The sequence below is a fragment of the Onychomys torridus genome, chromosome 23, assembly GCF_903995425.1.
Source record: "Onychomys torridus chromosome 23, mOncTor1.1, whole genome shotgun sequence".
NCBI classification, from domain to species: Eukaryota; Metazoa; Chordata; class Mammalia; order Rodentia; family Cricetidae; genus Onychomys; species Onychomys torridus.
In genome coordinates this window covers 45,075,065-45,651,780 of record NC_050465.1, presented here as the reverse complement: position 1 = coordinate 45,651,780, position 576,716 = coordinate 45,075,065, and the positions used below count along the sequence as shown (strand labels likewise).

The 576,716-nt window shown below is 41.3% G+C and overlaps 5 protein-coding genes, 1 non-coding gene and 3 pseudogenes across 42 annotated transcripts; 1 reads left to right on the top strand and 8 right to left on the bottom strand.

Annotated features, from left to right (window-relative positions):
- Positions 1-32,431: 32,431 nt before the first annotated feature.
- Cd28 (CD28 molecule) lies at positions 32,432-57,258 on the bottom strand. The gene is made up of 4 exons (XM_036172998.1): positions 57,201-57,258; positions 38,964-39,320; positions 36,832-36,947; positions 32,432-32,614 (listed from the first exon to the last, which is right to left on the bottom strand). Exons 1-4 carry the CDS (start codon positions 57,256-57,258, stop codon positions 32,486-32,488), a joined length of 660 nt encoding a protein of 219 aa, XP_036028891.1. The 3' UTR covers positions 32,432-32,485.
- A 30,518-nt stretch (positions 57,259-87,776) lies between these two features.
- Positions 87,777-88,655, bottom strand: LOC118572941 (annotated as a pseudogene).
- A 113,807-nt stretch (positions 88,656-202,462) lies between these two features.
- Raph1 (Ras association (RalGDS/AF-6) and pleckstrin homology domains 1) lies at positions 202,463-279,665 on the top strand. 4 transcript variants are annotated; one of them, XM_036172851.1, is made up of 16 exons: positions 202,463-202,788; positions 227,087-227,206; positions 233,256-233,361; positions 234,778-235,286; positions 240,860-240,940; positions 249,211-249,285; positions 256,623-256,700; positions 257,172-257,331; positions 258,466-258,587; positions 259,746-259,811; positions 260,954-261,097; positions 261,956-262,066; positions 263,906-264,004; positions 270,993-271,113; positions 273,828-273,970; positions 277,514-279,665. In XM_036172851.1, exons 2-16 carry the CDS (start codon positions 227,087-227,089, stop codon positions 279,503-279,505), a joined length of 3,927 nt encoding a protein of 1,308 aa, XP_036028744.1. In that variant the 5' UTR covers positions 202,463-202,788; the 3' UTR covers positions 279,506-279,665. The 4 variants fall into 4 exon arrangements, with proteins under 4 accessions (XP_036028744.1, XP_036028741.1, XP_036028740.1 ...); XM_036172848.1 differs by lacking the exon at positions 240,860-240,940 and having other exon boundaries at positions 202,725-202,788; XM_036172847.1 differs by lacking the exon at positions 249,211-249,285 and having other exon boundaries at positions 202,725-202,788.
- LOC118573016 lies at positions 224,155-226,960 on the bottom strand (annotated as a pseudogene).
- On the bottom strand, positions 241,792-241,898 carry LOC118573547. Its single transcript, XR_004943656.1, has one exon. It is a non-coding gene; the product is annotated as a U6 spliceosomal RNA (small nuclear RNA).
- A 6,154-nt stretch (positions 279,666-285,819) lies between the features above and the next one.
- Positions 285,820-368,868, bottom strand: Abi2 (abl interactor 2). 33 transcript variants are annotated; one of them, XM_036173408.1, is made up of 12 exons: positions 368,558-368,868; positions 345,003-345,170; positions 336,053-336,229; positions 334,167-334,184; positions 328,265-328,362; positions 324,830-324,976; positions 324,027-324,151; positions 322,176-322,358; positions 317,377-317,535; positions 310,671-310,757; positions 303,926-304,099; positions 285,820-290,266 (listed from the first exon to the last, which is right to left on the bottom strand). In XM_036173408.1, exons 1-12 carry the CDS (start codon positions 368,672-368,674, stop codon positions 290,091-290,093), a joined length of 1,629 nt encoding a protein of 542 aa, XP_036029301.1. In that variant the 5' UTR covers positions 368,675-368,868; the 3' UTR covers positions 285,820-290,090. The 33 variants fall into 33 exon arrangements, with proteins under 33 accessions (XP_036029301.1, XP_036029302.1, XP_036029328.1 ...); XM_036173409.1 differs by having other exon boundaries at positions 324,027-324,148; XM_036173435.1 differs by lacking the exon at positions 368,558-368,868 and adding an exon at positions 344,816-344,848 and having other exon boundaries at positions 336,053-336,266; positions 345,003-345,076.
- LOC118573502 lies at positions 318,409-318,527 on the bottom strand (annotated as a pseudogene).
- An 11,024-nt stretch (positions 368,869-379,892) lies between the features above and the next one.
- LOC118573433 (cytochrome P450 20A1) lies at positions 379,893-420,908 on the bottom strand. Its single transcript, XM_036173726.1, has 13 exons — positions 420,781-420,908; positions 411,377-411,426; positions 410,419-410,585; positions 408,695-408,831; positions 400,658-400,825; positions 399,667-399,745; positions 394,100-394,215; positions 392,686-392,740; positions 389,286-389,406; positions 387,393-387,504; positions 384,206-384,270; positions 380,524-380,613; positions 379,893-380,376 (listed from the first exon to the last, which is right to left on the bottom strand). The coding sequence occupies exons 1-13, from the start codon at positions 420,850-420,852 to the stop codon at positions 380,226-380,228; spliced, it is 1,383 nt and encodes a 460-aa protein (XP_036029619.1). The 5' UTR covers positions 420,853-420,908; the 3' UTR covers positions 379,893-380,225.
- Positions 420,909-434,379: 13,471 nt separating this feature from the next.
- Positions 434,380-573,609, bottom strand: Nbeal1 (neurobeachin like 1). Of its 2 annotated transcripts, XM_036173296.1 has the most exons (56): positions 573,512-573,609; positions 572,395-572,684; positions 563,868-563,959; positions 563,310-563,471; positions 558,646-558,727; positions 557,871-557,998; positions 554,046-554,128; positions 540,629-540,714; positions 535,516-535,822; positions 534,198-534,304; positions 531,028-531,114; positions 528,608-528,691; positions 522,677-522,775; positions 522,009-522,589; positions 520,976-521,108; positions 520,099-520,218; positions 518,422-518,725; positions 516,064-516,149; positions 513,408-513,497; positions 511,714-511,882; positions 510,943-511,076; positions 507,878-508,037; positions 507,667-507,769; positions 505,010-505,166; positions 502,426-502,584; positions 500,734-500,893; positions 499,749-499,837; positions 493,441-493,980; positions 492,501-492,676; positions 488,832-488,985; positions 488,271-488,399; positions 484,776-485,081; positions 484,291-484,440; positions 481,049-481,206; positions 478,892-479,016; positions 476,734-476,863; positions 475,991-476,139; positions 474,958-475,091; positions 473,829-473,930; positions 472,843-472,938; positions 472,077-472,201; positions 469,823-469,963; positions 466,881-467,011; positions 463,994-464,103; positions 462,225-462,342; positions 461,399-461,496; positions 458,217-458,333; positions 450,483-450,572; positions 448,807-448,916; positions 447,984-448,156; positions 446,212-446,306; positions 441,072-441,188; positions 440,581-440,742; positions 439,588-439,736; positions 437,927-438,062; positions 434,380-436,461 (listed from the first exon to the last, which is right to left on the bottom strand). In XM_036173296.1, exons 2-56 carry the CDS (start codon positions 572,443-572,445, stop codon positions 436,360-436,362), a joined length of 8,136 nt encoding a protein of 2,711 aa, XP_036029189.1. In that variant the 5' UTR covers positions 572,446-572,684; positions 573,512-573,609; the 3' UTR covers positions 434,380-436,359. The 2 variants fall into 2 exon arrangements, with proteins under 2 accessions (XP_036029189.1, XP_036029190.1); XM_036173297.1 differs by lacking the exon at positions 573,512-573,609 and having other exon boundaries at positions 572,395-572,918.
- Positions 573,610-576,716: the final 3,107 nt, after the last annotated feature.

The following is a 576,716-nucleotide window of genomic DNA, read 5'->3' as shown; positions in this document are numbered from 1 at the left end:
TCTCCCTTTTGCCTCTGGGCTCTCCTTGTTCTCTTACTTCTGTAAATTGTACTCTTACTCTGTGGCTTGCTGTAGAGCTGGGTGGCTGGCCCCTGGAGTCCACCTCTTTCTCTGGCTGCTAGATCTCACCTCCAGATTTCTCCTTCTATATATTCTCTCTGCCTGCCAGACCTGCCTGTCCTTTCTCCTGCCTTGCCATTGGCCAGTTCTTTATTAGACCATCAGGTGTTTCACACAAGCACAATAACACAGCTTCACAGAGTTAAATAAATGCAACATAAACAAAAGTAACACACCTTAAAATAATATTCCACAACACTGTTTTCCCAGTATCAACTGCAGATACAGAAAGATACTGTTCTGTTTCCCAAAGCCTAATCTTCCAGTGTCTAGCCTTCCATCTTTAGTCTAAAGTCTAGATCCCAGCCTGAAAAGAATAGGCAGATTACTCATTACATCCCAAGTCCTTCTTCTTCTGTCCCCCTCCAAGCAAGGTGCACACATCCACTCAAATATATAGCGCCACACAAAACCATTTCAAAAGCATGCTCAATACAGGCTTGCCATTTAGAAACAGATGGGGAGGAGTCAAATCTTTTCTCTTTTCTGTGTTGTCATAACAACAAGTTAAACTCTCCATGCCTCGGTAACCACATCTATGAATGGGAACAAACAGTCTCTACCTCCGAGCCCCCGCCATGGAGATGGACAGAGAAAGCCATTTCCTAAACTAAAAAGCTCCATGCAGTTGAAGGTTACTGTTATTTGATTTGCTGCTTCAGTTGGACGCCAGCGTTAGTAACCTTGAATAGGAGGCCAATGTTGGAGCCAAGAGCGTTAGGACCATCTTTCCAGAATTGGTCATAAAACATCAGTTCCCTGAGGCTTGGGGGTAAGGGTATTTTAGTTGCTCTTCTGTTGCCATGATAGAACACGCTAACCAAAAGCAATTTGGTGGGTTATTTGGCTTACACTTCCAGCCCGCAACCCATCATTGAGGGAAGTAAGGGAAAGAATTTAAGTAGCAATGCCAGACAAAACCTATGAAAGTTGCTTGTTGGCTCCTCTCTGGCTCGCCATCCACAGGTTTACCTGTAGCTAGCGTTCTTAGACAACCCCAGACTGCCCGTGTAGGGATAGTGCCACCCACCGTGGGCGGGGCCTTCCTGCACCAATTATTAATCAACACAACTCCCCCAGAGACACCCCACAGGCCAGTCTGAGCTAGGCAGTTCCTCAGCTGAAGCTTCTACTCTACCATGACTCTAGGCCACACCAAAAATAGCAAGTATCAGCAAACTGGAAAACAGTGGTCTCATGGAGTTAAGTCAGTTTCTTCTTATCACTACACTTCTCAGAAATTTCAGTGTGTTAGAATGTGACAATCTAACAGGAATATCAATTTTTCACCTCATTCTTTCTTCCTTTATTTACCCCCAATACCGTCTTAACCAATATAGATGCACCCTATCTCTTGATCCTTCTTTGTGGTTCCTCTCATCCTAATTCATGATCCTTAATTCTTAAAACATACTCTATAATTTTGGTTACATTAGATTTCTGTTAAGAAAAAAAATAACAAATGTTTCAAAAATGTCTTATTGAAGCAAAAGTACATAACTGGCCTCATCATATGTAATATAGAGTGTGGAAATGGGGAAAGAAACTAAGGATCCAAGGCAATGGAACTACAAACTATACTGCATCAGCCTGCCCCTTCCCAAACTAGAGGTTCGATTTACATAAAGTAATTCAACAGTCAACTCCATTTGTGTCTTTTTTTTTTTTTTTTCTTCAAGACAGGGTTTCTTTGTGTAGCTTTGCGCCTTTCCTGGAACTCGATTTGTAGACCAGGCTGGCCTCGAACTCACTCACAGAGATCCGCCTGCCTCTGCCTCCCGAGTGCTGGGATTAAAGGTGTGCGCCACCACCGCCCAGCCGTCATGAAGTATCTTAATCACAATTCTCTTTACTATAGATTATTTTTCTCCTTTTGTCTGTTTTTGTTTTTGTTTTTTTGTTGGTGAGGAGGCTTGAACTCATAATATCCTTGCCTCAACTTCCTGACTACTAGGATAATTCTTACAGGCATATGTTACCCATCCTACTACTACAGACTCTTTAGAAACATAGTTTGTCCATAACATATTTTCAAATTATACAGTAGTTTTAAATGTAGACTGACTGTGTATCATAGGACTCAGCAACCACTGGTGTGCATGGCAAGGTGAATGCAGAGGGCAGCATTTCAGGCCTCAGAGCAGCCTGTCACTCATTTCCTTACTTCAGGTAGGAAAAGTTCCCAGCAGTCTCTCAATGTCACAGACTTGCTGCCTTCTGTCTGTGCACTCATATCTTCCCAAACACACACCCTCTTCCCTTCTGTCGAGTGTTTTCTCGTCTCTATGACTCAGACCATGAGTTCTTGGGCCAAACCCAACACCCCTGCCCTGCTTTTTCCTTCTTGTATCATTTTTAGCACTTAGAATCTTTCTCAAACACCCGGAGGCTGCCCGGTACGGGACACCTCTGACTTACAAATGGTTGTCTCTCTAAATATCACCTACACTTCCCCTAGTGTGACCCCCATACTCCCACAAACCTTAGTGGCTCATTTTCTCCGCTCCAGCCCCAGCTGCCCAGCACAAGCTTCACCCAATTTGTAAATGACTACAGAGGCCTATCTGGAGTCAGAAAAACAACCTCGGGCTTGATTTGAATGTGAAAACCACTATGCTCCTTTGTTTGCTGAAACAGTTTTTACTCTTTTCAGTTTCTAGACCCCCATTGCCTTAAAAGCATGGGGGGGGGGAGGGGGGGGGGAGCGGGGAGGGGACAAAAAAAGAAAAACAGGTGGGAAGGAAAGGAAATCTCCTACAGTATTAGTTCGTTCCATTGCCGCCATGCCTTGTTCACAAGTTCAAAGACTTGAAAGCCTGAGGTCTGAGGTCTTACCATCAGGTTGGCTTCGCATCTGTACTGGCTGGTTTGTATCAACTTGACACAAGCTAGAGTCATCAGAGAGGAAGGAGCCTCAGCTGAGAAAATGCCTCCATAAGATTAGACTGTAAGGCATATTCTTAATTAGTAGTTGATGGGGAAAAGCCCAGCCCATGGTAGGTGGTGCCATCCCTAGGCTAGTGGTCCTCGGTTCTATTTAAAAAAAATAAAAAAGTATACTGAGCAGGCTATGTGAAACAAGCCAGTATGCAGCACCCCTCCATGCCCTCTGTATCAGCTCCTGCCTCCAGGTTCCTGCCCTGCTTGAGTTCCTGTCCTGATTTACTTTGGTGATGAACAGTGATGTGGAAGAGTAAGCTGAATACATTCTTTCCTCTCTGTGGAAGCTTGAGTGTAATGGGCCCCCATAATCTCATAGGGAGTAGAACTATTTGGAGGTGTGATGTGGGATAATGCACTGTAAAGATCTGTCACTCCTATGGGTTTAATAAAATGCCAATTGGCCAGTAGCGAGGCAGAAAGTGTAGGTAGGGTGGCTAGACTAGGAGAAGGCTGGGAAGAGGAAAGGCAGAGATGGAGTCATCCGCCAGATGCAGAGGAAGTAAGATGAGAATATTGGACTGAGAAAAGCTACCAAGCCATGTGGCTAAACACAGACAAGAATTATGGGTTAATTTAAGCATAACAGTTAGTTAGTTATAAGCCTGCGCAATGGGCCAAACAGTTTATAATTAATATAAGCCTCTGTGTATTTATTGGACAGTGGAGTTTGCTTTTGCTTTGATTTGATTGTGACTGTACCCTGATTTTTTCCCTCTTGAAGTAAGAATGTATTTGATCTATTTTTTATTTTAATGGAGCCCACAGTTGAAAAGACTTCAAATTTTAAAAGACTTTGAATTTTAAGAGATTGACTATTTTAAAGGGGCTGAGAATTTAATGTTTTTGAACTTGTAAAGACAATGGGACTTTGAAAGTTTTTTTTTGTTTGTTTGTTTGTTTGTTTGTTTTTAATATGAGATTGGGAATGGATAAGAAAGAAAGGGTTGTGTCTTAACAGTGATGTGTTTGTGTGTCAGGTGACAACATCAGTTGTACTGGCTAATTTTATTATGTCAACTTGACACAAGCTAGGGTCATCAGAGAGAAAAGAGCCTCAATTGAGGAAAGGCCTCCATAAGAACAGGCTGCAGGTGAGCCTGTAGGGTATTTTCTTTGTGATCAGTGGAGCCCAGCTCATGGGGGGTGGTACCATCCCATGGCTGGTGGTCCTGGGTTCTATAAGAAGGCAGGCTGAGCAAGCCATGGAAAGCAAGCCAGACAGCACTCCTCTATGGCCTCTGCATCAGTTCCTGACTTCAGGTTCCTGCCGTGTTTGAGTTCCGGTCCTGATTTACTTTGGTGATGAACAGTGATGTGTAAGTGTAAGCCAAATAACTCCTTTTCTCTCCAACTTGCTTTTTGGTCATGGTGTCTTGTGTCAGCAGTAGAAATGCTAAGACAGCATCTAACTCATCAAGTGACATGCATGTTCCTGGAAAGAGAATGCCCTTTGAAGCTGGACAAACTAAGTTTTCTTTGCCATTTCCTATACAAGCAGCCTTAAACAAATTACTTTGTTTGCCTGAACCTGAATTTCCTCATCTGGAAAGCAAAGAAAATAGATGGCGTGAGGTGTTATCTCGATGATGAGGTAGCATGGTTAAGATGCTGTGCCTAACACCAAGTAATGGGAAGTATGACACTGTTTATTAGCCTAACTAATTCCTACACATTTGATGGTGATCATCCAGCAACTTTACCCCTCTACTGCTTCCTGAGTCAGTCCTTGGAAAAGCTTCCAAGCTACAAAGTCCATATTCAACACCATGCTTGCCAACTGTTCAAGGAGGAAGAGGCTGCATGGAGGTGGGCTATCACAAGAGCTGTATTTATGCCAACAGAGGAGGCCATAGAGGCAGATGAGTAAAAGAAAACAAAATTCCCTGCTCCGTCAGATCACCATCTGCTCCTCACCTTCTTGCCCGCCATTCCTTTCATCCCCTTAGAAGCACTCAAGAAGAGTGAACAAATTTGACTGCTGTCCAGTTACCAGCAAAAGTATGATGGTCAGAGACAATGAATCAGTTGAAACCTCCGGTGTCTGAACACTGTATGTAAATCTGTAATCCATGAAAATTAGAATGTCATCAATTAAATGTAGAATGTCTTCACCTGGGTTCCTCGGAGAGCACAGTGTGAAACAAGGGTTTCAATATGGATATTTTATTGGGAAATGGAGTTCAAGAAGCAATATCAGTGGCCTGCAAATGCAAAACCAGAGAGGGGAGAATCAATTCAAGGGAAATACCTTTAGTTGGCCACCGATGTAGATGCCGTGTTGCTCAATCCTTTAGAATCACGTGGGATGGGGTGTGAAATCCAGGAATTAAAAGAGGGAAACACCTAATGACTATCTTCCATTCCCACAGGACACTAATGCTTCACCCTTACAGGCTGCACATGTATGTTAGCCAACTATTACTGAAAATGATGTATGATAACTAGCTAAAAAGTTTCACTGACTTACAAAACACTCATTCTTTCTCTTAAGGGTCTCACGTAAGGGTTAGATGGCCATGCTCTGCTTCAGGCTCTGTGAGGGGGTTAGGTTCATTTCTAGTCTACATGTCTATCTTTGGACTAAAAAGTGCCTGGCATATGCTTCTCATGATGACTAGGGAAACACTAGGCCAATTCAAACCACAGGAACACATTTAAAGCTCCTCTCTTTGCTGAGTGTACTCAAATTCCATGGGATGCAGCAAGTTATAAAACCGGAGTCAAGGAGACAGAATTAAAGTCACCACCTAAGCTAGGAGGCACTAAAAATAAAACTACTTGACAATGAGTACCCTGGGAAGGGAGTAAAGACTGAGAGCCATCATCTAATCTAACAATTGTAAGCATCAAAAGTGCTGGTGAGGAGTCTACACAGAAGCCCCGTAGCAGATGAGAGACACTCAAGGACCTCAAGAGGAGGGCCTGTCAGGTTGAAACTGCATGTTTACTTCAAAGAAGGAAAGAAAAAGAGATAGGCAGGGCTGAGAGGATTTGAAGATATGTAAGAGATGCATGGGGCATCTGGTTGACTATGATTCCAATTAGAGTTTTACAGCATGGCAAGGATAATTACGTCATCACAGTATTTAAGGAGGAAGCTTCAGGTATAGTGTCTGTGCTTTTCCTGTGTAAAAAAAAAAAAAAAAGAGAAATCATGTGACCCAAGGCAAGGAACCAACACTTCTCTACACTTTTAATTTTTTAAAGATATTTCATTTATTGTTAGTAGGAAGGGTGTGTGTGTGTGTGTGTGTGTGTGTGTGTGTGTGTGTGTGTGAGAGAGAGAGAGACAGACAGACAGACAGACAGACAGACTTGTGCCACAGCATGCCCGTGGAGGTCAGAGAACAGCTTTCAGGAGTCAGTTCTGTCCTTCCACTGTGGGTTCTGGGGTAGCACTGAGGTCATCAGGCTTTTATGGTGAGCACTTTTATTCCCTGAGCTATCTCAGCAGCCCTATACTGCTGTCTTAAGAATCTTGGAAGTGGAGGTAAGAAGTCCTGAGTCCCTTGTAAAAGAAATGAGTTGTTAGCCAAGGTAGTGGTGGTGTCCAGTGGTCATGTACACTCAAGAGAACAAGCCTCTCTTCCCCATATTGACCTAGGGTGAAGAGCTGAAAAGTGGGGCACCCTGGTTCCATATTTTAAACAAATCGATCTTCCCAAACAAACCAAAGCATCTCATTTGTGTCTTAAATATACAACTCTTGCTGTTCTGGAATGAAAGGAAGCAGACACTCAACAATCTTAAATTAGTTCTGGCATTCATTGCCCCACATTCTACATTCTCCTATTTCAGTCTAAAATGGGACTCAGCTATCTTCTATCCTGAGGATTTCAAGACTAAAATCAAATTCATAGTCAAATATCCAGGTATCTTGTCCACAATATGTCAAATATATGATATCCAGAAATACAAAGCAATCAACTAAAAGAAAAAAAACAAACTTGTTTGAACAAAAGCAACTCAGACTTGTATATATCTCCATAGATTGATTCAATATGAAGACTGCTTTTAAAAAAAACATACATTGCTAGATCAAGTAATAGAAGATCACTTGACATGTTAATGTGTCCAAATTCGCACCAAACTAACATCTATTTTCTTTCTTAAAATGTGTCCTCTACATCAGTTTACTCAAGGGTACTCCACAGGTCCGTGAACTATAATAAATAATATGAAGAAATAGAAAAGACTGTATGTGTATGTGCTTTTTTCTGGCAAGAAATATCATGACTTTTAAGATTCCCAAAGGGTCTGGGCTCAAAGAATATGAATACTTGAATCTGGTGGCAACTCAGATATAAAATATCAATGAACTCACAGTATAGATTATATGGAAATTATAAATTGGCACCCTTAAAACAGTGAGCAGGACAATGTTATAGTCCAAATATTCTGTTTTCTTATAATGAGCATTTCCTAGACTTTTGGTGGACAAGCAAAAGATGGCTGCCCACTCAACCTGACCTCTCCAGCAGCCACGCTCATGTTCTGCTCTCCTCCCAGTAAGTTTTCTTCCCACTGGCACTCATCCAAGATGAGAAGCTCAGAATAATTCCTGAGATTCTTCAGGCTGATTGGCCAGTAGCCAGGCAGGAAGTATAGGTGGGACACCAAGCTAGGAATGCTGGGAGGAAGAAGGGTGGAGTCAGGAGCCACCAGCCAGATGCAGAGGAAGCAACATGAGAATGCCACACTGAGAAAAGGTACCAAGCCATGTGGCTAGACATAGATAGGAATTATGGGTTAATTTAAGTGTAAGAGCTAGTTAGTAATAAGCCTGAGCTACCAGCCTATCATTTATAATTAATATAAGCCTCTGTGTGGTAGTTTGGGAAGTAGCTGCTGGGCATTTGGGAGTTGCTGGTGGGGCAGAAACTTCTGTTTATACTTATCAAATATGGTGAATCCTGTTGAGAAAGGAGAAGAGAGTGTATTTCTATAAGGAACCAGAAGCAAGACCTGGCAGCAATCCTAAAGGCATGGGTGCCATGGTTACATTGTCCCCTTCCTGTCCAAGCTACTAACCCACTCCCACTTTATATTCAGTATCATCTCTAGTAGTCCCTTCATTTTTAGGTTACTTCTCAATAAAGAACAAAGATATACTGAAAAGCCTAAAAGTTTAAAAGCCTGGTTTTCACGCCTTATATACCTTTCTGCTTCTTGCCATCGCTTCCTGGGATTAAAAGTGTGAGTCACCATGCCTGTCTCAGTTTCCAGTGTAGCCTTGAAATCACAGAGATCCGAATGGCTCTCTGCCTCCGGAATGCTAGGATTAAAGGCATGTGCTACCGCTGCCTAAACTCTATGTTTAATATAGTGGCTATTCTTTTCTCTGACCCCCAGATAAGTTTATTGAGGTACATAATATATCAACCACATTTCCCCTTTTTTGTTTAAAATAAAAAAGTTAGCCGGGCGGTGGTGGTGCACGCCTTTAATCCCAGCACTCAGAAGGCAGAGGCAGGCAGATCTTTGTGAGTTCAAGGCTAGCCTGGTCTACCAAGTGAGTTCCAGGAAAGGCACAAAGCTACACAGAGAACCCTTGCCTCGAAAAACCAAAAAAAAGTCATAAAAAAGTTATAACTAATAAGAAAAAGTATATATAATAAGTATATACAATGTATACAGTCAAGAATTACATTAACAATGTCTAGTCCATTAACAATTGACAGACTCAGACAAAAAACTCCATTATATACATTAACAATGTCCAATCCATTAACATTTGACATATTTATTACTTTTTTTGTTTATTTGTTTGTTTTCAAGACAGGGTTTCACTATGTAGCTCTGGTTATCCTGGAACTCTCTATGTAGACTAGGCTGGCCTTGAACTCACAGAAATCTGATTACCTTGGCTTCTACTGAGATTAAAAGCATGTACCACTCTACCCAACCAAAGATTTACTTTTAATCTTACCATAAGCATTAATGCAGAGGGACTGTGGAGACGACTCAGTTAATAACGTGCTTGCTGCTCAAGCATGAGGACCTGAGCTTGGCCCCTGGAATCCCAGTGTGCCTGTGTTCCCAGCTAGCACTGGAGATGGGGAGCTAGGAGGGTCCCTTGGGCTTGCTGGCCAGCCAGTCTAGCTGAATCAGCAAACTGTTGACTGGGTGAGAAACCATGTGGAACACAAGGTGGAAGGGGATAGAGAAGGACACCTGACATCAACCTCTGGCCTCCACATGCATGTGGGTACATTCATGCAGACATACACATGTGCACAAAGAATTACTACAGAAATTGTCTCACAAGGACTGGATGGTGGCCCTGGCGTGTTAGTCACATGGCTTATTCTCTAGCTAGGTTACTCCCCTCTACAGTTAGACTTCTTAGGAAGAAAAAGCTTCAGATCTGTGGTTATCTTAGTTTCTTTTCTTGTTGCTGTGATAAAATACTCTGACAGCAATTTCCAGGAGGAAGGGGGTTTTGGTGAATAGTTCAAGGTCCCATCCATCACAGTGAGATATTGTGGCGGCAGGAACTTGAAGCAAAGCTGACTACATCACATCCACATCAGAAAGCTCGTTTTCTCCTCTTGTGTTTAAAAACTTAGTATTTTATTAATCCTTTGAAAATTTCATATGCATATAAAATGTAATTAAATCATATTTATGCCCCATTGCAACCTTTAATCCTTCCTGACCCATTTCCCACCCTCAACCTCCTCCTAAATCATGGCTTTTTCTTTTTAGTTTTTGGTTTTGGTTTTGGTTTGGGTGGGGTATTTATTTATTTATCTGGAGACAGGGTTTCTCTGTGTAGCCCTGGCTATCCTGGAACTTGCTCTGTAGCCCAGGCTGGCCTTGAACTCACAGAGATCTGCCTGTTTCTGCCTCCCGAGTGCTGGGATTAAAATTGTGTTCCACCACCAACCAGTTGGCCTTTTCTTTAAATCCATCCCAGTCTGTGCTGCCCATATTTTCATGAGAATAAGGCCATCTGTTAGAGTATGGTCAACCTACCAGGGGCCACCCCCTTAAAGAAAACTGACTCTCCCTCTTCTACCAGCCCTCAACTGTCAATAGCTTCCATACAGCAAACTTGAACTGGCATGATTTTGTGCTGGTAACTACAACTCCTGGGGATTCATGTGAGTGACAGCCACGTCATGTCAAGAGGACAGCATTTCAAAGCACTTTCCATTCTTTAACTTCTCTCCTCTGCACTGTTGTCTAAGTCTTGGGGAAATGGAGTTGATAGAGATGCCCATCAATGGCTGGACACTCACAGTGACTTGTTCTCTGCACTTTGAGCAGCAATGTGTCTCTGCATTAACCACAGTGCATTGCAGTAAAATTCTTCTCTGACCAAGGTCAGAGACAGAATCAATCGATGGGTATACACAAAAAATATCTAGAAGGCAGTTTGTCAACACAACCACTTAGAAACAATATCCATGGATTCTCCCCTCAGGCGTACAACTTCCCTACTTGGATTGCAAGACCATGGGTTCCTAATAGCTTCTTCAGGAGCACTTCATTTGGATTAGTCCCTGCCCTAGCCCCTCATTTCCTCATCCCCAGTACCCCAGGACCTGCTTGAACACCTTTACCCCTGTTATTCTCCCTCTCTATTTGCATCACTTCCCACCCATGGCCCATTTCTACTTTCCTAGCTTCTACGTGTTTTTAGGCTAAACGCACAAAACAAAAAATAAGATCGAAACCACATATTAGAGAGAACATGTGAGGTTTATCTTGGAGGGCCTGAGTAACCTCATTCAGAATAATTTCTCCATCTATTTACCTGTACACTTCATTGATTAAATTTTCACTAGAGCTAAGTAGTATGTGTATTTGTGTATGTGCCATGTTTTCATTATCTGTTCACCCATGAACCTCGACACTGATTCCATTTCCTAGCTATTGTGAATAAAATAACAATGTACAGGGACAGGTGAGTATCTCTGTAGTAGGATATGGAATCTTTATGTATATATGTAGGAGTAATATAGCTAGGCCATATGATAGACACATTTCTAGTTTTTCTGAGAAAACTCCAGATGGATTTCCAGACTACACTGGTTCACACTTCCACCAACAGTCCATAAGTACTCCTTTTTCTCCACACCCAGGCATTTGCTGCCATTTGTGATGGCCATTCCGACTGGGATGAGATAGAATCTTAAGTAAGTTTTAATTTGTATTTCCCTGGTAGTTCAGTCCAGGACTCTAAGCACAGAGTAGCACTGTACACTTTAAGGCAAGGTCTTCCCATCTCATTTAAGCCAATTAAAATAACCCCTCACACAGGGCTGGAAAGATGGCTCAGGGGTTGAGAGAACTTGCTGCTCTTGCAGAATATCAGAGTTCAGTTCCCAGCACTTGGATCAGGTGACTTCACAACTGTCCAGCTCCATGCCATCCAGTGCCTTCTCCTGGCAAGGTCAGCCTCCAACTGCAAGAAGTGATTATGGCAATAATAACAGTGTGTGGCCATTGTCTTGTGCCGTAAAGTTTAGGATAGTTTGTCACATGTCAACAGATAAAGGAATGGAGGTCCAGAAGGAAAGGAAATCACATGGGGCTGAAGAGACGGCTCAGTGGTTCAAAGAGACAAGTGCTCTTGCAAGCTCCAAGTTCCCAGCACCTACCTCAAGTGGCTCACAAGCCTAGAACTCCAACTCCAGGGGACTCAACACTCTCTCTGGCCTCCTTGGGTACCTGCATTTACATACCCACACCCATATGTATACACATAAACATCATTCAAAAGAAAGCAAGTCTTTAAAAATAAAGAAAATCCCTTATATCTTTTAGCATTATTTGTAGGTATAGCACCCCCACAAGAAGCCACTGACCCCTCATTGAGTGTGTAAAGGGAATATATGTTCTAACTATTGTGTTTTTGTACCTCTATGCATTTGATACCAACAGAAGAATAGAAGATGCTGATTTGCAAAAACACGAGTCTTTAGTCCATTTCTTTCCACCCAGTTTATAGCACTTGACTTCTGACATCCTCTGAAGTTCCAATGTGTGGTTTCAAAAGTCAGTACATTATTTGCAGGAGTTCTAATTGATATTTGGGGACATTATACAATAGTAAATATTTTAAATAACTCCAAAATGTGTGTGTGTGTGTGTGTGTGTGTGTGTGTGTGTGTGTGTGTGTCTATATTACCTAAAGAACACTCTGAGATTCTGAAATTTGTTAGCGTTTTTACAGAAGAACATATTCAGTAGATAGGGTTGGAAGAGGAAGCAGGAATGAGCAAAGGAGAACTTTTGATTCTGGTGTAGTTTAAGTTCAAACAGAAGCTTACTGGAAGTTCTGCAGTGGGGATAGATGGCTCTTTTCAACTGCCTCCCTGGTGGCACCTCCAAACTACCCCACCATTGGACAGACACTGTTTCAGGAAGAAGTAGTGACCTTAAGTGAGGCAGCTGCTCAGAAGAGGACAGTTCCCACAGAGGGATGCATTTGTGAACCGTCAGAAGCGAATACTTTGGCTGCTGCAGGAACCACTGCCTTGGTCTACAGGGAATCTGGATGCCACATCCCAGTGCAACCACATCTACATCAGCACCCAACATACCAAATGGTAGAATTGCAAGTATTTCTACTTTTATAAGACTATTAATCTAGTTTACTTCAATCACAACACTAAAATAACTTTAGCTTTATGTTAATTGTTTTAGTTCTCAAAGGAAGGTCTGTGAGAATGGCACTGTCATATTGGGAAGAAATACGTACCGGGCAGAATTTTGGCCCCAAACACAGAAGCTATAGATGATTTTAATTCTATTTGGTACTAGGAGACATGACATCAAATATGCATATTATATGAAAATAATCAGTGGTTATAAACAGTATTTTACAGATCTACATGACATCAAATATGCAGGCAATGATGCTGTTGTATGAAAATATTCAGTAGTTATAAACAGTATTTTACAGATCTACCCAAAGATGGAAACACTGATGGAACACTCTTCAAAGGTGGCCTTGCAACTTCTTTGAGTGCATGATTGGTGCTATGTACTGCATCTTTGTGTTTTATCAGAAATCCCTGTGTTAAACCTTTCCCCGTTGATGTGATGATATCAGCAAGTGGAGCCTTGGGGAGTCGCTTGCTCACAAGACTAGGGCCTTTGGGATGGGATTCAAACTTTCATAAGAAGCTGCTCCCGACAGTGTGCCTCCCCTCTCTCCATCTTTTGCCATCTGAAGACACAGTAAGGTGTCCATCTGCAAACCAGAAAGTGAGCCCTTACCAATACTGCATCTTGGACTTTCCAGCTTGCAGAAGAGTGAGAAAAAGATGTCTGTTCATGGTAATTTGTCTTGGCAGGGTGAACCAAAAACAGAAATCCAACAAAACACTACTAAGGCAATTAGATAGAACCTAGACAGATGTAGGATGCATTTAAAGGGGTAAATGAAACAAGAGGAGTCTCCGGGAGCACACTGCACACTTGACAAAAAAATGAAGTTACCTCTGAGGTAGTACAGTTACCTCAGCTATAGTTGTTTGAGATGCACTTGCTAGTTATTGCAAAAAGAAGCAGATCTGGATGCTCTGTGTTTAAAACTAAAGTGCCTTTTTAGTTAGAGTAAATAAGTTTTCCATGAAAAGAAGCTACATGTGGAAAAAAAACCACATTATTAAAATGGCCTTTCAACAAACATAGGGAATTAGAACAACAACAAAAAAATGTTTGCATGGACATGAAGGAGCAGATTCGCCTTTGGATAATCTAAAACTCATTTCTCTAGAGACTATTTCCTGGCCATCTGAGAAGAAGACAAAGATCTCCATCAAGACAAAGAACCATGGTTAATGGTATAGCCACTGATACACACATTATGTTTAAAGTCTTTTTTTTTTTTTCAAATTCTACTTGTGGACATTCTTTTTTCTAATATATATGAATTGTATAAAGGAGTTTCGTTATGACATTTCCATGGAGTGTAACATTATGGCATACATATACTTTAAACTTTTTTGTTTTGTTTTGTTTTTTCGAGACAGGGTTTCTCTGAGTAGCTTTGTGCCTTTCCAAGATCTCGCTCTGTAGACCAGGCTGGCCTCAGACTCACAGAGATCTGCCTGGCTCTGCCTCTCTAGTGCTGGGATTAAAGGCGTGCACTACCACTGCCTGGCTACTTTAAACTTTTTAAACATTTGCTAGCCATGCAGAAAAGGATACAAACCAAATGTGTATAGCTCAGAAAATACATAGTAACCAATGAGTTCAAGAAGCCAGGCACTGTACCTCTCTTAATTGTATTGCTCTCCCAATCACGTCAGACCATTAACCGATGACCTGGACATGTGTGATATATATCTGTATTCACTTGTATTTAATATTTTGCCAATAGTCTTACTTTGCATCTATTTTTGTCACTATGAACATAGATTGTCCATGTAGGAGAATATATTGACAGTTTGTTGTCTTATGTTTGTCTATGTAGTAGGTCTCCATGGATTGTTCTTTAGACGTCACAGACTAGAGCTGAGCCTGCCCATCGACTTCCTGTGCTGGTGCCTCTGCTCACAGGCTCCCCAGCTCCTCTGCATCCAGCAGGCTTAGGCATAGAGAAGCTGTGCTGTCCTTATGTTTCCCACCCACCCCCTGGTCTAAATTTGCTTCATACTGTTACTCTCTCACATAAACCTAACTTTCTTTGGTAACACCTACCACAGTCTATAATTGCATACATATGCATGAGTTTGTGTGTACATGCTGATCATCTTCATCAGCTTAAGAGCTCCATAAGGTGAAGGAAGTCCCCCGTTCTCTTCCCATTTTCTACCCAGCATGAAGCTCATCCAAGGCATTCAGTGGGTGTTCAAGGAAGAGAGGGAGGGAAGGAAGAAGTGGGGAAGGATAAATGAATAAACTATACATTGGTGACCGACTCACAGATCAATGCCTCCCTAGTCTCTGCTCATCCTGTGTACCCTGACATCTCACTGACCCACATTTGAAGAGCATTTGTAGCTCTTCCCATAAGCATATCAATAGCCAAGTGATGTTTATCATTTTTCCTCCATCTGAAACCAGCTTTCTTGTGCATTCCTACCTCACAGTGTGAAGCACCACCTGCCAGCACTGCAGTCAGACTCAGGAGCGACCTTCTGCCCTCTAGCTTTGAGTGAGCCAGACCTCACCTTTCCCTCAACCATGCTCCTTCCCATTCACCCAATCCTCCAACCCGTAGCCTCGCCTATCTACTGCAGCACCTGCCAAACCTTCTTACACATGCTAGCCAAACCGTCCTTCCCAAACACAGATCTGACCAGGTCCCTCTGTGCCTAAAACGCTTCCAGAAACTACATGTGTGGGAGTTAGTAGAAGCCTCCCACAGTAGAGAAGCAATCCATTTTGTTAGGCGTGACAAATCAAGAAACAGGGATATAGACATCCTGAGAATTACAGAGGAATGGGAATTATTTTTAAAATGGTAGCTTATAAAGGATAAAATTAGAGAGAAGGAGACATAACCAAAGAAGATATTTACCTTTTATTTTATTGGTTCAGGGACTGTTAGTTGCTGGGTGGAGCCTCTTTGATGACTAATGGGCTAGGCAATGATCTATGAGTGTAGCAGAGTATCATTAGGAATCATTTGCCTTTTTCCCCTCTTTTGACAGTCATGTTTGGTTCTATCCTAGGTCTCTGGGCTGTCCAGCCTCTGGGTCCTGACCCTCCAGGCATTGTCACAGATGGACTCTCTCTCATAGTATGGATCTCAAGGTGGACCAGTCATTGGTTGGCCACTCCCATAATTTCTGCACCACCTTTGTCTCAGGATGTATTGTAGGCTAAAGTCTTGGAGAGATCAGGGATACAAGGAACATACCTAAATATAATAAAGGCAATATATAACAAGTCAACAGCCAACATCAAATTAAATGAAGAGAAACTCAAAGTAATTCCACTAAAATCAAGAACAAGACAAGGCTGTCCACTCTCTCCATATCTATTCAATAGAGTACTTGAAGTTCTAGCTAGGGCATTAAGACAACTAAAGTAGATCAAGGGGATACAAATTGGAAAGGAAGAAGTCAAAGCATTACTATTTACAAATGATATGATCATATATATAAGTGACCCCCCAAAATTCTACCAAGGAACTCCTACAGCTTATAAACACCTTTATCGAAATGGCTGGATACAAAAATAAACTAAAATAAATCAGTAGCCCTCCTATAAACAAATGATCAATGGACTGAGAAGGAAACCAGGGAAATTGCTCTCAGCACTCTTTAGCTGCCTGTATGTAGTTCTTTGTGTAGGGTTGGGGCCTCCTGAGTTCTCCCCACCCCCCAATCCACAGCAGCATGTTTTTGGTATTGTCCTTGTTCAGCTCATATTTAGGCAGTCATGTTGGTGAGACATTGTGGGCATAGCTTCTGACATGCTTAGGAGACACAATTTCAGAGCAAACCGTCTGTTCCTTTGGCTCTTAAATCTTTCCAGCTGTCTTCCACAGTGATCTGTGAGCCTTAGGTGCAGGACTTGTATTGTAGATGTATCAGTTGGTACTAGGCTTTTCTGATGCAAAGAGAAGTTTCCTTGATGAGAGGTATATGTTCTAAATACATTAGGAGAAAATTCGGAGTTATGCTGGTTTAGTAAAGTATTGGTGATAGTAGTTTTTAAGAGGAGAAAACCTGAATAATTGCTTGAATCCTCTGCTCTTCTCCAACTTCTAGTAACCTCAGCAATGTTTCAAAGAAGCCTGAATTTCATCTGTCCTGAGATAAGGACATTGTCACAACTACACGTATAACAACCAGTTCTTCAGAGGTTAATAACTAAGCATGTCAAGAGGGTCAAGCACTATTCGGTTCTTTATTTCTCCATCAAATGTGTAATATATATGCCAGTCAACATGAAGAAGTTATTAATTAGGATTTTAGCTTCTTCATGTAATAAGAAAATCAAACCCAAAATGGCTTAAATAATAAAACTATTTATTGTCAGCCATATCAAGAAGCTGAAGAAAGATACTTTCGGGGTTGGTTCAGTCTTCAGCTCAATGTCTTCAAGGCTCAGCCGCCATCTTTGCTCTTCTCTACCAGCTGTTAATATTCTGACCCGCCCCTTGAAATCCCACCCTTTGGCTCTGCCCTGCATCCTGATATAAAAGCTTCATTCTAGGGAAAAACTCCTCCCTTCCTCTCTCTCTTTTCTGCTTTTCCTCCCACGAGGAGGTGTGCATCCCTTGATATCTCTCTCTCTCTCCTTCTCTCTCTTTTCTATCTTTCTCTTCATCTCTCTATTATAATAAACTCTACACATGGATGCAGTGTCTGGGTTGTGTACTGGCCTCTACCATCATCACCATGCCTGCATAGCATGCATTTGACCAGCCCGCTGCTGCGGCTGCCCAGCATGTGCCCCCACCCCAGTGCAATAATTCATAACGTTGGTACCCAAGATCACCAGGCAATCCCACCGGCAGTCTGAGGGGCTCTGGGATCCTGTACCACTGCCATTTTTCAGGCTGGAGCACCACCTGGGACTCTTCACTCTACCAGATTGGTAAGATTGCTCCCTTCTGTAAGGACTACGTCCTTAATTACGTCATCAGCCTGTGATGGTGTCCCAGCCTAAAAAGCAGGCTGGCCCTCTGTGCATCCCTTTTCTCTTTCCGCTCTCTTCCCTCCAGGTGGTCTCCCTGGTTCTCTGGTTCTCTCTCTCTCTCTCTCTCTCTCTCTCTCTCTCTCTCTCTCTTTCGACTTTCCTCCAGCACATCAGCATGGCCACCGCAGCCAGCCACCAGCAGCACCGATTTAACCAACACCTTCCCTTCTGGCCATTTTCCCACAAGTGAGGATTCATCTCATTTTGCTGGCTAGTACCACATGTCTTTTGGGTTCTAAGCCCCTCAGCCCCTGTCCCTATGCAAAGGCATACAGAGACGGCCTGTGCCCTCTATCATTGGCCCTCACGGACCCTCTGGGATGTTGGAGGTCCGCCCACTGGGTGAAAAAATTCGCCTATGGCCCCCTGTCTCCACCCCTGCTGCTGACCTATGACGTGGATTCATTTCCCTTCAGCTGCTTGCACCAGACCACAGCACCATGTCTCCTGCCCGGCTGCACCGCTGCTTCTCCATCTGTCTTTCACAAAGTCTATTTCCTATGTGCGAATGGAAATGTATGATTGATATGGCCATCTATATTTCCTTCTGACTGACTTTTAAATGCTTCAATTTATCTGCTCCTTATCTGCTCAGTTTATTTTGGGGGAAAAAAAAAACCACATGAACATGTGATCAGGTGCCATATTTGATAGGGGCTATCACATCTTAAATAAGGGCAGTCATATGATCAAGACACCATCTTAAATAAGGGCAACCACATGGTCTAGCCACCATCTTGGCTGAGGTCAAAACCACCATCTTTACGAAGGGCAGCATGGGTGGTACACTTGGTGCTCAGGCAATTAATCAGTATGGAGGGAGATTAGGGAATTGCCTCCCACCACACATTGTTTCACCGTTGTTTTCTGACTGAGGAAAAGTCATCTGGCCTTGGCCTGATGTTCCCTGCAGGCTCTCTCAGGCTCCAGCCATCTGGGTGGGCAGAAGTCTAGTTGCAGCCTGCTGTTCATTCCTCCACAACCAATCATGTGAGCGGGGCCTGGAGACTCCTATGCACTCCCCTCCAGGGCATCAGCGGAACCACATGCAGGCAGTATCATTATATTAACATTTTAAATTTCAGATTTTATAATACAATTCGGACACACTTTGGCTCACAAGCTCAAGATTTTAAATTTTCCTTGGCTACTCATTACCTGCTTTTCTACAATTTGGATTTCAGTACTGACTGGTAATACTAAGTTATCTAAAACGTTTTTGTCCTCACCCGTCTATTCCTGAGAATGGTATTTCTCTCCCTCCTGGTCATCCTTTCCCAATTACTAAGACCATGGGCCAAGAGGTTCCAAATAAATTTATAAATTTTGACTCCCAGCTCTAGTCTACACTTAAGCAGGCTAGCAGAAACACAGAAGCAGCAGTTATGGACCACAGCCTGTAACGCTTTCTCTGCTACAGATGGTCAGCAGAGATTCTTCTCTATGTGACGTGGACTGGCCTAGCCAAACATAATTGTTCCCTGCCTCTACAGCCAGGTCAGATAACCACATACTTCTGACAAATACCCCATTGCCCATCTTTTGACTGGCCTTTCAGACTTTTTTGGGGCCCTGACAACAACTCCCAAATGCCAGCTTGAAGCAGTTCCAGAAGAGAATACATTGTCCCATGTTTCCTGTCCAGAATAGGCTGAAGTGCTGGGTCAAAAGGAAACCCCTGGCATAGAGGACCAATTGGCTATCTAATGCCCATTGATGTTTGTTAATTAAAATGGTTCTACAATAAGATAAGACACTTAGCCAGGCGGTGGTGACACACACCTTTAATCCCAGCACTCTGGAGGCAGAGGCAGGCAGATCTCTGTGAGTTCAAGGTCAGCCTGGTCTACAGAGTGAGTTCCAGGACAGGCTCCAAAGCTATACCCTGTCTCAAAAAAAAAAAAAAAAAAAAAGACACTTGACCTTCTTTATAAGGTATTGTATACTCTATATAAATCAATCAGGATGGAGTTGAGTTTCTGGTCCATCAAGAGGGTCCTTTTCTCAGAGTTGGCTGCACCCTGACTCACAAGCCCCTTTTCTCCTGTTCTCATTCAGCCTTGGGATCTTTTCCCTGTCACTCTTCTTTGCCTTCTCAGGAGATAGCTTTGGAAATAGTTATTTCTATATAAGTCATTCAGAATTATAATCTGGCTGTACTCAAAGATCAGAACTGTATCTACAGTGCCTTAAAAATGGTAATAGATTCAGATATCACTGCCAACAGCTTAAAGAATGTCTCTCCTTACTCGAGGTCTATTCAGGCTGAAGAATGTGAACCTCCCTGTCCTTGCTAACTTCATTAAGTTGTAACTAATTGGGACATATTCAGATTTAAGTCATATATATGCTCTCAAAGTTATAAATGCATCTAACAGATTTTGTTCTCCCAGTCCTCAAATACCTAGAGAGATCTGAGAATACTGCGTTTAATATCAAAGCCTTTTTATGATAGAGAGACGTGTCAGCTCCTGGCAGCATCCTGTATCTTCTCCAAGACAGATGGCCACAGAAGAATTTCCACCCAGAAGTTTATGGCCAGGCCGGCCATGCAGTGAGAAGCTGATCCTGTCCAGACGGTGAATAAGTGGAACAACAGAGGACCAATTGCCTCATACTGGAAAGTCAAAGTGGGTCAGGGTATTGGTGAAATTATTAAGGCCACTCCATGTAGTTAAAAGGGAGGTTTATTTTGTGGGGTAACTTAAAAATGAAGGGGTAGGTTGCAGGGTCTGGCAAAGGTATAGCGCAGTCCGGCGGTGTTCTCTGGAGAACTCTGCTCGGTCTCTTCCTGCGTCCCCCGTCCCGGAACCAAGCGTGCCACCTCCTCCTGCTCCTCGGTCTTCCGCTCCCTCCTCTGCCCCGCCTTGTGGGCATGATCATTACTGAAGCCTCAATGGAGGTTGGAACTTCCAGGCCAATGCTGGGATGGCTATCCACTACATCAGGGTCCCCAAATTTCTACTCCACAGAAAAAAATCTGTCAGATCTTCTGGGCCTATCAGCTGAACAAGTGCTGCTTTTGGGGCCTCTGCCCCCCAGTGACCACAGAAAGACTTGGGATTGCTGCCTAGGGAGCTGGAAAGCTGTCTCATTCTTAAATCTATCCTTCCAGATCTGATGATGTTTGATGACTAGGGTATCAGTTTAACAGCCCCAATCCCACGATTTTTATATATATTCTCCATTTACAGACAGGTATGCCTCATTCACAGACTTCATGGTACAGGACAGACTGGTTTCAGATATAACTTCAGAGGTTCAAAGTTTTAATACTGATAAATGAAGCTTTGATAAGTTTTGCTAGTGCATCAAGAAATCGGAACTGATGAAAACTAACAATCTCCAGAACCCGTTTCTGACCCCACCTATTTTTCAAGGATGTTTTACAGATTCATTGTTCCTGCCTGACCTCCAGAGACACAGCAGATGCTATCCTATGGCTTCTATACTCCTGATTTGGCATGTCACTTCCCTCCAAGCTCCTGGAATACCACTGCTTCAACCTGCCTCCTCAGCTCCCTCAAGGAACGTTCCTGAGATCTTCCGCCATACATGACTCCCGGTTCCTCCCCTCCCCACTTCACCCCTTGTCAGCTTGAAGTAGCCTTGAGAATTCAATGCCTTGTTCCCCCACTTGCTTCTATAACTCACCTCTTTTTTATAATAATCAAAATGGAGGGGGTGGTGCCAAGGGGTGGGGTTTCAAGGAATGGATCAGAATATTAACACTGGCCTCAACCTGCTCTTCCTATGTTAATTCTCTGAGTCCAGATGCCCCTTGAAGACAACAGTCTAAAGCAAAAAAAGAAAAAAGTTCTTTTTTCCCAAACATCTCTTTTAAGAGCAAGGGAAAACTACCCAGAGGTCATTGGGGCACACCCTCTGCCTTATTGGTTAGAGTTGTGTCATGAGTCTATACATGTGTCAATCAATCATGGATAAGAAGGTTACTGTTGCTCTGGCTTAGCCCGACCTTTATCCACACCTTGGAATTCCTGGAAAGCATACAGAGGGAAAATAATGCAGTCAGAGTTCTGTTCATTACCAAGTTAGAGGAGACAATTTTCGATTTTGAGTGCCTGAGCAATGTCCTAAGATACACAGTATTAAAATACACTGACATTTTAAGAAATTGTAAATTTTGTCAGTAGTTTTCAAATTTCCCAAGACTTTTCATAATACTAGTTTATCTAATTTACCAAAAGACAAAACAGCTTGTGTGTGTTTTTCAAATGAAAGGTCGTCCATTCATTTATTCACCTCTTTGTTCTTAACTGTTTGTTCACAGTTAAGAGGTTTTGAGCACCTATATATTATACTCAAGACAACCAACTGTGAAGAATTCAGTAATCCCTAGGATTGTACTATCAAGCAGTTTTTTATGCTATTATGTCAAAGTGATTTTCAAATTAAGTCCACACCAGCAAACCCACAAATGTCACAAATTTCTAGTCTAAATCCACAAATAATTCACTATTTCTTTAAGAAAAAGTGATTCATGATTTTTTAATTAGTGAATGTAATGTGTACAAGAAATTATAGGCTTATTCAAATAATCCTAGCTGACAAATCTCAAAAATATATGTGTGTATATAAGTCATATTATGGAAAAAAAAACAATTGCAGTGTAGAATATGAAAAGTATTCGGCATAGAAGTCACTTTGTCTAATCCTTTCATACTCAAGTAAGAAAAAATAGAAACCTGCCATTATGCCACAAAACCTTACTGTGAACAGTAATTTCAAGGGCCAACCCAAGAATTAATCCCGAACTTGGTACTCTACAGGACACAAGAACTCTTATTTTCCCTCTGATATCTAGACTAGAAAATTTATTCTTCTGTTTCTAACCTTACCAGATGGTGACGAAATCCAACCCACAGAAAGAGGGCAGAGTTGAGGGCAGGGAAGATTAAAAACAATCAAACAAATAAACAAAAGCAAAACAAAAAACAAGCGAGAAGTGTTTATAGTCATCAGGACCCCTCCTTTTCTGGTTGGTTTTCAGCCTAGGTCATTTCCATTTGAGGACGAGAGTGTGTCTCAGTCACCAAATGGCAGGAAGATCTCTCTAGGGCCCATGTGAAGCCTTGAAGACAAGTACACCCTGATAGCTTCCTAAGAGGAGGCTGAACAGATTGCAGACTTTCTTATCCCTTCTCTAGAGGCCCCTGTGCAGGGAACATACATGGTAATAACATACATAGTGAACAACATACACAGAAACCCTACACTCTGTGTAAGGAAAGTCTTGGAGTTCCTGAGGCTGTTCACCCAGACTTTTAACTTGAATGTGTGTACAAAGCCAGGATTCGCCATTCTAACAAAGACATGTCCACTCCTGATATCCTGGACTGTTGGCATAATAAATCTTAGGCTTCTGACCTTTTGGTGGCAATTTTCTATTCTTGGCTGCACAAACAAAGCTGAATCTTACATTTGACCCTATTTTTAAAATGTCCTGATGGTATGAATGGGTGTGTGGCTCAGAACTCCCCAATAGGCTATACTGTTTCCAGAAAGAACTATTTGTACCTTGGGTGGAACCAGCAGCTATAGACAGGCAGGCTGGAGTGGTGATAAGAGAGGGCAAAGGTCAGGCCAGTGCCTTTTTGATCTGTGTAAAACTGATTTTACCAGTTACCTGTGAAATGCTAAGACTTAGTTTGGCCTTTGGTGGGGGTGGGGAGTGGGGTGACTGCCCCTGGTCACCTATAAATAGTAGCTAAATTTAGATTGAGAAAGTCATGGAAAGAGGTGGGAGGCCAGTCCTGCGGCAGCTGCTGCACTCCACCCACCCACTCTGCACTGGAGTGGCGTGTGCTCCATATGGAAGGATTCGCAGGGCAATCAATCTTTTTCATTACTTTGGACACAGGCCATATTCTTCCCTCTGCTGACTGTGAATAAAAATTTACTTTGTTTCCTTGGAGACTACAAGGATTTGATGGTTAGGCAAGGAAGAAAAGAGCAAAGGAAATGTAACAGTAACTCCCAAAATGTTTAGGCTTTGAGCACTAATTTCTGGAGGACTCTCTCGTCTTGAGAGAAATTCTCATTGCCTTGACTTTAACTTCCTGTTTCCTTTCCCCAGGGCAGCTTTTCCTTAGGTGAAGCTTCTCCTTCGCTCTCCACTGAACAACACCCTTCTCTCTAAAACAGATACCCGGACACTCCTGAAAGGTCTTTACACCAATCCAGACCCATCCCTTTCAAGGTGGTGGCTGGCATTCCAAGATAAGCTTGAAGCTTAAAAATGGTAGCTTGGTTCTCTCTTAGAAGCCTACAGGCCAAGTCTAGCTACTGTCTGACTCTGTACAGCCCGTGAGCTTAAGAATGGATTTTACATGTGCATATGGCTAGCAGGAGCGTGGAGGAATCAAGGAAATCATAATATCTGACAAGAAAATTCTATGAAAATCAAATACCAATATCCACAAACAAAGGTTTGCTGGGATGCAGCTAATCTTTTTATTTACATCTATTTTCATACTACAATGACAGACTGAGTACCAACAAGAAATTATTGTTGGTTAACAGTCACCAACCCATATATAGATATACTATCTGTCTCTTTACAAAAAAAAAAAGAAATTTCCAATTCCTGGTCTAAGAATGTAAAGATGCTAGAGATGTTAAACAAAAATATCTCAGAGAAATAAATTTCAGGCAAACCAGGAGAGCAAAGGCTAGCAAGTGTATGCACAGGATCTGAGCCCTGCAGTCAAGACTAGGTGCTGCCGTAAGGAGCAGAGTATAATGAACAGGGCGCGAGAGGTGAAAGGTTATAAAGCTATACTCTGTGGGGTCCACGCAGAGATAAGAAACAGTGTTGCTCTCTATCATTTCTCCTGTACCCAGCTCACTTTTCAGGACCGGGAAGTTGTTGAAGGAATGAAGAGAAAAGGCAGAAAGCAGATGAAACGTGAGTCACTCACTGGTGGGAATGAAAGAGCGTCCCCGTGACAACCTCCAGTTAGTCTACTCTGTATAACATACATCACTGGTTCCCAGAAGTTAGCAAAAATCCCCACTTTGGAAGCCAACATATCAAATGCTCAGGGTGTGCACTAGAGATTGAAAAAAAAAAAAAAGTCTCTATGACTCTTGTTAAATTCACTGATGCTAATTCAACCCCACCTGTTGAACCCCCTTCCCACCCACCCCTCCCCCCTCCCCCCTCCCTCCCTCCCTCCCTGCTTGCAGGTGACGCCCACACATATCCTTCAGCTTTGGCAGAGATGCTCACTCAGATAATGACTGGAGTTCATGCTGTTCATTTTCATCTTCGTGTATCACCGTCACCATGTAAAACCACAACTATAGGAAAACAAAGCTGTTTGCTGCTCTTCTGCCTCAACTGACATTTCCACCCAGCTCACAGTTTGCCCTTTGGAGACAAAGGAGATTCTCTGTCACTGAGATGCCTTTGCATAATGAAGTCTAGGCGAAACACAAGCTTTCCTTTCTACAGCTTTTTGCCCCCTTGAGTTTGTGGCCCATCGAGTCCCTTCACAGGGCTCAAGTGGGCAAATGGAGAAAGCCTGGCCTGTGCGAAGCGCTGATCTGATCTTTGATTTGGCCCCAAGAATGAGGACAGCTCAGGAAATCTGGCATAAGCTTGGACCCCACCGCAACTTTCAATGCAAGTGATTTCAAGCATTTTGTCCAATGTCAACCCTGAGATGAGCAAAAGGCACTTAAGCAAGTATTCCGCATCTTGCTCTGGACAGAAGTCTGAACTTTTAAGAGCCAGAAGCCCGTGAATCTTAAAACAAAACAAACAAAAACCAAAACCACACCTTCCTTTCAGCGTTACCAGATGAGGAAAAGTGTCTTCCTGAAGCACCAAGCCCCCCAAGTACCGCTGCCAGCATGGCAATGGAGCCTTAGTTGAGGAGAACTCCCAGAGCTTAGGAGATGCACACTCCCAGCAAGTCTCTGAGTTGGTCCTGGACCATCTATGTGCAGCTTCTTACTGTGGAGGTCAGACCTCCGTTGCAAGGAATCTAGAAATTTCTTTGATTTGTTTTACCTACACATTATCTCTGCTCCAGCTACAATGAGAGAAGATAACAGGTACCACTTAAATAGGAATGTGGGTCTAGGGAGGTAGCCCAGTCAGGAAGGGACCGTCTGCCCAAGCACGGGACCTGAGTTTGGATCTCAAGCATTCACATGAAGAGGCAGGCATTGTGGTGCTTGCCTGTCATTCCAGGGCTGGGGAGGTGGAGGCAGGAGCTTCCGTGAGTTAGGCTGAGTTCCACATTGAGTGAGAGTCTGTCTCACACTGTAAAGTGCAGCATCATAGAGGAAGATCTCCAACATCAACATGTCTATGCACATCCATGTGCTTTATGCACTCACTCACACATGCAAGTACATGAAGATATGTACACATATTATTCTCCCCACTCTGCAAGGAAATTGATCTGGGCTGGGGATGCAGCTCAGTTGGCTGTGTACTTGCCTACATGAAGCCCTGAACTTAACCCCCAACAAAGAAAAAGAGTGCACTTGGGGTTGTTGATGATTGTAAATACGCACATTTGTAAGGTTAAGGCATGGCAAGAGGGGTCTGTCTGGTGATGTCATGAAATCTGTATTGTGTTCCACCTTGAAGAGGAGTTTGAAGGCACTTGAACTTTTATTTTCTAACAGAAATGGGTTATACCATTTTCAGTAGTACAATAAAGACATCCTTACTGAGATTTGTGTAGTAGATGAATTTTTCACATACATCAATCCGGTACCTTTCCAGTTGCTCTGATATCCCTGTTGAAACATCCATGAGACTAGCTAATTTCAGTCTTTCTTGAATAGTAGCAGGCATAAGAGCTCATCTTCTCCATGCTTTTTTACATTTACTAAGTTTAATAAGTCTCATTGCAACACAAAGAAAGAGTATGTTTAAAGACGAATTAATTATACACTTTTTTTACTCCATGTCATCTTCAAAGTAAAACATGAAGCCAAATAGAAATAACTACATAATTATCAGGTATCAGACAAGCTCTTCTGTCGGTGGTTCAAGGGCTTACTCCCAACACGACTTTTCCTCCCCATACCGCCCCCTTCTGGTGACATGTGTGTTACACACTGGTTTGGTATAAATTTTTAGTTTCTCTCAAGCACTCAATTATGTCATGAATGCAACAGGTGGATATATTGACATTTTCTGACTTCTCTGTTTTTTTTTTTATATCTTTTTGGATCAGAGCCAAACAAAGCATTTGTAGACTTCATTGAGATAAAATCACTCCATAGAAAAGAGTAGCAATTCAGCTGTAGGGCAAATTTTAACTACAAAAGCCATATTTTCAGAAATCATAAGCTAAAGATAGGTCTGAAGCATTGAAAAATGCTTTCCCCTAGCCGGGTGGTGGTGGCGCAGGCCTTTAATCCCAGCACTCGGGAGGCAGAAGCAGGCGGATCTCTGTGAGTTTGAGGCCAGCCTGAACTATATAGTGAGTTCCAGGAAAGGTGCAAAGCTACACAGAGAAACCCTGTCTTGAAAAACCAAACCAAAAAAAAAAAAAAAAAAAAAAAAAAAACAGAAAAAAAGCTTCCCCCCAGAAAGCCTGGATTTTAAATGAAAAATCTCAGTGCCAGACATGGGCTCCGTCCCTACAAATTACTAGTCAGGGAGACTACAGAGGCCTGTAAAGCAACACAGGCTACTGTCATTGCTCTGGGTTGCCCACCTTAACCACATGGTAAAGCCCTGTTGCTAGAGAGACAGCATGCTTTGATTACAGAACAGAGAAATCAAGCTAGAACTGAACTGAGAACTCCTTCCCGGCTGGCTAACTTTCACAGTGCTGAGAGGTGCTTTTCAAGGCCACTGGGGGGTGGGGAGGGGGTATAAACACTCTCACCTAGAACTGGACCCTGAAGGTCACAATGTCAACCTGCCAGATAAGATGTGCCCACGGATGCAAGAGTGACACAAAGGTTATGGGAGCAACCAGCTACTTTCTGATTAGATTTGAGCCCTACTCCATAGGAGGGAATTGATGCCTGATACTATAAACCTGGTCCATAAGGCTCATAGGTCATAATAGGGAAACGATTACTGCTGTTTTTCTGAATGGACATATCAGACTGCCTTCTAAATATTTCCATTCTTACCCCTAGATCAGTCCTGCTCTCAGCCTTGGCCAAACAAGCCTCTTTTTTTTTTTTCTGCACTGGGCAGCAATGCAGAGATTCCTGACTGGTCATATTGGTGAGAATAAGTGACTGTTGGGTCCTCGAACCCAAATCGGGGACATTTCTATCAACCTTTCCCCCAAAGCTCAGGGGACATCATAGAAGAGGGAACTAAAAAGGATGTAAGAGCCAGAGAGTGTAGAGGAGCACTGAGAAATGTGTTCTAGAAGTGGCGTTGAACTTGTGAACCCACAGCGGCTATGGTTACTGCACAAGACCCACACAAGGTCAAGCCAACAAGACTGGCAAGCATTCCAGCAAGTGGCAACTAACTGGATTCAGAGAGCTACCAAAAAGAAAAGGAAGATAAGGGAGAAGACATGGAAAAGAGAGGGGGGTGCCCTGGGGACTGCCCAGGGGGATGTGGTGGTGAGGAGCTGGGTATGGGTGTTATCAAGACACATCATATACATACATAAAATTGCCAACAAATAAATTATTTTTATTTATTTTCTGTGTATGGGTGTTTTGACTAAATGTATGTCAGTTGCAACCATGAGAGTTCCTGGTGTCCATCGAGGCCAGAAGAGAGTATCAGATTTAGGTGCTGGGAATCAAACCCAGGGCCTCTGGAAGAGCACCCCATGCTCTTAACCACTAAGCCATCTCTCCAGTCCCATTAATAAATAAATAAGAGGTATCTAAAAGTAAAATAAAATATTATCAACAATCTATTAAAAGAGAATTTGGGAAGTTTAAATGGAAAATCAACTTACTCCTAAGAGGTGAGGTTTGTTTAAAATAACTTTTTTTTTTTTTTTTTTGGCCAGAGCTGAGGACTGAACCCAGGGCCTTGCACTTGCTAGGCAAGCGCTCTACCACTGAGCTAAATTCCCAACCCCTAGAATAACTTTTTTTTAGAATACTTCTAACTATATTTATTTTTCAGGTTGCACAAAAATTTCTTAACTGTAAATGAACTTCTATAAATTAGATGTTCTTCCACCATATTTCTGTGTGTATTCTTTAGCTCTTGTATCTATAATAAGAAATAGAAAACAGAAGTGATTCTTTCCTTCTCAGAGTGTGATTAGATCAGTTAGACTCACCATTCATTCATAAGCCCATGTGAAATCTGTTTATTCATCCAATAAATACTTAGTGCATGCTAAGCATTATTCTAGGCAGTGGGGATACAGCAAAACAAAAAAACAAAGCAAATGGAGTTCTTTCCCTCCAGAGAGCCAGTTTAGATTAGAAAAAACAAACAATAAACCAATAAATAAGGAAAACGTCTAATATAAGAGATGGTAACATGTTATAGCGAAAAATAAACAAGGCAGGAAGACAGGTTGTAGGGATAATTAAATGGTTGAAAGTATCATTTAAGCCAATGTGTCAAGGAAGTAAAAGCCAACCAAATAGATGTCTAGGGAATAACATTCTAGACAGAGAAAATAATATGTATAAAGTCCCTGATATGGGGACAAGCTTTTGATAGTGCAAGAGAGATTTAAGCAAGCTTCAGCTGGCCTTGTAGAGAGCACAAACTCACGCAGCTAAGTCCTGAAAGAATCCACACCATGGTGTCTGACCTGGGTTAGCGGTGGCTAAATGGAAAAGGACTATTGTGGTTTCAGGTCCATCTCATGTAACTGAGTTTAACATTTCCAGGTGAGAATACAAGTCCACTGTATTTTTACAGGGCAGTACAGAGGCAGGGGTGCAGGAGCAGACGTCCATTTGACCATCAGTATGCCCATCAAAACAGCCATGCAGATTAGTGGCTCAGTTAGTCGACTAAATGATTGAAGAACTAAATGATTGAAGGCTCAGTCCAGTTATAGCTGTCCCATGGCAGACATATCAGACAGACCACATAGGTAAAGCCAGTTTGACATCTCAAAGAGGCAAAACGTTGGCCTGTTGATAAACTAATACTGAAGCCAAGCAAAGAAGTCACAAGTTGTATTTCTTCCAAGAGAAACCAATGTTTGAAAATCTGGAGAGAGAGAAAAAGAGACAGAGACAAAGTCGAGGGAGGCAGGACACACACCACACACACACACACACACACACACACACACACACACACACACACGTGCACGCGTGACAGAGAGAGAGAGAGATACAAAGATTTATGATACACTCTTTCAAATAGCAAACTGTCTCCAGATTCGCTGCATACCCGTCCTGGTGACAGCGTTAAAGCACTTTAAAAACAGGCATATGTTAGTGTGGTGATTTTATCACTGGATGCAGGAACAAGGTACACTGATTCTCTTTAAATTGGCACACTCAGTCCCAAATAGGTGAGCTCACAATTAAAAATTACAGGCACACCTTTAATTCCAAGACTCTTGCAATAATAGCAGCAATGACACCGTTTTCAACCTACACACTACATCCCCAAATGGCAAAAGCATTACTCTAACCCAGTGTTTTCAAACCATTTGTTGGTTCACACCAATAGTGAAACACCTATGACTCGTGTGCTTTAGCTCTGTTCAGAGTAGGTATGAAACACCTCAGGTGTGACTCATCTCCTTTTCCAGTTAGAAAACAAAGTTATTGATTACCAAAGATCAAATCTTTCCATTTAAAAAAAAAGTGTTTGTTATTTGCTATTGCCCTTCCTAAAAACTCTCCAGTGATGTCATTTTCAAATATGATTGCATAACTTGAATCAAGAACTCTACTTGTGAAAAGGCTGGCTGCAATCCCAAGTGCCAGGGTCAAGCCAGCAGGCCTTCAGCACACAAGTTAGGCTGATCTTGGCCTTCACTAGTTTAATCAAAGGCACAGAGTAGAAGCCAATTTAAAAAAAAAAAATCTATCAGAGCATAACATTGTCTGTCTATAATTAAAAGATTCCTATCCCTTCCTCTTCTTCATATTAAAAAATGTTTAAAGATCTCTTTATATATAAAAACAACAGAAGCGGGGAAATGCCTCATGTTTGAATGCAAGAAAAACTATTCCAATTAGCTAGAAAATTAGTGAAGCGAAAAGATCCTCATGAGTTTGGGTTTAAATGTCTGTTACGAGCTGGGCATGACTGGACACTCCTGTAACCCCAGCACTTGGGAGGCAGAGGCAGGAGGATCACAGCAGGTTTCATGATGTTCATTTTACGGTTGAGTAGTCTTAGATGAACAGTGACTTGCCTGAGGCCATTCAACTAGTAATTTTTACCAGGTCTACCTGCCTCTAAATCCTCAGAATAATTCAAAGCTCTGAACAAATGGTGCAGATAGTTGTAGACTCATTCCTTAAGGTCCCCAGATATATTCCAGTTGACCCAAACTGGAAGTCCATGTTCATTCCAGTATCGGGCCTTTGCAGGTTCTCTTGAGAACTACGATGTTGTCCCTAAAGACACACTCCACAAGAATTTCTCATGTCAGTGAATCCACAGGGTACCAAGCAACTGAGCTCACAAAATCCTGGAGTTCTGAGCCCTAGAGCATCTACAGTCCCTCCAAACTTTTGAGTCTAAAGGAACTTATGCTGGGCTCCCTAAGATACTACCTGGAAAATAATCACCTCTTTAGTGCATGGCGAAAGTTGCCTCATCCCTTTCCTCAGAGGAAGCTCCTTGGAACTCATCCTTGCCACATACTAAATGCTAACACCCCTTTTTCACAGTATCATAGAAGCTATATAGATGCAATTTCAGTATTCCACTTCAGAAACCCACAAAGACAACAAGGAAACCAACCGTGGAAAGTTGAAACTTATATTTTTGGTTGTGAGCCTAGCCTTTAACGGCTGAGCTATCCCTCCAGCCCGAAAGTTGAAACTTAAATGGTTTGCCTGTAACAAGCTACTAAACAGATGATCCTTCATAGCCTTCAGATACTTTTTTCTTAATATATAAAGTGACCTTATTTCCTCTCACATTCTTCCTGGTGTGGGAGGGATATTTAGTTCTGAGATCATGTTGTGACTATTAATAATATTGAATTCCCATGACAGGGAATAAGGGAAGTAAGCCCTGGGGTGCTTTGAGGGCATTCCATGGATGAAAGTGATTAAAAATGGTCAGAATTCATTAAAAATATGTCCACAGCTTTCTAAACTAACAGGCAAACACTTAACAGGAACTAAGTGGTGCCTTTCATGAGTGGGAAACAGTGTTTTAATTATTTTCAAATACTTAAGTACTATACTCTGTTACTCTAACCTATTCCCACCCTAAACACCTACTTAGCCAAAGAGAAGGCTGTTGTATCCTTTCTACTCCATCTAAAACAGCTAAAGCTATCATACTTCACATGACTGAAATATGCCAGTAAGTGAGAAGGAACCGGGCTTGATCCAGCCTGGAAATTGTCTTCCACAGCCGAAAGAATCCTCTCACTTTTTGTTTTCTCTCCTAACTTATGAACCAAGTTAATAAATATACTAAGCTTAAGTTTGGGTCAAGGCATGCAGAGTTTAACCTGCCATGGAAGTTTCTCTAAATTCATTCCAGAGTCTCAAGATGATGGTGATGTTAGATCTAGACACTCCGAAACAATTAGCAAAGGTGGTCCAGAAGAGGTCCAAAGTGGCCGGCTGAAGACGAGATTATCCTTTCCTATCCAGAGCAGTGGTGTTGAGCAGGTAGGGTGGCACCAGCCGGCTGGCTTCTGGATAGGGGTCCCTGTCAGGGGCGGTAGGCTGCAAAGTCTCTCGCGGGGACGTAGGGCTGGTAATGCTTGCGCGTTGGCCCAAGTCTCCGGGGTGTCATGTTCATGTAGTCGCTCTGAAGGAGTCTGTTCCTTCTGCTATTTGTCTGCAGGCAGGGGGAAAAAAGTCAATGTCAAAGGACTGTACTGTAGAAATGGGTCCATTACTCCCAACATTGCCATCTAATCCAAAGCTCAAGAGCACCCTTCACATATTCATCACTGATATTTAAACACATTTGAAAGCCCTTTCTGTTTGGATAGGTTAAGCATTCCCATTTTAATCATTCATTAAGTAAGCTGTCTTTCCATAATTAACCAAAAAAAAAAAAAAAAAAAAACCTTTCAGTCTTTCAGGATCTGAAAGAATAATTATAAATTTATGTCAGTAGAGGCCAAATGAATGAAGGTTTCTAGTTTCAGTTCTGAACACTACATTCCTATTCCCTGGGTGTATATATTTCTGCAAAGGCAAGAGTGGCACCCGCCACTGTTTCCCAAGAGTAGACTAGAGCGAGGAACAACATTGAACCTGGAGCGTGAGTAAACACTCACTTTGAATCCTGACCAGGGTTTTCACCAGGGGATTAGGAGCATCACTGTCAGATCAATGTGATGGTAAAGTTTTCATTTTGACAAAAGGCTTGTAAAGTTGTCAAACACAGAAAGCCATGTGGATTGTCTATTATGGAATTCTATCATGGATTCTCTGCTATGAAAAACCAATGCCTATTTCTAAGCACAGAGGCCCGATGCACTGGGTATGAGTAACAAGCTTTCCCGAACAGACAAATGAGAGAGTGACTACAGCCTTGGCCTTGTTTCTACGTGCCCCTTTCAGAGGCCTCGGGTAAGTAAAGAATGTTGCTGATGCTGCCTAGGTAAGCATTTTCAGCACAGATGCTAACTTTTAGGGTTTCCCTTGCCAGCCTCCAAATGTTAACCCTTGCTTGTGGATACTCCATTGAAACGACAGCTTAAAGAAAGGCCTCAATAAGAAAGGTGTCATGACCCTGAGGCTCTCCAAATTACACACAAAGATAAAGAAAATCTGTTACAATCAGTCCCCACGCCTACCCCAGCACCATGATCAGACATCGGGCTTAGCTTGCATCAATCACCCTGACTCTAAACTAATGAGATGGAAATGGCTGGGAAGCCAATCCAGAACCCACAGCGCTCATGTGCACCCGCAATATGTATGTATGTATCCATAGAGTACCCACCTCTTGTGTCTGTGTATCTTTGTCACTCAGGACTTCAGGGCCACTCACTCTACCTTTACCCTTCCTCCACTTCAGCCTTACCAATGTGTTTTCTAGACAAGGTAGCAACATACAGGGCGTACAGAAACAATGTACTTAAATGGTCAAGAATGTAGTAGATTTCAAAGCCAATGTTACCTGAAGACACATTATCCACACACTGTGGTACACACTGGCAGAAAGTATGTTAAAAACAAAATAAACAAACAAACTCTTCTCTAAGCTTAGTAAGGGAAAGTAGTTTAACAGCTCATCTGAGCAATAAAGAATTGAGAATGACAGGTGGCAGCCTGAGAAGTGTCTTCTTGACTCAAATGCCAATAGCAGGTCAAGCACAGAGACAGAATCTATGGCTGCTCCTAAACTCACACAGCCTAGTAGCATGTGACAGGTCTCTGGAAAACAGCTAACTTCTACCAAGGCATACCGCTGACCAGCCAAAAATAAGATCCCAGAAAGTGGTTGAGCCCTGGGGGTCCCTAGATGCCTAGGTGCTTATTGATCAAATGGCAGAGAGAGGAGAAGATGAGTCCAAGACAAAACTGTTCTATTGTTCTGTGAAATGTAAGTTATGTTTATGTGCCCCAATTGATCGGAGAGTACGAAGACCTGGGTTTGAGGTCCAAGTAAGTGATGTTCTTATTAGAAAACCCAGTTTGACTCCCAAAAGCCACAGATGACATGACATCAAGCACCAAGACTGTCCAAGTCGCAGTGACCTTGTGAGATAAGCCAGAAGCAGCTCCCTCAGGGCAGAGATGACTCTTACCAGGAATTATGGGGCTGCCAACGAAAAGCTCAAAGCATCTATGGTGCCTGTTTTGGAAGGTGAATTCTTTTAACTCATTGAAAGTGGGAAGCTGCTTGTGTCATTTTGGGGTGACTCCAGTCACTCAGCAAATTAAGGTCTCATTTTAGAAGCGGGCTGCCTGACGCACATTTACCACATGTTTTAAAGTGGTTCCTGTGGGACCACTGAAAGATAAAACAGTTTCCAAAACTACTTTCCACGAAGCTAGTGAATTCCTGTTGACCGAGGTCAACATGTGAAGAGGGAGCTGCTTTTCTGGAAGGGGAACCCACAGGGCCACCGCACCTGGCCTTTAGATTAGGAAATGGAAGTTCTCAGAGATTTGGAAATCCACAAAGCAAGCAAGAAAGCCAGTGATTGAGATTTAGAAAAACCAAGCCAAACCTAAGGTTTCAAAAATCATTGGCAACCACTGTCGAGCTACAAGACAGCAAAAAAATGTACACTCCGAAGTCCAGGAAGGAAGAAAGTTCTCAACTAACACCAGAGGCAGAACTTGGGATTATGTTCCTCCACCAAGCTTCCTGTCACCATATTGTAAGTGGACAACTTGTAGAAGCTAGGCAGATTTCCAAGACGATAGGAAGAATTCCCAGGCACAGGCAAACACTATGTTCCCCACTTTATAGAAGTTCTAGATTTGTTAAAAAGTAGCCTGACAAATGTCCACCTGCCCTCTATGGTCTTGTGAACTACAGGAACATGTGGGGAATAGTAGAGAGACATCTTTGGATAAGAAAATAAACAATTTAAATCTAAGAATGGATGACAGAACTTCATGACCTAAAATTAGGCTTATCCTGTCCCCATACCAACACTAGAGTAAAAGCAAGATGGCATCACATGGCCTTACTTCCAGAAGTCCCTGACTGTACATTGCCTAGTTAAATATATGGATTGTGCCTCAAAATGGGTATCGAATTTCAAGCAGGCTTAGTTAGTTTAGGTCTTTATTTGGTTTCTATAGGGATTACCTATTTAGTAACCCAATACGCATTCATTAAATCCTAAGTGTACTTAATAGCAGATGGGTGAAAATAAGAAGAGAAATGATCTTTCCCCCTTTCACATAGCATACAGTTCTTATTGAATATTCAAAGGCACGTGAAATCAACATATGAGCTGTTCTGTTCCTTGTGTACAAACAAGTTTCTAAGGAAAGGACCTTTGCTAAGGCGTTTCCTTCTTAACAGTTAATGTATCCATCAAAATGTGTTCAAAAGAGGGTGGGGAGGATGACTCAGAGGTTAAGAGTACTGGCCTCTCTTCCAGAGGACCCAGGTTCAATTCCCAGCACCCATACGGTAGCTCACAAATATCTGTAACTCCAAGTTCAGGAAATCTAATGCCCTCGTTTGGCTTCCGTAGGCACCAGACACACAAATGGTGCCCAGACATACATGCAGGCAAAAAACTCAAACACATAAAATAAAATGTTAAAACCTTTTGGATGTGTTCAAAAGTCAGGCATGGTGGCACACACCTATAGTGCCAGCACTCAGGAGGCTGAGACAAGAGGATGACCGTGAGTCAGGACCAGTCTAGATTGCATAGTAAGTTCCAGGAAAATCTGGGCCACGTAGTGAAACATTGTCTCAGAAAAATCAAACAAACAGAAAGTTCGAGCTTGGATCAAAAATTCAACACTGAGAAAAGTAAAATTATGTATATATATAACATACACCAAGCTTATTGCACAAACGTCTAGGGGCAGGCAAGCTCTCCTCAGTGGGGAGAGCTCTGGACAGTCTCTCTCCCTTTAGGCTTTCAGAATGACAGCACCATGCTTGGCCTCACACGATGCAACTGCTTCAGAAGAGACAGAAAACAAGACCATCATAAACAAACCTGTTTTTTTCTGGTTTGAATACAGAATTTCAGCTGCCTACTTTCTTCTGGTTTTTGGCCTGGGGCCAAAGCTGTTCATCGGCTTCAGTTGCCTGGCTTCCTGATGGGGCTCTGATTTTAATACTTTACGTATGCATTTATATGCAATTATTATGTTGCAAAAATAAGGATAAGAAAGTTAACTACCTCTAATCTCCCCATTTAGTTTCTAGTCCTTCCTGGCCACGAAGTGCCTTCTAGAAAACAGAACTCACGTCAGATCATTACTTCACATAAGGTTGAAGAACCTAAAACCATCACCTATTTCAACATTGCAGTAGAAAAGATGCAGGCCGGATTCTTAATACAGTCAGAGTGCGTGTGCAGAGAAGTTACATAAAAGCCACGTTGTTCCTCTTACCCAGACATTATAAAGAATCACTGTCACTAGCAAGCCATAAAATAACAGGACTCCAGCAACCACGATCACTACCCAAAACAGCTTAGGAGTTGCCTGGTCATGACAAAGATGTTTCTCTGAAAAACATAACAGAGTGGGTTATGGATACAGCAACAGCAGTTGAGTACATGTCTGTCCTGAACATCAGAGAAAAAGTTCAAAGTGCTAAAATATGCAAAACATCACCAGCTTAGATGTTCTCTAGTCTTGCTCTTTGGGACCTTCTCAAGGCCACCACTGATCACAGCCTTGTCAGTATACAAGGCTGAGGTTGAAGACATTGCCTTAGAGTGGCACACTGCTGGCATTGTGGTCCCTGAATCTTGTTGAACACTGTATAATCCAAAATGGTGATGTTGGATGACTTTAAACTGAGCCCATCCCCTTACCCCCATCAAAAGCTATTTTACCTATACACTAAACTCTATCTTTGAAACAAGTAAAACGATAAATGTTTTCAAACCTTAACATGGCAGTCAGAAAACTAGCCTGGAAAAATTAGAGAGATAAATATCTAGCTCCAACTCCAACAGTTTATCTGATGCTGAATGAGTCACATTATATCTTTAGTATCAGAAAGGGAATGGAAAAAAACATGCAGTTCTATTGAAACTCATAGAAAATTATAACTAGGAAGAATACTTCACAGTTCATTGAAAGTATAGACTTTGGGTCTGATTATTTTCAATGCATGACATTTTTTATTTATAAGTTCTTTATAATTAAGTTGTAATAAAAATACATAAATAAAAAGAATACCAACAACTCTGTAGTCCATGAAGTTTTAATCCTGGCTACACATTAGAATTATCTGACAAGATTTGAAAACATTATCTAGTTCCCCTTTTTCAAGCCATATTGATTAAGTCAGAGGCTCAAAGTTGAGTGCAAGCATTTTTCTGTTTACCTACTTAGGTTCATAATAAACAAACAGGGTTGAAAGCTGCTAAGTACAGAATCACTGTGTATTTTCCAGTTCTCCTGAATGTATATATGTGTATGCATACATACAAATTACTTGCCTAAGTAATACATCATTTATATGGAAGAAATGTTTTGTTCTTGGCTTATAAATAGGATATCTTTTTTACCCTTTGACTTAATCCAATCAAAATATTTTGCCTGAGCATTACTGATATTAGAAATCTGAGTTCTCACATTAATTGTCCCTGTCTTTGCCAGAACACAAAAGCTACTCTGCCATATTAAGATAATAATTCTTTTCTTGTTTAGTATTTGATTTTTCTCAAGGACATCTTTGTTCTGACATAAAAGAAAATGCATTTATTGCAGTTGTGCTAGAATCTAATATAAAATGGGGCATACTTTTTCTTATTTATCACTCTGTGGGAAAGAAAAGCTATAATATAGGCACATACACAAAAATCTACCTGGCCTCTTTTAGTTTTATATGTTAATGCCAATAACTGTATCCTGAGTTTGAGAATCTCATTATTTTTCTTCCCAATGTTTAGACAGAACATTAGTCTCAACATAAACATAAACACTTATTGCTAGTGATTCATGAATACTGCTTAATTGTATTGAGTTAGGGACTATTAACTTACTCAAGATCACAAATTTCATGTCCCCTAAATTTCTAGTTCAGCATCCTCTCCATGTTTTGGAAAATGAGGAGAAAGTTAATGGAGGAAGACCATGGACCACAAAAAAAACAAACAAACAAAAAAAAAAAAAACAGAGAGAGAATTAATTTGATATCCAACCCACTCTTCCATAGCCCTGGTCCATCAGGCTATGCTTCATCTTAGTGAACTCTGTGCTTAATTTTATACTTGATTGCATTCAATGGCAAACTTTTTCCTGACATGACCTACTTGACTCAAAAATAATGTTATAAGCTCTATTCCCATGGACCATAACTCCTTTTCTCTCTCTTCCACATAATGTCAGTGAGGAAAGGTACAGGCATTCAAAATACAAGCTGGAATCATTTCTAAAGTAAAAGGAAAACAGGCTTAAACATGCTTTGTCTCTGAGTCTCAAGTCACTGGTGAGTGTTCTAGCCTTACCGCTTGCCCCAACCTCGATGTCAGCATTGCCAAACACAAGTACAGTCAGTCACATGTTACCTTTCACGTGAACAACAGTCCCATTGCTCTTCTCATTGTCTAGGTAAGGAGGAGGGTACAGGACCTCGATTCTGCAGAAGTAAATATCTGTTTGGTTAACGTGCAGATTCCGGAGGTAGAATGTCACTGTTTCGTTGTCCAGATTCCCATCACAGTTGAACCCCACGTTTGAGTGAAATTGAAGTTGGTAGGAGAAGTTTGCATTCACAACACAGACTTCCACGTCGCTGTTCACTCCCTTGTAAAGGGACGCTCGGAACTCCTTTGAGAGAAGGTTGTATGAGTACCTGCAGCTGAGGGTGACTTCGTTGTTATCCACCACAAGCATGGGTGACTGCTTCACCGAAATCTTGTTTTCTGAGGGGGAAACAATTTAGTTAGGAGTATAAGAGTAATAATTCTGTTGTCCTGAAATCAGAAGGAATTAATTAGCCAACTGAATGGATCTCCAACAAAGTTAGTCTCTTGGCAGACAAGGATAGAATAATAGTTCTTCTTGGAGTGATAACGTCAGCAAAAGTTTTGAAGTTTGTTTCAATAATATTGGCATCCTTTCTTGAATGGGAAAATGGAGCGTGTTTCCATCTGGAAGGCAAAAGGTGACCTTCTGTCAGTGCTGAGCACCAGAACTATGCACTAGGAATTTTTGAATCAAATTGAGATTTTTAAGATGTTAATCAGGCCTGAGGCTGACTTTCTGATTAAGTGATATGTTTGGGAGCAGCCTGAAAGCCTGGCACTGGTACCCAGATGGATTTGTTTTCAGTTGGGTGACAGGTTTCTATAAAGGAATTTAAAAGCTTCAGAACATTTTGGCTTTGCTTGTTGACCAAACCAAGAGCAGGATGAAGAGGAGAGGAAATCTGTAACTCATTTCTCTTCCACAGCAAATTCAGAGAACGGCCTCCCAAGAGCCTTGCATGTCCGCTCTCTTAAATCAAGAAGAGTTCTACCTTTATGCAATAAACATCCAAAATCTGATTATCATCTGTTTAATTTCTCACTTCAAAAGCAAATAAAGTGAAAGTACATTATCAACTCCATTAGGGAGGAGACCACATTGATATCGTTTTTTTCCAAAATATGATCTCCAGAACACAAAAATATGTTCCTTTTTAAAAAGCAATTATTACTTTGTAAGTGTGTGTGTGTGTGTGTGTGTGTGTGTGTGTGTGTGTGTGTGTGTGTGTGTTTGTGTGTGTGTGTATACCACAGCACATAAGCGGAAGTCAGAGGGCAACTTGAAGGAGTTGGTTCTCTCCTTCCACCCAGGATCAGACTTGGGAACAGGTGCCCACCATGTCTTTAGCGCTATATTCTTTTCCTAAACAAGCAAGCAAGCAAACAAACAAAACAACAACAAAAATACAAACAAACAAACAAAACAGGGTCTCACTCACTACACAGACCAGGCTGGCCTAGAACTCACAGCTTCACCTACCTCTGCCTCCTGAGTGCTGGAATTAAAAGTGTGGGCCACCATGCCTATATATTCCTTTAGATGGGAGTGGGGATGTCTGAATGATGTCTAGAAACGTGAATGGTTCATCTAAAGTCATTGAAGACATAATGAATAAAACCAGAACTGAAACCAAATGCCACCACATAAATAGCTGACCGCTTAAGCAAGGAGAATCAGCGTCACAGATCAAAGACCCTACAACCTTTTTCTGAAACATAACCTCAATTTTTTAGAATTAAACAAATTTCTGTTTGTCTGTGGAAGAAATTTAATATAAATAAAAACAATTTTTGCAGGGGGGGCATGAGAATAATTACCTAGTTATGATTTTTTTGGTTGTGAACCTGGCCTTAACAGCTGAGCAATCTCTTCAGCCCCCTGTTTATAATTTTTAAAAAGTTATTTGTACCCAAAAGCCAGCTAGAATCAGAAGTTGTTAAAGATAGAATTTGTCATTTAACCTGGGTTTGAATTCATGTACATAGGTGGGGTGTTTGTTTGTTTATTTGTTGTTTTGGGTAGAAAGGGTTTGGAATAACCTTACTAAAGTGTAATTCACACACTATAAAGTTCTCCGTTTAAAGAGTAATACTCTGGAAGTTGTGAGTATCCCACAACTATCTGTTTGTAAAATATTTTCATTACGTGAAACAGAAATTTCATGCCCATTAGCTCTCATTTCCCATCATTCTCTCCAGCCTCTGGTGACCACTCATTTACTTCTTGTCTCTATTTGCCCATTCAGGACATCTCATATGCATGGGATCACAGTATGTGTGTCATTTTGTATCTGGCTTCTTTCCCAGGACAATTTTCAAGTTCCATCCATGTTGTTATAAAATATCAGAACTTTATTCTCTTGCTAGATAATACTCTATTGTGTTGATATAACACATTTTGCATTTCCACTCAACATTGAGTATTGTGAACAATGCTACTATGAGCATCTGTATGGGAGTTGAGAGGGATGAGCCAGATGGGAAAAGAGAGGCCCCAGCATCCAAACTCCGATGTTCATTTAGTGATTCCTGTCTGATTCAGCAGAAGACATCTTCCCAAGACTCACACATCCGAGAGAAAACAGATTTCCTAAACCTGAATTCCTTGGGCAATTCACAGTCTAGTATGGAAGAAAATGTATAAACAGCCAGCTAATTTTAAGACAGTAGACAGTGACCTGCAGGTTCTGGGAGCAATTGAAGAACCAGTCACAGGGATGGTTCTCCCTACACATGAAGACATGATCTGAGAGGTAAAGTATGATGCCCACATTGAATGATAAATGTTTATCAAGTAAAAAGTTAGCCTGGCTAAGATGTGTCCTCCAGTTGGTGGGGGGGACGAGGTAGGTGTGTGCCTGTTGATAGTAACAGTAAGTTGGTGAAGTGGGGAGCGGGGAGATAAGAGGAAAAGCAGCAAAGAAAATAGGCCTTGAGAATGAGTGTGGCACTCTGGAGGGCATTACAGCTCCTTCCGTTCTTTCTGGCCAAGGGCTAGGAAAGACGAGATTGGAAAAGCAGGCCCTGTTCCCCACATCAGAGACCTTGGTCCCTTGCTTGTCAGTGATGGGGACCTAGTGAAGGCTTTTAAGCAGAAAAGTAGACATGCACAACTTTTTCATGTGTGTAGACCACTGTAACAAAAATGGAAGTGGTACTTTGGAGTGTACAAGAGCAAAGGCATGGAGAGTAGGCAAGATTCGGCTGTCTTCTGGGTCAGAGGCGAAGTGAGAAATGTTTACAGGCTAACACTTACATAACTTGACAGTAATTTAGGTGTGGTTAAAGAGAAAAGGAAGAGTTGAAAATGACTTCCTCAGTCACACAGACCAAGGAACAAGTAGCTATTTTTCTTTTGGCCCATACCTCTTCTTCACTCATTTCTACCTCATTGCATGGCCAGAGTAGACAGATTCCCAAACCAAAGTCAAGTTTGGACATGCAGGCTATAAAGAAGACAGGTTTGCATGATCCTCGGGGGTCATGACACAGGATGGAAACTTTCAGAAGGAAGAGGCTGCAGTCACTCTCTGAAACGGTTTTTCTTCACAAGGAGTAATATAATAACTAGAAGGTAGCTTTTTCTCCTTCCCGTCATGGGGCCTCCAAGTTCAAGCCTCAGCATAGTTGGGGCTGTCTGATTTATTCTGAGCCCATTTGACCTCAGATCACAAATCTAGATCATTCTCACCGAAAATTCAACGGCCCCTGGGTCAAGACTGTCTGTTACATGTCACTGTTCTGATGACACAAGCAGCCACTGAGCAAGAAAAAGGAAAATACTTCATTTTGTGACCATGCAGGAATTTTGTTGAGAGTTTGGAAACTGTGAACTATGAAAAGATGGGCAATTTATCTGTCAATGCTTACATGTTTACTCTTCTGTGTCAACGGACAATTTTTAAATTTGCTGATGCTTAAAAAGAAATACTATATTTGGCGTAATTTCTTGCTGTGTGCTGATAAGTGGCTAACAGCTTCCTAGCTTAGAATTCAAGCTGATAAAAACCTCTTTTTTTAATGTTAATACCTTTCTAGGATTTTGTCCCACCTTAATTTATTTCAGTGATGCAAAAAAGTCCACATAAGAAGCTATTAGACAGGGCTTCAAAAATCTACATCTGCTCTGGAGACACACTGAATTTATACCTGGGATTAGAGAAAGATTACAGTCATCCTAAATGATATTGGCATACAGTTATCCTAAATGTGTGATCATTGTGGTATCTAGAACATATAGCATTCGGAAGACTGAGAACCCTGGCTTAGAAGAAACTAGAGATACATTCAGCTTTCCTATACTAGCTTCTGTTTGAAGATTTGCTGTTTTCCAAATCATGCTAGGGATGACCTTTCTTTCCCTCTGCAAATACTTGATTCCATTTTCCTTCTTGGGGGTAGTTTACCTAGGTTACACCTACTAGAAACATTGACAGCCTCCCAACTGCATTTGCCTGAAGCAGTGAAAGACTGCCTTGGCTGGGGTGTCTCTGCATATCAGTGGGTTGTTTTGATGATGAATTTAGTGCTTTGCTTTTCAAAGCCTCTCCTAGCAGCTAAAGGTGTGGAGACAGGAAGCAGTAACCTCAAAACTCTTTCCCTCACAACTCCTGCTCAACAACAGGACCCGAAGAGCAAGATCAGAGATGAGAAGACACTTATCTGCAGCCCATGGGCAAAGCTGTGAGAGCCAGATTTCCCATCGATAATCTGTGAAACTTGTTGGTAGAACCGGCTTCTGGAAGGTTGAACATTGATTGTGTTTCCAAGAGAATGGGGTGCTTACAAAGGCAACTTCTTTCCTTCTCATCAATTCTAAGTAGGTCAGTTACTATATTTAGGAACCAAGCCAACCTCTGCACAGGTGCCGTGGAGAACCATCTCTAAGGTACAGCTCCTAACATCAAAGAACCTTGGCCTTGAAAGGTTGCATGCGCACATACACACACCCCTCCCAGCTAAGCTAAATTCTGTCTTTACAAAGAGTATGAAGTGTAAAGTACATTGTGGGGAAGGTATTGGCTTAGGATTCATGAGGCTGCAAACGGATTTCAAAGAGTGCAAGGTTCAGGACAAATAAGTGACCTCTGAGACTTGAACTAGAGCCTTCCAGCAGATCCTGATCTATTGTTCTTCTTCCTCTACATCACTACATCAAAATTCTAACACAATTTTAGTGCTTGGTTCTACATCCTCTCTTCTTGATTCTTGATCAAGAAGCCGGTACTTGGAGTTTCAAGTGAGAGCCAGCAAGACTACCACTGAGTACTAGATAAATAAAATGGGAAGAGGCCTGGACCAAAGCAAGTATCATTTTCTCCATCATTTCAGTGGACTGCTACATTCAAAAGTACTTAGCAGGAAAGAACTGAAGATTATCTAAAGCCAGTCCCTTATTTTATAGAAAAGGCTGTTGAAAACAAAAGCAATAAATGACTTTTTTAAGTAAGGTCACACAAATAACTGAAAAGCTAATGTGTAATTTATTTGTGTAGGTATAAAGACTGGTGTTTTCAATCATGAATAAAAAGGGAAAAATACAACTTTGTTCACTCAACAAGATTGAGTTGATTTTGTGTTCATATTAAAAGGAAGTATGTTTCCAACTAGTTCTCCCTTGTCTATGACTTTACTCTCTGTAGTCTTGGTTACCCACAGTCAACTATAGACCCAAAATATTAAATGGGAAATTTTAGATATAAACAACTTATGAATTTTGAATTTGTATCATTCAGAGAAGGGTGGCGAAATCTAATGTCATTAACCCTTTACTCAGTGGTTCTACAGTGCCTGTGCTTCCACGCCCCCACCAGCTAGCCACGTAATCGCTCCCTAAATTATCAGATCAACCACTGAGACATCTCCCTGCTTTTGTTCAGTCAACCATTATTTTACTTAACAATGGCCTCCAGTGTAAAAACAGTGATTCTGGCAAAACTTCTTCACTTATTAAAGAGAGAAAAACACCACACACTGGGGTGCTGAGGTTGTACACTGAGAACTGTAAAAGCTGCAGTCACGGTGAAGATGGGAAGATTCATTTACAGTTTGTTTACCTGAGGTTTCAGGTGTCTCTTGAGGGTCTGGAACATGGGAATATGCTCCAAGATAATGAGGGATAACTATTCACAAAGAGTTTGCTCACAACTGGAGAGACTGTCTAAAGGTCATAGATGAATCTCAGGCAAGACCTACAGACAATATTATAATACAAAATGTCTCTCACAAATAATTTCCATTTCACAAGTGGTGATTATCCATTGCAGCCCTACTATTTCAGTTTGGCCCCGGTGCAAAAGGGATGTCAGTCAGCTCATAAGGTCACTTTTCAGTTCAACTTTTAATGAGTGAATCGTTAACTAAAAAAATTATAGTTTTAATCACATCTAATTTTATAACATTCTATCTTTCCTTTTTTATATCATAAGCATCATAGTGAAATAAAATGGCCCACCAAGGCCGGTGGAACTCAAGATTGAAGGATGCATCTGGGAAGCTAACGAAGCTATGAGAAAGACATAATGCATGCAGTTAGAAACTGATTTTTCTTCTAGGAATTCTGATGGATTTCATTTATTCCCATCACAACGTTTCTGTTATATTTGAAAAAAAATGAAGTCACAGCTTCCTAATTCTGATGCTTTTTTAAAAATTCTAATTGAACAAAATATGATGTGTTAGTAACATGTTAGGGAGGGACTGAAAAAGAAAAAAAAAAAAAGGTTTTCTACCTTTGACCATATAGCACTCTGGTGTTTGTGAGCCAGTTGTGAAGGTGTCTTTGGCTGCCCTGGCAGAGAACGCCTCTGTTCTGGCCAGAGCCTATTAAGTTACTGTAACTTTCCCCTGGGTTGATTTCCTGTTTGGGACTAGGATGTCCTTCAACTTCTGGTCCCTGACTACTTGCTTCCATCCAGACTCCATCAGGCACACACAGGCTCTCTGAAGAGCCAATCCAGTGTTTGCTCTGGAACCTGTAAGTCAAGCTGTGGGCTCAACAGATCTGTGGTTCAGGTAACTCTAGCTCAAAGCTTAGTTTATTCAACTGTCAAGAAAGGAAGCACAAATGCCCATCAGACTATAATACCTTTCATCATACTCCTTGGTCTACTAAAATGGTAACATAAAGCTGTTAATGACCCACATTGCTTTGGATGACCCCAAACTCTGACACTCATATTTTAAAAAAAAATTTAATGCAAGTCAAAGTTTCAAAATACCTATGGTCATTTTCTCTCTTTTCCCATTGACTATTTTCTTGAAATTCTCATCTTTTTGTTTCATAACAAATCATAGTATAAGTAAAGTATTTCTAAGAGAAGAATTTGAACAGTACGATATACAGGTGTGTGTGTTGTCTCCTACAGGATTCCAACAGAAAACAGATGGTCTATTCAGTCCATGCACCATTCAAGGTGTGGAGAGCAGAACCCAGTGGGAGCAGGGAACACCTGAGGTGTGGAGCAGCACAGCTGTGACCACTCTTAGATCTGAAGAGCAGGGTTACCAGAGCCAGAAGAAAACAGCAGTGTAGCAGAGGCTACTAAGACAAAGCATAGCTTCTGCTGATAATAACAACAAGCCAACCAACAAAGCTTGTCCAAGCCTGTGTATGACGTACCTTTCAACTCTATCAAGGACACTAACTCTTATCAATAGAATGTAAGATTTTTAAACCAAACTTAAATATCACTCAACTCAAACAATAGCAAATGATTATAGGTGACAATGAAAACAATAATAGAAGCCTGATAATGAATTTACTAAATAAGTTACTTTAGACCATCATTGATCTAAGCCATACCCCTAACTCTGACCTCTGTTCTTATACACAACAATGTAGAGGACACTTGTCTTTGCCTCTTTAAAATTTTGTTGTCCTGCATACAGTTGTCAAAAAGTAACTCAGAGGTCAGATAGTTTGGTACCAAAAAGTCCCATCTGAGCACTGAAACATAAAGCATTCATTTCTAAGAGAGAAAAAGTTTCAGAATAATTAATGTATACACTCTGAAACAAATTTTGATTAGTCAGAAAATTGTTCTCTGGTATACTGAATTCTTACATGACAAAATCTTTTATTCAGCAAATAAGTAATGGGTAATGGGCTCTGATGTGTTTGGTTCTTTGGAGATGGGAAGATGTAGGCGAAATCCTGTTAGGTACACAGTTGTGCTCCAAACCTATGGATGGAGCATGAACCCCATAGAGAGTCATTGACAGTCACAAGAAAAAGGCTCTGATCACAGATGGAATGACTCTGGAGGCTTCTTTCTATACAGAATAGCCTTTAGCTGGACCGTGAAGTCTACAGCAAATTTAGATAGGGTAAGATTAAGGGGATGATCTTACTGCAAGTGTCTATTAAGAAGTAACAAAGACTTTTAATTATTTAAGGAAGAAATAGGTAAGATGTCTATACCAGTCATGAGGGGCCTTTAATGACAGGAAAAAGAACATGGATTCTACCAGAAAGGAAAAAGAAGATTCTCTACAGCTAAGTGAGAAGGGAGCCTGCTAGGGAGAGTTAGCCCAGCAGTCAGGAAGGCATTAGTTCACAGTTAGGTTAAGGACAATTCAGAGACTGCTGCCCGAACATAGACAATTCAGAGACTGCTGCCCGAACATAGACGTGAGCTGGTGGGGCCTGAGCTGCAAAGTGGAAGCTGGGGTGAAAGGGATGAGCCAAGCACTGGTCTGGACTCATAGACAGTGAGCAGGACTGGAAACTGACATGAGGTTCAAGGCCGGCTAAGAGCAAGAAAAGAGGCGCCATTGACAAATTTGGTTAAGTTAATGAAAGAACTCTATTTGGAGAAAAGAAACTGATGGATTGTTTCAGAAATGTTAGGCTTGAAGGGTGGATAAAGCCTCTTAGAAGGAAGATCAGGAAGGAAACAGGATAGGATCAGAGTTTAAAGAAGCTGCTTAGGGACTGACATGTACTTAGGTCACCTGTGTTGGGGTGAGTGATCATTTTAAGATGTCTAGAAAGTCATTACCTCGTCCTGCGTCATCCATCCCCACCTCTCAGGGATGCCACTACAGAACTGAAACTCCTAAATATACAGCCTCATAAGCCTGAGAACAATGTCACCTACCATTCACTGGTCAACCATTGTCCTCTCATGCCCTGGAGCCAGAAGGACACCACAGCAGAGCAATTTAATTACATGGAAGTGATATCATATCAAATACCACTGAACCATTCGCAAAAGTCAAGTTGTATTATCCTAGGACCCAAAGAGTAGGTAACATTTATTCACCTTCAACACAAACATTTTGACAATAATTCAATTTTCAAATCAAAGAAAAAACACAGATATAAAGGAATTACTTACATCAATGTAATATTTTTAAGCACTTAATTGTATAAATTCAGAAATGAGAAGATTACACAGATTAAGTTAGGGTGACTGCCTTAATCTGGCTACCTTCATATATTGTTTTCTACATGTGTATTTTAATCTAATGGCCGGATCTTGGGAGTCCTGAGCCATCATCATCATCTCTTATTCCAGTCATCTATGTAAAGAAGACAGCAGAACATTCCTCTGCTCTGTTCTCTATAAGTCTTATACCTTTGAAGAGTCTGCTCAAGGTCACTGTGGCATCCACAGGCTCTTCTGGGTAGGTGGAAATAATTTCTGTTTTAGACCATAACTTTACACTGGAAAACAGGGTTCATCAATGGCAATATTGCTTCCCCAAACCCTGCAGTCATGTCTCAGCACATTAGCATCTAAGATCCTAAATAACAGATCTAAGAAACTGCAGAAGTATCTGGCTTGCAATTCTCTGCATGTGTGTGGGTACATGAGAGTGTGGGTGCATGAGTATGTGTGTGTGTGTGTGTGTGTGTGTGTGTGTGTGTGTGTGTGTGTGTGTTCTCTAAACTAATCCCTTTATGTATTGGATGAGCAAACTGGTACCTATGTAATGTATATAATGATATGATAAATTAAAACTTCTAATCACATCTCCCTACCCTGAAAAATCCTTAGCTTTACATTTTGAGTTGGGGGTAGAATAGGAAGAAGGGAAAAAAAAAGGCTCGATCTTCCCAAAGTCAAGATCAAGCAGCCATGCTCTTATTCAAAACACACACACACACACACACACACACACACACAGAGAGAGAGAGAGAGAGAGAGAGAGAGAGAGAGAGAGAGAGAGAGAGAGAGAGAGAAGCTAAGATTAATGTCCCTAAATGGAAACTGGAAGCCTGCCCATGATGTTGGTTTGAACTTGGTAACCCTGTTCTCAGCCAGGAGCTGAAGTTGAGGCCAGCCACACTGTGCCCTTAGAGATTTGTCCTCTCTAATTTTCCTGTCTCCTTGAGGAAACTGCCCTACCTCCCTTTCCCCCTTCTCCATCCTCCTTTCTTTCCTAACAGAGTGTTCTCCCCTCTAGCCCCACAGAACCACACACATACACGCACAATCACACACACTTATGTCCAGCTCTTAGCTCCTGCACAGATCAAACACAGCTAAGCCACTGAGTTGCACCACATAATTATCACATTGGTGCTATGTCCAAAGTACCATGGTAGATATTTCAGGGACTCTAAGCTCCTAACGGTCTTGTCTTGTCTACCAGTTCCCTCTTCTTTGCATGATCTGTTTTGTCCCACAAGCTTCCTCTTAATCTTGGGAAGTTTTCTCTTCCTTCCCCAAAGCTCTGCCTAAACTCAGAAGTCTGGCTGCCCTTCCTCCTCAGCATTACCTATTCCTCCTTCTTCCTCCAGTCTCTTCTGGACCCTCCCCCCTTCCCATTGGCTTCACTGATGTTCTCTTAGCTCTCTCCCCGCCTCCCTGCAAGGCCAGTGCTCTGCTCTAGCACTCACTCCAGCTGCCTCTTAACCAGAGGAACCCCCTAGACTCTATGCATCTCCATTTTCCTGCTCTGTTTAATTAGCCTGCCTCTCCTGGGTCTTCTGCTCCATGCTGCAGATAAGCATTTCTAAGTGCGTTCTTCTTAGTCACTTCAACCACTTCAAGACACCTTGAAAATCAAGTCTCAATGTTTCTATCCCTACTCAGCCCTTTATGTAACCTGGTGGTATCTCCAGGTCTGACTTCCAAGAACATGGAGCCGTATTCCTGATTTTGTTTCCTTATTAATACCCCTTCTTTCTCAAGCCACATAAGCCTGGCAAGAATATAGACTCTGAAACAATGCCCTGGATTTTCACATATTTCATAGCTGTATGATGGCAAGCTAGTTGTACCTGCTTGGCATGTCAGTTTTCCCATCTATAAACTAATATAGTTGTGGTAACAACTTCATAGGATTTGGGAGGAGGTTGAATGACTTAGATAATGGGAAACCAAGTAGAACAATGTCTGCAACATAAGTGCAGACTCAATGTTAGCCAGCAATTTTCATCAACAACACCATCCATTATAATCCTTCCTACCAACAGCATCAATTCCCGGCTCTTCATAAAGACTTGCCATCCTACATTAATTTGTTGTTGGGGGTGGGGGTGTTGAAGCAAGGTGTCATGCTGTAGCCAGGCTGGCCTGAAAGTTACTGTGTTACCCACACTAGGCCAAAGCTCATGGTGATCTTCCTGAGTATTCGGATTTGGGACTACAGGCATGAGGTACCACTCCCAGCTCCTACACTAATCTTGACAGAGTGTTGCCTGCTTCTCTCCACTTTGACACCTGCATATTCATTTCCTTTTTCAGCGAATATTTGGTTAGTTCCTACATGTTTCCAGGATTGTACCCAACACCAAGTTTACATGAGTGAATGAGACAAGAGCCTATTCCAAGGAGCTTATAGTCTGGTAGGCAAGAGAGATGTTATTAATCCACAATAACAATTTCAGGACCTCTAAAGAGAAGTCACTTGTTTTGATATTGGGGTTCTGAAGGAAAACCTTCAAGTGACAGACAGAAGGAGTGTTCCAGACTATAAGGATAGTACAAATATCATATAGCACCGTGAGGTAAGATAGGAGAAGGCCAACTGTCATCATGTGCCTGTTTCCAGATGTGCAGTTTCTCAACTAAATTGCTGGGTCCCTGAAAACAGAGAGCCTCTGATGCAGGCAGGTCATGTGTGCTGTGTGTCTGTGCGTCTTGGCCTTCCCTTCTATTTCCTTGGAAGCCATGGGGGGTGAACATGTGAGAGGTCTGATAAACATGTTTAAAGTGAGCTACATTACCGCTGGACCACCTCTTCCAGGTCCACAGTAAAGGCCGAAGTTTCCTCAAGGAGGTGAGTCTTCCACCAAAAAAACTAGTGTGACCAACAGTAGATCCAGAAGAGCAGGGCTTTGGGGGGGAGGGGTAATCACAGGGAGTACAGCCCCAGTGAAGTCACAGGGGGTGCAGGTGTGTGAAACATGGAAGGGTATTTGAGGCAAGAGTCCTTTATTAGGGCACAAAAGAAATTAGTGTGGATAAATTAAGACAAGACCCCTCTAAAGGCATCCAAAAATGCCAGGAAACTTGACAATGTAATCTTTCTCTGACATCTTCTAGGGACCATCTACACAGCTTTTGTCTCTGCAAACTGAAAAATCTTTTTCCTCCCACCTCTAAACATCTGTGGTTTGTAGTTGTTTCCGCAATCATAAGTTAGTGTGCAGAGAATACTATTCATAATTGACCTAGGACTAAAAGAAAAAAAACTAAGAATTTTATAATTCTCATTTTACTTTATTACATCCTAAAGTGTTCTTTTTTTAAAGATTTCACAGGAACCAGACTAGTGTCATGAATATAGAAGATATTTGATAAATACCTGTTGGAGGAACACATGAATGAAAACTTGTCTCACCAAAGCACATGAAGGAGCAGGCACTTTATAGAAGAGAAACTTACTAGAACTCTGTTTTGGGGTCCCAGGAGCATCACAGAGGAAGAAAATATTCTCCTTCTAATATGGCCTTTCATATCCACACTGTATAAAGATAGAATCTGTGTGTTTCACTAGATCCCTGCTGATCTCAAATGATGTATTAGTAGTATTCAATGTCAAAGACAGTCATCAGGCCCCAAACAAGCTGCAAATACATCTAAATGTATGTTCCAACACTTTCTCCCTGAGCAACCTTTAGCAATGACAGTCACAACCTTCTACTTGATTGCTGATTTCAAAATTAAATTTTTGAGTATGGGGAGATACCTCAGTTGGTAAAGTATTTGCTTTGCAAGTGTGGGGGCCCAAATTCAATGATGAGAACTCACATTAAAAAATATAACTAGGTGTGATGGTATACACTTGTAATACCAGTGCCAGGGAGACAGAGACAGCATATCACTAGTGTTAACTAGCCTTCCACAGAGGCCTTCTTGGCAAATTTGGGGCCAGTGAGAGACTTCTGTGTAAAAAAAAAAAAAAAAAAAAAAAAAATGTTGGTCAGCACCTGAAAAATAGAATCTGAGGCTGCTCTCTGACTTCCACACACATGCACACATGTGCACATACACCTATAAATACACAAACATACACACAACAAAATACGAAAACCAAGGATAAAAATTCAAACGCCCACCTACGGTCTCAACAAAAGAACCTATGTCTTGCTAGAATGAAGGACATGTCAACTAATTCAGATGTCTAAATGAATTAGTGGATGATGGAGAAACCTAAATGTTGTGATTATACATTGTATGGTGGATTATGAGCCAACAAAGTGATTCAGAAGCTTATCATGATTAGATAAGAGACTGATGTGAACTGTAAGTAATTCTGAATGACACCATTACCCTGGTTCCCTTGTCAACCAGCATCATCCCCAAGATAACTGAGATGGTGACAAAGGGGTGACCGTAATCATGATGTGGAGATAAAGGAGCCCAAAGTTAAGCCAAAAAAAAAAAATCCTCCACCACTGTGGTGTCTCCTACGCATGAAGAACACAAATACAATTTGCATATTGATACATAGACAAAACTATGGTTCCTATGACATTAGTACTGAATCACTCAGGCCAAAGAACACTCTTCCGAGTCTCTGCCGAGAAACTGAGGACTTCTTGTTCCCACCCAGCAAACCTCTCTGCAGGGTCATCAAACTGAGAGTCACAAGCAAAAACATGAAAACCTACTTTGTGAATTTTTTTCCCCTGAGGCCTGACTGTCTTTCCCCCCACCTTCCAGTTTCAGGGACCGATTGTCACTCACCACGTCTCCTGCTAAAATATGGGTGTGTTGAGTTTTTGTTGTTTGGGTTGGTTCACTGGTTGTTGGGGTGGGTGGTGGCAGGTGGTGCAATAACCATATCACTGATCAAGAGAGTCCAAAGAAAGCCTCACATGACTCAGAAAACCAGAGACCCCCTCCAGTGAGCCACAAAAGCACCCAGGTGCCATCTATCCCCAAGTTTGAGTAAACCCTCAGCAGAAAAGCTGCAACCTCTGTGAATGAACTTCTTAAAGAAAAAGGCAAACTATTATTTAACTGAGAGGAAAGGAGAAAAGGGTTTTTCCCAGGAAACCGCCTACTGTGCAATAATAGTCCTTCACAGGAGCCACCAGCCTTCGACTCTCTAGACAAGTGAACCCCCTGTCTCCATCGCCACCATGCTAGTGCACAACAGAACTACGCATTTAGATGATAAACTACACATGAAATTTACTTCTGGGATGTTGGTGGCATGATTTTTTTTTTTTCATTTTGTAAAGGTCAGCACACTTCATACAAGAAATACTTGAAGGAAGATGTCCACACGTGACAAACGTCAAGTGGTAATCACAGGGCATTTCTTCACTGGTGAAAATAGAAAAAAAAAAAAAAAAAAGTCATTGAGAAGGAGAGTCCACATCTAAGGGAGGGAGGCAGTAAGATCCCTTCCCCCACAGCAAAACTTCACATGGGAGCTCTTTGCAGTTACAATCACAGATTCATTTCTTCTGATCTGTCTGTGGTGATGACTCACTCCGCTTCTGGGAACTGATCAATCGATATTAATTCTAACTGTCCTTGCTATTAAACCTTTGCTAGATAGGTTGCCTTTAAAAGGGGGAAAGAGAGCTAAGAAGATAGTGTGTTAATTAAGGGCGTGGTAATGAACCAAGTTCTTGGCAAATTTGGTATTTTGGAAATAGCTATCCAGTTGACTTCAAGTGACAAAACACCTGGTCAGTTCTTAAGAGTCAGGGAAGCTGGTGGCAGTGTATTAAAGCTGTGTAGGTGCAGAGGTCCTGCTGATTACATTGCATTCTTCACTGGTCATCTTTTTTAATCTTACTTTCCGAAGCCCAGACTCAGAGCAACGCTTAACTGTGAGAAGGCAATGATTTCTTTCTGTGCATCTACCACAGAGGAAACTGTTTGCCAAAGACTGAGCCAAGATAAAGTTTTTAATTACTTTGCTTTGTAGATATGACTTTTTATCCAATGCCAATCACTTATAGTGCCTCTCTAAGAAAAAGAAGCACCGGGCAGAACCCATCATCATTGGAGAAATCATTCTGGTCCAAACTGGCCACTTTGACATAGTTTATCAGCCAAGATTTGGAGAGAAGGGAAAAGGAAGGCTCTCATGGAGAAGCAAGCATGTTTTCTGATTTTAGTCTCCATACTATGTGGTCAGTTTGCTGAAAAAAAAGACAAATATTGGCTAGGAAATATATATGACCAATCCACTCCTACCATGGAACACAGATGATTTTGCTCTTGCCTGCAACTATAAGCTAGACTCATACTCTGAAGTCCAGCAAAATCCTGTCTCCAGATCTCACTGGCAACATTATCCAATATTCACACACAAAAAACTCTAGCAGAGAAAGTGTCTAAGGTACAGCTTCCTAACTCTTCCCATATCTTACTTCTTTAATTGAGCCTTAAAGATCTTTCTGCAACATCACCCAAAACATGAGAATTGGGTTAGATTTAACCATCATCAAGTAAGTATGCTAATCTATGCTGTGAGCCAATGAATCAAACTTATTAAATTAATGAAAATAAAGACCTGCCCCCATACACACACACACACACACACACACACACACACACATTTGAATGCAGATATCACAGCAGTTTCTTACACATCTAGGAAGATCAAAGACAATTGCTTTAAAAAAAAAAAAAGACAGTCTTATGTATCCCAAATTAACTTCATATTTGTTATGTAGCCATGGATAACCTTGATCATTCTGGTCCTCCTGCCTCCACTAGACTACAGGAATGTGCTACCACACCTGGTTTATGCTGTGCTGGGATCAAACCCAGGGTTTCATGTATGCCAGAGAAGCACTCTGCCTACTTCATCCCTAGCGTGGACAATAGCACTTGGCCAGAGAATTTCCTTTCGTGTAATTTCTTTGTGTGTGTGTGGGGGGGGGGGGGGGGGGGGTGAACACGAGGAAAGAAGCAGCACATAGAGGCTTTGCACCATTTTGCATGGGTCATGCATTTTTACAGATAGTAATTATTGTCCTTTTCTTTTTTCTTCCTTCTCTTGAGCTTCCTCACTGAAAGAGGCATTTCAAAAATGTGCTCGCTACCTCCACTGTGTCCTACTTCATTAATGGCCACTTGGCATCAAATCCTAAGAGTTGGTAGGAAAATGAATTGGTATCTAAGAAGTAAATATGTTTAAGGTCTACATGTGTGAACGTTCCAACTTCTCTTTTAGCTATCCCGCTAACAAAGTTTCTAAAGGAAGAACATATAAGGTTTTGAGTTCAACCAAGAGAGTTTCCAAAGACAGCAAATGAGTTTGTGACAGATGGTTGTCCACAGAGGGCATCAGGAAAGCATTTTGTGCCCAATTATCAATGCTGAGTAGCTTTCAATCAGGGTAAGGCTTGTATTATCTAAGAAATTAGAATGTCTTAACTATTCCTTTGAAAGAAACTTGAGACCCCATAAGCATGAAGCTCAGAAACTTTTTCAAAATCAGTTTTAAAGATTCTTTAGCTGTAAATGTATGTTACCAGACACTGGGGCATAACTTCCCACCAGGTTGTATCTTTCACTCCAGCAGCAGTTCTTATAAAGATAGGCGATTCATGGTCACTGACACAACCAAGCTACAAAAGTAGATGGATAACATCTATGGGCACCTCTATGGATGACTATTGTGTTTCCTCAGATTTGGAAACGATACTCTTTGAAGAGAGCATTCATGGTATTTAAGAATAACACCTACCAATAATGCATCTGCACTGTCAAAATGAATGAGAAGAGAAATGAAGACATTGTCTTCATAATGCATCTTCCCCAGAGAAATGTCATGATCTAAATACATCCATGGACTCCTTATATTCCACTTTCATACTGAGTGGCACCCCGTTCTATTCCAGCAGCTAATATGGCTACCTCTTTCTGTAGGGGACTATGGTTTCTACAGATAATGTAACCCTGAATTTACCTGAGTCTATAAAACTACGAATCTTATCATGCTAGCTGGAAGAGCATTATGGTCAAGGGCATTGGCTCTCCAGTCAGACTAAGGTGGTTTGAAATCTATAGCCAATAGCTGGGACCTGCATCCTCTGGGGGAAATTCTTGAACATGCTCTTTAATAGATGGCTTCCATCAGATGGTCTCCTTATCTGGAAGGGAGTTTATGACAACAAGCAACTCCCAGTTGTGAGAATTGAACATTCCTCAGTGGGAGAGCTTTCTAATGGTTAGGTATAGACTCCTTGCCATTGTTATCGGAAGTGTGAAGGATTTTAACCTAAATAAACATGTTGCAGCCAACAGTCAAAGGAAATTTACTAATATTTGTACCAGCATCTGATCTTACTACCAGAATCTTCTTGGCTCTCGCTAATTCAGGCAGTACTCAAATGAACACCATGCTTCCTGGCCAAGCAACTGAGTAACCTAAGCATTTCACATCAGTCGTTTAACTTTATCTCACAATGAAATTGAGGTGATATTTACTAAGGCTTCCATTTTACAGAGATTTGGGTGGTTTAAATACTCACTCAAACTCAGCTACAAGGACTTAACTCTGAGATATGAACCCAGGCAAGCTATTCCAAAGCCTTCAGAACTTACCCACTTATTGGAGTTTTCTAGGATTTAAAAAATAAAATCCTGAATATAAGATAAAAGTTCTTGGAACATTACCAGCTAGTTGTTAAACAAAATGCTATTTCTTTCCAAAAGACTTTTGATAAAGTATTATATACTGTATAATGAAATTTGTTAGTTTCTAAAGGAGTTTATCATATTAGAACAAAACACTTTAAATGTGTTCAAATTTCACAGTTCACTACAGTTTTAAAATAAACCAGGCTGACCACACAAACACAAATAAAAAAAAAAACTTAGAAATAAAATCAATATTGTTTACCTGTTATTTGAACTGAGGAGAAGAAGTTGAGGGCCAAGAACAGCAACATGAGCGTCATTGTCCTCAAGAGGGTCAGGGCTGCAGCCCCTCCTCCTTGAGAAGAGCAGAGTCTGAAGTGAACTGAAGTCGCACCTGCCAAGGCCTTTGAGTCCCTGTCATCCAAGGCTACTTTACAGGGCACGTGACCAAGGGGCTCAAACCACAAGGCTTCGTGACTTTCACACAGGATATCACATTGTTTTTGATGACTAGACTTTTACTTCTTTTAACGACAAGTCCTCTTTTTTTTTTCTTCTTTTTTGTCACTGAAGAGTGTCAATCACAGGAGAATGTGCTCAGGAGAGTTATTTGCCGATGAGTATCAGTGCTGTGAACGGAGGGTGCTTAGGACGCAGTGACAAGAGCAGACAAATGAGGCATTCTAGTGAAGAGAGAAAACCTCTGCAGAAAAGAAGTTCTCACAGGGAGTGACAGGCTGTCCAAACTGCAAGGTTGTTTGGGGAATTGGGAGATTTCTACCTAAGTGTTTAGATTCTACATAAATGTTACGGAATCGAAGTTTGTGATAGTCATAAGGCAGCCCTATGGAATGCATGTACAACTCACATCTACGAACTTTGCAAAAGGCTCTCACGCACCCACTGGCTGAGCACCCAGGCATCTGAGTGTCTGCAGAAGTTTCCAAAGCAAAGAGGAAGCTGTAAAAAACACCATATTTTCTTAGGGAAACAGGAAGGCAACCGAAATCCCCTTGCTGCCTCATGTTCTCTGTGTCCCCCCAAAGAACCATTCTAAAAGCAGAGCATAGGAAGATGCTCCACAGAGGCATCCCAGGGCCTCTACAGCTCCGACACCTCTCCCCAGCTCCTGGCCTTCTGTACACAGGGCTAGTGTGCACCAGTATGGCCAATTCCATATTCCTCTTCTGGAGCCTTCCTTGATCCCCCTGGCCAGCATCAATACTCAACAGCTTTCCTGATAGTCTGGCTTTTATATAAGCACTCTAGTTTGTGGTTGTGTATATCTTATACTCATTAGCTTTTTCAAAACTTTCCTTATAATTATTTTTTCATTTCCTCATCACCTGAGCTTTATGTAGCCAGCCTCATTTATGATTTTGTGTTTATTTGTAAGAGTGATTTGTATTGCTTTTTATTCTGACTACAAAAGTATGAGCTATATTGCATACAGAAAATTTAGCAAAAGAAATATAAATGTTAAATCAAGGTTTACCTATATTCTTATCAGAATGGCAAAAATACTTAATAGTCCGAGCCATTACTCTCCATGAAGTTTTGTTTATTGTTTTCAACAGATATATGTTATCCCTTGTTAATATCAAATGCATCCCTATGTGATATAGGTATTCTTATTAAGTTTTAGTTGGTACATAAAACTTAAATATTAAGCATATTAATGGAGCACCATATTATGTTTTGATATAGGTACACATTTCTAAATGTTTCCATCAGGCTAAGCATTATCTCTTCAAGTATTTCTTATATCCTGTGTGTATGTGTGTGTGTCTGTGTATGTGTCTGTGTGTCTGTGTGTGTGTTTGTGTGTCTGTCTGTGTGTGTATGTGTGTGTGTCTGTGTGTGTGTGTGTCTGTGTGTGTGTCTGTGTCTGTGTGTGTGTCTGTGTGTGTGTGTGTGTGTGTCTGTGTGTGTGTCTGTGTCTGTGTGTGTGTGTGTGTGTGTGTGTACAGGTGGTTGTGCTTGTGTCCGGTGTTTTCTAAAGTCACTCTCCACTTTATTTGTTGAGAGAGAGTCACTCACTGAACCCAGAATCCACCTGTATCCACTCCTTCCCCACAACACAGCACTGGTGTGTACACACGTGCCATACCTGAATTCAGGTCCTTATGCTTACATAGAAAACACTTTATAAATTTAGCCATTTTCCAGCCACATCTATCATTTTTTTCATGGTCAAAATATTTATACTTTTTTGGGCTTCAACTTTTCATTATATTATATATAGTTATTCTATTTTATAGTAGCACACCAAAATTTCTGGCTTTTATCTAACTGTGGCCCATTAATCAACCTTCCTCTCCTCTTTTCCAGTCTTTCCTCCCTTTTTCTCTTCCCATCTTTTGATAACCATGGTTCTACTCTCAATTATTTTTAAATAGGGTCTCTATACGGAGCCAAACATGTAATCCTCTTGACACAACCTCTTGAAGGGTGGTATTATAGATGTGGACCCTAATACCTGCTTCTACTCTAGTTCAAGACAATCAATGTTTTATTATATTTTAAATTGTGTGTGTGTGTGTGTGTGTGTGTGTGTGTGTGTGTGTGTGTACATTTGAGTGCAAATACCCACAGAACTGAGGAGAGAATGCCAGATCCTTTGGAGCTGGAGTTCCAGGCAGTTGAAAGCCACTCAATGTGGGTGCTGGGAATTGAACTCAGGTCCTCTGCCAGAGCAGCCAGTGTTCTTAACCACTGAGCCATCTCTCTTGCCCCCTAACTTACTTCTCTTAATGTCTTGATCTCCATTTCTGCCCACACGACAACGTCTCACTCCTTCCCATCACTCTGCAGCCATTCATGAATTAAGAGCTTGTTCCCACATCTCGTCTGTTGTGAATGGTGGTGCAGCGTGCTTTGGAGCGTAGTTATGTCTTCTACTACTGATTTAATTTCCCTTGGCTACACACCCATTAGTAGGACGGTCAGTGCATGCGGTGGTTCCTTTTCCTGTACATCCTTACCAACATCTGCCATTCTTCTTCCCAGCAACAGCTGTTCTGACTGTACTGAGAGGGTACCTGTCTGTGGCTTCAGTTTACGCTTTCCTGATAATTAATGATGTCCAGCATTTTTTCTGTGTTTGCTTGTCCATTTACAATGTCTTCTTTGAGAAATGTCATTCAAAGTTAAAAACTCATTCTTTTTTTTAAAGATTTATTCATTTATTATGTACACAGAAGAGGGCGCCAGATCTCATTATAGATGGTTGTGAGCCACCATGTGGGTGCTGGTAATTGAACTCAGGACCTCTGGAAGAGCAGATGGTGCTCCTAACCTCAAAGCCATTAAAAACTCATTCTTAATTTAATTATTTACATTTTTCTCCATTGGGTTTTAAAGTTCTTTATATATTTTAGGTATCGATCGTTTATCGGATGCACATTTTGCAAATGTTTCCTTGAATTTAATAGATAGATCATTTCTTCACTTTGTTATTTCCTTAGCAGCTTTTAAGTTTAATGCAGTGGCAGTCACCTGTTTTTGCTTTTGTTTTTGTTTTTGAAGTCTTCTCCAAAACGTCTTTGCCTGGTCCAATGTCCTGAAGCTTATTCTTTATCAACATCATTTTAATTGGTACATAAATTTTAGTTTGGTTACCCTATGTGGTTTTTCATTTTCTACTTTAGAATGTTACAGTGAGTGTGTGTGTTCCATGCTTCTCTACGATTTATAGCAAACATATACATATATATATACATGTGTGTATGTATATATACATACATATACACACACACATACACATATACATGCCACAGTTCTCTATGGTTTATAACACAAAGGTAAAAATGAGTTAACTTTGTTCTCAAGCATATTAAAGACAGTGAAATAGCATTTGGTTCATATTACACATATGGTGATGCTTAATTGAATCAAGCTTACATGGAAATGAAACAGTGTAATTGATAAGGTTTGATTCCTTTATTGCACAGGGGGAAAGTGACCCACACAGATTTTAAAAACCAGCAATTAATTATCCTCAATTCTTTAATAAAAAAGATTTGATTCTATTAATTTATGTATGTGAGTGTGAGTATGTGTATACCACATGTGTGCAGGTACCATCAGAGGCCAGGAGAGGGTGTCGTACTCCTCTGGAGCTGGAGTTATAGGTAGTTGTGAGCTGCATAATCTGGGTGATGGAACCAAATTCTGATCCCTTGAAAGAGAAGCAAGAGCTTTGAATTGCTGAGCCATCTCTCCAGCCCTCCATGGCTGTTATCCATGAACCAATAGAATTTTGTTTTCTTTCTTTAGAATTAAAAAAAAAAAAAAAAAAGCTGACATTTGTTCCTTTGCCTTTCAAAAAAATACGTATAACACTGAAAAACACTCTATGGCCATATCACCTTGAAGTCACAGGATCTTCTCTTTAAAAAAAAAAAAGCCAACTATTTATTTGTCAATTGCTCTTGAGATTCAGGGGCATTTATGTAATTCTCATAAATAGAAATGACAGAGATAAAATAAAGAATCTTAACCCTATCAATGAAAAGCTATCCTGTTATGTGTCTGAAAATAATGTGCACCAGTGTGTGTGTGTGTGTGTGTGTGTGTGTGTCTTTAGACCAGTTGAGCACTAAAACAACACCAACATCAATGTACCAATACTCTACGTTCCTCATGTCATTTGACAGTCAATGAGAAGATGTAACTGCCACCTGAATTTGCAGAAGAGAATACTGATCCCAGTGAGGATTAAGAAGACTCAAGAAACAATGGGGTCAAGACCAGAATCTAGGCATTTCTAACTTGACTTGTTATCATGTAACCAAAGCCTTACAATACACTAACTGTAACTGCTAACTTTGATACTCTGGTATCAAAGATTTCTTCAGGACAAAAAAAAAAGGTAATATTTATAATATCATTCAGTTGACATCTAACACATTATCTTATCAGTAACGCCGGTCACTCAAGTAGAGGAGAATGGTCCCAATAACACTTGAAAACTTCATTAAAATGTGTCAGTATGTTACTAAAATAATTCCAGATACTGTAAGTCCACACATTCTTGAAAATTAAGACCATCTACATAGTGGTGAAGTAAATCACTTTAATTAATCAACTAGTGTAATCCAAATCTCAAGCACAGCCTTTACTGAAGAAAAAAAAATACATACATATATATAATATAAGGTGACTAAATTCTACATGTCCTTTGAAACATAATAGCAAGTAAGCTTAGGCATAGCCAGAAGGGGATGAAAATGAATTCCAGAGCTTTCTCCATTCATTGCTAGCTGGCTAGTATGTTTCTCTCCAATCTGTCTGAGTAACTCATACTTTTTCTTTCAAGTTCAAAGTAAATAGGACCCCATTCAGCAGTCATACCTTCTCTAACCAACACACACACACACACACACACACACACACACACACACACACACACACCACTTCCAAACTGTATAAACCTCATCTCCCTGCTATCACCTCTATCACACTGCTTACAGCATGATATAATAACACAAAGTATCCACAGATTCGTGTATGCGGTTATTTGTCTAATGCCTCTCCAGCACCATGTAAGGATGAGGATAGAATCCACATCTCTGCACATCTCTGTCATTTGCAGCTGCATCCCTATGTCTAGCACTCAGTGAATGCTCAATAAGACATTGAATGAAAAAATAAAAGGCATAACCCCCCCCACCCTGTCCCGTGACTCTCCTGATCTTCCAGTCAATATGGCTGCAATCATGGATTTCTCTATCTAGTACTCTGATCAGCTAGCAAAGACTATTGGGGTCCAGCCCCTTGATAGTCTTTTCCCAGGATCGGTGGGAGAATCTACAATCAGCTGATAATCTAATCTTAGACAATATCAGATGAATCTATGTACATGAAACTCTTTAGTCCGTTCACTTTATTCTTCTGAGTCAGTTCTCTCTCTACACAGCCTTCTTTTCTGCTCGCATACTTAGCTCCTTTCTTGCCTAGTTTCTTGCTACACTTTTCTGCTGTTCTCTTTAAGTTTGATCTTAATCCTGCCATCTAGATCTTCCCCCATCCAGTTCTTTCTTATCTTTCATCTCGTTCTTCTCATTGCTCGGTCTAGTCCTTCCTCAGTCTCCAAGGTTTTCAGTTGTATACCCATGCAATAGCAATGCTCTGGCTAAGGCAAGGCACCAGGCTTGCATTCCCTCAGGGTCAAAAGGAAGGACATTATATAAGATCCACACAAAGAGCAGTAATTGTCAGCCATCATAGCAACCCAAAAGGGAAGTGGCTAATGGGGAATGAATCAACTGAGGGCTAAATTTGGTTAACAGATCTAAGAAAGGGGATATATGTGCTCAAATTATATTCTTAGAAGCAGTTAGTTAAAATGTTAAGAGTCTACTATTATGATAAATCCACGTGAGTCTATTAAAAGGGTAACAGAATTTATTAAGATACAAATTGAGGAAATAGACTCACGCTTACAGAATGGAGTAGACAGCAAGAGGTCATCCTCTGATCTGACCAGCCAGAAGCCAGGAGAAAGGGGTCTGTGTCCTCCGGCTCCTTATCACAGGTCATGTACCAAGGCAGCAAGCACCACCTCCTTTGGGCCGTAGAGCCTAGGGTCATGGACAGAGCAAACCACTACCGTCTATCAGTCACAAGTGAAAATAAAACTGCTTTTTTTCCTATGGCCCAAAATCTATCTTGGCTGTGCTGTTTTCTGGCAGAGTGCGGGAAGTACTCAGTAGCTAGGCAACTTGAGTCACAGCCTGACGTACCTGGCATGTAAAAAACCAAAACCTTTTGGTTCTGGGTTAATTGTTAAAGGGAGATCTGGAACTGATGATGGCACTATGGAAGAAAAGAAGGTTAAGCTTAATTAGCACATCCACCAGGCCTTCTCTAACAGACAGTCTGGATGCCATCTATCTGCAGTATGTACTTAGGAAGTCTGGGAAGTATCGCAGATAAGATACTTTTGTCTGGAGATGGTCCTGGTTGTATGTTGCTAATGACGATAATTACAGAAAGGCCTGAAGTTAGGGGTATGGCTGTGTGACTGCTGTTAGCACAGTTGGGAGATGTTATCCAAATATTTTAATTGTGTAGGGGAAATTGTGCCCAATGAATGATCAAACACACAAGAAAGTCATAGCAGGAAACAGCTAATATTTAAAAGCCGATATCATCAAGACTCCTTGGCTTTATCCTCTTCTTACAGCTTGTCATAGTCAACTGAATTCCTACTTCATATTTCTGCATTCCACAGCAACCAGCGAAGTCTTTACCCTGAATGGATTCTTAAACACCAGATACCAAGAATACTGCAGAACAAAACACACCTTACCTCGAGCTAGGGCCTCACAGGATATTCTTGTCTGCTCCTCTACCCTATGATGTCCTTTAAGATGGTAGGAGTCTCAAAGACCTGCTTCCTTCATAAATCATTCATCTTGCAGCCAAAGTCAGAGTTACACCTAGCCACTCGGCATCCCCTCCCCCTCTCTCCGGGACCCTCTGTGGGTCCCTTATGGTTTGGAGAAAATGGGATGTTTCCTACACAGGACACACACTCAAGATTTAGTTTGCCCTTTTGGATACAGAAGGGGATTCCATTAGCTAAAAGCACAGAATTCAAAGCTGCACAGAATTGGGAACTAAATGTTCTGAGAGCTACGGTCTCAGTCTCTCTTATATAAAACAGAGATAAAAAATATCTCACTCAATATGTTGCTCATATTCCACACAGTGTGTGAATCTCCTCCACCCTTAAGTTAGAGATAGATTTCACACTGCTTGTAGAAGCTGAATGAATGTTTGTTGGGTCAATCAGAACAGATCATTGAGTGTAGATGTGGTCTATTTAGATAAATCCACTCTACTACACTGGGTGGATTCCTCCAGAACTCTGCTTTGGAAATTAGCGTTACGTTTCTTCTTGGACAGTCCTGCAGTTTTACCACATCTAGGTATAAACTACGAAGTAGCCTTGAAAGCTTCCAAGAGTTACAGTTGCCAAGTTGCAAGCTGTTATCACTAAGACCTGTAGCTAGCTACTGGCACAGGGAACAAGCCAAGCAAGATCTGGATTCCAGCTGGAAGCCTCCGGTTCATTTTCCTTCCTAATTCTCCCTACAGTTCCTTCTTACAGAGGTTCGAATGCTCCCATGGTGGTTGTAGGAAAATAATGAAACCAGAGATTCTGCCTTTGGGCTTTATGGCATTATGCCAGCTACTAGCATTCTTTTTTAAGAACTTATTTAAAATGATAGTGGTGAAGTTAAGAAAGTTGTGGATATTATCACAAATCAGCAGAATCAAAGCCTTACAAAAGCAGGAAAATGCTGCTCCATTGATCGTCTAATCCCACTGAGTAAGCTAGCGTTAAAAAAACTTTTGCAAGAACAATTTAGGGGGTTTTTAACCTAGAATTACATGAAACAGTATTGGGGGAATTTTCTTAGAGCAATTACCTAAACTTTGATCACTTAGCGAGGTAGGCTTATCATGCTGATAAAAGGTGTAGCTAAAATTTATTAGAGGCTTTCAGCTGCATTGTGCTAGGCACTGGGCATGGTTCATCTCACTTAATCCCCACTACCACGCCAGGAGGTCGGCACCATCATTATCTCCATTTTATGGTTAAGGAAGCAAAAGCGCAGTGTGGTTAAGTAATGCGCCCACAATGCAACTCTAAGCAGCTGTCTTACTTTGTTTCATTCTGCTAAATGTGACTCTAAACCAGTGGTTCTCAACCTTCCTAAGGCTGAGACCCTTTAACACCTCATGTTGCGGTGACCGCCCCCCCCAACCATAAAATTATTTCATTGCTACCCCATAACTGCAATTTTGCTACTGTTGTGGACCATCTAGTAAAAATCTGATATCCAGGATATCTGATATGCGACCGCCAAAGGGTCTCAACCCACAGGCTGAGAATTGCGGCTCTAAAGCCTTCTTTAGTCAGGAAGGCGTGGTTTGCAGTCCTTCCGTGCTGACCTTATGTTCACGTGGACCCCCATCAGTAGAGGAAGCAAAGCCCGTTGAGTCTTGATAGCATCTTAAAGGAAGTTGCCCGTACCAGACAAAGGACTCACATACTGTCAGCAAGACGGATGTATTGTGAACCCAGACAACAAGGCCCTGACAAAAGCTTCACGTGCTTGTCAGTCTGAAGAAAGCAAAGGGGCGTGGCATCATGAGCACCGAGAAAGTGTGCTGACCCCGGAATCCCGCCAGGCTGTTACAACCGAGTGGACTTAAGTATCTGACATCATTCATTAAGAAGATAGTTGTCGCAGGGCGGTGGTGGCGCACACCTTTAATCCCAGCACTCGGGAGGCAGAGCCAGGAGGATCTCTGTGAGTTCGAGGCCAGCCTGGTCTACAGAGATCCAGGAAAAGCGCAAAGGTACACAGAGAAACCCTGTCTCGAAAAACCAAAAGAAGGAGGAGGAGGAGGAGGAGGAGGAGGAGGAGGAGGAGGAGGAGGAGGAAGAGGAGGAGAAGATGGTTGTCAGTGAAGTGGCCGACTAGTCCCCAACTTATGAATTTCTGAAAATCTGATGATTTCACTGAGGTCCTCTAAAGACTCCTGCCTACCACCGGGCTGGCATGACACGGAGGCAGCGAGTGTCCTGTGTCTGGCTGATTTGCCATTAAAAACAAAACTAGGGTTGGGGATTTAGCTCAGTGGTAGAGCACTAGCCTAGCAAACACAAGGCCCTGGGTTTGATCCTCAGCTCAAAAAAAAAAAAGAAAAGAAAAACAAAACTAAACAAATGAAAAACTTGGGATATTTGGCTATTTTCTGGAGCCCAGAATGGTAGTTAAATATGACTGGGAGTAGGAGGCAAGGTAAGGGATGTATTTCACTTTGCTTCTTGTGTTGAGCCTGGCTTGACCCTCTTCTTTTCCTAACTGTGCAATCAGCGGGAGGATAAGCAGGCCACCTCTGACCTCTCCAGGAACTGCAACCCTGTCCCAGTCTTGGGAAAACTGTCATGCTCTGGCTTCCTCCTCCATTGCTACAGTTCTTACAGCCCTTCATCCTCTTAACATATTGCTTGAAAGCAGCACCCCCAGGAAATAAAGCTGTTAACTTCAACATTGTTCTCTGTGGTCGCTCATGGTACTGACCCCCCTGGGAATCAGTTCCTCCTCCCCGCCTGGCTGTGGCTCCCTGTCCCACAAGTTCCCACACTCACAGAATAAGGAGGGTCAATCTGAACACATCTGTCACTTTCTGGAATGTCACAGAAGAGTAACAGCTGTTGACCTCTGTTCCGAACACATTATCCTGTTTGTCCCAAAGGCAGCTTGGACAAACTCCAGCTAATATATACAATCTCTACTTCCTACGGAGAATGTAGGGCTAGGACAGTGCACTCTCCGGGGCTTTGACTGTGGCATAAATGCAGCCTGCTTTTAAGAACTGGATCAAATTACTTATAATTATACGTATGGCTAAAGTTTATTAAGCATTTGCTATATGCCCTATGTAGAAGCATCTCAAAACTTTAATACTTAATTTTTCTAGGAAAAAAAAACAGTATTCTTTTCTTTGTAAGTGATCATGCGCGCGCGCGTGTGCACACACACACACACACACACACACACACATACATGTGAGCACAAATGAGAGAGAGAGACACACACACAGAGAGAGAGACAGAGTCTTTACTAATTTCCCATAGGTACACACGATGAAATTGAAATTATGTGCTTTCTTCTGGAAACAGGAAGGAGAGGTACTTGGGAAGAGGAGAAGGAGCTGAGCAGTAACATGAGAGAATATAGAAACTATCAGGAAACAAAAACAGGCAGATCAAGAGTTTGAGTGCTATCCTGGTCTACACAGTTGCAGCCAGCCTGAGCTATATGATGAGACTCTGTCTCTTAAAGAAAGAGCAAGGAAAAAGAATGGGAGAATACTATAAAGAACTAAGGCAAAGCCAGGTGGTGGTGGTGCATGCCTTTAATCCCAGCACTCGGGAGGCAGAGGCAGGTGGATCTCTGAGTTCCAGGCCAGCCTGGGCTACAAAGCGAGTTCCAGGACAGGCTCCAAAGCTACATAGAAAAACAAAAAAAAAAAAAAAAAAAAAAGAAAGAAAGAAAGAAAAGAAGGAAGGCAAGGTCCAGGTGAATCTAGTGTTTGTCTAGAACAGCCATAACACTAACAGTAGGTGTGGTGTCTTTTACACGTTGCCTTGAGAACAATTCCAGACTGCTTTTATGCTCACAGAATGTAGTTGTTCTGATAGCTCAGGCTGCCCAGATTGGGAGGGCCTGGCACCCTACTCTGTTCATGGCAGACGCAGGATGGAGACTAGAAATATGGAGAAATCTCATCCCCTGGGAGTTAGCTCTGGGATGATTTCTCCTGCTCTTGCTCCTAGGGGGGGACATTTACTCATGTTTGCAGCACCAAATCATTACAGGCCTCTTCTGGAAAAACTGCAGTCGTGCAGCTGACTCGTAAACAGAAAAATAAGACTAGAAATGTCTATGTGTTGCATAAGTCATCTTAAAAAAACGCATTCATTCCCCCCCCCCCAACAGACTGGTTCAGAGAGCATCCAAGGGAGGCAAAGGGCATCCCCTTATCCCCAAAGAATTTACACTTTGAGAAAACATAGGGGAACAAAGCCCTAAGCTACCTGGAGAGGCTGGCGTAGGCAGGATGAAGAGAACTGTCCAGACCACAGTCAGGAGGTGAACTTACTTTTCAGGCACAGTGTATGCTACCAATAAAAGCCTAAAACTGCCTGGCCTGCTTGTAGAGCCAGAGAGAGTTCAGTGAGGCCGCAATGAAAAGACTGAGGAAGGCCTGAGCTGTGGCAGCCTAGTCCCCATGGCTCCTCACGCCGCTTTTAGAGCGTCCTCTCTGAACTGAGCTCAGTGAAGAAGCCTCGCAGTGTGGAACAGCACACACACCCGCTTCCCTGTCACGGACTCAGAAGGCATCAGCATCGTAGATCCAGGATTGAGAACATCTGCTTCGTATGATTGGTATCAATTGCCTTCCGCATTGGGCCCAACCTGACTGCTGAGTGCTCGTAGCGTGGGAACTGGAAAGTGGGGCTTAAGCAGTGGCCACTCAGGGGACCCCAGCTCAGGACCACAGCAAGCTGTGCACTCAACTCGGGTCAGATTGCAAACTGCTCCTCCCCACCTGTCCCTTAAATCTTGGCAATTTTCCACTGTGGAAGTTTGGAAAGGATAATCAATCACTATCTTCCACTTGCTAATTCAGTTTTTGTTTTTTGTTTTTGTTTTTTGTTTTTTTGTTTTGTTTTTGTTTTTGTTTTTTTTTTTTTGGTTTTTTGTTTGTTTGTTTGTTTTTCAAGACAGGGTTTCTCCATGTAGCTTTGGAACCTGTCCTGGACTAGCTCTGTAGACCAGGCTGGCCTCGAACTCACAGAGATCCATCTGCCTCCCAAATGCTGGGATTACAGGCATGCACCGCCACCACCGGCCGGGCCGCTAATTCAGTTTTAAATCAAGTAAGAAAGACCAAGGAAGGCAAAGAAGCAAGGCCACTGGGCAGAACACTATCCCCGAGAAAAACTGCTGGAGACTGTGCCTGAGACCTGTGGTCATAGCATGAATCCCAGAATTCAACACATCTCTCTGGCAGGCATAGGCATCCCTGGGAAACCACAGGCTCTGCCTCCAGGGATCCAGTCTTTCCCACTAAGCTAGCACATGGTACAGAGAAAGGTCGATGTCCACAGTGGGGATGGGATACAAGAGAGCCAGGGGAGATGTGAAGTCGGGGCTGGGGGTTGAGAGAGAAAGCAGCAAGATTTCAAACCGACGACAAGATATATCAGAGAGAGGAAAACTGGAGGCCTGGGAGGGAGATGGTCTTGGGGTGGGGGTGGGGACAAAGGAGGGAAGGAAGTGGCCCAGATCATGAGCCAATTTCTTAGTATTCGTTGTCTAGGAAAACAGAAACTACAGAGAGACAAACATTGGTCAGGCATTTTTCCAGTTCACCCATATAATCTAAGAAAAGCCTCACGTGGGAGCTTTTAGTCCATTTGATCAAGAAGACCTAGGAAATGTCCACAGAGAACTCAGGCGCATTGCTCCCGGCTCTGAAATTCTGATTTAGGGAACGCTGGTGAAGGACTTGACTTCCTGCTCCTTACCATTAAACCACAACTTCGAAAAAAGCTTCCCCGGGGCTGTGTGCATGGAGAGGAGACGCGTTATCAGAAACCAGCCCTTGGGTGTCAGATGCTGTGGCACACGTTTAGAATCCCTATAGTCCTGTGGAGCATGAGTTCAAAGTCAGCCTGGGCTATCTATGTGAGACATGGAAGGAAGAAGGGTGGGGGGCAAGGCTGGTTAGCTCATACAGTGAGGAGTATGATGGGCATGTCGTCTGTTAATTTTTACATCCAGTTTTTAAAATCTTTGATGACATGATCAGACATCTCTTCTCTCTCTTCTCCCTCCCTCCCTCCCTCCCTCCCTCCCTCCCTCCCAAGTGCAGAAATAGAAGCATTTTCATTCCAGCAGAGAGAGTGAGAACACAGTGATTAATTCGGGGTGCCACCTCAGACATTCGGCTAACCTCTCAGGCTTACTGTTGTTGCTGTCTTTGCTGAGAAATTCAGACTCCCTAAAAATAGAGTCTGTCAGGTGGCTGAGCAGTGGGAATGGCAGACTGAATAATGATTTGCACCATGTCTTCAGATGTGGTCCCAGAGGACTCTGAGGCAACAGCCCAGGGGCACTGGGAGGGCTCTGGCTGGCTGCTGGACTTCATCCATGTCTTAGAGGTCGTAGCTTAAAAAAAAAAAAAAATATGATGTCTATGCTTCTTTCAGATCACTACTTAGAGAATGGTCGCGGAAATGTACAATTTGTACCCGAGATTATGGGCACAGTCTCTCAGGTCTGTCTAATCTCTAAATCTATCCCTCTTTCTAATTCTTGGAAATCCAGTCTCTGACTTGGTCTACAAACTGAACAAAATGTGTATGATGTATCTGTGCAGATGAGGGGTTCACAAGTACTTCTTGACTTTTCCTTTTTTGCTACCCAAACTCAAGTAACAGATCATATGGAAGTGGATACGAGAATGAGATTTGCTGAAAATACAGCACCCCTATTACACTCCAGTAATTAAGGCTGACTATCCTTAACCTTTGCATCCAGGATCCCTTTACTCATCTGAAAGCCTTATCTCAATATTTTTTAATTTATAAAGTAAAATGCATATAATTGTGAAATCAAAAACCCACCTAAACTATTAAAACACAGTTTTCAGCAACTTCAAACGGTGGCGCATGCCTTTAGTCCCAGCACAAGGGAGGCAGAGGGAGATCTCTGAATTCAAGACCAGCCTGGTCTATCTACAAAGTGAGCTTCAGGACAGCCAGGGCTACACAGAGAAACCCTGTCCTGAAAAAAAACAACAACAACAACAAACAAATAAATAAAACATGATTTTTCAAATATTTGAGGGAAGGGACAGTGGTTAGTTTGGTGGGTGGGTGGGAGGGTGGGTGTGGGTGAGTAGGTATACTGCTGGGGCTCAAACTTCAAGCCTTGTGCAAGTGAAATTACTTTAACACTGAGCTACATCCCCAGACCCCCATTTAGTTTTCTGATACAGGATTTCACTGTATAGCCCAGTCTAGTTTGGATCCCACATCAGTCATGTCTCAGCCCTCAAGTGCTGGGATTAAAGGTGTGTGTCTCAACACTTGGCTTTAATTTTTTTTTCCAAAGGAATATTTTGCACCAACATTCTGTGGTAAGAAAATATCTGTGATTTCTACTGATGACAAAGTCACAAGTTAAGCTAAAATTACCATGGTTCGTTGCCTAAATATATCAGTGTTAAATTTCAGCTAGAGGGGATAGTGGAAATGAAGATGTAATTTTCCTCCCTACCAAGTTTATAGAGACCCCGAGCTAAAATGCCCCGAAGAAGACAGAACATCTGACAACCGTCAGCATGTCATCTACCTACACATGGGTAATAAATACACACTCACGCACATACACCAAGCACTGTATCATTTGAGAACTGGAATCTGAGGGCCTCCTAAGGACGTCCATGAGCAAGGATGCCTCCCAGATGGTTTTTGTGCTAAAAGATCACAAAACAGACAGCGTACATAACATTATACGCTTCAGCCTCAGCACGCTCACAAACCTCCATTCCCAAATGCTGCCTGAATGTGGATGGCAGCTCCCACTGTGGTTTTGATGCTTGGGGCAGAATCACAAACTCCACCAGCTCCTCGTCTAGGATTTATTTTCTTCCTTGCATTTCAGATGAAGTGCAACTTTCCATTCTGACCACCGTTAATCAGCTGAGATGAGAACTTAAATCCAGGGTGGGAGGACCTCACCAAGCTCAGAAGGGAAGACCTCACCAAGCTCAGAAGGGAAGACCTCCCTCAAGCTCAGAAGGGAAGACCTCAATCAAGCTTTTCTGTTTGTTTGTTTATATGTTTAATTATTTTTTATGTGTATATATGTGTACACCATGTATGTGGGGAGCGTCCGTGGAGGCCAGAAGAGAGAGTTGGATCATCCGGAACTAGGGTTACAGGCACCTGTGAGTGCCCCAGTGTGGGTGATCAAATCCGAACTCAGGACCTCTATAAGAATGGCAAGCATTTTTAAGCTCTGAACCACCTCTCCAGCCCAAAGAATTCTTGCTCTAAAGACTGAAATAAAGCCCCCAACTTCTTGTACACATTCAACACGTGCCTTTACATATTGCGTCCCGTGGCTCTACCATCCTCGGAGGACATTTGCCAGTAAGGACACATGACCCCCTCATGCCACAGGAGACTCCCTGACATTGGGTCTCCTTTTGCTTTCTCCTCCAAAACACCAGTTCCTTTTAGCCCTCAGGTCCTTCACACAAGCTGCTGCCTCCCTGTGATATGGTCTTCCCTCTTCACGCTCCCCAAGGCTTGTGCCTTCTCCTGGCAGTTTTTGATGTTGTTGTTGGGTTCTTTTGTTTTTGTTTTTTACTTGTTCTTCTTTAATTTGTCTTCCTTCATTTTTTAAAAAATATATATGTTATTCTTTGAAAATTTCATATATGTATACAATGATTTTGTTTCCTTTTACTGTGCCAGTTAGGTTTTTTGATTTTTGGTTGGTTGGTTTGTTGCTTGGTTGGGTTGGTTTGGTTTTGGTTTTGTCAATCTGACACTAGCTAGAGTCTTCTGGGGAAAGGAACCTTCACTTGAGAAAATACCTCTATTGGACTTGCCAGTAGGAAAATCTATGGGGCACTTTCTTGATTAATAATGGACCTGGCGGGGGCAGCCCACTGTGGGTGGTAACACCCCTAGGCAGGTGATTCTAAGTTCCGTAGGAAAACAGGCTGAGCAAGCCATGAGGAGCAAGTCAGTAAACAACATCCCACTGTGTTATGCTTCAGATCCTGCCTCTGGTCCCTGTCTTGAGTTCCTGCTCTGATTTCCTTCATGAGGACTATAAGCTGAAAGATGAAATGAACCCTTTCTTCCAAAAGTTGTTTTTGGTTGTGGTGCTTATTGCAGCAATTGAAAGCAAACCAGGACATTCGAATTCACCCATGACAGCCAGCCTCTCACACCTCCTGCCCATTTCTGCTGAATTTCTTCTTCTCAGAGAGTCTCTTGTTTTCATGTATTTTACTTGTTTGTTGGAAGTAGAGGATGTGACTTATTGAGTCTAAGTTGGATTATTTTCATGAAACTTGGGTGGGTGTGCTTTCCAGAGCATGGTTAACTTAACAGTTGCTACACCTCTGAAGAATATGCGTCTCCCTCTCCTAGCAACCAATGACTACCAACAACACCACCTCAGGAAGAGGTGGCAGCCTCATGATATAATGTGATAAGTCTTCATCTTGTTCAGGTCTTGTGCAAGTAACTACAACTGCTTAATTTGTGAGTAAAATGCCCATGTGATATGCACAGACAGCATTTCATTCTTTCTATCTCCTCCACCCCCTACGCATTTTTCTGCAATGTTCTTTCATCCTTGGAGAGTGTAGTCGGAAGTTTTCCTGTGTCCTGCCCGGTCCCACAGTTGGATGAATCTCTCCCACTCACAGTTTGCAGCTGCTTATAAAATAATCACTCAAAGCTTGGCTATAGACCAAAACAGCTTTATTTATTAGCCAGTCAGAGCAACACATATTCACAGTGTACAGAAAGACATCCCACAGCAGGAGAGAGTAATCTAGAAATCCCACTTAGAGACAAGTACTCAAAAGCCACTTACTCTCAGTGATTGAACCAATTTTGAGTCTCTACATTAATCATTGCTCACTGAAAGGAGAAGCTTCTCTGACCAAGGCTGAGAACAGCACCATTTTATAGGCATAAACATGTGCTGATATATTGTATACCCTAATAAACTTATCTGGGGATCAGAGGACAGAGCTAACCACTAGATTAGACTTAGAGGTCAGGCAGTGGTGGCACACACCCTTAATCCTATCACTAGGGAGGCAGAGATCCAGATGGATCTCTGTGAGTTCAAGGCCATACTGGAAACAGAGCCAGGCAGTGGTGACACACACCTTTAATCCCAGCATCTGAGATCTCGTATCTTTTCTTGGGAAAGACACACGCCTTTAATCCCAGGAAGTAATATGGCAGGACACAGAAAGGTATATAAGGCATGAGGAAACAAGAATTCTCTCTCTTTCAGCAGAGGATTTTGTAAAGATACGAACTAGTGGCTTGCTCTCGGCCTCTCTGATCTTTCAGCTTTCACCCCAATATCTGGCTCCAGGTTTTGCTATTAATAAGACCTTTAGCAATCGTGTTACATAAACACAAATATTTAGAGGAAGTTTAACACCATTATCCATTTAACAATTGTAGGTTGTTACTCCTAGGCCTTCTCCCAGCCATGAGCTTTTAACCAAGTTTATAGTACCAAGCATTAATCCTCTCCTGTGGAACAAGCCTCAAACCCAACCAGGAAACAGTTATTATTACTGTACCAGACATGTCATGCCACTATTGTGCCAGTGAGTGCATCTTGCCCTGACAGACAACTTTTTACCACCTTGTGAATTTCCATGTATTCCTTACCTCAACATGCAGTTTGTTTCCCATAAATGAATACAACTTAGAATTAGGTCATGTGTTTATGTGTTTGTTTATGCTTATCTCCTCTGTTAGAGGCTAAATTTCTTACAGACAGGAACCATGCCCGATTTGTTCACGTCTGCATACCAGTACCAATACATGCCTGCACCTAACAGGCACTCAACAACAACAAAGAAAGTGGGTAATTACTGAACATTCTCTATTATAATATGAAACTCAACAAACTGCAATGCATATTCTAAGCTCCTATAGCAGTTGAGGAAGCTGAGCAGAATGAAGTATATCATATCAGGCAGTATGTATCCAAAGTCCTCTAGCAGATGGACCGGAAGTGGAATCCTAGTTGATGTGGTTTGACGGTCTGTCACCTGTTGATCCAACTGTCATGATCACTCAGCATGCTGTGCCAATATCTCATAAGGTGTGGGCAATCCTGTGCCTACTTCTCCCATTCTTAGAAGGATAGGCATATGAAGTTTGTTGCCTGAGGCAAATTCTAGTCCTGGCTAGCAAATTCTCGTCCTGGCTAGTCCGTTCAGCCAGAGTTAAAGTACCAGGACAGGTTAGCTTGGAGGTAGATATCACCCCACTGGAATATACTTCCTTGGCAAGCCATTCATTCATTCAAAAGTGGTTAATGTGATTACTACAGGCCCTTTAGTGCAGGCTGGGAAGATAAAGGCAAATAGAGCATCTCAAGTAGCTCAAGGCAGACAAGTACAAGGTAAATTTCTCCTTCTAACTTAATGGAAATAGGACGCGTTATATTCCAGATCACATAGAATTATCTTCCTAGAACATCCATACATTATGTAAATGAACCCACTTTATAAGTGCAACCACAGAAAAATGAATGAGACTGTGCAAATATATATGTACAATCATATTTGTTGCCTCTCGTGAGATCCTGAAAGTATAATTAAAAAAAAAAGAAAGAAAGAAAGAAAAATGAACCTCTTTCCCACAGACTTACAAACCAGACTTCACCATTTAATACAATGACTGTTCCTTTAAGGGATGTCTGGAGTCACTGCCCACCCAGCCCAATAAGCACAATGGAACATTTTCCTTGAGATTACCTCACTCCTGCTGACCCACACAGGAAATAATTATTTTGGTAGTCGCCCATAAACAGTAAAATATACTTGCCTGAAAAATAAGCTCTTTGACCCTGTAAGTCAGTGGCTTCATGAGCATACTAAACCTAATATCCTCCCAAATCCAACATTTTTGTATGTAAATGGTTCCTTATTCTTGGATTGTGGGTTCCCAGACCCAGGCTACACTTGAGAGTTCTGCCAAAATGTCACCACAAACAGTGGTTTCCTTGTATTTCTGCCTCAAGAAGAATGTCGCATCAAAGAAAAATTATATTTCTTTCCTAAGATAGAATTTGGAAATTCAACAGATGTCCTAGCAACAAATTCAAACACTGTAGTCATGGCTGAGAAATCGGTTCTGTTCTTGCAGACATCCCTCCTAGGGTGTGCCAAAGAAATGCAGCAACATTTAAAAGAGTGACAGTTAGGAGCAGAGTTTTGGAGTCTAGGTGAAAAATCAAGATCCTCACCCCCTATTCTAACTGAGGCTAGCTATCATGGCCCTTCCTTTCACTATAGAAGCCCCAAAAGGAAGCCATGAAGAGTCCGGGCCGGCTGTCTGTGAGAGAAGTTAGGCTATCTGTGGAAAACAAAAGAGTTGGAGCCATAAGGACGTGCTCTCACCTGAAGCTGACATTGTCATACTCAACTCCCAAGTCACCACTTTGCGATAAAAGCCTGTTGGGCCTACCTGATAGACACCCAAACTGATAGGAGCTAACAAAAACGAGCTATGCCCTTCTCTCTCAGGTCACACCCCAGAAATTGCAGCATTTCTGCTTATTTCCCATTGACCAAAGATTAGTCACATGGCCAATAGAGCATCATGGTGGCTCCCATTTGTGTACTCACAATTCTGTGACTATGAGCAAAAAGAAAACCAGTGTAGGAGACAGCCAGGGAGTTTGCCACCCTTGTCAGCTTTCAGATTATTTCCTTTCATGATGAATAAGTTGTCAGAAGATGTAACCTCTTGTCTTACAAAGTTATTGTAGTGCCCATGCCTCCCAAATTACTTTGCGTATCAGACCCCTAGTGCTAGTGCCATACACTGGCATGCTAAGGAGTGAAAAAAACAGAGCTGCAGTCCTGTGAACAATTGTGTGGTAACAGCGGGCCAGATGTGTAAGCAGGCTCTCCTCTCACCTCTGATCCTGTAGACCAGACTCTACCTTGATGACCATAACCTAGCTATTGTCCATATGGTTGTGAGGGTTGCCTGGTCTCATTTTGTCTTCTTCTATTTATAATAGGAGAGTTATCCAACAATGACTCAGGGACTTGACTCCCAGACAATTTCAACTTTGGAAAGGAAAGAGAATGTCTCCAAAAGAAGGTAAATAAGCTCAAGAATGGACCTACGTGTCAACTCGGGACTTCTCTGAGAGCTCCTGGGGTTGTTCCAAGAAAGAGGTTATGTACAGAGGACGCTTAGCAGTGACTGAACCAGTGATCTTTTTGTACCATTTTGGAGAGAAACTTGCTGACTTCTAAGGTCTAGAGAATTCCTCACAGGGACTTCCCACAGATTTTCACTCACTAAGGAGGAACGAAGGACGGCCCGGTACTGAATGGATTAGAATCCCACCTGGTGTTTATGCCAAACTACAGGATGTGTTTAATATCCTGGCATGAATAGACCATCACTTGGCGGTATTGAATAGCACCTGCTTACAGTGTCCACTCTGGCCAAATAAACTTAACAACATTCTTATATCAAGTAATGTAAGAATACATAGATGTTTCAAAGACACCCTGAGAGACAAATCAGTAATGGGAAACAAGTTCTTCCTGGAGGGATGAGACAGAGAAGTAAATTTGTTTTGTGCTACTAACAGAAATCATATGATGCTGCTACTAAATTATTACTGTCATGGCAAAAGAGAGAGAGAGAGAGAGAGAGAGAGAGAGAGAGAGAGAGAGAGAGAGAAAGTATTTGAGGTAAGAAATATTGATAAACAACCTTTACTCAACACAGACCTATAAACCACAGAAATGTGAAGATTTAACCAGTCATAGGCCTGATGTTTATGATTTTATATGGCACATTTATTATGACATATGAATACAGATAATACATATACATGCCATAGAACCCTAACAAGATTTTCATTATAAAACTATCCCAAATTTCAACTGCGGCCTCTAGTCAGGAAACATTAGCACATCCTTTTCCTGTTTCTGCCTTGTCCAAAAGCTGGAACAAAACTCTTGGAGGGGATCCAGAGTGTGAGGAAGAAATTATTTTAAGTGTTGTTATGTATGAGGGGGCAACAGGGCAACATGAGTTGACCTCCATATCTGAAGCTGTGTTTAAAGTGATAATATCGCAGGTCCTAAGAGGACTCTGTTATGCTCATTTCTGGCAGTAGACAAGGGAATTTGTACCCAAGCTGACTCTCAGATCTGTTTAGTCACCCCTCCCTCCATAGAGCCCTCCATTAGCACTTACCTCATGCATTACACTATAATTATTTGTTCACAGGCCTGTGACATGGGAAGGAGTTAAGAACACTAGCTTGGGAGCCAAACTGTCTAGATTTGAATCCTAGCTCTGCCCCTAACTAGTTCCCTGACCCAGAGCGAGCCCCTTAACGTTGCCAAGCCTCTGTTTCGCCATCTGCAAAGCCGAGTTAATGATAGGTCATTAGTGTGTCAGCTGTGACAATCCCATGACGAATGAGTGAAAGACACTCCCTTCCTTACAGAATGTCTCCAGTGACAGTTCATGTTCTTACTTGGGGTGAAACCACTCATCTGTGGGTTCCCATCCATGGTGTGCCTAACTCATGAAAGCATGGGAAAAGACAAACGTCTCCAATGTCCTCACTTGTCTGCTACAGTGTGCTCACAGGACTTCTGTGCTGGGTACTTTGGAGAAGAATAACTAGGCACGCGTGGCCCAGCTCCGGCCATTTTCTTCCTAGACAAGAGATGCCCTCACAGGGTCCATCTCAAACACTACACTCCTAGATTTGTCCTAGTGGGCAGGCCCTCTTTTTTTCTCCCCAACATAAAACAAACATTCTCTACTTTCCCTCAGGAGCTGGCTCTCCCACATGCCTTGGGGCTATCTCTAGGTCTAGGTGGGAAATATGTAAACTCTGGGGCCTGCTGGCAGGATCACAGGACCTCATGCTAAGCCCGTCCCTGCAAACCTGAAGTGATCAATCAGAAGCAGGATAGCTAGGCTTCTAGCTATCACTCAGTGGGTCATTTCCTGATGTGTTCTACCCATTGCACCTTCTCTAAAACTCCGAGGCGTAAAAACAAAAAGGAATTTTGCATCCAGATGGTGGTACACACCAGCAATCCCAGCAGTAGGGGGGGGGGGGGGGACAGGGCTGAGGCAGGAGGAACACAGGTTCAAAGCCAACCTGAATTACATATCAAGACCCTGGTCTTGAAAGAATAAATTCAGATTTCTAAGCTTTCAGAATTTAATGAAGGCTTCCTCTTGGGAGGAACTGAAAGGTAGACTTTTGAAGGATTGAAGAGTTGAAGTGATTATGTTTGGTTTGCTGTGACCATTTTGGACTCTTAAACTTCTGCTTTCCAGTTGGATTCCGTCAATTACATGAGACTCTGTGGGTAGAGACCTAAACATTTGTCCTGCCTATCCTTCTCCTGACTGACTAGGTTTGGCGGTTTGGGCAACCATATACATAGCCCTCATCCTGGTTGTATGACCATTGCCATAGAAACAGTTCTTGCTGGGTTCTCTCCATTCACTCTCCTGGTCCCCTCAAATCTAAGAGCAGTAACAGCTGCCCAACATTGCTAGTCTCCCTGGCCCTCTGAAACCCTAGCTAGTTCTAGTATCCCTTTCCACAGTCCTTTGTTAAAATCTCTTTAAGGATGCTGACCATGGTAGCAGCTCATGCCCATCCATACTAAAGGTACAAGGGCAGGAGGCAAGAGGATCACTGTAAATCCAAGGTCAACCTGATCTATATAACAAGTTCCAAGCCAGCCAGAGTTATACATCTATCAAGTCATGGGGGGGGTGGGGGGGTGGGAACGACACACACACACACACACACAATTTAAAGTTAAAAATAAAATTTTTTCATAGAAAACTCATCTTTTGACTACTGGAACATCACTGAAATAAGCAACCAATCCAACAGGAAGACTGCTGGAGAGGAAACACTGGAGCTGCACAGTCTGGTGTCACTGAGCATTTGTCTCATGAAAACAGAATGGTCCTTAGTCTCATCACACCTCTCTCTAGCATCTTTCCGGCTTAACTTTCAGTGTTGCTGTTCTGCTTAGAGAGACAGCGCCGCGGGGTTGGGGATTTAGCTCAGTGGTAGAGTGCTTGCCTAGCAAGCTCAAGGTCCTGGGTTCGATCCTCAGCTCCGGCAAAAAAAAAAAAGAAAAGAAAAAAAAAAGAGAGAGAGATAGCGCCTCATCAAAGCAGCCCCATACTCGGTTACTTGAGACAGTTCTATATCTCTTCTCAAATCAATAAACAATAGTAAGTGGGGAGCCAAAAGGAAGTCGATGTGACAAAATTAACTGTTTACCTTTAGTTCAATGGGGGGAAAATCTCAGGTTTGAAGAAGTGACATTCTAATGTAGCGAGCGTGTAGAGCAACACACAAAGATAACATCTGGAGTTTGTAGGGAGGCAAGCTCCTGAGACTGTCACCTCTAAATAAATGTAGATACAAACTCGGGTTTTTTGTGTGTGTTTTCTGGCTTCCAATAGAGTTCTATCTTGCCTTTCATATTTTAATGTGTTTGACCATTGTCCGTATTTATAACTGTAGGCACAGCCTAAAACTTCATGTGAGAAGGAATTCGGGCTAGAAGGACATCATCAGTAACGATTAGCCCACTGAGAAAAACTCTAAAGACAGCAGCCAAACGATAATTGTCTACAAATAGTAAATGGCAAAAAAGGAAAGCACCCTCAGTTCAACATCTGGACCCTCTCAGCCTACAGCTGCCCCACCTCATGAACTCACGGACACCATACAGCGAGTTCTTCCTACCACTCAGCTTTTGTGCATTATGTGACCCACCATCTGAAACACCATCCCCAGATCTTTCCTTCTATCCCAGCCTGACTTTCCAGCCCTCAACACTCATCTGTAACCCACACCCTCAGGTGTAGCCCCCACAACACTTTCTCCATCATGATCTCATGTAGTGAACATTCTCTGTCCCCCGAGCGCGTGGCTCATGCACGGACTTGTCACTCAGTAAACTGGATTGTTGAACCATGCTGCTGCCTCTCCCGTTTTGTCGTACTTAGGGTTTCTACTGCTGTGATGAAACACCATGACCAAAAGCAACTTGGGGAAGACAGGCTTTATTCGGCTTACTCTTCCGGATCACAGTTCATCATCATCGAGAGCAGTCAGGGCAGGAACTCAAGCAGGGCAGGAACCCGGAGGCAGGAGCTGATGCAGAGGCCACGGAGGAGTGCTGCTTACTGGCTTGCTCTTATGGCTTGCCCAGCCTGCTCTCTTATAGAACCCAGGACCCCAGGGGAAAATACCACCCACAATTGGCTGAGCCCTCCCCTGTCAATTAGTAAGTAAGGAAATGCCGTACAGGCCTGCCTACAGCCCAGGGTTATGGAGGCATTTTCTCAACTGAGGGCCTCTCCTCTCAGATGACACCAGCTGGTGTGAGGTTGACATAAAACTTAGCCAGCACACTTTTGCTGGGGCAGTTCTTGGTGATTTTAATACCCTTTCAATAGTCTGATTTCTTGTGTTCTTTTAGTCAACCCTCTTGAAATGGCCTTTTCGAGCAGCAAGCAACTGGACCACTTTGTCATTTTCATTAACTGGACCCCCTTCATAATCTTAATTTCAAACATTCCATTCTGTGGTCACAACCCCCAATATCTCAATATGACTCTGTTACCCCAGCGTCCTTCAGTTAACTAAGCCTATATTTTCAGTTTCTCACATCCTTCATAGTTTCCTTTTTATTTAAATATACAAATATATATATATATATATATATATATATATATATATATATATATATATATATATTTTAATTCCCATATTTTCTCTGCTTCTTTTACAATCCCCTGGTAAAAAGCTCATCTTATCCAAAGCTCTAACTGCTCCAAGCCTATGTTTGACTATGGCTAAGAACAAGCGTACTACCATTTGGGCTGTTCTCCGTACTGACTCTTTATAAAGCATTCAACTCGCTTTTTGTAGAAACTACAGCCCTATATCTTTTCCCTCACTGGTTGATCTGCTGTCTCACTAATAAGCAGTGTACTAGTAAATGCCAGTAAGTGGTGTGTACAGCACAAGGAACAAACACACCGACTCTGGGCAAGCAAACAGTCAACTGAAGAGATCGGAAGTGTAGCACGTAACAGTGAGTCACCCGCCAACACGGAGTGTTCAAAGTGACCTGTGCCCGGCCTAGGCATACCACAGGTATAAATAACCTCTATGAACTCAGCCAGACAACTAAGTAGGGGAAGCTGAGAGAACATCTGCTGGTCATGTGCACAAGAAAGCTGTAGATTCTGTACAAGTACAAGGGCCTTCACCTCCTGCTCCTTTTCTTTCCAATTCTGAGAGTCTGGCCTACACTTCTGGAGTTTGTAGTAAGTCTGTTGATGAACCTATTTATTTTCTATAAGCCCGGCTATCATTCTTTTCCCACGCTACCGTGTTGCATTATCCCATCATGTCATTTCCTAGTTGATGTTGTTGCATAAATATCAAGTTACTCGATTAAGTAGCTTCTCCAGAGGTGAATTATCTTCTCTACAGAGCACGAGCCGACCACTAAGACAGCATTTCTCAACCACTTGTTTTCATTATTACTCTCCCAGTAGAGAACCTTTGGGTAGACTTATTTTTCCTAGTTGCCACCCTATAGATTTTTTAATACCACAGTTATGCTATATACTTGCTTATACATTGTACATATATCTATGCTTTATATATTAAAAAGTAATTTTTTACACATACATAATCAAATTTCACCTCTGGGGGTGATTTCTCCTCTGTTGAGAATGCGCGATTTAGATAGCCCATAGGAAGTACATCCTGCATATGGCTGTTAGCTGTGGCTGACGGGGTAGACACAGACAGGGCATGTCTTTGGAGAAGTGTCTGTGTTAGTGGTTAAGTTCTTCTCCTGATACTTCATTTCATCTCTTTTATTATCTCTTTTTATCTTGCTGTCTTTATTCGTAACAACTGAGCTCATGTTTTTCATGAAAATGATGTGTGTCCCACTACCAGACTAGTACTAAGGAGCTCATAGTTTTGAATTTTAAAGTATGATATTAAACCATTATAGCAAGCCAGCTTTTATTTTCTAATAAGCAATTTCTTTAACCTGAGAAATTAAAGTATGTGTGGGTAGTATTGTCTGGGAAAGTTGTACTATTTTTTCTTACCCCATCTTGCCTCCATCCTGTTTTGCTGTCGATAGCATATGTATTATTAACACCAGCATCATGGTTCAGATGACACCATCCAGAAGAAATATGAAGGTGGAAATGGAGGAAGGAAAGAAAGGAAGGAAGGAAGGAAGGAAGGAAGGGAGGGAGGGAGGGAGGGAAGGAGGGAGGAAGAAGGAAGGAAGGAAGGAAGGAAGGAAGGAAGGAAGGAAGGAAGGAAGGAAGGGAAGAGGCAAGGAGGAAGGAAGGAAGGAAGGGAAGAGGGAAGGAGGGAGGAAGGAAGGAAGGAAGGAAGGAAGGAAGGAAGGAAGCAAGGAAGCAAGGAAGCAAGGAAGGAAGGAAGGAGGAAGGAAGGAAGGAAGGAAGGAAGGAAGGAAGGAAGGAAGGAAGAAGACAGGGGAAAGGGAAGGGCAGGGAAGGGGAGAGGAGGTGAGGGAAGACACAGCTTCTGTCTTACATCCCAAAATTCCAAATAGCACCATGAAATGCCAATGTGATAGTAGAATATTGTTCTGTTGTATTAGAAAGGTCAGCTTGCTCCTCCAGTGATCATATCTAATACTGAGAAGTTACTTCAAGTTATATTCTTGGATCTGTAACCAGAAAAGAACAATGCTATTCTGTGGTATACCTAATAAGCATCCAGCAATAATTGCCTGACATTTGGAGTTCAGAGAGAATTCCTGATGTGCTGTGGATATCACTCTGTATAAATAAAATGCTGATTGGCCAGTAGCCAGGCAGGAAGTATAGGCGGGACAAGAGAGAAGAGAATTCTGGTCAGAGAGACCAGCCAGCCACCACCATGACAAGCGAGATGTAAGGTACTGGTAAGCCACTAACCATGTGGCAAAGTATAGATTAATAGAAATGGGCTGAATATAAGAGTAAGAGCTAGACAATAGCAGGCCTGAGTTAATGGCCAAGCAGTTTAAATAATATAAGTGTCTGTGTGTTTATTTTATAAGTGGGTTGTCGGACTAACAGGGGTTGGTGGGGGCTGGAGAGAAGGTCTCCAACTACACTGATGCTCGGGGGTTTTTTTGTTTTGTTTTATTTTCTTCAATTTTGGCTTATCCTGCTCAGCTCTCAGTGTGCAAGAATAACACTCCCCTGTACAGGTGTTCGTGGTATTAGAGCTCCAAATTATCCATGAAAAAATAGGTTTGACACACTAGATAATATCAGGACAACTGAGAGACAGTTTTAGAGGGAATCTGCTATTAGCAATTGAGCTGGGCCAGGAAGCTGAAGTGTCTAAAAGGACCATTGATTTGTGTCCCTTTCCCAGTAGAAAGTTTGCATCTTGAGTATAAAATATAAATTATTGTAGGAGAATAAGAGGGGAAGAATGATAGAAATACAAAATGCAGTTCTTGTAGGCATTCAAGCAATGCAGCAAAACCTTAGCTTTTCCTGCCATTATCATCTAACATCATCTCTTTTGATACTGCAGAACTGTACTCCTTCTTTTGGTAGAATCGGAATTTATGTACTTATAAGTTAATATATAAAATTATCAGGGTTGGGAATTTAGCTCAGTGGTAGAGCCCTTGCCTAGCAAGCACAAGGCCCTGGGTTCGATCCTCTTTGGTACTATATGCTCTGTAAGAACCAGAACCCTGTGGAGTCTGTTCCTCATCATAGCCCATGGCAAACACAGGACCTGTACCAAGGCACTTAGAAGAATTCAATACATTCATTGCGGGGAAAGACGTTTGACACTACTCTTTTCTCAATGCAAAGATACTATGAAAGTATCTGCTACTTTCTCTCATCTGTCTTGATATTTTATTAATCTTAAATCTCACCCCAGAGCTATGCTGTACTCAGCAGAGTTTACCAAGGCATGACCACCAATCTTCCGTGACTTCCAATCTACTGGGGCAGACAGACTCAAACCAAGAAATCACCATACAGCAACAGGGGAGGAACAATGTCTATGTAAGGGCAAAGAGGCAGCAACCCAACTGTCTCCTGCAGAAATCTGAGTTGTGCTTTGGCAGGCAACCATCTAAGGACGAGAGGAAATAAATCTTGAAGAACTGAATTTTTGTTTTTGTAATCACTTCATTGAAAAATGAAGCCTGTGCTGGATAATTTTGTGCCAACTTGACACAAACAGAAGTCATTTGGAAGGAGAGAACCTCACTTAAGAAAATGCTTCCATAAGATAGGGCTATAGGCAAGCTTGTAAGGCATTTTCTTAATTAGTGATCAATGGGGGAGGGCCCAGCCCATGGTGGTTGGAGCCATCCCTGGATGGTGGTCCTGTGTTCTATAAGAAAGCAGACTGAGCAAGCCATGGGGAGCAAGCCAGTAAACAGCACCCCTCCATGGCCTCTGCATCAGCTCCTGCTCCAGGTTCCTGCCCTGCTTGTGTTCCTGCCCTAGCTTCTTTCGATGACGGATTACCAGGTAGGATGTTAAGTCAAACAAACACTTTGCTCTCCCCCTTGATTTTAGTCTTGGTGTTTCATCACAGCAGTAGTAATCCTGACTAAGACAAAGTCAAACTGATTTGAGAGCTTTGTTCATCTAATTGCTTTCAGGTCTTGATTTAAGCATCATTCAGAAGTATCTCCACTGATGCCATTGTGTACACACACACACACACACACACACACTGTGGGTTAGGGAGAGCTGGGCCTTTCCTCTACACTAGGAAGGAAGCCCAGGAGACCAAAGAATGCCCCTAGTCTCTCGATTATTATCTCTCCAAAGCTTGCAACTGTTAAAAACTCCTTTGCGGTGTATTTATTTTTCTCTTTTTAACCCCAAGTTATCTCATTCTTCCATTCAACTAATAGAAAATTATTTCCCCTCTATTTTCCTTTTCTTTCCATTTTTTTTTCTCTTATCGCCCCGGGCACTGTCATTCCATAACTGGGAATGAATTGTGTCTGATGCATCCAGGGAAGAATTGACCCTGAGGACTCTACCCAAGGCTGCTTCCTCCACTCTTGCCAAGGGGCCACAAGAAGCAGGTCTATCTGGAGGCTCCTAGATTTGTTTCCCTGTGGGGTTTCTCTGGCCTCCTGTATACATAGCATCCAAAGAATTTAAGCTGAAAAAAGCAAGAGTTTCTTTTGGAGAGTAGTTAAAAGTCATGTTCTCGTGGGGGGGGGGAGGGGGGGTGGCAACAGGTCAGCATTTGCTTTCTGTGCCCCAAATTCATTCTGACCCCGTGCTTTCACTTACACAGAGGAGGGGAGTAAGGTCCTGGTTTAAGGCTTAAAGTGGTCCAGAGGTTTAAAAACAGAAACAGGAAGGACCCCTGAAAGAGGTCTCGTCCTAAGGCACCCTTAAGACTCTACAGCCGGTGGATCCTGGATTTGCTGCCTCCTCGGGCCATCTGGCAGCCAGAGAGGGATATTTTAAGTCATGGCAAAGCATGTGGCAACCTCAGAAACCACACCCTTTGAAAGTTAACTTTGTCTGCCAGCACGGGGCATGTCTGACAGGGACATGGGACAGGAAACAAGGCCTGTGTTGTGGGCTTGCCAGCCCTACAGAAACGCCGTTGACTCCTTTAAAACGTAGTGATTAGGACAACTGCCTTCGTCTTTTATGCACTAAATGTTCTAAAAGCTGGAAAAGTCGATCAAACTTGGATGTTTCCAGCTGTCCAGATGTGTCCTAGATCCGGCCTGGATGTCAGAAACAGACTTGGACTGATTTAAATGTGGAGTATTTTTTTTTCACTGTAGAAATAACTTTTCTGAATTATACGCAGTCTTTCACATGACCCTTGAAGGAAATAAGAAAATATAGTTACTGAGGAGGGATAATATTGTTTCTTACAAGTATTAGCTAAAAGTAGACAGAGCATTAAATAAAGAGTTTCAAGTTTCTCTTAATAGCTTAAGGTTTCATACACAGGGTGAGCTGGGTATGGTGGCAAATGTTTGTAATCAGGAGGCTGATGCAGGAGGATTGCTGTGAGTCTGAGGACAGTCTGGGCAGTATAACATCTTAAAGGCTAACCGGGGGCTACAGAGTAAGACCCTATTTTGGGGGAAAAAAAGCCATGAATAGAATAATTATGAAAAGAAAACATAGAGATTTTTCTTAAGTATTAGATATCTATTTTCTGTTCCAGTTGCAATACATAAAATGCTGTATCGTTAAACCAATTATAACAACTAATGGAACTGGGATGGCCTGAGGTTTCATGTTGGTTCTTATTCCAACTTCAGATAAGAATTACTCTCCATTTCTTTCTTTCTCTCTTTTTTTTTTTTCAAGGTTAGGCCATTTATTTGTTCCGCTTAAGACTTATTTTTGACTGGACTCAGCTTAGAAGGAGCAGCTAGCTCTCGGTGAGGACAGCCCACGGCTCTTGACCATCTGTTCCTGGTGTTTTTCTCTGGCTTCTTTCATTCCCTTGGCCAAAAGTTTAGCACATTCTGCAGCCTCCTCTTTACTTTGCTTAGTGCTTTGTGCCTTCGGAGCAGCACACCAGCATCTGTGTTGCAGGACACACGGAGTAACAAGCGGCCGAATCTTGGCTGCTTTGGTCCTGGGCTTCTCCCCTTCTTTAAGGCCTTTCTGACAACCTAATGGCTGATACGATCTTCCTCAAAGAGACTGAAAAGCTTTCAGGTTCTGCTAACTCTTCTGGGCCCCAACTGCTGAGGCACAGTCATTAGCATTCTGTCAGTTCAAGAATCTCCGTCTCTCTCTCTCTCTGTCTTTCTCTGTCTCTCTCTCTGTGTCTCTGTGTCTCTGTCTCTCTCTGTCTCTCTGTCTCTGTCTCTGTCTCTGTCTCTCTCTCTCTGTCTTTCTCTGTCTCTCTCTCTCTGTCTCTCCCCCCCCCCGCCCCCCCACTTTCTTTTTACAATAACCAAGTTGAGAACACTCAGATTGGCATCCACAATGCATCTTTGGACAGACTTGCACTTCCTCCCTCCAGCTCTCCTTAGTTAACAGCACATGCACTCTGCCATGGGTCAGGACACCTTGCTTCATGTGGAAACCTTGCTTGTCATTCCTACCTCTGATTCAGGCCACATAACCCACCCACTCTTCACTAAGAGCATCGTCAGTGACTTCTGTTGTCATGGGCTTTTCATAGAAAGCACAAAGTTTGTGTTCATTGTCCATTTCAATGAGTTTCTGACAGCTGGTGTCTGGGAAGGAAACCCTCAGCTTCATTTTGATGTGACTAACTGCCAAGGACGTGCCACACAAAAAAAGAACTCTTAGTTCCTTTGAATTGAAATATCTTAAATTTAAGGGAGAAATGCCCCCTTATTAGCTCTTGAGTTGACAGCAGCAGGTAGGATGTCTCTAAATGGCCCAGATTTAGTATCAGTTCTGACATTTTCTGTTCACTTTTTAAAAAGCCAAAAATTTTTGCCAAAAAATGGAAAAATGACATAGCTGTGCCTGCAACGGACAATCGATTAACCAAATCATCAGTTTTGCACTTTAGATATGTATAATTTTATTTGCTGATTAGAGATAAAATTAATTTCTCTAAGATTCCTGTGGTGTGTGTGTGTGTGTGTGTGTGTGTGTGTGTGTGTGTGTGTGTATGTTCCTGTATGTGTGCATGTGTGTGGATGTACATGGGTGTGCAGGTCAGGGATTGACAACACCTGTATGTTGTGCATGTGTGTGGGTGCACATGGGTGTGCAGGTCAGGGATTGACAGCACCTGTATGTTGTGCATGTGTGCGGGTGCACATGGGTGTGCAGGTCACAGATTGACAGCACTGTTTTCATCAATTGCTTCTCCACCTTTTTTGGACAGGGAGCTCACTGAACCTGGAGCTCACTTGATTGGGCAGCCTAGGCCTGGGCAGCAAGCCCCAGAAATCCTCCTATCTCTTCCCTCTCTTGCCCCGACTCTACCCCAGTGCTGGGATTATAAATCGTCATGCTTGTGTAGTGAGCATGTGACCAACTGAGTCATCTCCCCCCAGCTCCCAAGATTCCCCTTCTACCAACGTTCCACCTGCAGTGGCTTGAATGATAACGTTTCCCATAGGACACCCACAGTCCCTGGGTGACGGCACTATTTGAGGAGACTCAGGAGGTGTGGGTTTTTTGGATGAAGGGCTTTGAGAATGTGAAGACTCCTGCCATTTCCAGTTCACTCCCTGCTTCGTGCTTGCAGTCTAAGATGTGAGCGTTCTATTTCCTGTCTCTGCTGCCATACCTGCTACCAGCTGCCCCCATTATACTACTATGGACTCTAACCCCATAGACTGTACGCCAAAATAAACTCTTTGACCATGACCATGATCTTGGTGTTTTAGCCAAGCAATTAAAACAGTAACTAATCTGTCAGCTGCAGCTTGAAAACAACTTGGGTAGCACTAGACCAAGTGACTACCTAAATACACCACTCAGCAGCTTCTCCTTGTAGTCATCTAAGGCTCTCTGGAACCTTGTAAGCCTAGAAAATGTGGCAACTTAATTGTGTGCTTGTTTTTATTTTCACAAGGGCTAACAGTAAACCAAACAGAAAGGAGGAAATACCAAAAAATACATCTCCTGATGTTTCAAATATGGCGATAATATTCAGAGGCATAAATTTTGTACCTTGTAAAACAATGTTCTTGAATCTAGACACTTGAATGAATCACTGTAGAAGATATACAATATGAGAAAATAAACTAAGAATAAGATTGAAATGTGACTCCTCTTAGTGACAAGCTGAACCAACTTCCTTTACTATAAGTAATCTATAGGTTTCTACAAGCTACCGAGAAATAATTCACAGTGACATCTACAAAGTTAAAGCCTTTGGAAGTTTCAAGTTTTAAACTCTAATCAGCCTTGATTTCCACATTAGAAATGTACACATAGAACCAGTAGTAAAGCTAGCCATCTATCTGGTCAAAAACCAAAATTGCTTTGGCTCTTGGGTGAATCCGGGCAGAGAAATCTGAAACACAATTAGTAACTGGTGGTTGATGTTGGTTATTAACTTATCTAGACTCTCCTACGAAACAAACCTGCGGACACATCTGTGAGGGAGTTCTAGTTTGGGTTAATGAGGCAGAAAGACTCCCCCCAGCCCCAGGTGTGGGCAGCATCACTCTATGGGACTGAATAAAACAGACAAAGTGAGTTGAGACCCATTGATTCCCCACTCTACATGCTTATTACAGACAGGGCAGTAGCTGTCTCACTCTCCTGCCGCCATGGGCTCCTCACCCTCAAACTGTGAGCCAAAGTAAACTGCTCCTTCCATGTTCTTGTCTGGCATTCTACCATGTCCATCAGACAAGAACCTAACGGTAACCATTGACCTTTCGTGACACCAGACACAAAGCACGTCTCTTGGATAAGCCTCACTTCCATTTTTCGGAATTATCCACAGTTGTTTTGAGAGGAAACAATCCTTAAAATGTTCAGAAAGCACATGAAATGGAAACTTAATTCTAGGTTCAGTACAATAAGTATACGGCTCTAAACACTTTGATGGATGTGTGTGTGTCTGGTTTTGGTTGCTGTGGCAAAAAAAAAAAAAATCTGAGATCAATTTGAAGAAAGAAAGGTTCGTTTTGATTCATGATGTCAGTGGTTTTGGTCCATGGTCATTTGTCTCCATCAAATGGAGTGGAGCCTGGGTGAAGCACATGAGAATGGAGAGCATGCAGCTGAGCAAAAGCTACTTCCCCCATAGATATCCTTATCTTTCTTAAAACTATAAACACTGTCAGGCTAAGGGTCGTTCTTGAACTCACTCCCAGGGCCCTGCATTCTGTCCTCTTTAGAAGAGGATGTAAATGTATTACTTTCCTGTTGCTGTGATCAGACGCCATGACCGAAGCAACTTTCTAAAAGGCAGTGTTTCATTTGGACTTGTGGTTTCAGAGGGCTAGACTCCATGATGGTAGAGCAAAGCTATGGCAGCAGGAGTAGCTGAGGCCTCACATGGGAATCAACAAGCAGGAAGCCAGGAGCACACTGCAAATGTCTCAAGTCCTTTGGAACTTCAAAGCCACTCCCAATGACGCACCTCCTCCAACAAGACCTTGCCTCCTAATCCTTCCCAAATGGTAACACCAACTGTGCTGGTGTACTGGCCAGTCGCATGTCATCTTGGCACACAAGCTAGAGTTATCTGAAAGAAGGGAGCCTCAAAATTAAGATGCCTCAATAACATTCAGCTGTAAGAGATTTTCTTAATTAGTGACTGACAGGGGAAGGCCCAGCCTACTATGGGTGGTGCCATCCCTGGGCTCACAGTCCTGGGTTCTATAAGAAAGCAGGCTGAGCAAGTCAGGAGAAGCAAGTCAGTAAGCAGCACCCCTCCACGGCCTCTGCATCAGTTCCTGCCTCCAGGTTCCTGCCCTGTTTGAGTTGCTGTCCTGACTTCCTTTGATGATGAACAGCAATGTGGAAGTGTAAGCTGAATAAGCCCTTTCCTCCCCAACTTGCTTTTGGGTCATGGTGTTTCATCACAGCGATAGTGACCCCAAGTAAGACAGCTGGGGAGATGGCTCAGAAGGTAAAGTACTTGTACTTGTTACACAAACTTGAGGACTTGGTTTCAGATCCCTAGAACCCACATAAGAAGCCAGGTACCGCAGCATGCCTCCAACTCCAGTCACTGGTGGGGTGGGCAGACATGGGTGGATCCTGGGGCCTTTCTGGCCAGCCTGTCTAGCATAAACAGGGAGTTCCAGGTTCAGTGAGAAGCTCTGTATCAAAAACAAGGTGTAGAGCAATAAATGAAAGACATCCAGCATTGACGTCTGACCCTCACACACACCGGCACAGAAAAGCACATCTTGCATACATATGTGCATACGCAGAAATGCACCATACACACACACACACACACACACACACACACACACACACACACACACACACAAATATCTGCCAAGTCATGGATCAGCATTCACTGTGCCTAATGAGAACCTACTGAAATGGCTTCCTCGTTCTCACCTTCATTTGAGAGGGAGCATACCTGTTCAAGAGCCATGATTTCACCAGCCTCAGAAATCCTAGCCAAGAGCCTCAGGGAGGGTTAGATTGTTACTTCAGGTATGGCAAGCCTTGGCCAGTGCAGAGCCTATAGGGACATGCTAGAGCTTGTTGTTAAAGGTAATGTTAAATGTGTTTAGAAGGAAAATCTTGACGTTGGAATCCAGCAAGCGAGCTCCCAACCTCAGTTTTCTGTAACAGAGCAAAGTGATTTATTCTTTATGTAAAATAATCATCTGTTTTCTAAATCAGTGGTTCTTAAAATACAAGGTTGCAAACCCAGAAGCACCATTATTAGCTAGGAGCTCGTTAGAAATGCAGATTGCCTGCCACACCCTCCACCTGATGAAGCAGGAGTTCCAGGTGCAGGGCCCAGAAATCCTGTTAGAACAAGCCCTCCCAGGAATTCTGATGTGTGTAAGGTTTGACAACCACAGCTAGATGTGGTCTGTGAACATGGGCATTCAAATCCCGCAGGATCTTAACACATTTTCAGGCCCTAGCCTAGACCCACGGAACCAGAAATTCCTCTGTAGTGATCCCTGGGTGATTTGTATTAACATTTGAAAAGCACACTCAAGGATGAAATTGAAAAGGTAAATCTGAGTAACTAATTTAATATGGCATTCTCTTGTACTTCCCTTTATGTGTGTGTGTGTGTGTGTGTGTGTGTGTGTGTGTGTGTGTGTGTGTGTGTACCTGTGGGAATACATGCATATGGAGGTCAGAGGTCACGGTCAACACTCTGCTGTCTTCCTCAGTGGCTATCTTCCTTTTTGTTTGTTTGGGTTTTGTTTTGTCTTGAAGAAGGATTTCTTGCTGAACCCAGAACTTACAGCTCACTGACTGGCTAGAGTCAGTGGCCAGTGAATTCTAGGTATCTGTCTATTTCTACTCCCGTGGTGTTAGAGTTACAGACCCATGCCAGCATGCCTGGCTTTTACATGGGTACTGGGGATCTGATATCTTGTCTTCATGTTTACTCTTTACCAACTGAGCTATTGCATATTTTCCTTTTTTAATCTCCTCAATAACTTTGTAGATCAAGCCTGGTGGCAAACTCCATCTTACCCATAAGACACAAGGAGTATAGATAGTTGACCAAATGCCACAAAGCCAGCAAACAGGGAAGCCAGGATTTGACTCAGGCAGTTTAAATCTGAAATGCAGGCTCTTAACCATCATCTACAACAAGTAATTCTGATTGTAATTACAGCAATTTCACACACACACACACACACACACACACACACACACACACAATACAGCCTCTCTAACAACAATTCATTCATAGTAACCAATTAAGCCTTTCCCTAAAACTGAGAGCAATGTATGCATATGTTGTAGCTGAAAAAAAAAAAACATTTATAGAGGTCTATTTTATGACAGCTCTGACCTGGATGAAGCTTAGGTGCAAGGTTAATAAATACAGGTGTGCCAGAACTATTTTCTAAACCAGTGAGTAAGTGAATGATTTTATTATAATATGCTCAGTCATACAGGAACAGAAATAAGAAGCCTGTTTACATTACCGGGACCTCAGATGTTTCCTGCACATATGAACACTGAGCTAAACCCAGGGAAAGAGAAAAGGTCAGTCAGATAAAGAATGGAAAGATGGTGCCAGACCTTCTGAAGAGCAAGAGCTTCATGTGAGGAAAAACAGTCACTAGACTTCCCAAGGGAGGGCCACAGACTAACATAGATGTATATGGGCATGCATAATGGATATATACAAATAATTAAGAAATCAAGACTAGTCCCCAAAGCAACAGAAGTTCATATTTAAACCAGGCAGATTTAGATAACTTTCAAGTACGTCCTGGTGAATACTCCTGTGGATGGGTTGTAACTGAGGTCTTACTTCCCTTCCACACAGGGATGGAGACATGGGGTCTGGCCTGTTAACAGTAGCTGCCTCACTAATGGTAAAGGAACTCAAAGGAGCCAGAAGAAACAGACAAACTTCAGCCAAGAGCTTCCCTCAGCTTCAGGACCAGCTCTTGAAAGAGTCAGAGAAAATCAGGATAGAAGGGATAAATTTCTAACACCTAGGTGACCCCCCAAAAATGTCTGATACTGAGAATTCCTCATAAAGTGTCTTTCTTCTCCTCTTAGCTTTACCAGTGGGGGCAAGAGATTTCCTTGGAATTTTTATGAAGAATTATAAATTCTCTGCAATGACTTCCATATCCTCATATCTATACACATAAAAGGGAAAAATCCAGTTTCTCCCTTTTCTCCCCCTTGGCCTATATTTTGCTCCCCCTCCCCAAAAAAAAATCCAGAATTTAATAAATAAATGAAGTGACAGTGTTTAAGGAGATAGAGTTAGTTGCCTGTATCATGAAGTTGTTTCATCAAAAAAGGAACCAAACTTTTAAGGTTGTTTTTTTGTTTGGGGGTTTTTTTGTTTTTTGTTTTGTTTTGGGTTGTGTGTGTGTGTGTTTATGTGCACCTATCTGAATAACTATGCAAGTGGAAGACGACATCTAGTGCTGTTCCTCAAGTACCATCCACCTTTTTGTTTTTGAGGCAGGGTCTCTCACCAGCTTGAAACTTACCGAGAAAGCTAGGGATCCACTGGCCAGCAAGTCCCAGGGATCCACTGTTCTCCTCCCTTCCCTACGGGGATGACAAGATACCACACTCAGACTTTCTTCTGACATGAGTTCTGGGGATCAAACGCAGGCACTCCTGCTTGCTCGGCAAACAGTCTTGAGAGGGTTGAAGGAAGCATCTCAACACCCCCGCCCCCAAGCTCTTAAGTTCCTTACTAGGGCTCCCGTCTTAAAAGTGTTTTCCTTGAAGTATTTTGAAAACATCAAATGGTTCCAAAGAAAACTGATTTCATTCTGAACCCCAGTCAGGCTTGGAGGGCTTCTTTATCAATAAGATGTTCTAGAGTCCCTGGTGGGATAGAACCTGCGTCCCTTGGTTGGAAGTACAGAGACCGATGTTTCTTCTCTGTCCGGATGCCATCTTGAACTGAAGATCCTCCACGGACCTGACCCAAATGGCTAGGGTCACCGGTCAGTCAGGCGGAGATCAAAGCAGCTCTCCTTCAGAGCCCTCAGTTCCTCAGCCCGTCCTTTCAAACAACAGCTCTCTGTGCCAGGGCAGAGGGAGAAGAGGCCAGGGGTGGGCAGGGTCGGGGGTGGCCACTCACTTCCTGCCAAGAGGACATGGAAGCAACTCAAGAATGTTCAACAGCCTGTTTACCCTTAGACCTTTCAACCACATTTAGCATCTCCAGTCACAAAATAGTAATATATTGCTTAGATGTTTTAGAAAAGCATCTTTCAAAAGCTAACTAAAGCGTGTTGGAACTACCTTAAACAAAACCAATAGAGGAATTAGAAACCTAATTTCTTAAAAGACAAAAAAAAAAAAAAAACCAGAAAATTTAAATCCCTTATTAAACCAATTGAAAATAATTTATTAATGTTTTCATTGTTTTTATTGACATTGATTTTTATACAATATGTTCTGTTATGATTTCCCTGCCCTCATCTCCTCCCAGATCCTCCCTATCTCTCCATGTAGGGAAGAAGAGCCAGCCAAAGAAATACATCCCGACCCTGAAACCAGAACCAAAAGCTTAAAAAGGGCCAGTGAAAGAAACACACTTTGGCCCTGATCAACTCGGGACAAAAACCAACCAATCCCTGAGCAGGAAAACCAACCAATCCCTGAAACACAAAATCCAGCCAATCGCTGAGCTTGTCCAAGCTCAGGGATTGAAATCCAACCAATTCCCACCCTGGAAATCTTCACCCTAGAGAAATTCTGCCCCTACGAAGCCTTTTAAGTCCTGTACCTGTTCACTTGGGAGCTGCCTTTTTCCACCTTGACAGAGGCAGCCTCCCTCCTGGATTTTTCCCTCCCAATAAATCTCTTGAATGAGGTTTGGGTGAAGACCCCCTTTGGTGGAATGGAGTGGAGCAGAGAAGTAACAATTTTTGCCAGAGCCGAATAGAGCAAGACTGTAACACTTTTACTGGGGAAACCTTCCACCCGTGGAGCAGAGTTGTTACATGGGGGAAATCTTTCCCTGGAGTAGGGTTGTAAACTGACAAGATTATGGTGACTTTGTGGTGTTCCTTGGCTCCCAACTGCCAAGATACCTTTCCGTCTGAGCTGTGCTGCTTATACCCCCTCATCCATCTCCATGTCTTCTTTCTCTCACTTTAGAAAACAAACAGGTTAAAAAAAGAAAAAAAAAAAAACAGTAGCTGGGTGGTGGCCGCGCGCACACCTTTAATCCCAGCACTCGGGAGGGATCTCTGTGAGTTCAAGCCCAGCCTGATCCACAAAGCGAGTTCCAGGAAAGGCGCAAAACTACATAGAGAAACCCTGTCTCGAAAAATAAAAAACAAAAAAACAACCAAAAAAAAAAAACCCAAACATACATTAAAGAAGGAAAAACAAAAAGTGTAAGAAACACACACACACAGAGAAAGAGACTCATGCCCCCACGGAAAAACCAGAACAACACAAAACCATTTCTTTGAGCACAATGGAGACTGGCTGTGTCCCATCATGGTTCAGGTGGATGCTCCTCCTATTTCCCAGATCAGAAGTTTTACAGCTTCTCCCAACCCCGAAGCAAGCCCTGTGTTGTAGACTCTCAATTTCACTTTCTCCTGCTTCTCCTGGGAGCAGTTCTTGTTCCATCCTCACCCCTACCAGTATACCTACACAGATGCTCACATCATATCAATGTTTTCTCTTAGCCGTCAGCTATTCATCTCCTCCTTTTCTTCCTCCACTTCATTAATCCCAATTTAGTCCTTGAAATTTGGCTTCAAACTCTATAACTGTATACAGACTAAAACATTAGTTTCTCAAAGACGCTAACGTCTTAACAATCAGACTCACCAGCCTCTTTTAGTACTCCATCCCAGCAGCCTGCCTTCCTACTTCAAAGGATCCTCATCTTATTCTCGGGTTCGTTCTTTCTTCTGTTTCTTGCCTTTGACTCTGATGTTCCCTTTCTCCCTGTCCCTCTTGAAGGCTCTGTTTTCCTTTCTTGTCCTAATACCTAAGATACTATGCCTTGATCTACCAGTGGGCTTATCATCCTGGGTCTTGTTCATTAGAAGATTCTTTGAAAGCAAAAGGTCCCTAAACACATTAGTTCTAACCCAAGCTCTAGGTCCACGTTTCTGCCGTCTACTGGAGACCTCTAACTACATACATCACAAATGCAAGCTTCATATCAAGCTATTCCTCTCCTGGACACCAGAAGAAAAGTCTAGAGATCATCTTTAGTTATCTCCTCCTTCCCAACTCCTACAATGGAATTATAAGTATGCACCAACTGTCATGTCGTTACTGATTAGGAACTTTAGAGTGCAGTAATTGCATTTTATTATTATTATATCCCCTACAGCCATTAGCCAAAAAATACAAAGTAGACACTTGCAAATTGTATAGCATATCTCTAAATCCCTCATTTATAAATTATGTATAGTGTATGTAATAATTCATTATATGTACAGAAGCTCTGCATTTTCTAAATCCTTTTCAAGTACACTTACATACTACATGTATAGACATATATTTTGCACAGCAGATACTAAACATAATAAATACTTTTATGTTTAAATGTAAGAAATATTAATTTGCACAGCACATACTAAACCTATTTCTATAGATTTCTAAACATATGTTCCGATATGTTTAGTATCTGCTGTGCAATATAATATTTCTTACTCACTGCCTAAACACCCCTTCTTTAAGCTTGGCCAAGTTAATTCTCATGCCCAAAAGAATAGTAAAAATAATTTTCTCCCACAAAATTTTGCACATTTCAGACTAGTCTTTGTTCTTCCCAAAAAGGGATTTCAAATTTGTCTGACTTTCTTCTCTGTCCTCTCCTCTGAGTCCTTGTCACCTAAGGAGGCGCCATCAGAACTGCCCTTGGGATCTCAGGGGAAATGCTGTGGCCTGGTTTGATCCTAAATGTCATCACAGACCCAGACATCACATTGGGTAAGTTAAACCAAGACAGCTTGTCACTGAAGTCTACACCACACTGCCCACACCTCTGTTCTGTGTGTGTCCTCTCTCCCTGTGCACTCTCCCCACCCAGGCTTCTCACCTAGAAACCCCACTCAGGGAGGTGGCCCATGTAGGAGCACCAAGGAGTCCCCATTGACTCTTCTGCCTTTCACACTCCACATTTGGTCCAGCAGCAATTCATATCAAAACCCACCTAACATCTCAACATCTCATCTTTGTTGCCGCGCTTACCATCCTGGTCCAGACCAACACTGTTTTGCATTTGTACTATGAGTAGCGTCCTACACATCCTCCTCCATCTTGTCTTCTGCACTATATCCCAAATACAAACCTAACTATCAAAAAGCTGCTCAGATTCCTCAGTAGATTCCTCTTACTCAGATTAGAAGCCAGGTTCTTATAGTAATCTACCAGGACCAACATGATGCTCCCCCAAACCCATACCAACACCTACTAGCACCTTCTTGGTTCCCTTTGGTGCAGACATAATGGTCCACTTGTTGCTCTTGAACATTGTGCTGCCCCCTTGGTTCCTTACCTTTGGTGCTCTTCTGACTAGAATATACTTCACACACACACACACACACACACACACACACACACACACACACACACACAGAGTGTTCTGTTTGAATGCCATCTTATCAGAAGTTCTTCTCTAGCTTCTCATTATGAACTAATACTATTTCCCCATCTCATCACTCTGTTTCCTTCTTCTTTGACATCATATATTAATTCATGTACTTACCATTTGTCCCTCCTAATTCATTTTAACTGGACGACAACAGGAATTATCTGTCTTACGGTTTTATTCCCAGAGACTAACATAGACTCGGCACACAATGTGTGGCTAACAAACACTTGGATCAGGTAGTGATGGCCTCGTCATAATTGTACAGACGTATTAGCACAGGCTCACTGGATGAAATGTGTGGGTTTTATTCATTCCTTTTCTCTAGTTCATTCTTCAAAGCTACTTAGGATTTACATCTGCCTATGATATTAAGATGAATTCAGTAGTGTTCTAAAGAGATCAGTTTTAGATACTGGCTGTTAAGGAGAAAAGAGTTTCCATCCTGGTTCCTAAATGAACCATAAATAAATGTGCATAAGAGGGCTGGGCAGTAGTGGTGCATGCCTTTAATCCCAGCACTCAGGAGGCAGAGCCAAGCAGATCTCTGTGAGTTCAAGGCCAGCCTGGGCTAGTGAGTTCTAGGAAAGGCGCAAAGCTACACAGGGAAACCCTGTCTTGAAAAAAAAAATGTGCATAAGAAAAGGATAAATTTGCCTATTCTCATTGGGGCCCTTTGCATATGTCTAAGTGTCTAGTGGTAACACAACACACTTCTCTAACTGTAAGGAAGCACACACCCATCTGACCTCTCAATTCCAAACAGGTACCAACTTTTAAATATATATATATATATATAAAACACTATTTTCTGCATATTTTCTAAATCATCACACTATGACGATATACTGGAGCTCTTGGCCACGTCTGAGTGTCACTCACTAGAAGAGCGTTATCACCCCACAAAGAGAAGGGCAAAGTCATCTTCCAAATGCCACCATAAGGCCATTGGTTAGACAAGCACCATGTATTTCAGCTTTTTTTCCATTCTGCCCTTCTTTAAATTGTGATTTATATTTATGTATGAATCAATGGTTTTCGAACAGTGTGTTATTATACCCTAAACAGTACAGCATGGCATTCTCATTGATTAACAAAATAAAATGAGTCTACATAGTGTTACAAGGAAGCGTATCGATTCACCTTGCAACAGATAAAACAGCAGGCCAACAACAAGGAACTATTGAATATTTTCTGAAACTTATGAAGCTATTAGACATTGAGGCAAAGGGAATACCTTTACCAGGTCATCAAACGTAGACTGGGCTCTGAAAGACAGGTACATGCTATGCACTTCCTGGAATTACTTCTACTAACACCATGAGATGGTTCATCATAACAGAGATGATGGTGCCATTTTGATTTCCAGCCTCTAACAGGAAGCTTTGGGCTCTACTGGAAGACCTAGGGAGTAGACAGAAATGGTCATTTGAGGATACAGAGGAGTCTTCACACAAGGATGGGTCCTGCATCCCAGGGGCAATTTTCAAAGATGAGTAGTCAGAGAAGCTTAGAGCAACCTAAATCAGCTGTCTCCATTAGAGAACTACACAAGCTTGGAAATTCCCCTTAGTTGGTGTTTTGAATCCCTTTAGAATGGCCATACAAAAGAGGATGACACCTGGGATTTCTAAGTGTCCCTGAGCCCTCTACTCTTTCAATTATGGCAACATTATTCTCTTTCCTCTGAAGGTTTCTGTCAGAACCAATGAATAATGCCAAGGTCTCTTAAGGATGTTTTGTTTCACGAATTTTCTAAAAGAAATAAATGTGGGTTTCCTGTCTCTTTCAATCAAATTCACTCAAAATAACAGCACTTGCCAGGCCCGGAGGTTGTGGGGAAGGAAGAAGGGAGAAGGGGAAGAAGGTACATTGTGAATTGTTCCCTGGAGCTGATATTTCTCTATAACAATTGTTCAGGCAAAACAAAAGACCTCTTCAGAAAACCTGGAGCAGACTCAGAGAGGCCAGCAGAAAGAGGGAGTTAGAGTCATAGTTTAGAGATGAAGATACTTGAATTTGCTTGAGCCTAGTTATGTTTCCTGGTTGTTTCATTCGGAACACAGTAATTAATAAACAATAAAATACAATGTAACTAAGATGGCAGACATAGACACTGTTATATAACATATTATATTATTATATATTATATTAACATATATATTATATATTATAACAAGTTATCTACAGGCATCTGCACTTTCGTCTATCTTCCACGATGCTGGGGACAAAGATAAAATGTATTAACACAGGGAGGCAGTATAGCACAGTGGTTCAAAGTGCAGGCTTGGAGTCCCATGGAGCTCTTACCCTTTGAGAGCAGCTGGGAAGTTTTTTTTTCTTCAAGCATGTGACCACTGATTGATCGACCAGATCCAGGGCTGGTCCCACACCCAAGAATTTTTTAACAACACAAATTGGATTTGATGGGTTTGTTGTTGTTGTTGTTGTTGTTTGTTTGTTTGTTTTGTTTTGCTTTTGTTTTGTTTTGTTTTGTTTTTTGAAGAGAGAGAATGCAAAGTTCTCTTGAGGCAAGCTTCCAAACCTCCCTAGAGACTTGCCTTCAAATAGAGATGGACTCTCCTTGCGAGTTAGGGTAAGGATGAAGAAAGATAATACTTAGATAATACTTGCAACTGTCTCCGGTCTGCAGAGAGCACTCACTGAATGTTTGTACTTAGAGTCAGTGTGAAGACGCTTGTTCCCTCCCCCAGTCTCCAGGTTTCCAAGAAAAAAGATGAAAACGATTTGGAAGCGGTGACCATATGCTTCTCCGATCACACTGCAAAGGTAGAAGGAAAGGACTAACTGCTAAGCTTGACTCTGCAGTCGGTTCGAAGGTTGCACCCAGCTCTTAACAACGCTAAGTGTCATCCCTTCTCCCCTGCTAGCACACCCTCTTTGGGACTGCAAGACTCCCACAGCCAAGCCTGTCCACGCGGGAGGGGAGTATTACGTGTAAAAGTTCAGGTCATTGCCCTTCAGGAAGCAAGAATTACAAAACGTGTATACTGTCCTGGAGCAAAGGTCCATGGTGATAATGAGAGATAGCCATGGGGGATGGAGTCCAAAGGCTTCTGGGGGAAAAACAAACTTTTTAAAATAGACAAAAATAAGCAGTGTTCCTAGCTTTAGAGCATAGCCATTTCCAGAAAACATTTACTTAACTGGCTTTAACTTCCAAACATAATGAATGGCCAAATTTTACTGAGAGAGAGAAAAAGAAAAGACAACATTACTTAGGTCTGTGTGAATGATAATATCAAGAAGGAATTTTACAATTATAGGTTTCCTGAAACAAAGGAACCCAAAGGTCCTCTGTGCACTAAACTGATTTGGCCTCAGAAGTGAGTGGTACCTTCACTCACAGTGGCTTAGGGACTATCCGTGGCCCCATCAGGCATAAGAAATCCAATTCCATGCAAACTCCAACCACTGCGGCTAACAGCCGCTAAGCCATTCATAAAATGCTCGTTAGAGAACACAGAATGCGTAAATATGAAGGTATTTGACCGTGTTCGAAGCAGCAGACTAATGGACAGTGAGGTCAGTCGGCCTAAAGCCAAGGGAAGCCCTTCATGGAGAAGGAAATTGTAGTGCTGTAATTGTGCTGTAATAAGCCTCTATGAAATGCAGCATTGTGTTTTTGCTGAGTTGTGAATAAAAAATAAGCCATGGTCTGGCTTCCTTGCAGGCGATGGGAGAGATGTTTTCTTGAATGAGGAGAGTCCCTCGTTCCACGGAGCATACATTTTCTTATCTTTTTTCTTTTTTTTTAATTCTGCCTTTCAGAGGAAGCTATATTTGACTAAAAATTGAAAGTGCTTATCCTGGGAAGATGTCTTTTGTTCCACATGTTTTCAGAAGGGCACTCACTGTGTGTAAGTGGCTTGCTATTGCAAAAACGCAGGTGGAGGGAAGTAAGTTCCCAAGGGTGACAATGTGTTTCCTTGTGCCTCCTCCAGCAGCAAATTAATGCAGAAACCTCTTCCAAACTTAGTAACGGGGACCACAAGGCATTCCTGCGTCTTTAAGACTGTTGGGTGGAAACTAAGCTGAGGCCCATTAGCTGACCCCAGAAAGTGAAGCCACAGCAGGCTGTCATTCTGAAAGGTTGTCTGGTACTTGCAAAAGAGCAAAGGTTACTATGGTTCACCTTGTACACGTTTCGCTCTTGTTTGTATTCCTTGGCATCGTATAAAAAGACACTTTATGCTATCAACTACCTAAAGTTGTTTTTTCTACCCTAATAAAATGCTCTCATGACTCCAATTACCTAATCCAATCCTGTTTCCCCCATTTCAATACTCCAGATACCTCTTTCAGGTTTGGAAACATAAAAACCTAATTTTCATCCATCAACCTAGGCTCCAAATTGAATTTATTGAGAGTCTTAGCCCTTAATCTCTCTTGCCTTTTAGTTTCTTGTTGCTTTCAATCTGAAAGTTATTGTGCTCAGTAGAGCAGAAGGTAAGAAATGGCCAGTGACATATACATATATAAATTCAGATATCTTGTACCTTTGAAAAACTATTAGCTTGTAACTACCATGTATCAAGTGTTATGGTGGTTACCGTGCTAATGGCCTTAAAACACAAGCTCCTTCTGTCTAAACAACACGTTCTGAAGTAGAAGCTATTAGCTCTACCTTCCAGTGGAGGGAATTAGGACTCAGAAGAATTAAAGGATTTGTTCTGGCTCAGAGAGAGCCAAGAGTTAAATTGGGGTAATTTAACATCCATTACACAATGCTCCTCCCAATCCCCAAGTCTGTTTGCCCTGGGCAAATATCTCAACGCTAAAGTAAAAGAGGGAGGTGGGAGCTGTTAACTAGGCGCAAGGCAAATGGAAAATCCTGCAGGTTATTATAGGACAAACACTGTCAGAGACCCTTCAAGATTGCGCAACAGTTCCTGCCCTTGGGAAGCTAATGGTTTAGTTGAAAAGACACATAAGATGGCACACACTCCTGTCATCCCAGCACTCGGGGGAGGCAGAGGCGGGAGGATCTCTGTGAGTTCGAGGCCAGCCTGGGCTACAAAGCCAGTTCCAGGACAGGCTCCAAAGCTACAGAGAAACCTGTCTCGAAAAACAAAAACAAACAAACAAACAAAAAATCAGTCTTGCCTACTTATTGTTACCATCACATCTGTTTTATTCTGCTCACTAAGAACATCTGGCATGTGTTCACCAAAATTAAGGTACCACTACGTTGATTTTGGATATGTGAAGACTTTCAAGTCAGAGTACTGAAAACCTGCTGCTATGCTCTCACACCCCAGTAGCAGTGAAAACTGATGCATTTCTTCTGCTCTGTTCTGGTTTTTGAAAAAAAACCAAGGACATGAATCAGACCTCTCCAATTTGTCCACTTTCTTGATGAGCTCCCAAGGAAAAGCAAGACCTACAAGAATGTTAAGTCAAGCCTTGCTCTTATAACACCAAACTGGAAGCAATTTAATATCTACTAGTTGCGGATTAATTAAATTCTTAATTTGTATATACACAGTGGGCTACTCTGCAGCTGTTAAACAGAACTTGATACTTATTAAAGACAGTCTCCATGGCAGGTGGCTGGGTGAAAAGGCAAAATTACAACAAAAAGTATGATGCTATCTGCATTAAAATTACATATGCAAGGAGTTGGAGAGATAGCTCAGCAGTTAAGAGCACTGGCTGCTTTTCCAGAGGACCCAGGTTCAATTCCCAGCACCCACATAGCAGCTTACAACAGTCAGTAACTCCAGTTCTAGGGGACCCGACAGACACACGTGCAGGCAAAACATCAATGCACATTTTAAAAAAAGAATTATTTAGGGCCTGGAGAGATGACTTAGTGGTTAAGAGCACTGGCTGCTTTTCTAGAGGACCCAGGTTTAATTCCTAGCATCCACATGGCAGCTCAGAACTATCTGTGTGACTCCAGCCCCAGAGAATCTGATATCCTCACACAGACATACATGCAGGCAAAACACCATACAAAGAACTTAAAACATTAAAAAAATTTTAATTTTTTAAAAATTACATACATAGCTATATATGCACACATATACAAAAATGTACACATAGTATGCATAAGATAAATGCATAGAAAGCTATCCAAGGGGATATTTGCCAAAATGTTGGCATTGGTTGGGAAATCAGAATTAGTGTTGTTTTTAATGTTTTTCTACATTATTTAGATTTTCTGTGACAATCTACTACTTTTTGCAATTGGAAAAAGGAAAGTAAGACAATCTTGTCTGGGGAAGAGAACAGAACATATCTTTCAGGCATACTTATTACAAACTATTTCCCAGAAAAAAAAAATTCAAAACATGTTTCTATTGAAGTGCTGATACCTTCCCTTCCTTTGAACAAGGATTTTTGCATCAGGTACTAAATTTGAACTTGGTAACTTTAGCATCATTAGAAAAATCACACCATGTTAAAAGTAGAGGCTGGGCAGACATTTAACCTGACCGTGCATTCTTCATGCACCCAAGTTTCCTGGAAGAGACAGGTTGTGTTTTTATTCTTCTCATTTTTATTACCAGTGATGCTGTGCTAACAAACTAAATAACAGGAGTGCCCGGCATGCATTCCCATTTTACACGAATTCTAATCAAACTCCAAAACTAATTCAACCAAAGAAATAGGTGGCACAGACTCAATCAATAATATAAAGAAATAAAGTGCCCCGGATTTTTGTTTCCTGGTGTAAAAATGTAGTCTCTTCCATGGCTGCTATTCTGAGGTATTTTCATTTCTAGGGCACACATGTGCTCTTGAGGGTTTGAAAGCTATGATGATTCTGAACAGATTACGTTTCGGAGAAGAATTATTCCGTGATGGGAATGAAGTGACTATGTCAGGTATGTATGTGTGTTCTTGCTGAATTCCTATCATTACTAAACAATTATCTGTTTCCAAAACATGAGTACGCAAATCCAACAAATCCCATACCAAGTGCAGAGTTGCAACGAAAACATATATGACTCAGTAATAGAGAGTAGGAAACACTTCTCAGTATGGGAAAAAGGAGTGGTTTTGTTGTTATTGTTGCTGTTTTAATTTAATATGTTGCTGGAGAGAAGACTCTGTAGTCAACAGCACTTACTAGTGTAGCAGAGGACCTGAGTTCGATCCTAACACCCATGCTAGGTGATTGACCACCACCTGTAGCTCCAGGCAAGGGCTCCTACACCCTCTTCTGGCTTCTTCAGACACCTGCACACACATGGCATACATTCAAACAGATAAACACATTCACAGAAATCACGTTAAAAAGAAATCTTAAAAAACAGGAAGTAGAAGAGAGATAACTTGAATTTTTTTAATGAACTAAGTTGAGGAGAAAATATCAAAAAGAAAAGAAAGGCCTGTCTTTAACCAAAATCAAAGGAATAGATATAGAGATTTGTATACTTCTTAAATTGTCCCAGAACCTTGTCAACTTGAGTAAAACAAGGATAGTCCATAGCTCTTATATATACTTCTGACATTAGAAACCTAACAGGGTAGTGGTGGCGCACACCTTTAATCCCAGCACTCGAGAGGCAGAGGCAGGTGGATCTCTGTGAGTTCGAGGCTAGCCTGCTCTACAGAGTGAGTTCCAGGACAGCCAGGACTGCTTCATAGAGAAACATTGTCTTGAAAAACCAAAAAATAAAAGAAAGAAAAACCTCATCATTTTCTACAAAACCATATAATTTTCTAGTTGTTCTGGGGCCAATTTAAAAGACTCTTATGTCGTTTAGTTCAGCTTTTTGTGAATGTTAAATGTCTGAAATTTCTACAAGTTTCTCCAGTAGATTCTCATGTTTAATGCATCGTCCAGTGTTTTAAAAAATAACTTATTAAATACTTAGAGAATTAAGTTTCTGCTTAAGTAGGTTTGGCACAAGAGAGCACCCAAGGGGCTAGGAGACCCATGGGCTTACCACTTAGCGGGAACGTGGGCTTGGGCAATTCTCAGCCCGAACTTGGCTCTCGCTGAATCGGCCTCTTCTGTGAATTGAACTCAGAACTTGAGTGTGTGTGTGAAAGTGGGAGATTTACTTACTCCGTGGTGTCTGTCTCCTCACAAGGAAAAATGAAATAAGCATATCCTCTTCACAGAGAAATTATATTATATGCTTACCAGGTAAGAGTGGCTTATAAACAATGTTACCTCCTTTCCTCCCCTGCTGCCCTCTGCTGTATTTCCTGCCCTGTTTCTTAGAAATACAAATGTAAGACACTTAAACTATAAAGAATTTAAAATGCTCTTTTAAACTTGTGCATAGAGATCTAATTTACATCTAATAAAGTATGTAGAATGCACACGTTTTTAGTGATATCGTGTGTGTGTGTGTGTGTGTGTGTGTGTGTGTGTGTGTGTGCGCGCGTACTCGTGCAAGCGTGTGCCACTGCGTATGTATGGAGGTCAGAGGACAATTTATAGGAGTCTCTTCTCTCCTCTCACATCATGTGGGTCCTAGGTCCAGATTGTTGAGCTTGGTGACAAGCACCTTTACTCACTGAACCATCCCTCCAGCCCACAAATGATACCTGTAAGTATGTCCACACTACTAGTTAATCACTTCTCAGAGTCAACTATAGACTATTTCTTAGCGTGGGATACAGACTTTTGCACCTCAGCACCCCAGAAGATTCCACATGGTCCCATCCGACTTAACTCCTCTTCTGAGTTCTGCTATCATCATCAATATTAAATATTGATAAATGATAAAAGATATAATAATATGTATGTGCCAAGAAATTTTAAAAGCAGTATTTGGGGGTTTTAAATTTTTTTTAATGAAGTGAGCTGCATATACCAACACGGAAAGATCCCAAGACATAGTCTATAAAGCTAATGTAGTTAGAATCAACTACATTAATTACCAGTGGTAATGATAACAGAAAGGATGAAAGAAAGACAAGGAACATGGCAGATAAAGTTCTTGGAGTCTTCTCCTCACAGAGTGTGCCTTCACTTAGCAACAGAGGAGGCAATCTACACTAGTCGGCCACCAGCTCGTCGTTAGGAGAATGTAAAATGTCAAGCATCAACATTGACAGGCCACACTCTTTACTTTTTCTCTCCTCAGACTTGGACACCACCACATCCCGGGCTGAGGCCCCCTCATAATCTCTGTGTGGCCCCACCTTCTTTTCCGGTAGCCAAAGAGCCAAACCAAAAGGCAGGAAGCCCCGCAAAGCAGAAATCTACAACCTCACCAAGCAGTCACCCAACAGATCTGGGGCTCATCATCGGCCTCCTCCGGAAAGTCACAACCCAGCTCTTGAGATGATCGAATGAAACATCCTCAAAGGGTGCAGTGGTCATACGGAGGGATTAGCCAAAACCCAGCTGACTAAGCCTGTCTCAGAAAGTGCCAAGGGATCCTAACTCACGCTTACACCTTCTAACTAACTTATGTGTTGATTTTTACCCTTGACCAGTAAACAACCAAATAAACAGTAAGAAGGTGGGTGCCAAAGCTAGTGGTAGAGAACCCGGCTTCGGCTCCCTCCTGGCAGGTGAATATGAGTGAGTATCTGCACCCTAGCTCTACATTAACGCTTTCTCTCTTTCAATTGCCAGTGCGAGCCTTGGGAACTGCCTTCTTAACAATTCTCACAGCCCCAAATGTCTCACAGCACTGGGAGCTCCGTCTCTGGTGTTTGTGGAGACTGGAAAGAACCAGTGTCTGTCTTATAGCAACCCTTCAAAGCAGTCAGACCTTTTTCTCTAAGTAAATAGGCCTACAGCTCTTTGGCCTTTCCTCGTATCCCTTATTTTCTGTGCTCTAATTACATTTTTTCTCGTTTTCTGGAGCTCTGCCATTGCTCCACATCCTCCTTTAAAAGGGAGACACAGAGTTGCCACAGATCAACTGATGAGGTCAACTCAACACTGGGAAAAAGCCACTTCCTGCCCTTTGCCCTTCATACATCCACTATCTCACTGGTTTTTAAAAATAAATAGCACTTACTTAACCAGTTCTATAAAATTTCCCCCATTGGATTGAACTCCATCTTTCTCCATTTTGTACCTCAACTATTTGATTTTGTCATTTAAGTGTGTGTGTGTGTGTGTGTGTGTGTGTGTGTGTGTGTGTGTGTGAGCTTTTTGAGTCAGGGTTGCACTAAGTATCCCAGGCTGGCCTCCAACTGACACGCCTCCAACCTCAGCCTTCTGACAACGGTAGTTGTGGGCATCGGGCAGACTCAGGAGGAGGAGGAGAGAAAGGAGGGAAGGCTGGAGAGGTAGCATCTTCACAGAGTGCTTGCCTGGTGCACTCAAGGCCCCAGCTTTGGTCAGCAGGTGAGAGCTGGACAGGGGTGGAGAAGGTGACACAAGGTTGACCACGGGGCTTGTCTAGCAAACCTTTCAGGCGACCCCCACTCTATACTGCTTTCAGGTCTCCTTTACAGTCTCACGGGGGGAAAATGAAGCACAGGTCTCCGACATGGCCCTGAAACCCAGACGATGTGAATGGGGTCATCCGGTCAGAGAAGAGATTCTGTGCTGAGAGAGCTTTAATCGTGTGCTCCAACTGTTAACTTACTACCAAATAGTTTGTGGGAGATGACCATTATTTGCCATGTACAACTATTACTACACCATCATGATTATGAAAATGGAATAGACGGGATCAGGCTTGAAAGTCCTCTGCCTATCATGACCTAGCTATACGTGCCAACATCTAGAAAGAGTAGGAACTCAGTGTAACCACAGCTAGAGGGGGGCAGGTGTAGGAGAAGGATGGAGGTGTCTGTCACACAGTACCTTCTAAATCTTTACAACAATAAGGCATCTGAATGCTGCACACATCCCCATTTTTTAAAGCAACTGTGTTTATTAATTTCATCTGCACAGAACCACTTTAAGAATTTCATTATTCACCTAAGAAAAGCCTGCAATTATATGAATAAAATATTAAAGAAAATAGAGCAAGAAGAATGTAATGTGGAACTGAATAAAAAAGGTAGATGGGGGAAGGTTAGTTTTTAAAGATTAAAGACTGATTCTCTGAAATCAGTTTTTAAAGCCTCTGACCAGAAGTAGACTTGTAAGTTCTCGATCAGTATCAAATCTACAAGCCCAATATTATTAGGACAAGTGACCCAAATGTGTTAAACTTTTCCTCCAGGATTTAAGGAACATTCTCTCCTGTTAAAATAAAAATGGCCTACTTTCTAATACCAGTTCTTATTAAAGCTAGACTCACACTAAATCAAATAAAGATTTCTTAATTTTTAAGCTAGTTTCACGAGTTTTGTAACTTTAACCTTGTATATCTTAATGATATTTTTAGAAAATTGACATTAGCCAATGCATATTTAAAGGTCAACAAGAGAATTTCATCGTGCAACTACTCAGATACAGATGTTTATATGAAAAGTAGCATTTGTTTAACTTTCCGAATTAAAAAAAAAAAAATGGTTTCAAAATTCCCTAATAGTTTTTCTAAGGTGTGTGCCTCTATAATCCACTTTGTTGCTTGCTTGCAAAAAATAAATCCATTTCAATCACTGCCTGGCCAAACTTGAAACTTAAAAATAGACTCAACAGTTAATCAATAGGTTGTTCTGCTGATGTAGACGGTGGCTAGGCACAGCCAGAGGTCAGTCTACTGAAACAGTCAACAACTTATTCTCAGTATAATTCAGCCCAGAGAATCCACCTAAGCAATCAGACCTTATCAGGCAAATCTAGTGACGTGGATCTAGGGCAGGCCTCCATAAATGTCTGCTGAGACTGACAGAGAATCAAATATGGATGTTAAACTGCTCCATAGTATGACACAGTAGCCTGTAAATAGTTCCTGTCTACAGCAATGGTAGTGTCTGTTTTCCTACAACACTGCAGTTTCTGTATTTTAGTCATTTTAAGAGGTGAACATGTAAATCTATAGTCCTAGGCAAAAGGAATCTTCTCTGAATTGTTATGCAAGAAAATTTCATAATGAGGAAAAAAACATAAATTGTTCGTGCAACCTATATGGAATTACTTTAATTTAAATATGACTTAATTGGGCCAATTTCTGAGAGGCCCTGCATCAGGCTTTCAATGTACAAGAACAAGCGTTAAAAATCGAAACTCAACAGCAAACATGTGGGGTTGGTTCTTACCAAGTTGCATTGGCCTCAATCATCTCCAGGATCCAAAGGTTAAGTTGATCTTGCATGACGGCTTTGAAAAAATAAATAAATAAAACGCATAGTCAGCCTGAGTCTACAATGAATTCTCTTCATCTAACCACGACTCTGAGATACCAGTAAAATACTGAGCAATTTGACATCAAATGAGGTCCAGCTTTCCCATCTTGGAAGGAAATGACTCTAAAAATCACTGACCCAAAGCCAAGGAAGACGGGTGAGAAACGTCACGGGTGTCTCATGGACACTGTGGGGTGGACTGACCTGGGTCCCTTCCTTGCTCTGCTAGGTTGCAGTAGGCCATCCCAGAGACATTTTTACACTGTCTTGTTATCCCTTTCTTTGTTCACGAGACTCCTTTGAAATAGACACAGGAACCGGTGAGCATTCTGAGTTTTGCGACGTCAACACCTATCGAGGGCGCCATGTGAGCAAGAAGTCTATGTACATAGTGAACAGTGAGGTCAGATGGGAGCAACAGTCCCAGGCCAGGCCTCAGAATCACCACAGTGGCGGTGTTTGAGGCCAGTGCTCTGAGCCAGACCACCTGGGTGCTACAATCTGGCTGTGAAACATTCCCCCCACAGGCCCCGTGTTTGAGCAGTTCCCCAGCAGATGGCACTGTCCAGAGAGGTTGTAGAACATGGACATGGGGCCTAGCTGGCAAATGTAGGCCTGTGGGGGCGGGGAGGGGCCGCTAATGTAGTATTAACTCAACCCCAGTTAGGACCAAAGTTTTCTCTGCATCCAGACTGCTGAGACATTGTGGCTACCACCTCACAGCCCTGCTCTCTCCCTCACCTTCCCAGCCATGATGGACTGTGTCATGTAAATATGATCTTGAATAAATCCTTTCTGTCTTAGACTCTGTCTGAGCAATGAGGGAAATAACTAGTCCCCACTGTTCCTCTGTCTCCCGGTCCCCCATCCTGACCTGGTACGGCTGACCACTTTCTTTACTGCCCTGTGCCTCAGCCTCCTTCTCTGAAAGAGGGTGGCATTCGTGACATCCACCTCAAGGTGTTATTGCAAATATTAGTTGATGGGAAGCACCAGCAAAGACGGAACCTGGGAAACACAGGGTTAATATCAGTCCTTCTTCATCAGAACTCTGTGTCCTAATGTAACTAATTCTAGGGACAGTTTAACTCAGGGTTTCTTCATCAATTTCTAACTGAAAACTCTTCCTATTTGGAGCTTACTTTAGAGTTAAACGTTATGAAAGGTCTTCCTATAGATTCCTTGGTCAAAAGCTTCAAAGGCCCCTTATCTCTGAAAGGATGCCCAGACCCCCTCCTTCAGCTTAGCTTACAGATTCCTCTGATCTATCTCTGGTCTGCTTTTTAACCTTTTACTCCAGTTAGACTTGCAAGCTCTTCTTTACGCCATCGGCCTGATGTCTGTTTCTGACCCACCGTCACACAGGCTCTGCTCGACACACAGTAAGTGGTTGTTTGTTGATGTTACTTTTGCTCTGGCATGCTGCAGTATGTTGTTTACATCTCACTGTGGCAGTGGATCCAAAAGACCATGGTCTGCCCAGAGGGACGATGGGCAGAAAACCCAGCCCGACTGACCGTAGCCGATTCTGAGCAGCTCAGTGGTGGTTACAAGGTGAGGCTAAGGCTGGGAACACAGATCTCCCACAGTGTTTAGTCTCAGACATGCTCAGTAATGCATATGTGCATTGAAGCTATTTTAAAATAATCGTCCTGTTGAGGAGTCTAGGGAGAATTCTCAAGTAAGAGTTCTAAAAAATAAGTCTCTAGAGGATTTCAAAAGCAGCAGCAACTTTGGCTGAATACTATCTCAGCTGTAAGCCCTAACCATGCAGCTTTCCCCATGGGGGCACCCTCACTGAGAGGAATTTATTTTAATTTATTTATACAATGCAACAAACTAATCTTTCTTTCTGGTCAACAAAAGCTTCCGGCCCTATTCACAAAACTGACTTAAAATTCACCACTATGTTAGTTTGCTTCCTCCTTGGAGCCGCTGGGGTTTGGGGAAAATGTAGTGGGGAGTTCAGAACTCTTGGGATTCAGAGACTCCCATTGGGTGTGCTGATAACCCCTGAGGTTGAAAGGGAAACCTGAGTGTTTACTCTAGGAAGCAGGGGCAGGCCCCCTGACAACCTTCAAAGATGAACATCTTCCTTCCAAGAGTGTGTCCTTCATTTCATAGCAACAGAGAAAGATTGGGGAGAGCCGGGGAGATAGCTCAGTTGGGAAAGCGCTAGGACCCCCAGAAGTCACATGTTTGTAAGCCCAGGGGGAGAGACCGAAAGATCTCTGGGGCTCCCTGACTGGCCAGCCTGGCCTACTTTGCAAGCTCCAGCTCAGTGAGCATCCCTGCCTCCCCCAAATAAAAATAAAGTGGACAACTTCTGAAAACTCAACACGCCTGGCCTCTGGCCCTCCACAAAACTCAAGTGTATGCACACGTGCGTAGTGTACACACAGAGGGCAGGGGACAGAGAGAGCCTTACAATCTTTTATCAGGGAAGAAAAATTAAACAATAACTTCCTGTTGTGTAAAAAGGATAAATAAACCACTTTTAGCAGAGTAATAAAACGCTAAAATTCAGACTTTCAACCTTGCTCATTTAGTTGACGGCAGGCACAAACTGGTAGCTCTGGGGTAAAACAGAGTCTTTTCTGTTTGGTCAGCCCAGGGTTTTTACCTTTTTAAAAACAGTTATTTAAATGTCTTCATATGGATTCATGCTCTGCAGTCGGACACAATCCCCACTGTATCGCTCAGATTTACATCATATAATAATCTGTGCTTGGAGACATTTGCGTTTACAGTTTCCTCTAGAATTTACCTCTTGGATGGGATCCTGAATGAACTTTACTGGGGCATCTAGTGTAAGGATTATGTCCTTAATTACGTCACCAGCCTGCGACAGTGTCCCAGCCTAAAAAGTGGGGTTGCCCTCTCTGTGCCCCCTCTTTCAGTATTGCCTCTCCTTCTGTATTCTCTCTCCTCAGCGAAGTCTCTCTGTCTCTGTCTCTCTCTGTCTCTCTCTCTGTCTCTCTCTGTCTCTGTCTCTGTCTCTCTCTCTCTCTCTGTCTGTCTCTCTCTCTCTCTCTCTCTCTCTCTCTCTCTCTCCTCTCTTTCCCAATAAAGCTCTAGAAAGGTAACCATAGCTCGTGATTCTTCCGTCACCGATACGTCCAGCACTTTCCTCCGTCGGCATGGCTGCCTCGGGTGGTGGCCAGTCACGAACACTGCTGCCTAACCAACATCTAGCTCACACTCTTATTCTCCCTTCTAGTATCTTCAAAGCTCCACCAACTGTTCCTTTTTAAAGTAACCCACCACACAGGTTGGTTTGTTCATTCGTCAGTCAGTCAGTCAGTCAGTCTGTCCGTCTGTCTGTTTTTATTGCCTAATGAGAGGAGGCCACTTCCATTGCAGCCATCACCTCTGATCACCTCAGTCCTCAGTTTACCCCCAAGACTCCCCGGGGTTAAAAGCAGATTGGGTTTGCCCAGTACTTGGTTTCTGCCTTTGTGCTGAAAACCTTGTCTTGGATTTTCATCACAGCCTTCAGCTTTGGAGAACAGGGAGAAGGGGATCTCCATTGTTTCCTGATGTCCAGCCTGTTCTGCAACATCACAGCCTTCTCTCCAGTACCACCTGCCCGGCCCAGCTCATCAAGACAGTGCACAAGTAGCCTTTGTTGCGCTGGGTTCCATAAGGACAGCCTAAGTCAAACACATAGCATTCCATTTCTTGGCCACGACAGAGGACAGAGTCAGCCTTTGACATAAACAGGACTCATCCAGAAGGTAGCTGGAGGGGAATGTTGGCAACACACAATTAGCCAGCTGGTCATCTCTGTTTCAATCCACCCTCGTCTCTAACTGCCAAGTTTGAAAGCATTAAATGCTTTGGCATGCCAGGCATAGTTCAAAACCAGATTTTTAAAATCTGTTTTCCATGTTTCCTCCCTTCTTCCTTTACCAGTTGCCTGTACAAACTGGGGGTCAAGTAAGTTACTACTTCAAATAAAAGGGTGCTGCAGCTTTCGCTGGAAGCCAGCTGCTAAGTCAGTATCAACTTTGCTTGAACTCTTACTCAAGAAGAAAACTTCTGGAGTGTTCCTTATTCTTGTGGCTGGAATGCTCTGAGCCTATCTCTCTCAGTCAAGTCCAGTTCCTTCAGTAGGACAAATGTTCTTATTTATTTTATTTTGGCCTGGGTTGCAAAAGATATGCCTGGCTATCAAAACAGAACCAAAGCATCCACGGAAAGATTGAAAACCGTGGTGGGACTGATGAAGTTCTTATCTTTTAAATTCCCAATCCCTCGATGAGAAGGCTGGGAAGTAGACAGCCATTCCTGGAATGTTAACGCATACCCATCCTGGCTCCCCAGCTCCCTTCCTGGGGACCAGCCTTCCTGCATGTCTTTCTCCTCCACTTACAATGTTTATTTCAAGTCAGCTGAACTCAAGGATGTGGTCCCAATCAAAGCAAGGCCATTTCAACTCATTAATTTGCCTTTTCACCCTCTGATATTCAAATCTAAAAACCTCCACACGCTTGGCATGCTTATACAAGTAGTTCACAGGAAAGCTCACAGGCACAGAATGTCATTTCTTACGGCAGAAACGGTAAGCTCCTGTCTGAGATTCCTCTCCAGCTTGGCCATGAGATATCAGGAAAAGGGACGCTCTTGAAGGAATAGCTTATGGCTACTCATCTATATTGGTGCATTCCTTTACCGAATTATGTTACTATTAATTACCCTTCTCGGGTTGTGTGATACTATTTCTGGGGATATATAAGTAAATTCATCCCAAATAGGAAACTGACAATGGACCAAAGTAAGGATACCACCAATTCAACTTCAGCCAACAGGTTTTATTGGGTTTACTTACAGGAGTATGGGAGAGGGGTTACTTACAGGAGCAGAAATGACTCAAAGACCACAGCGTCACTGTGAGTTCATCCCAGCATGAGCTGGGAACTGTAAGTGTCTGCACACCTTCCAGGAAGTTCAGTTGGTCTGAACCTCTTCCCAGACAGCTCAGCCAAGTCAGTGTCTGCCTTTTCAAGTAGCTTGGCTGGTCTATGGTTCTTGGCAGGTCTCTCTGTCTCTTCTAGACAGCTACCTGCAAAATATTTCTCAGCAGTCTTTACTAGAGAGAGAGGGGCCTAGTCAATCTGCTCAGTTTCAGGGACTTCCTGAGGTGAGTTGTTTTCTTCCCAAGCTTAAGAGATCCCTACAGACGAATGTTTCATCTCTCTTAGGACATCCTGTGTTCTAACTACCTTCCCTCTCCAAAGTGGGAAATTCTATCTAGGAAGAAATTTCTACATAACGCCAATGCATAGTATAATAAGCATTTTAGACTTGAGATGACTCAGCAGATCAAGGCACCTACCACAAGACTGATGACCTGAGTTCAATCCCTTGAATCCACACAGTGGGAGGAAAGAACCTCTTCCCAAAAGTTGTACTCTGACTGCCACACCCTGGGTACTCTGTGGCACACATACACATACACACACACACACACACACACACACACACACACACACACACGTGTGTACAAAGAGAGATTTTATATATAAATTAATCATTTTAAAAATTCTACTTTCAAAGAAAAAACAGCTACATGCCTTCTTACTCTCCTACCCACAGACCCATATGTTGGATATGAAATTGACTTGGTAGAATTAATGTGTTTTGGTTTTATCAGAAATTAAAATGCATGATTAGGAAAACTGTGTATTTGTGGGTTTTGCAGATCCTGTCAAAGCTAACACAGTTTTTTGTTGTTATCATCATTGTTGAGTTTTGTATTTTTTAAATTTATTTTTATTTCATGTGCATTGGTGTTTTGCCTGCATGTATGCACGTGTGAGGGTGTTAGATCCCCTGGAACTGGAGTTACAGATAGTTGTGAGCTGCTATGTGGATGTTGGGAATTGAACCTGGGTCCTCTGGAAAAGCAGTCAGTGCTCTTAACTGCTGAGCTATCTCTCCAGCACTGATCATTCTCTTATAGTTCAAAACCTTTTATTTTACTGGCTCCACTGAGTGACGGAGTCCCTGACAGCATGGATCTGGGGTCAGGGCAAACCACCGTGCCTGAGACAAGATGAAAGTTGTTTGGAATCCTTCATCACACTTCTCTTCTGCTCCAGTAAACCCGGGTTCCTGTGTCCTGTGCTCGCCAATGTTGCCCAGTTTCTGAAACTCAATTCATTCCTTTCTTGTATCTACCTGCTTGACTCACCAAGCTGCTACCCACTTGGGACTAATGGATACATGTTGAACCAGCCTCCTGCATCTGGCCATAGAGAGTTGTCTGTGCTCCGGTGACTTCTCTGCCCCTGTGATGACGTTATGCTAGGCCTCACCACGAGGTATCACCACTTTACATGCTCTAACACTACATATAGGCTATTGACTGAGGCGGAAGTGTCTGTTTTGTGTTGGATTGTGACCTCCTCGAAGACATGCTCAGGTCCTGATCTGAATGAAACTAATTTGTAAACAGGGTCTTGGCCGATATAGTCAGGTTAAGACAAGGTCTAACAAGGTTAAGGTGAGCCCTAAATCCAATGTAACTGATGTCCTTACATACGTGGACCCAGGAAGGAGGTGCAAAAGTCATTCAAGGGAGAATGCCCTGTGAAGATGGAGGTGGAGGACATACATACAGTTGCAAGCCAAAGAATCTCCAGGATTGCCAGCAGCCGGAAGTTGAGAAATGCATGGGCTAGCCCCTTCCTCAAGTCTCTCCACAAGGACCCAACCTCACCAACACCTTATTTTTTGGACTCCTAGACTCAAGATTTATAAGAAAAACGTTTTTTGCTGAATTATCAGCTTGTACTTCTTTGTTATGGCAGCCTGGGAAATTAATACAATTTCTCTCACACTTTTGGAGAATTATTCAGTTCATCTAACAAACATTTATTCAGCACCTACTATCTGCCAGGGACTTTTTCTGGGTGTTATGAAAAGCATCATTTAAAAAAAAAAAAAGTCTCTCTTGCAGTCTGGCTGAAAGGCGAGGTCATGGAAGTCCAGGGAGGGAGTCCTGCAGAGAGGGTGTTGAGGAAGTGGGAGGACATTTTCTCCAGCCCAGGGTTCAGGGAAGGCACCCTGGAAGAGATAAAGGCATGGAAGAATCTTGAAGAATGCAAGCAGTGCAGGAAATTGGAGGCAGGAGGGAATAACAGCCCTTCCCTCCCACACTCAGCTCTAAATGCGGCCTCCCCCTGCTGCCAAGGGACTTGCACAGAAAATGGAAGTGTGTGGATCTCCTGATTCTCCACAGGCTGAAGTCTCTTGCCAGCTCGACTTTATGAAATGGGTCCATGCCCCCTTGGACTCGGTTTGGAAAAAGAATGGGAAATACAGATTCTGGGGAAGGGTTGTTTGGGTTTGGGGTTGTATTTTTACGTCTAGAGGTCGTGCAGCGATCATGTGACTCACTACCGTTTGTCTTGGAAGATAACGTCGCTTTTGAAACACAGAGTGCTTTGAGTCCAGCCTCAAGAAAGTAAGGTTCAGCTGGGTGTGATGCTGGGCACCCGCAATGCCAGCCATGGCAGAAGGATCACAGATTTAAGGCTTGTCTGGGCAGCTTAACTAGAGGCAGTCTCAAGATTTTTAAAAAAAAAAATCATTTAAAGGGGTGTGAAGGCAGGTTAGTGGCAGATGGCTTGTTCCACACACTCTGGGCTCAGTCGCAAGTTCTGGAGAAGGGATGGAGCAAGACACAAGTTCTCCGAGGGATGATGGGCTCCTTTCAACGACGAGGTAATATCAATAAAACACGGAGGTGATCAAAATGAAAACATACCGGTGATCTGGAAAACAGAATAAAAGAGGATTTTTAAAAACAAGTGGTGGCGCACTTCTCTAATCCCGGCACTCGGGAGGCAGAGGCAGGCGGATCTCTGTGAGTTCGAGGCCAGCCTGGTCTACAGAGTGAGTTCCAGGACAGCCAGGGCTACACAGAGAAAGCCTGTCTCGAAAAATAAACAAACAACAACAACAACAACAACAAAGCAACCTCATAGAGTTTCAGCAGTCAGAGGTGATCACCACATTAATATTCTGATGGATTCCCCACTGGATTATTTTCCAGACACAGTTTTTATTATGTTTGTCTCTGTGTCCTCATAAGCAATGTGCCATCCAGCCTTCTACACACAGCATTACAGCATAAACATTTTCCGAGGACTTGAGAAACTCATTATAAACATGATTTTAATGGCGCTGAAGCATTTGATTGCGTGCATGCCCATAGTTTACTTAACCAGGATTCGAGTTGGCCATTTAAGTTAGATCGTAAGTTTTTAAATAGCCTTCAGATAAACATAATGAGCTTTCAAGTGGCGATTTTTAACTAATTTCATCATAGACAGTAGTCTTATGATATAAGGGCCATTTTGTTATCGAGAAGCTGACTTCCAAACAAACCCAAAGAAATGATACAGACTTGGACTTTATAACATAAAATAAACAATGAAGTCAGCAGCTCTCCTACTCCCAACTCCCTAAAGATTGTTTTCTTCTTTGTCCCGAAGCTCTTTCTTTCTGGGACAATTTGTCTCGAGTTCCTGGTAAAGCTGGACGTGAAGCAGGAGTTATTCTGTGACCTTTGCCCTCCTTATTAGACTACCTATTACCCAACAACTCCTGTTGTTCTGGCTCAAGACAAGCACCTCAATGGTAGCCCAGACTCCTGTTTACTCCTCAAGACACACCCTTGTGAATTCAGACAAGTTTGTCTTGCAATTAGTTTGACTGACCCTGATCAAGCCTGTATTTTTCCTAAGCCATCATTCCCATCTCATCCCCATGATGCTTTCTTAGACCCTCTCTCACCAAAATACTTGTCATAGTTGGGGCTTCTGTTGCTGTGAAGAGACACCATGACCACAGCACCTCTTATAAAGGAAAAACATTTCATTGGGATGGCTTACATTTTCAGAAGTTCAGTTGATTATCATCATGACAGGGAGCATGGCAGCATGCAGGCAGACATGGTGCTGGCTACATCTTGATCAGAATGCAACAGGAAGTGGACTGAGTGTCACACTGAGGGAAACTTGAACAAAAGAGACCTAAAAGCCCCCCCCCCCCCCCCCCCCCTTGTGGTAACACTTCCTCCAACAAGGCCACACCTCCTAATACTGCCACTCTATTATGAGATTATGGGGGCCAATTGCATTCAAACTATCACACTATTATTGGGGTCACATACATGCATGTTCACACACACACACTATGCTTTTGTATCAGTTTCTCTGTTTTTTACTTTTTATTGTTATAACTGTCTTAGTCATTGCTGTCAAAAAAAAAATCCCTTACACTGAGTTATTTATAATTGAACAGACATTTACTGCTCACAGTTCTGGAGACAGGAGAGACCAAGATCAAGGCACCAGGAAATGACACCTAGTAGAGGCTGGTCTCTGCTTCCAAGATGTTGTCTTCTTGCTGTTGTTCTCAAGAACAACAAAGAACCAAAATAGATAGATGGAAGATCCAAGGGGCCCTCAAAGTCCTTTTCTAGAAGAGGATCCCTCACGGTCCTCCCAAAGGCCTGACCATTTAATACCTTTATCATGTGCTTTATACTCCAACACATACCTTTTGGAGACACACAAATACTCAGACCATAGCAACCCATCTACTTCCAATATCTCCTGATGCTGTAGTCCTTGTCCAAACTGTACCTGACCCAGACTCTCTTACCTGTGTTTATTTCCTTGGGCTTTTGAGAGACACCTGTGCAGAACAGAACACCCATCCAGCTACTTCTTGAATCACCGAGACTAAATGTCCTTGTGCCTCTGAGGTTAAATGCGTGGCCCTCCCAACTCGCTTTGCTATTGAGGAGACTCACCCAGCATTTACCCACCCCCAACATACTTCAGTATGCGCCTCACTGTCACAGTGTGCCATGCTCACAGTATTGCCCCCACACCCCCTCTGACTGCAATAAGCACATACATTGGCATAAGCCACCACTTTGAAAGACTCTTGTAGACCAGATATCTGGATAGGTGTCTACAGACTCTGAAAATGGACTTTTTCATCATTTGTTAAATAGCAAAACCTGACTGTGCTGGTTGCCTGGGACTTCTGTCACAAGTCCACACAAACCTGGTATCTAAAACAATAGAAGTATATGTCCTCATAGCATAAGCCAGATGTCCAGGATCTGTCTTCCTGAGCCAAAGTCCAAGTGTCTACAGGGCTCTGGTTACTCCTAAAACTGCAGGAGCCAATCCAGCCTTGTATCTTCCAACTAACTTGTAGTGGCTACTGGTGTTGCTCCATTCAATATGCCTGCTTCCAAAGTCATGTTGGAAGACTCTGGCACTAACATAGAGAAGTGATAGATTGCAATCAATGGTGGGGAACTCAGGGAATGAGGTCTCCTTTCCAAGTTAGGAGCATGAACAGCTTCCGTGGAGAGAGGAACCCAGGAGCAGCCAGGACGTCTCTGCCTTCCTTTTATAAAGATGCGTGTGTTTTAAGACTCACTAGGGTAACCCAGGGTGACCTCACATGTCAGACTCCTTAACTGAATCACATCTTCCAACATTTCTCTTTTACAAGGTAGCATGTACAGCAATTAGGACCTGACATGAACATGAGGCTATTATTCATTCTACCTAATGACCTCAATGAAAAACAAGGCAATTGCAATCTTCACCTACCCCTCCTGAAGTGACTAGTAGTGTCTCACCAAAGAAATCTTCATGTGTGGGATCACAGAGTACTGCTCCAGACCTTAACAGGGACACTGAGTGATGTGCAGTGTCTATGATGTTCATCCTTTCTAAAACCAGAGAAGCTGGGCAACCTCCCACAACCCAAGGTTTTCAGATAAAGATTTGTGGCTCCCAATTCCCCTGCCTCGGAGCAGCAGGCTTTACTCTCTGTGTAGCATTTCATGGCTCTCTCAGCTATATGTCAGTCCTGGAAGGTAGGTCGTGAAGGAATAATCATCATGCCTGTTTTAGAGCGAGGAAATCAGAGGGCTGCCTGTCTTGCTGAGTTTCCACATTAGTCAGTAGCAAATACCAATCTTCATTGAATTCATCAGAGCTGCCTCCCCAGAGAGAGGCAATCTGAAATCAATTACTCTTTAAAGCATCCACTTTGAATATTTTTACTGGTGAAGGTTAGAAATAGCTCTGTGAATCCTGTCAAACGACAAAACAGATAGGCCCTGAGCCAAGATCAAACAAAGGAGACACAATAGGTACAAGAAAATATTGTAGAGAAGCTAAAGGCAGCTGTGGAGGTCATATACTGAACGGCTTGACTTCCTATGTTCTGGTGGTTGGGTTTTTTGTTTTGTTTTTGTTTTTTGTTTGTTTGTTTGTTTCCATGAGTCTGGTTTGAGGCTTGGGGAAGAAAAAAAACTACATCCACATAGAAATTTACATTCTGTTGCAGGCGAGTTGACAGGTCCCTTCTAAATGGCAAATAATGGTGCTCCCCTATTCTAGCATTATCATGAGAATTAATCAAGAGCGTAGTATGAAATGCCTAGCGCAGGGACTTAATGAACATAAATTACCTCCCCTCTTCCTCTTGTTCTCCCTTGAGAAAACCACCTCATCCAGCTAAATCTTCTGAGACTCACAGTCTGGATCTCCCAAGCTGCTGAGCCTGGGGGAGTTGGGGTGGGGGGAAGCTGTCAGCCCAGATTCCCAGCCTGATCAAGTCCTGGACAGCACGATTGAACTCACTGCCCCTTTTGGAATTTACACGTGTCTCTGCCAGGCTAGGCCAGGGCCAGTCTGCAGTCTTCTCTCCCTGTATGTTTTCATCTTTACATCCCTGTGAGATTCTGCTTTCTTCATCAGTGATATAAATGAAACCTGAATGGCACAACCAGAGGCGTAGTCTTAAAGGAGCAGGTTGTATATACTGTTTTAAAGGAGCAGGTTGTGTATACTCTTGACAGTTTTTCTGTTTTCTCCAAGCTCTATTTTATCCTTTAACCACCACGGATAAAATTGCATCAACCTGGCATCAAATGTACCTGGTCTCCACTCTACCCTGCATTTCTATTCCTTGCTCTGATCACTCTTGACCTTGTCAGCCCCTCCGGTGTGTTTCCACCACCCTATGTGTCCTCTATTCAGAGGCATTGACTTCATTCTAGATCCTCCGGCGTCGCTGCCTTGCTTCAGCCTCTAACTGTGAGACGTCCTGGCTGCTCTTGGGATCCTCTCTCCAGGGAAGCTGTTCATGCTCCTAACCTGGAAAGGAGACCCCATTCCCCGAGTTCCCCACCATTGATTGCAATCTATCACTTCTCTATCTTAGTGCCAGAGTCTTCCAAGTCTCTGAGGAGATAAGCAGGAACTAATTAAGTGGGAGAAACGTAGCTGCTGAGTGTAAAGTTCAGCTAGTCTTAGCATCAGATTTCCATCATATTCTCAGCTCCACATAGCTCACTCTGGCTGTCTCACCAAGGGCTTTCAACCCCAAATCCCACCGTAGCAACTGCAACTGTTCCTCTCTGAGATCCTGAACACCAGAATCCAGGACCCCAACTCACTCCCTTGCACATCTGTTCTTCTAACTGCTTTACATGCAGCCCAGAAACTTCCCAGGCCATTCCCACAGACTTGTGTCCTCTGCCTTCTACATGGGCAGCTACCTTCTGGGGGAGGAGGGAGATTTAACCATGTCGATTGTTTCGATTACATTTTTTAGATATATGCTATGTTGTTTTTCCCTCCCACTATGTGGGTCCCAAGACTCGAACTCAGTTGTCAATCTCGGCAGCAAATGCTTTTACCACTGAGCCATCTTGCCAGCTCCCCTTGCAGATTCTTGACACTCAGGGCTCATGCTCAAAAAACTTAGCTTTTGTTTGCACCAGGGGGCAATTACTTAAACTGCCCCGATCAACAGCTTCCCCATTCTTCCAAGCAGTTGGTCACTCCAAACACTCAGCTGCCACAATTTTCTCCTTTCATTCTTGGCGTGGGGCTGTTAGCACGGAAATTAATCTGCCTCAATATTCCAATTACTAACGTTCTCACATTGGCCACCATCTCCAGCTTCAGAAACTGAATCATCATCCCACCTCTAGTGCAAAGCAAAGCTCCCCCTGCACCCCCCCCCCCCCCCACCCCGTGTTCTTAATCCCAACACTCAGCTTGTCCCAGAGATTACCATTCCCACCCTTCCTTACCGAAGAGTTCCTTTTCTTGGCTCATAAACATTCTCTGCTGCTTCCCAGTTTGAAAAGTGATTGACTCTAAGTCCCACCGTGTCTCCTGCTTTTTCTCTTGCTTCCCCTCTTTGGCTTCTTAAGGAGTCATTATGCTCAGTATAATAATGTATGCTTATCATCTCAACAGTTAGGAGACGTCAGTGGGAAGATCACAGGTTCGAGCCAGCCTAAGCTACGTAAGGAGACGCTGTCTGAAGAAAATAAAAAGTTGTCCCCTCCTCACCCCGTTGCTTTTTGTCACTGCAGCCTTCTAACAGGGTGAAGAGTTTGCAGAGCCCGTGTCCCCAACACCACTCCCCTGAGAATAGCACTCCAGTGCCATCTGCGCAATGAGCCCTAAGCCTCTCCCAAGGCCAACAGAGTCCCTTTGTCCAAATTCTGTAGCTCTGCTGCACCTAGGCATGGAAGTCAGCAAGGACAGCTGTTGACGTGAGTGTGGGCAGAGCTTTACTGTGTAAGCTAGAGTGAGCACAAGCTAGTGATGATGATAATTTTAATTGTAACCAAATGCATGCAACAAAAATTTCCACCTTCACCGTTTGTAAGTGTATACTCATCCATCTTCCCAAACTCACAGAACTGAAATGTGGTATCCAGTAAAAAGCACTCCCTATTCCTGTTCCCTCCCAATCCTGCTAACCAGGTTCTCTCTCCATGAATTTAGCCACTCAAGGTACCTCATTAAGTGGAATAATATAGCATTTCTTCTTTTGTGACTTACTTCACTTAGCATAAAGTCCTTCAGGCTCATTCATGCTAAAGTATGTGCTGGAATGTTCTTCCTTTGTAAAGCGGAATGTTACTCTGTCCTGAGTATATGCCACAATTACCCATCCCTCTGTTAATGGACCCTTAGCTACTTCCTCCTTTCGGCTATTGTGAATAATGTTTCTAGGAATACAAATGTCCATTTGCCCCTTGATGGTTTCTACCTTTTAAATATTTAGACATACAGCGTACGGCCTCCCTTTCTGTTCCTTCTGTAGGCTCTACAAGTGCTAAAAGAAGACCTTCATGAGACATGAGCATTCCCATTTACCCATCCACCTTAGGTGTCAGCTCCTCAGCTCCAGGGAAACTGCCATGCAGAGCTACATTGAGAGTCAGCAGGGAAGAACCCCAGAGTGATTCATAGTGTCTGCCCTAGGCATACCTGATGCTTTCCTTGACCTAGTCTCAACCCTTCATTTCATATGAAACCTGAAGTCAGGAGGAGTTCACATTCTCTCCCTCTGTAGTGAGGGCCAAACTAAAGACTTGGGTCCATGACACTGGGTCTGAGCATTGGCTTTGGCGGCACTGGAAGAGACTTTGTCCTGAAAAGGCATGGGGAAATGACTTCTCGGGCTTTTCACAGAGCTGAGGGCTTATGTTCAGGAAAAAAAAAAAAGTTACAACAGGATGGAATAATTAATTAAAAAAGATGTCATGTGAGAAAAATGCAGTTGCAGGTTTTCTAACAAAGCCAATGGTGTTCTGAATTAAGAAGAGATTGTTTCAGTCATTAGGCGACCGGGGCTGTTTTAGCTTAATTTTAATGAAAAAGATGCAAGCAATCAGTCTGGGGACACACACAAAAATACTTCAATAGCAAGACTGGGTTCAAGGAATTTAAATGAGGATAATTAGCGAGGCTTTGGAAATGAGGTATCAAGGCGGGAATGAGTAAGTTAGTACTTAATGTTAGTCTTTTAGTAATCACAGCACGTGACTGACAGGCATGAAGTGAGGAGAATATGACAGATGATGGTTTGGAATTTGTGTCTATGGCTGACCAACAGCAAGATAAACTCCTGGTTGTTCTGAAATACCAGCTTCCTTTCGATACTGAGACAGCAACGGTTGCCTTCCCCTGTTGCCATGACAGCTGGGGTAGAAGACATATGTATAGAAAGCAGGCACTTGAGTTATTAGAGATATAGAAACTATAACATTCGTTTACTCAATGGCATTTTACTAAACATCTGCTAGGCAACCAGCATAACCAGGTTAGGGAGTCTGTCTTAGTCAGGGTCACTATTGCTGTGATGAGACACCATGGCCACAGCAACTTGGGGAGGAAAGGGTTTATTTGACTTATGTTTCCACCTCACTGTTTACCATCAAAGGAAGTCAGGACAGGAACTCGCACAGAGCAGAAACCTGGAGGCAGGAGCTGATGCAGAGGCCATGGAGGAGTGCTGCTTACTGGCTTGCTCCTTGCGGCTTGTTCCTCGTGGCTTGCTCAGCCTGCATTCTTTTAGAACCCAGGATATCAGCCCAGGGGTGGCACCACCCACAATGGGCTGGGCCCTCCCCATCAATCACTAATTAAGAAAATGCTCTATAGGCCTGCCTACAGCCTGATCTTAAGAAGGCATTTTCTCAATTGAGGCTCCCTCCTTTCAAATAACTCTAGCTTGGGTCAAGTTGACATAAAACTAGCCAGAGAGGGTCACAGGTCCCCATCAAGGTGGGGAAAAACAAAGCGCCCACTTCTCTGGCTCATCGCTCCTCTCTGCACCATCAGGTGTTGGGGAAATATTAGCTTAAGATGTGTTACATTCTTTCATGCTGTGGAACATTTGTTTAATAATGCAAAGATGTGTTGCATTCTTTTAGGTTGCATTTGTTTAAGTCTGCGAAGCTGTGTTACTTTGTCTGCCTAAGACATCTGATTGGTCTACTAAAGAGCTGAACAGCCAATAGCTAGGCAGAGAGAATAAATAGGAGAAGAAATCTGGGAAGAGGAGGAGGAGGAGGAGCAAGAAAAGGAGAAGGAGGGGGCGATGAGCCAGAGGCCAGCCACCTAGCTACACAACCAGCATGGAGTGAGAAGAAGAGAAAGATATATAAAGAAAGGTAAAAAGCCCTAGAGGCAACATGCAGTTGAAGAAAAACGGGATAATTTAAGGAAAGCTGGCTAGAAACAAACCAAGCTAAGGCTGGGCATTTATAAGTAAGAATAAGTCTCTGTATATTAAATATATATATATATATAAAATCTAGTCTATTGCCTCTAGAAATGTTGTCCCTGAATATGTCTCACAGTCTTCTTTGTGTGTCGGGTGAGGGGTAGCTAAGTATCAGGACAATGCCCAAGGGCAGTGTTTTGTTTAGTGTTAGAAGTACTTCCAGTTGGTGAGTAGACACACCTCTGCGGCAGAAATTAGATGATAGATGGCTTGGCCTCAGCCTGCAACTGGGCCATGTATATGAGTCATTTCAGTCTCCCCAGCTACCCTACGGATTTATGATCCTGCCTTTATTTCGTCGAGTTGGTATGAGGTCTAAGTTGTTATGTGGGACTGCAGCAGTGACAGTATTTTCTCAGTGCTTTACGGACATTAGTTATCATTAATAAGATATCCATTCATCATTGGCATTGAGGATGTTCCTGTTGCCATTACAAACATGGCCTTGTCTCGTTGAGGCTCTCCCTGCAGTGAGCGATGCTGTGGAGGACTCAAACACTATAGAAAAACTCCTGCACCCACCCTGGCACCACCGATCTACCAGCTTCATCTTAACCCCCTTGTTGCACACCCAAGTCAGCCCAGCCATTCTCTTTCTGTCTCTAGGTCAAAGAAAACAGCTAAGCAAGCGTTCCGAATGAGTATACTCTTTCCAAATCCTCTAAGCCAACAATCCTCCTTCTGGCAAGCCATCCAGGGTGAAGGAGCCCTTTAAGAGGAATCCAATGATACATGCACAATATTTTTGTAACAGAGATTAGAAGCGAGGCTTTCACAGAGGCACAGAGATAAAAATCATCACCGTGTTCCAAAGGAGGTGTGAATCCAAATGCAGCATTTTAAGAAGACTCAACTGGAAAAGGGTTTTATAAATCTCTGGAACACCTAGCTTACATTTAAGATAGAAAAGGAGGGGAGGAAGAGGGCTGTGGAGAGGGTTGCTCAAGAAATTGTGCCAGTGTGTGAAGAATGTTTCTCCCTGCACTTCAGGCCTTCGGGAAGAGAACTCGACGGGACTGTTTTATAAGCTTGAGAGGGCAGCTGGCCCAGCTGGAGGACAAACCCTGGGTCCCAACTCATATTAGAACAGGTTTGTGACTGGAAGCAGCAGAGAAGGAAGTGTAATAGTGGATCAAGTGTGCCTCCCGTAAACCCTACACAGACACCACCTGCCGAGCCCTGCCGAGCCCTGATGGGGAGGTGGGGGGGGGGGGGCTCTACACAAGACCACAAGGGCAGAATGATAACAGATGTATGGAGTGGATCGAGCTGACAGGGCAATGTAAGAGCAGTCAATGAAGGGCATCGGCACTCTCAGAAGCCAGCAGCAAAGTGCAGCCTGCCTTTCCATGCCGGCCAGGTAAGAACCTCTCTGTTGCACTCCTGACCTCTGACCCCTGCTAGCTGGAAGGAAGAGTCAGCAAGAAACTGACCTCAACATGCTGCCTGTTTGGGCATGGAATGGGCTGGCCTTAAAAATTAAAAAAATAAATAAGGCATCAAAAGGGGCTTTCTTAGGGGGTTGGGGATTTAGCTCAGTGGTAGAGAGCTTGCCTAGCAAGCGCAAGGCCCTGGGTTCAGTCCTCAGCTCTGGCAAAAAAATAATAAAAGGGGCTTTCTTAGTCATGCCTTTAATCCCAGCACTCGGGAGGCAGAGGCAGGTGGATCTCTGTGAGTTCGAGGCCAGCCTGGTCTACAGAGCTAGTCCAGGACAGGCTCCAAAGCTACAGAGAAACCCTGTCTCAAAAAACCAAAAAAAAAGAGGGGGGGTGGGCTTTCTTTTCTAAATTGGACATTGTCACTTCTGAACAATGCTCATGGGACTTCAAGTAACTTTGTAATCACAAAAGTCATGGTAAGATGGTCAGTGAGTAAGAGCACATGCTGACAAGCCTTGGTTTCTGAGTTCAATACCCAGAAACGGTATGGTGGCAAGAGAGACCCGCCCCCTGCCAGCTGTTCTCTGTCCTCACTACGTATGTCCTGGTAGAAGCACACACCACACAGAGATAAATAAATAGGTGGGGTTTTGTTTTGTTCTGTTTTGTTTTAAGAAAAGTCATGGAGCTGTCCAAGTTTCCTTTGGAATCTGAGAAATACTTTGGATAAAATATTTTAAGTCAAAATTTTGAGGGACAAAACCCTGACTGCTTTTTGGACATTTCCTGTGAGCCCCCATTTATCAAATATGCCATTTATATATTCTTCTTTATCATATAGAAAATTGGGAATAATCTGAATATCAATTATAGTCAAACAATTAATTATAAAGACATAATACATTTCAATTATGTTTCAAAGTATATATAACCATTAAGTTTTATATGTAGAATGTCAAATGATATCTATAATAGTTATAATTATCTAAACTATATGTACTTACATGAATATCATCATATGTACATATATATATATATATATATATATATATATATATGTATGCATACTTAGTAAGTGGAAGGAAGCATGCTATGAGTTAAAATGGTTATTTCTGAAGCTGGGATTGGTTTTGTTTGTTTGTTTGTTTGTTTGTTTGTTTTGTGTGTGTGTGTGTGTGTGTGTGTGTGTGTGTACTCTCAGAGCCCAGAGGAGGGTATTGGATTCCCTGGAGTTAGGATTAAAGGCTGTGATGAACTACCCAGCATGGGTACTGGGAACCGAACTCAGGTACTTTGGAAGAACAGGAAGGACTCTTAACCACTGAGCCATCTCTGCAGCAGCCTTGAAGTAGGAATTTTGTTTTCTTGTGTTTCTTCTTGTGTTTTCTCAGCTTTGTCTTCTTTTCCTGTCCTCTCCAACTGATGACTGTGGGGGCAGTCGAAAGCTTTGCTTAGCCACTAGTAGTAAAGAAGTCAACTGCTCCCCTAGAGTGGGTATGGGGTCACTGTTCACTGTGTTCTGCAAACCATTAATTCCAGAGCATACAATGCACAATAGTGCATTCAAAATATTGAATGGCCTTGTAGAAAGGAAATTTCTCGAAATTTGTCTAATCCAGGACTTACTTTTCACAACTTAAAAAAAAAAAAAAAACCATACACAATGGTTAAAACAAAACATAGCTGAATAAACTTTGAGCAGTTTAAAGTGACCAGAGTCTGGAAAAAGCCTCCTGGGGAAAGCCACCCTCAACTGTAAAACTGAGGTAGTGGGAGGTCATTGCTAAGGAACTGGGTGGCTCTGGAACGTCAGTCTGTTCTTTTCAGGGAATATTCTTGACACAAATCTTGCTTCTGCTCACTGATAGAAAACAGAACCAAAGACTTCACCCCGCCCCTTTCAAAGACAAAGAAAGCCAATATGAATCGAAGGTAGACCTGACTGACTGGCGCAGCGAACCCAGAGAACTCAGTAGCAACGCTACAGCTTGCAGAGTCCTCCTGGGCTGTATTACTTTGTAACTGGGTGCTCTATCACGTGGTGAAAAGCGGACCCCCCCAATATCACTAGTAAATGCTGCTGTGTATCTTGCCGGAAACTGGATCGCCTTAAATGAACCCCGTAACTACTATAGCCCTAATACCACAATGAGGAAGGCCAGATTGCACAATAGGAAGAAAGATAATAAAAGGACCAGGATGTCTGCTGCAAGATAGTGTCTTCTAGACATGACAAGGAGGCTCTACCCCAAATCTCAAAAGTATGGTCCCCTACACAAGACCTGCATTGACAACTCCAGGTGATGAATGCAGGGCAGCTCTCACTGGGCCCCACCCGCGGATGAAGAATTATTGGCAATGACGGCTGAGAAAAGGAAAATAAGTCTTCCCCGGGCGCAAGCTCCACCCCCCATAGGCTATCCAATCCCAAGTGGTCAGCCTTAAACATCCTTAAACACATATACATACAAGCAATACTGACTCAATCAGCAGGTTACACACACACACACACACACACACACAATTATAGAAGTAATGAGTTTGAGAGAGTGTAAAGAAGACATAGGAGGAGTTAGGAGGGAGAAGAAGGGTGGAAATGGTGTGGATTTCTAGGAAATTCTCCCTGAAAATTAAAATTTTTCATTAAAAAAAAAACAAATAATTGGAATTTTACTTTTAAAAAGGAAGATATCTACCTGGCTCTCTCTAAGTTCAAATACAAGTATCTGCATCTCTCTGCTCCTAAAGCTTGTCTGAAAGGGCTGAATCCCTAACCTCTTGTCTGTTAGGAAGTCTCTGAGAGTCCTCTTACAGGGCTGGGACTTGTAGCAGCATGCAAAGCCTTGAGCACCACCAAGGCAGAGAGAGCACAGTTACAGTTCTGTCCCTATGCAACAGGGTTTTTTCTCCTTGCCAAACAATTTCCTATAGCTTACACCCACAACCCTGAGGTCCTCTGCGGAGATGTACGGAACTCGACACAGACACCTACTATATCCTTCAGCATGCCCAACTCCATTCCTCCAGGTTGCAAAATTACAAAACTTTATCTTCCTCAGCAAAGGTGGTTAACGTTTGTTGGTTGGTGGTATAACTTCATCATAGAGTGCTTAAAAGATGATGCCCAGGGCTGGAGAGATGGCTCAGTGGTTAAGAGCACTGGCTGCTTTCCCAAATGCTCCGGGTTCAAGTCTCAGCACCCACATGGCTGCTCTCAACTGTCTATAACTCCTATTCCAGGAGATCTGACACCCTTCCACAGACATACATGCAGGCAAAACACCAATGTATATAAAATGCAAATAAAAGGTGATGCCTACCATTGGTCTCAGCAATCAGGAGGCAGAGGTGGGCAGAGCTCTGTGGGTTGGATGCCAGCCTGGTCTATGTAGTGAGCTAGCCAGGTCTAGATAGCAAGACCCTATCTTAAAAACAAAAAAACAAACAAAAAAAAACTTTCCTATAGAACCATGCTATTTACATCAATTTTATTTCTCAACTACAAATCTCTTAAAACCTTGGCTTTAATTCCCACATTCCCACTTTTGAAACTGAGCAAGGAAAGTCCCCTGTGATAAGCATTAGCAGATAAATGCTTACATCTAGAGGGAATTGGAGACATTTTAAAGACCAGCTGGAAAACATTTTATAAATGTGTGGGAAGTGTTTCTTTTATAATCTATATTTCACTTAGGCCTGTGTGACTGATTGTGGCAAGAAGTGTGTGGTTAAAACATAGTAAATGAGCAATCTAGTACTGTGGCCAGAGAGGAAAAAGATGTTATATTAGAAAAAATGCACAAAAGGCATAAATAATATATCAAGGAGGTCACTCAATATGAGCTCCTAAGTCACCGGGAGTTATTAAAATCCTTTGTTATTTATGGGCCCACTTTACAAGCAATCATTCTTCCTTCCAAATGTGCTTGTGTGAGTGACAGAAAGCCTATGTTCCTGCAGTGCTACTCTGGTTAATTCAGAGCTTTGGTAATTTTCCTAATGGAAAACGCTCAAATTCATACAAAAAAAAAAAAATGTTCATGGACTCCCTGGCAGAGGGCCTGAGACCATAATCGAGATGCGATACAGTACATCATTTTGATGGCTTTCTTCAACACACACTAGCACTCTCCAAAATTGGTTTGCCTCCATTCCAAACTCTTGGCATAGCTCTTTCCTAGGTCCTTGGATGGAGTGAAAGCATTTATTGTTGGTGTCTTATCCAAGAAAACAGACAGATAGGCTGGTGAGAACATGCCCGTGAGAAGATTCAAATTCAAGTGAGCTTACCTGGATATCGCAGGGGACTTGACCATGATGCAATGGTGGAAAGCCTCCGAAGTGAGTATGCTCAGACCTCCTTGCTTAGTGATTCAATGTAAAATGCACCGGGAAAGGCAAAGGGAGGGGGAAGGGGGGGAGCAAGCAAAGACAGTCAGGGTAGGACACTAACAGACGGAAGAGCACACTCTCGGAATCCTGGGGAGTCTTCACACTCCCTTCCTCTCTTCCCCACTGACGATGCGGCAGGGCAGTGAGGACCAGAAATAAAGCAGTGTGACAGCAGCGAGCAGAACCAGGGAGACAGACAGTATCAAGGCCAATGATGCACATTTGCTCTATAACTATAGAGCTCCATAGAAATTCTAGAACAAGTACAGCAGCCACAGCCGTGGCTTCCCAATTAGCCCACTGGACAATGAATATACGCAACCAGCATGGGCGTTGCTAATGGAGGGTCAATTTGGAAATGGCACAGCGGCTAGCCCAGGCGTGGAATGATCAGGACTTGGATGCTCCGTCCCTTTTTATCTATAAAGAGCAGTCTTTTCCAGCCACTTATTTTTATTTATTCCATGTTTTCTTCAGCGTGTTTTACAGATTAGCGACTTTGGTCTATAGTCACATTCAAACACATTTTGCAATCCCATTTTTCCCCCACAAGCTATTTTCTGACTCATTATCTAAGCTTTTTATTTAATTGCAAATTCTATGGCCTATGGCTCAGGCTTCTTGCTAGCTAGCTCTTATAAGTGAACTCAGCCCATAACTATTCACCGGTGCATCGCCACGTGTTCCATGGCTGTACCTGCCTCCCATTACATGTTGCTCCTTGGATAGCAGACTGGCATCTCCTCTACCTCTGCCTTTCTTCTTTTTGACTCTCCTTTGGATTTCCTGCCCAGCTATAGCCTGCCTTGCCATAGGCCAGAGCAGTTTCTTTATTAACCAATCATGACAACACATATTCATAGCATACAGAAAGACATCCCACAGCAACAAAGGGCTTTGTATAGACCAGGGTAGCTCTAAGTTGATATGCAGCTGAGGATGACCTTGAACTCCTGATTCTCCTGCCTCCACCTGAGATTACAGGCAGGTGTGCTGCCATGCCCAATTTGACCAATGGTTTTTCCGGTCAGTAAACCTGTGTAGGACGCTGTGAAATAATGTTCCCAGAAAAAAAAAAAAAAACCAAAGCCCACTGTGAACCTAATTTCTAAAACAAAATTCCTCGTCAGTAGTTTTCAACCTTCCTAATGTTGAGACCCTTTAATACAGTTCCTCATGTTGTGGGGACCCCCAGCCATAAAATGATTCTTGTTGCTACTTTAGAACTGTAATTTTGCTACTGTTAGGAATTTCAATGTAAACATTGTTCTTGGCTATATCAGTTTGCCAGAGGGGTCGCAACCCACGTGTTCAGGACCACTGGCTTTGATACTAAGTAGACCAAAATAGTTCCACCTAATCTCTTAAATCCTTGGAACAATGCAACTTTAGAGGCCACCGAGGTGTCTCTCTCACACATACACACATCACCATTAAAACAGTTATATGTGACTCTGAGTCTCTCTTTAGGAGTGAACCCAATCCAAGGCACTAACTACTTCCTTTTCTTCTGTTCCTCTTTCCCTCTCAGTGTCCATACTGACACCTACATTAAATCCCTTTCTTAATAAACTTCAGCTTGGGTCATAGTAACTTGTCCTGAAGTTCTTTTCTGGGGTAGAAGTCAACAACCTGGCTTCATCTCACCAGGAATGGCGGCCTCAGCTGCTTGGGAGGTTGAGATAGGGGACATGCCAACTCAAGGCCTGCCTGGGCTCCAAAGAATTCTCATTTCACCCAAGGAGAGTACGGCTAAACCATACGAAACCCTTCTTGGCTCATCTGAGAAGAAGTCCTTAGGCTGCAGGTAGCCTTGTGTGCCCTGCTCATGATACAACACATAGAAAGGATAAAGCAGAAATAAACGAGAAAAAAAAAAGAAAAAGAAAGCCATTTGACTGAGGGATGAGTACCAGATAAGAACTGGTACTTCTCAAAAGAGGGAATGGCCAATAGAGCCGAGAAGCTGTTCCTCATGACCATTGGGTGTCAGAGGAATGCAAACCATGGCCTTGCTGTGGTACTACAGCAGGGTGAAGGCTTTAAATGCTGGCGACACTAACCATCAGGGCGGACCCAAGATGCGGATGGCTGTGTCAATGAGCACAAACCACTTTCATTTGTATTGAAACTATTCATACCTCACACACCAGCAATTTCTTCCTAAAGTACATGCTCAGCAGGATGCATTTCTATGTTTGTCTCCCCCCACACACACCCCAAATCTGTGTAAGAATGTTTTAACATTCACAAACTGAGAATGACTCAAATGGCCAATAAACAGACTTATGGTCACACCGTTGCTGCTTCAAATAATAAACGTTCTACAGACCTCACCAAATATTGAACAAGTGAAAGACTCGAGATTCAGTTTGTGCTTCTACATGTCTAATGATGCAAACGAGCTAAACTAGCCAATGCTGTGAGAAGAGAGAACCCGATGCAGAAAGTGACTGGAGGAGATGATCTTGGGACACCACACTGTAGTGTCACATTTGACCCAAATGCTAGTTAAATTAGTGAGTCTCATTTGTGAATAGCCACAGAACTATAGACTGACAGCTGGCACTTATCTGTATCAGCATTGTACTTGAATAAAAATGTGAAAGTGGGCAAGGGCTACCCTGGTGATGAGTCCCGTGCCTGGATGCACTGTCCCACGCTGAGCTGAGTAAGAGGCTCTTGGAACAAAACACATTATTGAGTCAAAACCAGAAAAAGCTGATGTGTTTTCTCAATTCACGGATGCAAATTCTACAGACTGTTTTCTCAGACACAGGGTCTTACCATGCTGTCCAGACTAGCAATGGGTTCCGGGGCTCTAGTGATCCTCCTGCTCCGGCCTCTGAGTAGCTGGGGCTGCTGGCCTTTCTCCTCTGTACCTAGCTTCATTTCAAGATGCTGAGACTGAACCAGGAGCTTCTAAAGCTCTGGGGAAAGAAAGAATCTACTCCAAAGAAACTGGGCAAACTGTGATCACCCCCTCTGTGCTCAGTCTGATACTAAAGTAACTTACTGTGTCACTTTGTCGCAGCGTTAGTGAAATCGTGGCCTCGCTTTGAGACCCACTGTTTTAAGTGCAGCTGCTCTGAAGGTCTGTAAAAGCCAAGTACTGGGACACCATCGCAAGCTTGGGATGAGAAGGACTTTGAAGAGTCCGATAGGTTGTCACTTCTAATAAGATAAACCTTGGTAATCAGAACCCACATAAAAAAAAAAAAAAAAAAAAAAAAAAAAAAAAAAAGCTCTTTGGGACCCTGAACAATTCTCTCAGGAGAAAAGGGCTATTTGAGAACTTTACTATTGATGTGGGTCACTTTTCCTATGACCTTGGATGAAGCCATCACTTGACAATCCCAAGCACTTGTGAGTCTCTGGCGGGGACTAGTCTATTGACCCTCTTAGCTCTTCCTACTTTTACTCTCTTGATCAATTCTTCCTTTGAAAACTATTTTGTAATTTATGTTTCACCCAGCATTGTATTTTATTCCCACCGGGTGAACTTCAGGTTTTCCCCTGAGGTGACTTGAAACAAATGCATACTTTTCTCAAATTTAAGCTGAGCCTTGACTCTGAGGCCCAGCAGGAAGTCCGACCAGCTGCAAGGCCCCTCAGCCATATCTGCTGAAGAGAGACCCATACAGGCAGCTGTGCTTCTGAAGAGCCTCGACAAAGATAACCCAGCTGAGGTAAAGTCAACACAGTGCATCCTCACGGCAGAACGCCTCGACCAGTCAGAGAACACCCCGTGGAGTAAGACTGACTGAAGGTTCCAATAGTCCCAACAGAATAGAATATTTGAAATGACAGTGGAAAGGCCTTGTTACAAAGCCTGCTAATGAGTGAGCAGTATTTGGATACCTGGTGCCTGGTGGCAGTGGGAGAGAAAACAGAGGCCTGAAGCAAATTCCAACAATAGTGTCTAGTGTGCACGCTGCTGCCCCGGAAGTGCATTGTCCTTACACAAAAACCCTCTGACGCTGGCGTGAACATCAAGATTGCAAACTGTGGCTTCAACAGCAAATTTGTCTTCTCCAACAAGCCGGATGCTTTCTGGGACAGCTGCCGTTCTCCGAAAGCAGCTGCACTTTGCAGCTGGGACTTACATGCACTGGGAAGTGGGGCTCCCGCCTTTGGACCTCCAGAGGTTCAGGGAACTGCCAGGGAGATGCTGAGCAGGAGACACGGCATCCGTCCTATGTGGCTCTGGTGCGAAGAACACATTCAAAGACCAACTTGTTCATTCTCAGTCTCTGTGAGGAGAACACTGCAATGGACCCACTGATAACTGTGGGCCACCAAGGTGAGGAACGGAAGCAGTATGTGGGGGTCACATCCTGTCATCAAAGTTACAGACAGGACTTCGTAATGGGCTGGAAATTCGATGAGATAATGGCTTCCTATGTCTTCTCCTGAGCTCTTCTAAACTCTGGGCTGGACAGCTACCCTGGTACCTGAAGACGCAGACCAGGTGATGGGACCCACAACAGCACACCTCCCCCAGCCCATCAGGTACAACTCAGGCTGCCTGCTAACCTCATGGGATATGGTTCTAGCAGCCTGCCATCCATCTTTCATTGCCTCTCTTAGAATCCTCAGAGGAACAACACAGATCCCGAAGACGAGGAGATGGAGTGGAGGGCAGCAGCCTGACTCTGTGCCCACCAGCTCCAAGCCAGCCTGACAGAAAGAAGACATCCCTCCCCTCCCATTGTCTCCCACCATCTCCTCTAGGAACAATGGCCCTTCTAACAACACAGTTTCAACAGGAATCCCCTGCTTATGGGACAGCCAGCCTTGATGAAACATCCATTCAGGTTATCAGAGCCTAGGATGCTCCATGGAGCATTGCTGTGAGGTCTCCCTGCCCCAGGACAGCTACAGCCCTCCCTGTGGTCTCTCCCTCTACCCAGATGGTAGCAAAAGTGTCAGAGCTCCAGACAAACCAGCTTCCACGAGGTAGGTCCAAAAGGAAATCCATCCCCATTGGGCAGCACAGACCTGTGCTGGCTAGCGATTCTGCCCGAAGGACTTGGGCTACAGCCTTATCGTCTAAGAACTGGCCAAGACCACCATGGGGCCCAATCTTAGCTTCTTTAGGAAGTTCAGGTTCAACTGCACAGGAAGAAATCACTGCTTCAAGGTTTCCAAAAGCAATCTTCATGACTCTGAAGACAAACACGTAGTGACGATTCGCACTCCTGGAGAAGTATTTGGGGTAGAGAGAATCTGGAGCTCCAGGGTCCAGGTGGGCTCTCTTCGTTGGCACTTGCGGCCGGCTAGTGCTGGGAGTGCCCTGAGTGGCCTAACTTAGGGGTCTCCGAAATCTTTCAGTCTGAATCTCCATGGCCTGGAGGAGTAAACATCTCCTGTCCATGCACCCTGCCATGCTGGAGCCTTCCCCGCCTGCTGGGCTTAGTTTTCGATCGGCCTTGCAAGTGTAACTCAGGTTTACTCTCCAGAGTGGCGACTCAGCAAAGCTCTGGACTTCAGGGTCTCGGTCACCCCCTGCAGGTAGTGAGGCTGTCCTTTTTCTGATTTCTGGTAGAAGTTCAAATTGCAGTTCCCTTCTGGGTGGCGGTTTGGTAACGTATCAGAATCCTTAACCGTAGTGGTTGGGGCGCGAGGACCCCGGCTGCGTGGCTGTCTCAGCTCCAGCTCCGGGGGAGTATGGGAGGACCCAGAATTTGCCAGAGCTCTACCGAATCCTCAGCCCAACGTTATCTAACTTAACATCGTAGTGATTACATATGTCTCTCGTAAGTTGCTGCTTTCACTGTGCACTAAAAATTTCCCCCACTCTTGTGCCTCCTTCCACAACATACAGGAACACATATTGCATATTTTTATTTGTGCCTATCAACAGAATCCTTCCAAAGAGCTGTGAATCTCCACATGTTCTTCAGGCCCTTAGAGTGTACAAACTTTGATTCTTTTCCTGAGACTATAAATAATGATTTTAAGGGTATTTTGAGTTAAATGTCTTGGGAGCTTCAAACAGGGGGGCAACTACCATCCTATAAAATCTCCAAGACATGAATTCTTTCCTTTCCAATTTTTGGTTATTCAGCTGAGCAAAAAGAAAAAAACAGTGGCCTAATTTTTTCTTGAAAAATTCACTTTAAGTAAATCGCCCATGGGGTAGAAAATGAACCTAGGAATATGGCCCATAGAAACAAGACACAGAACTAAAAGATACTAACAGAATCTGGCTAAACTACGGTTCTGGGTGACCATGTTATTCAAGAAGTTCTTTCTCTGGGGTGCCAAAACCAGAATTTCCCCCATCACTGCTTTGTTGTGAGTCTAGTCAAGGCATCCATTGCCATCTATGCACACGTGTGGCCCTGTGCGTAAGAAAAAGCAGGAAAATCTACAGAAAGGAAGGACTTCCTGGCTACCTTATAAGGATCTCCTCACAGGAGAAAAAAGCCTAGCTTTCTCCAGAGAGACAAAGAGGGCAAGTCCATGCTCAGTGTCTGCAGACACATAGAACTACCATCAAATCCCAATTCTAATACCTACCATCTATATGATCCTAAGAAGGCATTTCTGAACCAGGCCTCTTCACTTACAAATTGATATTAACAATACCCAGCTAGAAGGGTCACAGCTAAAAGTTAAAAGAAGTCATGGGTTGGGGATTTAACTCAGTGGTAGAGCGCTCGCCTAGCAAATGCAAGGCCCTGGGTTCAATCCTCAGCTCAAAAAAAAAAAAAAAAAAAAAAAAGAAGTCATTTACATAAATTACATTGTATGGTATTTCTGTCTCAAGCCCCTTCTGTATTCATTACATCCATCATTATTTTAATCACCATTGTTGTTGCTGTTGATATGATTAGCAAGACCAACATCAGAGTAATAATTATACTATTTTAGGAGTATAATTTCCAAAATGTCTCTCTACATTTCACTAATCATAATATCCCAAGTATTTTCAATGAAGTAGATAGAGCCTTTTATTCTAGAGTTGGCAAAAGATCTTAAAATGAGATTCTCCCCCTGGAATGTGACACATTAACTTACGTTCATGCACATACTTAAATGTCTATTCCTTCTCTGGGTGGAAATTTTGAAAATGGCTGGATTTTCGCACTTTCCAAACAAACATAACCAAGATAGATTAGCTGGTAGGTAGGTAGGTAGAAAGGAAGGAAGGAAGAAAGGGAGAGAGAGAAGAGAGAAGACAGAGAGAAGAGAAGAGAACAGAACAGAACAGAAGAGAACAGAAGAGAAGAGATGAGATGAGATTTATTATAGAAACCTACAGTATGCTGTCTGTAAACTGGAGACTAGAAAAGTCAAAGATGAACCAGGATGTCAATGATGTCATTCAGTCTAGGTCCAAAGGTCTAAGAACAGGAGCTCTGATTCATCTGTCTGAGGGCAGGAGAAAATGGAAGTCCCAGTTCTAGGAGGAGGAGGAGGAGGTGGAGGAGGAGGAGGAGGAGGAGGAGGAGGAGGAGGAGGAGGAGGAGGAGGAGAAGAAGAAGAAGAAGAAGAAGAAATAGATTCTTCCTCTGCCTATTTGTTTTATTCAGGTGCCTGATGAATAGGAACATGGCTGCCTATTTCTTCAACCTACTGATCAATTGTTAATCTCCTCTGCAAATAACCCTCACAGAGACATACTCAGAAACAAGCGTTTTGCCAGCTATCTGGACCTCCCTTAGTCCACTTAAGTTGACAAAGAAAGTGAACCATCACTGGTGAAAATAATAGAGTGTGCTAGCTATTTTTATTTATTTATTTATTTATTTATTTATTTATTTATTTATTTATTTAGGTCAACTTAACACAAGCTAGGGTCATCAGAAAGGAAAGAACCTCAATTGAGAAAATGCCTCCATAAAACCCAGCTGTCAGGCATTTTCTTAATTGGTGACTGATGGAAGAGAGCCCAGCCCATTTTGGGTGGTGCTATCTCTGGACTAGTGGTCTTTACTCATGGCTGATTAAGCCATGAGTAGTTAAGCCAGTAAGCAGCACCCCTCCATGGCCTCTGCATCAGTTCCTGCCTCCAGGTTCCTGCCCTGTTTGAGATCCTGTCCTGACTTCCCTTGATGATGAACAGTGATGTGGAAGTGTTCGCCAAATAAACCCTTTCCTCCCCAAGTTGCTTTGGCCATGGTGTCTCATCACTGCAGTAGTGACCCTGACTAAAACATAGAGAACATCTGGGGAAGAAAGAGTCAGAGAGAGAAGGCTGGAAACTTCTGAGCAGTTGCAATCTTTGAAACTAGAGGAGGAGTTTGGGTCCTGACTCCAACACTGTCACTGTGACTGTGTTTAAGCTCTCTGAATCCCAACAGCCTCGTAACTATCTGCTCATTCATAAAGTGGGGGTAGTTATGGTACCACTCTGTAAGGGTTCTGGATTATTCAGTTTATGAAGCACACTGACTGACTTAGGGCACATGAAGAATCAGTTCCCTTCCTGTGCATTTCCGGTGCTGCCCGGACTGATCTATTTCCTTACCCTGTCTCCTCCTTCCATGGTACCATGTAGGAGCTTTCCTGCAGAAAGATGCAGACTTTTAAGATTTAATTTCCATGTGAAAAAAAAAAATGCTACATGTTGGAGCATTTAGTGTAGACCACCTAAGCATGATGGGACTGTTCCACCATTAGGAAAAAGTCTTTGACTCTGGAAGAAACCTCAGGCTACAAGTCTCTACCTTTGTCCATACAGGTTTTGGGGTCCTTCGAATTTGGGGCGCTCACCGAGGAATTTGCCAAAAGCCAGGGTAGTTGGAAAACAGCTGGAACATTGCTCTGTGAAGTCTGGGTCTGCACTGGGTCCTCATCAAGACTCAGGGTTAAACTGAGGCAGGGACACTCACCAGGCTCCCAAGGCCCCTGAGGCCATCCCTGAGTTCTAATGAGCCAGCTGGGAGAGAAGTAAGGAATGCATGGGAGGAATACCAGGACTCTTCTGCAGGTTAAATTTTCTATCACATAAGAACCACAGAGAAAGCCTGTCTCAAAAAACTAACAAACAAGAACCACTGACGACCACATACCCCAGGAGAGAGGGAGCAATTCTCCATAAGCTTGGGGAACTGAGACATCTCCAGTAACTTGTGTGTGTGTGTGTGTGTGTGTGTGTGTGTGTGTGTGTGTGTGTGTGTGTGTGTCCTCTGTCTGTCTGTGTACCAACCACAGATCTCCCTTGTGGTGATATTGTGGTCCCCAAAATATTGTGTGTTCCCTGAAATAAACTTATCTGGGGTCAGAGAACAAGACAGCCACATTATTAAACATGAGGATAGGCAGTGGTAGCACATGCCTTTAATCTTAGCATTTCAGAGACAGAAATACCTCTGGATCTCCGAGTTCAAGGCCACATCAGAAACAGCCAAACATGGTGACACTCTCCTTTAATCCCAGAAATGCAGTCTTTAATCCCAGGGAGTGATGGCAGAAAGTAGAAAGATTATATATAAGGTGTGAAGACCAGAAACTAGCAGCATTTGGCTGGTTCAGCATTTGGCTGGATAAGCATTCAGGCTTTGGAGCAGCACAGTTCAGCTGAGATTCATTCTGGGTGAGGACTCAAAGGCATCCAGTCTGAGGAAGTAAGACAGCTGAGGAACTGGCAAGGCGAGGTAGCTGTGGCTTGTTCTGTCTCTCTGATCTTCCAGCATTCACCCCAATAACTGGCCTCAGGTTTGATTTTATTAATAAGAACCTTTAAGACTCATACTATACCTCCTCTTATCCCTCCTCCCACTCCCCTTCCCACTCCCCCCCCCCCCCTGCCATGAACTCCCCACCCCCTCCTCCAAAAGGGTAAGACCTCCCATGGGGGGACAGCAAAGCCTGGTACATGCCAGTTGTGGTGGTGTATGCTGGTGGGATTTGCTGAAGGAGGCAGAGACAGGAAGGAGGCAGAGGCAGGGGGATCACGAGTTCGAGGCCAGCCTGGGCCACACATTTGGAATGTTTATGTAAGCAAGTTTGTGAGCCTGTGAGTGTGAGTGTGGAGGCCAGAATGGGATGGCAGATGTCTCGCTCTATCATTATGATCTTTATTTCCCTGAGACAGGATCGCTTGCTGAACAAGGAGCTAGGCTGCTGGTTAACCAGCCCCACCAATCCTCTCCTGCCTCCGTCCATCACAGCACTGGAGTGGCAGATGCGACCCTATATGAGTGGTAGGAATTCAGAAGCAGGTTCTTCTCATCCTTGCAGAACAAGCCATGTTACCCACCCACCCCCACGCCAGTCCAACCTCCACTAGTCACTCATACTTCGAAAAAGAAGGGTTAGATACGCAGTCTGAGAACACTGGCAGTTAAGGTCAACAATGGGAGAGGTCAGGAGACGTGTCTAGCACCAAAGTTCCGATTGACAAAATAATGAAAAAAATTATTTTCCCCTAACAAACAAACAAACAAACAATCTAGCGTTTGACATGTGTTTACTGTGTGCCTGGCAGTGTTTGGAAGGCCCTGCCTCACTTCACGCTCACCAGAACCAGGTAGTTGGTAAGTTGTCATCCCCACAGGCGACACCTGGAGGAGATGGAAGATGAGGAGGATAAGTAACTTCCTAGGAGTTGTGTAGACAGCAGGTCCAAAGCCAGGATCCACAGCCAGGCAAGCTGGCGTGGGAACCCATGGATTAATCCCTGGGAGGAACCAGGAACGTTGATTGATCCCTGGAGTTGAGACACTGCCTTAAATACCAGTCTTACCGCTGGCCCAGAGTTGGGGGGATAGGCCTGTAATTCCAGTATTTGGGAGGCAGAGGCAGGAGGATCTTGAGTTGGAACCCAGCCTGTGAAATGTATTGAACTCCTGTCTCAAAAAACAAAATAACGAGAGAGAGAGAGAGAGAGAGAGAGAGAGAGAGAGAGAGACCCTGTTTTATATGAGACTTCTCATTTAATTCTTATAGTGACCCCTGTTTCACAGATAAGCTAACTGGATATGGCGACTAATTCAAGTCCCTGGTCCCGGAGATCTAAAACCGGAGTAAAAGAACACTTTGCCATTTCATGCCACAAACTAAATATCCCCAGGTGTCACTGATGGGTAAAGATGTGGTAGTTTTTTGCAACATCTCCTTCAAAGGGCCTTTCTTTTTGTTGTTTATGACTTTGGGGGCATATTCAAACAAACAAACAAAAAAGGACTATTGGAGGCCCGGGCCTCCTGCTCTTCTATCTGCCTATCTGTTCAGCAAACCCCATCTGTCTCCACCCCACCACACTGTGAATTCATTTCTGCCGCTTCTAGCCAGATGTGGAAGACATTACTAATGAGGTCTGTGCTCGTGGCAAGCAGGGAACGTGCCCAGCTGTTCCTTAGAACGTTCCACCAGCAACTCTGTGCTTCCTGTAACCCTCTGAAGCCCATCCCAGACGATAGGTTTCAGCAAATGGATCCAGTCTTCCTATCACATAAAACCAAAGGCAATTCTTTTGTTGTTGCTGCTGTTGGTTTGGTTTGGTTTTGAGACAGGGTTTCTCAGTGTAGCCCTGGCTGGCCTTCCTGGAACTCGCTCTGTAGACCAGACTGGCCTCGAACTCAGAGATCTGCCTGCCTCTGTCTCCCGAGTGCTGAGATTAAAGGTGTGCGCCATCACCTCCTGGAAAAAGGCAATTCTTAAATGTTCTATGCTTTGAGTATTTTTTTTCTCTCTTTCTCTTTCTGCAACCAACCTCAGCCGGCTGGCTGTCACGTCTCAGAAGGATCAGTTCCTCTGTAGTTTCCTCAGAAGTGATGAGTTGATGATCTTTGGGGCTTGGGGTTTGAGGTAGGGGAAATTTGGGGAAGGAAACAGTGAGGCAGCCCAGGGTTTCTTTGTAAGTCATGCACACTATTTACACTGACGCTGAAGGGAGAGAAATGACATGTGAGGAGTTCAGGCAGGCTGGCACTGTCACGAGAGTCTCATGGGAGGTCACCACAGATGTGTGCACAAGACAAGGCTGTGCCCAAGGGATGGCATCACTCTGAAAAGTGAACGGGGATGATGTTTAGCACGACAAACGGCTTTCTTGGGATTTCCCCCAAACAGAAGCCTCTGAAACATGGCAGGTTACTTCCCAAGGAAGCTCTGTTGCTTTTCTTTTGTGACGCCAAGACCATGGGGATCCTGGTTCTAATCCCTCAGCCCCCCTCACCCAGCTCTGGCAACCAGCAGGCCCCAAACACTAGGAACAAAGCTGACAAAACCCCCCAGCCCCTCAACCTATGAGGAGGCCCTTCCTCCCTGTGCTTAGCAGTCCTGGGAGAGGACTAGAGATTAGCAGGCAGATTTGCCATGGGGAATCAATCTGCCATAAGATTGCAGAGAGGAAGGCAGAGTCTGAAACCATCTCTGTATTTCCTCTTTTGCATGCACTTTTCCTGAAGGTCTTTTCTTCCTTCTCCCCCCTTTGCAGCCCACCTTCTCTGGGCTTCACCTCCTGAGAAAAAGCTTCCTCCTAGTTGGTAGCTCAGTGAGCATACAAGCTCACTGGGAAGAGATAGCAAATCCAAGGTAGCATTCTGAGCACACTCAGAACCATGGTAGCCCACCTAGTTAGTGTTGTATGAGACTCTGAAAAGGCAAGCCTCTTCAGGCGAGCTATTGGTGTGGAAAGAAGACCACGGGCCAGTTCTCCGCCACACACGACCCCCTGGCCAGGAGCCCTTGAACTAAGTCCAAAATTCACTGCCTCGTGGGACAACCCTGGAGGAGACGATTAAAATCTTCAGATCAATGTAACACGCTGCACGTGGGCATGGCTCATACACGCCTGGTCAGAGAAAGATGGAGAAGAAAATGCTCTATGTAGAAGGTGGACTCTCGCCGGGCGGTGGTGGCGCACGCCTCTCATCCCAGCACTCGGGGGAGGCAGAGGCAGGTGGATCTCTCTGAGTTCGAGGCCAGCCTGAGCTACAGAGTGAGATCCAGGACAGGCTCCAAAGCTACACAGAGAAACTCTGTCTCAAAAAACCAAAAAAACAAAACCAAAACCAAAAACACAAAGTAGGCTCTGGACTAGTGGAGTTAGTGGGAAGATCACCTTCTGAATGGGGAGGGCATTACATAGGAGGACATTAAATGACCTAGAAGTAAAGGTAAGAGGAAGCATCACCAGGTCCCGTACCTCTTCAAGCCATTTCCCCCTCCCTTTGGTTCCTGTTTGCCTTCCTTTAAAATATTTCCTCCGGGGTTGGGGATTTGGCTCAGTGGTAGAGCGCTCGCCTAGCAAGCGCAAGGCCCTGGGTTCGGTCCTCAGCTCTGAAGGCACATTTCCTCCGATGCCTTGCTTTCACTCATTCCTCATCCTTCCCTCGGATCTGTGTGCACGAGGAAGCCTGTGCTGATGCTGTCTGGGTTGAGCCTTCTCAGCGGCAAGGCACATCAGTCTCCATAGTTACGAGCCTCAAAAGAAGCCATACGCTGCAGAGACGCAGTCAAAATGGAGACAGTCGAGGCTGCACACACATCAGAGTTCCTGGATCTCTGAGGTTATTTGGCCTCCGCCGTCAGCCCAGGCAGCTGGTTTTTCATTACTGTCTCTCTGTGTGGTTTTGAGAGATGTGTAAGAGACATTAACACCAACACACTAGGTCCATGGATACACATAGCAGGCTTTCTTCTGGGCCATCAGCCAGCTCCCAAATCATGACACAGAGACTTATTATTAGTCATGAATGCCCGACCTTATCTGATGCTTGTCCCACTAGCTCTTATAACTTAATTTAACCTGGTTTTTTTGTTTGTTTTTGTTTTTAAACCTTTCTTTCCTTCTGTATGTCCTGCTCTGTGTCTGGCTGGGCAGCAGCTGCCTAGTTGGCAGCCTAGGTGACTCTTTTTCTCCCTAATTCCATCTCTCCTATTTATTCTCTCTGCCCATCATCCCTGCCTAAGCTTCTCTGCCTAGCTATGGGCTGTTCAGCCTTTATTAGAACAATCAGATGCCTTAGGCAGGCAAAGCAACACATCTTTACATCATTAAACAGATGCAGCATGAACAAAGGTAACACATCTCTACACAGTTAAAGTAATATTTCACAACATAAACAAATGCAACACACCTTTACACAGTTAAAGTAATATTCCACAACATAAACAAAAGTAAAACACCCTTACATAGTTGAATATTCCACAACATAAACAAATGTAACACACCTTTACATAGTTCATGTAATATTCCACAACAGATACATGGTTGATACAATGTATGTGAGTCATTTGCCTGTTGCCCCTCCAAATAATTTTTTTTCAAATGAAAGTATATCCTTAGAGCCCACCTCTAGGTAGCAGCAAACTGACAGATTGGAGGAGCAGGCTGCCAACATATTTGTGTGTGTTTCCTTCTTCCTTGCCTAAAACAAATAAAGCATTAGTTATAGCTGCAAAGAAGGTTATCCGAAGTCTTCTGTGAAGGAACCTTTTGTTTTGTTTTGTTTTTTGTTTTTTGAGACAGGGTTTCTCTGTGTAGCTTTGGAGCCTGTCCTGGAACTCAATGTGTAGACCAGGCTGGTCTAGAACTCAGAGATCCATCTGTCTCTGACTCCCGAGAGCTGGGATTAAAGGCATGAGCCATCACCACCTAGAGAAGGAATCTTTTCTAAACTATAGAGTATCTAGTTTCTCCTGGGAAAGTACCATAGATAGAATGCATGGGGGGCAGAGGGGGAAGGAGCAATGGACTCTCCTCCCATTGTTAGGGAGCACTTTCTGCTTTGTTTTGTTTTGAAACAGGATTTTATTTACTTTGTAGCCAAGGTTGCCCTCCAGTAGTGATCCTCCTGCCTCAGATTCCCCAGTGATGAGATTATAAATACATGCCACTACACTTAGCTTCTTACTGGTTTTTTGTTTTGTTTTTTGTATTGGGGGGTTGTTTGTTTTGTTTTGTTTTATGTGTATCTGTGTGTTATTTACATTGAATTTACTGTATTCTGCCTTAAGGACACACCTTGCCCCCAAAGAGGCCTATATTCTAGTCCCAGCATCCCAGCATCCCAGCATTCCCCTTTTAAGCACTTTGCTGCTTTGCACAAAGTGAAGTTAACTTCTTTGAGCATCAGGTTCCTCCTCTAAACAGTGAGAACAGTGACTTCCTGGTTTCCCTCCCAGTCAAAGTAAGAATTAAACAGTAAGAGTCAAGGATCATTGAGAACCATAAGGCTCCATATAATACGTTTTCCTTATTCCCATGCAAATCTTCCAAATATCTGAAGACATCCCATTGGCCCTTTGGTCTATGTGAGCATGGTAGTCCTGATTTTTTTCTTTTTTAAAAACAACTGTCCTCAACAGGAAGCTTCCCACTTGCCATTTCTCTTTAAAGCTCAGTGATCAAAGGGACCCCCAAGGATGGCAGAACTAGCGAGGAGAAGGATGTGATCATGTGATCTATGGTCATCCCACCCAACCCAGACTCCAGGCTCCTCATGGATCACTTCTATTTTTTTTTTTTTTTTCCTGCCTTGGATGGCACTGGGGCTTTTACTGGCCTTTTCTGTACAGTAAGTTAGGGTCAACTAATGATTCACTTTAGAAAAAAAACAGCAGACTTTTTTAAGAACCAATTTTGGTTCATGGTAAACTTGAGTGGTGGGGAGAGAGATTTCCCATATGCTCCCTGACCCTCTCACATTTCTAAGACCTGGGGTTTTTGTTTGTTTGTTTGTTTTCTAACGTGAGTTGCTGTCACCGCTGATCCAGCTTTTCCTGAGTTCATTTCATGTTAGGGTACGCACCCACAAACAGTTTTATGTTTAGGCCAGACGAGTTCATCTCTGCAGAATATCATCTTAGTTATTGCTGTCAGCTCTCTGTCAGGGACAGGGGGGCTGCCACATTCGCCATCAGTGCCTTGACCTGGTTGGTGTACATGGAATGGGCTTCCGGGAGTGGTGTTTCACAGTACAACGTCTGTGAAGTTCCCAAATGTTCAGTAAACAAAACTACTTGGAGGAAGATCTGTGCTCTACAGAAGGAAATCTCCCTAAGGAAGGTCTCATAACTATCATTCCTGTGGTGAGAAAAGCTAGTTTTAATAAGATTAAGATGATTGATCTATCGAAGTATTTTTAGCATTAAGAGATGTTTCCGTTTCTAGAGAGCTACAAACATAATTGTATTCCCAGAGACTGAAAACACATTTCTTTATTCTGAGTATTTTACATGGATTATTATTATTTTGTTTTTGTTTTTGTTTTTTGTTTTTTTGTTTTTCGAAACAGGGTTTCTCTGTGTAGCTTTGCACCTGTCCTGGATCTCGATTGGTAGCCCAGGCTGGCCTCGAACTCACAGAGATCCACCTGGCTCTGCCTCCCGAGTGCTGGGGTTAAAGGCGTGCGCCACCACCGCCCAGCGATTTTTTTTTTTTAATTAAAATACTTGCTCGATAAAACACCACCTACAGATTCATATTCTCCACCCTGTCAAACAGGGGTGATGAGCCCCCACCAAAGGAACAACTGATAATTACTGATGATGGAAAAAAATCAAAAAGGTTTCTTCTTCTGCCACTTCCTAAATACCAGGCCAACAGGATATGGTACCCCAGCTGTGCATGCCATAAACAAACCTGCTGCTGAAACTTAAGAGAGCAAGATGGAGACAGAGACAGAAACAGGGAGAGAATGTACTGGTTACATGCAACTAGAACACCCAGAGATTGGTGAGGTAACTCAGCAAGTGTGTTAGTCAGGATTCTGGAAAAAACAGAACTGGTAGAATACATACACACGCACTCACGCACACACGTGCGCGCTCATTTATTGGATTAACTTACATCATGTGGTCTGGGTAGTACAAAAATGCCTGCCTCCTACTGTTCCAGACTGGTGCTGGGGTTCTGAAGGATTCCTGGAGAGCTGCTGGTCTTCAGTCTGGGTTGGACCCCTGAAGAAGTTGGCTTCCCTGTCAACCACAGCAACAGGGTAGACCCCTTCCTGGCCAGAGGGAGGGCAGAGTAGATAGAAAGCAAAGTCTCCTTCTCCCTTGTCCTTTGACGGCCCAGATTTAGCCTGGGTCATCCTGCTTCCAACAATCTGCTGATGAACAGCCCTCACAGGTGTGCCCAGCAGCTTGAGTTTTAGTGGATTCCAGAGGTCTGCAGGTTGACACTCAAGATCAGCCACCACACAAAGTGAAGGCCCCTATCGCCAAGACCTGGGACCCACATGACCTCCTCAAATTGTCCTCTAAGCTCCATTCCCTTGCTGTAGGACACACACACACACACACACACACACACACACACACACACACACACACACACACACACAAAGTAAATAAATACATTTTAAAATCCCCAGCAGTTGGCTTCAGCAGTTCCATTCCTGGGCATGAAGAATGTAGTAACAAAATAACTTTATTTCATATTTTACTCCCCCCCCTCCCCACTTTGCTTAAAACTTTCTCTTTCCAATCTCACTTTTTTGTCAGCCCCTAACAATAGTTTGATCAAACTGAAAACCTTCCCCCGACCCCCCCCCCCACCTCACCCCCGGCACACTTCCCATTTGATCACAGTGGTGTCTGCAGGTGATGTTTAGACTTTCATCTTCTTTCATATCCACCCCTCGCTCCTTCATACCTCTCCCACCTACATCTAGGTCAGCACTCCTGGGTCTTAGTAACCTGCAATGAGGAAGGAGAACACGGGTTTTGTTCCAGCCACACCTGAATCAGTCTGCTGCTCACTGTTGCTCCTTAGCTGAGAGGCAGAGGGGAGAGGAGGACCCAGGAAGCACAGAGGGTGAGCCTGGTGGGGTATGCCCAGAATCCCAGCACTTGGGACACTGAGGCAGTAGTGTTGCTACAAGTTCAAGGCTAGCCTGGTCTGGATGGTGAGACTGTATCTCAAAATTTAAAAGTGAAGAAGCAAAAAGGTCTTCATTATTTAGCTGGTTCTGTTTTATTTAGCCTGGGTGGGGAAAGGTATTCATATGTCGGATGACTCTCTTTTGTCGGGAATTTATGGTTTTCCTTTAGAAAACCTCAGAACCAGAGCTGGAGAGGACTCATCAGTCAAGAGCCCTGGCTGCTCTTCCAGAGGACCTGGGTTCAATTCCCAGCATCCACAAGGCAGCTGAGAACTATCTGTAACTCCAGTCCTAGGGGATCTAACACTGTCTTCTGGCCTCCAAGGGTACTAGGAATGCATATGGTACACAGACATACATGCAGAAGAAACACTCATACACATTTTTAAAATTATTATAGGAAACATGCTCAACCCTTCAAAGAATCAACAACAGTTGTCTTTCAGATAGATGTCAGTTTCCTGTTGACCTCTGATCCTCTGTTTAGATAATAAATTCCTCATGTAGAGAACACTCTTGTGCAGTATCCTTTTACTGTTCACCATGTCTGCCTGTACTTATTTTATTGCCGTGTTAAAATACAGAATGAAAGTCAATTAAGGAAGGAAGAGTTTCCTTTGGCTCACAGTCTGAGGACACATTACATCATGTTGGGGACAGCAAGGTGGCAGAAACATGAGGCAGCTGCTCACATTGCACCCACAGCCAAGAGGGAAATGTCCCCCATAGGCTCAGACATTTGAATACAGAGTTCTCAGATGGTGGTGCTGGTTGGGGAGCTCTACAGCTTGTAAGAGGAAGTATATCAGATGGGGGCGGTGGTGGCGCACACCTTTAACCCCAGCACTGGGAAGGCAGAGGCAGGCGGATCTCTGCGAGTTCAAGGCCAGCCTGGGCTACAGAGTGAGTTCCACAGAGAAACCCTGTCTCAAAAAATCAAAGAGAAGTAGGGAGGGAAGGAAGGAAAGAAGGAAGGAAGGGAGAGGAAGTACTTCACTGGTAGCAGGCTTTGGGAGTTGATAGTTTATAGTGTCGCCACACTTCTAATTTGCCCTCTACTTCCAGATGTGATCTCTCAGCTTCTGGTTCTTGCTGCCTTGTCTGCCACTTGCTGCCAAAATGGACTCTTAACTCTCTGGACCAGTAAGTCAAAATAAGCTCTTCCTTAAGTCACTCTTTGGCATGCGTTTATCACAGCAACAGAGGTTAATACTGGTATTGGCTCCTCCTTATTCAACCCAGGATCCAAGCCCCAGGGATGATGTGGGCCACTTTTAGGGTGGGTCTTCTCTCTTCAACTAAGCCTTCCTGGAAATACCACACTGTGGGGTGGCTCCAGACAGTCTCATGCCAAAGCAAAGAGAAGACTCTGTACTCTGCTCATAAACCTCAAAGAACAGAGGTCAAATTCACACAAGATCGCAGAAACAAAATGTGTGCACGGATGGTCACAGCCACAGTCTTCATAATAGTCCATGTTAATCAGCCTCCTGATACTATAACAAAATGCCTGAGATAACAGACTTGGACAAGGAACAATTTTCTTAGCTCGTGTGTTTTGAGATTCCAGCCCATGATCAAGTGACCCCAATGCTTGGGAACTCCAAAGGCAGTCCCAGCGGTGAGAGTAATGAAGCAAAGCCTCTATACCATGAACCAGGAATCAGGAGAGAGGAAGAGGAAGAGGCCAGCGTTTCACAGGCCCCTGTAAGAACATTTCCCCAATGACCTAGGGGCCTCCAACTAGGCTACACTTCCTAAAGGTCCCAATATCCCCCAACAGTGCCCCCCTCAGAACCAAGCCTTTAAAACCTTTGGGTCAGCAAGATGGTCCAGGGGGTAAAAACCATGTGTGAGCAAGCCTGATGACCTAAATTCAATCCCTGGGACCCATGTAAAAAAGCCAGATGCATAGTTCCTATCTATAATCCCAGCACTCCTTGAGCAATATGGCATAGATAGGAAAAGCACTTGGAAATTCACCTCCCCGCTACTCCAGAGTGCACAGTGCAGCAGAAGCAACAAGTCAGACAATATCTCTATCTCAGAAAGGTAGGAAGACAGAACCGACTCCTGAAAGTTGTCTTCTGACCTCCACAGTGTGCCATGGCAGGCACATTTCCGTGTGTGTGTGTGTGTGTGTGTGTGTGTGTGTGTGTGTGTGTGTATGTGTGTATAAGTTTGGGGAGCTGTTTCTCTAAAGGATAGCAAGCCCAAAAGTCAAAACAAGCCACATTCCCAACAGCCGATGAACAGGTTAACAAAACATGGTCTAGTGACACAATGAATAACTCCAGTTGTAAGAGGACTGAAGTACTTACTAATAGGTACTACGCTGATGAACCTTGAAAACGTTATTTTAACTGTAAGACACCAGACACAAAAGACACATAAGGTGTGATTTCGTTCAAGTAAAATATCCAGGACAGACAAATCCATAGAAACGGAAAGCAGACTGGTGCTTGCTAGGGACCAGGAGGAGAGATAGGGAGCGACATTTCTTGTGGTGATAATAAGTATGTTCTAAGATTAGGTAGTTGCACAACCTCATGAATGCACTCAAAACCACTGACTGCTTTGAAAGTGGGAATGGGGGTTAAACAGATCACTTTGTTCATAGTAAAGTGCCTGCCTTACAAGCATGAAGACCTGAGTTTTCTCCCCAGATCCTACATTAAAAAGCTGGACACGTTGGTGCACACTAGTAATGCCAGTGCAGAGGCCAAGAGTGACTGAGACTCACTTGCCAGACAGTCTTTATAGCCTATTTGAAGAGTTTGAGAACAGAGAGACTGACCCTGTCTCCAAAAAAATGGTGATTAGAGACCTGGGGAATGACCTGAGGTTGTCCTTTGGTCCTCCACACATAGGTGTGCATACACACACACACACACACACACACACACACACACACACACCGTGAAATTAGTGGAATATGAATTATGCCTCAATAAACTTACTATTTTAAAAAATTACAATGGCCCTATTGTTGGGAATTGTTAAGGTACCACAGTGGTCTGGGCACCTCTTGGCAAGCCCTGGAGCTGGCTGTCCATCAAATCTTCTGTTTAAGAGCTTCCATCTGAGTACACAGGAAACTCCCATCTGGCAACTTTACACGTGGTTCTATTTCCAGGCTCTTCCTAAGAGTAACCAAGATGCTCATGGTGTCCTCACCACCCTCCCTATGGAACAGTCACCTTTCAAAACCCCTAGCAGAGGTATAAATCCCTTTCCACACAGCTTCAGAGACTACCACTGTCCAGTTGAAAGCCAAGGACACTACAGGGCTTTGTGATCTCAGAAATACAGGAAGCGTATTCACTACATAACATCAGGTAGGTCAACCACACTCTAGCGGGTGGCCCTAACCCCCAGAGTATATGAATAGCACAAATGACCTTCTATCAGTTATTTTAAAATGAGAGAGAGGACAGAAGTTGGGGAGGGTGATGGGGTTCAGTGTAGGAGGAGTTAGGGGAAAGAGTGGAGGTGAATATGATCAAAATGCATTGCACGAAGTTCTCAAATAATTAATAAAATGCTATAGTAAATGTAAAAAGAAATCCAAACATAATATTGAATACATTGCATGGAGACCTGGTAGCTTAATCTCACACAGAGAGGTCATTTTTAGTTTTGTTCATCTTGCAGCAATTATTTCCACCACTGGCAATTTTCATAGTTATTGGAAGACATGTTTTGTCCACTCATAACTTCAGTGAGGGCCCATTAGTTTAGACAGATGACTCCTTATTCACATTAAGCTTATTTCATTTCAGCTATCAATTGTACTCTGAACCCACAAGACTCTGGGTTCAAACCCAGAAGGATTCCAATGATGCTGTCATACTTCTATCCATGATCACTCATGATCAATAAAAGAGAAAAAGGATTGGAGATGTAGGTTTAGTTATAGGCAAGGTCCTGGGTTTGATTCCCAACACCACAATAAAGGAGTGGGGGGGGGGGGGGAAAGAGGAGGAAGAAAGAGAAAAATTATGATTTAGCAGACACCAGTGGTTGGCTCTAGACAATCATCAGAAACACATGTGTGGACACACACACACACACGCACACACACACACACACACACACACACACACACACACACACGTGTAAGCCTGAAGTCCAGATCCTTCCAGAGCTCGTGTTTCCAACATAGACTCTTAGGATCTCACTGTTCCCCACTTTTTTGTTACTGGTTACATCATAGCTAACACAGCAGGAGGAAGGAAAGGGTTTCCCCTTCCTAAAATGTTACAACAAGATTTATACAAATATTAATAAGTAATTAATAAGTGATTGATTAATAATTAATAAAATAATTCATTGGGTGTTTTTTACAGGCATTTCACAATTTCAGTTTGTAGAAGTGGTTACAGGTTGTTTTTCTCTTTTTTTTTTTTTCCAAATTCTAATGCTTACCACATTTCCATTAACCAACAGACAAGAAAGCTGCCATTGATGTCCAGTTCATCTCACCCCTAAAAGGAGATGCTTTCCAACTTCCTCCCCACTTACAGTTCCTCCAGAACTTCACAGAACTGGGCCAAAAGCTGGCTCAACTGGGACTTGCCGCCTCACTGTATCTAGAACGACTAATCAAGGACAAGTCCAGTTAGTTTCCTGGGCTTCTCTGTCCAGGACCAGCACTGACTTCAGCCTTACTTTAGGATTGTTTGGCCTCCACTGGCCTCCACTCTTGCTCCAAAAGAGCACTTGGGGTGAGGGGTGGGGCGGGGGACAGGGGTAAGGAGGTGGGTCAAAGAAACATCATACATGTTTCAGAAGGAAGTCTAAATCTAAAAGGAAGTCCCTCCTCTTTCAGATGAAGAATGGCGTGTCTGGAGAGGTTGGATGGAGTTAGATGCACACAGTTGGTACATAGTCTGCACTGTCTGAGCTGCATGTGCTGGGCCGGCAGCACCCTTCCAGTGCTGTGTGTACACAGTTCCTGTGCATCCTTCCCTGGTACCATTCCTCCCTAATCTGTAACGTAATGATAATAACAGTTCTGCTCCTCTCACGAAGCCGCTGTGAGCACAGCGATGACATGTGCAAATGTGCATTAAAGCCCTTTGCAAATGTCAGCTGCTATTTAAAGGGGAAATTATTCCAATCAAGGAAATAAATGCATACCATAAAGCATGGATGAGAAAACAATTCATAAATGGGAAACACTCCGCAAATGACTTGCAGCATTTATAATTAAGCTTTCAATTACGTCTAAGTACCAAATAGAATGGAGGGGGAAATAAGATTGTCTTCCACGCATAGGGCCAAAAGAAATCAGCATGTGCCTAATGTAAATTACACAACTACATGGGGCCTAATGAAAATTAGGTTAAGTCACTAGAAGTGGGGCATTTTACTTTTTCCGACTCCACTGTTGACTCCGTTCATGACACCCTCGTCAATGATGAAGCTCTGAAGTTATTACCATAGTGGAGGCGATGGGGTTTTCTTATTCAAGAAGAGAGTGAGTAGCCAGGCTCAATGGAAGTGAGCCCCAGGAGAGAGACATGATTTAGAATGATATTTAAATTGTATTCCAGTTTGAGAAAATTCTGAAGAGCAAACACAGGAACAGGAGAAATAAAGAAATAAACCATAGGTTCCTAAGACACTCAGCCTGCATGAAAACCATGCAGAAAAGCTGGAGTCGAAAACACGGACCCACAGTAGGATGACTCCACTAGACTGAGTTAGCAACACGCGTGACCGGCGTGGGGAAGGCCAGTTACACAAAAAGACAAATTAGGAAATGACTTTACCTTTTCATTTAGTTGTTAGGTTAGCATACGAAGCGCTGGGTTCTGTCACAGCATTTTCATACATAGGTGTCATTCTGCTTTGTTCTGATGTGTCATGGTTCCCTTCCTTCCTCCTCTTAACAGCTCTCAACCTTCCTAACGCTGTGACCCTTTAATACAGCTCTTCATGTTGAGGTGACCCCCCCCAACCATAAAATAATTCCATTGCCGCTTCATAACTGTCATTTTGCTGCCATTAGGAATAGCAGTGTAAACAAGTACTATGTGACTGGCAGGGGGGTCACGACCCCCAGGTTGAGAACCATGGCTTTCCTTCCTTCCACTGTCTGTTTACATGTACCCATTGCCCTCTCCACTTACCTCCTCCCCACCAGACCTCATGATTCCCTTCCCAGTTTCATCACACGTATACACGCGCATTCACACACGCTTGCACATGCACACACATATATATCTATATATAACTTCAAGCCTAGGCTCTGCATAGAAGAGAAGGTGGGCAGTATTTGTCACCTGAGACTGATTTAGTCACTTATCATAATGATTGCCAGTTCTACACATATTCCTAAAGGTAATATTATTTCATTTTTCTGTAGGACTAAATAAAATTCCATTGTGTGTATACTACATGTTCGTTATCTGTCTGTGGAGAGACATCTTGGCTGGCTTCCTGGCCATTGTGAATAATGCAGATGTGTGCAAGTAACTATCTCTGGAATAGGTTGACTTAGTGTCCTTCAGGTATATACCCAAGGTGTGGGACAACTAGAATTACTAAGAAATTTTTCTTAACCTGAGCATCAAGTAAAGATCTTCCCCTCCCCCATCGTATAGCAAACTTATTTAGTACCTCCCTCCTAAGCACAGTTATTTCTTACAGCAACCTCCTGATACACACACACCCGGAAATTCCACAACTGGTCAGCTAAACTAGATCACTCCATTAGCAGAGCAGGTGTGTCTGACTCAGCCCTTCTTGCTTGCTTCCTCCTCCCGTCAATAGGGAAGAGTGAAAGGGGGTAGGAGAGTCATCATCTAGATAAGACCAGACTCTAAACACTGTCCCCTGGTGGGGCGGGCAAACAGAGAACACGAGAGAGGTGGGTAGGGCATAGTGTCAGGAGAGTAAAAATAGCAGGGTAGGGCAGAACGGGTCGAAGGATATCAGCATGGAAGCCCAGAGCGAGTACTATACGGAAACCCAGACAGCAAGAAGATCTGATGACCGGCAGGCTGGAGCCTGGAACCCCGGTGAGCAACAGAACCAGAACGCAAGGGCAGCTTGGCAGCATCAAGGCAAGACTCCTGAAGATCCAAAGACTTGACCCAAACGAAGGCAGAGACTAGGGGAGGACAGACGCCCAGATGCTGCTATAGAGACACAGGTGGAAGTTTGGGGAACAGGCGCGGGGCTCCTTACAGGGCTCATTCCTGGGAATGCAGAGCAGAATTAGGACCCCTTGGCCTGTACTAACACTGCAATGGACAGCCAAACTCTGGCTGGACTCACTTCCTTTATGTCTTCCTAAATTGAAAGACGTCCCTAAATCTGGAAGAACACTAAATGGATGCGAAAGTTTAATCTTGCTGATTGGACTATGTGTTCCCATAATACCCTGTGATGTATTTCTTTTATCATTCACTTATTAATTTAACCAATATATAATGCATAGTACTAACTATGTTTCAGGCATTTTGCATATCCTTAAATATCAGTGCCTACAATGACCCTATGAGGTTGGTACACAATGACAGTCATCATTTTATAATAAATAAGCACACTAGGCACAGACCGGTTAAATAACTGGTCCAAGATCACACAGCCCGCAAATGATGAGCATGACTTTCAGACTCAAAGTCCGGATTTGTAAACACTACCCCACACCATGTTTCGGCCTTTGTCCTGTTCCGTCTGCATTTCTGTTCCCTTCAGAGTCTAAGATACCATTCCGGCTATCAAGGACTCGAGTCATCTCCAAATCCCAAGTGCCTAGTGCAATGCCTAGAATGTAGGGAACCTTAATATTATAAGTGCCTCACAAATCAATGAATGGGGTGGGTGCCTGCCATAATGAATGCACAAACAGTCAGAGCTACAGGGTCCATGACAGAAGAAGCAACAAGGGAGTACTAGATTTGGGTAGCACAATCTGCTTGACAGTACAACAGAAGGCATCCATTTAGTGGTTTGAGTAAGAACCACTCCCTTAGGCTCATATAGTTAAATTCTTAGGGAGTGGCCTTGTGGTAGTAGGTGTGGCCTTGTGGTAGTAGGTGTGGCCTTGTTAGGGTAGGTGTGGCCTTGTGGTAGGGTAGGTGTGGCCTTGTTAGGGTAGATGTGGCCTTGTTAGGGTAGGTGTGGCCTTGTTGGAGGAAGTATACCACTGGGGTTGGGCTTTGAGGTTTTAGAAGCCAAAGCCAAGCCCAGAGGCTCTTGCTCTTCCTGCTGCCTACAGATCCAATTGTAGAACTCTCAACTCCTCCAGCACCATGTTTACCTATGTGCCATCATGCTCCCGCCATGAGGATAATGGACTAAATCTCTGAAATTGTAAGCAAGTCCCAAGTAAATGCTTTCTTTTATAAGAGTTGTCATGAGCCGGGTGGTGGTGGCACACGCCTTTAACCCCAGCACTTGGGAGGCAGAACCAGGCGGATCTCTGTGAGTTTGAGGCCAGCCTGGTCTACAGAGTGAGTTCCAGGACAGGCACCAAAACTACACAGAGAAACCCTGTCTCAAAAAACCAAAGGGGGGGGGGGAAAGGAGTTGTCGTGGTCATGGCGTCTCTCCACATCAATAGAACACTGACTAAGACAGCCTGGTAGAAGCTAGGGTATGGCTCCTACCCAGAGCTGTGAGTGAGTAACTTTAAAAAGTAACTGAGGTCATAGGAGACTGAGACACAGGAAATATCTGTGCAGTGAATGGTCTGCTGCTTATTAATGCCCCCTTCCCCCACCTCCCACTTGCCCCATGTTCTTTTATGTCCTGCCTCTCAACTGAGAGAATACATAGACTTAGTCAATCATGATTTGCACACGGAAAATGACCGTTCCCTAGATCATTGCCAACCATCTTATATGATTGGCATACAGCTATCTCTGGATAAGAGTCAGCTATAATAAGCACAGCTTGTATTCAACACATCCAAAGGACAAGCAGTAGTAAGCATAGAATTGATCCCCCTAATAGCATGCAGCCAGAAAGGTCACCTCTGAGAAAAGCTTTCATAAACATTTGAGCACTTAATTGTCCCTTTGTTGCTATTGTGCACAGATACAGATAAACTTGGGAGTTAAGATGGACATTTGACACATCCACAAGTTTCTCACTGTCTTATAAGACCCTCTCTAACCAGAAGTATAGTAGTTAGGTGGCATCACTTGGAATTTCAAGAGAAGGAGAAAAAGTGGCTAATATATGTTGAATATGTACTTGGCAGTGGATCTGATTCCAAGTGCCTTGTACACATTACCTTGCTGAAACATCACAACAGCCTCTGTTTTATAGAAACAGAGGACATAATGAACTTGGGCAATTTGTCCAAGGTTACTTGCCAAATAATTAGTAGAGGCTGGGTTCAAAGTCAAGCCAGTTTGTCTCCAGAGCCTGTGCTTAGAACTACAACACTAACTGGGTCATCAGCTCTTGAGTAGAGCAAACACTCAAATGACTAGAATGCAGAACTGACTTCCAAAGCCCTATCAGTTCGTTCCAGACACTCATTCAAAAACCCATGCACTGTCTGCCTGCTCCAGACTGGGTCAAATCACCCAGAATGCTTGTTGTCTCATTGTAACAGACATGAAGGAATCTAAAACGCTCAAAGGGATTCCACCAAAGCACACAAGAGTCTCCTAATAAAGCTTTCTCTAATCAGAGATGTATGAAAATAGAATCCAAGTCATCGTCTAACCAAGGTGACCGTGAACTCTGCTCCATGCTGGCAGTCGGTACAAACTACAGTTAGTTTCAAGCGGTGACTACCATACCTGTTGCTCCAGCACACTTTCTCCAGGTCAAACATATTATAATTAGAAGGTGCCTTAACGGGACCAGGGTGCCTTTGGCATCCAATGTCTACCACTGGCAAGAACCCAGACTAAGAAGGCACTCTTTGGCTCATAAGGACCAAGCCCATCCAAAGCAAACAGTTCCCATCACTGTTTACAGCAGAACAAGCTTCTTCCTTTAAACAGGGCGAATGTGGAAAATCACTCTGCCAGACATTGCTTGTTATTTCAGCTTCTGAAACTCAGAGAGGAGCCCCACCCAGCCAAGAGATCTAGTGCTCCTCCAATGGGAAATGCATAGGTTAGAAAACACATCAAGCATCCTATCGGCGCTCGTGGAGCAGTGACTGTTTCTCTAAAAGAGCATCCCTGTCTTCACCACTTAACCCAAACAACACAGCTTGGCCCAACTTGGAAATTCTCCCCTCTTCTCTGGCACCACACAGAAGAATTGTGTAATTTGTCTGTGTTCCTCAGGATTGGCATTAGCAAGACCAGAGAAAGACCTTAGTGAGTTGCTGGCCTGTCATTAGCTTTCACTGCCGGATCCTTACAGGCTCCTAATTAAAAATAAGGATTATCACATATTACTGAAATGTTTCCGAAAACCAATAATGCATGCTAAGTTTCAAAAAAACAGGGGTGGAGAGATGGCTCAGAGGTTAAAAACACTGGCTGCTCTTGCAGAGGATCTGGGTTCAATTTCCACCATCCACATGGTGGCTCATAATCATCTGTAACTCCAGTTCTAGGGGACCCAACACCCTCTTCTGGCCTCTGTGGGCATCTGCACACACATGGATTGCATTCACACAGACACATTTTTTTTTTTTTTAAAGTAAAGAAAACTGAGTCTTCACAGCCCCACGTCTGAAACTTCAGTGAGTCACGGTAAGATATCTGGATGACATGCCCATTAGTTGACAGCTGTGTGAAACTGGAGCCGTTAAGTCGAAGAGAAAAGACAAACGTGTGTGGATGAGCTGCAAGGATCTTAGCTGTTCTCTACACCCTCCATTTCCAGTTCTCAAGTACCAGGCATCTTTGGCTGAAGCTTAACAGAATATTAACTGCTTTAAACTCTGAAATGACTAGGCCAACTGAAATATCAGTGTTAAGTGTCCTGGGAATAGCAGTACTTATTTATATGGAAGCTGTTCTAGAAATGGAAAAAGAACACAGAGAAAATGTGCTCACTTTGATTATCCCCATTCCTAGCCAACTACAGAGAGAGGTGGGCCTTGGGCTCCAACAGCAAGCTCCAAGGGCTTATTTCTGTTTAAAATACAGTTAAGCATTCAAATGCCTTACAGGGGTTAATTTATGGCAGTCCGAGATCCCGGCAGCTGAGGATCATGGGCAATACTGGCTCTGCCTTTCATGCTTACCATGGAGCGTGAGACGGCCCTCCGACAGCATCTGCTTCTCTTTGCCCTGAAGTGGAAGGCAGAGGGGGGGACATCAGCTCTCCTGTCAGATTGGCTAATATGCCGCACTTGCCTCCAGAAAGCTCTGCTCCCACAGATCAGCTTTCATAGCCCTAATCCCGGGAATCTGTGTGCTATGCATGATATGACAGCCGCTGCCCTAGCAGTCCAGGAAGTGGACAGCACCAACCCCAGGCACCAGGGCTATCAGTTGCCTATCACTTACCAAAGCATTAAGAAAACAAATGGGGACATCTTTGTGTACTCCTTTTAAAATAAGAATTGCTTGAAATGTGAAAAAAAATGTATTTAATTCATTATGTCTTTTTTTTGGAGGGGGGGAGGTAAATTTAAAGAGACTCCTATTTTCTTAAAGAGAACTTCCCCTGCTGGCTAGTTCTCATTGTACAAGAGGATGCTATGAAGGCTGCTAGGGAAGAAGAGTCATCACAGTCTTACTCACCCCTGCTGCGAGCCCTCCAAGCTACCATACAAGATGTGCCCTTCGGGCAATAGCAGCATGACTATTGTGGGGTAAATCAACCACTCTCTTCGGATTTAGGCTTCACAGGACAAGATTCCCTAGAATTATAAACCTGGGCAAAAGGCCATGGTTGGGAAGGCCACGGGCACTAGGGGTTGAAGGGAGGGACCTACTACTGTTGTTTTAATAAATGGGCATCTTTTCAAACTGTCTCCTAAATATTTATGTTTCTATTCATAGATTAGCGCTTTTCTCAGCCTTGGTCAAGAAGAGTCCCTTTGCAGTGGGTGATGATTAATACAGAGACTCCCAACTGTTCAAGGCACTGTGAATAAGTGACCGGGTCCTTAGCACTAAATAGAACATCTATGTCACCATTTTCAAGGCTCAGGGAGGAAGCAGAAAGAATGTAGGAGCTAGAGGATGAATGCGGTGAGACACTGTCTTCTAGACGTGACCTGGCGTTGCACTCATGGATTCCCAGCAGCTGGGGTTACTTGCATAAGATCAGCACACGATAAGGCGAATCTACACTCTCTCCTGGGTGGATGAGGAGCTCATAAGACACCACCTCCCTCTGAGGGAATGTTGACAGCTCGTTATTGCTGGAGGAGAGGAGGTAATTTCCTTCAGTGGCGTGAAACTATCAAAGAATAAGAAGTTTTCATTAAAAACAAGAATTCTGGTTTTGAAGGTGAGGAATTGGTAGAATAATTTCACAACCAGTACTTTAAAACAGTATATTAAAACAGACTTTAAAAGCGTGTATGTTCTAAGTGTCGAATACACTAGTCACTATTAGTGGGCAGGGTTTTATGTTGTTTTATTAAAATACATAACACCCACCTCAATTCATTTTCAATGCTCTTGAATTAAGCAAGTCTACCCTATCAAACCAGGGCCACGAACTTCGAACTTCCCTTTGAGTCAGGTATGTTGACATGTTGACGCTCTGTTTGTTTATAAGCCCCGCCTCTTCCCAGAGAGGACTTGAAGTTGCTGTTACCGTGGGTCGGTTGCACAAGTCCTTCAACCTCCAAGACTCGGCAAAAACCAGTATTTCTGGTTCCTTGCTGCTTGTGGAACCTTACAAGTACTGATTCAGACTGGCTCCAATAACCCTGAGCAGATCTTGGTGGCAAGCGCTTGACTTCATCAGCCAAGAGCGGAGCCAGCCCAAGATTTGAATCCTGTAGAGGCTGCGTCTTTTTTTTATCGATCCAGGGCAGACAATCACTCCTGCCGCTACCCCTAAGTGTACCAGACAAAAAAACGATACCCAGCTTCAGAGCAAATGTCTCAAAGGCATCGTGTCCTTGGCTCTGACTGTCAACTGTCAACACAACCAACATTATCTCAGTTCTGCCAGCTCACGGACATGCCTGGGTTCTGTCGGTGGCTGCGCTTTCTTCTCATCAAGACGACTTTCCAAATGTAGGCTTCCCATTCACATGTCTCCACAGCTTATTAGGAGCTGGGGATTTTCCAGGAAATCCCTGCTAAAGGGCTGGAAGGGTGGTGATCAGTGTTATGATAACCCAGAGACACAATGTTCTTTGGGCTATGAACCTGTTACCCGTCACCTAACGCCAAACAATTCTTATGCAACAAGAGCTTTCAGAAAAAAACTTCTACAGAAAGCGGGGTTCGTGACTCAAGGGGCAATTTTTCCCTTTGAAGTTTGAGTTGAATTAACACTATTTGAAGCATGGTCCTCGAGGACTGGTTTTTTGTTTGTTTCTTTTGATTTTTAATGTCTCGTTGCTCACTGAAAGAATCTGAAAGATATTTTACTTCATTCCTAAGCATTTTTATGGTTTCTAATTAGAGGCTAGGCGGAGCTTTCTCCAACCTTCTTGTAAAATCTTTCAGGTATGGGTTAAAAATAATTTTCCCAGCAGTGGCTCAGCGTGAAGATCCACATGAGAACTCTTCAGGCCCGGTTCGTCACCCAGCCTTTCTTCCTGAGAGCCACCACTGTTCCTAAAGAGAACAGGAGTAGGCAGTGATAGCCCACCCCTTGTTACTGTTCAGGAAGTTACTTTGGGATCGCTTCGCCTCTGTACCTCTTCAGCTCTGATTGGCAGCAAGTTCTTCTTCAATAACAGAGTGGTTCCAAGACTTACAGGAAAAAAATTTCCTTTCCAAAGAGTATTTTCTTTTCCTCTTCCTGTATCAGAAAGTCCTTCACCAAAAGCAATTCTACATTCCACACCCAGCACATTATCTAACTTATAGCAATACCAGTCAGTAGCTTCGAAATGAATGGCTGGATGAGAAAATTTATGAATGATTTTTATTCTCTCCCACTCTCCTCTTTTAACTCCAATCTCCTGGGTACTCTTTCATTTACTCTAAATTGTTAATCCACTCAGTGGGGACTTGCTTGTCAAGTTGAAAGGGAGAAGATTTCCAAGTACAAATCAGACTGCCCTCTTTGCCACAGCCTTAATATTGATTGGCAACTTGATAGGGCTAGAATCACCTAGAATAAAGCCTTGGGATATGCCTGTGAGGGTTATCTAGTTTAAATTAATTTAGGAAGACCCACCTTATCTGTCCAAAGTACCCAGCCCAGGAGCTGGGCCTTGAGCTGAATAAATGAAAGCCATGCACTAGGACTCATCTCCCCCTGCTTCCTGGCTGCGGTACAATATGGCCAGCCGTCTTATGTTCTGTTGTTTAAAATAATCTTTTATACCGTATACCCCGATCAGTTTCCCCTCCCCTAACTCTTCCCATATCCTCCCCACCGCCTCACCATCCAACTGCCTGCCTTTTCTCTCTTTAGAAAACAAACAAGTCCTAAACAACCCAAAATTAAAAAACAACAAAACGAAAACAATAATGAAAACAGGAAAAGCACAAGAAACACACACACACAACCCATAAAGACACAAAATTAGAGGCCATAATATAAAAAAAAAAAAAAAAAAAAAAATCAGTAAAAAAAAAAAAAAAAAAAAAAAAAAAAAAAAACCAAAGCTGTCACATCCTTGAACTGTGAGTCAAGACAAACCCTACTTCCCGACTTCCCTAAATGGCTCTTGTCTGGTATTTTGTTCCAACAAGACACATTACTAACACAAGTGTTAGCTCCATACTCAGTATTACTTTCAATGAGTGTCAGGACTCTCACAGATATCAGGGATTTCTAATTGCTCAGTCTTTATGAGGACACAGAATTTGAAAAAAGGGAAAAAAAGAAATAAAAGAAAATATTTTTTAAGAAGAATGACAGTCTCACTGGGTATACAGATTACACTTAAGGGCGGGCCCCATGCCCAGCAGTAGACGGCCAACACAAAATTAACTTAGTGTTATTTTTGTAGACTTTTTGTCTCATATTGCTTTGTTTGGGCGTATATTATATGAAAAAATATCTTCAACAATATATACATGCATATATGTGTTGAAATATCTACATATATGTGTATATATTAAAAACGGCAGTGTGGAGGATGGTGGTACTTAGTACTAGGGACAGACAGAAAGCCTGAAAGTCTGAAGACAGCCTGGGCTACACTGAAGGGCAGTTCTTTATGGTGGTAACCCACACCAGTAGTCATCATCCTAAAGAAGATGAAACAAGAGGATTGGGAGTTCAAATCCAGGCTGGGCTACTGTCTTAGTTAGGGTTTCTATTGCTGTGAAGAGACACCATGTCCACGGCAACTCTTATAAAGGAAAACACTTAACTGGGGTGGCTTTCAGTTTCTGAGGTTTAGTCCATTATCATTATGGTGAGACATGGTGACATGCAGGCAGACATGGTGCTGGAGAAGGAGCTGAGAGTCCTACATCTTGACTTACAGGCAACAAGAAGTGTTCTACCTAGGTGGGCATGGCTTGAGCATATATGAGACCACAAAGCCCGCCCCGACAGTGACACACTTCCTCCAACAAGGCCATACCTCCTAATAGTGCCACTCTCCTTGGGATCCCTTTTCTTTCAAACCACCTCAGCTACACTGAAGGATCTTGTCTCTTTTTTTTTTTTCAAAGAGATGTCATAGAAACAATATTTACTGAATATCTTCATTTTACTGACAAGGAAAATATTGCCTGAAAAAGAAGATCGCATTTACAATGGAACTGGAAAGATTCATAACTAAAGCCCACATTCTTTCTGCCTCATTATTCCTATCCAAAAGACCTCTGTTTATCGCACCATCTGAAATTAAACAGGAGCGGGTTTGCAAATGGGTTTTGAGAGCTAGAAAACAGGAAAGAAGTAAAAGATGTAGACATTGCCATCTCTTTATTTCCAAAACCATCAGCTGTTAATGTTAGAAAAGAAAGCAGATGAAGGTGTTTGTCAGCGTGTCTTGTAACCTTCGTCCCGTTATCATTTTTCACTACTCAAGACACTACTGATGGAAAAATCCAGGGTCCAAAGAGAAGCCCATCAGCCCGTCAAGACAGACTGAAAACCGACTGGAGTGGTTTCACATGCTCAGCCCTTGGAACCAGAAACTTCTCTGCTGTGATTTGAGATTGAGTCTAGACATCACCCACTTCTGTACCCAGCGATACGCAGTTTCTATTCCTGGTATTAACAAGTGTGAGTACCAAGTGTGAAGACCAGGCACTCCATTATCTCAAGGGTAGGTTTACATGATTATGTGTGAGAACACCTAAGATAGCCTAAGATAGCCTTGCCAAGTGGTGTTCGTGAGTTAGTTCCCTGACAGTAAGGGACAGAGTAGTTGCTCTAACATGAAAATGCCTCATCTTCACCTCATTTGTCTTATAAATGTCAGCGGATTTTAAATAATCAATCTGACTTCTACATTCTACTGAAGAACTCCCTCAGCCATTGCCTTCTGACCACTAAACTGTGCTTTACCTTCTGTCTTCATCCTCTTGGAGCACTCAGCTGTAATCCTCGGGAGCTCAATGTCTGAAACCCTATCTCAATCACTTCACACTGTGTACCTCACGTTTCTCCACAGGATTTAGACCATTCCTTCAGGGCCTTAATATTACTTCCTCCACTCTGTCCTATCCTGTCCCAAAAAGTTCTAAATGTTTTTCTTTTTCTCTCTAAGTCATTGGGTGAAGTGTGTGTGTGTGTGTGTGTGTGTGTGTGTGTGTGTGTGTGTGTGTGTGTGTGTGAGTGTTTGGGTGGATTGTATGTGAGTGTGTGTATGTCATTGGGTGGATTGTGTGTGTGTGTGTGTCATTGGGTGGATTGTATGTGAGTGTGTTATGTCATTGGGTGGATTGTGTGTGTGTGTGTGTGTGTGTGTGTTATGTCATTGGGTGGATTGTGTGTGTGTGTGTCGTTGGGTGGATTGTGTGTGTGTGTGTGTGTGTGTGTGTGTGTGTCTTTGGGTGGATTATATGTGTGTGTGTATGTCATTGGGTGGATTGTGTGTGTGTGTGTGTGTGTGTGTGTGTGTTTGGGTGGATTGTATGTGAGTGTGTGTATGTCATTGGGTGGATTGTGTGTGTGTGTGTGTGTGTCATTGGGTGGATTGTGTGTGTGTGTGTGTGTGTCATTGGGTGGATTTTATGTGTGTGTGTATGTCATTGGGTGGATTGTGTGTGTGTGTGTGTGTGTGTGTGTGTTATGTCATTGGGTGGAGTGTGTGTGTGTGTGTGTATGTCATTGGATGGATTGTGTGTGAGTGAGTGTGTGTGTGTGTGTGTGTGTGTGTGTGATTGGGTGGATTGTATGTGTGTGTATGTCATTGGGTGGATTGTGTGTGTGTGTCATTGGGTGGAGTGTGTGTGTGTGTGTATGTCATTGGGTGGATTGTGTGTGTGTGTGTGTGTATGTCATTGGGTGGATTGTGTGTGTGTGTGTGTGTGTGTGTGTGTGTGTTATGTCATTGGGTGGATTGTGTGTGTGTGTCATTGGGTGGAGTGTGTGTGTGTGTGTGTGTAGCAGTCAGGACAACCTCAGTCCCTCCCCTGCACTTGGTTTGAACAGGGCTGCTCTTGTTGCTCACTGTGGCACACTTCAGGCTGCCTGGCTCCCAAGCATCCAGCAGCTCTCCTGTCTCAGCCTCCACCTCCCATAAGAGCACACAGGGATGACAGTTACACTACTGCATACAACTTTAATATGGTCAGGAAGCACTTTACACAGACAACCGTCTCCCCAACCCTTCTCCATAGTTTTCCTCGGTCCACAACTTCTACTATCACAGCTGAGTGTCCAGTCACATCACTGGTCTCAAATCTTCTCCAGAAAGATTTCTGCCCACCTCTAGGAAATCAGACCCATCGTATCTAATTTGTTTCCCAAATGGCACATTCACAGGCAAACTTCCTACTCCTTCTGACTTTGAAATTTCCACGAATGAGCCACCATCTTCCCAGCACCCCAAATTCTAAAGATCTGACCTAATTCTTCCTGTTTCATGGACAGTTTTCTATCTCAAGCCGCCATCTTTTCTGTGTACATTCATATGCAGCACCCTCTTCTAAGCTAGTCTATTGTACATGCGGTGTATGGTCCTCACTAGATCTAAGCTCCTTGAGGAAAACTTGCTTTGTTCAATGTAGGCCACCTAGCAGACCCAGCAGAGCAGCTGGTGCAAAGCAGAGAATATTAGCCATGCATGGTTGATACATGTCTGTAATCCCAGCACTCAGCATGCAGAGACAGGTGAATGCAGAGTTCAAAGTCATCTACATAGTAAGACCCTGTCTCAAAAACAAAATGAATAAACAAAAAAAGCATACTTTAAAAAAGAAAAAGGAGCAATCTTGGATACATTTTATTTGCATCTCCCACTGTCCTCTGTCATCCACAGTCAATGGCAGTGAGCTATAATTGTGTTTAATCCGAGGAAAACTACCAGAGAAACATTCTAAGTGATACCGCAACATGCAGAGTCCCTGCTGTATGGGATTTATTATGTGTGTGACCACCATTTTAAGTCATCAGTGAACCACATGAAAACAAAATCTATATTTGGAAGGGACAGTGAAATGTGTGGGGAACCAAATTCATGCCTCCAGCTAGAGCTCTTCCTTTGGTCTGTTCCCTCGGTGGTGGTGGTGGAATTCCATCTCCAGTTGCCTGTAATCTGTTTGTCCTGTTCTCACTCCCACACTTGGTTGTGAGAGCTCCACATTGCTAAAAGCTGCATTCAGAACACTGCAGCTCTAACTCGGTGAAAGCACACACCTCTGAGGGTGACTCAGCACAGTGGTGGTGCCCACATTCCTGCTGTGCCGACGGCCTGGGCCAGTGCTGTGTTTCTCGCTGCCTGGAGTTAACTAGCACAGATAGCAAGTCTTAGGTCTAGGGTTTGCTTGCTTACTTTTGTTTGACAACAAAATCAGCACACATTAAAGGTAGTGTGCTCAGACTTGCTGATTTCCTGGACAGATGCATAGATGTAATCCACCAATAGGAAGAAAGCGGGTTCGGAGTTTCTTTGTAGCCCGGAGCCCTGGAACAAAGCTTGCACCAACCTGCCACAGAAGACTTGAACAAACCACTCCTTGGTCTCCTCTTATCTCAGGGACTATAAATAGGCAAATGAGGCGTTTTTAAGAGCAGTTCATGCAACAACTTTTATGACTGTCTGGCTAGTGGGCAGTATAAAACTAACAAGTATACATACACCAGCACTGAAGTCTGACTCCCTGTCAGTCAGAACCCTATAGCTAATTGTTCGTTTGGGCAGAAGTAACAATGTGTTCACAAAGCACGCCTGATTCCTCTTGAATGGCTGACATTTCCAGCTGGTGTGAGGGAGGACGTGGGCACTCTGTTCAACACAGAGCTCTCCCTGAAACAACACTGTCAGGCTGTGTTTCCTGAAGCAAAGTTCAGGTAGTACCACTCAGCTGTTCATATCTTACTTCCTGTAGCCTAAGACTCATCAGTTGCTCCTACCTTATTCTAACCCCTCCCTGTCATACTCTGAATTCCAGACAGTGGAGCAACTAGCTAACTCCCTCATGGGCCTCTACTTCTCCTTACCCTATGTGACAGCCCGTTCACATATCTCTCCCTCAAGTCTCAGTTCAAACCTCAATTCTCGTGACTCTCCTTCAGACCAGATATTCGCTTTCTCTATTGCCGTCAATTACCATTACTTCCTACTTTGCACTTGATTTATTTCTGCCTACCTCCATTCCTTCTACTAACATGTAAATCCCCTCCAGGTCAAACTTTTTTTTTTTTTTTTTTTTTTTTGTATACTTACAGCATATGCCAAGTTTTTGCATTTAGAAGTCTATTAATACAGCTTGGCATCAAAGTACAGATGTTTCCAACGTTATGCATGGAAATGGAAAGTCTTTGGTGGCTTGGCTATGCTTTCTGGTCATTTTCTCTAAGCCTTCCCTTTGGGCTAATGGTCACTGCTAGGATTAGTGTGGCCTCTCATGGTGTTCTTTCCACTGCATGCTTGCTCTGTGCTGATCTTCTCTGTCAACAGTTGGAACTCTTCAGTGCCTAGTGGCTCCACGAGACTTCCTTTCCATAAGTTATGGCAGAATCAAGCACAAGGCATGCGTTTTTAAATTGCATAAAAAGAACAAAAAAGCAGTGAGTAGCTATTTCACTTCTCCTAAACAAAGCCAGCAGTTCTGAAGCAGCCCAGAGTCAACTGTGCCTTTCCAAGTCTCCTTCCATTATCGTTTCCTCTGACATCAAAGGCATCATCATTGTCTATAACTTACTCAGTTGCCAAAATATGCCTGGCATCGTACTAAACCCTTGAATAAAAACTAAAGCTTAATCGTGAAGAGCCCAGTCCCTACATCCTTGGAATTTCCTTCTGAGTCAAGTCACGTTAGCATAAAGTATCATTAATAAGTTACAAGGCTGAATTTTCCACAAGTGAATCATAAGTTAAATTTTTTAAGCAGACCCCTTGGAAGAAAATGCAGTTCCAATGATATTGGCAGTGTCTGAAATTATTTTCAAATTTCTCTTTTGATTTGTTTTAAAAGTCAGTTTATATGCCATATATATAAGAATCTTTTAATCAAGTCTTATGTTTATAAGGGTTTTTTTGTTGATTTTTTTTTTTTTTTTTTTTTTTTTTTTTTTTTTTTTTGCTTTACCCTCAAGTGGAATTACTCAGTCTGATTATCTGGACTTGTCCCTAAATGTCCACTGATGATTTATAAAAATCACTTCTATCTTCAAAAGCTGAAAACTTCCCTAACTGAGGATATTTTAGAGAGCATGCCAGTAGCCCTGAAGGCTATTCTATAAGTACCTTGAACAATAGCAGTACTATTTGAGTATATGTATAATCTTATTAGGAAAAAAGACTACTTAGATATGCTTGCTTTCTAGTTGTACTTAACAGGTTTCCAGAAAACCACAAGGGCAAACAGAAAAATCATTTAGGGATTAATATATATAATTGTATTTCTCCAGGTATAGTTGACAAATAAAAGTTCTATATATTTAATGTAAACAATGTATTTTTATTCACCGAGAAATGATTACCACAATCAAACTAATTATCACTCACATATTTACCTTGAAAAAAATGTATATTGTGATAAAACACTCTGACCAAAACAACCTAGGGAAGGAAAGGGTTATTTTAGCTTACAAACACAGATAACATTGAGCAAGGTGGGAACTCGAGGCAGCAGCTGGAAGGCAAGCCAGCTTGCTCTCCCACACAGCATTACCTCCTACCAAGGGACTCACTTGTGTGGAGCTGTGGAGAAGGTTGCATCACTAGCTGGCTCACTGGCTAGCTTTCTTACATAGTTCAGGACCATCTATAGTGGGCTGCACCCTCCTACATCTGCTAACAGTCAAGACACGCCCCCACAGACATACCAACAGGTCTATCTGATCTAGGCAATTCCTTAGTCGAGGCTCCTCTCAGATGACTCTAGGATGAGTCAAGTTGATAGCTCACGCTAACCAGAACAGAATATTTAAGATCTACCGTATTAGCAAGTTTCAAATGCATTGTTATTACTATAGTAATAATATCTTTAGGTCGCCATAGATTATTCGTCTTACAATTGAAAGTTTTGACAAAGTGCATGCATCAGCTTTTAAAGAAAATGTTTAAAGGCTGCAGATGTTCTACAGAATGCAAATACCTATTGGCTTAATTCCTTGGGTAACAGGATGATGGTATAGAATAAGCCTCCTTTGACTGGTAACAGACAGCCACCTAACATGTTCCAGGCCCTGCATGAGGTCTCTAGCACTGAAAAAACATTAAGAAGAATTCATTCTTCTATTGAAGATCAACTTCTAAAAAAGCCAAAACTGAGGCCGAGGTTAGGCTGGACTCAACAAAGTCCTCACACAGCCCACACAGCTATGTAACTGTTGGAGGATGGTTCATAAATTTCTACTGTTTCTTGGGATAGCTAAATTTTATTTCAGTACTGAAAAGTTGCCATCTGTTTTTCTAACTCATTTTAAAAAAAAAAAAGTTTAGCGAATTTGAGCTTCCAACAAAACGTTTGTGTTTCCTAACTTGTCATACAGACATTAAGTAGAACCTTAGCTCCGGATTGCAGGTCAGACAGCAGAAGCTATGGACACCACTGTGCACCCAAGATAGCACAGCTGAGTCACACCAGTTGGCCACATCACACCATCAGACTGGAGGGGAATGAGCAAAGCCCATGGTAGAGAAACAGACTTCCTGTGTCATTAAGTACTCTGCAGGTATCCTTGGACCTGTCGACGTAAACACCACACAAACCAAATTGCATGTAAAGAGCATTCCTACAACAATCAAAACAACCTAAGCTATAAAGATGCCAAAGGAAAAATCCTTCAAGTAAAACATTGTTCTAGGAAAGGTACAGAATTAGTACAAGTACCATATCTCCCCCCCCCCCCCCCCAAAATCCCTTAAGAAACCACCTTCAGTGTTATAAAGGTAATGAATTACACATGAAGGCCCTAAGTCTAAACAGTAATGATCATAATGCTTCTGTCCACTGAGCACCTAATATGTACATACTTAAAGGCACTGTTCTCACATTGCCTGACAGAAAATGAACCTCAGAGGCACACAGCTGGCAGACGGACAGAGTCTATGTTGGGTGACTAGAAGCCGAGTGAAAGCTCTCCTTGGAGCCTGATTTCTCTGTAAATCCACCTCAGTTCTCATGGCTAATTTAGGTGGTAATGGGAAAGGAAGAAGGAAGAAAAGCAGGGTGGGTAAGAGGAAAAGGGGAGATTGCAACACATGATCCATTGCAGACATTCTGTTCACGGTTTCAATGATCCCATCAGCAAACACACAAGCCCTCTACACCATATCCACTCTCTGGTTTGTTGTTGTTGTTGTTGTTGTTTGTTTGTTTGTTTTGGAGGACAGAACCTTTTGACAAAGTGATGGAAGTCGCCATAAACAACCAGAACTCCACATATTATAGTACCATCTTCTTGGAGTTCGTATCCAGCAAGACAGTATTTTCTGTATTTTCTGACTAGTAGGTCCCCAGCACTGGATACAAGGCCCATCACAAATTATGCCCAATTAATACATATTGCTGAAAGGTATATCAAGTGGAGTGTTTCAAAAGGAATGTGGATAAATTTAGGGGGAAAGCCACCTGACAAGACTAAAGAGCAACAGAAACTTCCCCCTACTCAAGTGAACCCCCAGTGACATTCTACACTTAAGGTCCACGTATGGTCTGTATGGTCGTGTGTCCCTGATGAAGATGTAAGCATAGCAGTTGTTCACACCTTGGTGTCAATCCCTTTATTAAGTGTCTGTGACTAGGAGAGGGAGTTAAAGGAAAGAGGGATAGGAAACACAACCAGATTTCATTCATTAGGATTACCTGCTGCACCTGCAACTCCTTCTCCACTTGACTCTCAGTGTTTGGGTGAGTCTCTTCTTGGGCCAACAGTTCTTTACTAAGTAAGACTTGTCAAAAGCATCTAATAACATCATCAGTACAACAATATGAAGATGGCTCTGTTTATACACTTCCTAATGGCTGACTTCCGCTACTTCTGTTCATGGTCCCAAGTGTGTGGCTCTCGCCTGAGTTCTCTAATATGCCATCACTCACTGCTTGGTCTCCTGGATTTCGGCTTTATCTAGGGAGAGCAATTATGTCTGCAGCTGTGATTCTCGTGTGTTATTTATCTAAATACATGATACGTAGACGTAAGAGAGTTGCAGACAAATGAGAAACACGGAGCAAAAAAATAAAAATAAATAAATAATATACAATTTTTCATTTTTCATTTTTTCAAAACAGGGTTTCTCTGTGTAACAGCTGTGGTTGTCCTAGAACTCTCTCTGCAGACCTAGTTGGCCTCAAACTCACGGAGATCCAACTGGCCTCTGCCTCTGGAGTGCTGGGATTAAAGGCGTGTGCCACCACCACCCAGTATGCATTTTATTTATTTTTTAAAGAGGAACTGGTTTGCCCTCAGCCTTCAGTAGTCTAATGGAAAAACTGATCAGTTTAGTCTCATAAATCAAGTCCTATCCCATGACCCTAAGTTTTTCACAGCTTCCTTATAACAAAGCATACTTCATGGAGTTGTTAGAAATATAAAAAATAATTACATAGGACGAAGTACTTTATGAAATATAGAGCTCTACTGTTATTTAAAGGAATGGACTTGAGCTGGGGACATTGCTCAGTCTTTAAAGTGTCTAAGTACCTGAGTTCAGGTCCCTAGCACACATGTAAAATCTGGGAACAGTGATGCATGTCTACAACCCCAGGACAGATCAAAGAGTAGAGACAGGGATCCGGGAGCTCACTGACCAACCAGATAACCAAACTGATGAGATCCAGTTTAATGGGAGAGGATATCTCATAAAATAATGTAGAAGGGGATATAGAACACCTGACATCAACCTCTAGCTTGTACACATACAGGCACACACCTGCAGGAAAAGCAAGACAGACGGACAGGCAGGCAGGCAGACATACTTAATGGGAAATAGGCAAACTTGGATTCCAATCCAGATTCTATCATTTTTGAGCTGTGTTACATTAGGCAATTATATAATCCAAATCTCACAGTCTTCATTTTAAGGTGGAGACAATAATACCTTTTAGGTGTGTTTTGAGGATAAAAAGAGAATGTTTTGGGAGCTCTGCCTGAAACACAGTGGATATGCAGTAAATACCCTGTTCTCCTGAAATGAGACTAACTGCCGCCGCTTTCTATTGCACAGTAACATACAAGTTAAATAATGGTAAGCAATGAAGCAACAAAGTAGTAAATCAATGATAAGACATAAATTGTGGTGTTTTTCTGTCTAACAATGATCTCTCATTGTACTGGAACCGTCAGCAGCAAATTACATCAGACGCCAGGTCAACAGCCAAGGAAACAGCATGAAGTAAACATGACAAGGTGAGCCAAACTGGGACGCTCCCAGGAAACCGAGGAATAACCAGGAAGAATCCCATGTGCATCCAATAGCATAAGTACAAATTTGCTCAGACAAACAAGCTATATTCAAAAGGACTTGGAACATTTTACCAAAGAAATATTTTTGGCTCTCAGAGATCTTGGGTTCATGCCACAAAAGCTATTATACATTTTTTTTGTGTGTGGGGTGGGGGGGACGACTGTTTCTCACCACAATCAAAAATGGATAGCATCACACACTCTGCCCCTAAGCTCTGCTGTATGTTATCTCCTAATTAAGGCTGCAGACAGCCTGCGTAGTAATGACGACTGAGGTCTGCTTCGAGTCTTTGCGAGTAGCAAGGTGAGAGTAAACATTAGCTCCAGCCCACAGGAGAAATGTAGTAATTGCTATCGTTTGCTACACGGCAAATCACATCTTCCAGGAATTACACAAGAGGCGCTTAAGAGTGGAGAACCAGACCGCATAAAATCGGAGCCCTGCTCGTCTTGAGGGAGCATCCTATGAGGCCTTCTCCTCAACCGTTTTCAGATTATAAATTAATGACAATGTAATTTTTTACCATTTCAGTTCAGTTGGGGCATCATAACGCTGAAAATAATAGTTCATTTTTCGATCTTCTGAAATGCACCACATTCATTTATTACCTGTGTGTGTGTGCACACTCATGGATGAATGTACACAGATGTGCAATGGCACACACATGTGGAGGTCAGAGGACAACTCACGGGAGTCAGTTCTTTCTGTCTACCATGTGGCTTCCAGGGATTGGGAGTAAGAACCTTTACCCACTGAGTAATCTTGTCAACCCATCGCTTGGGTTAGCTTTACCTTTGCAACCTATGATTTCTCAGCTCTCTGGTCTGTATTTATTCTTGGCAGCTTGAAACAGGCTTTTATAATGTTAGCGATGATAACCATCCTTGAAATGACGAGAAAACGTTTGTGAGTGAAAAGCAATTTGGCCACTCCTGTCATTGCATATCTGAGTCTCAGTTTACTTCTTTCCTCTATATTGAAACGTGATCGTTCTCACCAATTAAATGAGAAACCTAGGAAATGCAAGAAACTGCACCAGACATCATGTAGATTTTACAGCGTAGGCAAGAGCTGCCTTCAGAGAATACCCCCTAATCATCAAGAAACACAGAAGACATACATACCTCCTACCAAAGTCATTCTTAGAAAGCAGACTGTCTTAAAAATCCAATCTGTTGCATATGCCTTCACCTTCCAACTCATCGACCTCAGAAAAGTAAAGTTAAAATGCTCATCAACTGGAGATCAGTTCAATGATTTCCAGCATATTAAGACATTATTTAGCCACAAGACAGAAAACAAAGGTGGCTGGATAGAATAAGGTTGTTTATGGAGAAAGAATAAACGTGAATATGTGAATGTGTTGTACATATATACGCTATGAAATGGAATAGTGCACATAATGTGAGCTTATTTCTTGGTTTGTTTTTGTTTGTTTGTTTTGTTTTGTTTTTCGAGACAGGGTTTCTCTGTGTAGCTTTGGAGCCTGTCCTGGAGCTCACTCTGTAGCCCAGCCTGGTCTTGAACTCACAGAGATCCACTTGCCTCTGCCTCCCAAGTGCTGGGATTAAAGGCGAGCACCACAACTGCCCGGCCTGAGCTTATTTCTTTAAGAAAGAAAAAAAAAATCTCAGTTCATGTGTACTAAAAATTTCTAGAAGGGTCTTTATACATCATCTTCCATATACTTGCATCATTTGCTTTTTTTCTTTTACAATTTTTGTTAGCCTGAAGAAATCAGGTGCAACCTAAGTCCTCAGTTCCCCCAAGCTCTGCAGCTAACCTCCTTCTGCACTGGTCAAGAGAGGGACTCTATTTCAATGGGAACCCCAACATGCTTGTTTTCTGCCGAGGGAACAAGTTGGCAAAGGATGCTGACAAGACGCGTTATAGTGGTGTGAAGCCTGAAAAGGGTGTCGAGCTCATATTTTGTCTAGGGTTTTCCCAAATCTGAAAGAACCCGCCACCTGGGTTTTATAAACGGCTTGGTGGTTGCTTGGGATGGGGGGAGGTAATAAACATGTTCCATACGAAGAAGCCCTGAGTGAATCAGAACGGACCTCAGGCTGCATTTTAAAGGATAATGTGCCCCACTCTGAAAAGAAAGACTGGGTAAACCAAGACTTCAGGCTCAATAGAGCAGAAGAAATTGGGCTTTGGGGCCTATTTTATACATTGACAAAAAAAAAAGTGTTGTGAATGAGTTCACAGATAATGCCTTCTAGAACAAAAAGCTAAGTCCAAACCCGGATAGGTGGGGCTCCGGTGCGGCTGACTGAACTCTGCCCCCTGGTCAGGAACTGCCCTTCACCTGACACACAGCTTGAGATGCAGTCACAGAACAAGAATGAGAAAGCAGTTTTGAATTTGCCCTTGAAGCTGTCTCCCTACGCAAAACAGAAATGTCAGGGACAACACTCCTCGGTGCATTCCCTCAGTCTGCTCTTTCTTTGGAGTGAAACAGCCCTTCCTTCTACCTACCAATGGATCAGAACAAGCCGGGTAGCGGGGGTGGGGGACGTTGGGGGGCGTTGGGGGCGTGTTTGTTCAAGTCGCGCAGTCAGAGAGGCTCCTAAGAGCGGAAATTGGAATTTCTCTCCCTGGTCTTAGCACCCTGGCCAGCTCTTTCCACATTATCGCCAGGCTCTGCTCTAAACTCTCCAAACATTTCAGCTCTAAAAAAAAAAATATTTCCACTAATGCAAGAATTGCTTGTTTCTGGAGTGCTGATACCAGACAATGGTCTAGTGTTGTATTTTATCAAAGGCTCTAGCGTTCATCTACTAATCCCGGAAGAAAATATCTCACCACAAAGGAGCAAATCTCAAATGATGGGGGGTTTGGAGTACCCCCAAATGGATGTTTCCTTTTTTTTTTTCTCTGTCTTCACACACTAAGGTTACTCCATCAGCAGTGACTTTAACAAACCTCCGTTTTAACTGAGTTGGAGGATAGACGGTATGAGTTTCCAGAAGCAACTCCAAACTTCAAGGCTGTACCAATCATGTCTGACTTTGGAACTTAGTAGCGTTTCCAACTAAGGCCGGCATTCTTTTTCTGAGTCAGTTCCATTATTTGGAAAGTAAATAAAAGAAATATTTTCAGTCCCCAAAATATCATTTCAAATGCAAATACTTAAAAAAAAAATTCTCAAAAAACACCATCGGAAAAGAAATAGATTTTGGACTTCTGCCTTTTCAAGCAGAAGAGAAAGAAAAAAAAAGTATTTTTCAAATAGAGGATTAAGAGTTCTTCTATTTACACATGGAGGAAAGTGACTAAATGTTGACACTGGTCTTTACTATAGTTAGAATTACATACACGAGAAACAGTTAACTCTAGATAAGTCAGACAAAAGAAAACCTAAAGAATTTCCCTTCCACATCCGTGCAATAAGAAAAGATGGTCTTATAAATAATATTTAGCCTCCATCATCCCTAACTAGCAAAAAAGATCCAAGATTCCTCTTTTGTAAAAGACGGTCCCCAAGGTTCTCTTCGTTTGCAGGCTTCACTTCTTTCTTTTCTGCCAGAGGCAGGGGAGTAGCAGTTCATCAAATCAGTTAATTGCAATGAATCAGTGGTAATAGGACTTTTACCTTGGGCAATTCTTTTATGTCTTACCATGTTAATGAAGTTCCTAGACTTAAACCAAAACCCAGATGGTTTAATTTGTAATGTCAGGAATAGGAAAGAGGTTTTTTTCCCCATTATGGCAAGCAATTTATCTCAGAAGGCAAGACAGTATACAACCTTCCAGGTCTTTTCACACTGTTTTGTTACAGATTCTATTCTATTGAAATTTATGAACTAATGATGGTAGAGCCCTACAGGATTGAGTGCCTAATAGGCCTCATGGTGTTTAAGAGAAATATACAACATTGCTTTTGGTAAGCCTTCCCAGAGCGATGTGTGAATTCCCTTTCTAAGGGAAAAAAACAAACAAACCAGAATTATTAATTCAGAGGTTTCCATTCCTCAAACCATTTTCTCCTTTTGCTTCATAGCACAATTTCATATTTGTTGCTTTTCTATTGCTATGATAAACAATTTGACCAAGGCAGTGTATAAAAGAAAGAGTTTATTTGGGGTTTGTAGTTCCAGAAGGTTCGGCTCAGCAGGTGGCCAACACAGTGGCTGGGCCTGGAAGCTGAGAACCCACAACTCAGACTACAAGCAGGAAACAGAGTGTGCCCTGGAAGTGTCCAGAGGCTTTGAAACCTCAGAGCTGGCCCCCACTAACATACTTCCTCCAGCAAGGCCACGCCTTCTAGACCCACCCAAACAATGTCCCCAACGCATCTCATTCAAACCACAACTTTCAAATTAGAATTTGGATCTAATTTGGTTGGTTCTAATAAAGCTTTAGTGTCCAATTTAACAAACAGGCTTTTCTGAAGATAAGCACTGAAGAAGTTTAGTTTGTTTAATATACTTTCCACATAATTAAATGTAAATTCTAGTCAGAGGGAACATTACCACCACCTTAAATTTTAGATTAGAAGTCTAATTATAGTAATAATTTGGGAGAAAGAAGAGAAATTCATTAGCTTCCTAACAATTTAACTTTAAAAAATATGAGGCTATTTCATTATTTGACTTTGGATTTACAGTATTGTTTCTTGTCTAGGGAAGACATTATCTTGAAAATTTTTTTTCTCATTTAACTGGACCCTCTCACCATAATGATTTTGGGTATCCACTCAAAGCTCGTACCATGGTTTTCTTCCCCTCAACAAATTAGTCCTCTCTGGAAAAAAAGAGTTCCAATTTCATGTCTTTTTAACCATGCGGTCCTCTCCAACCCTTCATCTCCCCACCCTGCAACTCCACCAACAAGCAAGTGTCACACCCATCAGACAGACAGAAACATGAAGCTCAAGGGTGGTACATGCTGTTCAAGAACCTTCTGACTCTAAACCCAAATTCTTAGGAATAGTAGTGAATTTTGTATGAAGTCAGTAGGCTCCGAAACATGGTTTCTAATGTCAGTCATTACTAAAGGAAATTGTAGAGTCTGAGGTCAGAGAATGTGAACTCGCTTCTGCCTGTGGATTCCTCAAGGGCTGATTATTGTACTTTTTCCAGCATATAACACTGTGTCTGAGACTGCAGACTTTCCATGAATCTCAGCTGGATCAATGAAATATAATTCAAAAAATATATGATTTGCAACTAAGTAGTGTCTTTTCTTGTTCCCCTAAAACGATATTTTCCCCATTGTACTTTCCAGAAGTCCCCAGAGAGATTAATAGCCACATCATGAGAATGGGTTCTAATGATGAGTGTGAGAACTATTATTTATTAAAGACTTTCAAAGAGAATTTACAATGCATATTAGCTTTAAGGTTCGAGAGCCCCTGTGATAATATTGTTTAATTTCATTTAACTACTTGCCCAAAGAACTCAACCTCCCTTCCTTTTGCAGAATTCTTTTAACATCCTTCCATACATCCATGATGTATGAACTACAGCTTCAGAAGAAAAAAAAAAATCCTTTTAAGCTGGGCTTGATGACATGCATATATAAACCCAGCACTTCGCAGGCAAGGAGTCACGACAATCACAAGTTCAAAGCCAGCCTGAGATACCTAGTGAGACCTTGTCTCAAAACAAGCCTTTTAAACTAAAAATCAAAAAGGTAAGAGTGGCAGAATAACATCACAAAAAAGGAAAATAATATTCTAGAAAAGGAGTGATATTTTGAAAAAAAAAAATAACAAGGAAAAAAAAAACATCTGGTAGCTATTTGTCTGCCATTGGTGGATTAACCCCCAAAGAGCCAGAGAATCTAGGCTGTAACAGCTCATCAGGGGTGCTTCTGTGAATGGGAGCTCTGAGATTGTTCCAGGTAGACACTAGGAAGAAACCCAGACAAGAAAGGCACCAAAGTCTGAAAGGTTCTGCATCAGAAAAGACATCAAGTGCCAGAGAACGGTGATAGCAGGCTGAGAGCAAGGCTAGGAAGAACCATCTTCATGAGGGATTAGAACTGTGGGCCACGGGTTCGGTCTAAGAGCCAAGTGAGTAAAGTAGAAACTCCAGCCTTGGAGAGAGCTGGGGATATGGGCAAAAAGAAACAAGTTGGGGAGATGCCTATACAACTCATGTACCTGCCAACAACACTATACTAAAGCAGGCTTTCCTGGACCACCAGCCCCCACATCATGACATGGAGACTTCTTATTAACTATGAATGCTCAGCCTTAGCTGGCTGGCTGGCTCCCTTTTTCTCTCTGCCTGCCAGCCCCATCTACCCCTCCTCTGCCTAGCTATTGGCCATTCAGCTTTTTATTAGACTAATCAGGTGCCTTAAGCAGGCAAGGTGAAACCGCAACACAGCTTTACATAGTTAAACAAATGACGCATAAGCTTTAAAAGCAATCCCCCTTTACATAATTAAATAAATGCAGCATAAATAAATAAATGCAACACATGTTTACATAGTTAAACAATCGTTCTGCAACACGAACAAAATGTAATGTATCTTTACATAGTTAGACATTCTATTCCACAACACAGTGCTATAGTTTAATATAGATGACATTGTATCATGCACACAGTACAATTAGCAAGGGGCTGCCCCGATACTCGAGCCAAACTTTGGCGTTCACTGCATTCCCACCCATAGCATCTAGAGCACTAAGAAGTGCTACAGTTTCTAGCACACAAGGTGGGTGCTTGGAACTAAGGATCTACGTTGGTTGTGCTGGAGTACCTTCTGCAGAAAATGAAAACTAGGCCATCTTCAGTCCTTTCCTTAAAAAGGAAGGAAGTATGTTTATACTCTAGGGCTGCCACGAAAAGCTGGCTAGATTGTGCAGTACTCTGGAGGACACTGTTACAAGATTATTTGGTCACATGCTCCCTTCCCGCCTCAGGTAAGAAGCAGTCTTCCATGCACTCTGCTTCTGTGTTTTTACTCATAGCTTATCATGCTGGTCCCCTCTCTCCTCTTGCTCAGTTGCTATTTGCTTCACCTATGTAATAAAATTGCTTCCAAGCTAGGCGTGCTGGTCATATTGCATGAATATGTCTCCACCGCCTTACTCCTACAGACATGTCAAATATGTATGAAATAAACTTTCAACTATGTTCAGAACTCAAACTGGGGGGGTGTGTGTGTGTGGCTTTAAGACTATGATGACTATGATTGCCCTCCCCAACACACCTGAGAAAAACAGGGTCTCACTTTGCAGTCCAGGCTGGCCTGGAACTCACTCCTACGAGGCCCAGACTGGGCTTAAACTCAGCAATTCTGCTTCAGCCTTCCAAATCCCAGGACTACAGGCATGAGCCACCACCACCCAACTTTGAGGCCATGATTTTTATCAACTGTGTTATACCTCAAACAGAGCCACTTGGAGATTCTAGATTGTTCCAGGCTCTCCTTTTTCTCTGGCCTCCCCACCTCCACCCCCACCTCGGGGTAATCCCTATGCATCTTTCACATTTTTATACAGAAAAATAGTCTTTGTGGAAGCATTCTGAGATTTCACCTCCATCCCAAGGCTGTGACTTCACCTGGGAGCTCCCCACCCTACTGCGAGGCTGGCTAACTCCTCCGCCTACCTCTACACTGAAGGGCACTCATAACGTGTGTCTTGTGCAGTGAGTCACAGCCCAGGGTACACATGGCAAAGGGACAGCAGGAAATGGTGGCCTCGGAATCAATGCACAGAAAGTGAAAATACCATCTACAGACAGACTGACTCAAGGCGGACTTGCCCAGGAACCGGCTGAAAGCTCGTTTACATCTCCAGACGCGACAGAGACCACTTCGGGAGCCCAGCTGTCAGAACTCAAAGCGGGAGACTGCGGGAAGTCTGGAGGAGAGGAAGGCTTTAGCCTTGAAGGGAGACAGACAGATCTTCTAAAGGGACTTACGGTTTAAGAGAACATAAAAGCAGACAACCAAGGATTAAAGAGAGCATTATTCTGGAAGGTTAAAAATCAAGGGGAGAGGATGGGAACTTGATATGAGAGTTTGATCTAAATTTAAACTCGAGAGCTTGAGGTTCTTCACCCCACACCACTAATTTGGGAAAGGCAGCCATGTCAGAGTCCCAGTGAATGGACAGTAGGCATGTTTGTGTGGTTTGAAGTAGATTGGGGCTGGAAAGATGGCTCACTAATTAAGAGCATGCTCTTCCAAAGGACCTGGGTTCAATTCCTAGCACCCACATTGGGGTTCAAAACCATTTGTAACTCCAGTCTTATGGGACCAATACCCTCCTTTGGTATAAAGGTATCAGGGACGCACGTGGTGCACAGCCATAAATACAGATTAAAAAGGAACCCATATTTCATTAAATGACAGTCTGAGGGCACTTGTATTGCTAGAGAGTTTTGGCTGCTGTAGCAAATAAACTTTGATTGTCAAGCAGCTATTGCACATTCCGGAACTATATACTCTCGAGTGGTATTTATGGTGGCCAGTCAGCTTCCTTCCTGACTGAGGGACGTGGGTTCCGTGCATGTGTGACTCTGGCTTCCTTAGGGCCTGTTTGCATGTTTCTCCAGCTAGACCAAGGAAAAGGAAGAGCTGGGAGAAAGACGGAAGACATTTAAAAACACACCTGCCCAGAAGAGCAAAGGTCACTCCTGATCACATTGTGCTGGCCAGAACTATCACATGGCCACATCTAGCCACAAGAAAGACTGGGAGGTCTAGGCCCTGACTCAGTAGCCATGTTCTGGCCAGAGTTCCAGCCATGTGAGGAAGAACAAATTTTGTTAAGCTCCTGACCACCTCTACCACAGTCCTTGAATATAATGTCTATTCTATACACGTGTTTAACCTTAACTTCAAAGGGCTCACAAAATAAATTGTCACTTTCTACAGCACTCAAATGCATTTTAATGGCAACCAAAAACAACAACAACAAAATGCAAAAATTGTTTCAGATTCTCTTTTCTTGTCTTTTTTTCCATTTTCCTTTTTGTCGTGTTTTTAATCTCCATAGAGCAATGCTCTAAATCCAATTTTAAATGATTTCAGAATCACAACATCGTTGTTAGTCTACCCCTGGCCACTGGGATGTTTTGCTTAATAGCCTATTACTTCTGGGAGGAGCCTTATTTATCCACACAGATTACCTCCATCAGCATTTTGATTTCATATTTTGATTAGCTTGTCAAATATCAGACTTCCTTATGGCTTTTCCATACATCCTGAGTTTGGATTGACCCTCACGGACACTCCCAGTCAGCTCTCTTCCACTTTTGTATTACATGCATCCTACTGCACCTCTAGTCCTTTAAAGACTCTTTCCCACTTTTTATAGGCCCTTTCTGGTTTGTCTAGGCCCTGCATACATTCATTCTTTCACAAATACACATACAGGAAGGTTAGAAGGTAAGTGGTGAGACACGCCTTTAATCCCAGCACTGGGGAGGCAGAGGTAGGTGGATCTCTGTGATGGAGATCCAGCCTGGATGAAGGTCAGCCTGGTCTATGGAGTGACACCTTATCTCAAACAAGCTGCTCTGCATGAGCACTAAGTCAGTTTTGGTTTTTTAGGGACAAAACTTCAGGGCTTTATAGTTTTGTTGGAGAAAATTCAGACCCCTGGCTCTACAAAGTAGATGAGCTCTTTTTATTTTTATTTTTTCCTTTAGTTGTATTTATTTGGTTTTATGTGTTTGAGTGTTTTGCTTTGCATGTAAGTCTATTCAGTGTGTGTGCCTGGTGCCCAATAGAGGTCAGAAAAAGGTGTCAGTTCCCCCAGAACTAGAGTTACAGACATTTGTGAGCCATCATGTGGTTAGTGGGTATCGAACCCTGGTCCTCCGCAAGAACATCAAATGCTCTTAACCACTACTCCATCTCTCCAGCCCCCAATGAGCTCTTTCTTGATGGAGCTCTGTAAGAGCTTCCTTGGGTGAACACGGAACTTTAACATCAGGGATGTTCAAAGTCCCAGACAAAGCCCAGGTAATCCTCCAGGCTTTTCTGTCTCCCAGCTTTCCCTCTTTCCTCCAGGATTCCCAGTTCCTATTACAATGGCCTCCCCTCCCCATGCTTTCTTTAGCTTCACTTACAATTCAAAGTGTGCATTCAGGAGCTCCAGTGGCACACCCAGTCAGCATGTGGCACTTTTAATTGCATGTTCAAATGATGTCTTATTTTTCAGACATCTTCTACCTGTTGCATCCTTCCTGCTTTTCAGTAACTAAAGTCCTGGCCATCTTCTCATGGAAATCATGTTCTCTGCTAACATAATACTATACCCATGTTGTTACCATCCTGTGGGCTGAATCACAGGACTCAGGGTGTTGGTTCTCTTTGGTCTCTTCACTCCAACTTTTGCACTTTAGATCCCTCATTTTTTAATAGACATTTTAATCAACTTTTGAATAGGGGTATACACTTCGCAGTTTTCCATGAAGAGCCTCACAGAAACAGTATTGCTTTTTTTTTGGTTTATGTAGTAGACAACATCATCATCTTTAAAGCTTTCAAACAGTGGGATAAAATTTTAAGACCTATTCGACAATGGAAGGGAGCTTCTCTGCCTTCAAAACTCTCTATGCCTTAAATGACATCCTGTTTCTGGCTACAGGGGATTTAAGATGACTGAAAAATCAGCCTTCTGCAGGTCTTCTTCTGTCTGGACACTGTTCCTTCGTCCCAGTCACCAGCATCACTCACTCCCATTCTCTTATTTTCCGAGGAGATTTTAGCTTGGTTCCCTCATTCCTGCTCCCTTTTTTTCTTCCTTCCTTCCTTTTGTTTACTACAAACAGTGGAAATCCCAATGATTGTTCAGCCATGACAGTATTAACTTTATTCATTCAATAAGAAATCTGGAAAGAGGCCCATCAGGACGGAGCCATGTCAAAGAGCCAGCCTGCTCCTCTCTTGTTCTACTCCCTTAGCATGTTGCCTGTATAGTGCTCATATACTGCACATCATGTAAGTATCATATGGTACATATTAACACATGTGTTAGAGGCTGGAAGGCAAATGGTCTTGGCCAGTTGTGTTTATCTCTGTTGATAAAAAAGCAAAATATTCTCCCCAAATCCTGCCCCTTACTCTCAACAGATATTCTTTTATATTTCTTGGGTTAGAATTGGATTGCATGGTGACCTCTGAAGTGAAACTAGGAAGATTTTGTGGCAAACAATTTTGTGTGCGTGTGTTTCCATTCCAGTTCCTGTAGACCTGGGATCCATATTGTTCTTGTACTCTGAGGAAATGAAATAGTATCAGGAACTCTAGACTCATCCCAGGGCAGTGCTACCCACTCTGTCCTCCTTCCTACCCACCACCTACTGAGGCTGTCCTAGGCTATCCCATGACTGCAAAGCTGTTACACTCAGGCGACTCCCTTAGATGAACAGCTCTCCATGGATTTAGCTGAACTCACCTTCAAAGCATTGGCTTTATGCCAGATACAGAGTCAAAGCACTGAGACCCCAAGTCCTCTAAACCAAGCTGGGAAGTTGGGCTCCCACACCAGCTTGGGGATACAATTCAATTTAACTGAATTTGCTCTTACGTTCCTTGGAGTATTCACAATGCACGGTAAGACTTCAACCAATGTTTTTATGAATGAATGAATGGATGAATGAATGAATGAATGAATGAATGGAAATGTCTACTTGGTAGATGTGGCTTTGAATGAGATTATGCAAAGCCAAAAATTCAGAGGGAGTAATCTGTAATTCTTTGTTCTGTATGACTCTGGGAACACAGTCTTTGGGGTAATAAAAGTTCTCACTAATGATTTCTTCTTCCGTTGCTATGCTACTTAGAGAAGACTGGACGATGAAGTTTTTCTCTTCCTCCTTGGAGCTTTGGGAAGAAATCAAACACACTTACTCATGTCACACAGAGAGCTGATGACCTTTTCAGCCAGTCTTCCACGTGTACAGTTTTCAGCGTCTCGGATTCTGTGAGCCATGATCTATAGACGAGGATAATCGGCAGCAGATGGACCCATCTTCCTCAGAATAACTTTAAGGAAAAACGACCTAACTAAAAAAACCATGTAGTTTGAACACACACTGCTATTTAGCTAAAGGTCATCGTCTCTTTGAATAATGTCTAAAGAAAAAACTTTGTTACACACAAATAAGAACATAAAAGATGTTTAAAGTGCCAAAATTATTAAGGAAAAGAAAGAAAAAAACCTTTTATTTGGTAGAGAGTAGAACTTGAACAAATGCTCTATGTGAGGGCTCTTCCCCCGCTGAGGACCCAACCCAGGGCCTTACACAAGCGCTCTACCACTGAGCTAATCCCCAACTCGCGAGGGCTCTTCAAATGAAGATGCTGGAAACACAGGAAGAGCCTTTGCAGCTTCTCATCTGTCCTGGTCACTGTCAAGAAGCTTTGCAGTAGATACACACACATGTGGCCCTACACTACCATGTCGTTCTAATTATAGCCTCTGGTGAGTACTGCTGTCGCATGCACAGATACAGCCAACCCTGGAGCCGAGGGACAGAGCACACCAAGAGTCTCCAGACGAAACGGAAGCTCCTCCACGTCCCTTTGTAGACTCCTAAGTGTTTAGGAAATGAGAAAGGGCAGTTGTAGAGCGAAGGCTGGTGCAGCAGCTGGGAATGCTCACTGGTGGAACTCTTGGGAGTGCCTCGCCTTGCTCCTCGCTGAATTATTTTAGGAATAAGTTAAAAAAAATCAGAGTGTGAGTTAAACAAGTGTGTGTGAGTAGATTTACTACATACAGTCTCGTGTCCCTCACAATAAAACTGGTTGCAACTTGCTCATCACATTTTGGAAGGAAGAATTTCTCTCCCACCCTCACCTCTCTCTGAGATAAGAGTCGCACACTGTAGCCCAGGCTGGCCTGGGCTTCACTATGCAGCTCCGATTGGCCTCAAACTCATGGCAGTCCTCCTGCCTCAACCTCTCCAGTGCTGATACAGAAATGAGCCACAGTTGACGGCTACTGAAACTTTGTCAACAAACCCAGATGGTAGGTGTTCAAACTAACACTTTACAAATTTGTAAGGAAGGTAGATATGAGTAATTTTCTGAGCAACTCTTTTGCATTAAGTGTTCAGGCAAAACATATTCCCTGTTAACTCAGCTGGGCTGTGAAAACTGCTGGTACATATGCCTTCCATAATCAGAGCCGGTAGCCGCTGCACGTCTTTGCTGCGGGGAGTATGTCATGAGTAGGAAAGCAGAAGTTGCCTGCCCCATACTTCTCTTCTGGGTTTTAATTTCCAGCCTCCTAAACCCACAGAAAAGCCTGTGCTGGGCCGGACGGAGGGAAAGAGGAACTGGATTTGCTTGAGGGAGGAGGGTGAGGTGCCTAGGAAGTATGAGAAGTTGCAAAGTCCAAACCTTCGCCTTCATCCTTTTCTCTCTTACTGCCTAGAGGCACCAAAGCAGTTCTAGCTCACTAAAAGCTCCTGCCTCTGAAGTGCTGTAAAAGCAACAAGGGTCTCCATTAAAGGAGCTTCTAGGAGAATGGCAGTGAGCGCGTCCCGGGAACCTTCGTGGGATGATGGTGGATGGGACCTGTGGCTCTCTAAGTTTGTGGGCTTGCTTGGCAGAGGGTAGGGGTCGAGGGAGGAAACCCCAGTGGTAACTAAGGTTGGATTTCTCTGCTTCCAAGGAAAGGGGGACTCAGTCAAAGTTAAATTAACTCCCCAAACCCAAACAAATGGGACAAAATTTTCCCCCAACAGGAGTTTGAGGATTCATGAGTGCGGGTGTTGGGAACCACAGGAAGAAAAAACTTCTTGCCTTGATGAGAAAAAGATTCTTTTCACCAACAACTGAAAGTCTTTAAAAAAACATCTGGTTGTTTCAGGTTTGGTTTTTTTGTTTTGTTTTTTTCTTTTTTTTTTTTCTTTCTTTCCTCCTCTGTGGTGAACCATGAAAAAGAGCATTTGAGAATGTGACTTCGGAACACGTATGAAGCTCTCAGTACACCAATGTACATTTAAATATACAATCCTATATCATTCATTCCTCAGGACTCCCCATTCATCCGAGTAATCATTTTATTCCCCCATTCATCTTTTCCCTGGGCTCACAGACTCCATTCATCCCCTGTATGGATTTCCTACTACGCACTCCTGAAGAACGCTTTTACTTGGCTTTAAAGACATTCAGCTTCCTATTTCTGTTGTAGGTTGTAAAACCCATAAGAGAAAAAGCTTTGAAAGGATTTATTCTTTCTGATGCCCTGGTAAATCCATTATTTGTTGAAGTTCTAAGAGATAGTATAACGACAAGAACAGTGAATGAAAATATGAACCTTGATCTATCACGATCCAGCACTATTGCCAACAGTGTCTCAACTCCAAATGAAAGCCCAGATGGATACTGAGATGTTGCTATAGACGGAGAGAGAGGCAGGAAAGAAAGAGAGGAAATTTGCCACAAGTACTTGCCGTTACTTACAAAGCACAATTTGTGTTCTCCCAAGTATTGGCTGACAGTGCGTAAGCTATAATACTTGTGTTAGAATTTCTGAGAAAAGAGCATCATTGTCTAGGCACAGAATATTGTTTAGTGTTGAGAGTTGTTTATTCTGTTTTTATATCATTTTGTTGTTGTTGTTGTTGTTAGTGCTTTTGATACCTACTATGGGCTGAACGTTTACACTCCCACTTGATGTAAAAGAGGCAGGTGTGATATCAAAAGAAGAAAGGGATTACATTTGAGCATAGTTATTTTTTTCTCCTTGGAAGAAAGCAGACAAATAAATCAAAGATTTTTAACTTATCCCTTGTACGTGTTTGAAATAATTCTTTCCTTTAGCAGAGGAAACAATAAAAAAAAAAAAACCAGCTATGTGTCAGATGCAATATTTGAATGCAATTAAAATTATTTTCTTCCTTCTTGTCACATGTAGGCAGACTCACCCTTAATCTAGTTTCAGAAGTTGGTTGGGTTTTTTTGTTTTGTTTTGAGAAGTACCATAGAAATACATTATCCAAGCAAAGAACTCATTTCACTGTTTGACTCTCTCACAGAGAAAAAAATTCAATCTAGACACAATTATCATTATGTGGTTAGATCTGTTCCTCCACATCCATCCTGATTCCTATGCTTTGGTACAGCCGATCAGCATGAATGGTAAGAGTCTTTGTCTCTCTTGTGATTTTTATCTTCTTGCAATTAATTCTGCTTTTTCTCCCATTAGGTTTTCCTTCCCATTTTTAATTTATTTCTATAACGATGATGGAGAATGCATACAGCATGAGGGTGACAACTTTGTGTCATCTAAGTGTCCCCCAATACACTATTGAGGTCTGTAAGTTGTGTAATCCATCACTGGCTCTACAGGTGACATTTTTGTTTGTATCATTTTAGAGTCTCCTGTAGCGCAGCCTATCTTGAAGCTTACTACACAGTTTAGGCTGGCCTTGAACTCTTAATCTTCCTGTCCTCACACCTTCTACATACTCGGGATCACAGATGTGCACCACCACACACCCAGCTTTGAGTGCAATTTTTTAAGGCCTATTAAGTTCTTATGTCATGGACTGATGATCTACATGATCTCAAACTATAAAACATAGACCCATGAATGAGCTACATGACGCGGGCCTTACATAGTACAACCATTTAGGGAAGGAAGCCCTTCCTGGCTGATTTGGGAGGGTTTGATGGAGGTGGCTGGGACAGGATACAGATGATCAGGTAAGGAAGAGGAGACAGTTCAGAGGAGGAATGAGGGGAAACAAGAGCAGGACCACAGAAAGAGCCGAAGAACTGAGAAAAGACAAGAGGGCTAGCTGAGTGGCATGGGGCTGAAAAGGAAGGACTTGAGGCTTTGAAGATGTCAGAAGAACTCACTTGAGACTGTTCAGGCAATGGGGAATTGTTGCAGCCTTAAAAACATCCCTAACTATTTGCATCCTTGATCATTTGCTGCAATGGATGGAAACAGCCATTTTGGGTAGAAAGGGGACTCTGCAGATGCATATATCCAATCCTAGGTCAGGACAAAAACTGTGACCGCTCCTCAGGCACACTGAATCAAGGACGCAAACAGCTGAATTAGTGGCTGACTCCTTGCCTCATCCTTGCTTTGCTGTCCTGTTTTCTACAGCATCTAGAACAATAACTAGTGTCTGTTGGTTGAATTTTCCTAAGTGCTCTATCTTTTCTCCTAGTGTTGACAGAGAGAGAGAGAGAGAGAGAGAGAGAGAGAGAGAGAGAGAGAGAGAAGAGAGAATATATGCATGGTATTGTCTGTAGGACCCTTCCTGTGAGCTGAGTGGAAAGGTGCTATGCTTGGCAGCAAACTGAGCTTGTGTCTGGGATATGAGGAGCAATTTAAAAAGAAACCAGTGGGCTCTAGATGGAAAGAAAGGCCAAGCAAATAGTGAATACCCTCTATAGGGAATATTTATTTATTTTATTGTTGATGATGTTTTTGATGAATACACACCACACACACACACACACACACACACACACACACAGCAAGACCATTTTGATTTTTTTTTTTTTTTTTTAGAAAGGATCTCTCCATGCAGCCTTCGCTGTCCTGGAACTTGATATGTAGATCAGTCTGGCTTCAGACTCTTAGAAATCCTCCTGCCTCTGCCTCAGAGTCCTGGGGTAGAAATTAAGGGCATGATGATCCTTTCTATGTCCTGTGCTACTATAACCAAATGACACAGGCTGTGTGACTTTCAGTGAAGAGAAACCACTGGCTCCCAATTCTGGAGGCTAGGAAGCCCCGTAGCAAGGAATTAGCTTTGGCAGTGGCCTTCTGACCGTGTGGAAGGCTAAAGGGCATAGGAAACAAGAGAGTGCACTCACTTTTTGCCAGCACCAGCTCTTTTCATTGTGTCATTAAAATATGCAGGGAGAGTCCTCATGACCTTACGCTTCCCATCCCCCCTCCCAAGCCTGTTGCATTAGGAATTTAGTTTCTAAAACATGAATCCTGGGGAGGAAGTCAAACTGTAATGGTCATTCCGAGTTATTCACCTGGGTCTGATGTAACCACAAATGGTCCTTATAAGAGGAAAGCAGGAAGGCCATGCTGCTAGCTTTGAAGATGGAGACTAGGACCATAAGCCAAGGAAGGTAAGCTGCTTCTAGAGGCCAGAAAAGACAGCGGACATACTTGTAGAGTCTCTGGAAGGAATTAAGTAAGCTCTTTCGATATCTAACTTTAGCCTACTACCTACCTACTAACACTGATGGTGAACTGATCTTAAGAACTGTAAGATGATGATTTATATTGCTTGTAACCACTGAGTTTATGGTAATTTGTTGTAACAATAAGTAATACAATAGATGTACACATGTACATGATTGTGGATTAGAGTTCTTATTTTTTAACACTATCAGAATCACACTGTTTATGATGTTTTGTGAGGTTGTACTGGCTTGCTTCTTTCTTTCCTTCCTCCTTCCTTCCTTCCTCCCTCCCTCCCTCCCTCTCTCCCTCCCTCCCTCCCTCCCTCCCTCTCTCCCTTCTTTCTTTCTTTCTTTCTTTCTTTCTTTCTTTCTTTCTTTCTTTCTTTCTGTCTGTCTGTCTGTCTGTCTGTCTGTCTGTCTACCTTACTTTCCTGCTGTCTCCATGTCTGGCTTGGTGGCTGCCTGACTTCTGACCCCAGGCATGTCCCTCTTCCTCCCTCTTTCTCCCTCATTCTCTTCTCTCTCTTTTTGATTAGACCAATCAGGTGCCTTAGGCAGGCAAGGTGAAACACATACAAGATACTTTTAACATAATTAAACAAAATACAACACAAACAAATTTAACAGTCTTTACACCCTTAACAAAGGCAGCATAAACAAATGTAACACACTATTATGCAGTTAAAGTAATATTCCACAGCATAAACAAATGTACCACATCTTTACATAGTTAAATATTCCACAACATGTGTGCTCTTCAATTCAAGAAATACTTATGAGGCAACTATAATGAGCCTAATTGTGTCCCCTTCAAAATTCGTACACTGAAGCCTCAGTCCCTAGTAACTCAGATTGTGAGTGTATTTTCAGACCAGAGGAAATTAAGTTAAAATGGGGTTATTAGGATATGCTCCAGTCCAGTATACTATGGCCTTTATAAGAAGAAATTAGGTCACAGACACATGTGAAGACACAGGGAAAATGTAGCCATCCCCAGACAAAGAGAGAAGCTCCGGAAGAAACTTTTTATCCTCTAGAAATGTAAGGCAATAAATTCCTGCTGTTTAAGTCACTCAGTGGGCAGTATTTTGTTATAATGATCTAGTACAGCCATCCATTACCTCTTAAGCACAGTGATAGTGGACAGAGATGGGATCTTCAACAGTGTAAAAAGCATATTTCTTAGCCTCAAGGATGATCTCATTTCTGATTTCTAGCAACTAAAGGTACTGATTCGCTTGAATGTCCCACCATTATTTCAAATATAACTTGTCCAAAACTGAGCTTGTGCCTCTCAGCTTCCCTGCTGGTGAGCAGGCTGTAACAGAAGAAGAGACACTTCCCTGTGGCCTCTCTGTCACCCACCACAGTGCCCTGAACTTGACAGGCAGTCAACATCTATCTGTGGACTTGGCAGTGATACTGATCCTCTGCTTATAGTCATTCTTCCACCCTGGGAACCCCGGGGTCATCTTGGACTATTACGCTTATCCAATCTGTCACCTGTGCCTGTCAGTCTTTCCAAATGAAATTCAGTTTCCTGCCCTTTTTCATTCTTCAGCACTTCGCATCTGGATTAAAACAAGTGACTTCCAATTTTTTTTCCTTACTCCAACCTGTTCTTCAAGATCTGCCAAACTTTTCTTATCAGATCCCTTATCTTCCTTCTATTTTATCAATATTGCTGAAATTTTCTATATACAAGATTCTATGCAAGATGCTGGGGGAAAATCAGCATGAAGAATTCTTGGTCTCTGCCTTTTGAAAAACTCAAGGTCTCTTAAAAGAATCAGACAGATGTGCAAAGAATTGCATTACCACTGTGCAAAGCTTTTTGAAAACATGGTACACAGCAATAGCTCTGTCTGCAGGAACTAGAGATAACGGAGGAGACTTGACTGATCCGTCACAAGCAAGAGCAGGATAGAGAAGGGAGGGGAAACATTCCAGACAGAGGGAATCACATTGCAAGGCTCAGGCCTGGGGAAATAGCTGCCGGAGTCAAGTGTGGGCTTGATCACGTACTCTATGCATTGCTTCCCAAACTTTCTGCTTGGCCTCCAAGCCTCCATCATCTATGTCCTTTAATCTTGCATCCCTAAATGGACATCTTCCACTAATAAAACAAATGCCCCATAATTTACTAAAAACCAACTGACTACAATATATGTATTACAGCATCCTCCCACCCAAAGTGCCTTTCTTTCTGTAGAGGTGATTCCAGCCCTGATGGTACTCCGCTCTAAAGGGATACTTGATGGAAATTCATGTTCTGCCCAGTTTTTCCCTTTATAGACTTTCTAAAGCTAGGTACAACCTTTAAAGTTCAATATTGGGCATTACACACAAGTCATTCACTCTTTCAACTGATGTGAATGGCAAGTACCACAAAAGTGGTTTAGTTATGTTATGACTAAGCTATGTTATGAAAAGCTAGCTTTAAAATAGCACTCAGTCACTGTGCGTAATCAAAGAATTACTGGGCTCTGATTGACTGACTGCATTCACAGCCTGACGGACACAGATGTCAGAACATTCATAAGAGTCCAGGTTGTTATCATAACTGCTATTGGGCAATAGTTTGCATCTGTTCTAAACAAATATCTGGAATGTCCAGGTCTGTAGATTTTGTTGATAAAGTGCCTCCCAGGGCTACTTGTAAATATCAACAAAAATAATTTTAATCTTGCAAAGGGTATGTAATACCACATTCATATTCTGTGAGGCATACAAATCCTACTTGTATAAAAGAAGCAGAAATGCAGTTGCCAGCTAAGGTCATAGGTTCTTCAATTGGTGTCTGAGAGGGCCAAGGAGCATTCAGTGTGGAACACTGAGGTCTTTGACCCACCACCGTTGCTTCCCCAACTTTGTTTCCCCCTGGCATTCAGAGGTAGTGCCAGCTGACTCCTCTATTGCAGTCTGAGGTTCTTCCCTTCCAATCCATTTCTCTCTTCTAAACTCTACTGCACCTACAGTTTATATCAGAGTTTTGCACTTAGTTATTTATTCTCTCGTTATTTTTTATAGGCCTTTGTCTCGTAAAATAATTTCTTGAACACAGCGATTCTCTTTCAGATTTAAAATTGACTTTATGTGTTTTGTATATGGTTTTAAAGATTTGTCCATAAATGTTGACTTAGTTCTTGTTTGTTTGTTTGTTTGTTTGTTTGTTTGTTTGTTTTCTGAGACAAGGTCTCAGTATGTACCAACTGGCCATGAAGTCTTTCTTTTTTTCTTTTTAAGTATAATATTTTATTAACTTTGGAAAATTTCATACATGCATTCCCTTTAACCCCTCCAAGATCCACCCCTACCCTCAACCCCTCTCAACTTCAACTTCTGTTCTCTTTTTTTGTTAAAGCCCACTAATTCTAATTCATACTGCCCATAGACTCATGGTGTGGGACCATCCAGTGGAGACTGGCCAACCTACCAGGGCCACACCTTTCTGTAGCTGGAGTTTTTTCCAGGCCCACCCAGGCCCATGGCTGCTCAGACCCAAGTAAACACACAGAGACTTATATTACTTATTAACTGTATGGCCGTGGCAGGCTACTGCTATCTAGTTCTTATATCTTAAATTAACCCATTTCTATTCATCTACAAGTTGCCATGTGGCTTGTGGCTTACCGGACTTTACATCTTGCTTCTCATGGTGGCGGCAGCTGGCAGTGTCTCCTGACTCTGCCTTCCACTTCTCAGAATTCTCCTCTCCTTATCCCGCCTATACTATCCTTCCTGCCTGGCTACTGGCCAATCAGCATTTTATTTATCAATCAATCAGAGCAACACACATTCAGAGCATACAGAAAGACATCCCCAGCACCTTTGTGAATCTCTCCCCCAGAGGCCATCACCTGTCAATGGAGCCTCAGCAGCAAAGGCTGGCTGGGTCTTATGCAGGCCTTCTGTCGGCAACCACGGCTGCTGTGAGTTCTTGAGTTCAGCTGTCCTGCTGCTTCCAGAAGACATTTGGTCCTCCCCAGCCTTGGCTCTTACAGTCTTTCCGCTCCCCTTTCCACAATGGTCCCTACATCTTGGGGTAGCGGGTGAGGGATGAACACTCCATTAACAATTGCTTTCTGCACTTGAACCTGTTGTGTGTTTCTGCATTAACTGCCACTCACTGCACAAAGATGTTTTGCTGATGAGGGCTGACAGCTCTGCTAATATATGAGTAGAGGGGTAAGAATTTAGAGGACAGTTTGACATTATGTCCCTTCAGCAAAATAATAGCAGTAGGGTCACTCCTGTGGCCCTGAATTCTTATGTAGCCCAGGTTGGCCTCCAACTCAGGATCCTTCTATCCCACCCTTCCATATGCTAGGATTACAGGCAAGTGTCATCAAACAGCTGATTCTTCTTAACTGTCAACTAGAGAATGCAGATTCGCTGCTAAAAAATAAAGGAAAATTTAAAGCTTCATCATTGCATCACCAGACAACAACACTTTTGTCTTCTTATAATGTTTTCTACATTCCCCCCATATTGTTTCATGAATTCACATTGCAGCTAATGTTCACACGTTTTTATCGAGCATGTACTGTGAACATCTTTTCAATATTTTGAATACTCCTCTAGAAACCACCATTTTCTTAAACTGTTTCCTGCTAGTGAACATTTAAGAGATCTCCAGTTACTTGTCTTCACCCACACTATTCTAGATATTTTGTTCTTACTCTTTTTAAGTATTTATTGTCAAATATACAGATAAAGGGTGTGATGACTCCAGTTCCCACATACAGATTTCCTTTAATCCTTACTAATGATGAATGGCATCGTGTCTGAAGGCCAGAGATTATGTCTTATGTTTCTCTGGCCATTATTACAGAGCTGGGGACATAGTAGACACCAAAATATTTCTGATAAGTAGATTAACAAATTAACTACTCATTCGTTGACCTATTAGTCTCATATCTGATAGCCTTTGACCTGGATATAGAAGTTATCAAAGAATGCCATCTATTATTGAAGCATAAACTAAGATGTTGACTATTATTAAATATAACATGTACAGAAGTTACTTCCGAAATAACAGTTGCCCCCAAAGTCCTAAGTCTCTTGGAATGAAGAAGTTGCCCTTTTTTTCTGAGAATAGGAAGTACTAAATGTCCCTGAGGATAAGGACCATGAATTAGGATAAGAAAATCCTCCCATCCATTAGCTGTTAGGTATGAAAAACTGGGATCATGTCTGAGAAATTGAATCTAGCATTAAATTTTATAGTGTCAGAAATTTTCTGAAAAATTATTGATCTGGAAACTCATTTAAAAGGAAATATTACATAATTTTTAATTCTATCTTTCTCCCCAGGATTGGTGGAAAGTTCTGGAATGAGTTTGTACCCCATAAAGCGATATGAAGTGGAAAGAGAAAGTTACTAGGGCCAAGGTGAGGGTTCCAGCCAAGCACCTGCCAGTAGCAGATGTTTATAGTTGAGTCATTTCATGTATCAGGACAACAGTTTTCTAACTGTCAAATAAAAATCTGGGCATGGTCAGCATTTCCCAAAATGTATTCTATGGAACGCACGTCTAATGATCTGTTCCACTACAGAAAGGTTTTCATAGTTGAACACACCTGGGATATGATGCATCTAACACCTGTATGAAAACTTCACAGAGCACATTACCACAACCACTGAAAAGTCCTCCGGTTGAGAAATCCATTGAAAGTTGCTCATCATCTTTTGCTTGTTTGGTTAAAGGAACTCAAAGCTACTTTGGAAATCATGCCTACTGTACTAGTCAGGGTTGTCTAGAGTAACAGAACTTATAGAATATATATCTATGAATGGGATTTATTACAATGTCTTGCAGGCTGTGGTCCAGCTCTTCCAACAATGGCTGCTTATGAACAGAAGCTGTTCAGTCCACGAAGCTGGATGGCTCAGCTGGTGTCCAGTATACGCTGGAATCCCAAAGATGTAGGACTTGATAGTAAAGAAGAAGGTAAGCAGGCAAAGAGAGATCATTTCATCCTTCCATGTTTTTAGACAGGCTGCCAGCAGAAAGGGTGGTGCAAATTAAGGTGGGTCTTCCCACCTCAAAAGATCTGGATTGAAGGTTTTTCTTTCCACCTCAAATATCCAGATTAGAAGTGAATTTTCCCACTTCAAATGATTTAGTTGAAAGTCCCTCACAGATCATAGGGTTTTAGTTAATTCCAGTTGTAGTCAAGTTGGTAACCAGGAATAGCCATCACATCTACTAAAATCCTGTGAAGCCACTGTCCTTAAGAACACACTTTGTGCTGGGCATTGGTGGCACACGTCTTTAACCCTGGCACACTGGAGGCAGAGGCAGGCAGGCCTCTGTAAGTTCAAGGTCAAACTGGTCTACAAAACAAGTTCCAGGATAGCCAGGGCTACACAGAGAAACCCTATCTTGAAAACCAACAAAACAAAACAAAACAAAAAAGTACGTGTGCGCGCGCATGCGCACACACACACACACACACACACACACACGAGATCTCTAATTGTACCTGGCACTTATCCATTCCTCAAGATTAGCTGGCCAGTAAGTCTCACCTCCCAAGCACTGTTATTAGGGGTTCATACCACTTGGCCCAGTTTTTTACATGGGAGTTGGGCATTTGAACTAAGATCATCTTTTCTCAGTAAGCCTGGGCTCCCAGCCTCCTATGGCAATATTTTCCGGTATGAGTATTCAGCCAGACTCCTCCTTCGGCATTCTTATTTCATGGAGGGTCAGTGTCATACAGTCTCCCCAGACAGAAGCTTGCTTGCCTTTTGTAGAGGTTTCTGTCTCCTTCTGTCCTCCAGTCAATTTTACATGAACGTTTATAGATCCTGCCTTCTTAATTCATCCTCACCCAAGCACCCTCCCCACTGCACCCGCTCTGCCTCTGCCCAGCTCATCTAAGTTACTTCACCCCTCTTTTTCTTTTTATTCTTCAGTTTTCTCTGGTCTTCAAACATACACTCAGTTGTTACGGAAACTAAAACACTCCAAAGAGTTTATTAAGTTCAAACTCCTTTGTGTAGCACACGAGCTCTCGATGAACAGGGTCCCTTCTACCATTCTCCACCTATTTGAACCTTCTCTGCATCCATCCCGAAGAAATGCAATTACTTGGAAGTCTGGCCTCTTGGGCATGGCGCTATTAAAGTTCATACACCTGCACAGATGTTGTTGTCTTTGGAATGTTCCCTCCTTATCCGGTTAGCTCCTCCCTGTCATCAAACATGCCGTTAATCTCCCCTCTGGATAGGCTGTCCTGGTCTGGGAATAGACTAATTTTCTAGTGGCTTCCCTGCCTCCTTTATCCAGCAGTCTGTGACTTCTGAGGACGTGAGGCATCAAGTCTTTTTTATCTTTGCATTCTTACACCTTAGTGGGAGCTCAATAAACTCTAATTAAGTGAATATATTATTTTATGGCTTAATGAAACTGATGAGAACCTGCTTATTTTTCTCAATGGTGGAAATTGACTGTTTTCTAAGATTAGCCCTTACCAACCTTAAAACTCGCAAGAGCTGGCTAAGAGCTACCCAAAGAGCACTCATGAGCTTGTTTTGTAAAGGAGGTTTCTGTAAAAATGAGACTCTGCCTTATAATGTTCATAGTCAGTCTAGTAATAATAGCTGATAACAATGGGCTATTTATTAGGTTTGGGCATCTAGGTGTTTTTAATCTCAACAAACCTAGTCACAAGGGAGCTGAAGAGGCCACAGACACATTTATGTGGGTTTTTTGTTTGTTTTGCTTTATCTTGTTTTTTTGAGACAAGGTTTCACTGTGTAGCCCTGGCTGTCCTGGAGCTCACTCTGTAGACCAGGCTGGTGTATGAATTATTGATTAAAAATTTTGAAGCGTTTGTCATTTATACAAAGGTCCACAGTAGATACTGCAGGGGGGGCGTTTATAAGGATGAATAAACTGTATGATATTCATCAAGGGAAGAACATAGCATACTGAAATAATTGCAGGTAACAAATGATGAAGAGAGGTCATGGGAATTGGTCACGTCCACCATTTTTAGTTTATGAGATGGCGTTATTTTACACCAGATTATTAAAGTACCTACTAAACTTAAAATACAAATAGCATGCATGTATTCCCAAAGTACAGGTATCTCAAGTGTGAAATAGTCAAATAATTGTATTGTAGAGTTCTAAATACCAGTTTGGAACAGATTGTGCACCAGGGCAGAAAAGATTGTTTATGTCCAAAAAGATTGAAACCACTTGGAAATCCTCAGGAAGTAGAATGCAATTTATCAGACTAGGATTTGGTCCTAGAATAGAGAAATGAACACTCATTCTTAGAAAGAGAGCCAGAATTTCAGAAACACATGTTCTTTTTTTTTTCTTGTGAAAATTCAAAATACAGAAACTATTAAAGAGCAGATAAGAAGACACGAAAAAAATAACGCTGAACATTCAACGCAGCCAATTCCAGATCATAGTTCAATTTCTTTAATGCTAACAAAATATATTGCTAAGCAAAGGTAATTTAATACTTTTTTTTTCTTTCCTTTGATCAACTTACATGAAGGTCATAATAAGGACGTAAATGGAAAGAAATCTAAGTCTGCCTAAGTCGAACCTGCATTAAAATAAGCAGTATCCAAGTCATTTGGAGCTTGGAATCAAACTCAGTATTTAAGCGTAATACTCGGGGATAGAGCTCAAGGGTAAGGAAAGATGCCAACACCCGCACTGTACTGCGAACAATTTCAATAGGGAAAACAGAAACCGGGGACACAGACGAACAGGCTTCGACGGGGAAAGGCGGAGATGAGTGGGATGCCTGAATCCTGAAAGCTCCCCATACATTGCCCGAAACTGCAGAGTTCAGGGCTAAAATGAGACTCCCTAAAGCCGTGCTCCCACATTTTCACAATGGTCCGTGGGTGCCTGGGGCAGCCCGGGGCTTGGTTGCTTGAGTACGTGGACGGGAGGCAAAAGGCGCACAGCCCGGGATCGCTCTGCTCGTCGATCCCTCCCTCTCCCAAGACCCTCGGACGGGAGCCATCCAGCCGGGCTTCCCGGGAAAGGGCCGGGGAGGGCGGGACCGCGGCGGGATTTTCCTCCCGGGCTCATTCATTCTCTGATTCACTGGTTCCTGGAGGCGGCTCACGGGGACGCGCGCAGGAAAGGCGGGGCGCGGAGGACGGCCGCGGCTGGGTGCGGCCCGGCGCCTGCGGGGCGGCCGGTGGTGGAGGGGTGGGTGGGGGTGGGCGGCTGGCCGGGCCGCGCTCCCCCACCCCCGTGTGCGCGCGCGCGCGCCGCCGCCGGAAGTGAGCCGGTGGCCGCGCGCGGCCGGGCGCGAGCCGGTCCGCCCTTGGGCCGCGCGGCCCGCTCAGCCCCGCCCTGTGTGCCGGGGCCGGACGCGCGGGCTCAGCGGTCCGCCCCGTCCCCGCCGACGCCGGCTCTGGGGCTCGGCTGGTCGTCAGTCAGTCAGTCAGTCAGTCGGAGCCGGAGCGCGCGGCCGCGGGAGCTGCGGGCGCTCTCCGCGTTCGGGAGTGGAGCGTCGCGCCTGGCGAGGCGGCGGCGGCGGCGGCGGCGGCGGCGGCGGCGGCGGGAGGAGGAGGAGGGTGCGAGCAGCTGCTGCCTCGCGCGGGGCCCCGGGAGGGCCGAGGGGCTGCCACGGTGAGTGCTCCGCCGCCTGGGTCCTCGAGGTCGGGGAAAGGAAGGACCCGGGTGTTCCCGGAGGCGCTGCCGCCTCCATTTTCCCGGCGCCCCGGCGTGGCCCTCCGGGCGAGTGCGGGCGGCTGCAGCCCGGGGCGGGGTCGCTGCCGGGCTTCTCCGCGTTCCGGCTGCGCCCAGCCTGGCGGCCTGCTTTGGGTAGGGGTCGGCGGGGCCTGGGCTGTCCCCCACCATCACCACCACCACCACCACCACCCGGTGTCCCTCGGAGCTGCACCGTGCAGACAATGAGACCGGGGGGCGCCTGGGTAGGTGCGGCGGGGCTTCGACTCCGCGCGCTGGGTGCTGGTGCCTGGGGACCGGTGACCGCGCGCGGGGTGGAGAGGGACCGGCCCTCCGGGTAGCCGCAGAAACGGGTGGCTCGGTGCGGGATTGTTCTAAGCTCCCGTGCCCTGCCCGCCTTGGTAGAGGAGTTCAATGCAGAGATTTAGAAAGGCGGGGCGCCTTCTGTGTCTTCTAATTAAGCCGGCGAAGAAATCGCTCCAGTGCTTCTCAGCCCCTTCTCATTCCCGCCGGAAATCCAAACTGCAGTTCAGTGGAGGACGGCAGAAAGGGAGGAAGGAGGCTGCCTAATGGTATCGGTAGGATGCCTTCGTTTTAAGACGCCTGAAAAGATAGCCTTTTCCTCTTCAGACATTGCCTTCGAACGGCCCCACTGTGTGAACTGGAGACTGCTCGAGCCTTACGTCGACATAAAGATGTGCTTTAGTGTGAAATAAGAGCTCTTTGGAAGCCGATCTAAGAGTTGTGTGTTTCCTGTGGGTTGCATTTCATACATTCTGTGGGAAGAACAGTTTGGGGTGGATGCTGCCTGCAGCATTTCTCGTGGACAAGTGGAGAGCCGCCCAAGTAGGTAAAGTGCTCGGTCAAGGAACTGTAAAGGTAGCAGGCTAGGGGTGAGGCGTGATTTCATTATTAAAGGGTGACATTGCGTTCGTGAGAATATTGAAGTCGGCAAACAATTGCGGGAACCTCCTCGGGTCCAGTGGAAGACACAAAACGAACACCCGCACCACACTGAGTGGCGGAAACCTTGGCGCGTTGGGACGGGAGTGAACCTACGTTCCGTACACTGGAATAGGCTAGCAACGCGATGGTGGATAAGCAAGCCATTAACTCTGCAGTAGTTCCCTGCAGGTGAACAGCAGTACACCACCTGTTTACCTCCCAGCCTGTTGTCAGGAAGGTTGAATGAGATAATGTATGCACAGTTGGTAGCCCCTTGCCTGTCTGTGAGATGCTCAATACATGTTAATTCCCTTTTCCTTCTGCTGGGGGAATTTCCTACTGCTGGTGGGCTGTCAGGTGTTGATCTTGTGAGAGGGTGGGTCAGAAGTGAATATTGGTAACAGTGCATTGTAGAGGAATAGCGTAAGGCAGTGAAGAAAAGGTCAATTCTACATTGAGGTCAGTGGGGGGAATCAATGGAAGCTGCCAATATATAGGTGGAGCCTTTTAAATGGTTGGATAATAATTCTTTTAAGAATATCTTATCGGCACATATTAATTTTACATAATAACGGATTTTATCGTATTTCCATACATGTACATCATGCATTTCAATTTCAACAGGACTGGTGGGATTTCAACTGTAGATTGGGAGAGAAAGACATTCCACTCGTAGGTGGTGATTATCCCTTTAGAGCTGGGTTCAGGAGCCAGACATGGTGGATCATGCCTGTAGTTTCCAAACTCAGGAGGCTGAGGCAGGAGGATTGCAGTGCGGTCCAGGTCAACCTGAGGCACAGAATGAGACCCTGTCTGAAAACCCAACAAACCAGCCCCCTGCCCCAGCCAAAAAAAAAAAAGATCTGAATTCTCTAGAAAGAACCTTGGAGAAGCGGCAAAATAAGGACATGCCTGTTGAGTTTGCTCTTCAAATTATCTGTTATTTTTCTTTTTGTGGGGGTGAACTAATTTCCAGACACCGGTTACAGACAGCCCTGTTGAAATAAGTCCAAAAATGTCTCCAAAGCTTCATAAATGATTTTTTTTTTTTGCACCAGATATTTTGTGGTATTTGGATCGCTGCTCTTCTGTTTGATTTTAATGAAGAACTATGTGGAGCCGATTCTTTGTGCTGAGTACTAGTACTCCACATAGACAGACTCTTCAAGTCTCACTATGATCATTCAGTTAGTGTCTGGCGGACAGCAGCGGAGTGGCAGGCGTCTTTTGAGAATGTTTTCACAATTTTTAACACTTTGTTTTCTGGCCAGGTGTTTTTGACTGCTACCTTTGAGAATAATTGTATTTTTTTGGGGGGGGAGGTTGGTTTTGCTGGGTTTTGGCTCTCTCCAAATAAATAAATGTTTAATGGATTAGAAACAAGGACAGCAGATTCTGGGATGTACATTTGCTTTGGTTTGGAAGTCGGGAATGTCAACAGTGGTATTATCCAAAACTATTTTTTTTTTTTTTTAAGAAAAGCAATACTAATGGAGTAAGATACATAATCTTAGGCTAACTATTGAGTTCTTGATTTCTTTACCTGTTAAAGGAGGAGCTTGGAGTAGATTACTGGTTTTCATGTTATTTCTTACTGACCTTATTTTGAGGAGCTAAGATTGGTACCGTGAGCCTTGAGGGGCCCAGGTAGGGATTACTGAGTTTGAGGATGGCCTACCTTATGAGACTGCCTCCTAACAAAACAGAAAGAATAATTTAATTTTGATGAAGAGTTTTTAAGGGTCTTGAGACATTTGACCTAAAGTTCGTTGAACAGTTTGGAGATAAAGCTCAGTGGGAGAGCAGATACTGGGCAAAGGTACAGACGGACCTGGGTTTGATACCTACCACCACAGAACCCCAAGTCTAATTTGTAATGTCTGAAGTCAGGAGTGGTGACATGCTTCGAAGTCAGAGTGCATGAGAAGCCGAGACTGGAGGAGTAAGGCTGGATTAGCCACATGCTGAAGCCCTGCCTCACAAAAATGTTTCAAGATTATAAAAACAAGGCTGGGCGGTGGTGGCGCACGCATATAATCCCAGCACTCGGGAGGCAGAGGCAGGTGGATCTCTGAGTTCGAGGCCAGCCTGGTCTACAGAGCTAGTCCAGGACAGGCTCCAAACCTACAGAGAAACCCAGTCTCAAAACCACACACACACAAATTAAAATAACAAAAAAATGGTTACTATATAATATGCACAATCATCAACACTTTATGTATTATTGGGTTCCTCACCATGCCTCTATGAAGGTCTGTTAATTGAGAAAACAAGCAGAGATAGTGAGTTACTTTCCCAAAGCTGTGAGGTAAACACAGAGATTTCAAACCAGGCACCTCATTCTTGTGATCTTACCACCTTCCTGTGCTTCCATGTGGTAAACTAACACATCCCCCCCCCCTTTTTAATGTGTGTTAAAGTCTTTGTACAACTTTTGCCATTTTAAGCATTAAGTAGTTAACTTTCAGTGACATTAAATATTTTCGAGTTGCTGGGCACGATGTCTCATGCCTTTAATCCCAGCACTCTGGAGGCAGAGGCAGAGGCAGGCTGATCTCTGGTGTTCCAGGCCAGCCAGAGCTATACAGAGAAACCCTGTCTGCAGAAGGGAAAAAAGTTCAAGTTATTGTGTAACTGTTACACTGTCCATTTCCAGAGCCTTTTCACAATCCCAAAGTGCAGTTCTGTCTGTTAAACAGTAACTTCAGATCTCCCACTGCAGCTTCTGGTAGCCACTTTTTTACTTCTTCTCTGTGCTTTTGTCTGCTCTGGCTACATTCTGTAAGTGCAGTCATTGTTTTATTGTTGTGGGGCTTTTCTTTTTACCCAGAATCTCACAGTGTAGTCCAGGCTGGTTTAGAACTCATTGTGTAGTTCAGGCTGACTGAAGCTCGTCACTTAAGTATGTTTATTAAAAAAATTTTTTTAACACATTAGAGACCAAAATGACCTATAGACTCAAGCTTACCTTAACTATCTCTGTGTTTCCTTGTGAGTTTTAAATGAGCAATTGATAGGTAACTAAATAGACGAGAGACTTTTTAAAGCTTCAGTCTTGTGTACTGCTTATTCATATAAAATTGCCTCAGCAACATATTACTATGGCTAGTGTACTCTGCCTAATTAAATAAGCAAAATCAGACATTTCTATGGGGGGTGTACTCATGCTGTTTAAGTCATTGCTTGTTAAAGACAGCAATGGACATTTAACAGTAAGTTCTGATAGCCTATCATAAATGTTTTCATAGCTCATTGTGTTTATTTTTCCTTGTGTGTTAAGCACTGTTCTATTGCTGTGAAGAGAGACCATGACCAAGGCAACTCTTACAAAAGAAAACATTTAATTAGAGGCTGGCTTACAGTTTCAGAGGTTTATTCCATTATCATGGCAGGGAGCTGGCGGCATGCAGGCAGACACGGTGCTGGAGAAGTAGCTGAGAGCTACTTCCTGATCCAAGGACAGCAGACAGAGAGATGCTGGGCTTGCCATGGGCTTTTAAAAACTCAAAGCCCACCCCCAATGTCACAGTTCCTCCAACAAGGCCACACCTCCTAACCCTTCCAAACAGTTTCACTCCTAGTGATTAAGCCTTCAAAATACATAAGCCTTCAAAATACATGAGCCTACGGCAGTACATTTCTTCCTGTTCAAACCATCACATTGCCTTCCTGGTTCCCATGAGCTAATAATAGCCATACCATAATGCAAAACGCATTCAATCCAGCGTAGAAAGTCCCCATAGTCTGCCATAGTTTCAACACCATTTAAAAGTTCAAAGTTTCTTCTAAGATTCTTGATAATCTGTAAAACCCTGTAAAACAAAATCAAAATGAAGATCACATGCTTCTAATATACATGACCATTCCAAAAGGGAGGGAAGGGAGCACAGTGAGGAGATACTGGACCAAAGCAAGGCGAAAACCAGCGGGCACACTTCAAACTCTGTATCTCCATGTCTAACCGAAGGGCTCTTCAGATCTCCAGTTCCTTTGTGGACTGCAACACACTCAGTCTGCAGCTCTTCTTAGCAGGTGTCTCAAGGCTCTGGCATCTCCAACATCATGGGGCCTCCAACACAACCCAGGCTTCACCTTCACAGCTTCATGCAATGGCCTTTCCGGGCTTCCGTATAGGCACAACCCTGACGCACGCATGGCCTCAGCGACTTAGCTGAGGAAAGACATTCTACAACCCCTTTCTCCTATCCTTGCGTCTAAAGCCAGAACCAAAAGGCGAAGCTGCCAAGTTCTGCTGCTTGATGAGGCTGGAACTTGGCCCCCTCTTCAGGACCATTTGCATCAGCTTTCTGTTGCTCATGGTTTCATTCGCTACTTAAGCTTTCTTTAATTCCTTTTCACAAGTTGGATGCTTAGCTGGGTAGGGTCTTGCCCTGAGGTCACCACTCATTTCATTCCGTTTATCATCAGGTTTTCTCTCAACTTTTTATCTCCTTGACCACTGGGCTTAGGCTCCATTACACTTACTGGTATACCTTTTCTCCTCAGACTGTACATTTTGCATTTCTCTTCATCCAGCTTGTTCCTTTTCATTATAGAGCTGCAGAAGAGTGATTACTAATAACCACATGACACAGTCAGTACTGTCCCTTGCCTTGAAATCCCTGCCAGTGTCATTAATCCCAAACTCTTCAATTTAACTTCGGGCAGAATTTTCAGGACAAGGCAAAGCTAGCCGTAAATCTTTGCCAAAAATATCACGAGAATGTTCTCTAGGCTACTTACTAATACTCTTCTCCTCTGAAATGTCTTAAGCTGGGCCTCCACAGTTCAAATCGCCCTCAGCACTGTCTTCCATGTTCCTGCTAGGATGGCCCAGTACACCCCACTTAAAGTATCCATCCACTTTTCCAGTCCAAAGTCCCAACGTCCTCCATATTCCTCCAACAGACAGCGAGGTCAGGCCCATCACTGCAGTACCCCAGTCCTGGTAACACCTTCTGTCTGAGTCACTGATCTAGGCTTGTAAAGAGAAGCCATGACCAAGGCAACTCTTAAAAAAGCAAGCATTTAATTGCTTGCGGTTTCAGAGTCTTAGTCCATTATTGTCATGGCAGAGAGCATGGTGGCAGGCAGGTGTGCTGGAGAAGAACCTGAGAACTACATCCTGATCACAGGACTAGACCTGGTCCAAAAAAAAAAAAAAAAATCTCAAGTCTATCGAACAACACCAAAATACTGAATTAAATACTTCCTGGGTAGACTGCTGGGGAAGGAATCCAGGGCCATTCACAAACCAGGCAAGGGCTCTACCACTGAGCTGTATCTCTATTCCTTAATAGGCACTTAAAATTTTATTTGTATATTTCTTTACATCTTTTTATGTGTATGAGTGTTTTTGCCTGCATGTATGTATGTGTACCACGTGTGGGCTTAGTGCCCACGGAGGTCAGAAGAGGGCATTGGACCCCCCTGGAACTGGAGTTACACATGGTTGTGAATCACCATGTGGATACTAGAAACTGAACCTGGATTCTCTGCAAGAACAGGTGCTCTTCTAGGTAGTTGTAAGCTGTTTGATATGGTGCTAGGAACTGAGCTTGGGTCATCTGTAAGAATAGTACACAGCCATTTCTCCAGTCCCAACTTTTTTGATTTTCAAGACAGGTTTTCTCTGTGTAGCTTTCTGGATCTCACTCTGTAGACCAGGCTGGCCTCGAACTCACAGAGATCCACCTGGCTCTTATTAGTCATTTGGGATATAACTGTAAGATCTGCTTAATTTTAAAATTCAGTCTTTTGTTTTTAGGCTTGTAACAGTTCTTTATGTACTAAATACAAGTTATTTATCCAGATACATTTTTCTCTTAATTTGGTGCTTGCCTGCTTTGATTTATTCATTTTAATGACCAGGCTTGTCATGTATCCCGGGATGGCTTCAAATTCATGGCAGTCCTCTGGCCTCAGCCTCCTGAGTACCAAGACTAACAGTGTGTGTCATAACACCAGCTTAACTTTTTAAAATAGTTTTAATAACAGACTTCATCAAGATTGTTAATTTTTCTTCTTGTGATTGTAGGTGTTTTGTGTGTCCTAATAAATTGCTGTTTGAAAGTTGAAAAGATGTATTCCTGTATCTTCTCTGCTAGAAGCTTTATAATGTCAGTTCTTGCACTGCAGGCTGGGATTGATTTTGAATTAAATTATTATTACGGTGCGATGTGGAAATTAAACTCTCCTCCTCCCTATGTCTAATTGTTTGGACACTTTTAAATTTCTTTTCAAAAAACACTTTCCTCGTCACCGACCTTGTCCTCCTTGTTTTGAAAAATCATTTGATTATATTAGTGTAGGTCAATTCATGGACTGCCTGTTACATTGATGTGATATTCCCCTGTCCTTTTGCCAGTATTAATTATTTTAAATATAGTTAGTTTGAAATCAGGTAGAGTAAGGCCTTCCATCTCTTCATGATTGTTTTGACTATTCAGAGTCACTTTTTAATCATATGGATTTTAGAATCACCTTGTTTGGTTTATTAATTTATTTTTGTGATGCCGAGGATTGAACCACTGAGCTACATTCCTCCTACCTCTGCCTTGTTAATTTCTGTTTTTAAGAAAATAGTTTCCTTTTGATGTTGGTTGTAATAGCATCAACTTCCTAGTTTAGTTTGGGAAGAACTTACAAAAGACTATGTTTTCTAATATATTGATATTGTGCTTCTGTCTGTCGAGGTCCCTAATTTCTCAGTAGTGTTCAGCATTTTTTCATATGTAACATTTTTATTACAGTGTTACATAAACATTGCATGCAGCCCTACTTCTGGCACCTCCTATACTCAAATCATCCTTTACACATACTTTCTTTTTACAATATAAATTAAGATTTGGTATGAAATTTTCCAAGTGGTAACTTTATCTGATGGATAGAGGAAGGGACTATTATCTATTGTGATGCCACAGTGCTAGAAACAGAAACTTAAACTGTCCTCGGAAGTGTGGAACTGAAGATGTTCCCAGGGCCGGGGATTTAGCTCAGTGGTTGCCTAAACAGTTAAAATTAGAACTTTAAAGCTGTATAAATTCTTTTGGCTTGTGTGGTTTGGGGTACTAATTTAGACAGACTATGTTAATGTCCTGGTTCCTTTTTTTATCAACTTGACATAAAACCAGCTTTATCTAGGAAAGGAACAGTGCTCGTAGGCAAGTCAGTGGGCTATTTTCTTTTCTTTTTTCTTTCTTTTTTTTTTGTTTTGTTTTGTTTTGGTTTTTGGTTTTTCGAGACAGGGTTTCTCTGTGCAGCTTTGCGCCTTTCCTGGAACTCACTTGGTGTAGCCCAGGCTGGCCTCAGACTCACAGAGATCTGCCTGGCTCTGCCTGGGATGAAAGGCGTGCGCCACCACCGCCCAGCTGTTTTGCTTCTTTTATTGAAACTGTTTTGCTTTCCTGAGCATATTTATATATTATCTTTTCTACATTTTAAATTTCATTTAAAAAATAAATGTATTTTTATATTCAAGTATAAACCATGATATAAAGTGTAAAATACTACCTACCGCTAGTAATAATCAGTTTATATTTTTCTTCAAATAATTACGTTTGAAGAGATATATGCTGAAACTCCTCCCCCAGATACTTTGTGTTCCCGGGCATGTTTCAGTACACCCCCATGTTCATAAACTTTTAGGTTTCTGGGTTGGAGAGATGACTCAGTGATTAGGAGCACTTGTTCTCGAAGAGGACCAGGTTTGATTCCCAGCACCCTCACGGTGGCTCAGAACCATCTTCAGTTCTGGGGGATCTGATGCCCTCTTCTGACCTTTGTGGACAACAATAATGCATGTGATTAACTGAAACACTCATATACATATAATTAGATACATTGGAAAAACTTGGGTTGCTGTTCTGTACTTTTTGATTTATATACTTACGTTGTTTTAAGATGTGGGTGGGTTGGTTTTAGACAGTGTCTTACTCTACTCAGTCTGATTTGAACTCAAAATCCTCACACCTCAGCCTCCAAAATGTACCTGATGGAATCAGTAGGCTTTTAAAATTTTTTTTATTTATTTATATTTTTTTAAGTTGGAGTCTTGCTATGTAGCTCTGGTTTAGGAGGTTTAGGATGACATTTAATGTTTCTTTTGGTGCTTTTCTCTAAGTTGGACATTTAAAAGTGGTATCTTTGGAGCAGTGATTCTCATCCTATGTGTCACAACCCACTCAAGGATCACATATCAGATATCCTGCATATCAGATATTTACATTATGATTCGTAACAGTAGCAAAATTACAGTTATGAAGTAGCAATGAAATAATTTCATGCCTGGGGGTCACCACAACATGAGGAACTGTCTTAGAGGGCTGCAGAATTAGGAAAGTTGAGAGCCATTGTTATAGATAACCTCCAATAGCTTTCCAAATGATGAGAAATCTGCCTACTAGAATGTTCTCCCATATCCTTCCAACCTCTGATTTACCATACTGTGGTCACCTGGATAAGTGTATTTTTCTAGATTTCTATAGTATTTTTTTACTTAGGAAAATTATATTGTAAATGTTTATCAAGAAGCAGTTTCAGTCACAAATTAAAACTTTTAAAGTGTGTGTGTGTGTGTGTGTGTGTGTGTGTGTGTGTGTGTGTATGTATACACTGATGTCATGGCCCACTTCCAGGAGTCAATTTTCTCCTACTGTGTTGGTTCTACAGACAGACTTCAAATAGTGAGGCTTAGCAGCAAGTGTCTTTTACCCACTGAGCCATATCAGTGGCCCCTACAAATGGAAACTTTCAGAAGAGTTTTGAATAAAAGCATTGCCTATCTATATTTATTAATAGGGAGCAGAGGAGTTTACTGTAAAGAAATGTTAGCTGTCCTAGCGGTAAGACTGATTGGAGAGTTATCTAAAATATATTAAGCTCTGGGTTATAACATTTGTGTATGTAATTGAGATGATTATTTGGCTAACAGAACCCATGCCTGTTTTTATTTTCTGTAAGCTTTCTGGGAGAACATATTTAATTCTTGGTAAAATAGAAAAATATAGTATTGAGCTATAGTTGTGTTTATTTTAAAAAGTTAAAATTATTTTCTTTTGTTTTAGTTTTGTCTGGTTGGTTTTTAGTTTCAAATATTTGTTGAGTGCTTATGTTAGAATAGAAATTACTTATTCTGAAAATGCTAAATGTATATTCTTACCTATCTATCTGTCTATTTATCTATCTATTTTTAGACAACGTCTCACTATGTAGCCCTGGCTGGCCTGCAACTTGCTATGTTCCGGTATGGTCTACATAGCAACTCCACCTCACGTTGATCTGCCTACTGAATGCTGAGAAGGTGTACACCACCCACACCCAGCACACTTTTTTTTTTTTTTTTTTTAACAAAACTGTTCATTTGGGGAGGGAGGTAATTTATTTTATTATTTTATGTGTATGAGTGTTTTGCCTGCCTGCATGCATGTGTACCACATACTTGTCTCGTACCCATGGAGGTCAGAAGAGGGTGTCAGATCCCGTAGGACTGGAGTTACAAATCCTTGTGAGCCAGTAAATGGGTGCAGGGAATTGAACCTGGGTCCTTTGCAAGGACAAGTGCTCTTATCTACTGATCCAACAATCCAGCCCTAAACCCTCCATTTTCTTACTTGTGAATATATTGAAAAAGATTTCAGATTTAAAATATTATAACATATAGGTGAATTAATTTTTCTTTCTAATCTGGTTAGAAGTTAAGTGAGTTTTTTGTTTGGGGTACTTTTGTGTGGGGGGGTTGTTTTTGTTTGAGACATTCTCTGTGTAAAGTAAGCTAGTCATATCACCATCCTCTTGCCTCAGCCTCCTGAGTACTACTAGATTACAGGTGTAGGCTACCACACCTAACTCCACTGACTATTCTTCTGGAAGAAATTTATAGAGAATTGAAGTCACTTCTTACCTAAGTACTTGCTAGAATTCACTAGTGAATACATTTAGACCTTATGCTTTCTGTTTTGGAAGGCTTATTGCTTTGACAATGTCTTTCATAAAGAAGTTTAACTTTTTAATTATTCGTCAGTGCTGAACCCAATGTATTCCAGATTTTCTTCTATTACCTTGTAGGAGTTATAGAGGTGGGTTGTTTTTAAACCTTTTACATTTAGCTCTGTAATGTAATTTTACTTAATTTTTGTGAAATGTGTAGGTCTATGTCTAGATTTATTTTTGCATATGAATAACCATTTGTTCCAGAAAAATTTGTTGAAAATAATGTTTTTCCTCCACTGAATTGTCTTTACTCCTTTGTCAAAGATCAGCTGTCTCTATATATTTTTAATTTTGGGGTTTTTGTTGTTGTTGTTGTTGTTTGTTTTTTGTTTTTGTTTTTGTTTTTGTGTTTTTTGAGACAGGGTTTCTCGTTGTAGTTTTGGAGCCTGTCCTGGATCTCGCTCGGTAGACCAGGCTGGCCTCGAACTCAGAGAGATCTGCCTGGCTCTGCCTCCCAAGTGCTGGGATTAAAGGCATGCTGTGCCGCCAGCCCAGCTCAGCTGTCTATATTTGTGTGAGTCTGTTTCTCAATTTCCTGTTCTGTTTCTCTGTCCACTTAACTTTTTTTTTGTCAGTACCCCACTGTCTTGATTATTGTAGTATTGTATAGAGGTCTTGAGGTTGGGTATAGTATCAATTGTCTGATTTTGTTTGGTTCCTTCAGTATTGTGTTAACTATTATGGATCTTTTGCCATTCACCGGAACACTCAACTTTTTGATATAGAGACATGGTATTGTCATCTACAAAGTTCACTCTTGAACTGTGCAATTGGTGTACAAAAAAATGCAAAAAGTTCTCACAGTATTTTAAGTACGTATATATTCTTGTGTTGGCCCACATTCAAAGCTATCCTTCAGTACGGTGCAGTCCTTGAGTTGGACACCTTCGGTTGCCAATATCAATAAAATAACTTGGTAGACTTTTCGTGGGGATTCTGTTGACTCCATAAGTGAAGTCAAGAAGTGACAACAACCATGAAGGGTGATATTTATTCGGGGTTTGTTTTAGATATTTGTCAATTTGGGTTCCTCCTCTTTCCAGCTTACAAAGAGACTTTATCATGAATGAGCCTTGGAGATGCCACCTCTTTACATCACTTGATATGGTCAAGCAGTGTTTCCTGGTGGCCCATTGTTGTGATGAATTACACTAATTGATTTTCAGATGTTGAGTTGGCATTGCATACTTGGGGTAAATCCCACTTGGTCACAGTATATCATTCTTTTGGCTAATTTTTGTTGATGATAATTCACAAGTCATATTGGTCTGCTATTTTCCCATGTCTGGTTTTGGCGTTAGGGTTATGCTAGCCTCATAGGAAGAGTTAGAAAGTGTTCTCTACTTGTATGTACTAGAAGAGACTGTAAAGAATTTAAGCAATTTCCTTCCTAAATATTTACTAGAATTCACCAGTGAACTTATCTGAACCATGTGTTTTCTGCTTTGGAAGGTTATTAATTATTGATTAGATTTCTCTTAGATTTTATTTTATGTGTATTAGTGTTTTGTCTACATGTATGTGTGTATACCACTTGCATGCTTGGTTGTGAGCCACCATGTGGTTGCTCGGAATTGAACCTGGGTCCTGCAAAAGCAGCCAGTGGTCTTAACTGCTGAGCTCTTATTTTTCCAGCCCAATTCAGTTTCTTTAAGGTAGTATTTTATATGCACTTTCCTCGATATCTATATGTGTAACTTTACATTTAACATGTGTTTCTTCTAGGCCATAGGGACTTGTTGTTTTGTTTTTTAATTGCTAGGAATTGAACCTGGATACTTTTCCCTGGAGGCAAATGCTCTACCACTGAGCTACACCCTCCAACTCTTAAGTTGTTTCATTTTTTATTATTCTGTCAGTATCTTATCTTTTAATAAATGTATATATACCATCGTGTTTCATGGTGATGATTAATATAGTTGGATAAGATGTTTATTGGATTTGTTACTGTTGCTTGTTCTTTGTTCCTACTTTTATACTGTTCTCCCTTTCTGTTCCTTTTTGTTTTAATAGAATATTTTACATTAGTACATTTTCTCTTCTCCTTTGTGGATCACTTAAACTTCCTTCCCTACTTTTTTGTGGTTAGTTGCCTTGGAGTTTGCCGTGTACATTATGGCTAATATAAACATTTTTTTTTCTTTTTTGTTTTTTTGAGACAGCATTTCACTCTGTAGCCCTGGCTGTCCTATAGACCAGGCTGGCCTCGAACTCACAAAGTTTTGCCTGCCTGTGCCTCCCGAGTGCTGGATAAAGCCGTCCGCTGCCACCACCCAACCTATAAACACATTTTCGGACAGCACCGCTTCAAGATAAATTGAGCACCTTCTAAGGACGGATTGTTCTGATTCTTCTCTGCCCATCCTTTCTGTCCTGGCTGCCATTCATTCCACTTACATGTAAACACTCCGAAGCTTGCATGTCATACACGCCTTAGTGTACATAATCAGATCCATTGTTGCTGCTGTTCTTTTGAACAAATGGTTATCCATTTGCTCAGCTAAGAATACGAAAAGTTGATTCTGAGCTTGGTATACCATGTCTGTGATGCCACTCTAAGGAGATGTAGGAAGGTCATCAGTTTTAGGGCAGCCCAGTTGTATATTAAGGTGTCTCATAATAATAAACGAAAGTTGAAGTTTTAGTTTATACCTTCACTTATCCAACTGAATGACTATTGTATTCTTTTAACATTTCTTATTAGGCAGCTCCACTGATAGTTATTCAAGTGTTGTTTGTCTCAGAAATATTTTGTTTTTCATTTGCATTAAGTTTATTTGTACCAGGACTGATGGCATAGAGAGAAAAAAATCCTAAAATTAGATAAAAGCCAACATTTATCTAATTTTATCTAAAATTAGATTTAAAATGACAACAAGCAACTTAGGACGTAACAAAAACTTTGGAGAAATGATTTTACTGAGTACTGTAAATGATTTGTAAAAGTACTGAGGCCTACTATTAAGAATTTTTCATTTACATAAAGAAATAGCCGTAATGCGTTCATCTTCTCTTACTCTAGAAACTGCATAGAGATTACCTTCAGGTTCTTGCTTTAGCTAGAAATTCTGAGAACTGAGCTTCTTGCAGAGAAGCTCACCATAGTGCTCATCTTAGCATGGGAAGTCTTACATACATCATTGTGATGGGGGAAGGGGAAAGAGACAGAAGTGTCTGGTGGAGTCCTGAAAGAGTCACTTAAAAGGGTGTGTGTGAGTGTCTCTGAGGCCTATGCTCTTGTCAGAGTCACAGCAATCCTCCTGCCTCAGTCTCCCAAGTGTTGGGATTGCAGGCATGTGCCACCATGCCCAGCTTTCTTTTACTTTTGAAGGATAACTTCTCATGGTACAGAAGTCCTATGTTCATTGCTATTTCTTCTCTCAAAATATTAAATATTTCACTTTAATCTTTCACGAACAGATTTTAAGATGTTAGGTGGAAGTCTTCCCTAGTTTCATCTTTAAGTTCACAGAATGTTTAAAGTGTTTGACTAAGTCTTAAAGTATGGGCTGGGTGTGGCGATGCATGCCTTAATCCTAACACTTGGAGGTAGAGGCAAGTGGGTCACAGTAAGTTTGGCCAACCTGGTCTTCATTGCAAGTACCTGGCTAGCCAGAACTATAATAGTGAGACTTTGTCTCAAAAAACGTTCCGTCTTAATAAAACAAAGTTCATTTGTCAACAGGTAATGTATATGAGACAGAAGTAGAATAAAGGACACTGGCTTATGAGTGGTATGCCTTTTAGTATTCATAATCACAAGGAGACAGGGAAGGAGAGTGGGAGAGTCCACGGTAACGTGTGTGTGTGTGTGTGTGTGTGTGTGTGTGTGTGTGTGTGTGTGTGTGTGTAGAATGGCTATGAGACCGTCAGTCATTCAGGATACATTATTCTAACATCTTGGAATCCATTCAGTCAAAATCAAAGTGAAATATCTATTGAAAGAAGAAAAGGGGTATTTTAGCCATGATCAAAATCAGGCCATTAAACTCAATATACTGCCTGTTTATTTTTATTTCTATTCAGGTGGCAAGATGAGATCTGACAGTTTTCAATTTGGTTCTCTTTTTACTCGGTGTAGTGTCTGGTCGAAGTGTATAGCAGCTAGGCATCACAGCGTCTTCGGTGAAGTCAGTAGATTTCTCTAAGTTTTGCTCACAGTTCATTAATAGGTTATTAGGAAAGATAAGTAGCCTGTAAGATCCTTGCAGTCTTCCTTTTTGAGATTCTCTTTGAATTTGTTTCTTTATGATAACAGAACAGAGATGCTGCTGCCGGTTTTCCTTCTTTTCAAATTAGGATACTGCAATCCCTACCCCCACCCACTTTCCCAAACGTGTGTGTGTGTGTGTGTGTGTGTGTGTGTGTGTGTGTGTGTGTGTGTCCATGTACACACAAGGTTTGGGGCAGGGGACACATTGCGAATGCCAAACTAGAACAGATGAGACAGCATCATCCTGAACCTTTCATTTTATTTGATAATGGTCAGCTTTAAACATTATTCCAATTTATGTTATGGAGCAGAGTATAAAATTGCTATCCGTTTTTACTATAGTTGTATAAAAAGTTTAGCTATGAAGCGAACCGTCTCTAGACTAGTATTTATTCCGCCCTGGGCAGTGCCCTTTGTGCTTCCTGGAGTCCAGTCTTGTTGCACAGAATACCCATGGCCATTTGTTCTAGTTGGACAGTGGGTCTGAAAACAAGAGGAAAACCAGTAAATGCATTAAGGTCCCTGGAGGTCTGAGCGCCTTGTACAGGGTCCAGACTTCACGCATCGCTGTGGATAGGGGTTTGGTCTCTGGGGAAAGTGAGAAAGCCTCACTTCATGCCTCTCCCTCCCCTTAACCAACGTGCCTAAAGGGTGAAGAGCAACGGGTGCCTCTCTTCTGGACCTAACGTTAGAGAAGACTGACAGATTGGTAGGAGGTTAGAGAGAAGTTAGTATTTAAGTGGTATACCTTCGTAGGAGAGCAACCTGAGGAGGGAGGGGTTCCTCTGGCATCAGTCTGTCTGTCTCACAGCTAACTCCTGCTTCGGTCCCCTCTCTGCAGGTTAAGAAAACCAGTGCTAATGATTTAGCCAGACTTCTGTCTACTTAGTGGTAAAACAAGAATTTGAGTTTTTCAGACTCTGTTTTGTTCGGCTTGTTCCTTAAGCTGATCTTTGCAGTGTTGTGATGATCTGTTACTCGTTCAGATTTGGGGCATACAAATACAAGATTTGCTTATTTGAAATTTCAAATTTAACAAGAAGTTGTTTTTGGACTGGATTGATGGCTCAGTAGTTAAGAGCACTGACTGCTTTTCTGGAAGACCTGAGTTCAATTCCCAGCTCCCACATGGCAGCTCACAACTGTCTGTAACTCCAGGTCCTTCACACCAGTGCACATAAAATAAAGTTAAATTATTATTATTTTTTTTTTAAAAAAGAAGTTGTTTTAAAATATTTGGAGAGAGACACACAGATACAGTGGCATGCATATAACTATAAGTCTAAACAAAAAGACATTTAGCATGTATTATTTGAATATTCAACAGCTAAAAAACGTGTGTTTTATTTTAGGATTAGGTGTCACTCTATAACACTGGCTGGACTGGAACTCACTGTATAGAACAGGCTGCCTTGAAAGACTCCCAAGTGCTGTATGCCACCTTACCCAGGTTCCACGTAGCTCAGGCTAGCCTCCTCATGTAGTTCAGGCTTGCCTCCTCACGTAGCTCAGGCTTGCCTCCTCATGTAGTTCAGGCTTGCCTCCTCACATAGTTCAGGCTTTCCTACCTCACACCTGCTCTGTGACTGAGGGTGTCCCTGAACATTGCCAGGTAGGAGTAGAGCTTTTCAAAGAACAGAGACACCAGACAGCTACTTGACAAATGTGGTTTCTTTCCCCTTAAAAACAAAACAAAACATTAATGAGTATGCGTGTACCCTCACACACACACACACACACACACACACACACACACACACACACAGGATGTCATGGCACACTTAGAGGTCAGAAAACAACTTGCCGGAGTTGGTTTTCTCCCTCCACATCTGGATCCTGAGGCTCGAACTCAGTGCTTTGAGGCAAGTACCTTTTCACCTGCCTTATGAGGTTTCTTAATATTTTGTATTTGAATGGATTCTTTTTTAAAACCAGTTTTAGTTTAGGCTTTGTCTTTACTAATGTGCATTTGTTATTGTTAGCATAGCTGCTAAATCATGTCTTAAAATATCCTTAGGGAAACATTCAGCTCAAGTTATGTACAGTAGAATTTTTCTTAATAATTCTGCTATTAGTGGAGAAACCAATTTTAAAATGTGTTGGTTCCTTTGAATATTTACTTATAACCAGATAAATTGATCTTTTTTTAAAGAAGTGTACCTTTAGCTTTGAACCATCTTAGATTAACATTAGCTTAATTTTCAAACATCTTACTTAAATTGGTAATATTTGGCAAAAGAGCAGGTGTTAAAATTTAGATCAATAAAGAATATGATTCTTTGATAATTGTTCTAGAATGATAAATGGAAAGAAGTGATTATGTTCTCTCTTTCCAGAAACTTGTATCCTACATGGGTGCAGGAGCTGAGGAGGCCAGTGCACAAATAACCATGACGTTGTACAAGGCTGATTAGCTGGCTTCAGCAGGTACAAAGTTCATGGTCCTTAAAGAGAAAGTAGTGTCTAATTTCTGTTTATCTTGCATAGCATTTTAACACGTTTGTTTTTAAAAAGAGCTGAACCAAGTGTGTGATGGGTATACAAATGCGAAAGAAAGGCTGGGCAAGCTTCCTGCAGGCCTATTATATTGTAGACACACAACCTCTGGGGCCGAGATTGAACCAGGCAGCCAGTATAACCACCTGCAAGAGATAAATACCGGCTAAGAGCAGTGAAGCGAAGAACTCAAGGCATAGTTTAGCTTAAATTTTTTTCTAAGTTTATTTTGGAATTTGATAGTGGAAGGCTGTGTGGCATTGTGAATATAATCAAGAGTCGGTGAATTGAACAAAGTTAAAAGGTTAAAGGCTATACATTATGTGTGCTTGAAAAACAGAAATGAAAGCCTCCTGACACTCATGAATGTTTAGCGGATCCCACTTGTAGTTTGGTTGGTTGGTTGGTTGGTTGGTTGGTTGCATGGGAAGCAATATTGAATGCGTCTTCTCTCGGGAGTTATGAAGTGTCTTTTCTTAGAAATCTTAAGTTTATACAATAGATGAAGTGGACATCTGAAAGCTTTGTCAGGTAGGGGATATCTGATCAGTGTTGTCTCTGAATGTCAGCAAGAGGTTGGGGCATGGTGTGTGTGTGGGTGTGGTGTGAGGGGCTTTGGCTTCTTTGAGCTTGAGTTGCAGGCAGTCTTGGGCCACCTGACTGACCTGGGTGCTGGGAACAGAACATGCTCTAAACCATTAAGTCATCTCTCCAACCCCCATTTAAAAAAAAAAATCCTGAAGTCTATGTTTTAGCCTTTCTATTTGGCAAGTAGCAGTGGCCTTTGATTTGGAGCTAAATTCTGACGTCTTCCTGATGTAGTTGTGACATTAACCAACTTCACCTAAGTAAGTTAGCACTCAGAGAGGGAAGCGGAAGTGGATTTGAGGCATAGCCTCAAATTCATTGCAGTCCCATGGCCTCAGCCTCCTCCTGAATGTTGTGATTATAGACTAGTGGTTAGGGTTTGTAAAGTTTAGAAGTGGGTCTTTGAATGTCTCTTTGACATTTATCTGAGGAGTAATTATTTTTCCAATATGTTAAACTTCTCTCTGCATTAAATAAAACCAAATTTTTATCATGGTCAGAATATGTCTAAAAAGATAATTGAATAAGCCAGGAAAATGCTTCAGGAAAAGCAATATATATGCACATATAATTTTAAAACTATATTTTAAAGAATTATATAATGATTTGTTGGTCCTTAGACTAAGTTGTATATTTAGTGTATTAAGAAATGTTTAGCAGCCTATGTTTTATTATTTTAAGATTATTCTGAATTTCTATATATTGACTTTGTTTCTCAACTAAATAACTTCTTAGGACAAAGACACACACTCTCTCTCTCTCTCTCTCATCCCTCTTGTTTTTCTCTTTTTATTCTTCTTTTGGTTCCTTATCTTATTTTAATATAATTTCAGAAAAGAGGTGACATCACAGAAGTTTAGACTGTGTTTCCTCAGATCCATCTGCTGTTTACATTTTGCCCAGTTATCATTTCTTGTTCCCTGTCTACCTTGAGTACCCCCACCATACCTAACACATGTGTGCACACACTCTTCTCCTCCAGTCTGATGAAAACATCATTGCAGACATTGTGCTCCTTTACACAAGATTCTTTTATTTTTTATTTTTTATTTATTTAATTTTTTTGAGCTGAGGATCGAACCCAGGGCCTTGCGCTTGCTAGGCAAGCGCTCTACCACTGAGCTAAATGCCCAACCCACAAGATTCTTTAAAAACTTTTCACTGTGTATTCCTTGTACATGCTGCTACTTTACATAAGGACGTGAGCATTCATAGTGTGTATGCACACTGAGCATCTCGCCTCGGAGACCTCCCTCTCCTTCCCTTTTTATCCTCTTCTTACCCTTTAATCCTATGTTCCCACGAACAGTCTAGCTTCTACGTCTACAGCATACACATAAACATGATTTTATAATTTATATAAGTTAAAATCTAGAATCACATGAGACAACAAATGATACTTGTCTTTCTGAGAGACTAGATTAATTTGCTTAATACCATTATTTCCAGCTACATCCTGAAAAGTCAATAATTTCATTGTTCTTTTCAGCTGAAAAAAGTTCCGTTGTATTTATATGTCACATTTTCTTTCTCAGTTCCTCTGTTGTTAGGCACCTTGGTTGGCTCCATACTTAACTATTCTGAATAGTGTCCCAGTCAACACTGCCATGAAAGTATCTCTGTGGCGAGGATTTGAAGTCCTTTGGGCAAACACCTAGGAGTGCTTTTGCAGTTGTGTCTTGCATAGTGGGAGGCACCCCTTGAATGTGAAAGTCTTCACATTCTACCTACTGAAGTCTGCTTTACAAGTACTTACAACACTACAGCACTTTAGGAGATGTTTCAGCAGACCATTTCTGTGAGAAAGCTGATGGAAAATTACATGGTAATAAAGAACTAGAATTGTTTGAATAAGTGATTAAAAACAATTCTGTTGTAATAGAAGAGAAACAATTGGTTATTAGTTACTTTTTATCCCAGTGATGCCTAATTTCTTTATAGCATACTAGAATATTGCTCCAGCTTGTTCTGTCTTTAATCCAATTGCAGCTACAGAAAACTGCATCACTTGCTGTCCTAAAGTCTTCCCAGGAACTGTAACACAATGCAGCCATTTATATACTGTAGTTGGCAAACTTTAGAGAACATAATGCCCGGAGGAACTTCTTTAAAATGTTCTACCTCCTTGACATTAGGTAGGTCATTATATACTGTCTCTTAGGGGGCTGGAGAGAAGGCTCAGTTCCTTAGAACACTTGCTGCTCTCTTCCAGAGACATTAAGTGCGGTTCCCAGCTCCCACATCAAGCAGCGCACAGCTATCTATAACTCCAGCTCCAGGGGAGTTTGACTCCCTCTCTTGGCCTCCAAGGCACCCACATACATGATAAAAACTCATGCAGTGGACATAGATACACATGTAAATAAAAATAAAGCAAGTCTTCAACCAAATCCTTGGCTTTTAAACAACATATACTTTTGGTGTATACCATGAACAGATCATATCTAGGAAAACATTGTCCTGCAGGATAAACATCTAACTCTTCTATACACTGAATAGTTTTGCATCTTCTCATCCCCAGCCTCCTTTTCTTCCATGAGTTTGTACTGCACCTCAAAAACACCAAGCCACTTAGAATTCATAACATCTTACTCTCTCAAACTGTTCTGCTTTTACACATAGTAATTCCTCTGCCTAAAACATCCTTATCCATCTCTCCCTTGTCTGTTGTCTTCCTGTCTCACTGAAGTATCGTCCTTCTCCTCCTGCCTTCTCAAACTGAGTTAAACTATACTTACTCAACATACAGAGCCTTGTGTATAGCACTTTTTATTTTATTATTGCTGGTTTATTTGCCCTCCTACTAGGTCTATATACCTTGAGATTAAACATCATTGTGTTCATCTGTTTTTCTGGTGTGTGGCACATAGAAAATATACCATAAATATTAAATGAAGTAGAAGCTTCTCATGCAATTTTGGCATGTTGAACATTTTAGATCCAGGAGACTATTGTATAGGTAACCTCACTCTACTATTTTCTGGGATTTAGGTGTTTTGTTTTGTTCTTTGGCTGTTGTTGTTTGTATGTGGTTTGGTCAGCTGATTATTTTATTGAAATATTTTTCCTTGTTCTTAACTAGCTGGGCATTCTACTGCATCACCAGTGATGTCATTTATGATATCATGAGGGTGCCAGCCATACACATTCCAGCTCACAGACTACAGTACAGAGGATCTCCTTAATAGTTCCACAGAGTTTTCTGTCTGTAGACCAGCCACATCTGTCAGAGTGCTGGCCGTCCCATCAGAAGTGATGTTTCCACTGTGCTTAATGTTTTTCTGCTGCTTTCAATCTCCATGGGTCCTCGAGGGCTATGATGATCAGGGCAGGAGGTACAACCTGTCCAGGCCTGTCCATTCTGGTCAGTTTCTCTGTAATCCTAAAACCTTTGTGATCACTGGTTGCCTTGGCAAAGTCATCAACTTTTTTGGAGACAGACCCACTGGACTGGACTTGAGAGCAACACAGGTGTGGCTCTGACCTTACCTGTGTACCTCAGGTGCAGGACTTTGATCTCACTAGGGTCGAACTGGAGCCTGGGTGTCACGATAAACTGTTGCTCATAGCCACAGCTGCCTCTGAGCTAAAACCTGAGTGCTTTCTGAAAATTTTAATGTGGTTCTAAATATAGACTACATAATTTTGGCCAGCAGTGGTGGTGTACACCTTTAATCCCAGCACTCGGGAGGCAGAGCCAGGTGGATCTCTGTGAGTTCAAGGCCAGCCTGGTCTATAGAGCAAGATCCAGGAAAGGCACCAAAACTACACAGAGAAACCCTGTCTCAAAAAACCAAAAAAAGAAAAAAGAAAAAGAAAATAAATTTTTTACCCTTCTCAAACTTATCTATATACATGGTGGCCAATAAAAGCAACTCTACAACAGTTCAGAAACAACTAATACAGTAAATAAGTCATACAAAGTTTTACACTGTTATTTACTGTTATTAAGCTTGGGGAAAGTTACTTAATTTTTCTTAGCCCAGTTTTCTTCATTTACAGTTGAATAAAGTTTTAAATAATTGGTATAATGTTAGCTGGGAATGTAGTTCAACTGATATAGTGCATGCCTAGCATGTATGAAGTCCTTGGTTCCATCCCCAGCACCCCATAAATTCTAGTGTGCACACCTGTAAGTCCCAAAACTCAGGAAGTGGAGTCAAGAGGATCAGAAGTTAACTATTTATACTGTGTGTGTGTGCCTGAGCATTTGCGTGTGGACTGTGTATGTGCAGTGCGTGTGGAAACCAGAAGAGGGCATCAGATTCCTTGGAACTGGAGTTACAAACAGCTGTGAGCAGCTGGATCTGGAATCTGGGTCTCCACTCCTACAGAGTTAAGAACCTACCTGGTTCTGAAGGACTAGTACTCAGGGTTTGTTTGGTCCTTTATGATTTGTGTAATAATATTTATCTTATGGGCTTTGGTCTTAAGTTCTTAGGGACCTTTTAAAAAGTGTGGGTGCATGTGCACTCGCATGTGTTTAAATACTCATTTATTTAAACAGATACTTAATGACACAACTGTGACCCAAGTGCCAGCCACTCAAAGTATGCGGATACAGAAGGAAATGAACCCTTACTCTTGGGCCCTTTCCTTCCAGTGGAGAAGAGAAAGGCTAAATGTGACTGGTCAAAAGTGCTATGAAGACACCACCAGAAAACCCACAGAATCAGTCAACTAACCTGGACTCACAGGGCTCACAGAGACTGAACTAACATCAGGGAGCCTGCATGGGGCTGACCTAGGACCTCTACATATATGTGTCAGTTGTGTAGCCTGGTCTTATGGAACTCTTAACAGTGGGGAACCGGGGCTGTCTATGATTATTGTGCCAGCTTTGGGGACCCTTATCCTCATAGTGAGTTGCCTTGTCCAGCCTTCAGCTAGATATGCCATGTTTGGTTGATATCCATGGGAGGCCTGCCTTTCTCTGAATAGAAATGGAGGAGTCGTGGATAGGGGTGGGGCAGAGGGGAGGTGATGAGAGAGGAACTGGGAGGAGAGGAAAGAGGGGGAGCAGTGGTCTGGTAGTGAGAAAGATGAAGAAGCCGAGTGTGGTGGTGCTCACCTTTAATCCTAGTGCCAGAAAGCAGAGACAGGTGGATCTCTGTGAGTTCAAGGCCAGCCTGGTCTACATAGAATTCTGGGACAGCTAGCATTACATAGGAAAACTCTGCCCTCCCCCTCAAAAAAACAGTCCTATGAAGAAAACTGAAAGCGTGCAGGGGACAGAATGTGACAAGGGTGGAATGCTATTTTGATGGGATGCTCACTTAGGCAGACACCTGAATGAAGCAAGGGCACAAACTTGCACATGTCTGGAGGAGAGAGTCCTAGCGGGAGAGTTGACGTGGAAAGGCAAGTCTGTACGTTCCACAAGCAGGAGAGTTGAGTCTAGAAAACTCTTCCGTGCGGTACAGGAGGTAATGGTGAGGGGCGGTGCCTAAAGGCTAGGGTTTAGCAGAGCGTTGTTTACCCGCCGGTGACTTTGGACTTTATTTTATCTTCAGTAACTCTATGTGTTGGTACATGATTTGAGGTACAGTGTGTTCAGTGTTTCAGAACATAGTTGTCCTCGTGTCACAGATTGGGAATTTAAGTGAAATCTTAACATAGTCTACAAAATATCTAGCCTCATATCGATGGAACTCTGTTGAAGTCTTTGAAACTACATTTGGAGTCATGCAGAGCCAGTCAGCAGAGAGGTCGACACTGCAGTTACACCCCCTGCTGGTTGAAAGGGAGCTCAGTGTATTTTGGAAATCGCTGTTTGTGACTCTAGTCTTTGGACAGTTTCCCTTTCTTAGGGGACTGACCTCGCGGGCTCATCTGTCCCTTGAAGAGCTGAGGCTTCTTCCTTACCCTGCTTGGCACCATCGTCTTCATAAATCCTTTCTGTTTCCTAAGATTTGATTTCAGAGAGTCACATCATGTATCAGACCTAGTACTGAATAATAAGTTAACATGATACCTGCTCACTCAACACACTTGCCTGTATTTCAGATGGAGCAGTTGTCAGATGAAGAAATTGACCATGGTGCTGAGGAAGACAGTGACAAGGAAGACCAGGACCTGGATAAGATGTTTGGAGCCTGGCTCGGGGAACTGGACAAACTCACTCAGGTTAGACGTATTACCTGAAAAGCTGGCTGAAGGTTTGAAGCTCTTACTGCATGTTTAAAGTTTAACGTGCAGACAAACGGTATGGGTGCAGGCTAAATTTTAAAATACTGCTGAAAGAGGAAAAAAAAAAAAACATGAACAGGTAGAGGGATAGAAACTTCACAGTGCAAGAGAGTGTCTTCTGTGGTTGTTGTTTGTATACACTTATGTGGACGTGTGTGCATGCGTGAGTGATACGTGTGTTCATCTGTATGAACATGGCCGTGCAGGTAGAGACCAGAGCATATCCTCAGGGTTTCTTCCTCGGAAACATAGGGTCCTTTCGCTCCTCTTCTTCCCCCGTTAAGCACCCCTTTTTTAGTGAAGCAGAGTTGTAGATTTTTATTAAAGGTAAGTTTGATATAGGCGTAAGCACCAGGCCTAGATGGGGAAAAAGGCGCTCAGAAGGAAGTAGGGAAGTGTGGGTATGAGTTCCATAAGAGGAAGTCACCAGATGAAATAGGTCTTTCATTGACATGATGCTTACCGGTTGGGCCAGACCTGGGGATCTTCCTGTATCTGCCAGGCTGGGATGACAAGTGCCCACCGTCTAGACATGGGCTGGGGAGGCAGATTAATGTCCTCATGCTTGCAAGTGCTTTACCAGCCCAGCTGTCTCCCTAGCCCCTTTCTATGATTGTTCTAAGGTTAAAAAAACAAAACAAAACAGTTCTTTAACGGGTTTCTGTTAATACAAGAGGTGATTTAATATCTTCCATAAATTTGGGATTGTAAGCTAAAACAATTTTAAAGTCTAAAGCTTAAAAATCTAAATTTTGACATATTTTGTTCTGTAACAAATTTAAATACACTTTATGACATATATTGTTTGTATTTTCTGGCTCATATTTTCAAAATACTGACAAAAGTTTATTCCAGGCTACAATTAAAATGGTTCTAAAGTTTTTTGGTTTGGTTTGGTTTTTGCTTTGTTTTATTGGATTGTGGATTTCTTGTTGCTGGCAGTGTAGTGAGTGGTTGGTTGGTTAGTTTTTGAGATAGGCTCTCATGTAGTTCAGGGTAGTCTTGGACGGATGACCTTGAACTGTCAGTCTTGTTGCGTCTGCTGCCCAAATGTTGAGATTATAGGTCTGGGCCATGATGGTGTGCATGTGTTCATTTGTTTTGGATCGTAGGCCTTATTTTTTTTATTTTTATTATTACGTTGTATGTGTGTATGTTGGGGGGGCAGAGGGACCAGTGCATGCATGCCACAGTTTGCATGTGGAGGTTAGGGTACAACTTTGTGAAGTCTGCTACCTTTGTATGGATTCCTGGGATTGAATTTAGGGGCCAGGTTTTCATGGCAAGCATTTTACTTGCTAAGCCATTATCCCCTATGCCAGGACACTTTTTAGAATAAAAAGATGCAGTTTTTATTTCCCTGGTTAATATATTGTATGTAATAATGTATAAATATGGTTATATTTATTAAAACAAATTTAATTTCATAATAATGAGAACATTAGAATTTATTTATGTTTAAATAATTTCTTTGGGAATGCATAAGTACGAGATTCCACAGCTAATGGAAAAACAAGATGAATGCGTAAAATAAATGCTTACTTCTTAGCTGTGGATCAGTTTGAAAGGCAGATACATTTGTAGCTGTAGTCCATTACTACTAGATCTGGAGGAAAATGTTCTCAGTTCTGCTAGGATTTCATGTGAATATTTCCCTTCTTCTCTGTCTTATTCTATTGCTATAAAGAGACACCATGACCAAGGGAACTTATAAAAGAAAGCATTCAATTTGGGGCTTGCTCACAGTTTCAGAGAGTGAATCCGCATTCAACATGGCAGGAGACAGGCAGGCATAGAGCCAGAGCAGAACCTGAGTCTTAACATCTAATCCACAAGCAGGAAGCAAAAAGAGAGAGACACTGGGCCTGGGCGGTCCTTTGAAACCTCAAAGCCCACCCCCAGTGACACACCTCCTCCTGCAAGGTCACACCTCCTAATCCTTCCTATCCAGTCCACCAACTGGGACCTGAGCCGATGGGGGCCATTCTCATTCAAAACTCTACAAGCTTTGTAGTCAGAAAAGGTAACATTTTTGTCAAAATGTCTTTTGGTGTCTGTAGATACCAAACCCTTTCTATTTAATTTCCTACTCTGCGAGTGGCAAGGGCAGGTACGTGTGTGTGTGGGTGTACACATGTATATAGAGTCCAGAGGTTGACATCTGGTGGGTTAGTCACCATTCTCTAAAAGAACAGAATGAATGTGTATATATTAAGGGGGGTTAGAGTGGCTTACGGACTGTGATCCAGCCAGCAATGGCTGCCTCCTGGTGGGAAGGCCAAGAATTCAGTAGTTGTCCCGGTTCCTTGGGTTTTGTTTGGTACCAGAAGTAGTCAACTTGACAACCAAGATTAGCCATCATATCTGGTCTCTTCTCTGTCTTTTCATTGCGTATTCATACTGTATGTGGAGGAGTGAGTCGTGCATGCCATGGAGTTGGTGGAGGTCAGAAACACTTGTGGAGTTGTTGGTTCTCTCTTTCTACCATGTGGGTCTCAGGGATGGAACTTAGATGGTAAGGTGAGGCAGCAAGGGCCTTCTTAACCTTCTAAGTTACCTCTCTGGCACTCCACCTTAGTTTTTGAAAGAGTCTCTTGCTGAGCCTGAAGCCCCGGGGATCTTCATCTCTCTGCCACCCCATCACCAAGATGACAGGCTCACACCACTCAGGCATACATGCCCGTCTCTTACAGGGGTCCTGGGATCAGGTCCTCGTGCATAAGCTACAAGCTCTTAACTGAGCCATTCCCCCAGTTAAGTCTTCATTTTTACAGAAAACAGTTTTGTCATAAAGATGATGACTAGTATTCAGCTCTGTGCTGGTGTGGTGTTCTCAATAACAAATGTTCCTCTAGGATTAGGGTTTAAATACTTGTCCGTAGTCAGTCTCTCTAATGGAGAGGTTATGGGTGGGTGGGTGGGGCAGCCTTGCTGGAGGAAATAGGACACTGGGGCACAGCTTGAGAGTTTAAAGCTTGTGGTAGTTTGAATGTAATTGGCCCCGTAATCTCATAGGGCCGTAGAGATGGTACTACTAGGCTATGGCCTTGTTGGAGGAAGTGTGAGGATGGTCTTTGAGGTTTCCTATGTTCAGGATACTGCCCAGTGTCTCAGCTGACTTCCTGTGGCGTGCAAGATGTAGGACTCTCAGCTCCTTCTCCAGCACCATGTCTGCCTGCATGTTATCATGCTTCCATTCCTGCCATGATGACAATGGACTGAACCTCTGAAACTGTAAGTGAGCCATCCCAATGAAATGTTTTCCTTATAAGAGTTGCCGTGGCCATGGTGTCTCCTCACAGCAGTAGACACCCTAAGACGCACCTCTTCTAGGTTACTCTCTTTGCTTGTGTTTGTGGTAAAAGATGTGATCTCTTAACTTCCTGCTCTTACCAACCCACTTCTCTGCCACAATGGACCAACTCTTATCCTTCTGGAACCCTAAACCCAAATAAACTCTTTTCTATAAGTTGCTTCTGTTGTGACATTTTTCACAGCAACAGAAAATTAAAACAGTTGGGAAGAAAGAAGAAACAAAACAGAAGAAATAGAAATGATAGTGTATAAAGGAAATGATCCAAGGGCCAGCTGGTATGTTGGGTAGGATGTCTGTGACCAGGTGGTTGTGTATTTGAGTAGGAGTCAAAAAGAGAAAAGAAGGTAGGAATGAGCCAAGCTGCCTCAGTGAAGTAGGAACTCCACTCAGGTGGTGTTCCTCACTTGGTGCTACATTCTCACATGTGTTTCCCGTTGCCTACCTTTTCATCATAGAAGTCTGTCACTAGAGAGACACATTAAAACCATTGCATATTACATTCGTTTTTATAGATATTTTAAGAAATCGTTGACTTGCTAAGATTCAGATTTATGTCATTACTTAGCTCACTACAGGGTTACCTGTGCATGTATTCGGTGTTAATGGTTAATCAGACTTAAGATTTAAGGAGTTGATGATTCTTCTAAAATAATTTATATGTTGTCCATTTTTCTGGGAGAGGATCTGTAGGTTTTTGTAAATTCTCAGCAACCTCCTCAAGGGTTAAAAATGACCATCTTACCAATTTCTTGAGCTGAGGAGTGTTTCTCCGTATTTCCTTTGTTGCCTCAGCACCATGGACAGGTAATTAAAATACATGTTCATTTATTTGAACTGGAAAGAGGTTGACTTTTCATAGGTCTTCAGTTAGTCAAGTTATTTTATAGAAAATATTTTCCCTTCAGCTCTATTGAAAGGAGTAATTAAAATTGCTTCTGAAGAATTAAGTTTGAGGCTAAAGGAGAATTTCATAGCTATTTTTTGAATTTTTGAAATAAAGCACTGAGTTGTGCATCATGTTTATTTGATAGCTTCAAAAACAGGATGAAGAACTGGAGAAATGTTTAGTGGTTAAGAACACTGGCTGTTCTTGCAGAGGACACAGGTTTGGTTCTCAGCACCCAAGTGGCAGCTTGTAACTGTCTGTAACTCCAGTTCTAGGGGATCCAACTACCTCTTCTAGCTTCCATGGGTACCTGCATGCACACATGGTACACTTACATTCAGTCAAAATACTCATATACATAAAATAAAAGTAAATCTTTGAAAACATAATGGAGATTGGGAGTGTAGCTTAATTGGTAGCACGCTTCCCTAGCAACACAGAGACCAGATCCCATCCTTAGGAACACATAACACACGTAGCATATCGGTAGCATATAACTATAACCACAGCACTCTGGAGGTCATCTTCTGCTACATACAGTGAGTTTTAGGCCAGTCTGGGCTACAGGACAATCTATCTAAAACAAAAACAAAAGAAACAAACAAAAAAATCCCCAAAACAGCAAAAACAAATGGGCCCTATTTGTATGAATTATCAAAATCTTGAGATATGTAAATAATAAAGATAGAAATCTAATGTAACTGTGATTCTATAAGTAGAATACATGAAGTTCTTTTTTTAGTTGAATTCCTTTTCTTTCTCTTCCCTTTGTTGTTGTTGTGGTTGTAATGTTCTGTTTAGATACCTCTTCCTTATTGTAGAAAGGCTACAGGTGAAGAGTATCATTGTAAGAAGTTGATAAGGGTTAGAAGTATAATCTAGTTGTAGATTTGAGTGTCTGCTATATACAAGGCCTTAGGTTCAGTCTACCACACCACAAAAGGGAGTGAGTGAATGAATGAAATTCATGATTGTACTTTGCATTGAGGCATGGATGAGGCATGGATGATATATGGATGAGACATAGATGAGGCTATGCTAGATCAAAGCACAACCCTTTGAGGAAAGTGATGGCAAAACTCCCTTCATGGTTCTTTACCATGTCCATATTCATATACTTAGATTATTTCACAGTGAACTTATGCAGAATCATGTCATTGACTAAACAGTATATTTGAAAACATGTTTACCCTGAACTGTGACAACTCTAAGTCTCAGGTATCTTAAAAGTGAGTATATATTTAGAAATGAGAGCTAGCTAATGAAAACCAGTTATGTTTTTCCTTGGGGCTGTCTTTTAGAAGAAACTTTAGTTTTGTTAATATGTGTGCTGGATAGTTTTATGTCAGCTTGACACATGCTAAAGTCTTCTGAGAGGAGGGAACCTCAATTAAGAAAATGCTTCCATAAGTTGAGGCTGCAAGCAAACCTGGAGGGCATTTTTCTTACTTAGTGATCAATGGGGGAGGGCCCAGCCCATTGTGGTGCTGTCCCGTCCCCGGGCTGGTGGTCCTGGGTTCTAGAAGAAAGCAGGCTGAGCAAGTCATGGGGAACAAGCCAGTAAGCAGCACTCCTCCATGGCCTCTGCATCAGCTCCTGCCTCCAGGTTCCTGCCCTGTTGAGTTCCTGTCCTGACTTCCTTCAGTGACAAACAGTGATATGGAAATGGTTATGGCATTTTATTGCTTCAATAGAAACCCTGAGACAATATGGCAGTTCACTCATCTTTTTTGTGTAATGGAAACCCATATTAATATTTTTTGTTAAACTTCCTTTTTTTAAAGAGTTTGGATTCTGACAAGCCCAAAGAACCAGTGAAAAGATCTCCTCTTCGCCAGGAAACAAACATGGCCAACTTTTCTTACCGTTTCTCCATATACAACTTGAATGGTAAGATTTGATTAAGTAAAGTCTAAAATAATATACTGAGTTCTATAATACAAGAATAATAGAAATGCAATTCTAAATGTAAAACAATATAAAAATTATATACATAACTTGACTGCGTTTTGTTTCTCCTTTTTTTAAATTGTGTGTGTATGTGTGTGTGTGTGTGTGTGTGTGTGTGTGTGTGTGTGTATAGGTATGCACATGAATGTCGGTCCCTCCTGCAGAAGCCAGAAGTGTAAGATCCTCTTAGAGCTGGAGTTGCAGGTGGTTGTGAACCATCTAATGTGGGTGATAGGAATTAGACTCTGGTCATCTGGAAGAAGAGTCCTTGTTCTTAGCCACTGAGCCATTTCTCCATTCTCAGTTCTGTTTTTCTTGATTTGTGCACGTTAATTCCAGTTAATCAGAAGAGTTCCAGAAGAAAAAGCAACTAGAACATAACAAGTAGTTTTCTTGTCATGTATTTAATAGTTGGAACTGTGAATGAAGAAATGAGAAAGTCCACAACAATCTGAATGCATTGTTTTCTGAGTGGAGGAAAGTCCAAAGAAAATTATTCTTAGTAATTTTAAATCAGCCCGTGGGACCTTTATTTAATGTACCTAGCCACTTCTTAGTGTTTGGAATAAATGTTGTAAATTTTTTAGACTTTTTTCTTTTTACGCTCTTCTCTCTTGGTAGTACTGTCTACCTGGACCCTGACCATATTAAGTTGTTTTAGTGAGGGTTTGCGTCACTGCAGTGAGACACCATGACCATGACCAAAGGCAAGTTGGGGAGCAAAGGGTTTGTTTGGCTTACACTTCCACACTGTTGTCCATGATGGAAGGAAGTCAAGACAGGAACTCCAACAGGGCAGGAGCCTGGAGGCAGGAGCTGATGCAGACAGAGGTCATGGAGGGGAGCTTCTTACTGGCTTGTTCCCCATGGCTTGCCCAGCCTGCTTTGTTAGAGAACCCAGGACCACCAGTCCAGGCTGGCACCACTCACAGTGGGCCCTCCCTCCTCAGTCACTAAGGAAGAGAATGCCCTAAAGCCAGCTCCTACGGAGGCATTTCTCAGTTGGAGGTTCCCTCCTGTCAGACCCTGCTTGTGCCACGTTGACTTAAAGCTGGCCAGCACACCAGTGCAAAGTTCATGGGAGAGTGGCTAAAACCATGGGATAGTACAAGGTGTTTTCAGTATTTTGTCTTTGAGCTTAGAACCTTATTTTCCTTACCAGAGATCTTAAGAGATGGACTATTTGCTCCTAAAAGTTCTCTTAGAATATAAAACAAAACATACTAAGTATTTTATTTGATTGCAGTTAGGCCCAACGAAATGTATTCTTTTGCTTTTTTCCTACTGCCTGTGGCTAAGGTGTTGTAGAATGTGTAGATTTTGATTGTGTTCTGGAAACTGATGTCTTCTTTGCAGAAGCTCTGAATCAGGGAGAGACTGTGGATCTGGATGCCCTGATGGCCGACCTCTGCTCCATAGAGCAAGAGCTCAGCAGCATTGGCTCAGGAAACAGTAAGCGCCAAGTCACAGAACCCAAAGCCACTCAGAAGCTACCTTCTGGCCGACATACATCAAAACATGGCACCCTGAGAGCATTACCACCTTCCTCTGCTAGAACAACTAAACCTTCCCATGCTAACTACTCCCTGGATGACATCACTGCACAATTAGAGCAGGCTTCCTTGAGCATGGACGAGGCTGCTCAGCAGTCTGAGGTAGAGGAGTCTAAGCCGCCAGTGATGAGTCAGCACAGAAGGACTGCCTCTGCTGGCACCGTGAGCGATGCTGAGGTCCACTCTATTAGTAACTCCTCTCGTTCAAGCATCACCTCTGCAGCTTCTAGTATGGATTCCTTGGATATCGACAAAGTGATGCGTCCTCAAGAACTGGATTTGACAACGCATCAGGGCCAGACGATTACTGAGGTAAGTAGATAGAAATTCTTCCTTTGTTGGTTTGGCCTCAAAATACAAAGAAATGATAGGTTGGGGTTTTTTGTTGTTGTTGTTGTTTTGGTTTTTTGTTTTTGTTTTGTCTTGTTTTAACTGACTTTCTTCTTTAACATTTAAAATTTATCAAAAGTACTTCTCAGCTGAATAAGGCCACAGAAGAAGTATATACCAGTCAGGGTAGTGTCACAAAGATGAATTAGAAGAGGGTTGGAGTCTTCTTTCTGTCTTTTGACCTGTTAGAACCCTTCAATTAATATTTCACGTGATTAAAAAATTGAATTATGATTTACAAAGCCATGAATGCTTAATAAGCTGATAATTGTTTTGAACATGATTAAAGTGAGACCATAAGGCATGTAAATCGTCATTGTAGTCTTTGAAGATTCTACTGTTTAGAGTTTGCTCCATTCTGTTATCAGAACGGTTGGTTAGTGTGATGTAGAAAGAAAAGCTGGACGTGAAGAACTTTGTCATTTGATGCCCATGGAGAGCTCAAGTGAGTTACTCAGTTTCTCAGAAGGAAACTTTCCTTCCTGTTGCCTAGCCTGTCTTCCTCTCTTCCTCATAGGGTGATGCAGAATTATTGGCACTAGTGTGGAATAGTGTCAGACGTCATTGAAAGAATTACAGAGAGACTTGAAATTTACTCTCTGGCATCATTAGACTCCCCCCTACACACCTGATTTAATTCTCCAGATTAATTTAAATTAATCAGCAACTCTTGGTTTTTACCCAGATGCTTAGCTTTTTTTGGGTACTGTGGGGCGCAAAAGGCATTAATCATGGTGGTTTAGAAACAAATGAGTTATTGCAAGGAAAGGAAGCAAGTCATATGAACCTAAAGAATACACCCTCATTTATCTGAAATGGATCTCGTCTGCATTCTGTAAAGAATTTGAAAACCAGTTTCTACTTTATGAAGAGACCCAATAGACTTTATGACCGAAGAATTCTAGTTAGCACCAGCTTCTCATTCCATGCCTGTCAGGTTACCTGCTGAGACTTAAGTAAGCAGTGTTTTGTTAGAGATGTGTTTTTACCTCCTTTGTCTTGTATGTTATTACCCCCTTTCTATTCTGTTATTTTGAGTTAAAACAAAATTCCTGAGAACAGTTCTAAACTAATTACTAAGGATATTCTCTGGCTGTGGCTGTTGACTGCCTGTCCTGTCCATACGTCTTTCTGCCTGTAAAATACCACTCACCAAAGTTCAAACAATGTAAAAGAATATAAAGTGAAAAGACCCATGTCTCAGGAAACACATCAGATGCTATCTGGTGATACCCATGGGCAAAGATAACAAGATTTGGTGGTGTAATATTTAATATTTTTAATGAGGTTTGGTGGGGGATGGTCTAAAGTCTTATCTGGCCTCCTCTTAGTTTGTCCAGAGTGATTTTTTTAAAATGGTATAATAATTTGCCTCAGTATCCTTTTTTCTTGATAACACTGTGTTCTGATTCAGATGGAACAAACTGAGATGAGCTCATTAGATCCAAAACCCATGTATCAAATAGTCTTAAAATCAAATACGATTTTAAAACTTAGTTAGCTTTTCATACATGGAATTCAATAGTTCTGTCAGATTTATGAAATATTTCCTGCCATGCACATGTCATGTTCTGCTCCCAGAAATAAGCACTTTCTAATCTTTGAGCTAGTTCTTATACCATTTATCTCCATGTCATTAAATCCACACTTACATCACTGTATCTCCTTTTCTTTCTCCCTGCTTCGTATCTTATGTACTGACTTTGGAAAGTGAGACTCTGGCTTGTCTTTGGACAACACCTTTCTCTTCTCTACGCCTGTTCCATCCTTTCTCGTTCTCCCTTCTTTTTCCTGTCTCACGTTTAGTTCCTGTTGCTTATTTCCATTCTTTTCTGTGGTCTTAGAGATCCAACCCAGGGCCTTACCTGTGCTAGGCAAGCACTTCCCCACTCTACCACTGAGCTAAACCCCCAGTCCTCCCGTACACTCAGTGCTTTGATTCTAATGGCTGTGAAGTGTGCTGCACAACTGTGTATTCTTTACTTTCTTCTAAGAAATAGCAATTTGCTTTTAAAACACGAACAAAACACTTCATTTCCTCTGTTTATCATTATTTCAGCTCTAACTTACCACAGTTGATGAGTCTTGGTTAACTTGAACAGAATTAATCTATTCATTCTTCCCTCTTCGGAATTCTTTTTTCCTCCTAGTCTCTTATTTGGGATTATTTGTGTCTTTTCTCTCAGACCACTAGCCTTCCGCAGAGAAGGTTCTGCCAGTCTCTGGCATGAAGGGCACATGCCTGGCAACCAGAATTTCAGCAGCCCATTAGGGACAGCAAAGGTTCGGATGTGGGATTGTTTCTCAATGTGAACTTCATCTGATCCGTTAGATTTCTCAACACAAATATAACACACACTTTGCGCTACATGGATTTTAGTTATGAGAGGCTCCCCTGGACATGGTAGGATGTCTAGAAGCACCCCTAACCTCTACTTAGTAGTGTCATTAGGTAGACATGTTTACATATCCATGAAAGATAAAATTCTCTAGGTAGAAAATTAATAGCAAGTCAGAACCCTCTTTTCAGGAAAAATGACCTTGTTTTTTCTTGGAAACACACTGGGTTAAGATTAATTATAGATGGCTAGTACAGGAGAATAACTGTGAGTTCTTCAGCCTGGCTGTAGAGTGAGATACTGTTTCAAACAAAACAGAATGAAAGATTGGCTATAGAATGTCTCTAGGTAGGGCCAGATATAGATCCCAGTGGTAAATACACTGCTCCGCTGGTACATACAAGGCTCTGCATTCAGTCTGCAGCACCAGAGAGAAGGTGCTTGTTCAGAAAAGTCGCCAGGCATTGTTTACTTTAAAATTGCCCCAGACTAGTAAGTGCATACAGAACAGGAAGAGTGCCTTGAAGAACATGGTAAGGCCTAGACCCTGACTTCCTCGTGTGGTATAACTTCTGTAAGTGAGTAAGAGCATATCTCCGAGAGGCCTTAGTACTTATATTCATTCCTACAAGATATGACCAGTTCCTGTGGAGTGTGACGTTTTCAAGAGTCCTGGTCATTTTTGTCTTGCCAATGTGGTCTCTTTCCTGTACAACCAGCTGTCAGTTAATAGGCCCAGAAAGGTCCCTTGTGAGCAGCACGGACTCCCTCTGAAGATGACATGCCAGCGGTTGCAGAGCTGAGTAAACTCCAGCAGTGGCCCAGTCTATTGGGTCCTCTGAGTGAATATCAATCTGAACATGCGTCCATTGCTGATGGGCGGCTGAAGAAGGAACCCTAGGGATTTCCTGCTTCCCCAAACATAGTGTCTGTCTGTGGCCCCTCTGTCATGACTGCTGCCTCTGTGACAAAGCTGGGTGCTGGTCTGCTCTGCTGTGGTGCCAGCTCTGCACTCACCTTGTGTTGGGTCTTTCAAGTAGGTTATTCTCAGCCGTATACTCTGTACCTTCCAGAAACTGTCCTTGTCTGCTCATGAGTTTGTCATATTTTAAAGCTCTTTGTTTAGCGGGATTTGGAAAGAGCGGAAGTTCCTCATTAGCCCTCTTTTTCTCTTCTGGAGTGCCCTACAGTGGAGTCTGCAGACAGCTGTTTTCATCCCATCCTTCTACACTGACAACTCCAATTTTAAACTTCTTTTAAAAATCTGTATACAAAATGATCATGTGTTCCCGTCCCCCAGTTCCTCCCAGGTCCTCCTTACCCACCCAACTTAGTGTTCTTTTTTTTTTTTCTCTCTCTCTCTTAAATAAAAATAAAATAATAAAAACCAAGAAATAGACACTCACCAATAAAACTCTCAAAAACAAAAAATCAAAATAGACAAAAAACGAATAAAGCAAAACTGCCCAAAGAAAGCAAAATGAGTTAGAAAGTCTACAGAAAGACCGTTGAGTTCATTTTATGGTGCCTGCCCTGAGGTGTGATTAACAATCCCTGTGGGATTGCAGACAGCTTCTTTAGGGATGGGGCCCCGTGTCCACTTCCCCTCTTACAGCTAGGACCCCACCTGGATTAAACTGTGCACACCTTGTTCATGCTGCCGCGGTCTTTGTGAGTCCAGATGTTCATCCTGCTGTGTCTGGAATGTTACCTTATTACTCATTGGATGTGTTTTTCCCTAAACGACTTGAGTTGGCTGCCATTTGTCATGACCTTTTCTGTTTGTCAAGGCTACCACTGTCTGTGTTTCCTGAGAACTTTATTGACCACATAGAACTGATAGACCTTGTTGATCTGTAACTGAAACAGTACTAAGAACATGCTTAATGGATAATACATAGAAAAGTGAAAAGTTTTTATCTGGCCAGCATATGCCATGAAGGCAAAGCAGAATTGGGTATCTATTCCATAAGTACTTAACTACTCCATAGATACTCAGTGCCTAGGCACTGCCCTGGAATATAGAGGATAAATTGTCCTTATCAGGGACTGGAGAGATAGCTCAGTGAGGTAAGTGTTTGTTGGGCAAGCATGAGAACCTGAGTTCAGACCCCAAGCATCCGTATGAAAACTGGGCATGATGATACAGGTCTGTCACTCCCGTGCTGAGGTGATTAGGTGGATCCCAGGGGGTTGATAGCCAGCTAGTGTTGACAAATCGGTGAGCCCCAAGTTTAGTAAGAGACCCTGCTTTAGCAAGTAAGGTGGAGCATTATTGAGGAAGACATCAGACATCAACCTGTGACCTTCATAGGCACACATGAACACAGCATCACACGTGCAAGGTCATCGATAACGTTGAAGATTAATTTCAGAATGCTTTACAACTCAAAGGATGAAATGGATGAAATCTTTGAGGGGAAAGATTGCAGAGAAGCAAGGAACTAATGAATGGCTAGGAAGTGGCGGAACCCACTGCCGAGTATGGGTTCAGGAAATTTGGCAGTGTGGAGCAGCGAGGCCAGAGGAAGGCTAAGCCAGGAGAGCTGAACATTTTGTGGTCCCTTCCTTACCCCAGTGGGATAGTGTGCTTGAATCCTGAAGGAGGTATGAGTCAGATTGAAACACGCCTAGCTTGGGGAAAAGGCTATTTATTCATAGAAAACTTGAAAGGATGGGTGGGGAAAATGGGAATTTAGTAGAGGATACACTGCTGGCTGAGATGTGGTTTTCTCTGTAAGGAAAGAGGTAAAGGGGAAGCCAGAGCCTGAGGGGTGAGGAGACTCAGCACAGGCTCTGAGGGGTGACTCACAGTGGGAGGAGATAAGGTCCTGCCAGTGGTCCAGGGCAAGCAAAGGGTCCTTAGCATAACCTGCTTCCGGCCACAACACTGCTGCTTAGTGTTGCCGCAGAGCCCATTGTCTAGAAGTGAAGTGAGGCGATTCTGGAATTGTTGAGGATTAGGATCATCTGGCTCTTACTCTTCTAATTTTCGTGTAAAAGGATGGACGGTGAAATCATTGCATGCAGTTTTATTACTGTTCTGTTTTCATTGCTGTTCATTTCATCGCAGGGACCCATTTCTCTCCCTGCGTGATGAAGAGTGCTTCTTCTCACCTCCATCACCTGTCATCTTTCCTTCCTCCATTTCCACAGCATGCTGTTTCTCTGAGATGCCCCCGTAAGCAGGCCAAGCACCACTCTGACGGCACGGAAGAGCAGACTGAGCTGACACCTGTAAGTTCTGTAAACACATCATGGGGCTTTTTAAAGATCAGTGAAGAAAAATAGGCTCATTAGAATGCCAAAGGATGATGTCTGATCGTATAATAAAGTCAATTTTTCTCTTATTCAATAAACTTAATTATTTAAAGACTTCCAAACTAAAAAATAAAATAAAATAAAATAAAAAAATCCCACATCAGAATTAGCCCAGACCCAAAGTCAGTGGCCTTCCATACAGTTAGAGTAGTAAGCATTTAGGATGGGAAAGCCATGGAGCTCTACGTTAAATTTTACAATTTCATCATTGAGTATTTCTTCTGCACCTACACATCACCAAAAAATAAAACAATCATGGTAAGCAGAAATAGAAAAACAATTAGCTTTATGTTCTCTTTCATAATTCATGTCCATTATCTGCATCCAGTCCTTCCCTACCCCTAAAATTTAGCTTTTTGTGTGCTTTATTCATGTTATACAGAACCCACATGTGCATTTGTTTACTTATATACACATTATTGGCTGGATTCTGCATATGAGAGTGAACATGCAATTTTTTTCTTTCTGGGATTATATATATATTATATACATTCTAAGCCTATTTTCCTACAAACTTTTTTGTAATAGCAAATATATATATACCACTACCCCTTAGTAGGAATATCAGATATTAAAACAGTCTATAGGAAAAATTGGAAGGAAATTACTACTAAGAACACACAGGAAGATTTTTAAGCACTTATTACAGACTTCACATGTCATTTAATTGTAAAGATACATGTCTGAAAGATCCCTTGCCCTACGTGATGGTCAGGGAGATACGCCAAACTTCCCTTGCCATAAAGACTTCTTCCCACCCCCTGAAGGGGAATATGGAATGCTGCATGGATTTGTGTGTCTTCCTTGCACAGAGGCCATAATAACCTCCTCTGTCTTGTTCCAACATTAGTGTATGTGCTGCCAAAGCAAGCACTCTTGCAAATTTTTTAACTTCGTTTTTCTTTAAAGCTGAATAGTATTCCATTTTATATATGTACCAGATTTTTATTATCCATTCATCTGCTGATAGACAACTAGATTGTTTACAATTCTTTGCTATAATGAATAAAGCAATAATAAATGTGGGGATACAAATATCTCTGAGGTAGGGTGTGGGGTTCTCTGGGCATATGCCTAGGAGTGAAACACCTGGGTCATGTGTTAGTCTATTTTCAAACTTTGGAGAAGTCTCCAAACTGATTTCTACCATGGCTATATTAATTTACACTCTCACCAACAGTAAATAAGGGTACTTTCAACATATCCCCAACATTGGTTCTCATGCTTGTTGATGGCAGGCATTTTGATTAGGGTGAGGTGGTATCTCGAGAGTAGTTTGTTTTGGATTTGGGGTTTGTTTGTTTTGGATTTTTTGAGACAAGGTTTCTTCCTATAGCCCTGGCTGTCCTGGATCTCGCTCTGTAGACCAGGCTGGCCCCGAACTCACAGAGATCCTCCTGCCTCTGCCTCCCGAGTGCTGGGATTAAAGGCGTGCACTGCCACCACCACCAGGATTCAAAGTAGTTTTAATTTGCATTTCCCTGATGGCTAGGGATATTCAACACTTTCTAGAGATAATTATTGGCCATTTGTATTTCTTTTTTCTGAAAACTGTCTTTTCAGTTAATTTGCCCATTTCTTGATTGACAGTTTTATTTTCATAGTGTTGGATTTCTGCAACTCTTTGTAAGTTCTGGATATCCGGCCCTTGTCTGAAGTGTGGCTGGTAAAGGTTTTCTTCCATTGTGTTGGCTGTCTGTTAGCTGTGCTGAACTTTCTGTTTGTGTAGTCCCATCTGTTGACACTTGAGACTAGTTCCTGTGTTGTGTTCTTTTAAAAGGTTTTGCCATCCCCAGTCTCCCCAAGGATATCACCTATGTTTCTTTTAAAGGTTTCAGTGTTTCAGGCTTTGACCCATCTTGGATGGTTTGTACAGTGTGAAAGATATGAATATGATTTCATTCTTCTGCAGGTACAGATCCAATTTTGCCAGCATTGTTGGTTGAATTTTTCAATAAAAATTAATCCAAATTGAAAAGAAAATGAGCAAAACCAAACAGTCACCTATCTAAGACAGTGCTGTTGGATGTTCCCACCACTGTAGACCCCCTAATAGAAGGGAGTCGGTGTTGGAAGCACTTTTTCAGTTCTGGCTCTGAGGGCTTTCACGAGCTCATTGGGCACCAATGGAGTCAGCTGTTCTTCAGGGCAGGTTCGTCAAGTGCAGCGTCCCTTCTACACTGGTGCCTAACTAAATACCTGGGCTCTGGCTGCTGTCCTCCTTACCAGGCAGTAGCTCTCAGCCCTTTTAATCCCAATATAATGTCTTAATGCCTAGGATGAAAAAAAATTAACTCAAATAATTTGTAATAAAAATATTTAATATATAAATGTTTGGCTGCCACTATTGAAGGATGGAAGACAGTAGGGAAAATCGACCTCCTCTTAATCTAGAATTCTCCCTGAAGTGACCAGTAGTGCATTTGCTAATAAATACCAAAGAGAGAGTGAGTGAGTGACTCCCAGAGCTGCAGTGGGCCATGGAAGTAACAGGCATGACCTAGTGGGTGCGGTGAAGGAAGATGGGGAAACGACCTTAACTGAAGCAGTGATGCGGTGTGCTGAGACAGTTACAGTCAGGGAACAGTGGAAAGTTCTTTGAGTTCTTCTTGCCTTAGCAATACTGGTGCTTGGGTTGTAAGCATACCCCACCTTATCTGGCTCTCAAGATAAGTTTCTTGCTGTAGTTACAGTGATTAAATGAGATGATTAGTAAGAAATGATTTTTTGATAATTGATTTTATAAAACATACATTTCTCATTGTAGTATACTTACAATAATATGAAATATTTTTAAACAGCTATACTAATGAAGCTCAGTGAAATCCCTGCAATTCATATTTTTTACGAATATAGCATTTGTCCTTAATTTTGTTCCGAGGAATTTCAGATCTGGGTGTTTCTGATGCTGACATTACCAGCTGTGACATGGCAGCTCTTACTTTAAGCTAGGGTCCCATTGGTCATGGTTTCAAGTCATTATAAACAGTTTCATAAAAAGAAGTTTTAAAGGACTCCATGGAGGGTAGGGACAACATGGTTAAGAGGAAATGTGAGTATAAGCAAAGCACCATGTTTATATGCACGAAAGTTAATCCAACCCATTATATTTGATAGTATTAAATTCTCTCAACCTATTTCATAAGACAAAATGCTCCAAAATTATTGAAATTAACATTATACAAAATTACTTTGTGTTTATATGTAAAATACACGAAGTTTTTTATCTATATCATTTTCCATGGAAGGACATAAATGTCTTGTGGGATAGGTTGTGGACTTTTATGTAGTATTGTGCCATGCTTTAGGACATCTGGCATTTTCGATTTTCTTCTCAAATGCTATTAACCCTTCCTCTTGTCTTCATTGTGAACTCCCAAAACACCTTCACCATTTTCTGAGATGCCAAGTTCAGGACAGTAGTACACCCGAGAACCAAGTATTTGCTTATTTTTTCATTTCCTCTGCTCGTCCACTCTTTCCAGCCTCCTCCTCGTCCTCCAAGACTGCATTTTTCCCAGAATACTCTCCTAAGCCCCTAACTTTGGCATAGGGTCGCCCCCTCCTTCCTATGCCACCTAGACACTGCGTTGTAGTCAGTGGATGCAGGGCTGTGAGGGAGGTGCAGGCCAGGTTGAGTGTGAGAGCGGGGACTGGGTGCCTGCCCCGGCTCCAGGCTTGAAGTCAGTCTGAAAGATGGCTGAATAGACAGAGGGAGAGCATACATGGAAGAGAAAAGGAAAACATATAGGCCTTGGTTAGCTAGCTATTCATTCATTCATTCATTCATTCATTCATTCAATTTGGTTTTTCGAGACAGGGTTTCTCTCTGAAACAGCTGTGGCTGTCCTAGAGCTCACTATTTAGACCAGGCTGGCCTCGAACCCACATAGATCTACTGCCCCTGCCTCCCGAGTGCTGGGATTAGAGGCGTGCGCCACCACCACCCAGCCTTTTATTTACTTTTTTTTATTTTGATGTGTTTTTGTGGGCATATGTGTAGTTGGAGAGCTTCTCTCCAGGTTCCACCAAGCCCCCGCGGTCCCACAACCCACATATAAAATAATCATACAGACACTTATATTATTTAAACTGCTTGGCCATTAGCTCAGGCCTACCATTGTCTAGCTCTTACTCTTATATTTAGCCCATTTCTATTAGTCTATACTTTGCCACATGGCTTGTGGCTTACCGGTGTCTTTACATGTTGCTTCTCATGGCAGCGGCTGGCAGTGTCTCCTCCCAGCCTTCCTATTCCCAGAATTCTCCTCTTCCTTGTCCCGCCTACCTTATCCTTCCTGCCTGACTACTGGCCAATCAGCATTTTATTTATACAGAGTGACATCCACAGCACATGTGTGTCACAGTGTGCCTAGGGAGTTCAGAGGACAGTGTTGTGAAGTTGGTTCTTCCCTTCCACTTTACGTGGGTTCTGGGCACTGACTTCAGATTCCACAGCAAGTGAGGAGCCACCTCGCTGGCCAAGTGTGTTTGTTAACCAGCAACTCGTGCCGGCACACCTGGCTGTTACCTGCACGCACACCTCTTCTCTCCCTCGCTTTACATCTTTCTCCTTCTGGAAGCGAGACTTAGGAGCAGCGTGCAACGGACGGGCGCTGGAAGGAGACTGGTAACTAGGCATCAATTTAAAGGAGAGTTTCTTCAGCTTCTGGGTTCTAGGTGTCATGACTGCTGTTACACACACCTGTAGTTTAAATCTGCCCTCCCTTAAAAGGTCCCGGCATTCCGCTTCTAGTGAACCATGTCCTGTTCTTCAGTAGAAACTTCAGCAATTTATTAGTTATTTTGCTTCCAGAGTATTGCCCCCATGAGCAAAGTACATTACCGTAGTACTTTTGTAAGTCAAATTTTTATTATCTATAGTAATTACTAAAAAGCATTGTGATAATATATTTTTGGATCTTTTTTTTAAAACCCCTGAGATCCAAACTATGGCTTTTAAAAAATATTTTAAAAATTACTTTATGTGTTTAGGTGTTTTGTCTGCGTGTATGTCTGTGTACCATGTGCATGGCTGGTGCCTGTGGAGATTGAAAGAAGGCATCAGTTCCCTAGGACTAGAATTAGAGACAATTGTAAGCCACCATATGGTTCCTAGAAATCAAACTTGAGTCCTCTGGAAGAGCAGTCAGTGCTCTTAACCACTGAGTTATCTCTCATAACCATGTCTTTCAAAAACTAAATTATTAGCTGGATGGTGGTGGTGCACACCTTTAATCCCAGCACTTGGGAGGCAGAGTCAGGCGGATCTCTGTGAGTTCGAGGCCAGCCTGGTCTACAGAGCAAGATCCAAGGCAGGCTCCAAAGCTACACAGAAAAACCCTGTCTCATAAACAAAAACCACTAAATTATTAGGTGGGGGAAAGGAGAATGTGCTCATGCTGCCACACATGTGGAGCAGTCGAAGGACAATCCTTTGGGGAGTTGGCTCTCTCCCTCCAGGATGTTTTAAGGTAGCATCGCTCTTACTGTCTCTGCCATACTGTATATTCCAGGCAATTATATTGTCCAAAAAAGCTAGCCATAGGAGTGCTGGGGCTCCAGATAGCCATTGGCCTTGTACCTGGGTTTCGGGGATCGACTCAGGCCAGGGTGTGCAAGCCCTTTCACTGCTGGGCCATCTGGTCCCCCGATCTGTCTCTTCAGCAACAGCCAAACACTTTTCTGAAAACCGGGTGCCAAAATGTTTATATCTAATTGCTACATTAGAATTCATGTATGGGGTTATATTGACCAAGTCATAGCTTTTGTGGATGGCATGAGGCAAATTTCATTTTTTTTTTAAACTTGAAATGCAAGGCTAGCAAGATGGCTCAGTGGCTAAAGTCACCTGTCACCAGGCTCTGTTCTTGCAGGTCATCCTCTGACCTCTACTCTGTAGAATATGTACACCAGCACACACGCACATACGCCATAGAGGCACCAAGATATGTGTACATACATGTACACAAAATACATAAAATTACATTAAAAAATTTAAACTTGAGGTGTGGTTACCTGAATATTGATATTCCACTATTTAGGGCTCTTTCTGGAAAAGTAACCTTTGGAAGATAAATTGAGATGTTTTCAAGGAATTACTTTCTTGGGCTGTAAAGATGGTTAGGGGGTAAAAAGCACTTCTTGTATAGATGTGAGGACTAGAGTTTGGATCCCTGGAGCCCACATAAATGCCAAGTGGGCGTGTAGCCTGCCTGCAGTCTCAGCCACTGGAGACAAAGAGGATTCCAAGAAAAAGCTAGGGAGCCAGACTAGTGAAGTCAGTGAAAGACCTTGCCTCCTTACACGAGCTGGAACCCAGCTAGGAAGACACCCCACATCAGCTTCTGGCCTCCACAGGCACACATACATGTGACTGTAGTATACACACAAACCTATACCAGGAGACACAGGCACACACTATGCACACATTACTTTCTTCAGATTTATGCTGTGTTGTCCATATTTGTGTAAAATATATTTTTCTTGTGTAGATGACAAAGTAATGGATGAGAATAGTGGAAGTCATAGCTGACATTTTCAAATTGTGCTTCTTCTTAGTCTTTATACTTTTGTTTTCTCTCTGGTCTAGGCTGAGCAGTAACCTTAAACTAAATCTGAGTTTTCAGAAACTTCTGCCCGCCTACAGTTTTGGATGAGATATCTAGGCTTCCTCTTTGGGAAGACTGTAGCACATGGATAAATGAGGGCCTAGGAATAATTGTCTCAGTTCTTAATGTTTGTTCTTTTTAGTGGTGATCATAAAGAATCCCCTTCAGCACACACTATTAGGTTTCTTTTTGTTGTTTGGGGGAATGGATGAGAGGGGCCAGTTTTAGAGGCTCATCTTTAACTAAAAGGAACTTTGGCAATACAAACAAGTACCATGTAACGGACTCAACGTAGTGTAGATCTGAGCTAAGTTAAAGGTAGCATCTTCCATAGTAGTCTTCGAGTCTTGAAGGAATATGCTGTATCATCTATGTGGACTTGTGTCTACAGGTCTTGTATCTGTTCATTGGACTTTTTTCCAAAGAGCTTGGTCAGAATAATTTGATACTGTTAGATTTATAAAATATAACATTATGGAACATTTTTTTTGGTTCAATACCTTCTATTCACATTGCTTCCAGTGGTGAAGGTAAATACTAATTCAAATTTATTAAGGCACAGGCAAGTCCAATGATATACATACTAAACAGTCTCAGTTTAAGGATAAATATAATACAGTTACATATGCTGGTACTGGAATGTGTTATTTATCAAGAGGGGCTTGAGAGATGAATCAGTTGTTCAGAGAGTATACTGCTCTTCCAAAGAACCTGAATTCGGTTCCCAGCACCCACACCAGGTGACTCACACCTGCCTGCAACTCCAGCTCCAGGGGATCCAACAAACATGGCCCCCATGGACACCTGTACTCACATGCAGACGCAGACACACATACACATAATTAAAAATAAAATGAATCTTTTTTTAAGTTACTAAGAAGGTGTAAATGGTGGTTAGGGACCATGTTATTTGCATCATTGCTGGGAAAATATATTAATTGAATAAGTTTAAATCAGTTCAAGGGAAAAATATTCAGTGTTCATTTTCTATGAAAGTCCTTTACTGTGTAACACTGCCTTACAATGAATGGATTAATAAAATTTTACTGAAAACAAAAAGCAGGCAAAATACATATGGGTGTTTTTCCTTTTGGTATGGCTCATTGAATTTATGAGAAATGGTTGCTAGTTTTTTTTAAATGTTTCTGTTCTAAACACAGTATACTGTTGAGATCTCTGTAAATCTTTTACAGATGTTTTTTAATAGGAAGAACTATAGTCATCAGCCTTTGACACAGTTTTATTTGTGCTCTGTGCACAGCACTCTTGACCACTGGCTTGTAAACCAGACTGGCTCTGTGATCTTTGGACATGTAATGTAGAGCCAGAAAGGAACACATCCGTGGACACAGAAAGGCCTTTACCTCTTACTCTTTTCGGTGGGTGGTGGTGGTGGTTTGTTGGGGTTTTTTAAATATTTTTTCTTGATGGACATAGTTCAGTCATTTTACAAAAATATGTATGATATGAGATTAGTTATAGAGTCGTTCTTGCGCATCTATTTTATTTTAAGACACACCAGCCTCCACTGACTTCTCTCCTTGCCTTTTTGTTCTCTCTCTCCCCCTGCACAAGCACTCCTATCTGGACAGGGAAACCTCCCTTCTTCTGAGAAACATTGCAGGAAAACCTTCTCATTTGCTGACCAAGGTGACGTCACTGTCTTCCACGTGCATGTAACTATCCACTGCCTGTAGACAGAATTTGATCTCTGGTTGGGATTGTAGTCTCCGTCTCTCTTTCTTGTGATGTAGTACCACTGTCTTTAGTCCATGGTGCTTTTCCTCTTGCTAAAAGTAATTGTCTTCCTAAGCTAATGACTGTTAATATTCAGAGCCAAAAATATGTTCAGTAATTTCCACTTGTTTTTAACTTCTACAGATGCCTAGTGTTCTTCAAGTGTGGTAAACTTTTCCTCGTGTAATTTTCTGTTGCATTTCAAAGCCTAAAAACATCGCTTTAGTTTAACTCTTGCTGTTAATGGTTTATGCTACAAGTTTCTTTGGCAAGCTTTACAACCCTTGCTTACATTATTGCCTCTGGTTTAAGTACAACACATAATGACATTGACAGAGTTTTGATTTATATTAACGTAGTCTTACTGGAAGAGAAGATCACAATGTGAATTTCTCAGGTTTCTACCCTCAGGTTGATTCAGTTCAGCTGGATTTTGCTGGGATACTGTTTTACAACTTTCCTCAGTTCTCATTAGTAACTAGGTAACAGTAATCAAGGAACTGAATGGCTGTTTTCTTAATCATTGTCTTAATAATTATCTTACTTAAATAGCACAACGTTAAGTTTAAGAATGCCAGACACAATTTCTGAAGAATAAACTGTAGAGGCTATGTATGTTGTTATATCTGAGAGGATTTTTCTTTCATTTATTCATATTCATAGCATAAACTTTGGAGAGAAGGTAACTGACTAAACTCAAAATCCCTCTAAGAAGCAGCTCAAAGAAAAGACCCCTTGACAGAATAAGTAGTGAGACCTTTTCCCCCCTACATTTCCTTTCTAAAACAAATCCAGAATCAGAAGCATAAAGGTCAGAGCAGTAAAGAAATCTAAGCAGGTTTTGTTCCAGTACTTTCTAGCCTAAGAGTCCATGATCATGGCTTAACTGGGATCTGTTCCAGAAGAGAGTGCTAGCTAGCTCTTGCATATGCACTGTCTTTCTGTCTGTCCCCTGCTTTTCCAGATAGTTGACAGCTGTTAGGGGTTCCTGACTATTACCAGCATCTTAATCACTAACACTTAAATCCCGCAGAAACTCCCCATTGTCTCCCTGGGCCCACAACTTCCTACCAGTGACACAGGCTGAGCATTCTGGCCAGCTGTCACTAGACTTCTCACTTAGTATCTCAGATCCAGAATGAGCCTGTTGTAATCTTCAAAGTCTACTGGATTTCCCATCTGTTTCATCCCCCTTGCCTCCACCATACTAGCAATCTCTTAGTGCTTACCGGAGCACGAGAGTTGTCTAACTTTGTCCCTTATCTTTTTCTTACACTGTTCCAGATTGAGTTGAACGTTTCTCTTGCCTGTTTGTCTAGTCATCTGTATTGACCCTTGAACTATGAAGTAGACTAGTTAGTGTACAGCACTGTAAAATGGACATGTTCCTTACTCTTAAGGAGTACACAGTCTGTTATAAAGATAAAATAGCCAGGCATTGTGGTACACACCTGTAATCTTAGCACTTGGAAGATAAGGGCAAATGGATCAGGAGTTCAAGGCTATCCTCAGCTATACAATGAATTTGAGGCCAGCTTGGGACTACAGGAGACTGTGTGTGTGTGTGTGTGTGTGTGTGTGTGTGTGTGTGTGTGTGTGTGTGTGTACATACATGCACATACACACATGTGTGTATGTATGTATACAAGCATATAAAAATACCTAAATTATGTTAAGTGCTGTGAAGGAAACGACGTAGAGACTCCCAAGGAGAAGATAAACAACCAGTTTCACTGATGGTGAGGCCAGAGCTCAAAAAAAGGCCGTTTTTGGTAGATGAAATTGAAGCTAAAGGATGCAAAGAAGCTGGCCTGAAAAGAAAGGCATGTTCCATGTGGAGGGCTGAGGGAGCAGGCTGTCCGACCTGAGAAGCAGCTAGAGTGTCTGTAGTACTAAGACAACCGTGATAAAGTGGAGAGCAAGGGGTCTGCTTTGTGCTGATGAACGTAAACAAGAGCCAGATCATTCGAGGCCTGCTAGGACAGTGACATTTCTCTAAGCGCGGTGGGAAGCTAGTGGGGGAAGTAGTATCATCCATTCAGTTACTATTCATGGGGTACCTTATGTGTGCCAATGCCTATGGTCGTGGAATTTATAGGCAGTAAACAAGTTCTTCCCTCAGCAAGAATTGTACTTGATAAGTTTGAGATTAAAAGCGGTAGTAACTTCCCATCCCCTTCTGCCAAGGAAACTGTAGTGCAGACTGAAATATGAAAACTTTCTACCTACAGCTTAGAGTGCACTGGCATATATCTGCTAGTAACATCTGGGTTGCTAACCAGAGATACCACTGCATAAGGAGGAACAGTGGTACCCGCTTGTGCAGTAAGAAATCTGAGCAAGAATGTGATTCAGTAGTGTGGAACCTAAACACTTAAGAACGGACTTGGGATGGCATCATGGGAGAGACGGCATATATTCCTAAGCAACCCAGACCATAGAGCTCAGATGAACCTTACTTGGAGGTTGTCAGTGCCCTCTATCAGAGCACCTGCCTCTCGGGAACTATGTGCCCTTCCTTCTTTGGTGCTGGGCATTGAATCCTGAACCTTTCGTATACCCAACATGTCCTCTACCATTGAGCTCTCCCTTCAGCCTCAGGTATATGTACCACTAACATACCAACCTATGGAGTAGTCTGGCTTTCCAGGTCCCAACCTCTAGATGTCTACCAGAGTTCACGAACTATGACAGTAGTAAACATCGTTTTCTCTGCCTCAGAAAAGATGCTAAAATACTTTCACATTATGTCTTTAACAAGTAGTTTTATTTATTGATACTCCAAAGCCAAGGCTATAAACCATTGAGGACAATAGAAACTGAGGTTACAGTATAATGAATATGTAGTTAAGTAGTTAATAAATATGTGTCTGATCTTAAGACAGTAATCTTTGAGTTGTAGTCAGCACAGTGACTATAATAATCACACAAGCCTTGTATTTTTGAATTTAAATTAGATATCATATACAACATAACTTGTGGTTCATCAAATTTTAGATAGTTAATGTTAGTTCTCTTGACGAGAGTTTAATATAGTTTCATGATTTCTTCAGAGACACAGTTAGCTATAATTACTGTACAGTAGAGCATCCAGTGACTATTAAATGATCATTTCAAGTTCTCTTTGAGTTAATTGGTTACTTTTTCATTGTTACAGTCTTCCGGAGAAATTGCAAACCACTATTTAGCACCTAATTTCACTCCATTCGTCTGAACCTATAGAGTCTTGGTTGTTCCATTGAAGCCATTCACTTTCCCGCTCTCAGCAGCTGCAACTCTCTAAGTACTGATGTTCTCATCTTGACACCCAGAGAATGCTTCACTTTGTAATCCAGCATTGGTTTTCACTGAATCGTGAGATCTTTACCCTGGTTTTGTGCTCCGTGTAAATTTGAGGAGGCTTGGCATTTGATGGCTAGTGATACCCACACAGGAGTTTTTTAGTAGAAAATGGGTTGTCTCTTGCTCTTTTAAGAGAAGAAGTAGGAGAGAAAGTTGGTTTTATATGAGCGAGGTATCTCTTACTATGTTTAGGATAGTTGTGAGACAACATGAAGAAAGGGCTGGTCAGAAAATATGGGGCAGAAGACTGAACATCTGAGCTGGTGAGCAGAAAATGAGATGGAGGAAGCTTTGTCCTTTGAATTAGTGAACACAAGCTAGCATCGCCTTTATAAATAACAACTGGAAGTCTTCCGTGTATTACCTAAACACATCACACAGATTGAGTGATCTGTCCCCTTACTGCCCAACACAGAGAATATATAAGACGGTTTTCTTTTTCCTAGTATTGTTATGGTTAAAAAAATACAGTAGGGTGTAATTAGAAGATACAAACAGAACCCACAGAGGAAGAGCGTGAGACCTACAGGAAGCGTGGATCATGCTACTTAATTGTTTTTATTTGCAGTTTGTTCCAGTAGCAATGTTTAGATCCCACTGTAACCAGTTCTGTTTGTTCAAAGAGTTTCTAGGAAGATTATCATTGTAATAAACTTGAGAAGAATAGACTAAAATTCACCTATTTTGAAATTTAAACAGCTGACTCTTAAAAGCCAGTGGTAGCTACTTGCTTTTCATATGCCAGGCCCTGAAAACAGTTTTTAAAAGGAAATTATATTGACCAATTTTTATAGCTAAAAGAAAGGGTGAATTTGAATTTTTAGGAAAGCTTTATGTAGCTATTTAGCATTGAAAAATGACTCCTTATTGATGTGTGAGAAGTGTAATTGGTTAAATATTTTGAATTGGTTACCCAGTTTTCTTACTGTACAATACTTGCAATGTGTGGAGCAGGAACTAATCTATGAATTTAATTAAGCTAAACCTGTCATAGAATTTGACATACAGTAGTATACTAAAGTAAAATGGGAGCATGCAAACACTATTACTGTATGTGTAACTTATAAAAGTCCAATGTTTAATTTTGTTTATTCTTTTTTAGACATTCTTAGAACAATTTGTAGTTCTGACATGCTGACATATATCATCCATTGCAATATGACAAGCAATAGTTTGACTGCTCTGAAAGGCCTCTGTAGTCTGCCTAATAACCCTGTTTCCTTCTTAACCCCCGACAACCACTGAACTTAATACTGCCCTTTCTGAGCACAATATAGTTAAGATTAATTATATAGTATGTCACTTTTACGGAATGAATTCTTTTCTTTATTAACGTGTTTGCAATCCCTCTGTGCCCTTTTGTTGCTTGATAGCTCATTTCTTTTTTAGTGCTGAATAATATTTAATTGCCAGGATGTACTTATTCTATTCACTTATTAGAAGTCATCTTTGTTGCTTCCAAGTACATGTAATTATGAATAGAGCATATATAAACATTGTGTGCAGCTAATCTGAGTAAATACATAGAAGCATGGTTACTGGATCATGTGGCAATGGTATATTTAAATTTGTGAGAATCAGCCAGATTGTCTCCCAAAGTGCCTGAACCGCTCTATGTTCACTAGTAGCAGACAACAGTTCTTACGTCCCATGTCCTCACCAGCATTGGGAGTTGGTGTTTTGAATTTGGGCATGGTAGTAAATGTTTAGTTTTTTTTTTACTAACCTACACTTCCCAAAAGACAAGGACTCCTGACCATCTTTTCATATATGTATTTTCTGGAGAGATGGCTCAGTGGTTAAGAGTTGCTGCTCTTCTAGAGGACCCACATTTATCCCCAATCCACATGGTGGCCTATAACCATCTATAATTCCAGTTTCAGGGAATCCAGTGTCCTCTTCTGACCTCTATAGGTGGTACACACATGGACTACAACACACATACCACACACACATACATGAAGGCCAGACACCTATACACATAAAATAAAATAATGGCAAATTTATTTTTAAATACTTTATTTTCAGATGTTCATGTTTGTATTTTAAATATACAAAGCATTGATTCCAATTCAGTTTCTCCCCAATAGCCTTCAAATTTATGTTTCAGAGACATAAATGAAACTTGTCAATGAATACATTGGTGAATTTTCTTAATCTACAGCAATCATTCATGCCAATAAAACATTGAGGCAATGGTGAATGCTTTCTAATTTTTTTTTTTTTTTATGAAATCAGTTACATGATTGTTTAAAGTATTTCAAATTTATTTATTATAGAGCCTGGCTGTGTTCATCAACATTGCATATTTGGTGATTTACTTAATAATGATTTTGTTTTTCAGTTCTAGAAGACTCCATTCTAGAAACAATTTTAATACTACTAGCTTAAGTTTCTTACAGCCTGTTTTTCAAAACAAAAAAACTTACATTAAATGTAATCTACATATTTTATGATGCTATTTATTTTCATAAAGGAGAGGACTGGATTATTTAATCTTTTATTGAGTCAGAGGAACATATCTGTAATAGTACAAGAATTAAGTGTTAATTCTCTTCATTATTAAAATAAAGTTCTTTGTTCTTTAACTATTGGGTTTCCAGGCCTCGGTCATTCTTTTAACTCAGTGATTCCATTCATTGAAAGGGATCCAGTTTCTGGACATAAGCTCACTGCCTTTCCCTGCCCCCGTCTCTCTAGGCCATGGTAGTAACAGAAGCTTGTAAGGAGACACAGCCTCGTAGGAAATGGAGAGAAGAAAGCCATCGTAATTTTAGTGAATAGGAAAAAAAAAAATCAGTAAATGGATTAGCTACCTCCTACCCTGGAAGTGTTAGCTTTTTATGAAAACTAACACACATGGGTTGTGAGATTTGGGGCACAATCTAGAGAGGATAAAATTTAGCTGATAAAATTAGATTTTCCTTTTGTTTTTGTTTTTTAAAGAAAGACATATAAAAGGACTATGAAGATGGCAGTTATGTGGATATTTAATGTTTTGTAACAGTAATCAAAAGGTTAGAAATAGAAAATAATCCTTTATAAACAGAAGTGTACATGAGTTTTTTAAATTGGAAATTACAACTACAGTGTTTATTATGGCCTATTGCTGGACACTACCAGTAAGTATGAACTAGTGTAGAATACTGTATGCTATTAGAAAAATGAACAATGCTTTATTTTTAGTTCTTTGTAATTTTTACTATAGTTTACAATAGGTTTTCTAAAGTAGAATTACTTACAAGTGGGTTATTTGTAAAGTTACATTTAGCATTTTAAAAGAGCATATTGATGGATTAATGAATTAGAATTTACTGACATGTTGTGTTGCATGATTTTCCAAATCAGTAAAACTTAAAATATAAGGCAGCCTCTTGTTTGTATTAGCCTATTAATGAGAATTAATATTAGTACCTGTGCTTCTTATTTGTTAAGGGGTTTATATTATTGAAAATAAACTAGATTGTTGTGGTTTTTGCTGTATATATTTTTACAATGATCTTAAATTTTCAGTGTAACAAAACAAAACGGTAGAAATCTTGTAAAAACTCTGGAGGGCGTCTGAATCAGAGGAGCTGTGAGTGCAGCAAATAGGAAGGCGGGGCATTATTCATCATATCCCGGGTCCATTACTTGAAAGCCATCTGCTTTCATTATGTTGACAGAATGGGACTTAATTCACTGCGTCACAGACTCCTTTTCCTCTGTATATGGAATCTAGTCTTGCTCTCACACCTGTAGTGCTCTCTGGATACAATATGTCCACTTCATTTTGTGACCAGGGCCGTTTCAAAAGTGGAGCATTATGTTCTTGGGGAAATTCAGTACTAGCCCCTCTGAGGATGAAGCCTTCTCCAGTGTCCTCCCCCTCATGGCAGCAGTTGATCTGAAATGCTCTGTGTTTGCAGGAAGAACAGGCGGCGAAACTGAAAGCTGAGAAGATCAGAGTTGCCTTGGAGAAAATTAAAGAGGCCCAAGTCAAAAAGGTAAAAAAAAAAAGGTGGTGTGTATGCGCGGTCCTGCGGAGTCTGAGAGAGTTACCGTTTTCCTGTTTCCTTTTGCTTTGTGAAGAATTCTCTTGTTTCTAGATAATGTTCCTCTGGTTTATGGAAAGGTGAAAATTCTTTCTGTCACCTGTTCACGTGTGGGGTTGTGGGTGAGGTGTTTCATGAAAGCCAGCCTTTGTTTCTGGGCAGGTCCTGAGTGCCTGACTCAGGACCACTGCTTGTGGCACATCTGATCTGTATTGTTGCTCAGATATTAAATAAAGGCTACTTTCAAAACAAACAAAAATCTTGATATTCAGGTTTTACCTTTAATAGTAAGATCAGCATAGTCATAATATGTCTTAATTTACTTTTAAAGACTTGAATCAGAACGCTATTTAACCCTGGAAAACTACTTTCCTAGAATGCCATTTTTAAGTTACCAGTTAATTGCATGTTTACCTGTTGCAGCTGGTGATCAGGGTCCACATGTCTGATGACAGTTCTAAGACAATGATGGTGGATGAGAGACAGACAGTGAGACAAGTGCTGGATAACCTGATGGACAAATCTCACTGTGGCTACAGTTTGGACTGGTCACTGGTAGAGAGCATTTCTGAACTACAAATGGGTGAGTAGTCCATGCTTCAAGGCCTCTTAGCATCTGTGTGACCTTAAGTCTTCATTTGATAGGAGCATCTTGAGACACTTATGCTTTTCTTTCTATAAAATTATCAGGCATTTTATCTGATTTAAATATGGCTTTTTAATGTTTTTCCTAGAGTATCGGAAGAGTTCTTTGACTAAAATATGAATTCCAGTTCACTTCGGATTTTAAAATGATTAAAGCAAAGTTTTTGGTTTTGGGGGGTTTTTGGTTTGGTTTGGTTTGGTTTTCCAAAACAGGGTTTCTCTGTGCAGTTTTGGTGCCTGTCCTGGATCTCACTCTGTAGCCCAGGCTGGCCTCGAACTCACAGAGATCCACCTGGTTCTGCCTCCCGAATACTGGGATTACAGGCGCGCACCACCATAGCCTGGCTCTAAAGCAGTTTTTTGATGATAAACAAAATGCTTTTTCTTTGAAATAAGAACTGTATAAATACATTTACTACAAACTGTTATTGAAGTTTTTACTTTTTTATTTACTTATTTTGTGTGTCTGAGTGTATATATATGCATCATGTGCATGAAGAAGCCAGAAGAGGGTGTCAGACCCTCTAGCACTGGAGGTACAGGTGGTTGTGAGCTGCCTGATGTTGGTGCTGAGAACTGAACCTGGATCCTGTGCAAGAGTTTACTGGTGTTTGTACAAAAAGTCTTTAACTCCAAGGGGGAAAAAAGCACATCAACAAACCCAAAAGAATACTTTTAACATATGTTCAGTATTATTTCGTGTGTGTGTGTGTGTGTGTGTGTGTGTGTGTGTGTGTGTGTGTGTATGTGTGTCTGTGTGCACAGACTTTCCGAACCCACATTAAAAAACCATCCAGTTACAGAAACATGCATCTGTAATTCCAGCCCTGGGGGGATAGAGAAAGGAGGCTGGCAGAGCTTGCTACCCAATCAGTATAGCTGAATTGGTGAGCTCCGTGTTCAGTGAGAGACTATTTCAAAATGTAAGGTGGAGAGCAGTTGAGGATGGTACCTGTCATCAACCTTTGGCCTCTGCACTCACAAAGATTCTGTAATTCTGATAGGCTTTATTTTGCCTTTTATGTAATTCTGGTGAATACTAACAAAGAGCTGGTATTTAATTTTGGAACAGAGAGAATCTTTGAAGACCATGAAAACTTGGTTGAAAATCTTCTTAATTGGACAAGAGATAGTCAAAACAAGCTTATATTTATGGAACGTATAGAAAAATATGCACTTTTTAAAAACCCACAGGTAAGCCTGACTAACTTATAAGTGTTGAGTCATAGATTGGCAACCACATGATTGGGCATTGTAGCTGCAAACCCCTACAAGAGCACTCATTACTACTGAGGTGGGAAGTAACTTGGGGGGCAGGTGTTAGGCCTCAGAAAGGTTCCCAGCCCCACACAGGGTGAACTTTGATAGAAATGTAAATAGTTCCAGGAGATCACTAGGTTTCTTCTCTGTAAATCCAGAGTTTGGTGAGCCCAGCAGTTCATTAACATTTGAGGCTCTTATTTCACCAAAGCAGGCCAGGGGGTTTTATCTAGCTAATTATTTTAATTTCTTTGCTGAGTTACATAATACCTCTGTTTGTCATCTTTTATTAAGACAGTGTAATGTTTGGGTTAGTATTCACAACACTTGTGCTTTGAAAAGTAGCAGACTGAAGTAATGCGCTTCCTTATAGCATTTCCAGACATACTTTATTCTTTTTGTCCTCCTGCTTCCCCCCTCCCTTCTCCTCTCCCTCCCCCTCTCCCCTCCCCCACTCCTGTCTGTCCACTTCCTCCCCAGTCAAGAAAAGCAAGAGCTCTGTGATAAAAAGCAATTTAAATCTACTCCTCAGACTTAGTTGTGGTTGTTTAATGAAGAATGTATGTTAAGAAGTATCGATAGATCTTTTTTAATCATCATACTAATGATTACAGTTCAGATTTTAATTAAACCAAGTAAATGAGACTGTTATAGTCATAGCAGAATTTGAGATTTCCTCTTAAAAAGCCAGAATATTAATCATCATCTGGAACAGCATGCTAGGTCCAGAATAGAACTATGCTGGCTTAGCATATCTCAGGAAACCTTTCCTGATTTCTTCTACTTAATATCTAATGCTTTGGGGCATTTTTATAGGACAATTAAGTATCTCAAAATACTTGTTGTTGCATATGTTGTCACCTCAGAATGTGGAGGAGGGCGGTCTGTGGAATACTTCATAGCACGTGTTGGGCAACGATGGCGGTGGATGAGGAACTTTTAATGGTGGTGCTTCTTTGGAGGGCTTCCCTGCCCTGCACACTGGCACAGCTACAGAGCGGCTGCTTCTCTAGAGCAGCTGATGTGTGTGTTTCCTCCCAAGGGAGCAGCAGGATGAGTTTGTCCTTTCATGGTTTCCCACTGTTTCTTTAGAATTACCTGCTTGGGAAAAAGGAGACGGTTGAAATGGCAGACAGGAACAAAGAAGTGCTGTTAGAGGTATGGCTCCCTCTCCCTTCCCGCACATTTACAAGTGAAGCCTTCGCATCTTTGGAAGTCAGCTTGTCTGTGTGTCCCTGTTGAGCCTCGAACAAATCTCTTACAAACGATTCTTTTTGTCTAGTGGATTAAAGGGAGTAATGACCTTTTAAGGGTTTCCAGATAGGAGGAAGAAAACATGGCTGTGCTGCTTACATCTGCTTTTCCCGCAGTCAGCTGGCCCTGCCAATAGTACCTTCTGAGCTGCGTGAAGCCGCTCCAGCCACCTACCTGAGAGCCAGGCAGGGCAGTGTGTCTGTAATTGAAGCAGGTTCCTGCTGTGCACCAACAGTGAGAGACCAACTGAGGAAGACACCTGACGTCAGCATTCAGCCTCCACAAGTGGACATGCTTATCACCACACATCACAAACACAAACACGCAAGAAGAGATGGGACTCAGTAGTGTTGTATGCAACTCAGTTGAGTTCAGAGGGAAATAGTCTTTTGTTTGATTGGTTTTTTTGTTTTTGTTTTGTTTTGTTTCATTTTGAGACAGGATTTCTCTGTGTAGCCTTGGCTGTCATGGAACTCGCTCTGTAGACCAGGCTGGCCTCACACTCACATGATTGCCTCTGTCATGACTATAATAAAGACTATTTCCCACTGGGCAGTGGTGGCACACACCTTTAATTCCCAGCACTTTGGAGGCAGGCCTTTTTGTGGTGTGGTGTGTGTGTTGTGTATGTATGTACATGAGCATTCAGGATTACACATCCCTATCTGCAGACACAGGCTAGAGAATGCCAGGTGTCTTTGTCTCTCTCTCTCTCTACCTTAGTCCCCTTGAACTGGAAGCCCACCTTTTTAGCTAGATTGGCTACCCAGCAAGTACTTCCAGCCATACCCAGCTTTTTATAAGTGGTGGGTTTCAAACTGTGAGGTCCCATGACACATTTTTATTATTAAACACTTTAGGATTGCTACAGTAATTCTAAAGTAAATTCCTGCTGTGTTTAGAATAGAAAGTTCTTTCAGAAAGCTAGTGCAGTTTTAATACAAAACTGTTTTGCTTTACCTAGTGTTACGCATCTCACAGGAGTAGATAATTCATTTTCTGGAAATAGAAGGATCATAAATCTTTCCAAATGATTTTTTTTTAAGGAATGTTTTTGTGGAAGCTCTGTAACTGTCCCAGAAATTGAAGGAGTCCTTTGGCTGAAAGACGATGGCAAGAAGTCCTGGAAAAAGCGTTATTTTCTCTTGCGAGCATCTGGCATCTACTACGTCCCTAAAGGAAAAGCAAAGGTATGTCCCTTCCCTGCACTTGTACTCCATAGTAAGAGTACTACTGTACCTGTGTAGGACACACAGAAGATAATTTTGTTTATTCTTCTGTTGTAAAGAATAACTGTTCAGTTCTCCGCTCATTAGTTGGCTTCATGTCAAATTCTCTACCATGTTTTTCCTGTTTGCATTTGTTGTTAAGGGAGGATTTTATTCATGTAGCTCAGGCTGGCCTCAGACTCACTATGTAGATTAGGATGACACTGAACTCTTGGTCCTCTTGACTCCCCCTCTTCTTCTTCCCCGGGTGCTGGGTACAGGTACGCATCACCACATCAGCCAAACAGTTTTATTTATTTGGGGGGCAGGGGGAAGGTCTTGCTGGAGTTGTGGGAATTTCATTTAGGGAGAATGGCTTTCTAGGATTAGACTGACTTCAGTCTTGAGTAATGTGCTTTTGCTGAGGAATATGCCGTCATTTGTTCTTATCTGGGTTCAGAGCTGTTGTAAGCACTTACTTGTCATCCCAGTCCTATAAACAAACTACCAGTGTCAGTTACTGTTGCCTCTGCCCGCTCAGGGGGACTCCCAGGTGAAAACCATGGTAGTGGAGGTTTGCATTATAGCCATTCAGCTACTTGAGAGAGTCTTGTTTTTTCCTGAGAGTGTTGCTATTCTCCTGTTAAAGTACCAACATTTTAAAATCAATATTCATTGGGAATTACATATAACAAGCAAAGTAGACTGCCTCTTCAGTTACACTGTAGATGGGAAAAAAATCTTATCATCTTGCTTTCTACCTAATACAGGTTTGGTTCTCAACTGAAAGCCCTTACCTGGCGTGATACTTGCTTATTTGCATTCTTAAATCAATCTTAGGTGTCTCGGGACCTGGTGTGCTTTCTCCAGCTGGACCATGTCAACGTGTACTATGGGCAAGACTACCGGAGTAAATACAGAGCCCCCACAGACTGCTGTCTGGCGTTAAAGGTAACGCAGCTCCACCAGGTAGAGGTCCCTGGGCATCTTAAAGTAGCTGCTGTGTCTGTGGAAAAGGATGGAAGGACGAGGGATGCCCCAGCAGTAAGCGTGTGCTTAGCTCCATCCTAGCACCAGGAGAACAAGGCAAGGGTAGAGTTTGGCCTAGCAGCTCACACCAATAATCCCAGCACTCAGGAGCGTCAGGAGTTGAACCCAGACCCTGTCTTGGAAAAACGTTTGTACAGTAAGACATGTATTTTTTGTGGTTTTCCTCAACTTTATTGGTAGACCCATCAGAGGGCACTGTTCCCAAGTTCAACATCCCCCTGCTTCCATCTAGCCAAGGAATAATTCTGTCTCTACCCTCCCCAGCCCCACCCCCAATTCTAGCCACACTAGTCTGTTGTCTGTGCTGTTATTAGGGAATTTTCTTGTCTTTCAGTCAGACTTTAAGTTTCTCACACTAATGTGTGGCATTTTTAGTATTTTTAGTGATCTGAATTAACGTTTATAAAGATTCAGGAAGAATTACTGAGAGAAGTAAGTTATACTCAGAGGCTCCATCTTCAGGACTCTCAATATAGCTTACGTCTGCATGTTTGTATCATACTTTTTTCTGTAAGAAGTCTTAGTTGGGTTTGGGGAGTGCCATTTGTTTAAAAGTTGAGGTGCGATTCTGATTAGACAATGTGAATGCATCATTGAGCTTAGTTACAGAAGCAGCTTGGTTTGTTTTTGTTTTTTAACTTGGCTTTTTTTTTTTTTTTTTTTTTTTTTTTGCTTATCTTCATTTTTTTGAGACAGCCTTGCAGTGTAGCCCAAGCTAGCTTCAAACCTGGGCTCCTTCTGCCTCAGCCTTCACATTACTGGGATTACAGGTGTGTTACCAGGCCCTATCCAATAATTCTTAAGTTGACACAAGGTAACTTCAGCCAATGGTTTGCAAAATAAAGTCCAAGGTCCCTTGAGAAACCGGAAGACCATGGTAGCAACATTAGGTTTATAATACTGAGATGTTACACACCTTCCACATTCTTGTTCTCTCAGTGTGTAGTGGAGTTTCCTCACACCTTTCATAATGATATTTTTCCTGTCTTAACTATTAAGAGGGATTTGGGGACAGTTGTGTTCTATCTTAATTTTTTCTCTTATTTTAACTTCTAATAAAGTAAATATTGCAGGGACATAGGAACCTTCAACACTGTCCTCTTGTCCCACCAAAGAATTTGGGAGAGAAAGAATCCTACAGATTATTGTTCCACCACTCAGGTGTGACCGTGGACTTTTGTCCTGAGTGTTATGCTATATATATTCCTTACATGCTTGGTGTAGTTGTTCACCCACAAGGATGGACCTTCTCCTTTACAGCTTCTAAACCACAATTTCCATTTCCAGTCTTACAGACTGAGAATCCCACTGATTTAATCTTGATAGAGTTTTTCTTTGACATGTAAAAGGGAATATTTGAGAACTTCCCAAGTGGGAAGGTTTACATGGATACCTTGGCCTAAAATTTGACACGATATATACTTTATTAAAAAAAAAAAAAAAAGTATGGGCTGTTTTTTTCCACTTTATGGTTGTATAAGAGTATGTACTGAGCTGAGCATAGGGGTGCATGCTCTTAGTCCCAGCACTTGGGAGGCAGAGGCAGGGAGATCTTTGTGAGTTTGAGGCCAGCCTGGTCTAGAGTGAGTTCTAGGACAGCCTGGGCTACACAGAGAAACCCTGTCTCAAAAAACAAGCAAGAATACCATTTACCATTTCTCTAAGGCTGTAACTTCTTAGGATATGTTTAAGTGCCAGTTCCCTAGACGACTTCTCTGGATTTTGCCTTTCCTTGTGCAGCACCCACAGATCCAGAAGAAGTCTCAGTATATCAAGTATCTCTGTTGTGACGATGTGAGGACTCTGCATCAGTGGGTCAATGGGATCCGAATTGCAAAGGTACCTTTCCTTTTCCTGGGAGGCTGGGATGATGGAGGGTCAGTTGGACACTTGGGATTGTTGATGGTGGCTCTGGTTGTTGCATGCTCATCATTTGCTAATGTCTGGTTTCCTCGGGCCCAAGTTCATGTTTTAAATGCCTTTTCTCCTTGGTGGTTGGGAAATAGGTTAATGTCGTGAGGCAAGACAAGCTCCTCCCCCTGCATCAAGACTGGGTGAGGCATTCCTGCCCGGGGAATAGGTTCCCAAAAGCCAGCTTATGTGCCAGGGACAGGTCCTGATCCCACTGCTGGGGCCCCACAAACAGACCAAGCGACACAACTGTCACCCACATGCAGAGGGCCTAGGTCAATCCCATACAGGTTCCCTAGCTGTCAGTCCAGAGTCGCTGAGCTTCCATGAGCTCAGGTCAGCTGTCTCTGTTGGTTTCTCCATCATGATCTTGATCCACCTTGCTTATATAATCCCTCCTTCCTCTCGTCAACTGGACTCTAGGGACTCGACCCTGTGCTTGGCTGTGGATCTCTGCATCTACTTCCATCAGTTACTGGATAAAGAGTCCTTGATGATAATTAGGGTAGTCACTAATCTAATAAAAGGAGAAGGCCAGTTCAGGCACCCTCTCCACTATTGCTAGGAGTCTTAGCTGGGGTCATCCTGTGGATTCCTGGGAATTTGCCTGGCACTAGGTTTCTCCCTAACCCAAAAATGACCACCTCTATATAGATATCTCTTTCATTATTCTCCCCCTTCATCCTGCCCCCAACTTGATCAATCCAATCCCTCATGTTCCCATCCTCCCATCCTCTCCTCTTCCCCCAACCCCCAGTTTACCCAGGAGATCTCATCTGTTTCCCCTTCCCAGGGAGATCCATGCATCCCTCTTAGGGTCCTCTTTGTTACCTAGTTTCTCTAGGGCTGTAAATTGTAGCCTTGTTATCCTTTGCTTTACATCTGCTATCCACTTATGAGTACATACCATGTTTGTCTTTCTGAGTCTGGGTTAACTCACTCAGGATGAATTTTTTCTAATTCCATCAATTTGCTCTCAAATTTTATGATGTCATTGTTTTTTTTATTGCTGAGTAATACTCTATTGTGTAAATGTACCACATTTTCTTTATCCATTCCTTGGCTAAGGGGCATCTAGGTTGTTTCCAGGTTCTGGCTATTAGGAATAAAGATGCTATGAACATAATTGAGCAAGTTTCCTTGTGGTATGATTGAGCATCCTTTGGGTATATGCCCAAGATTGGTATATCTGGGTCACGAGGCAGATTGATTCCCAATTTTCTAAGAAACCACCATAATGATTTCCAAAGTGTCTGTACAAGTTGGCACTTCCACCAACAGTGGAGGAGTGTTCCCCTTGCCCACATCCTCTGCAACATAAGCTGTCATCAGTGTTTTTGATCTTAGCCATTCTGATAGGTATAAGATGGTATCTCAGAGTCATTTTGACTTATATTTCCCTGATGGCTAAGGATGTTGAACACTTCCTTAAATGTCCCAGACATTTGAGATTCTTCTATTAAGAATTCTGTTTAAGGGCTGGAGAGATGGCTCAGAGGTTAAGAGCACTGACTGCCCTTCCAGAGGTCCTGAGTTCAATTCCCAGCAACCACATGGTGGCTCACAACCATCTGTAATGAGATCTGGTGCCCCTTTCTGGCTACACATGCTGTATACATAATAAATAGATAAATCCTTAAAAAAAAAAAAAAAGAGGGAAAGAATTCTATTTAAATCTGTACCCCCGTTTTTAATTGGATTATTTGGTATTTTGATTTTTAGTTTCTTGACTTCTTTTTATATTTTGTCCCTCAGTCAGATGTGGGATTGGTGAAAATCTTTTCCCATTCTATAGGCTGCCGTTTTGTCTTGACAGTGTCCTTTGCCTTACAGAAGCTTTTCAGTTTCAGGAGGTCTCATTTCTTAATTGTTGCTCTCAGTGTCTGTGCTACTAGTGTTATATTTAGGAAGTGATCTCCTGTGTCAATGCATTCAAGGCTACTTCCCATTTTCTCTTCTATCAGGTTCAGTATATCTGGATTTGAACTTAAGTTTTGTGCAGAGCGGTAGATGGATACAGACAGATCTATTGCTTTCTTCTACATGTTGACATCCAGTTATGCCAGCACCATTTGTTGAAGATGCTTTCTTTTTTCCATTAAATAATTTTGGCAAAAATCAGATGTTTTTAAGTATGTGGATTTACATCAGGGTCTTCAATTCGATTCCATTGATCCACCTGTCTGTTTTTATGCCAATACCATGCTGTTTTTATTTCTATAGTTCTATAGGAGAGCTTGAAGTCAGGAATGGTGATACCTTCGGAAGTTCCTTTATTGTACAGGATTGTTTTAGCTGTCCTGGATATTTTGTTTTTCCATATGAAGTTGAGTATTGTTCTTTCCAAGTCTATGAAGAATTGTGTTGGACTTTTGATGGGGATTGCATTGAATCTGGAGATTGCTTTTGGTAAGATGGCCATTTTTACTATGTTCATCCTGCTGATCTGTGAGCACGGGAGATCTTTCCATTTTCTGATATCTTCTTCAATTTCTTTCTTCAAGCACTTGAAGTTCTTGTCATACAGGTCTTTCACTTGTTTGGTTAGAGTTACCCCAAGATATTTTATATCATTTGTGGCTATTGTAAAGGGTGTTTTTTCTCTATTTCTTTCTCAGCCCGTTTATCATTTGTATATAGGAGAGCTACTGTTTGGGTTTTTTTTTTTTTAATTAATCTTTTATCCAGCCATATTACTGAAGGTGTTTATCAGCTGTAGGAGTTCCCTCATAGAATTTTTGAGGTCACTTATTTATACTATCATATCATCTACAAATAGCAAAAATTTGACTTCTTCTTTCCAATTTGTATCCCCTTGATCTCCTTTTGTTGTCTTATTGCTCTAGCTAGAACTAGTACTATATTGAATAGATATGGAGAGAGTAGACAGCCTTGTCTTGTTCCTGATTTTAGTGGAATCACTTTGAGTTTCTCTCTCCATTTAATATGATGTTGGCTGTCGGCTTGCTGTATATTGCTTTTATTATGTTTAGGTATGTTCGTTGTGTCCCTGATCTCTCCAAGACTTTTATCATGAAGGGGTGTTGGATTTTGTCAAAGGCTTTTTTTAGCATCTAATAAGATGATCATATAGGGTTTTTTTTCCTTTCAGTTTGTTTATATGGTGGATTACATTGACAGATTTTTGTAAGTTGAACCATCCCTGCATCTCATGCCTACTTGATCATGGTGGATGATTTTTTTGATGTGTCATGGATTCAGTTTGCCAGTAGTTTATTGAATATTTTTGCATCAATGTTCCTGAGGGAGATTGGTCTGTAATTCTCTTTCTTTGTTGCATCTTTGTGTGGTTTGGGTATCAGGGTAACTGTGGCTTCATAAAAAGAATTTGGTAGTGTTCCTTCTGTTTCTATTGTGTGGAACAATTTGAGGAGTATTGGTATTAGCTCTTCTTTGAAATTCTCATAGCATTCTGCACTGAAACCACTTGGCCCTGGGCTTTTTTTGGTTGGGAGGCTTTTAATAACTGTTCTGTTTCCCTTAGGGGTTAAATAAAGGTCTATTTAAATTATTTCTCTAGTCTTTATTTAATTTTGGTATGTGGTACCTATGAAGAAAATTGTCTCATTTCTTTTAGATTTTCAATTTTATGGAGTACAGGTTTTTTGAAGTATGACCTAATGAGTCTCTAGATTTCCTCAGTGTCTGTTGTTATGTCCCCCTTTTTCACTTCTGATTTGTTAATTTGGTTAGTTTGCATAAAGGTTTGTCTACCTTGTTGATTTTTCTCAAAGAACCAACTCTTTGTTTTATTCTTTGTGGTGTTCTCTTTGTTTCTAATTTATTGATTTCAGCCCAGAATTTGATTATTTCCTCCTCCTGTGTGAATTTGTTTTTGTTCTAGCGCTTTCAGGTGTGCTGTTAAGTAGCTCATGTAGGATTTCTCCAAATTCTTTATGTAGGCACTTAATGCTATGAACTTTCGTCTTAGCACTGCTTTCATAGTGTCCAGTAACTTTGAGTATGAGCCGGGCGGTGGTGGTGGTGGTGGTGGTGGCGGCGGCGGCGGTGGCGCACGCCTTTAATCCCAGCACTTGGGAGGCAGAGTCAGGCGGATCTCTGTGAGTTCGAGGCCAGCCTGGTCTACAAAGTGAGTTCCAGGAAAGGTGCAAAGCTACACAGCGAAACCCTGTCTTGAGCAAAACAAAACAAAACAAAAAACCCACTTTGGGTATGTTGTGGATTCATTTTTATTGATTTCTAGGAAGTATTTTGTTGCTATCTATTTCTTCCTTGACCCAGTGGTAATTCAGATAAGAGTTGTTTAGTTTCCATGACTTTGTAGGCTTTCTGTAGTTTGTTGAACTCTAATTTGAACCCATGGTGATTTGATAAGACACAAGGGGTTATTCCAGGGTTTTTTGTATCTGTTGAGATTTGCTTTGTAACTGAGTATGTGGTCAATTTTAGAGAAGGCTCTATGAGGTACTGAGAAGGTATATTCTTTTTTGTTTGAGTGAAATGTTCTGTAGTTGACTATTAAGTTCATTTCAGTCATAACATCTGCTAGTTCCCTTGTTTCTCTGTTAAGTTTCTGTCTGGCAGACCTCTCCAATGGTGAGAATTGGGTGTTGAAATCTCACTTTTTTTTTTTGTTTGTTTGTTTTGTTTTCGAGACAGGGTTTCTCTGTGTAACTTTAGAGCCTGTCCTGGAACTTGCTCTGTAGACCAGGCTGGCCTCGAACTCACAGAGATCCACCTGCCTCTGCCTCCCAAGTGCTGAGATTAAAGGCATGTGCCACCACCGCCCAGCTGGTCTCCCACTATTAATGTGTGGGGTTTGATGTGTGACTTAAGCTTTAGTAATTTTTCTTTTACAATTTCAGGTGCCTTTGTATTTGGGGCATAAATGTTCAGAATTGAGACTTCATCTTGATAGATTTTTCCTGTGATGAATATGAAATGTCCTTCTCCATGTCTTTTGATTCATTTTAATTTGAAGTCTATTTTGTTAGATATTAGGATAGCTACATTGGCTTGCTTCTTAGGTACATTCGATTGGAAAATCTTTTCCTAACCCTTTTACTCTGAGGTAATGTCTGTCTTTTAAGTTGAGTTGTGTTATCCATTCTGTTGGCCTGTGTCTTTTTATTGGCAAATTGAGTCCATTGATGTTAAGAAATGTTAATGACTAGTGATTGTTAATTCCTGTTATTTTTTGGTTTTGGTGGTGGTGGCGGCAATGATAGTGTGTGTGTTTCCCATTTTTGGATTTTGCTTGTATGCGATTATCTATTGCTTGTGTTTTTATGGATATAGCTACCTAGCTTCCTTGTGTTGGAGTTTTCCTTCTAGTACTTTCTGTAGGGCTAGATTTGTGGATAAGTATTGTTTAAATCTGGTTTTTTGTCATGAAATTCTTGTTTTCTTTGTCTATGGTGATTGAAAATTTTGCTAGGTAAAGTTGTCTGAGCTGGCATTCGTGGTCCCTTAGTATCCGCAGAACATCTGTCCAGGACCTTCTGGCTTTTAGAGTCTCCATTTAGAAGTCAGGCGTAATTATGATGGGTTGGCCTTTTTCCTTTGCAGCTATTAATATTTTTTTATTCTGTAGTGTTTTGATTATTATGTAGTGAGGGGACTTGGGGGGGGGGGGTGTCCAGCTTATTTGGTGTTCTGTAAGCTTCTTGTATGTTCACAGGCATTTCCTTCTTTAGGTTCGGAAAGTTTTCTTCTATGATTTTGTTGAATATGGTTTCTGTGCCTTTGAGCTGGGATTCTTCTCCTTCCATTCCTGTTATTCTTATGTTTGGTCTTTTCATGGTGTTCCAGATTGCCAGGATGTTTTGTGTTGGGAATTTATTGGATTTAACATTCTTTTGACTGATGAATCTGTATCTCCTACCATATCTTCAAAGCTTGAGATTCTCTCTTCTATCTTAGATTCTGGTAGTGATGCTTGCATCTGTAGTTCCTGTTTGATTCCCCAGATTTTCCATTTCCAGAATTCCCTCAGTGTGTGTTTTCTTTATTGTTTTTATTTCAATTATCAAGTCTTGAACTATTTCCTTCACTTGTTTGTTTTTTTTTCTTGACTTTAAGGGATTTATTAATTTCTCCCAATTTTTTGTCTGGTCTTTTCCTCGATTTCTTTAAGGAATTTTTCATTTTTTCTTTTTTCTCATCTTCATAAAGTTGTTTTTAAGGTCATTTTCTTGTGTTGCAGGATCACTGGGTTCTGGAGGTGCCACACTGCTCTTTCAGTTGTTGAATGTATTCTTGCACTGGCATTTACTCAGCTGCTGTGGGTCATGCCTGTATCTGTGTCGTCTGTTCTAACCAATTGGTGTGGGTTGTGTCTGGGCCTGTTCTTCCAGTGGGTATGGTTTGTACCTGTGCCTATGTAGTCTGCTGGGGTTGCAGAAGCCATGGGGTAGAGTTCATGGAGTGCTGGCCATGGGGAGGATGTTCAGGTGTGAGGGTTTGGGTGGTGTTATAGGTCTTGGAGGGACAGAGTCTAGTGGATGGTAGGGGTCGGGGTGCATCCTGGAGGAAGGTCTCTCACATTATATGATTATGTAGCCAAGTTTAGCCTAAGCAGATGGGTTTTGTTGTTGTTTGTGGATCTGTCCAGCCCCCAAATAAAAAGTTTTAAATTACGGTTATTTATCAAGTAGATTTGGAGCAGTGTCCCTGAATAGTGCTAAGAATCTAGTCCTAGATCTCTTGGAGTGATAAAACTTTTATTTCTATTATAAGCACCAATAGTCGGCTTCCTACTGTCCTTACAACTAAGGAAAACGAGTACAAATGTAGCTTTTGTAGAATTAAGGACTATGGAGAGTATTGTGGGTATCAGTACAAACTGAACAAGTACACCAGTGTCTCCCTACCTTTCTCACATCCTTCCACCCACCAGCTCAGGGTTCACGTCACTGTTTGTCTCCTTTGTTAGTATGGGAAGCAGCTGTACACTAACTACCAAGAAGCCTTGAAGAGGACAGAGTCCGCTTATGACTGGACTTCGCTATCCAGCTCCAGCATTAAATCCGGATCCAGTTCTTCCAGCATCCCAGGTAGTTCACAGTAGCACACAGCACGACTTTACTACCAATATGATATCCTTATCAAGAGTGATAGAACTTGAAATTTCAGCTTGTTTCTAAAAGACCACAGCCATACCTAATTTCTAATCTGTGGATGCTTTTTTTGGTCTTATTTCCCCACAAAGTTATTAAAAGTACAGTGTCATAAACTCGTTCACAGCATTTGAAATGCACTTCTAATGCACTGTTACAGTTTATATTTATGAAGTGATTTGAAAACGCACGCACACTGATAAGACATGATGGAGAAGCTCCCATTAGCCGTCCGTCAGGACACTGCACTCCTCCGCGGCTTTCCTGACATTGCAGTGCCGTGAAAGTGACCTCCAGCTGGTTCAGAAATACAGCAGGCAGCCGTTTAGGCTGACACTCTACTGGTGGCACTCAACGGGGCTTCTAGGTCCCCACGTCTTTTACATCAGCATAGCGTACTCACATCTTCAGTTAAATGCTTCTTTCAGAATCTCCCCAGAATGATAATCCTGGTCATTCTGTAATGACTTGGCATTATCTCTGAACAATAAAACGCGTATTTGGAATTGTGGTACATACATACTAACTGGGGATGTCATGTCTGTAACCCACATATTTTCTGGTTCTGTCCATTGAAGGACCTAGAGGAAGTGATCTGTAACAATGAGGCAAATGGCTGATTCTAAAGCTGTGGGAGAGACCACACAAGATGACTCTTCAGCAGAAGGACTGAAAACTAGGATATGGGTTTCTCAGAGGGACATAGATGCCAACTTGAAAGAGCTTCAGTGCCTAGAGCTGGAATAACTTTGAGCAAAAGAAATATACAATGTAGTATAGAATTATAACCAAATTAGAAGATACATCACTGAATCCATGATAACGTAACTTCCATACAAAAGATTTTAAAGATTTAAATGCATTTTTAATTAAAATATGACATCACCTTCTGTTCCTTCCCTCAGCTCCTTTCATGCCCCACCAACTCTAAGGTTTATTTTTTATTATGTGTGTGTGTCTACATGAGTTATGTGTACCATGCACATGCCGGTGCTCATGGAAGCCAGAAGAGGGCAGTGGACCCCCTGGAACTAGAGTTATTAGCAGTTGTGAGCTGCCTAATGTGGGTGCTGGGGCAGAATCCAGGTCCTTTGCAGGAAGGGTACGCTCTAATTGAGCTAGCTCTCCAGCCCCACAAAGTATTTCTAAATGATTTCTGTATACACTTTGCCCTCTTAAAGAGCTACACACAGTGATTTCCTTAAAAAGGAACAGGGTTGAGAAAGCAGTAACTTCACAGTGGGAAAGTAGACAAGCAGCTTTAGTCACGTTGATTACAGGGTCCCTGACACAGTGTGAGGAGACTCAGCCAGTAGTTCTCAAGACTATCAAAATCATTTAAAAAAAAAAAAAATTGGAGCAACTGTCAAAGGACTCAAGATAACCAACTATAATGTGGCATCCTGGACCAGAATGTGGATACGTGAAGTGTGGCATGTGGTTATTAGTAAATCAGTGTCCACTTCATGGCTGTGGCAAATGTACTATAAATTTAAACAGAATTATGGGACAAGTAGGTGCTGAATCAGTAAGAATTCAAACTTACTCTATTCTGATATGAAATTAATATATAAAAATCTAAAATGAGGTGTTCATTAGAGTGGAAAAATGCTCTGAGAAGTTGGACTAGAAAGACGAGGTAAGAAAGCCATGCAGCAAGTAGGGTAAAGATAAGGCCAGCAGGGCGAGGAAAGTGTATTCTCTGTTTTCACACCATGCTGCACTTGAGTCCATCTCCTGCATCCCTCAGAAATACTGTGCCTGTCCTTCCCTGGTGTCATTGTCCACTTTATTGAAATGTTAGGCTTTCTAGGGGAAAACATAAGAGCACAAAGATCCATGTGCTCCAGTCTCAGTCTATTGTCAGAGTAATAAATGAGCTTAGTGTCATAGATTTTCATCATATTCCTCGTAGTTTTACCTTAAGGATAGTCTCAACGAAGAAGTTGGGGCTTAGGCTACTGAACTTAGGCTGATAGCTTCCATTTTTCACCAAGTGATTGATGGCTGGGAACAGCTTTGAGTCTCCACTGCTTGCCAGGCATCACCTAAGGTACATATATAGTTACCTTAGAATCCAGAGAAGTCATCTTTCCAGCTCTTCCAGTCCAGATGTCAGCTTAAGGTACTTGTTACCCTCAGCCACAACCCCTGTGCCTGCTCCCCACTGTCACCGGCCTGGAAGCTAGCTGTAGCCTGGCTGCTGCTCAGTGGTGCCAGGACCTAAATCCCTGGAAAAAACACTTTCTTCTCAGTTGGAGGACTCACTAAATACTGTTGTTGCTAGAGAAGGGTCTGAATTTATAAGCTGCTCTGAAATGGCCTGAAAAAAGATTGATTCCTAAAATAATGTAGATGTAATTGATGGTTCAATTCTTTTAAAAAAAAAATGTTCAGAGTAGATTTTTATTCAAGGCTGGTTTTCAGGGTCCTCATGACTTGTCTCTCATGGTGAACAATTAAAAAAGATTAAAGAGTCAAATTTTCTAACTACCTGTAAGATAAGGTTTTTCTACTAGACTGTATTTTCTGAATCTCAAGTAGGATACGTTGATTTGCCATTCTACATAGTGCTTTTACATGTAACATTTAAAATGTGCATGTCCATATGATCAACTGGCAACCGCTGAAGGTTGAACTATTTCAAACAGAGTCTCCGTCACATCACTCCAACCAGTCTGACAGTGGGGTCTCTGGCACCCTGCCAACAGGACACGTCCGTTCCCAAAGCACTGTGAGCTCCATCTTCTCGGAAGCCTGGAAGCGTGGTACTCAGCTGGAAGAGTCCGGCAAGGTAACCCACATTAAATTTACATATAAATCTGTGGTCGTTCGCTGGCTAAGCTTGTGCTCCGTAGTCCTCATTAGTCTCATTTGGCATGAGTTGTCTTCCTTGTTAGATCTCCAGTCACCTTCCTCAGAAGGGGGCCATTTTAGAGCTGTCTGTGATGACTAGTGACCTAGGGTCTTCATTTTTAGGGCGGTTATTTATACACTTTAACCAGCGGCTTACATTTCTAAGTCATAACACATACCTCCTTTCAACTGTAACCAGTTTGCTGGAGCAAGACCATGTAGTGCCATTGCCCTCAAGTTCCAGAGAAGTTGCTCACAGTTCTTTTTCATTTTTAATTAATTCAGATTCATTCCTTACTTTCAGTCTTGAGGTATGCTATAGGCCTCAATAAATTTTCTCAAGCTATGTTTTATGCAGAAGACTAAATTTAAATCATTCTTAAAATTTTGGATTCCTGAATCTTGGATAATATTCAGTAATACTATACAGACTATAATATTGAGAGCTTTTTCTTTTTTTAATATGAAAATTTCAGACATAAATACAAAATATTTTAAGAATAACCCCTACTCCTCCCAGAACCACCTCACCTCCTAATCTCATGTCCTTTTTTTTCTTTAAATAATGCACTTAGTCCAATCTGTGCTGCTGATAGATACATAGGTGGCTATCCACTAGAACGTGGGTCATTCATTCTTACAGGAGCCACACGGTGACAGGAAACTGGCTCTTCCATTTTCCAGAAGCCATCAGCTGTCAGTTGCTCCCCAGTTAGAGATGGGGGCTCTCAAACCCCTTCCCACTCTGCTAGAACGCTAACTGACTTGCTTTGGGGCAGGCAACCACAGTTGAGTTCATTAGTACAGTGGTTCTCTCATGCCCTGAAGACATTATCCACTTGGGGTCCTCTCCAGTTTAAACTTTTCCTTCTCCCTCTTCCATCACGGTCCCTGAGCCTTGGGGAAGGTGCTGTGATGACATACAGGTGCCCACATGTAGCTGGGCCTCCGTGGTCACCTACTCTCCGTACTTGACCTATTGAGTTTCTGCATTCACCACTCTCTGCTGCACAAGAAACTTCTCTGCTAAGGTTTGAGAGCTCCCTTAGAGGTTTTCAGGTGGAGAGACATGGTAGTCCTTTGTCAAGTAGCCTCGGGATTCCAGTCGAAAGGATGTGTTCTGGCTGTAGTCACCGCTTAAATTGAAAAGGGTGTGTTCCTCCAAGGAACCAGTGACGCCCTGCTTTTTATCCTAAGTTTGTTTTTTTTTAAGATTTATTTAGTTATTATGTATACAGTGTTCTGCCTGCATGCCAGAAGAGGGTGCCAGATCTCATTACAGATGGTTGTGAGACACCATGTGGGTACTGGGAATTGAACTCAGGACCTCTGGAAGAACAGCCAGTGCTCCTAACTGCTGAGACATCTCTCCAGCCCCCCTGCTTTTTATACAGTCAGCATTTTGGGTTTTTGTTGTTGTTGTTCTTGTTTTTTGTTTTGTTTTTTAGTTTTTTTAGTTCTTTTGGTCTGAGTCACAGATACAAGCACATTCACAAATGAGAATCAAAAGGAACATTTAAATTTGTCCTTAAAACAAATTAATTACATAATTTGCATATGTGGTTGATTAACTGGCATGGGGGTGGGAGGTATAAAAATGAGTAGTCAATAATTGTTTTAATAACCTAAATTACTTAAACACACTTAAAACTCTACCAGAAAATTTTAATAAATCTCTTCCACCCTAGAGTCTTTTTCCCCAAGTACTGGGGATTGAACCTAGGACCTTGCACATGCTAGGCAAACACTCTGTCACGGGCCTACGTCCCAGTCTTTTTTTTAATGTTTTGAGACAATCTGTCACACTTAGTTTTCCTGGCTGTCCTTCACCATGTAATAATCCTCTTGTCTCAGCCTCCCACACAGGGCTGTATCACCAATCCCAGTTCCTGTGAACCAATTGAGATGAAACTAATACTCTAAGCATACACTAGAAACAATAGTCTAATTTTAAATGTCTGAAGAATAAAATCTCAGCCTTGGCTGGGGATGTAGCTCAGTGGTAGAACACTTGTCTAGCATGCACAAAACTCCAGGGTAAATTTCCCACTGCTGTCAAAAACAAAAAGCTTTTACCTTAAAAATGATTAACAGTGAGAGCCAGATGCTCTGTGATTAGGAAACAGTCTGTCATTGTAGTCTCAGAAAGGGGAATGACCCTGCTCTGCAGTAATGTCAGTTTGCTTGAGTGTGACCCTCCTGTGTGTTTCTTCTGTTACCTCAGTCTCGGGTGCCACACGAGAAGGCCAGCACAGCTAAGGTCTGCGTCCCTGAAGCGGCTGAGACAGGGTCAAGTTAAGGTCAGGGTCTCTTCTCGGAAACACATTAACCTGGGTGACCCTATAACCAAATCCTACAAACTAATGCTTTGATTTTGATGTATAATTGTTAGAGAAACCTGCTAGACATTAGAATTCAGCTCTATGAATGAACACTTTAGTTCACTAACTTAAGTACCCTCAATGCCAATTAGATATCATTTGTGATGGAAAACCGATGCTTCCCTCATTTCTTCACAGTTGTTCAAAGAACCTAAAAGGTGTTCCCAAAGTTATTAAATCAAAATCCCTTCCTTTCCTTATTTCAGAAGTCCTTGAACCACAGATTTGTACATGGTTGGTTCAGGCAGTAGACAACCAGAATCAGTCATGTCGGCAGTGCCAAGTACCACTTAGAGGGCAAACCCTAGTTCCTGCTTGCTGAGGAGTTCCTTTAGCTCTCCAGAGTTTCCTCTTGTTTTCATCTGGCCTTTTCTGTATGATGTTCTGTCTTTTGCTGTAGTGTTTACAACGCATTTCTTTATGTATTTTCCAGTAAAGCAGACGTAAAGAATGCCCCCCTTACCTGCATTGCTGGACTTCTGTGCATGTTGGATGCAAGCGCTTCCACACCAGAGTGCGTGTGTCGAGTTCATTCATTCCTGTGTGACTGTACACCACTGCTGAGCCTTCTCGTGTGCTCACGGGCAGCTTTCTAGAGTCAGAAAGCCATCCTCACTCCTCGGGAGTCCCTCCACCCCCATTCCTTACCCTAGGACTCCATCTGCTTGATGTGGATGCAGTCATGGACTGAACTCTGGAGCCCAGGAGGGCCTGGGGCAGGGTTTGTCAAAGTCCCATTGCCAAGGTCAGATATCATACATACATCCTGTCACCACCCAAATGCCTTTGCAATAGGAACTCATTCCTAGACTCTTAGGCAGTGTAGCTGTTCAAAGAATATTGCAGGGTAAAACTAATTTTCTGTGTCCTTGTCACCTAGGGAATCAGATTTTAACCTTCCTGACACTGTCGTCTTTATAATCACCAACCGCTGCATCCTCTTCATGCATGTCCTAGATCCCTTGCTGTTTAGTTTGATGGAGTCGAAACTTACTTACCGCTGTAACTGTTTTGTGTTTCTCTCGATGGGGTCGAAGCTTACTTACCACTGTAACTGTTTTGTGTTTCTCTCCCTCCCGCGGCCCTTTCTGCTCTTCTAGGCCAGAATGGAATCTATGAATCGGTCCTACACTTCACTTATGCCCCCTCTGTCCCCTCAAACTAAGATCCTCACCCCTTATACTGCCTCACAACCTTCACCCCCTCTGCCTCCTCCTCCACCACCACCTCCACCTCCTCCACCTCCACCTCCACCTCCTCCTCCTCCTCCTCTCCCCAGCCAGTCTGCGCCTTCTGCAGGCTCATCAGCCACCATGTTTGTCAAGTACAGCACAATCACCAGGCTGCAAAATGCAGCTCAGCATTCAGGGCCCCTGTTTAAGTCTCCCCCACCCCCAGCGATGCAACCTCTGCCTTTGGCTTCACAGTCCCTCAAGGCTCAAATGGTAGTGCCCCCCAATGGAGTTATTCCTCCACCCCCTCCTCCTCCACCACCCCCAACCCCTGGTTCAGCCATGGCCCAGTTAAAGCCAGTGCCATGTGCCCCATCCCTGCCACAGTTTGGCCCCCAACCTCCTCCACTGAAGATTCATCAAGTTCAGCATGGTCCTCAGGTGGTCCCTTCAACACCTCCACCAGCTCCTCCCATCCCTTCAACTGTCCCCCCTCAAGCACCCCCTAAACCCCTGGTGACCATTCCTCCTTCAGCCAGTACCAAAACTGTGCCACCCACCCCTGCACCTCCAGTGCCCCCAGCAAAGAAGCAGCCAGCTTTCCCCGTTTCTCACATTGCACCCTCTCCCCCTGTCCAGCCTGCCCCATGTCCCCCACCAACACTACCCAAGCAGCAGAGCTTTGGGGTGAAGCCACCGCCCTCTCCACTGTCCCCTGTGCCCTCAGTTGTAAAGCAGATAGCCAGTCAGTTTCCACCCCCTCCCACTCCTCCCCCTGTGGACTCACAGCCCCTAAAACCCCTCCCAGCAAGTGTCACCCCTCAGTCCCCTCCTGCAGTGAAAGCAAAACCCAAATGGCAGCCCAGCTCAATCCCTGCCCCTTCCCCAGATTTCCCTCCGCCCCCTCCAGAAAGCAGCCTGGTGTTTCCTCCTCCACCTCCTCCAGCCCCAGCCCCAGCCCCAGCCCCAGCCCCACCACCACCACCAGTGCCGCCCATGGCTTCACCTATCCCTGACAAAGGCGGATCTCCAGGCAAAAAGCCAAGTAAGACATCCAGCCCTGGGGGGAAGAAACCACCCCCAACCCCGCAGCGCAACTCCAGCATCAAGTCCGGCAGTTGTGCAGAGCGCCCTGAGCCCAAGCGACCCTCGGTAGACAGTCTAGTCAGCAAGTTTGCACCGCCAGCAGAGTCAGGGTCTCCCAACAAGGAGACTCCACCACCTCCTGCAGCACCCCCCAAACCTGGGAAACTACACCTTTCTGGAGTCAACCTCCCCGGAATCCACCAGCAAGGGAGTGTATCTACAAAATCCTCTGTTCTGAGTGGGCGTGGAAAGGACTCCGTAGTGGAATTTCCGTCTCCTCCATCCGACTCTGACTTCCCACCCCCTCCACCTGAAATAGAGCTTCCTCTGCCCCCTATTGAGATTCCAGCCGTATTCTCGGGAAACACCTCCCCGAAAGTGGCAGTTGTTAACCCTCAGCCACAGCTATGGTCTAAAACATCAGTGAAGAAGGCCCCTCCACCTACCCGGCCCAAACGAAACGACAGCACCCGCCTCACTCAAGCTGACATGTCTGAGCAACCAGTGATGACCACAGTTGTGTCCCAAGTGCCCACCTCCCCCAAATCCAGCCTTAGTGTGCAGCCTGGATTCCTAGCTGATCTTAACAGGACACTGCAGCGCAAGTCTATCACGAGGCACGGCTCCCTCTCCTCCTCACGAATGTCCAGGGCAGAACCCACAGCCACCATGGACGATATGGCACTGCCACCACCACCACCAGAACTGCTGTCTGACCAGCAGAAGGCTGGCTTTGGAGGTAGTCATATTTCAGGCTATGCAACACTGCGAAGAGGACCCCCTCCTGCTCCCCCTAAAAGAGACCAGAATACTAAGCTCTCAAGAGACTGGTAGCCACAAGACTTATTTTCATGTTATCTATAATCGGCTCTACAATCAGTTCACCTGATCATCTGTGAATCCAGGTGTTCAGAGCCTCCTGATATGTTATTCAGGTAGTGTCCAGCTCTGTGTGTTTGTGTGTATATGTGCTGCGTGTGTGTACGTACATGTGCACACAGCTATATAGATTGTGTGTATATACATGTATGTATACATCTGTGAATGTGTATAGAGAGAGAACTGATTCTATTTATTCCATTTACCTCCTAATCAGAAAATGGGGTTTTGTATATTTCGAGTGGAAGGACACATAGGAGGGGATATGTTGTCATTTATAATTTGTTCATCATATGGATTGGACCAAAATCTAGAAGGTATTTCATCAGTGTCTGTCCATGTGCCACCTATCTGCACGTTGAAACTATCATTCAGATGTTCGGTATAGCTGTAGGCTGTTTTGTTGGTTTTTCCCAGTTGGCTTGACTAACACTTAACTACTCCATAGAAAGGGGCACTTTAAATCAGGAAAACCTTCATGCTACAAAACGGGTAAATAGAGCAGGAAGGGACAATCCTGAAGACACTGGTTGGACATAGGAAAGTAAGTCTTCTGGCTGCAGTAGCCCTGCCATGACCCAGCCACACCTGCGATGGCTTCACAGGTCAGCTTTTTGCCTACAACACAACTATTTAATGCTAGAATTCTGATCCTGGCTACTCTCAGTACTGTTTGAAGAAGCTTCATCTACTTGGCTTTCTGAGTCTTGTTTTATTGGGAGAACGTCCAGTACACACTGTAATGTACTACCCCAGTTACCTTTGCATATAGTATGTACATTAACAGACACTGAATCCATGGATAGTCCAAACATGGAATATTCTCCCTGTGCCCAATGCAGTACATCATTTAAAAAAAGTCAGCTTCTGCAATGCCTTCTTTACAAGCTGTTCTCAACAAGAGACAAAGAAGAAGAGAGAACTGGTCTTTTCCTGTCTGTCAGAACTGTCTTTTCAGACAGAATGGCCCTGGACCAGTGTCATTCATCAGGTTGTAATGCAAAGAATCCATTTAGGATAGAACTATCATGAACAAAATGAGTTTCATAATCTCACCCATAGCTACTGGAGCTGCTAAGATCGTTGCTGTTTACAGCTGGAGTGTAGAGATTTACAGGTGACCAGGTGTTCTCATGGAGCAGTGTCATAGTCCAGTTACAGTAAGTGACACTGGCATGTGCATGTATAGTTGGGCAAAACTTGGGAGCACTACTCTGATGACACTACTGTGCTTAAGTTTTTTCTTGGTACATGAGAAAAGTGTGTGCTTGTCAACCTACAGTGACAGGTTGATGGGACTAAAATACAGTCTTAGCTATTTTTTAGTAAGAGAATAAAAACTGGCCATCCCACCAATTACAAATGAACACATCTAGTAAAGAGAGTCTGTGCCTGTTGTAAAGATAACCAGTGCTAAATGCAGAAATCTTCTGGTCCTGTCAAGCAGAAAGTAACTCCAGTGAATCTGGGTAAAGAAGATAAACAGTTGTTGAAAATAGTCTTAGTACTGTGTGCCAAGTTTCATTCACTACAATACGCTCCAATAAGGAACTGCATCATAAAGATGTGTAAGTGGTACTGCCCATCACTTCTGCAGCCACTCACTCTTCACTACAACCATGCAGTTAGGGGGAAATGACTGTAAGTCATTGTGCTTTTTAAAAACCCAACTTAAAGATACTTTTTGGATCTTTCAGATTGCTCACCAAGTATTTATGTGCTTGCTATTCTTATGATTATGAAATGACCTGTAACACACCTGCACTGTTAAGTTTCAACATGCACAACAAATGTGGCTGATCTGAGTACAGATGCCAAGCCACACTGAAGTCCTTCCTCATGCTCATCAACCTGCAGCTCTACATTCAATCAAGACAAACCGGGGTGTGGATCCAGTTACCCCTGGTGTTTATCTCTAGGGCTGTTTTTGTTTTCTTTTTAAATTAAGCCAGGCAGACAATTTAAGGTTTCCTTGAGTGGAAAAATATGTACCTCCAATCTAGACTGAGCCCTAAATCAACACCTTTCATTTCTTCAGTGTTGACTTTGTGGGAATTCTTATGTCCATCCTGAGCCACTGCTCCTGGTTTTATTTTCTAGGAAGAACAGATCTCTTTGAATACTAGTAATGTTAAGAAAATGAGAGGGGTGATAAACTGTCCATTTCTGACTCGTGACAGATGCAATTTCTTTATAATTCTCCAAAGACAGAGATAGCTGTTAAAAAAAAAACAAAAAACAAAAAAAAACGAAGTGACACATTCCAATTTTTTTTCACTGCCCAGTGTGTGTGTAGGTTCTGCTGAGATGTAGTTTTCTTCTTGCTTTGATGTGTCCATGGACAAGACCTACTGCCAGCTGACACCAGTTCTGAGCCCCTTCACTGCCCACACCTCAGCGGCTCCAGCTTACACGGCCTTCGCAGGGGGCTGCCTGAACACTAACTAGTGAACAGGGTAAAGGACCTTCTGCTCCTGAGGGCAGGATAAATAGGTGCTTTCCAGAAGTGGTGACCCCTCAATTTTTACTATATAGGTAATTTCAAGTCTCTTAGTGCTTAAAGTTTGGGCACCAACTCTGAAGCAGAACCTATTCTGAATATAACAACCTACCTGCAGTTCACAGGTGTTGGCATGAATACCGTTCTGTAGTAAATCTCAACTTGGCTTTTACTCCCATGAGATTTAAATGCACTTCTCTTTTTAGCTGCTGGAATTCTCATTTGGAGGGGAAAAAAAAGTTTTCTTCAGACATCCACTTAACTGTATAATGATTTTTTTTCAATGTCTAAACTTTTTATTGAGAGAAAGATGGCTGGATCTTAAAGATTATCAAAAGACCTATTTTCATTAGACAATTAAAAAAGAAAGATAACAACGGGTTTTTGTTTTGGTTTTAAAGTCCTTTAAAAATCAAGGTGCTCCTACCCACTGGTGTCCTATCTTGTAAAGGGCTGAAAACTGTTTTAGGTTTCCTCTCTTTATTGTACTTTGATGTTATAATACTGAGTTTGTCTAAAAAGTTAGAATTGAGGTCAAAGTAATTCTAACAGGGTAACAACTCTAAGGTCAGGATCAACAGGAATCCAGGTTTCAAAAGCTGGGCAGTAGTGTGAATCGGTTCATCAGACTTCCAAAAGAACTTGTCTTCGCTACTCAAAACAGCTTTGTTACTTAAGCAAGTAAAAACCCATCCCAGACATTTTCATGTATCATCAGAACTAACATTAAAACTGATGTAACCCCAGATTTTACTCCAGTTTAGAACAATTAAAACAATGTCCTGTATGAATGTGATGGCTTGATTAAAAAAAAAAAGGCTGAATTATTTTTGTTTATACATGAAGATGGCTTTCCCTTAGAGAAATTCCTTCCAAATTCAAATCAAAATCAAAACCTTTTGGAATTTTTTTTTTTAATTTTAACTTTGTTATCTATAATATGTGATCCCTCCAAAGTTGACCCAAAAGAAAATGCAAGAAAAAAAAGTCCCACCATCTTTTAGGATGGTCCTTTTAAAATCCAGTGAAAATGTGTTATGAAACAACGTATTTCATATACAATGTGTTGGCAGGCATGGGCTTTGGTTTGCTGTGAAGTAAGCCATGTTAGAAAGCTATCTGCTATATATAATATAATCCCCAGTGCCTTGAACTCTCTAGAGGAATAGCATCTAAAACAACAAAATCACCAAGTAAACTTTGAGGTGCTAATGAAAGAGAAGGCAGGTGAGTATTTTTGAAGTTTGGGCACAAATGAAGAGGGGAATGACTGTCTTCTATTAGAGAGTTTTCGTCCACCTAAATGGAGTCTGGCTGTTTGCTACCAAAGATGTTTAGAGAAGCAGCTCGGAGTCAACACTGAGTCCTACCTAAGAGCCAGCCAAATTCGGGAGCCTGTTGTCCATGAGCTATGAATCTGAAGCAAGTGATTGTTAAACTTCTTAGGAAGAAGACGTGGCTGCAGCACTTAAGGGAGACAGGATACATTTTTAGGAACTATCCATTCATTAAATTTGTTACAACTTAATACCAAAAACTGCCGTTTTTCACAATTCCACCTCCTAGTTTTTCCTGTATTTGTAAATAGTTCCTCCTAGGAAATAAGCATTAACTGGAATGTTTGAAATGACCGCCTAGTTTTAATATCAGCCTCTAGTGAACTCTTCTTGCAGAGATGCGTAAGGTAAAATATGATTAGCTTGTGCTCAGTGTTGTAAAAATACTGTTTACTGTTTTCAAAGAATTGCACATTATCTCTAACTGGGATTGTCTTCTCCTTTCCCTGGAGTCAAGGCTCACTCTGACTTCTAGCTATGGGAACTTTGTCATAAACAGATATTATGTAGAAGTATACTTTTTTAAAGCATGAAGATAACAATGTACCAGAAAGTGGACATTATTCAGAGGATTATGCACAGCTTGGTAAAAATGAAGTTGTGGTTTTCTTACAGCCTTTATTGTTTTCTTCTGCATAAATGTACACTCATTTCATTATGTGCCTTGCTCCCTGATTGTGCAAAGCTATATATACACACAAATATATATATATATATATATATGAAAGAGATATATTCATTCAGTACTACTGACATGTTTTTATTCTACTGCTGGATTAAGTTAGTTTCCAAGTTACACTTGACACTTGTCATAAACTATTGTAATGGCTTAGGACAATGGTCAGAAAGCCACAGAAAATTTGTTTTTCTAATTATATATTTTATGTCATCTAGCCCAATCATTAATTTTAAAAAATTAAATAGATTCCACTTAAACACAGGATTTTGAGTGTTTTGGATGAGTACCACCAAGAACCTGGTTTTGTAGGGCTGGAGAGATAATTCACTATTAAGAATGCTTTCTGCCCTTCCAGAGGACCAGAGTTCAGTTCCCAGCACCCACATCGGGCAACACAAAAGCTCCAAAGGAACCAATGCCCTCTTCTGGCCTCCAAAGGCATCTGAACACGTGTGGCATACATACACATAAATAAAAGTAAATTCTTCAAAGAACCTGGTTTTAAAGCTTGTTGTGTCAGGAAAAATCAAGTGTTGTAGGGAACTAACTACAGGTCTTCCATGTGTTTTGCTTGTTTATACCAACAGATTGGAGATCATTAAATATTACTAATTAGGAAGTGATTAGGGGCCAACAAATAAGGTGTTTGCCAATAGGCCTGACAACCTGAATTCCAGTCCCTGGAACTCAGGTGGATAGGAGAGAACCAAATTCCCACAAATTATCCTGTGTGTGTGTACACTTTCACAATAAATGTGTTAAGAAATTTCTATTTTAAAAGTAGTAATAGCTTTTTATGGGCGGTTTTGTTGTTGTTTTGTAAATTAAAAGTAATTTGTATTAACCGGGCGGTGGTGGCATATGCCTTTAATCCCAGCACTAAGGAGGCAGAGCATCTCTGTGAGTTCAAGGCCAGCCTGGTCTACTGATGAGAGAGTTCCAGGACAGTCAGAACTACAGAGAAACCTTGTCTTGAAACCTCTCCCCCTAAAGAAAAGTATGTGTGTGTGAGCCTTCACAAGTATATGAGATAGAACTACAGCTAGAGAATATTGGGAACCAAACCCAGGTTCTCTGAGTGCTGTTAACTGCTGAGCCTGTTTTAAATAAAGTACAAGTGGGTAAAATCTAGTGCCAAAAAGGATCTCCCTCCCCAAATGATCCTGCAATGATCTGGAAGTACAATGAAGTATTGGGACTTCCATAGCAAGTGGATCTGTTTAGTTACAGGTTACAAATCACTTTACCATTTTTCATCAGACTATTAATAAAAGTTATTCACCATCTGTCAGTGCTACCAACTGTGGACCCTTTCATTTCTGGAGAAATCCCTTTCTTGAAAACATTCCTTTAGACCGTGTTGGCTGAGCTTTCTACGTTCCATGTCATGGAAGTTGCATGGGCTCTGAGGACGACGGTCACAAGAACTGGAGTAGTGTTCTTATTCTGGAGATTGCCTGTTAGAGAAATCACTAGAAAAACTTTTGTAGTCAAATCATTTATCAGCTGGGATCTTAACCAACACCTTTGTTTCTATCAACCTCGTTCCAATGACAGAAAAATTTACACTTAACCAAAACTTATGTATATCAAAATTAAATAAGCAGCTGTCTTTAAAATATTTCAGAGATCAAGCTTGTTAAAAGTTCAACTCTATTTAAGTCTTAATAAGTAATTGAATAGTACCATCAATGCTTAGAGCCACCTTAGAAAGAAGTAGTAAATACATAAATAATTCTGCAAGACACTGGCATATACTTCGTGTGATTTTTATTTGGGTCAAGTTCTTAGTACACAGCAATAATTATTCCAAATACAATTTAAAAATTAAGTGAATGTCCCTCACTCATCTGGAGGTGCTCAATGGCGCACATAAGGAATGTCACTGGCAACACTTGCCCGCTCAAGTTGCCTGAATGTTTTTTTACTCAGTACCACCAACTCTCTGGGAGCTATAAAGTGTAACAGGCCAGATCATAAATTGTTTACAATCTTTTTGTAAACCATTTTGTTAAGAAAAAAAGGTACATGGACACAAAATATGATTAAAAACTGCTTTTCCATAGAATCCCAAACTTGCAAAAGAGGCTTCAGTTTAATGTGAAAATAAGCTTTTTTTTCCCTTACAAAAAATTTAACATTTATTAGCAAGGATCATTTACACAGCTAGGCCCTGTCATTTCATTTGTTGATTTTTTTTAAATAGAGATTCTCAAAACAAAGAGCATAACGTAAACTTAGGTAGCCAAGCTCGATGCCTCCACTTAGTGACTCTGTAAGGCTCATAAGTAAGGCTGTGTACTGTGCTGTGCTCTGATCTGCTCCTGCCAGGGTTGAACTAAATACAATGCCTTCTTGCTACACACAGCTTTATGGAAAGGTGTTTACGAATGAAGTTTTAGAAGGGTAAATGGAGATTATTTCCACTCAGGTTGCATTTAAACTTGAAGCAATATGAATACTTGGGTGGTTATTTATCAAAACATGGCATATCTTTTCAAGTATAGTCCTGAAAACAAGAACTCATGATTTCTAAAGAAAAATCTAGCACATTTAATTACATTTGGTACAGTGGAGAGAAGACTGAGCTGAGTCAAGAGCTAACTAGCTGTTTATCTGAAACAAAGCATCAACCCCATCATTAAAGTGAGACTGGAAAAAACATCTTTAAAGCTTATTAGTTCCAAAATTCTAAGATACCAAGTAAACGGTGTTAGGGAAATGTCAGCTCCACACCCATTAGGAGTTCCTGGCCAAAGCTATTCAGAAGTGAACAGCTCCCATTCATTTCAAAGACTTGGCAGTCAACCTACCATTTATTTCTTCACCAAAGCCCTTTCCAGAAGTCAAGGCGGTCTTCAAGACACACCATGTTCTCTCCGTAAGGAGAGAAGGTGATAAAGGTGAAGCAGGAGTTGTCCTGCAGGAAGGGGACCTTTAAAGAACATGAAAACTGGAAAACAAGTGAGCTATCATTGTGATGCCCCATCCATAAGAATCCTCTTTATCAACAGAAAACTGTTAGAGTCCAACTCTACTGCAGACATCAACTGTAAAGATGCACAAGCCAGTCTCCAGCTGGGTGTACACAGCAGCGGGACAGGGATGGAAAGGAGGGATGAAATGTCACCCAGTGGCTTTTAGGAACAACAAAAGCAGCAGGCCTGTACCAACCCCAAAAGGGGAACAGCAGGTGCCTCTTAGGAAGATAGAAGGAAGTAGCCAAAAGGAAAATACTGTTGGAGACATCTTAAAAAGTTCATATTTATTCCAAACACAGCAGGCTGAAGACTCTGGGTCTAGATTTCACACATTGGCACTGTTTTTGTTTCTAATTTGCCTTGGCTATATGGTCAAACACAAGAAGTATTTTCACTCAGATCCATGGACCTTCAAACACTAATAGCAAAAAAGAGACAAATGTCCAGTCTCCCCCGCCCCCCAGGGTAAAGGAACTGTCCACAGAATCAGACATTTGAGGAAAGACAGCGCCCTCAGAGCACCTGTGTCCTGGTAAAGCAGACTGCTTACTGGTCACCTAAGTTTCAACATTCGTTTAAAGTTCTTAGTATCGACCATATTTTAGTTTATGGCAAATAAATGGGAAAATTTACAATAAAACAGGAGATAACCTCACAGTATTAACAGCATGCAATCTACAAAATATTACATACATTAAAAGTCTCCAATTACTCTAGGCTTGGCTCATTGTTAGAGTATCCTTCCAAGACAATTTATAGAATTCAATACTGAAATTTTTTAAAAAATGAAAGAAAAGCCAACAGATAGTGTTTTTTGTTTTTGTAAAATCGCATCATACTCATTAATACAAGTGGAGGAATCAGCTGGCCCATGGATTCCCCCCAGTGCAAGTCTTTAGCACAAAGTACATGGTCACTAGTGTATTCTGCAAACCCCAATTCAGCAGGGGTTCAAAAGGTAAGCTGTATTCCTGTGCCCACCACAAGCTGTTTCTGTAACTATACAATACAAGCTAATTGTTTGCTGGGTTTCCAAACATCGTCTTATTAATCCACTAAGCTCATTCAGCAAAAGGCAACTTAATAAATAATTAGTGCAACTATTTTCAAAAGTTTCCATGTACCAATACAAGCAAAGTTAAACATGTTCATATACAGTCTTGCTGGGTCCAGAGTGGAGCTAAAAGCTCAGAGAACATTCAGGGACATATCCTGAAGACAGTCAGGACAACCTAACAAAAGCATGAAGTAGAAAGTGTTCTAGAAGCAAGTTAAAGATGAATCCAAAGTGTTCAGAAGAATCTAAAGTATAATAGCTGATGTGTAATGTCATTAAAGGGGGGGCTGCTGCCTAGCATAGTGACTCCTGCTTGTAATCCTAGTATTGGGAGGCTAGAGCGGGAGGAACACCATGTCTGAAACAAACAACTGCAACTTTAAAGCAAAAAAAGTCTTGGGAAGGAAACTGTTGGGTCTCAGTTACACAGTGAAGCCTCAGGCTCAGATAACAGATCTCTAAGTGGAGTTCGCTTCTGCCTGTACTACCTGCTCTTCCCATCTCCACTTGTTCAGTTTTCAACCAAATTCTTCTAGTATCACTGACCAGCATGTTCAAGGCCTGCATCTGAATTACAGACAGCTATTACTTCCTCTTCCTTTTCAGTCTTCAGGTGAAGTGACCCAGCCAGATTTATTCTGGCCAACTCATGGGACTGATGAGAATCCACACTGGAGCTTTGGGCCTAAATACAAACTTGCCCATCACCTATCTTTTTCTTTTCCAAGTATTTCTTATACTAATTACAGAAGTGATTATTAAAGCCACCAGACATATAAACTCCACTGAATTTAAACTAATTGTGAATGAGGGAGATGCCAATCATCAGTGTTGAGTGGGTAAGTATTTTGTCCTAGTCTCTTCCACGACCCTCTTTAGTGTGAATCCCTGGGTTCAGATTCTTACTGCGAGTGTCTACTTTAGAGTCCAATCACTTCAAATCAGGAGACTATTTACAGTTCTACAGCTGAGAGAATTAAAAATGACTCAGCATCAGCTAACGCTGCCATTGAAAACGGTCCAAAAGCACAGCAGCAGCCTACCATTCCCTATCCAGTGACTGTCCAGAAACCTGATAACTAGTCTCTCTTAAAAAGGGGGGAAATGTTTTAAGTATCAAAAGAACGGCAACAGCTGGTCTGACTTCCTAGTCCTACTCTCAAAAGCAGCACCTAAGGTGCAAGGCTGGAGCCTTAGGAACCTTCGTGTCCAACTTGACACGCCCACCCCAGTACAAGAGCCTACCACATTTCGCAAAGCGGCTCTTATTGGCCATGCAGTCTCGTGCAACAGTGCATTAAAATCCAACTGTGGTGACTGTTAGCCCTGGGGAATGTTTGGAGACTTTCAATTATGTCATCCTTATTAATCTACAAACAGGACAGGATGCAAGGGAGTTCAGTATTAACTCACCTAGCACACTCCAGTGCTAAGAGAACACAGGATTTACAGTGTTAAAGAAAAAGAGGCTTTGAAGCAATCAAAAGTAGTTAAACATGGTATTTAAACACTGGTTCCTTCCTCTCCATCTAGTGGAAGAAAGTAAGGGCAAGGGTGTCCATCTGGCCAAGAGGCTAACCCCAAGACTGAGGCAGTGAACACCCAACATCACAGATTCTGCAGGAAGAGAAATCCAAGGGTGTACAGGATTCCTGAGAAAGATCCCAGACTTTTATCTCAAGCCAGTCTTGGTCTGATTTGTTCTAGCTACATGTTTATGTTGTTATGCCTTCTATAGATGGGGAAATGGTCACATTTTCAACCCAGACAGCATCGTACAAATGACAGCAAGAAGATCCATTTGTTCAGACTCGGCTTTGATGTTTTGTTTTGAATACTAGGGGATGAACCAAAATATAGTAATAAAAGAAGTAACTTCACTTGTATGCTTCATTTGTCTCACTGGGAGGAAATTCCCAGGGCCTCGAGCTAATCTGGGAAGACCTGACCTCCTGCAAGGCAAGCACAGCTGTGCTGAGCTGAGCTTTACTCCGAATAATGCATAATGGACTCAACGTAATTCCCAGGGAAGAGCCCAGTCACTCCATTCATAACTCCCTCATACCAACCATCGTCATTCTTCTTGATGACATAAATAATGGCTCCCTCCTGAAAGGACAGCTCGTCTTCCTTGTCTTTTGTATAATCGTAAATTGCCACAACTAGGGGAACAGAACAGGATGGGAATGAGAATACATTCCTAGAAAAATGAGACCAAATAAGCACTCATGCACAGCAGCTTTCTAAACATTAAAATTTATCTCCATGTTCTCTAATAACCAGGTCAATACAATTAAATACCCTTTTCTAGAAAAAAGGTTCTAAATCCAGTATAAATAGCAAACAAAACAATCACATTTAGTTAAACTTACCCTTCAATGGCCTCTAAGAAAACTGCAGCAAAGAAACATAATCTAAGCATTATGAAAGACAGCTGTTCACTTGAACTTACCTAAGGCACCATTTTGTGTAAAAACAAATGCATAGATTTAAACATTATTCTACTGTTGTGAGGTACAGTATGAGGCAACTGAGAAATGAGACAGACTAAAGGAACAGAGGGCCACAGCTACTTTTTGGGACTCTGCCTATCAGTGAATGGGAACTCTATTCCTACATGGTAAGTCCACTATACATCTATTTTTACTTTCAAAACATATACTGCATTATGTTAGCAATTTAATGCATCCACACTAATAAAGTGCTAAAAGAACTAGGACACCTGTAAGTTCCTCTGTAATTTTTATGGTTTAAATCACTTGGCAATGGGCATCTGAACCTTTATCTCAAATAATCTGTAGTTCCTACTATTACAGCTACCCTCAAGAATTCTGATAAAATGGGATGCCTTAGAACTTAACTAACATCCACTTAAGATTTAAGTCTTTGTTCCAACCCCCTGTATCTTCTGCATACTACAAAGAACTTTTTTCAACAAAAATCTCCATTTGGGCCAGAGAGATGATTGGTGGGTAAAGGTACTAACTACCAAGCCTGACAACCCAGTTCAGTTCCTGGGACCCACATGTCAGAACAAACTGTCTTTTGACCTCCACCATGGTGACCTCCACCACGGCACTCACACATGTGTGCAGAACATGGACCTTCACACATGTGAATAAATGTATTTTAATTATAAAGTATCTCCAGCTGTTCTTCTAAGCATACACTGTAACTTGTCTTAAAATTTGAGAGCTGGGATGTATCCCAGTGGCAGAGCTGTTGGCCTTATGTTTCTAGAGTACTTTAGTAAAAATCTATTGGCTTCCCTCATGCATAATAATCTTCTATTATTGGGATTCACTGAGGACATCAGAAAATATTTTTACAGAGGAAGAGTCAGGAATATTGGAAGAATCAGGGCTATTTCTCAAAATATCACCAAGTATCTAAAAACAATTCAGTGTAATTATATGACAAGTTCAGGTATAAGGAAATTAGAATTAAAGTGTTTAGTATTGCCAGCCAGTCAGTATTTTCTGGCTTTTTGTTGTTGTTGCTGCTGCTGCTGCTGCTGTTTTTTAAAGAAAAGGCAACGTACTTAGTACTTAGGAAAATGTACCCACTGAAAAGTAATCCAGAAGATAATTAATTACATTTATATTTTGTAGCAACACTTAATAGACAAAGTTATTGCACTCAAGGCATGCATCTATTCTTTAAAATATAGAAATTGGAGGCTATGAATGTAGCTTGGTGGTAAAAGGCCCAAGATTCAGTCCACAGGGAGGGAGGGAGGGAGGGAGGGAGGGAAAGAAAAAAGAAATTGCCTCAGAAAGAGTTCACAGTAAACACGAGTCCATGGGCTCTGGTTATAGTGGCACAGGAGACCCTATTTTTTAAGGGGACAAAATTAGCGATCAATTGAAATTTTTAGTTTAATCCCCTCAAATAATGCTGTTAAAATTACCAATTTTCATTCCGGGGAAACATAGACATACACGAAATGTCAAACATCGGCTACTGCTGTCTGGTTACAAGCAAAAAAACTAATGGTGCCTGTATTTTCTCTCAATATTTCGAGTATTAACGACATGCAAACACTCTAAATTCCAAGGTGTATGAAACACCTGAGCTGAGCAAAATTTGGAACAGGAGGAGGAAGGAGAATTCAGGAGGGAGGGGAGGTAGAACAAAGCAATGGTTCAACTGTCTTCTCATAAAATGTGGAAGTTGATACAGACAACAAACGCCACACACTGAAAACTGGAGATACTGCTCGTGCATCTCTTCCCAACACGAGGACTAGACATTTCTAAACAGATCTACATCCAGTCAGTAGTAAATACATAACCAATATTCGTTCAAAGGGAAGTGAGAATGGTCTGGAGAAGCATGGTAACGGCAACAGATCCACTGCAGAGCACCAGCAATCACATCAGCAATGAACTGGCTGGGAAGCCACTGCAAAATCAGAAGGTAACCAAGTTACCCAACTCAATATACTTTTTTACTATCTTGTTATGGACTGAGATGATTTCACTTACATGGAGAGTGAAGGCTTGTCCTAAGACAGTAAAACCCTGTTTAAGATCATTTGGAACTGATGTACAACCTGCCCTGAGGTAACCAAAGTTGACTTTGTCATTATCGCTAATAAACTTAACTTCCTAACAATGCAATCTGAATTAAAAGTAATTTCAGAACTTCTTGTGGATGTTGCTTCAATGAAAACAATGCCCCTTTGTTAATAAGGCCATGTTCCTTCTGCCAGGCTACTCAGACTTCACATAAAAGTGACTAATAAAATGCCTGGTCCTTTTGAGATCCCTGGTCCTCTCACCCTGCACGGCTTGGCAATGAGTACCTATGCTCCCCCTCTTGACATCTCCCTCCAGTTTCTACCAAGTGTCTTCTATTTCTCTTGCTGCTCCCCGAGTTTCTACACAAGTCAGGAAACTAGGAGCTGGCCTTGCCGTCCCCAACACTCCCTATAACTCAAATCCTGTTAAATTCTCCTCCCGAACCTCGGACCCCGAAGCCCTTCCCTCATTGCCGTGGCCATGGTCTTCCAACAAGACCTGGAGGACACGACAGTTCTAAGCAGTATGAGCATTTTAGACTCTTCCTGACTTTCAACTCCTATGCACACTACTTCCTGATGTATTCACCTTGGATGATAACTTGGTCAACTCTCAATCAAGGAATAGTTCTTGGTTCCTTTCTGTCCTTCTACTTAACAAAAGTACAAAAGTGCACTATCTTCAAGCACAAAAATGCTCCTGGATGCCAGAAAAAAGAAAAAATAAAAAACAACTGACCTTTACTAACCCAATCCTTCTGAAAGTCAAATTGCTCCCATCTATCCTTTTTGCAGGCCTTAAAATGGAGATATCAAACACATCCTAAAAAAAATATTTTTAAAGACAAATTATTTGGTTTTAACAGGTAACTCTGAAAGTGCTGAATTAACTGAGAAACAATGCAGTTAGTGGGCATTTCTAAGTTCTAAACTGAACACACTGGATGCTAATAAATGGTAGGAGCACAGAGGCCAGCAAGTCCCAGAGCTCAGGACGGCAGGGGAAGGGTGAGTGCCATAGTTCAAATCTCAACTCAGCGTCATCTCCAAGCTCACAAGGCTACTTAACTTCTCCTTAGCACGTTACAGGAGTTACAATAGTCCTCTCATCTGTTACCTGAAAGTGCTGTGAGCTTAGATGCAGTGATTCACACACACACACAAATCATTAGTTTATTAGTAAGTTCTGTAATGTGACAAGCATAGAAAGAATACACAAAAATGCCTGTCACTTTGGGTATGATGGTATTTAATCCAGCACTTAGAAGGCAGAAGCAGGCAGGTCTCTGAGTTCAAAGGCCAATCTGGTCTACATAGTAAGTTTCAGGACAGTTAGGGCTATATAGTGAGACCTGTCTCCAACAAAACAAACCAAAAGTTTGCCTGCTGTTCTGTATGTCAAATGTGTTGCTCTGATTGGTTAGTAAATAAAACACTGATTGGCCAGTAGCCAGGCAGGAAGTATAGGCGGGACAAACAGAGAGAAAAATGCTGGGAATAGGGAGGCTGGGGGGGGGGGGGGGGGGCACCACCAGCCGCCGCCATGACAAGGAAGATGTAAGGTACTGGTGAGCCACGTGGCAAAGTATAGACTAATAGAAACGGGTTAACTTAAGATAGAAGAAGTAGATAACAAGAAGCCTACCCCGGCCATACAGTTTGTAAGCAATATAAGTCTCTGTGTGTTTACTTTATAAGTGGGCTACAGGACTGTGGGGCTTGGCAGGAGCTGGAGAAAAACTCTCCAGCTACATTTGCCTCTACCCAAGTGAAGGCAGAGTACACAACCCCTTCTTCATAACTACATCAATAAACAAGAAACTGAAATGTAGTTTATGCTGTGGTGGTGGTGGTGGCCGCCACAGCCTTGGGACCATACAAGGAACTGTACCAAACTGTCTCTGTTATTTTGTGAAGATTCCATTGTTTGGGGTAATATGGGGGTGGGTTGTCTGTGTTTTGTAAGACAGGATCTTGCTGTGTGGCCAAGGCTGGTCCTGAACTCCTGAAATCAAGTTGATCTTCCTCTCAACCTCCCAAGGAGCTGGGATAAGAAGCACAAGCTGAGGTGAGAGGGTGCTACTGAAGGAGGGAGAGGGGGGCTCCCAAGATCTCCAGCATGCACTGGCTGCAGAACTAGAACCAGGCCTTAAGGTTTGAGACAGGAAAACAAGTCATTAAGTAACGGCCTCAACATTTATTCACAGATAAAAGACACATCCAGAAACTACACCCTGAATAGTTCCTTTTGTTTGCAACAAGAATATGGAAGGATGTATTGGCCTTAATGTTTTTATTTTTGTTTGGTGGATATTTGGATTTTTATTTTTAAAAAAATTTCAGGTGACCCAGAAGTGCAATCCTTCATCTTCTGCCTCTTGAGAGCTGGGATTACAGGTCTGTGCCACAACACCTTAATCCCTGTTTTGAAAGACTTGAATATTAACAAACATCTAACCTTAGAAACATTGGGCATATTCTTTTAAACTTTAGAGAATTAGCTTAACAGAAAACTTCCTTTTGAAAGACTCTTCGGATTTTTACATGTTAGTGAAGAGTTAATTTTGTTTAAAGTGAACTTTCACCGTAGTTTTTTTCTAAAGGAATAACTAAGTAGGCTTCTCAGAGCTGCAGACTGCCAACACCTTTCCTACAAACATGTTTAAATGAGCTGGAGAGTCCTACTTACAGTGTAAGGTGTAAGTTAGACAAAACACAACTGATTTAGTGTATCACTCAACTGAGTGTTCATGCAGCCTCCTGTATAGTCGGGCTTAAAGATCTTCCTTCATTAACATGTTTTTCGAGATAGGCTTTCTCTGTGTACTTTTGGAGCCTGTCCTGGATCTTGCTCTGTAGACCAGGCTGGCCTTAAACTCAGAGAGATCTATGGGGCTCTGCCTCGAGAGAAGGGATTAAAGGCATGCGCCACTACTGCCCAGCATGTTACTGACTTTGTAAGTCTTTCACATTTTTGATATTACAAAGCTCTCTTATTCTTACATTTGAATTTTCATTATGAAGCATCAAATTGTATTTTTGTACCAAATATTTGTTTTATTTTTAATTTGTGAAGACAATTAATTACATAGACTAGTTTTTCAAATGCTAACTCAACCTTGCATCCTAAGTCTAAATTTTATTTCGTCACAATATATTATCCTTTCCCCACACTGCAAGATCTCACTCAATGAAAACTCTAAGAATGTTTCTACTGTTTGTCTGAGACAGGTTCTCACTATGCAGGCGTAGCCCTGGCTAACCTGGAACTTGCTCTGTAAACCAGGCTGTCCTCAAACTCACAGACCCTCCTGTCACTTCCTCGTTAGGGCTTGGACTAAAGGTGTGTGACACTATGCCCACCTTCTGTCTATTTCTATAGAAGAGTCTCAAGGATTTTTGTTCTTAAGTAAATTCAGTGTAATTCTGGCTTTCTATCAGTTCATCCCTGTTCCTCAGTTCATCAGCTGCACTGCCTCCATCTCTCCCTTCTGGTAAGTTTGTTTCATAAATGTTTGAGGCTGGAATGATGGTTCACCAGTTAAGAGCACACTGGCTGCTCTTACAGAAGAGTCAAGTTCAGCTCCCAGCACCTACATGGTGGCTCACAACCATCTACCTCCAGCACCAAGCATGTTTTGTAGAATATTATTTTAAGATGTGTTACATTTGTTTATGGTGTGGAGTATTTTTTAATGATGCAAAATTGTGTTGCATTCTTTATGTTGCATTTGTTGAACTCTGTGAAGCTGTGTTACTGTGCCTGTCTAAAACACCTGATGGTCTAATAAAGAGCTGAACGGCCAATAGCTAGGCAGGTCTGGCAGGCAGAGAATAAACAGAAGGAGAAATCTAGGATGAAGCAATGAGATCAAGGAGTGAGAAAAGAAGAGGCTAGCCACTCAGCCGCCCAGCCGCCCAGCCACACAGCCGCCCAGCCACACAGCCGCCCAGCCGCCCAGCCACACAGCCGCCCAGCCACACAGCCGCCCAGCCACACGCCGCCGCCACAGCCGCCCAGCCGCCCAGCCACACAGCCGCCCAGCCACACAGCCACACAGCCGCCCAGCCACACAGCCGCCCAGCCACACAGCCGCCCAGCCGCCCAGCCACACAGCCGCCCAGCCACACAGCCGCCCAGCCACACAGCCGCCCAGCCACACAGCCGCCCAGCCACACAGCCACACAGCCCACAGGCACGCCAGCCAGCCACACAGCCGCCAGCCAGCCCAGCCCCAGGCCGCCAGCCACACAGCAGCCGCCACACAGCCGCCACAGCCACACCACGCCAGCCGCCAGCCAACAGCCGGCCACAGCCACCCAGCGCCCAGCCACACAGCCGCCAGCCAGCCCAGCCACACAGCGCCAGCCACACACAGCCGCCCAGCCACCGGCCGCCCAGCCACACAGCCGCCCAGCCGCCCAGCCACACAGCGCCCAGCCACCACAGCCGCCCAGCCACACAGCCGCCCAGCCCACACAGCACACAGGCCCAGCCACACAGCACACAGCGCCAGCCACAGCCGCCCCACACAGCCGCCACAACAGGCCCCAGCCCACACAGGCCGCCCAGCCACACAGCCGCCGCCAGCCACACAGCACACGCCGCCAGCACACCACCAGCCACACAGCCGCCCAGCCAGCAAGAATACGAGTGAAGGTAAAACTACAAAGGCAAGGAGAGGCAAAAGTCACACAGGGTAACTGAAGGAAGCTGACTAGAAACAAGCCAAGGCAAGGCTGGCATTTAAGAGTAAGAATAAGACTCTGTGTGATTTATTTGGGAGCTGAGTGATGGGCCCCTCAAAGAGCCACAAGAATAAAGAGAAAAATAATCAACAGGTGTGAACGTGGTAGACAGATACACACGAAAATGAAGGCAAAGAGCACCCCAACATGTGGTTTTAAAAGCACTGGCTGGAACTTCCAGAGAAGCTCCCTGGTCTGGAGTTACCTGAAGGACGGCTTTAACCATAAGCTTGGTGTCCTCACACTCCATGGGAATGTTCCAGGTACCTTTCTCATCGCTTGGTGCTGGAGACAAACCCAGGACCAAGTGCTCTACCACCAAACCACATCCCTAAGCACATCTTTTTTTTTTTGAGAGAGCTTTGCTAATTTGTTTTTGAAATTTGTTTATTTCCTCTCAATTATTAAACTTATGGGCATAAAGTTAATCAGTTAATCATATTTTTTTATTATCCTCTTAGTATCTATAGGATACATGGTACCTTTCCATCTCATTCCAAACATCTTTAACATGTCATTTAATGTTATAAATTTCTTCTAAACACTAGTCCACACATATTAATATAATATGTACACACACACACACACACACACACACACACACACAGAGTAAGTTAAAAGTAGGGCTGGGAAAAAGGGTCAGTGGTTGAGTGTTTGCCTGGCACACATGAAACCCTGGGTTCATTCCTCAGTCAGTCTGTCTGTCTGTCTGTGTCTCTGTCTCTCTCTCACACATACACCTAGTCTTCCTTATGTTTTCTTCTTTAAAAAAAAAACTAATTCCTTTTAAGTGTTTATTTCATTTCTAAATGACTGACTATCCCTCTTGGAGTGGTATTTTGTTTGTTGCTAGTAGAGATGGCTTGCTACGTCACTGCGACTGGCCTTGAACTCCTGGCCTAAAGAAATCCTTCCCTGTCTCCCAACACTTGGGGCTACAGGACTATGACACAATCTCAATTTATTTCTGTTTTCTATTTTAGCAAAGTCCTACTATGGTCAAAAAGTGTACTTTCTATCATTTCAAGCTTTATTTGTAGAGAGTTTTTATAGCCTAAAATACAATCTACATCAACAAGAAATGAATATTTTAAAGGAATATACATTATGTAATTCCTTGATGAAATGTCCCATACTTCTCAAAGAAGGCAAGTTGATTACTTATATGGTTCATGTCTTTCTATGTCCTTATCGATTTATTGTTTCTTTTGGAAAAAGGATTTTTCATTTTTATAGGCATAGGATTGCTGTACCTCCTTTAATGAAATACTGTCTCCCTTATTGTATATAATATCCCACACTCTGAAATCTTTGACATTAATACAGCTAACCTAGCCCTCTCTTGATCCTGAAAGTGGGTTTCTTACAGGCAATACACACATTTGGTCTTGGATGTAATCACTCAATTCTCATTTGAGATCCTCTAAGTGCTTTACTTTTCAGAGCCCATGTGCATAGGCTACATTTCCAACAGCTAGCTGTATATTCAAATCCAGTTGTCTGGGCTAGGGAGCCGGCTCATTGGGTACAGCCTTCAGCACACAAGTTCCAGTCTCTAGAACACGCACAAAACAGGCCAGCAGCAGGCCTGCAAGCCAGTGTTCCCACAGCAAGATGGAAGGTGGAGACAGGGCCACCTCGCCTGTTCCACAGTGACAAATGTCAAGAGAACTTGTCTCAAACAAGCTGAAAGGTGAGCCTGACACCAAAGGTTATTTTCTGAAATCCAGAGTGTGACTGCATGTACTCATGAGATATGACAGACATGTTTACACACTATGGCTTTAAGAATATACTAGTTCACAGGCAGTCCATAAACATTATATTTACTTGCATTTCCCTTCCATCATCTGTCTTAGTGAAGTCACTTTCATATGTGTTCTAAGAACCGTGTAGCTACCTGTACAAAGCTGAAACCATAAAGAAGATGTGTATAGCCGTATATTTACCATATACTCATCACTCTGCTTTGTAGATCTGAGATTTCATCTGGTATACCTTCTGTATGAAATCTCTTTTAAAATCTCTTAGCATGCCTCTGCTAGTCACGAGGTCTGAGCCCTTTCCTCCCTTTTGGTCTGTAAAGGTCTTCAAAAGGGTATTTAGCTGTCCAGTGGTGGCACACACCACATCCCAGCACTTGGCAAGTGATCTCTGTGAGTTCCAGGACAGCCAAGACTATGTAAAGAGATCGTGTCTCAAAAAAAGTAAAAGTTTATAATAGTGATAATAAATAAATAAATAATAGGGTGCTTTTGCTAAAGAACTTCAGACTGACCTCTTCTTTCATTGCTTTGAAGATGCTCCATCTCCAATCTGCAGGAAAACTATGCAGTTATTCTTGTTTTCTTATGAGTAATGGGTCATTTCTCCTCTAAAACTCTTTCAATATTATTCTCTTTATTAGTGGTTTTTTAATTCTTTATGATGTGCCTTAACATGGTTTTCTTTGTCTCTTCTATTTGGAGTTTACTTCTTTATACTCTGAACTTACAGTTTTTGTGGTAGATAACTTCCAAATAAGCTCCCAATGATTTATTTCTGCCTCATGGTACTTGAAATCTTTATGCCAAAACCCACTCCCTTCATTTGGCTAAACCTATTGACTTACTTTTATTAAAGCTTTATAACCTTTATTTTTACTTTATGTGCATGGGTAGTTTGCCTGCATGAACATCTGTGCACCACATGCATGAAGTATCCACAGAGGCCAGAAGAATACATCAGATCCCCTCAGAATGGTAGTTCTGAACTGTCAAGAATGTTCCCGAAATCAAATCTAGGTCCTTGGAAGAGCAGCCAGTGCTTTTAACCACTGACCCATCTCTCCAGCTCTCCAACTTGCTTTAATAAACAACTTAAAGGCTGAGGAGACAGCTCTGACCATAATAAAATGCTACTGAAGCATGATAGCCTGTGCTGTGGAACAATCTTTTGCTACACTATGAATATGTATTACTCTCACTGGTTAATAAAAAGCTGATAGGTTGTTAGCTGGGCAAGAAGTTAGGCAGGAAAGCCAAACTGAGAATAATGGGAAAAAGAGCAGAGTCAGGAGAGACAGCTGCCCAGGACACAAGATATGCTAGAGGACAGGTACAGCCAAGAGCCACGTGGCAATACACAGATTAATAGAAATGGGTTCATTTATGTGTAAGAGTTAGCTAGTAATAAGCCTGGGATTAAGCCTCTGAGTAGTTATTTGAGAATTGGTGGGCGGGAAAGAAATGTCCAACTACAGGCCTGAGTTTGACCTGGAATACTAACTAAGAAGTCCGGTTGGTGATACACATCTGTAACCCTAGCACTGGGAAGATAGGAACAAGTAGATCTGGGGTTTGCTAACCAGCTAGTCTAGTCTAATCAACAAGCCCCAGATCTCAATGAGAAAACACTGTCTCACAAAGTAAAGTGAACAGCTCCTAATGAAAAATATCCAAGGTTTTCTGGCCTCTACATGCATGCATACACATGCACATACTCACACTCTCACAAAACATGATGAAACTGATAAATCTCTTCTGAGATCAGGTCAAAAAACTTCTGTCCTGCCAACACACTTTTCTCTGGCTCTTCTTGCTTATTCATTCTAAGGAGGGAAATGTTAGCTGCCCCTATGGAAAGACCCATGCAGTCCAGAACTGTGGGCAACCTGGCTAAAAAGGAAGCTAAGCCCCTCATGTTAATAATACAGGATAAAATTAATCCTGCCTTAGGCAGATAAATGATCTGAGAGTATGCTCTCCCCTAGTCAAGTCTTTTAAAACAACTGTAAGCTGTAGCTCATACCTGAGCAACTGTCATGAGAGACTCCCTGGGTTACAAGGTCCAGCTATGCCACACAGACAAGTAGAAAAGAACAATATTTTGTTTAAGACAATAAATTCTGGACTCATTTGTTAGAGAGCAATAGACAACTAGACATATCTTCTTCAGCTGTGGAAACATTTTGACTATGATTGTTTCAAGTCTATTTTACCTTTTCTAGAGGCTACAAACATATAAACACACACACACACACACACACACACACACACACACACACACACAATAAATACTATCTGATCTGGCCCTATATACCTACTGGTTTGCTTTTGCTTTTTAAAATGTTTCTTTCCTCTTTGTGGCACAGTTTGGATGTTTCTATTGCCGGGGTCAAGGCTGCTGACCCCTTCTCCTCTAATGCCATTCCAGATACTCTATTTTTCATCTCCAAGAAGTTCAATGTCCCTAGTCTAGAGATCAGATGGCCAAACACCCTAACTGTCGAGCTGGAACTCTCATCCAATAACTGATGGAAGTGGATGCAGAGATCCTCAGCCAGGCCCCAGGTGGAGCTCCAGGAGTCCAATTGTCGAGAAAGAGGAGGGACTGTAAGAGTGTGAATTGTTAAGACCAAGATTGGAGAGGCACAGGGACAAATAGCCAAACTAATGGAAGCACATGAATTATGAACCAAAGGCTGTGGAGCCCCCAGCTGGATCAGGCCCTTTGGATAAGTGAGACAATTGAATAGCTTGAACTGTTTGGGAGGCACCCAGGCTGTGGGACCCAGACCTGTCCTTAGTGCATGAGCTGGCTGTTTGGAACCTGGGGCTTACACAGGGACACTTTGCTCAGTCTGGAAGGAGGGGACTGGACCTGCTTGGACTGAATCTACCATGTTGAGCAGAATCCCTAGGGGAGTCTTTGCCCTGGAGGAGATGGGAATGGGGGGGTGAGAAGGGGGAGGACAGGGGAACTCATGGCTGATATGTAAAATTAAATTAAATTTAAAAAATTTTTTAAAAAAAGTTCAATGCCTGTCTATCTCTAAAAATACTGTTTCTCTCTCATGTTCATTTCCCTTTTGACAATCTGTGACATTTATAAAACCTACATAGCTGGAAAGAACTGAATGGCTTTTGTTTGGGGACAAGCTATGCTACCACCTGTTATTGAGCGTCTGAAGGAGCACTACTTTGTGTAACCTCCCCCCTTCCTGTTTGAAGAGAAAGAATAAATCCACTTTATTGTTGCTCAATCTTGGAAAAAGGCGTTAAGCCCATTATTTATTTAAGATTTACTTTTTTTGATACTGTGTGTCTGTGTGACGGTATGCACACAAGTGCAGGTGCTCACAAGGTCAGAGCATCAGACCCCCTGCAGCTGGAGTTAAGAGTGGTTGTAAGCCATCCAACATGGGCACTGGGAGCCAAGCATGAGTCCTCTGCAAAAGCAGTACACGCTCATAATCGGGAGCCATCTTATCAGCCCCATGAACTCTAGTTTTTCGTAAAAGCCCACAGATGATTCTATGGTGGTTTGGATGAGAACGACCCCACAGGTCCATATGTTAGAGTGCCTGGTCACTAGTTCATAGACGGATTAAGAAGGGTTAGGAGTGGTGGCAGTGTTGGAGAAGGTGTGTCACTGGGGGATGGGTTTTGACCTTTCAAAAGCCCACAGGCACAGCCCCTCCAGTCCCTCTGGGTCTCTCCCTCTCTCTTTCTGCCTGCTGCCCGTAGATCTGAATGTGTACTTAGCTACTCTCCAAGTACTGTCCATGTCTGCGTGCTGCCACACTCCATGGTGATCAAGGTCTCCCTCTGAAGCTGTAAGCAAGCCCTCAATTGAGTGCTTGCCTTCGGTAAACTGCCTGCTCATGGGATTTCATCCTGGCCATAGAACAGTAACCAAACATGTTCTAACATGTTTTGAGACGTAATGGGGAGTTACTTTGGTCTCTTTAACAGAAAATTTCCTTCTACATCAACAAAATTCTCCCCTCATTCTAAACTGGTTAGATTTGTTTTCTTTTCCCTTTTGAATCGAGGTCTTACTCTGTAGCCCAGGCTGACCTGGACCTCACCATGTAGCTCAATCTGGCCTTAACCTCCCAAGTGCTGGAGTTGTAGGTATGAGCCACCTGATTAGTCTCCAGACTTGGAAGCGCCTGTCCCAAGGTCACCTAACAGAGGAATTTTACACACACTCACACACCTCATTCTACAAAAGATACTGAGACATCATTCTTTGGAAGAAAGTTTCCTATAAAGATAATCAAACTCACACCTGTAAAAACATGTCAGAATTCACTATCTAAAAGTTCAGCACAATGGTACACACCTGCAATCCCAGCATGAGGCAGAAGGGTCAAGAGTTAGAAGCCAACCTGAGTTACCAGGTGAGACTGCTTCCAAAAGAAGAAAAATCAAAGTAATAATAATGCTGATGACAATGGATAAAAGCACAGAGATAGAAATAATCTGGAAAAATATCCTCTTCCTGGGGGATTCCAAAGAAAAGCCTAACTGTTTTTGTTTTATGTGTTATACAAATAATTTGTGAAAAGCAAGTTCAACACTAACAGACAAGCATAAAATGTTACCAATGACCTTCAAAATCATAAACACTGTAAACTGACTGAATAACCAAAATGGAACAGGTAAGACAAATAAGTAAAGTTTTACTTATAGGTAAAAACTAAACAAGACTCTTTTCTGTATGTACCAGAAGTCTCATATCTATGTACAGATGTCTTCTCCCTCCAGACCACCCCGACACTTACCCTTTTCCAAGTAAGACCTTGGAGCCCATGGTGGGTCCTCTTCAGCATAAGGATCACTGTATTCAACCACGGCTGCTTCCTCCTCCTCATAATCTTCTGGAGGTGGCGGTGGAGGAGGGGACTCGTCGAAGACTGGCTCTTCCACAGGTGGTGGTGGAGGTGGTGTATCTGAAACTAAGAATTTATCAAGCTGACAAACTATATATTATGTAAAGTTCAATATTTAGCTGAGCTTCTAGATTAATTAAACATAAACTCAGACTCAAAAATGATCATCTTTCAAAAACTGAATGAGTAAAAGGAATTTTCACACCATTAGAGGATTTTAAATCGCCAAGCATGACTTCTCCCTCTCTTTTGGGTAAGTGTTGTTGATGGATGCTGAATGAGGTTTGGTCAAAACACTTACTTTTGGGCCTCCAGAACCTTTCAACAATAATACATAATCACCTTTTTAAAGAAATGAGTACAAGCCGAGGCAGTGGTGGCGCACACCTTTAATCCCAGCACTTGGGAGGGAAGCAGAGGCAGGTGGATCTCTGTGAGTTCGAGGTCAGCCTGGTCTACAGAGTGAGTTCCAGGAAGGGCGCAAAGCTACACAGAGAAACCCTGTCTCAAAGAAAAAAAAAGAAGAAGAAATGAGTACAATATAGTTGGGCTTTATATCCTATCCAAGGAATTTTCAGAGATATTAAAAACTTGAATACTCAGTCACATACAGTAAAATGAGTCAAAGCAGTAGTCCAATTTTTACAATGTGCTACTTTGTTCTGTTTTCTGTCTATTTACTCAGACAGGTTCTCACTATATAACCAAACTGGCCTCAAACTCACAATTTTACTGCCTCAGCTAGGTTTATAAGGGTTCACTACCCCACCAGCCTAATTTTCATTTAACAGAATTGTATCAAATTGGGGAGGAAAAAAATCACTAACAACTTTGGGTACCTTCAGACATTAAAACATTTTGTTTGTAGAATTTGAACTAATTCAGGTTTAGTCATTATTTAAAATTTCTTGACATGTATTATTAGAATCAGTCTCATTATAGCCGGGCGGTGGTGGCGCATGCCTTTAGTCCTGGCACTCGGGAGGCAGAGGCAGGTGGATCTCTGTAAGTTCGAGGCCAGCCTGGGCTACCAAGTGAGTTCCAGGAAAGGTGCAAATCTACACAGAGAAACCCTGTCTCGAAAAACCAAAAAAAAAAAAAGAAAGAAAGAAAGAAAGAAAGAAAGAAAGAGAGAAAGAAAGAAAGAAAGAAAGAAAGAAAGAAAGAAAGAAAGAAAGAAAGAAAGAATCAGTCTCATTATATTGTAGCATGTAAAAAAATCATCTCCAAGCTAGGAAGTGGTAGCGCACACCTGTAATCCCAGCACTCGGGAGGCAGAGGCAGGCGGATCTCTGTGAGTTGGAGGCCAGCCTGGTCTATAGAGCGAGATCCAGGACAGGCACCAAAACTACACAGAGAAACCCTGTCTCAAAAAACCAATCAATCGATCGATCAATAAATAAATAAATAGATAGATAGATAATAAATAAATAGATGAATAGATAAATGAATAAATAGATAAATAAATAAATAGATGAATGAATGAATATAAATATAAAATAAAAAATCATCTCCAAACCCAGAAAACTCAAGTTCTTAAAATGCTTGGTACATACTTGAACATTACAAAGCAAAATAAATGTGCAATGACAAGCTACCCAGTCTCAAACATCAGCGCTTATTCTCACTCTACTATAAAGCACTAAAACTGTACACATGAAATTCTGTATAGTCAGCTGTATCCCCATCATACTCTGTTACTTCCGTGTTCCTGCCACATGCTTTAGCCATTCTGTACTTACCTACTTTGTAAAAACTGACTCATTATAAAATCTATACTCATATGGGCTTACAGAGTTTGAGGGTTTTTTTCCTGGGGTTGGGGGTGTCTCACTGTATAGCCTAGGGTGGTCTTAAACTTGTGCCTGACACTAGTGGGGTTTTTTGTTTTGTTTTGTTTTTGTTTTTGAGACAGGGTTTCTCTGTGTAGTTTTGGTGTCTGGAACTCACTCTGTAGACCAGGCTGGACTCAAACTCACAGAGATCCGCCTGGCTCTGCCTACCAAGCATTGGGATTAAAGGTGTGTGCCACCGCCACCACCTGGTTTGTTTTTTGTTGTTTGATTTTTGTTTTTGTTGGTTTTTTTTTTTAAGGTTTTTTTGTCCTTTTAAATATAAAATAAATCCATGCTCTTAATATATCCCTTATTCAAATTTAATGTTTTTCATACAGTGGGGGGAAAACAACAGTGAAACTTCTGTGTACATTATTAAAGCGTGTGCACAGAAAAAGAGATCCAAGGGACTTTCAGGAAAATCAGAGAAATAACGCTATAAATTACTTAAAGCACCAACACTGATCATTTTACATTCTTTCTAACTGCCTCAGAGCCAGGCGACTAGGACTGCCACAGTTAGTGATTTGACTTTTGCAGTGTACCAGTTATCCAGCTGGTACTTTAAAACACATTATTTTACTTAATCTCTTAGATTATTTTTACTTTTTTGTGATTCTAGAGCTCTATTCAAGACCCTTACACATTCTACACAAACCCTCTAAACTTCACTCCCAAGCCAAGGTGTTTTTAATCTTAATTTTATGGATGTGAAAAAAAGATTAATGTTCCTATAGCAATAAACAAAAAAAATACCTAAGTACTTCCCTCTGCCCAGTACCTTAGAAGCTACACTATACTAGAAGATAAAGTTTGTAGCTCTTAAGTCATGCTTCATCATCACTAGGTAAATAGCACCCAACAGCCTCATGTGGCTAGGAACTACGTTCTGTACTGAAAAGAGTATGGTGGACAAATGTCACCAAGATGTGGACAACCAAGTTTTGATTTATGATTAAGCAGAGTAAAGATTTAAGAAATTATAGTAGCATGCATCATAGACCAAATTCTTTATGCTGACCAGAAAAGGCTTCCTGAGACCTGATGGATGAGTCAGGTTAATGGCTGGGAGGTAGTAGGGCATGGGGAACAGACTTCAAGTTAGCTGTAAAGAATGAAAATATTCTTTCAGAGTACAGAGATAAAGCAGGAAGGGTATTTTCAAAAAATCATCAAAGTTGGGACAGGCAGAGGCGGCCTAACCTAAAAGGACTCAGCACAAAAGGGTTTACTAAGTTTGGGCTCTACTCATGAGTAACAAGGGGCATCATCTGAGAATTCAAACTAATAATAATAGAGGTATCTGTGCATTTTATCACAGTGTAAGGGGTTTGATATATTCAATAATAAATACTCCAAGTGATTCCAGACTCTTCCACAGATTAAATTTAATGCAAAAAATATTACTTCCATAGACTATATTTAAAATAATGCCAAGAAAGCCTTATGATGATTCTAAAACAAAGATACACAACTTTCCAAGGTTCATGTTTTGAAGGAAACATCCTTCCTTTGAATGTGTAAGCTCTGCCATGACTGTTAAGCCAGTGCCAGCATATGTCATAGGCAGAGAGAAAGGAGGGGCTGGAAGGAAGGGGTTGAGCAAAGGCAGTCAGTTAAAACAGGAGCCAAATTAGAAGAGGCTTTTAAAATACTAACAGTGCTGTTCTAATAATGCTTTACAATTGTCCACTCACAAGTCTTGAACACCACTGTGATTAAGTACTTAAATAATATTAAGTTAAAACACTACTTCGACTCATGAAATATTTTGATGTTTCTACAAACCTAATAACTTTCACTAATTACTGATAATAATCCTACTCAACTTTGAATCCATAATCCTACTCAACTTTGAAGTCCAATGGTTGAAGGAGAATCAAAACATCCTGATAGGTTGTTAGTCTTCAAAGTCAGTTTCAAATCTGAATGCTCATCTTGTCAGTTGATTTAAAAATAAATAACTTTCCACTTACTGTCCAACTGTCTTCTTTAATCAATGAACTTCCCACTGATCTGTGATGGAGGAAATGTCACTCTAACTGTAGTGACACTTTGACTAAACTGGAAGTCCTTCAAATTTGGAACTCCAAAAAGCCTTTTCTAGTCAGTGTGCTATTTCAGGACATTTTAAATGCAGTCTCTTCTAACCTACAGTTAACCCCAAAGCCTGGCTGTACTCGGCACACACTAGACCAGCTGATCATTGCTATGAGAACCAGCATGAGTCACACAGCCAAAGAGCAGTAGGCAGCAAAGGAATAATTTAAACTATAAGAAATGTTCTTGAACATACATGAAAATACCTCTTAAATTTAAGAAAACATCTTTAAAATTACACTGTTTTAAAGTTCACAGACATACACAGAGCATCTTCTAACAGAAATAATAAACTAATATTTTTATACGTCATCAAATAGAAAAGCAAAGGAACCTGAGAGATTCAACCCTCGGGCACTGTATTGCCTAGTTTTATGTCAACTTGACACAGACTGTCATTTTGGAAGAGGGAACATCAATTGAGAAAATGCTCCCAACCAGACTGGCCTGAGGCAAGCCTGTGATATATTTTCTTGATTTATGACTTGTGTGGGAAGGCCCAGCCTATTGTGGGTGGGGCAATCCCTGGGCTAGTGGTCAGGTGCACTATAAGAAACCAGGCTGAGCAAGCTATGAGGAGCCTCTACATCAGCTCCTGCATCCTGGCCTGCTTAGTTCCAGCGTGACATCCTTCAGTGACGGGCTGTTACCTAGAAGTAGAAGCAGAAGAAACCCTTTCCTCCCTGAGGTGCTTTTGCTCATGGTGTTTATCACAGCAACAGAAACTCTAATGTAGATGGGCACTAAGACTGGACTACAACCAGTTAAAATACAAACACAAAATACAAAAAAGGAGGGCCCCAAAGTGCCTGCTATCGGCCAGACACTTCCAAAGTGCCAAGGATATGGGCAGCCAACCAAGTGAGCAAAGCCATGCTCTGACACACCTTACATTCTACTGTTAAATGCCTCCTTCCAGCAAATCTAAGCAAGAGATTAATATCACTTCTAGTCCCTGAGTGGCACCACCTCTTACAGGACAGGTGCACAGTGGGCTACTACAGCCTGATGACATTCTATCTTAATATACAATCTGACCTTTGAACAAAGCAGATTACAGCACCTCTCCCACAATCACCAACAGTCAGAAATGCCCATAACTTCTGACTCTCCAAACACCTAGTAATAGCCTGACACTGACAAGAAGCCTTACCAATTAATCAATTAACATATATTCTGCCAAATGTATTATATACAGAGAAAAAATATGAGCTCACAATTAACCCCTTAAACACCCCTCCCACCCAGCAGAAGTTAATCCTAGGGCCTTTGCTCATCAACAAGTGCTCCACCGCCCCACTCTACCCCACCCTCAGGAGAACACTTTTTACCTTACTAGACTGCATTTACTGGGAATGCAGGGATAATAAGCCTAACTCTACATTTTAGACAGCTCTGTAACATGAGTTCACACTAGTACCAGGAGGTTACAAAGTGCTAAGAAATAAAGCAACACAGGTTAATTACATGCAGCTATGATTTCAATAATACTGCATCTTTATATTTGCTTACATTTTTCTTACAAATGAGGTCACATGTGGCCTGTGAATGTTTTTATGCTTGAGATTGATAAAATTTCAACTTTTTAAAATAGATTTTTGGATATTTCGTGGCTTTTGTTATTATTGAATTTTGTGTTGTGGGTGTGCAACAGATTTGTCTGCCCTTTACTATCAAATAATTCAATCCATGGTATTCAAGGACCAACTCTAAGTCCCCTAAGTTTAGATTCCATGACATCATGCAACTTGATGGCAGATGTGGCCCCTTAGTGACCTATCACAGAGACTGTTGGTTTTTTTTCCTTTCGGTAACAGCCACTCATCACTAAATGTTGAAACAGGCTTCCCAATTTAGAAATACAAGTCTCCTGAGTTCCTTAATGCTTCCCCAGAAGACCTGACATACCAAGAAAATTAGTTATATGACTATGCATGATTCAACAGCAGACCACAAACCAAAGAAAACTCACTGCCAATATATGGCTGCTTCTTGGAAGACAAACTGGCAGACAGATCGTCTGTCCCGACTGCAGTGTGGTCCTTATCATACTTGGAATGGGAGAGAGTAATATACTCAGGCCAACTATAACACATCTATGACTCTAGGAATAGCAAACTAGCCTATCACTTTGTTGAGGCAATTGAGAAAAAAAGCAGGATATTTTATTTGGCAATTATATTATTTGAAAAACTAAACTCATGCCGTTTTTCTTCTCTTACATTTATACTATTTTATGTGTATTCGCCTTATCTTTAAAACTATGTATCACTAGTGGGATTTTAGTTATGGTTCTAAGGAATCAAACCTGGGATCTCATGTAAGCTAAACATGTGCTCCCAGAAACTGTCATTTTTAAAGCTATTGGAAAGCAGAGAAATTTACCATCATTATCTTTGAATTTTATTTTTAATTATGTGTGTAAGTGTGGATATGTGCATGTCAGTGCCAGTGTCTGCAGAGGCCAGAAGTGTGGGATCCTCCTGAAGCTGGAGTCCAGGTCCTCTCCAAGAGCAGAGCAGACTCTCAGCCACTGAGCTCTCTCCAGCCCGCCTCTATTACTTTATCATCACCATCAGCCGTTCTGACAATGACTTATTCAAATCTGTAAAGCATTAGTGAGTGACTACTCAGTCAGTCATATGTACATTACATTGTATGCCTGTAATCTGAACTACAGCAGAAAGAAGACATAAACTTACTATTTTCTTGGACTCTGGCCACAAATCCCATTAACGGTAACTGAGGAGTTACCTGTAGGATGGAAGGAGGAGGAGGAGCAAGAGATACTGCAAAAACAAAAAAGGTGTGGAGGACAAGGGGTGAGGGCGGGTGTAGCAAAAGGAAGGGTAATACAATCAACATACAAAGGAGGAAAAGCACCGCTCACAAGTATCTGTCCACCTTATGGATCCACTTTTGAGGGGAATGTTATAAACAAAACACTAGAGTCTTAGTAAGCCTGAAACCTACAGCAAGAACCATTTAGCATGTGCAGATCTACTGGATGTAATGGGAACCAATCCTCTTCATATATACTGCAAATGCCTTCTCTGCTGATTACCATGAATAATATGGTTGATTTACTGAATTTTATCTTGAAAGTTACAAAGTTAAACATTTGTCAGTATAGGAGAAAAAATATGACATTGCAGCTACCTAAATAGGCTTTTTATGACTTCAGTGACAAATAAAGATAAAGAAGTAGGAACTGAGTTCTCACTGAGGGGCAAGGACTCTGCTAGACCAGGCATCGGAGCCTCTCATTGGAGATGCTCATACTCCAAGTTTTCCTAATTCCAATTCATTATATGTCCTCCTTAAGCCTATAGAGAACACCACTGCTCTTCTCCCAGTGCCTTCCTCCATCTCAAATATCTGCCATAGTTCAGGATACTGTAAGCCTTCAATAGATATTTATGCATAAACAAACAAATAAGGCAGATGCTCAAATAATTTCTAGAAGATTTAACTCTACAGTTACAGTTCTCTTCAGAAAGCACATATACTATGGTGGCCATATTCTTGGAATTCTCTATTTGCTCCAAAATATAAGACTAATAAAACTAAAAAGATGCACTGGGCAGCGGTAGCGCACGCCTTTAGTCCCAGCACTCGGGAGGCAGAGCCAGGTGGATCTCTGTGAGTTCAAGGCCAGCCTGGTCTACAGAGTGAGTTCCAGGACAGCCAAGGCTACACAGAGAAACCCTGTCTTAGGGGAAAAAAAAACAAAAACAACACACTAAAAAGATGTGTTTCTTCTCTCAAACAGACAGACACACACACACACACACACACACACACACTCTCTCTCTCTCTCATCTATAATAATGAATATGTAAATCTATAATCTTTGTCTAATTTTCCAGGAGACAGTGCTGGCCACAAGGAGGAAGGTCACAGAGAGCTGGTCTCTGAACAACTACTTGAAGACGTACGCTAAGCAGACGGAAGATGAGAAAGTCAAGCTCAAGGAACCAAGTTAGGACAAAGGTAGAGGCATAAACAGCATGAGCAGAGGTCACAGAACCAAAAAATGCTTCCTCTATATGGCTAGTAGGAGCTATGTTTAAAAATTAAACCAGGCAATAGTGGCACACATCTGTAATCCCAGAACTCTGGAGGCAGGGGAAAGTGGATCTCTGAGTTCAAGGCCAGCTTGGTCTACAGAGAGAGTTCCAGGGCTAAAGGGAGAAACCCTGTCTCAAAAAAGCAAATAAACAAATAGGACTGGAAAATTGGCTCTGCCATTAAGAACACCTGTTGCTTCTTGCAGAGGACCTGAATTTGGTTCCCAACACCCATATGGTGGCTCACAACCATCTGTAACTCTTAGTTCCATGAATCCAAAAACCTCTATGACTTCCACGGGTACCTGGCATGCATGTGGTGCATATACATTCATGTAGACAAAACACTCAAACATAAAACAAAGATAAAATGTTTAATGAAAATCACAAAGGTGAGTAATGCAAGTATGAGAAAGAGAAGGATGTACATGAAGTGCTTGGTGTAAAGAGACTGATTTTTTTAAGTCACTCAGCCTCAAATTCTTAAGTTACACTTTCTGTGTTTAAACACCATGACCATTAGATCCTCTGGATCTAATCCATAAATATGATACGAGAAACAGATAATGCAATCCTATTTCCCAGAGTGGAAGCAAAGATTTTATTTCAAAAGCTTAATTCAAGTCCTGGCACACAATAAATCACAGCAGATTCTAGAAACAAAAGAAAAACTTGGTTGTGTGTATCTGGTAACTAATGATTAAACTAGCATACAAAGTTGGGCAAAAATGCACATGTAAATATATATGCATTCTTTAATACCAAGGTGCTTCATATTCTTAAAGAAGATACTAATGAGCAATTGTATATGTTTCTGTAACTCTCTTTACTGTTGGCAAATGAATTTAATTTCTTTGATTCTAGATTTTAAAAAAAGAGAATCAAGAGTGTTGCAGAGTCAGGCGATGGTGGTGCACACCTTTAATCCCAGCACTTGGGAGGCAGAGGCAGGAGGACCTCTGTGAGTTCGAGGCCAGCCTGGTCTACAAACGAGTTCCAGGAAAGGCGAAAAGCTACACAGAGAAACCTAGTCTCAGAAAGGAAAAAAAAAAAGTATTTCAGTTATGTTCTAATCTACATGTGTCTTTAAGTAACTTGTTTCTGAAATGATTTTATTAGAACACAACTACTATCTTCCTTGAACTTGGCACTATCATTCCATATTTTAATTCCTGCTAGATCTCCCTGTATTAGAATCAAAGCAAACCATACATAAGCAGAAATGATGTCAGATTTATACCCCACATAACCCCACTGCCTTGTCAAACTTCATTTTTTTTGGGGGGGGGGGGGTCGAGACAGGGTTTCTCTGTGTAGTTTTTGCTCCTTTTCCTGGAACTCACTCTGTAGCCCAGGCTGGCCTCCAACTCAGAGATCCGCCTGCCTCTGCCTCCCGAGTGCTGGGACTAAAGGCATGCACCACCACTGCCTGGCCAAACTTCATTCTTTAGTATAAGTATACATCGAAGGTTCTGACAACAAAATATGGGTACATAAACATAAGCATCATTTTGCTCACTAAGCAGTACATCTTACATAAGAGCTGCCAAATAAAAGTCATGCTTGGGGTTGAGGTGCAGGAAAATGACAGAACACTTGCCTAGCTTGCTCAAGGATCATGGTTCAAACGTCAGTGACCTCTCACACCAAAAGAGAGTAATACAGTTTTGTTTTTGTTTGAAAAACACTGATTAATGATAGCTAATATTAATAATGATTAGTTATAATTAACTAATTATAGCACAGAGCTGTAACTGTCTTCTTTAAAGCTACCAAATTCCAAGAGTAGAAAGGCAGAATTTAGAGACAGAAAACACTAAACGATATAACTGAGCTGCCGCTCATGGTCCCAACGATTCCAGTTCACTTTATTCCCTTGAGTATGTAAAATACATAGATCAAAATCACTCCCTAAATATTTAATTCTACTTTAAAATAAATTTGGCATACATGAATCTGATTTATAAAGAAAACATTATTGAAATAAGAACTCTTTAGTACATTAAAAATACAAGTCAAGGGTAGAGCCCTAGCTATCCTGGAACTCACTCTGCAGCCCAGGCTGGCCTCGAACTCACAGAGATCCGCCTGGCTCTGCCTCCCAAGTGCTGGGACCAAAGGCGTGTGCCACCATGCCCGGCTACAGTTGTCAAATTTATCTACAGAGTTCTGATAGAACTACTGAGTATATACACGCAACATGAAATATTCCTCCATAGTCTTACTAAGTACTCTGTACAGCTGGTATCAAAGCTATAACAGTGAAACCTTTCCCAACTACATTATGGATCTATCTAATCCATTCTAGATTAACATCATTGTTTCAAATCTTTATATAAAGTAAGAAAGGTACAAGAGACTATAAGAAGTAATTTCCAGATACCCAGGAGAGCTAGCCCATCTTCTACAGAACTATTAAGCAGACTGGAGCTAATAAACTAAAATTTAAGGACAGGGGATAAAAGCATTTAATGGCCAGCCATGGGACGGATGGACACACGGGGACACACACACACACACACACACACTCGGGAGGCCAAGGCAGGAGGGGGACATAAAGCCACAAGTTCAGAACCAGTCTAAATGAGACATTTTGCTTCAAGTGGCGGAGAAAATTAAAGTACAAATCACACTTGAAATGCAAGTTTGTAAAACAAGACTAGAAGCAGAGTATGTGACATATTCTGGCAAATTTTAAGATGAAAATGAATTTTAAGAAGAACCCAGCCTCAAATACTAGGCATGAAAAGTGAACTGTATTTCAATCAAGGCAATCAGGTGGCTGCTCAGTGCACTTTGATAGACAACAAATGCAGCATTCAAAAGATGAGAGGAACCAAGAAGAGTGAAGAGATCAGGGTAGAGATAAGGTCAGTCGATATTCGACAATATCTCTGAACATTTTCACAAGACAGAACTGCATAAAAACTAACAAGGACTCCACACCAAGAGTGTGCTCTATACTGTAAGAGGTTTCCAGAGTGTGTCCTATACTGTAACAGGTTCCCACAGTGTGTCCTATACTGTAACAGAGGTTTCCATAGTGTGTCCTATACTGTAACAGAGGTTTCCATAGTGTGTCCTATACTGTAACAGAGGTTTCCATAGTGTGTCCTATACTGTAGCAGGTTTCCACAGTGTGTCCTATACTGTAACAGGTTTCCATAGTGTGTCCTATACTGTAACAGAGGTTTCCATAGTGTGTCCTATACTGTAACAGAGGTTTGCACAGTGTGTCCTATACTGTAACAGGTTTCCATAGTGTGTCCTATACTGTAACAGAGGTTTCCATAGTGTGTCCTATACTGTAACAGGTTTGCACAGTGTGTCCTATACTGTAACAGAGGTTTGCACAGTGTGTCCTATACTGTAACAGAGGTTTGCACAGTGTGTCCTATACTGTAACAGAGGTTTGCACAGTGTGTCCTATACTGTAACAGAGGTTTGCACAGTGTGTCCTATACTGTAACAGAGGTTTGCATAGTGTGTCCTATACTGTAACAGAGGTTTCCATAGTGTGTCCTATACTGTAACAGAGGTTTCCATAGTGTGTCCTATACTGTAACAGAGGTTTGCACAGTGTGTCCTATACTGTAACAGAGGTTTCCATAGTGTGTCCTATACTGTAACAGAGGTTTGCATAGTGTGTCCTATACTGTAACAGAGGTTTGCATAGTGTGTCCTATACTGTAACAGGTTTCCATAGTGTGTCCTATACTGTAACAGAGGTTTGCACAGTGTGTCCTATACTGTAACAGAGGTTTCCCTTCCTCCTTTTTCTCCTTACCAGAAACAGAGAAGCCCTGGCAGGTGAAGAACAAATACACCTTTTCATCTGAAGGTAGGTAGGACAGGACAATAGAAAAAGCATGAAATACAGAATCAATAATATTAAGTTCAAATCTATCTTGACCATCACCTGGGCCTTGGTTTTATACAAAATACATACGTAAATATCACTATTCTTAGGGCTGGAGAGATTGCTCAGAAGTTAAGTACACTGACTGCTCTTCCTGAGGACCCAGATTCAGTTCCCAGCACCCACACAGCAGCTCACAACCATGTGTAGCTCCAGTGTCAGGGGATATAACTCCTTCTCCTGGCTTCTGTGGACATTAGGCACATACATGGTACACAAACATATGTACTTGCAAGCAAAACACTTGTAAACACATAAAACTCAAGAATTTAATTTAATTATCACCAATCTTATTTTCTACATCTGAATCAAATGAGATAATAAGAGAAAAGTCAAACTTTTTGCAAGATTCTAAAGGGTATAATTAAGGTATCACTAATAGATAGCAGCTTTTAGTAGATAAATTTCTGCTCCACAAATTCAAGACTTATGAGAGATGGAATGCTCTGTCTTCCAAAATCAGAGGAACTCACACAGGCTAAATTACCTTGGCAAAAATTAAAAAACAAAACATTAAGTTGACACATGTAGTCAAGGTGCCTAAAATTTTCTTGAATCTAGGAAATTAACAAAATGCTGGTTATGTGTAGCATTAAATGTACAAGGTTAGCTTTTCTGTATATATGATTCTTCATTTCAATTGTTATATTGGAATCAATTTCTCCAAGCCCCTCATACCCATCAGGGTATTTGATGTGATAACTGAGTTAAAGACAATTTGACTACCTAATACAAACACCTTCATGTGTATCCAACTTTACTTGTAATTCATAAAGCAATGATGTCTTTTACTAAACAAAAAGAAAATACTACTCTTCTATATACGCCACTTGAGACAGGATCTCACTCTGCAGCCTAGGCTGCCTGCTCTCCCTGCCTCTACCACATGAGTTCTGAAATACAAGTAAGCACAAGCATGTCTAGCTCAGGATTAGTTTTTAAAAGCAAATTACCATACAGGACAGGACTCCTTAGCTTTACACCAAGTCATGTGCTGACTTTTTAAAGTGGAATCAGTATTATTAAAAACATTATTCTTAGTATTCATTCATTCATTCATTCTTCTACCCATTCAACAATCATTGTTCTAATAATTTATTTATTTGTATTTTATGTACATTGGTGTTTTCCTGTATGTGTGTCTGTGTGAAGGTGTCAGATCCCCTGGAATTGGAGTTACAGACAATTGTGAGGTGCCATGTGGGAGCTGGAAATTGAACCCAGGTCCTCTGGAAGAGCAGTCAGTGCTCTTACCTACTGAGCCATCTCTCCAGCCCCTCAACAAAAATTTTAACTACCTATTACATATGGGATAACCACCTACTATGTATGGGTTAATTTTGTGTAACTAAGTGTTTTGTTTTGTTTTGTTTTAAGGCACAATGCAAAAGAAAAAGAAATGGCAAAGCAGAGTCTAACCTGGATTCTGGTTATAAAAAGGCCCTCCATTCATCTGACTCTGAAGGCTTGTCTGTGAAGTTATGGAAGGAGGCCGTCTATAGGGCAACGAACCCCCTATTGTTGGTGGCGTATGGCGAGAGGCGGGTCTATTCATGCTGTAGAACTGAACAGGATGACCTGGGAAAGGAACAGAACACAAATTCCTCATGAAAAGAAACTTATCTCAGATAATGAAATACTTTAGGTACATTACTCACTTTCTAATAAGATTATTAAAAACGACAGTATTTAGACAACTCGATACAAGATGACAGCTGTTGCTCTGCTGATACTATCAAAGCACAGAGTAGGAAAGAAAAAAAGTTACACTCTTAATCAAAATTAATTAACATTTTGACTTTCTTAATCATTTGACTATATTTTAAAAGCACCGCAATTGTGTTGGCTGGTGGTGGTGGCACACTCCTTTAATTCCAGCACTCAGGAGGCAGAGGCAGGGCAATCTCTGAGTTCTAGGCCAGCTTGGTCTACAGAGTGAGTTCAAGGACAGCCAGGGCTATACAGAGAAACCCTGTCTTGAAAAACCAAAAACCAATATCCAAAAAAAAATAAAAGCACCACAATGAATTAAAATCTGCAATTCGTACCAGCAGCAAAATTATGGTTGTGAAGTAGCAACGAAAATAATTTTATGGTTGGGGTCCCCACAGCATGAGGAACTATATTAAAGGACCGTAGCGTTAGAAAGGTTGAGAACTACTGGGCTAGAACATCAGTGTTGAAGGGAACAGCTCTAACGCTGATTAGGTCATGAGGGTTCCGCTTTCATGAATGAACAATGCCATTATCAAAAGAGTGGGTTTTCTTTTTTATCCTATAGTCTCTCACCAGACAAGGCCCCTTGAGACTGAATATTCTGCCTCCAGAACTATGAGCCAAACAGACTAATATAGTTTATAAGTAATCTAGTCTGCAGTATTCTGTTACAGCACACAAAACTATAAAGTCTCCCCCTCCTCTCCAAAAAATAAATTATTTAATTTTTTTTTAAGCCTACAGCACCCAGTATTCCCAGGCAGTCTCCCATCCAAGTACGAACCAGGCCCGACCCTGCTTAGCTTCCGAGATCAGACAAGATTGGGCATGTTCAGGGTGGTATGGCCATAGACATAAATTATAATTTAAAGCAGTCACTAAATACTGAAGACTAAGCAAAGAATTACATTCTGGGGAAAAAAAAGGAAAAACGTTTGATACAATCTTCTTCTAAAATAATGGTGGAGATAAGTTATCAAGGAAAGTTTAAAAGGAAACAAAATAGTTCAACAAACCACTTGATGCCGTAACTCCAAGTCAAACCCGTCTTTAAACAACACAAAATACTCACCTTCCTGAAGCTAGAGCATGCTTAAAATTAGTTTACAAAATCTGTATCAGCACCTCAGAAGCCTACCCACAGTCATCGCTCATTTGAGCCTATTTCACCTCTTTAGAATTAGTCACACCAACTGGAAATATTCTTTCCTAATCCACCCAGTTTCCTAAGTATTCACATCCCAAACTTCACTTGCCCTTACCCTCCCCTGTCTCCACCAGCAGGGGCTCTCTGGACCAGCATTCGAATACACTCCAGTGAGCAGCAACGCGGCATGGGAAGGAGAGGGGTGACAGGAACGGGGAGGGGGAGATGGTACATAGGGAAGGAAAGAGGAGGACCAGGCAGAAGAACTACTAAAGGTACTAGCCTAGGATCTTCAAAAAAGAAAATCAACACCATTATGAATTTTATGAAGCTGGACCCAGTCTAAAATCGCCTCTGCCTTAAGTCTACAGAGAGATCCAGAGACACTACATCAAATAGGCTCAGCAGTTCAGAGCACTTGTTGCTCTTGCAGAGGACGTGGGTTCGGTTCCCAGCACCCGCATGTCAGCTCACAACCACACTCCATTAACTACAGGTGCAGGGGATCCAATGCCTTCTGCTGATGTCCTTGGGCACCAGGCAGGCACGTGATGCACAATCATACATTCAAGTCAAACATTCACACACATAAAAATAAATATAAAAAAAAATAATTTTTTTAGAGAGTTTCTCTGTGTAGCTTTGCACCTTTCCTGGAACTCTCTCTGTAGACGAGGCTGCCCTTGAATTCAAAGAGATCCATCTGTCTCTGCCTCCTGAGTACTGAGATTAAAGGCATGTGCCACCACCACTGGCTTAAAAGGACAATTTTAAAGATATCTATTTATATAAACTAAAGATAGAACGGTTAGCACCCCACCCCCAAAATGGCACATGAAAGGATGCCCAGCCTCAGCACTCATTAAATACGCAAATTAAAACTGCATGAAAAACCACTGAAGTTTAAACAAAAAATGTAGTTACTTAGGAAAGCACTTGGTAATTTCTTTAAAAGTTAAATATTTCAAGCATGTGGTGCATGTCTTTAATCCACCACTGAGAGGCAGAGGGAAGGCAGATTTCTAAGTTCCAGGTCAGCCAGGGCTACACAGTGAGACCCTATCTCAAAATAAAATAAACCCATTATTCATTCCCTTTATAATACAACCTAACAATCCTTTCCCTAGGAATTCACCCAGACGACATGACCTGAACTCACACATGAACCTGTACAGGAATGTTTACAGCAGCAGTACTCAGAACCCTCCAAACTGAAAACTGACTCAACATCCTTTAACTTGGAATGGCCCGTGTTGTAGCACATCCACAGAAGAGCACCTCCAACAGTCAGAGAGAACACAAAAAGGAACAGAATACCTCAGCCAAGCTCCTAGCCACACCACCAGACCCAGCTGGCTTACACACTGTCCACCACTTCCATTTGTCTGTCTGCGTCCATTCTCGGGCACAGGTCAACAGTAAGCAAACAACAGGGTGATGTGAAAGGGGGCATGGAGGTTATTGGAGGGGGTGACATACTGTTCTAGATCCTAACTGTGGTGGTATCTACAGGGTACATGTTAAAGCATTCACTATATTTACACCTCAAAAGGCAAACTTCACACATTTTATACCTTCAAATAAAAAGTTAAGGAGTTTTCCTTTTTGTTTTAAAAATAACTTTCTACTCACATAATAAATGTCTACTTGTTTAACACCATGAATCACCCTTTTATTTGGGAAGTGCAGGTGGGGGTGGGTCCTCAGTCCTCTATTACGCAGTGCTGTCTGGCCTGAAACTCACTGTAGAGTGGCCTGGAATTCAAGAGATCACCTGCCTCTGCCTCCTGGGTGGCTGAATTAAAGGCATGCACCACCACACCTGGCCAAGTACCTATTTTTAAATTATCATTTAATTACTAAAATTCTTAGTGAGGGGTCATTTACTATTTCTGCATCTCTAGCATTAGCAGGATTCTTAACTAGCTAGACTAGTGTAACAGCTGCATAACGCAATCAAATGACTGCCTGTATGTTCACTCATGCATTACAGAAAAGTCTTCTTCACAAGGACTACTATAGACGGTATCACCATCCGAAACCCAGTTTGGACAAAGATGTCTTTTAAAACATGTTTTATTAGTAGCCAGATGGTGGCACATGCCTTTAATCCCAGCACTCGGGAGGCAGAGGCAGGTGGATCTCTTGAATTCAAGGCCAGCCTGGGCTACAGAGTGAGTTCCAGGACAGCCAGAGCCGCACAGAGAAACCCTGTCTCAAAAAGAAAAAGAAAAGAACCTATTTACTAACCAGCATCGTCGTAACTGTTCAGTGTCTTCTGAGATAACTGAGTTTTACCACTTATCCTAGCAAAACATATTTGAGGTTGAGCTCTTTAAAATGACGATTACATTTATTTATACAGAGGGTGCACTCAGACCACAGTGTGTGTGTGTGTGTGTGTGTGTGTGTGTGTGTGTGTGTGTGTGTGTGTGTATGTATTAGAGAATATACAGGACCTGGTTTTCTCTTTCCACCATTCTGGGTCCCAGGGATCCAAACTCTAGTTGTCAGGCTGGGCAACTCATGATGACTCATCTCCCTAGCACTAGGTTGAAATCTTACATAAAACACCCGTCAACTTAAATAGTCCTGAAGTCCTTTGGAAGTATAGTTAATGAGTTTCTGGTACTACTAAAATATAAGCAAAAATTCCATTATAGTAAACAGAGGTTTGTAATTTGCTATATAAAATATTACATAAAAATATATTTTTCAATTGTCATATGCTTGGTTTTGCTAATTACTTAACCTGCAATATTATTAGTGTGTGTACTCATACAAATGTTAATGTAGAAACATGTGCATGTGAATAACTGAACATGCAGAAGCCAGAGGTCAACCTTTGTGTCGTTCCTCAGGAGCCATCAACCTTATGTTTTCAGTGTCTCCCTGGCACTGACCCACTAGGATAGGCTCACTAGAAAGCAAGCCCCAGGGACCCACTTGCCTTCAGCTCCCACACTGGGAAGCCTGGCTTTGACGTGGTCATGGGGACAGAACACAGGTCCTCATGACCGCACAGCAAGCACTTTACCCGCTGAGCTAACCCCAGCTCCCTGTAACAGCTCTAAAGGTAAGCTTTCAAAACGCCATAGTATGTTCACAAGCCTTTAACAGATTCAATTAAAGCAATATTTATGTTTGTGCTACTTTACTGGGCAAATGTTATCATAGACTTTAGCTCAATTTTCTCAATAAATTCTTTGTTCACATACCACCTTCTGATTAAAATACTAATCATTATTTTTTTTAAAAAAATACAAAGTAAAACCAAACCAACAAATATCATGAAGCTGAAGTTTCTGGCAAGAGCGGCCAGATGACTGGATCTGTCTGCCATGCCAATACTCACCTGTGGGGGGATTGGAAGAAATAACAGGGGGAGTTGGAGAAGTGAAGCCATCAGCAAGGGTCTGTGCACCCCCAGCAGCAGCATCTGGGGCAGTGGAGGAGGGGACAGTAGCAGGAACCAGAGGGGTAGGAACAGATGCAGAAGTAGCAGGAAGGGGAGGAGTGCCAGCAGAGCCAGCAGGGGCTGATGGGAAAGAGGAGTAAGAGGCAGCATTAATAAGACAGTCACATTAGCATTAGAAAAGGCATTGGCATATTAAGAGTATGCAGCGCTTAACACTAGCCAAAGGAAGAGAGTATTGCAAAGGAATGGTTATGGTTATTATGTGAGCAACAAGTAACTCAAGATGCTCAGGTAGTATAGAAAAATGTTAGTTAGAAACAAACATCCCTTTTTACCTGAAAGCCACTAACCTAGGAGAAAACTGCTTCCTACATACTGTTATTTTTATCATGATATGTCCTATGTATATAAAACTATAATACCTTAAAAAAGCAACAATATACTATTAGAATTACAATACGAATCAGAAAACAGGCACATATTCCAGACAGTATCTTATTAGTTAGTTAGTTAAAGTTAGAAAGAAAGAAAGAAAGAAAGAAAGAAGAAAGAAACTTAAAACAAACATGCACAAAATTTTTCATGATTTTTGTAAAAAGGTATTGTCTATTTGCATTATTATAATTCAATATGTTGTTTTGGTTTTGGAGACAAATTCTTACTACATACCCATTTGATTCCTAGATTCTCCTGCCTCAGCCTACGCATGCTAGACTAGAAGCATGCACCACAACCTACTATGTGATAGTCTATCATGCTGGGTTTGGAGTTGGTTTTATTTTAGTTTGGTTTGGTTTTTGGTTTTCTGAGACAGGGTTTCCCTGTGTAGCCTGGCTGTCCTAGAACTTGCTCTGTAGACCAGGCTAGCCTCAAATTCGAATATCTATTTATCCCTGCATCCTGAGTACTGGGCTAAAGGCATTCGCCAACATACTCAACTTATTCTGCTAGTTTTTTTTTTTTTTAATAAAGATTTTTATTTACATATGTGTAAGCCTAAAAGACTTTATGTGTGCCATCTGCATGTAGATGTCCAGAGGCCAGAAGCGAGTGTTGGAGCACCTGGAGCCACCCAGCGTGGGTGCTGAAACCACACCTGGGTCTTTCCACAAGAGCAGTAAGGGCTCTTAGTCAATGACTCTCTCTCCAGCCCCTATCTTGATGTTTTTGTGTTCATGCTTCTAAAACTAAATTCAAACTCTGGGTTTTCAAATCAAACAAATACATTTTTCTGTTTCAGGGAGGAGGGAGAATAGTTTTTCAGGAACCACTGAATTATAATGCTCCTTTAAGTTTACACCCCTCATCCTTTGTTACCGAAGTGACTCTCAAAGCACGTCCTCACCATTTCCCAGGAAGTGCACTGCTCCAACACACACTGAAACTAAAACAGTAGCTCCCACCATAAGAACACGAACCCTCAAGCACCAACTGAACTAGCAGCAAAACCATAAAGCAAAGGGCAGACAAGTCGAGAGACTGGGGGTAATGAAGACCACTGGACAGGAACACAAGAGTCTGCAAACTGCCAACACCTACCGTGTGCTAAGGAGAGCCTCTTTAAAATCTTCATTAGGAAGAAAACCCATTGTAGGAGACTCTGGGTTCAACAGTCAGCAACACACACAAACACACTTTTTCTCACATGCACACGCTCGCTCACACAGTCATGCAAGCGCACGTGCGCGCACACACATACACACAACCAAGAAAACTCACTATAATTCAATAACCAACGGAATTCAAATTGGCAGAAGAAAGCAGAGTTCATGAGCACGACCGCTTTACCTGGGAAGACGCTGGGAGGGGACGGCGTGGGGACGGCGATGGGGACCCCCACACTCCCACTGCCGCTGTTCTCCCGACTGCTGCTGCGACTGCTGGGATGGCTTCCTCCGCTGCTCCCGCTGCTGCTGGAGGAGGAAGAGCCGCCAAAGAGTGAGTGCGCAGAGCAAGGGCAGGGCCCCGGGTGGTTCTCCAAGACAGCCACAAGACAGTCAAAAACCCCACTTCAAACCTGACTTCTCAGTAAGTAAGGAGGAAAATCTGAATTCACACGCTTGTTTTAATACCTAGTTATGAGGTCTATCTTGTAATTTTTTTCAAAGAAATCCTCTATAAATGTAAGGACAAATTGTGCATGCTTAACACACTGAAATACTAAATATTACCTTCTATATCCGGGTTTACTACCTATCTGAAGAAACTTATAGTAAGTTTTACTAGGCTATTTTATTTCAGTTTGTAATGGCATGGTGATATACTAACATTTTAGTGTGAATAGTTTTTCATCTGTAAATTTCCACAAAAAAAATAACTTGCAATTTTCATTTCTGGTTAGTAACGTTTTTTTGAATTAACTTAGGTTTTATTTTGTTGGTAAGTTTATACTTTGAGATGTCTTTTGAACCTTCCTGGCTGCTCAAAGTTGCATCAGAGCATGAGGAGAGAGAGGAAGAATCAGATGAGGTTTGGGAGAGCAGAGTGAGAAAAAGAACTTAGTGCTTGGAAAATGAGAGAGATAACTCGAGTTATCTGAACAGATCATGGTACTCTGACCACCATGTTTTGCACTGAGGTAGAGGAAATACCTGTAAGTTCGATTTCTTTGATTCACAGAAGCTGTCCTCACAGGGCTCTGCTGCGAGGGAGCCATATTACGGGTTGGGCTAGGTACGTAATCATTTGGTACCACTGGGGGACGCACTGGCTCCAGGGTGCGGTAGGGGGAGTGTCGCCTACAAAAAGAAGAGCGTGTAGTGTGTGGTTAATACGTTCCGGCACGGTGAGTCCCGAGTGCCAGTGCAGCACAGTCTGTAGCAGAGACAGGAAATGTGGTCTAACCCCACTGTCAATTTGTCTGCCTGCAGTACAACTCTTCCACCATTAGAGAGAGCTCTGGGGAGTATGTAGTGTCAATTTCCGTCTCCAACCTCATTTCCCTATGCTCATGTAATTTTGGTCATTTAGTCACAGAAAACACAAGTTTTCCATTGTTTCGGCCAATGTTTCTGGACTCCACTCTTCTTAGAAGGATTTGAATTATTTTAGTCCATGTCAGAGTCTCCCAAATGCACCAAATGAATGCAGCGGTTATCTTCTCCTCCTCTCTCTCCCTACCCAAAGGCATTTAAAATACAGACGGCAGACCTAGACGTTTGAAGTCACAACCTCCACATGATGTCCACTATCAGCCATAACTCACTCCCCTTTTGATACACTAAACACATGGTAATCAAAGATCTATTGCTACTTAAAAATGTACTGCTGTGTTTCATTTTCCATTTTCACCCCCTTTCTCCTTCAATTTCACCCTGATTGCTCTGCTTTTTCCTCCTCAGAGGTCGACATTGACAGGGAATTTTAGACTACTTAAGTCCTTCTAAGAACCTCGGTTACTTTCAACTGTACAGCCCAAAGCAGACAATGTTACTAACAGATTGTTTCCCTTTTCCCGAATTTCCTTCCAAGAAAGAACAGGAGACCCAGAGAGGAAATCCAGCAGAACAGTGCGGCCTGGAGCACTGCTCAGCACTCACTCAGTTGTTTTCAAGGACCAAATCCTTCAGGACAATGATATCTTGTAGGTGAGAGGAGGGCTTTAAAAGAATTTGTCACCCCAAGGTATGAAAACTCAAAAGCTTTCTTCTAGAGGCTGCTGCTCAACTGGCTCTTCTATTTCTCAGTAACTCACTCCCAACCAGGTTCCCAGAGTCTCTTTAAGAATCACTTTCCCTGGAGAGACAGCTCAAGAGGTTATGGGCATGGCTACTCTTCCAGAGGTCCTGAGTTCAATTCCCAGCAACCACATGGTGGCTCACAACCATCTGGAATGAGATCTGGTGCCCTCTTCTGGCCTGCAAGGACACATGCAGACAGAACACTGTATACATAATAAATAAATAAATCATTAAAAAAAAAAAAACCCACACTTTAAAACTACACACACACATACACACACACACAGACACACACCAAAGAAAAAGAAAAAGGAAAAGACAAAGAAAAAGAAAGAAAGAATCGCTTTCCTGGCCACTCAAATTATGGCTCACTGACTTTGAATGGGATTTCTTTTTCTTTCCTTCTTTTTTTTTTTTTTTTTGGTGGGGCGGGTGGTTTCTAGTCAGGGTTTCTCTGTGTAGCCCTGGCTGTCCTGGAACTCACTTCTCAAACTCAGAGATCCACCTGCCTCTGCCTCTGGAGTGCTGTGATTAAAGGCATGTGCCACCAGCACCCAAATGAGATCATTTTTAAAAGGCACTGTTGACTCCACTTCCCTTGGGCATTATTCAATAAACAAAATGATTAACTCAAATAAATAAGGGACACTACATGTGCTACTGTGTCAAAAGGAAAGGAAGGGATGCCACAACTCTGAAATGAAAATATTTTTTAAAAATTCAAGAATCTTTGAAATTAGAATGCATATATAATTTTTTATATATCAGAAAATTAATCTTTAAGTCTATCTGTGATGTTTTCCACACACTAAAACATGCCATTCTATCTTCACTAACTGAAAGTTCTACAGGAAAACAATGATACAAACAAGGTTAAAAGGTAAAATAAACAGGAGGAAGAGGAGTAAGAGGTGACCAGGCAAAGACTAAAGAAAACAGCCATGACCATCAGGTGGGCAAATGGAACTTAGCCACTCTGGTCTCCAAGGGGCAGCTGGACTCATGCTAACACCCAAGAAAACGCATTACCAGTGTATGAGTACATGAATCCAAAATCTGAGTGCAGGAGAAATTTTCATTTTGCTAGAGACTTGCTAACATTAACGTAACTGCTTACAAATTCCATTAGGTAGTACACCTGAGGAAATAGAGTCGTTCTATGGAAAACAGTAAACAGTTCCTCTGGAACCACCATTACACATGCTACAATGTCATGTTCATTCTACCCTGCAGTTTCAATCTTACTTGACCAGCTAGATTCGTTCCTCTGTATTCTAAGGACAAAAAGATCATTTTAGATAAAGCCCAAACTGGATTACAGGCACAAACCTGTAGTCCCAGCATTCCAAAATTTGAAGAAGAGACAACCAAGAGTTTAAGACCAATATGGGCTACAGTATGTAGTGACACCTGGCTTAAAAAGCAAAACAAAGTCATTAAATAAAACCATCTCTTCCTGGTCCCCATTGTGTCTTCTTTTCCCTTCCAACGTATCATCCTTTGTACTTCAACTGCCCTTGTCCTATCCGAAGCCAAAGGGACTGGGTTTTGACAGGGTGGGTATTTTTTGTGGTTTGCTAGTTTCTTTTTCTTTTTCTTTTTTTTTTAAGAAAGTATCACAAAGACAATAGTTCTGAAAGCATTTGTCTTGTCTTACACTTTTTTAAAAATCCAATTTGCAGTACAGTGACCCTGGAAAGTTGATAGAGGACAAATATCTCCCTTTACAGATGAAAAAACTAAATTGTTGACAAACTGACCATAGAACAAACAGCAGAATTAACCAAAATTTCAATCAACCGGCTTCTGAATTGCATTACACCCACTTAATCACAAACTTCAGCCATGATAAAGCTAGGATATACTGTACAAGAAAAAGTCACACTTTCCTGCTAACTGGTAATTTATAAAATAAAGTCAACTCCAGAGCCCAAATCAGAGCCCAAAAATATAACAAGTTACACAGAATGTTATAAGGTACACAGCCTCTTCACAAGAACAGCCTGATTAATGCAGCTGCATTATAAAAGGATCATTAACATTTTCTAAGAAAAGAGAATTAAAGTTAGACTTAACTTTATAATTAAGCATGAATTTAGGCGAGGATTTTGTATCAATTTAAAACTCACTACAAAAATAATTTCTAAACAACCACTTTTAAAGTATAAAGATGTGCTCACCAGGAAAAAAAAGAAAAAAGAAAAAGTAAGTTACACACACAAAGGTGACACTGTGAAGAAAATAAAGAAAATGTTCTCCTACTAATTTACATAGAGACTGGTTTGTTCTGTTTTGTTTTCTTAACACAACAGTACACAGCGTGGTTTTCTATTACTTTATACTCACCCAAGTGTCCCCTTTCCTGACAGAGGGGGACTTGGAGGTTTCTGAGTTGGAGGTGTTGTACGTGGCAGCCCACCCATCTTCATATTCTGAGTACTCACCTAAAAGACGTTGAAGAGAACACAACTTAGCATGTCTGCAGTAAACCAAGTGGCACTGGAAAACAAGGGTAAGTCAGAAGACACTTAGAGGCCATGCAATTCGTGTGCAATCCCACTCTGCAGTTGCACTCAAAGGACTCTTCCTGAAGGATTCCACGTCTGTCTCAACTTGTATGTCAACAATTTGTTTGCCATTAGGCCATCACACCAACAGATCACTGGTCAGACTATCTGACATTACACTTAACTAAAATCAAATAATATAGTTATAAAAAACTCGAGTGGTAACAAAAAATAACTCAGTTAGAAACAATAAGCTCTTTAATCAATTCTTCATTTGGGGGATTATTTCCCTTAGATAGCAAGTATATCATAAAACATATTTCCCAGCTAAAAATATGCAATTATGCATATGTCCAGTTGTAATTAGAGAATATAAAATACAGATAAATTGTATGATGTACAAACAAAGTTCAGCTCTTTAAACTTGTGAATCACTCTCACAATTCAGATGTAATGTCCTCCTTATGAGGAAATCACCTACCTGAATGCTGCTAGAAGGTCAAGGCAATGTGAGGGCTGAGGTAACCCATCACTGAGGACACAAAAGCCATTGTCATTGTATGACTTCTAGTGGGAATTAAACCCACACAGGCCCAAAGGGAAGGCCAACTGAGGAATGAAACAGTGTGACATAGTCCTAAGTCAGAGATGGACCATGACCACATTAATAATCCTATTCCCAACTGAAATTTCAAATACAAAAGAGATGGGCAATCTGGGAATAATGATGCCATCCAAAGAGTCTATCAGCCCATGTAGAAAAACCCTGAACATCCAGTTATCTTCCACAGAGAAGTAAGGAGTACAGTGCAATGCAGCCTCACATCGTCTGAGACTGCCAGTAGATTAAATGACTATTCACAAAGCAGATCCATAACGTTCTATTTTTAAAGTCCCTATTATCTTGGATTGCCATCATCACAACACAGTATCAAGTTTCTCATAATACTATCTTCAGAATTAAAATTTATACTTACAACATAAAAGGGTAAGATATAATACCACTGAAGTTGGAAGAGACAATTATAATTTTAAATACAAATATATACACACATATATATGTATGTATGTATGTATGTATATTTGAGGCAGATTCTCATTATGAAGCCTCTAGCTAGCCTGAAACACTATAGAGACTAGGCCAGCCTTGAACTCACTGAGATCTGCCTGTCTCTGCCTCCCAAGTGCTGGAATTAAAAACACGTATCCCTGGCCAATTTTAAAATAGAAATTTTATGAAAACAAATCTTAATTATATGGGAGTACTGAGACAATCAAAATTAACTCTGGCTAGGGTATATTTTTAACTTCTAAAATAATAATAATTATTACTTATCCAAATAGGCAAGAAATAACATCTAGCAGTAAGTTCTTGAAATGAATAGCCCAGTGAATAAGTTGTGTGTGATGTCAAAACAATCTTTAATGACAAATGGCACCTTTGCAATGTTACTACTTTTAAAGTAAGCATTTGTCTGAAATCCTTCTGCTGTCACTTTTAAACAAATACAAATTATCAAATAAATTATCCTTGTTATCACCCTCTTTAATAAGCAGAGGGTATGTGAATTTTATCTTTAAAATGTCTTAAAAATCAATTCACATTTGAAGTAATCAAATCAATTTTATAAGTAATCTGACAAATAACCACCATAACTTTTAAAAATTGCATGTTTTGATTTATGATCCCTTGAGATTTGAGTAGTAACCAAAGTCCTTTAAGCTCAACCTTAAACAACATAGAACCCAAAGTTACTGTAAGTGACAAGGAAGAAGTGACCCGAACACTAGACTACAGTTCAATTTGCTGGAGACAGGAGGAGAAGGAGCAAGGACAGAAGAAGAACAGAAGAGTTTTATTCTATACATGGGACAGCCAGGATACTTGAAATGACTTCCCAACTAGAATTGGGTTGACGTTTCACCACACAAGGTGCTTTTGTTTAAATTGCAGTACCTTCTCTAAGTCCTCAGTCCCCTAATAACTGAGTAATCTTTCAGTTAAAATTGAATGGGCATATTATATATAAACAGAAATGAACGCATTTTATGATCTTTAAATTTCTCAAATGATTGTATTTGTTTGGTTAATAGGTTGGATGAACAACAAATCACTTAAGAACCTAAGTCCCTGTGTAATGTCCAAACCACCCAATTCATCGCTGACACTGTACTACTACTCTCTTAAGCTAAGTCTATCAGTAGTTTCTCAAGCAAATTTTCCTCTGTGCCACATAAAACAGTAAGTAGTGTAGAGAACATGAATACAAAAAACTTAAGAAAATAGTAGTGACAAAAATACTTGATTTCTTTATAAAGGGCAAATTTAAAACTATAATTGAATAGTTCAAATCTAAAATAATTTGTTCAAAATTCTTTACTGAATAGATATCACGATCCTAAAAAAAATTTTGAGGTGTTTTAGAGAACATATTTCCTGACAAAAATGTTTTCCTGGGGAAACATCTGGTTAAATTATGCTTGTGGTAGAAGACAACATGTGTGAGTGTGCTTGTGTATGCACATACCATAAACGTTAAAAAGGAAAACAAAAACTGTATCTACTTTATAATAGGAACTCCTCTTGAAACATGTGTGTGCATATGTGTGCTGCAACCACATTATAACAGTAATTCCTCTTGATGTGTACACATGTGTGTGCACATACATACCACAGAGAATGCATGGAAAAGTCCGAGAAGAACCTTTGGGTACAACCTCCCCCTTTTACACCTTGTTTGAAACATGATCTCTTTCTGCTGAGTGTAGCGGACTACTTGGTGGACCAACTTCTGGAGACCTCAGGTCTCCGTTTCTCATCTCCCTGTATGGTGCAGTGGGATTACAGATGCTTGTGCTACTGTGGGACTTCCTGATGCTCATTCAGCAACAACAGCTAACTAGCATGGTTACCTGTTAGAATATGCCTCCATCACTGAGTGACAAACGACCATAGGGCTCACTGCAAATGAACGTATCTGACCAGAGGATACAGCAAGGTGGTAGAGTACTTGTCGAGCGCATACAAGGTTCTGGGCCAGACGAAGGCAGGAAAGGGGCTTGGCTCTGAACTTCAGCACTATGTCTGGAGCTGCTCAGCCTCATATCTCTAGCTCACCAGTGGGATCACTCTGATATGATGACCTGCTTCAACAGAACAGAGGCAGATGCATTCTAAAATGATTTGTGATATAGCATTCAGCTGTCAATCACTTGCCAGACTACTATACACAAGAAAGAAGACTCTAGAGGAAAAAAAGAATAAAGTGGTCTATAAAAGGATTATATGAGTCATGTTTAAAAGAAAGAACCATCTCTATAAATAAGGAAGGTTGTTTTTGTTTTTTGTTTTTTTCAAAAAAGGAAGTAGTAGTTGTAATGTGGAAAGAAACTATTAGGGAAAGGTGGTGTGTGACTTTTTCTAGGAAGATGTGAACAAATATCTATTCACCCCAGATATGGCATGTGCTAACAACAGACTGGAAAAGTCTGTGTTGCTGACTTGATGAACGGAATTAGTTATTTGCAGAAACGTGAGTAAAGGGTTGCTTACAGAACATGACACCTTACAGACAACTGCACCAGCCTCTAGAGTCTCCTCCAGAAATTGTTAAGCACTTGTTTATCCTTAGGGAGGACAAGGACCTGCTGAGCAAACTCAGGATCTGTCCCCAGAGCTCTCCTCCCCATCCAAAAGAGATGTTAGTGAGCCAGATCTTGTAGGCCTTGTATGGACAACCATAACTGCTCTGAGTCAAGGTGGCAATAGCTACCTCCAGAGTTCCACAAGAGAACATTTCACAGAGAAAATCAAGCTGAGTGGAAACAAAGGGGTGGGTGGAAAGAGGGAAGGGGAAAGGAAAAAAGATCAGATGTGGTAGCACAGGTCTCTAATTTCAGCACTTGGAGGTTGAGTCAGAAGATAGGAGTTCAAGGCCAGTCAGCCTCAACTACACAGTGAGTTCAAAGCCAACTTGGACTAACATAAGACCCTAAAAAGAAAGGATCTGGGGTTGGGGATACAGACTCAGTAACTGAGTTCATACTTAATATGCTCAAAGCCCTGGGTTTAATAATCTATCCTTTAAAAGAAATTTAAATATAGAGAGAAAAAAATGAGGACTATGAATAATTTTATCTATACACAGATTAGAAGAAGTGGAAAACAGGCGAAGCCCCTAAGTTTCTGTCCAACATTATCCTTTGCTATAGTACTATCTAGTATAATTATTATACTAGTACAATCCTTTGGGATTCTAGTGTGAAATTTTTTAGTTCAAAGAGGAAAAATGTTGAGGTATCTTATCCAAGCATAATTTGTATGGGATCTTTCTAGGAAGCCCTCAGCGGGCCTATCTCTTACATGGAAACAGACATTCAAGGTCAAGAAAGAAACATAGACCAACCCAGAGAAAAGAAGCAGGAGAACGGCTTACAGCAGACTAAACATGAAGAGAAAGGATCGGCCTACTGCTGTGTCTTTCTTCAGTTACTGCCTTTAGGCATGCTACCATTTGTAGGTTAACAGGCCAAAAACCAAAATTTGAATACTGCCTACCTTTTTTAGTCTAGTTCACTTAATTTAGCCATTTTAAACAGAAGGAACCTTCCCACAATTCCACATATCTAGATTACCAGCAAGGGAAAGGCTTAGAGCCTATTCTCCAATATGACTTTTATGGCCATCCTGTCTCTTATCACCAACTACACTCAAGATATGGCAAACTGCAGAGTAACAACAAAAACAACATATTTGAAAAGAAATCACAAAATCTGGCTAAGAAAAAAAAAAAAGAAATGCATGATAAGTTTGATGAAAAATCATTTTAGTGACATTGTATTTGATAGGCTTCTTGAATATAGCTGAAATGCTTTTATCATGGATCCTTCCTAACACTAAACTATTACACAGGCCACAACAGGAAAGAACACTTTGTTTTGTTTGGGTGGGTGTGGTTTCTCTTATTTGGTTGGCTAGTTGGTTTCTAGGGCTAGAGGCTGAACCAGGGCCCTCTACATGCTAGACAAGTGTGCTAGCAATAGAAATACCTTCCAGACCCTATCACTAATTCTTAATTTGTACTTTTTTGAACATTATCATGAACTTTGGATATTGTGCATACAAATAAAATTTACCTTTAAAAAGACTTAAGGTGAGTTTATATTGAAATATTTTATACAACCACTTTAAAAAGACTATTTTGTAAAATGTACTGCAACTTAAAAAAAAGTATTATGATGACATTTTTGCTTCTCAATTTTTTGTATTAGAAGTCAAAAGATAATGGCATATTGTTAACAAACCATATAATTAAGCACACCATTTATAGAATAAAAAGCTATTACACAGGGGGAGGGTTAAAGAAAGCATGTTAGTTGGCCCTCCAATCAATAACAAATTTCCACATTTATAAAGACCCAGCTAATTTTATCTCATAACACTTTACAACAGTGTAATTTCAGTTTCACAAAAGCACCCATTCATTCAGTAAATACTTACTAACCACCTAATGTGTGTTTGATACTGTTCTAGACACAAAGAACAGGGCAATGAACAAAATAGACAAAAATACCTACCCTCAGGGAACATGAAGACACACAACAAAGTTGCTAGACCAAAATAAATAAAGAAGACTAATTTGTTGGTTTTAAAAGGCCAAATGAAAAATATCTCTTTACTCCCCATATGTAATATTCTACATCAGAACATAGAATGGAAATCCAGCCCTGGAATCTCTTACCTTAAATCTAAGCAACCACTTAATGCATAAATGGAGCAAATAAAAGAGGTAAGGGGAAAAAGCATTGAAAGGTTAGTTGGAACTTCAGGATGTGAAGTCAAAAGAAAGAAAACAAAGAAAAACAAGTTAAGCAATCAGCATTAACAAAATAATGTTTCAGTAGGTCACAGAAAGAGTGGTCAAAGCAGAATGTGTCATGACCAGGAGTTTCATTGATGACATAAACACTGTTTTATTCAAAACTTTAATTCCTTTAAAGAGTTCTTCAAATTAATGACCACTAAACACTAAAGTACAAACAACAGAGGCTATAGTCCTAAAAGAAAAATATTTTAAGTATTAAACAAGAATTACATGAAGGAATCACCTTTCATTATATAAACAGGCAAGCACAAATTTTTTTTTTTTTTTTACAAGTATCTTCTGGCATCAGATTCTGGTAGCAGCCTATAACATTTCACTAGCAAGTGTTGGTCTTCAACAAACTTTCCCCAAGTTAAAATAAATTACAGTTTTAATTAACCATTTAATTATATATCCTATTTTAATGTTTTAATTAGTTATTAAAATATATGTAGGAATCAACTATAGAATTAAATATCAAATTCTAGGTAATAATTCTTATTCAAAACTCTGAATAAACTAGGTGTGGAGGTACACACACACCTTTAATCCCAGTGCTCTGGAGGCAGAGGCAGGCTGATCACTGTGAGTTCAAGGCCAGCCTGGCCTACACAATGAGTTCCAGGCCAGCCAGGGCTAAAATAATAAAACTATCTTAAAAAACAACAACAACAACAAAACCCCAAAACCACAAGTCTGAAATAAAAGTTGTTTTATAGGGTTGGGGATTTAGCTCAGTGGTAGAGCGCTTGCCTAGCAAGCGCAAGGACCTGGGTTCGATCCTCAGCTCCAAACTAAAATAATAAAAATAAACAAAAACGTTTTATAAATAAGCTTATATTTTATGTTTTATTTTTACATAGATAGACATTAAATTTGAATTTACTGATTTCTGGCCAAAATAGTGGTGTATGGTTTATATAAATAGATTTATATTAGAAAAATATCATATGCATGAACTATACAGACATAAGTGTATATTTATTTGAAGTCATACTTAAGGTGTTTTTCCAATCACTACTGAAATATATAAATTGTAAATAATGTACTCAGCTGCAGGTCTAAATGGTTTCCTACGTGCAAACACCTACTTATAGGACGTACACTTTTACCCAGCTATGGTTGGTAGGTGTTCTGAAGGGCTAGTGCTAGAACACAGGGTCTTGTATGTGAAACAGCTCATAATCTACCACTAGGCCACATTCCCAATACGCTACAATTTTGATGATGGTACTTCATATACATACTAGATACTCAATTATCTTTAAGAGATGGCCAAATAAAGATAAAAATTTAAAAGCATTGGAAACAAACAATAATTTGTAACTTTTATCTACACTACTCTTATCCAAAAGGTTGAAATAAAATTATTCTAGGAAAAAAAAAAAGCAAGCTCATGTTTAACAACATATGCTGTTCTGAAAACTAATGCCAAAAGTCTGCTGATAAATTTTTGAAATAAGAAAAACATTTTAATAATATGCTAGATGATTTTTCTGTCATATGAAATCATTAAAAGATCAGAACAACTACCCTAAACTTAATTTGATCTGTGAGAGTTAACACCCTGACTAAGCAAATCCCTTTGAAAGATGTGACTGCTTCTCAACACACAGCACTAAAGAACACTGAAGGACGTAACAGTTAACAGTAGTGAGCAATCTTCACAACTAACTGTGATAAGAGTAATTAAACAGACTTTAAATCTTCCAGAGTCCACTACAGACTGTGACTTCTGAAAGCTTTGCAAGAACTGCACCTACCTTTACTCCATGTCCAATGTCATCTAGAATTGTGTAATCAATAGGTTTTCGAATATAACGAACTGGCCGCTCTAGGTTGGCTGGTGCAATAATCTTATGGGTTCTTGAAGTGTTTTTATTGGTAGTCAAAATACCAATTTCTCTTCGTGCAACTTTCTCTTTATGAATATCAACTGTCTGCAAGATATAAAGAAGACAAGACAAAGACAGATAGCTCTGGTATCCAAATAAATAATAATCAAACATCTAAAGATTTAATACTCCTTCAAATTCATTTCATAAACTGTCTTCTCTCTAGACTACTGTCTTTATCCATTTTAACCTAATGCAAAGGTTGCCAAAGCATACCCTCAGATCTAATCTGGCCCACCACCTAATTTTTATAGCCCACAATGTTAAAAGCAGAACTTAGAATGTGCATGTGTGCATATATAGGTGCTTGTGTGTGTGTGATCACATGGAGGGGTACACATGTATGTGTATGCTTGTGCATGTGGAGACCAGACCTTGAATGTCATTCTTCATAAACTGTACACCTAGTTTTTTTCAGACAGAATCTTGGATTGGGACATAGGTCTTGCTAATTTGCCAAAATAGATGGCCAACCAGTCCCAGGCATCTGCCTGTTTCTGCCTCCTAACACTGGGATTACAGGTGCACATCACACTGAGTTCTTTACATAGGCTCTGGGGATTGTATCAATTTATTACATTCATGATATTATGTCCTGATACTACTGTCCATTTGTGGGACTTTTCCATCATACAAGACAGAAATTCTGTACTTAGGAAATCTTTGTTCGAAATTCCTCCTTTCTTCTCCATCTTGAGATAACGTCTAATCTTTCTGTCAATAATAAATTGTATTACTTCTCCTGCAATTGTATATAAAATGTTTTTACATTCAAAAAAGGGCAAATACTATAGAATTGTATTACATGAAATATACAGAAGAACTTCTGATTTGTTCCTTACATTATTCACTTAAATAACAATTGTGACTGCCTGTGCTGGCCAGATTTTATGTCAACTTGATGAAAATTAAAGTCATCTGAGAGAAGGCAACCCCAACTGAGAAAATGCCTTCATTAGACTGGATTATAAGCAAGACTGTAGGGCATTTTCTTAGTGACTGATGTAGGAGAGCCCAGCCCATAGTGGGCAGTGCCACCCTTGGGCTGGTGGTCCTGGGTTCTACAACAAGACAGGTTAAACAAGCCATGAACAGCTAGCCAGTAAGCAGCACCCCTCCATGGCCTCTGCATCAGCTCCTGCCTCCAGAATCCTGCCCTAACTGCCTCCAATGATGAACTGGGATATGAAAGAGTAAGTGAAATAAACCCTTTCTACCCAAGTTGCTTTTGGTCATGGGGTTTCATCACGACAGAAATCCTAACCCAGACACTGACTGAGAATATGTATTTGTGTCATTAACTGTTTCTGTCATTAACTTTTGTTAATGTCCACAATAAAAAAAAGGTAATTCGTGGTGTTCTCTCCATATCGGGTATGTGCATGTATTGTTGCTTCCCATTGCCACAGGTAATTTAGAGTTGACCTTACTGGATAGTTACCTCAGTTACTGCCCAACAGTGTGAGAAAACAGCTGCAATCTTTTACAGTTGACTAGCCAGATTTAGTGTATTTTTAAAATGTTTCAACTATGAATTTAACTACTCAAATTACAAATATGCTCCAAAGTATTCATTGCTGTGAAAACAGCCATGGATTATTTAAAAATAATAAAATCCTTAAAAAGAGGAATAAAACTATACACACACACACACACACACACGCCACATAAAGATGGGAAATAGAGAGTCTGGAGCCTATATTTTATCGTGTTTTCTTTAGATTTTTTGACTGTTAATGGGTAAATGATAACTGCTGAGAGACATTTGATCATGAAAGCTACTAAATTAAACCAACCTATATATTTTAAAATTAGTTTCACATCAAAATTTAAGTCAAAAGGTATGTCACTTTGGGAGAGAGGTTGTGTTTTTATTTCCACAGGAAATGAGAATTCTGAGTTAAGAAAAATCAGGTTTGACTGAGGAAGACCCCATGAGATTGCTGACTACAGGCATGGGAAAATAAACCTATACAATAACTACAAGACAGGTGGTGTGTATTTTACCTGCTCAAACATAAAACAAAAAATTATCTCTGGCTGGCTTGCAAAGAATGCAGTTTATATTTTTATTAATACTGACATGTATATTATCTTTAAAAGTTTATATATTTTCAGAACAAGTGGACTAGATACCAATAAAAAGAGCCCAGTTGATCCAACATCCAAAACAGCTTCAAGGCCACTGACTAACATGATCCAGCCTCACAAAATACTCCAGCCAAGACTTCACAATTATCCTGATTTTTCTCAGGGTCCCCCAAAGATTACCAGCACCCAACAATCAGGAAGTAGTCTAGAAAACTACGCTCACATTCCCAAAATATTGGTTATAAATGTTAGTTTTCATTTAAGGGGGTTTCGTTACAAATTGTTAATGATCACAGTCATCTCCTGTTTTTTATAGTATTTTTATTTTATAATTAACTTAATTTCACATATCAGCCACGGATTCCCCCATCCTCCCTCCTCCCCCCCCCCAGAACCCCCCCCCAATTCACCCCCACTCCCACCTCCTCCAAGGCAAGGTCTCTACTGGGGAGTCAGCCCAGGCTGGCAGACTCAGTCAAGGCAGGTCCAGTCCCCTCCTCCCTACACCAAGGCTGAGCAAAGTGTCTCAGCATAGGCCCCAGGCTCCAAAAAGTCAGCCCATATGCACCAAGGACAGGTACTGGCTCCACTGCCTGGGGGCCTCCCAAACAGTTCAAGTTAATCAACTGTCTCACTTATCCAGAGTTCCATGGAGGCTCCTCTGCCATTGGTTCACACACAGTTCATGCTCTTCCACTAGTTTGGCTATTTGTCCCTGTGCTTCCTCCAACCATGGTCTCAACATCTCTAGCTCATACAATCCCTCCTCTCTCGCGCCGATTGGACTCCTGGAGCTCCACCTGTGGCTTGGCTGTGGATCTCTGCATCCGCTTCTATCAGATTCTGGATGAGAGTTTTATCATGACAGCTAGGGTGTTCGGCCATCCGATCACCAGAGCAGGTCAGCTCAGGCACTCTCTCGACCACTGCCAGTAGTCTACTGTGGAGGTATCTTTGTGGATTTCTGGAGACCTCTCTAGCACTCTGCTTCTTCCTATTCCCCTGGGGTCGTCATTCATCATGGTATCTCCCTCTCCATTCTCCCACACTGCTCTTGATCCAGCTGGGACCTCCCGTTCCCCTAAGCGCTCTTTCTCCTGACCCTTGCCCTCTATTACCCCCCAGCCCGTTTGCTCATGTAGATCTCATCATCTATTTCTCTGTCATATCCACAATGGAGTACTACTCAGCAGAGAAAAACAATGACAGCATGAGGTTTGTGGGCAAATGGATAGAACTAGAAAAAAAATAATCATCCTGAGTGAAGTAACCCAGACTCAGAAAGATAAACATGGTATGTACTTACTCATAAGTGGATACTAGATGTAAAGCAAGGGATAACCAGACTGCAACTCACAACTCCAGGGGGCCTACCTAGTGAAGAGGACCCTAAGAAAGTCATCTCTTTCTAAAAGAAGAAAGGAGGATATGATATAGAAATGATGGGGGAAAAGAGTAGATTATTGAATCTACTTTAATCCAAAAACAACATTAATCTCTAAATATTTTACATTGGTATGGATTTTAGTTTATTAACATAAATTTAGTTAATTTTGTTCTACTGTATGTACATTTCTACTCTTGTTTAATGTATTGTGTATATGGAGCTCCATTAAAACTAATGTATAATTAAGAAATGCAGATTAATAGTTATCTATAATAGTCAAACTTACAGTCATGTAAGGAATGTTTTCAAAGTCATACAAAGATATATTTAGATAGATGGTCTTCAAATAGTCAAAGACCTACAGAATATGGCATTAAAAATAACCTAAGGCTTTTTGTGACAGTGAGACATGTCTGCTCCTGGCAGCACCAATCTACTTCAGAGAAGGTGATGGGCAGTAAAGAAACTCCATATGGAATTTGTTTTCTTTATGGCAAAAGCTAGTCATATGGACAAAGAAACTGCCCTTGCCTCAATTGCTGATAATTACTGCCCAAACTGCACAATAGAACACAAGAAAAGCAACTACCAAACTTTGTCAAGACAAAGTAGGACAGTCCTTCAAAATTTCCTGCTTCTGAGAAAAGTCTGTCACATATACTAGCCCTATGGGCCAAAGATGGATGCCCCAATGTTACAGAGAAACTTTGGGTGACTGTCCAGGAAGCCTGATGTCCCTGTTATTAGGTAACATTTCATCCTTCTGGAGTCTTTGATTAGAGTTGAAGACTAGATAGTCATAGTTAGAATTTTTCTTAGTTATGATGAAAGGGTTAATTAGACATAAAACTTTGGACTAACCAAGATAGGATAGATAATGGAGTATTTTCTTTGAATTTGGCAAATGCAAATGGACTGGACATTGTGAATTTAATTCTTAACTGATAACTGTCTGTACTGAATATAGTTTTACTGGGTTAGAGTTAAAACTTTCCCTTTTTATTTAGTCAAAAAGGGGGAAATGTTGTGGGATATTTTGATTGCACTCTGACATCCCCAAGATTGCCAATAAAGTTTATTTTGAATCAGAGGGTGGAGCTAGCTACTAGCTGACCAAATTTAGTGATAGAGGTTTTAGAGGACCAAGGACATACAGAGAGACATAGAAAGTAGTAGGGTGGAGCTTAGAAAAATTCTTGGACTCTTCTGGATGAAGGAAAGAGAGAGGAGGTCACTGGTCATTTCTATGCCACTTCTCTGATCACTCAGGTTGTTACCCTGATATCTGACTCCCAAGTTTTTATTGATAAATAATTAGATAAACGCTTCACTCAGTAGGTAAGGGATCTTATCACCAACACTGACAACCGGAGTTCAGCTCCCAAGTGAACAACACATGGTAGAAGTAGAGAACCAACTTCCACAAGTTATCCTCTGAGCTCAACATACGCACCTGAACTCAAACACACACAACAAATAAACAAATGCGAAAAATTAAACATAATGGGTAATTTTTACTGTTTAAACTTAAACCGAAATAGGGAAAAGTATTTTAGGAGAAGCTGGCAACTATAAACTATAGTTCCATGCCAAATCTGGCCCATAGAATATATACAGCCCACAAACTAAGAAGGTTTTTAACATTTTTACAAAATTGTCAAAAACAGGAGGATGCACACAAGTCCGTCCTGGGCATCATACTACCCAGTAAGACCTTGTCCTTAAAACAAAACAAAAACAAGTAATACATGTGTTTAAAAACAGTACAATGATATGGCTGTGGCCCACAAACCTAAAGTATTTACCATCTGTCCCATTGTTTAGTTTGCCAATGATGCTCTGGAGTATTTCCTAAGTACCTGCTTTGTAAAACACAAAACATTTTCTTTATATTATAGAAGTTTTCAGGGACTAGAGACAATTCGGTGCTAGAGTACAGACTCAGAATGTAGGAGGCCTTAGATTCAATCCTTGGCACAAAATAATAATAATAATAATAATAACAACAACAACAACAACAACAACAATAATAATAAATATTCTCCCAGTGTAAAGACCAAATAGTTTTTATATTAAACTGGTTGGTTGTTTTTTTGTTTTGGTTTGGTTTGGTTTGGTTTTGGTTTTTCGAGACAGGGTTTCTCTGTGTAGCTTTGCACCTTTTCTGGAACTCACTTGGTAGCCCAGGCTGGCCTCGAACTCACAGAGATCCGCCTGGCTCTGCCTCCCAAGTGCTGGGATTAAAGGCGTGCGCCGCCGCCGCCGCCGCCGCCGCCGCCGCCACCACCACCCAGCCTAAACTGGTTATTTTAAACATAACTTTTGGAAGTTTTAGGAGTTGCTTGATGGTTCAGTGGTAAAGTGCTTCCTATAAAGATGACGACTTGAGTTCAGATTCCAAGAACCTTTGTAAAAGCCAAGCACAGCACACATCTGTCAACTCAGAGATAGGAAAACAAGAAGATCACTGGGGCTCACTTGCCAGCCAGTCTAGCCAAATGGGTAAATAAGCTCTAGAGTCAGTAAGAAACCCTGTCTCAATTAAAAAAAAAGTGAAGAATGATTATAACCTCAAGCCTGCCTACACACACACACACACACACACACACACACACACACGTGTACATATATAAACGAAATTGTATTGCTGAAGCAAATTTTGCAGCTGCTCTTGTGTGTCCCTCTCTGCAAATGCACTAAGACATACTTGGATAATCACAGAATCTATTGCAGCACTACAGTCCTCCCCTCTCCGGGTACGGACCTCTAGAATTCTAAATTAAAAGGGTTCAATGTATTTCCAACAGTTCTGACCTACTAACCTCTACCAGCCTCTCTCCTACTTTTCACTTATTCCATCAGATTAGCTTCAGAAGCTAACATTAATTATTTAATGTCAATGAACAATATGCAAAAGTAGTAGGACTGGGGATGGCTCAGTTGGGGAAACATTTGCTGTCCAAGCATGAAGAACCTCAGACTCACATACCCACACAGGAGCCAAGTGTGGCAGTGCACTCCTGCAATTGCAGTACTGGGCAGCAGACAGGGGAATCCCTAGGACTTGGTGACCAGTCAGTCTAGCCAGTGAGCTCAGGGTTTAGAGAACCTGCTCAGAAAAATTAAGGTTGGAAAACTATTGAGGAAGATATCCAACATCAACCAATCATTTTAATGTTTTAAAAATGCATTTTGCAGTTAAATAAGCTTTCTGTCACAGCATTTTTTTTTTTTTTAAGGTAAAAGTCTTGCTATGCAACACAGACCAGCTTTGAATTCATAACTTTCCTGCCTTGGCCTCCCCAGTGCTCATATTACAGGTGTATACCACTGTTCCCACCTATAAGACTACTTAAGTGGACTTACAATGCAGTAATGATTATGAAAGCTAGACAAATAGGCAGCCATTGAGAAATTATATAGAGAGTCTAACAACATGAGACTGGGTTTCAATGCTAAAAAAGCAAAATCCCAAATTCTATACCTATTCCAATCACAGCTGTATCATAAAAACTATGAGAAAGTAGACTATGATGGAAGAGGGAAAGGGTGTAAAGCTCAAGCAATAATAAAAAGCTTGTTTTTCCATTTTCTTTCTGTATTTTCTAAATATGGCTTTTATTTTTATATTATAAATTCAAACTTTATCATAAAGAACTTGCAAATAAAGCCATCTTGCAGTAACATTAGACAGACATGAAGTCTATACACCTCAATGAACATCTATATAGTTAAAACAGCCATGTTAAAGACATGAAGTTTGCTTTGAATTTTACACTTGCACTATCTATAATATTTCTGTCTTTATCCAACACACACACACACACACACACACACACACACACACACACACACACAGAGAGCGAAATATACGTTTACACTGTGTGAAGATGTGTCTATGTTTTGCCTCATCTGCTGAAGGCACCTGACTGATTTAATAGAGCTAGGCTGGAGGGAATAGGCAGGACTTCTGGGAAGACAGACGAACTCAGGGTTAGAATCTGGTGTGGGACGAGATGTCTTTGAAACATTGAGGGAGTCTAACATACAGACTGGAGGAGAGGTAACAAGTCACGTGGCAGAACATAGATTAATAGGTTAATTTAAGTTATAAGAGCTAGTTGGAAACAAACCTAAGCTAAAAGTCAAGCTTTCATAATTAATAATAAGCCTCCTTGTAATTATCTGGAGGCTGGCAGACCAAAGAAAGTCTGACAATAAAGACTAGCTACACACACACACACTCACTCAAAGAAAAACCCACCACAGAGTTACAATTAGAAAAATAATTACCTCTTTACCCTTTCTTGACTCATACGTCCTTTATCTGCTCTCTGCCCTTCCTCATCACATAATACTACCCTTCCTTGTTCTCCTTCATAAACACAGTTTTCCTAAGGAAAACCTTAACACTTAAAAGTTTCATGTAAGGTATTTTTCATATGGGATGCTAGTCTCTAAACTTCCTGTTCTACAAATATGGCTGGCAGATAAAGTCTCCTAAACATAAAACCTGGGCTAAGTGGGAGTTTAACTCACTAATAAAGTGGCTGTCTAGCATGCTCAAATTCTAAGTTCAATTCCCAACACCACTGTGGTGGTTTGAATAGAAATGGCCCCACAGACTCATATCTGAATACTTGTTCATTAAAGAGTGGCCTTGTTGGAATAGGTTTGGCCTTGTTAGAGGAAGTGTTACTGGAGTAGACTTTGAGGCTTCAAAAATGCGTAAGCCAGACCCAAAGGCTTCTTTGCCTGCTGCCTGTAGACCTAGATATAGAACTCTTAGCTGTTCTCCAGGACCATGTCTGCCTGCATGCCACCGTGCTTCCTGCCACGGTAACGATAGACTAAACCTCTGAAGTGTAAGCCAGCCCCAATTAAATACTTTCCTTTGTAAGAATTACCGTAGTCATGGTAATGTTCACAGCAACAGAACACAACTAAGACAGCCACCAAAAAAGGGTTAAAAAAGCCTGACATGAGAAAACTTTAAATTAGCCACCAAGCTTGTAAGTCTTTACTTGAAAAGCAGTAAAAAACACACAAAACCTGTCAAAAAAAAAAACTCTTTTTCTTTACAAAAAAAAAAGAAAAAAAAAAAAAAGATAATTTTTCACTTTAGGAGTGATTATGTTACCTACCGTAGCAACTAAGTTTTAATCAAATCCATCAAATTTACCTTCCTATCAAAATATAAAAATGACATCACAAAAAGAATCATAAAAAAATGCAATATTAAGTTTGTATTTTCCAAATGTTTCCAAATGGTACATGCACATTAACTAGCATAACAAACACTGTTGCTCACAGGCATACAGAAAAGTAACATTGTCTCACTTGTGAAATATGGTTGATTGAAGATTCCATCCTCCGTAACTGGGATGCCTGGATATCCAGCATCTGCAGGACATTGTTGGCCAAGGTGTTTATCAGATACGCAACACTTGCTAAGGATTGGGTGGTGTAGGCTTTGGTTTCTTCTAGGGCTCGCTGCTTATCTGATGACTAGGGAGGGAAAAAAAACAGTGACTATTAATTTAACAGAAATTTATTTCTAGCAAACTAACTTACTCATCTGAACCCTTCTGTTACTGAACTTACATTAAGTCAAAAATATTTTGAAAACCACTGTTATGAAAATCCGAAACTAAATGAATCAATGAATTCACTGATATTTTCAAGATAATTATACATCTTTGTATAAGTACAAATAAAATCTTGAGGCTATTATTTAAAATCTAAGTTCTGATGGCTACTTTGAGAAATGACAGCATATACAGACCTTTCCAATTTAATTACTTAGGCATCATTGATATGAATGTACAAATTCTACTTATTCTACTTTTCTGAATCTTGATTTTCTTGCATTCTCACACATAAAATGTCTTATCAAAGTATCAATGATAAATAAAATGGCTGATAATAAAAATAAATGTTGCTGTGGGCAGGATGTGGTGGTGCACACCTTTAATCCTAGCACTTGAGAGGCAGAAGGGAGATGTCTGAGTTCGAGGCCAGCCTGGTCTACAGAGTGAGTTCCAGGACAGCCAGGGATTATACAGAAAAACCTTTTTTTTTTTATTTTTTAAAAAAAAAGCTGCTGTGGTCATGGTCTCTTTACAGCAATAAAAATCCTAAGACATCCATCATGACTTAAAAAAAAAAACCTACAAAAATGTACTTCAAAACAGTAAGTACTATAGATGATGAAAAACCCCCAGTCTACATCATACTCTAATTGGTTTTTTTGTTGTTGTTGTTGTTGTTAGTTTGGATTCCCTATGAAATTTAAGAGTATTCTAGTTCTGTGAAGGATGTCATTGGTATTTTATCCATTGAATCTGGAGATTGCTTGGGACAGTAATGACATTTTAATAATATTCTTCTAATCCAAGAGCTCACTGGCCAAAACCTACCTGAAAAGGTAAGATTTTTTTCAGTGAGAAGACTCTGTCTCAAGTCAGTAAGGTAGAAATCTAAAGAGGAAGACATCCAACATCTTCCACCAGCATCCATATGCACACACCCAAGTGCAAATACTTCTCCAAACTCACATGAATGCACTACACACATACATATAACACACACATATGTACATCACACATATATTCATACAGCACACATACACAACTATATACATACACACAAATTCCATACATAAGCATACCAGACATACAACACATATATGAAGTGCACACATACACATATGCATACACCACACATACACCAACACAAAACACCAGACATATACAACACACATATGCAAAACACATACTTATGCATACACCACTCATACACCAACACACACACATACATACAGCACATGCACACACACAAAAATTCAAATAACAAAAAAACAATTTTTACTTTTAAAATTTAAAAGTAGCTAGGAGTGGTATTCATGCCTTTAGTCCAGAATTCTGGAGGCAGAGGCAGGAGGATCTCTGTGAGTTCAAGGCCAGCCTGGTCTACAGAGCAAGTTCCAGGGAGACACTGTCTCAACACACAGGCGTGTGCGCGCGCGCGCGCGCGCGCACACACACACACACACACACACACACACACACACACAAAAGGGAGGAAGGGAGGGAGGAAGAAAAGGGAGGGAGCAGAGAGAGAGAAAGAGGGAGGGAGAGAGAGAAAGGAAGAAAAATGATTTGGGGTTTTGGGGGTGCACTGCTCTGGCACACATATGGAGGTCAGAGGTCACTTGTGGTAGTCAGTTCTTTCTTTCCACCGTGTAGGTCCCAGGAATCAAGCTTAGGTTATCAAACTTGGGGGCAAGTGCTTTTACCCACTGAGCCATCTCACTGGCCACCAAAAACAATTTCTCTCCTTCCTCAGCTATTACTTCCAAGCATTGGATTGAAAATATTTTATCTCTTAAAATTCTCCTAATCAACATTTCTGTTTACGTGAAATATTACTTGGTACATTATATGACCTCAATATATCTGTAACTCATTATTACCTTCCTATAAGGCTATCTTCCACTTGTGTTGATAAGATCACTAGTCTCTTATCTTGGATACTTCCCAACTCTCTGCATCACCCATCTATCTATCCACTTGCCAAAACTTCTATTCTATCCAAGTTTCTCTTTGGGGGCATACTGGCCACATAGTACCCTAGTTATCTCTTGCCAATAGTTCTGTACTAATTTCCAGGACAGAACATGAAGTCTTAAACATGGTTCAAAAGTTTCATCTTTCCAAACCATCTGAAACCTCCATATCTTCCTGTTACCCACTTAAGTATAAACCATTTACAGCTTTTCCTAATAAGACATACAAGTTACTTCTCATGCAACCTTACTGGGTCTTCGCTGGATCAGTTTTATGATTCTCAAAATATGGATCAGACGCCAGATGGTGGTGGTGCATGCTTTTAATCCTAGCACTCAGGAGGCAGAGGCAGACGGATCTTTGTGAGTTCGAGGCCAGCCTGGTCTACAAAGCGAGTTCCAAGAAAGGCACAAAGCTACACAGACAAACCCTGTCTCAAAAAAAAAAAAAAAAAAAGATATATATGGATCAGACTTTCCTACCTTTGTCTCCTTCACCTGCAGTTTTTGCCAACATTCTATGTCCTGTGTGGATTTCAAGGAACACTGTCCTGAGTAACACTTATGAACCTTCACAGCAATTTATTACAGGCTAACATAACACAGCAATGTATGCATGTTTCACTGCCCAGACTCACATATCCCATAACATACCCTCTGAGACAGGTGGTAACCTGACACATCTTTGCACATTACTTGTGAATCACCACAGTTCTTTTCTACTACTCTCTTTTTCTGTTCTGTTGTTGTTACTGTTTGCAGTGATAGGGATCAAACTCACATGCTAAACATGCACAGGACTGCTGTGCTACCCAAGCCTTACCCAGTAGCTTTCTAATGGTAATGTACAAGTTCATTTTCCTACCATTTTAATGGCTGATAGTTTTCAACAGAATGTATAAAGTAGTATATTCTTTCTGTGGCAATGAGATAGAATTATGCTTCCCCCCTAGAAATTGACAACCACAAAAATGAAGCATTTGCTGGGCAGTGGTGGCGCCCATCTTTAATCCCAGCACTTGGGAGGCAGAGTCAGGCAAGTTCGAGGCCAGCCTAGTCTACAAAGTGAGTTCCAGGAAAGGCGCAAAACTACACAGAGAAATCCGTATCGGAAAAAAAAAAAAAGAATGAAGCATTTAACTGAGCCTTCTAAGCCTTGTCCTTCCACAAAGCACTCTCCTCTACAGTCATAGAGAGAGCTAAGCCCAAAGAACGGGGAACTGGGCACAGGCAGGATGTTTACTGATCCTGCAGCTAACCAGATGCCAGCTGCCTGCTCAGCGCAGCAGGAACTCACATGGCCTATTTCCTCACCTGATGAGGGGAAAGGAGAAAACTGGGTCTCCAGAGGCTAACCCCTCTGGAGGAAGTCTAAATGACTTACTGTGTACTCAAGAAGGGGGACAATTAAACTTGCATCTCAATTGGATGTAATACTAGAGGAATACAAAATACAAATAAGAATCCCGCACATCCTCTAAAGACACTCAACTGCAGTATTATTACACTGTTTCTTACTGTTATTTACCTCACTGTTTTACTTCTACTAAACAGGACTGCAGATTTAGTAGAAAAATTAGGGTGTAGATGACTCAGGAGGTATAGGAAAATAGTACCAAAAAATAAAGAATAAGTGGTGGTGGCGCACACCTTTAATCTCAGCACTCAGGAGGCAGAGGCAGGCAGATCTGTGAGTTCGAGGCCAGCCTGGTCTACAGAGAGAGTTCCAGGATAGGCTCCAAAGTTACAGAGAAACCCTGTCTTTGGGGGAAAAAAGGCAAGAATAGGAATACATAAAAGGGAATTCTTCTCTGCACAGTGTTCCTTAAGACTTTCAGACTAAGACATCTGGACAAGACTGATCAGGCTTAGTAGCTTCTGAGCTATCAGCTGAGTCCCAGGAAACCTAAACTGTTTCCCCTCCACAAGGGTTACAGAGAGCTCCAAGGATACAGCTTTCATAAGTCATCATCCAGGCAGGGGTGAAGTTTTTGCTGATGCAACTGCCCTTGAGCCATCTCTGTTCCACTAAGTGACCCCTCATTCATATTCATTACATCTTAAAATAAATAAATAAATAAGGAGGCTGGAGAAATGGCTCAGTGGTTAAAGACACTTGCTGATCTTGCAGAGAAGTCAACTTTGGTTCCCAGCACCCACACTGAGCAGCTCACAAGTGCCTGTAACTCCAGCTCCATAGGATCCAAGGACCTCTTCTGGCCTCCACACACAAGTTTACATACACACACACACACACACACACTCGCGCGCGCACACGATAATTCAGTAAAGTAGCAGAATAGAAAGTTAACTCAGAATAGCCTTCCTATATACAAATGACAAACAGACTGAGAAAGAAAGAAATCAGGGAAACAACACTTTTCATAGTAGATGTGATGGCTATTCTTGGTTGTCAACTTGACTACATATGGAATGAACTATAATCCAGAATGGAGGGCATACCCTTGAGAGATTATTTTTGCTTAAGTGAATCCACTTCTGGTCTGGACCACTGAGGCAGAATGCACACACTTTTGATCTGCATCTTGAGGTAGGAAGACACGCCTCTAATCCCGGCCACACCTTTTGCTGGAAGCCTATATAAGAACATGGAAGAAGGGAGCTTTCGCTCTCTGCCTGCTTGCTCTCGCCTCGATAGCAAGTCCATTCTGGCATTAGAGCCTACTTCTTCAGAATTCCAGAATCTACTGACCAGCTGAGACATCCAGCCTCATCGATTGAGCAACTACTGGATTTTTGGACTTTCCAGTCATAACCTACCATTGTTGGATTAGTTGGACTGCAGTCCGTGATTCTAATAAATCCCCTATGTGTGTGTGTTTGTGTGTGTATGTGTGTGTGTGTGTGTGTGTGTGTGTGTGTGTGTGAAGAGATTCATTCTGTAAGTTCTGCCACTCTAGAGAACCCTAACTACTCAATAGCCAAATGTCTCAAAAACAAAATTTAGAATAACTAAGCAAGTGAATACCTGTGTAATAAAAACTTCAAGACACTTAAGGAAGAAGCTAGAGAAGCCACCAGGTAGAAAGATGCTCCATTCTTATGGTTGGTAGAGTCAATATTGTGGAAAAGGCCATTCTACCAAAACCATCTACAGATTCAGTGCTATCTGCACCAAATGTCCAACACAATTTTACACAAAACTGAAAAAAAAAAAAAAAAAAAAAAAAAACAACTTAAAGTTCATATGGAAACAAAAAGCCCAGGATAACTAAAAATTTAACAATGAAAAAACTGCTGATCACCATTACTGATTTTTTAAGCTACACTACGAAACTGTAGTAATAAAAACAGTATGGTATTCCATAAAAACAAGACACACTGCTCAACTGAACGGAACTGAAGACCTGAACGTAAGACTACATACGTACTCTTCACCTTTAAAAAGACTGTTATTTAAAAAGGAAAAAAAGGATAGAAAATAAATTAGTTATAAAACTTCTGAATCGCAAAGACAGGATAATGAAATATTTTCTCTAAATCTGCCAAATACAGATAGACTGGACATTGAAAATGCAATTCTCACCTAATTGTTATTATTAGATAGATAGATAGATAGATAGTTTTACTATATGTAACAAGTACTATATATAATAATTAGAGTTAAAAACCTTTCCTTTTTATTTAGACAAAAGAGGAGAAATGCTGTGGGATACATGCTGTGTGATGATCTATTGCTCTGATTGGTCTAATATGGAGCTGAACAGCCAATGGCTAGGGAGAGGTATAGAGAGAAAGGAAGGAGGAAAAATCTAGCTGCAGGAGAGACACACCAACTTGGGGGGGGGAACGGGACATACAGAATGAAAGAAAGGTAAAAAGCCACATGGTAAAATGCAGATTAATATAAATGGGTTAATCTAAGTTAAAAGAGCTAGTTGAGACAAGCCTAAGCTATAGGCCAAGGTCTCATACTTTTTAAGTCTTCCTGTCATTATTTGGGAGCTGGCTGGCGGGACTGAAAAAGACTATACACACATGTATACACACACACACACACAGAGAGAAAACAACCCGCTTCTATTTCCAGTTACCTCCTAAGCCGAAGGTATGAGATCAGCGTTTTTGCTCCTCTACGTTCTAGAGGAAGAGGGTCCTAACACTACAGCCTTCTCTCTCCCTTCCCCTCCTCCCCTCCCTCCCTCCCTCTCTCTCTTTCTCTCTCCTAATTGTCTTTAACCTTCAGACTTGTCTCAGGGAAAGATCAGAGAGTTTTCTTGGCCCGTTTTCCAGGGCCCCTAGTTCAGACACAGGTCAGGTTCTATCGAGAATTCTCTCAAACACTGACAGCACAAGCAGTCCTTGAGTAGGAAGTCACCAAATGGGTGAAGTCTCAATGTGTCTATTAACAGAACGTACCAATTTCTAGGACTCACTTCCTCTTGTCTGTCTGTCTGACTGACTGATTTTCTTTCTCAGACAGGGTCTCCTATAGCCCCAGATGGCCAGGAACTCTCTATCTAGACCAGGTTGGCCTTGAACTCTGCCTGTTTCTGCCCAGTGCTGGGAATAAAGGCGTGCGCCATCATGCAGAACCCAGGACTGATTCTGTGATTTTTGTCTTCACTGACTTTTTTAAGAATAAAGGCATGACAGGGTGAGTGAAGCAAGTCCGAATCAGACTCCATGACGAAGAGAGAAACCCTAGAAGAGTACTGAAGACCACAAAGGAGGTAACAGCAGCTGACACAGATGCATGACAGCACAATGGAGCAGACACTTCCCTAAGTCATTGCTCATCTTGGTGATTGCCAAGTGTCCAACTTGGTTAGCACTCAATAACTTCAGGAGGTGGTTCTTCCTTCTCTAAACATTCATTTCACTTTTATTTCAAGTGACCAAGTACAGCAGGCTGGAGATGTCCAAACTACAATATGAAGAAAGGATTAGCCTGCCTGGGAAACAACACTGAAGTCCTTGGAATGCCCTGCCTGATAACAATGTTTTCATGTAACTGAGGCCGAGGACCAGAATCTTCTCCAACCTTGTAGATTTGGTCAACACCTACTTTTACTCAGTAAGCCATGCTTCTGTGAATAACAAAGAAACTGTTCCAGACTGAAGAAACTAGAGTTCCAACAACTAAATGAGACCAGATTCCTAAACTGGACTTTTTTTTAAAAGATTTATTTATTATGTATAGAGTGTTCTGCCTGCATGTATGACTGCAGGCCAGAAGAGAGTGCCAGATCTCATTACAGATGGTTGTGAGCCACCATGTGGTTGCTGGGAATTGAACTCAGGACCTTTTTGGAAGAGCAGCCAGTGCTCTTAACCTCTGAGCCATCTCTCCAGTCCCCTAAACTGGATTCTTTGTACACAATATTTTGGGGGACAAATGGCAAAACCTGAATGGAGATCTGAGAATTAGATAATGAAAATAAATCAGTATTATTTCTTGATTTCGATGGTTGTTTGTGACTAGGTAGGATAATGTTCTTATCTGTAGGGAAAAAAAATCAAGTATCCAGAAGCAATGACATTCCTAAATGGCTTAAGGAGGGGTACCTTATTATATTAAGAAATTATTCAGATGTAAAATGTGGGGTAATAATGACATGTCACTATAGAATCATCAGATGTTTTTTATGCAAAGACCTCACAGAAATAAGATAACAAGGGGACTTCCTGATGTGTCAGTCCACCATGGAGGGAAGGCATGGGACATCAGTTCACAGCACCATGGCCAAGACAGACAGACAGAATGCCTAAACTCTCATTCTTTCTCCTCCCTTCTCCCCTTTTACGCCACGCAGGCCACAACCTATGGGGAGGTCTTCCCCTTTGGATTTTCTATGAGGACACCCTCACAGACACATCCAAAGTACTTCTCAACCCAATCAAATTGATAAGATTAACCATCTTGGGAAAGGACGTATATGGGCAATTTCTGCTTGAGTTTGTTGTGAACCTAGAACTACTCTAAAAAAATAAAGCCTAGGGCCCAGAGAGATGGCTCAGTGGTGAAGAGCACTTGCTGCTCTTGTAGAGATGCCAGCAGAAACATGGCAGCTCACAGCATCTCTAACTCCAGTTCCAGGGGATGTGACACCCTCTTCTAGCTCTGAGGACACCAGGCATGCATGTGGTATACACACACACACACACACACACACACACACACAAAAACACACACATGCACAAAAAACACTCACACATGTAAAATAATGGTGTTTTTAATAAAAGAAAGCCTATTAAAAAATAAAGGCCAAGGGTGGTAGCTCATGACTAAAATCCTAGCGCCTGAGATTCAGAAGCAGTCAGTGAGTTGCAGACCAGCCAGGACTACTTAGTAAGAAGCAGTCTCAAAAAACATAAACTAGCCAGGCGGCAGTGGCGCACACCTTTAATCCCAGCACTCGGGAAGCAGAAGCAGGAGGTTCTCTATGACTTCGAGGCCAGCCTGGTCTATAGAGCGAGATCCAGGACAGGCACCAAAACTACACAGAGAAACCCTGTCTCAAAAAACCAAACAAACAGAAACCATAAACTAAAAAAATAATAAATTCTATACTTTGTCCAGGTGAGGTAATACCAAAATACTATTTTTTTTTAATTTAGGTAAATTTCCCACTAACTTAAGAATTCACTGTCATTACAAAAATAGCTTATAGCCGGGCAGTGGTGGCGCACGCCTTTAATCCCAGCACTCGGGAGGCAGAGCCAGGTGGATCTCTGTGAGTTCAAGGCCAGCCTGGGCTACCAAGTGAGTTCCAGGACAGGCACCAAAACTACGCGGAGAAACCCTGTCTCGAAAAACAAAACAAAAAAATATATATGTATATATATAAACCATACTGTGTGTGTGTGTGTTTGTGTGTGTGTGTTTGTATGTGTGTTGTATGTTTGATGCAGGATCCTTACTTAGTAAACACCTCTGGATGGCCTGTAACTCACTATCTAGACCAGGCTGGCCTTTAATCTGAGCAGTACAGGGATTGTGACATCACACCTGGCTGCTTCATCACATTTTGTTGTTGTTTGGTTTGGTTTTGGTTTTTCGAGACAGGGTCTCACTGTGTAGCCCTGGCTGTCCTGGAACTCACTCTGTACACCAGACTGGCCTCAAAGTCACATAGATCCACCTGCCTCTGCCTCCCAAGTGCTAAAACTTACAATGCGATGGAAAAATGGCTCCATGGTTAAGAGTGCTTGCTACCCTTACACTACTCTTGGAGGTACCAGGTTCAGCTACCAACACCCACACCAGACGGTTCACAATATCCTGTAACTACAAGTCCAGGAAATCCAACATCATCTTCTGGCCTCCTTGAATACCGCAGTTATGTGGACAGACAGACACACACACACACACACACACACACACACACTTACTTTAAAAATAAAATCAATTTTTTAAAGCTTATGAGAAAATTACTCATGGGGATTTTGTTGTTGTCTGGATTTTTATTTTTATTTGTTTGGTTTTTTGTTTGGGAGGAGATGGTTTGGTTTTGTTTTTCCAAGACAGGGTTTCTCTATGCAGCCCTGGATATCCTGGAACTCGCTCTGTAGCCCAGGCTGGCCTCAAACTTGGGAGGCAGAGGTAGGATGATCAGAGGTAGGATGATCTCCAAGTGCTGAGATTAAAAGCGTGCACCACCACCCAGCAACTCATGGTTTTTACTATTGCATCTGAAGATGATTACCTCTTATGTACTATATAAAATAGCAACTGAGTTTTAAAGAACTTGTGTTTAATGAGACTATCACTCATCCAGAATGAATAAGATTAAAAGGATTAAACTGACATTTATTTTAACACAAGATAGTGATAATAAATATTTTTTCTTTCTAATCATTAATTCTTTGTGTTAGTATTTGATAATCTGGTTAGTAACCAAATTCTATCCAAAATAGCCTATATGTAATTTCCCTAACATAAATGCCAGGCCTTAAACAAAATGCAAACCAGGAACTTATTATCAGGTCCTAATAATTAATCAAGCAACCACCATTTCCCAATTTGAAATATAGCAGTTACATTAGTCCCAATCACCCCTATATTCCCATCTCTTGCTGTGCTTTCTGATTTGTGAGGCAAGCAGAACGTTCTGCCATAAGCTTGATGTGCTGACGACACTGTTCCTGTCAAAGCTGCCGCCCTTCCCTGACACCAGAACACAATTTCACTTTCCAGCATGCTCAACATGGCCTGAAGACCAGCAGCTCTCCAGGAATCCTTCTGAACACTGGTGTGCCATCTAAACCACATCATGGAAGCCAAACCAATAAATCCCCTTTGGTAATTATTCATTCTATTGGTTCTCATGACATTAAATTTGTATATAATTTTATTATTTATACATAGTTCATAATCATACCCATTAAAACATCACAACTGTACATATGTAAGGAGAGCAAAATCCTAGAAACAAGACATCAGCACGACAGAATTCAAAAAGAACTACAAACACTGTACATTTACAGTCAGTGACTGCTAACTTTCTTTTGAAAAACGTAGTGGACTATGTAAACACATCACTTTTCTACATCTTAAGCTAAGGAACTAAAATTCTTTTGAAGAACCCAGTCTGCTCTTCTATGAGGACACAGTTTCTAAAGAGGAATCACTGCTCAGCACCACCTCCTGGCAGGGGCTTGCAGTCACACATGCTGGCTGCTGGCAGAGGCCGACACCCTGTCTACTTCCCATTCAGAAGTTCCTCACAATTTAGCTACTGAAAGTCTTCAATAGATAAGTAAATGAAGATAAATAACAGTCAGAGAGAGAGAGAAAGAGAAAGCTCATGTTAGTTCAAATTTACTAATTCAAATTTTATAACAAAGGCGCTTCACAGGAATCAAAGCCAAAATAAACTAAGCTGCTGGCCATGAACTAGTCATTACTGAATTCTCAGCAGGGAAACACACTTAAGGACATTTTTGTTGTTGTTGTGTGGTTTGTTTTTTTTGTTTTTTGTTTTTTTTTTAAACAGGGTTTCTCTGTGTAGCCCTGGCTGCCCTGGAACTCACTCTGTAGACCAGGCTGGCCTTGAACGCAGATCCACCTGCCTCTGACTCCTGAGTGCTGGGACTAAAGGCATGTGTGAGCCACCACACCAGGCTTAACAAAATTTTTAAATGAAAATGTAACAAAATCAAATAGTGTGAATCAAGATGATTTAAAAAAGAAATACTGTAGAAGCAGAATGAACAAGCAAAACAATTGAATTCTTCTCCTCAGAACTTTAGTCTAGCAGAGTTAAAAGTAACTAAGTTTACTTACCTTTTATAAAATGGAAATATCTCCCCTGCTAACTTCCAGGGAGCTATAGATAACTCAAATATTTGATAAGCATCCACTAAAGCACAAGCCTTGCACTAACTAATATAAATGAAATGAACTCTAAAACACCAACCATGTGTGAAACACTAGTCTCAGTTCCGTGGACCATGTTTCTGTTAAATACTTGGGAAAATATGAACTTCCTTTTTTCCTTAGCACAAATCTATACACTATTCAAATTTATAAAACGTTATTTCACTCACCTAAGAATTTTTCCATTCTTTGCTAGAAAAGGCTTAATGTACTGATTTAGCAAATAATTTGTGGCAAGCACTATTCCAGGTGCTGGAAATGAAGAAGATACAAATAAATAAACAAATCAATCAATCCCTGCCCTCACTGACTAGAAGGAAAGCAGACAAATAGACAAACATTCTCTGTAAAGTGGTGATAAGCACACAGCACAACACGACACTGCAGAGAGAAGTGGACACTAAGGGGAGAGTGAGCAAGGAAGTGGATGGCAGTCATGAAACTATCCCGGGAGCACGAGCACAAAGCACAGGCCTGGAAGCAGAAAGAACACACGCCTGGGGGGAGGGCGCCTGGGGAAATAGCTCCACCAGTCAAGTGCTTGCCACAGAAGCAGGAAGCATGAGGTCCTGAGCTTAGGGGCTGAAAGAAGCAGGGTTTGCTGGACAATCAGCCTATCATAATTGGTAACCAAGACCAAAGAGAAGCTGACTCAGACAAGGAAGACAGCTGGGGGCGGGGGGGGGGGGGGGGGGGCGACGACAGAAGCTGACCTCTGGCAAGCATCTGCATGTATGCACGTGTACCTATGTAACCGGCATATACTGAATAAAGGAGTGGAAAGGTGTAACAGGAGATGAGGTCAAGGCGCCATACCATTTGTGGTTTGTGGGCTTTTTGTTCTTTGGAAACGTCTTTTTGACCTTCACTGATACATAATTAATGAAGGCTGTATATACTTGAAAGACTACATGGTTTCAAGGTACATCAACACTGAACAGCAGCACTGTTCGGCAGTTGAGCACTCATCTAACATAGACCTGAGTCCAGCTCACCAAAAAACCCACACAAGTATATCAACATAATTTGATCAACAGACAATAAGTGACTATCACAGCTTAACTCACACATCCATCATGTCACACAGCTACCTTTGGAGGAGGCACTTAAGATCTGGTCTTGATCGCATTCAAGTATATACTATACATCATTAATTACAGTCATTTTATTACTGACACAACGCAGTGCATCAGCTCTCCCAAACGTAGTCACTTGATAGACTGATGTCCTCTGATCCCTGACTCCACCCACAGCACCCACATTCTTCTGTGCTCCTGGATTTGGTTCTTGAGACTATAGGACAGCAACTGTTATTTTCCTTCCTATGGTGTTCTCAAGGTTCAGCCATATTGCCCCACATGGCAGGGTTGTCTTTTTTACTAACTAACATTCTTTTGTAAATACGAATTTATATCACTTTTTTATCCACGCATTTGTTGGACACTTGTTTCCACCTCTAGGCTGCTGAAAATTATGCTCAATGAACGTGTGAGTGCAGATACTCTTTGAAATACTGTTCATTTTTCAGAGGAAGATCCAGAAGTGGGATATACATCCAAAGGTGGGACCACTAGATCACAATATTGTCCTAGCTTTCATTTCCTGAAAAACTCCATGTCACTTTATATAGCGGCTTTAATAATTCACATCCCCACCAGGAATTCTCTCTTCTCCACATCTTGCTTGGATGAAGTCTCACTGTCGACTTTTGGTTTGCACTCCCCTAACAATTATCTGTGCAGGATACCTTCCATAGACCTGTTTCTCACGTTTGTCGTCTCTGGTAATCGTCTATTCAAGTCTGTAGTAGTCAACAGTACCTGTGACCTTCACACAATCACCCAATATACAAACTTCTGGGAATTTCTGCAAGGAGCGATTACATTAATTATGTGAGAATAAAAATGCATCTTAACTGTGGGAACACTATTCCCTGGGCAGGGAATCCTGGACAGCATAAAATGGAGAATAAGCAAGCAGTACAATGCACGCGTTAATCACTGTCTGCTGCTTGAGGGTGGAAGCGGTGTGACCAGCTGCTTCAGCTCCTGCTACTTGGATTTACCCACCATGACAGACCCTGAACTATGACCCAGAATGACCCCTTTCTCTATTAAGTTGCTTTTGTCAGTCGGGATATTATTTTTATCATAGCAACAGAAAGAGAAACTAAGATGATGTTCTAGGCCCAATTGTTTTGTTCTGTTTGTTTTGAGACAGGGTTACTCTATGCAGCCCTGAACTCAAGAGATTCACCTGCCTCTGCCTCCTGAGTACTGGGATGGAAGCAGCAGGGGCCAGCACGCCTGGTTCGATGCCCATTTTTTAAATTTGGTTTAAGGTTTATATGAGTGATCTATACTTTTAGTCTGATGCATTGTTCTTATCATAGTTGCTTCTGTTGCCTGTACTTTGGTGCTCTGTCCAAACAAAAACTGATAATATCAATATGAAAGAATTATAAACGATTAAGTTTATAATTCAGTTCTTACATGTGATTAATTCTTTAATCTACTTCAGGTTAATTTTTTTCAATTTAGCGAGTGTGTGTGTGTGTGTGTGTGTGTGTGTGTGTAAGAGAGACAGACAGACGGATGAACACACATGCCACAATACATGTGTAGATGTCAGAGGATAACACGGGAAACATGGAATCAGCTCTCTCCGACCACTTTCATGTGGGTTCCAGGAATCAAACTCAGATGACCAGGCTTGTGCAGCAACAACCTCATGCACTGAGTCAGCGCACTGTGCCTGCTGTAGTTGGAGTTTTCCTGCCTGGCCCAGTCAGGACAAATCTCTCTTACTCGCCAGTCCCACAGTCGCTCAGACCCAACCAAGAAAGCACACAGAAACTTACATTGTTTACAAACTGTATGGCTGTGGCAGGCTTCTTGTTATCTACTTCTTCTATCTTAAATTAACCCATTTCTGCTTATCTATACTTTGCCACATGGCTTGTGGCTTACCAGTGTCTTTACATGTTGCTTCTCATGGCGGCGGCTGGCGGTGTCTCCCTCCAGCCTTCTACTTCCCAGAATCCTCTTCTCTCTTGTCCTGCCTATACTTCCTGCCTGGCCACTGGCCAAACAGCATTTTATTTGTACAGAGAGATATCCACAGCAGCCTGCCCTCAAGTTCAGTTTTGTTTTAGAATATAGAGTCCAATCTCATTAATTCACATGTGGACACAATTTTCCCAATAAACTACAGAGACTATCTTTTCCCTGTTGGATAGTCTTTCATTTTTTATCAAAGAGTAGTCAACTATGTATTTCTGAGCTATTATGTTCTCTATTATGTTCAATTCCAGCAGTTGCTCACAACCATCTGTAACTCCAGCTCCAGGGGATCTGATGCCCTTTTATGGCCTCTATGAGCACCAGCATATATGTCCTGCACAGATATGCATATAGGCAAAACATGCATACAAATAAAAATTAAATTAAGTAAAATAAAATTAAAAACTATGACAGGGAACTCCTAATTCAATTAATAAACTTTCAGCTTTTCATGCTTGAGTGTGAATTAGCTTGAAGTTGTCATAAATGTCTCTAACAGCTATACAAACCCCACCTGACAAAACCAAATGTTAACAAGGATGTAGAGTAATTGAACTTGGCTGGTACGAGTACAAGATGATACCCAGAAAAGAGTGGTCGTTTCTGTAAAGTTAAGCAGTTTTACCATGTGGTTCAATAAGCCTGGTTTTTGTTTTTTGGTTTTTTTTAAGCAAAGGGAAACAAAGCATGACCTCACCTAAGCTCCTGTTGGATTCAGAAGGTCCACTATTTGTAGAAAAGCAGCAAGAGTCAAGTCTTGTACAAAGTCAAGAAAAAAAGACCCACAGATCTACAGCATGGATGACAGGTACTTGTGAGGAACTAATGCCATCCTACAGGTGAGATTTCATAGCCATGGCTGCACTGAACAGGAGTGTAAGCAGAAAGCCTTGCTCCATCACAACCAGGCAGAACAGAAAACTGACAGCCTTCTTGTTAGACCAGAAAGTGAATGAGAAAAGGCTGTGGCAGCTTCCCACAGCCCTCGAATCTCACAGTACCGAGGGAACACAAGAGATCTGCCCCACATTTAACTTCCCCAGAATGGAATGATGGAAGGAGCCATTCACTCACATTTACTCAAGAGGCACCTGTAGGCAAATGGGCAAAGCAGTATTGATCACTGGATAAAGCTAGAAACAGTCCAGAAATAAAGGAGTCAATAAACTCTAATTCTTCCATATACTGCAAATACCACCTGTCAACAAAACAGACGACACAGCATTGATAGTCAAATACAGTATGTTAAGTATAGGAACTCAAACATGAAAGACTAAATCATCAGTTTAGAAGGCATTATGGGAAAGGCAAAAACTATAAGGAGAGAAAACGCTGTGTTTGCCAAAGGTTGGAAATGAAAGGAAGGACTGAATACAAAAGGTATAAAGAACTTGTACAGGGCAGTTGTGGTGCACACTTTTAACCCCAGCACTCGGGAGGCAGAGGCAGGCAGATGTCTGAGTTTGAGGCCAGCCTGGTCTACACCCAAGTCTACATATGTGGGCGGGGGGGGGGGGGGGGGGGCAAAAGAAAAGAAAGCTTGTGTGTAATGGAGGTAATAAGAATATGACAATATGACAGGTTGTCCTTTGGCTGGTTGTTTTGTTTTTGTTTTTGTTTTTGCTGTGCTAGGACTTGAAACCAGAGCCATATTTATTAAAATAGGTACATTTCCACTGAGCTACACCCCCAGAGTCTGACTCTGTAACAGTTCATCAAAATTCATTTTGGGGGGATTTATGTGGAATATTTTGCCTGAATGTATGTATGTGTGCCACATGCATTCCTGGTGCCTGTAGAAGCCAGAAGAGGGCATTAGCTGCCCTGGAACAGGAGTTAGACATGGTTGTGAGCCACCCTGTGGGTCCTGGGAACTGAACCTGGGTCCTCTGCAAGAGCAACAAGTGCTCTTAACCACTGCACCATCTCTCCAGCCCCAAAGTAATCCATATATAAAAGTAATTCATACCCCCAAAGGGTGATTTATGCTAATGTGTATGAACCTCAATAAACTTGACTAGCTGTAAATGATTCAAAACAAAACTGTTTCTTGTTACCCTGTATATCTGTATCAATGCATACTAGCTGCTAAAAATAAATAAAAGCTAAAACTTTTTCCTTGCAAAATGACCACACCATTACACGCAAGGGCTCAGTAAGTAGGTAAGGGAGATATAAAAACACTTAGGATGTGATTCCATCCTCTGGAAGGTTTATATTGGAAGGGGAAACACAAAATTAAAGAGTATTTCAAAGCACTTTATGAAATATAAAAAAGCATAATTTTACATACTATTTCACGAATCCAAACTACAAACTAGTCCCATAAAAATTTAATTATAAAAAAGCATTTTAAGAATTCAAATAGCTTAATTCTTATCCATCTACAAAAAGACTACACTACACTTACACTCACTACCAGAGTTTCCTGAATTTTAAAAGAAAGTCAAGGGGTTGGGCATTTAGCTCAGTGGTTGAGCACTTGCCTAGCAAGCACAAGAAGGCCCTGGGTTCGGTCCTCAGCTCCAAAAAAAAAGTCAAAACAGCGTATGCTCAAAACTATCTACATTACATAGTCTATGAATAAGTAAAACAATTTCACCTGTAACTACTTTCTAGGAGAAAAAGGACTCTGGATAAAGGAAAACTATCACACATTCATACTTTAGTCCTATCACAGAAAAGAAACAGTAAACATAAAGGTTTTCATTGTTTGGGCAAAGGGGCAGTTTGTAGTGGTCAGTACTTCAAGAAAAGGTCAAACAAGATACAGCAAAAAGCCCTGTATCAACATAAATTACAAAGCTACTGAATGAAATTCTGTAGCAAGAAAACACAGGGTATACACAAACAACATTTTTAAAAGAGCAAGGTGCTCAGAGTACAATGTAGTCTATTCTGACAGTCTTGTCAAAGGTATTAATAATGACAGGTCTGTCACTGAAAACACATTCACCAAGATGTTTCTCCTGGAAATCAGGATTACTTTCTCAGAGGCTGAGCAGCATGCTAGTGTCTGCCTAGTCAGTTCATTCCTCCCAGTGGAAGCCAAAGACAAAACTCAAAGAGAAGGCTCTAACTATCAGGATTCAAACGTCTACTCGCAATGACTTCCTTCTTCATGCAATCTTAAATACTTTTTGTCTGTGTTTCTGTTTTTTGAGACAGGGTCTCACTATGTAGCCTGGGCTGCCTGGAACTCACTACATAGACCAGGCTGGCCTTGAACCAAGATCAACCTGCCCCTGCTCCTGAGTGCTTGAATCAAAGATATGCACCACAACACTCAGCCTGTATTTTTAAGTATTTAAGGTGCTCCATTTGTGAACTCAAACCACAAGCACAAACTCATTCCGTAAATACTGGGACAACCAGAAAAGAAAGGTAGTCCTGGCATTAGTGTTGTTAAGTGTTTCTCAGCTGGGCACTGTGACACATACCTGTAAATCTGGCCCACAGAAGGAGGCTGCGGCCCACAGAAGCCAGGCTACAGTAGAAAACACTCAGAGGTGGAGGCCTGTCTGGCTACACTGCAAGATTCTGTCTCACAAAATGTCTTCTCAGAAGAAAGAAAAAAATCGTTCTCAAAAGTTTAAAAGGTAATATTGACTCTAAATCCATTTCTCTACAAATATGTAGCATCATTTACCAAAAATACTAGGAATATAAATGCCAGATATGTATTAAAGATAACTGGGTAATTTGTAATTCCTTTAATATCTAGCCACTTTATACTAATTTTTCAAACTAAGCATGCATTCTAATGGCATTCATTAAGCTAAAAATGTTCATCTTTGCCAGGAATGGTGGCTCAGGCTTTTAGAGAAGCAGAGGCAGGAGAATTTCTGTGAGTTTAAGGACAGCCTGGTCTACAGAGTGAGTTCTAAGCCAGTTATTGCTACATATAAAATCTTGTCTCAAAAAAAAAAAATCTTTGCATCATTTTACTAATTACCTTTTTATGAGACTCTTTGATAATGAACTATATTTTACCACCTTACAAATGTTTCATGTTGTTTTTAATGAATTATAGCAGTGTCTATGTTGACAAAGAGAAAACAGAGAAAGCTATTAGTGAAATGTTTTCTTTTGTTTAAAAAAGAAATATTTCAAAAAAATTAAGGTAGCCTCTCAATTTTTGTTCCAAATAAATCAATCTCATAGGATGACTGTCCTTAATACATATACATATATATGATTTTCTACCTACCTATATGAATTATCACATAAAACAAACTAACTTTTTTTAAACTAAAAATTGTAAAGATGGACACACTGATTTTTCAGATTTATTGTAGGAAAGCAACAAACTTATTTAAAACATTAAGTGATTCACAAAGTTCTTTTAAAATGTCTTAGTTTCAAGTTAATCAAAAAAAAAAAAAAAAAATTTTGGACCAGGGACACAGCTTAACTGAAGTGCTTGTGTAGATACAAAAACCTCCGGTCCACAACACCATACATAACTGTAGGTAGTGGTGCATGCCCATAGTCCCAATACTTGGGAGGCAGAGGCAGGAGGATCAGAAGTTCAATGTCATCCTTAGCTACACTGCAAGTTTAAGGCCAGTTAAGATAAGACAAGCTGGGAATAGTGAGTGGCACAAGCCTTTAATCCCAGCACTTGGGAGCGTGAGTTCGAGTCCAGCCTGATCTACAGAGTGAGTGCCAGGATAGCCAGGGCTACACAGAGAAACCCTGTCTCGAAAAAAAAAAAAAAAAAAGACAGACTTTGTCTCTTAAAAAATTTTTTTAGCCAGGCAGTGGTGGCTCATGCCTTTGATCCCAGCACTCAGGAGGCAGAGGCAGGCAGCTGTGAGTTCAAGGTCAGCCTGGTCTACAGAACGAGTTCCAGGACAGGCACCAAAACTACACAGAGAAACCCTGTCTCAAAAAAAAAAAAAGAAAAAGAAAAACACTTTTGAGAAAGAAGGGTGTGTGTGGGGGGGTGCCCCTGAACATTTCCCATGTTTACATAATAAACGAAGAAAAGAAACCAAGGTATTAGATGTATGGCAGCAGAATCTGTACTAAATTAACTCGGTACTTTCTTTACTTTTGTGTGTAAACGCCACACCTTCTTCACTGAGGTAGGGTCTCTCTCAACTGACCCAGAGCTGGTCAATATGCTGAGTGTATCTAGTTAGCTGGCTGGAACTGCAGACAACCACAATGCCCACCCAGTACTAACAAGGGACTAGGGTGTGAGCCCCAGTCCTCACACTAGGTTGGTTGTACAGCAAGTACATCAGCCCCCACCAAGTCATTTTCAGTAGCAAGAAATAACAAGCAAGCCAAGCAGGGGAGGCAGCATCTGCACTCAGCACCCAAAGGCAGGGAGAGCACAAGGTCAGGTCAGGCATGGGCAATGTAGAGGAACCCAGTCTCAAGAAACAAACAATAAATCAACCTTACAAGTACTAGCAAACTACAGTCATAATTTTTATCATCACACTTTAGAAAAACAACTTTTTGCCAGGCACAGTTGTGCATGCCTTTAATCTCAGCACTCAGGAGGCGGAGGCAGGGACAGGAGGATCTCTATGAGTTCCAGGACAGCTAGAGCCGTTACACATAGAAACCCTGTCTCAAAGGGGGAAAAAAAAAAGAGGAAGGAAGGAAAAGAAAACAATTTTTCCTGTTTCCTAGAAGCTGATAACATAAAACTCTTTAATATTTTATTAATAACATTTAAAATTTCAATATTAACTTCATTATATCCTAGAAAATAACTTTACATTTGTGTGTGTAAGTAACTATAGCCACTATCTGACCTCTCCTAATGCCCCCTGGTATACAGCAAACATAATTTGCTAAGAAACATTTTAAAAGACTACAAGTACTTAAGACAACACAATTATTTCCTTTCCTTTTGCTCAAATCTCAAACAAATTATAATTTACAATTAGTGTAATTTTGTTGTCGTTTTTCCAGACAGGGTTTCTCTGTGTGTAGTTCCAGCTGTCCTGGAACTCACCCTGTAGACCAGGCTAGCCTCAGAGATCCGCCAGCCTCTGCCTCCGCCTCCAAAGTGCTGGGATTAAAGGTGTGTGCCACCACCACCCAGCCCTATTAATGTATTTTTATTTGCCTATTTTACTTCCTAGACATAAAACCAGATATTTAACACCAAATAACAACAATTATATATGATCAACATACTTTGTTCTGCCTTAAAAGTTAATTTCAATACACTGAAATGAGTGTTGAGTTAGTTGACTAGAGCTAGAAGCTAAGACACAATGGCATAAAAAGGTGAACAGACCGTTTGCTCAGTGGTCCTGCCAATTAACTTTCATGTGACATAGGGTCACAGACACATCAGGACCCCTGCTGGTCAGTCCTTTGGTCCTATGTCCAGCTGGCTCAGCACAAATCAACTATCACCAGTTCTAGTTATCATGTAAGTATCGTCCTGGGAGAGTACAGCAGTAAGAAATCCAGTGAGCCCCGAAATAGAGGGTAACCTAAGGAATTAAAGTGTAAACTCTACATCAGATGCTAAATCAAGAAGATAGGTGGTTCAAAATTCAAGATCCATTTCTAGGAAATCAGTATTTATACTTTTACAGTGGGCTGAGTATAATTCAGGAGTAGAGTGTATTCTTACACACATAAGACAATGAACAAGTAAACAAATAACATGCCAACTTTGACACTCTTCTTTCAGCTAGAATAATTATAATTATAAAATTGAAGACAATGCTCATCTTTCACATGTAAGTATAGTCAACATTCATCTTTCAAAGACAGACAACCCTGTTTCTTACTAGTTGGCCACACTGCAATCCAATCACTTTTCCATCCCCAATTTCTCTTCTGACAGATGACACTTTCCCATAAGATGCTACACACGGCAACAGAATTAGTCTTTTAGTCTTTTAGCTTTTGCCTCTCCTAGCAGCTGTGAATCCCTGGAAATAACCATAGCCTTCCTACCCACAATCCACTACGAAGTATAAATTAACTCGGTATCCAGCCCACATACCGCACCCATCACACCCTCCATCCCAACATCTTTGGATACTCAAGTCCTTTACATAAAACTGCATAATATTTACATGTTACCTATCACATCCTCCCCTATACTTTATATAATACCTAATAAAATGTAAATGCCATGTAAGTAACTGTTATACTGTATCATTTAGAGATTGACAGGAAAAAGGTCTGTCTGCATTTATACAGAGGAAATAGTTTCAAATATTTCCAATCATCAGTTGATTGAACCACCAATGTAGGACCCTCCAACAAGGAGGGTTGATGGGATATGGTATAAGGATGGATTTAATTCGTTCACAGATCAGCCTCTTAAACTACATTATAAACCCCTGGAGACTTCAGGCACGCACCATCAACAGTTCTGGGCCAAAGAAGACTGGTGAAATTAAGCAAGAAAACCTTTTAATCATTCCTACACAGCTCTGTGTTAGCAAAGCATCTAACAGACAGACATTTGTGAGGGTTTGGTTTTGAAATCCATCTTTAACCCTAGTCACACTTTCTTCCTTCTGAACATACACTTTCAACAGCTTCTTTGAAGGGAAAAGGATTCCCTCACGTCCGATTCATTCTCCAAGACGAATGTTTGCAACACAGTAACAGAGCTCCGAACATGTACAATCAAACAAAATCTAAGGGCATTATCTTTGATTAACCATGTGGTCCTCAGAAAACTTAACCTATAAATTATAGTATTTTAAATACATAATTCACACTAAGAACTGAGAATGCTTCCCAATGTAACTGGTTTTAAGGATATCTGCTGAGATCGGAGCAGAACATTAAAAAAAAAAAAAAAAAAAAAAAAAAAAAAAAAAAAAAAAAAAAAAAAAACGGGTAACAGTTTAACACCTGCTCCCACTTCCACTTTATCCAGAAAATTTAAATCAGAGTGGAAAAAAATGGAGGCAGAACCTGTTATCCAGTATATGCCCCAACGGAAAACAATAAATGCTGGATTTGCAAACCATGAGTTCGTCTTTAAAGCGCTGTTTTAATCCATAAGATTTGCACATTTCTCCATGACCAGCTGGTTCTCATCTCGCTCAGGCCTTCCCCCCACCTTCTCACCTTCCTACACACACACACCCACTATGAGTCCCCGGCGCCAAACCAATCATCATGGGGGAAAAAAACTAAACCATGCGGTTCATTTTCCTAATTCTTTGTGAAAAATAGTCATAGTTCTTCTTCCCATAGGGAAATTACCTATCCTAGCGGGGATTGGGGAGAAAAAGCAGCTCAGTATCAGGCAGTTTCCCATTCCCCAGAGGGAGAGAAATGGCATTAACTTGTAATAAGAGCCATCCCACCAGGTCCCCTTTACAACCTAGAAAAATAAATAAATAAATAAAAATTTAAACTTAAGGGTTAAAGAATTTTTGTTTTGTCTTCAGGGGGGCTTTGAAGGGAAGGGGAAAAACTGAAGCAATTCACTTTGCAGGAACAGGACCCCTTAAAACCCTCCTCAGACTGGGGCAGGAAGGAGGCAGGCAGCCCATGCCTCTAGCCCACACAACGCTGCCAGCTGAGCAGGATTCCGTTATCCACAGAACGCCAGCCTCCACCTCCCTTGCCATCCGGAACCCTGACGGGCGAGTGCGGGGGCGGCGGGGCAGGGGCCGGGGCCGGCGGGGCAGGGGCCGGGGCCGGCGGGGCAGGGACGGGGGAAGCGCTGAGACCCCGCACGGGGCTCCGGGGGTAGGGGAGGGACGTCCGACCGGACCCCGCTTCCTGCAGCCGCCGCCCTCGGCCGCGGTCCGTCCCCACCCGGGGCCGAGCCCGGCCCGCGCGCGGCCTCCTCGGCTCGCCGGCTGGCCCCGCACACCCCCGCGACCCGGCGCGCCGGGGAGGCCGGAGAGGCCGGAGGGGGCACCGGGGCAGGGGTGGGTGGTGGGTGGCGGGGAGGGACGCGTCGCACCTGGATGTAGTTGTTCTCGCAGTAGTCGGCCACCCGCTCCAGATTCGTGTAGCTGTCGAAGAGGGCCCGGCGGCCCCCCGGGATTTCCTCCTCCAGCAGCATCTGCAGCTCCGCCATCTTCACATCCTCCGCCGCCGCCTCCTCCTCCTCCTCCTCCTCATACAGCCCGCAGGAGGCAGCGGCCGCGACGCCCCGGGGAGAGGAGGAGCGGCGGCGGCCGCGGCGGCGGCGGCGGCGGGAACCGGGAGGAGCGAGCTGCTGCTGCGGCGGCGGCGGCGGCGGCACTCTCCCCCTCCCTCCTCTCCTCTTCTCAAGCGCGCGGCTGGGGTGGTGGGGAGGGAGGGAGGAGAGGAGAGGAGAGGGGGCGGCGGGGACGGAGGCGGGGCGCGAGCCGGCGGGCCGCGAGGACGGTCACCGCGGCGACGGGCGGGCGGGCGGGCGAGCGGAGCGGGGCGGAGCGCGCGCACACGCGCACGCGCGCACGCGCGCTCCCCGCCCTCCGTCGTCCCCCCCCCCCGCCCGCTCCGAGCGCCCGAAAAAAGATTCCCACCCGCGCCGCCCCTCCCCCACTTCCGGCGTCTCCTAGCGACGGGAGGCGGGGGGCCGGGATGCGCGCGCGAGCCGGGCTCCCTCCCCGTCCCCCCCCCCCCCCCCCCAGTTAACCCTTGGGCCCCGCGCGGGTTTCCCCGGCCCTGGAAGCCCCTGGGCTGCTGCTGCTGCTGCTGCTGCTGCTGCTGCTGCCTTTGTTAGCCGGGCGGGAATGCACCGCCGCCCCCACCCCTTCCCTGGGCGCTGCACCCCAGGCCGGAGCCCTGGGGAGGTCATCCTCCTGAGGAAGCTCCCCAGGCCCCTCCGGAGGCCCCGGGAGGGCACAGTCTCTTCGCAGCCTCTGTCTCAGAGCAGCCTCAGCCCCCGAACTTCCAGGTAGCAGCTCTGCGTGCCCCCTTGGACCTCATCCTCTCCTTTACAAAGTAAATTGCAGTTACCTAATCCCAGATCTATTCATCATTCGTTCATTCATTCATCCGTATTCCCTGCCTCCCCTCTGTCCTCTTTTATGCAAGGTCTCCCCCATGTAGACCAGGCTAGCTGAAATTACAAGTATATGCTGTGGTAGCCCTGCCTGGTTCTCCTCCGCTCTTGACTTTTTTCCAATTTTCGACGGTGGTTTTGCAGATACTCTTTTGATTATTCACGTGGTTGTGGCATGGACAAAATGAAATAAACGCACACTGAAAAACGTTTAGTACTACAAAAATTCAAGGTAGTTCATTCTGATCTTCCTTGTCATCCAGATGTCAAATCTTTTTTTCATAAATATGATTACCCCACATGTCGCAAACTTGGGGGGGGGGGGAGATAAAACAGGCATCTGAGATACTGAGGCCACGACCTTTAATTGTTCTGTAGAAAATGCAAAGGTTAACATCTTAGAGGATAGTTTAGGATTTGTGATTTCAACCTTTTATGGCCCTTCTACAATCAATTTTCAGATGATGAGGAAACGATTATACATTCCTTAAAAAAAAAAAAAATCAAATGCATGCCATCACACATTTGTGGAGTAAGCCCTGTGTGGTAACATTAGCTTTATGATAAATACTTGACCAATATGTGTGAGCTTTTGTTCCAGAGCCCAAAACAGTATTTTTAAATGTTGATGTGGTCCAGATGGATCTGTTCTTGACCACTTTAAACACCTATCTTAGTGTGAATGTTAGTGTGAATGTTCTCGAAGTGTGAGAAGCTTGTTAAAAACAAAAGGGAGAGCTGGGGTTTGTAGCTCAGCAGCATTGCATGTAATGTGGGGGTCGGGGAAGAGAAACCTAGAGTGCATAAGGGATATTTATGTAAATGTCACATACACTTGCTTCAGGAAATGAGGTACAAACAGATGAGGAAAACAAACCGACTCATACAAACTTCAATAGATCAAAAAAACTGTGTTGATCAGCCTGGAGAGATGGCTCAGCAGTTAGAGCACATATTGTCTCCAGAAAACCAGTTTGGTTCCCAACAGCCACGTCCTGCTGCTTGCTCACAATCACCTGTTAACTCTAGCTCCAGGAGGTCCAACACTCTGCTCTGGCATCCACCGGACCTTGCATGCATGTGACATACACTCACATAGAAACACATAAATAAGAATTTTTTGAATAATTTGTTAATGTAAAAATCATAGCTCTCATCTTAAAGGGAATAAGAGATGGTTTGTTCTGGAGCCATTTTAAGTGGCTGTGGCCAAGGAACACAGTCTTGGGTTACCCAAATCTCATGTTCCAACATGGAAGCAGTTCCATCACATTTTTATAGTTTTAAAGAATAAAAGTCATAAGTCAAGGGACTAGAGGGATGGCTCATCAGTTAAGAGCATCGGCTGCTCTTCCAGAGGACCCAGGTTCTATCCCCAGCACCCACATAGCGGCTCACAATCGTCTGTAACTCTAGTTCCTGGGGACATGCAGGCCAAACACTAAATGCACATTAAAGAAGCAAATTTAAAATACACTGGTGGGTATATCAGAGAGGCCAATGTATCAAGAATGGGGGAGCCCCTCTCTAAGCTCAGGATGCTATCTGACGACATTCTTAACTTTTGGATTGGTTGAAGCTAGTGGCCTGCTAAATTAATAAATACTAAAAGTTTTTTTTTTTTATCTATTGTCACGAGACATTGGTTCCAACACCGGAGGGAGCCGTGCAAAGACTGGCTTTTTGCAGGTCCAGAGTTTAGCCCAAGATAAGAGAATTAGCCTCTGGACCTGCAGTATTCCAGTCTCCTCAAGACTGCAATTCTAATCAGCCAGCCAGTCTCTGTTTCCTTCAATTTTCCTTCACCACCAGATGCGGCTTCTTTTCAAGTCTCCCTTCACGAAGTCTACCAGATCAAGCACTCAGGATCCTGCCTTACTCTCCCCGCCACCCACCCCACCCCCCAGCATTCTTTCAAATGCTGCCTAGCAATTGTTCCAAAAAAAACCAAATTTCCTGGGGAAGGAGTCTTCAAATCGCCAAGGGGAACCTGTGCTTTCTCTGATGTGTGACAGCTCCTTGGTTCTTTGATTCCTTATCTAAATGAATCAGAAGTCGGATTGGAGCTCAGTGGTCGAGCACTGACTAGCATGCATACACCCTTTAACGCTCAGAAGCCTGAGGGCCCAAGGATGTAGTCATACATTTTGCTGCCACCAAAACTGATTAAATAAATTTTTAAAAAATTTAAAAAAAAAAAGAAAACAAACACAAAAACCTATAAAAGACTCAACAGTTATTAGGGTCTAGGACCAGATTGCATACCTTTTGAAAATCCTCACCAGTTGCCCACACTGGTTTAAGTCAATGGACGTAATGGAAATTACTCGTTTTAAAAGTTTTTCAGATAAATTGTTATGGTAAAACAGGAATTTTTGCCGGGCGGTGGTGGCGCACGCCTTTAGTCCCAGCACTCGGGAGGCAGAGGCAGGAGGATCTTTGTGAGTTCGAGGCCAGCCTGGCCTCTATATAGCCACAGCTACACAGGAAACCCTGTCTCGAAACACCAAAAGAAAAACAAAACAATACATTTAGGAAGTAGGGGTATGGTAGTAGCCCAGCGGTAACATGCTTACCTAACACGCATAAGGTTCTGAGTACCCTCCCACCACGGCAAACAAAAATAAACCCAAAAGAAAGGGAAAGAAAAAAAAAAAAAAAAAACTTAACCCTCAGTGCCTACTAAACAAGTTAATCTTTGAAGAAAAGAAGTTTCTGTGTGTGCGCAAAAGCAAAGGCCCCAGAGTCTGCTCTTGGCATTTCTAGAAAGCTTTATCATCTGAAATTGGGTTTCAAGTTCAAGGCTATTTAATTGCTGAAAATACCAAACTACTAAAAAGCCTACATTGCTAGAGATTGTACTTATCACTCATTTCCCCTTCCTGTGGCTCTTGCAAACACACAGTATAGAAAATCATATAATTCAAAAATCAGCAAATTGTATTGTCTTAAATTAGGTTTTTTACTGAAAATGTCAATGACCTTCATGTAATAACATGAATCGCCATGATGGCAAAGACCTTTATGTAATAATGCCGTGAGTTTGAAAGGTATCAGTTTTCCCGATGTATTAGTAGCATTAAAACTCGAGTATCAGGCCTAGGAGGAGGGTGGCACACACCTTTGATCCCCCGACTCAGGAGGCAGAAGCAGGTGAATCCTTGAGGTTGAGGCCAGCCTGGTCTACAGAGTAAGTTCCAAGACAGCCAGGGCTAAACAGAGAAACCCTGTCTAAAAAAAAAAAAAAAAAAAAAAATTGTATATCAAGTATAAATTGACCTACAGTACATGACTTCAACCTCTGCCACCAGCCCTACACTAACTTTTTTTTTTATTGATAATCTGCTTTGTGTCCACTTTGATAATATACAAACAATGAAGTTATGATATTTTGTTTGTGTTCTGACAAATAAAGCCTGAGCGAATATCAGAGGGCAGATCTAGCCATTAATTAACCATAGAGGTCTGGAGGTCTGTACAGACAGGAGACAGGAAATGATATGGCTGGGCAGAGAGGGGAAGTGATAAGGCAGGGCAGAGACAGGAGAGGAGTTGGAGAGGTCAAAGGTGACTATGGCTATTCCTTTGCTTCTCTGATCTTTCAGCTTTTACCCTGATATCTGATAAACTCTGGGTTTTTACTGATAACACCGATTAGTTATATTTGGGGCCAACTGCTAGTTAGATATTGTGGTAATGATGTCTCACCTCTATAGTACAAGGTAGATAAGAATAAGACAATTGCTTATTATTTAGTCTGTTTTCTGTTACTGTTGTTAACTGTTACGCACTGGGTCATTTACAAGAGATGAAGGGCTGTTTGCCAGCCAGTCTGAGGGCTAGCTGGTCTAAGAGCTTGGCGCATGCTCCCGGCTGTACCACAGATGGTGAGTCAGAGAAAACACGCTATCTCAAGCCTCTCTTACAAATCCACCAGTCCCACCCCAGGATCCTATTAGCTCCACTTGACTGTGATAAAGTACTGAGGCAATTCACTTACAAAGAGAAAAGGGGTACAAGATCAAGGGGTCTTAGTTGTTAGGTCTTTGCCAAGGACAACCCAGCATGGCAGGAGCATATGGCAGAGGAAATCACTTACCTTGGGAACCGAGCAGAAAGGGGAACTAGGAAGTTCCGGCTGTCTCATCTTCACCCTCAGGGGAACAACCAGAGGCTTCTCATATAGTTTCTACCACCTTCCAGAGCTACTATGTCAGCACACAGCTTTGAGCACATGGCTCTTCTGTCCAAACTATAGCCCAGCTCCCCTTATGATGTCATTTGGTCCTGAGCACATCCCAAAGACCCTACCTCAAAAAAACATTAACTTGTGAATTAGGGAATTAAATTTGTAACGCTTGAACTTTTAGAGAACACATTCAATCCAGAGGTCTGTGAGTTTTGTCAAAGTCACTCAATGTAGCTTCTTGGAAATAAACGAACACAGAGAAATCTTGATATCTTAATAGCAGGGAAAAGTGGATTTAACTAGACTTAAAACACATCTATATCGTTTCCTTCTTCCAGGAATGAATAGCATGTTTCTTACAGATAACTGTTAAATATATCGATCTGTGTGAATAAGAGAGTGACTCAGATGACTATTTCATGGCACTTATAATTAAAATTTCAGGGGGGAGAATCTGAAGACTTTCCAACAGAAAAAACATCTTTGTCCATTATGATTCATTATGATTCCAGGAAGCTAAAAGGCACATGCCTGCCACGGTGAAGGACCCGTGCTTTAGAGTTGTCCTGTGATATCAACTAGAGCACACTTAGACTGTCTCAGGGAAGCCGCATCACCATTGGCCAAACTTTCTAGGACTTTCCTGAAATCTCTTAGATAAGGATAAACAGAAATGCAGACCATAACTACGGGTTTCCTCCAATACCAAATTTTTTTCTTTGAAATCAGATCAGTTATGACGAAAGAGAGAGAGAGACAGAGAGAAAGAACAAGATGACATTATTAATCCTGGCAGGCTCACATGCCACAGGACTGTCCTGTCACTGGACTCACATTTTCCAAAATGATATGATTTCCACGGGGTACCACCCGTATAGAAACAGCACAGTGCCCAATTCTTGTGATTAGACTCTGTTGGAAAAGATGAAAACCACAGAGAGACAGACATAAAATTTACACACACATTAAGGAAGGTTGTCATGGCAACTTTGCTAGGAGATATGTATTTTTAAATCTAAGTAAATTTAGCATTCAAAACACATTTGCTTCTCCCTCAAAGGTTCTGTATCAAGAACATTTTAAAACTTGTTTTCAAATTCCTTTTGAATCTATACTCTGAAAGCTTTACAAAACCCCCATGACTGTAACAGCAGCCTAGGCTTAAGCACCTATTTTCCAAAGACCTTACATGACAAATATCCAAAGAGCAAAGCCTATTACTTTTATGCCATTCCCAGAAGTCCTACCTAGGCGGCTGTCTCTACCATTTTGGTCCGGCTATGCCATCAAATACTTGGAAGATGCAGTTAAGCTTTCAAGTCAATTATCTATCAGCCGACGACCTTGCCACATAAGCAACCAATGGTGATAACTATACACACCTAATGCAACAGTGTAATTAAACAATTCATAGGAATGGCTGATACTGCTAACAGTGAAACCATTTTTCAGCTATGTTTCCCTCTTACTCTATAAAGCTCTCCCGTTCTCCTAATGCACCCTTGCCTTCCTTGGTAAGGTACTAAATCTGATCATCTTGTTCATACTAAAAGTGAAGCAATGGTTTGACTCCATAGGGTTTTTCTCTTCTCTGAGACGGGGTCTCACTAGGTAGGCCAGGCTGGCCTTGAACTTTTCCAGAAGACCCTAGTTTGGTTCCCAACACCCTGACAACGAGGACGAGGGAGAGAGCAGGTACGAGGCCTGAGTCCGTCCCACAGTATCTCAAAGCAATGACCAAAAAAGGACCTTTCCTGTAACCTCCTGAAACAGACCTGGACTTGCCCAAAGATGCCCAAATACGGAAAAATAAAAATAAAAATAAAAATAAATGTATTCATGTAACAGCTATTCCTAGGATTTCTCTAGCCATGCTTAAAAGGACCTGCAGGCCTTGGTCCCATGTGGCCATTTTGTACAAGTGGTGACCCCGCATGCTGGAATAAACGCTCTTTGTCTTTGCATACTATTTGAGCCCAAGGTTTTCCTCAGCGACTCTCCGGCCCTTTCCCTGGAGCATGAGGAACATACCAGTGATTAAACACTGAAGAAAATGACTCCCTCCGCATCTGTCAACTGTCAATAACTCTAGGGTAGGGGATTAAACCTGAGGATTGTGGGAAGAAGGCAAGTTCCATAATGTTTGAGCCACATTTGAGGCAAACTTCTGGCAGGACCATTCTGGAGTTCCCAGGAAATGACAAGTCACATTTTGCAGAGGCTTAAAAAGGTAAACCATAAGTATTTCCCATCATGTCCAATCACGGTCAAGCGTATATCCTGACATACTTCCGGCCCATGTTCTTCCCGCTACACGTGATCCACACATCCGATGCAGTCGGGTCAACCAAATTTTAGGGGAGTGAGAACATGTGACTCGTTATCTCCCAGAAACAGCAGCCGCCAGCATGCCAGGAAGTTATCTGTCCTTGGGCAAATGGGCTTATGGGTTAACACTGGCCCTCGCAGGGCCTCATGAACCAATCTTCCATATCACTTCATTACCAGTTAAAAAGCCTTGTGAAGACAAAGTAACTTGAGTCCTGCAAGAATCTTGCTGCCAGTGACAAAGAGGCCAGGAAAGCACCAAGAGACAATATTTATTCACATTATCAAACCTAAATATCTTGTGGATCTGGTACTGGGTTCATCCCCAGAGCCTCAGAAATGCTAACCACGTATTTTCATTGAGCTACATTTTTTTTTTCAGAGCTGAAGACCGAACCCAGGGCCTTGCGATTGCTAGCCAAGTGCTCTACCACTGAGCTAAATCCCCAACCCGAACTACATTTTTTATCTTTTGGTATTTCTATTTTTATTTGTGTGTGTGTGCGCGTGTGTGCGCGTGCGCGCGCACATTGGGTGTCTGTGGAGGCCAGAGGACATCGCAGGTATTATTATTACTAAGTCATCATTCATCTGGTTTTTGAGACAGGGTCTCTCACTGGCCTCCCTCACAGATTAGACTAGGCTCGCTGGCCAGCAAGTCCCAGGGATCAGCCTGTCTGTGCCTCCACAGCCTGTGACTACACAGGAATACCACCACACCGGACTTACATGGGTACTGGGAATTGAATTATGTTCTTATGCTTTCGTGGCAAATATTTTACCATCTGCGGCTACTTTTCTAGCCCCAGAATTTCCATTAAAAAAAAAAAGATGCTAGAATTTGTTATGCCTTAAGTTAACTGTGTAACTCTGAGCCTAACAGGCTCATTCAGCTGACTCCTCTGCACTCCATTTTCCACACCGCTGATCATTAGTTATTCCACACCACCTCATTTATTGGCAATTATGCCAGGCTCCCCTCTGGCTCAGTCAGGGACCCAATCTTTGCCTTGATCATTGCTTAGCAGGCCTCGCTTGCTTTAAAAATCACCCTTATTTCAGCAGATCTCACTGACACCTGGCTTACATATCAACTGCAAACTGGAATACTTTTCCAGTTTCCAGTCTACTCACTAAACCTGGACAACACAAAACCCAAACCACAGGAAACAAAGGTGGGAGGGGCCAGATTTAATAATTTGACAACTTCTAGAAACAACATAGTAATAACCAAGAATAGATTTCACTTAAAGTTTTGGAATATATTTCATAATTTAAATGTGTGTACATTAGAAATAAATGCTACAGCTTGATTATGCATCTGTAATCCGTAGAAAAGGGAGGCAGGCTGAAACAATTAAATTCTATGTTAATTGGTCATAAATAGTTCTTGCAATTATCTGATCAACAAATACATCATAGTATAACTCAATAACCAGGGTATGCATGTGCACACCCACTTGCTTTATAACATGTGTATAACTCTTGAAAATTACAAATGAAATTCAGTAGTATAGCCAGGTGTGGTGGTGCACACCTCTGACCCCAGCACTTGGGAGGCAGAGGCAAGGGGATCTCTGTGACTTCGAGGCCAGCCTGGTCTTCAGAGCAAGTTCCTGAACAGCCAGATCTACACAGAGAAACCCTGTCCTGAAAAACAAAAACTCAGTGGTGTTAAAAATAGCCAGTTTGCAATTAATCCCTTTCTCTATCTTTTTGGCATCCTTCCTACAGTTGTCTAAAAACAAATGCTTACAAAGAAAAAGGAATTTTTGTAAATGTATAATTGCTTTGTTTGTGTGTGGGGGTGCATTGTGTCAGAGGACAGCTTGTAGACATCAGTTCTATCATGTGGGTCTCACTTGGATCAAACACAGGTCACCAGTCTTGGTGGCAGGTGCTTTTACTGGCTTAGCCATCTTGCAGACCCAGAAAAAGGATTTCTTAAAACAAACAAACAAACAAACACAAGCAGCAGCAGCTGGGGTTGGGTAAAGAATCTGGGGTTGGGGTGTCAGCTCAGTAGAAGAGCAGAAAGGAAATTCATCATTATAGCACAAGACAAAAGATGAACTACAGCATAATGCTATCAATAAAGCATCGAAAATAAAACTTATTTGTAGAACATTATTTTAAGATGTGTTACATTTGTTTGTGCTGTGGAACATTTATTTAATGATGCAAAGATGTGTTGCCTTCTTTTATGTTGTATTTGTTTAACTCTGTGAAGCTGTGTTAAAGAACTGAATGGCCAACAGTGAGGCAGGAGAAAGGATGGGTGGGGCTGGTGGGCAGAGAGAATGAACAGAATGAGAAAAGGAAGGAGGAGCAACCGAAGGAGGAGGACACTAGGGACCAGCCACCCAGCCACACAACCAATCACAGAGTAAGAGTGAAAGTAAGATACACAGAAGAAAACAGGAACAGCAGAGACAAAAGGTAGATGGGATAATTTAAAGCTAAGAAAAGCTGGCAACAAACAAGCCAAGCTAAGGCCGAGCATTTGTAAGTGAGAATAAGACTCTGTGTGTGATTTATTTGGGAGCTGGGTGGCGGGCCCCCCAAAGAGCCAAAGAACAAAAACAAACCAACAACACTTATTAGTGCTAAAGTATATTGAGAATGATTCTTAAAATATTCCCTAAGTAACTTCAGTACCGCTCTGCTTACTAATGACTGAACACTGCTGCAGATAATCATCAGCCATTTCTGTTCTTCTGTCCATGCATCTTACTGGATGTTTTGTTTTGATTTTGTTTTCAAGGTGCTGGGGATTGAACTCAAGGCAACACATGAAAGGCAAGCGCTTTACCACGGAGCCACGTCCCCAGATCCTTAATAGTCCGTGTGAACCCTTCACCTGTAATATGCTTGTCTACCGTACAGCTTACAATTTTTTTTCAATTTATTTATTTTTATGTGCATTGGTGTTTTGCCTGCATGTATGTCCATGGGAGGATGCCAGATCCCCTGCAACTGGAGCTACAAGACAGTTGTGAGCTGCCATGTGGGTGCTGGGAATTGAACCCGGGTCTTTTGGAAGAGCAGCTAATGCTCTTAACCACGGAGCCATCTCTCCAGGCCCAAGGCTTATAATTCCTTTTGCCGTCTGTTGTCTTCTCCAACCTTGCTTTGGTTGTGGTTTCTGGCTAGCATTTAATTCTTTCTTACTGAAGTGTTGTGTGTTGCTATGGCATCGTAATTAATGCCCAACTTAGGAATTCCGTATCTCTGCATGAGAAGCAGAGTTTGACATAGTGCTTTGAGATTGCCAGCGAAAGGGAACGAGCGTCACCTCAGTGTGTCACAGAGGAGGGGCGCAGGCTCTGAAGCACACTCAGAAGCAGCGTGCAATTCCCAGATGACGCTAAACTGCTTGAAATGCTAAGCCATGTGCAAGCCTTTGGGGGGAAGCTTATGAGCAAGGAGAAAGGACAGCAGACGCTAGACAATGTCTAGGAAATTACTAAAACCTAATTAAAATGATTAAGACACACTAATTAATACTCAGGAAACAAAAATAGTCCCCAAATAGAGTGAAAGGTGATTTATTAGAAATGTAAAAAGAGGTAACATTGTTTCTCTTTATGAATAGTCAGAAAATGTGATTCTCCAACTCACACAAAAGAATTCCCTCTAAGATAATTCATTTGAGCCAGGCAGTAGTGGGGCACACCTTTAATCCCAGCACTCAGGAGGCAGAGGCAGGTGGATCTCTATGAGCTGAGGTCAGCTTGGTCTACAGAGTGAATTCTGAGATCAGCTAAGACTACACAAAGAAAACCTGTCTCGAAAATTAAAAAAAACAACAACTAATAATATATTTATTTGAGAGATCAACCTAAGAAAATCAAGATTAAAAATAATGGCTTAGAAAATGATTCAAATTAAAAGATAATGAAACTTTTCTATTAAAACTGTCAATTTATTGTTGTAATTAGTATAAATGTATATCATACATTAAGAAATCTTGATATATAAAAATCCAAATTTACTTTACAAAGCACGAATAGTGTTTACATTACAAAATGATACTGGGTTTGTAAAAGGACGCAGCACATATTCTAAATAGGCCTTTTCCCTTCATCTACTTAACAAAGACTTAAAATGTCTAAATGTCTAGTATCTTTTGGAAACAGTGACCCATGCTTCTTCCCTTAAAGATGTGACCAGTTCATACTTCATCTCAAAAAGGTGTCCCTCCACGGCAAGCAGGCGCAGTCTCCTCACCAGTACGGTCACGAGCACTGTGGTCACCACATATGCAAACCTGGTCCAGAAGAGTCAACAAGTTACTAGAGATTCAAAGTCCAACATTAAAAATTACATAGATTGCTCGCTCTCGTTAAGAGAGATCATCTAATTCTGAGCAGGCGAGAACGGCATCTCTCCTTTCTCGCTGCTGACTGTCATTTACCTCAGTTCTGGGCATTCCCACGTGCCTGAAAAGCCAAGCGAAGAAAACACTTTCATCACTGATTCATCAGCAAAGCGATCTGGATCAAACCTAAAAGGAAAATCCGAGTTCACCATAACGGTCCCACTTACACCTCAACATCAACACTAAATGCACAGGCTGTAACTATTTAAATCTACTGCAGTCACGTTATACTTTATTATACTTCCAAGCCACTGAACACACAGACATTTAATCTCTTGCTGTTTCTAAATATGTTACCCCTAAACAGTGGATTAAAAAAAAAAATACATTCCTCAGATCCAGCATATTGTTTCTCCAATTAAAATTAGGCATCCAAGCCTTGAGATTCTACTTACCAATTACACTGTACTCGTATTTGCTATAAGTGAAAGATATTAAGAGGCTAAGAAAGGCTCTTTTATTTTAGACTTCCCCTGTCAAATGCTATTGGAGAAGTAGAAACATTAAAAAGGAAACATGTAAGTTCTTTTCAAATACAAATGTTTTGAAAAGATCTATACCGTGTTAGAGAGGAGGAACATGAACACTTGCTGGTGGACTTGGTGGAGAGTGCCTCTCCTTCCATGTACACAGGAGGCAGGAGCATTTAGATTCTAATGACACATTTAAGAGCACTGTTACAGATTATTAAAACGTCAGTATTTGCTGGGCGGTGGTGACGCACACCTTTAATCCCAACACTCAGGAGGCAGAGATCTTTGTGAGTTCAAGGCCAGTCTGGTCTACAGAGTGAGTTCCAGGACAGGCTCCAAAGCTACACAGAGAAACCCTGTTTCAAAAAACCAAATATATATACATACATACATACACACACACACACACACACACACACACACACACACACACACACACATCAATATGCCAAAAGGCATATCCTTTGCATTCATCTGTCTTGTAGAAGGTCCTACGTAGGTGTCTACACGTGTCTTTCCCAGCTGTGTACACAGAGAAAGCCAACAGCGGACAACAGCTGGCATCCTGTCTCTGCACCATAGTGTAAATACAAGCTCTCTGGCCATTCCTCCAGCTGTAGAAGACTCAGCTCATGGACGGGGGAGAGAATTAAGTAGGATCAGGTAAGAGAAATGTTTCATGCCAGTGGACCAGGAAGTCCGCTGCGAGATTGCGCCTTCTCGTTATGACGGGAAAGATGCGCCCATGAAACAATATGGTTGCCCGAGCAAAACCCAAACAGTTCCAGTAACAGTTGATATTCCTGAGACGGGGGATCTCACCAGGCCCTACCCCTAGATGAGGGGCTACAAGCAACTGACAACTGCTGAGAGAAGATTAGTGTCCTCCAGGGATGAGCTCTCTCGGATCTACTAACATCCGGTGGCCTTAGCAACGCACACGTGCAGGCAGCACAGAGCGGACTCAACAGGTTGTGTTTATATGTTGCTTCATTTATATGCAGGTGTAACAACAATGGTCAAAGAGAAGATGACATGGGAGGGATTGGAGGAAGCGGAAGGAGAGGGGACATGATGTATTTACATTTTAATTACATTAAAAACAAACAAATGTTCAGCATAGCTCCTGGCCTTGAGTGCTGCACATGCACACTTATCAAAGATTTGCTACATAGTAGGTGCTCTGCTAGGCACTCTACCAGGCATCAATTTAAGCTTGCCCACACCTGTGAGGTGGGAATTGTTCCCACTCTGCTCCAAGGGCTGGGACAGCAGGGCTTGTTCCTTGGGCAGCAACACAGTTCCTGGGTGAAATGAACCAAGGCTGAAGCCAAAAGAGCCGAGTCTGGAGATTACTGTTTTCATCCCCACTCTCTTCCTTCTTCCCTTCCTCCCTTCCTTCCTTCCTCCCTTCCTTCCTTCCTTCCTTCCTTCCTTCCGAGACGGGCCCTTGTATGAATAAGGAAGTACCCAGCTTCAGGAAGCTCTCAGTTATAACACTAACATCTGTATCTTCTAAATGTAATAGCTCAAAATGACTTCCACAACTCAGCCTCTATTCCCTTTGGGAGGTGGGGTGGGTAGATATTTGTGAGAAAGTCTTGATGTGTAGCCCAGGTTATCCTCAAACTCTCACTTTTCCTGCCTCCACCTCCCCAGCCTTGTGGGGTATTTGTACACGGTGTGAAGGCTGACTGCTGTGGAATAGCCAATAGGTAGGTAGGAGGTATAGGCGGGACTTCCGGGCAGCGAGGAATGCTGGGAGGAAGAAAGGCAGAGTTGCCAGACAGCGGCAGAGGACGCAGAGGACGTAGGATGTGCAGCAAAAGAGGTAAAAGAGCCACGTGGTAAAATGTAGATTAATCCCAGCACTCGGGAGGCAGAGGCAGGTGGATCTCTATGAGTTCAAGGCCAGCCTGGTCTACAGAAAGCTAGTTCCAGGAAAGGCACAAAACTACACAGAGAAACCCTGTCTCAAAAAAAAAAAAAAATGTAGATTAATATAAGCATATTAATAAGTTATAAGAGCTTAGTTGTGGACAAGCCTAAGCTAAAGACCAAGTTTTCATAATTAACAAGAAGTCTCCATGTCGTTATTTGGGAGCTGGCTGGTGGACAGAGAAAGACATGTTATGCCCAAGTGATGAGATTACAGCTGTGTGCCTCCACAACTGGCTCCACCTATTCCTTTTAACATTTTTAATTTCTCTGAATGTTCTGAAAATAGCAACGATGTCAAACATTCCAATGAGGTTCCTCCTTTCTCTCTCTCTCCCTATGGTACTGTCAAGGAATCCAGGCCTTACACATGAGCAACATACTCAGCTAGATCCTTCCTATCTCACTTAAAGTTTATCGAAAACTTGGCATTTTTTACATAAGATTTTTTTTAAGATTAAAAAATTTCAAATTTTGCTGTCAATAGTGGTGCACGACTTTAATCCCAGCACTCAAGAGGCAGAGGCAGATGGATCTCTGAGTTTGAGGACAGCCTGGTCTACAGAGTAAGTTCCAGGACAGCCAGTGCTACACAAAAAAACCCTGTCTTGAGAAAAATAAATTTTTTTCCAAATTTTAGTTTTTTATAATTATAGGCATATATATTTTTATAGAAGCATATCTTTCAATCTTTCATTTTGTTATTAAAACAATTTGGAGCCAAGTGGTGGTGGTGGTGTCGGCGGTGGCAGTGCACGCCTTTGATCCCAGCATTCAAGAGGCAGAGCCAGGTGGATCTCTGTGCATTCGAGGCCAGCCTGGGCTACAGAGCCAGATTCAGGACAGGCACCAAAACTACACAGAGAAACTCGGAAAAAAACAGAAAATAAAAAAAATTAAAAAACAAACATTTGGAATATAAAATTTAGCTAATAGCTAATAATCTTAGAATAAAAATTGAAGACCTGCTATTTTACTAAGAATGAATGTTTTAATGTTATATGTATTATATATATATGTTTATAGATATATATATGTGTGTGTATATACATATATATACATATATATATATAAAATGTTACATATAAATAGAAAATAAATAAAGGAGGAAGAGAGGAGAAAGGAGAGCGGATAGAGGAACGAGGCCATGAAGGAGAAGCGGCAAAGAGCAGACAGAGGCGGAGTGGCTTCCCGGTCCTGTCACATCATTACCACATACTGAGTTTTCTCATCAAACCACTGGAAAGGAATGCAAATACGCATACACATAAACACAGCAATCAAAAAGACATAAGACTGTTTCCTACTTGTGTGGTGATGGCCAAGTGCTGGGGTCCTGAAGAACCACGCCGAGGGCATAAAGGACGAGGGTCTAAAAGACAAAGGCTAGTTAGTCAAGCATGACAAACGCAACACAGGTCACCCACAGGCTCTTCTACGACAGGCAGTGAGAATGTAAAGTGACGAGGTCACCACCCGCCATTCTCTTGGTGATCTTACAACAGATCAGGCCTCCTAAGCATGCCGCTGTATCCAGATGCCAAGCAGGAGAAGCCAGACTTGACTCTGTGAAAATGTAAAACCTGCGTATGGCTAAAACCTGAGAAGTACAGTGAGCCTCAGTGGAAGAGGATTATAAACAGGAAGAAATCCACCACATAACCGACAGCTGAGGAACAGGCAGACAGCTCACTAGGAAGAAGAGCAGGCTAACTGTGGATACACGTATGAAAAGCTGTTAATTATCAGAAGCAAATGAAACAATGAGATAATATGATGCACAAGATACACAGAAGATTCATAAATCCAAAGTGGTAAGAAACTGGAGGGAAGTTCTTTATATTTTTGGGGTGCTTAGGGATTGAACTCTGGGGCCCACTGAGCTATACCCTCAGTCTCTTTTTTTTTTTTTTCCTTCTTTTTTTTTTTTCAAGACAGGGGGCTGGAGAGATGGCTCAGAGGTTAAGAGCACTGACTGCTCTTCCAGAGGTCCTGAGTTCAATTCCCAGCAACCACATGGTGGCTCACAACCATCTGTAATGAGATCTGGCGCCCTCTTCTGTATACATAATAAATAAATAAATCTTTAAAAAAAAAAAAAAAAAAAAAAGACAGGAATTTTCTGTGTAACAGTCCTGGCTGTCCTGGAACTCACTTTGTAGACCACGATGGTTTCAAACTCCCTGAGATCCACCTGCCTCTGCCTCCCAAGTGCTGAGATTAAAGGCGTGCGCCACCGCCACCCAGCTAACCCCTAATCTTAAAAGTATTTTGTGAGTTAGTTAATTGTTGTGCTAAGGACTGACCTCTACACAAGCCAGGTAAATACACTCTCATGGGGCCACATCCATAGCCCTGAGAAAGCATGTACTATTTATTAGTGAAGGATAAATAGCCTTTTACAAGATTCATTATTAATGAAATAATTCACTTGGTGGTGCTCAGGCTCAAAACCAGGGCCTTGCGCAGAGTTGGTCAAGGGCTCTACCTGAACTAACTTCAATCCCTAACGGTAGCCCATGGCTTTGGATCCAGATACTCCCTTTCCTCACAGGGTAGCCAGGCTGACCTCCAACACACTATGTCTTGCAGGATGGCTTCAAACATATGGCAATCCTCCTGCCTCAGCCTCTCAAGTACTGGAATTACAGGTATGCAACACTATGCCCAGCTTTCAAAAACTCCATTTCCAAGGTATTATTCAATACCTATACAACTTTGTAATTTATAAAAATAAAAACAGAATGTCAATCTGAATCTTCATTAGTGGGATGGCTTTATTTACAGGACATAAGTTGATATGATACATATAGTGGAATACTATGTAGCTTTTAAAATGAATGGAATCTCCATCAAGTGCTGGTTTTATTAACAGTTACAATATACTCAATAAAAAAAGAAAGAACACATTAATTGTATCATATTAAGGCTCAGGTTTTTAAAAATTATTATTATTATTATTGTGTGTATTATGTGTGAATGTGATTAAGGGTGTGCCATGGCATGCATGTGGGATCAGAGTTCAACTCTTCAGAGTCAGTTCTGGTCTTCCACCTTAGTGTGGGCTCTGGGGATCAAACCCAGCTTACTAGGCTTGCACATCAGGTGTTTTATCTGCTGAATAATCTTACCAACCCCTAACTTGACTTTTTAAGATATATACGTATGTAAAGATGTGTTACATTCATTTATGCTGTGGAATATTACTTGAACTGTGAAATGTGTGTTACTTTTGTTTATGTTGTGGAATATTTAACTGTGTAAAGATGCGTTACTTTTGTTTATGTTGTGGAATATTACTTGAACTGTGTAAAGATGTGTTACATTTGTTTATGCTGTGGCATATTACTTTAACTGTGTAAAGGTGTGCTACATTTGTTTATGCTGTGGCATATTACTTTAACTGTGTAAAGGTGGGTTACATTTGTTTCTGCTGTGGCATTTTTAACTGTGTAAAGGTGGGTTACATTTGTTTCTGCTATATTTTGTCTAACTATGAAAAGATGTGTTGCTGTTTCATCTTGCCTACCTAAGGCATGCAATTGGTCTAATAAAGAACTGGACAGGAGAGGGATGGGCAGTGCCGGCGGATAGAGAGAATAAATAGGAGAAAACTAGGCGGGAGAGAGAAGAGAAAGAAAACAAAAAAGAGGGACATGCCTGGGGCCAGAAGCCAGCCAGCTGTAGAGACAGCAGGGAAACAAGATAAACAAAGGAAAAGAGATAAAAAGCCCCAAGGCAAAACGTAGATAGAAACATTAAAATAAGAGCTGAGCTAAGGCCGAGCATTCGGAAACTAATGTAAGTCTCCGTATCTTGATTTGGGAGCTGGTTGGCAGCCCAAAGGAAAAAGCCTGGTACACACACGTGCATATATGCATGCACACACAGCACAGTAATCACACACAAGAGCGCACAGACATACAGACAGACGGGGAACAGCGGTACATGGAAACAAGGGAGGAAAGCTACAGGAAATTCGCCAACTCCGGCTGTGAGTCTGGCTGTGACTCGGTAACATGTGGCACTGACTGACACCTTCAGGAACACAAGAACACACCCCAGCCCAGCGGCGGACAGCCACCACAAGATGAACTCAATGGCGCTTTTGGAGACTTTTGTCTCAAAATGCTTTGTTCTGTCTTTTTTTTTTTTTTTTAAACTTCCTGGCCTTTTGCTTGTATGTTATGGTTTCCAACTTTGTGTTTTTATTGTTGTGTGTGTATGAGTGTGTTTGTGTTGGGAATGTTTCTCACGCTTTTTCTTTGTTTTTTTTGTTCAGATGTTTTGTTTATTCTGATTTGTTTGTTTCTTTATTTTCCTGTTTGTTTTCTAAAGGGAGAAAGAAGGCCGTGGAGTTGAAAGGATGGGGAGGAGATGGGGGAAGGAAAACCGATCAAAATAGACCGCCTGAAAAAAATTACTTTCAATTAAATAAAAATACATACCAAAGTAGCTGAAGATAAGCTAAGCTAAATACAATAAATTTCCCACCTCCTTAGGAATAACAAATGGGCCGACTTTTCCTTCAAGATCTTGAAGCCGGGCAGAAACGGGGGTTAATTTGGCAATCCGAACAGTTTCATACAGCACTTGCCGGCAATATCTGTTTTTGAAAAAAATTAAACAGATGTGTTGAAGTCAACAAGCATGACAAACATTGGAGAATGGAGGTCAAAAGCCACACGATTGAGCTGGAGAGATAGATGGTTTGGGTCCCGGCACCCACATGGTGACTCAAAACAGTCCAACTCCAGTTTCAGGGACCTGGGAAACTTTTTCTTTTTGGGGATGTCTGTGTTAAGACTGAACTCTGGGAAGCCGCCTGATGCCCAGAGACTGCGGAGCAGTTTGAGATTGCTTCCAGGTAGGTGTCTGTCTTTTAAAGTGGCCCAAGTGACTACAGTGTGCAACCACAGACCCGGCTGCAATCTGGAGAACAGGCTGAGAGAAGTGGCAAAGCCTTCTAGCAGCTGATGTTGCCTTTGGCAGAATTTTCACATTAGCCAAACAATGTGGTCGGCAGTCCTTTGCACTTCGTTTTTTTCACTTAACAAGTGGCTGTATATATTGACATTGTTTTTCTCTTAATTAGCAGCCTCCCACAGTAGGGCAGTATCAAAATTTGCTAGTTTATCTACCAGTTGGTAGCCATCTGGACTGCTTCCAGCTCTTGTGTTTTGAATGTACAGCTACCAACATCTGCACACAGGTCTTTGTGTAGGCCTGCTTTTGTTTCTCTTGAGTAACTACCTAGGAGTGCTCAGGAATTTTTGAGTCATACAGAGGCTGAGTGTCTGCTTAACACTATAAAATCCTACCATAGCATTTCCCTGTGTGCCTATACTATTAGGTATTCCTATAAGCAAAGTATAAATGTCCACATGCTTGACATCATTGCTACTACATACAGGCTAATTAAAAGGTTCTCTAGAACTGCTTTATTTTTTTTAATATGGCCCAATAGTTGCATAGTCTTATTTTTTAATTTATTATTATTCTCTGTGTCTAGGTGTTTTGCAAGCATGGATGTCTGTTACACCATATTAGCATGTACTGCTCATGGAGGCCAGAAGAGGGCAGTGAATCCCTGGGAACTACAGATGGTTGTGAACCACCATTTGGGTTCTGGGAATTGAACCTGGGTCATCTAGAAGAGCAGTTAGTGCTCTTCACTGCTGGGCCCTCTCTCCAGCTCCCAGAACTACTTTTATGGTTTTAGACATGAGATTAAATTTAATGTGTTAAAATCTGTATGTAAATGGGTATAGTACACAAAATTGTGATCACATTACCCAGGAGGTTGAGGCAGGAGGATTACAAGTTTGTGCCCCATACACAGTAAAGACTCTGCCTCAAAAATCAGAAACAGGGGCTGTCAAGAACAAGTAAGAGTGCTTGCTGCTCAATCATGAGGACTGAGTTTGGATCCCAGTACCCATGCTGGGTGGCTCACAACTAACTCCAGCTCCAAGGGATCCAACTCCCTCTTCTGGTCTCCACAGGCACACACACATGTGCACAAACACTCTTATAGACACAGACACATACAACTTTGCTGTTGTTTTTATTTTTATTTTTTTGCAAGACAGAGTCTCCTTATTGTAGCTCTGTCTGTCCTGGAACTCGCTATGTAGACCCAGGCTGGCCTTGAACTCACAGAGATCCACCTGCCTCTGCCTCTCAGGTACTGGGATTAAATATTTGTACCACTATGCCCGTCTAAATAATTTTTTTGAATAAACAGGAACAAATCAAAATTAAAATCTATGTAAATATTTTAAGAAAGACATCGCTAACATTCTTACATATCAGCATAAGCTTTATGTTAATAAACCACCTGATATCACCTGTTTAACTATTTTTTCCCTTTCATTGTACTCCTACCTCAGCTGCTCAATTTTCTCTGATGTAATAGGACCTTTCCCGAAAACTTGGTCAGTCTCCTTGTGCAGCTTCTTTTGAACGTCTTCAGAAGTCGTCAGAAAGCAGATCGCCCAGGTGCACACTATGTAAAAAGCATATTGGGATCAATGAAAATAGCTACTGCATAATTTCTGGTATAAAATAAGAAAAAAAAAAAAGGCTAATGGTTTAGTTCATGATTTTTTTTTCCTGGTAGATGTACATGAATGTTACCAAAAATTAAAACAAAATTCTTCACAGGATTTGAGTTTCTTTGAACAGAACACAAAGGTGTGTAAAAGATGGGGAAACATGTAGAGCTATCAAGACATGTCTTTCTGAAGTCTGGCAGGTAAGGGACAGACCACGTAAGGTCAGCCTACCTAAGGCCGGTGAGGATAAGCACCCAAGGGGGCCTGGATGAATGTTGGAGATCATCTATTTCAATCTCATGAAGTAAAAACCCAACTTAATCAGCTTCTTCACTCAGAAACACTAACGATTCCTACAAATCAAATTAGTGGGAGATTTGCTCATATGAGAACATGAATTTTTTTTTAAACTTTTCATAATTATTTCTCGGGGGATTGGCTCCCCCAAATCATTCGAGAGTTCACTGAGGCTGCAACCTAACACCCAGAGATTCTGACTCTATGCAGGTTAGGAGTAAGGTCCACCACCTGCACTATTTTAAAAACTTTAATCATATTTATCTACTGAGCATATATGTATGTGTATAATGTGTATATGTAAGTGCATTGACACGTCTGTGGGGTTCAGAACCTGTAGGAGTTGGTTCTCTCCTTCCACCATGTGGATTCCTGGGTCTGAATTCAGGTCATCAGGTTGAAGGCAAGTACCTTCACCCCCTGAACCACCTCCCTGACCCTCCTCTGAACTTTTAATAAGTACTCTGACAGACACTGGCTCGTGGCTCATTTTTGGTTTCAGCTGGTTTGTGAATTATTTTCACAGGGTAAAATGGACAAAAGGCAGATGAAACAAAGTAGCTATACTCCCTAACTGTTCCAATAAACCTCTCCCTAGATATGGGTAAGCAACAGTACCTAAAGAACTACCTTTTCTAATCCAGGAGCTCTGTAATGTGTATAGAGCACTGTCTACCTCTCCTTATCAATGACCTGTTTTTCCTAGGCTGAGGACTGACTCAAATTAAATTGTTATTGTTATTGTTATCACAGTGCTGGGGATCAAACCAAGGCCTTGTGTGTGCAAGGTAAGTGTTCTAACACTGAACTACACTCACAAAACCCAAAGTTAACTTTTTAAAAATGTATGCTTGAAGGCCAGGCAGTGGTGGCACACGCCTTTAATCCCAGCACTTGGGAGGCAGAGGCAGGCAGATGGATCTCTGTGAGTTCAAGGCCAGCCTGATCTACAGAGCAAGACCCAGGACAGGCACCAAAACTACACAGAGAAACCCTGTCTCGAAAAATGAGGAAAAAATATGTCTGCCTGACTGACTTACTGCCTCTAAAAATCAATAGCCAACTGGTAACTCAATATTCAAGACTAACTGTCAATGTCCTTAACTCTCCCTACACATCCTGTCTGTCCTGGAACTTGCTCTGTAAACCAGGCTGGCCTCAAATTCCCAGAGATCCACCTGCCTCTGCTTCTGAGTGCTGGGATTAAAGGCGTGTGCCACTTTACTTAGCATGACCCAATATGGCTTTTGGGTGAACCACAAAATGATATGAAAACATATGCAATTTACATTATATATTTAAATATGCAACTCAAGTTTACAATATATATCTATATACTACTAACAAGGATTTGCATACAGTAGTCATCCATATGTCCTGCTTGACTTTATTATCACTTAAAACTAATAAATACATCTCTTAAAAAAGTCACAGAATACATACAAAGAGATGCATAGTAATGTTCTTTATAAACTCTCCCTAAAAACTGAAAATGAGATTTAACTCTTAATTCTACCTTTAACACGACCAATTTTTGTGGTTGTCACACTATAATAAACTCCCTTTCGTTTTGATCTGCTTTTGAGACTGGGTCTGTGTGGCCGTGGATGGCCTGGAACTCACCCTCCTCAATACTGGAATTTAGGCATGTGCCACCATGCCCAGGTTAATTCCATTTTTTAAAAAGCTTTATCAAAGATACACTTTAATGTAACATAGATTTAAAGCAAATAATCAAAGCCAGGTGGCTGTGGTACACACCTTTACCCAGCAGCCAGGAGGGAGGCAGAGGCAGGCAGATCTCTGTGAAATGGAGGCCAGCCTGATCTACAGAGTGAATTCCAGGTTATAGTCAGGGCTGTTACACAGAGAAACCCTGTCTTGAAAAATCAAAAAACCAAATAAGCATTAAAAAATATTGATGGGTTGTGAGATGGCTCAGCAGGTAAATTTACTGCTGGCAAGCCCAGTAACCTGAGTCCAGTTCCTGGACCTATGGTAAGCTGAACTCCACTAGCTGCATGCTCACACCATGACATGTGCCCATGCTACCACAACAGGTAAATCAATGTGAGAAACAATTAAATAATACATTTTAAGTAATTGAGATCTTTGACACATCTGCATAAATTTCATTTAGTCTGTAACATCTGGACACATCTAGATGTTAAAGAGGAGAAACGTGTGGGGAGTTTATACTAGCAGTCCTCAGCATTCCAAAAACTTCTCCTTGAAAAGTGTAAATGAAGTCCTTCAAGCGAACACAAATTTTCCACATTTTAAGCTGGTACCTGAATACTTCCTGGAAGCATTTTATATTATAACTTTTTATGTTTATAAACATTTATATAAATACTGTATCAATGTGCTGTTCTCTATAAATCTACAAACCAATGAAGGTCACACACCTTAGGATTTTAAATAGAAATCATCTTCAATTCCAAGAAGAGAGTTCTTTCGAATCATGATTGCTGTGGACTCGGCACCTTTTTCCAGTCCTTAGTAACAGCAGACCAGCTTGGAATCAGCAACAGAGGGGCTATGACTCAGTGGGGGACTGTCTATCTTGTGTGGTCAAGGACTTGGGTTCAACCCTTAGCACAGGCACGTGCGTGCGTGCGTGCGTGTGTTTATGTGTGTGAGATATGGAAAAACTCATCACTCACGAGGAAAGGTGTTGATGGCAGTTCATTTGAAAGGCACTAACTAGAATTCACAATCCATAAAACGTGCCGAGACATTTATGGCAATTTTCAAAGGTGAAATTGAACGCACGTGTGTGGGAGGCACCCAGGTGAAGAGAGCTTTTTAAACCAGAATCAAACAGCCAGGAGAGGACAGGACAAAGGGCCCCTGCAGTGCTTCTCTCTAGAACAGCTTCACCAGTGTGTATTTTTGTAATCCATCTCAGAGAGAAATCAACTCATACTTACACTTTGCAGTTATTATGCAACCAGCCAGAGAAAATATCATACTGTCTTCTAAGATCTACAAGACAAAACTAAATTTAGAAAGTATGAAATATAAGGTGGTCTTTACTAGATCCTACTAAAATACACTAGAGTATAAAATCAGCTTCAACAGAAAGTGGGGGGAAATATATCATTATTAGGTCTTCACCAAAGACAAAAATCCGTGTGATGTGAGAACCAATCTAAATAACGGGCAGCTGGGCCGGACAGGCATCTGGGCAGTTAAGAGCATTCATTGCAGAGAGAGGACTTAGGTTTGGTTCCCAGCAAGCTCAATGGGAGGCTCCCAACCTCCTGTAACTCCAGCATCAGAGATCCAACGCCCCCTTCTGGCCTCTGAGGGCTCCTGCACACACACGGTGTATATAATCTCACACAGGCTCACACATTTACATGTTAAAGAACAAAAATCTCTAAAGACTGGACTGCCTATTTTCTTAGTCGTGTTAATTTTACCTTTTATTTTTGTCTTTTTTCATTAAACTTGTCCTTTGACAATCAGACTATACGATGCATTCTGGTTCCTCAAACCCCTACCCACTCCTATCCACCCTGTCACGGGTAGATCCTAGCCTGCACTGTCTTTTGTTTTTCAAGACAGGGTCTCACTATGCAGGCTGGCCTGGAACTCAGACATTGGCCTGCCTCTGCCTCCTGAGTGCTGGGACTAAAGGTGTACGCCCCCACTCCTGGCTGCACAGACTTTTTTTTTTTTTTTTTGCCGGAGCTGAGGACCGAACCCAGGGCCTTGTGCTTGCTAGGCAAGCGCTCTACCACTGAGCTAAATCCCCAATCCGCACAGACTTTTTGATGCAACAGACATTTATTTCTTAGTCATCTTCCTGGCTCACCAAGGCAAATCTTTTCAGTCTTATTCTCATGGCATGGTCTGGTGTAACAACATTGTCTTTGCCGTAGGGAAGAAGTCCTGCTACTGTCCTCAGAACCGGATCGATTTCTGCACAAACTCCCATCCAGAAACTTCTTTCTGCCTATTAGAGATGCTAGATGCCATGTTGGGACTCCTATAATGAAGTGGCAAGGATGTCACTGCTGACCCTTGCCTGGCGGCACCATAAACACAGATTATGCTGGTAACAAACAAGCACTGAACCGGGCCATGTGGACAGGAAGGCTGAGTCCTTCAAGGCTCACACACACTCCTCCTCTATTAATTTAATAGATCATTTGGGCTTGATGTTTGCTTATCCTAATTTGAAATGCTCTACAGCAGCTTCTGAGGGTCAACTAGGGGGACACCGACTACTCACGATATGACAAAAGAGACACTCAACTTCTTGGAGGACATTTGGACTGAATGAAAAGCTCTCTACACATAGGTGACCTCCTCATAAAGGCCTAACCCTTCCATCACCTGTTGCTCATTAAGGTTCCCTTGGATTAAGGAGTCGATGAAGATATGCTGACTGAAGTTCCTTCCTTTTCGTTCCTTTATGATTTGCTTTAGAGTAGATTCCAACTGCAGGAGGGCTGGAAGAAAATTTGAAAAAAAAATAATTAAGAATATAAGTATTTGTGGAGATTAAACTTCCTAAAAATAACTCTGTTCAGGCTGGACAGTGGTGGCGCACACCTTTAATCCCAGCACTTGGGAAGCAGAGACAGGTGGATCTCTGAGTTCAAGGCCAGCCTAGTCTACAGAGTGAGTTCCAAGACAGCCAGGGCTACATAGAAAAACCCTGTCTCAAACAAACAAACAAAAACCCCTCTGTTCATATTACCATGTGAGGAACAAAACCTTTGAAGTCAGTAACCAATAATTTTAAATGCAAATTTGTATGTAAATTCATATGCATTTTGTCTTTCTTTGTTAAATTTCAGATACATACTGAAAAGTGTATAAAATACCTACATGCAATTCAAGAAGTAATTGAGTCTAAAGAAATATCTAGAGCTGGAGAGATGGCTCAGAGGTTAAGAACACTGGCTGCTCTTCCAAAGGTCCTGAGTTCAATTCCCAGCAACCACGTGGTGGCTCACAACCATCTGTAATGAGATCTGGTGCCTTCTTCTGGCCAGCAGGCAGAATACTGTATACATAATAAATAAATCTTTTAAAAAAAAAAAGAAAAGAAAAGAAAAAAAAAGAAATAACTAAATATTACCACCCAGATGAAAACATGAAACAATTCTAACACCATACAGGCCTCCAAACACACGCTTCTCCATCACTATGAACCCTTCCTTCTAAATTCTGCCTTGAAACTCCACTGCTTCTCTCAAATCAAGTCTCACTGAGAAAGAGAAACAGAGAGGAAATAATAAGAAAGGTAAATTCTGAAACGTAAAAGACACAAGTAACTGGTAACCGATGGCCACTAAAACTATCCCAGGATTTGCCTCCCTCATCCTCGCTGACCTGTTCCATCCCTGGTGACATCAGAACTCACTCCAGAAGCGCTGCCCCCCACCCATGGCTCCCGGGAGGGCACTCCAGAGACTCACACTCCCTCTCTCTCTCCCGCTGTCCATCTCATCTCCTTTTAACTCCTTCCAGAGTTAATGTTTTAACACCGGAATGTCCAAAGGCTGGGTTGTTGTTTATTTCTCTTTTCTTCTTTCTTTCTTTCTTTCTTTCTTTCTTTCTTTCTTTCTTTCTTTATTTCTTTCTTTCTTTCTTTCTTTCTTTATTTATTTATTTATTTTTGGTTTGTCTGTTTGGAGACAGGGTCTCACTATTTGGCTCAGGCTGGCCTGGAACTATGGAAGGGCCTTGTTTTGAACCTCCCTTTTAATCTGTATTTGCTACCTGGGTGAGCTCTGGTCTGAAGATTTTAAAACTATGTAGCAAATACTTGCAGAATTTTACTTCTAGTCAGGACCTCTTTCCTCCAAACTCCAGACTCATAAATTTAACCACAACCTTGACATCTCCACTTAGGTACCTGGAGCATATTACATGTTCCAAAACTGTATCTTCCCAAGCTTCCCCATCGCGTTTACTAAGAATCTTATTTTAGTTACTTTGGCCCTACAGCCTGCTTCTCCTCTCTCTCGCTCCATATTTAATGCATTAGTCAGTGTCGATGATTCTGTCTTCTGAGCACAGAATTTTCTGTTGCTCTCTTGTCTCTGTCCCTCATCACAAGGTCAGCACCTGGTCCAAGCCTAGTCTCTTTCTAGTCTGCTTCGTTCCAACAACGCCTGAATTACTCCCTCTGCCTCCGACCTGACATTCTCACCTATCAGTGGAAGCCAAGATTTAAAAAAATAATAATATGTTACTCACAGCATAACTGCTCGAGACCATCTACTAGCTTCCTATCTCAAAGAAGCAACCTAGACATATGCTTACATATACATACATGTATACATATACAGACATGTATACATAGCTCTAAGCCATACAAACGCTGTCCAACCTTCCTGACCTCATCTTCATCTCTCACCTTGTAATGAGCATCACGGTAACCACACTAGCTTAGTTGGACCTCTAAGACTCTGAGTCACAGTCTCTCTGTCAGACTTCCTTCAGACATCCAGGTACCCAATGGTCTGCAGGGCTGGTTTCTCCATCTCATAAATGTTGAGAAACAATCTCAGCTGATGCCCCCGTCACAAGACTTAAGACTGTAGCCTCTCCGCCCCACACTCTCCTGCCTCCTTCTACCACAGCCCCACACTCTATAAATTCACGACTTTAGATCATTTCTAATTTCTTCCAGCTAGAATGAGGTACAGGGAATCTTCTTATGCATTAACATCTCTCAGGGCTGAACAACAGGACAGTATAAATCCTGACCAAATAGTGATAAGACTTGAAAAACTGACCCCACGCTAATGATGGGAAGCAGTGTTTGTTGATAGTGTGCTGCAGTGATTCCCACGCTGCAGCATGCCGGAATCACCTGGGAGGCGTTTCTAAAGATAGTAAAACACAAGTCACACCTCATAGCAATTGAATCGAAGTGTTTGGGGGTAGAAGCCAGGCTTCAATATTAACACAAAACTGTGGTATAAAGAAGCTTGGGAATTGTTGTGACCATTTCTGAAATTTGTTTTTTACAAAGGGGAATGAATTTAAATGCATCCATCAAATGAGGAGAGTGGCCATGAGTACTCTCCCTGGAAGTGTGTCAAATCGGCTTTTAAAAAAAAACAACCTCTGGAGGATGTGTCAGAAGGATCCCTAAAACTGTAAGTATGAGCACATGATGCTTTGTGGCCTTTGACAGAGAAAGAACCAGCACACAGTAGGTCATAATTAAATACTTAAGAGAAGCCTATGAAGAATACCATTACTCGGGGTTGGGGATTTAGCTCAGTGGTAGAGCGCTTGCTTAGCAAGCGCAAGGCCCTGGGTTCAATCCTCAGCTCCACATACAAAAAAAAAAAAAAAAAAAAGAAAGAATACCATTACATATGGAAAATAATCTGTTGCTCTCACAAAGCTTTGTTTTCCTCTTTAGGGAGGTGGGGTTTCTAACTCCTGGATCCAAATGGATGATCCTCCTGCCTCAGCATACTAAGTAGCTGGGACCACACAAGTGTATGACTGTGCAGGATCTGTGTTCTAATTACCCTGCCTGGTTCCAAGAAAAGAAAATGAAGCAGGTCAGAGTAAATGTATTAATACATTCCTGGCATGAGCGTGGGATGGCTCAGTGCAGTGTTTGCTACACAAGAATGAGGACCTAGATTTATATCCCCATCACTGGCCAGCTAGTCTTTCCTAGTCAGTGAGCTCTAAGTTTAGCTAGAGACTTGTCTCAAAACTTAAGGTCAAGGGTGACAGAGGAGGGTACCAGACATCGAGCTCTAGTCTACATGGACATGTGCACTGGCAGGTCTGACCACCGATCCATTTTGATGGCTTGGCACCTTATTTTTTGAGATAAGGTCTTTCACTGGACCTAGAGCTTGTTGGCATTTCAGCTAGGCTGGCTGACCAGCAAGCCCTTGGATCCACCTGTCACCTCCTCTGATGTTCCCTCAATTGCTGGGGTTACAGGTGTGTGCCACCCACCTAGATTCTGTATAGGTGCTGGGAATCTGAACTCAAGTCCTTGGGCTAGAGCACATGACCAAAGGAGCCATCCCCAGCCCTACAAGATACTCTTTTCTATGTGGACTTTAGTTTCTATTTTGTAAACTTTACTAATGTCTATATTTTATCTATGTGTGTGCACATGCGTATGAGTGTGTGCAGGTGTCCTCAGAGGTAAGAAGAAAATATCAGATCCTTGGGAGCTGGAATTACAGGTGTTTGTGATCTACCCAATGTGGATGCTGGGATGTGAACTCAACTGCTAAGCCACCTCTCCAGCCCCTGCATGGAAACTTTCTAAGTCACTGTCAGACAATTTAGAAAACATTATAAAATTTCACTCAATTTTATAATGACAGTATATTTTTTTATTTGGGGAGCTGGAGAGAGAGCTCAGCAGTTGAAAGCACTGGCTGTTCTTGCAGAAGACCCAGGTTCAATTCTCAGCACCCACATGGCAGCTCACGGATATGTGTAACTCCAGTTCCAGAGGATTCAACACCCTCTTCTGGACTCCTAGGGCACTGCACACACATTGTGCACATACACACACACAGGCAAAAAGCTCATTCCCAGCTGGGCTCACATGCCTTTAATCTCAGCACTTGGGAGGCAGAGCTAGGCAGATTTCTGTGAGTTCGAGGCCAGCCAGGACAGCCAGGGCTATTACACAGAGAAACCCTGTCTCAAAAACAAACAAAAAACAAAAAAACAAAACAAAACCCAAAAAAAAGGAAAGAAAAAGAAACAAAACTCATTCATATAAAATTGTTTTAAAATTTTTTTAAATGTTAGAGAAATTTAAATTTTTGATACATTTTCACAAATGTCTGTAGAATAGTTAATCATTTTGACATTATTTCCTTAGCAGTTCCTGTAATATTAGACATTTAGTTTGGTTTTGGTTTCCTATTTACAGAAATAGTACTGCCAATAACAAGGTTTAGAGACACAGCTCAGTGGCAGACCATGTGCCTAGCATCCTCAGCACCACATACACACATGTAAAAGTCTCCACATGGGCTAGAGGTGGCTCAGTGGTTTAAGAGTACCAGCTGCTCTCCCAGAGGACCTGAGTTTGATTCCCAGCACAGACATGGAGGTTCATAACTAACTGTAATTACAGTTCCAGAAGATGTGACTCCCTCCTCTGGCCTCTGTGGGCATCAGCCATTCAAGTGGTACACAGATGTACATGCAGGCAAAACACTCGTACACATCAAATACAATAAAATAAAAAAAAAACTACACAAATATTTTCTTGTTTTAAGAGAATTCCACGCGTATTTTGCAGTGGGTAGACATTCCAGCTTTGATCTGGAAGTTCCAACCCCCACTGAGGCTTCGGTAACTGTCACGCCCACAAGGCAGGGCTGAGGGAGACCCCTGAAGACCTGAGATCCGGATGCGCCACCTCTCTTGGTTCCTGGACCCTGGACACTTGGAGGTAGATGGAGCAGAGTTCTCCAGAGAACACCGCCAGACTGCGCCACACCTTTCCCAGACCCTGTTACCTATCCCTTCACTTGTAAGTTACCCCACAAAGTAAACCTCCCTTTTAGCTACGTGGAGTGGCCTTAATAATTTCACCAGTAGTGTTTAGTATTCATAATAATAAACTTTCTGGTGTCCCCTTATGCTTTCCACAATCACGGACTGAGTGCTCACTGCCCAGTGAGTGTCAGCTTCTATTTACTGCTCTTTCATTGAAGAAAAAACGATCATTGAATGAAATGTAGAAGGAAAAAGCATAGAGAAAATACAAATGACCAATAATCTCACTATTCAAAGACAAAACTACTAAAATCCTGGCATGTATCTTTGAAACCTTATTAAAACCTGAGGGTGAGAGAGAGCTGGGATCTGGACCAGCAGCAGGTACCTGCCTGCCATGCACTACCCAGAACTAGTTAATTGAGAGTGACTAAACTTACCATCTTGATACTGTTTCTTCCGGGTGGTATTTTTATCAAGTGACCCATCGAGAAAACCTTTTCCAATCTCAGACCAAACCTAAAAACAGGAAACCATGTGAGTACTAAGTAGTGTACAGATCTCCCACGTGATGCTGAGTGACCAAACTGTTGAATACTGAGGACCTTCCTCGCCAGCAGAAGCTCTTCCTTGTCAGGAGGTCTGATCATGTGATCCATAGCTCCTGAGATCAGGGCTCAGATATATTTTTAATGACTTTAATCAAGGCACTTTCAAACTAATACTTTCAAACCAATTTCAGCTGGCATATGAAAAGTTTCTTTTCTTTCTTTCTTTCTTTTTGCTTTGTTTTGTTTTTGAGAGGGTTTCTCTGTGTAGAACTGGTTGTCCTGTAGAGCAGTCTGGCCTCGAACTCAGAGATCTGCCTACCTCTGCCTCCCGAGTGCTGGGATTAAAGGCGTGCGTCACCATGTTTTTTATTATATATATGCAATCCCCTCAGATATGAGGGGATTAAATAAATCATAGGTAATTAACATTTTTTATTTTACTTGAGATATTGATAAACATGGACGAAACCAAGGAAATGTTAACATTTAGTCTAAGGTTTGAAGACAATAAGCAGAAAAATAGCTTCTAATCTTCCAAAACTGGGTCACAAGACAAACAAATCTTTAACTTAGTAACAATTCAAAACCTCTGGGAAAACACACACACACACAGACACACACAGACACACACAGACACACACACACACACACACACACACACGCGCACACGCGCACACGCGCGCACACGCACACGCGCGCACACGCACACGCGCGCACACGCACACGCGCGCACACGCACACGCGCGCACACGCACACGCGCGCACACGCACACACGCACACGCGCACACACGCACACACGCACACTCGCACACTCTTGAGAGGTAAAGTCCGCTATGCAGTCTGATAACAGAATCATTTTAAATGTTGCCCTTGACTCACTGTGTCATGCATCTTTTGGAAGCGGATGACTTCCTGTTCATCTTCAAATGTGCTACCCAGGACCATCCGTGTGACAGACTTGGAGGCAAAGCCAAGCATGTGCTGGCTCAGGGGCACATGCTGGGTCTCTGGGTAGGACAGCCATTTATCTAAGAACTCTTCTGAAAGCTGAAAAGAACAGAAAGATAACACATGACTTTTTCTCTCTCTAAATCTGAAGGGGGACCCAGGAAGATGGCACATGTTATACACATATATACAACTCTGTAACCAAATTTAACATTCAGATATTTCAGGCTGCATCTCAACCTGCGATTACGTCTTCAGTGGTTTGGCCTTAGCATCAATAAAAGTACTAATTCCTAAAATAAGACAGAATGGCCACAACAACAAATAGAAAATATAAACTAAAAATTCAAGACGGAAAAAGTCTTAAACCTAATGGACACTAAGCAGAACAAAACAGTAATACCTGATTTCGAACAGCAGAGATTTGCTGAAGTGCCCGTGACTCCACCATGCATGGGTATGTCACAGTGTTAGACACTGCTCTAAAGAGGAACCTCTCGGGCTGGAGAGATGGCTCAGAGGTTAAGAGCACCGAATGCTCTTCCAGAGGTCCTGAGTTCAATTCCCAGCAACCACATGGTGGCTCACAACCATCTGTAATAAGAGCTGGCACCTTTTTCTGTATACATAATAAATTAATTAATTAATTTTAAAAAAGAGGAACCTCTTAGAGCCTCAGTCATCCTTTGTCTCACTATACATTTATCAAATCCCCTGTGAAATAAAAATAGTATGTACTAAAAGACTACAAACTTTAGAGCAAAAACAAACAAACAAAAAAAACCACACACACTTTGATTTTACCTTTGGTTGTGACCCTGCAAAGCAATGTCACTTCCAGCAACTTGTCTGACCTAAAGGTCAGATGCTCCACAGTTAAGTTGGGACAACACCTCCTACCATGCATGGTTGTAAGAGATAATTAGACTCCCATCACATGGAACAGTACAGATTTCTGAACCAGTATATGTAAAGCCCTTAATGGGACACATAGTAGAGCTATGCCCCTTTTCTGTTACCTCTACTGAATTCTATTAAAGTTTCATCACAGGTTAAGGAATTACAATTAAGTTTTGTGAGCAAGAGAATAAATATTCAAAATAAAAAGATTTAGCATTTCTTAGGAATAGACCTCCTTAAAGGGAAACATTTGGAAAATAAACTTATCTTTGGGAAAAAGAGGAAGTCCTTAGACATTCCAAAGTGTCAAGACTCATCAACTTAAGTTGTAGTCAAAGAACTAAAGAACAAAGAACTAGGCTGATGACGTCTCCACAAATAATGGCCATCAACTGAAAGACATGCTTTAAAGGGCCTGATAAGACTTCAGAACAGAAAAGCCCAGGGTTAAGAACAAAACTTCACCAGACGGCCCAACAGTGGGTTTAAGCCATCAATGAATTCAGTGAACAAATACAGTCAGAAGGCGGTGTGTTTAGGCCCATATGAGTCAGCACACCCAAGGACAGTCGAAAATCAAGGGAAAAGACAAGCATAAAATACAGCCCGAAAAGCGTGGCGGACAGAGTCTCGACAGAAAGGCCTAGGAGAGTCAATGGGATCATCTTTTAAACAGCTAAACAGTGTCATAATTCCGAGCCTCATGCCGTTGATAGCACTGTGCCCTAAATTTCAAAACTTCTCAGTCTAAAAAAAAAAAAAAACGATCTAGCTGGGCAGTAGTGGTGCACACCTTTAATCCCAGCACTGGGGAGGCAGAGGCAGGCGGATCTCTGTGAGTTCGAGGCCAGCCTGGGCTACAGAATGAGATCCAGGACAACCTCCAAAGCTACAGAGAAACCCTGTCTCCAAAAACCAAAAACAAAAACAAACAAAAAAAACCCAACAACTCAATATTACTTCATTTGACTTAAACTGTTTTTCATTATTGGCCATTTCTGTCTTCCTCTGCATAACGCATGCTCATCCCTTTAACATTTTTCTACTGGGACTCATTTTTCTTCAGGTTATAAAAGAGCTTTGTCACATGGCTAGTTTTGGCATGAAACCCAGGGTGACCACACAGCTAAGAGACTAATGTTGGGCCGGTAATGTGCACCCAAATATATTGTGTACCTTAATAAACTTATCTGGGGATCAGAGGATAGAGCCAGCCACTAGATAAGACCTAGAGGCCAGAGAGCGGTGGCACACACCCTTAATCCCAGCACTTGAGATCTCCGGCCTTTGCTAGCTCGCACACAGGCCTTTAATCCCAGCACTGGGAAGGAAGGGCAATGGCAGGGCACAGAAAGGTACATAAATTGTGAGTAAACAGGAAGTCTCTCTCTGGAGGCTGAGGAGTTGGTTAGGCGAGGTTGGCTGTGGCTTGTTCTGTTTCTCTGATCTTTCGGCGTTCACCCCAATATCTGGCTCCGGGTTTTTTATTAATAACACCTTTTAACAATTCGTATTATGGCTATGTTATAGTTTAAGTCACTTAAACACAGGCTGGGCTGTGATCTGTTCATACATGCCTTAATCCAGAGGTTCTCAACCTTCCTAAAGCTGTGATCCCTTAATACAGTTACTCACTCGTGGGGACCCCAACCATAGAACTATTTTTGTGGCTACTTCATAACGGTAATTTTGCTACTGTTATGAATCAAAATGTAAATATCTGATATGTAGGACGGTCTTGGGCGACCCTGTGAAAGGGTCATGTGGCCCACCAAAGGGATCGCGACCCACAGCTTGAGAACCGATGTCTTTAATCCGTCTGTTTTGTGGGTCTGGGAAACAGTGCACATATTGTAACTGACTCACCCATCATGTTTTCTGTTCCCTCGGCAAGCATAACTAGAGATACATGCTAGAGTAAATGAATCCCCTTCAGGGTGTAGATGTTGGCTGCCTCAGAGAATTCTAGCAAGCTTCGATGGATAATTTCAGTGTTATACCTTGACTTAGTACTAGATGTCCAAATATAAGACAGATGTTTTCTTTTCCTGGAAGACATCTTTCAAGTCTGTCCTCAAAGTCTGTCACGTGCGGATCAATTTACATTAATAAGAATGACAGTTATGATTGATTCCAGCAATCGAGTCACAGGAGACTGTCTGTGCTGCAGTATTCTATTACGAGTTATCGTCATATAAGTAAATCACATGTATATGATGTATGAACTATCAAAACTCAAGAACATGTGCTATCAATTTTATCATGTATCCACAAAGGATACAACTTAGAGACATCCTCAAAATAAAGTAAAATACTATGGTAATTTCAACTAACATAATATGGCATGGCAGAAAAATTAACCTTAAACTATACCTGGAGGCAGGATTATAGCTTAACAGATAGGATTCAGAATTTGTTTGTTGAAATAATCACAACCAGGCATGGTAGCTCATGAGTTTGAAGCCAGCCTGGTCTACATAACAAGTTCAAAGACAGCCAGAGCTACACAGTGAAATCCTGTCTCAAAAAGAAAAAAGAGAGCCCGGCGGTGGTGGTGCACGCCTGTAATCCCAGCACTCAGGAGGCAGAGGCAGGTGGATCTTGGTGAGTTCAAGGCCAGCCTGGTCTGTGAGATCCAGGAGAGGCGCAAAGCTACACAGAGAAACCCTGTCTCAAAAAAAACCAAAAAGAAAGAAAGAAAAAAAAGAAAAAAGAAAGAAACATTCCCATTATATAGCCCAGACTGACCTCAAACCTCCAACCTTCCTGCCTCAGCCTCCCCAGTGTGAGGACTGCATGCATGCACCATCATGCCTTGGCCTCAGCAGATAAGATTCTGGATCATAAATGAACTGTTCAGAAAAAATACAAAATTTCTTTAAAAAAAAAAAAAAGCAGCCGGGCGATGGTGGCGCATGCCTTTAATCCCAGCACTTGGGAGGAAGAGCCAGGTGGATCTCTGTGAGTTCCAGGCCAGCCTGAGCTACCAAGTGAGTTCCAGGAAAGGCGTAAAGCTACACAGAGAAACCCTGTCTCAAAAAAAAAAAAAAAAAAAAGCAATTATTTAATAATTATTGTGAAATTACTAATATTTTATTTTGTTCGATTTGGGTTTTTTTTGTTTTTCCAGATACAGGGTCCCTATATAGTCCTGGCTGTCCTGGATTTCACTCTGTAGACCAGGCTGGTGTAGATGAAATTCTAAACAGTTTTATTAAATAAGAAACTTAGAGCCAAAAACAGGGGTGGAAGCCGTAGAGATCAAAGAAGTAGAGCCACCAGCTAACCTTGGCTCACCACACCATCGTGGCTTCCCCAGAGAGAGAAAGAGCTTCCTGTCTAACCTGCACCTTTATTGCCTTGCTGTTCTGCCTTCTCATTGGCCCGTAGCCCAGCTACCTCACTTCCTTGTCACTGCCTGTCTGTACAGACCTCCAGGTCTCTATGGTTGGTACTAGGATTAAAGGCGTGTGTCACCACACTTGGCTGTTCCCTAGTGTGTCCTTGAACACACAGAGACTCTGCTTGCCATGTGACCAGATTAAGGGCGTGTGCTACCACTGCCTGACTTTTGTTTATGGCTGGCTATGTCCTCTGATCTCTAGGCAAACTTTATTAACATACAAATAAAATATCACCACAGGCTGGCCTAGAACTCAAAGATTCACCTGCCTCTGCCTCCTGAGTGCTGGGATTAAAGGTGTGTACCACACCACCCAGCAATTATTACTATTTCAAAGAAGTGACTTTTAATTCTTCCTATCCAAACAAAACCACATGAGGGGAGGACCAAGCTACACAGAGGCAATATGGCCTTGTGGGTAAGACATAAGCCTGATACCACACTACCTGACGGCAAACTTTTTCCTGCGATTTTTGTTGTATGACCTCGGGCACACTACTTGGTCTCTTCATCTTATAAAAAGAGGAAATAAAAATACATACCTATAAAATTACCAAGGGTTAAATGACTTAATATAACCAAATAACTCAAAATGTTTGGCTAACAATATTTGTACGATCCTATCAGTTAAGTGAATTCTTACATTCCAAAACCCGGAAGACTTTGTTTCATCAGAACATAACCCAAAAGGCATGGAAAAAGTATCATAGGAGTACAAAAGAGAGCAGAGACACTCACAGAATTCACGTGGAGATTCACACCATGGTCAGGACAGGGAAGAGCCAGAGTACAGAGGTGAAGTCAAAAAGATTCAGTCACCAGACACCACAACTCAGATCTGGACCGAAGACACTAGAAGCCAAATGTTGACTGTGGCGACGTTGAAGCCTGTGGCTTCTGTAAGGCTGTAACTGGCAAATGGTGCTGCTCTGCCTGACCGTAAAGAAGCTGCTGGTAAGAGGCGAAACTCTCACAGAGAATGCAACACTCCCTGCTGAGCCATCCCTTAACCCCACTATTTACTTATTACTTATCTACTTGTGTTTCTGAGACAGGGCCTCTGTAAACTGCCCAGACTAGCATCCGTGTTCTGATGATTCCCAATAATTTATATTAATATAAATATTTATACGTGGTGAAATTGTGACTCGTTTATACAGTTCGTTTCCAGGTTTGGGCTTTTTTTTTTTGTTTTTTCGAGACAGGCTTTCTCTGTGTAGCTTTGTGGCTTTCCTGGATCTCGCTGGAACAGGCTGGCCTCGAACTCACAGAGATCCGCCTGGCTCTGCCTCCCCAGTGCTGGGATGAAAGGCATGTGCCACCACCGCCCAGCTCGTTTCCAGGTTTTTGATAACAATGACACGTTACTTTGATCAATTATTTTAACAGGTCAAAGGTGAGTAGATCAGCTTTGGATGGAAGGAAGGACTCTTAGGGCCAGGCAATAGAACACTTGCCTAAGATAGGTGAGGCCCTTGGGTTAATGCCCACACTGCAAAGGTGGGAGAGGGAAGAAGGGAGAAAACAAAAGCATTCCTTGAGAGCTAAGAAGAGCCTTTAGGGACAAAAAGGGAGGGTTTGCGTTCAGGCTCTGAATGAGATATCCCCTCCGCCCCCAGAGGTTCATGTGTAATGCACTAACTCCTGAGACTGGATCATTAATGGCTAATCCACCGATAAGTTAATATCCACGGGGTCCAGCCTCGGCTCAGGGTCAGGTCCCGAGACAGGGAAGGGGCTTCGGCGTAAGGAAAACTTCTGACTGCCAAGTGGGTTGCCCTCAAGTGGCCCTGAAATAAGTCGTCTTTATTTATACTTTAGCAGAGTTTTCCACCAGGCTTACATGAGCAGCTTTATTATTGGCTCCTATTTTTTACTTTTAAGAAATACACTGTAATCATTATAAAAGCCATTGTTCTTCTTTCTTTATGCTTCCCCAAATACATAACCCACCCCCTGCATAACCTTCTTCTAGACATAGAGCTCAGCATTTTTGCAGACTTAACTAAGCATCCAGCCAGACACATCCTGCTCTTGCAGCACTTAATGTCAGCGGGCAGCTACTTGTGGTTACAAAGTTAAAAAGTAATAGACACAGGTGCAATGCTTTAACAATAACAATATTCAAGCCCAGACAATTCTTTCATGTCTACAAGAGATGTGTCTACATAGTTCTCTTTTCTCCAAGAGGGTCCCATGTCTCAATCTCTCTGTAAAAGGCAGACCTTGATAAGGCACTCTTTCCCATCCCACTGTAGCATACTTCTTCCATGTATGGTAAAGATGGATCTCTCCATCCCATATTTTACATTGCATTGTTTTCCCATTGGAGCATCCCAGATCCTACCGTTGGCTCTATATGCTTGGTGTCCAGGGAACTTACTCTTAACAGTTGGCACTATGTGTACTCCTGAGGCTTTTTCCTGTTCTGTGTATGCATGCCTTACTCTGTCTTCCAGGACTGTGAGACATGGTTAATGTTCTGAGTGTTGTTTTCTCATATGTACCTGACTGTCTCTATTGAGTAAAAAGGTTCCCAGGATTGGGAGTTGTAGTTAATAACTCCAGATAAGAGATCTGAGAAGAATTAGCCCCATGTCGAAACTTGGGGGAAATATTTGAGAAAGAGTAGAATTTCCAGGGCAAATTACAGCTGTTGCATGTGTGACTGATAAAGTAAAACTAAAATCCGCCCAAAGAATCAACAACATAACGAGAGAGGAAAGAGCCTGTAAACTGCACGAATTTTGCAAATTTCTACTACAGGTCCTTGCCAAGTGAGAGTCCATTTCCACAGGTGCTTGCCCCAAGGAAACCCATTGGACAGGTAATCATATGCTGATCCGAGACTAAGCTGCAGGACTACTGACAGTTGGTCACTAGGAATGTGTCTGTGAAGGTGCATCTGTCCCACCCCTACCTCTTCTCACCCTCTGCTCCCTGGCTGCCTTCACCACTTTCCACCATGCTGTCTTGCCACAGGCGGATGAACAGTGGAACCAGCCACCACAGACAGAAGCCTCTAAAACCATCAACAAAACACACTCTGCCTCCCTTAGACTGTTTCCCAGGGGCTTTCCCACAGCAACCAAGACTGACTACTATAGTATGGATAAGTGGGAATGGGTCTAAGACTTTGTGAATCACCTGTACAACTTCCTGAAGATGCTGGGCTCCCATCCCACACACTCAGCATATCCAAGAGGAGGCCCAGTAATCCACATTTTCATGGCAGTTCCATGTGTGCTTAGCTCATGCTTAGGCAACACTGACCTAGAGTGGCCTGAGGGGCCAGGAGGATGGCTCAGCGGTTAGAGTATGAAGATGTAATTTGGAACCTTAGCGCCCACATCAATGGTGGCACACCTTTAATCCCAGCACTCAGGAGGCAGAGAGAGGATGCAAGCTAGCTAGTTAGACTAGCCAAGTCACCCAGTGCCCCTAGATGTGCACACGTATCTAGAATTACAAATAATCATAATACAATCTTGAAAAAGTCAGCTTAGAAAAACAGGTTAACGGGAGAACGACAAACATAAGGGATCCTGATAGTTTAGAGACACCCTGTAGACACCGTTGTCCACACTGCAGACCAAGCAGTTACCACCTGGGACACCCTGTGGACACGGTCGTCTACACTGCGGACCAAACCCTTACCACCTTACCTTCAGCAGGAGAGGAAAGTTACTCTGCAAAGCAGCCGTCACGGCGTTTCCATACAGTTTCCTCCTGGTGTGGCCTTCACCCCCACCATCGGATCGATACCCTAGTAATGACTTCAACATGGTTTCAAATGGGTCCGCTGAAACAGACAGATTCAGTGTTTCTATGTTAAAACAATAATTCAAAAGAGAAAATATTCAACAAGAACAGAGGTCAGTGAGGTGAAGGGAGACAGCAGAGAGCATGGCAATCTCCCCACAACACCCTCAACAGTCTTTTGTAAATCTCAACAGGTCAATGAAAATGGGCAAAACTGTCCTGATTCAGAATTCCATTGGACTTCAAGACTAATGCCTACATAAAATGTCTACGGACGTGACTACCTTTTCAAAAGATTGTTTTCTTTTTTGGCCTGGATGTCTCTGCACCACATGCGAGCAGAAGCCGCAACTGGGCACTGCTTCATCTAGAACAGGAGCTGCAGGCAATTGTGAGCCTCCATGTGGGTGCTGGGAACTGAACCAGGGGCCTCCAGGAGAGCAGCCAGCCAGTGCTCCTAACCCCCAAGACACACACACACACACACACACACACACACACACAAATTTTAAAGCAAAACAGATCATTTTGTGTGTCATTTTCAAGTATTAATAGAATCAGCTAATCTCACATTCTCCTCTCTCTTCCTTTAGAAGCAGTATTCTTTGAGAGCACACACACATTACTACAAACAATTCAAACAACACAGAGAAACACAAAGAAAGTAAAATCCATCCTAAATCTTGCCTGCTGTTAACAACACAGGGGCTCGCCCGTTGGCCTCGATCGCCTGACCAGCGAGCCCCAGGAAACACTACCTCCCTAGTTCCGGGAAGACAAGAACATGCCACCACACCTGGCTTTCTGTGTAGACTCTGGGGATGGAGCAGAGGTCTGCAGGCCTATGCACCAGACACCTGACCAGCTAAATCCTCTCCCCAGCCCTGAAACATATTTTGATACAAAGAATAAGGCAAGGGTTAATTTCCTTCTAAACAGCTGCTCAGTTTTCTCAGAAATCTCTACAGTGTTCCTCCTGTTATAAAAACGCTGTTTCTCCCGAGCACCTGTTCATCTAGGAAGGACTTACCATTCGGCTCCCTCGTCTAGTCCTATCACCGTCTGAGTCTTTGAATCAATCTAGTGTTCTGTACTGAACTATGTGACAGCACAGCCATCTCTCTCAACAGTACCCCTTAGGCTTCTCCTAGCTGCTCATATACATTAACCCTTCCAGACGCACTCTGGAACTATTTTCTCGGGTTCCCTCAAAAGAACCCTGAGGTAATTTACAATAGGATTATATTGTATGCATTTGTAAATGAAAGAAATAATAATTTCTTTTTTTTTTTTGGGGGGGGGGTTGAGACAGGATTTCCCTGTGTAGCTTTGCACCTTTCTGGAACTCACTTGGTAGCCCAGGCTGGCCTCGAACTCACAGAGATCCGCCTGCCTCTGCCTCCTGAGTGCTGGGATTAAAGGCGTGCGCCACCACCGCCTGGCTTAAAAATAATTTCTTACTACTGCATCTTACTAAATGAAGTAACCCGGACTTTAGTACGCACCTAACACACAGCACAGAGCATTGGATCCACACCAGCCCTTCCCACTCAACAGCAATGCTTTCCTTATAAACGCTTATTCTCCGAAGGCAAGGAGCAACTGAGGAGGAAGAAACGGAACTTACAAGTCTTATTGGGGTTGAAGTGCTGCTTGAGGACGTCCGCGGTGCCCAAGCTGACCACAAGACGCCTGCCGAACCAGAAAGAGGCCACAGGCCCATATCTTTCATGCAAATTAACCAGGAACTCATGCAGACTTCCACTGTTCACAATGTCGGGGAGGTTACCATCTCTGACAAAAGACAGACATGTCATATAACCGATTTGACTTGGAAAAATCAGAAAGGCCACAGCTGACCCTGAGTTCACAGACAATAGGTAAAAGGTTCATTAGTTTAAATTACTGGAAAATCCCAAATTCGATTATGTTCACCATCCTGCTGTCTCTTTTTCTTTTTCCGGAGCTGAGGACCGAACCCAGGGCCCTGTGCTTGCTAGGCAAGCGCTCTACCACTGAGCTAAATCCCCACCCGCCCTGCTGTTTCTGTGATTACATTTAGACGTGGATTTTTCTGAGAATTTTGTGAATTCATGACACTTTGAAACCAAATAAGAGAGCAATACCAGGAGCATCTGACGGAGTCTGGGACAACCACCCAAACGTTCACTTGTCCCTGACAGCCACGGGCCTGAGGAGATCCTAAGATTAGCCTCAAAGGCCGTTTTGATTCCCACCCTGTTTGCCTTATTTTCAGCTTTTTCTGGATAGAGAAAAGCAAAGTAACGACAGACAGCCTTCCTCTGAGTTTTTAAGGAAGGTTAGGTTGTACGCCCAGAGGTAATGTGAAATGAGTGACGTAAAAATAAGGTTTAGGACTGAGGCTGTAGTTCAAAGGCACACCACTTGCTAACCAAGCTTGGGGCCTGGGATTCCATCCCCAGCACCAAAAAGAAAATAAAACAAAAAACAAACAAACAAAAAAAAACCCCACGAAAACATAGTTTTGTTTTAATGCTGAAAAGGAAGTGATGCCTCTATTTGATTTAAAAAAACAAACAAACAAACAAACAACAAAACCTTACTTTTCTTCGGTTGGTGCAATCCCTGGAATTCCTGCAGCTTGTCGGGAAGCCTGAATGAAGGAAAAAAAAGAAAAAAACACCACAGCTTAGTGTCATGAATTGCTACAGATCTGAGGAGCCCTACATGTTTACACGTGACATCTCCAGGACCTTAAACAACACCTTTCCACTTCAGCTGAATTCAAGAACTCATTTCTATATCAAAACAAAACTAATGGGCTCCTGGTGTAAGAAAGAATTACTTCATACTTTTCCCGTCAACTTTTCAAAAAATATTCTAAGAATTTAATAACTGCTTTATTAGTTATCCATATCATGTATTTTGTGTGTGTGTGTGTGTGTGTGTGTGTGTGTGTGTGTGTGTGTGTGTTCGGCCTACAGACCCGTATGTGGGTGCATGTGTATATGCATAGAGACCCCAGAGATCAACAATGGTGTCATTCTCAAAGGCTGTCTGCCTTGGTTGTTGAATCAAGGTCTCTCACTAGGATCTGGAGCTCCCTGATTAAGCTAGGCTGGCTATCCAGACAATTCCAGGGATTCAACTGTCACGTGTCCTGCTCTTCATGCAAGTGTTGAGGACTGAACTTCCAAGCAAATGGACCTAAGAAGCCAGCTGGTGTAGCCATTTTAATATCTGACAAAATAGATACAAGGGACACAAGGAAGGCAGCAAGAAATAAACTCAGGACTGAAACCAACAGAACACAAAAGCCATACAAAGTCAATGAAACGGAGTCGGTTGTCTGAGAAAAATCAGTAGTAGTAACAAACCCTTATTCAAATGAACTAAAAGGAAGAGAACATCCAAATTTACAAAATCAGAAATTAAAAGTGGGTATAACAACAGACACCGGGGAAATCCAAAGAATCATCAGGATATACTTTAAAACATGTAGTCCGCCAAATTCTAAAAGAAATGCCTACTTTTGCTGATATATACCACCTACCAAAGGTAAATCAAGATCAGATAAGCAATTTAAACAGAATTATAAGCCCTAGTGAAATAGAAGCAGTCATTAAAAGTCTCCCCACCTCCCCTCCCCCCACAAAAAAACAAACCCCAGAGCCAGATGGTTTTAGTGCAGAACTCTACCAAACTTTCAAAGAAGATGTAATGCATATATAGCTCAAATTATTCGACAAAATAGAAACAGAAGGAACATTGCCCAGGTTTTTTTTTTTTTTTTAAATGGGACCACAATTACCCTGATACCTAAGCCACATAAAGACCAACAAAGAAAAAGAATTATAGACCAACTTCCCTTATGGACATAGATGCAAAATTTCTCAATATTTGCAAACTGAATCCAAGAACACATCAAAAAGATCATCCACCACAATCAAGTAGGCTTCATTCCAGAGATGCAGGGATGGTTCAATATATGTAAACTGATAAATGTAATCTATCATATCAACAAACTGAAAGTCAAAAAACACACACTCATCTCTAGATGCAGAAAAGGCCTTTAGTAAAACCCAACACCCCTTCATGATAAAAGTCCTAGAGAGATCAAGGCTACAAGGGACATGCCTCAACATATTAAAGGCAATTTAGCAAACAAATAGCAAACATCAGATTAATGGAGAGGAACTCAAAGCATTTCCACCAAAATCAGGAACAAGGCAGGTTGTTCACTCTTTCCATATCTATTCAATAGACTTTCAGCATTAGCTAGAGCAGTAAGACAACTGAAGGAGATCAAGGGGATATAAACAGGGAGGGAAGACGTCAATGTATCATCATTTGCAGATGCTATGACAGTATACATACATAAGCGACCCTAAAAACTCCACTGGAAAACCTTCTGTAAAGTGCCTAGATACAAAACACACGGAAGTCAGTGGCCTTCCTATGTCAAAAGGACTGAAAAAGAAAGCAGGGGACAACCCCTTTCAAAATGACCTCAAATAATAGAAAATATTCTGGGGTAACTCTAACCAAGTGAAAGGCTTGTATGATAAGAACTTCGAGTCTTTGAAGAAAGAAATTGAAGAAGATATCAGAAAATGGAAAGATCTCCCATGCTCATGCATCAGCAGGATTAACATAGTCAATATGGCAGTCTTACCAAAAGCAATCTCCAGATTCAATGCAATCTCCTCACCAAAACTCCCACACAGTTCTTCACAGATTTTTGAAAGGACAATCTTCAGCTTTCATGGGGAAAAACAAAAAACCCAAGATATCTCAAACAATCCTGAATGATAAAAGGACTGCTGGAGGGATCACCATCCCCGATTTCAAGTTGTACCATAGAGCTATAGTAATAAAAATCACATGGTATTGATAAAAAAACAGACATGTTGATCAATGGAATAGAACTGAAGATCCAGACATAACACACATTCACGAATACCTGATCTTTTGATAAAGAAGCCAGAAATACACACTAGGGAAGAAAAAAAAAAAAGACAGTATCTTCAACAAACGGTGCTGGTCAAACTAGATGACTAAATGTGGAATAATCCAAGTAAATCCATCCTTATCACCCTGCACAAAACTCAACTCTAAATGGATCAAAGACCTCAACATAAAACCAGATACACAGAACCTGAGAGAAGAGAAAGTGTGGAATAGTCTTGAACTCCTTGGCACAGGAAGACTTTACCAGAGCAGTTAACACAGGCACTAAGATCAACAGTTAATAAATGGGATTCATGAAGTTGAAAAGCTTCTATACAACTAAGAACGCCATCACTCTGACAAAGTGGCAGGCTACAGAATGGGGAGAGATTTTACCAACTATATATCTGATAGAGGGATAATACCCAAAATATATAAAGGACTCAAAAAACTAGATATAAAGAAAACAAATAACCCAATTTAAAAATGGAGTACAGATCTAAAAAGAGAATTCTCCAAAGAGGAAACACAAATGGTTGAGAAACATTTAGAGAAACGTTCAACATCCTTAGTCATGAGGGAAATGCAAATCAAAACTGCTTTGAGATTTCATTTTATGCTTGTCAGAATGGCCAAGATCAATAAGACAAATGGGAGCTCACGCTGGGGAGAATGTGGAATAAGTGGAGTATAAATCTGTACAGAAATCAATGTGAAGGTTCCTCAGGAAGCTGGGGATTAATCTACCTCAAGACCCAGCTACACTTCTCCAAAGACATTTGCTGAACCGTGCCCATCTGCTCCTCTATTCCTAACAGCCAGAAATTGGAAACAGCCTAGATGTCTGTCAACAGATAAATGGATAAAGAAAATTACTCAGCCATTAAAAATATGAAATCATGAAATTCACAGGTAAAATGGATGAAGCTAGGAAAAAAATATCCGAGTGAGGTCACCCAGACCCAGAAAGACAAACCTAGTATGTATTCACTTACATGTGGATGTCAGCAGTTACATTTTCAATAAGCAAGCTACAATCCATAGAACCGTAGAGATTAGGTAGAGTAAGGGACTACGGGGAGGGATGGGTCTCTCTAGGAAGGGGAAATGAATAAATAGTTACGGATAGGTGGGGGACTGGGATGGGAGGGTCAAGCAGGGAGTGGGAGGGGAGTGGGGGAGGAAGAGAGGAGGAGGAGAGACAGCTAAAATTAAGGGCCATCTGGGTGTCATACAGAAACCCAAGACAGTAGAAGCTTCCTACAATATATAGACATATGAAGGTGATCTAAAAGAAATCTCAAAGGAACAGCAGAAAGAGCGCCCCAACTGGACATCTCTCATCACTAAATGAAGCTGCCAATACCAGGATTCGGTTAAATCTAATTGAGTTGTTTGCCAAAGGGGTCCCATGGGAACCCCCAAACAACCCAGCTGCTGCCAAGGCTATTGGTTTCTCTGCACAAGCTGACGACAAGGCCCTATTGCTGAAGACAGCACCTACAGGACTCATTGAACTTGGAGAAATCAAGCTGGTGCTCACCTAGCCTTTATCCCCAGACTAGTGTTCATGGTACTAGAAGGTACTCTGCATGCTACCAAAGCCAGGTGAACACCAACCCAGCTACAAACCCCTTGACCTACAATGATGACCTGCCAGCAAGATGTGCTAGTTCAATAACGGCACAAAGCTTGTGGGAGTCACTAACCAATATCTGACTGGATTTAAGGTTCACTCCATGAAGTGGAACCCATGCCCAACACAGTCAAGAACTTGAGACTTAGATAGGCCTGGGACCTAAGGAAAGCCAAATACTGCTGTTCTGCTAAAGGAATGCAAAAATAAAATGATTCCTAATGACACTCTGCTATACTCATAGATGGGTGCCTTGCTCAGCCATCATCAGCGAAGCTTCCTCCTGCAGTAGACGCGAACTAATAGAGAGACCCACAGCCTGGACAATGCAGAGAGAGTGAGACCTTGGAACACTCAGTCCGAAATGGTATATCTTCCTCAAACCCCTCTCTCAGGCCCAGGGAACCTTGTGGATGAGGTAACAGAAAGATTGTACGAGCCAGAGAGAGGATGGAAGAAACCAAGAACACAAGACCTTCTGGACACAACAGGACCGGCAAACAAAGGAACTCACAGGGATGGGTGGGTGTAGGAGACCAGCTCTGACCTGTCAAGAGGTTCTTGGGGGTTGGGGAAGTGAGGAAGGATTAGATAGAAATATGGACATAGAAGATGGAGAGAGAAGACAGAGACACAGGACAGCTTCGGGAGGGCTATCCTGTGGAGGGCAACAATATCATGTTGCACCGAGTTTAACCATGATGAGCTTTTCCTACATCCGCAAGGGGAGGAGCAAAGGACCTCCTCCTTTCAAGGTCGAGGTGTAAAGTACCAGCAAGTGTAGACCCTTCAAAACACCTGGTAACCACGCCCTCGGCCAAATCATCCAGTTATGCAGCCCTGCTGGGTAAAAGCAAGCTTAGACTTTCAGACCTTGAGTTAGGCCTTACTAAGGAGCCTCTGTGGTGGGCGCATGCACCAGGCCAGCATGGGTCTTCAGTCTTTGCCACATGGGGTCCCAGTGCTGAGAGCAGTGGACACAAACTCCCATCCCAAACCCCAAAGTTACCTCCAACGGATAACCACTCATAAATGAAAAATTAGGTTGTTCACGTTTTACTGGGGATACAAACCACTCTTCAGGGCTGAACGAATCATTAGGAGTTGAGGCCTAGTTACAGGAAAGTCACTAGGTGTGTGCTCTGGGCCCTTTTCTTCCCCTCTCCCTCACTGCTCTCTGCCTCCTGACTGCCCAGTGGCAAACAGCTTTCCTCCACCTTGCCCAGTCCCTGTGGTGTCTGCCTCCCCTCAGGCCTAAAAGCCAGATGAGCATGGACTGAAATTTCTGAATTTAAGTCTTTCCTCTCTTGTGCTTCGTTATTTTGTTAGATTTGAATCAACAACAGAAAGTCTGCGTGTGGATCCTTCGTGTACCTTCTCTGTCTTCTTCCATTCTCTGACTACACTTTACTTGGGAGCAGACTCTGAGATCCCAGAGTTGGAGAACAGCTGGGGTGGTGGTAGACACCATTTCATGTCTCTCTTCAGTGTCCTGTCTTCACCAATGATCAATAATTCTGCTTCTATGTCTTGGGGGGGGGGAGGGGCAACTGGGAATCTTCTAACAATACTTACCTGCCTACATCTGTTTCCTTATATTCTTTCTTCTCAAATTTTATTTGTATTAGTATGTGCGTCTTGTCTGTATGTGCGCCACATATATGCAGCGCCCTCAGAGGCCAAAGGAGGGTCTCAGATCCCCGAACTGGAGTTACAAGCAATCATGCCCCACCCCCACTCCATGAGCGTGCTGGAAACTGACCCTGGGTCATCTGCAAGAGCAGTAAGTGCTAGTAACTGTTGTGGAATATTATTTTAACTGTGCAAAGGTGTGTTGCGTTTGTTTCTGCTGCCTCTGTTAACAATGCAAAGATGTGCCACATTTGTTGGACTAAATAAAACTAACCCGCAAGCAGGAGGCTGAGTCAGCACTTAGCTGACAGGAAGTGGGAGGAAGGAACGAAGTGGGGGCTGAGCAGGAGGACGGCCCCTGTCTCAGGAGGTGTGAGCAAGGAGAGAAGGTGAGCTACTTGCTATTCAGCGTCCCTGAGCTGGCAGGATTTCACCTCAACCTTTGAATCCTGAATCTACACAAGGGTAGAGATTTAGGTAAAGTTTCCTTTAGCACCATGATACAGCCAGTGCCCGAGGACACAGATTTCCGGCCTGGCTGTGACCTGTGAGAGGAAGGTGCTGCTGGGACAGGAGTTGCCTAAGATGCAGCCACTGTATTGAATGAAAGACAATTCGATTCTGAGGCACCACTCTGGCTCACTTCCTCACAGTCTCCCTTCCCTTCCAGGACTGGGGATGAACGGCCTGGCTCCTAATTATAGTTCCGTATCCCACTATACCTACAAAAAACAGCTTCAGCAATTCTGTTTCTTACAAGGTGATTTCCTCTCCTAACTTCACAGTCCTCGTCAGCATACGAACATGATGTAATTTCTCCCACATGGAAAGATTCCTTCTACTCACTTCCCACACAACCAGCACCCTACATTGCAAAACTCTTGAGAATTATGCATACTTAAGTACCTTTCAATACACTACGGTCAGGTCATCATCCCGTCCTTCCACTGACCCGTCCACTATGGCAGGTCATCATCCCATCCTTCCACTGACCCGTCCACTATGGCAGGTCATCATCCCATCCTTCCGCTGACCCGTCCACTATGGTCAGGTCGTCACCATCCTTCCGCTGGAACTGCTCATCTCTGATTACCAATATTACTCAGTTCTCACACCTGAGCCTTCTTGGCTCAGTTTACCACATTTGGCTTCCCTGATTATTCCTTGCCTTTCTTTGATCTGCTCTGGCTACCACTCCTCGGGATTCTTTGCATCCCCCTTCTGGCCTACCCCAATCCTTCTGCAGCCTCTTTGTACAGCAAGTTCAGGGCTGAGACCTTGGACCTCTTCTCTGCTATAACTCAATTCCCCAGGAGACTGGAACAATTTCCTAGTTTAAATGTAATCTAAATACACTAGAGAGCTGGCAGTCCCAAACTCTCTAGTCTCAGCTTTTACCTTAAAACTCAAGACTTGAGTACTTGTCTGTCTCCCATCCCCACTTGGACATCTGTTGTCCTTTTATTGAATGGTTGCTGCCTTTTAAGCCACAGCTGTCCGAATCAGCAACTGCAACTCCACCACCACCAGCAGCGGTTAGGCCGCAAGGACAATAGCCAGAGGGAAATCTGTTCCCTCAAACTCCAACTCTTGCAAAGCTACAAGGGAACTTAACTAAGCCTCTGTCCCTCTAAAGAATTCAAGATTTAAAGATTAAGGTGGAATTCTGCTCTTCCAAGGCTGAATAGCAAGTAGCTCACTTCCTTGCTCTCATCCTCCAAAAAGCCCTCATGCTTCTCCTTGCCCCTCCTTATAAACCATTCTCGGAGTCAGGCAGTGGTAGCACATGCCTTTAATCCCAGCACTCAGGAGGCAGAGGCAGGCAGATCTTCATGAGTTTGAAGCCAGCCTGGTCTACAGAGTGAGTTCCAGGACAGGCACCAAAGCTACACAGAGAAACCCTGTCTCGAAAAACCAAACACACACACACACACTTCTCTACCTGTCTCCTCACTACCACTTCCTGTCAGCTAATTGCTGACTCAGCCTCCTGACTGCAGGTGAACTTTATTTAATCAAACAATCTCTCCATCATTAAACAAATGTTACACCATATAAACAAAAGTAACACACCTACCTTAATCTACAACAGATGTCTAACAGGTGTCTCAAACCTAGCTTAATCACACCAAACTTCTGATCCCGATGAAACCTCACTAACTCTCACCAAAATAAAAAACTACACAATACCCTCACTTTACCTGGGGTCAAATCCATTCTCCCATCTACTAGGGGGGAAAAAAGTGTTTTTCTTCTTCCAGAGTCTCTTAGGCTCACATTTTATATCCAGTTTCACTGGCTTTATCGTCACAAAGTTGTGGTTCTTTCCAGTGCCACCTGGGCTCCAAGCTAACACCATCTCTCACTAAATACTATATCTTTCCAACTACCCTCTCCTCCTACTCTTGCCTCAGCCCCATAATTATGGTCCATTCTTAACACAGTAGCCAGAATGATTCTCATAAAACTTACCTAATAAAATTAGGATTGTTCTGAAGTGAGATCTCACTACATTGCCCAAAGTGGTTCCAAACTCAAGGACCTCCCTCCCACCTGAGCTCAGAGTAGCGGCATGCACACCTCTCAAATTACTCTTTTAAATCTGAAAACTCCTTGACTCAAAGATTTACATTTAAATAAAAGGAATGAATTCAAGACATTTTCTCTTCCTTGTTATTAAAGAAACTCCATCATTTCTAGTATATAAAATTTAAGACAAGGTCTCATGTGATCCAGGCTGGCCTTGGCTCTAGTATTGGAGGACAACCTTCACATTCTCCTGCCTATAGGCCGAAGAAAGACATCATTCCCAGCTTTTCTTCAAACTAAAATTGCCACTTGTCCATTGAAACCCTCCAGTAGAACATTGACTTAAAGTCCTTAAAATGGCCTCTCCGCCGTTTACAGCCGTCTACCCTCCCTGTCTGGTTTTACATCGGCTCTAGCCACATGGATCTAGCTGGCTAGGACACAGTTTGTTCTCTCGGCTTCTTCATATCAATGTCTTATTTCTCACGGGTCCAGGAATTTGTTTTGGGCATTAGTCTAATCCATTCACCAGCTCTGCAGAGACGCTTCTAAGGGGCATTTCCACCGCCAGCCATCTACCTGGGGCTGTTCACTACCTTTCCACTTTTCCATAAATCCACCGAACTTTGTACACATTTGGGGTGGGGGGCTGAGACGGGGTTTGGTGGAGTCCAGGGTGGTCTCTGCGCTCCCAGCCTCCTGCCACCACTTCCCCAGGGCCGGGATTTCAGGTATACACGACGCCCATGATGATCCTCAACCATTACTCGGGAGTTTTGGGAGCCTCCCCTCTGAAAAGGTCAGGAGGACAAAGTCTGGGAGACCCGGGGTGGGGTGGGGAATGGGGGTGGCTGCCTACGGCCCTGGCGAGCATCCATCCCGGCGAGCATCCCAACAGGGATGCAGGGACGGATGCAGGGGGGCCGCCAGGGAAAGATGGCAGGACTTCCTCCCCGGATGCCGTAGCCAACGGGACCGTGGTCTGAGGGAGTCGGGACCGCAAAGGGCCCCCCACAAGGATTCAACGCCGCCCCAGAAGACAGCAGCGCCGAATGGGGACCGCGGGACCGCCCGGGACAACCCCAATCCCGCTCCCGGGTCCCCGCGCAGGAAAGGCCGGGTCGCTGGCTGAGCGCGCACGCGCACGGGGCAGGCACTCCGGGGCGGTGCCACGTGACCCTCCCGCGAGCGCTCCCCTCGGGCCCGGGTCGGCGCGGCGCAGGCGCAGGCGCAGCCCCCGAGCCCCGAGTCGGCGCTTACCGGGTAGAGGTACAGCACGGCTGCCACCAGCGCCAGCAGGAAGGTGACGGCGAAGATGGCGAAGTCCAGCATGCTTCCGCCCGCGGCGCGGTCCCGGGGCCCTGCGCTCGGCCGGCGGCGCCGCGGCGAATCGGAGCCGCGCTCGCCCCGCCCCGCCGCCCGCCCCGGGCGTCACCCCGGCCCTGCCCCAGCCAGGGCTCGGGAGTCAACACGGAAACCTTTCCGCCAGTGTCCCATCCAGGGGGGGGTTGCAGAAACCAGGCGCTTTGCACACATCTCGGGGATGGTAGTCACGCCGGAGTGAGAGTCGTGACCCAGGCCAATCCAACCTGGACCCCTCCTGCGTGGCTGAAGAGTGAAGCACCGCTAGATGCTTCTTGTGTTTCTCGAAAAACATTCTAGTAAATGTGGTTGTGCGTTTTTGATTTGTTTTGTTTTGTTGAGGCAGGGTGTCACTGTGTAGCCCTGGCTGGCTTGAAACTATGTAGACCAGGCTGCCCTGGAACCCACAGAGAATCTTCCAGCCTCTGCCTTTCTAGGGCAAGAATTAGAGGCTTGTGCCACCATGGCAGACTATGCATAGGGTGGGACTTCTGGCTGTTAATTCTGATTTGCAGTAAATTCCTTGAATTTTCCAAGCCGTGTCTTCTATATAAGGCTGAAAACCGGAGGCTGGAGAGGTATAGATGGGTTGGTGGAGTGCTTTCCTAGTGTACAACACGAAGTCCTGGCTTTAGTCCCCAGCAACGTGGTGTCACACAGTTGTATTCCCAGTGCTCAGGAGGTGGAGGCAAGAGAATCAAGGGTTTAGGCATTTCCAACCATATACCGAGTTCCTGGATTACCTGATGACCTGTGACTGCCTCATCAAATCATTGGAAAGAATACCATACAGAGTTGTCAGGAGTCGGATAGTACTGGATGTCCTATGGAAAGCACTGAGTGCTGTGTACGTCAGCATTTCAAGCATTACTTGATCAGCGTTACTGTATCTTAAGATCCTTCTGTTTTATTTCAGAAGTTTTTAACATGGATTAATGTAAGGCAAAATCTGCAATCTATTGGCACACATTTAGTGAAAGCATCCTAAAACAATGTATAGATTTTATAGCTTGAATATCAAAGTGTCAGGTGGCAATTTGGCAAATCATCCTGGATTGCATTTAGAGCTATAATAAATAAATGATGACTGCTTAAGCAGGAACCTCGTTGAAAATGCCATATCTTTGAAGTTTGTAACAAATACTGCTATCCAAGATTTCATTTGGTGGAAATCACTCTTTTTTTTTTTTCTTCCAGTTTTGAGACTAAGTTGTCTATGTTGCTCAAGCTGGCCTCAAACTGTAGGAAAAAAGGGCTGGCTAAAGAAACTCAGTGGGATCAGAGCCATCTCTGCTCCTGGCCAGCTGACCTGTGAAACCAACCAATCACAGAGCAGGAAAGTAGCACCCTGGCCCTGGAGCCCAGAGCCAGGGAAAGAAACAGCCTGGATTTGAGATCTGAGCTAGAGAAAGAAATGAACACTTTATCCCTAAATCCAGAACAAAGGAAACATGCCATGACTCTGAAACCAGTACCAAAGAAACACTCTTGGTCCCTAGAATCAGAGTCAGTGAAAGAAATATGTCCTGGCCTTAGAATTGATGTCAAAAAGTCAAGAAAGGCCAGTGAAAGAAACACAGTTTGGCTCTGAAATCAGGGCCATTTCTGCCTCTGGCCAATTAAACGGACCAATCCCTGGGCAGATAAACAAACCAATCCCTGGTTGACTTTGCCCCCAAGACATGCTATATAAACTGCCCTGCCTGGTCAGTTAGTTGTGGGCTGTTCTCTCCACCCTGGTAGAGGCAGCTACTCTTTCTGGACTCCTCCTTCCCAAATAAATCTCTTTCTCAAAAGAGTTTTGGGTGTGAAGATCTTAATTCACTGGCACGGAGAAGAACCTTGCTGAGATGTCCCATAGCAGAGCAAAGAGGAGCTGAACAGAAGATCCTTGCTGTGATGTCCCTCAGTGGACAGAGCAAGGGGGAGCTGAACAGAAAAAACTTGCTGAGACATCTCATAGTGGACACAGCAAGGGGGAGCTGAAAAAGTAAAACTTTTCTCTGGAGCAGGAGGAGATTGCTACATTTCTGCGGGGTTTTCCTCTTTTGCAGAGTGAAGTAAAAAGCAACATCTTAGGCCAGAGAAACAGAGCTCTGCTAGGAAGCCCCCTTAAGTGGGTGTTGAGTAAAGCTCAGCTGTAGTGACTCTCCAGGAGAGGAGCAGGATTGCTATATCCTGTGGGGAGACCATCCCCCACCACACCAGGTATAGCCTGACTCTGAACAGACAGGATACCTTTCCCTGCTGAGCTGTCCTAGCAGCTCTAGGCCCCACTCTCCTGAGCAGTCAGAATACCTTCCCTGCCAGTGCTGAGCTGTCTCCTTGCAGCTCCAGTCATCAGAGCTGTCCTAAGCAGCTCAAGGCATCTAGGATACCTCCAGGGCTGAGCTGCCCTAAGCAGCTCAAGGTATCCAGGATACCTCGCCCTCCAGGGCTGAGCTGTCTCATCGCAGCTCCAGCCGTCAGAACTGTCCTAAGCAGCTCAAGGTATCCAGGATACCTCGCCCTCCAGGGCTGAGCTGTCTCATCGCAGCTCCAGCCGTCAGAACTGTCTTAGCAAGTCAAGGTGTCACCTGACTACTCAAGTAGTCAGGATACCTTTCCCTAGAGTTGCAAAACTTACACAAACCATGATATTGCCTTAGTTTGCAAGTGGCTGGAATTATAAGCATGTACCACGACATCCAGTAAAAGTTGTACTTTTAACTCTCTGAATGTATTTAAAACTGCCCTGAATGTTTCAAGGGTTTATTTTTATTTCCCATCAAAATGATGGTCTGGATCAACACCAGAAAAAAAAAATGAAATGCACAATGTAGCCATATAGCAATAACTTTAGGAACCAATCTCCCATGGCATCTGGACCTCACCCTTTCCGGTGTCAGGGATCAAAACCATGCCTGTAGCTGCTAGGTATCTGAGCCCCTCTAGATTTTTTTAGTCCTAAACTAACTCCTAGCCTGATGCCCTCTGAACTGTATCCACAGAGGCAAGGCACAATGGTTCAGAAATGGAGTCCGTCTAAAACCATGAGAATGAATATAGATCAGTGGAGGAGCACTTTAGCATACAGTTCTGGGTGTGTTCCCAGCACCACATAATGCCAGAGACAAGTAGATATTTACCTCTTCTGTGTTTTAAGGCTTTAAAATTAGCTTAATAACCATATATAGTATACTTTCACAAGTTTTGCATTGATATCCACAACTTTTGTCTTGGCTTGAACAGGTTAAACTTCTGGCATATTACAAATAGTCACATATTGAAATTATTACCTCTTTTATAAAAAAGAATTTAAATATGGTAATGATTCAAATTGTGAGCATGTCAAATATCAGAAACATGTAAGTCTGTATCTTTACATTGTGTCAAAATTTATTGAATAACAGTAAATCCACAAGCTTTGTTGGTTTTCTCAGCTAAAATTTGCCAAGGAGGATTTCTCTTGATGGCTGGCCATCAGCAATCATAGGTTCTTTTACTCCAACCTCGAGTGTGTGTGTGTGTGTGTGTGTGTGTGTGTGTGAGAGAGAGAGAGAGAGAGAGAGAGAGAGAGAGACTGAACACTGAGAGTAGTTGCCCACATGGTGAGCAAATGAAAATCTAAGGACAATTTTCAAGTTTTCTCCTTCTACCATGATTTCTGTGGACTGAAAGTCATCAGGCTTTTACAGCATGTGCTTTTACCCATCTATTTACAAAGGCCTTTAGTCTAGTTTGAACTTGCTCTTAAGTAAAAATGAGCTAAATGCGTGCAGTTTGTGTTAGACTAAGGTAAGATTGTTATTTTTGTTAGTCTGAGGAAAAGGAACAAAGAGTCTACAGCCTCGTGAGACAATAGATCTGGGTATGAAGCATCTCCTAGTATATTTTCTATATATCAAAATCATACAGATAAAAGTTATCTTCCTGACCACCCACAGATATATGTGCTCATAAGATTGAGATGTAATCATGAGATTATATATACACATTTTATGAAAATGCATGGTAACAGGGAGATACCATAGCTGTAATTGCACAAGAAGTCTACAAGAAACAGCCAATTAATTCAAAAGGCAGTAACTCTAACATGTCTTACATCTTGGCTTAATCCTCCACCAGAACCCTTAGTTCTGATGGGTTGACCTTGTAAATGACAGCTGAATTCTTACTGCATAATCCTGTAGCCTGCAATAGCTCATGGTAATGGTTACTGACAAAGGTAGATGGGTCAATTTAAGAAAAACTGGCTAGAAACAAGCCAAGCTAAGGCCAGGCATTCATAAGAGTAAGCCTCTGTGTGTGTATTTCTTTGGGAGCTGGGTGGTAGCCCCTTAAAAAGCCAAAAGAGAAAAAGAGTAAAAACCACCACCAGTGGTCTCCACAGGCCATTGTTTGAATATGTGGCCCCTTGTTGGTGGGTCTGGGAAGGATTAAAAGGTGTTGCCTTACTGGAGTTGAACTCTGCGATTTCAAGCCCCACTCATTCCCAATTAGTTCTCCGCCTCTGTGAGCTCTCAGCTATTTCTGCTGCCATGCCTCCTCTCTGCCATCACAGACTCTAACCCTATGAAGCCTTAAGTCCAATTAAACACTTCCTTTTATAAGTTGCTTTGATCCTGGTGCCTTGTCACAGCAACAGAAAATTAGGACAACTAGTTACCGCAAAGCTGGGGAGACTACTAGTTTCTGATGTCATTCTGAGCTTTTGGGTTGGAGGCTCCTAGTATAATACAGGTTTTACTTAATTTACCTAGTTGAAAAGATATTAGGTCAGGCACAGAGGTGGGCAACTAAGGAGACTGAATATAGCCTGAGATAATTTTGACTCTGCATCTGCACCATTCCAATTGTCCACAATTACAAAGTACTGATCACTCAGCCTTGTAAAACCTTTAACACAGACATGGCTTTCTCCCTGAGAACTTGTTTACATACTTCAGTACATATTCACACTGAACTTAAAAAATAAGTTTCAGAGCCAGGCATGGAGGTACATGCATATAATACCAGCACTCAGGAGTCAGAGGCAGGAGGGTTGCCAGAGGTTCAAGGCCAGCATATATGAGTTCTGTTATCTTGGGCTATATGGTGAGACCTAACTCAAATGACAACAGCAAAAAGTTTTCAGTTTTGTGATTCTAAATTCTTAGGTGTTTTAAAACTCCTACTAAAAAATTTTAAATATTTTAAAAATTAAGTTCTTAAAATATTTAAAAATACAAAATATTTAAAAACAATATGAATTATTTCTTTGGGATCAAAATATCACAATTTATTACTAACTCAATGGCCTGAAGTTATATAGAATTAGATAAATATTATACCTAAGTAAAATGATAAGCCAATTGTGGTTCACACCAGTAATTTGGCACCCAAAAGGCAGAATTACTATGAGTGAAGCCAGCCATGGGTCCATAGTGAGTTCCAGGCCACCTTAGACTAAAGTGTGAGATTGTGACACACAAAAACTAAAGTCAAAACTAAAAAAATTAAATTAAATCCTATTGGAAATACAGTATATTGAAGAGGACTTCTTCCAATTAGTTTATGTATTTATGATTGAATGATTTTTTTGTATGTGTGAGCATACATTCATGTGTGTGTGTGTGCGCACGTGTGTGTGTGTGTGTGTGTGGTGTGTGTGTGTGTGTGATGCTAGTAGCCTTCCTCAATCACTCTATTCACTGAGGCAGTTGCTCACAAGTGAATCCAGAGTCCACCTATTGGCTAGTCTAGCTTGTCAGTTTGCTCCAGAGACCCTCTGTCTCGACACTCCCCAGAGCTGGCATCACAGGCCCACTGCCAGCCTACCTGGCACTTATATGGTGCTGGGGGTCCCAACTCCAGTTGGATGTGCTCTACCTACTGAGTCATCTCCCCAGCCCGTCAATGTCATTGTTAAACCAGGATTCAACAACTATCCTGAGTACTGTTGGTATCACTACAGGGTCCGAGAAACCTTTCTGGAAAAAAAAAATGTATTTTATTATTTTATGTGTATGAGTGCATGTGCATGCCTGGAAGATGGCATCAGACACCTTGGGATTGGAGTTACTGATGGTTATGAGTCACTATGTGGGTGTAGGGAACTGAACTTGGGTCTTCCCCGTAAGAGCAACAAGTATTATTAACTGCTGAGCCAACTCTCAAGTTTTTTTTTGTTTGTTGTTTTTTGTTCTTTAATGTGAGACAGGGTTTCCCTGTGTAACTGCCCTGGCTGTTCTGAAACTAGATCTGTATGCAGCCCAGGCTGGCCTCCAACTCACAGAGATCCGTCTGCCTCTGCCTCCCAAGTACTGGGATTAAAGGTGTGCACCACCATTGCCAGGATTCAGTTCTTTTTAAAATAAATAATAAGATGGGGCATTGTTATAGCAACAGCATCATTTGGGGTTTTTTTGCAATCTTTTTGAGAAGCCCAAAGCACAAAATTATGACTTTGTTAACTGCAGTGGGATGGTCCTTCTGTACGCTGTGACTATGTGTTGCTCTCATTGGTTGATAATAAAGCCATTTGGCCAATGGTGAGGCAGAATACAGTTAGGTGGTACAATCAAACTGAAGACGAAGATGAAGAAGGGTGGAGTCAAGGCAGACGCCAGCCAGCCAGCTGCCCAAGGAGCAAGATGCCAAAGGACCATGTCACGGGCCATGTGTTGATGCATAGATGAATAGAAGTGGGTTAATTTAGATGATAAGAGCTAGCTAGTAATAAGCCCGAGCCATCAGCCAAGCACTTACAACTACTATAAGCCTCTGTATGGTAATTTGGGAGGCGACCACGAGTGTGGACAGGACGGAGATCTGCCTCTCTTTACAGTTAACTGATGTGATATTAAATGACAAGAAAATGTAAGTTTTATTACCATTTGAAAACATTTATCTGATGCCTGATATGGTCTTATGAGAAACAGGCAGTTTTGACTAATCTTGTCATTAGCCTGGCTTTGCGCATGATTTAGGATTCTTGATGAATTCGTGCAGAAAGTTTCCAATTCTGGTGAAGAACCGTCCCTAAAATGTAGAATAGTGATCAGCTGACAGTCCTGAAGTTACTGCTCACTACTGTTGTGAAGCTGAGGAATTTGCCATGCTGCCGGAACAGAGCTGATGCACGAAGGAAGGCTGGGAGGGTAGCTCAAGACCTGTCCGTCAGGTTAAAGTCCAGGGTTCAAGAGTTAGGTGGATAAAGTTAAAAGGCTAATGCATACAATATTTTGATTATGAAAGTGACATTTTAAAAAACTGAATCCATTATCTGGTTAACAAAACATGAAAATTTAGGATGACTGCTTATTGAGAAAACACTGGAACCATGTTTTTGGGATGATTTAAAATCAAAGTCTTTGTGAATAACAGAGCCTGATGAAATAACATTAATACTCACTTTGTGCAGATCACAGGAGATTCCCTTCTGAGAAACAAATAGTTTCTGGTTTTCTGTTTACTAACTACTGAGTTCAGTTCTTTGTCTACTCTAAGAACTGAGCAGGCACAGAAAATTCTGGTCAAACTCCATGAACTGAGAACTGCAACCAAATGACGAAAGGAATGCCATCTTTTTATTTGACTCAAACCCACTGTCATATACAAAGCTAATTTATTATGTACAAAATAAATGTACATTCTTAAAAACATTAGAATATAAATTTCCAAAGGACTAACAAAGTGCAAATTTTCAACTGTTTTTGATCATACTATACAGAAACAAATCAAACATTAACTCATATACATTCATTGAAGTTCTTAAAAATATGACAAAACAAAACACATCTTGTATATTTAAATTCAGAATGAAAGCAGAAAGAATCAATTGCACCAAACAGTAATTTTGTTATCAGAATGCTAATTAAAGTTATTTACATCCTTATTAAGTCTAAAATTTGCTTTGCTCAACTTTGAACCCCTTTTTGCATACAAAAACTCAATGAGTCACAGTTTACAAGTCAATAATTCAACATAAAGAGGCTTATTATTACTCTTTTTATTCATTCAACCAAATCCAGTGAAACAAATGAAAAGGGACATTTTAAGATAAATACATGACTCCTTAAATAGTAACTAGCAGCACAATTTCTAAGGTTTTGGGGTGGGGGACAGATACACACACAGACTTCATTCTATTGCCCAGGGTAGCCCCTTGAGGCAATCCTCCTGCATCAGGATTACAGGTGTACCACCATACTCAGCTACCAAGCACTTTGTTTTTAAACAAGTCATTTTGAATGTTCAGCCAACCCTTCTGAACTAGTGTATATTCACATAATCAAGAAACTGTCACCTTATTAAATCTGAAAAGCTTCTAATTAATCTGAGTCCCAGAAAAATTGTCAAACCCATCAAATGTTTGTTAATTTTGTTTTAACAATGAATTTGATAGAAAATGGCTATCCAGAGATCTGAGTGCTTTTTGGTATTTTTTTTCCTCCAACTGTACAAAAGCAAACTGATGGAGAAAGGGAAGTTCATCCTGTAAAACAATCTGGCAGAAAGTCATGAGGCTTCCTAAAAAGGTTTCTTATATAAAGCTGGCTTTGAGTAGCAGTAACTACATATAAAATGCTTGTGGTGATGTTCATGAAACACAGTCTATGAGAAGTAAAAGGCAGAATAGGAGAAAAAAGTGCCCAAAATGTAAAAAGCCTTTAGCAATACCAGTCATTGCAAACTGGCGGTGGTGGTTTACGCCTTTAGTCCCAACACTTGGGAGGCAAAGACAGGTGGATCTCTGTGAGTTCAAGGCCAGCCTGGTCTACAGAGCAAGTTCTAGGACAGCCAGAGCTACATAGAGAAACCCTGTCTTAAAAAAAAAAAAAAAAGCCACTGTAACATACCATAATTTTGGAAGGAGTTTTATACATAAAACTATATGCAAGTCATTAGGGATTACCTAACAAAACATTTAAACTTCCAAAAATTCTTTTCCTTTAGTTCCAATATAATAGGAGTTTAAGCTATTTTCAATTAAATTTAACTACTGATATCTCCCTGCCAGAATTACTTCTGAGGAGCAAACTAATTATGTATATTCTTGAAAATCTCAGCACTTGGGAGGCAGAAGCAGATGGATCTCTGAGTTTGAGACCAACCTAGTTGATAAAGGTACTTCCAGGCCAGCCAAGACTACATAGTGAGAATCTGTCCCAAAACAAAAATGAGAGAAGAACAAAAAAACATTAAAGCCTAATTCTCAACTTGACTACACTATCAGAGAACCTGAAATTTTAATATAAGGTCAACAGAATATATTACTTAAACAAAATCTTAACTGGAATAAGACTTCTTTTTGTTTGTTTGTTTTTTGTTTTCCGAGACAAGGATTTTCTATATAACAGTCCAGGCTGTCCTGGAAACTCGCTCTGTAGACTAGGCTGGCCTCGAACTCACTGAGATCTGCCTGTCTCTGAGTTGCCACCACTGCCTGGGAGGACTTCTTATAAAAATAGTTTGTATTTCAATCTCAGCTAAACCTTCACTGTTCTTGGTCTCCTGATACATTGCTAATTTACCGTAGCACTATAAAGCAGTGAACACGTTGTGACTATTCAATGGAAGTTACTGGAAAGCCATTGTAGAGGAAACACACAGCAGCAGCACTTCTTTAACAGTAAACTTTGAAACATTAATGAAAATCATTTACTCATTTTTGAAATGGGAGTCTTACTACATTGTCCAGGCTGGTCCTGAACTTCCGGCCCAGGTGAGCTGCCCATCTCAGTCTCCCAAGTAACTGGAGCCACGTGTGTGGACCACTTTGCCTAATTTCTCAAACGATATAGTTTGGCGATTGCTATGCTAATATATGCAAGATATGTATTTTCAAGGTTAACATGAAAACTGTATCATAAAGAAAAGAATATTGAATCTGTGACTTTCACCTTGCTTTATGCACTACGGAAAGATACATACCACTGAATTTGTGTCTTTTTATTTGACACTAAAAGAATTATCTTCATGTGTCCAAATCTTGCTGTGTGTTTAGAAACGACTTCTGTGTGGTGTCATTAAAGATACTAATCTAAGAAAACCTGCCTAATGAATAACTATGATAGCCAAAAGAACTTCACTTGATAATGTGGCCATTTTTACATTAGATTTTTATAATAAATAAAACCACATAATTTTTATATTATATACTTCATGGCAGCCAAAAGGCAGAGAAGAGATATAAATCCTATATTCCAAGATGGTCACATGATTTTCAACAAATAAAAATGTACCTGCAATTTAGGTACATATTCACTTATATACATTACATGTACATACATATAATTTTTGAGATCTGGGATTGATTAAAACCATTGAAAAACCCAAGTAGTACCAAGGCATAGGCTATTTATTAATCCCTACAGACAAGTCTGATCTGCGACCTCAGATTAGGAGCCATGCTCTGAACTGAGGGTGCAGAGGTCAGTGGTAGAGCCCTCCTCCTATGTGTGAGGTCCTATGCTGTCCCAGTGCTGGGGTAAAGAAGCCTACCCGGAACCCCAAACGCAAGGCTTCACATGGAAGCGTCCCATCACTACGATACATCCCTAGCCCAAGTCTAAAGACCTAAGAAAAATTAAAGAACATTCTACTCAGAGGCATACCTGCACACATCATCAAAAGTACTTAGGAGAATTTACCCAATGCTTTCATAGTGGGAGAACTCTACTCATTACAACTGCTGCGGATGTCTTTCTGTGTGCTGTGAATATGTGTTGCTCTGATTGGTTGATAAATAAAGCTGTTTGGCCTATGCAAGGCAGCTTAGAGGCAGGAAGTCAAAACAGACATGAAGAGAAAGGAGAGGCAAGGAGACACTGCCAGCCGCCACCACGAGAAGCAAGATATAAAGATACTGATAAGCCATGAGCCACAGGGCAAAGTATAGATTTATAGATATAGATGTAAGAGATAGCTAGCAAGAAGCCTGCCATGGCCATAGTTTAAAAATAATATAAGCTTCTGTGTGTTTACTTGGATCTGAGTGGTTGCAGGACTAGGCAAGACACTGAATTTTTTTTTTTTAAGATTTACAATATTTATTTATTTATTGTGTATACAATATTCTGCCTGCATGTATGTCTGCAGGCCAGAAGAGGGCACCAGATCTCATTACAGAGAGTTGTGAGCCACCATGTGGTTGCTGGGAATTGAACTCAGGACCTCTGGAAGAGCAGTCAGTGTTCTTAACCTCTGAGCCATCTCTCCAGCCCCCACACTGAATTTTATAAGTGGCCGTGGGACCGTGGTGCTGGTGGGACCGTGGTGCTGGTGGGACCGTGGTGCTGGTGGGACCGTGGTGCTGGTGGGACCGTGGTGCTGGTGGGACCGTGGTGCTGGTGAGCACAGGAAAACTTTCAGCTACGTACCACTCCAATGCTACAAGATACCTGATTCTGTTGTTCTTTTAGCACTGATTACTAATGGTTTTATTCTTGTCTAACATGCACAAGGCCCTGAGTTCAATCCCCAACACTGGAAAAAAACTTAATCTTTATCAGTGTGGGAAATAGTGGCTGATAGGCATTAGGAACTAATATTAGCAAACAGACGATGTTATTGGAGTAAATGTTAATTATGATTTTCAAATATGAAAGGTCTAAAGACAGTTCATGGTAAGATTAATGAACTTTTCAATAATGAAAAGGAAACATGAAACATGAAACAAAGACAATAAAGATCCTGGGCTGAGGCTGGAGATAACCACGGGCATAGAAAATGCTTTGTTTAAATTATGTAAGTAATGTGTGAATATGTAGATAATATTAAAGACTGATAACACTGTACTGTTGTCTAATGCCACCAGGAAAAGCACTCTGAGGAAATTCTTCAGAACAATGTCTATATGGGATCATCTCAAACAAACCCAATGCTATATACATCACACACACACACACACACACACACACACACACACACACACACACTAGGAAAAGTACTGAGAATGAGTACCTGCTGCCATGGTAAAGATGCTTAAGAACGCTGTGATTGGGAAGAAGAGTTGGTTAGAGACAGACAGAGCACTTACACAAGGGTTTGGGTCTAGAGGAAAAACGAAAATGACAAGTGAAAATAATGCATTTCATTTTGTACAGACCACTCAAACATGGCAAAGATGCGGTTAAGAAAACAGGTTTAGCAATGTGAGACGTGAGAATACCTTTACACACACATCCCAGATACATGGTATTATGCATTTAAAACCTTGTTCATACTCAATTCAGTAAAAGGACTCACATGGTTTTGTTTGTTTTGTTTTTTTGTTTTTGTTTTGGTTTTTCAAGATAGGGTTTCTTTGTGTAACAGCTCTGGCTGTCCTGGAACTAGCTCTGTAGACCAGGCTGGCCTACTCATATGTTATTATTGGAAAGGAGGCAAAGATGATGCTATTTATTTTATAAACAAATATTTTAAAGGAACTAACCTCTCAAAATTCAATGAAAAGCTTTCCTTAGAGGTATCTTTAGTAAAAATCATGTTGTACTTAGAGACAAATGCCATACCTCTATCATCAGTAAACAAAAACTGACACTCAATTTCACTTTCTTAGCTTGTTTGAAAAGGAATATTAAGAAGAAGAATTGAGTCAGGTTTCACGTCTAAATTCTAATTCTGTGGCCATGCTTACTCCTTTGGCAGAATGTAGCATTTCAGTGTCAGCTCTGTGAAGATTAACCCCATACACACACAAGGAAAGAGACCAGCTATGACTCTGCAAACACTCTTCTCCCACAGAAGGATGCACCGTGACTTAAGGAAAGTGATAGAAACTTCCTTCACAGGCAACACTGGCTACAAAGACTTAATACTAATCTTTATTTTTGTAGTTCCCTGACTTTCTTGTTCTTCAATTTTACCTAAGAATACTGACTGGGGGGAGTTATATATTACATTGTTTTATTCTCTTAAGTACATATAGTGATTGTATACATATGTATACACACAGACAAACACACACCACCACCACCAGCAGCAACAACAGCAAAACAACTTCTGACCTCACTTTCCAAAGTTAAGAACATTATCTTAGTATAAATCTCTCATTACCAGGATGCTGAGATTTTAATATTCATGGTCACCACTAACAAGAAAAAAGCAGATTTAAAGTTCTGAAGAGATGAATTGACACCAACATAGCCAACTTGAGATTTTATACTCATTGACTAAAATATCCAGCTATCAATCCATTCTAATAATTTCTTCCACAATACACTACAGAAATCTCTATGGATAATGTCTACGCTCCATTCTGTAAAAGTTTATCTTCCCATTGACATTATCTAGTGACTTTTAATTGTTTACATGAGGAATATATTACTCAGATAATAGTTCCAATAGATTTGCTTATTTTAATTAATACAGAAGTCCATTCTTGGCAGGGTGGTGGTGGAGCACACCTTTAATCCCAGCAGAGGTAGGAGGGTCTTTGTGATTTCGAGGCCAGCCTGATCTACAGAGTGAGTTCCAGGACAGTCAAGACTATACAGAGAAACGCTGTTTCGAAACCCCCCCCAAAAAAACAAGAAAAAAAAAAAACAACCACCCAATCATATAGGTTCTGACTTGGACTCCCTTAAAATGTTTATGGAGAACAGATGGCCCCCGATGGCACCATGGCTGTCGAACCTGAGTGTGGGGGAGGGAAACAAAAAGAAGAGATGTTTCATATACCATAACCCCCTCTACTGATTTGTGAGACTCCCAACAAATTCTCAAGTCTTTCGAAAAGGAAATATTTATATTTACACAAACTCTATTTTGTACCAGTTAATTTTAGTGTTATTTGTCTAAAACACAGCTACTTTTTCCTGAATCAGACAATTTTAACTGATTAAAGAGAAAATGATTTTGCAGTGTTTTACTAATCCTGACCCACAAGAAATCAAAATATTGGAAATTTTTCTAAACATAATCTCTTATATCTAAATTTTTTAAAAAACTTATTTATGGGAGTATAAAGAAAAAAGATCACGGATATTATGGTCAACAGGAAAGAGAAAATCAAACTTTCTTCAGGATTCAACTGCCAAGACAGTTAGGTATAAGGAAATGTATGAGCAGCAGAATAAAAGAACAGAATCCCGAAAGGCTGCCATTGTAAAGTCATTTGTTGTTGTCCATAGAGCACTTGAAAAAGCCATGCAGTAGTCTCTCCTGAAAACAGCCTCAACATATACATTTCTGTACAACTTCAGAGATTCACAAATCTCCTCAAAGCCTGTGAAATCTCAGATTACCTACACTGGTAAGTTGCAAAACTTCTCTGACCTAACTCCAAAGTCAATTTTTACAAAAACAAATAACAATTACTTAGAATTCCAAATTAAATCAGTCAGCTTTTTTACTTAAAACATTAAATATAATGTACTATTTAACAAACTATAATACAATGAGCTCTCATCCTAACAGTGTTATATAACAAACAGTAAAAAACTTACTTTACCTACATGACTACTCTGGATTATGAAGTACCACTCCATTTTTTATGACCTTTTAGAACATTACTGACAACTCATGATCATCAGGGTAAAAGTGATTAACTACTAAGAGAGCACAGTTTTTGCTTAACAAAGACAAATTTACAAAATATTGAATTTCACAGAAGTCAATTGTGCTCCAAATGTTACTCAAAGGACTGGCTGGCCAAAGCCACAATTATCATTTTTGCTTAAACAAACTATTAATGAAATACATTTGTAAAAATTATTGCTAGTTTTTCTTTTTCCTGTTCAATTTCTGTTACTTAAGGATAATAATGCAATTAAATACATTTTATTAGTAATATATTAAATAGTAGGGGTAGGGAAATAAACCAATGTACTATTTCAGTATTTAAATTTAATCCAATTGTGCAGACCTGCAACTTTTGAAAACTCAATTGTACAACAAGTGTCTAAAAGGTTATGTTTTTAACATCACGGCAAGTAAACAGTAAAATGATTATCTATAGAATACATGAAATGCCACATCTCTCAACTCTCCATTATCTACACTACTTTACTGGAAATGTCTTAAATTTTGCTATTTAGATTAAGGGAATTCAATCTAAATATATAATATTAGAAGTCTGTTGTTAAAAATGGATTTAATGATTTAGGAATGGGTTACCAAATGGAATCAAATATATTTTCTCCATTCAATTTCACTCCTGGTCAACAAAACTTGATTTATTGTTGATGAAACTTTAAAACGGCTTTAGTACAATCTACAACTTTATTTCTATTCTTTATTGACTTACTGAATTTTTGGGACAAGCCTTGCTATGTAGCCTAAGCTGTCCTTGAACTTAAGATCCACCTGCCTCAGCCTCTCAAAGGTTAGCATTACAGGCATGTGCCATAAAGTCCAGCTCCACCTCCACCTTCACAGATATCAAACTGTGGTGACCCTTAATTATTTTTAGGATAAAACGCTTTAGACTTCAGAGAGTAGAGAGATGTAGCTAAAGTGACAAGGCAGTAAATGAAGCCCGTTCTCCATCACACAAGGTGGAAAGAACAATCACTTCAGATCTTGAGTATTATATTCGGTTTCTCCAGCTGAAATCTGGCTGAGCCGCTTGCTAGATCCCCACAGTTTTCGAGAAAGCTGACCCGAACGCATCTGTTCAAGGTAATACAGAGAAATGAATAGTTGTTAAGGAAAAACTAGGATACATAAAATCAATATATATGACACTAGTTTGTAAAGTGCAGAACAGGCTTTGGTAGCAAAATCACTAACACGTTGAAAGATCCTTGATTCAAAGAGAAAGCCTCTTATGTCGTGCAGTACAGGAGACTGAGCTCAAGGCCTCCTCTAGTTCGGCAGACTCTAGAGCATGGAGCTGTCCCTAGCCATCTTCGCACTTTTTGACATAAAGTCTCACTAGTTGCTTGGCTTGACCCTGAGCTCACCCTGTAGGCACGCAGACCTTTAACTTGTGATTCTTTGACCTTAGCCACCCAACTAGCAGGGATTACAGGTGTGTACTCAAAGAGGAAAGTGTAAGCAGAATTTTATGTAATTATCACACTAGCAAGGGAAAGATGGGAGCAATTCAGGAAACTATTACTAAACTCAATGCTGAATGGAAGCATGTTTAAATGTTTCTACTCTCTCTTTAAATATTTATTTTAGGTAAATGAGCATCTTGCCTGCATGTGCACCATGTGCTTGTCTGGTGCCTGTGCAGGTCAGAAGGGGTGTGGGTTTCCTTAGAGCTGGAGTGACAGACGGTTGTGAGGTGCTATGTGAGTGCTTGAAACTGAGTCCCTGCTTCCTGAAGAGCAGCAAATGCTCGGCTGCTGTGTCACTCTCCAGCCTTTGCTGGAGAGTGACCTTGCTATATAGGCCTGGCTTGCCTAGAACTTACTATGTAGACCAGTCAGGCCCCCAAACTGTGGTGATTCTCCTGCCTCTGTCTCCCAAGCACTGGGATTACTGGTATGCGCTACCACACCCAACTAATTTCTTCTCTTTAAGAAACACCTACAGATACCATATTACATTTCTCAGAAAAAGGTAAATGTGTCTCAAAAAACATGCAATGACTAATTTAATTCTATAGTAAGTTTCCTGGGAGAATCACTAAGTTACCTGGAGTACAGCCATTAAGTTTTCTGAGGAACAAATGTCAGATCTATGAAAGACTATTAACCAAGAAAACTTATCATTATAATAAACTCACTGAGAATAAGGATGTAGATACAAGATATTTGCAGTTCTAGATAAAAAATGATGCCTTTATATAGTCATGCTTGGTATTATTAAATCAAATTAGTCTTACTGTTAGAACCTGTATTTTATTTTCTATAAGAGCTTTTATGCCTCAAATCTGCACAGTATTCTTGAGTCTTGATTTGGAGTAAAATAATTTTCTTATTCACACAGTGACACCAATCCACAATCATGCTTTCAATTTTATCATAGAATGAACACTACTAATTACCAACTTTATACCTTGACTCTTTCTGAGAAGTCAAACTTATGTTTCAGTTTATCCATAATGGAGACTTCTGAATCAGCTAGAATAAAGGACCAAAGGAGCCCACAATAGTAAGGAGGAATCCATGATGCTGAATTTTACCTCGGCTGGCTTGCCAACACCCACTACAATCAATTTGCCATCTTCCAAGCCTACAAGAATGTGGCTGTACTCTTTGGTTACAGAAACACAGTGGATAGGTAGTCGCATGGCTAATGGGGTGACGCTGAGATTCAAACTAGAAGAGATAGAAACAGACATAGTTACATAGAGGATGGAGGCACAGGTTATACCCGGAAGGTACTGTCATTATCTAGCTCTGCATCCTACCTTTACAAATGTCGGATTTACAGGCATACACTACCATATCCCCAACTGTAGTTCGTTTTCTCATAATTTCCCTAAGTTCATCCCCACTTCAAATCCTATGAACTCCTCAACACGACTCCTCTGGTTATGCAGATCCTAGCAATTCTTAGTCTTCGGCATACATTACTTCCTTTTCTTGTTGTTGTTGTTGTTTGAGACAGGGTCTTGCTATGCAGGCCAGGCTGACTTTGAATGCACAATCCTCCTGAATGTGCCACCTGGACTGGCAACTTCTGAAGTCTTCAACCCTTCAGGGTCAATCATTATATTTTAACACCGCAATTCTGAGAATGTAAGCTGTCACTGACTGCTTTTATCACGTCGACTGATGAGTGAAAGGTGAGTAGAAAGTCCCAGAAGAAAGTGCATGTGAGAATCTTTGAGGTTAATAAAACAGGTCTGTCTGCTTTGTCTGACAGTCTATTACAATAAATACCTGTGGTTATTTAATGATTAGAAAGAAGAGAATCCAATGTATAAGTGTGTATATATATGAACTAAGAGTCCACTGGTTTTTCTAATTTGCAAGACTCTTAAAAAGAGGATGATTTAAAAAAGGAAAGGTATCATTGGAATAGGTAATGAGTCCCAAATGCTGACATTATAGGTATATTTCAGCATGCTCAGAACACTGCTGCCTCCTTTGTGTGTGTGACTTGCAAGTGTGCGCATGCCTGGTGCATACATGGAGTTCAGAGGACAACATCACGTGTCTGTTCTCACCTTCCATCTTTCATGAGACAAGATCACTGTGGTAGTTTGAATGTAATTGGCCCCCATAATCTCATAGGGAGTGGCACTATCAGGAGATGTGGCTTTCCTGGAATGGATATGGCCTTGTTGGAGGAAGTGTGTCACTGTGGGGGACGGGCTTTGAGATTTCCTATGCTCAGGATACCACCCAGTGTCTCAGTCAACTTCCTGTTGCCTGCAAGATGTAGGGACTCTCAGCTACTTTTCCAGCACCACGTCTGCCTGCACACTGCCATGCTTCCCGCCATGATGATAATCAACTGAACTTCTGAAACTGTAAGCTGCCACCTCAATTAAATGTTTTTCTTTATAGGAGTTGCTGTGGTCATGGTGTCTCTTCACAGCAACAGAAACCTTAACTGAGACAGTCACTTTCATTGTCTGTCCACTCTCTGCCAAACTATCTAGCCCACAAGCTTCCAGAGATTTCTCCTTAGGAACATGGGGATTACAGATGCTCACACTATGACTATGCGTGCATGTGTGTGTGCGTGTGCGTGCGTGCGTGCGTGCGTGCGTGCTGGGAATCAGAACCCACATCTTCATATTATAGAGCAAGCACTGTCACCTACTGAACCATCATCTCCCTAGCCCCTACTGCTACCTCTTCTTCAGACAGTTTGAACATTTTAATCACTTACCCGTGAAGCTCTCTTATAGACAGAAGCCCTTGTAAGCTGCCAGTGATAACATGTTCTCCAATTATGCACATGTCTGATATTTGCTCATTCAGGACTTGAGATCCCAGATACTTTCCATTTACAGAAAACACATGTAACATGTTCTTATCCTATAAAGAATTAGGAAACTTTAAGGATTTTGAATAAAAGCTGAGGTTTTACATTGTCAGTTAAAACTATAACATGATTAGTAAGATTTTTGGAATAAAACATGGCTGTATTTAAAGAAAAATGATACAGACAATATCAGATTGACTTCAAGTCATTTTGCCATGAAAACAACTAAGAGTTAAAATATTCTCGAGTCCAAAAATATTCCACATTCCTAAAAATGATGCTCCTGATACTTAAAAGCTTTATTACTAAAGGGAAATGAATATACAGAGATCCAGTTTAATTCTACACTGTCTTACCCACAAAAGAACTTATGTTGGCTATCACTGCTACTTAACATTCATGACATTCCTCATAACAAAATTTGGTGTTTTGCTGGGCGGTGGTGGCACATACCTTTCATCCCAGCACCCAGGAGGCAGAGGCAGGTGGATCTCTGAGTTTGAGTCCAACCTGACCTACAGAGTGAGTTCCAGGACAGCCAGGGCCACACAGAGAAACCTTGTCTTGAAAAACTAAAATATATTTTTTAAAAAATGCTTTTAAATTGCTATGTACATGGGGTTTGGGATTTAACTTAGGGCTCCAGGCTTACAAGATGAGTTATATTCTTAGCTATAAGATATTACGTTTGAAACCATGTATAATATTAGGCCGAAAGAAATCTCTGAAATAAAATACAATAAAATATGAGGACAAGACTGTAGCAGTTTATCTAGCAGTGAGAAAGAACGATTACACCCTAGGAAAACAGCCTCTTCCCTTACTCAAGCTGTCTCTGCAGTCGGGGGGAGGAGGGACATGAGGGATGGTGAGCCTACTGCAAAAAATGCTATATACCTTGAGGGTGGACTTTTCTTCCAAGCTGGAATAGATGACAATGTGTCCTTCCCAAGATATGGCCAAACCGGGAATGGTCAGGAACAGGGAACTCTCACAAGGCGGTCGTAAAGTCCTCATGTACTGACCTTTCTGAATGGTATGTACAATCACAGTGCCGTCCTACACAAAGGAGATGTCAGAGAATAAAAAACACAAAACAAAAAAGTGGTTGGATAAAGAAATGTGGGAAAGAAACTGAGGAAATAATTATCCCATAAAGGACTTACATGCTTTAGGGAAAACCCTCATCTTGGAATGTAAGTAGTATTTTATCTTATAGAGTGCCATCTTCCTTAACTAGTAAGGCCAATAAGATCCTCAAATACAACACAGCCTCTTTTAAGTTTATTCTTTCTGTATTATTCTACTTTAACAATGCATAAAATTCAAATATAAACACTGTTACTCAATTTATAGAGAAATATTGTTTCTTCAAGGTGCAATCTTACCCTTGACCCTGACACTGCCATGTCGAGCTCAGTGCTGATGCCCACACTCAGTATCTCATCAGTGTGTCCATAAAGGATCTGAAAAGGCTTAGATGCTAAGCCCACAGGAGAGCCTCCCTAAAATTAAAAAGAAAATAAAGGTGAAGTGGTGTCCTGCTGTTTGTTCCCTCAGCTCCCAAGCCTCTTGTTTTTGTTTTTCTGTAACTAAGTTTATACTGTATTGAAACTTCCTCCTAACAAAATAATATGACAGGTAGAACCTCTGAGTTCACTCACACTAATACTCAGCCCAAGACTTAAATGGAATGGTATCAATGCTGACTTGTTAGATTAATTTTTCAAAGATATTTGCTCTTTTAATTTACAAATGTATTCTTCCTTAAATTCAAATAAGCATTTTATATATATGAATACTTCTTAGAGCAGCAGTTCTCAACCTGTGGGTCACAACCCCTTTGGAAATCACATATCAGATATTTACATTACAATTCCTAACAGTGTAAAATTATAGTTATGAAGTAGCAATAATTTCATGGTTGGGCGTCACCACAACATGAACTGTGTTAAAGGGTTGCAGAATTACGTAGGTTGAGAACCACTGTCCTGGAGTGTGTACTTTAGGGACCTCAATTATATTTACTCTGACTTGCCTTTACTTTCTATGGTGATTTTATTCATGCGTATGTCTTGTGTGAACGCCTGTGGAGGTCAGAAAAGGGCACTGGACGCCCTGGAGCCAGAGTGACAGGAGTGCTGGGACTCACAGCTGGGCCCTCTGGACAAGCAGCAGTGTCAGTCACTGAGGCCCATCTCTAGCCCGTCTTTAACTTCTACAGCCTCATCCTTTCTCTTAATTTCGTATGCACGCATTCACAGTAGCCTTACTCCCTTGAGACAGACAGGGTCTCTCACTGAGTCTGGAGCTGTTTTTCACAGAGCCTGGCTGGCTGTAAGTACCAGCAATCCTCTTGCTACAAACTAATTGTGCACCATCACTAATGATGCTTTAAACATTTATTAGGACTTCAGGCATGCTGTGTAGATGGTGGAACACTGAGCTATGTCCTCAGTCTTTAAGAAATGATTTTTGAGACAAAAGTATTGCTAAGTTACTCAGTTTGACTTTGAACTATCACTCTGTAGCCAGGCAAGCCTTGACTTTGTGATGCTCCTGTCTCGGCTTCCACACAGGCTGAAACTGCAGGCTCATAATACAAATTTATTGAAGAAACTTTCTCTAGAATGCCTTTGTCATTCAAACTGCCTTCTTTACATTTATTCTATATTCAATGGAATGTCAGCTATGTGTCATATTGTTTTATTCATATTTATTTTAGATAAGTCTGTCTAGAACGTCTGTTTCTATTTACAAAGAAGATCATTCCTGTATCAAGTAATTAAAGTAACAGAAACTTTACAATTCAAGTGAAAGAAGAAACATTAAATTAATTTAAGAAAGGTTGCATTTCTAAATATTAAACATGGTAATGATAAAACAAAAATCAATCTTTTATTTAAGAATACAGAAAAAAGTGAGGCCTTGTTTAAAAAAAATTATAGTATTAGCAAATAAAATACAACAGCAAAATGTGGTATCAATAAAAATAAATAGTATTAACTTATTATATGAATTCAAGGCTGTTCAAATCTAAGAAATTTTGTAATTTACTGCATTTAGAAAAAGGGAACTCTGAAAGTATTTATAGAAAAACAATTCTAGAGGACGACACTACTGGTTATATTGATACAGTGAGAATATAAACTGCAGGCCAGGTAATAGCACTGTACAAATGTCGAACATTCTCATTTCAGGAATTGCACTGTGGTGGGAGGAATGAGTTTTTGGCTATCCAGATGGACCTGTAGGTAAAGGTACTTGCCACCAAGCATGATGCCCTAAGTTTGGTTCCCAGAAGCACCCTTGGTGGAAGAAGAGAGCTGATGCCCAAAAGCTGTCTTCTGACCTCCACACAGTCACCAAGGCATGTGCACATCACCCACACACAGGCAAATAAATAATCATAATAAAAACTTTAGAAAAATCTTTGTTCTTGGAAGACATACACAGAAGTGCTCAATGGAACAGAAAGTACTTCCAACATTGAAATCAGAAAAAAAGATACTAAAAGGGACATTGAAGATGTTAAGACAAAGGTACAAATGTATTATTTTTGCAACTTTTCTGTAAGTTTGAAATTTCATTAAAATTAAAAAGTTACCAAAAGGTAGGAGGAAACTATAAAGAGGTAGGTAACTAAAGATAAAATACAACACTGGTGAAAACTGACAGCAAATTGCCAAACGGCAAAACCGAGGAGTCCTTTCCAACCAAAACCAGACAGGCTCACTATCATGTTCTAACGCCACTGTAATGTAATAGGATAAGCAAATAAAACGGTATGCTGGAAAATAGGGAGTCACCATTATTTCTAGATCATATGATGGTATAGCCACCTTAGGGTCAAAATAATCCAAAAATGTAAATAACCGTGAGTTTAAAACTGTGCTAAAGTTGGTGAAAATAAGATAACCGTACATCGTCAGAGGTGGTTTAACGCCTTTGATCCCAGCACTCGGGAGGCAGAGGCAGGAGGATCTCTGTGAGTTCGAGACCAGCCTGGTCTACAGAGTGAGTTCCAGGAAAGGCACAAAGCTACACAGAGAAACCCTGTCTGGAGAAACAAGGATTGATGTAGCAATACATCAATCAATCATGTCACCGTACAATTTTCCTTCACAGTAGTAAAAATCAGCAAGGAATGAAAATTCTTGTAAAACCTATCAAAACAGGAGTACAATTAGGACACTCGGAAGTGAACGTAGCATAGACTAGAGCACAAGTGGAAACAAAGTGATCAAGGGCTAGCCAAAGACACTAAAGGGATGAGAGACATAATGAAAAGGTGCTTTGTATTTCTGTGTAAAAATAATTATAAACATGTCAGTACATGGCCAGGCGGTGGTGGCGCACGCCTGTAATCCCAGCACTCGGGAGGCAGAGGCAGGCGGATCTCTGTGAGTTTCAGGCCAGAAAATTAATATTAATTAAATAAAATTTCTTTTTTATGTTTTTTTTCTTTCCTTTTTTTTTTTTAGACAAAGTTTTCTTTGTGTTCTTTTATAGATAGAGTATTGTTATGTAAATCAGACCAGCCTTGGAGTCAAAAAGTCCAGGCCTTAGCATGGTTATTGGAGGAGAATCTACAATCACTAATTAACTAAACCAGCACAATCCCTAACAGCAATCTATAAACATCTGTCCCTATACTCACAGATGAGTTTTCACCCATCGTCAGGGAAATTTCTCTTTGTGACAGACAGAGACTACTCCAGAAAAGCACAACCAATCAAAATGCAGAGTTGTAGAGCCTAGTCCCAAGGGAAACATCTATAAACAGTCCCGGCACCTGAGGCCCAGTGATCATTGCAGAAGACGGGGCAGAAAGCGTGTGAGAGCCGGAGGACCAGGCAGTGTGCTGTGAGACTGTGTCTCCTAGTAACACGAGGAGACACACCACAAAGTGTCACCAGTCCAGCGCCCACACGTGAGCCGCACAAGGATGACACCAATGGACCTGCCAAACGGGACGGGAAAGATGGGCTCTCAGTCCTACACAGCCAACAGGCAACTGAGCAAAGCTGGGAGAGGAGAGACGGCCTTCCCAGCACAGTCAATTCTTAAAACACGCACACAAGTAACATTGCAGGGACTTGACAGGTTACATGAGGAATGTATATGTATATTCAAGTACATACACACATGCAACAGTGATTAATGGAAAAAGAGGCCATGAACTTTGAAGGGGAGTCGGGAGGGGTTTGTGGGAAGGTTTGAACAGAAGAAAGGAAAGGGAGAAATGGTGTGATTAAGTTAGAATCTCAAACATTAACAACAAAAAGGCTCAGGCCTTAGGTTTGTGATCATTCACCATGCCCAGTTAAGAACAATTTTCAGTAAGACTACTACAGAATTTTAAAAGAGGGTTTTGTGTGAGAAAGTGTGTGGTGTATGCGTGTGGTGGGGGCTGTGCAGGAATGTGTGGAAACCAGGGGCTGATGTCATGATATCTTCAGTCGCTTCTCTCCCTTAATTTTTAGGACAATCTCTCACTGAACCTGCAGCTTGTAATTTCCTGGGTTGGCTGGCTCCTGAACTGCTGGGACTTTCCTGTATCTGCTCTCCTGCCTGGTACTAGAGTTATAGGCACACTGATATGCCCAACTGTTATATGGACGCTGAAGATTTGAAGCCAGGGCCTCATGCTTGAGCAACAAGAACTTTATCCACTAAACCATCTGCCTAAAAGTTCTAATAAAAATAAATGCTCATTTAAAAGAATCTAAGGAAAAAAATTGTAGTAAAGGAAGCATGAAAGAGAAATCTATCTAAACAAACATTTAGTTACTAAAGCAAAAACTTGGGCAGTCATATAAAAGTAGGTAATTGGAAAGGAACAGGGGGCCTAGAAAAACGTTAATTGAATGGGTAAACAATACTTGCTTTCTACTGAGTCATAGGTGATATATTATAAAACATCAAAACTATCAACATTGTAATTATAAATATAAGAGGCAGAAGAGAAAATGAGGTGTGAGATAGCCTGTTAACAAGGTAGAAAATGTAGAAAGTATTAAAAAAAAAAATCCTCTCAGGGCTGGAGAGATGGCCTCAGAGGTTAAGAGCACTGGCTGCTCTTCCAGAGGTCCTGAGTTCAATTCCCAGCAACCACATGGTGGCTCACAACTGATGGGTAATAAGGCCTGGTGCCCTCTTCTGGCCTGCAGGCATACATGCTGTACACATAATAAATAAATAAAAATAAATCTAAAAACAAACCTCCTCTCTAAACCAATGTCATAAGAATACAACAGAGAGAAGATTACCTGCAGCTTCTACAGTTCCACCAGAAAGAACAGGAGGAATGTCATTATGTTACCATGGTACTGTTGTAGAGAAGCGGACAACGGGTCAGTTCTGGTAACTACTAGAGAATAAGCCAGCAGACAACAAAGCTACAAAGTGGTGCTCCAAACAGGACGGAACTCAGAAGACAGAATACAAAACCTTCAAATGCCATTCACTACCAAAGAAAAACTTGTCATCTCAGTCCAAGAACATAAAAGGTTAAGTTATTATTACCTGTTGTGTTATTTGCCATATCATACATGTAGTGTCCCTAGAACCAGAAATCAAGTGTATTCCACAGTAATCTGTAGCTAAGCAAGTCACAATATCTGTTTGAAGAAAGAATAAAATAAAATGGGTATGTTTTGACAGAACAAAACTTTAAGGGCAATTTCAGTTACTGTTCAAATTATTACTGAGGCAGGCAGACAAAATGGCTCAGCAAGTAAAGGAAGCTGCTGCTGAGACTGGGGACCTGCTCTAGTCCCTTTGGACACACATCACAGGAGAGACAGACTCCTGCAAGCGGTCCTCTAACTTCCTAGTGCACATGCGTGTGTGCCCACCCCCATCACAAAATAATTAAAACGTAACAAAAAAACACCAGGCCAGAGTAACAGCTCATCTGCAGGGTCAAAGTCATCTGGAGAGACTTCACTGAGACCGCTCATTCTGGGAGAGATGTGATGTGCTAAGTGTTTAATAGTGGCCAGCATCGTGGAGGGTCAGAGAATTGAGAATGGACCCGGAGATATGCTTTCTGCTCTCTCACTTGGCCTACCAAGTGAGCTCCAGGGAAGGCGAAAAGCTACACAGGGAAACCCTGTCTCGAAAAACAAAAACAAAAAAAAAGCAGTTTCCAACTGGGCAATGGTGGCGCACACCTTTAATCCCAGTACTTGGGAGGCAGAGACAGGCGGATCTTTGTGACTTTGAGGCCAGCCTGGTCAACAGAGTTCCAGGACAGCCAAGGCTAGATAGAGAAACCCTGTCTTGAAAAACAAAAATGAAAACAAAGAAACAAACAAAACTCAATTTTCTGGAACAGTCCCATAATCAGCTACACTAAGTGATACCTTAGAAATCACCAGGAGATATAATCAGATTGGTGACTACCTTAATTGACATCGGATATAACTGATGGAAACAGACGCAGAGATCCACAGCTAAGCACTGGGCTGAGCTCCAGGAGTCTTTTGAAGAGAGGGAAGAGGGACTGTAGGAGCCAGGGGGGTCATGGTGGAGGAACCCACAGAGATAGCTGACCGGAGCTCATGGGAGCTCATGGACTCTGGACCAACAGTTAGAGAGTCTGCATGGGACTGACCTAGGCCCTCTGCATGTGTGAGACAGTTGTGTAGTTTTGGCCTGTTTGTGAGTCTCCTAGCAGTAAGATCGGGACCTGTCCCTGCGCTTAGCTGGCTTTTGGGAACCTGTTCCCCATGCTGAACTATCTCACTCAGCCTTGACGCAAGGGGAGGAGCAGGGTCCTGCCTCAACTCTGATGTGCCATGCTTTGTTCAAGCCCATGGGAGGCCTGTCCCTTTCTGAATGAGGGGGAAGGTAGGGACGACAGCAGTCAATATGTAAAATGATATGTAAAAAAAAATGTTATCTAAACAAAATAAAAACAAAAAATCACCAGTAGAGTTAGCAGCAGACTCCATTACCCTCATTTAACAAGTTTATTGAGAAAAAACTTTTATTCTTTTGTTGTTGTTGTTTCTTTGTGTAGTTTTGGTGCCTGTCATGGATCTCGCTGTGTAGACCAGGCTGGCCTTGAACTCACAAAGATCCACCTGACTCTGCCTCCCGAGTGCTGGAATTAAAGGTGTGCACCACCGCCTCCCGGTGGTTTAATATCTTCTAATGTAACATGAAAATATATTTAATTTATATGGTGCTTGAATGCACACCCAATATATTAAGAATTCCTATCAGGAGCATGTGCCACTTCTATACAGTTGAAAACACAGAAGAAGGTTGGTGGAAAAGTTCATTCTTACCTATATGTCGGATGTTATGTGAGACAATTTTGCCTTTGGTAAGTGACATTACTTGGATACTATTATCCCAGTGTCCAGCAGTGAAGAGCAACTTTGCATCATGTGACACCACAAAAAGTTTGGAAGTAATTTCCAGCCCTGGAGCAAAAGGACCATTCACAGTTCGCTGAGCTCTGTAAACACAATTGAATTTTAGAATTTTCCTTAAGAGATCACTTAGACTATTACCAACAGTAAATATCTCTCAGACAGGAGGATGGTACAGTATTTAATCCTAGCACTCAGGAGGCATGAAAATTGCTGTGAGTTTGAGGCCAGTCTGGTCTCCAGAGTGAGTTCAAGGACAGTTACGTAATGAGACAATGCCTAAAAACAACAACAAACCCAAATAAAGGTTATTTGTAAGTAGTAAAGAATAATATGACAATTTACCACTTCCAATGTAATATTTTATTCTATATTTGTTATAACAGGAATTAAGCAATGTCTGAATGCCAAATACTGTCTGTCAGGTTATAAATTAAAACCAGAGATTAGGGGAGGCAAAGTGAGAAAGAAGAGAAAATTGGTGTCTTAAAGCATTACTTTAAAAATCACAGGAATCGCTGGGCAGTGGTGGCACACAAGCTTTCATCCCAGCACTCAGGGGGCAGAGGCAGGTGGATCTCTGTGAGTCCGAGGCCAGCCTGGTCCACAGAGTTAAGTTCCAGGACAGCCGGACCTCAGAACAGAGAAACCTGGTCTCAGGAAAAAAACCAAAACCCAAAAACAAAAACAAAAAACCCCCAACAACAACAAAATCCATTAGCTGTCCATTACTTACTTTGGGTTAGTCACAGTCTGATCCTTGATGAATGTGAAGTAGTTAGAAATGTTTCTGTCATAAGGTAGCCATCCATGGGTTCCAATAACATAATTCATGCTTATTGTTACCTGAAAAAGAACATATGAAAACTCAAATAAATAAAAGATTAAAGAATGTGGCTAAGAGTAACCAGATGCTCACACATTTTTACATCTATCATTTGGAGAACAGTGTAAGATACATGAAACCAAATCTTAAACAATTCAAGTGGAAAAACCTACTTAGAGCTTACTGTAAGAATAGTTGTTTTCTTTAGCTAATTACTTCATCTTAACTTCTCAGGTCACTAGCATTAGTGTTAACATTCAGAGAAAACTGAGGTTACCTTTACCATGACAAATATGACGTAACTATCATCACTTAGACCAAATAGGAGAATTGACAAACCGTTACAATGTCCCTGAAACAACGATATTAGTGTGTACTTGATTTTAAGAGTAAAAAGCTTTTTACTCCTTCAACACACACAGGTTTTAGAGTTGAAAACTACTATCAGGACTACTGTATGTATTTCTAGAATCTTTCTCTAATCAAGCATAATACATACTATTGTAAAAAGGGATCTAACTCTGCAGTCCCTACTGTTTACTGTACTACAGCACACTTCTGTCACACTTAAGTTACAGAACTAGAGTAAGATAAACCTAGGATTAGTTCATGTGCCAAAGTCTCAGATCCCTACTTGCCAGCTCTCTAGGATTTAACTTATCTGTAAAAGGAACATATAATGCTACTTCACAGGGCTGTTGGGTAGGCTAAATAAAAATTTGTGTAAAACACCCACTGAAATGCCCTAGAAGAAGACCTTACTTAACAAGACCTGCTTTAGTTCTGATCATTGTTAGTAGTTATGGTGATAAGGCTCCTAGCTATTTCCATAGATTTATTTTTCCAGATAAATGTTATAATTAAAGCAAAATATACAGAAGATATATTTTATATTTAATCAAATTACTTTCATAACAAATTTCTCCATTATTTTTGTAATGCTGAAGATCAAATCTAGGACCTCACACAGGCCAGGCAGGCACTCTACCATGAAGCTATCCTTCTAGCCTCTTGATTATTTTAAAAATATTCTTTCCAGGGGCTGGAAAGGTGGCTCAGAAGTTAAGAGCACTGGCTGCTTTTCCAGAGGACTTAGGTTTGAATTCTGGCCCCCACCTGGTGGCTCATAACTATCTATAACTCCAGTTCCAAAAAATCTGATGCCCTCTTCTGACCTCCGCAGGAACCAGGCAAGTACATAGTACACATCAAACAAGCAAAATATCCACACACACAAAATATATTAAAATTTTCTTTTCAATAGTTTATTACTGAATATTTATTGAATAAATATTTATTATATTGGTCAATGAGACAGCTTAGAAGCATAAGGTCTTGCCACCAATCTTGAGGACCCAAACTCAATTCCTCCCACATGGAAGGAGAGAATCAGCTTGTACAAGCTGCCCTCCGACTTCCAGATGCATGCGCATGTGAGCGCGTGCGTACACACACACACACACACACACACACACACACACGATGAAGTTTAGGAACGTAATGGAAATATTTTTACATTCATTCCTATTTTTGGTAAACTAATGAATACAGACATAGCAATATGAAATAGGTATACATCAACTTACCAGTAACTCAGGGCTGCCTTGAGACATAAAAGAACGAGACTGATTTTTAGGGATGATAGCCTTTAATAGAGGAACACCATCACTAATTCCCTGTAAAATAAAAGGCATTTAATGGCTGGTTCTGTTCATTTTATTAGGTACTAATTATTGACATTTTTTATTGTTTAGACAGGGATCCCTACAATACCTCATTTTACTCTACCTGGTCATGTAATAATTTAATATAAAATGTGGGAAAGGAATTATATGCCATGTTTGAATAGTCAGCACACTCAAAGCATCTGAAACCAATCCCTGTCAATTCCAGTCCTCTGCTGGGGAGCAGATGTAGATGCCAAGGAGCAGCAATCATTTAAAACAGAGAAATTTAGGATCTTTCCTTGCCCCTGCTCTACTGACACAAACATAATGCAGATGTAGTAAGTTAAATGAGAAAGTTGTTTATAATTTATAGGAAAATCTTTTGGGTTTTACATCAAAAACATTAATCTATTTTGTTAACTGAGGTTCTTTCTGAAAGTCTTGTTATGAAAATCATATATTATGATCCGACAGTAAATATCATTCTGAGGAAACAATTACCATCATCTTACCACAATGCAAAATAACAATAATTTGAATGTATTTTTCTGATGTGTCTATAGTTTAAAAATGACAGCTAACATTTATCATGGATAACATTACTGAATTTATACCATGTACCAAGTATTATTCTAAGAGGGCTATAAGAACTAATAATGCTATGAAATCCAATAAATATTGTTATAAAATCCATAGAAACTGCTTTTCTTGTCAAATTATGAATCAATAGGCAATTGTGATTCCAGCTAGGGAAGCAAGTAGGCTAACTGTAGATCTGGAGCTCTCCCCCAACCCCCAATTCTTCCTCCAGCTCTGTAGACTGCCTGCTGAGCCTCCCTTCCCACCCTCCCCATCTCCAGTGGATTATATACAGACCTTGCCTTCTAACCTCCCTCCTCACACTCAGGGCTGTGTCCCAGCCTCCAACCACAGCAGTCACCCCTGGGAACCAGTGGGAAAGTCAGCAGGCTAGCTGAAGACCTTCCCTCCCGCTCCATCCCTCAAGTCAGCCCTAAGTCTGCCCCATTCTAAGATGACCAGGCAGATCCTGACCTTGCTGTCAGCTCCCCTGCAGCCTACCTCCACATCTAAGCGTCAGTTCCCACTACCTAGAAACCTCTGCTCCTATTCCCAGGGGACTAAGCAGATCCTGGGTGCAATGCCTTGCTTTCCCCCCTGCTGTGGACCCCTCTCAGTGCCCCCATGGCCAGCCAATCTCCATTCCTAAGTGCCAGCACCAATACCCAGAAACACATTTTACCTGGAACCCCCAGTAGCTACACCTATCAGGACTTCAGGCAACACACAGCCACCACACTCTTCTAAGAACCAGAGAGGAACCAGAAACCAAGGAACAAAATACCCACCCAACAAAGACAAGACCAGATATCAGCACCTAGAATTACAATCTTCCCAAACCCAGATACCTAGACACCAGTAGAAAAACACAATCAATAACAACCAGGACAATGTCTCCACTAGAGCCCAGCGACTCTGACACAGTAGACCCTGAGCGTTGCAACCTTGCTGGGCATGGTGGCACATGCCTTTTATCCCCGCACACGGGAGGCAGAAGCAGGTGGATCTCTGTGAGCTACAGAGTGAGTTCCAGGACAGGCTCCAAAGCTACACAGAGAAACCCTGTCTCGAAAAAAAACAGAAAACAAAACAAAACAACAACAACAACAAAACCCCAAAACTTTCAACTAGCCTTTATGTGTATGATAAAGATCCTCAAAGTAGAAAGGAACAAACTCCTTAAAGAAACCTACAAAACACAAATACACACTGATCCATTCAAGACAAGAAAATAAAAATAGAATTAATAAAGAAAACTCACACTCATGGAAATCTGGAAATGAAAAATTCAGATACTCAAACAGGAACCTCAGGAGCAAGCCTCACCAACAGAATATGAGAAGGAAGAGAGAATCTCAGGCATTAAAGACATGAAGAAGAAATGGATACTTTGGTCAAAGAAAATGTGGAAAAAACCTTACACAAAACATCTAGTTTGCCAAAAGCAGGCACACTGACCAATGCAATAGAACTAAAGACCCAGACATAAATCCATACACCTACGAACACCTGAATGTTGATAAAGGAGGCAGAAACATACCCCGGAAACAAGACATACTCAATATAGATGGTGCTGGTCAAAGCAGATGGGCTGCATACAGAAGACTCCAAGTAGAGTTAGCACCCTGCACAAAACCCAATTCTAACTGGAGGACAGACGTCAACACACACCCAGACACACTGAATCTGACAGCGGAGAAGTGGGGATAGTGCTGAACTCACTGGCACAGGCCCTCAGAGCAACAATTAGTAAGCTGGGCTTAGCAGGACAGAAAAGCTTCTGTACAGCAAAAGACAGCATCGTTCGGACAAAGTGGGAAGACTGCAGAACGGGGAAAGTTTTTCTCTTTCTTTAAAACCAGCTACACGTCTAATAAAGGGTTAGTATGCAAAATATTTAAAGGACTCAAAATTAAAATTATAAATATATCAAGGGAACAAATAACCCAATTAAAAAATAGGATACAGATCTAAACAGAATTCTCAAAAGAGGAAATTCAAACAGAAGAAATGTTCAACATCATTAGCTATTAGGGAAATGCAAATCAAAACTACTTTGCGATTTCACCTTACACCTGTCAGAATGGCTAAGATTAATTATACAGGTGACAACTTAGGTTGGTGAGAATGAGGAGCCAAGGGAACAGCCCTCCATTGCTGGTGGGAGTGCAAACTTGTACAGCCACTATGGAAGTCAGTGTGGAGTTTCCTCCGGAAGATGGAATTGATGGACCTCAAGATCCAGCTATACTGCTCTTGGGAATGTACCCAAAAGATGCTTCATCCTACCACTGAGACATTGCCTCAACCATATTTATTGCTGCTCTACTCCAGCCAGAAACTGGAAACAACTTAGATGTCCCTCAACTAAAAAATGGATAAAGTATGGTACATTTACACAATGAAATATTACTCAGACATTGAAAAAAAAATGAAAACATGAAAATCATAGGTAAATGGATACAGAACAAGAAAAAACAACAATCAACATGAATGAGGTACCCCAGACCTAGAAAGACAAATATGCTTTGTATTTGCTTATATGTGGATATTAGCTGTTTAGTCAATGATAACCAAGCTACAATCTGTAGAACCACAGAGGTCAGATATAAAGTAAAGGACTACAGGAAACAGATCTGCCTAGAAAAGCAAAACAGAATAAATAGTTATAGATGGATGGGAGGTGGGGCTGAAACAGGAAGATCAAATGGGGAGGTGGAGGGGAGAGGTGGATGAGGGAGGGAATACAGGGAAAAACAGCTAAAATTAAGGGCCATTTGAGGAGGGGTATAGAAACCTAATACAGCAGAAGTTTCTTAAAATGCAAACATATATGAGGGTGATCTCAATGAAATCACCAAATAATGGGAAAGACAGAGCCCCAATTGGACATCTCTTGTCACCAAATGAAGCTTCCAGAACTGGGTTACATCTATTGAGTTGTTGGCCCATGGGAACCCCCACAAAATCCAGGCTGTTGCCAAGCTGCACTCCACAAACTGCCAGCAAAGCCCCATTGCTGAAGACAATTCCTACACAATTCACTGAATATGGAGAAGTCAAGCTGGTGCTTACATAGAGCCTTATGCAAACTAAAAGACAAAGAGAGAATATCCAAATTAATGAGTCAGGAATGAAAAGAGGGGCATAGCAACAGACACTGAGGAGATGCAGACAATCATCAGGTCATATTTCAAACATCTGTACTCTACAAAACTGGAAAATCTAAAAGAAACGGACAAATTTCTTGATAGATATTACAAACCAAAATTAAATCTAGATCAGATAAACAGTTTAAATAGACCTACAACCCCTAAGAAAAAAGAAGCAGTCATTAAAAGTTTCCCAACCGGGAAAAAAAAAAGAGCCCAGGGCCAGACGGTTTTAGCACAGAATTTTACCAGACTTTCAAAGAAGACCTAATATCAATACTCCTCAAATTATTCCACAAAATAGAAACAGAAGGAACACTGCCAAATTATTTTTATGAGGCCATAGTCACCCTGATATCCAAGCCACACAAAGACTCAACAAAGAAACAGAATTACAGACTAATTTCCTGCATGAACAATGATGCAAAAATACTCAATAAAATACTCACAAACAGAATCCAAGAATACAGCAACAAGATCATCCACCATGATTAAGCAGGCTCCATCCCAGAGATGCAGGGATGGATTAACATGAAAATTTGTCAATGTAACCCACCACATAAACAAACTGAAAGAAAAAAAAATCACATGATCATCAACAGATGCTGAAAAAGCCTTTGACAAAATCCAATACCCCTTCATGATAAAAGTCTTGGAGAGATCAAGGATACAAGGGATATAAATAATAAAGGCAATATACAGCAAGCCAGTACCAACATCAAATTAAATGGAGAGAAACTTGAAGCATTTCCACTAAAATCAGGAACAAGACAAGGCTGTCCTGTCCACTTTCTCCATATCTATTCAATATAATCCTTGAAATTCTAGCTAAAGCCATAAAACAACTGAAGGAGATCAGGGGAATACAAATTGGAAAGGAAAAAGCCAAAGTATCCTTATTTGCAGATGATATGATAATATACATAAGCAATTCCCAAAATTCTACCAGGAACTCCTACAACTGATAAACACCTTTAGTGAAGTGGCTGGATACAAGATTAACTAAAAAAACACCAGTAGCCCTCCTATACACAAATGATAAATGGGCCAAGAAAGAAATCAGGGAAACAACACCCTTCACAATAGCCACAAATAATATAAACTATCTTGGGGTAACTCTAACCAAGCAAGTGAAAGACAAGAACTTCAAGACTGTGAAGAAAGAAATGGAAGAAGATAGCAGAAGATGGAATGATCTCCTATGTTCATGGATTGGTAGGATTAACATAGGAATAATGAGCATCTTACCAAAAGCAATATACAGATACAACACAATCCCCATTAAAATTCCAATACAATTGTTTACAGGCCTCAAAAGAACAATACTCAACTTCATTTGGAAAAACAAAAAATTCAGGATAGCTAAAACAATCTTGTACAATAAAAGAACTTGTCACCATCCCTGATTTCAAGCTATACTACAGAGAAATAGTAGTAAAAACCAAATGGCATTGGCATAAAAACAGACAGGTAGATCGATGGAATCCAATCGAAGACCCAGGTGTAAATCCACATACCTATGGACACTTGATTTTTGACAAAGAAGTCAAAATTATACAATGGAAAAAACATATTTAACAAATGGTGCTGGTCTAACTGGATGTCAGCATGTAGAAGGATTCAATAGATCAATGTCTATCACCCTGCACAAAACTCAAGTCCAAGTGGATCAAAGACCTCAACATAAATCCAGATGCACTGAATCTGATAGAAGAGAGAATGGGAAATAGCCTTAAATATATTGGCACAGGGGACAACTTCCTGGATAGAATACCAATAGTGTAGGCACTAAGATCGATAATTTATAAATGGGACCTCATGAAACTAAAAAGCTTCCATAAGACTTTAAAGGGCACTGTCAATAGGACAGCATACAGAATGGGAAAAGATTTTTACCAACCCCACATCCAAAAGAGGGCAGATTTCCAAAATATACAAAGAACTCAAAAAGTGAGACATCAAAAAAACCCAATTAAAAAAATGGTGTACAGATATAAAGAGAGTTCTCAACAGAAAAATGTTAAATGGCTGAGAAACTGTTCAACATCCATAGCCAAATCAGGGAAAAGCAAATCAAAACAACTCTGAGATACCATCTTACACCTGTCAAAATGGCTAAGATCAAATGCTGGATGGATGTAGAGGATATGGAACAAAGGGAACACTCCTCCATTGTTAGTGGGAGTGCAAACTTGTACAGCCACTTTCAAAATCAATATGGTGACTTCTCAGAAAATTGGGAATTGATCTACCCCAAGAACCAGCTATACCAATCTTGGGCATATACCCAAAAGGTCACTTGCTTAGCTGTGTTCATACCAGCTTTATTTGTAATAGTCAGAACCTGTAAACAACCTAGACATCCCTTAACTGAAAGAATGGATAAAGAAAATGTGGTACATGTACATAATGGAGTATTACTAAGCTGATAAAAACAATGACATCAGGAAATCTGCAGGCAAATGGATTGAACTAGGAAAAAAAAATTGTCCTGAGTGAGGTAATCTAGATCCAGCAAGACAAGCATGGTATGTACTCACTTCTAAGTGGATACTAGCTGTAAAGGATAACCATGCTACAATCCACAGAGCCAGAGAGGCTAGGTAACAAGGAGGGCTCAAGGGGAGACACATGGATCTCCCTGGGAAGGGAAACAGAACAGATTTCAAGAGTGGACTGGGATCTGATGGGGATGAGAACAGGAGGAAACAGGTGGGGGGCCTTTTAGCAACAGGGTAGAAACCTGGTGCAAGAGAAACTCCCAGGAATCTACAAGGAAGACTCTAACTAAGACTCCAAGCAACAGTGGATATGTAGCCTGAACTGGCCATCTCCTGTGACCAGGCAAGACTTCTAGTGGAGAGACTGGGACATCAACCCAGCCACATAACCTTTGGCCTATAGTCTGTCCTGCCTATGGGATGTGCTGGGGTAAGGCTGACACAGAGATTGTGGGAGCGGCCAGCCAAAGACTCTTTCAGTATCAGACCCATGTTACAAGAATGAGCCCACTCCTGACACTGCCCAGAGCACCAGGACCCAGAGGCTGAATGACTCAGAGACCTAGGACAGAACCAAACCTGGCTGGAGGGAAAAAAAAGTATCAATGAAATGATTCCTAATAATATCCTGCTGTACTCATAGATTGGTGAGTATCCCAACTGTCATCAGAGAGGCTTCATACAGCAACTGATGGAAACAGATGTAGAGACCCACAGCCAAACATTAGGCCGAGTTCAGGGAATCTTGCTGAAGGGAAGGAGGAAGGATTGTAGGAGCCAGAGCAGTCAGGACACAGAAAATCAACTAATCTGGGCTCGTGGGAGCTCATAGTGTCTGAACTGACAACCAGGGAGCCTGCATGGACTGACCGAGGTCCATGCACATATGTTACAGTTTTGTAGCTTGGTCTTCTTGTGGGATTCCTAACACTGGAAGTAGGAGAAGTCTCCAACTCTTTTACTGGCTTTTGGGACCCTACTCCTCATACTGGATTGCCTTGCCCAGCCTCAATACATGAGGAGGTGCTTAATCTTACTGCAACTTGATATGCCATGCTTTGTTGATACCCATGGGAGGCATGCCCTTTTCTGTAGAGAAATGGAGGAGGAGAGGTTGGGGGAACGGACTGGGATGAGAGGAGGGGAAACTGCAGTTGGGATGTAAAATAAATAAATAAAAATGAGGTGAAGAGAATAAAGGAAAATACTCGAGATGACCTTTGGCTTTTCACAAATAAGTGATACAACTATAGGCCTGTACAGATACACACACACCACTCAAGTGGTACAACTATAGGCACAGATGAGCACACCCACATAAGTGGTACAACTATAGGCACAGATGAGCACACCCACACACACACACATGTACAAATACAGGATTGGAGAAAGGTCTCCGACATTACCACGTTGGGTTTTACCTCTATAAAAAATGACTTCAGTTCAGGGAGGTGCTGGAAGAGGTTTAGGGCTTCGACTTCTGTTTTGGTCTGCTTTTGTATGGCTTCTTCTGCTGATAATCTTGGAGGGTGTGGTTCCTTCAAAATAATTTTAAGGAGAAATCTCAGAGTTCCATGAAAACCTGCCCATGTTCACTCATACACAGTGGACTGTGCTACCAGAGAATGCACACTAGACACTGTTAACAACTCCAGGCCATAGCTTAGCTTATCCCCCAGCAAATCTGCCATCCGTCCTTCTTGTCTACAGACGTCTCATTTCTACTTTAAAGCTTTTCTAATTGTTATCACCCCTGTGTTTCCAGATCAGAATGACTTTTTACATGCTCTTTCACCAATTATTTAGTGTTTCTTAGTTTCTTTTTTCTCTTAAGAATCCATTGGCTATTTATGACCAATCTTTGCCATCCAGCCTGCAGGAACCTTTTTTCTTCTAAGCTCTAAATTCCATTTTATTGATTTTCTGTGTATATGTGGGCATGTGCATGTCACAGTGCAAGTGTGGAGGTCAGAGAACGATCTGCAGGAATCAACTCTTCCCCACCATGCTGACACAGGGGACTGAATTCAGGTCATCAGGCCAGGCAGCAGGTGCCTTTACCCACCAAGTCTGATACAGTATTAAGCATATTAATGTTAATTAAACATAGTGATAATATATTAAATACCTTATTACTATTCCAAGGGCACAATTAAAATGTGTAAGATTTGTCCTTCTAAAAAGGATTCTTGCCAGATACAGTAACATACACCTGTAATCCTAGTGCTTGGCAAAGAATCGCCCATGCTGACTATCCACGTGCTTAGAAGACTAAGGTAGGAGGAATTTGCATGTGAAGCCAGCTACATCAAGTCCTAAGGCAGTATAGGGTACTCCAAGTCCTAAGACAGTATGGGCTACACCAAGTCCTGAGGCAGTGTGGGCTACACCAAGTCCTGAGGCAGTGTGGGCTACACCAAGTCCTGAGGCAGTGTGGGCTACATCGAGTCCTGAGACAGTATGGGCTACACCAAGTCCTGAGGCAGTATGGGCTACACCGAGTCCTGAGACAGTATGGGCTACACCAAGTCCTGAGGCAGTATGGGCTACACCAAGTCCTGAGGCAGTGTGGGCTACACCAAGTCCTGAGGCAGTGTGGGCTACACCAAGTCCTGAGGCAGTGTGGGCTACACCAAGTCCTGAGGCAGTGTGGGCTACACCAAGTCCTGAGGCAGTGTGGGCTACACAGTGACACTCCCATCTCAGAATGACAGCAAAGCAGGCCAGGGAGGTGCAGTCCACTCTTCTGCCTCTATCACAGAATAGTTGATAAGAGGCAACAGATGCGACACTTAACTGTGTAGCTTTTAATACTTAAAAAAACCAACGACATCTTTATTTTAAAGTACAGGATGGGAGTCCTAAGCTTGTCTGATTTTCTTTTGTATGTGGTGATTGAGACTGCACATACTAAGTAAACATTCCTGGACTAAACTACTACCTCAGCCCCTCTGTAATATTTTTACTCACAATAAAAACTAGTATGAGGGAGGTGGCTTGGTAAAGTACTTGCCTAGAAGCAAATTGAGGACCTGAGTTCCAATTTACAGAACCCTTGTTTAAAAAGGCCAGCCAAGGGGGCTAGCCAGCCTAGCCTACTTGAAAAATTCTAGGCCAGTAAAAGATCAGTGTTTCCACCAAATTCTGGACAGTGTCAGAGAAAGGACACCCAAGAAATGACACGCTGACCTCTACAAGCATGAACACACAGGGCAGGATACTGCCCTGCCAACCAGTGACTCAGCTCTGTTATTGTAAAATAACAGTAATAAAAAAAAGTAGAGCTCAAGCCTGGTGGTGGAGGTGGTGGCGCACACCTTGAATCCCAGCACTCAGGAGACAGAGGCAAGTGGATCTCTGTGAGTTCGAGGCCAGCCTGGTCTACAGTTCCAGGACAGCCAGGGCTGCACAGTGAAACCCTGTCTCAAAACAAAACAAAACAAACAAAAGGTAGAGGTGGAACAAAGCTAAAGGCTCTAATCAGAGCCCCACCAAGAGCTGTTTTATTCTGAACTCGGTAAGTGTTAGGAAAGAGCTCACCACAGCACTATGTTCCCCCGCCCTTTTAAACTCTTCTCTTGGACACAGGGTCTGTCGCACTAGGTCGGCCAGGCTGGTACTGAACTCACAGATCACTGTGTAGCCCTGACTGACTGCATTTACCCTCTGTTAAGGTGTAATGTGCTCATGTAATGGAGACTCCTGATACTAGGAGGACTGGTGTATTAAGTAGAAGGACTTCAAATGAAGTCTAGGACTGAATCTCCAAGAATAGTACTGCTGTTTTCTGTTTGGTTTTTGGTTTTTTCCAGAGCTGAGGACCGAGCCCAGGGCCTTGTGTTTGCTAGGCAAGCGCTGTACCACTGAGCTAAATCCCCAAGCCACTGCTGTTGTTTTAAAAGAGGAAAAGCAATCATATAAACCAAACACTATCAAGTACAATTATTCTAGGACTCGACTACTCTTCAAGCCTCAGAATACTTCGAAACATCATTCTAAGCCAGCAGTTCTCAGCCTGTGGGTTGTGAATCCTTTGGCAAACCTCTATCTCCAAAAATATTTACATTACGACTTATAACATAGCAAATTATACAGTTCTGAAGTAGCAATAAAAATCATGCTATGGTTAGAGGTTCACGGCATGAAGAAGGGTGATGCAGTAGTTTGAATGTATTTGGCCCCCATAAGCTCATAGAGAGTGACACTTTTAGGAAGTTTGGTCTTGTTGGAGAAGGTTGGATGACATGGGCCTTTAATCCAGACACTGGGGAGAGAGGCCACACCGTCTGTTGGAAATGTGTCCCTGCTGGGGTGGGTTTTGAGGTCTTTTTCTCAAGCTTTACTCAGTATGAATGTCAGCAGACTTCCTGTGGCCTCTGAGTCAAGATATAGGACTCTCAGCTCCAGCACCCTATCTGCCTGCATGCTGCCATGCTCCCCACCATGATGGACTGAACCTCTGAACTGTAAGTGAGCCACCTCAATTAAATGTTTTCTTTATAAGAGTTGCCGTGGTTATGGTGTCTCCTCACAGCAATAGTAAACCCAAAATAAGACAGTTGAGAACCACTGCTCTAAGTTGATGACAACTTATATAACTCACCTTTAACAGCTGACAAGGTGTTTGCCCAAAATTATTAATCATCCCTTCTAAGGCTTTTCTTTCCTTTTCATCTGTTAAGGCATCAAGATCTACAGCACCTAAAACAAGAAGCCATCACTATTGAGAAAAACAAACCAGTAAGACTCTGATAAATACATCAAGAACTGATTAACACATTTACAACAAAACATTAGTCTTCAACTTGTCACCAGAAAAATTACCTATTTTTATCTGTGTGTGTCTGTGTGTGTGTGTGTGTGTGTGTGTGTGTGTGTGCATATATGTACATGTGTGTGGGTACATGTGGGAGATCCTGTCTCAATACAGGGAAGAACCAGTGAACAGTGAGAAAGACGACCTGACATATACCTTCAACCTCCTTGTGTACCCACAAATGTATCATATAAGTACACACACAAAAAAGATTTAAAAAGAGAACATTTTCTTCCCATAACTGTCAGAAAATAGTTTTGATTCTAAGATTTTATTATTGGAAATTCTAAGTGCCTTCTTTCAAAGTTTACTAAAAATATTATGTAATGTTCAATGTAAGACTTGATTAAACAGGAAATTTGATTTCCCATATAAGAAAGCAAAAGCATATTATGATAACTGGTGTCTATAATTAGATTTCCATACATACACATACATCAGAAACTACTATTACAAAACTGAAATATTGACAGTGCCATGGCCTCCCATCTGAAAAGCCGCTTTGTTGATGGACTCTTTCCTATGCTAAGTATCTAGGCCCAAACCCCATGTATAACAAAGAAACACTGATTCTATGAGAGCGCTCCAGGAGAAGACGCAGGCAGGCTCAGACCTTCATAACTGCAGTAATAGAAGACATTGAGTGCTTCCACAGCAGCTGGTCCTCTCTGTTTGTAGCCAAAAATCAGGTCTATCCATTCATGAAGATGAGCAGAAACATACTCAGACTCCTAGAAAGAGAACACATTTAATAATTAATACAGGTATTTTCCGACTGTAATCTAAATTCATGCATTTTAAAAAGGGCATGGAGCAGCCAGGAGATGGTGGTGCAGGCCTTTAATCCTAGAACTTAGGAGGCAGAGGCATGTGGGTCTTGGAGTTCAAGGTCAGCCTGGGATGTGGATCTCTGGTTCCCGCACAGCTGGGGCTACACAGAGAAATCCTGTCTTAGGGGAAAGCAAAACAAAAACATGGAGCCAGAGAGAAGAACACTGGCTGCTCTGTAAGAGAAAGCATGTTCGATTCCCAGCACCCACATGACGACTTACCACCATCTGTAACTCCACTCCCAGGATATCTGACCCCCTCTGTCCTTGCTGGGCATTGCAAACACATAGTGTATAGACATACATACACATAAAACATCTGTACACTTTTTTTTAAAGAAGAGTACTGCTTGGTAAACAATGCTGGGAGACAGTAACACAATTATCAACGGTAAACTAATGCTCTCTACCTCTTCAATTCCAAGTTGGAAATTTACCTAAGCACTCTTAAGTTTTTTTAAAGTGGCATTTTTGATAAGCTAGTTTTATTAGGAACTGGGTAATCTTTCAGAAGAATTAAAAAATGTAATCATGCTTAACTGAAATGAAACAAAAACAGAAACTGCAAAACATTATTATTATACCTGCGGGGTAAACAGAATAGCAATCCACACAGCAAACACACTGAGAACTGGAATGTTAATACAGGCCGAACATCCCTTATGCAACATGATTAAGGCTACAAGTATTTGAGATGTTGCTTGTTGTGGTTTGTTTTGTTTGTTTCAGACAAGTTCACATCATGTTGTTCAGGCTGGACTCAAAGTCAGAAACTCAGGCTTCAGCCTCCTAAGAAACGCTACTAGGCCCAACTCGGATTGTGGATTTTCCCAGATTTTGAAGTATTTGCAGAGGACTTATTAACTAAGCCAAAAATAAAAAATTCCTAAATTTCCCAAAATACACTGGGTGAAAAAAACAACACAAAAAAGCTATTAACATCTCCCCAAATCTAGGAAAGTTAAATAAGAGGTGTGAAATGCATTTTTTTTCCCCCCAAGACAGGGTTTCTCTGTGTAGCTCTGGAGCCTGTCCTGGAACTCGCTTTGTAGACCAGGCTGGCCTCGAACTCACAGAGATCCACCTGCCTCTGCCTTCCGAGTGCTGGGATTAAAGGCATGTGCCACCATCATCTGGCATGGAATGCATTTTTGTGGTAGTTTCTTTTGTAATAGTTGTCTAAAACTTGTAAATTCAAGGGAAAAAAAACAAAACAAAACAAAACTAAGACTTGATTAAATAGGAAGTTTGATTTCCTATATACCAGAAATCAAAAGCTTATGACACTGATAAATGGTATTTACAATTAGATTTGTATATATAACATTGTAAGCTATTATTAAAAAAAGAAAAAGTGGAAACCCATATTCTGGTACATATTCACAGATAGTATCACAGAAAATTATATCCTAAGATTAAATTATATATTGTATTTTTAGAACAGTAATATATAATATAATAAATTAATCTATAAAAAGTACACATTAACTTATCTTTGAAAAACATATCTATGTTTTATTAGACTTTGGTGGTGATGTACTGAAAATCTTACCAGAGCTTTCCTGTGTTTATAAATGAAATCTTCAGCTGACTTAGCCCATCTTGGAAGAATGACATCATTTACCACTTCTTGGGAAACTTGGAGGTGACCCAAATTAAATTCTAAGACACATAAAAAATAAAAACATCAGAATCATTTTAGATTTAAATAAGTGATGCAAAACATATACAAAAGAGGGCCTATGACTAGAAAAGTGTCTATTGCAGTGTACTGTACTCATTCATTAAACTACATGAAGTAATTTAAAACTCATTTTCAGGTTTCTCCGAGTAAGAGTTCCTTTTCTTAGGAAAGTGGGGAGGAGTAACTTGGGAGACACTCAGTGGGCCAAATTCAGCTATTCAATCATAAACATCTGAATTTGGTTCTCCATCATGTAAAGCCAACTACCATGGCTCATGTCAATGACTACAGAACTGAGCGTGGATACGAGAATCCGAGGGGCTTGCTAGGCAGCCCCACCCAGTTAAGGTGGGTCAGGATTAAGGACACTGACCTCTGGCCTCTCCAAATGAATGCATGGACACACACACACACACACACACACACACACACACACACACACTCCTCCATGAGTAAGTGCATAGGTATGGGAACACACACACACACACACACACACACTCACTCCTCCATGTGTAAGTGCATAGGTATGGGAACACACACACACACACACACACACACACACACACACACACACACACACACTCACTCCTCCACGTGGAAGTGCATAGGTATGGGAACACACACACACACATACACACACACACACTCCTCCACGTGCAAGTGCATAGGAATGGGAACACACGCACACACACAAATGAAAAGGAGAAAAGAACAGGGAAAGCTACACTCCTCACTTCAACTGGATTACAACAGAATATTATTCTTACACTAAACATGGACAATGGTCCTTTTAATGGTTAGTTTACAAAATACAGTTCATTAAAACTTATGGTGTAACTTATACTTAAACTCACTCACTGAGAGTTTTGTTTCATAGAAGAATAACATCTTAGATGCCACTATTCCACAAAGACACTTGCTATTACAGCTGCACGTGACATGTGACAGAACTTTATCAAGTATGAGGTTTTCCTGTTCATACACCATGAGAAGGAAAGTGTGAACACAAAAGGCCTTCAAAGACAGGTCTTCAGACACCAGTCATCAAAAGCAGTGTACACATTTCCCATGGCTAGGTACGGTTTCAAGGTCCAGGGGTGATAGGGACACAGTGACTGCTGCGTAGCAGCTACTGTTCTTGTCCACTTCACAGTCATTTCCCTCTGGTTCCTTGCAGAACCTTCATGTCATCTGTACAGCATTTCCGCCCTAAATGCCATACCTATCCATGCGACTGCTTTAGAGGCTGAAACAGCCACAGTTCTAGAGAATGAAGCTACAGGGTTAGACTTAAGAGGGACATAACACATCAACATCCCCATCTTTGCAAGATGCTGTTGTTTCTACCTACCGTGCTTAAGCTACTCCAGTTATCTCTAACAATGAGAAGGATTAGCCATCAACAAAGCCAAAATACTCAGAACGACAGAGAGAAAATACAGAAAGAAATTGGCCATGATGACACTATAAACCTGAAACTAAATTATCTCTTTTTATTACAGAAAACACTGAAATTTTATTGTGCAATTTTGTGATGTTTATATTACTATTTATTCCTATTAGATGACACATTTGTTTTCTCCTGCCCAAACTCCTATCAAACAATTATATAATCACAGTTATACATAGGGACCATGAGGTCATAGAGCTGAGGACAGCAATTGGCTCCAATAAATACCATGAATTGTAGAGCAAAGAGTACCTTAAGTTTTTCATTCAAATTCAGCCCAATTACTCTTCCTGTTCCACATACACATTGCCTTTATTAAATTTCAGTCCAATAGCTGACTAATAATCTATAAAAAATGTACCCCAAAATCTTGCAAACTCATTTGTGCTTTAAAAACAAATATAAGGTTAGGGAAGCAGTTTAGTTGTGGAGTGTGTGCCAATCAAGTGAGCAAGACTCTGAGTTCAAGCTCTAGTATGTCACACACATAAAAGTAGTAAAACAAGTGGTGGTGGTGCACGCCTTTAGTACTAGTAGTTGGGGGGCAGAGGCAGGTGGATCTCTGTGAGTTCAAGGCCAGCCTGGTCTACAGAGTGAGTTCCCAGAGCCCTCAAAAAACAAAAACAAAAACAAAAAAAAAAAAAAAATTAAAATATTTGGATATGTTTAAAAATTTAATTATCATAATGCATCTCTACTTCAATTACCAAATTTTCAAAAAGTGCAACGATTTCACCATTACTTTAAATGTGCACCTTTTATATATTCCAAATAAGGAATCAGGAATCGTCTTCTTTAAAACGTAAAAAAACACTTGCATCTTTGTGAATTACATGGTCTCTTGTAACTACTCAAGTTGGTCATTAATTTGTGAAAGCTAGTTATAGATAGGAAAAACATAATATAAACTGGTATATATGTTGCAATGATACTCAAAAAACATGAGTTTACTCATGGGTTTGGCTCACTGACCTTGGTCTAAATTACCACCTTATTGACCTCAAAGACTTGCACTGGCAGTGTAAAGCAGTCCCGTATCTCCAGTAAAGACTACTGCATGCTGAGGTAAGTTCTCTTAGGAGTTCAAATTTGACCCATATCTTAGTTTCCTATATCGCTTCCCTAAAAAGTAAGACTTGGTTCTTTATGTCATTTCCCTGATATCAGTTAAATCCTGTCACTAATTTACACAGAGAAGAAACCTTAAATAAATCATGCAATATTACAGAAGATGCCCTCAAAATTGCTTTTCACAATTTTTCATTGCTACTTGTTGAATAAAATTTTAAATGCTCTATTTCTTACCATTTTGATTTTCTAAAAACTCAGGGAAATAGAAGAATTCAGGAATAAGTTCTTTTACATCATATGTATTATCCATAAGAGCTTGCCAGGTAGCAGGGATAGAATGGAACTGCCGGTCTGCACAGTCAAACCTGCATGTGGGGTTGAAAGACAAGAGTATACTAGAGGAAAGCAAGGAAGCAGAGAACCAACCTTTACAATTTCCATGTGACTACAGTTCTTTCTTTCTTTCTTTTTTTTTTTTTGAGATGAGAATCGAACCCAGGGCCTTGTGCTTGCAAGGCAAGCGCTCTACCACTGAGCTAAATCCCCAAACCCTACAGTTCTTTCTTAATCTTCCTCTTTAGTATCTGAAAACAACCTTTATTATCTTTATGATAATGACATCGCACATCTTTGCATGAGTTAGACACTTGTCTATTTTCTTTAGAGAATTTGATATTCAGATCCTTTTCCGTTTTTAAATTCAGAATTCAGTTTTGTATTATTTGGCTTTAAGGACTCTGTATATATTCTAAATACAATTCCCAATTCCCTTATTGGATTTTCTTTTTTGTTCGTTTGTTTTTATCGAGACAGGGTTTCTCTGTGTAGCTTTGTGCCTTTCCTGGAACTCACTTTGGAGACTAGGCTGGCCTCAAACTCACAGAGATCCGCCTGCCTCTGCCTCCCCAGTGCTGGGATTAAAAGCGTGCACCACTACTGCCCAGCTTTGGATTTTCTTGATGGTACTTTATAAAGCACAAACAGAACTTATTTTAAAGCTTTGTTAAATCACATTTCTTCATAAAATTATAAAGAACCAAAATAAACCTAGTCATAATTTCCTGTATCTTATGAAGGAAATTATCTCCTGTCAGTCCAACATTTTACTGATGCTTAAGAATCTTAAAGATGGGGCTGGAGAGATGGCTCAGCGATTAAGAGCACTGGCTGCTCTTCCAGAGGTCCTGAGTTCAATTCCCAGCAACCACATGGTGGCTCACAACCATCCGTAATGAGATCTGGTGCCCTATTCTGGCCTGCAGGCATACATGCAGGCAGAACACTGTATATATAATAAATAAATAAATCTTAAAAAAAAAAAAAAAAAAAAAGAAATCTTAAAGACAGTCTCTTCTTGAAAACCAAAGTTTACTGTAATAATACAGGGTAGAGTATACAGGCTAACTATAGATGTTACATGCAAAGATAATAAAAGTCAGTGTTTGTACACTATTGACTGAGATGCAGGAACAAAATGGTAATGCTAAGAACTAAGGCAAAAGCTGGAGAATACTGACTGGCAGTAGAAGACTCATGCAGCTTCCTTAGAATAATTAGGAACCCATGAAATACAGGTAAATCACAATACCCACAGATAAGGTTATTATAGCAGTATCACAAGCCTGTGTAAGTAGCTTTCTCTATCTAGTCTTTATGAAAAACATTCTTAGAAAGATTGTGCAGTTACTGCTAAGATCTGACTATCTGTGGAGGGCTCAGATTTAGCTCTACATTATGGTGATATTTTATTTGTGCTGAAATGTGATTTTATTTGTATGTTAATAAATAAAGTTGCCTGGGGGTCAGAGCTAATAGCAAGCCATAGCAGAAGCTGGGCAGTTGTTGCACATGCCCTTAATCCAATCACATGGCAGGCAGGGTCTGTGTGTTCAAGGATACAACCAGCTTGGAGATACACACCTTTAATCTCAATACCAACCATAGAGACCTGGAGGTCTGTATAGACAGGCAGTGACAAGGAGGTCATGTGGTTGGGTTTACAACCAATGAGAAGGCAGAGCAGAAAGTTTATAAAAGGACAGACACACAGGAAGTAGGTCTCTTTGGCAGGGGAAGGACGGCAGCGGCAGCAGGTGGTAAGAAGGCGGTCTTGGTCTCAGCTCTTAGCTACTGCTCTCTGATCTCTGGGGCTTTTCACTCTGCATTTGGCTCTGTGTTTCTTATTTAATAAAACCGTTCAGAATTACACCTACACTACATCATCTTAATTCTATAACTTGAGGAGGGAGGTGTTACTTGGAACTGAACCTAGGACCCTGTACATGTTAGACAAGTTCTCAGCCAGTGTGCAACATCTTTGGTGTGATATCTAATTATAAATCTCTGATTGATTTCTCAACTTGAAGGGATTCCAAATGTACAATACAGTATCAGTGAAAGAAAAATCATATTCAAATATCTTATATATGAGTTAATTTGAATGACTTGTTGTTAAACTACTCTGGCTGATTTCATCTAAATTAAAACCTAGCAGAATATTTAAAAGACATGGCTCCAACATTCAGAACATTGTGGTGATATATTGTATACCCTAATAAACTTGCTTGAGGATCAGAGGACAGAGCCAGCCACTAAATTAGACATAGAGGTCAGGCAGTGGTGGCACACACCTTTAACCCCAGCACTTGAGATCTCATGCCTTTGCTTGGGAAACACACACACCTTTAATCTCAGGAAGTAATATGGCAGGGCAGAGAAAGTTATAAAAGGCATGAAGAAACAGGAACTCACTCTCTTTAGGCTGAGGATTTCATAGAGGTAAAAACTAGTGGCTGGGGGGCAGGAGAGATGGCTCAGAGGTTAAGAGCACTGACTGCTCTTCCAGAGGTCCTGAGTTCAATTCCCAGCAACCACATGGTGGCTCATAACCATCTGTAATGAGATCTGGCGCCCTCTTCTGACCTGCAGTCATACAGGCTGTATACATAATAAGTAAATAAATTTAATAATAATAATAATAATAATAATAAAAATAAAAATAAAAAAACTAGTGGCTGGCTGTTCTGCTTCTCTGATCTTTTAGCTTTCACCCTGATATCTGGCTCTGGGTATTGTTACTAACAGACAATCTAAGATTCGAACAACAGAACACGGCATCAGAGCGAACAGTTCTCAACTTTACAGTCAGAGGAAAATAGGTTTCACTCTAAGCGTACCTTCCACTCTGAAGCTGGATGTGGAGGGCAGTAAACGGTTCCACACGGATAAGATAGTGCATCACACCCGCAGCATTTGAATAATGAGTACCGTAATGAAACTTATCAATTGTTCCCATTGGATCCTCAAAAGTCTCATACCTTAAAAAAAAAAAAAAGTGGAGTTTTAGGACCTTAACAACAAAATGGTAGGAACCTAAATCTGTACAGTTGTGAGCACTCAATGCTCTTACAGAGGACTTGGATTCGGTTCCCATTACCCAAGTGGCTGCTCACAAACCTTGTAGCTCCAGCCGCAGAGGAGCCTACTCACTCTCTGCTCCACTGGCACTGGACCTGCAAGTGCTGCATAGACACACATGCAGGCAAATCACCTGTGCACTGCTGAGCCTTCTCCCCAGACCCAGCTTTTTTGTATAATACAATAACAACACATGTTGACTATAGAAACTTCTTTAATAGAGACTAAAATAGAACACATTTTTATCAAATCTAATTCTACTTCCTTGGGACAAAATCTTCTTGATGAAATTGTCTATTCTTTATTATTTTACTTTTTAAAAATTTATATTTATTTAAGTATATGTATGTGTCAAGTGAGTGAATTTCAGGTATACATAGGTGCCCTTAGAGGCCACATGTTGCCAGATGCCTTGGAACTGTGGCTATGGGGTGCTTTGTGCCACAGGAAGCAGGTGCAGGGAACCAAACTGGGGATCTCTGGAAGAGAAGCAGGTGCTCTCAACTGCTGGGGCATCTCTCTATGACCCCTGGCTTTATTTTTCAGCGCTTAAATATTCTTTGTGTGTACATGGTGCACAGGTCGAGGTTGTCCACGTAGGATCTGAGAACCAAATTCAGATTGCAGATTGGTGGCAAGAGCCTCTACCCACTGAGCCATCCTGCTAGCACCAATATCAATTTATTCTAATAAATAAATGAATACTCAAAAATTTACTTAGCATCACTGAGGATCAAACCAAGCTTCACACACAACAGGTAAGTGCTTATTACTGAGCTACACTCCTAGCACTAGAGATACATTTTTGCTTTTTTAATCACATTTATTTAATGCGTGTCCCAAAGCTTGTGTGACATAGTGCATGCATGGAAATCAATCACAGCACCAACTTGTAGAAGTCCATCTTTTGTTATACCAACTACAGGACTCAGTATGGTAGTTTCTCACAACTAAAACTAGCTCTACCACATGACTGAGCTGTGCCACTGCAGGGTATTTTGCTAGATGACTTCAGGTCAACTTGCACACTTTACCGCAGCACTAATCACAACGGCTAAGCCATAGAACCAACACAGGGATCTAACAAGAGCCGTGGATTAGGGTGGAGGTGTTAATCATACAAGAATGCAGTAATGCCACCTGCACAAAAATGGATGAACTATAAAACTTATATTAAGAGAATTAAGCCAGTCTCATAAACACTGAGTCAGGTGACATATACAGAGAGAGTTTTTGTTCTCTCACTTGTGGTCCCTAAATTTTATACAGATATATAAAAACATGTATATATGTAAGTAAACAACAAAACTGTCTGGAAAAATAGGGCATGGGTGACAGAGATAGCAGAGCATGGTGAGATAAATATACTGAACATCATGGTGAGATGTATTGAACATACACTATATGCTTATATGAAATTTTCCTTCAGTACAACATGTACAGTGAATATACACAAGGATAACTGAAAAAAAATTTAAGTAGCTTGCACTGAAAAAAGATAATATGGAGATGGAGAGATGGTTCAGTAGTTAAGAGCACCTGATGCCTTCCCAGAGGACTTGGGTTTGGTTCCCAGCACTCATGAGATGGCTCACAACCCTCCGTGATCCCAGTTCTAGAGTATCTGATGACCACTTTTCTAGCAGGTACCAGACATACATGCGGACAGAATAACCATATATTTTAAAAACCATTTTTTTCAACCATTTAGGGGCTGGAGAGATAGTTTAACAGTTACGAGCATTAGCTGCTCTACTAGAGAACCTGGGGTCAATTCCCAGAACCTGTACATAGCAGCTCACAGGCACCTGTAACTCCATTTCCAGATCCAACACCCTCTTCTGACCTCTGCAAGTACATGAGTGGTGTACACATACACATGCGAGGAAAAAAAAACATACTCATAATAAAAAACAGCTTTTTTAATTTAAAAAGGGTAACATTCAGTTGTTTTGATTGAAATCGGCAAAAATTCGAACAATGGCTACCTCAAAATATTTAAAAACCACTTACTTTTCTCGCATAGCTTTGGCATTTTTTTCATTAACTACTCCAATTGGTTTAGAAAGATCTCGAAATACAGTGGGGTTATTAAGGTCCAACTCTTCTGAAGTATAATCTTGCAAAATCCAGGGAAACTAAGAGACATAATTCAAAATTTAGACATTTCTTCCTAGGGAACCTAACATTCCCACATCAAATATGAAATGTTCATAAAGATAAAAAGGGGTAATCACTAAAAATAGTTTTCCCTATTATAAAAACTTTAAAGACACATTTTAATATTTGTTTCAGTTCAATAGTGTAATTTTCCAAAATTCTTCTGGGCTATTTTTAATAAAATGAAACAAAAGGGGCTTTAGTTATAATCACTAGTCTTGACGTTTATAATACTTCTTTAAATGTGGAGGTGGAAACGTAAAGGCAGAGTACGGGTCCTGTGTGTGTTTCTTCTGCAGTGCTGGAGATTGAGCCCAGAGCCTCACACATGGTACAAGAATGTTCTGCCACTGAGCTATACCCAAGCCTCTCCATTTTTTTCTAAATAAAACATAAATATCACATATAGTGTTGTACATTATAAGATTGTAAGTGGTGCACACACGCCTTTAATCCCAGCACGCTGGAGGCAGAGGCAGGCAGATCTCTGTGAATTCGGAAGTCAGCCTGGTCTACAGAGCGAGATCCAGGATAGGTTTCAAAAGCTATACAGAGAAACCCTGTCTCAGGGGACAAAAAAAACAGTGTAAGTTAATTTTAGAGATTATACAGAACTTACCACAGGGTACTGTGCAAGGTCATTATAGGTCCTTCCTGCCATTGTATTTATTTGAATGAGGTAGTCAAAGTTTGTTATCTCTCGATTCACCCATTTCTAGACAGTAAAAAACAAACAAACTAGAATTTTATCATGTGACCTCTTAGAATGTGACAATTATTAATAACCAACATAATTTTTTGTAATCATTATCTCTATCATGACTGAAGAGATGTAGCTAAAAAAGTTTAACATGGAGACAAATCAACTTCTCCATAACCTATTTCCTTTTAGTATGTATAGTTATAAAAATGTCAAAAGTGGGGCAGTCTTTTTAGAAATTCAAGTTTTAAGATAAATAAAATATTTAATTGATAAAGAGTCTTAATTTTTAATTTTTCCACACCTGGCAAGACTTTTACTTAAGACTTCCTAGAGTGCTTACATTTAATTTTTTGCTCTTTTTCTTAGAGACTAGTGAAAAGGAAACAGATGTTAGGTTTTAGGTGTGGTAGTGCACACGTGTAACTCTACCTACTCAGGAGGTGAAGAGAGGAGGAGGAGGAAGAGGAGGAGGGCAAGTTGGAGGACACCCTGGCCGATGTCCCAACCCATTTCGTCTTCTGAGTACCCACAGTGGGGTCATACATCAGAGTTTTCCTGACAGAATGACAATCAACTTGAACCCACTGTGGACCAAAAGCAAAATGTTATGATTATGGTGAAGGGTGAAAAACGAAATCTGTACGCTGCAGTTTATAAAGGGAAATCCACATAGTGAGATATATTTCTGTACATAGGAAGCTCTATTGTTCTTAGGTGTAAGGTTGGAGAAATCAGCAGTTAATGAATAAAATTTATTCAAAAGCAAAAGGAACAAACAAGGCCAACTAACAACCAACCATCCAAATAAACAAGCAAACAAACAAATGGAAAAGAGCAGTTAGAAATCAGAACAACATTCTGAGACAGAAAGCAAGCACTGTACAGCCTATCCACTGTCCTACCTGTGTCAATCCCGATGCCTTGAATAACTCCTGGGGCGATCTTGTTCCATAGCTATTAGGAGAATGAAGTGACAACAGTCTGCTGTACACCTTGTTTCTAACCTATAAAAATACTCCTGTTTAGTATAAAAAGTAGTCAGGACAAACATGAATTACAGATTCTGTAACAGCTTTAGCAAGACAGAATTAATCCTCTAAGAATAATGGTGTTGTCTTACTGTATCACAAATTGTACCATTATCAATATCGACTACTTCAGAAAATATCCACCACTCCACAGCTTATCAGCGCTTCTCTCCAATTCCCCCTCCGCCCTATTTTCTTGAAAATCACCATCCACTATCTGTTTTGTAACCTCACCTCTTCTGGGTATTTCATATCAACAGTGATTACGCTTTTAATCCTTTACTATACTTGGTGCTGTGGTTTAAACACGTTCTTTCAAAGTTTATGATTTAGAAAATTGATCCCCAAATAACAAGTCCATAATTGGAGATGCCAGATTTGGAGATATGAAAACAGTAAAAGTGGCAGATGAAGGCGCCTGACCATCTGACTTTGAGCCTTAGGAACAATACTGTGGAATGAAGGACTTATTCTTATAAGTTATCCTCTGGTTTCCATAGACACACTACAACTTGAGCACATAATGCAGTTTTAAAAAATAGTGTCATGAGGCTGAAACATTATACTGACACTAGTATCCTCGTAAGAAGAGGAAAAGAAACCCAGGCCCACCATGCATAGCTTGTCTAATCTTTTTTTTTTTTTTTTTTTCAGAGCTGAGGACCGAACCCAGGGCCTTGTGCTTGCTAGGCAAGCGCTCTACCACTGAGCTAAATCCCCAACCCCATCTAATCTTATATATAGTATGCTGTAACATAATCAGATAATGTCTGGCATCTAGTGATTGATATTCAATGTTCCACTATACACACACAGACTCACTTAAAATAACCACCTCAATTCCCAAACAAATCCCAACGAAAGTTCATATACTGACTACATATACATAATACGTTTTTCTCTAATATTATGTATTGCTAGGAATACAGTCCATTAATTAGATCTCACTAGCTGGAAAATTATTTCAAAATAATACTCTGTGATTATCAGAAAGGTACCACACCTCTTTTTTGAAATTGAGAAAGTAGTTGGATTGATCAATATGGAATATCTCAAGTGCTGATCTCCTTAAGTTGTAACGACGTAAGTGAATCTCTCGAATTTGAGAATGAGGCCACTTGAAATCAAAGCCTGTTCCTGATAAACAGAAGAAATCTTGTGACTGAAGTGTCATATAAAGCTACTCACTCTGCGCAAAAGTAGTATCTCCTTGTTCCAAAAGTAGTACTTAGAAAAAAGAAATACCGTATTATAAAAGTGAGCACTTTATTAGGAGTTATAAATTGTTTCTTTTAAACTACTCTAGAACCTCAAAGCTATTCTACTACTTTTCCATGAGAACAGATGATAATTTCAAATATCTATACCTTAGAAATCTTTCTTCTTCTAAAATGTTAGAGCTTCAGATTTAATCACAAAAAAGTAAGAGCTTACAGGGTGGTGTACATATACAAAGGTATGATAAAATTAAAACTGCATTTTGCAACCATAAGTTTATTATGATTCCCTCAAGCCAACCCTCTTAAAACACACTAATAATGATGACGATGATGAAAAGCAACTGGTCGTGGGTGTGCATGCCTGTAGTCCTAGCTACTCGGAAGGCTGAGTCAAGAGGATTTTAAGTATAAGGCCAGACTGGGTAACATTTGCCTTGTATAAGAATGACCCTGGTTTCCAGATCTCTGAGTTCAAGGCCAGTCTGATCTACAGAGAGTTCCAGGACAGCCAGGGCTACACAGAGAGACCCTATCTGAAAAAAACAAAAACAAACCCAAAAAACAAACAAAAAAACCCCAAAAGAATAGCCCTGGTATCAATCACTAATACTGCGTATTATGTGTGTATACATACAAATTATCATTTCTCTTCAATACACAATGGTTACAGGAGCCTAATTCATTACTGACTTTCCATTTTTCATTTTACAAGATAAGCCATAAGTTTACAATCTCATCTTACTGGTTTCTTCCTCTAATTCATGACTGATGGAACTGGACACTTAATAACTGAGGTATTTTCCCAGAATGACTCACCATCTTCTTTTTCAATACTGTTATCATGGAAGTAAATGTGCTGAGTAGTGATTTCTAATCTGCCCGGAATTATGTCAATTACTGTAATGAGCTCACAGTCTTCAGCCAACACCAATTTTTCCCTTTGATCCTGCTCGTCCTTCTCGTCACTGTACAAACACAACGTTTAAAAGAAGCAATTATCAATTTAGTTTACTTATGTGAAGACAGTGCCTTCTTTCACTGCTGATACTGAATGTTTATGTTGCTTTTTGAAATTCCTAATCAGTCTAGCTAGAAGTTTGTTTTTGCAATGTTTATTTTTTTTTACTGTTTTATTAATATAATTATTCAGTTTTTCATGTCTCTTGAATGGACTTCTTATATCTTTAATTTTTCTTTTGTTTTCATGTTTCATACATGATTTTACTAGATCCTAGATCAAACCTAGGGCCTTGCATACTATATAGCCCTCTCCTGCTGTGTTATATACATAGACCATGTAGCACATTTCCACATAGACACAGCTTAAGGCATATGCCACTCAATATAATGTTTTCATTCAAAAATACTTTAATTTCAGGATACAGATCCCAACAATCCCAGGCGAAAAGTCTTCCTCAATAGTTTCAGTAAATACAGACTTTCTACAGCCAGTGTGATAGTAATTGCTGCACTTTGGAAAAACAAACTCTAGCAAATCCACAATTCTGCAATCCCATTTCTCATACATAATGCAAACGCTGTCACGTGCTCACACATACGTGTCTCCTCTGGCTGCCATGTCCTCTTCCAGAAGCTCTAGTTCATCCTCCTCCATATCGTCAAGTCTAACTTGTCTCGCTGCTTCCAAAAGCAAAGGAGAGTCACTGGAGGGCTGCAAGTGTTGGACACCTGCTTACGCAAAAGAGTCAGTTAGAAATAGGACAAAACATTACAGCACTTCTATATTGTCTGACACTTATGATGCTTGATGATTTTTTAAAAATTATTACTCACGTAGTAAAAAATACATGCTTCAAGATTAGAGTTATTTTTAATAATGGCTACTTCTTGACTAAGAAATAGGCTAAGTCCTGGATTAGCAGTCTGATAGAGGTACAGCGCTGACTTTATGCAAATTACAGATTCATGAATCATAATTATATTTAATTAAAGGCAATGTTAATTATAAAATAATTTCAATGTGTTGATATCAATGTGATTGGATACCTGTACTAAATATCAAGTGATAGCTGGTCCACACCTAGCAGTTCACGCCTTTAACCCTAGCACTTGGAAGGCAGAGGCAGGTGAATCTCCGTGAGTTAGAGACCTGCCTAATCTACACAGCGAGTTCTAGGACAGCCAGGGCTACATTGAGACTCCACCAAAAAAAAAAAAAAAAAAAAAAAGACTATGATCACTTGGTTGTCTATAGCTGACAGGCAATAAACAGCTGAATCAGTATTTTCTGGAGTGGTACAATAGATTTAAGTTCTGTCTTACCTCTGCTCTCTCTAAATCTGTGCTTTCAACTTTTTAAAAACTTTACGACTTACTTCATAAAACTAAAAGCGCCTCCGCACAGTTAACAAAAGCCAAAAAACAGAAAACAAAAAACCCCAACAGGTGAAGAGGGTCTTTGCCAGCTACACATCTGACAGAGAGATACTATCCAGAATATATAAAGAACCCAAAAGAGAGCCAACACAACACACACACACACACACACACACACACACACACACACACACACACCTTATTAAAAAATTGGGCCTGGAACCAGAACACAGAGTTTTCAAAAGAAGAAAAAAATGGCTAAAAAATATCTAAGGAATGTTCGTTGTCCCTAGCAACTAGGGCCATACAATCAAAACAACTTGGAGATTCCATCACCCCGCAGTCAGAACGGCAAAGGTCAATGGACAGCAAACAACAAATGCTGGAGGGATGGGGAGAAAGAGCTCCCTCATGCCCTGCGGGTCAGGGGACATCTTGGAAAGGAGGGCTGAAAGACTGAGAGCCACGGTCTGTCCTGAGACTGTATCTACTGGAACATCAGAAGATGCGCCCGTAAGGCCTGCCCAACACGCCTGCCCAGAAGAGAGTTGAACAAGGACGACAGTCACACCAAATGGAAGCAAAACTGTGATGGAAAACGTCGAGAGGGCAGTGGCTTTCCTCGAGTTAAGAAAACAGATAAAAGGCTATAAACTCAGACCCATCATCAGTGCAGAGGTATGAAACGAAAAAAAAGACTGGGAATTTTCTAGAGAAGGATTTCTTGAAAAATAAAAGGGAAACATTGCAATTTAAACAACAACCAAACTGAAATGATGCATGGGGTGAGGTTGGGGGGTTGGGAGGTGGGGTCTGCCAGGTGACGAGGACAGTTCAATTTTGAACTACTCAAGTTCCAGGATACTGACAAAGTGGAGTGGCTTATATAACTATGTGTTATTTGTAAGAAACATTCAGTTAATGTCTGTATCATGGACAGAAATATTATTTTGTATTAAGGGGAAAAAATCCCAATATCTGATTTATTTTAGAATACAGAATCCTAAATGACAGGCACCATGGCTTTCTTCAGTTCTGTATGATCAAACATATGAATATGTTAAATGGGGAAAAAAATCTGAAAGTTGGCACTCATTTCATCTGTGAACCTGTCATGAGACACAGCTGCTACAGAAGCAGCTACAGTGACAATAATTATGACTTGGTAAACATGTAGGTGCCACGACCTCATCCCAAGAAATACTTCATATTTCACAGACTTAGATTTAGGCCCAAACCAACAACACTGAATTCACATACCCATTCATACATACTTTAAAGCACGACACCCCTTCCTTCGTAAGTATCCATCTAAAACAGCAAGCAGTAGTAAGCACTCCATCAACATCTCGTATTAAAATAGGCAGATCTGTAACTCACCTAAATTATCTCGTAAGGCACTAGCTTCCTCATGGGTTTTGAAATTGTAATTTGGTACCAGTTTAAGTCTCATGCGGGAATAATTTTCTACATTAGCTAGTTTCCAGTGAACTCGATTCCGTTTCCTAGAAACATTCACAATGAAACAAGTAAAATTATAAAGATTGGTTGTTTGAGGGGTGTAAGAAAGTATGAAATACTTCACAACTGTTTTACACCATTTTAGACAATGTTCAAGGCCCAAGCATTTGCCTAGCATGCACAAGGCCCTGGTTTGGTTACCAGCACTACAAAAATAAAGACTTGTGTAATTATAAGGAAAGCAGTGGGGTGGGGGATGAATAAGAACAAAGTATAGTAACACCAAGTATACAAATACCATATTTAAACCTAATACTCTTTATATGCTGGCTATTATTTTGATCAAGTTTAAGTGTTTATATTTATCATCTGGACAACTGTCAGGAAAACTAAAATGAGCATGTTTAACTATGATATATACATGATAAACCTAAGAGAGCCTAAATTATTTACCCAAGATGCCATGAGGTTTAATGATAGACAAATAAGATTTGAACACTAACTTTCAGACTTCTAGCTTGATTACTTTATTCTTTCACTGTTAAATGCAATTTCATGACTCTAATAATATTTAAAAGATTTATTATAAATATAGCTGCAAATGAATGAAAGACCAAAATATCAAAGTTAAGACAGTAAAACTCTTAGAATAAAAAGGTAAATTTTTATGACCTTGGACTTGGGTATGTTTTCCTAAATACACTATCAAAAACAATGCAGAAAAAAAAAAAAACCCAGAGTCATTAAAATTGATGCTTTTGAACAAGGGTCACTATTAAGAAAGTAAAAAAATCATCTACAAAATCACCTAATGATGGTTATTGAGAATACATACATTCTAACACACACACACACCAAAAAGTCAATCAACTCAACCGGATAACTAGGTAAAGGAAACAAGCCAACATGAGCTCACGAAACAGTGCTCAGCATTGTTAGTCATTGGAGGATGGACAGCACAGTTGCAAGGCAGTGCTTTATACACAATGGGAGGGACATCGGAAAGAAGGAGGCTAAACTGGAAAGCATATACTCCTACTTGGAACATAAAATGATGCAGCAGATGTGGAAGCGTCAATTCTTGGATAAGTTAAACATGAAATACTACCCAGCAATTGTACTTGTATTATATACCCAGAAGGATTAAAAGCATGATCTCAAACGAAATTTTTTTTGTATTTCAATAAAACTTTAAGTAACAGTAAGTTGGATTTCACCAATGAGCTATAGACTGTCAATCCTGGTTTATATGAATATGTTCAATGGTTGAATGTAAGTTTTGTGCTGGTATCCTATTAAATAATACAGCATGATTAATGGAGCCATAAAGGAATATTTGCACTGGAAGTTGAGACTAAGTAAGGTTTTAAACAAGTTAGATGATCCACCTGTGAACACTGTGAAGGTGTGATAGTGGAGACTTGGGCTTGGGGAAGTATTGGATAGAAGGATGGTATTGAAAACAAAACTGTTTACAATGTGGTCCACTTGCCTAAGAGAAATAAGAGCCATTCAGACATATTTATTCTGTTCTAAGAACAATGTAATGCATTGCTAGAACCTTGGAAATGCCACTTCTATTCTAGGAGATGTCTCCCTGCTCTCTTTGTTAGTTTTTATTCAAACCAACATTTTGACACAACTGTCCACAGCAGCACTGGTAATAGTAGCTCAAAGGTAGCAAACAACTAAATGTTTATCCTTTTATTAGCTAGTTGAAAACAATAAACAAAAAGTTTAGTTTACTGCTTTCTAAAAACACGGGTTATAAAATATACACACCAAAACAGAAGTGTGGGTATTAAGTTATAAAATGTTGGAGTACATAACATCATCAACTCTAGCTTAATGAGGCAGGAGTATTCTTATGACTACTAGAGTCTAATATGTGTATTATCAAGGTAAAAAGAAAACTAACCACATGATAAATAACACATGTACAAACCTCTAATCATCCCACACTAATTCATGAAAAGACAATAAAGTTTGAAGTATTCTTTAAAGAACTGGAATAAAGAGATGGCTTAAGATTTAAGATTTATTGCCACAGTTCTAAAAGACAAACTATGCATCTACCTTTCAGCCCAAGGCCCCCTTTCACATGTCAGATAGAGACGAATTGCCTTCCAGCGTCTAAACGTGGCCAACTGTTGACTGCTAAGTTGTTTGATCATATTATTGTACCTCAAGTTCTCTTGACGTGCTTTTCGATTAAATGGTTCCACAAAATACTCCTGAAATAAATAGCAAAAGGAACATTGAGTAATATATTTACAAATTTTTAATATGACCAATAAAAATGGTGTATGAGAAAGAGATAACAACATAATTTTATTTCATTACAGTATTTCTCTTTGATGAGGATGGCAGAATTTCAGTTACATTCTACTTAGATTTTCTGACTCATAAACACACACATACACACACACACACACACAAATGGCTGATAACATAGGTCAGTGAGTAAAAGATATCTACTGCTGAGCCTAACAAGCTGAGTTTGTTCCCAAGCACCCCAAATGTGGTGGTCCATGACTGTAACCCCAACACCAAGGAGGTGGAGTCAGGAAGATCAGAAGTTTAAGGTTATTAGCTGTATTATCAAGTTTGAGGTCATTCTAAGACCAATAAGACTGTCTCAAAAAAAAAAAAGACTGAAATCTAAAATACCTGCTATAACTCAAGAAAAACAAGCTGTCAATAAATTGTAATTGTAGCTGTTACCGGCCATGTAGGAACACAGAGATCTGCCTGGCTCTGCCTCCCGAGTGCTGGAATTCAAGGCATGCACCGCCCCCGCCCAGCATAGGAAAGAAATCAATGACCTGAATATAACTAAAACAGACCACTACTGAGAAAACCAAGGCAGTCACAGAACTCTCACATGAACAGAACTTCCTCATGACATGTGTGGTAGTGGGTTGATGCAGGAAGGAGAGTTGGCCTGGTCTAGCTGCCTTGAGAGGCATGTGTCACAGGTTTTTCAGGTTGGAGTGCCCCCCATGGCTCCTGGGGCACAATGTGCCTTCCAGTTCCAGAGATACTGATGCACTTCCTCAGGCAATTAGGCACTGGGCCACTTTGTGTTTCTCTGTATGTCCCCTTAGAACCCAAGGAAGCATGGAAAGTTGCCAGGACAAACGGTCTTAGACATTAATCCTGTGGACCCTGTATGGCTTGCAAACATCACTGTATCCTGACAACTACAATTGTATTGATCCTGGCAATTGCCGTTATATTCTGTTTCTGATGAAGGTATAAGAAGTCTGATTGCTATCAGTAGATTGTCACAGCCTGATTGCCTTGGCCTGGTAAATAGGTACAGGTGCTTACAGGCTGGGGATGTGGTGCAGCAGGTAGCATGTCTGCCTAGCAGTCCCTGGGTTCAATCAACAAAGGTCCTAACAGTGGCAAGCCCATCTGAAAAGTGAAAACAGGAGGGTTCTAAGTTCAGGGCCATCTTTGCAGACACAGAAAATTAGCTCAAGGCCAGTAGGGCAGCACGAGACTCTGCTTCAAGAGAAGGACATGCAAGTAAGAAGGCAGGCTGGTTTGCTAGCCGAGCCACTCAGCTTTGCACTTTCTCTTTGTAAAGGAATCCACATTTCACTTTATTAGTAGACAAAGGACTATGCAGCCTATCTCTACAATTTAAAATCAGTTTTAAAACCTTGTCCACCAGAAACGGATGGATCTGGGTAGCGGTGTTTCCAGGTCCCAAGAGCAACTCCTACCTGTGGGGTTGCTGGCAACACGCCTCTTGCATGTCTGCTGCGGGCCACGTCGCACTTCTCTGTCAGCTGACTCCAAGTTTACTGATTTTGCTAACATCTTGGAGAGGTCAATTTTAGTTTAATTCCCTTTTCTCTCTTCTTCTGCTTTATTTATTTGTAATTAGAGGTCTGGAGAGATGGCTGGGGATGGGGGGGAAGAGTGCTTCTGCTCTGAAGAAGAACCAGGTTCAGTCCCAGCACCAACACAGTGGCTAACACCTACCTGTAACTGTCTCCAGGGATTCAATAGTCTCTTCTGACCTCTCAAGTGTCCTGCACATACATACATAGGCAGACGTGTGTGTATTCAGGTACGTACGTACGTACACACATATGTGTTCTCACACACACACACACACACACACACACACACACACACACACACACAAATAACTTTACATCCAAAATGTTTAATTGAAATTAATTTGTGTGAGTGAAGGGGTGCATCAAGACACCCTAGTGTTGTTCAAATTCTAAAAGGTCTTGTGATTTAAAAAAAAAACAAAACCAGAGCCAGAAATTGGGGTAAATGATGAAAGATCAGAAAGACAAAGAAACAAACCACGGCTTACCTTTAGGACTCAGCCTGAAAAGACTCAGCCAAAAGACCTCTAGCTGAATGAGCTTCCGAATGAGCTTCCTCAGCCTAAAAGGCTTCTAGTTCCTGTCTCCGCACACCTTATACAACTTTCTCTGCACGGCCATTAACAGCTGTGTGTGTTTCCCAGGTACTGGGATTAAAGGTGTACGCCACTACTGCCACAGTTCCTCTCCTAGACTGAGTCAATCTCAGGTAGTCCAGGGTGGCTTTGAACTCACAGAGATCCACACAAATCTCTGCCTCCAGAGTGCTAGGATTAAAGGTGTGTGCCACCACTGCCTGGCCTCTATATTTAATCTAGTGGCTTGCTCTGTTCTCTGATCTTCAGGCAAAGTTTATTAGGGTACAAATACATCACCACACCCTAGCAGTATCTACTAACACATTTTTAACTTAATAAGATGTTTTATACAATCATAATGTCACTATTAAATGGATAATGATCAACCATTTTTATCACAGTTATGAAATATTTTTAGACCATGTTTGTTTCCAAATTTCTGATGGAATTACTTTCATACCTGTAGCCAACAGGAAAACTCAATCTAGAAAATGTAGCATGAATCCTAATTGGCCTTAATAAAAACCTGGAGCCAGATATTGGGGTAAATGATGAAAGGTCAGAGAGACAAAGGAACAAGCCACAGCCACTTCTCACCTCACCAACTCCTCAGGCGAAAGGACTGAGCTCCTGTCTCCTCCCACCTTCTCCACCCAGCCATGTCACTTCCTGTCTTAATTTCCCTAGTGTTCGTATTAAAGGCATGTGTGCCTCCCAAGTACTGGGAGCAAAGGCATGAGACTCCCCAGTGCTGGAATTAAAGGTGTGTGCCACCACTCTATGGCTAATTAGTGGCTGGCTTTGCCCTCTGATCTTCAGGCAAGCTTTATTTGGTAGATCATACACAAAATATCACCACAAGAAAACACTGAATAGTTTTTACCTGAAATCTCAGCTTACTTTCTCCTCCCTCTCGGTCTCTTTTATGCATATTCACCATTAAGGCTTCGTAGCAATTCTTCCAGTAAAGTGCCATGTTCTCATGACCATCATAGAATGTATGTGTTTCATACTGCTTCATGTAAGGTATAATCTTAGATTTTAAAAAAGAAAGAACATACAGAATTTACACACTCCTCTATAAAAATAATAAATCAGCAGAAAAATTTTGCTCAAGAAAGGTAAAACCATGAGACTGAAGAGATTATTCAACAGTCCAAAGAATGTTTGCTGAGAGAAATCATGGGACTAGAGTTCGGGTCCCAACACTCCTACACACTCCAGACACACCACAACCCTAGATCCAAGGGACTGCACACCCTCTTCTCCTCTGTGTGTGCAGCACACACCTGTACATACACACATCATACAACCATGCACACACACACATAATTAAGTAAATCGTTAAAAAGGATTTTTAAAACTTACATATTTTTCGATGTAAACCTGCCATTCTTTTGAATTGCAGTATTCTTGAAAATCTTCAAAAAATGAAGCACTTCCTTCAGTAAAAGGCAAAGAAGGCAGGTGCAAGTTCATGAAAAGCAGCTCATAAATTTTAGAAACCAGAGTACGGAAAAGAGGAATCAGAAATGAATAGGTTTCTGTCTGTTCCTTGATTGATCGACTTAGAATATGTTCTAGTTTCCCTAAAATATAGCATGCTTCATCTTGATTTTCAATCACTTTGGTCTGAAGAAGAGCATTTAGCTTTGCTGATGCCATTGCACAAACCTGGAAGAAAACAGGTTAAATAAATGGGAACCAAAAAAAGCATTAAAGCAAACATTTAATTCTGGCAAAAGATCTGCCTCACTCTAACAGTTCAGAAGTTTTATATAGTAACTGTCAATTAACTATGGACTTACTTTATTTCCAAGCTAATAAGTATGTTATTGTTTCATAGACACTGGCATAAAACATGAAACTATTTGGAGAGAGACAAAGACCTACAAAAATTTTAATAATCACACCATCACCATTTGGACTGATTCCTCAACTCCAATTCTAAGTGAAATAAAAAACCAGAAGACTGCTGGGCGGTGGTGGCGCATGCCTTTAATCCCAGCACTCGGGAGGCAGAGCCAGGATTTCTGTGAGTTTGAGGCCAGCCTGGGCTACCAAGTGAGTTCCAGGAAAGGCGCAAAGCTACACAGAGAAACCTTGTCTCGAAAAATAAAAACAAATAAAAAACAAACAAACCAACAAAAAACCAGAAGACATCTGCTCACAGACTGGTTCCTCAGAGAGGAACCCCCAGTCTAGGAGACCTAAGTGCCTTATATATTCAGCTGATCTTTGCCTTAGAGAAAGGGATTAGCTTTATTACAACAGGCAGTCAATAAACTGCCTTTTGCTCTAGAAAGAAGACTTCTATCTTCCACAGTTGTTCACTATACAAAAATCTCAAAAGAGTGGATATCCAGGTGTGGTGGCATACATCTTTAATCCCAGCATTTGGGAGGCTCAGGTAGGCAGATCTCTATGAGTTTCAGGACAGCCTGGTCTACATGAATCCCAAGATAGCCAGGGCTATGTAGAGACCACATCTCAAAACAAAACAAAACAAAAACACTCCAGGACAACCTGAATAAATAGAGAGATCCTGTCTCCAACAAACAAAAAACATAACAACGGAAGAATAGAACAAGAGCAGTTAGTCACAGGATTAAACAGAAACACAACAGACTTGTGGAGAACTATCTATCAACAACAACTACAGGAAGCAGCACTATATTCCTGGGGGAAAATGAAGCTGAAAACAGGCCCAACTGCCACTTGCAGGCAAGAGTGGTGTGATGAGAACAGCAATAAGTAGACCAACTGAACCTTGCCTTAAACTCATTTAATAAAGCAATTCTCAATTATTTGAGAGAGAGAGAACAAATCTCAATGAAGTCTGTTTTGGAGTTTTATTACATGGAATCATAACTATTTGAACACACATAGATATATGAAGAGTCTGGATCCTTAGCAAGAAATTTAATTAAACTTAAACTTCCTAGGGCAAATATATATTAATATATATTAATACATATGAAGAGCACAAGGGGCTGGAGGGATGGCTCAGTGGTTGGGAGCACTGGCTGCTCTTCAGAGGACCCGGGTTCGGTCCCCAGCACTCACATGGCAGCTCACAACTGTCTGTAACTCAAGTTCCAGGGGACCCTCACACAGACATAAACACAGACAAAACACCAATGCACATTAAAAAAAAAAAAAAAAAAGAGGGCAAGCCCAAGCAAAAGAGAACTCTCCGTTACTGTTCACTCAATCTCTGGCACTGGAAAGGAAAGAGCTAATGAGAAAGGGTTTGAGGATGGGAAGAAATGAGAATACAATCATCAGATTAGAGCTTTTTTGCAACAGGCTGGCCTTCTGTTAAAATTTTTACCTCTCTATACTCTTAGTGACATTACATCTAGTTTAGGAACAGCACTAGAATTCTGTCTCATCCTAATCCTCTGTATCAAATAATAAAATTGAATATTAAAAGAATATAATGTTGGGGTGATGGCTCAGTAAATACAATGTTTGCCAGGCAAGTATGATGACCTGAGTTTGCATCCACAGGGTCCACATAAAAGCTGAACATGTTAGTGCTAGACTGTAATTCTACCACTCCTAGACAAAAAAGTTAGCATGGTGTACAAAGCAGTAAACAACAGGAAAGGTCTTGCTCCAAATAAAGGTACACGCTGAGGACCAACACCCAAGGTCCTCTGACCTCCGTAGGCATGCTAGGCCACAAATGTGCATTCTCATTCTCTCTCTCTCTCTCTCTCTCTCTCTCTCTCTCTCTCTCTCTCTCTCTCACACACACACACACACACACACATACACACACACACACACACACTCACAAACAAACAGAAGTAAATAGATATCAAATATTTGTCATGATTAAAAGTACCCAATGAGAAGCTGGGCGGTGGTGGCACACGCCTTTAATCCTAGCACTCAGGAGGCAGAGGCAGGCGGATCTCTGCCTGGTCTACATAGTGAGTTCCAGGACAGGCACCAAAACAACTCGGAGAAACCCCCTTCCCTCCCACCAAAAGAAAAAAAAAAAAGGCCAGACCAAATATCAGAGAAATTTTCTAACCTTTTACATTTTAATTTACAATAGGAATAATACTCTTTATAAATATATTTTATCTTTAGTTCTAAAATCTAGCAAAAGCTATTAACATGTACATGATTGGTGTTTGATAAGTGAACAAATATATAGTAGAGTGTAAAATTCTGGATCAGTAAAACAGAAAGAGTTCAAAAGGGAAATTATCATAAATCATTTCCCCTTAAAATACAATTCCTAAATTTCACATACACAAATATCCCTGCAAGCTATTTAGCAGCCAGCAACCCTCACTGAGTAGAGATGGTAAACCCTGTGAGTAAACCCTGTAGAGGAAGCATTAACATCAGAGGCCAAGGTCTGAGAATAACAAAAAGCTGCTTCTTACTCTTCTTTCTGATCTTATAAAATTGAAATTTCAAGTGAGCTAATAGTTTTTGGAACTCAAAAGATACTGAAAAGAGGGTCTGACAGGTAAAGGTGTGTGCCACAAAGCCTTGTGACCTGAGGTGGATCCCAAAACACACATCGTGGATTGAGAGAACTGACTCCCACAAGTGGTCTCCAACCTCCACGGAATGTGTGTGCACAATATGATAAACAATACTGAAAGGCATTCTGACCTCCTCTACACCGGTAACTACGGTATGTGAGAAGACAGACAAACACAGTATGATAGACAATACTGAAAGGCATTCTGACCTCCTCTACACCGGTAACTACAGTATGTGAGAAGACAGACAAACAGTATGATAGACAATACTGAAAGGCATTCTGACCTCCTCTACACTGGTAACTATGGTATGTGAGAAGACAGAAAATAGCATGAAAAAGGCATGACAAACCTGCAAACTGCCTCTTCCAACGAATTCTAGAAGCAACTGGATCTGTATCTGGGAGAGTTTTACCCATCCTGGATTCTCAGAATACCAAACGGACAGGTAGTCAAGAAGCTGCATGGCATCTTCTAAAAGCTATCACAAATGGAAAATGAGAAATAAGAACATCCACTTTTAAAATGTACTGATTTTTTCCTCAACACTGATACAATCATAAACACTGCAGAAGTAGTTTAATGTGTAGTTGGCAAAAACAAAGAACCAATGTAAGAACTAACAAAATCTATGTTTACTACATTTGATTAAACATCAATGCTCCAAAGGGAAGAGGTGCAAAATTTCTTTCTTTAAATAATTCTGAACTACTCAAAATATTTATCTATTTATATTTTGTTTTGTTTGCAACAGCATATCACACAGTAGCTCAGGTTAACCTAGAATTGTTTATGTAGTCTATACCGGACTCGAATTGTGACAATCCTTCTGCCTCTTCCTCCTAACTGTCAGTCACAGGCTTTAGCCACCACACTGGGCCCTGGGATGCAATTTCAAAAGGTCATTACTAACCTTCTCAGTCCACATGTTTGAATTAACCAGTCCTTCTGACTGCAGAAAGTCCTGTATGATCAGCATGAGTCGGAAGGCATTTTCAGCAGTTACAGGACTACTTTTGGCATCTCTGTTTTCTGTGACTGCCCATTCTAACATCTTCTGTAGCAAGCTAAGTGTAAAATAAAGTCCTCTTAAAACCATTATAAGCTTAGGAAGAAAAGCTGAAAAACTAGTTACTTATTAGCAGCATTGTAACTCCAAAGATAGTCTCCCACCAGCAGGTTGTCACTAAGATTGTAGATGGAGGACTTCTGGGTAAAATGGCAAGCTGCTTCTGTGTGATGTAACATGAAAGAAGTAGTTAGAATAAGAGAAGAAACAGACGCTGTTCCAAAGTAAGAAATGGAAGAAGAAAATTACAAATCAACAGAGGTAGTGAAAGGACACTTGGGAAATGTGGAGGAAGAGACAGGGCGCAAACACCAGGCTCCGAGACCTCTGCAAGGGGAGAAGCAGAAGTTGCCTGCAAAGTTAAGCCAGCAAGAGATGGACAGTCCTACCCTGAAGACAAGCCCACAGGCTCCACAATCCTCAAGAGAACTGCAAGCTTTGGTGAGACAGTAATCGCTAGTGGATGAGTCAGCAGGGAAGAGAAAAGCCTCCCTGCTACTCTGTATGACTTAGAGGGCAGTGAGCAGAGAGCATCTTGAGAATCTACTGTCAAAAACTGAGCTACGACCAGGAATGGCGGTATACACCTTTAATCCCAGCATTGGGGAGGCAGAGGCAAGAGGATCTCTGTGAGCTCCCAGGCAGCCAGCACTACACAGAAAGGCCCTTTCGAGGCAGGGGTGAGAAAAGGAAAACAAAAATAAAAAATTAACAATAAAATCCTGAGCTCCGACGAGGGCCTGAGAACAAGGAACAACTACAGATTACAAAGCTTCAATATAGCCTGCAAGGTAAGAACTCAAGTCAGGAACCTGGAACAGCAACCATGGAGGAACTCTGCTCACTGGCTTGCTCTTTGTTGCCTACCCAGGCTGCCTTCTTATATTACCAAGACCATTTACCCAGGGACGGTACTGCCTACAGGGAATTGAGCCTTCCCACATCAGTCATTAATCAAGAAAATGTCCCACAAGCTTTCTTACAGGACAATCTTACAGAGGAAGCCCCAAATTACCCTGATACAAAACCAGATACAGACACAATGTGGTGGTTTGAATGGGAATGGCCCCTACAGGCTCCATGTTTGAATACTTGGTTCCAGTTAGTTAAACTGTTTAGGAAGGATTAGGAGGTATGGCCTTGTTGGAGACTGTGTATTACCAGACACAGGCTCCTAGTTAGCTCTCTCTATCTCCGACTTGGAGATCAAGATGTAAGCTCTCAGCAACTGCTCCATTGCCACACCTGCTGTCAAGCTCCCCACCATGATGGTCACACAGACTGAGTCACAAATTGAACACTTTCTTTTATAAGTTGCTTTGGTCATGGTGTTTTGTCACGGCAATAGAAAAGTAACCAAGACACATGATAACATGAAAAAAAAAATTTCTATAATGAATACAATACAGAGACACTCAGTAAAAATTTTGCAAACCAACTTCAAGAATACATTGACAAGGTCATACACCACGATTAAGTTGTTTTCATTCTAGGATGCAAGGATGGTTCAACAAACACTAATCAGTAAGTATAATAAAGTACATTAGCAGACATAAGAGGTCACATTATCATTTCATTAGATGTAGAAAAGTCTCTCAACAAAGTTCAACACTCCTTCATGGTAAAAGCCCTAAAAACTAAGAAGAGCCAGAATATCTGTAACTTAAAGACTACAAGATAGACCAAATGCTAACATTAAACTAAATGGCAGGGGTAGGGAGGAATGAAAGCATTTCTTCTAAAATCAAGGACCTATTCTCTGATGTAATTCAATATAATGCTATAAATCTTTCCTGGAACAAAGCAAAGGAAATAAATAAAAAGGATGCAGCAACTAGGAAAGAAGGAGGTCAAATAATCTACCTATTTGAAAGGAATAGATATATAACCCTACACTCTACCAGTAGACCTCTAAAACTGCTAAATTCTTTTTAACAAAGTAACAATGTAAGAAATCACCATTACAAGTAACTAATTTATAGAGAAAGAAATTAGGGCTGCATAGGATGTGAGAGAATCTCATCTCATTCAGAATAGCTTAAAACAACAGACCTATGAGCAACCCTGACAACCTATGAGCAACCCTGACAACCTATGAGCAACCCTGACAACCTACAAGCAACCCTGACAATCTACAAGCAACTCTGACAACCTACAAGCAACCCTCACAAAGGAGTGAATGACTCTACAACAGGAACCTTACACTAATACAACACAACACTCAAAAAATGGAAACACCCCCCACTCATGAATTAAAAGAACACTGTGACAATGGCTGTATTACCTATAGATTCAATGTCATCCCCATCAAAATAATCTCATGACCACCTTCATATAGCTAAAAAAAAAATCGCTAAAATTCATATAAAAGAACAAAAGACCTCAAACAGCCAAAGCACAAGAAACAACCTGGCAAGTATCACACCAGATCTCACATATATTACAGAGTGATAGACTCAAATATCGTGTCACAGAGCACAAAAACAGATTTATATAACAATGGAATAAAGGATTAGGAAATAAAGGTACTCAGCTAGAGTCACATTATCTTTGGCAAAACAAGACATATTTAAACATATAAACATATTAAAATATATAAAACTATTTATCAAATAGTGCTGGGGAAACTGATTTTGGCATGTTGAAGAATGAAATGATATAGATCTAAATCTCTCATGTTGTATAAAAATCAATTCAAAATGTGTCAAAGACCTTAATTTAAGATCTGATAGTTTGAAAATCCAAAAAAATATACACGAGAGAGGTAGGAACTTCCTATAGAGACTCCAAAAGCACAAGAAATAATGCCAAGAATTAAAGAGCTTCTGCAAAGCAAAAGGAAAAATAATCACAGTGAAGAGAAAGCCTGCGTAATAAAAAAAAAAAAATCCTTGCCAACTAGACATCAGACAGGATTATTATCTCAAATATATGAAGAAATACAATAACCCCCTCCCCTAAAAAACTATCCAATCAAAAGAATGATTTAATGAACTGATAGCTCTCAAAAGAATACAATCAGTAAATACTGAAAAAGTGTTCAACATCCTTAAACATCAGGAAAACACAAAGTAAAGCTGCTTTTGGATTCCATCTCACCCCAGAGTCAGGACGGCTATCAAGAGAGCAAATGACAAGAAACAGTGGTGAGGGTCAGGGGAAGAGGACCCTTCCTACACTGCTGCTGAGAACATAAACTTCTACTGAAAATATGGAAACCAATATGGAGGTTTCTCAGAAAACGAAAAATAAAGCAATCCTATGACCCATATGTACCACTCTTGAAATCACTTAACTTCAACTCTATCTAAATCTTCTGACAGTGGAGTTTCTTTTTGACATCTTTCTACATTATACTAGAATGGCAAGACCTAGGAAGAAAAAAGATTAAGGAGTTTCTTTCCCCTCTCTACCGCTACTACATACTGAATTAAGGGTTCTGTATTCAATTTTAGACTCCCACTCAGTTTGTGGGGGAGGGACTCAAAAAATAATCACGAACTGAATACTTACGTTAGTTTCACTTCATCTGATGGTCGAAGTAGCTCACTGGATATTCCTGGTTTGGCTAATGCTGAAAACACTTGTCCTCGTTCAATCCAAGTGTCTTCATCAGACTTTTCTAGTCCTCTACACATGACATAATTCAAAATATCTGTAAGCAACTCAAGAAGCTCCTCTTCACATCCCTATAAAAAACATTAATACTAAATTATTAGAGTTAGGAAATGTTAAAAAGCAAAACACAGAGCCATCTACATATACTTATCATTTATACAAGATACTTTTAACATTTTAAGACTTTTTTTTATTATTTTTAATTATGTGTAGGTATACGTGTGCATGTGGAAATGGAAGTCAGGTCTTCTGGAAGAGCAGCAAGTGTTCTGAACTGCTGAACTACCTCTCCTGTCCCTTTTTAACATGTCTTTACTGACTGAAGACACAAGATGTGTTAAGATGCAGCCTTTGTTCTAAAGACAGTGATGGTGAGTTGGAGAGATGGCTCAGTGGTTAAGAGCACTTACTGCTCTTGCAAAGGACCCAGGTTCAATTCCCAGCACCCAAAATAGTGGCTCACAACCATTCATAACTTGAGTTCCAAGATATCCAATGCTCGTTTCTGACCTCCAAGGTCACCAGACACATATATGGTACATATACATACATGCAAGTAAAACATTCATACACACAAAGTAAGATAATCTAAAATGTGTGAGCCAGTATGCTCAATCCCTATCACCACACATATACATACAAATACACACACAACAAAACAAAACAAAAACAGCAAGTTATTTCCAAGTGACTAGTGACAATCACCCTTCTAAATTTTAGATAATGAGACTTAGACTATGAACAGAAAGTATTAGTAACAGCTCACACACTGCAAAGGACCAGAAGCATGTAACGAGAGTATTAAAGCTTATTTTGGAACGATAAGCAAACTTACCTCTTGGCGTTCAAGGAAAGAGAAGTCATCACTGAAGTCCACTTCCTCTGAGATGCTTCTTTCTTTGTCAGACCGCACGGAGAATGACTTAGCAGACTCTACTGGGGAAGGGGTGCTGGGTGAGCTGTCCAGCACCTGACTTCCACTCTCACTCAGTTCGCATGAGTCCATCCCACTGAGATCTAAACTCAGATGGGATGTGTTACTATGCCAGAATTCTTCCTGATTCTCTGACTTGAAAGATAATTCTCCCTCAGAGCTATCTTCTTGAAATAACGGTGTGTTTGAGCTCAGGGACTGACCATCTTCTAAACTCCAATGATCTGAAGATACATCAGCCAGTGCCATTTTTTCATCATCGAGCTTTTCAGTTGACATATTTTTATTTTCTTTCACTGAAACAGACTTTCCATGTTTATGAAGAAAATTCACATTTTCAAAGTTTGCTTTTAAGAAAAGTCTAACAAAGGTGTCTTGCCAACCCACTTGTTGTGATACCTGGTATGCTGCATCTGGCTGAGACTGCAAAATCTGTAATATCTGCCAGGAGAACAAAAGCAAAAATTACAAGAAAGAATAAAAAATTCTTCAAAAGGCATACAATAACAATACTTTTTTATGAAAAGCTCTCTTTTCAATTATTTTAGCAGCAAAGTAACTTAATGAGAAACAATAAATAAAAGGACACACTTTGAAACTGTGTTCTGTGTGTGGTGTATGTGAATGTGCGTGTGCAGATGCACACACACGGAGGCCAGAGAAAGCCATTGAGTGTTTTGCTCCACCACTCTCCACCTCACTACCTTGAAGTGGGGTCTCTCGCTGAACCTGGAGCTAGAGTAATGACCAGCAACTCGCAGCTACCTTTTGTCTCTAGCTCCTAAAATGCTGGGGCTGCAGGCACACATGACCACACACAGATTTTTACATTGGTAGTGGGGATTTGAATTCAGGTCTTCATGCCTGTGCAAGTACTCTTATCCAATGATCTATCTGTCAGCCCAAAATTCGGTTCTTACTAGACTATAAATATTTAAAGCTATGTGATACTGTGGTTCTATTTAGTCTGATATTACTCTTGCACAGAGTAAAGACATACTAAAATATGTGCTAAAGAACACAAAAACTAAAATGATTCTCCCAAAACCATGCTAGATGTTACTAATTTATTGAAATAAAAGTATTAAAAAATGACAATATATATAAAATTTAATAAAGTCATCATTATCCCAATCAACTAAGTTTTCATGAGCCTATTTCATTGGTTAAGCAAGGTTTATTGAGTAACTGACATGTGCCAAGAGCAAGCTTGTAGAGCAGAGCTAGGGCACACAAGACACCTTTACAGAACCCGAGCACTCTAAGGATAATGTTTTCTACTTCATTTTTTTTCTCCAGTCAAGTTAATGACTGTTTTTGCAAGAATATTTGTTTAGTAAGTCTATACTAACCAAAAATTGTATCACTTTAATTAATTAAATCACTTTAATTCCAAAAAATTAATTCCAGTAAGATGTATGTTGTTATTTAGCTTAAGTAAGTTAAAATATAAATGGTCACATAGCAATATGTAAGATTTCTTTCTAAATGAGTTCCTTCTTTGAAATAAAAGTAAGTTCTCAGAAACAGTCAGAAATTTGGTTAAGTTCTTTAAGACATTTTAATCGCAAAACATGTAAGTTTCTATATATTTGAATCTCTCATTGCATCTTTTCTAACAAAATCCAACTCTGACAAGTTTTACAGCAGATGAGTAACGCCAGCAAGGAATGCAATGAAGACACTGATGAGTGACAGCGGCATGAAGACTTCTGTTCGTCAGTGTTCTGTCACGGTCCTTCACATTCTTCCAGTGAGGCAAAACCCCAATTTACTTCCTTCTAGATCAGCCTATGCTTCGGAAAGATTTTTTTCAGTCTTATAACAATCAAGTTTTCATGAATATGACTATTTTATAGGTTTTGCACATGGAGAAAAGCCAACTTACAGTGAATGAGAGCTATTTCTATCTAATTGCATACAGAAAGGAATCAGTTTATATGATCTGTTTCAAATCATTAGGATTCAGTGTCAAGGCAAAGTTAATGTAGAACAATGTGAAAATGTAAACTAGTACAGTTAACTTCAAGGATTATATGAAAGAGGTCAAAATGTGAAATGTCAATGAACACACTTTGATGCAGCAACTACATGATGCAAAATATTTCACGCAAAATATCCTAGAGATGTGTTACCACAAATAGGTAAAGACACACATAAGAAGATGTGAATAAAAACATGGAAATAAAGAAGCTTAAATGTCGGGCTGGAGAGATGGCTCAGAGGTTAAGAGCACTGACTGTCCTCCCAGAGGTCCTGAGTTCAATTCCCAGCAACCACATGGTGGCTCACAACCATCTGTAATAAGATCTGGCACCCTCTTCTGTGCACATAATAAACAAATAAATCTTTAAAAAAAAAAAAAAAAGCTTAAATGTCTGTCAATAAGAAAGCATATAATACTCTATAGAATAAATACAGAATGAAAGCTATGCAGCCAGGTGCAGGGAGATGGCTTAATGCATAGTGTGGTCAAGGGTTACCAGTATAGGAGAGAAAATGTCTTAATCAAAATAAAGCACAGGCCTAACACCAACTCTTCCAAAGGTTAAATGTAAATTAAAAACAAATTGTAGGAACTTTTATAAACAAATGATAGGAAATTATTTCCACAGGGTTGAAGACACAGAAACTTCTAAGGGTATATCCAACGTGAGGTCCATGAGCGGCACACTAGGGAGATCAGCTAAGAAGGAAGCCCAGTTCATTTTCAGATAACAACATCATGTCATCCTGTCAAAAAGTCAGACATAAGGGGCTAGCAAGATGGCTTGGTTGGAAAAAGGCACTTGATGCCAAGCCTGAAGACTTGCGTTTGATTCCTGGGACCCACACAGTAGAAAAGGAGAACCAACTCCCCTAGTTGTCATCTAATCTCCCTCTTCTCACTGGAGCATGGACATACTCACACTTGGAGGTGCACAGACACACACTGAGGAAACAAATAAACAATGTAGCAAAAATTTGAAAACAAATTTAGAAAGTCAAAGCCTTTGAAAAATGGTATGTCCATTAGAAACGGCCAAGACCAGACACAGATGCAGTGGTGCACGCCTGCAATACCAGCACTAGAGACACTGAAGACACAGATGCAGTGGTGCACGCCTGCAATACCAGCACTAGAGACACTGAAGACACAGATGCAGTGGTGCACGCCTGCAATTCCAGCCACTAGAGACACTGAAGACACAGATGCAGTGGTGCACGCCTGCAATACCAGCACTAGAGACACTGAAGACACAGATGCAGTGGTGCATGCCTGCAATACCAGCCACTAGAGACACTGAAGACACAGATGCAGTGGTGCACGCCTGCAATACCAGCCACTAGAGACACTGAAGACACAGATGCAGTGGTGCATGCCTGCAATACCAGCACTAGAGACACTGAAGACACAGATGCAGTGGTGCACGCCTGCAATACCAGCACTAGAGACACTGAAGACACAGATGCAGTGGTGCATGCCTGCAATTCCAGCCACTAGAGAAGCTGAAGACAGATGCAGTGGTGCATGCCTGCAATACAAGCCACTAGAGACACTGAAGACACAGATGCTGTGGTGCACGCCTGCAATACCAGCCACTAGAGACGCTGAAGACACTGAAGACACAGATGCAGTGGTGCACGCCTGCAATACCAGCACTAGAGACGCTGAAGACACAGATGCAGTGGTGCATGCCTGCAATACCAGCACTAGAGAAGCTGAAGACACAGATGCAGTGGTGCACGCCTGCAATTCCAGCACTAGAGACGCTGAAGACACAGATGCAGTGGTGCACGCCTGCAATACCAGCACTAGAGACACTGAAGACACAGATGCAGTGGTGCACGCCTGCAATACCAGCACTAGAGACACTGAAGACACCGATGCAGTGGTGCATGCCTGCAATACCAGCCACTAGAGACACTGAAGACACAGATGCAGTGGTGCATGCCTGCAATACCAGCCACTAGAGACACTGAAGACACAGATGCAGTGGTGCACGCCTGCAATTCCAGCACTAGAGACACTGAAGACACAGATGCAGTGGTGCACGCCTGCAATTCCAGCACTAGAGACACTGAAGACACAGATGCAGTGGTGCACGCCTGCAATTCCAGCACTAGAGACACTGAAGACACAGATGCAGTGGTGCACGCCTGCAATTCCAGCACTAGAGACACTGAAGACACAGATGCAGTGGTGCACGCCTGCAATTCCAGCACTAGAGAAGCTGAAGACACAGATGCAGTGGTGCACGCCTGCAATTCCAGCTCTAGAGACACTGAAGACACAGATGCAGTGGTGCACGCCTGCAATTCCAGCACTAGAGAAGCTGAAGACACAGATGCAGTGGTGCACGCCTGCAATTCCAGCCACTAGAGACGCTGAAGACACAGATGCAGTGGTGCACGCCTGCAATTCCAGCACTAGAGACACTGAAGACACAGATGCAGTGGTGCACGCCTGCAATTCCAGCACTAGAGACACTGAAGACACAGATGCAGTGGTGCACGCCTGCAATTCCAGCACTAGAGACACTGAAGACACAGATGCAGTGGTGCACGCCTGCAATTCCAGCACTAGAGACACTGAAGACACAGATGCAGTGGTGCACGCCTGCAATTCCAGCACTAGAGACACTGAAGACACAGATGCAGTGGTGCACGCCTGCAATTCCAGCACTAGAGACACTGAAGACACAGATGCAGTGGTGCACGCCTGCAATTCCAGCACTAGAGAAGCTGAAGACACAGATGCAGTGGTGCACGCCTGCAATACCAGCCACTAGAGAAGCTGAAGACACAGATGCAGTGGTGCACGCCTGCAATTCCAGCACTAGAGACACTGAAGACACAGATGCAGTGGTGCACGCCTGCAATTCCAGCACTAGAGACACTGAAGACACAGATGCAGTGGTGCACGCCTGCAATTCCAGCACTAGAGACACTGAAGACACAGATGCAGTGGTGCACGCCTGCAATTCCAGCACTAGAGACACTGAAGACACAGATGCAGTGGTGCACGCCTGCAATACCAGCCACTAGAGAAGCTGAAGACACAGATGCAGTGGTGCACGCCTGCAATTCCAGCACTAGAGACACTGAAGACACAGATGCAGTGGTGCACGCCTGCAATTCCAGCACTAGAGACACTGAAGACACAGATGCAGTGGTGCACGCCTGCAATTCCAGCACTAGAGAAGCTGAAGACACAGATGCAGTGGTGCACGCCTGCAATTCCAGCACTAGAGACACTGAAGACACAGATGCAGTGGTGCACGCCTGCAATTCCAGCACTAGAGACGCTGAAGACACAGATGCAGTGGTGCACGCCTGCAATTCCAGCACTAGAGACACTGAAGACACAGATGCAGTGGTGCACGCCTGCAATACCAGCCACTAGAGACGCTGAAGACACAGATGCAGTGGTGCACGCCTGCAATACCAGCACTAGAGAAGCTGAAGATGAAGTTCACAACTTCAAGGTGAGTCTGAAAAACTTAGCAAGACTGTGTCTCTACAGTAAAAAACTTTAATGAAAGGAATTTGGGGTCCAGTGTTCACTACACAGAAAGGGAGGAGAATAGGGAAGAATATCAGGAGAGGGAAAGGGGAATGGGAAGGAGGAGGAGGAAGGATATAAGCACTGAGGGTTCTGGTAGAGGACGGTATTTTCTGGTAATAAATTTTAGACTGTGGAAAGGGAATAGTTACAGAAGAATAAGTAAACCTAACTCTTGACATACTGGAGCCAGGCAGTGGTGTCCCATGCCTTTAATCCCAGCAGAGGCAGAGACAGGAGAATCTCTGTGAGTTCAAGGTCAACCTGGTTGGTCTACAGAGCGAGATCCAGAACAGCCAGGACTACACAGAGAAACCCTGTCTCAAAAAACAAAACAAAACAAAACAAAACAAAACAAAACATGACATACTGATTTCTTATAATGACATGAAGTTAATTCTTTTCTAAAATGAACAATTTATTATATATTTATGTATGTGTGTATTTATAATTTAAGACGCTCTTGTTGTATTATACAGGTTGGCTTCTAGCATATGACCCCTTTGCCTGGGCCTCCCCCATGGTGTCCAGTTTAAACTGCTTATAAAATAATTTCTGTTATGAAACAAGCAAACATAAACTTGGATCTGCTGCAAGCCACTCAATGAAAACCATATCATAGTACGACGGTCTTATTTTAAAACACATCTTGAAAGTTACTAACCTTTCTACAGAGGACCACTCTGACATTTACATGTGTTCTGTGAGAGATATATACTACAGATAACAGATCTTTGAAATTAATAACAGGATCTATGAGTTAAAAAAAAGTTAAGATTAAATTTCATGGATATCCAAAAAAACAACAGTATTACTTGTATAAATGCTGAAGTAATTATACACTTTCCAAGGAAAACTATACTATGTTCAAATTTCCCCCCAAAACTTCAGGTTGACAATACTCAAATTAAGCCTAAGTAATTTCTCTTTCTTTGATTACCTGAGTATATTGTCTATGCCACAGGGATACAGTAATATTATCTATCTTTATATATATATATATATATTTTGGATTATCAATGATACTTGATAAACTACTTAGTAAACTACTCAAGATAAAAAGCCTCATTTCCAGATCCAAGTCAAACAATTGCCATAAATTCTACTTTGTGGTTAAATACAGAAAAAAAGTTGCTACAAAAAATTAGAAAGAAAATATGTATCAAGTTAGCTTTCATTCTTACATCTTTAAGAATGTAAATACCTTTAAAATTTTAAGCTCCTTTTATACATATTTTCTTTAATGTTCTTTTCTTATTTTGGAAACCATCATTAACTTGGCTACTCAGTAAACATTTACTTTAAAGCTATGTTCTGGGAAATCTAAAAACAAGTTCAAGAATATATTCTCTAAGGAACACCCTACAAAATCAAATAACAGGTAATTTAAAAAGCAACCTGAAAAAGGAGATTTTTAAGAAATCTTTCAGAGAAAAACCAATTTCTTTTTTTGTTTGTTTTTGTTTTTGTTTTCTCAAGACAAGGTTTCTCTGTGTAACAGTACTGGCTCTGTAGACCAGGCTGGCCTTGAACTCACAGAGATCCGCCTGCCTATGCCTCCCAAGGGCTGGGATTAAAGGCGTGCACCACCACTGCCAGATGGAAAACCAATTTCTTAAACACATCACTGTTACCAGGCTTAATGATACCTGTATTAATGATTTGATTGACAAGGTTTTTGATGAGAGACGTATTAACTGGAGCTTCATTAAGGAGGAGTCCAATTCCTGAATAGCCAACTTCTCTAAGACGGATGCGCTGTTTACTACGCTCATAAACATTGGTGCATTTTAACATTTGTTCCATGACCTGGTCACAAAAAGTAATACAGTCTTTTCAATACAGACAAACATTGGATTTTGAATCATTAACAATAAATTGTACTGACATGCATCTGTATTTGGATAAATAGTGTTTAAAACTCTAGTTTAAATATGGCAGATGAAAGAGCAGTGTTTATAGTTAACTGACATGAAGAACACATGTATATGTCAATATATTACTATCACCATCATTAATTTTTTTGTTTTCGTTTGTAGTTTGAGACAAGGTCTCCCTACGCAGTAGCCCTGACTGGCCTATAATTCACTATGTAGAGACCAGGCTGTCTTGTCTTCCAGTGCTGGGACTGAAGGTATGTGCCACCACACCAATCCTAAAACAGTCTTAACTCATTTACGTAACAGGAATCAATTTTCAAGAACAGGAAACATTTGTGAAGCACCCCAAATAATCCACATCTAAAAATGGGAGTAGGAGCTGAACTTGCAGCCCAATTATTTCCAGGGGTAAAAGTAATGTTATTCAAGAGTTACTTTCTTATAAACTACAAGGAAATAGATAATCCTGTCAGAATATCATGAACAATCACTAAGAATTACCTTAGAAGAAATATTACCTCCTCTCTATGAACAAACCCTAGTGAGGGTAGATGCTCACTGGTAACCTACCATAAGCAACCCTAAAAGACAAACTACTTTAGACCTTTTCCTTGATCTTCATTTTCTAAAGCATAGTGATTTCAAACACAGACAATCAAACATAAACCCTTGAAAGTATGTTTACTCACAATGTAAAAACACAGTCGTCAGACAATTAAGTACAACAAGGAGAACTTAGATAAGATAAAAGCTGGTAGAGGATGCCTGGGCCTTCTACTTTGAGTTCACAAAAAGCTCACTGGGTGGCTTCAGACAAGGGTCCAGAGTCTTTACAGTTTGGGCAGCAAATAAAATATCCTCTGTGTGTTTTGACAAAGTCATAGTCTATCAGCCTCAATCTTAGGTGGAATACAGGAGCACTAAAAGCATCTGTCTTCTAACACTGCAGTAAGGACAAAGGAACTGGCACCCGAAGAGTGCCAAATGCTTGGCATACAGCGGGCACCACGGAAGCGCTCTGTCCTTTACTGTTAGAATGCTCTGACGTACCTCACAGATTTACTGCATGTCAGGAAGAACTCAGAGCTTTTATATTAGGGAAATATGACTAAGAGAATATTCCAGTGAAATGATTTGTTGGATTATATTAATTTTTGCTTGATATTTTGATGGTGTTGCTTGTTTGGCAACCCCCTCAAGGCCCCTTTTTTTAAAGATGTACTGGTAGATTTGGGGGAGGGATATAAACTCAGCACATACTAAGCCAGTATTCTACTACTTAACTATATTTCGAGTCTATAGTATAGTTTTTAAAACACAAACAACAAAAAAATATATAACAAACAAACTAAACTTAAGGAGTATGCAAACTAATTTAGTCATAGAATACACATATTCCAAGTAAATTCATATATTCACAAATGTCCCCAAGATACAAAGATGCTTACAATATTTGTGTACCTTAAAAATGATCTCTCTTAGTTTGTCAGAGTACTTCTGATTTAACAGCAAGGCATACAGTATGTCAGCATTTCCTGGTTCAAACATCAGTAAGAAAAGCTGACCTCTAGTTGGGCTGGTCCGTAGGAGACTGAAGAGTATATCCAAAATTCCAAAGAGCTTTTCAAGTTAAACAACACAGAACAAAAAAAAAAAAAAAAATCACTTATGTCTACAGGCAGCAAAAGGGTATACATCCCAACTAGTTATTGAACTACATCTGACATTCCCTTTTCCCACACATCCCAACTAGTTATTGAACTACATCTGACACTCCCTTTTCCCATACATCAACTAGTTACTGAACTACATCTGACATTCCCTTTTCCCATACATCAACTAGTTACTGAACTACATCTGACACTCCCTTTTCCCATACATCAACTAGTTATTGAACTACATCTGACATTCCCTTTTCCCATACATCAACTAGTTACTGAACTACATCTGACATTCCCTTTTCCCATACATCAACTAGTTACTGAACTACATCTGACATTCCCTTTTCCCATACATCAACTAGTTACTGAACTACATCTGACACTCCCTTTTCCCATACATCAACTAGTTACTGAACTACATCTGACACTCCCTTTTCCCATACATCAACTAGTTACTGAACTACATCTGACACTCCCTTTTCCCATACATCAACTAGTTACTGAACTACATCTGACACTCCCTTTTCCCATACATCAACTAGTTACTGAACTACATCTGACACTCCCTTTTCCCATACATCAACTAGTTACTGAACTACATCTGACACTCCCTTTTCCCATACATCAACTAGTTACTGAACTACATCTGACATTCCCTTTTCCCATACATCAACTAGTTACTGAACTACATCTGACACTCCCTTTTCCCATACATCAACTAGTTACTGAACTACATCTGACACTCCCTTTTCCCATACATCAACTAGTTACTGAACTACATCTGACACTCCCTTTTCCCATACATCAACTAGTTACTGAACTACATCTGACATTCCCTTTTTCTCTCATCTCTCTTCCTTCTTCCTCTCCCTTTGCATAGTCTTTCATTGTACACATTCAATATCTCTGGAACCATTCCTAGCCTGTTTGTCCATAAGAAAAGAAATCTCTTCCATAGAAGAGTCTAACCTGGTCTCTTCAACATGCAAAATCCTCCTATAAAACCTCATAGGTCTTATCTGTCTCTTACAAACAATCATATTCTTGTTTCACTGTTAACTTCTCTTAATTAAGTGGATTCCACTATGTTAAAAGAATAATTTCATAACTATATTACCTGCACTGCTTAATACTATTTTATATATTACATATATATATTTGAGTTCTCAAATTGATGACAGATAATATACACTAAGAAAATTAGGAAAACAAAACTCGAGAACTATAAGATAAAACAACTGTGTAATGATTTGGATATGAAGTGTCCTCAAAGGCTCATGTGCTGAAAGCTTGTTTAGTTGCTAGCTAGAGGCACTACTGAGGTGATCAGATCATAAGGACAGACACTGACCCCATCAAAAGACTAATGACTAATAACTAGTAAGTTAACGGGTGATTATAACAGGCTATAGAAAAGTAAGAGAATCTAGGGTGAAATAATAAACGGAATTGTGCCTTGCCCTTCCCATCCAGCGCCCTTCTGCCTCTTGACTGCCAAAAAGGAGATTTGCTCTCCTATGCTCTCCTAGCAAATGCTCTGTCTCATCACAGCTCAGAAGCAAGAAGGGGAAATGACACCAGAATGGAAAACTCTTAACCAACAAGGGAAACCGTCCCTCTTTACAATAGCTCTTCTCTGGTGTTTTGTCACAGCAACTACTTTCCAGATGGAAATTACTTTTTTAGAGGGGGTCAAGATCATGATGGGGAAACCCAGAGACAGCTGACCGGTGCTAGTTGGAGCTCACTGACTCTGGACTGACAGCTCGGGAACCTGCATGGGACCCAACTAGGCCCGCTGAATGTGGGTGACAGTTGTGTGGCTTGATCTGTTTGTGGGGTCCCTGGCAGCAGGACCAGGACTTATCCCAGGTGCATGAACTGACTTTTTGGAACCCATTCCCTGTGGTGGGATAGATTGCTCAGCCTTGATACAATGGGGAGGGGATAGGCTCTCCTTCAACTTCGTTGCCAGACTTTGTTGACTACCATGGGAGGCCTTACCCACTCTGAGGAGTGGATGGGGGTAGAGTGGGAGGGAGGTGAGGAGGCAGGAGAAAGGGAGGGAGGGGGAACTGGGGTTGGTATGTAAATTGGAAAAAAAATTTAATAAATAAATATATTTAAATACAAAAAAAGAAATTACTTCTTTACCTGTGTAATATTTAATATATATATATATTTTTTTTTTGGAGCTGAGGATTGAACCCAGGGCCTTGAGCTTGCTAGATAAGCGCTTTACCATTGAACTAAATCCCCAACCCCAAAATTTAATATTTAATCCAACAGAATTTTATTCATTAGACAATTAAGTATGTAAGTTTATAAGATGACAAAGTAATTAATTTAACAGTTAAAAATAAAATGCATCTCAGGCCTAATACCTGTTCTTCTTCATTAGTAGCAGCTATATAACCTATGATACTTTGTATTTCTTCATGTGTTCCACCTTTACAAAGAAAATATTTAATCAGTCCATACAAAGAAGTCCTTATCGTCCGAATATCCTCCGGAGACAGCTCGTTACATGTACAACCATGCCTGAAAGAGAGAACACAAGTGTGGAAGCCAAGGTGTCCATTTGAACACTCTGACAATTCATATAAAAGAATTCAGTGTTAAAAAATTAAGGCTGCTAAGAAAAAGAACAGCCGGCCGGTAGTGGCACACGCCTGTAATCCCAGCACTCGGGAGGCAGAGGCAGGTGGATCTCTGTGAGTTCCAGGCCAGCCTGGTCTCCAAAGCAAGTTCCAGGAAAGGCACAAAGCTACACAGAGAAACCCTGTCCCGAAAAACCTAAAAAAAAAAAAAAAAAAAAAAAAAAAAAAAGGAAAAAAAAGAAATGGATAAAGACATTTGTTATCAAGCCTGACCACCTGACTCTGATCCTGGGACCTACATGATAGAAGGAGAGAACTAAGTCTCACAGTTGTCCTAACACCACACGTGTGCTGTGGCGTATGCCCCCCCCATACACACACATACATATGTGCGCACGTGCACGCACACATACACACACACACACACACACACACACACACACACACACAAATTGAAGTAATTTAAAAATTAAAAACAAAAACCAGCTGGGCGGTGGTGGCGCACGCCTTTAATCCCAGCACTCGGGAGGCAGAGCCAGGCAGATCTCTGTGAGTTTGAGGCCAGCCTGGTCTACCAAGTGAGATCCAGGAACGATGCAAAGCTACACAGAGAAACCCTGTCTCGAAAAACCAAAAAAAAAAAAAAAAAAAAAAAGAACCTTTCTAGGTGCTTGCCATAAAGTTTATACAGTGCTTGCTGCAAAAGCATGAGGCCCTGAGTTCATTCTCCAGGACCCATGTGAAAATGCTGGGCATGGTAGCCCACACTTGTAATCTTTGAACTAGGAGGGTAGAAACAGGTAGCCTGGGGCTTGCAGCTAGGCAGCATAGACAAATAGTGAGCCACAGGCCAGGAAGAGTCCCTATCTCAAAAAACCAAGGTAGATGGCATCTGAGGAGAAATGACACCTAAGGTCTCTGGCTTCTACACACATGTGCACAAGCACCTCATCAGAAAAGTATAACCAAAGATGGCCTGGAAGCCGACTCACTCAATCAGTACGGTACTTGCTGGCAACCTAAGGTCCTACAGGAGAAAACAACCCCAGCACCCATGTAAAAAGGTGAGTGTGGTGCCCAGGGTTGGGGAAAGGAAGACAGAATGATTCTTAGGATTTGCTGGACATCCATTCTAGCCAAATAGATGAGCTCCAGGTTTAAATAAGAGACTCCGTCTCAAAAACCAAGGACAGCAATTAAGAAGGATACCAGAGGGGTTAAGGATTTAGTTCAGTAGTAGAGTGTTTATCTAGCAAGTGCAAGACCCTGGGTTTGGTCCTCACATCCAAGAAAAAGGACCAGGAGCTGGGTGTGGTGCCCACACTTTTAACCCCAGCACTCAGCACACTCAAGAGGATCTCTGTGAGTTCAAGGTCAGCCTGGTCTACATAGCAAGTTCTAGAACAGCCAGAGCTACACAGAGAAAAACTGCCTCCAAAAAAAAAAAAAAAAATCAAAAAGGGCAAGTGGAATAATACCAGAAGTTGACCTTTGGCATCCACAGCATGTGCACATATACTCCTTTCACCCCATGAACACATACAACACACACAGACACGCACACACATACACATTTTAATATAATTATTAGAGATCATGGTACCTTTGCTTTTCTTTCCTCCTTTTAATTTTTTTATTTTTTTGAAACAGAGTCTAACCTTTCCTAGGTTTGCTAACAACTTGCTATGGAGCTGAGAATGACCTTGAACTTCTTAAAGATTTATTTATTTATTATGTATACAGGGGTCTGTTTGTGTGAATGTCTACACACCAGAAGAAGGCACCAGATCTCATTATTGATGGTGGCTGCTGGAAATTGAACTCAGGTCCTCTGGAAGAGCAGTCAGTGCTCTTAACCTCTGAGCTATCTCTCCAGCACAGCCTTGAACTTCTGATCCTATTACCTCTAACACCCAAATGCTGGGATTACAGGACTACAGTGCCACACTGTTTATGAATAGTGCCATAATGTTTATGAATCATGTTTATTAGGAAAGCATGATACCAAATGAGTAGCCAAGCTGGCTTCTTTTACATTAGGGACATTTTAAGAGTTTCAGTGACAAAAATAAAATCATTACAATACTTGCTATACAACTATAAAATTAGAATGCTAAAAATCAGACACAGCTGTATGTGCTTTAGATATTAACTAACTTAACTCTCAAAACCATTACAGGCCATAGCCACAGTTTTATTCTGCTTTTACAGATGAAAAAGCTTAAATACAGAGAATCTCAATGATCTGAATAGCACTACACAATTAACAAAGCCAACATACAAACCTAATAAATGTGAATCTATTGCTCACCATTTTAACCTCTACACTACTCTGTTTCTCTGAAGTTTCACAAGACCAGAATTGCTATAAGCTACACACTCCAGTCAAGTGTTAGACAGAAATGAACAAATTAAACCGAAAAGGAACAAAGATGCCATACCCATAATAAATCCTAAGTGTATCTAGGAGAAACTGCACACCGTACTTCTTCCGGAAAACTCTCCTGCTGTCTTTAATGATAGTCGAAAGATACTGTATATGGCCTAAAATAAAATGTTCACTTATAAATAACATAACTAGAATAAAGTCACACAGAAGGTCATACATTCCAAAACAACTATATAATATTTTATTTGATAGTTTGGTCTTACCAATTCGAAAAGGAAAATCTCCACGGTTCCAAATTCGGAAGTCAAAGAGTAAATACTGATACATTTGTTGAAGCAACAGTGAGTTTTTTTCTAATGATACCTGTTCAATTAGTAACTGAATTGCCACCAAAACATTAACATCCATTAGGGTACCTGGCACCTAAAATTTAACAGAAAAGAGTTTCATAAAGGTCAGTTTAAATAATAGTGTGAAACTATGACTTCAAATAATTCAGAATGTCCCTAAAATAGAGAATAAAAAGTGGTATAAAATATAAGTAAATTAATAGAGTTTCTAATTTAACACTGGATCGATCATATTTTCCTAATGTCATATTGCTAAAGTCTTTCTCCTTAATGCTCAAACCACCTTACCACTCCAAATTTTTACAGACATGCTGAGAAATTATTTGTTTGTTTGTTTTGTTTTGTTTTTTTGAGGCAGAATTTCTCTGTAGCTTTTGAAGCCTGTCCTGGAATTCACTCTGTAGACTACGCTGGCTTCAAACTCACAGAGATCCACCTGTCTCTGCCTCAGACTGCTGGGATTAAAGGTGTGTGCTACCACAACCCATTTTACAGACAGAAAATCTAAGGCAGAGAATGAAACAGCATCTCCAAACAATTCAGCTTGCAAGTTTTAAGTTCAGGCAATCTAGCTACACAATCCATGATTTAACAGATGAAGGAACTGAAACCCCAAAAATGATGAACCAGTATATGACAGAGCTTAGAAAGTTCTCCAAAAGGCGGGGCCAGAGAGATGGCTCGGAGGTAAAGAGGTTAAGGCTGCTTTTCCAGATGACCTGGGTTCAATTCCCAGCACTCACATGGCAGCTCACAACTATCTGTAACTCCAGTTCCAGCGGATCTGACACCCTCACATAGACAACATGCAGGCAAAACACCAATGCACATAAAAATAAAATGGAAAAAAAAAAAGAAAAAAGAAAATTCTCTCCAGAAAACTTTAAAGAAGTATTATTCCTCTCCTAAACAGATCTAGAAAATCCAATCACTGCGCATGGAGTGAGGACTTTCTCACATTCTCCGTTCCTCTTTCCAGGGCCCACTATAACTTTCCCTTTATGACACCGTGAGATGGACAAGACTGTGTTCATTCCCCCAACTACTCTGATTTAATGAGCACATTAAATAAGTTAAACCCAAGAAAATGACTTTTTCTGGGTCCTTATACCCCAACTTCGTAAACAAGTCTCTCAATAACATTATAAAATGATTTTGTAGAGAGCTTCAAAGGAATGGTAACCTAGTAGTTCCCCAGAAAGCAGGCTACAAACTTTGCATGCCGGCATCCTAGGTTGACCGTAACAAAACTGGTGTGGAATAGGAACCCTTTCAATATCAGTTTCACTATGTGACTCTGTTTTCTCATCAGGCCAGTCCGGTCTTCATAAACTGGCCTCCTAAGACAGTCTCTATACTACACAGCAACTGACCTTGGAGAGGAGCCTGCACTACACACCACGTGAAAGCACACTACTGAAAAGAGATCTTAAGTTGACTATACAAAAAACTCTCCTCTTGCCCACATGAAATAAGCTCAATAATTTCTTGCTACCTCTGACACTGAACGGCAGTCTGCCAGAGACAGGAGCGTCGGACCAGGCTGTAAGATTCACTCATCCTTCATTTCTTTCCTCCTTCCTTTTTTTTCTTCTTGTGTTTTAATTTTTTGAGACAGGGTTTCTTTGTATAACCCTGGCTGCCCTGGAACTCACTCTGTAGAACAGGCTGGCCTTAAACTTAGAGATCCTCCTGCCTCTGCCCCCTCTACCATGTGCTGAGATTAAAGGGGTGCATCCCCACACCCAGCCTCAGTTTCTGTATTTTCCAGACTGCCCAGTGGTTATTTGAAATGGTCACACAAAGCTTAACTGATTTTTCTTTTTCTTTTTTGAGATAGGGTCTTACTATGTAGTTTGAACTGTTCTACAACTCTCGATCTATTCAGACTGAGAGGGCCTCAGTCTTACAGAAACCAGTCTGTTTCTGCCTCCCAAATACTGGGATTAAAGGTCTGCAACACTATGAGCAGCCTTCTCCACAGGGAGCCTTCTCTCCAGCACTGTCACTGGGAGAAAACCTACCATGCTGGCCTCATCAGTCTCTTGGAATGCTTCCCTGCCTTTCCAAAACCTCTTCTAATGGGGCCTTTTCAGCAGATACTAAAGGTGAAAAAGCAAACAAACAACCAAACAAAAAACCTGCAGGACAAAAGCCAAATCCTGATACTGATATATGCAATAAACTTCCAATCAAAGTGGTTGTGCAATTTGCTTTAATTATTCCTTATAGATTGGAACTTATCTGAAAACCAAGTTAAACTGGAAATTTGTCTTTATATATCAGGTCAGGCACAACTGTACACATCTATAATCTTAGCCCTCAGAAGGCTGACACAGAAAATTGCAAATCTGAGGCCAGCCTGGGAAACATAGCAAGATCCACTCTTGGGACTTGACAATCCCTGGTTGTGCAGACAGACTTTTATTTCATTTATTGCAAATAGCTCAGCTCTCTTCTCTCTCACAAGTCAGAGGAGTTCCTAATGAACATATGCATACAGTCAGTGCCAGCTTAGCCGTGTGAAACAGTCTTCTGGTTCTCAAACACCTCAAATACTACACCTAGCAACTAAGGGATATACATCAAAGAACATATATTCCTTTAAAAAAAAGATTTATTTATTGTTTACATAGTGTTCTCCCTACATGCCAGAAGAGGGCACCAGACTGAATTATAGATGGTTGTGAACCACCACGTGGTTGCTGGGAATTGAACTCAGGACTTCTGGAAGAGCAGCCAGTGTTCTTAACCTCTGAGCCACCTCTCCAGCCCTAAAAGAGCATATATTCATATATAAGTAATTTGTATTATTCTATTAAAATTTATAAAAGCTGCATGTAAAACAAGTCATATGTATTAATACAACTTGAGCTGTAATATAGTAATCATTAGTATCATTTATTAGCAGGAATAAAATCACAGCAGTTATTCATGATCATCACTTAATAAATCAGTATCATGTTAAACTTGATTACCTTCTGAAGTAAGGCACCAAGCGTTGCAACTCCATGAGACTGAATAAGATTATCCTGGTTGATAGGATGTCTCTGAATAAAGTGTTTCACAATCAAGATAAATGTTGCAACTAGATTTTTCTCTAGTCTTGATTCTGTGAAAACAGGAAAACATAATTATCATAGTCACTCTCATCACTTTTATATCACATATTTTATATCATAATACACATTGTAACAAGCAATCCAATTCAGTAGCCTCCAAGATTCATTTATACAATGAAATCAGAAAAAGCAGCAACTACTTACTATGTAATTGTATTCATATGCAAATACTTTCTTGACCATGATTGAACAATGTGGTGAGTGTTTCCCACTAAGAGTATAAACTAAGGACAAAGTGCAGTTGCTATCCTCACTGTTTAACCAAAGTGTTACAAACTTTATGAACTATGCCGGCTAGGGAGGGCAGAAAGCTATCAATACTTAAGTGCTGCCGGGCGGTGGGGGCGCACGCCTGCAATCCCAGCACTGGGGAGACAGAGCCAGGCGGATCTCTGTGGGTTCGAGGCCAGCCTGGGCTACAGAGTGGGTTCCAGGAAAGGCGCAAAACTACACAGAGAGACCTTGTCTCGAAAAAACAAAAAAACAAAACAAAACAAAACAAAAAAAAAACAAAAAACAAACCCAAACAAACAAACAAAAACCTTAAGTGGTATGGCATTTATTTTTATTTTCCAATTAATTCTCAACATTCTAAATGACTGGTTTAGGCTAATGTAGTTCTATTACCTGATGCCTTTGTGGAGGCCAATGCCATACACTGTTGTTCAATAGGTGTTATAGATTCAGGAACTGTGTTTTCACTCCTTCCTTCAGAAGTCTGTCCTTCAGTAAAGTGGCTTATTTGTTCCAATAAAGGAAAAAGCACATTTAACCCACCTATACAATTGATGATATCCTGAAAACAAAATTAATTTTTTAATATTACAATATAAGAACAATGGTATAATTTAATATCTACAGGATATATGAAGATACAGTTTGTTAATAAACCTTAAGTAATGTATGAGATAGCCTAAACTGGAAGATATTTAAGCAGACAGTCTCAAAGATAACCATAACTTATATTCAAAAGGGACCATTTCAGGTCATTTTTCTGTGCTTGGTTTTTAGAACTGAGGAAGTTTAATCACAGGCAGCGTGTAATGTAACTCTGACAATGCTAAGAACAAGCGATTGTCACCACACAGCTACGCATTAAAAACAGGAGTAACCAGGAGCGTGACTGACTCTTGTAATTTCAGTTAACAAAAGGTGGGAATGAGCACAGAAGCTAAAACATGGAAAGTGCTGTATGCCTGGCAGACAGAGGATGCTATGTAAAGTCACTCTTTCGCTAGTCACTACGACCTTCAACCTATACTGATGTGGTAGTGTACCCTTAAAATCCTACGACAAGAAAGGACAGGGCAAGAACACTCCAAGTTCAAGGCCAGCCTGGGAGGGACAAGAGAGAAAAGGAGTAGAGGAGGAGACAAGGGGAGGGAAGAGAAGCAGAGAGGGAAGGGATGAAAGGAGATTAACAAACCTCCCATCTCACATGCTTATCTGTCACAACTCTAGCTATAGGACGCTTATTCAGCAAAACCTCCTGATACCATATTCTTTATGATGTACCCGAGAGTTCAAGATTTATTCATATACTACACACCTGCTACTTTGTTTTGTGTATTTTTAAATGATCTACAATTTATTTTACCCATTAGATAAAAAGTGTGTGTTGGGGGAAAACATACTGATTTTGAAGAACTCTGTGTGTAGTAGTAACTGAACATGGTGGATGGCAAATATCTTCCTTCGTGGTTCTTTGGCTTTTGTTTTTGTTTTTTTGGTTTTTGTTTGTTTGTTTTTTGTGAGGAGGAAGGCTTTGATTTTACTTAAGCATCAAAATTATAACTGTTTTTCTCTTCATAATTCTGTTCCTGTTGTACCCCAATTAGACAAAATGTTTGATTAGCTGAGTTGTATAGCCATCTCACTGCGTAGATTGGATGGCTCAGTGTACAGAGTTCTTGCTCTGCAAGCATGAGAGCCTAAGCTCTGAAATCAAATCCCAAGCACCATGTAAAGCTCTGGGCAGGCCTGCCTGAGAACTGCAGTAGGACAGGGACACGAGGACCTCGAGAGCTCACGACTCAGCTTAGGCTGAAAGGCAAGCTTTCAGTTCAATCAAAGCAGTAAGTGAAGAACAATACATTTCTAGCATTATACACATGCATGCACCTCCTCCCCCTCATCATCACACAGGGCCTAGGAATGTGGCTCAGTGGCAAAGCAGATGCCCAGAATACAGAATGTCCTGGGTCCAGTTCCTAGTACTGGGAGGAAAAAAAAAAAATTCTAGTTATGTGCTATGTTTAAATAAACTTAAAAATAAATTTAAATTACATTATCTTGCCCATTGTATATTATTATTAACTTACCTTAATGTCCCAATTAACTACTTTGTTTCCTGTTAATCTTCCATGCAAATAATTAGTAGACAAGTCGAGGCAAATTGAATTTTTGCAAGCCTAAGAACAAAAGAAAAATACAACAAGCATCTTAGTACAATTAGAACAAAACTTAACTTTCATTATGTAGAAGTACATGATCATAATTTTAAAAGGACACAATAAAATCAATTAATAACTTTCCTAGTATTTGCCTTCTATTGTTCTCTCTCTCTCTCTCTCTCTCTCTATCTATCTATCTATCTCTTTATCTCTATCTCTCTATCTGTGTGGGGGCATGCAATCAGGTCTATGTCTGTGGAGGCCAGAGGGAGACATCAGGTCTTAGATGTCTTTAATCACTCTCTACCTTCTTTGAGACAGGGTCTCTCACTGAATCTAGAGCTCACCAGTCAGCTAGACTACCAGCAAGCAATCTCTCCACTTGTCAATGACACTCCACCACTGAGGTGAGAGGCATAATATATCAGAGGGTCCAGCTTTTATACCGGTGCTTGGAGATCCAAACTTGGTCCTTATGTTTAGACATCAAGTACTTTACTTACTAATCCATCTCAAGTCATTAATGTCTCGTAAAGCATTCATTTACTAAAAGTAAGTCATCACTGCATTCAGTTCTTGGCACAAAGACAACACCACCAATTTTAAAGAAAAAGATGACTAAACACTACTAAATACTACAAATAAGGACAAGAATGAAAAACAGCTGACTAGTGAAAAGTCTTCAACACACCACTTAACAAACTAGCCTTTACTAATACTTGAGTTATTTTTAAAGAGTGCTCAAAAAGCTGGTGAAAGAGATTAAACCAAGTAGAACCTTTCTCTTACAACACCATTTTTAAAGCACTTCATCAATCTCCAAAAAAAAGGATATGAAGAATTCGAGAGCTCCATGAACTCACTTCACTTTAGAGACATACATCATTACGTACTCCATTTTAGAGAAACAAATCTTTAATCAACTGATTTGCCTACATATTAATCACATTTTTTGGGGAAAAAATAAGATAGTAACTAATTTTTTGTTTTGTTTTTTGTTTTTTTCAAGACAGGGTTTCTCTGTGTAGCTTTGTGCCTTTCCTGGGACTCACTTGGTAGCCCAGGCTGGCCTCAAACTCAGAGATCCTCCTGGCTCTGCCTCCCGAGTGCTGGGATTAAAGGCATGAGCCACCACCGCCCAGCTACTAATTTTTGATAGTATAGATTTTTTAATTTCTGTCACAAGCAGTGGTGGTACATGCTTTTAGTCCCAGCACTCAGGAGGCAGAGTTTGAGGCCAGCCTGGTCTACAAGGTGAGTTCCAGAACAGCCAGAACTACAAAAAGAAACCCTGTCTCGGGAAAACAAAAACAAAAACAAGAAAAGTCACAAAAAAATACAATGTTAATAACACTAAATTCAAAATTGCTTTGTAAAAAGGTGACAAGCATAACACTAAAAACCAGATGTCCATTACATGTCAAGAATGTGTCAGTCTAACGAAAACGAAACACAAAACAAACAAAAGACTATGCCACTCAGCATACTATTTGGATCAGACCCAGTGATCTCCTCGGCATCTCTCTGCACACTGGAGACTGACTAGGTACGGAAAGACTATCAGTAGGCAAGACAGAAAGCTGTTATGGTTGGTGAACAAACATACTGTGGGGAAAGTACATGGATCTTGACTGGATCGAAACTAATTTTTGCTAAGTAAGTATTTTTAGGGAAAACTGAATACAGATTATATACTCAATTATGTAAGTAATTATGTAAACATTCAATGATAAAGTTTTATAGCTATAGCAATCTGCTTTTACAAATGGCCTGAGAAAAAGTCATCAGATACAACAAAATGCTAACAACTGGCTAATTTGGGTATAGAATATATAGGATTATACTACTATTTTTTTTTAAACTTCTAAGGTTTGAACTTTATCAAAATACAAAGCTGACAGAACATAAAATCAGTAAGTTTATTAGGTCAGATATAACAAATAAATAGTATGATCATGTACCAGCTTGCTAAACTAGAAAAAGGTGTTCTATATTATCTCACACAATAGAAGTATTTTCTGTGACAACGTAACACTAACTATGATAATGCAAATAATGTTGTTGTAACACTTCCCTGCTTTCTTCCTTCCAATTCTCCCTTACATCTTTTTTCCTTCAGTCTGCGCTACTTCCAATTACTTTCACTAACTGGGTCTTTGAAGGAAAGTAACTAGACATGGCAGGTATACTGGAAAGCTTTTCTATACTTTAGAAAATACCAACCCCCCCCCCACTCAATATCACATTTTAAAAAACCAAATCAAAGTTGAAGTACAACTGTTTCACCTCTCTCTTCAGATAACTAAAGAAATACAAGTTAAAAAGATTTCATCCACTAAAATCAACTCAACAAATTCCTGAAACTAGTCCAATTCACACTAGTACAACAACACAGCACCTGAACTCTAGTTGGGAAAGTTTGCCTTCATTTTTGCTGTTTATCAACGTCCTTTGAAAAATCCCTAATTTTTTAAGTCGGGATTGAAGCCCTCCTTGATTACCCACTGAAATGACAAAAGGAATAGACAATGAATCCAAGCTCACAGCAGCTGTAACTATGGACAACCCATGCATTTACTCTGACCTTTGCTGTGTAATGAAGGAGGATGCTACTTGGCAGGTCAGCCATATCACAGTCTTCACACTTCCAAGGGCTTAAGCAATTTGGACCTGAAATTAGTTACACACAACACACATCACTGAAATATACTGGTCTCCTTAGTTTGGTGTCACCAGAACAAAATCTGAAATCAACATGTTCAAGTTACTCAAGTACCGTAGCTAAAGCACATTGTGTAACATGTTCTTTAGTTTTATGTCACCCATAAATTTTTCCAAAACCTAAAAAATATGGATTATCAATCTTTGCTGTAGAAAGGACATTGTATGTAGCATATGGAAATATTATGAAATATAAAAATCGTACTGGTTTAATGTAAATAAATTCAAAAGAATAAAAAAATAGAAAAACATCAAAAATTAACATGATAGTGGTCATGGAGGTACACATTTTAATCTTAGCTCTCAGAAGGCAGAAGTAAGCAGATCTCTGTAAGCCCAACACCAGCCAGGGCTATATAATAAGGCCCTGTCTTAAAGAAAATTTTCAAAGTGAACAGAAAGCAGAGAAATTGAAAGTAGTAACAGTGTAAGTAATCTAAGTAACAGTGCTCACTTTCATTTGCAACTGAAATGTAAGCTCAAACAAGGATCCATTAGACATACGGGAAGAAAAACATGCGTGTGTGACGTGTGCACATGTGTACAGGCACATATGCTCATGAGGCCAAAGAAAGATACTGTCTTCCTCTATCTTTCTCCTCCTTAGCCTCTGCCTATTCAGCATATTCCTTCCAGTGTGTGCCACAGCCAAATCCACCTTATTCTTATTAAATAGATCTTTTATTCAACATGAAGCTCATCTTTTGTTTGTTTGTTTGTTTTTTGAGACAGGGTTTCTCTGTGTAGCTTTGCACCTTTTCTGGATCTCACTCTGTAGACCAGGATGGCCAGGAACTCACAAAGATCTGCCTGGCTCTGCCTCCCGAGTGCTGGGATTAAAGACGTGCGCGCCACTACTGCGCAGTGAAGCTCATCATTTTAGCGAGGCTAGCTAGATATTAAGCTCCTAGGATCCACCTGTCTTCACACATTAACACTGGGGTCCTATTATCTTGAAACACTCATGCCATTGGAGCAGGGTGAATTGATGAAAAACAAACTACTCTGCAGAATTATGTCCATGACTCTTAAAAGATTTAAATTCAGAATATTCTGATAGAATATAACTATAAAATTCTAATGTTAGGATTAAATAGTACTTAATATATTATATTCAAAATCATAGCCAAAAGAAAAAAAACAAAACAAGAACATTTACAATGTTATCCAAGATTACCTATGTGTCCTGCCATCAGAAATTCTTCAGGTATATTAACAAATGAACTATAAATATGACAAGTTGTGGAACAAGACTCATGATTTTGGAATTAGCTATATGATTTCTTAGGTAGATAGGCTTGTATTTGATTTTACCAACTAATTAACATCTGTCTAAAGAACTGATAGTGTTATGGATGGAACTGAATGACCTTAAAATTCACTCAAAAGACACCATTTCCAATATGACTGTATTGTATAGAGCCTTTAAACAGAAAACTGAAGTTAAATGATGTCATAAGAATTGAGTCTTAACCTGACAGGGTCCCTCCTAAAAAAAGGAAGAGACACTGTAGAGATCTGTTTCTTTTCTCTGTCCATGTCCATGTTGAGGGAAGATCAAGTTGAGATTACAGTAAGAAAGGGGCCCCCCAAAACAAAGAGAAGCCTCACTAGTCCCAGAAATGTGAGGAAATAAGCTCTGGTGACTGAAGACACAGTCTGTAGTAATTTACTATGGCAACCCCAGGAAACTGACACAGGCAGTGGTTTCAAGGGTTAAGCAATTTAAATATTACCCCAAATGGTGCTAGAAAGATGGCTCAGTGGTTAAGAGTGCTCCTGCTCTTGCAGAGGACCTGAGTTAGGTTCCCAGCACCCTCACCAGGCAGCTCCCACTCCCTGTAACTCCAGTTCTAGGGGGATCCGATTCCCTCTGGCCTGTCAGGACCTCTGCACACACATGGTGCACATGAAAAAGGTGCACACACACACATACAAAAGTAAATCTTTAAATATTTCCTAAATGCTAGTTTTAGTTATGCCTACAAAAAAAGCATAATACACAACAGACTTTTCCTTTCAGTTCCAATGAAAACAACCACAGGTTTGTAACAGTTCAGTGCTTAGGTCACTTGCTTAGTATGTACTAGATCCCCCATACAATGGAATGAATGAATGAATGAATGAATGAATGAAAAGATTCTTCAAATAACTCTTTAGGATACATTCAGGCAAAAGGGGGAAAAAGACAATGCTAAATACTGGGACTGTGCATGCTCACCTGCTACATATAAAGCCTTGACCTGCGGAGGCTGCAGTGCTTCGTGGAATACAATAACAGACCCTAGCTGGCCCTCCAGGGATGTGGGACAGCCCCACTCACTATCTTGGGTTCCAGCGGAAATTAATTTGGTAACTAATTTTGATTTTTCAGTTGTCCCTCCCCAGGAGGCTGATGACAATATTCCACCAAATGATGTCCGGTGAGGGGTAACAGGAGTAGAGAATGGTGGATCTGGGATTTGAGATGGTGGAGGAGTAGTGGTTCTTTGCCCAGCTGAACCAATACAACATGAAGTAAATGGCTACAAAGTAAACAAAAAATGACAAAGATTATTTAAAATCATACAACTTTAAATATCTCTCTCTCTTCACATTTAAAGTTCAACAGTGTAAAGCTGAGTTACGTGACACACACTTAAGTCCCAGCATTGGTGATGGCCAACGCAAAAGGATCATGAGCTGCATAGTGAGACCCTATCTCAAAGAACCCAAAGCTAAACAATGAGATGAAATACTATGCTGGACATGTAGCTCCATGGTAAAATACTTATCTAGCATATATGAAACTTGGGTGTGAGATCTACCAAAAAAATAAGATGAAAAAGTTTATATAAAACTAAGGAAATGAGCCGGGCGGTGGTGGCACATGCCTTTAATCCCAGCACTCGGGAGGCAGAGCCAGGTGGATCTTTGTGAGTTCAAGGCCAGCCTGGGCTACCAAGTGAGTTCCAGGAAAGGCGCAAAACTACACAGAGAAACCCTGTCTCAAAAAAACAAAAACCAAAACAAAAACAACAACAACAACAAAAACTAAGGAAATGAACACACTGAAAATAGAAGTGGAGGATTTGGAGAGATGGCTCAGAGGTTAAAAGCACTGGCTGCTTTTCCAAAGGTCCTGAGTTCAAATCCCATCAAATAAATAAATCCTTTAAAAAAAGAAAGAAAATAGAAGTGGAAGCCAATTTTTCAACTGGATCATAGCATCTATAGGAAAGTCTGTATCTAAGGTATCAATATCAAAGTCACCTTTGACCAAAAGACTACTGACATGACTTTTATGAACCAGTATGTCTTTTTTAAGGGATATTATTTTTAAAGTTGAGAGGTTTACTATTATCTAAAGTAAAGATAATTCCTTTTCCTCCCACACATAATTTATGTAGTATTATGTAACAGTATAATGTTAATTAAAAGCTACTTTCAACAGTCATGATGAGAAGCAAGAAACTTATTAAGAAAATGATACTGATACTCTACTTCATCCTATTACTCCCAAAGACTTTCTTAAGTTAGCCAGTCTCAAACAACTGTCTTAACCTGTATGGAGAATAAAGCTTGACACTACTTCCTCACTAGTTCAAATTTAACGAAGATATTTAACAGAGATAGGAAAGTCTATCATAGCAATTTCTTAAACATTTTATATACTTGGAGACTTTTTCTGTCTTAATGATACTTTTGTATGGTCTTTTCATTATATTTTCTAAGCCTTTCATTATATTTCTTTCTTGAATTTGTTTTTTCACATGTCTGACATTATCTAAGAGAAATGAATACCGATTTTCTGTATCTTAACATATAGAACACAGTTCAAACTTCTTAGGAAAAAATTTAGAATATATTTTCCAAATCTTTTCAGGATTTTGCCTATAAAGAAGTTATATATACTCACCTCATTCATGGCAGGAAATCTGAGAGGAGCAGAAACCTTTTGTTGTCCATTGTCATAGATATAGACAAGACTCTGACCAAAGGGCCTTTTTCCAGGCATGTGAACGATGGTTATGTTGTGCTGATGAAGTAAAGCACACATTAAAATGACTAAAATTACACCATGCCTTTGCAATGACATATGCCTATAGATTTTTACTCCATAATTTGTATGATCAAAATATTAAGGACAGCTAAAATGCTGACTCAATGATAGTCTCAAAACAAGTAACAATTTCTTATGTACTACAAATAATTAAGCCTTTACAAGATGACTCACAAAAATTATGCTTCTTCTGTATTTTTATTTATTTATTTATTTATTTATTTAGGTAGGTAGGTAGGTAGGTAGGTTTTTCGAGACAGGGTTTCTCTGTGTAGCTTTGCGCCTTTCCTGGAACTTACTTTGTAGACCAGGCTGGCCTCGAACTCACAGATCTGCCTGTCTCTGCCTCCTGAGTGCTGGGAATAAAGACGTGTACCACCACGCCTAGCCCCTAAATATTCTTAAAATTATTTTTTCAAGGAGAAATATTTTGTATTTTTGAGGTAAGGAACAGAAATATATTGGCTTAACAAGCTCACATTTCATTTTGAAATAAAAGTCAAATCAGTCTAGGAAATATGCAAGGATTCATAACTTTCAGAAAAAAAATTACTGCTTCTTTAATGCCAGTGATTAATAAACTAACATCTTTGTAGGCAGAATTTTACTATAACAGAACTTGGAAATGAATATTGGCAAGGCAGACAAAAGTTCCTCATAGAAATGCATCAAATTGTTATACTTCCTAAGGAAGATAGAACCAAGAGTTTGACGTGGCATCCTCAAGTCTTACCCAGAGAGAATCACAGAAACTGTGGTCAGGAAGCATAACTGTTGCATATTCTCTTTTTGTGCACACTGCCACAACCAACATACCTGAGTGGGTAATAAAAGCTTCAAAACCCATTCCACTTCCTGTAAAAAAGCTAACAAAAATATCTGTTATCAGAACCTCTGAACTCAAGTTGACCAGTCTGTTCATCACTGAAGTTCATCATCAACTATAACACAGTCACAAATACCTTTATCAACAATGCTACGATCTTAATTCTATTGCCATACATATCAGCCCAACTTGGTTTCAGTCATTCTTAAGTCCATTTTCAGCATAAAAGTTAATAAATTATAAAAAGTAACACTGGAAGTGGGATTTTATTATCAAGCTAGAGCAGCACTTCTCCACCTTCCTAATGCTGCGACCCTTTAATATGGTTCCTCATGTTGTAGTGATCCCAGCCATAAAATTATTTTCATTATTACTTCGTAACTGTAATTTTGCTACTGTATAAATCAAATATAAATATCTGTGCTTTCTGATTGTTTTAGGTGGCCCCTGTGAAAGGGTCCTTCCAATGTCCAAAGGGGTTGTAACCCACAGGTTGAGAACCTCTGAGCTAGAACAAAACTATAAAATGTATATCTAATTCTTTTAAATTCTTCCAAACATCCAGAAAGCATACATAAAAGTTTTAAAAATCATACAGTATATTAAAAAATATTAGCTACGAGACCTGAATGTCTTACATAAGCACACAGCTCCTTCAATGGAGCTGAGTTTATTATTCCTTTCTTCTCTACTTTTATGCTACTTTCATTTTTGTTTCCTAAGACCCTCAGAATTTAGCCAGAAAAATACATAAAATACAGAATAATTATTTTGAAAGCAATAAAGCACTTCTAAACTATATACAGCCACAAGATGAAGAAAATTTATATTAACTATTATAAATATAAAAAACTAGATGCTTAGACACTTTATCCTACTTAAGAATCATAGCATATATAATGTGACAATCTCCACTTAATTCCACAATTTGTACCATTACCTATATAATTGTTTTCTTTTTCCTCCTTTGTTAGCAGTGCCAAGGGTTAACTGATCCTGATCTAAGCAAAACCAAGCAGTGAAGGAAAATGCAGAGCCAGGCCATTTCTGCACGGCAGGCACAGAGATTCCCGCCATGCTATGTGACAAATTGAAATACTGCAGGGCACTCTGCAGGCCGCGTTTCCGGGCCATCGTTAGCACTGCACGAGTCACAGGGATGGTGTACGGGTGAACAAGCCCGGCTTCATCCACCCGCAGCAGCTGCAGCAGCCGCCGGACTTCTTCCGAGCTCACAGACTGACTCCCCAGGGAACCATGGATTGCAATCAAGTCCTCAGCACAAGTTCGATGCAGGGAAGAATGGGACTCAAGGGTTTCGATGATTCTTATTCCCATGTTTGCATTCACACATGTAGTTCGGCTCTGTTTATTAATGCAACAAATTTTTTTCAGCCAGTCAGAGATGAAGATTTGTAGGTCATGGGAGTCTAGCTCTGGAAGCCATTGGATAAGAACCAAAAGAGGATGGACATTACTAATGCCCAAAATACCAACTGAAGTATGGTCACCCTCCACAGCCTGAAAAGTCACACAAAATTAGAAAGTTAGTTACTGTTGTTGAAGTGGAAACAACAGAACTTCTCATCATAGAGATTGAACACTCACCATATTCATAAGTTCTCTAAGCAGCTCTAGTGATGGCTGACCCAAAGATTTTAATACCTCAAACATGTGCACATAGCCAATTCTTTCCTTAAATACTTCCTAGGGAGAAAACAACATATCACAGCACATTTTCAATGACTAAACTTGTTGGAATATTAAATATTGAAAGCTTACTTAAACTATTTGGTTAATAAAATACAAAAAAGATTATGGAATCAGTTTTGCTCCTTTATATTATCTATGTGCATCTATGTCCATCCCTCCCACCCACCCTCAGGCCTTTCTATGATGCCTAAGCTGCCCTTAAAATTGCAGCCCTTCTATCTGTCCCACCTACCGCACGGACTGGGGTGACAGGCATGGGCCCTTGAACCTAGCTGTGCTCATCTTAAAATAGGTTCTATATATTCCTTCTGTAATAAAAAATAAAGGTACAAAGGTCCAGAAAAACGCAAAGTAGATTAAATTAGAAACAGCTGTTATAAAACTATTTTCTCCATAGCGTTATATGACACTTTCTTTACCCTCACCCTCTCCTTCCCTGCCCCCATCCTGTACCCCAAGACAGGGTTTCACTATATATAGCTTTGGCTGGCCTGGACCTCTGTCTTGAAAAAAGAAAGAGAAAAAAGAATGAAGGGAGGGAGGAAGGAAGGAAGGAAGGAGAAAAGAAAGGAAAAAGAAAAACAACCAATGGCTAGATCAGATTCCTGATTATTGTGGTGGCCCAGAACTAGGAAGATAGAGACAGAGGATTGAGTTCAGGGCCACCCTCAGCTATATGCTGGGACCCAGTTTAAATACCAAGGACTAAGGATGTAGCTCAGTAGTGCAGTGGAGGCCTTGAGTTAGGTCTACAATAATGCTCAAATTTTAAGTGGCCAGAAGAGTACAAAGAATTTTCTCTGTTCTCTGTGTCTAAATGATCTGGAGCATCAAATTCACAATAGGGATCTCAAAGTCATGTACATTTTTTTAACTCAAGTATTAAAAGTAAAATATAAAGACTATCCAAAAACCTAGAAAGTAGAAAATCAGTCCATTAAATTAGGCAAAAATAGATACACCAACCATAAAAAGGTTTAAACAGAATCAGTATAACCAGTTAACTCTATAAGGAGTTAGTGGTGTGCTAAGGATAACAAGAGAGTCATACATATCTAGAGGTAATTTGTGATAAAACCTCTTGCTTAGGGAGGGAAGGTAAGGCCCTAAACGTATTAACTATACACTCTGCCACTGACCTAGAGCCTATCCTGTTACATAACCTTTTGTTGTTGTTGTTGTTGTTTTGTTTGTTTGTTTGTTTTTTCAAGACAGGGTTTCTCTGTAGCTTTTGGAACCTGTCCTGGACTAGCTCTGTAGACCAGGCTGGCCTCGAACTCACAGAGATCCGCCTGCCTCTGCCTCCCGAGTGATAGGATTAAAGGGGTGCGTCACCACCGGCGCCGCCACCGCCACCACCACCACCGCCCCGCCCTCTTACATAACCTTTTAAACTTTAAACAATGAAAAGTATTACAGAAAAAAATAAAAAAGTAAAAAAACCTTTAAAATGACTTAAACAGCCTTGAAGATTTGAATTTCAGAAACACTAGCAATCTGTTTTACTAGAAAGTGAATTTCTGAGTACTTGAAGAGATTTCCTTTACAAACAACAATAAAACCCTATTATTAAATGGCAAGTAAAATCAGAAGCCAGATCATAAAGATTGAAACATACCTAACCACGGATTATAGTATTTCAAGAAACATTCCTGATAGCGGAGCAGAGCATACAGTACCTCAAGGGTGAAGGTCAGAAGTTAGGGTGGTGACCATGCCATCAACACATATTGTGTACTTAACCATGTGCCTGGCACGTTACACAGACATCACACGATACTCAGAAGCACTCAATGAGCACAATCAGACAAAATCACAGCCAGAGACAGTGGGTAAGAACACACATGAAGAGCTGGAAGGATAATTCAGTAGTTAAGAGCACTGACTACAATTCCAGAGGACCTGGGTTCAGTTCCCAGCACCCACATGGCAACTCACCGCCATTAGCAACCCCAGTTCCAGAGATCTGACACCGTCATACAGACACACATGCAGGCAAAACAGGAGTGCACATGAAATAATAAATAAATAAATAAATAAATAAATAAATAAATAAATGATGGGGAACACAAACATAAAACCCCAAGGGTCATGGAGCCACAGAAATGAAACAGAACCCTATAGCCATACACATCGGGAAACAAGTCCCATACCAACAAGGTGATACCATTTGAAATATACTCATATCTGGATAGTCATAAACTAACTAAAGAGCAAATCTGATTATGTTCTTAATAAGAAGCTTTGTCGGGAAAACTCATTAGTTCAGCTCAATAACCAACCCTCACTTTCAGCATCAGCAGTGTGGCCCCTCTAACACCAGCCAGTGAGCCTCTTCTGACCAAGGCTGCTTTAAACAGCTAGTAGTGCGCAGGCGGCTCACCAACGGAATTCTTTTTTTTGAGACGGTCTCACTATGTAGCTCTGGTTAGCCTGGAACTGGCTATGTATAACAGGCTAGCCCCAAACTCACAGAGAGTCATCTGAGTGCTGGGATTAAAGGTATGTACTACCACATGAAGTCATCAATATCTTTTAAAATCCTGGAGTATCCATAAGGAGTTTGTCTATAAAATTATCAGCAAATTATAAGGTGAACTATTTTTATAAACTATTTCATTACAGGTGTTATGCCATATGTTTTACATATTTACACACATCACTTTGGGATTTATACAGCAAAATTAATAAAATGAACGAACATATTTTAATGCCAAGAGCCATAAAAAAATACATAGCAGATGACAACTGATATTCCTAAGGTCAACCCACCAGGCAAATAACTCTGATGGAAGAAGCTTGTCAAGCAAGGCTTTAGAGGCCACAGACTCTGAATACCGTTTGTTTCCATCTGGAATTATCTTTATATATATATAAATATACACACACACACATATATATGTATATATACATATATATAAATTTATAATTAATTAAATTTTACATACAGCCACAGATTGCCCTGTCCTTCCTCCTCCCCCCCCCTCCCCAGTCAACCCCCCATTCCCACTTCCTCCAAAGCAAGGACTCCCCTGAGGATTCAGCCCAGCCTGGTAGATTCAGTTGAGGCAAGTCCAGTCCCCGCCTCCCTACATCAAGGCTGAGCAAAATGCCTCAGCACAGACCCTAGGTTCCAAAAAGCCAGCTCGTGCACTAAGGACAGGTCCAGGCCCCACTGCTTGGGGGCGTCCTAAATAGGATGTCAACCTGCAGAAGGCTGCAAATAGATCCGTATCTGTCACTGTGCACAAAACTTAATTCCAAGTGGATCAAAGACCTCAACATAAATTCAATTACTCTGAACCTCATAGAAGAGAAAGTAGGAAGTAGTCTTGAATTCATTGACACCGGAGATCACTTCCTAAATATAACAGACACTGAGAGAAACAATCAATCAATGGGACCTCTTGAAACTGAGAAGCTTTTGTAGAGCAAAGGACATGGTCAACAAGACAAAGCGACAGCCTACAGAATGGGAAAAGATCTTCACCAACCCCACATCTGACAGAGGGCTGATATCCAGAATATATAAAGAACTCAAGAAATTAAGACATCAAAATGCCTAACAGTCCAATTAAGAAATGGGCTATAGAACTAAACAGAGAATTCTCCACAGAGGAAGTTCAAATGGCTGAAAGACATTTAAGGAATTGCTCAACATCCCTAATTATCCAGGAAATGTAAATCAAAACGACTCTGAGATACACCATCTTACACCTATCAGAATAGCTAAGATCCAAAACACTAAAGACAGCTTATGTTGGAGAGGATGTGGAGCAAGGGGAACACTCCTACACTGTTGGTGAGAATGATTTGGAAATCAGTATGGCACTTGCTTAGAAAATTGGGAATCAATCTCCCTCAAGACCCAGCTATACCACTTTTGGGCATATACCCAAGGAATGCTCAATCATACCACAAGGACACATGCTCAACAATGTTCATAGCAGCATTATCTGTTATTCTCTTATGTGCTACAATAATTCTACCTTAAAACAGCTATGTGGTCTTCTCCCACAGCCTGGATTGTAGGGTCTTCTCCCCATGACTATATTGTATAAATGTATTTCTGTGGATTGATGGGAAAATTATTCCTTCTTATACTGTATAATTTTGGTGAATAAAATATGCTTTCATAACTAAGTCTTTGTTCCACAAAAACTGTGAGGAACTTAGAAGCCTGTTTCATATCATAGCTCAGGTTGACATAGGAAAATAACAATATTCTCAGCTACAGAGAGCCTTTACACAATTAGCTGATTTAAAGCCTCAAAGTAAACTCAGATTAAACTAGATGCCTTGAAAGGTATATTGCTAACACATTATAAGATAAACCTTGGGGCTGGAGAGATGGCTCAGAGGTTAAGAACACTGGCTGTTCTTCTAGAGGTCCTGAGTTCAATTCCCAGCACCCACATGGTGCCTCACAACCATGTGTAATGAGATCTGGTGCCCTCTTCTGGCCTGCAGGGATACATGCAAACAGAACACTGTATGCATAATAAATAAATAAATCTTTAAAAAAAAAAAAAAAAAAAGAAAAGAAAAGAGAGAAAGATAAACCTTTCCAGAAAATGCACAAGGACATAGTTGCCAGGTGTCTGATTTGTTGAACCAAGGTGATTTAGCACAAAGCAACTTTGGTGCCAGCGTCTCTTTGTTGAAGTCTGGATGAATACATAAGACCAATGATTAACTCCCTGCACAAATTCCTCAGCAATTAACTCTCTGCACCAACTTCTAACCTCAGTTTTATGATACAAGACTCAAGGTTCAGCTAACTAACTGTTTATGTTAGGCGCTGAAATTTATGTGTCAGGGAAGCAATTAACAAAAGTCCAGAGAGAAAAAGCTTTTGCCCAGCTAAACCACAGGAAAAGTTTTCATAATTAGCCAGGGTTTCAGAGGATAATCTAACTTCATAGCCTTGAAAAGGAGTTACAAGTTTCCTTCCTTGTGATTTGGGGTTGTACACAGAATAGGAGAATATATCTTAAGATCTGAGACGCTTTCTATGTCACTGTCCCTCGGGAAGTGCCCCCACCTTCGCTTTACAGCCTGAACCCCAGGGACCCTGGCTGACAGCAGCTTATCTCATTGCTAAGATTACTGCACTTTCCAGCCAGAGCAGCAACTCAAGTCCAAGAGAAACCGATACACTTTTTTACTTTCTTATTTTATGGTTTTTCAAGACAGGGTTTCTCCATATAGCTTTGGTGCCTGTCCTGGAACTGTACACCATACTGGCCTCAAATTCACAGAGATTCATCTGCCTCTGCCTCCCGAGTGATGGGATTAAAGACGTGCGCCACCACCGCCCAGCAAAAACAGATACTTTTAAATGTTAGTTTGGAATGTTAATTATACTTAGAAACACAAAATATAATACACAATTTCTCTATTTTCTAGACTCCCAAATAGTTTAACTTTATAACCCCTTTCATAGGCTATTTCCTTAGTGGATAACAAAGCAGGTGGACATTCCTTCACAGCTGCAACTGCCCCATTAATCAGGAAGCTGACAGATTTATTCTTGTATGTATCAGAATGGCTCAAGAAATATAATATGACCCTCAAATGTAACTTTTATTTGACTAAAGCTTTCTGTTGGGTACATACAGTTGTATAAGACAAAGAGAAGAGAGATTTTCAACATGGAATAATAAAGGAAGTTACTATAAAAATGCATGTGTTCCTTTCCTATCCCTCAAGACAGAAAAGTTCAGTTCTCACCAACATTGTGGATTTCTTTGCAAACCCTGTGTGCGGTCTTGAAGCTGGTTCTCTAAGACTGCAATCTTTTACACTTAAAGATCCATTTCTCACCTTAGCAGCTGGAGAATTCTTCATCACTGCTGTCAAAGCCTGAATGGTTGATACAGCCAAACAATCCAACCGCCCCTGAAATACCTACCAAAGGGAACAGCAAGAAATTAACAAATGTACTCAGGATTTTGTTCACATGGAAACCTTTGTTGTGAAAACCTGAAGATATAATAACATGCATTACATTCCTCTTCCTATCAGATGGGTTGTTGAAACACTATAATCTGTAAGAAAAAGTTACTTAACAGAAGATAAGCCGTATGTCAAGAAGAATGAAGCTCATTCACCTATTATATTAAATGTTCTGCAGGGGCACAAACTTTACACATGCTTTTAAAAATAATGGACAATCTCAAGAGGAGAGGAGGGAGTCTGCAACTAAAAATTATAGTATGCTTTAATTTCCCTTCAAAAATATACCTGAACTTACTAGGCTTCAATACTGTTAGTATAATAATATATAGCTTAAATAACTGTTTGCTTAGTTTCTGAATTCTGTACTGAAATGGAAATGGTATGTACCTATCATCTTGAAACAGACATATCTATTTCTATAAAAAATTTAAGGCAAATAATGAAAATGAAAATATGTATCTGTAAGTACTGGCATGTTTTGGAGAAGGCAATCTTTTATGCCAAAAGTTTCATGGAAAAATTAAAAACTTGCTCTGATTTTTATTTAGGCTTAATCATAAATATGATATGCATTAAATATCAGGAGATTCTCTTAGAGAATAAACCAATAACTACCATCAATAATACTAAAAAAAAAATAAAAGTAAGAAAATTAAAGTTTCAACATGGATGCCATATAGGACTTAACCAACTTTCATAGCACAGACTTTAGACTAGAAAGCTGGGGATGTAGAGATAGTTCAACAGTTAAAAGCACTGGCTGCTCTTGCAGAGGACCTGGGTTCAATTCCCAGTACCCACAAGGCAGTTCACAAAGGTCTGTAACTTCAGACCTGGAGGTTTGATGCCCTCTCCTGGCCTCTGAAGGCACTGCACTCTTATACACACAGGGAGACATACTGAAAAATGAATACAATTTAAAAACAAAAGAAAACAGTGTTATGACCTGAAGCTAGCCACTGCACAACAGCGTTCTCTTTTCTAGCTCCTAACAGAACTGATCTTCACACATAGGAAACTCCTTAGATCTTTGTGTTTACTAAATTTTATTACTTTTTGTGTGGTGCTTAATCTAGAGTCCTGACTTTCATTGGTGGTAGTGTCAAATATTATTACATAGGAAAAATATATGTAGTAATAGATTAAAAATCTGTATACACAGATTCATTCAAATAAGATCTGTGCGGGACTCTGTTCAAGAATAAACTAAGAAGACCTTATCACAGCTTCCTTTTGAATTTCCATATCTTTTGTAAGAAATTATAATATATATATATATAACAGTCTAAATAGGAGAACTCTAAAGCAATAAAGAGTTCTGTGAATCTCTATTTTACACCAAAAAATTAGAAATTAACAAATTACAATATAGTCTCTTTTTCTATTTTTTTTTTGTTTTGTTTTGTTTGTTTGTTTGTTTTGTTTTTCGAGACAGGGTTTCTTTGTGTAGCTTTGTGCCTTTCCTAGAATTCGCTCTGGAGACCAGGCTGGCCTCGAACTCACAGAGATCCGCTTGGCTCTGCCTCCCAAGTGCTGGGATTAAAGGTGTGTGCCACCACTGCCCAGCTATAGTCTCTTTTTCTACAACTCAGTAAACCTAAACATTAAAATAATTTTAACAAAATTATTATAACTTTTATAATTATATATAATTATTGTTAAAAAATGTAAAATTCTCTAACAAACTATGTTGAGAAAAAAAAATTTTATAGGTAGGTTTTTGTTTTTCCCAAAACTAATTTACCAAATATATTTTGAGAAAAAACAGACACATCTGTTTTGATATTCCAATATAGGGTTGAATTTTGAGAACAGAAAAAAAATCAAATTGCATGCTAAATTAATATTCAAAGGGCTCATTGTCTTCTTCCCTTCCTCCAAGATTCAGGTTGTCCATTGAATTATAATCATTTTGTCAATAAGAAGCAAAGAATCAAGATATGAACAATGACTATGCATATTCACAAATGAAGCCTTCACACCCCAGTACACCACAGTGCTTAGAAAAAGCAGTCCCTCAAACACAAAGTCATCACCAGGTGCTCAATAGTGATACCGGGTTCCATTCCTGTACTTTTATCTTCCCAAACTGAAAAAAATACCCACAGAAGCACAGACAGAATTATAATGATGATTTATATTTTAATTTAAATAATCTTCAAAAATAAATAATTACTAGAATTAGAAGTTTGTGTTTTGGAGAATTAAGAAGAAAAGCACAGGAATAGTTAACCCATGGCTGATTCTGGACTGCAGCTGAAACAAGATGCAGGCTTTGGAGATACCTGGTCCTCACTTATCTCTGTCAGTAATTGGTTGGCAAGGTCTTTCTCGTTCTTGTCTGCCACCATACTGTGAGCACTTAAAAATAGCTGTTAAAAACAGAGACAAGAATAATGGAGAAAGAATATTAAATTGTTACCTAAGAGCAAAATGAGGTCCAGCTGGATTTCCATGTCTCTTGAAAACTAATGCAAGAATCCACATGTGAAGTATATGACTTCCAGAAATAGGTAATTATTTGCTTTCTGAGTAACAATGTAATAGCAGTTTACATATATATAACTATTGTAGATACAATTCTCCTTTAGAACTCAGAAGTTATTAAAATAAACAGCAATAACAATAGATTAATATTCCAAATTCTTAAAGAATCAACAAAGAATGACACTCAGAAAACAAAGTTGCTATTGAGATAGAAAAAAGATACTACAGTAACTAATGTGTTTAGCTGAATAAGCTTGCAAAATCCTATTAAGCTAACTTAAAAGGAGCTCTTTCCAAAAACACTTCTCAGAGTCTCAAAGAGACTAGTGTGTAGCTTGACAAAGGAAGTCAGTGTACAGCACTGACTGCCCAAGTTTATCTGATCTCACATCCTGATAAAAATATCTTCAGCAGAACCTACTTCACGTTTTACTTTGTAGTCTAGAAAGGGAAACTGAGGACATCTCTAGCACATGGGGATTATGCTGTGTTTTTTAACTTGTTATTATTATAATGGATGCATACATAGGTGTGCATAAAAGGGGAGGAGGCATATGCCACAGTGCACATGTGGTGGTCAAGGGATAACTTTATGAAGTAAGTTCTCTCCTTCCACCTTTATGTGGGGTTCCACAGATCAAACTCTGGTCATTTGAGTGACAAAAGCCTTTACCCAATGAGCTGAATTATTGATCCAGGATTGCTCTCTTTTTACATGAAACAAAGGCATTAAGTACTTTAGTCTTAGTGTATTAACTCAGCATCCCAAAAGGTTCTGTCAACTCAATAAGGAGAAAGAAACTTCAAATGGAAGTGAAATGGAGAGATAGGTTTATAAAGAAACTAATAGCATCCTAAGAAGGGGTGTGTGTGTGTGTGTGTGTGTGTGTGTGTGTGTGTGTGTGTGTGTGTTATGCTGAAGCTCATGTACACTGAGGAAGGTGCTCTTTAACTTAATTATTATACCCCAGTTCTTTGCTACTTCTTTAAGCTTATGTACCTAAAATAAGACTACCCTATCAAATAACTGTGCAGGTTAAATGATACATAGTCTATAGAAGTTTATTTGCATAATGTCTAGCACATAATAAGGATTTCAAAAATGAAAGCCAATATTAGAAGGAAAAATTAAAAATGATATTAATTTATTAATGATGTGCAAAGAAATAGGGATTCTTAGACAAAAGTAAAATTAAATAGTCTTCAGGGCCTATTGAGTAAAGCACAAACCTAACAGGCAAAGGCCCCAAGTCTGATCCCAAGTACCACAAAACAGAAGCTAAAATACCAATCTACACAAAGAATATTTTTGAAGTTCTTGCTCTTAAAACAGAAAGTATAACTCCAAAATTTAAGATACAGGCAGAGAGCACAAGATTTCAGCCTTCTTAGCAAGCCAAAATGGAGGCTTTAAATCTTTGTTACTACTAATGACAGATTGTGTTTTTTCTTGTAATTAAAGTATCATTGGATCATCAAAATGCATTGTACAAAACTCAAAGAATAAAATACTTAACATTCATCACATCTAATCATAAAAGTCTAATATATGACATCATGCAATATATATTTTACGCATATGTAAGAACTTTATATTACAATTGAAAGTTAGTTGCCAAGCAGAAAAGCCTTTCTACGGATTCTTGGGAAATGAACATATATTTAAATTAGTGAATATCATACACAAAGATGCCAGAGAAGCTACCAACAGTATAGGCCAACAAGTGGTTCAGTGTGTAAAAAGTACTTGCTGCACAAGCACAACCACCTAAGTTCCATCCCCAGATGTCCTCTGATCTTCAGATGCACATTTTGGCACATGCACACACATTTACATTCATACAGATATACAAATACACACACACACACAAACACATGCACATACACCCATGCATACAATAATAAGTTTTCAAAGAAAAACTACCAACAGTCAGTTTAAAGTTTTCAATCAATTCATAAGTTTTGCTATTTGACAGCTTTAGTTGGAGTGTTTCCAGTGAGTATGAATATTTGAACAGTGAATTCACCTTGATTCTGCATTATTGCAGAAAACGACTTGTTTATTGAAAGCAAAAGCAACAATAAAATGATATAGAAAGCGACATGCACATCATGAAATACATTTGTGAACTTAAAATTTTCACAAGATTCCAATTATTTTTATATATCCATGAATTATAACTACATTCATTCATAAGATGCTATACTTAACACTATAATTGTCTTTTGACAAACATAGTGCATGTCTTTATTCCCAGCACTTGGGAGGCAGAGGCAGGCAGATCTCAATGAGCTCGAGGCAAGCCTGGTCTACAAATCAAGTTCCTGAATAGGGAGAATTGTTAACAGATAAAACCCATCTTGAAAAACCAATGCAACACAACAACAAAAAATCCAAAAAACACCCAAAAATCTTGTAACTGTCTTATATTTAACACACAGTAAGTATTTCACACTAGTTAAAAATCAATAACCATGAATACAAAAAAATTTATATTAACTATATATTATAATAAACTTAGGGTCAGAAAACAAAGCAAAAAGTCCTAGCTCCAACAATTATTAGTACTGAGCAAAAGCTAGTAATTTAACACCTCAGGACATTATTTCTTTACTTGTGTAATGAGTAAATTTAGAAACTTATCTTAAAGACTTAATATGAACGTTTTAAACAGTTACTGCCTGAATGGTGATAATGCTGGGTGTGGAGATGGAGTCCTTATATGCTGCTGGTAGGAATGTAAATTAGCACAGCCAAAATGGAAACAGTATGGACATATCTCAAAACTCAGACCAGAACTACGAGATGATGATGCTAAGTCCCATATGCTAGCAGAACAGAACCCACTCCCACAAGTTGTCCTCTGACCTCGACATTCATGCGTGGCACATGTTCCCACACACAAATAAGTAAACAGGCAAACAAACAAATAAATGTTCATAAATATGAAAAGTAATAATGAAGTACCTTGCAGTTCTGTAGAAGTCGTATGAGATGTTCAAAGCAATTACTGTTAAGGAAAATGGCCTGAAGAACAGGCCTGTCTGCACAGTCTAACATGGCTGTGATGGTATCTATAAATTAAAAACAAGATTCACTCATGTAAAAGTGAAAATTAGGGATCAAACATTTATCATCATCATTTTAAAATTAGGCTTTTCAGTTGACAGAAAAGATGTAAATTAATTGGGAAATAATATAGATGAGGAACAGAAAACAAAAGCTGTAATTGGGAAAAGTGATTCTTTTCATACTTTAAAATTTAAGCTAGTTTAAATTTTATACATGGCTGGCAAATATTTTTCATATTTACTTGTTCTTTCATAGGTTTCTCTTGTCTGATTTGCTATTAAAAAGCAATACCTGTTTATGATATCTAGTAGTCATATTTAAACACTATGAAATGAATATATGGCCTATGAAAGCAATGATAATATTTATCTCTCATTTTCTACTGTGGAGATAATCCAATTGAAAAATCAAAGGATATCAGGCATGGCAAATATCATAGCTCCTAATAAAAACAAGAATTCCATTCAACAGAGAATCAAACTAACTTTTAAATTTACAACCTGTAATAACTATAGAAAAAAAAAACAGCCTCAGCTTTGCCTTTCAATGCCAGTTCTACCCAATAGGAGCTGAGAGTCTTTAAGAAAGTTACTGAGTATCTGATTCCCCATACATTCATCCTTTAGAGGGAATAATGAGTGTGAGTCACCTAGTGTTGACTAAAACAATAGATGGAAAGTATGTACTACACTCACTGTAACCAAAACAAAAATGAAGTTTTGTCATTTTGAAGGAAAAAAAAGAAATTATATAAACTGACTAGGTAGTTTGGAAAGCACAGAGACCAGATAGATATACTTGCTCAGAGACACCAAACACCCAACACAAAGAAATGCAAAAGAAACAAAGACACAAGGTTCCTCTGTGACAGCTAGATGCTGTTCTAAAGAACAGAAATGTTAGAGGCATTTATCTTAAGTAATTTTATCATAAGTAAAAGAGTATAAATGGTACCTTCAAAAATTTAATTCTTCCTGGCAATTTTAGTCATAACTTTCTTTTTAGCATAGACACTTTAGAATAGACAAGTTTCTCCTTGATAAAGCAAAAATGTAAAGAAATGAATTCCATACTAATTATTTGGAAGTCAAAAATCTAAATACTCATTACCTGAACTAAACAGTCAATATTTTTAATATAATAGACTATTTCAAAAGACACTGAGAATGAGAAAGCAAAAAGGAGCTGAGGGAAAACTTCATTGAATACTTACTGAGCATCTTAATCTGCAGAGCTATGAACTGGCTTTCCCACTGCCTGGTCCTCCTCTGTTTAGGTAAAGCTGAATGATCTGAATTGAGCAATTTAAAATAGTTCTCCAGTATGGTACTGGTTTCCACCTGTCGCTGGTCAGAACTGCTAGTAAGAAGGGTGTGGATCACTTGTGTGAGGCACTTCAGAGTTAGTTCTCTCTTCCTACCCACTTCCTCAGGACCTCCTTCTTCCCATGATTCACAGTCTGACAAAACTCGCATGAGAACCTCCATGGTAGCTGGAGAAATTGCTTGCAAAGCATTCCTCTGAAACATTAAAAACGATAAAAGACAAAATGAAATCTAAACAGTTTTACACATCTGTAATAACAGAATTAACAAAGTTATTAACAGACATGCGTGATAAACACTGCAGGCGTTACCTATGTCTAAGCCTTACTTTGCTCACTACTAATCTGAAACTCACTTTCCCTCCTTCGCATCGAAAAGTAACCATGTCAGACAGCTCTGCTCAAAAGGACAGAGGACAAAGACTACGAAAAGGCTATTTCTCTACAAATGAAAAGGGGTTTCTTTCTTTTCTTTTCTTTTCCAGCCTAGAGAGCAGATGCAATGCTTAGAACCATCTTACATAAGAAAAAATAAAACCCAAGACAAATTATAAGCAGTGTACAGACAGCAAAACAGGACATTCAAAGGGTCTTAGCCCACGAACATGTCTCAGAGTTTCTACACTCACTGCCTGCATTTAAATTTCTTAGCCAAGAATTTTAAAACATCAATTTCACTAAACCTCTCTTAGATTTTATGTTATTTACAACAAATCCATCCCAAATAACTTAGTTATGTAAAATGACTGGCTAACTCTATAAATATCTCTGAAACTCTTTATATTAAGTAAGTGGTTGCTGTTGAAATACAATGAAGCCAGGCCTGATGGTACAGGCCTATAATCCCTGCTACTTAGGGGGGTTAAGGCAAGAGGACCAAAAAGTTCAAACTTTGCTTGGACTACAAAGTGAGTTCGAGACTAATATAGACAATTTAGTGAGACCCTGTCTAGAAATTTGTGGAAAAAAAGGGGTAGAAGTGTATACAGTTCAGTGCTAGAGCAATGTTTAGCACATGTGAAGTCCTAGGTTCACTGTCCAGTAATGTGGGAGAAAACCAATATGTAATGAACATAACTGTGCAATAGTCCATAGGTCACTCAGTCTCGCTACTACCAATAATAATATTAATAATAAATAATATTATGGAAGAAAGTACTGATGACATATCCAGTATTCGATCTCCCATAAAAATCTTTACTACTAGAGCCCATGATGTTTTCCTGGCTATATGGCCACCAACAATAAAGATCATATTGCCTACTTCCCCTGCTGATGACAAGACCCAGGAAGTAAATTGTATCATCTGGACACATATGGCCCTTTTACCTCACAATGCTCGAGTTTGGTAAATGAGACACAGGACTGAGCAGATGCAGTGGCGCACATCTCTAGTCCTAGCACCTGAGAGACAGAGGCACTCCAGATCCGATCTACAAAGAGAGTTCCAAGCCAGCCAGGGCTCTATAGTGAGACCTGTCTAGAAAGGGGAGGGAAGGGGTGGGAGGGAAAGGAGGGGAGGGAGAGGAAATGAGAGTGAGTGCCAGTTTCTCGGTCTCTCCTGAAAAGACAGTTTGCTCATGTCAGTATCTCCTTCGGGACCCCCCATTTTTGTGCTCCAAATGCCGACATTATGGTTGAAACACTAGCAGCTACTAACAAACTGGCCTTCGGAAGGAGTCAAGAGTCCCTGAAGAGCCTAGATCTACCATGTTAACTCCGAAAGGTTTTCTACCTTTTTATTTTCTCTTTCCCAAGTGCTGGAGACTGAACCCAGGGCCGCCACAGTGCTAAGTATGGGCTGCATTACTAAGCTGCGCCTCCAACTCCACAATGCAGGTTTTTGATTCAGAGACAAAAGTAAACTAAATTAAGCTTGGATAATTTCATTATTACACAGCAAATCATAAATAAGATACAATTCTAACTTCCTTCGTTTTTACAAGCACAGGCATTTTGTTCATTGTTTTACTTGACTATGTGTCCTTTAGTCCTTATAAATACCCTGTAAATATCACGGTTTCCACGTTATAATTAAGTGAACCAGAGACAAATAATTTATCTGAGCTCCACCTTTGTGAGACGGACACATGTTTCAAACCTAGGTCAAGCCCAGTGTCCCTGCACTTAACAAAACACAACAGGTTCCCTTATGTGTATTCATTTACAGAGCTAAAAGACCAATACGTCAGTGGACAATTCAAGGACAATGCTTTCGGAAAGACCCGTTATCAGACTTTTTCTTTTTCTTTTCCTTATGGCAAGGATCATTCTTAAACCATCAAATATTCAACTCAACTAAAATTTCCTTATCCTGACCCAACAGCCAGAAAGCACCCTTCTGACTTCAGTAAGTCTAACTGACTATGGCCTGGTCACAAAGCTTCTGAGTAGTTTTAGCACACAATATAGTAAGTTGAGTCTCTGGTACCAATTGTATTTTTCATGGTAACTGTCCATTACAGAATTATCTTTGAGCTTCATAACCCATGAATGAGTACTAACAAGAATATGTCTCTAGGTGCTCAAAGATGAATGAGACCCACTAGGCTCCCATCAGTCAGCACCACCACTCCTATTTTTCCATGTTTATCTGTCAGTTACTATTCACAATAGTAAAAAAAATGATGGAAATTGTAAGGCGATGGTTCAAAAGAAGGAAATCAGCTAATACAGCAAAGTGATGAGGCAAACTTAAAACAGAAAGTAAGATTGGTCAGTGGTGCTGCACGCCTTCAATCCCAGCCCTCAGAGGCAGAGGCAGGCGGATTCTGAGTTCGAGGCCAGCCTGGTCTACAGAGTTCCAGGACACCCAGAGATACACAGAGAAACCCTGTCTCAGAAAAACAAACAGAAAGTAGATCTAGACCACTATTCCTTTCCTCTTAGGAAGATAGCTGTCTTCCACCAGGATCAGGAGAAGTGCACAACACTTACAAAGGAAGCCTAATACAGACACTGGATTCTAAAAAAGAGATAGGATAAATAAACCAGAGAAAGACATTTTAACAGTAATCTAAAACCAACAGGTGTGAATATGCACTGGCTGTGAAGATTACTGAATGAAAAATATGATAATATAGATAGAAACAAAAGTAGAAAAGTAGGGAGAGAATTTTAGCAGTGGGAACCCCAATCTCAGGATGGATTTACACACTAGAGAACACACTTGAATATACCTACAATAGACACATTAATCAATCTCAGGATAGATTTATACACTAGAAAGCACATCTGAATATATCTAAATGAGATACATTAGTATAAAAGAACATGCCTGCAATCCCAACTGATAGGAGAGTCAGGAGGATTCTATATTCAAGGCCAGCAAAGAGTTATAGTTAGATTCTATCTCAAAATTCCTACCTGAGGGGAAAAAAAGAGGGATTTTTATTATATTTACTTGAGAATAAAACAATACTCTCTCAAATCTCCGAATAAAACAGTACAGTGTGACCCAATATCCAGTGTCCTGGCCTGGGCTTCCTGATGGATTCTAACAAGTGTCACCTGCTAGAAGATAACAATCTTATTAAGATGAAACATGCATTAACAGATAAAGAACTTCCTGTTGCTATGCAACTAAAAGTTCTTACAGGCATAAAAAAGAACCCTTATGGGGAGCAATGGTGACCCGTGCCTTTAATCCCAGCACTCATGAGGTAGAGAGGTGGGCTGACCACTGAGTTTGAGGCCAGCCTGGTCTACAAAGTGAGATCCAGGACAGCCAGGGCTACACAGAGAAACCCTGTGTCAAATAAATAAATAATAAAAAGGAAGAAAGGAAGGGAGGGAGGCAGAGAGGGAGGGAGGGAAGAAAGGAGGGAGGGAGAAAAGGGGGGAGGAACAAAGGAAGGAACTCAAAGAATCTATAAACTTGAATGAAAAATGTCTTTATTTCCAGTAGTCTCTCTTTGGAATTCATTATTTCATTCAATTTTCAATGTAAGCCACAAAACACAGCAATGTAAGTAATACTTGTGATTCTGCCACCAATAAAAATTATATATAATTTCATATATTATAGTTGTTATAACATAGCAAGATCCTGTATAGCCTATTAAATGTAGGTTATTCCTAGGTTATATATGCTGTTCTTCCAAACTCCTTGGCTCAAGGAACCCTGTCTCACCCTTCTGTACAGCTCTGACTAAAGCTTCGCAGCAACCACGCCTCACTCACTGCTGTACCCTCTTGCTCTATGCATTATAAAAAGCAACAGTGGGGCTGGAGCATACAGCTGAAATAGCATGAGTGTTTGCCTCTCTCATGCATGGGGCCATAAATTCAATCCCAGGACCATACAAAAGCATATATTACTATGTCACAAATTTGTTTTATTACCATTTCAGCAACTGAATTTTGAGGTAGTTTTTCTTTTATGATATGTTACTTCAGACATTTAAAAAATTCTGATAAGTGTCTTTACCAAACTCCAAAAGGGGTATACGACACAAAATGTACAAAAGGGTAAAGAACCTCTCATTTAAACTGCATGGTATAAGAAAACATGTAGAACATTCTCTCTGAATTATTAGCCTGTTGGCAACAGGTAATTACACTCAGTTTGCCAGAGACATACTTTTGGAACATATATAAATAGCTGAATAAATATATTTAATAATTGCAAGTAAACAGCAGAGTGACTAAATTCATGACTTTGGAAATCAAACTGGCTAGAATTATATTTCTTCAAACTTCTAATAAGGCTGATTTGCTTTATACTTTAAAATAGTAACTAGTAACTAAAAGCCATGAGAAATAAGAACTTATAATACCAAAACTCGTCCAATCTATTCATTCAATTAAATATCTATTAATTGTCAGTGTTAATGTTACTTAGGATTTTATGGAAGATTTTAAGTTTAGTTTTAATAAGATACAAATTTAAGGTTATCTGGATCATCAAGTTATAAAAGACAGAATGCATTAAGTAATCCGTGAGAGAGACTTTTGTGCGGTTAACTACGACTTATACATTAACTTTCAACACTGTCCTCACCTGCCCACCGGCTACAATGGCTCCAAAGAGATGCAATAAGCAACACTTAAGACTTTCCTTGAGATGTTCACTTTCCTGAAAACATTCTGTGAATATAATACACAAACAAACACATAAATGAGACTTCTATTTCAGAACAATTCACGTCTAAGGAATGCTTGAAACTGACACATCAGGAACTCTATGTGGATAGGCTAAAATCTGTCAACAGGCGAGGTGACCTATACTTGTCATGCCTCACTGACTCCTCAGAGTACTGCAGATAAGGCCGTCCTGTCCCACTGTAAAAGGCTGCTGTAAGGTAAGGAATCATCTCATCTGAAGTGAGATAGATGGTCACTAAGTGACAGAACAGAGCTCAGCCAGCCCTAACTTAAATCACTTCTGTCTGCTTAACAACTGACCCTACTTTAGTGAGTTATAAAACGAAAGGTGAAATCATAAAAATAAAAAGATTTCCTAAATCTACTCCAAGGACAAATATCCTAAAATTCTAGCACCTAATAAGTCTTTTAGCATAATAAAATATTTTGCTACTTTTAAATGTTACAAACATACCTGCCAAAGAAAAATTAAGGCAGGAAAACAAAACAAAAAGTCAGGAAAAGTTGCCCTCTGACCTTTTCTTCAATTTACCAACATACCTCTACCTTAAAAAAAATTTTTAAAGAAAAATGAGTTATACAATATATAGTCTTTCTCAGGAATTCAGGGAATACTGGTTCCAGGACCCTCACCTCAAAATACAAAAAGTCATGAATGCTCAAGTCCCTGAGTAAAGGATGCAGAATTTACCTGTAACCTATGCCAATCCTCCAATGCACATTAAGTCATCTCTAGATGACTTAGTCTAGCTAAAAAGATGTAAGCAGTAACTAACTCTGACACTGTACAGGTTAGGAGATGAAAATAGGAAACAGTCTGGACATGTACAGATGCAATTTTTCCTCACTGCATGTTCTCAAGCTACAGTTAGCTGCCTATGCAAACGTGTGGAACTCATGCATGTGGAAAGCTGAACATACCTTTAGTTTTTTAGTTTAATACATTGTGGATATTACTACAGATTAACAGACAATCTACCTTATTCATCTTTATCACAAAACAAAACAGCAAGATGAACATTTCATTAACCAGTTCTTTACTGACAAACTATTATCTCCCCAACAATTTGGGGAGGGTGTTACACTGTGTGTGCATGTATGTGCTCCTCCTTGACTTTGCCCCCGAACACTGAAATTACAGACATGTGGTACTGTGTGGGTCCTCAGGATGCACACCAAGCACTTTACTGACTGAGCCATCTCTCCAGCCCTTATCTATCCTTTCTTTTCATAATTCTGTCATAAATACTGTTTTGCCTTTACCACATACTTACACAACAATATAACGACAGATATCCAACTTTATATGTATTACTGCCAAATGCAGCTGTAAAATGAACTAACAGGAAATTGTAATTTAAAACAATTAAGAACTAACTGGGCGGTGGTGGTGGCGCATGCCTTTAATCCCAGCACTCGGGAGGCAGAGCCAGGAGGATCTCTGTGAGTTCGAGGCCAGCCTGGGCTACAGAGCGAGATCCAGGAAAGGCGCAAAGCTACACGGAGAAACCCTGTCTTGAAAAACCAAAAGAAAAGAAAAGAAATGAGCCTAGGACCTTTGGAAAACTAAAGGATACTGTACACTTGGGATTCCTAGTTACAGGCTATAGATAAGCTTCTAAATGAATCCCTAAAAGGAAGCAACCAAGTTCCCCTTCATGGGAATAAGAACAAGAGAAGTCTTCTGACAAATTAAAAGCTTCTTTACTCAGGGCTCCAGCTTTGGAGGTTACCATAACTTGACAGACCTTTTAAACTATGTTACCAAATATCAGGGTGTAACCCTGGAGTTCTCAACTATGCCCTCAGTCAAAGCAATCTATTTACTGGTAGGATATCTATTAAAACTGACTCAGTTGCCCAATGGTTGACAGGATGCATTAGAATAGTAGCTGCAGCCTTTAATCTCAGCACTTGAGAGGTAGGAGCAAGTGGACTCTGTGAGTTCTAAGACATCCTGGTCTACATTGTGAGTTCTAGGACAGCCAGAGCTATGTAGAGACTCTGGTGAGAGGGTGGGAGAGGGGAAGAGATAGAAAAAGAAAAAGAAAGAGAAAACCAATTGTAGCTGACACAGCTCTCTTAATAGGAAAACTCCTTCAGCTTACTTTGGGCTCTCCATTGTCTGTTTATATTTTACACCAAACAACCTCTCTACTAAATCCCAAACCTCCCACTGGTTTAGATATTCTTATATGTTACCAATCCTGACTCTGTGATAACTTTGCAATATTTTTACAACAGTGTTCCACCTCAACTCCTCTATTTTATTTCCTACCTCAGAGAAGGTTTACCTTACTCAAAGTTCATAGATGCAGTAGGGTTCACACAGCAGTTCCTGTGTGAGAAATAAACAATAAACCAGCTGTGCTACTGGTCCCCTTTCAGGTATCGCAGAAATCAGCACAGCTGGTTACAAGAGTAGGCTTAATTTGCACTGGAACTTAACCAGAGCAAATGGGCAACTACGTGTACTGGCTATAAATACCTTTCTTGGTAATATATGCACACACTGCCCTCTGGAGGGAAAGAATTTACATTAATGCTAAAAACTGTCCCATCAATTACAGAGTTCAGATTCTAACGTCATTAGAGACGATATATTTGTTGGCTGAAATAGCAGCAGTCCATTACAAGGGCAACCAAATAAGAAGTCACTGGGAAACAACAAAGGGGTGCAGCAGCCAAACAGGCAGCAGACTCTCCCTCACTGCAGTGTGGTGACGCCTGCACAGGACAGAGACCTTTCCACCCCAACCTGAAAAGGCCGTGCGAGCACAGAAGCCCTCTTTCTGGAAAGGACTCCTCCATCTGGCTTCTCAAGAGCTCTTTGAATAGGAATGTGCCTTCACCTGCTTCCCGATCACTGCGTCTGCATCCAAATCTCTGAGGCCTGATACTGTCTTCATTCTTCTTGGACCTCACTCTTCTAAGAAGGTGGAACATTCTAATCAGACCATGAAGTTATTTAAAAATTATGCCAGGAGATTCAGCTTTTCTCAAGAGCAGTATTACCAAAAGCCTTCCTAAGACAGCTTTTGGCCTAACACCTTCTGAGGTGATTTATCAATGCCCTTTTCTGCATGTACATCTTTTTCTTGAGAAAGACTCCCAGTCTTCCATTCAGTATATCTCTAAGCCTAACAAAACCAATAGGCTCTAAAAATTGCAGGTTACAGAGCCTGTGTAAGAGTTATGGAGATTGTCTAAACTGCTTTTCAATGGGGAAAACAGGTAGTAATACACACTTACATGGAGGAGCCTCATAGCCAACAACTTATCGGCTCTTGCTTTCTTTTGCATTTATTTATCTACCATATGGGAAAGGGAGCATGTGTCTTCATGTGCGGCACAGGTATAGATGTCAGAAGACCACTTGGAAAGGAGAATCACTCTTTCGTGAAGATGTGTCCACTGGTAGGGTTCCCATGTTCCAGTGAGTGATTCTACTATTATGAACATATGGGCAGCACTAACTGAAGTTACCAGGTTATTAAAAAAAAAAAAAAAGCCTACAAAGTTTGTGAAAGGTATGTTTTGAGGAATATATGGGAGGAATTGGAGGGAAAATGAGAGTAAATATGATAATATTTCATTCATTGTATATGTGCATGAAATTCTCAATATAAAAAAAAAGTTTTAGAAAAAGCTATGCCTTGCTATCTGTATTTGATTCTGGTCAGTCTTTGTCTTTTTATACCCAAGATAAAATTTAGTTCTCTTGGGGCTGGAGAGATGGCTCCATGGTCAAAAGCACTTGTTGCTCTTGCAGTGGTCCTGGGTTTGATTCCAAGTACCCACACGTGGTTCACAATCATCCTTAAGTCCAGCTGTTCCAAGGGATCTGATATCCTCTTCTGACCTCCAATAGGCACCAAGCATGTATGCGGTTCATCAACATACATACAGGCAAAACATTCACATAAAATAACTAAATCCAGTTTTTAAAAACTAAAAATTAAACTGAACGTAGTGGCACAGGACTTTAATCCCAGCAACTCGGGAGGCAGAGGCAGGAAGCCTGGTCCACAGAGCGAGTTCCAGGACAGCCAGGACTACACAAAGAAACCCTGTCTCAAAGTATCAAAAAATAAATAAATAAGTTAAGATAAAAACTGTTCTTGATAGGCGGTGGTGGCTCACACCTTTAATCCCAACACTTGGGAGGCAGAGCCAGGTGGATCTCTGTGAGTTTGAGGCCAACCTGGTCTATAGAGCGAGTTCCAGGACAGGCTCCAAAGCTACAAAAAGAAAACGCTACCTGGAAAAAAAAAAAAAAAAATTGTTCTTTATAAGGGCCCAAGACTATGTTCGTGGCAACAGAGAAGATAAAAAGTTGAGTCTACAGACTGACCCAACTCCACTACTCTGGACTTTATAGTACATACTCTTCTTCAAGGTGATGACTAAAGTCAACTACAATTGATTATGCCAGAGCTAGTTCTTTTGCCTTCATGCTGTGGAATAATCCTTCTGTACACTGTGAATATTTACAAAGTATTTTCATTGGTTAATAAAAAGCTGATAAGCCCATAGCTGGGCAGGAAGTTAGGCAGCAAAGCCAAACTGAGAATGATAGGAAGGAGGGCAAAGTCAGGAGAGATGCCAGCCAGCCACCAAGCAAGAAGGGCATATAAAAAATGAGGTAACAAGGCATGAGCCATGTGGCAAAGCATAAATAAAAATATGGGTTAATTTAAATGTACGAGATGGCTAGTAACAAGCTTGAGCTATCCGCAGAGCATTTATAAGTAACATTAAGCCTCTGAGTGATTATTTGGGACCATGGTCAGGACAAGAAAACTCCACCTACACCTTAAACCTGGTTTACTAGTTATTTCCCCAAATGCTCTAATAACTCGACTTGAAATCAAAAAAGACAAGAGCTTTCAAAGGATGAGACAAAGACAGCAGTGCTAAGATATGCTAAGACTTGTCTTTCCAAGTATTCCTTTCACAACAATTAAATAATCAAGACATCAGGATATTTTCAAATTTGAGATAAAGATATATGAATGACTAACAAAAGATGTTTAAGTCAGAAAGCTATTTAATGCTGAGAACAACAATTCCATACTTTTTCATGTATCCCAGTGATGTTATATAACTAGGATGGATCTCTGTTATGTCAAACTAATACTGCCTTTGACCTATCAGAATGGTTTGTTACTAAGTGAGTCATGGTTGAGAACACATTGGTCAGCTCCTTAATGACATTTAATGGCTCTGAGGCACTATCCTTTGGTCCTTGTTGCTCTTAGGATGAACTAACAGGTGTAGACTAGGATTAATGAATATCGGATCAAAAAGTAAAAATTCCGGTTATCCTACAAATTTACCTATGCCACAACATGGCTGGAACCTGAGTGTTTTCATTGGTGTAACTATTTAGCTTTTGTTAGATGACCAATTCGGCCCCTGTTGAGACCAGCTACAACTTACATCCTATCTTGTGCCTTTGCTAAGCTGCAAATAAGTGGAAGCCCATGCATGGCAGGGCAATAGGGTCAGCTCACTGTAGCCCAGGCCCAAGGCTGACATAGAAATGTATTATATAGAAATGATAGGATAATAAGGTAGATTATTAAATCTACTCTGAAAAAAAGATACAGAAACAAGAGGATAAGAGGGTAGATTACTGAATCTACTCTGAAAAGAAAAAAGGGAAAATATGGATATGATAAGATAAAAGGTAGATTACTGAATCTGCTTTTAAAAAGCAACTACTAGTTTGAAATTTTTTACATTGCATTTTTGTATATTGTATACAAAAATTTTGTATATTGATACAAATTTGAGATTTTGTTAGAACATACTATACATATTTCTACTCTTGTTCAAGGTATTGTACCTATACAGCTCATTTAACAATGTAATGCAAAGTGCTAATCCTTGAAAATTATTATTACCAACTATTTAGGATAATAAAGAAACGCAGGTTAGTTGTTAAATCACCTATTACAACTAAACTTGTAGTCATATTAGGTTATGTTTTCAAGGTCAAACATATATTTTAGATAAACAGGTCATCTTTAAACACTACAGGAGAGCTACAGAACATGACATTTAGATGTTTTAATAACATATTCTTTTTTTTTTTTTTTAATGACAATGAAACATGTCTGCTCCTGTCAGCACCAATATACTTCAGAGGAGATGATAGGCATTGAAGAAACTCCAAATAGAGTTTAGTTTCTTTGTGGTAAGTTAGCCACTGGGCAAGAAAGTGCCCTTGCCTCCAGTGCTGACAGTATGCTGTCCAAATATCAAAAAAAACAAACAAACAAACAAACTGCCAAACCTCGCCAAGACAAGGTAGAAAGGTCCTACAGAAAATCCTGCTTCACAGATAAATCTGTCAGATATGTTAAGCCTGTAGGCTGAAGATAGATGCCCCAACGTTACAGAGGAACGTTGGGTGACTGTCCAGGCAGCCAGCTGTTTCTGTCATTTCTCATATTTTTTGGAAGTCGTTTGTTTGCACTTCCTGCTTACTCAGGTAATATTATTTCCTTCTCAGGTCTCTGAGGGAGTTGAAGACTAGATAATTATATACTTCCCCTTGTAAACAAATTCAGAAAAGAAACTCACTAAAAATGTGTAAAGTGTATAATTTTAAAAGACATCAAAAGACAGTTTGGCGTAGGTAATACAAGTTAGGACAGAGACTGAATTAGGTACAACACTTTGGACTCACCAAAATAGGATAAATAATGGAGTATTTTCTCTGAATCTGTCAAATGTTAATGGACTAGACATCGTTAATGTAATTCTTGACTGTATATATTGAGTATACTTATTGTGCTTATTGTATATAGTTTTTCTTATATTAGTTATAACATTCTTTTATTATTTTTAGACAAAAAAAAGGAGAAATGTGGTGATATATTTGATATATTGTGTACCCTAATAAAATTTGCCTGAAGATCAGAGAACAGAACAAGCCACCTAGATTAAACATAGAAGACAGGCAGTGATGGCACACACACCTTTAATCCTAGCACTCCGTAGGCAGAGATCCATCTAGATCTCTGTGAGTTCAAAGCCATCCTGGACTACACAAGATTAACTCAGTCTGGGAGAGAAACAGAGCCAGGTAGTGGTGGCACACACCTTTAATCCCAATACTTGGGAGTCACAGGCCTTTAATCCGAGCACTTGGGGTTTTATGCCTTTGTTCCCAGTACTTGAGAGGCACACCTGCCATTAATCCCAGCACTAAGAAGGAAGTGATTGCTGGGTGGAGAAAGGTATACAAGGCATGAGGAGACAGGAACTAGAAGCTTTTTTGGCTGGAGCACTTTCAGAGGCTTTCCAGCTGGAGAGCCTTTTCAGGCTGAGGAGTCCTAGAGAGAAGATGTGGCAGTGCCTTGTTCTTTTGTCTCTCTGATCTTTCAGCATCTAGGTTTTTTATTAAGACCTTTTAACTCAAGGCACCCTGAGTTGGCCTTCTTCCCTCAAGCACCTATACATGCATCTCTTTTGTTCTCGTTTTTTGCTGGTGCTGCTACCCCAGCTTCCCTAGCAGCAGGTAGAGAGCAGCCAGCGTCACTAAAGGGTATCTCCCCTAGATCTGGTTCAGTGTGTCTATCTAGTGACTCTCAATCTTTATTACTTTAAAAAGCTTTTATTCCATCTACAGACATAGAGAATGTCATTTTGAAATATTAAAATTATTATACATATTCTTACATATATTTAGGAAACTATAAAGTATATAGCTCAGGGAATTTCTCTTCATTCTAAAGTACGAATTGTTTTTTAAAAGGCAACTGTATAAAGTACTGCTTTAAATACCTTCAGCACTTGTCAGGAGGCACTTGTATTTTTATTATGGTTGAGTATTTTATGTATATGCCTGATATTATCTCATCTATACTACATAACAAAAGCACATTTAAGGGCAACAGAGATGAATCAGTAGGTTAAAAGGTGTTTGCCACCAAGATAAACAACCTGAGCTTGAATACCAGGATCCACATGTTAGAAAAAGAGAAGGGACTCCTGTAAACTGTCCTCTAGCCTACACGCATGCAAAGTGTGGCACACTCACACATATACAAACACAAACCAATAAATAAATGATTTTTTAAAAAACGATTTTTAAGGGACTGGAGAGATGGCTCAGCAGTTAAAAGCACTGGCTGCTCTTCCAGAGGACATGGGTTCAATTCCCAACACTCACATGGCAGCTCACAACTGTCTGTAACTCCAGTTCCAGGGGACCTGATGCCCATGGCAAAATACTAATGCACATAAAACAAAAATAAATTTTAAAAAATCATTTTTAATAAAAAACAAAACAAGTTCAACCTATGTTGGGCACTATCACCCCTTGTAGTAAATGTAAAGTCTCAAACCAAGGACAATTGGCTGAGGTGCCTATTTAACATTACTAAGGCAAACCTGGCCACCAGGCTCTCTCAACATCCCTCAGTCCATCCCTCAGTTACAAGGACTGGCATCATGCCCTGCCTCCTACCCTAGACTTCTCCAGCCTACCCTAGACTTCTCTAGCTGGGCTGCCCTTCCCCAGATGTTCTTCATTATATAACCGAGCCATTCTGGCTCAGCTGGTCCTCTTCTGTCTACCCTTACTCTCCTGGCTCTCCCCTCCCCTTGCCCTCTCTCCCTACAAAACACAGCTCAGTTCTGTTCACTCCGGACGTTCCAGATGCCTCTGACTATGCTCTCCCTTTTATCTACAGTAAACCTTCTCTCCCACCTACCCTAGAAGCAGCCAAGTCCTTCTTTCCGTTTCTTTTTCTTCATTCAGTGAACACTTTCAGAAGTGGATCTCTAGATCTTTCAAGTAGAAAATGAGTCACATCTACTGCAATCTTAACAGTACTTTGATTAAGTGTTTGGACCATGGGTGTGTTTACTGCTGTCTTAATTTTTTCTCCTCCTCTTTTCACCCAACCCTCCCTCCAACAGTCCTGCAGTAGTCTAAATCCTTTCTGGATCCCCTTGTCCCCTGAGGCCTGAAAGTCACTAAGAGTAGAGACCTCAGACCCTTCTACATCCCATTTCAGCCACAACCAGATAGATTAGCCCAATGTTACTCTCCTGGATGATCTTAGGGCCTCAACTCTTGGTGTGTGTATAGGGGGAGGGGTTGTTGGCTAATTAGGCATTAGCAGACAGTTAGAGGACATTGAGGTTAGAAGCCAGTAAAACAAAGGTTTCTGGCCTCGGGGTACCCTGGGGTGCCTAAAGCGACATTAATGGATAACTAAAGCCGGCTCCAAAAGCTCTGAACTTTTAGGGACTTTATGTAGGAGATATTCTTGATAAAGAATAAGGACACACCACTGTTCCCTCCTATAAGAAACAATCTAAGCAAGCCTATCAGCCACTTCAAAGTCCCCCATGAAAATCTACTTGCTTTCAGATTAGAAAACAGTATACAGCCTTCCTAAAATGTGGACTGGCAGCAGGCCTCTGGCCATTATCCACTCTGACTGATCTCTCCATCTCTTCTATACTGCACTGTGTGTCTTACCTCTGTTCTTGATGGAGAGCACAAGGACTGTCAAGACAAGGAACCCAGGCCAAGATTCCAGTGACAGTATGACTTACTGACTTAATGAGCCATTTCAGCTCAGGTCAGAAGGAAGGACACAATTACACCATGAATTTCATTTTTAACTGAAGAGACCAGAGAAAACAGGAAGGAATGAAGGTAAAACTGTAGCATTTCTTCAATTTTAAGGATCACACCACAGTGTCAGTGGGTCAGGACGATCTACTCAGGGCCTCAGGGGCAGAACTGTGATCACAAAGACAAGCACATGTGTGGTGACTCAGAGAAAGCAGAAAGTGCAAATCCCTATATAAAAAAAAAAATTTTAAAGGCCAGCAAGACGACTCAGGCAGTAAAGGCTCCTGCCGTGCAAAACTGGTGGGCTGCCTTCTCTCCCTGAGACCTACGTAAAGGTAGAAGGAAAGGACTAACTCCACAAAGTCGGTCTCTGACCTCCACATGCACACGGCACATGTCATACATGTCATACATGGAAGATACAATAATTATAAATAACCAAATAAACTCAATGTCTTATAGAGCTAGAAGGCAAAGCACTAGTTCCCTAATGGAAGTGCAAAGTACTAAATCAAAGATTATTTTCAATCTTTAAGTAATGGAATTTGTTATCTTTCCAGATTTTATGATAGCTCGAAACATGTCACCCCTTTCTTCCTTCCAGTTTCTCCCTTTCAGAATGAGAATCTAAACCGGGCGGTGGTGGCACACGACTGTAATCCCAGCACTTGGGAGGCAGAGGCAGGTGGATCTCTGTGAGTTCGAGGCCAGCCTGGGCTACAGAGCTAGTCCAGGACAGGTACAAAGCTACAGAGAAACCCTGTCTCGAAAAACAAAACAAACAAACAAACAAAAAACACAAAACAAAACAAAACCGAATGAGAATCTACATCCTATTCCAGAGTCACCACTGTATTTTGGAAGTACCTATCAAAGGTTCACAGCTGAAGAGGGAACTTGACTCATTGTGAATGCACTCAAGTTGTGTTCCCATCCGGTTAACATTTAGGGGAGATTTTAGATTCTAGACTACTGAGAGCCAATACTAGAATGTGTTAAGACATTTGGACTACCAGGATAGAACGAACATATTTTGCATGTGATAAACACATTAATTTGGGGGGTGGGGCAGGGATGGAATAGTATAGACTTAACTATCCCTCCCAAATTCAAATATTGATGCCTTAACTCACACATTCACATGACTATACTGGAGACATGGCTTTTGAAGAGTTGATTAAAGTTAGGTAGGATCAGAAAGGGAAATGCTTGATGCAAAAAAATTAATGTTCTGAAGAGGTATCAGTCTCTCTAACATCTGAGAATACAAAAAAAGACTACCAGCACGCCACAAAAAGACCTCACCAAAAGCCAAACCCTGCTAGGATCTGGATCTTACACTATCAAGCCTCCAAAACTATGAGAAAACAAACTGCTGTGTTTAAGTCAGTCTCAAGCATTCTGTTATAGCAGCCAAAGCATACTAGAACAATTACCCTGATTGAAAACTACACAAAAGGGCTGGCAAGATGGCTCAGTACACAAAGGTACTTGCTGTCAAGCCTGACAGTCTGAGTTCAATCACCAAGAACTTAATGGTGGACAGACAGAACCAACACCTGCAAACTGTTCTATGAACTCCACAGAGGCACAATGGCATGAGTACATGTGTGTGCACACACAAATACAATTTTCTATTTTTTTAGCTGAGGATCAAACCCAGGGCCTTGCGCTTGCTAGGCGAGTGCTCTACCACTGAGCTAAATCCCCAACCCACAAATACAATTTTTAAAACTACACAAGATATAACAACAACAAAAATTCTACAGGGGGCTGGAGAGATGGCTCAGCAGTTAAGAGCACTGACTGCTCTTACAGAGGATGCAGGTTCAATTCCCAGCACCCACATGGCAGCTCACAACTGTCTGTAACTCTAGTTCTAAGGGATCTGACACCCTTACACAGACATACATGAAAGCAAAACACTAATGCTCATAAAAATAATTTTTTTTAAATCCTACAGACTTGTAATGTGTAGGTCCTGAAAACATGTGGAAACATCAGGAAAAGGGAGAACATATGTTTTGTAGACACAACATATAAAACCCTAAGGAACATCATAAGTGTTACAACTTAGATGTGAATTTATTTAGCAGGATCATAAAATGTAAGATCAATATATAAAAACTGTTTCTATATACTAGTAACAATAGACAATACAACCAAAAATCATTTACAAGAAAGAAACAAAGTATTTTGCGATCAATTAACAAAATATGTGCACAACTTACACATGCAAAGATCTAAGACTTCTATAGGATACTGTATTTCTAAACCTGGATGGATCTCATTCCATTCTGGTCTCATAATTTTATATGAAAGACTTCAGCTGAACAGAAACACCATACTACTGTACTGACTTAGGGGTTTCCTGTTCCTTATCTTTAAGGTAAGGCCAGTTCCAAGCACAGCTTATTCTGAGTACGTGCACTTATCTAGGGTGAAGTCAACCACTAATGGTAGTGATACAGGATGTGTACTACAGCTGTCTTCGCTCAGCAAACAAGGCCATTTCTGTCTTTCTTGATTGCACTGGGGGCAGAGAGCACTGAAGCAAATGTGGCAAATGTTAAGATTTTACATGTTCCAATAAGCAATATACTCAAGAAACAAAAGGCTCCTTTTTTATTTTGTAATTTTTTCTATATTCTTGAAAGATGGCATTACTTTTCTTTTTTTAAGACAAGGTCCTGTGTATCCCAGGTAGGCCTCAAACTTGCTATATAGCCAAGGATGACCTGATCCTCCTGCTTCTAACTCTCAAGTGTTTAGACTACAGGATGTGCCACCATACCCCATTCATGCAGTTATGAATTAAACATAGTGCATGATAGGTAAGCATCCTACCTATTGAACTAGATTCCTACCCCAGCACAATCTTTTTATTTCCAGATTTAGTCATCTTTATTGTGGGTATACATTTACCTATACGTATGTATGTGCACTATGTATACGCAGAGCCCAGGGAGGCTAGAAAAGCAACAGGAATTACAGGCAGTTATGAGCAGCATATGGGTGTTGGAAACCAACCATGGTCCTCAACAAAACCAGCAAGCACTCTTAACTACTGTGCCATCTATCCAGCCCCCAGCACAATCATTTTTATAAGAGAGAAAACTAGCCATGTATGGTGGCATGTGCTTATAATGCCAGCACTAAGGATGAGATCAAGTCATCCTCAGCTACAGCAAGTTTGAAGTCAGGCTAAGAGACATGAAACCCTGTCTCAATATAAAAACAATAGTGAGGGAGAAATCAGAACATATATACAGCTATGCACATATAGAGTAGTCACGTCTCTTAATGGTTTGACTGCAAACTGGTTTGCTTTCTGGTTCTAAGGATCAAACAGAAGGTTTGGTGCATGCTAAACACATGTTCTTTGGATATCTCTCAAGATTTCTGTTTTTAGCAAAAATTATAAAGTTCTAAAATATGCAATCTTTAAAATGCTCAGCTCACCAAAACAACAGATCAGCTCTTCTTAAAAAGAAAATCATGGAGATTAAAAAATTGATTTAAAAAAAATTAATCAAACCAAGAAACATAAGCACAACCAAACACAAATTAACTAACCCAGTGGTTTTGTTCTTTACCAGCCTTTATCTTACAAACTCACAAACTAAATTCAGGTCAGAATCAGAGTAAGAAAAAAGACAGTAGTCAGAGTTGATCAAATCAAAGTCAAGTGAATTAAACTGTTACTTACGGTAAAAGAAAGGCACAAACTCCACTGTGAGAGAAGCCGGTTTGTATTTCTGTCTGCTCTTTTCCACGGAACTGAGGATTCGTCTATCATTAAAAAAAAGAAGTCAGTAACAAATTATAACATGAGCAAGTAGAGGTGGCACCATTTAAAAGACAGTTTTAAAACAAATTTAACATTCTGATTTTGGTTTGTATACTGAACAAAACAACTTCAGGACTGGTACAATGTTCAAAGGGGCATTGAAACAACTTAAGTGCTTACCAATTAGAGAATACTTTCTATTATGCATTATGATAGCCAGGTTAAGTCTCCAAATAACTGGGAATTTAAAAAGAAGCCAGCATTTAAATTTCCAATCTGCAGAAAATTTTGCACAGCAATCCTGGGAAAGTGAAAGCTAAGACTATGACTTACAAAAGCTAGCGACTGCCCTGCGTGCACCTTGCTGAGGTTTTATTCAGATACAATGGGTCCAGACCTTTAAGTTCCCTCATTTTAAGGATGCAGATCCAATATAGGAATGAGATTATCTTTTAATGAAAATTCCAGGCGTTTTCACAGATACTTTCTATAAACTTTAACAAGGCCAATACAAAGTGTACAGGCTTTTACTAAGAACATTTCAGTGATTTCAGTTCAACACAAAATAAAATTGCTTAGATAGCCATGGGGATAAAGATATTGGAGAATAAATCTTATTAAAACCAATAATACTTTCAAATAGAGGAATGGTGAAAATTAAGAACTATAATTAAAATAAAAATTAGAGATTTTTTATCATGCCCTGAAAGTATATTTAATATTATTAAAAACAACATAAGTGGAAAGTATCTGAAACTACCTAGAAATTCTGTATATCTATAGGCTACAGGTATACACTAGTCTTCCCCCTACTAATAGAAAGTTCTTATTTTGGATTTTGCTTGGTGCTTTCTCAAAATTAGGTTTGGACTATGTATTCACAGCTGAACTGCTAACTACCACAGAGACAATGATGTCTTTCTCAGGATATCATGTGTGAAGTTCTCACTGATGTTAATTTTGGTTACCCAGTCTGCTTTATTATAGTGAGTAATACTGCCCAGTATACATTGTTAATTTTTCATTTACAAGTAATAAGTAATTTTTAGAAAGGCATTTTAAAAATTTACATATTATACTCCTAATCAGAACTTGCCTCTAGACTTATTATCCATCAATGATCTGTGACTAATACAATCTTTACTATGATACATAAATCAAAATGCAGACTTTCTTTCAACTCCAACATCTTCTCTGTATTTATTAATTGACACTTCATAATCTACTACTAATAAGAAATTTAATTTTTCCTTTACTTAGCACAGGTATGAACTCATAAATTCTTTTTTTTTCTTGATAGTTTATTCTTTTCTGTGATTATTTCTGTGCATATATTGTCACATTTGGCAAATAGAGCCTAGGGCACAACTAAACAATTTTTTTCTCCATTGGACAGGCAATGATACCTACTAAACTTACATTAGAAATGTAACAATACCTATTAAAGTTACAGCACAATGAACTAATAAACATTTGAATAAACAGCTGAATAAGCAAACAAGCATTTGTATGCCCCCTCCCCCAACCTGGTGCTAGGATGGAATCTGGTCTCTAGGGAACGGCAGGCAAAGCATTTTACCACTGAGCTACATCTTAGACTGGTATTTTAAGGAGAGGTTTTATTGTTGCTGTTGGTTTGTTTGTTTTGTTTTATTCTTATACTTTAGTTCCACTGAGTTACTATTTAAGACTCTCTAAGTATAATCAAAATAAAGCTAGCAGATTAATAAAATCAAATTCCGTGTGTGTGTGCGCGTGTGTGTGCGTGTGTGTGTGTGTGTGTGTGTGTGTGCGCGCGTGTGTAGCAGAATAAGTCAAACTAACATTCATAAATTGCCTCACATTACTCTCTTAACCATTCTTAAGAATACACGGTTAATAGCTACAGTACCACAGGTGTAGTTGTTAGACAATCTCTTGAATTTATCCCCGAGATTTTGTATCCTTTGTATATCTTTCCCAATCCTATCAGGGACACACACACACACACACACAGGTTTTTTTTTCCTTTTCGTGCTTCATTGACAATTAAATATAAATTTCTATAGAAATAACATGTGACATGAGGGCACGTGTGGAACTGGAAACATTTTTCCATACTTGATATAGTGGGCCTACACAGGATCAGCTGTTTGCTCACAAATTCAGTCACACATTTTTAGCATTAGAATACAAACATACACTGCAGTAGAAATTTTCATTCAAATTGGTAATGAATCAACTATACCAGTCTCATGCCCATATACTTTAAAATAAATAGTGGTTTTGAGATAGGATCTAATAATATAGCCCAGGCTGGCCTCAAATTCACTATGTAGCTGAGAATAACCTGGAACTCCTGATCCTCCTGCTTCTGCCTTCTCAAGTGGCAGGATATATTCTATGTCAATAAAATATATCCTATAGAATATACAAAGTGAACTGTTACAACGTCTATACATATGTTCTGCTACCATCACCTAAGGGTAGCTATTCAAAGTGCAAGTACAGGGGCTGGGGAGATGGCTCAGTTGATAATGCATTTGCTGGGCAAGTAGGAGGACCTGGGTCCAATCCCCAGCACCCAGATAAAGAAGCCAGACAATCAGCTGAGGAGATGGCTAAGCAGATAATGGATTTGTTTGTCATTAGCCTGACAACCTAAATTCAATCCTCAGAACCCACATGGTGGAGAGAAACAAGTTGTCTTATGACATCCACATGCACACCCAGATTCATACACACAACTAAAATGCCATACTGTGCCTGCAACCCCAGCACTGAAAAGGAGGACACATGAAGATCCCTGGAGCTTGCTGGGCAGACAGTCAGAGCCTGTCTCAAAAACTAAGTGGCCCTTGACAGGCACAGACAGGCAGATCTCTGTGAATTCATTGTCTACAAAGCAGCTCCAAACCAGCCAAGGATACAAAGTGAGACTCTGCCTCAAAAAAGACATAAAAATAGAGTGGAGAGGAACTGAGAAGACAGAGTAAGCTACACTGGTTACCAAGCTCCAGGACTAGCCTGTCTCTAACAGCCCAGTGCTGACCCTAGCCTTTTCTGTGGATTCTGGAGACCAAACTAAAGCTCTTGTGCTTGCGTACCAAGCACTTTACTAACGAGTCATCTCCTCAATCTCCACATGTGGATCTTCGATGCATCTTTCCATATTGCTTTTATATAGAAAGATATTCTTTTAAGATTCACATACAGAAGACACTCTCTATAAAGACCCACAAATTCATGGCTTTCAAAGTTTTGTTCTGTTAACTTATCATGTGTGTATAACAGATTGTGCAAGCATGTGTGAATGGAGGCACACACCGTGTGCATGAAGGGCAAGGGACAACCTCAGGCATCAATCTTGGCCTTTTCCATTTTGTTCGAGGGCTCTGTTGGTTTTCTACTACATGTGCCAGGTTAGCTTGCCTGCGACCCTCCAGAGTTGTTCCTGTCTCCATCTCCCATGTCTTCATAAGAACACCGTGACTGCAGACATTTATGCTCTCACATCAAGCTTTTCCATGAGTTCTAGGGATCTGAACACAGGCCCTCAAGCGTATGTGGCTCTCTAAGCCCACTGAGCCACCGCATCAGGCCAACAGCCCTCAGGCTTTACTAAGGCAGATTGGTAGTGCAGGCCTTTGATCTCAGCACTCCAGCAGCAGGTGGCTCTCTCCAGCCTGGTCTATATAACAAGTTCCTAGCCAGACAAGCTACACAGTTAGACTCAATCTCAACAGTAGCATTTATAAGACATACCCTGAAATCCTATGTCTCCAATTCCTATACGGATCATATAAACTTTCACAGAATGCCAATGCATGGATCACAAATTCTTCAATAGATGTCTGATCAGCCATTTCCTTCTCCTTTTTTTTGCTTTTTAACTGAGAATAAAATTTTAAAAAAGTTAAGGACATGTTTTATTTATCAGCTTTCAATAAGTCATTTTTATTTACAAAAGACTAACTTCCTCTTTGATTCCCTAAGAGTCATTTAATCAGATGGACTAGATACATTCTCTCAGATGTTAAATACTTCCTGGAATACATTTAAAATAGTCCAACATCTTTGGAAATCATGTAAGATTTATGATAAATTCATACCTAAAATAAAATGTCATTTTTTTAAAACTATAAAAATTTCTACATTAAAATAACATAAATAGCTACTTGATTACTTTTAGAAAATATAGGACTTGGGGCTGGAGAGCTGACCCAGTGGTTAAGAGCATTCCCAGCACCCACATGGCAGCTCACAACTGTCTGTGACTCCAGTTCCAAAGGATCTAACACCCTCATACAAGTAAATCAATGTACATGAAATAGAAACACATCATTTTATTTTAAAAAAGGAAAATGTAAGATTTATAAAATGATCTGTCACCCACTACTAATTTTAATTGTCTTTTCAATTACTATCTCCTTTGAAAACATTTAGCAAAGTCAATTACAATATTAAAAAAAAAACTAAAAAAATAGTAAAGCCTAGTTAGTCTCAATAAAGCAACAAAAAGGAATGTATTCACACCTACTTGCTGAATATACAGTGTTGTCATGGTAATGACATGATTAATATAAGAGCAAGTTCCAATTTCTTCTACATTTGATAAATTCCTAGGAGAAAAAAGGAACAACATTTATTACATATGAGCAATATACTGCTAGTGTATTCAGCTTGCACTTTGAGAACAAATGCTGGCAAATGAAATATCAATGATATTAAAAAAGAAAATGATACACAGGGTATTGCCATTGTTCAAGACATATACTATTACAGTTTTCATGCTACTTTCTGAATTTTAATTTCCTGATTTTGAATTATGTCATATTTTATAAATGTATCAGAAGTCCATGACATAAGTTGCATTGTTATTTTTAAATATTCTAAGAGGACACACCATTACATCCTGTTCAAAGTAGAGAGTCCGTAAGTACTTCAGTTGTGACACAGAGTAAGCTAATTTACAACACCTAAGTATCTTCTTGGCATTATTGTTAAAAGTTAAGCTTATGGCCAGGCGGTGGTGAAGCAAACCTTTGATCACAGCACTTGGGAGGCAGAGCCAGGAGGATCTCCGTGAGTTTGAGGCCAGCATGGTCTGCACAGCGAGATCCACACAGGCACCAAAAACAACACGGAGAAACCCTGTCTTGAAAACCACACACACACACACACACACACACACACACACACACACACAATTAAACTAAGCCAGGCTGCAGTAGTGAACACCTTTAATCCCAGCACTCAGGAGGCAGAGGCAGGCGGATCTCTATGAGTTCAAGGCCAGCCTGGTCTAAAGATCGAGATCCAGGACAGGCACCAAAATTACAAAGAGAAACCCTGTCTCAAAAAGCCACAAAAATGAATAAATAAATAAATTAGCATGACATCTTAGCTGTTTATCCCTTTCTCTAAGGCAGAACATTTAAAATTCTGTGTGAGGACCAGAGATGGCTCAGTGGTTATGAATATATACTACTCTTTCAGAGAATCCAAGTTTGGCTCCCAGCACCCACATCAGCTGGCTCACAACCACCTATAACCCCAGCTCCAGGACATCTGACTTCCTTTAGCCTCTGCAAGCACCTGACACATGTACATACACATTTTTTTAATTTTAAAGTCTGTGTGTAGCTCACAATGTACTACATATAAATCCTAAGCACATCGAAAATGTTCAACATCATCAGTCATGAAAACTACTTTCATATTCACTAGTAAGACAGAAGCAGAAAATAGATTTTGGGAAGGATGTACAAAAACTGAAACCTTCAAGCAGGTAGGAATTTAAATTATAATAGCTACTCTGGAAAACAGTCTGGCAGTTTCTCAAGAGATTAAAAACTCAGTATCCTTGGGGCTCGCAGGATGACACAAAGGGTAAAGGCATTTGCCACCAAGCCTAATGTTCTGATTTAAATCCCTAGGACCCAGGAGACAACCGGTTCATCCAAACAGACACACGGACAGACATACACTAAATACACTGTAATCAAAACAAAACTGAATGTCCTTATGAACTGATGAAGTTCTAAAAGTGACTGTAGCAAAAGTACAATTTTGTTTTATTTTTAAAAATAAATGACATTACTAAGTCAGTGAATTACAAGATATGTGAATTATCTCTCAGCAGTGACATATAAAATTTACAATTTTCTTTTTTTGTTTTTGTTTTTCAAGATGGGGTTTCTCTGTGTAAAAGCCTTGGCTCTCCTGGAACAGCTGACCCAACTGGCCTCGAACTCACAGAGATCTGCCTGCCTCTGCCTCCTAAGTGTGTGTTAGCACCGCCTGGCTTAAGATTTCATTTAAAAGTTGTATCTGAATTAGTACTGAGAAGAGAAAGATCCAAGAGAACAGGACCTATAGCTAAATTTTTATTGCGCTGTTACTTTTTACCATTACAGTCCTACAAACAGCAAGATCACTTCGACATGTTTAGTAGGGATATCCCTCTATAACTCCAGGAGCCTTTAAAACTATGCCTCGGAGGCACACACCAAGCAGTAGGGGACCGCTTATACAAGGTCTCAAAACACTTACATATTAATGAGATGGACTCATCCACTGAGAAAGCCAGCAAACAGGAAAACGACTGACCGGTCTGGGCCCGCCTGTGCTTGCGTCTCCCTCCACTCTCATGTGTTCTCCTCCCTCTCAGAACTAGTCTCTTTTCATCCTTTTCTTCCTTCCCTCCGCCTCACACTCCCCCAACAGAACAGAACAAAAATGATCTAAATAAACAACTTTCAGTTTCTGATCCAAAAGTGAAAGTCTAAAAGTCGTCACTGTCAGGTTCACAATTAGAAAAGACCCAAATGAACGGAAATTTCCGTTTGTTTGAGACAGGGCTTCTCTGTGTAACTACTCTTTTTTCTTACTCTTAACAGCTCTAACACAATAGTTTCTTCAATACAACACTAGACATATAGAGTGATTGCAGCTTAAAGACAAGTGGAATGAGTTACAGTTCTACCGTGTTTTGTTTTTCCTTTTATGTGTATGGGTGTTTTGCTTGCATGTGCGTCTGGGTACCACATGAGTGTCTAGTCTCTCAGAGGCCAGAAGATATCACAACCCCTGCAACTGGAGTGGAGCTGTGGGTGCTGGGAATCTAACCTGGGTCCTCTTGAAGAGCAGCCATCTCTCCAGCCCCAAATGCAGCAACACTGTTAGAGAAACAGGAGGAAAATCTAAGGGCCCCTAGACTGACTGATGACTTTGTAGATGAAAACTAACAGCATAATCCATTGCTCGAGAAAAAAAGTCTCGGAAAAATAAAAACTCCTGTGCCTCAGTATTACGAGAATAAAAAACAACTTGCAGACAATGAAAAAAAAAAAAAAAACATGTACCAATCATCTGGGAAGAAAAAACTGTATATCAAAATATTCACAGACCTGTAAAAAGAAGAACACAATCCAATTTTAAAATTGGACTTATGTAGGTACTTCATCAAAAATGTTATGAACAGTCTCAAAAAAAAAAAAGATGTTAAGTATTTTATATCATTAAGGAACAACAATGAAATACTACACACCGATTGCAATAGCTAACATCTAAAAGATGGCATCATCAACATGAAAAATGGGACTGGAAAAATGGCTCAGCAGTTAAAAGCACTGGCAACTCTTCCAGAGGACCCAGGTTCAATTCCCAGCACTCACATGGCAGCTCACAACTGTCTGTAACTCCAGTTCCAAGAGATATGGCACCCTCAAACAGACATGCATGCAGGCAAAAACACCAATACACACAAAATAAAAACTGGAAAAATGGGGAAACAACAGGAATCCTCGCTCACTGACTGTGAGAATGTTACAACCATGTGAGACAGCATTACTGTTCCTAGGTATTTGTCTACATGGGTTGAAAAGTACCCATACAAAACTTATATAACAGTTTTATAAGTAACAGTTCCAAACTGGAAGCAACTAAGATGTCCTTCAATATAGGTAAATAAGTAAACTGTGGTACCTTTGTGTGAAATAATGTTCAGTAATATTGTCTTAGGTATGTCTCAATTTCTGTAACTCTTCCCCAAGAAGCTCACACCCACGATTTCATGTGTCAGCATCTACTCAGCAAGGCCTCTAAGGAACTCTCAAAATGATAAAGGTGGCCGGGCGGTGGTGGCACACGCCTGTAATCCCAGCACTCGGGAGGCAGAGGCAGGTGGATCTCTGTGAGTTCAAGGCCAGCCTGGTCTACTGAGGTAGTCTAGGACAGGCTCCAAAAGCTACAGAGAAACCCTGTCTTGAAAAACCAAAAAAAAGATAAAGGTGGAAGTGAGGCAAGGTGTGTACCCCACCATCAACCCCCTTTAGTCCCACACTCTTTTTTTTTTCCTTTTTTAAAATTTTTTTTAAACTTTATTTTAGATGCATTGGTGTGAAGGTGTCAAATTCCCTGAAACTAGAATTACAGACAGTTGTGAGCTGCCATGTGAGTGCTGGGAATTGAACCCAGGTCCTCTGGAAGAGCAGCCAGTGCTCTTAACCACTGGACCGTCTCTCCAGCCCCTAGTCTCACACTCTGAAGGCAGCAGCAGGTAGATTTCTGTTAAGTTTAAGGCTAGCTCAGTCTACCAAGTGGATTTCAGGCCAGGCAGACTACATAGTGAGACTATCTTAAACAAAGGTTAATATCTAGCACACATCTTCTAGCTTACACACACAAATGTATACATTTACAGATGAGAACCATATAGAAAATATTAATTCTCTCTTTCTAAAATAAAAACTTTTGCCACTGTCTTTAAAGTTACACTTAAATTTATTTTTTTAAACAACAATTTTATCGCAAATTCTCTTGTGTGTTTGCATGTGCACTGCACCAGTCCTTGTGTGCCACAGTGCAGGTAATCAAAGGATCGAAGTGTAGGCACTCCAGTTCTTTCCTTCCACCATGTCTGTCCAGAAGACTGAATTCAGGCAGTCAAGTCTTGGCAGTAGGTGCCTTTACTCACTGAGCCATCTGGACAGCACACACTGAAAATTCTTGGCTGAGTATCTCTATAATTAAGTATAGTAATTAAGAAGTTTTCCAGTATGCTAACAAATCACACTACAAAAGATACACACATTCATTTAAGACTCATACAAACAAATATCACTAACAGGTATTGTTACAGGTTTTTTTGATAATTTTGTGATAATTATGCTAAAAGTTTTACTTTTTTATACCAGATACCTGCAAAGAATAATGAAGAATTTGACGAGCAGAATTGACAAGGCCTGCTGTTGTTCCTCTAACCCATCTGCTGTTTTCTGAACACAATGTAGCAGCTGGATCCTCAGAACCTGCAGAATATTATCAGGAAGCAGAGATATTCCTGGAGGCACATCATCGACCCTGTCAGATATGGGCAAGGCAATAGTGTTGAAACTTAAGACAGATAATTAGTTAATCAATTAAATGTAATAAAAAATTTCAAGTGCGGCTGACTGTCAAGATTTGCAACTTGAGCCTGAAGTAAAAGCAGTCTTGTGGAGGATGCTATCTTCTACCTGTGAGATCTGGTGCTGAACTGAGGAGCTGGAGCCAGCCCACTGAGAGGTAGTCACTCACCACAGCAAAGAGGTCTCTGAGAGCCAGCAAGGCTGCTGGGATCATTGAGCAACATCCGTCAGAACAGGGGCATGCAGTAGTCCAAGACTGTTAGCATAGCTGCTGGTCTTACGTCATAAAAACCCTCTGCCAAAACTTAACAACCTCACCCCATGGTAATAAATGAGTGTTTCTATGTACCTGGTAGGCAGCTTTTCAAAGTCAACATCTAAAAACTGTTCATAACTTAAAACAAAATTGTCCAACCATAGTCTCAGGTAATCTGGATCTTTCTGAAATGAGAAGATGATCACAATATCATTTGTCAGAAAAGCAATGTTTTGACACCTAAGTAACGCCCTAAAGTTAGTTACTAACTAACAAATAGGCACTCACAGGATCCCAGCCGTGATCTCAGCACTTTACCCCCTTTTGTCTCTTAACACTTCTTTACAGCAATCATATTCCAACATGTAACTTAGGAGTATAGATACTTAATCATTAAACATCTAAGACAAAGGGGTCACTAGAAAAGTTATGTTCCCCTAAAGTAATAGTTTTACACTATAATCCAGAATCTCAAAGAATGTTTCCAGAACATACACAATTGCAGACCTTTCAGAATTTCTTTTTCTCTTACTATTCAAAAATCAGCTTATATATTACAACTATAATGTCACAAGAGAAATCACAGGATAGAAACATTTTAGACAAAGAATAGCATCTGTGAGGGATTTTCTGAGACTTCTGACTTGCTTTCTATGTTTCAAAGTAGACTGTCATTCATATATATATTCATTCATGTATCCATTAGGGCTAGAACTACAAAAACACAAGCACCTGGGGTTCTCCTTCTTAGTTTCTTTATAAAAAGCAGAGGATTACTTCTTGGTAAAAGTCAGACACAAAACAGTCACACACACTATAAAAAATTAATGCATTTCTCTTCATATTTTATTTAGCAATTCTCTAGTATCTAGTTCAAATTCTACGCCAACACTCTAGTACTGATCTATATTCTAAGCCCTCGTTCAGACTCTAAAGGTCAGTGCTACCAAGTGTTTGGCAAGCAAAGAATTCTCCTAGGAAACTGAACAGTTACAAAGAAGGAAAGGTACTGTTTTCATTTAAGAAGCAAAGCATAATTTTTAAAGTATCCTCTTTAAAGTACCTGGACCAGCAGGCATTTTAACCTATTGTCTTATTTATACCTTACAACTACCCAGAAAGGGTTTAGTTTCCCTAATTGTAGAGATTACACAAGGATATACAACTTGTCCAAAGTCATAAGCTAAAAACGGTTGGCGCTCCAAGGATACATGAACCCAACAGATGCCCTTCCTACTACACACGCTGGTTGTGAAGCACGCATGCAGGCAGGCTGGAGATTCGGTAGGTTAAAAAGGCAAGGAGTGTTCAGTCAGGATCCGTCAAGTCAAGGCTATAACAAAGTTAACACACCAAACAATCTCATCCAGCCTGGAAGAGTTTATAGATGAACTACACTTTACTACCCAATGATCATAAAAAGAAAAGAGCCCTATATCAGAAACAGCAGTGACTGTATCATTTCTCCTCAGTATAGAACAATAAAAATACATCACCTGGAGTTCTCCTTACAGGCTTTCTAACAGAGCAGAGGACTAGCTCTTAGTCATTCTCATGATTAAGTTCAGTATACTGAAACACCACAGTAGGATCTTCGGTTTGTTTGTTTGTTTGTTTTGGTTTTGGTTTTTTGGTTTTTTGGTTTTTTAAGACAGGGTTTCTCTGTGTAGTTTTGGTGCCTTTCCTGGATCTCGCTCTGTAGACCAGGCTGGCCTTGAACTCACAGAGATCCACCTGGCACTGCCTACTGAGTGCTGGGATTAAAGGCGTGTGCTGTCACCGCCCAGCTGTACAATCTTATCTCCCTATTTGTACACTGACTAGCACAACACACAAATGTAGTGAGCATTCCAAGAGTGCTAGGGCAATTCAACACTGCCCAGATTAAAGCAGGCCTTCAGGAGGCAAAAACTAGAAGACTGTGTTAAGTTTAAGTTTGAGGCGAGTTTAGTCTCATACTGATTCCAGGCAAGCCAGAGCTACCGAGCGAGTCCCCATCTCAAATTAATTAATTAATTAATTAATTTAGATATACCAATAAAATAAAAGGATGGCACTAGGCGGTGGTGGTGCATGCCTTTAATCCCAGCACTCGGGAGGCAAAGGCAGGTGGACCTGAGTTCAAGACCAGCCTGTTCTACAGAGCAAGTTACAAGACAGCCAGGGCTACAGAGAAATCCTATCTCAGAAAACAAACAAACAAACAAAAAGATGGTAACTACTCAACACCAACAACAAACAAGTAAAATCTGTGACCCAATCGTCCTTTTTCTGCAATGTAAGAGAGGTCTTGGTAGCTGCACCTCAATGTACTCTTACAAAACTGCCCTCGACAATCGCATGCGTTCCAACAGGGACAAACATGCCGTGAAGCTAACCACCGGGGCCCTAGAGAAATAAAAACTATCACTATAGATTATACTGACCTGAGTCAAAGTAGCCACAGGCAAACCCATGCATACATGCCTTAGCTCCACAGTCCACGGCAGTGGAGAAAACCCAGTCTTTACTACTACAATAAGGAACAAGCAGTTGCCTTAATCCCAATGGAGTATACAGAGGAGGCATTAGACAACACAACCAGACAAAGGAGCCAGAAACAACTTAGCAGAGCATTCATCTCTCTGAGTGACTTTCAAATCCAGAAAGCCGAATGAGCAAGTTGCCTTGTCACAACCTCGTCTGTGTAAGCACAGACTCTCACACCCTCTTCAGATTAAGGGGGGATGGGGGGAGCAATTACACACAAATAAGGATCTCCAAGAGCACAGACTCTCACACCCTCTTCAGATTAGGGGAGGGAGATTATACAAAAATAAGAATTTCGAAGAGCACAGAACCAGAAGAAATGGAAGAGCGGCCTCTGGGGCAAAACCATAGCAATTTGATTCTCTGGGACGACTTAGTTTTCAGGGCGGCCATGAACTCCCAGTTACGCGCCTGCCATTCTTCCTTTCCTGAAATCTTTATTGTGGCACTCCCATTTTAGTTTTAACACTCGGTCAGCTTTGTGGGGGACATACATTGATGGCGTCTTCTGAGTTCAGTCTCTATTATCAAGAGAAGTCACAAGTGGACTTGATGATGTATGTCGATGTCATCACAAGATCCTGGTTCAAGACTGAGATAAATACAAAGTACATGCTATGTATAAGAGGGACACAAATGACTGATCAAGAAAGCAGGACTCTGATAGATGGATTCCTGATCTCAACTTTTTTGTTGTAGTTTTGGTTTGGAGGGTTTGAGGATTTTTGACTTTTTTAAACAGAATCTTACTATGTAGCTCTGACTGACCTATGACTCTCTATGCAGACCAGGCTTGCCTTGAACTTGGAGACTACCTGCCTTTGCCTCCCCAGCTCTTGGATTAAGGGTGTGGCCGCCACTCACAGCTCCCTTGTAGGAAACTTGCCCTGTAATTTCAAAGGGAAGAAGAGGAAACTTTAGCAAGGGCAAATCAACCTGCTGCTGGGGGTGTCTTTCTGTATGATGCGAATATGTGTGGCTCCCACTGGATAATAAATAAAGCTGCACTGGCCTATGGCGGGGCAGGATTCGGTGACACGGTACATTCCAACTGAAGACGAGATGAAGAAGGGTGGAGATGGGAAAGATGCCAGCAGCTGCCAAAGGAGCAGTAAGATGCCAGCAGACTGGTAACGCCACAGCCACGTAGCAACATACAGATGAATAGGAATGGGTAAATTTCAGATGAAAGAGCTGGCTGAAGCCATCGGCCATACAGTTTGTAATTAATAAAAGCCTCTGAGTGAATTTTATAAATGGCTGCAGGACTTCAGAGCTGGGCTGGACCAAGAAATTTCAGGTTACAACATGCAGACAGACCTGATCAAAGCTTTATTTCTAAAACTGCAGCTTAAGGGAGCTATCAGAGGTTGGTTTCTGGGACACCTAACTTACAGGTAGGAATCTTTAAAGCCTGTGCTATTCAAAATAACTTGTAAGCTATTTAAATTATCTTAGGGGTACTTCCTATCTTGTAAACAGTATTGTTATACCATGTTATAGGAAAGTTTACAATTCACGGAGTAATAAGTTCCTTACATCATACAACTCTAGAATTACAGATGGATTTTGGAAATCGAGGACTGTTCCAATATTCTAGATGCCAAAGTGTGATCGATAGACCAATATTCTTGACCAGTTTGATACAAAAAAAAAACAACAAGACAAAACAAAAGGAAGCCTTTTTAACTGATAAAAGCAGCATGGTAACAAATTTAAGTCTGAATTTGATAAGAAAAAAATGAGGACAAGGGGTTTGTAGATCAATAGTACTGTACCTGGTTAGCATGCATGAGGGTCTGGATTCAATAAATAAATAAATAACTTTTATTTTTAACATCTTTAATTTTCACTCTTTATGGACTGCTTTTACTGAAACTACCAATAACCTCTACAATGTTTGGGGGAGTAATTTTGTGAGAGCGTGTGTGAGTGTGTGTGTGTGTGTGTGTGTGTGTGTGTGTGTGTGTATACACATCAAGCATCCATATAATAGTCAGAAGATTACACTGGATGTTGGTCCTTACCTTCTACCTCAGGGTCTCTTGTTCACCACTGAGCACACCCGGACCATGAGCTTCCAGGGAGGTAGGTCCTGTTGCCAACTCCTATCTCACTGTAGGCTACCCAGGATTCCAGATGTGCACTACTCCCAGAACTCTAGCTCTTACACTGCCACAACAAGAACTTTAGACACTGAGACACCCGCCTCCTCAGCCCCAGTTTTTCACTTTGTTCTGGAACTCAGAATTCTCCTATCAACCTCCTGAGTCCTAGAAGTACATGCGTGCACCACCACACCCAGCCTTCCAAATGCTTCTCTTGAATGCTACATTGCATTCTTCTAGACTACTTCCTAAACCACTCTACTTTCTGCGGAACCAACCCTCCTAACTCTCCCATTCCAACTCCTTAACATGCACTATTATATGGGAAGACAGGAAATGATGGACTTCTCTCTCTTCCTAATAAAAGTTCTTTAGGTCCAAACTTCCTGACGTTACCTTCTTCTCCATATGTACAAATCATTTCCAATATAACTCTCAAATATTTATTTCTAACACAAGCCTCCCTTTTGAACTTCCTATCTACCTATGAAATACCTGAAAGTCCCTCAAGGACTGAAAACTCAGAATGCTTACCTGGAAACCTAGTAATCTTATACTGGCTAACTTTGCCAAAGTATCAGTTTCCAAAGCATAGATTAAGTGATGCCTATGCTACCAACTACCAGGGAAATGTAGATAATCAAAAGAATAAAAAAAAAAAAAAAAAGAAGAAGAATGTGATTTTTGAGACAGGGTCTCACTACACAGCCAGGATAGTCTGAAACTCTCCATGTAGACCAAGCTGGCCTTGAACTCAGAGATCAAGATAACTTGTTTTAAATAATTAAAGGTGTGTGCCACCACACCCAGCCCAACAATAAAATTTTTTCACGCCATCTTAACTTTTTTTAGGAGTAGTACATGATGAGCACAAACCAAACCACAGAGGTAATATTCATTTCCTAAAGACAACCTTCGGGTCTTCGGTATCAAATATTCATTTTTGACTTTCACATCTAATGTCCTTAAACAAACATGTAATCAGAAGCCACCAGCATGATTTTCAAAACCTGTATAAAAGGAGGTGCATTCCTTTTATCTAAATAAAACACCATTAAATCCTACTTTCACTATAAAGCAAAACTTTTATTCTGAAAAGGAACTCTATTCTGAGCTCACTGCAAAACTATCTAGTTCAGTCATATTCCAGATTTAGAAGGACAAAGGGCAACTGCAGGAAATGGAGCATCACCAAGGTCCAAAACAAACTTGTGTTAGAGTGGGGGAATAAAAACCCACACCATTACTCAAGATAACTATGCTTAAATGGCAATCTGAAAACTTTAAGATGAAAATGTAATTTTATTAGCTCAGCTTCACTTCCACCAAAGAGAAAAACTGCCCTTGATTGTAAATATAAAGATCAATGGGAATTATGACACAAAAGACTAATAACATTTTCTACTTTTAATGTACATGCCAATAAAACAAATTCGTTTTTCCTCAACAACTTTGAGAGATAAATGAAAGTTACTTTATTTTTCCCATTTGACAGATGAGAAAATAGAAATATAAAGAAACTAGATGACCTGATTTTAAGGTCCTTAAGATGAAAAAGACCCAGAATTAGAACTAAATTTTGGGTCTATTTCTACTAGCTCCACTTAATTTTTCAATGTAATCTCAACAAAAACAGAGTGAGATCAACATCCCTATAGCACCAGCCCTTGGAGGCTAAAACGGGAATATCCAGAGTTCTGGCTGGGCTGGAGCACTTGATGCTATGTAGAAGACCAGGGTTAGTTCCCAGCACCTAAACTTTCAAACTGATCAGTGGCAATGCCCAGAGCATTACCAGAGTGGCTTACTCCTGACATACTGGAGTACTGGTGCCGAGTCAGTTAGCACTGTGGCAAATATGAACGATGTTATAACTTCACTGCCCTGAGACAGATCTGCATGATCTTCAAAGATCTCTCCTTTAACCTGGTATGTGCACAGTATTCTGTATATTCAGAAAGTCAAGTGGGACTGCAAGATGGCAAGCATTGTTTAAATTTTAATCATTAAAAAAAAAACTTGGATGGTTGGAGAGATGGCTCCGAGGTTAAGAGCACTGGCTGCTCTTCCACAGGTCCTGAGTTCAATTCCTAGTCAACCACATGGTGGCTCACAACCATCTGTAATGGGATCTGGCGTCCTCTTCTAGTATGCAGACATACATGCAGGCAGAACACTATATATAATAAATAAATATTTTTTTGAATTAAAAAAAAAAAAAACTTGCCGGGCAGTGGTGCTGCATGTCTTTAATCCCAGCACTCGGGAGGCAGAGGCAGGCGGATCTCTGTGAGTTCGAGGCCAGCCTGGTCTCCAAAGCAAGTTCCAGGAAAGGCGCAAAGCTGCACAGAGAAATCCTGTCTCAAAAAAAAAAAAAAAAAAAAAAAAAACTTGGTACTCCAGAAAAACTGGTCATTTTGTTAATCAAACCATTGTACTGAATGGAAATTGGCAAAGAGAATCAAACATTTATGCAACATGACTTTCTTTTAAGGAAGTCATCAATAAATAATAAAAGGTCATTTCTCTACATATCCCAACAAATGAAAAAAGTGCTAGAACATTAGTCACGCAAAATTCTCATGGAACAGGTAAAAATCATGGGTGAAGGCTACATTTATGAACTATTATAGCCTTCCATACCCAAACTAGAACCTGAATCAAGACTCTATCTACACTTGCCAGTTTACAGGTACCCAAGCCCAAAGAGAAACAACTTTTAAAAACTCACAGAGATCCATTAAGGTCAAAAACTGCTCTCAAAAGCCAGGCAGTGGTGGCACATGCCTTGCAGAGGCAGATCTCTGAGATCAAGACCAGTCTGGTCTACAAAGCGAGTTCCAGGACGGCCAAGGCTACACAGAGAAACCCTGTCTCGGGGGTGGAGGTGGGTGCTTTCTACCACAAATGAGTATCAAAGAAGTGTGGTAAAGATTTCACACATCCTTTCAATAAAAGACAGTGCGTATACTTTGTTTAAATACTGAATTATGCAGTGAGAAAATAAGAGTCTTATGAGATTAGCAGAGAAGTTTGGACAAAAGTGTATGTTTTGTAGTTTAAATAATTATTGTATTGTGATAGTTTTTAAGACTTATTTTACAGATACACTTTTAAATATCTACAGGCAACATCCTAAACTGTATGGAATTTGATTTTAAATAATTCAATACAGAGAGAACAGAATAGAACCATGGTATAAACTGATCACTGTTGAAATGAGTGACAAATAACAGTTTACTGTATCTTATCTTCTTCGTACATGCTTAAAATGATCCATAACAAACGCTTTAAGGAGGAGGCTGAAAAGACTTTTTGGAATAATTCACAGAATGAGGGCCAAAAACAAAACAAACCTACTTCTCTCTCAAAGGTCAACCCCCCCCCCAAAAAAAAAGAGTAAAGCACCAGCCACACAATCCTGCAAACCTAAATCCAATCCTAGGGAGCTATGGAAGGGCAGAGAGAACCAAATCCAAAAAGTCGTCCCCGACCTCTATAGAAGTATCATGGCACCCGTGTGCCCCACACATCCTACACATAAGACTTTTATTTTCCTTTTATAACACAATCTTACCTATATAATTTTGAGATCATTGAAGATAAAATCAAAAAACACATCTGTAAGTTTTTAATAGTAGGCCAATATAGTCAATGTACTCAAATCTGAAAAAATATGGTAAATATACGATCTCTTACATGTTTTTAAAATTCAGGATGGGGGGGTTGTTTTTGTTTTGTTGTTTTGAGACAAGGGCTCTCTATGCAGTCCTGGCTGTCCTGGAACTCTCTTAACTATGATGGACTCAAACTCACAGAACTCCACCTGCCTCTGCCTCTCAAGTGCTGGGACTACAGGCGTGTTCCACCACACCTGCCAATTCAGGATTAATATGAACAAACACACTACCCATTAAGGTCATAATGCTGGATACAGAATTTTATAATCACGTATTTTTAAGTACAGAAATAAAAGCAATTACCTTCGTACAATAAAGCATCCAAAGTTCAAAGAGCCTCTCTCTGGCTGCCATTGTGGCTTTTCACTCTGGCACTTTAGTATTTCCTCAAAAAGAAGGGTTCAAGACCACAGCATGTTATTTTATTTCCCACGTTTCTCAGCCGTTACAATAAAACTCAAAGCAGCGGGATACACAAACAAACAAACAAAAAAGTGGAACAAATAAGACCGTCTCGGATCAGTAAAGATCAAGTCCTGCAGCTACTCAGTACAACACATCTTCATCGGTGGTAGCTGGGCTCGTTAACAGGTCTGTGAAATACAAAAATACCCAAAGTTGTTTCTTTTTTTTTTTTTTTTAATTTGTCTGCCTTGCTTACCCAATCAAATGGATAAATTCCCAATCTGATTAGACCTCAGAGAAACCAGTTTCCTACACCGCCACTAACGTCAAGTACTAAAATCTTCCAGGCAGATTCCCTATCAAAACTGCGATAGATGGGAAGAAAAAACCCTACTCAAGTGTTTTCCCTTTACCCTTCAAAGTCCAAGAACATAGCTCAAACATATCAAATCTCCGAGATTTCTCGCCTGCTACTTAAAAGTTGCTGGGAATGTTGGCTGCGTTGCAGGCAGGGCAGGGCGTGGGGGGGGGGGGGGGCCTAGGCATTCCTAGTTTGTTTGTTTTAACCATCCGCTCCGTGAAAGTCACCCCGTCTACCTGGCCTCTACCTCTCCTCCACCCCAGAAGAAAGCAGCTCGCACACCGAGGCGAGGACCACCTCCCGGGCGAGCCCCTTCCCCCGCCGCCACCCCACCCCACCCCGGCAGCGCTCCGGGGACCTTTCCATTTCCTCCCCGCGTCCCCGTTAAGAACGTGGAAGACAAACGTCAGGCGTGCCAATCAATTTCCGAAGCGCCGCCCCCAGAGCTCTGGGACCCAGACCGAGGACCCACGCCAACCGGCCGCAGCCGGACCCGCCCGCCCCGGCGGGCTGGCCAGCCGGCCGCGCCCCCCTTCGCCCGCCGCCGCCCCTCAGGCTGCAAGCCCGGTGCCTCCGGCGCCTCCCGCCGCCCGGGCCTCCTCCCGCCGCCCGGCGCCCCGCAGCGGCCTCCGCCCGGCCTCCGCGTCCACTCACCGCGCACACAGGCCGGCCGCCGCCACCCCGCCGCGGGCTCACTCGCTGCCCTCCGCCCTGCCCGCGGCGAAGCCCCGTGTCCACCCCGAAGCTGAGCGGGCGGGAGGCGGGGGCGGGGCGGTGACGCCGCTGGTGGGAGGGGGCCGGGGGCGGGGCCAGGGGCGGAGCAGCCCCTCGGCTAATCATTCCGGCCACTCGGCCCCAAGCCCCGCCCCCGGCATGCCTGCGCAGCCGCAGTGCGCTCGGCTCCCTGGGCTCTGAGAGCGGCCGGCGCCAGCCTGGGCAGTCGGGTCAGTTGTCTTCCCCGCTGGACGTGGGGACGGACGTGCTGACGTTGCGCCCCCGCCCCTGCTAGGTGGGGCGGACGGGACTTCCTCGCCAGCCCTCGCCTCTGCGAATCTGTCCAGGGCCGGGGACCCTATGGGGACATCTAGAGAGGATTTGAATTCGGTTTCTTTGTGGACGTGGGACTGGTCCTGGGACACACCTCCAAGGAAAAAAATCTTCTCCTATGCTTGTTTTTGGTGCCTTTGTACTGACTCGGTGACTGTTCCAAGGGGATTGCTCTTCCCGAGATCTTGGAATGACTTCCGTCTTTCAAAAAAGAAGCAAAAAGGCAAAGCTGCATCGTATTAGCCCCACACAACTTTCATAAGTTTTTTGTTGGTGGTGTTGTTAACCAGAGAGGATAAATCCCAGGAAAGGAAAGGAATAGAAGCAATGTGTGAGGTGATAATGGCTAGGAATCGCCCCTAAATTGATGGCAGACACCAATTTACCCTCCAGGAAACTCAGAGAACAGGGACAGGATTTGGAAAGGGACACTTGAAGAACACACACGTGACTGTTTCCCAGTTCGTCCAATAGAAACTGCTCTACCTAGTAGAATCGAGTATCTGTTTCAGTTGGCAAGCTGCCCATAGTGAATGTGGTTGTATACAGGCTGTTATATGAGACGACACTACATATTAAGTTAATCCAATTAGTTTCACTTGTTCTAAGTCATGAACCAGCTACCCAAAGAATAGAATTGGACACTTTGTGCAGTTTCCTTTTTCTTGTGCTGAGAATCAAACCCAAGACTTCATGCATGTCAGGCTAGTACTCTTCCATTAAGCCACGCCCTCAATCCTTCATCTATAATCCTTTCTATGCGGAGATAGTGCCACGTACAAAAGATAGAAATTGTCCAATTGCCTTCGTAGCTGTATTTTTCCTTATGTGTTAATTGAGTTTATAAATTAATTCTGAGGTTATATTTGGTAAAGTGAGACTTGGTGAGGTGAAGTGAACTTCCCAGTCTTGCCATCAACTGAGAAGCTTTTTGAGCATGGGAGTAACAATGGACTCACGCAAGATCCTTTATGGTAATGTGGAAACCTTCTGTCAGTGAAAATCGGGTCCCAAATATGTTTTCAGTATAAATGTCCAGGCTGTTTTAGAAGCTGCTAGGTCACAGTCTTATTAGGAAAATGTGTTCTCAGGTAGTAACTGTGTTTACCTTGAGGACCATCAGGAAAAGGGACCTGCAGCTTCACAGCTAGGTTAGGCACAGGCAATACTGAGGGGCCTTCTCAGGAAATCAAAGCTTATGCCGCTGACTTCTGGGACATAGCAGAAGCCTTAGAAGACAGATACTGTTGTCTTCCTCCTGACACCTGATGCTATCTAGAGGCAGAGGAACGTATGGAATTTAAGGAGTAGCCAGGGTCCCTTCTAACAACAGACTCCTCAAAGACAATATGAAAAACTTGTCTTCCCTTCCTTAGTACACAGCTTGAGACTCCCAAGACAAAATAAAGGTGGTATTTGCTTCGTTGGTCAAATGTATTGATCCTTTGTGACTTTATCTAGAATAAAACAGTTCCTGAAGTCCTGGATATAGACACCAATGCAAAATACTTCCTTCCTTCAGTATCAGTAGGGACTGCCACATGGCATCCTAGGGGATGTATCTATGTCTTCTTAGCTGTAACTTCTATGGGAAGTCAATGATGACATATAGCAATTGGTTTGGATTCATGTCACACCCACACACTATTCAATATCTATATTACTAGTCACAAGGGAAAGAAAATGAGAATAGGTAGACAGTACATGCAACGCCATCAATCTCACTTCAAAACCCAAACAGAATGCATCTTTTATGAACTGTAGGAGGCTTGAAGTGCCGGCTCTGACTCAGCACCACTGGTCTCTGCTGGAGCTTTCGTAGTTGTGGACCTACTGGGTCAAAAAAAAAAAAAACAATCAGCATTTTAAAATGTTTAAAAAATTATTTTGTAGCTGGGCCTGGTGGTACACTTGGGAGGCAGAGACAGGTGGATCTCTGAGTTCAAGACCAGTGTGGTCTATAGAGAGAGTTACAGGACATCCAGGGCTGCACAGAGAAACCCTGTCTTGAAAAACAAAACAAACCATCAACCAAAAAGACACCCGAACCAAAACCCATGACAATTTTATGTGGGGGTGTTACATCTGCGTACCATATGTGTGTCAGGTGCACAGAGAGGTCAGAGAAGGGCATTGGGTCCCCCTGGAACTGGAGTTACAGTCAATTGTGAGCCACCGTGTGGGTGCTGGGAATAGACTGACTGTGAGGCTCTCTTGGCCATGTTGAGAATAATCCAATGGGTAGAGTGGGTAGAGGAGCGGGTATAATCAGAGGCAACGAGATGTGTAGGAAGACTTCACAGCAATCCAGAAGAGGCAGTGTAACTCACCTGCGGGCGGTGGCGGTGGCCGAGGCATGGAGACACGGTGAGATTCCAGTTATATTATGAAGACACAGTCTAAGCATTGGATTTGAAGTGTATGAGGAAGAGGACTTTCTAGATTCTTGGACACAGCAACAGGAAGCGTAGAGTTGCTAAGGACCAAAGTGTGGCATCTCCTAGGAAGAGAGTTTTATCTCCTCAGTCATCTCCCCAGCCATGGTTGCAGAACAGACCCCAAGGTCGTACTTACACCGGCTGACGTGTTCCACCACTGAGCTACAGTCGCAGCCCTTTCTCCCAAACTCTGACGTGATGAGATGATGACCCGCGTAGAACCCAACTTCCTGCAGTCGTGACATCATCGTTGACAACAGTAAAAGGTTTCTGGGCACACCACTACGGCAAGACAGTTTGAAATCAAATGTCTAATTAACCTGAGACGTTTCTGTTGCTGCAGGTCTTCCCTGCAGTCTTGGTTCTGAACTCAC

Coding starts and splice junctions, on each gene's coding strand:
- Cd28 (XM_036172998.1), bottom strand. CDS start 57,258: ATGACGCTCATGTTGCTGTTCTTGGCCCTCAACTTCTTCTCCTCAGTT. Junction 36,948..38,963: donor GACTGTTGTTCACGTGAAAG/GTAACATGTGAC, acceptor TATGTTTTTCAG/AGAAACATCTTTGTCATGAC. Junction 32,615..36,831: donor TGATTCTTTATAATGTCTGG/GTAAGAGGAACA, acceptor CCCTGCCTGCAG/ACAAATAGCAGAAGGAACAG.
- Raph1 (XM_036172851.1), top strand. CDS start 227,087: ATGGAGCAGTTGTCAGATGAAGAAATTGACCATGGTGCTGAGGAAGAC. Junction 227,207..233,255: donor AACTGGACAAACTCACTCAG/GTTAGACGTATT, acceptor CTTTTTTTAAAG/AGTTTGGATTCTGACAAGCC. Junction 257,332..258,465: donor CATTTCTGAACTACAAATGG/GTGAGTAGTCCA, acceptor ATTTTGGAACAG/AGAGAATCTTTGAAGACCAT.
- Abi2 (XM_036173408.1), bottom strand. CDS start 368,674: ATGGCGGAGCTGCAGATGCTGCTGGAGGAGGAAATCCCGGGGGGCCGC. Junction 345,171..368,557: donor GCGAGAACAACTACATCCAG/GTGCGACGCGTC, acceptor TTCCCTCCCTAG/TCATCAGATAAGCAGCGAGC. Junction 304,100..310,670: donor GGCCAGAGTCCAAGAAAATA/GTAAGTTTATGT, acceptor ATAAATTCTTAG/TTTCAGATACACCACCTCCA.
- LOC118573433 (XM_036173726.1), bottom strand. CDS start 420,852: ATGCTGGACTTCGCCATCTTCGCCGTCACCTTCCTGCTGGCGCTGGTG. Junction 394,216..399,666: donor GAAGAAACAGTATCAAGATG/GTAAGTTTAGTC, acceptor ATTTTCTTCCAG/CCCTCCTGCAGTTGGAATCT. Junction 384,271..387,392: donor CATTTGTTATTCCTAAGGAG/GTGGGAAATTTA, acceptor TTTGTCTTTTAG/ACCCTCGTCCTTTATGCCCT.
- Nbeal1 (XM_036173296.1), bottom strand. CDS start 572,445: ATGGCAGCCAGAGAGAGGCTCTTTGAACTTTGGATGCTTTATTGTACG. Junction 472,202..472,842: donor ACCTTGCACAGTACCCTGTG/GTAAGTTCTGTA, acceptor TATGTCTCTTAG/TTTCCCTGGATTTTGCAAGA. Junction 436,462..437,926: donor GTGTTGGCAAGCCAGCCGAG/GTAAAATTCAGC, acceptor TACCTTGAACAG/ATGCGTTCGGGTCAGCTTTC.